This window comes from Antedon bifida, chromosome 8, assembly GCF_963402885.1.
Source record: "Antedon bifida chromosome 8, ecAntBifi1.1, whole genome shotgun sequence".
Lineage (NCBI taxonomy): Eukaryota > Metazoa > Echinodermata > Crinoidea > Comatulida > Antedonidae > Antedon > Antedon bifida.
This window is the reverse complement of record NC_136233.1, coordinates 11,766,105-12,324,503: the sequence shown is the minus strand read 5'-3', so window position 1 is coordinate 12,324,503 and position 558,399 is coordinate 11,766,105. Positions and strand designations below refer to the sequence as shown.

At 32.5% G+C, this 558,399-nt stretch overlaps 30 protein-coding genes, 1 long non-coding RNA gene, 4 other non-coding genes and 1 pseudogene across 49 annotated transcripts; 16 read left to right on the top strand and 20 right to left on the bottom strand.

Moving 5' to 3' along the window:
- Positions 1-6,725: 6,725 nt before the first annotated feature.
- LOC144850424 (uncharacterized) lies at positions 6,726-13,215 on the bottom strand. Its single transcript, XM_078707700.1, has 9 exons — positions 13,033-13,215; positions 11,291-11,344; positions 10,748-10,807; positions 10,035-10,094; positions 9,792-9,887; positions 8,990-9,043; positions 8,306-8,401; positions 7,389-7,877; positions 6,726-7,156 (listed from the first exon to the last, which is right to left on the bottom strand). The coding sequence occupies exons 1-9, from the start codon at positions 13,131-13,133 to the stop codon at positions 6,898-6,900; spliced, it is 1,269 nt and encodes a 422-aa protein (XP_078563826.1). The 5' UTR covers positions 13,134-13,215; the 3' UTR covers positions 6,726-6,897.
- Positions 13,216-21,810: 8,595 nt separating this feature from the next.
- Positions 21,811-25,020, bottom strand: LOC144850330 (CMP-N-acetylneuraminate-poly-alpha-2,8-sialyltransferase-like). The gene is made up of 5 exons (XM_078707590.1): positions 24,831-25,020; positions 23,898-24,097; positions 23,291-23,410; positions 22,431-22,925; positions 21,811-22,123 (listed from the first exon to the last, which is right to left on the bottom strand). Exons 2-5 carry the CDS (start codon positions 24,077-24,079, stop codon positions 21,811-21,813), a joined length of 1,110 nt encoding a protein of 369 aa, XP_078563716.1. The 5' UTR covers positions 24,080-24,097; positions 24,831-25,020.
- A 3,304-nt stretch (positions 25,021-28,324) lies between these two features.
- Positions 28,325-31,085, bottom strand: LOC144850155 (uncharacterized). Its single transcript, XM_078707372.1, has 2 exons — positions 30,973-31,085; positions 28,325-30,124 (listed from the first exon to the last, which is right to left on the bottom strand). The coding sequence occupies exon 2, from the start codon at positions 30,041-30,043 to the stop codon at positions 28,682-28,684; it is 1,362 nt and encodes a 453-aa protein (XP_078563498.1). The 5' UTR covers positions 30,044-30,124; positions 30,973-31,085; the 3' UTR covers positions 28,325-28,681.
- A 1,559-nt stretch (positions 31,086-32,644) lies between these two features.
- LOC144850972 (uncharacterized) lies at positions 32,645-40,187 on the bottom strand. Its single transcript, XM_078708494.1, has 11 exons — positions 40,150-40,187; positions 39,827-39,968; positions 39,631-39,733; positions 38,507-38,646; positions 38,094-38,245; positions 36,692-37,621; positions 35,548-35,743; positions 34,613-34,792; positions 34,274-34,315; positions 34,046-34,167; positions 32,645-33,860 (listed from the first exon to the last, which is right to left on the bottom strand). The coding sequence occupies exons 1-11, from the start codon at positions 40,185-40,187 to the stop codon at positions 33,464-33,466; spliced, it is 2,442 nt and encodes an 813-aa protein (XP_078564620.1). The 3' UTR covers positions 32,645-33,463.
- A 187-nt stretch (positions 40,188-40,374) lies between these two features.
- LOC144850539 (uncharacterized) lies at positions 40,375-42,390 on the bottom strand. Its single transcript, XR_013614087.1, has 3 exons — positions 42,349-42,390; positions 41,527-41,634; positions 40,375-40,395 (listed from the first exon to the last, which is right to left on the bottom strand). It is a non-coding gene; the product is annotated as an uncharacterized LOC144850539 (long non-coding RNA).
- A 7,248-nt stretch (positions 42,391-49,638) lies between these two features.
- LOC144850073 (short transient receptor potential channel 5-like) lies at positions 49,639-59,846 on the top strand. Of its 2 annotated transcripts, none has more exons than XM_078707262.1 (15): positions 49,639-49,825; positions 50,186-50,304; positions 52,407-52,502; positions 52,610-52,855; positions 53,951-54,112; positions 54,583-54,773; positions 55,277-55,497; positions 55,837-55,976; positions 56,118-56,305; positions 56,519-56,665; positions 56,913-57,108; positions 57,317-57,496; positions 57,783-57,824; positions 58,059-58,180; positions 58,768-59,846. In XM_078707262.1, exons 1-15 carry the CDS (start codon positions 49,651-49,653, stop codon positions 59,360-59,362), a joined length of 2,820 nt encoding a protein of 939 aa, XP_078563388.1. In that variant the 5' UTR covers positions 49,639-49,650; the 3' UTR covers positions 59,363-59,846. The 2 variants fall into 2 exon arrangements, with proteins under 2 accessions (XP_078563388.1, XP_078563387.1); XM_078707261.1 differs by having other exon boundaries at positions 52,395-52,502.
- Positions 59,847-63,827: 3,981 nt separating this feature from the next.
- Positions 63,828-70,532, top strand: LOC144850231 (uncharacterized). The gene is made up of 4 exons (XM_078707467.1): positions 63,828-64,080; positions 64,979-65,131; positions 68,426-68,666; positions 69,113-70,532. Exons 2-4 carry the CDS (start codon positions 65,043-65,045, stop codon positions 70,295-70,297), a joined length of 1,515 nt encoding a protein of 504 aa, XP_078563593.1. The 5' UTR covers positions 63,828-64,080; positions 64,979-65,042; the 3' UTR covers positions 70,298-70,532.
- A 112-nt stretch (positions 70,533-70,644) lies between these two features.
- Positions 70,645-101,344, top strand: LOC144850232 (uncharacterized). Its single transcript, XM_078707468.1, has 5 exons — positions 70,645-70,883; positions 89,497-89,615; positions 90,184-90,384; positions 90,417-90,701; positions 99,356-101,344. The coding sequence occupies exon 5, from the start codon at positions 99,397-99,399 to the stop codon at positions 100,762-100,764; it is 1,368 nt and encodes a 455-aa protein (XP_078563594.1). The 5' UTR covers positions 70,645-70,883; positions 89,497-89,615; positions 90,184-90,384; positions 90,417-90,701; positions 99,356-99,396; the 3' UTR covers positions 100,765-101,344.
- On the bottom strand, positions 73,136-82,733 carry LOC144849598 (uncharacterized). The gene is made up of 13 exons (XM_078706561.1): positions 82,596-82,733; positions 80,044-80,079; positions 79,572-79,742; positions 79,183-79,328; positions 78,023-78,118; positions 77,587-77,653; positions 76,947-77,113; positions 76,471-76,594; positions 75,836-76,192; positions 75,320-75,616; positions 74,813-74,939; positions 74,380-74,547; positions 73,136-73,934 (listed from the first exon to the last, which is right to left on the bottom strand). The coding sequence occupies exons 1-13, from the start codon at positions 82,642-82,644 to the stop codon at positions 73,793-73,795; spliced, it is 1,947 nt and encodes a 648-aa protein (XP_078562687.1). The 5' UTR covers positions 82,645-82,733; the 3' UTR covers positions 73,136-73,792.
- Positions 93,873-97,696, top strand: LOC144849866 (uncharacterized). The gene is made up of 2 exons (XM_078706954.1): positions 93,873-93,957; positions 95,495-97,696. Exon 2 carries the CDS (start codon positions 95,513-95,515, stop codon positions 96,914-96,916), a length of 1,404 nt encoding a protein of 467 aa, XP_078563080.1. The 5' UTR covers positions 93,873-93,957; positions 95,495-95,512; the 3' UTR covers positions 96,917-97,696.
- Positions 101,345-101,440: 96 nt separating the features above from the next.
- LOC144850006 (uncharacterized) lies at positions 101,441-107,352 on the bottom strand. The gene is made up of 3 exons (XM_078707165.1): positions 107,062-107,352; positions 105,757-105,933; positions 101,441-104,700 (listed from the first exon to the last, which is right to left on the bottom strand). The coding sequence occupies exons 1-3, from the start codon at positions 107,176-107,178 to the stop codon at positions 102,769-102,771; spliced, it is 2,226 nt and encodes a 741-aa protein (XP_078563291.1). The 5' UTR covers positions 107,179-107,352; the 3' UTR covers positions 101,441-102,768.
- Positions 104,850-105,041, bottom strand: LOC144851205 (U2 spliceosomal RNA). The gene has a single exon (XR_013614164.1). It is a non-coding gene; the product is annotated as a U2 spliceosomal RNA (small nuclear RNA).
- A 1,466-nt stretch (positions 107,353-108,818) lies between the features above and the next one.
- On the top strand, positions 108,819-141,269 carry LOC144850646 (DNA polymerase epsilon catalytic subunit A-like). Its single transcript, XM_078707990.1, has 46 exons — positions 108,819-108,952; positions 109,382-109,508; positions 110,195-110,275; positions 110,891-111,028; positions 111,457-111,611; positions 111,817-111,955; positions 112,749-112,826; positions 113,035-113,142; positions 113,653-113,849; positions 114,451-114,570; positions 122,028-122,274; positions 123,935-124,147; positions 124,344-124,451; positions 124,565-124,693; positions 125,073-125,175; positions 125,405-125,551; positions 125,760-125,905; positions 126,252-126,400; positions 126,680-126,772; positions 126,941-127,085; positions 127,279-127,436; positions 127,610-127,805; positions 127,918-128,043; positions 128,138-128,329; positions 128,617-128,820; positions 129,061-129,282; positions 129,378-129,732; positions 130,012-130,108; positions 130,205-130,343; positions 130,624-130,730; positions 130,918-131,046; positions 131,362-131,528; positions 131,875-132,035; positions 132,304-132,479; positions 132,760-132,874; positions 133,330-133,484; positions 133,615-133,704; positions 134,159-134,447; positions 134,935-135,069; positions 135,400-135,471; positions 135,820-136,019; positions 136,722-136,860; positions 137,298-137,512; positions 137,986-138,118; positions 138,822-138,931; positions 140,476-141,269. Exons 1-46 carry the CDS (start codon positions 108,885-108,887, stop codon positions 140,555-140,557), a joined length of 6,855 nt encoding a protein of 2,284 aa, XP_078564116.1. The 5' UTR covers positions 108,819-108,884; the 3' UTR covers positions 140,558-141,269.
- LOC144850645 (uncharacterized) lies at positions 114,558-121,264 on the bottom strand. Of its 2 annotated transcripts, XM_078707989.1 has the most exons (6): positions 121,186-121,264; positions 120,881-120,924; positions 120,029-120,148; positions 119,593-119,706; positions 119,099-119,245; positions 114,558-114,966 (listed from the first exon to the last, which is right to left on the bottom strand). In XM_078707989.1, exons 1-6 carry the CDS (start codon positions 121,211-121,213, stop codon positions 114,955-114,957), a joined length of 465 nt encoding a protein of 154 aa, XP_078564115.1. In that variant the 5' UTR covers positions 121,214-121,264; the 3' UTR covers positions 114,558-114,954. The 2 variants fall into 2 exon arrangements, with proteins under 2 accessions (XP_078564115.1, XP_078564114.1); XM_078707988.1 differs by lacking the exon at positions 114,558-114,966 and having other exon boundaries at positions 119,001-119,245.
- A 7,501-nt stretch (positions 141,270-148,770) lies between the features above and the next one.
- On the top strand, positions 148,771-378,212 carry LOC144850003 (protein sax-3-like). 6 transcript variants are annotated; one of them, XM_078707160.1, is made up of 28 exons: positions 148,771-148,995; positions 329,216-329,340; positions 329,725-329,884; positions 360,440-360,627; positions 360,862-360,952; positions 361,250-361,395; positions 361,512-361,665; positions 364,551-364,704; positions 364,873-364,997; positions 365,224-365,403; positions 365,712-365,861; positions 365,978-366,075; positions 366,209-366,419; positions 366,751-366,872; positions 367,361-367,580; positions 367,797-368,081; positions 368,381-368,533; positions 369,265-369,288; positions 370,578-370,611; positions 370,976-371,055; positions 371,902-372,022; positions 372,164-372,519; positions 373,952-374,029; positions 374,598-375,209; positions 375,678-375,833; positions 376,079-376,264; positions 376,373-376,504; positions 376,745-378,212. In XM_078707160.1, exons 1-28 carry the CDS (start codon positions 148,923-148,925, stop codon positions 377,032-377,034), a joined length of 4,704 nt encoding a protein of 1,567 aa, XP_078563286.1. In that variant the 5' UTR covers positions 148,771-148,922; the 3' UTR covers positions 377,035-378,212. The 6 variants fall into 6 exon arrangements, with proteins under 6 accessions (XP_078563286.1, XP_078563282.1, XP_078563287.1 ...); XM_078707156.1 differs by having other exon boundaries at positions 370,976-371,184; XM_078707157.1 differs by lacking the exon at positions 148,771-148,995 and adding an exon at positions 283,285-284,074 and having other exon boundaries at positions 370,976-371,184.
- Positions 378,213-382,413: 4,201 nt separating this feature from the next.
- LOC144850012 (uncharacterized) lies at positions 382,414-421,384 on the top strand. 2 transcript variants are annotated; one of them, XM_078707174.1, is made up of 3 exons: positions 382,414-382,772; positions 420,344-420,570; positions 420,871-421,384. In XM_078707174.1, coding segments are annotated over exons 1-3 (498 nt in total). In that variant the 5' UTR covers positions 382,414-382,771; the 3' UTR covers positions 421,141-421,384. The 2 variants fall into 2 exon arrangements, with proteins under 2 accessions (XP_078563300.1, XP_078563299.1); XM_078707173.1 differs by lacking the exon at positions 382,414-382,772 and having other exon boundaries at positions 420,255-420,570.
- LOC144850002 (uncharacterized) lies at positions 383,436-400,850 on the bottom strand. The gene is made up of 32 exons (XM_078707155.1): positions 400,781-400,850; positions 399,788-399,933; positions 399,495-399,563; positions 397,861-399,111; positions 397,482-397,646; positions 397,154-397,293; positions 393,277-393,381; positions 393,016-393,127; positions 392,721-392,833; positions 392,374-392,472; positions 392,210-392,282; positions 391,790-391,887; positions 391,370-391,571; positions 390,692-390,895; positions 390,148-390,446; positions 389,716-389,886; positions 389,406-389,519; positions 388,988-389,299; positions 388,468-388,793; positions 388,195-388,364; positions 387,953-388,032; positions 387,614-387,805; positions 387,276-387,409; positions 387,009-387,093; positions 386,624-386,821; positions 386,366-386,503; positions 385,972-386,114; positions 385,441-385,564; positions 385,133-385,278; positions 384,867-384,987; positions 384,071-384,312; positions 383,436-383,732 (listed from the first exon to the last, which is right to left on the bottom strand). The coding sequence occupies exons 2-32, from the start codon at positions 399,918-399,920 to the stop codon at positions 383,570-383,572; spliced, it is 5,922 nt and encodes a 1,973-aa protein (XP_078563281.1). The 5' UTR covers positions 399,921-399,933; positions 400,781-400,850; the 3' UTR covers positions 383,436-383,569.
- Positions 401,105-416,296, bottom strand: LOC144850001 (uncharacterized). Its single transcript, XM_078707154.1, has 32 exons — positions 416,045-416,296; positions 412,949-413,078; positions 412,633-412,701; positions 411,291-412,544; positions 410,932-411,096; positions 410,500-410,639; positions 410,137-410,241; positions 409,946-410,057; positions 409,742-409,854; positions 409,521-409,619; positions 409,356-409,428; positions 409,170-409,267; positions 408,779-408,980; positions 408,431-408,634; positions 407,617-407,915; positions 407,084-407,254; positions 406,846-406,959; positions 406,446-406,730; positions 405,986-406,311; positions 405,585-405,754; positions 405,382-405,461; positions 405,051-405,242; positions 404,814-404,947; positions 404,625-404,709; positions 404,268-404,465; positions 403,955-404,092; positions 403,680-403,822; positions 403,446-403,569; positions 403,179-403,324; positions 402,873-402,993; positions 402,424-402,665; positions 401,105-402,188 (listed from the first exon to the last, which is right to left on the bottom strand). Exons 1-32 carry the CDS (start codon positions 416,084-416,086, stop codon positions 402,026-402,028), a joined length of 5,937 nt encoding a protein of 1,978 aa, XP_078563280.1. The 5' UTR covers positions 416,087-416,296; the 3' UTR covers positions 401,105-402,025.
- On the bottom strand, positions 417,615-431,936 carry LOC144850004 (uncharacterized). 3 transcript variants are annotated; one of them, XM_078707162.1, is made up of 14 exons: positions 431,772-431,936; positions 429,945-430,223; positions 427,433-427,723; positions 426,492-426,773; positions 425,910-426,227; positions 424,768-424,842; positions 424,569-424,649; positions 423,632-423,730; positions 422,780-422,968; positions 422,255-422,291; positions 422,020-422,048; positions 421,656-421,805; positions 419,361-419,689; positions 417,615-419,016 (listed from the first exon to the last, which is right to left on the bottom strand). In XM_078707162.1, exons 1-14 carry the CDS (start codon positions 431,833-431,835, stop codon positions 417,976-417,978), a joined length of 3,264 nt encoding a protein of 1,087 aa, XP_078563288.1. In that variant the 5' UTR covers positions 431,836-431,936; the 3' UTR covers positions 417,615-417,975. The 3 variants fall into 3 exon arrangements, with proteins under 3 accessions (XP_078563288.1, XP_078563289.1, XP_078563290.1); XM_078707163.1 differs by lacking the exon at positions 424,768-424,842; XM_078707164.1 differs by lacking the exons at positions 424,569-424,649; positions 424,768-424,842.
- On the bottom strand, positions 424,319-482,146 carry LOC144850007 (uncharacterized). Of its 2 annotated transcripts, XR_013614037.1 has the most exons (10): positions 481,981-482,146; positions 481,407-481,556; positions 480,754-480,999; positions 480,511-480,561; positions 479,698-480,033; positions 479,368-479,471; positions 478,761-478,952; positions 478,506-478,654; positions 477,720-477,860; positions 424,319-424,328 (listed from the first exon to the last, which is right to left on the bottom strand). XR_013614037.1 is itself a non-coding variant. In XM_078707167.1 (9 exons), the coding sequence occupies exons 1-9, from the start codon at positions 482,134-482,136 to the stop codon at positions 477,811-477,813; spliced, it is 1,434 nt and encodes a 477-aa protein (XP_078563293.1). In that variant the 5' UTR covers positions 482,137-482,146; the 3' UTR covers positions 477,527-477,810. The 2 variants fall into 2 exon arrangements, 1 of the variants encoding a protein (XP_078563293.1); XM_078707167.1 differs by lacking the exon at positions 424,319-424,328 and having other exon boundaries at positions 477,527-477,860.
- LOC144850971 (roundabout homolog 2-like) lies at positions 432,599-443,082 on the bottom strand. Its single transcript, XM_078708493.1, has 19 exons — positions 443,016-443,082; positions 442,678-442,793; positions 441,876-442,035; positions 441,560-441,747; positions 441,235-441,325; positions 440,792-440,937; positions 440,522-440,675; positions 437,478-437,631; positions 437,187-437,311; positions 436,781-436,960; positions 436,324-436,473; positions 436,106-436,203; positions 435,760-435,970; positions 435,324-435,445; positions 434,593-434,812; positions 434,090-434,374; positions 433,493-433,638; positions 433,207-433,245; positions 432,599-432,852 (listed from the first exon to the last, which is right to left on the bottom strand). The coding sequence occupies exons 1-19, from the start codon at positions 443,080-443,082 to the stop codon at positions 432,808-432,810; spliced, it is 2,697 nt and encodes an 898-aa protein (XP_078564619.1). The 3' UTR covers positions 432,599-432,807.
- Positions 443,420-448,579, top strand: LOC144849555 (large ribosomal subunit protein mL37-like). Its single transcript, XM_078706496.1, has 8 exons — positions 443,420-443,568; positions 444,035-444,288; positions 444,701-444,833; positions 445,079-445,209; positions 446,651-446,766; positions 447,405-447,593; positions 447,832-447,986; positions 448,217-448,579. Exons 1-8 carry the CDS (start codon positions 443,566-443,568, stop codon positions 448,553-448,555), a joined length of 1,320 nt encoding a protein of 439 aa, XP_078562622.1. The 5' UTR covers positions 443,420-443,565; the 3' UTR covers positions 448,556-448,579.
- On the bottom strand, positions 454,550-467,397 carry LOC144850008 (glycogen synthase kinase-3 beta-like). The gene is made up of 9 exons (XM_078707168.1): positions 466,934-467,397; positions 462,737-462,927; positions 462,250-462,333; positions 461,020-461,130; positions 460,506-460,636; positions 460,024-460,130; positions 459,616-459,809; positions 459,011-459,197; positions 454,550-458,070 (listed from the first exon to the last, which is right to left on the bottom strand). The coding sequence occupies exons 1-9, from the start codon at positions 467,013-467,015 to the stop codon at positions 457,925-457,927; spliced, it is 1,233 nt and encodes a 410-aa protein (XP_078563294.1). The 5' UTR covers positions 467,016-467,397; the 3' UTR covers positions 454,550-457,924.
- LOC144850011 (uncharacterized) lies at positions 467,576-473,997 on the top strand. Of its 2 annotated transcripts, none has more exons than XM_078707172.1 (7): positions 467,576-467,680; positions 468,134-468,295; positions 468,732-468,859; positions 469,341-469,390; positions 469,653-469,721; positions 469,982-470,105; positions 473,542-473,997. In XM_078707172.1, exons 2-7 carry the CDS (start codon positions 468,141-468,143, stop codon positions 473,874-473,876), a joined length of 861 nt encoding a protein of 286 aa, XP_078563298.1. In that variant the 5' UTR covers positions 467,576-467,680; positions 468,134-468,140; the 3' UTR covers positions 473,877-473,997. The 2 variants fall into 2 exon arrangements, with proteins under 2 accessions (XP_078563298.1, XP_078563297.1); XM_078707171.1 differs by having other exon boundaries at positions 467,658-467,738.
- On the top strand, positions 476,441-477,960 carry LOC144850014 (anaphase-promoting complex subunit 13-like). 2 transcript variants are annotated; one of them, XM_078707175.1, is made up of 2 exons: positions 476,441-476,535; positions 477,001-477,960. In XM_078707175.1, exon 2 carries the CDS (start codon positions 477,034-477,036, stop codon positions 477,244-477,246), a length of 213 nt encoding a protein of 70 aa, XP_078563301.1. In that variant the 5' UTR covers positions 476,441-476,535; positions 477,001-477,033; the 3' UTR covers positions 477,247-477,960. The 2 variants fall into 2 exon arrangements, with proteins under 2 accessions (XP_078563301.1, XP_078563302.1); XM_078707176.1 differs by having other exon boundaries at positions 476,443-476,535; positions 477,021-477,960.
- Positions 482,147-483,393: 1,247 nt separating the features above from the next.
- On the top strand, positions 483,394-487,201 carry LOC144850010 (sulfotransferase 1C4-like). The gene is made up of 6 exons (XM_078707170.1): positions 483,394-483,692; positions 483,873-484,111; positions 484,966-485,095; positions 485,587-485,681; positions 486,055-486,223; positions 486,650-487,201. The coding sequence occupies exons 1-6, from the start codon at positions 483,560-483,562 to the stop codon at positions 486,757-486,759; spliced, it is 876 nt and encodes a 291-aa protein (XP_078563296.1). The 5' UTR covers positions 483,394-483,559; the 3' UTR covers positions 486,760-487,201.
- Positions 487,202-491,800: 4,599 nt separating this feature from the next.
- Positions 491,801-498,859, top strand: LOC144850009 (sulfotransferase 1C4-like). Its single transcript, XM_078707169.1, has 6 exons — positions 491,801-491,960; positions 492,172-492,410; positions 492,861-492,993; positions 493,226-493,320; positions 494,382-494,553; positions 498,602-498,859. The coding sequence occupies exons 1-6, from the start codon at positions 491,828-491,830 to the stop codon at positions 498,709-498,711; spliced, it is 882 nt and encodes a 293-aa protein (XP_078563295.1). The 5' UTR covers positions 491,801-491,827; the 3' UTR covers positions 498,712-498,859.
- Positions 498,860-499,606: 747 nt separating this feature from the next.
- Positions 499,607-499,725, top strand: LOC144851188 (5S ribosomal RNA). Its single transcript, XR_013614160.1, has one exon. It is a non-coding gene; the product is annotated as a 5S ribosomal RNA (ribosomal RNA).
- A 2,143-nt stretch (positions 499,726-501,868) lies between these two features.
- LOC144851196 (5S ribosomal RNA) lies at positions 501,869-501,983 on the top strand (annotated as a pseudogene).
- Positions 501,984-502,729: 746 nt separating this feature from the next.
- LOC144851121 (uncharacterized) lies at positions 502,730-504,800 on the bottom strand. The gene is made up of 4 exons (XM_078708661.1): positions 504,662-504,800; positions 504,413-504,575; positions 503,811-504,099; positions 502,730-503,611 (listed from the first exon to the last, which is right to left on the bottom strand). Exons 2-4 carry the CDS (start codon positions 504,551-504,553, stop codon positions 502,956-502,958), a joined length of 1,086 nt encoding a protein of 361 aa, XP_078564787.1. The 5' UTR covers positions 504,554-504,575; positions 504,662-504,800; the 3' UTR covers positions 502,730-502,955.
- A 3,922-nt stretch (positions 504,801-508,722) lies between these two features.
- LOC144851123 (uncharacterized) lies at positions 508,723-511,262 on the bottom strand. The gene is made up of 6 exons (XM_078708663.1): positions 511,130-511,262; positions 510,326-510,568; positions 509,754-510,068; positions 509,412-509,555; positions 509,163-509,325; positions 508,723-508,849 (listed from the first exon to the last, which is right to left on the bottom strand). The coding sequence occupies exons 3-5, from the start codon at positions 509,973-509,975 to the stop codon at positions 509,269-509,271; spliced, it is 423 nt and encodes a 140-aa protein (XP_078564789.1). The 5' UTR covers positions 509,976-510,068; positions 510,326-510,568; positions 511,130-511,262; the 3' UTR covers positions 508,723-508,849; positions 509,163-509,268.
- Positions 511,263-516,875: 5,613 nt separating this feature from the next.
- LOC144851120 (uncharacterized) lies at positions 516,876-523,745 on the bottom strand. Of its 2 annotated transcripts, XR_013614150.1 has the most exons (5): positions 523,607-523,745; positions 523,358-523,520; positions 522,756-523,044; positions 521,515-522,556; positions 516,876-516,944 (listed from the first exon to the last, which is right to left on the bottom strand). XR_013614150.1 is itself a non-coding variant. In XM_078708660.1 (4 exons), exons 2-4 carry the CDS (start codon positions 523,496-523,498, stop codon positions 521,901-521,903), a joined length of 1,086 nt encoding a protein of 361 aa, XP_078564786.1. In that variant the 5' UTR covers positions 523,499-523,520; positions 523,607-523,745; the 3' UTR covers positions 521,484-521,900. The 2 variants fall into 2 exon arrangements, 1 of the variants encoding a protein (XP_078564786.1); XM_078708660.1 differs by lacking the exon at positions 516,876-516,944 and having other exon boundaries at positions 521,484-522,556.
- LOC144851119 (uncharacterized) lies at positions 516,932-518,995 on the bottom strand. Its single transcript, XM_078708658.1, has 4 exons — positions 518,857-518,995; positions 518,608-518,770; positions 518,006-518,294; positions 516,932-517,806 (listed from the first exon to the last, which is right to left on the bottom strand). Exons 2-4 carry the CDS (start codon positions 518,746-518,748, stop codon positions 517,151-517,153), a joined length of 1,086 nt encoding a protein of 361 aa, XP_078564784.1. The 5' UTR covers positions 518,749-518,770; positions 518,857-518,995; the 3' UTR covers positions 516,932-517,150.
- Positions 523,746-526,233: 2,488 nt separating the features above from the next.
- On the bottom strand, positions 526,234-528,495 carry LOC144851122 (uncharacterized). Its single transcript, XM_078708662.1, has 4 exons — positions 528,357-528,495; positions 528,108-528,270; positions 527,506-527,794; positions 526,234-527,306 (listed from the first exon to the last, which is right to left on the bottom strand). Exons 2-4 carry the CDS (start codon positions 528,246-528,248, stop codon positions 526,651-526,653), a joined length of 1,086 nt encoding a protein of 361 aa, XP_078564788.1. The 5' UTR covers positions 528,249-528,270; positions 528,357-528,495; the 3' UTR covers positions 526,234-526,650.
- A 2,310-nt stretch (positions 528,496-530,805) lies between these two features.
- Positions 530,806-530,924, top strand: LOC144851208 (5S ribosomal RNA). Its single transcript, XR_013614167.1, has one exon. It is a non-coding gene; the product is annotated as a 5S ribosomal RNA (ribosomal RNA).
- Positions 530,925-531,297: 373 nt separating this feature from the next.
- LOC144851203 (5S ribosomal RNA) lies at positions 531,298-531,416 on the top strand. Its single transcript, XR_013614163.1, has one exon. It is a non-coding gene; the product is annotated as a 5S ribosomal RNA (ribosomal RNA).
- Positions 531,417-558,399: the final 26,983 nt, after the last annotated feature.

Sequence of the window (558,399 nt, the reverse complement as noted above, 5' to 3'; positions counted from 1 at the left end):
CCTCAAACATTTTCTGTCCAATGTCATCATGCCATGGCCAACAAACACCTCTGTGAGATTTGCAGCATTCTTCATTAATCAAGATATCATCTCTCTTTAAATGTTGGCTTTCAAACTCATCAACTAGATTTGCCAGCTCTGATGAAATTATTAATTTGTGTTATTCCAATGATACCATGCTCAATGACCTTGATCAATTGATGTAAATCCAGCAATTCCCTTTGTCACACATACATGTCGTCTCATAAACTCCAATATCAGTAATCTGTTGAAAGTGATATAGCAAGTAACCGGCCATAGTTCAGGTGGTCATGAGCAAAAAAATATTTTATAAAAGCATGTGTACTTTCCATGTGTGCAGATACCGTTGTCTTGTGTCTCTGACATATATAGGGATAGTTTAACCACATCTCTCTGTATTCAAGTTAATGTGTCAGAAGTTGTAGAGAGAAAGCAGAGTTTTTAAGATATTTGTGTCACTGTTGTATAGGTAATACAATACAACAAAAGCACTGGCCGCAACACTATTTTCACAATGCTACATGTTTAAAAGCCATATAATTCACCAGGTCGAAATAATTGCTTCTTGATGTCATCTCTGTCCACCTCCACTCATCTCGGGCAAGAGTCATCACCAGGCATTATCTTGTATTTCCCTAGTACATGAGTTTTTATACCACAACCATGTGCACTCATCAAACCAGTGTATAATGGTGGTCAACTTTAAGGTACATCTAATGAAATCGGTTGAGATTGTAGAAGATGAAAAGTGGGAGTTAATGCTGCCTATGAAGCTTGTGAATGAGCTGTATCTTTCTTCAGGCTTCTGCCAAAAGTTGACAGGTTGAAAACTTACCAACCATACTGGTGACCATGGCCTTGAAGTTTCAGACATTGAATTACATGGCAATAACGCATTTATTATTGAACACCATATTTATACAGGATTTCACAATCTATATTATAAGTTAGAGAGTTTGTACGTTTGTTTGTTTGTTCGTTATACAAATTTTTGTTACTGCACATAACCTTACATATTGGGTATCAAAATGACCAGAATTGTACCGGGAAAGTTCTAATTTGAACATCATCCGCCATCTAGGATCTAAGTTAAGCTTGGTTCCCACTAGGACGCAATGCAAGGACGTAGACGCAACGCAAACCAGTTGACCAATGACAAGCGACCGTCAAATAAATCCATGGTCAAATCCCTTACGTTGCGTTACGTCGTTTTGTTGCGTCTCTAGTGGGAACCAAGCATTAGGGGCCAAAATGTGGTCAAAATGGCCCACTTTTCCTCACTTTCGATATTAGTTCTGTTTCAGCACGTAACCATGCATATGGGGTATCAAAATGACCGCAATTGTACCGGGAATTTAATTTTGCTTAGGCTAGGGGTAGTAAGCTATCAAATTGACCAGAACTGTGTGGTAGGAAATTGTTATAAAGTATTTTAATTAGCCCTGGAAAGGGGGTGGGGATGTATGCCTGTCACCAAGACCGAAACTGTACTGGGAATGTTTTAAACTACATCTGAAAACAGGCACTGAGGGATTATGAGTTGGTAGTGATGGCTAACATAATTTGTACTGGAAACGTCTTAAACACAATCACCCAGTATCTGGGATGTGTTGGGAGGGAGGAAGAGGGGCGGAAATACTGGCGTAATGAAGTATAATGTGATTGGAATTGTACTAGGAAAAGTTACTACATTTGAACTGTCCATGGGAGGAGTTTGTTTTTGTGGCTGGGATGGTGATAGGAGAAAGAAGGCTGGGGGCCGCAGTATCTAAATTATATATATCAGCCAATATGACACCTATTCATTTACACAGTTTACAACGTACTTAAAACATAGGCCTATCATAGCTATGTATGAACCCCTAACCCTAAAGTTGAATTGACATTTGTCCTGGGAAGAATTTGTTTTTAAAAAAGAGTGTGGGATGTTATTGAAGAGGGGTGAAGGTTGGCGGGTATAGGGACACTGGGGTCTGAGAAGGCTTTAAACTAATTTAGAAAGCCGCCCTGTGGCAGGTATAATTGCCAGTAAGGTATAAATACACTTGTTTTATATTGTGGTCCTGTCTGAGATACAAACATTGAAATACAAGTTTCACTTTTATGAAAAGAAATGAGATCTATAATTAGATTTAGAATTAATTGTTGCTGAATACTTGATATCAATGTAAGTTGTTCCATACTTTTGCAACTCCAACTTTGAACGATTAGGTAATTCAAGGGTCATAGTAGGGGTGTTATATATCTATTATATAGAGAACATTGACAACTTTAGACAGCCTTATATTTAGACAATCCTATGGGAAGTGACTATTTTAGAACATTGTGTTGAAACAACAAAAATTATTTAAATTTATTTTTTAGTGGCGGCCATTTTGAAATCCAAGATGGCCGACAGATTATCGCTATACATAGTTAAGATTGTATAATGTGTAATACCATCAAAACGGACTTGTTCCACATTCATAATTTGTGTTATTGGTGATATTCTGAGGGTTATTTGAGTATTGGCGGCCATCTTGAATTTGGTCCTTTAAATTTCTTTAGAAAAAATGGCAACATATTTTTTTTCATTCCTTATATTATCAAGATATGAAATAAAGTCAAAGTTTGCTTTTAACAAAAAATATACACGACATTCATATAAACGACATACCAGCCTACATTATAGCGTCGGGCGTAGATTTTGGGTCGTCTCGATACGACTCGCTGCGCCTCGTCGTAAGACCCTGTCTAAGTTGGCCTTAGAACAGAATATTTGTTTGTATATTATATATATATTTTTTTTAATGTGTTTTTTTTCAGCATTTTACTACGAAACATCTATCTGATATAAGTTAATTTTAAGAAAACAATGAAAAGGTCAAGTAAAGTTATGGGCTAAAATTAATTTAACAATAGACTGTACATTGTCTTTCTAAAATGAATATGTGTATGTTATCGTCTTTTTTACGTATTCTAATATATTAATTTTCAACATGTGTGGTAAATAACGATAAAGTATCTTTGATCTTTGATGTACTAAAACAATTGTTTTTTTAAGTAAAAATTAAATTTCATTTTAGGCCAGAATACATATTATCTACTTCATTCATTTTCATACTTGTCGTAAAACTATATACAGTAGTATTTCTCGCGAATCAGTGGTCATGTGGGCATCCGGATCTCTGTACCGGTGCTGTACTAGATTTCTACAGTTTCATAGGAACATGTGGTAATACAGCATCACATGTGTGTTTCACATGTATCTCCTGCAATAACCATTAACTTACATGATACAGACATCATGCGATACACATGTGATGCTGTATTGCTGACGGGCATACGGACTTTGCAAACAGTGCCGTATGTGGAGATACAACGTTGAGAACCTGGTGATATGAGAGAGTGGTATTCATTTGGTAGACAGAGAACTGTCTAGAGTAAACCAATGGTATTCATAGAAATTTGAAATGTTAGTATCATGGTCTTCAACATAAGAATAATAACATATTTGAAAATACTGTACGGGAGCTTCGAGAACCACAATATAACCAAAGCGCATGCGTTATGAGCACATGATTGCGTTAAAACTTTATAATTGTATCGTGAGAGCAAGGTAAGAATAATATTTTGTAAAACAAACTGCGCAATTTAACACAATATTGTTAAGGCCAATTTACACAGACGAGCGGTAACGGTAAGTTTGTTTTTTAATAATAAAATTTGATTTCAATTCATTTTCTAAACGCATTTCAAAATTGCATCGATTGTTATGGTACAGTTTTTTATGATTAAATTAATAAATATGATTGCCATGACAACAATATAAGAAACACTCAATTGATATTATCTCTCCGGACATCCCATTTCGTGAATAAAAATACTGATAGATGATGGCGTATCAATCATCAATCATTCAAACCATTATAATACCAAAAAAATGTACGATTGATTGAATAAGGTTCACAACCGGGCCTATAATATAATTTGATCTCTGGTGCACGTGCGTACAATTGAGGGACTAGTGCTGTTCCGCCGTACCACGTCGAGAATGTTAAAGAGTCGCTATCAATCGGGGTTGAACTATACCATGAAAGCCCCAGTGGTCTAATGGTTAGGACATCTGCATATCAAGAAGAAGGTCCGGGTTCGAATCTCGGTTGGGGCGACTTTTTCTCATTCTCGCAGATTTCCTCATCTTATCGTTTCAAGTATATATATAAGTGCTGGTAGGTATCTTCGCCTTTATTTATTTAGTTAAAGTGTGAAATTCGCGGATTAGCCAAAGGAGTGATTGTATAACCCCTACTCCACCTACTTGGACATCAATTTTTGTTTTGCTTCTTTGAGCACGTCTAACACATTGTTTGTTTCTCACTATTAAATTCATCTATTATTATTCCATATATTAAACACATACAATAGTAGCAATGATTTCCAGAAAGTTTACCTCATTACACTGTTATGCAAATTATTTTAGTAAGTTATGCAGGCGTTTAGAACAGTTTGTAATTTCTAAATACCCAAATGTGAAACGTTAAATCTTCCCTGGTACAAGTTTGTATAAACGGTTAATTGCTGCATTATTAAAGACACTATGAATAATATAGCAACAATTTCCACATAGATTTACCTCATTGAATTATTATGCAAATTAGGTTATATATGCAGATGTTTAGAACATTATTTAATTTTCAGTACCCAAATAACGCATTTCTGTTATTATGTACAAATGGTTAATTGCTGTTGCCGTATAACATTATTAGACATGTATAATGTTAGCAACATAGATTTACCTCATTAAACTTTTATGATGCAAATTATGTTATTATGTTTAGAGAATGTTTAATTCCTTACTACTTAAACAATGGACCAATATCTAATTATAGGTCCATGCTTAAACTTGTCATTGGCCAACTCGCTTACGTTCTCGTGTTACGTCATAGTGGGAACCAAGCTTTACGACATTCCTTTAGCAGTTACACTACCTACTGGACATGCGCAGAGAGGTATAGTAATAGTATTAGGATACAGATACCAGCCTCACTCTAGTATGTGGATGGAATACGTGGATTTTACTACCGCTACACACACTGAGATTGGCGTCGTAGGCCTACATCTTTTGGATTAGTATTGAAGAATACAAAGTAATTAAAAGAGGAATTGAAGTCTAAAGATAAGGACATTAACCGGCGTAATGGTCTATGGATATAAAACAAGACTGAGTAAAGAATACCACACGAAGGTAGGTGTTCAATTCATGGTCTCTGCCATAAAAAAACCCTGGCAGCTGCAACGCGTTGGCTTGTATGTAGAACAAGTCATCGTGTACACTACGTGACACATTGTTTTTATTTTATTTAGTTTTCTCAAACACCATTAGGCCTAGATTTTCCCCTATAGGATTTTTTCCATACGTGTGTAGGCCCATATTCAAATATCTCCGATTATCAAGGTAAAGATTCTATACTACGATTAATACACAAATACTGTTTATAATCGTCCATGGCCTATTTACCATACGTGTCTCTGTCCGTTCAAAAAACCCTCACTGAACGTTTTTCAGCGATAATTTAATGCACGAATTCTTTCAGCCAATCACGACCAATATATTTTTAAAATGTAAATAACTATAAGTTAAAATATTTACAATCACATTTATTAGTCAAAAAAGAAAGCAATGGTAGATAAATTTAACTCAAGTGTACAGTTCTACCAAAAGAATTGTACTATTTATTCATTGTATATGTTGACACTGCACAAGATATGATATAGAATTATTATTACCTTATTAAATAGAAGAGATTTTACAATTAAACAAATATTAAACAAAATTTATTAACAAAATTAAATTATAAAAATGTAGTTGTAGGTTGTAAATTGTACAGTTATTGTGACTATTGTTCTATTTCAGAAAACAGAGATTGAAATAAATAATAGGTCTATATGAATTAATTTTAAATATTTAATAAAACATTATAATAATATATAATTAGGATTAGGCCTACCTTCATGAACGTTAACAAATAAAACGCTTCCTGAAACCAATTATGCAATCTTCTGCCTGCTTCTGTAGACCTAAATCACTATTTTTTATTCATACGTTTAAGAACTTGAATCGTGTTAAAGTATTACAGAACTTAATTTAGCTTAGTCAATAAAAATAATACAAATAGAACATTTCTTCATTAACTTAGGGTAAACTCATTAAAATAACTATACATTTTTTTTTGGTATTGATAGAATTTTAGTTAAAATACGATTCATTTTTTATTTGGATATACTATTAATTCACGCTTATATAGCGTATAGCGCATTTAGGTAAAAAATAATATGCCAGAACATTAAGAAACTGTACACAATAGAAATTAGCCTTTAAAGTGGAGGTCTAAAAATAGTATCTTTCATCTGAGCTATATATGTCTCTGGTTTCACAATAATAGGCACAGACCAAATTCTAAACAGGCCGGTGATATACTGAACATTAGTCTAATTAATTAACAATTAATTGAGTAATTAATTTAGAAACGATAAAGATGAGGATAATAATAAAAATGAGGGAACAAATTTTTCAAAAATAACATCTCTAAATAAAAACATTTAAAATAATTTATACAGTAAAAGATTGATGTTGTTGTTGTTATGCTAATTAAATTACATAGTGGTTGGATGGAATTACATGTGTGTTGAAGGCACCTCGTTGTATGTTGCTTTCAGTTCCTATGCTATACCACGGCGTTAGGCATAATAGGTTTTTTCCAGCATACGGATTGACAGTGCATACAGTTCAGCACACTTTTGAAATAACTTTATTAAATACGATAAAGTTCACTCGTAATCAAATAATGGATCACCTTTATATTTGGCATGCTATTGAAATGTAAAGAAAACCACTTAGAAACATGGTTTTGTTCGAAGTCTTAAAGCACCGGATCGATTTAGTTTCATCAACAGTTTGAATTCCTTTGGAAGATCGTGACCCATGTCAAATTCGTCAATGAAAAACTTTTCGTAATAGTGATAACGTGTTGGATTTCCATTTGGTAACTTGCTATATGGATAAAAGCCGTAAAGAGAGATTGTCTTACACAGTGGAGCTGCAATTGAATATAGAAATAGGCCAGACGAAGGATGTTCTGTGATGTCCCAAAATCTGTAGAAAAGAGAGTTCTAATGATTAAATAATTGAAATTATTTGTGGATGTTTGATTTGATTACCGAAGACAGTGTAAATGGTTATCCTATGATATTAGGATGAAACTTTTCTAATTTCTAATATATCTATCTCTATATCGTCGTTTATTGTCGTCCTAGTATAAAAAAATGTCTTTAATAAACAAGCATGAACTGTCTATCACGAGAATGAATTATAAGAGATCACTTACTTCATTAATTCTTCACTTAGCGGCTCCGATGGATGAGTTATTGTTGAATTAACATGTTTGCCTAAAAGACGTGCAAACTTCTGATTCAAGCTTCCATATTTTGAGAACCAAATAATGGATTTATCAATAGTTTTCATACTGTTGTATATCCTATGGCATGAATCATTGTACTTTTTAATACATTTTAATAGAGTTTTTGTACCTTCGCCGTTCAATGTCATAAAGTCAACTTTTGAGCCAACATCTTCCTCAAAACCATCAATAGGGGCCATGTTTGATCGCATTACAAAGTCATGGGCGTCTATCTCTGGTCCGCAGTAACTTCTATCTAGAATACCGCCGTTTCCAATGACTGCGCAAGACTCAAACGGTGTATTCATCTTGCTCTCTAGCTTCCGCTTGCGTTCCTCTGTCTGTTCCTCTGTATCATTTACGATTAGTGTAGTTACTGTTCTTTCAAATGATAGCCCACTTTTAACCATATTTTCTCTGTATTAATTAAAAAAAGAAAAACAATTTAGTTAACACTCTTTCTCTCTTTCTTTCAGTCTTTACTCTTCGGATACTAGAAAATGATTTCTTTGAGCAGTATTCGTTGTTATAACAACTTATTGTATAACACTTCAAGTTGATCCTTGCCATTTGATTGGTTAATTTCGCGCGTACCGTGCATTATTCAGTTTTTTTTTTATATTTTGAAAGATGTTGCTCTTACGTAAAAGTTAAAAAATGTGTGTTTTCCTGAATATTTATGTATTAGCCTATGTATCTTTGACATCCAGCCACTGAATGTCATTTTCCGTAATTTGTCTTGATTTATATTTTAAACAGTTTTAATTCAACCTTGTGCCTGCGATTACGATATTTTTAATAACCTTCAATAAAGATACTCAATGTATAGATATTGATATGCTTACCGAATATGAGTCAAGTGATCTTGGTTTATGTGCTTGTTCAGAGATTTCTGGAGATTTAATTTTATTACCTTTGCTGGAGGATAGTTCTTCACATCTCTAAGATACACAAAAACAAATAAGTCATCAAATAAAGATTATGTGTACTATCATTTGGATATAAGTTATATATTTAGTTCTGGTATAAATGTCCTTTATATTGGGTTAATGGTGCGTATTGGACAATCATAAGAATCTACCTTGTTCCCAGAAGTTTATATATCTAAGTTTGTCAAATATGTTATGCATACATTTTATCTCTTTCTTTTTTTAACTTATTTTATTGTTTGTTTTATACAGTATTTCTTTTATCTATTATGCATATTTGTATTGTAGGGGCCCTCATGAGACAAGCTATTGCTTCTAATAATAATAATAATAATAATAATAATATAATATCCTGGATTTTTATAGCGCCTAATGTTGTGAAACCTCTAAGCGCTGTGCATAAACTAATACGATAAAAGGGATTCCAACTATGTCAACAACAAAAACCAAACCGAAGTAAAGGGATACGCCTTAGTGCGGGCCCCAGTTATTATTGTTAAATAACTGAATAAATGTGTATGAATAAATATGGATGTGAATGCTTTGTTGGATTTTTTTACGCAACACATAAGGACTTATTATATGTATATAATAACTCACCTTGGTGGACCTTCATGCGGATCTAATTCAAAATTTCTTAATCCATCCGACAAACTAAAAATATGAAAAGATTGTGTATTGATCTTCTAATATCACATTCAATTATTGTCAAAGTTCAAACTTGTATTTACCATTGTTGGGGGAATATTTTCAGACAGACTTCATCAATTGCATTAAGTGCATCGATGAGTAATGGGAAAACAGATATATTGTCCCCATGAACAAAAATGTTTTTTGCTGTTGAAAATGCCATTTTGATGTTTCATAATATAGTTATTCACTTCGAAACAAAACTTATTTACCCGAAAAAACTGTAATTTAAAGGAAAATAAAATTTATGATGCCAGCTAACAAGGTTTTTGGTTGAATTTAACCGTTTGTAAGTGAAACAATTTATTTTTTTCCGCGAAAGTGACTAACTATATTAAAAGTACAAAGTGGCCCTACTAAAATCTGATTTTATTAATCTTCATTTTTTTAATTTTTGGGAACAATACATCTTTAATGTTGATTATTACACTTGCTTTGGAAACTAATCATATTCATGTATTTAATAGTAAGTTTGAATGGTCGCTTTAGAATCATTGGTGGTTACGATGCTTTATAGGCCTATGTTGTATTTGTATGCATATTTGCATATTTCACTCAATCACAATTTCATTTTTACCATGTTGCTTAAATTACAATAAATATTATCATATCGTATCGTACATTATAATTATGTCGAGAGTGATGCCTTATTTGAAGGCTATATTACGTACGGTATAGGCCTATTATTAGTTTCAGATTATAGTGTACTTACTCTAGTTTCTTTTTAGGTTGTTCTTTTTTAGTTTGTTCTTTTTTAGGTTGTGTTTTTTTAGGTTGTTCTTCTGGTGGCTGTCTATGAATATCGTCTCTGTATACAAAATGAAATGAAAGCATGTTAATAAATATGAAATAACTTAAACCAGTACAATTTCATCGCTTAAGGGTCTTTCACGTCTGTTCCGGCAAGGTTTTATTAAAACAATGTATTGTAATTCAGTAAGACGAAATAACTTACCCACTATCACTTTGTTCTTCCATTGAAGTCAATTTGGAGGAGATTCTGTTTAAAGCATTCCTGAAAAAATATAATAAATTCGTTGGATTCAAACCTTAGGCCTAATTAAACTAAAAAAATATATTACTATTTTTTTACCAAGTTACCTCCTATCCATAGATAGAGATAGATTATACCACCCATCCTAAACCAACTGTGTACAAGTGTGTGAATAAATAAACAAATCAATAATTGCAACCCAATTGTTTAGTATAAATTCTATTTTTATTAGACAAATCCACTTCACAATTGTTCTTCATGTTGCCAAGTATTACTTTTGAGTAATACATAATTACTGTTGCATTCCTCTCCTCCATTTTGTCTTGATGAAAAGGGGGTCGGGAATGATATATTTAGTTATTCTTCCCTATAGACAACAATTTTAAACAAACATTTTTCACTTTTAATATCTTTTCTTGTCATTTCATTCTTTTTAATAAATGTTTTCATCTTAACATTGTTAAATGGAGAAAAAGTTATTTATTTTTGATATGTTAGATATGTAATGTGTATATAAATGTATTTTAATCCCATGCATATTATTATACCATGTGGAAGATGTTACTACAAAGAGTAAGATGAAGTATTGTATGCATATTAAGAATCAATTGTATTACAATAACAGTCGGACGAGCCCACGAAAGAAAAAAAAGTACATATAATACTCTACCTACCTTGATATTTGTTCTCTACTTTCTACTAAGTCTGGAAGATCTCGTAATTCTATACCATTTCTATACGTTGACAAATAACACAGTTAATTATGTAAACATCGAATGGTTTTTTAGTGTAAATTAAGAGTAGTGTAAAAGAATAGTGTAAGAGTTATATTCTGAAAATATATTGTCCCCCTGAAAAAATAAATTATTTTTATTTAAGTATATCATGTAAGATTTAAACACGAACCAGGTTAAATCTACTTAGGCCTAAGTAAAATTAAAGGTCAAACATGGTTAAAGTTAGTACAGTGCTATACCCTTAAGTAATATAACATTTTTGACTAATACATTTATTAAAAATATTTTGCTTTTTACTTATCAGTAAATTGCAAGTCAGTCAGCCAATCGGCGTTTACAGACGTGCGCATTGTATTCCGTAAGATACTGCATTTTGTAATACCATGTTGTTGCTAATCTCAAAAGTTGAGTGGGTCTTCAATTTTATTTTTTCCGGTAATAAAAGGCCTAGATATTAAATATAAATTTAAAAATACGTACCTGATTTTTTTATATAATAACTCGTCATCTTGTAAAAGTTTGGATAATAATTTTCTGTTGATAAATCAATAGTGTTGTTTATAAATACCTACTAACACTAGAAACATACATAATGTGGTAGCCTAACTACCCTACTATACAGTACCCTACTCTCCCAATAATAGACTCTTCTTGAGATCCAAAAGGTCTCAAATTATTTGTTACCATTAAAAACACATCCGGAATAGCAAATACCCCTAAACAACTATCACTACAAATCACGTCCTAACCACGAATCATGGGATAATTGTTGTTCTAAACTGGTAGTTATCTGAGGCGTAGTTATTTTTTGGGAATGATTGTACATACTATTATTTTTTTTCTGCTTTGATGAATAAATGTATTTGTAATATCCTACTTGAGTCCGTTTGTTCTTACCAAATAAGTATTGTTGATTAAAGTTTGCGGTACACCACGTGTATATATAGTTCTGAAAAGACTGTTGAGTATCTGACGTTTCGATCAATAGGCATACTTTGATCGTTTTCACTTGATCCAGAACTATATATACGTGGTGTACCGCAAACTTTATATCAACATATTGATTTCATGCAACCCTTCAAAGAACAAATAAGTATAAATGATTTTCAGTTGGTTTCAAGGATAAATTAAATCGTTGGGTTAACGGAATTATAAGCCAATATAATATAAGTTACAGTATTATGTATAAAATTAGTAGTAGTCAATTTGTAATAATGTTACGGTTTTGGGCATGGGATAACCATTTTCCGTTCCCTGTGAACGTAAGCTTAACAATGATATTGTGAACTTTTGTTTGGATGGCCTCGAGTAATTTGGTTTGGTTGGGTGCGGGCGTCTGATGTCATCATTCCTACTGAATAGATGTGCGTAATACCATAATTAATTGTTTCATTCAATCATACGCAAACACAAAAATTCTATGAATATAAAACCACAGATATACGCCGGTAGTAAAGCTGATTTAGAAAGACACACTGGGCGTAGTGACAAGTCAGAAACGTTTAATGTGAAACCTAGGCCTACTTAAATAGAAATACAATTATCTTCCACAATCATACGTTATATACGAACATTTATCTTTACACGACGAATATACGAGATTCTCAATGCTGTATCTTAGCTTACTACAATATTTGCCAAATATTATAGGAAAATAAGGTGATACATTTCATTTGTATCACATGGCGGTACCTGTATCATGTAATTATGGTTAAGGGTTAGGTTATGGTATGCGATACTAGAAAATACATGTTGTATTACCAAATATTCCTTGATACTACTGAGCAAATCTAGATACAGTACCGAGAGTTGGTTGACATTGTAAATAACATTTAACCATGGAGGTAAAATGATTTAAATAACCAAAAAATGTCATATTCATGTAGACTAACTAACTATTATGCGCATGTTCAGAAATAACAGAAGACGTTGCATGGACGTCGTTCATTATCGTATGATGGGCCTCTTGGTTGTTTAAAGCCTTGTCTACACTATCAAATTTTACGTGACAACAAAAAGATGTGCCCATATATGGACATGATGATGTCATATCACTACTATATTTGGGAATATATATTTGGGCACAATTATTTTAGTTTATTAGTTTTGTCTGTTTGTAAAATATGACAATAACAGAATTCATAATTTTTTCCCAGTGCATGCAAGATACATTGCTAAAAAATGCAATATGATAGTTAAATACATTTGAATTGGATACTCACTGTTGATCAAACTGGTTTCCATTTGTCATAGAGTTGATAAGCGCGTAAGTTTTCAGAATAACCTGTTCATTGCAGTCTCTATTATGCATATTGATAATCATTCCTAATATTACCAACGTACTCGAGAACACGAGTAGTAAATATATTCCTATCCACTTTGTTTGTATTGATGACCGTCTAACCATTGTCTGTAACAAAAAATTAAAACATATTCATTTATTTAATGTGAGTGTGTCGCAGATACAAAATCGAAATAAACAACTACAGTAATGAACAAAATCACTTAAGCTCTGTCTACACTATCAAACTAGTTTGACAAGAAAAGTGTGATGTGCCCAAATATAGATATGGTAGTGATATGACATCATCATGTCCATTTGCCACATCACTTTAGATACGACAACACGATGTTTTAACATTAGAAAGCCTGTCGAAAAATGACATAAACATTTTTTTTAAAGAAAAGTACAGAACTAGTTTCAGTCTTTTTTGTATAATACCAGTATTGATAATGTTGAAAATTGTTGACAATAAAAGTAAATCATTTTTAATTAAAGCTATGTCACATAGGACTGAAATGTTGAAAAACATGTCTACCCCTTAAATGATTTTTTTTTTCTTTTCTCTTTCATTTTTACTGTTAATAAGTCAGTAGAATTTGTGCTGCTTGATATTATGTAATTGTGAACCATTATTAACTTTTTGTACCTGTATATATATATATAAATCCAAAGGAAAATTACTGAAAAAATGACAATGCTGTTGCTATCAGTGGCTGGATCTCAATGGAGATACAAGAAAAAAGCGAAAAGCTAAATCAAAACGATAAGTAAAACAGCCAGAAAAATTAGCAGAGCTTTCGGGCAATATATATATATATTGTAACTGTATGACTTTATTTTGTAAACATTTTGTATGGGTCGAACCTCTTGTTACGAGAGTGTTCCTCCGTTTTAAAGGAGAGTAACCAATAAATATTATTATATTATTATTACTATTAATTCAGGTTAGGTTATGTCTTCATTCAATTAGTTCACAGAATGGGACATCTGGCGTGTGAGTTGTAGTTTTATTGTGTCTTTATATACAGTAAAATTAAATAAGTGAAATACTTGGCCTATATAGATTCGTAATACTGTATTATTACACACATAGAACTACAATGATTCCTGAAACCATATACTGGCCACAAACAAAAAAAATATTTACCAAGTAGCAAGACCCATGAGGATAACAACTCCTACCAAGTCAATCTCACAAAAGGACACCGAGCTATTTCTTTGATCTTATGTCTGGCTGCGACAAATACCAACAGTATATTCTCCAACGAGGATCGTATCGCAGCCACATTTAAACAGATCTCCGGAGATCAACAGTCTGTTGTTTGATTGCCTTGGTCAAACGGAGACAACCCCACTAATGCTGTGTATATTACCAAGTGTTTAGCAATACTTACCACTGGTTTTTGGTTCATGTACATGCTCAGTAGAAAATGTATACTGCACGTTTAAGTATGCCTTTTTAAAGACCTGCAAGGAGAAAAACACACGTAGTGATATGAACGTGGGTACATCACATTTTTTGTCAGATAAAGTTTGGCAGTGTAGACAGGGTTTTAGTCTCTAGTAATGCTTAGCAATTATAATTGTACCAATATTGAATTTATTATATTCCTTGGAAAAGGAATTGCAAAGAGAATTTGCCAAGTAGAATAACTTGCTATTATTATATAAGATTAGATTGTTTGCACGATAAATTCCCAAGTAATCGTCCTGAATTCTGTATTTAGAATATATCAGATATACCAACAGACCTTGCCTATATTGGATACGTCATAAAATCTTATTAAAGATATATTGTCCCCTGAAAAAAAAGTTTTGTTAAATGTTTTTGTTGAATATTCCATTTTAATGTCACACAGTTATTCGCTCTAAATTTAAAGAAAAAAAATGGTCAAAATTGACTGGTTGATTTTAACCGTTTATTTTGTCATTTTATAAGTGAAAACATTCTTTTTTTTTCTACAGAAGTGATTAACTTTATTAAAACTGCGAAATGGCCTATTTTTTTTCATTGTTTTTAGGGGACAATGCATCTTTAACATCTCGAGTTATATTATCTTCTCAATATATAACTAAATATTAATTAACACGCCCTCTGTCGCTCTTCAAATTTTGGCAAGTGTATTTCGCTCAGTTTCTGAGTTCCTAATTTATAATGTTGGTTAATGATGCATTCCTTAGCCTTTGGTTCACACATCTCATCCTTCTATTGTTCTTTGTCTTTTATAAGGCCTACCTCTAACCCTTCCTTTACGTCACAAACCATTTCACACCTTTCCAAAGCAGATCTCTTTATGTTTTGTAATTATAATCACAGTAGAAAACTTTAAGTAGCTGTCTATATCAGAAGTTGACATTTGCATATCTTCTACTTTCTATTCATTCTTTATATTATTAAGAAAAATAAAATGTATAGTCTAGAGTGTACAATCAAAGGAAATGTAACCCCCCGATCAAAGTATTGATATTAACGTCAGCTCTTTGATTACCTGACACGCCTGGGCTGATAGTAATAATGTCTGTTTTATGTTATTCCCAATATTGCTTTTATTGAAATTTGAACGTTCTAGGCCTGAAAAGGTATGTTTTGGAAGAATTTTGGGGATAGTCCGATATTGAGAGAGTTGGCTTAAGAATAAGAATATTAATTCGTTTACCCATGTGCGTTACGGTACATCAGAATATATTCCCCACTCATACACACAACAAATAGTTAGGTCCAATAGTGGTATAATCATACTATTTCTAGTTGTATCCCGACAATAATGTAATCTAGTATTTACTGTTAAACTAAACTTTTTAAATACGGATCTAATTTTAATTGGCAGTCGTTTCTGTGTACCGTATCTGACTGTAGTTGTATAGTCTTATCCTATTATTCAACAGGGGTTATTACTATAAAATATAACCTACTGTTTTCCTAAAACTACTGTTACATTACCTTTATTATAGTAACTTGCCAGTAAGATCTGTTCTAATAGAAAATGTTTCACCCTCTAGGTAAAAGCTAGGATTCGCCAAGGTTATCCCTTCAAACTGTTCGGTAAAATGTAACATTCCACTGTGTATAACTGTACTTCAGACGAACACAAATTCTTACCAGCCATGGTCAAGTGAATGAGATTTCTGTACAAATTTCTATATAAAAGGCAAGCAATTGTTTACAGTTTACAATATATTGTTTGATGAATAGTTCCACGTGAGCAATTTTCAAACAAAGCATTGTTCTGTATGAGGCAATCAAACACTACATCACTAACGACGCGACCTGTAGGGGTTTTTGATAATGAGGGTGACATTTTTTAGCAGTCACGTTTAAAGTAATAAATAGTAGTAGAAACTATTGCGTAATACCAGGCAGAGAAAAATTACTAATTATTTATTTCTCTCTTTCTGCCTGCCTATACCTAATTCCAAAGTAACTCTTTAAATTAATTTTCACTAAAATTCGACACTAAAAAATTAATTCTGTAAAGTCATTCCCATTCGGTACCGTATTAAAAAGGTTAAACACACAACATTTAATGATTGCAATTGTTTTCGAGGAAATCTCATACTAAATAATAATTATAGAAAGCGAGTAGGATAATAAGCTGTTATAGGTGGTCTAAGCAACTTCCTCGTCTTGCTTATGTGAAAATGCGGTACTATAATTATTACTTGGAGAAACTTACATTAACCCACCTATTTATTTTTAAAATGTGGGTTTAGCTTATTGTTAGGCCTACATTTGATATTTAAGCTTCGTCTGTAAGTACGGAAGCTTGAATCATGGAGGGGTACATTATTATACCTCTATTTTTTAAATGGGTACCTAAGTATACTATTGTACCAAAGAGACAACTCTCTGATTCTACTATGTGTGCTATTACTACTAATATCATAATGTATTGGATAGTAATATAATAAGTACTGTCTACAGTGTATTATTTACCTCAAGGCCAAATAGGCCTAGGCCTAAGTATAATAGAACTGCAATGTTAATATGAGAAGGTGGTTCAGCTATTATGTGTACTTAATGGGTAAGAACAGGTACCGTATTTAAGTATAAGTTGATGGTATTTGTATTGATCAGAACAAACCTTTTAATATGAACTATTAAGGGCGCAATAATTTGATTAAACAAAAAGCACTGGATCATCCGCACTGCTGTCGCTTGTGATTGGTCAACTCACTTGCGTTGCGCCTAGGGAAACAAGGAAAATAAAATTTTAAATACAATTTTTAAATTTTAAAAACGAATAACTGTATAATTGTCTCTATAATCCAGGGAAGGTAAAAAAATAAGTGAAATACCTGGTTCAAATTTGCATTACTGTATTATACACACATAGAACTACAATCACTCTTGAAACCATATACTGGCCACAAACAATTTGAATGTGTATTAGTATCAAGATATCTTAGATTTACTGGTATTTCAGTATTTTGTCACACATACCTAAAAAACAGGTTTGTATGGAAACAAAAGTTTCTTAATCGTTGTAGCAGGGCCCATGAGGATAACATATTGTGTACGACTGCATTCTGAAGAAGAAAGGGTTTTGAGGCACGGATGGGTAAAACTTACCACTGTTTTTTGGTTCTTTTACATGATGGGAACCACGGGTTTACGTGTGTCTTTTATAGACCCGAAAGGCAGAAAGGCAAATTTTCATATAGGCCTACTGTTTCCATAGTTTTTGCTTAAACAGTATTTTGTCAGTAGGACAAATATCTTTCTCAGTCGATTACTTGGCAAATTGTTTGAAAAATATTTAGTCTACTAAGTACTTGCTATTTCTGAATGTTTTTTAAAAATAAAATAATTATCATTTATTAATTATGGGATTCATACTTTCGGAATCAAATTCAACAAACAAACGATTTCATATACGTACTTCTGGTACCAACCACGTAATCAAAGCTCTTTAGTTTGGCTAAAAATGTGTGAATTTAATTGATTCATTCCGCCCCTTGTTATCATATTTTATTATGGTTATATGCGACAAGCAAAGACAATTTTCAAACCAGAGTGCTTGAGGAAATAAAATAATTACATTGTATTGAATAATATTATCATATTACATTACATTACATTACATATCAATCATACAGGCGTAGGCCTATTACTAGAAAGTCAAAGGTTAATGTGTGTAGTTATTAATTAGTTATCCGCTTGGTATACCAAGCGGATAACTCCTTGTTATTGTATGAGATCAATATTTTTTTTCTGTATTATTCTTCTTTCCTTCCTTCCTTTTTGTGAGTCGTGTTCCTCTAAAATGTGTAAACATAACATTTCATAACTTTGACAACATATGGGCATTTACGTGAAGTTGTGCACCTCCTATTTTTGAATGACGTCATAGTTGCGCAACGTGACTTACGCGCAATTTTATGAATTTCAATGATTGATCATAGATTAAAAACCAAAAGTCATTTAGTATTGACACTTTGACAAAATTTAAGTCATATCAGGGGCAAACTTTCTACGGATTAAAAATGGCATGTTTCACAAGAAGTTACGCGCGCACGCGCATTTAAAATTTCAAAATGCGCAAAATTAATTTCTAATCAACTTTTTACGCGTTTCTTGTCATTTTGAGCATGTCAAAAATTCCCACGGGCGCGCAATTTTTTACGCGCGCGGTGCGCACGTACCGTTAAAAACATATTTTTTTCTCTTGAATTATATTTTTCAAGCCTTTCCTAGTAATTTTGAAAACAATTTAGACCTTTTCCAGTTTAAATAACGCCATACGAACACGTTGAATTAGACAATTCGTGCGCCTTTTTTATGAAAAAGCTTAAAAAATCGTCAAAATTATGTCTTTTTTTAAACAGTCATAGTTTCTAAAGTAAACCGTTAACCGTTTATTTTTATTACAAAATCTAGAAGTTGATGAGTTGTAGATATCGGATCATGCATCAATAAGGCTAAAAAAACATTGTGACGTCATCGTATGGCCACACGAATGTAAAATATAGGATTTTTGTCTCTTTCGTTATTGCTCATCACATTCAATGGAGCGCATCACGCTTATCTGTATTCCTTTTTCTCCTACATTTATATATTGTGTAGGTCAATCAACTTTCTTTAGCATGAGATAAAAATATTTTAATTTTTATGACGTCATCATGCCTAAAAATTTTAATTACGTGGGTCATTAATTTCATCTTTACAGTAAATTTTAATCTGTAATAGCTCGTAAGAATAAAATGTGATAATCACGATTAAAACGTTTTCTGGAAGCTATTGGATTGTAGATACGAATTCATGTAAACATTTTGCCAATCGGATGTTGTGACGTCATCATATGGCCAGTTGAATAAAAAAAGTCGTATTTTCATATTTTGCGTAATAGTTCATCACATTTAAAAGGGTGCGCATCTATATTTTACGTATTCAAATTTCTTCTACACGTTAATATGTTGTTCCTGAGATAATTTCCTTCTGAAATTGCTATCTAAGTGTTTCATTTTGATACCGTCGCCATGTTAAAAATTGGAATAAATGGCGGGTCCCGTAATTTCACCTATTCTACACTGTATGTAATATGTATACAGCTTATACTGTTTGCATGTATATCCTATATGACACAAAATTGACAGAATTCAGCACTAACAGCATATCATATTCTTCAGTTCTTGTCATAATGCCATAATCTTTATCTGTGTGCAATATTCCAACGTATGACGTGCACGTGGCGTTTGTCGTGGTGCGGATAACTAACTCGTCAAAGTGACGAGTTTCATGTCTAGTTTTTTATTTCGTATTGTAGAGTTAATCACAACTTTGTTGAAATCATCTGATAGTCGGTATACAAACAAAACCCTTTTGGATTTAGGGTGTGTTGTCTGGGATTATTCATGTTTTTTAAAGTTTGAATAAACCTACCCGGACACGCACCTAATTCGGTAATAATAATTTAATTTACGTTCATATATTGGCTCTATGACAATATGTTTAAGAATTATACGCATGGTGGAATTAGTTTTAGTATTGGCGCTTGTGGTTTTAAAAATAGTTTTTCATCAATTACATAACTTAGCATTATTAGAAAACTGGAAACGTATGCCTTGGCAGATTGAGATTTGAATAAATTTATGATATTAATTCAGTAGGCTTGTACCTACACACCGGACGCAACACAACGACAAGTAGCGCGACGCAAATCACAAACAATCACATCCCATCACCTCAATAATGATTACTTACGGCGTTGCATCTAAGTGGGATGTGTCTGACGATGTATGGTAACATGCTCTTTTCTTGGGTGTGGGTTACCACAAAATTGGCAGGATTAAAATATTTTATCTTATTTAGGCTAGACCTAGCATAATTCTTTCAAAACAGTGAAAGTAAATGCTAAATCGGCTCGTGTTACATGCTGTTGACCATGGTGTAAGTTGTGAATCTTTTCAGTGGCTTCTGCAGCAGTTTTATACTAAGTACATACACATACAGTACTTATAAGAAATAATGCCAATTTGAAGTTCAACTTTATCCATAAAGGCCCAGAAAACAACGCATAGTTTATCTTTTTTCGTTTCGTGCATTTATAATAGAACTACAAATATACAGTAAAGTACAAGCAAGTGTTTTCAAACAATTTAGGATGTTTATAGAAAGTGAACGTAGTATATACTTCAGAACACGAGCCACTTAATATGTTTGAGTTTAAATAACACTTTTAGAAAAGACAAAAATGTTCGAGCATTTATGCCACACGAACAGATTATAGTTATCAATGTTGGTGATCTGTTGATTGCTGGACAGCAAATAGGGCGTAACCATCCATGTTGTCAAATCAATTGATGGTGTTATTTTTGCTTCCGTTAACCATGGTAATAGACACAAATAGTTGAAGAATCACCACGTAGTTTGGTGTGTAGAAATACGCACATTTGTTCATAGACTGTCTGGTTCACGCGCGTTACGCATCTGATTCGACCTATCACGAGCGGCGGTTCATGACGATTGCACTTTCGTGGAACAGCCGTCGTTTGTGACAGGTCACCAGCATCCATCTTGGCATTATGTAATATTTGGCGGCATGGGGCAAAATGCAATTCCATAATAGATAATGCAAACGCTACCCAATTTAACGAACCAGAATACAATGAAATAATAATGAACGAAGAAATCTCCTTAAGCCTATAATAAAAATCGCAATTTGGTTTAACATTAAAACAATTACCTAATTCTCAGCGCTTACAATATGTTCACAGTATCATAGGATATTTTGATATAAATGGTGACTATTTTTAAATACCGGCCGACCCCGTGGTGCATACAAAAAAAACACATCGGTTTGTTTTTTCTCTTCTCATGCTCTATTCCACAACATATTAATGTTCATGAAATATAGCAAAAAAATGCAGCAGTACACATTGACTGGACGTAAGTGCAACGAAGTGATTTGACCAATTAAAAGCGGTGGATTATTTGACCTATCGCTTGTCACATTGGTAAAACCGATTGCGTTACGTCTTTGCATTGCGTCTCTAGTGGGAACCAAGCTTTATAGACGCCAAACACTACAAGTTGGGTTTCAATTAAGTCAGGGGCCTCGTGTTGCCCAAAAGTCGTAACCGACCAATCAATTGTCAAGTATACACTTGAGGTGTAGTTTATTCAAAATCACTATTGCATAGTAAATTTCTCTTAGGTGTAAATAAGTAGGCTTAATCTAGACAAAAACACTGGTTATTATTCGGTGGATATTACATTTTATTGTTTATGAAACCGTTTAAACTTTCGATTACGAGCTACATATTTTTCAATTTTTGGACATGCAGTTGTAACTAGTCTTATCACTCGCTTTTCTTGAAGATCTTGTAGTATTTGATACTCATTCGGTATATTATGCCCTATCACAAAATCACCTATTTTGATATTCGTGTAGTAGTTATATGTTAGTCTAGTGCCATCTGTTGCCTTGCTGAACGGGTAGAACCCGTACAAGGATATTCTTTTGCAAATTGTGGAAGCTAAAGAGTACACGAATAAGCCGGATGAAGGATAGCTAGTTGTGTTCCATAATCTGCAAGAAAAACAATACACAAAATTAAATATACAATTGAAAGATTGGCTAATACTTGTAACAAAATGTCTAACTGACCCCTCCCCTCCCTCACCTGCATACTGACAATTGTGATGCAAAAGACAGAGGACCCCTTAATGCCAGTTCTCAACGACCGACCTTTAAGACGGTTAATGGTTAATCCAAATACAGAACGTTGTATTCAGTACAATGTTTGATCCTGTCACCTTTTCACTATTTTAAAAGCTAGGATCCGCCACTGACACACATTTAAACCCGTTACATATGAGAACACAACTATACTTACTTTTGAATAAAATCTCCTAACGGATCCCGTGGATGCAGAATCGTTGTATTTACGTATTGGCTAATCTTAGATGACAATTTCAAATCAACTGTGGTATATTTTGAAAACCAGAGATACGCATTATCAAGTAGAGTAAGAGTTTGCAAAGACTCTGAACAATTTTCTGTAGGATTTGTTATACACTTCACAAGTTGTCTGGTTCCTTGGCTGTTCAAAGCCATGAAATCTACTTTATCTCCTACATCTATATCATAGCCATGAATCGGAGCCATGTTGATACGAAATACAAAGTCATGCGCATTGATTTCGTCTCCGCAACCACTGCTACGGAGAACACCGCCATTACCAACAATTGCACAGTTGTCCGCTTCTTTCATATTGAATTCATAAGGTGATTGTCTGATTCGGAACATTTTCCCGTTTATCTCCTTTATGATTTCAATTGTGTTTGATAATGTTCTCTTCCGAGATAAACCACCAGAAATAAGCTTTTGTCTAATAAGAAAACAGTTCAAACTTTAGATATACCGGACAAGAGTTTGGATTAGCATAATATGGTTCTCAGGTGTATAGTAGAACAACTGGAAACTATAGAAATAGGTATAATGTAAATACTTTCGCAAAGTTGTATGTGTGCTATATCCGACACATGTCATCTAGGGTTGAAAGTGAAATAATTGAATCTAAATTTGAAGTACAGGCCTATTATATGGATTTGAGTGTTTATAATTCTTCTGTGCCAAAAATTGTTACAGTATTCACCTTTGGTATGCAGTCTTTTGATGTTCGTATTTGCAATTACTTATTTAAAGATAGGGGCACCCCTTGTCATGTGAATAGAGCAAATAGAGGTGTCTTACTTGAGATCGGCTGCTTTCACTGTATCGATTTGCGTAGACAAACTTTGGAGAAACCAATCTGTATACTGACTTTTTACCGGTACTTCAAACTGATTAGTTTTCTTTACATAAGAAATGTTTCTGTTAAAAGAAGCAGACATCTGGCTACTGGAAAGTGGTAACTTATTTGATTTATAATATAATTCCAGTGAATGGGTACAAATTTAACCTTTTCTAATAACTTAAAAGTATAAGAAGATGCAAAATGATATATTTTTCATATGCAAAGTAAAATCAAAAGAAATAAGTGTTTCACTTCACAAATAAGTAAAAAAAACAATTATCTAATAAATTTTACCTAATGAGTACAAATAAAACAAATATTTTCTTTGATATTTTGATATAATAATTAACAGCACTCCATGATAGGACTACCAATAATATTAACAAACCGGCATACATAATAAATAAATATTCTGCTTAGAAACTATACAACATGTTTGTAAGGTGTTGACATAATTCACATTAGGTGTGTAAAACAAATAATTGATGTTTTATACGTGCAATGGAGCAAATAATTTCATTGGGTGAAATTTGTACAAGAAATTAGACATTAACCCATCCTTACCGCTTCTCAGATTGAACACGTTTGCTTTGATGTAATTGGATGAGATTATGTAACTCCTCTTGTTGTTCGCCTATTATCTGACGTCTGTGGGATGTCATGATAGTCGTCGTACAGAATATTATGATTGAAAATATCAAACCTACAAATATGTAATTCTTTTCAGTAACCCGCCGTTGTTTCATAGTGTGGTTTGGAAAATCCTGAAGAAAAACATTCATATTTTGGAAAATAAAATTGAGAAGAATAGTAAGCCCTGGAAACGAGTTTTAGTTTTTAATTAGTGAATAAATTAAACTTTTAACCAAGTTATTCACTTTCGCCAAAAAAAAACCACGAAAATAACTTCACTTCTGAACGGTTAAATTTAACCAGAGAATCAGAATAATGGACATTCGACTGACTTTTTTCCTTTAAATTTATTGAGGTAAAAATGGTATTTTAAACACATTTTTTATTATTTTTTTTCAGGGGGACAATACCGGTATATCTTTAATCAACTCAAAGAAAAAAAGAATGCAATAACTTAACTCTCAACTTAGTTTTTGTCGAAACGATAAGAAACCAAAAATATTCGAAATAAACAAAAAATGTAACATTTAGAAAATGTATAGCTTATACAAATGGCAGAAACAAGGTACATTATTAATGAATTCCGAAAAACAAAATAAAGTTCCATGTTTTTGGACATTGAAACAGTGCTATAACCAGTAACTATAACCTCACACTTCCCTGGTTACAGTAACTATTACAATTATCTTACATACTACATTGTCTCCCGGTGTAGCTACTGCTCTATAGAAACTATACCAGTGACTTTTTGTGAGCTTAGCGTCAGATCAGATATTGTTTTGTAGGTACGTTTATAGCCAACCACTCATGCGTTAAACCCAATGAGTATTTGGACCAATCCTCTACTGTATCGTGAATACTTACTTTCTTACCATGGCCAGTCTTCTCTCATTATTGGACCTTAATTCTGACTAAAAATCTCTCAGAACTCCACCCATTTTGTAAATAAATCGTCTGTAATTCTGTAAACTCATGGTGCACGGTATTCTATAACATGCGGTTTGGTAAAGCCCGACGACCCGTCATCCAAAATTGATGCTTAGTACAAACAAACCAATTGTCAACCCATATGACGTCATCCAAACACAATGAATTTTCGAACAATTGGAAATTGAGTATTGCATTGAAGTAGAAATTGTACGTTACACCCCCATACATACGTATAGAACTGAAACAAAGCCCAATAAGTTCAAATACAAATATAAATCTAGGTCTATAGTCATAAATAATGAGAGCGTAAAATCTAAACCTATAGGCCTAATCTATGTTAGAAAAACAAAATAAATTTTAGACATAATTAATGAAAAATGACAATGTTAGTGGGTGGTTCTTAGTGGGAATCAATGAACATACGTCATATTCAAAGCTAAATCAAAATGATAAAGTAAAAGAGCAAGAAAAAAAAACGTGGCAACTTATTTTCTTATTGAAAAGTAATAATCACTAGTTTCAAAAATGATATTTTCATTAGAAAGCACAAAAAAAATTAATGTTTTATAAAATATTTATTTAAAAACAGTAATTAAAAACATATAAATATTTTATTGAAATTTGTATTGTATTATTTTGTTCAAATTATTTGGACACAAGTTTAAACAAAAAAAACCACGATCATTTTATCTATTCCTATAATTAGACATATTCGACTAGGCTGTTTTTTTAGCAGATAATCACTATATCTAGCTGAAAATCATCACTGTTTGTTGCATGTGTGAGTAGATAACTTCGAAGTTTTTGCGAGTGGCCAGTCTAGTCAAATGCGCCTACCGATTCAGCATTACATGCTATGTCATGCATGCTGGTTAGAAATCACTTTTTGCTGACTTCAACGGCTATGTTTTTAATGAAAAGTCCCAAAGCATGGTGAACACTCTTAAAGCGGTTTAATCCCAGGATATGAGGATTTTAAGCCACAGATGAGTGTCAGCCCAGACTGTCTTTGTAAAAACCTTTTACACTAAATAATGCTAAGAAGAATAACCTCAAAAGAAGGGTAAAACAATTACATAAACAAGAATAAGTAGTACTATGGAAGATAATTACCTAATTGTTTGTAAATTTCTAATTTTCTAATCGGTCACTTGTAGTATGGAAGGCCAAAAGACTTATCTAATAATAGAAAGTAAAACCGAGTAAGGAAATTATCGAACTTATTTATAAATTGACGTTTTTTAAAACCCTGTAAAATGCTTGTTGTTGAATAAAAGTTCCATTGTAACTGGAATTTAATAGATCATCGTCTTATAATACTTAATGCTTACGACATTTTCCCCTGCAGATTATGGTGTCCCACTACTTTCGGATAGAGATCTTGCAGTGACCTCTATGATTCTTCCGAAAGAAAGTATCCACATTTAAGGTGGGAATAAGTATAAATAATATATATTTAGTTTGAAGGTTAGTATAAATATAGATTTAATTGTTTTCATTTCATTCATACAACAAATTCCTAAAATGACAGCTTACATATTGTTCATTTACGTGTTCAGTTTGTTTTTTTATACGGTCTTGTATTCTATACAACTTAAGTAAGGTTGATAAGTGTGTAAAAAGCGTCTCTGAATTGTGTAACCGCAACGATGCGTAGGCCTATAAAAACACTGCTGCTCTAAATAAAATAGTATAACAAAATTATATTTTTATTTTATGTATTTAGGCACATGTTTCCAAGCATTACCAATACAGTAGTAAATCACTGTCAGATAGTGGTAATCCCCAGCCAAGGGCTATTTTGTGAACCAGTTCAAAACACCCTCCAATAATGACCTGGGTTCTTTAAAAATGTATTTGGACTTGGAATATGTTATATTGTAGATTTAACAAAGTTAATCGCTTCTGTAGAAAAAAAATACAAATGACAAAATAAATGGTTGAATTCAACCAAGAATCCATTGGTTCAGCCAATTTGACCATTTTTTTTGCTTTTAATTTAAGTTTAAAATTAATATTTTGTTTATCTAATTTTTGGTCAAAGTGGGTAACTATTATGTGACATTAAAATGGCATATTCAACAAACAATTGTTCAATAATTATTTTTTCGGGGGTACAATACATCTTTAAAGTGCACACGGACAAACTGTGTACACTGGACCTACGGGTTATAGTCCTTATCCAAGAAGACTTGTTCCACCACCAGAACTAGGAGGTCTCGAACTCATCCGATTTTTGGCTCGCTAAGTACTATACGGTAAATGGCGCCCTGCCGTAACCACTCGGCCATTTGACTCGTTTGATAGAGGGCGACTTTTTGTTTATTTCTGTGAGAACATTTTCCGTCTAGTGGAGTTTTTTCTTCTCTATTAATAATAATACAGATTTCTTATTTCTTGTTTGTTACGTTATTGGCTAACGTTAGTAGAAGTTAGTGGTGGTTAATTGATTTGTTCGTTATGGTTGTTTTTTTTTGTTAAGTAGGCCTAGTGTTAAATTTGTGTTTGGTTTTTGTTGCGTTAAAATGGCGAATGCTGTTGGATTAGCAAATTAAAATAGTATAACAAATGATTTTTACAAACACAGGCGCACCCCAGGGTATTATTTTCAGTCTATACCGCTGACTTTAGATCTAATGACCAAACCTCCTGTCCTGCTATTAAATTCGCTGACGACACTGCTCTCATTGGGTTAATCAGGGGGGATGATGATTCTCAGTATATTCCAGAAATTAAACGATTTGTAGAATATTGTGATTTAAATTATTTGGAATTGAACGTCTCAAAAACCAAAGAGATGGTGATGGATTTCCGGACTAAAAAGAGGGTCGAGACTAAAGACGTGCTAATAAAGAATGCTAAAGTAGAGAGTGTATCTAGTTTTAAGTATTTGGGGGTGGTTTTTGATGAATATCTGTTCTGGGGGGAACACATAAATTACATTATAAAGAAACTAAATTCACGCATGTACTGCCTACGTAAACTACGCTCATTTAATGTCGATAGCCACATCCTTCGTATGTTTTATTTGTCAGTGATTAGTTCCACTGAACGCCATCGTCTCTCCTTCCTCCCAAGGGGCATACGAGACTATAATGAAAGATTTCAAAGATAGGGGAATTTATTACGAATACAATATTTTTGTTATTATTATTATCACACTTATGTATTAGGCCTATCATTTCTCTTTTCTTTACGGCATTGTAATAAGACAGCAACACAATTTCCCAAGTTGGGATGAATAAAGTTTCCTTGTATCCTTGTATCCTTGATTAGAATAGTTTTTTCTGCGTTTAAATGAAGATTTGAAACTTTAAGACAAGGCAATAATTGACAGGAACGTTCATTATTTATTCATTGGCAGCTTTTTATTGAAAAATGAATAATACTTGTACTAATCAGTCCTATAATGATTATTATTAAAGGCATACTAAAACATTGCTGTATATTATGATCAAGATTCTTAATAAAGAAACTGAAATGCTATATCATCATGTAAAATAAACAAGATAAAGATAAGCAAGGAAAATAGTCATTTCACAGTTGTAAAATATTCTATTATTGTTTTCACTGAGGTATCATTTACAATTGTTGGTTCGAATGTACATGTTATCCACAATCCCACAATCCAAAGACTTAACCCGTATGCAAAATTGGCATTGCGTATCATTTAATGAGATAAAGATAATACGGTAAAGAACAACTATCATTGGTGAACTTCTGGTAGCATATCAAGTAAATAAAAAAGTAGTAGGCCTACATTGGAGTTTAATTATGCATCATTGTTATGATGTATGCAACCTACTTGTTGAATTGCCATGGCGTTGGACATACACATCATTAAGAAAAATAAGGGATTTGTCAATTGTAGGAATCTGACATACAAATTCGTTGTCTAATTCGAGTCGTCCCATTGATTTATACAGATCATGTGACTTGGCAGAATCTGGAACTAAAGACGATGCCAGATTGGTAAAACGAGGGTCTTTTGCAGGGTTTAGTTGAGATACTGCTTCCTTCGTTGCCCGATTACGCAAAATAGCATTTCTGGAGGCTGGTCTAGGTGTTAGTCCTTTGTCTTTTGTCTTCTTCAATGCTATGAGCTGTGATATTATTGTTTTTGTCGTCCGAGATTCGCTTCTGGTGTTTAGTAATTCTGCATCTGGTTCAGTTTCTTTCGTGATATCCACTCGAATTCCATTTGATTTATTATTTTGTTTATTTATCTTTAAATTGCCTTTATTTTGTTCTCGATATACTTTCAGAGATGAGTTATGATTGACATAATTCTCATCCAACTCTGTATCAGAATTACATTCAATAGAGTAGTTACTTATCGAGTCATCTGTATTGTCGGTACACGAAAATTCAATTTTTGGAACGGGAATTCTGTTTACACTTCCCTTTGATACAACGTTCTTTGGTTTAACAGGTTTTCGCACAAAATGAGATTTTCCGTTTTCCGTTTTTCTGGATTTGTATTGATGGTCGTTTACACCGTTTGCTAATGTTGTTACGTCGTCTTGTAACCGTGGATCCGGGTTACCTGCAATGAAACGAGTTACTTCAGCAACCTCGGGATCAATTGGTTCTTTCTTGTCACATTTTAAAGGACTCATGTAATGTGGAATAGTTCTGCTCTTTCCATTTACGTTTTGAATTTGACTTTTTGTAACTTCGCTAGGCCTACAACTTTCACGTTCATCCTCTTGTAGTTTAGCTAGTTGACGCTGAGCAAAGCCTCTTTTCTTCTGCATCATAAACTTACGTTTCTGCTCTTTCTGTCCATCAATGCCTTCGTAGCTTCTCGAAAGTCGCCTACTTTCGTAATCATTTGATACTAAAATGCATTTTCCAACGGCGCTACTTTTTGTGTTCTCCGCCGTCATTCTACCTCTGTTGCGATCCATAATAATTCTTCTTGTCGTAGGCCTAGCATCGTTAACGCTAACAGTGACATCAGACTCTGATATCTGTTTATTGGTTATACGCAGTGTTACATTACCTATTTTTGAAAGTCTTAATTTCTTTGCTATTGATATTGCCGTTTGTTTGTCTATGTACTTTGCCTCTGGTTCGTAGGCGGGTTGTTTCAACGTCGATGGCTTTTTAGTTTTTCTTGGACTTAAATATGAATTAAGATTCATGTCTATTTTTAATTTGCTGTGTATTCAGTCACGCTTACTATCGCCGGGCTTATCGGTAAGGTATTTTTCAATACACAATATCTAAATGAGGAGAAAATATATAATATATTATTTTTCCGTAAATATATTCTGGTTAAGTTTTAGTGCAAAACAATTTATGATGCAATATACGTGTTTTATATAACTCATAGGCAGCATAAACTCTAAAACAATAATTTTAGTTTTTGCGTAACGTTAATAATGATGCATAACCAAATCACACAAAAAATGTGAAGTGTGGACATGATGATGTTATATCACTATTATATTTCGGCATATCACTACGATATGGGCACAGTTTTTCATCAAACTAGTATAATAGTGTAGACAGAGCTTTACACCATATAACGTTTTCACATTACCTGATATATTGACCCTTATCTAGTTAGTTTGAACCTGTAAGCTTAATTGATGTGGGAGGTCGTGTTGCCAAGTAACCAATAGGCAGAGGATTTTACGACATGTAACTTTGACAGGTGTGCGCCGAATGTTTTATTTTGACTATTATTAATGGTTACTGTATTATAATATTATACTATTAATACAAAAGAACAGAGCTTTTTGTCATCACCATCCTTTGCTGTTATACGTATAGTCTACTAGTTAAGGAAGTAACGGTCTTTTCATCACTTTTTCGATTTCATTATATTAGTCCTAGGCCTTTAAGCCAGATAATCATCGTCATTATCAAAATAAACCTTTACAATGCTGCCGTTGCTACTAATACTATACGTACCTGTATGCCTAATGTATACCTTTTATTCTATCCTAATATATTTTAGGCCTAGTAATTCATTTACTTTATTCAGTAGTCTGTTATTTTTATCTTAATATTTAACATTGTCCTACAAGATGCATTATTTCTAGCTACAAAAAACGTAAATACTCACCAAAATTAGAATCCAAATAATAACTTCATAGAGGTCCTCTGTTATGCATGCTATCCTCGGTGAGTCTATTGTTGTCATTAAATTTACTCGTGGGACGCATCGAACAAATACTATTGAGCGGTGGTCGTGGTAACCGCTTTGTCTTTATTGTGTGTACTATGTGAATCTCTCGCCTGCTTTGCATGACAGTGGGGTATCTGATGTAAACAGTGTAGCTACAAAGAGACTAGCTGTAAAGTACACCATGTGACGTATTTATATATTTTTACCTCAAAGAGTCTAGCTGCTGTAAACATGTGACGTTATTATATCATTTAACTAAAACGAGACTAATGTGGCATGTGGCGGGCTTTCTTTATTAAATTGTTTTATAGAAATTAAAAACATTAAACCATATCTCTATGATTAAACTTAGATCCCGTTGTCATTTTAATTTTTTTTTACGGTATATGCCATACTTATTTTAGTAATACTTTAGATGCATTGATTGTATTCATTTCTGTATGGTTATAAAATTGAGAAAAACATGCACTCTTTTTATACAGGCGCTGTTTATGACGGTATATGAGGCAATATGAGGGACAGAATAATTGAGTGGAGTAAGAACGTAAAGAAAAGAAGGCTGACATGGTATGGTCACCTGCTCCGTTTAAATGAAAACACACCAGCTAAGATCGCACTCGGAGAGGCTCAGAGAAAGACCAAAAGACCAAAAGGAAGACCAAAAACAACATGGATGGCAAACATAAAAAAGGAAACAGAACTTTTCACACGCGGACCTATACACATGCTTGCTTAAAAACGTACTGAGTGGCGAACACAAGTGAGACGCGCAATGTCTAATGACGATTAGCGTTTTAAGAGAGATCCAACAGCGACAAACTAGCCAATTACAGGATATGTAAACTATTTTATAATTAATCGTATAAACTAAATCTCATTTTAGGCTTATAGGGAGTGGAGTTGAAAGAGTCATGAGTTACAACCCCGGCACTAGGTCAGGATTGTACTATGGATCTTGGAATTGAAAGGCAAGCACGTTAACCACCAAGCTATAGGCCTACATTCTTATAAGTTTTGTAATTTAATTATACGTTTAATTTTTTTACAATTAAGAAAAAAGAACATTTCAATTGTATTTTGTACAAACTTTCACCCCATTGAAGGGTTGAGGTGCATCATGGCACATTACTGAATGACCTACAGTTTATAATAATGTATTTTCACCAAAATTATTTCAAAAGCAAATTCCAATGATCTATAAAACTTTATTTTAAAAATATATATTGTATGAATTACATAAATTATATATAGATAATTCTAGAGTATCTAGGCCTACCCATATCTACACTCATGCCGTAGAATTCATGAGGGAACTCATGCGCTCCAAACATTTTAAATATCTATTTAATAGACCAATACTGTATGAGCAAATTGAAATTTTACTTCTTATGCTTATTTATATTAAAATATGAAAATAAAAACTTTTTCTAGTAACCTAAATCATCCCTCTTTGTTCAAATACTGACCAAGTCTAACTGCTCTAGCGGTAAAAATGTAATGACTACAGTAGGCCCTATTAATTTTCTTCGAGTTATTCAGTACTAGTCTACTGTTAGGCCTAATAACATACTAACCGAGACTTACCCAAATAACTTTACCCCAAAATTAATATTATCTGAGGTAGTATTTAGTGATTTCTTCTTTCTAAGTAGATTATTTATATTTATTCCTATTCCGATCGATATGTAACCAAGATAATACCGGTCACCTTCTCGTGGCAACACTGTCTACAATAAATCTGTCGTTATTGTCACCTTTTGTGTTCAACAAACTCGATTCGATTTTTAAAAACCTTCACAAGAATAATTAGTATCATCATTGATTATGCCTCGCAGCGGAGGTATAATGGTATTTTTCATTGAAATCATGAAATCTAGCAACATAATTACGTTTTTGCACTTCTCTGATTTAGTATTTCAATCGTTCCTAATATTAAATTAATATTAAGGCCTGTAAACAAACTTTGGAAGTACTTAAGCAAGACTTATTTAATCTTATAAATTATTATTATACTGTATAAATTTCTTGAGCAACTGATTTAAAAGTGTTTTTCAAAATATGTTATGTATTGTTTTTGGGGTTTTTTTTCTTCCTTATTCAAAGATTATTCAATAACATGGGCTATTACGATTCTGTTATAACTTCATCTAATATTTATTAATTCATCACCCACTTCCGTATATTCACGTGTGCTGCATCAGCAGTACCTGATTCCTTCTGTTTGTTCCCGCTCTTATTTACATTCAATGCTGAGATCATTGTTTCGTTGCAGTGTGTGTGCTCTTGCCTTCAGGGTCAATATCTTGTTTCTGAAAATTCACCTGTCTTAGACCTATCACATATCACTTTTGTTCACCTTAGCTTTTGAAAGGTGAACAAAGGAGAATTTGCCTTCTTTTTTAGAAGACGGTCACCTGCCCTTTCTGACTCAAGCTAGAAGGTCACCGATCCTTTGAAAAAAAGAAGGAATGGTTGGTTGGTTGTCTTCCTCGTCATTCTCATCGTCTGATTCTGGAACATAATCAAGCTGGGCATGCCCAACTATCCTCGTACGACGTTTGTATACTTGTGTAGGTCTAGGCCTCATCTGTGCACCAGGTTGCTTTAGGCCTACGGATGTTAGCTTCTCTTGAAATTCAGTAACATTTTTGTTCCTGATTTCCCGCTTCTTGACAATTTTAGACTTTTCTTTGCCGTTAATACTTCCATTTATTACGTCAAGCGAATCACCAAATTCAAGTACGGTATCAAAGATCTCATCACATCTATCGACGCAGTTTGAAATAGCGCCCTCAACGTTGCGAAATAGTTCAATCATTTCATTCCTATCATGAGAAGTATAATTCCAATCAAATTTAATCGACTTTATAAATTACAAATTATTAATAGGTAAGGCTAAACAATTTGAAATCATGCTGTTACAATTTTACTTCATGTAAAAAATGTTACATATCTGAATTCGGAGTTTGTAGCTTACAAAATTACAAAACAATGTTTTATTTGTATTTACCTAAACTCGGTTACATCAGACCGTATATCGATGACGTCTGTCTGTGTTACGGCATCGTCTGTATCAAAAGCAGACGACCGCTTGTCAGCAATGAAGCGGGCAACTAAATTATCCATTACTTCCTAGAAACACAAACATATTGAAATGTTATGAAACTGTTGGATCTATTTATTATTAATAATCAATGTTATGAATGTATGTAGTGTATATATATATATAATGTCATACCTGATATTCTTGGTTCTTCTTCTTTATTTTGTCCTTGTATTTCTGTTGAAAATAGTTTATTTTTCAATATAGTGGTACTGTATTGTAAGATTGTGTGTATATACTAGTAGGGGACTATTATATGAGTCACAGTGATTTTGGGTTAAGTTGAGATATATTTTTGCAGTGTGAAAATACATTTGGCAATTTTCGTCATGGTAGTCTTGGTTCTAGACGTCGATTTAGCAACATTTTGGCACAGGGTCTTCTCAATGTTTATGTTGTAAAGATAATGGTTAACTTAATTATAATAATGTTTTAACTAAAATGTTGTTAATAATATCGATGTTTACTTCATACCTTTTTCATCTCCTTCTCAGTCTTATGACAGAATGCCCTGTTTAAAATACCTCTGCATAATTCAAATATATCTTTTTGATTCGGAAGAATGTTAAATGGAATCGGGAGCGCGATTTGTTTGTTGAAATAAGAAATCCATATGGCTGATCGACTAAACTTCCATTCGATATCAGAATTATCCTATAAAACAAATATCATAAGTTCGAAATGGCGTTATAAATTACCGTAGTTTAAAACAGAGACTAAGAATGGTATTTTTTATTTGGCCAAATATAATTTTTACAAGTATTATTACTTGCTTTGTTTGTTTGTTGTTAGCACGATAGCGCCTAAAATGTTGAAGTTATCATTCTGAAATTCTGAAAATGTCTGTACATAGGTATATACATACATGCCTATTGTTATTGATATATTGGTCACGTCACAAAAGCTTATTCAATTAAAATTTCACTTTCCTGTATCGTCCATATGAGATATAGCACGCCCTCTGTATTCATTTAACATTAATATCAAGTAGTGAGCCCTCTACCTCGGAATATAGGTTTCCCTAATATATTTTGCCCACTACTTCACTCAGTTTCTGAGTGCTTTCACGTTATCGCAGCACATCATTCAAATTACATATTTGTTCCCACTTGGAAGCAACGCAAAAGTAGCGCAATGGGAACCAAGCCTTATTCCGTGACTGCTGTCAGCATATTGGTAAACTCTCATTCTCGCTCTGTTGATTTTTAAAGGGCAATTTACACACGAGCGGTAACAGTAAGCGGTAAACGGGGAAAAACATAGAATCCTGTATGTTATGAGCTAAAACCCGTCCAAGATAGACATCGTATTCTATGGGACACGCTACGCGCTTTTTCGCTTACCGTTACCAATTATCTGTAAATTGGCCTTAATGTCTTTATAACCTTAGCGTGCGAATATTTGTTTACCTGTATTTGACTGAAAGTGTTACTCATCATGGCTATAAGTACATTAAGCAGAATGATAACTGCCATCACAATATACACTGCGTACATAACTGTACCCACACCTTCCGTAATGGAATGATCTGTACCTGTATCTAAAATGCCCAGGTCGCCTAATCCAACCAGTCCCCAAAATAAGGTTTCCATCCCTTCTGCAAAGCTAAAAACAGTTGGTACTACGTTATTCATTATTATTACAGTATCACAAATTAGTGGATAGCTTATAATTACTAGTATGTTTGTTCTTGATTCCATAAAATGTAACAACATTTAAAACTTGTCACGTTTTAAACCAGAAGATGTAGAATTTTAAATTGTACAAGAAAATCTATCAGAAACATATACGGAGAATCCCTGCAGTGGCAGTAGCAGAAGCAGATTTAACATTAGCAGTATCTGTACTGTAGCAGCAGTGGTAGCAGAAGCAGCAGTACAATAGTAGTAATAGGCGCAGTGCAGCAGTATGTAATAGCAGTAGCAGCAGTAGAAGTAGGAGTAGCAGTATCACTATGAGCGGCGGCGGTGGCAGCGGTAGCAGCAGTAGCAGTAATAGTAGTAGCAACAGGAGTAGCAGCAGCAGCAGCAGTAGAAGCAGCAGTAGTAGCAGCAATCGCAGTAGTAGCATCATTCGCATTAGCAGTAGCCACATTAGCAGCCGCATTATCAGCAGTATTGGCAGAAGTAGCATTAGCAGTAGCCACAACAGTAACTGCATCAGTAGGTACAGCAGCAGCAGCAAACGTAGAAGTAACATAAGAAGTAGTAGTAGTGGCCTGGTATACTACACCACTTTTTAAGCATTTCCCTAAAGGGCAAATCAAATACAAATATATAAACTGAAAGATACACAAATTATGATAAATAAGTTAACAAACGTTTCATAACTAAACAACTTTTTTCACTAAACATGCAATATATTTTGTAATAGATAACATAAAAAAAAAATATGCAGAAAATAATGTAAATATATATATGAGATTCTGTAATTGTTGAATAAAGATGGTAGTTAACAACAAAAGAAAAAAAAAAGTAGTAGTAGTGGTATAAGTAAGCAGAATCTATGGAAGAAGTATTTTAGTAACCTTAATAGTATAGGTAAGACAATTACCCGGCAAATGGATTTTGGAAACATCCTGTTTGCTCGCCTCCATCTTCAATGCATTTTAGAATTGTTGCTGAGGCATATGGGTAATAAAGCTGTGTCATACCCATTGCAAACGCCCACCATATGACAATAAAAATAACCATGAATCTTGCAATATCCGAAGTCATCCTCTCTAATGATATCTCGAGAGGACCTATGGAACGACTACTAGTAATCAGCTGCAGAAGTCTAAGAAAACTGCAGATATTACCAATGGCAAATGCAGCTTCGGCAACCAGGTTAGGGTCATCATTGTTCCATTCACGTCTGCTTAGGAAAAAACTATAGCTTGAGAAATATTGAGATATAAAATCAAACTCTTCACTATTGAAAGAGTAAGAATATTCTGATGAACTGGTATAATCACTTAAATTCCGAATTTCAATGATATCTGTAACCTCGATATAACCACTTTGGAATTCCGATGTCAGTAAACTGTCGATTGTCTCTTTTAGTTTACCGTCGTCCACTGGTTGTCCACCGCAGTCACTTACAAGAAGCCGTAAAGTCTGAATCGCGAGTTGGTATTCTTCAGACTGATCGCAGGTTTTGTTGTCGTTTTTCAAAACAGTTCCATTGCCGTATGCAACGTAACGACCATTTTCGTATAGATAACAATCTTTGCCGTTGTAGTTATAATAACCGCCATCGATTACACACTGATGTAATTCACAGACGCTTCTTTCGAGATTTACTAAACAACACGTAAACAAACTTCCATAAAGTATGTAGTTATTGTAGCAGCTTGGCATTTCACGACATGCCTCTCCATCCCATGCTGTATTATCAGGACACAATGTGGAACCTGATACGTCAGTCCATGTGTAAGTTGTACTGTTGAAATACCGCTGTACACACCTTTCTCCATCAAATGTTGAGCCATCATCGCATTGCCTGTAAGATAATGTATTGGTAAAATGTAGGCTATATCTTTTTAGTCAGAACTAAAAATAGAAATAGAATCTTATAAAGATACATGGTAAATGTCAATGAAATACAGGACTAATGACCTCAAAAGAGGTCAAAACTAATTGCCTAAATTACTGTTAGATAATAGATTTATAACAGGCATCATTATTCAATTGATGAGAGACTAAGTAACATTAATCTTCAAATATTGAACAAATTGGAACAACTTGGTGTAAAATGATGACTTTATTACATATCTAATGTTTTCACCAATAACAGGCAGATGTCCTGCAGATAAACCAAGGATGTTGATTGAGACATGGAAAGTCCCATTCCCTACGTTTTTTAGATTTTAGATTTAAGGTCAGAAACTACATTTAATGTAAAAATAAATACTATCTTGGTTGGATTCACGCTGTACATTAATATAAAACATAAATAATATGAGACCGCTTACTTATTCAAACAATCGCCGTAAAAGCTTAAATCGGGATCACAGCATATACTGAATTCATGATGGGTGTAGTAGGCTGCATAGCACGGTGGACCATGTTCGAAGAAATCGCATCTTTCCTGATTGGCAACATATATATCGCCTTCTCGTTGTATCTGAAATTTAATTTTAAACTATACATAAACATTACTTATTCGTTGTCCGTAAAGGCCAGAACGTATTTGTAATTTGATGAATTTTAAACGAGAGCATAAACAAAGGAGCATTATAATAACCAGAAGTAAAGGTGTGTAATGCATTTGCTGCTAAATAGACAGTATTTACCATTGTGTGATATTTGTGGTACTTACAATCCAAAATAAACCCAGGTTAGAGCACTCATTACACTGTAAATGAGAACAATTTTTAATTTTTACCTCAAAGTATGCAGCAACTTTTAATAAAATCCACACGGAATAAAGAAGAATTTGCGCCGTCTCTATAAGGTTCCATTTGTCTTTCATGTACTTTTTAAACCCACATTGCCATATTTGTTTGCTTTCCTGTACTGTCATTCCTAAAAAGTAATGGCCAGTTTACAGTATTTTTTATTATTCCGTTCATAAGATTGATAAGATAAAATGTTTATTACATTAAAATTACATTGTAATTATAGTACAATTGCATTACAATTAAATTACAATTGCAGTACAATTACAATTACATTAAAATGACATTTAACAAGTCATCGTGCAATTACATTATATGTACAATTACATTACAGGTACAATTACATTACAATAACATTGTAATTACATTACAATTAAATTACAAATTGTATTGAATTACATGTACAATTACATTACAGGTACAATTACATTGCAATAACATTGTAATTACATTACAATTAATTTACAAATTGTATTAAATTACATGAATAATTACATTACAGGTACAATTACATTACAATAACATTGTAATTACAATTAAATTACAATTGTATTACAACTGCATTACAATTACATTAAAATGACATTCCAAGTCACAGTACAATTACATTTCAATTACATTATATTTACATTATTATTATTAACATTTCAATGCAATGTTACATCAAAATAAATACATTACAAACCTATGACCCAAATGTATAACACGATTGATGTTACAGAAGGTAACCTGCCTCGTTCCCTGTCGTAGAACTGTTCTATTTCGAGTTGTTCTGCCTTTGTAAACGAGAAGTTGGTTGCAGGCGATGGGTCCTGATTATATAATGTGCTTATAATCAGTAAAGAAAGAAACGTAAAGTACGAAAATGTTTCAAATAAGAATCTCACATGTCTGAAAGGCAATTAACACAATATGATTATTATTATTTTGAGATAGTTTATAGTCTAGGACTAACTTAAGATGTAAACAAATTAAATTATAGTTATTTTGGAAAAAGTTACGAAAACAACAAATATCACTAACGGTGTATGGACAAATTTCTTTATCCATCCAAACGGAAACAACAGGTATAATACAGAAAATATCGGAAAACTGCATCCAATGAGTATACTTCCAACAGCATCACGTGCTACTGAGTAGTCTCGCCAACCAATCGGTAGTCCTTCGTACCAACGTTTTGTCATTATTAGTTGGCTATTAGGATGTGCAACAAACTGAAAGACATTTAGAGGATAAGCTTATAATGGATATGTTTACGTACTTTCACAAATGATTTCATAAATTGACAACGTAAACTTTGATCTCACCGCTTTCTGTTTGTGTTCAATCGCCCTCTCTAGTTTCAACAATTGGTTGTCAGAGACTGTTGTGTAGTCTTCTCCCCACACTTTCAAATCGTGCGTCAAGACAGTTTCGAGTTCGTTTGATCCACGTAACTGGTCGAGAAGACTACAACAGAAATTTGAAACCTGTAAATAAAGATAGGCAAGGCTATAATATTCATTTATTTACCGAACACTAAATTATTACCATTAATGTCATTAAAAGATAAAAGTGAACGTAGAAAACAGTGCAGAGCTCGACCAAGTTGGTCACCTAGAGGTGTGTGATGAGTGCAGCAGCTGCTTACCTGATTCTTAAGTTCTTCATACTCGGCTCTAAATTCATACTCCCTGTCTTGAAGCTTCTCTAGACGACGGCAGATGGAAAATGCTGCGTCTATGGGATCTTTGCTGGTGAGAGCAATGTAGAATTCACCAGAAAGTGCTTTATATATGTGGAGAATACCAATAGAGTATTCCACTGTGTGGCACTCGTTTGGATCTTCCTGAACACCAGGATCATCAATAAGATGCGCTCCATTCAGCAACAATGCCTGCAGTAAAATAATGTGATTAAGCTCTGTCTACACTATCAAATGTTATGTGATGTCCCCATATAATGGACATGATGATGTCATATCACTATCATATATAGGTATATCAATACCACATATGGGGACATCACCCTTTTATTGTCAAACTAGTTTGATAGTGTAGACAGAGCTTTACAACAATGTAGCTCATAGAAATCCATGGCGAAATGCCCGTAATGGAATGCTCTTGGAATACCACTACCGGAAATGAAGATAAATTTTGTTTTCGTAGGTGGGGTTCTAGGTTTAGTTTTGGAGGACATTTCTGTGGGTGCAATCCTTGTATGTTTTAGATCCTAAATAAAATAAAATATGTTAATTTCAATACAGGTATGATCGACGCGAAGCAATCTCTTCTTATGGAAGAATTCGAAGAATTACCCAAGCTCCAACCGGATAAGTTAAGGTAACTGCACAATTTACACATTTGATTAACATCTGCCTAATGTAGATAAATTTGCAATATCTTGAATATTCATGAGCAGTAAATCGACATATGTTAGAATATTAATCACCATTTGTATTATTGATTGTTGCTGCTTTGCTATAGCCTATTATATTGTGAGTAAATCTTTTGGAGTTATCTATCAGTACATTACATAATAGACGGTAAGTACAACTTGTTTATTTGGTTAGTTTGTGATTATCACCTCTGCAGTGTACAAGAAATGTGTTACGAATGGCCCGCATGCGATTTTATTTTTCGTACATAAGTTGGGGAAATATCGCGGCCCGCATGGTGTTGTCACTACATTTACATAAATGGACTACATTAGACACTTTGATCTCACATTCAATTGGATTCAATTTGAATGAGTACCAATACTATATCTATAGATTAGAATAGTAGGCCTACAGTATTCGAAAATGACTTTTACTGCCCGCTGGATGTTTGCGGCCTCCTTTCATCAATATGATGCGAGTGTTAAATTAATTTGCAACCCAAAATTAATTTGCAACCCAAAATTAATTTCAGATTATTGTTTATAATAATAGGCCTACGTGGATTACGTTATTGATTATTCATCAATTTTCACATAGAATACCTTGCAATGTTTAGAAATAGAATATTTTATAGATAGTGTAACCTACCCTGATTATATCGTGGTTATTGTTCTGGGCAGCTAAAACTAGAGGAGTAACAACCGGATGAAAGTCGTCTGAATCCATACCAGAATTAATTATATTGTATTGTTTACCCTAGAATGAAATAAAATAATAACTTATTGCCTAATTTCGAATTCTTTTGTGTAGTTAATATTTTCGGATAAGGAACCGTAGGTCCAGTGTACACATATTTAGCTCATGTGCACTTTAAAGAACCTAGTACATCTTTCTAGACGAGTAGGGGGTTAACCTGGTGTACTAGTACACACACAGCCACTGATCATAGTTCAAATTCAAACATGAGCCGGGCCGCCAAATATTAAGCAACTTTTCTAGTTCGAGTCATCTCTTATAAATGGATAAGAGGATATTCACAATGTGTGAAAAAGAATGAACAAAAAACAGACACGAAATGCAGTTTTTTAGAAGATACTATTGAAATTAAACACAATGAAGATTCTTTTAATAAATGAGTTAATCTCACAAAAGACAAAAAAAAAACATATTTAATAATCTTTCTTTTTTTCTTAGTTTGTATGCATAGATATTCTATAAACATTTTTAACTAAAAAAATACAGCAATATATGTTTTATTCGTTGGCTATTTGAAATGTACGGCTATATGTAAACCAAAACTGAATTATCCGATATAGGCCTACTTTTTGTCGGAAAATTTATAAATTACCTTTATTATTTCTTATATGGACACACAATCCATAAACAATGTATAAGCACATATTTCAAGAGTTTATAAATAGGATAACACAAACAGGTTTTTTAATCAAGATAAAACCGTTTCTTTTATACCTGTGTCGACTTTGCAAAGTTCAAAATGATATCAACCATCTTCATGTTCTGCATGTCAATCGCCCTCAGTAGAGAGTCGCCTGGATGAATACCGCCATCTAACATCAGTTTGATTACCTCTTTATAAATAAACAATACTTTTCGTATTACTGAGTATTTCTGAGTTTGAAGTAGCAAATTAATTTTATTTAAAGTGGTTTGTTTTAAGCAATTCAAAATTCATTTTACTAGAATGTTATGAAAATTACAAATCAATAGATATGTAGGCCTACAATAGGCAAGGTAAATGCACTTTATACATCTTTCGAAACGAGTAGGGGGTTAGCCTACGCCGGTGTACTAGTACACTAGTAGCCCTGCCACACACGGCCACTACTCATAGATGGGCTTATTGTGAAATTGGGACTGGACCGTTTTAGAGGTTTATCGCCTGTTGGTCCGATGCTTCACTAAATGTGTGTTATTTCTATTTCTTTGGATATCAGTGAAAAGTTGACTAAACAAAGAATTCAAAGCTGTTGCGTTATGGATAGGAGACCGTCTAGAAATAGCGACGAGTGCTGTATGTTATGGTGTAATGATAATATCGGAAAGCATTGTGATAGGCATGGGTTCGAGTTTATCTGTACCATACTAATTGCATCCTTATGCAAGATGCTTTACTGTCATTGCCTCATCCTTCGCATGGGATGTAAAGCCATTGGTCCCGTGTACTTAACAGTGCATGTTAAAGAACCTGGTACACTACTCGTAAAGAGTTCTCCCGGTGTGGTGATCTGGTAGGCGCTGCATTGTTTGCTGTCGTGGGTCCGTGGAGGGCCTAATCCGAATTTCCTCAGTTTCCAGTTAAGCTTGAGGACCAGAATAATACATTTAACATTTAATTTTTAAAGCTGCATGAACACAAAATTCAAACTAAACTCTCGTGTACACAGTCCATTTAAGTTTACCACCATACATTTAACTGCCACAAAACGCAATTTAAGACGATACTACTGAGAACGTACCAATTAGCCTATATCCCATATAACCAACGCAGTTGAAAACCTTATCCCAAGAACAAGATTACGTCATCTTATCTAAGCCTACCTGCAACTATTATCAGTGAATATTATCTTATTTATATATATATATATAATTCAGTAGCCCTAATAGAAATTTTCCTACCTGCACTTGAATTCTTTACCGCCAGTTGAAGCGCAGTATCGCCGTTCTTATCTCGGCAGTTGACATCGAAGGACTCCTTGTGCAGTAACGCATACGAGACTGCTTCTATGTCTCCTTTTTCTGCTGCCCGCAGGAAAACCTCTTCGAGAGTACTGTCAGTTGGCATATCTTGGTCATTTTCTTTCTTATGTATTTTATAGGATATACGCCTCAACGTATGTAATTGAATGTCTTCACTATAATGGGAACTATAAAGCGAACTATTTATAGATAATAACTACTACAACAGCATAAATGTTGAATTAAAAATGTACAAAAATACGAGTTATATTAGGACTTCATTTACCTCAACACGAAATTCATTAAATTATGAATCTTAAATGTTGTTAATACTCTATAATTATGGAACCATTAATATTATTTTGTTTTAACATATATTATACATTTCGTTTCATACCTATACACCCCCAATCTCACTCGCATGACTTCGGTGCCTGATATACATGTCTAACCTGCGTATATTTATACATATCATATTGATATAATTCAATCTTAATGTAATTTTTAAAATACCGATAATGGTAATACGTATGAGTAAACTTACCTTTGGCCTTTTCTATTATATTCAGCCATACTTTTTTTAGTTTGTGATCTTCTCCTGGTAGTCTTATCTGGTAATTGCTAGTTTTCTCTCTAATTGGTAACTTACGTTCATATTATATCGTGTGATCGACTTATACCAATACCATGCTCCATTTCGTATATTGTTTAGATTTCTAACGAGTGCCTATGCCTTATTAAGTAATGTAAACACCGTCTTTTCGTAGACAGTTGTACTTGTAAAAGCCTTAAAATATGTCTTTCATCTTTACATTCAAAATATATGAACGCCAAGCTAGTTATGTTGAGGTCGTCGGTTCGAATCCCACATGAGAATTACTTGCAATTGTTCAAGTGCAAGTATTCTCAAATATTTAGCTTAAAGTACAACAACTTTACCTTTGAGTAGGGCAAACATTTGACCATATTGATACATATTATATTATAATATAACCTTCATTATAATATTCTATCATAAATTCAATAAATGTCTTTCGTTTTAGTTTGTATTATATCCGATTTTGTTTCTTTTTTCCTTCCTATATCTGGTATAGATCTCCTCGTATTGAAGCTTTAAAAATGTTGATGAATAAATACATTGTACATTGGAACTTTCCTGTGAAATGAGGTGCAATTATTATGTTAACACTACGGCCAACCCTTACTAAGGGGACATCCATAATAAGGGGACAAGTTTGTGAGCCCAGGTGCATATATATATACTGTATATTATATTTATTCATTTTGTAATATGCCCAAGAGTATAGTATGTTTATATAGTCATTTTTTGGTTTCTGGTTTTAAAGCTCTGTCTAAACTATCAAACTAGTTTGACAAAAAAAGTTTGATGTGGCTAAATATGATAGTGATATGCGTGCCCAATACCATCATCATGTCCATATATGGGCACATTTTTTGTCATATAAAGTTTAATAGTGTAGAGAGAGCTTTACACTCCAGGATCATGTTAGGAATATATCACACCGCCTACACAAAAAGCCCTTTTATATTAATTAATGCATTTTCGAATATAAATTATGTATTAATTTATTCTACAGATACCAAATAATTAATACGAACTTTATATTGACTGACACAGTATTAATTTCGAGGTCAAATACATCCGTCTTTTATAATATTATGAACCTGTTGCACGAATTCATACACAACGTACAATTAATAAAACAAATGTTGTATAGTAGGCCCTATTTATTGGTATTTTAACATGTAATAGTATAAGTTTTATGACTATATGCCAATAACTGAAGGATTCTATATTAGTCTATCCTTTGGTATCTTCTACTCTTTAACTGTCAAAACAAAGAAAGCGTACACCGTTGTACTTATCACGGGAAGCGTAATAAACCCCTCATACACGATGTTACGCAAGATTAATTGTCATTATTTGGGACAATTTCACCGAATAAAGTTTTTTAAATATGCGTAACTGTTCAGGCTTATATTACGCCTTATGTGAGTTTCTATATAAGATAAAAGTACCCTCATCATTACATAAGCCTTCGATAGTGTGGGTTTGGTGATATGACTTTGGTAATTATGGCATCGACAACCGGTCTCTAACAGCCTGCAAGTAATGTCTTTATGATTGCGGGAACAAGGAACACTTTTGAAATGTCTCGACGAAGGAAATCAACTTCATCAGCTGCTAAGAAAAAGGAAAATGTAAGCTATAGTACAGTTTACTTAGTATGATTGTTTTCTATACATCACGTTTCCTACACCATTCAATTTTCTGTATTTAAATATGTAAATTTGTATTACTGGAATATTTGTACTCAAATATCAGAGAATAGATTTGCATATTAATTGGTTTATAGTTTAGCAAAGCAAATTTGCCTTTTGTTGTCCTAATCGCTATTTCAGTAATTGTTTAGCATTAGTTACACATTGGTATGTAGACGGTATGAACGTTCGAGAATTTCAGTAGTTTTATTTGACTCGATACGATTTAATTTAAGTCTCAGGACATAGTTATCTTGTTTTATGAATCGGTTTGCAAATGGCGCTCTATCTTAGGACTTTATTTTTTAAGATTGCTTTGAAAGAAATGTCATAATTTTGCTAACAAATAATCAAAAGAATATCAGATTTACACGATGTCTAAAAAAGGTACAAGTAACTCTAAGAAGAAAAATAATAGGGTAAGACGCTTTAATAATAAACTTATTTGCTTGCTTGCTTGCTTGCTTGCTTATTTACTTACTTGCTTACTTACTTACTTGCTTACTTCATTACTTACTTGCCTTCTTGTTTAACTACTTGCCTTCTTGTGTAATTACTTGCTTACTTACTTTCTTTCTTGCTTACTTACTTGTTTACTTACTTGACTTCTTGCTTACTTACTTGCTTACTTACTTGCCTTCTTGCTTACTTACTTGCTTACGTACTTACTTGCTTACTTACTTACATACTTGCTTACTTACTTGCTTACTTACTTACTTGCCTTATTGCTTAATTATGTGCTTACTTACTTGCTTATTTACTTTCTTGCTTACTTACTTGCCTTCTTGCTTACTTACTTGCTTACTTGATTACTTAATTGCTTACTTACTTGCCTTCTTGCTTACTTACTTACTTACTTACTTACTTGCCTTCTTGCTTACTTACTTGCTTACTTACTTACTTGCGACTTACTTATTTACTTGCTTACTTGCTTAATTACTTGATTGCTTTCTCGTTCACTTACTTACTTACTTGCTCGCTCGCTTACTTACTCATTTACTTACTTACTTCATTACTGTATATTATCTATCGTCTGATGAGACGTTAAGTTGAATTATTATTATTAAAATAATAAATCTGGGAATGTTGTCTGACAACTGTAACTTCAAATAATCTGTATGTGAAATTATTATTGTTGTTGAAATGTTGACATTGTTGTTTATATACTATAGTATATTTGGTTATTATTATACGATGCAGGCGTTCTTATGTATACACTAAACAAAGTTGACTATGTGAACGAACGATTGTCTAGAGTTTAATTGTAACGTAACATTTGTTGAGAGGTGAGCATCACACTGTTGTTCAGAATACAATGTATTTGATTATTGCAGTACACGGGCCCTGATGGCAACTAAAAATAGTTCACGAAATGTGATGTTGTTCACACCCCTTTGTTTTTAAATCTAGCCAATGTTAAAATTCCCACGGATGATGAAAATTATAATGCTTAAACATATTAAGCTGCAATAAAATGAGCGATAAAAAAACGAATTTATATTAAATAATAAAGTATATTAATTTATATAGTAGAACGAAAATATACTAAAATCAATTTAATATAAAATCAAATTGATGTAATCGAGTTTTTCTATATTTAAACAATGATAAAAGTACAGTATTAGCAATATACGAAGATAAAATACGAACCGTGCTGTATTTACTGTACAGTCAACGTTATAAAACATTACTAGAACTCCTTTGGTAACTCCTCTCTTTAGGCATTCCCATATTGTGGGGGACATTTACCGTTTAGGCCTACAAGAAGATAAAAACTTCAAAACATTCAAGGCATTCTCATACACTTTATTGGTTTTTACTTCATTTAAAGCTGGGCTTGGGGAGGTAAACCCACCCTGGTGCCGAGTTACTTATATTATATACGTGAATATACAGCATTAATAAGTGAATATCTTACTAAAAGGTAGGCCTACATTGATGACCTTATATTCTATGGGAGGTTGTTTACTATTATAATGTTTTTCACAGTCTATTGTTTTTATGTATAAATACGGACGCATTGTGTGATACGTGACTATACGCTTCGTACATTTCATACTACCAGCAGGTTGAATTCATAGAAACGTCCTTTTATTTTTTACTACGACGTTAATACATATTTCGTAATGATCATAAAGCCTTGAAATATTAGATAGCCGTTGGATATATTATCTGAAAACTTAAAGTAGGCCTACATGCTTATAACCAAACGTAAGAGTGGTTTGATAGATCTAACTTCGGTTGATGTAAAGGTAAAATATATCTTCTAATATTGTTTCTATTTTTATAGTATATATGTATACTGTTTTTGTATTTATTGTTTGATATATGATTTTATTTTGATATGATGTGTTTTTTCATTATGTTTTTAGCAAGAAAGTTCAATAGTGTTAATGATGTACATACTTTTTCTGTTTTCTTTCTTTCCTATTTAAACTATATACTTTTGTATACAAAAAATATTTAAAAATATATAATAATGGAATTTTCATTAACAATGTGCACAATATTACATTTATTTTTAGGTTTTACGTCACATATATTTATTTCTATACTTTATTTTTTATTGATATTATATATTCCCGTTCGCAGAATATTGTCATTCATGTACAAATTAATTAATGCAGCATTGTAGATGAAATAGTTTAAATTCTCTCTCTTTTACAATATATACAGTATAATAGGACGTACGTACTATACGTTGGTGATGATACTATTGGACATCATAATGTTTATCACGTTGTTTGTTTTTCAATGTTATTAGCAGAGTAAACATACGTTCATTATAATTCATCTCGTATGCACGAATGCACTAACTAATGAAAACCACAACACTCAGTAAATATATAATTTAATCAAAGGAAAGAAGATGGAATATATTTCATTTGTCTAGCCATGTAACAAAAAAAGGTTCCGCAACATTGAATTTAACAAGGCCAACAGCCATTAAGTCGCGTGCTACAATGCATAGTGATACCGGACCGACAGACAGACAGACCGACCAACCGACCGACCGACATAGTGAACTATATTACCGTACCGCAAAATATTTTTTAAAACTCAACATAGTAAATACAAATTTAGTAAATCTATAATTGTATATAGTGATCGAGACTTTATATTTGATTTTTTATCTTTTTACATATATATATATTTTATACAGCTTGTTTTTAATTAATTTATTTTTATAATTGTTTTATATTATATCAATTTTTATGACTGTAAAGAACTGACAATTCAGCACTTTGTATTTTAATTTCATTGTCATTTTACTGAAGATACAGAGAAAGATATGTATTTGATATCGAATGTAATAATAGTCCCCCTTCATAAATTACATATGTAGCTCTCCCGCGTAACTTAATTTGTTGATCTTTTTAATAATACTATACTATACTATATAGGTTTATAAAATCTATTTATAGATTATAGAATCTAAAATTTTCCAAAAAAGAAGACCAAAGCGCTGTACAATGATTAGAGCAGTATAGAAGGACAAATAGAACATCTAAATTATTCCTATGGGAAAAGAAATCTTGTTTACAATTTCTTAAAACATTGTATACGCACATTAATAGGTAAATTATGCAATAAATTAGGTCCAATGACAGAAAATGATTTATCACCAAATAGTTTTAGGAACTGCAAGACGAGTAATATCTGGCGACCAGGGTTATACTTCTGAATTAGTTCCTGTAAATAGACGGGTGTTGAACCATTGATGCAGTTATATAATAATAATCGATTGTTTATTATTTTCCCCTCGATTTGTAGGAGTCACGCTATACTTCTATGATGGAAGAAGAGGTAGATCAAGATACTCTTCGTCAACTGTACTTAAAGGGAGCCGAAAGTGGTGATCTGGATGCTGTGGAATTCGCTCTTTCTCATTGTGACTTTGATAAAAACTGTACAAACCCAGATGGTAAAAATGCACTAGCAGTCGCAATTAAATCAAACAACATAGGTAAATTGGTGATATCAAACTATTCTCCAAGTTGTTGCAATTGTTATAATTTTGTAGATCTATTGATAATTTAATGCAAATAAAGGAACAACGCCGAATGTCTTGCAACTATAGAAAATTAAAGTATATTCCGCTTTAATAACGGTACTGGCATTTTCTATTATGAATTACAATTCTCTATTGTAAGATGAGGGTCCATCCTAATGAAGGGTCATTTGCCAAGTATCTGAGTAATTACCGATACAATTGAATTACATTTTTTAATCTAAACATTCCTCTGAAAGCTCATCTTAAATTATAAAGGTGGTAAACAAATGTTATTTTAATTGTTTCTAAAATCAATCAACTAATTCTTTTCAGAAATAGTAAAAGTTCTTTTACAAAACGATGTGAACGTTGGGGACGCACTCTTGCGAGCGGTGGATATGCAGAACGTTAAAGTAGTTGACATTTTACTCGAATATGCTCGATCACCACAGGTAAATATTTTTCCTAAAATGGAAAAAAAAATAAAATAATTATTATTATTTGAATAATACTATGCATAATATCTGTTAAATTAGAATATGTGTTTTTAAGGTAGAGTAGATCATTTATACTGTTGCCTAATGTATGTTTAATTATATACTGTACGCTTAATCCCGAAAATATCCATATCTTTTTTCTTCCAATGATATTGGCCTTTAAAACATAACGGTAAGTGTCTTCCCGTTGAAATAACAGCACAATTTAAATTATCATAATTTATCACCATCATCATTATTTATCACCATCATCATTATTTGTTGTGTTAGGCCTATATTGTTCAACTTTGTGAAATATGCTGTGTCATTAAATTTGTTTGGGTTTCATCTGCAATTTGAAAAACATACGGGTATTTAATATCAATTGTTGTGTTTTTTTAAGTCTAACTAATAATGGTAAACATTATAAGTATAACTATTTTGTTATGTCAATAATATTCATATTTTGAATAGCTAGTCACTGATGGGTAGGCCTACATTTGTTTGAATATATAAGACCTGTCTCAGGATAATAATATTGAATCTTAGGTCGACCACTAATCCATCTGCACTTTTTGTTCCACCCAGCCGCATTAAGACCTGCAGTTGCAGCTCCTAAAATGTGGAACAATCTTCCTGATCCTATTAAAAATGCATCCTCTATCATAGTTTTCAAAACACTCTTAAAAACCCATCTTTTTTCTTTGTAATTTCTTTCTGTTTTTTCTCTAAGCGCTTTGGGACAATCTTTTGATTGTATAAGCGCTATATAAATCGAACAACAACATTACAATCTTAAAACAATATTTCATGGCTGTATTGCCATTATGAATATACTAGTTACGCCAATCTTGGTAGGCCTAATTTTGTTAACATGGTAATACACGTTCGTAGTTTTTGTGCACAGTTGTCCGTGCATAATAACATTGAATCAATAAATCAATAAATAATATTTCATATATTATCATTATGAAAATACCGATTACGACCAATAGTTCTTCAAATACTAACACCTGGTACTCATTGAATCTTATTATATTACATGGTTACATAAATAATTTGGTATGTTGTTTCAAGTCATTCTGAATAGGCCTTCTAACGTTTATTTTCATGTTCGTATTTGTTGATATTACGATGGTTTGAATTTTTATATTCTTAGTACCGTGTGCAGTGATTTTTATCAAAATAGTATTTTGTTTCATTTAAAAATATATTGCCCTCCTGAAAAATATTTTTCACATAATAGTTATTCACTTTAACCAAAAATGGGATCGATAACAAAATTATTACCTGAAAAAATGTAATTTTAAGCAAAAAATATTTCTGAGCTTTGATAGCTTATCAAAAATTAATACATTATCCAGGGGGTTTTGGATGATGTTTGAGGAAATGAACTGGTAAAAATTGCCTAAACCGTGCCTAAAATAAAAAGTACAATTATCATTATTATTCATGGTATCTTTTATTTAAAAAAAAATAAAAATACAGTGGCAGCAATAAGCTGAAATTAAGTATTTTTTAACAATTAAATTATACTAAAATAATAATTAAATAAATAAACAACAACAATACTATCATATCACTTACTAATATTAAAAACAATTAAATTAAATAATTCAATAAATAAATAATAATAAAAATCAATAAACCGTACAACTACATTCATATCAATATATTATATGTAAAATATCATTATTATTACAATATTTACAATTTGTAAATGTTTGTATTTTTATTTTATTTTATTCAATCGAAACCAACAGCGATAATTACCGCCACTAACAGGTTTGATACAAACAAAGCCAGGACTGTTTAAAGCACCTTGATTAAAAATGGATAACGTTATTACAGTATTATTATTATTGTTATTTCTATACAATAGAGAAAATACATACATAGAGAAACCTTGCCCAGTAATACAATAGAAATTAATTCATTTCTAAATATTTGTCTGAAGTCTTATACTAATGCACGTGGTTTTGATTAATTAAACTTAATTATTGTACTTTAATTAATTTATTTATTTAACTTCCTTCATTTCTATATATTCCAATGGTATTTTTTAGGGAATGACACAGAATATGATAAACTCACAAGCTGATAATGAGGATTTTCATCCAAGTATCACACCAATTATTCTAGCAGCACACACAAATAACCATGACATCATAAAGGTAAGTTTCATTACAATATTAACTTCACATAGACATCACAAGATCAACATCACATAAACAAGAAACTTGTATTTTCACCAAAGTGTAACACCAATTTATTATTACAGATGCTTTTGCAACACAATGCTGTCATATCAGACCCGTGGAAGAAGTTAAAAACAAGTCGGCAGAAACATTCAGTACAGTACTCTGTCGGCTTGTTGAATATATACAAAGCATTGAGCAGTGAGTTCTATATCTCTTTGACCAGTGATGACCCGATTGACAAATCATTTGAACTTTATAAAAGACTTAAACTCTTAGCACGAATGGAGTACGAGTATAAGAATGAGTACGACCAATTAGCGGAACAGGTAATATTTGTTCTTATATTAATAACAATAACAATATAATAGTAATAATCATATGTATTCTATGTATATATTATGATCAATATTCTATCCTCGTTGATCTATTACCATATCTACTTAGGCCGTGTTATTAAATATTAGCAGTTAAATTCGTGTCAATATTATCTATATCTACTGGATTTATTCGGATAAACGCCCAGGTGCGTTTATTGTTCATGAGGGTTTTAGGGGGCCTTTATTTAAAGGTGGGGGGGGGGGCCTTTATTTTTTTTAGCTGTAATTATGATAACATGTATAACCAAATAAATAGCCCCTAGAAAAATAGTTAGAGAATACAGTAAAACTTGTATAAAATGCTTGGTAAATTGTAGATCATGTCAATCAATGAATTCTACTACAAATAGAAATGTGTTAGAATGCATGCAATATTGTGTGTATATGTATGTGGCGGCACGTTTATTCGAGGGAGCATTTATTCCAAATGATGTTTATTCCAATAATGTTTATTCGAGTTTGGCGTTTACTCGAGGGAGACGTTTATTCAAAGCGGAGCGTTTATTAGAATAAATACGGTAATATTAAAGAATTACACTGTGCATTTCCAGTGTACCACTGTTTTTCTCAGTACCGATATTAATTCATTCAATTTGCATTAGGCCTATATTGTCTGTTGCAGCTGAATAAATTATGCATATATAATATTATTGTACAAACATATGGTCGAGTTAAGTATTACTATATATAATGTTGTATGGTTTCCGGAATCTGGTGAAATACTTAAACATAACATTTCTATACATAAATGACTCCTTTCTAACTACTAATAACTAATCGAAATCTACAATTTTGGACAAATATTTCGAATTTATAATTTGAAAATCCGAAGTTCACTCATTGCGTTTTACATGTGATACTTTTATATCGTAAACTGTTTATTATTCATGAATGTTTCGTGGCATTACTATTATCTAACTATCTGAAAATCATGCCAAATTATTTGTCATACAAACCTTAACGCTAAATATTATGGCATTTTTATAATATTACGCTATATTATAACCTAAATATTTATCTGATTTACATAATTATCATTTGAAGGTTGAACTGTACGCATCTGAACTCCTTGGACAGACGAGGAACTCTAAAGAATTGTCTACTATACTCACCCATGACCGTGCAGAGTGGAAGAAAACTCCAGAAGTCATTGAGCTTAAACAACCATTAAAAGTGTTAAAGGCTGTCACATTTTACCAAAAGAGAGTAAGTATAGGAATCTACTAAAGTGAATATCAATCCAGTTGTACACAGAAATCTAGAGATAGAAATGAATTATTAAAAGTACATACTACACTTAGATTTATATCTCAGTGACTTGCGCTAGCCAGTTAGGATGTATCTATTGACAGTTGTAGAATCGGGTGAAATATTAGAGGAACACTGATTTTTACAAGGAACACGCAACAGATTTATGTAGTAAACAGTTCAGACCAACTGAGCAATATAGAAACACGGACAAGATGAAAATTAGATTGAAAAACAAGATTATTAATTCAACAAAAATAAATAACATACTTCTTTGCTGTGAAAAAACTTTCATAATTAAAAAACCGATTAAGATAAATTATTTCCTGTTCAATCGAATGATACGAAAGCTATGGTGGTGGACCAAATAATATTTTGAATACAGTTCTAACTTTTATTTATTTATTTTTATATGTTGTGTCTTTAAGTTTGTAGCTCATCCGAACTGTCAGATCCTTTTAACTGATAGGTGGTATAAAGGTCTATCAGCTGATTTGCGGACCAATCGATCACTAAAGGGACTATTGATGACTTTAACTACTTGTATCTTTTGGCCTATATGGTCAATACTTTATCTGGCCGCACCGATTGGAAGAATTTCTACATTTATGCGAACCCCGTAAGTGTAATAAACTATTGTTTCATTCTGAATATCAAGTGTGGGGTTAGTTGGGAAACTTTTTTTAAAATGGCTGTAACTTTTATGAAAACGTATTTACGAATGTCACTATTAATATATGTAAATGACATGAACAATATTGCATTATTTTTTTTATTTACCATCTACATCCAATTTGTCTAATATTTTTGTTGTTTAAGTTCTCTCTAAATTATAGATTTGAGATACTTTTTATTTTTGGTTAATGACCGTTTAGAAGGTTAACCCTATTACTTTTCATAACTGGTCAATACCAGTTTTGCATATAACTCATATCGTATACCTTCAGGAACCGGGTGATTAATAATGGTTAGAATTAAACCATCATATTTTAAATACTGACTGTGCCACTAATGTAGACTGTTTACAGAAATATATAAACTGTAAACATATTTAAATATTGACATACTGTAGATACAGTCCAAACAATTCTTTAGCGGTTCTTTTTATTGTTATAATTAAAGGTATATCAAGTTTCTTATGCACACGTCTTCTTATGTCACATTACTGGTGTTGCTTGGATGCGCAACCAGTGATGTGCAGATACCGAATGAAGAGGTTTTACTCGATGAAGAATATGATACATGTCTGGTATCTGAAGATTTAATACAACAAGAACATGCTCTACGCGTTAGAGGGCGCAATCCAACTGTTATACAAATATTTATTATGAGTTGGATTATTGGTAATTTTTTAAACTTTATTTTCTATTGCTTGCTTCATAATTTAGTCGGCTTCAGAGTTTAAACGAACAAGAAATATTGAAATTGAAATCAACAGACCTGGCTCTGTTTTTTTCTCGACACGTGCTCTATCGTTGTTCTGGATGCATCCTGGATGCATCTGCTTTCATAATATATCTGCCTGGCTAATAACATTTCCATCTTTTAGCCAATATCTATCATAAATTATGATCTTTGCGTATTCATTGGAGCATAACACAATGTGTTTGTTAATTAGAAATATCTAGATAAAAAATGCGAAAGTGCAATGAAGTAATCGGCGTACATTTCTTCTTTTATAGGTATGACTTGGCGTGAAGTCAAAGAGTTATACAGGAATGGCATCAAGGCTTACGTAAAAGATATGTGGAATTTCATCGATTTATTTCAAATGATTTTATACTGGTGTTGGATATCTCTCAAGTTTGTGTCTATTAGTAAGGTTAGTCCTTGTTTTCCAAGTTTCCTCTTGTTATGTTTTCCTTTGTCTTCTTTTCCATTCTTTTCTCTTCTTGTCTTCCTCATTGACACTTTCACATTTCCGATTAAATATAATTTTATCTTTATATTCTGTATATGCTAGGCCAGTGCAGATACAGATGACGTGGACCGCAGTGAGTGGCCTAACTACGACCCAAATCTTGTGGCAGAAGCCATGTTTGCAATGGCAAATATCTTCAGCTTTTGTCGATCGTTGCGGCTTATTGTTATTAGTGATCAAGTCGGACCGCTGCAAATATCATTAGGAGGAATGGTCGATGATATTACAAGGTAATATTAATGGCGTATATAATTAATGTAGATATTGTACAACTGTGTCCATCGTGTACCTGCTAAGTTGCTAAAGAGTTGATGATATAGGCAAAGCGAATGAATGAATGAACAAGAACGAATTGCCTATCGTGGGAACATCTGACTATTTTGTATATATAGATAAGAAACAAACAACCTTCTGATCTGATTAATACACCATGTTTCTTTTAGGTTTTTGTTTATATTTACGTTGGTCTGGGTTGCATTTGCTCTTGGACTTACGCAGCTCTATTGGCCATATTCACCAGAGGAGATCATTGAATGTATAGAGGCTGGAGAAACTGAACCAGAGGACTGCAGAGAAATGCCATTTGGCACGTGAGTTACCATTTTTCTATAGTCATTCCCTTCTACAAAGTTATTCATTACTTGAATTTTAGGTCTTGAAAACGTTAAGGGTACGATGCTTAATGTTATTCTTTTTTATAAATAAATCATAGGTCCTGGCCTCTAGAATTGTTATCACTGACAAAATAAAAGAAACATAATGTTCATTGCTTCAATTAAAACTGTACCAACAACAATTTCATTTCTAGTAAGATTTAGATTTATCTTTACATTTTAGATTTGGTCACTCTATGGAGACCCTTTTTTGGGCGCTTTTTGGCCTTAAAGACCTTGATGTATTGATGAGCAGTTCAACGCATGTCTTCACTGAAGCCGTTGGTCGCTTTATTTTCGCGTCGTATTACGTCATTGGAGTAATCATTTTATTGAATGTTCTAATCGCCATGATGAGTAGTACATTTTGTCGAGTGGAGGTAAGTAAAATGTGTTGTTCCTTCTTCCCTTCATTGCTACTGTACCATTGCTACTGTACCATTGCTCAAATGATGGTGATAACATTGTTAGAAGGGGTGGGGGAGTGTCGTTTTAGGTGATGATAGCAATGATGAAGATGACAAGGACAATGATGATAAAGAGATAAAACGATACATTATGTTTACAGAAATACTATTTTGTGTTCAGGAAGAAGCAGATATAGAATGGAAGTTCAGTCGTGCGGAGATGTGGATGAGTTACTTTGATGATGCCGCCACTGTTCCTGTTCCATTTAACCTCGTTCCATCACCAAAGAGTATATGGCACGTGATCAAAGAAATTATGCATTGTTGCTGTTACAAGGATGCGGCTCAGAAATCTAGAAATGTATGTTTATTTGTATAGATATAAAATCTAATTTGAGAAATTGAGGAGTTTTCGATTTGCGACGACCGATGACCGAACTACGTCATCTTAGTTAATTGTGCGCATGCGGGAATATTGAAACACGTGTGTACTTTCGTTTTTATTCATTTTTTTTTTTTATCATTAAAAAAAATTATATAAAATAATAATAATTTAAATTGTACTATGCCACACTATGCATAGCCTATATGTTCTTTAAATGTATAGAATTCCCTAAACAAATAATTAAACGTTGCTTTGTTTTCAGAAATATGCTCAAAGAGTAGCAGAAAAAGAGAAGAAATATGATGTAGGTATTATTGATAAAAACAAATCTTGGCTTTTCTATTTTGTAGACCGCTAAATAATCTGTTCGAAACTGAGTAGGCCTATAAAAACGGTCACTCACAAATTAAAGTGTTCGCTACATTACATTTATGTTATTAGTATGTTTCATAAGCTGTGTATGTACATTTGTTTACTCCAATTGTTTAACTTCTTTAGTGCGATTACATTTTATTTCTTACTCTTTTTTTTAATATAGGAGGTAGTTCATTTATTGATCGCACGTTATATTGCCGAAAAGAAGTCAGATCAGTATGACACTGAGGGTGCAGTGACGCAGTTGGACATCATTTCTGTTCGTCAAGATATCTCAAGTGTAAAGTAAGTAAAATATGAATAAATTATTATCCTTTCACCTAATATGGTAAATCATATACAAAAATGCCAACGATGCAATAAAATATTGAATTTTTGTCACTGTACACAATTTTCACTATTTTATTTAAGTATAATATTATACTTAGCCTCATGCCAAGAAGCTCTTTGCAATTGCTATTGAGCAAATCAGTGTTTATTCTATTTTTTCCATTGGTGAAAAGATTTATTGATTGATTGAATGGTAAAGAGCGTATCAAACGATTGGAAAACAGTAGAGATTATTTAGTAGTTGAATCAGCTGATTAATTATCAGATAATAGGAGAAATGAGCTTATTGGTACAGATTTGCTTTATACTGTGTAACCAGAATGTGCAGTAGGGCCTACTGTGAACCTCATCTTTCCGAATTCTCCCCATTCTCCCCAAATCATGTATATATTTACAATAATGTTTGTTAACTATTTCAGAATATACAATATATAAATCCAATTGCATAAATATTCTGTAGAATTTAGTTATTTACATTAGAGATACCAAATTTGTAAAGATAGTTCCTATGACAACGATACTTGTTTTTATAACTACATTAGAAATGAAATCACAGACTTTCTGAGGAAAATGGAAGGAACATTAACCCAGTGTAATGAGAAAATAACAAAGCTTTCAAAACGTGTACACACAATAGAAAAGGTTGTGAAAAACGAGGATCCAGATTCAGAAACAGAGAGTGTCTTGTCAACCATAGATCGAAGACAAAACCGGTTTGCTTCAAAAGGTTTCCTGTCAGGAGGTGGAATGTTCGGCAGTTTATTTAGCAGCAGTAAAAGCAATTCAGATATAAGACTGCGTGTTCCTAATCCCTCGTACGGCACAGCATCGACAATCGCCGCAGACGATGTACTTTCACGCAGTGAAATTGAAAGCAACGTGGACGATTCGCGCCTAACTGCAGCTACTTCAATTGAGTTGGACTCAACCGATGCATCAGACAGCTCGGATGAGGAAGACGGTGGCCTTGATAATGCAGGCTTTGATTTCGATCAACCACCTTACAAAAGAGAAAATGAGTTTGGCGAGGAGAAATCATCCACGATTGACAGTGAAGCACAGTTAGAGCCTGACCAACAAAGACCAGAATCGCCCACACTTGTCGGCTCAGTCATGTCATTTTTCAAAAGATTTTAGTTAATCTTAGATTTAGATTTATTTGGTCCTTCTTGCGGAAATTCATAACAGGCACAATCGCTTACATAAATATACAATAACATACAAAATATATATATATGTCAAAATAAAGATACACTATACAATATAGACAACAAGGTGATTCAACAGTATTTTTTCATTGAAGCACGGATGGAAAAAAGGGACGAATGAATTTAGATATCTGTTAGTTAGCTACATAGTCGTTTTCCTGACCTTAACCATACATATAGTCTTGGTGTAATGGATGTTTATCATTTAGTATAATGCCCTTTTCCTTAATATTATTTCTATATCAGGAAGGAGTGCAGGATGAACCATGTTGACTAAAAGAGGAAATAGTACATGAAAATGTAGTTGGATTTATACAATAATTTTCTTATAATTGTTTATAAATAACAAATATGAAAGAGAAATTGTTAGAATTATATAAATACTAATAATTAGCAATTAGTGCAATACATTATTCTACTTCCACAATCTTGGACAATATTCGTTGTAACGTAGTAAAAATAGTCCATCGTATTTATTACTTTTTTAATAATTTATAATTTAGAAATGTATTATACTTTATTTCAACACAATTAACATTTTAATGCAAAATATTTAAATAATAAAAATTACTACGAAGTTGTGTATTTAAAAAAAATAGAATTGCTGGTAGTTCGTTTATACTATTTTAATTGTATATGTTTAATAAGTTTTGGATACTGAGTGGTGAGTCTATTATACAAGCTTAAACTGCATTTTAAATATTACGATGACGTTTTAATTGGTTAGATTTCATTCAATTTACGTTCAAAATGAGCGGTCATATATTTGTATATCTAATAATACAACATTTTATACATTATTTAATATACTTTATCATAACCATTGGGTAGTTAAGTAATTATATAGTTGAATGAAAACAAAAATAATTTCAAAATCATTAACATGCACTGTAGACCCTAATCTATTCTAGCTTTGATCTGAATGTTTAGCCAAAGGTTGATAATGTCTAACTTTTCTGGCTGTTTGTTGACAAAAGGGGACATATGACATAATATATATGAAAATAATATTACGGTTAATGGGTCTACACACGTGTTTTAGAGATAGCAAAACGTTTACATAACAAGGTGTGTGTATATAAGCTATTTTAGAATAAAGTAAACTACAGGAATTATTTTTATAAACAAATTTGTATTACTGTTTGTGTATATTGTTAATTAGTTAAAAATTATAAATGTAAATATTAAAATAATATTTTTAGAGGTTTATTTTACCTTAAATGTATATTATTTTTTTAGGGAGAGGGGCTAAATGTATTGTCCCCTTTAATGTTTATTTCCCATTTACCCCTAAAATTTAATTTTGTCTTTTTAAAAGTGATTTTTTGCTAGGAAATGGCCTGTTCAAAACATTTTTTTTATTAATCTCCATTTTTCATGTTTTTTTAATATACATTTAAGAAAAATATCGTTAAGAGATCTATGCGATGTGTTTGACACCTAGAAGTAGCATGTAATTGGGTACTGTATTAATTTTAGACTGATTTTAAAGTTATATTTTCTACTATTTTGTTTAATTTAATCGGTATACGTTTACAATTATACAATATGTGTTGATACACATGACGTCACAGTGCCCCTGTTAGCTTAAAACTATTTAATTAATTTTATCCGAAAATATTAAAAATAATTCAATACAAATATCAAACATTAAAACACACTTATAAGATGTATGAAGTAAGTATGTAAAAAGACGTTCTCCAAAATTCTTTCTCTTCACTGTTCTAATCATATCTATCTAATTTAATGGCATAAGTTATATACAGTATTAGCCGATTGGAACGCTAAGGTACCAACAATTTGCAAAAGAAAACATAGCGTCGGATACTGCATGCTGCATGCTGTATAATGTCACTAGACATGTATCTGGTGGATAGATATAATTATGTTTACTAATTTTGTGTTTACAGAAATTTATTCTTTCTGTTATCGTAATCTTTTCTCTCGGCAAACAACTAATTGCTTCATATCTATCGTTGTAACAGACGTGTATTATCAGCCACGTTAACCCAATAGTTTAGTTTAAATACATTAACGATATCAAGGTGTATTTTGTATTGATATCATATCTTATCTTTTAGTATTGTCTTAAATTGACAAAACGATTTCGGTTTTTCAAAATGTGTCTGAATTATTATTATTTTCATTAAGTGAGTCATATAATAAACAAAACCTCTTCGCTACCTTTTGTATATCTCCAATCAATTTGTATCATTTAAAACCAGAATTGCGTAGCCTACAATGAATAGCGCTGCATATTCCCTTATTATTGTTTCTCATGTTCTATCCAGTTTTATTTGTTTGACTTTCAAAAATATTCATAAGTTTTGAAGAATAGGTTTGTCTTTTTGTAGCTCTAAATGAAATTGTTATAGTAATAGTATTACCATTCATTCATAAGTGGATTATTTTTATTTATTGTCATACATTTAAAATATACATAGACATTATATACAAAAACAACAAATGTAATGTAATTCAAGTTTACTTTTTATTCTCTTTCAAAACTAACGAAATTATACCGATGAATACAAATTAGAGTTTTGCTTATGTTATACTAATTTAGAAAATCGTGCAATCTGTGACGATTTTTCTTGAACGGTATTGCACTGCCGTGTGTGTCTATTGTCTTTGCCTAAAATAGAGCTTAGCTGAACAGAAAATACAATTGCCACGACATTGTTTTATTTATATTGTGTGCAAAACTCTTTTGTTAATAGGCCCTAAACATTCATTCTCAAGTAAAGAGGGTAAGAGGTTTCTTCTATAATTAATTTTTCCTTTCGACAGTGCATTGTACCTTATTTTTAATTTTTTGTGCTCTTAAGATAGACAGAAAATTGGGTTCAAAAAATAAAAATAAATGAAATCGATCACGTACTTCGATAAGCTGAAGCAGGGATCACTAATATCAATATTTGACAATCTATCAGCAACCGATTAACTCCCAGTCAGCCAACAATAAATTCAATATAAACATCATGCCATTAACACTATCTTCTATAACCAGATTGTAATAGTGCAAGATAATGTATTCTTATGCAGCTATTAATACGGTTGAAAAGTTGGCGGCCTCTATGTCATGTTTTCTAATAGCACTTATGTTCGGCAGACAAGTGTTTGGTTGTTTGACATGGTGAGAACTTGTCGCCAGATTTATCAATTAGAACCATAACATCTCACCTTTGTTACCTATTTTTTCTTTATTGGGGATATTAATTGTATCAGATAAAATTTTGAAGATGAACCAGAATAAATGCTCGTCAGCCACTCCATGGCAGTGTACTAATAGATTGTACGTAATTGTGCGGGTTTATGTCAAACATAGCCCCATACCTCTTCACGTTTAGTGGTGGTTAGCAATATGTTGGCTATTAAGCGGTACAATACCTGTTTTGGTTCTACTTAGTTGTTAATTTGCTAACAATTCTGTCATTATGCACCTGTAAATGACCAATTGACCAATGACAGATCACTACGTCATTTAACAACTAAATACATAATAGCCACGTTTTTCTGCATGTGTCACTGTCATGTCGAAATGCAACAGGATTTTGTGTGTCAATATTCTTTAAGTGTCTGGAGGCGTTATTATAACGCGCATGCAATTTCCATAGAAACTTACAACAAGTAAATCATTTATACACTTGACTTTATCCTTCTTTATTCCAAAGACAAACATGATATATCCTGTAAGCAAACCATACGTAATTCGGTGTCTACTAGACTAATAGTAATTTACTGTCAGTCATCATCAGCTCATACGGAACAGGCCTGGCTTACAGAAACATTAACATGGAAAGAAAGGGCCATCACCATCAAATAATTTAGGTATATGGCTTAGGCCTATACTGTTCAAAAATACAAATAGGCTACAGATAGTAAAATTAAGAACAGATAGCAGATTTTATATATTATGTAGGCTTACTGTACATGCAATTCCACATCACCAGTTGATATCTTAGGACCCATGCTTAGTTTTACCCGGGTATTGGTTACTACTAGGGAATAGTGAAATTACACTCTTACTACCTACACCTAGGTAGCGATAATTGTTCCATGTAGCCTACAGTACGAAACAACTAAGCCTGGAAAAAAAGGCCCAGAGTGTGGAAGATTGAGTAGTGAATGTTTCAGCAGAAATCCACAAATGTACATAGGCCTATAGGCCTAAGAATTATTTTATTATTTTATCAAAGTTATACTTTACTCATTATCATCTAAGTAGTAAATGTACCGTAATAGAAAGCAACACCAACATTCTTATTATTGACCTGTCATCCTTTGATTTACGTTGTTAAAGTTCAAAGTTATAAACCTGGGTAAAAGACAGTTCCCCATTTTCAATGAACCGTGCTCCCCAATGGAAACATTCCGATTGGTCCGCGAGAAAGTGTCGTCTGCCAAGGGTTTTATGGGAGCTGCGGGAGGTAGATTTCAGATACGGATTTTATGGTAGTACAGCATACATGTAAATAGGTTTTCTTTTTTGTTGATACAATACATGATAAGGATGTGGTGTGGTGCTATTATGTTTTAGTAAGCCTACATGTACAGTTGTGTTTATACATCATCAGCTGTCGTTTGTACTGGTCAACTAACTACAACTAGGCCTAGCTCAACAGCAACGTAATTGGGATTTCACAGGTATGTAGGCCTACCAGTTACAAATTATTTCTAATTGACAGGAAATTATAAAATGAGCCTAAACCATAACATCTGGAACGTATAGGCCTACATTTGATCATATTGACTTCCAAATATTATGTACAGGTGTTGTGCATGGAATGATGTGGTCGTGTGTGTTGAACTGCGAATGTCGTTTTCTTAAACGGTAAAATTATATCGTTTTTTGGTCTTGCGTTTGAACTCTTTAAAATACCATGAACTTGGCTCAATAAATATATATTTCATAATGTATTAGTGTGGTACCCTTTTCTATAAATTGACGGTACTTGTTCAAAAATAACAATGATTTACTTAATAATTTATTGAATAAATCATCATCATATTTTTCAACTACTAGAAAAACAAATACACCCCCATACTTAGACTGAGATCAAAACAATTACACTTAAAAATATTTTGCTATGAGGAATTAACTTTTGTAATTTAATAGTTTAAAAAAAATCAATTTATCGGTTGACTTAACTTGATTGTATTATCAGGGAAGAGTTAAATTAAGTAATTTAACTCTTCCCTGGTATTATTGTATTTATTCTGAAAAATAATTATTATTTATTCTGTACGTATCAATTTACATGCTATTAATAATGGTCATAATTCTCAACAAAAGGCCAAATAGATAATGGGCCACAAACTCGAGATTTTGTAGCAATTTAAATACGTGACTATTGAAAACAGTAAGCCTAATGATTTGTGGTGCTAATTAAATGAAGGTTTACCTTTTATAAATTTCCTTTAACAATGCTATAAATCTTTTACATTTTGAATTTATGGTGGACTACTGATATAATCGATAGGTCTTGTTTAACATTTACGATACCAACATGCCACATTGTATAATTGTTCTATTATTCGATAGAGTTTCATCAGTTTGCTGTGGAGATCAATTTTGGTAACACTTCTTAGATGAAAGAACACTGACAATGGAGAGTGGACTTGACTTGCTCCGTTCAGAACGAGTGAGAGAACGCCATCTCCTTATTAACACAACTCAGCAAGTATCAGCAAAAGGGTAAGGCAAAAGTTTGGTTTCATTTATAATAAGCGTTTGTATTGTTATTATTTCATTAATGCATCTAGTATCTGTCTCAGATGTATTGGCTTATGCCTCTCCTCTGGTTAAGGTTGGTACTGGACGAGAGAAGCCCTTGGTCAATGTTGGGATCAGCCAAAGGTGCTTTAAACTGTCCTGGTTCAGTCATCATTCAGATGAATGTAAGATTAATTGACATTTTCGTTTACGACAGAAGTCGGGCATATTATATACTGCATATAACAGGGAACTCTGGTCATCAACTTCTGCAACCAGACATGATACCAGAGGTGAGAGTGAGAGAGAGAGTCTGTTATTATATCAAGCAACACAAGCAACATCTCAGTCTTCATCATGAAAACATTAATTTTGTTTTATTTATTACATATTTATTGCATTGGATTATTGAAAATTAATATTAACTCAAATAGTTGATTAGTTTGAGTCCTAAGTCCTAAAACAGCATGTGAATGTCATAGTTCAAACGTGCACGTGGTGAAAGGAAATTTAATGTATTGTTTATTCTTCATGACGTCTTAGTTGTTAGGACGACGACGTATACAAACGGATGTAATCGGGCATTAGTGGCCTCTTCCTACCCCCACTGAACCCCCTTTAGAGCACAAACCAATAAATCATTTATAGTAGATCCACCAATCACGTAGTTATCATTGTATATTATTTGTTTAAAATGCTCGTTTTACCCGATCAATAGTCTTTTGTAACATCGTTGCGTTTTACAATACTGGAACCAATAAAATCACAATTACATTTTATTGTCGTAAGCTTCATAAATTTAAAAGGTGGGAAAGATAAACAGAAAACTGCAATGTTATAACAATGTTATTATGTAAGTTTGATATTGAATTATTTACATTATTCTATAACCTTTGTGCTAGAATTGGTTTACATAGTCAGACATAAAGACCGGTACTGTCCATGTAAAACATCCCATGTAAAACATTGTTAATGATACAGGCATATGTACATTATGCACATTATCAAGAATCTTGAAGCATAAAAGCAATCATTTATGTTAATCTTCAAAGAAGAAAACAATTTTGAAAAAGACGTTTTATATTTAAATCATTTTGTTTTATTATTATAATTGTCCTTTTTAGAATTAATAACGAAATAGATTGAATTGAATTAGACTGCAATTACATTGAATACTTATATCTGTTGCGATATGGTGTTAGCATAAAAGCAAATGGCGAATTGGCGTTAATACTACTGTAATTACAATATAAATACATGACATGATGGTCAATAGAAGAAGTTAATAGGAGTAACCAAAGTGTGAATTAGTGTTAGACAGAATGAATGAATGAATGATATCTTATTGGTAAGAGAGCTTTATAATAAATGTTTAAATTAGGCCTATATCAAGAAATACACAAATGGCACAAAATTAAAAACATGTTGTTATTGAATTTCATACATAATTTTATTGATAAGACTTTATTATAAGAGAAAATGTTCCCCTGCGTAGAAAGGCAATTATAGTTTTGTATTCGTTGGATCAAGCATAGAGGTATGGAATTAAATAAATTAGACCTACATGGATCAAGATTGTATTAGTAGTGTTAGGACATAATATGATTAGCTTAGTGTCACTAGTAAGAAGATTAATGTCAGTAGCAACGTATATCGATAAACAACACCAGTCAATACTTGTTATGTCTTAATGAGTTGTACTGAAGACTTTAAAAAAATAACAATACTATATTATTATTATTACAACCGGTAGATAAGGTAACATTGATTTTCCCTCTGTCCTTATGGCCTTCCAACACTATGAGACAATACTAGATCGATTTTGAAATTACATTCGTTCCTTTATAATAATACTATCCATTTATAAATTAGAGTTAGGCCTACATTGCATTAATGAAACGAAGCCAGAATGTTCCACACTCGCATCGATTTAATATCAATCTATTTCTGTCGGTCTTTGCTTTCCATAACACTGTTTTGATGGATAGAGTAAGTAGTTATTTGTATAATAAATAGCCTTAGTAACTAGTAAATGTACTCGCATTGAGAGAGTAGGATTACTTTAAAAATTGACAATGCCTTAATCTCCAGTTATAGAACAGGCCTATGGTATTGCTTCAAGTACAGGATATCAGCGTGTTGATTTGCCCCTGCCGTTGCTGTAGCCAGGAGACAAATCGTTAGATTCCAACAGAATTTTATTATTAGATTTAAGAACTATTTAAACTGATTGTAGGTGTTTTTTATTGTTTACTTATAAGAACAGCTTCGGAAGTTTCAATTATTAAATAAATAATAGACCCACACAATGTGTGTGGTTATTGATAGTAAAGTGCACCTGTGTACTGTAATTTCTAATTTCGATTAGGTTATTTATAGAAAATTGTAATGGAAAATTATAAAATGTGTTAATATTGTGTTTATACTGTTAATTATTACTAAGTACCTTTTCTTTTCTCGATATTGTTGTCATGTGGGATATATCTTCTAAAGTTAGAACACTGTTATCAAGTGTATTGATTAAATTGCTTCAGTAACTGATATAATTTAGATTTGACATACTTGAAAGTGGAACCTCTAATAAGTGGACACTATCGGGACCCATCCAATTTGAACATATGTGTGTTTCCTAAAATGCTGGCAGTATACATTATCTATACCATATCATTTTCCACCTATCCCCAGATTTTTATATAACATTTAATATAAACACATAAGGTACAGAACATTAATTCTAAACCGCCCGGTGATATACTGAAATTTAATTAATTTGAAACGATAAAGATGAAGAAATCTGTGAGAACGCCCCAACCGAGACTCGAACCCGGAACCTTCTGCTTGATATGCAGATGTCCTATCAATTAGACTACTTGAGCTTGATATTAAATCAAAACTACAAAATGAAGTTCTGTTCCTTGTATAAATCTAAATTCATGCAGTAAAAAACAACAACAAAAAACAAATAACATAATTTGTATGCACTGTATTTAAAAAGCTCTATGAAATGTTACGTAATGCCCCTTTTTATATCGACCTTCTGTTCCCTTTGACTAGAATCTCGTACTAATTAATACTTTCTGACAGAATAGATACGCCTATTCTTGCTCTTCATAATCATGCCGTCCACTCTCTCAAGCTTAGGCCTATAAGAAGATTAGGTCAGCCTACGCTTAGTTATGCTTTGTTTAGCGAATTCAAGCTTACATTGTATGTAGTTGGTTTACTGTATATTTAGGGCCTACAACATAACGAAAGGTACGAATCTTTTCTTTACAGAAGTAAGCATGCGTACATGGGATCGCCATCACGCGTATCAAACATTACTCGGGAGCAGACAGTAATGATGCAAGTAGCGCGCAGTTTCAACGTAAAAGACGGACAGCTAAGCAGCGTTCTGGCGTGTGGTAACCCCGCCGAGGAGCGGCGACTTGCCACTCAACTCAAGAAAATCGAAGATGAAAAAAGACGAAGAGAATCAACATTGGCTTGGAACCAACGGAATTTCTTCATTAAGCAGGTACATTATTGTTGTTAATTGTGTGATAATTTGTGTATTTTGCCCCAAGTAAGAAGGTAAATTTATCATAGACCAAAGTACAAAATGTATAGAGCTACTTCAAAGTGGAATAGCGTAACTGACTGGTTTCGAATGCAAACACATCGCCTCTAGCCCAAACCAATATTTTGAGCGGTAATTGAATGTAATTTACTCACTTCTTTATCTTCGGGGGTTAATGTTTTAATTTTTTTTAAATCATTAAAATGAATTAAATTACATTATAAATATAATAATGTTTGTTCTCAAAGTAATTAAATGTCAAAATATATATAGTTATATATGAATATGTTCTTTGGTACTCTATAACCTTGTTTATAGCAAATTACACATTTTAATTTAAAAAAATGTGAAACGTAAATGGTGTTTGTAAAATTCAATTGACCAATTTTTCTTTTTTTTTACAGGTGTTTGACCAAGATAATGAGTTACGATTTGTGAAAGCTTATGAGCGGCCATCATATCTAGAACAAACCGCTGCTGAAGATGAGTTTGAAGAAACAATACATCTTAGGCCTAAATCGCGATCAGTGGATTTTGGGAAAGAGTCTCAACATGATAGGCCTAAATCAAAACCTCTCAGACGTTCAAAAACAGAGGGCGCACTTTTACTGCATCGAAAGGAGAAACACATTCTTGAGGATACGTTTGACAGTTCTAAAATAGTACAAAACGGGAAGGAAAATGTGGATCAAACTGAACATGTTATAACTGATGATTTGCCAAAACTTACTCAAATAGACAGTATGAAAGTCAGTGAAGAAACTAAACCAGAACTTAAAGGAAAGGTAAAGTTTCCACTGTTGAAAGTGCGAGCCTTGGGTATTTTCGCAGCTTCTTTCAAACGCAATGAACAAAATGTAGGCAAAGAAAACACCAAATTGCCATCACCGATACAAGATGCTTACCTTACGTCAAATGTTAATGGAAATACCTCAAAAACTTCAGATCAATCAAATGAGAAATATAGTTATAAGAAATATGTCGATACCCTTGACAACGGACCATTGGTTAATACTACTCACAACGAACAAAACATAGATAAAAATACTCAGCAAGTTAACGGGAATGCAGTATCAAAAAATACACATACACATAAAAACGGAATAGTACAATCAAAGACTACACACAGCAAAAAATATGTGAAGACAACCGAGTACAAAATAATGGATATAGGCTTAGAATCAACAGACAGATATAGAAATGGTGAAAACACAAGTACAAAAGATAACACATCGCGTGATGTATTAGGAAAGAGAAAGCAACGAGAAGGTAAAGTGAAACACTTCGATGATCCAGAAAAGGAAGAAAAGCTTCAAATTCAGCAAGAAAAGGTTCTTCGGAAACTCGTCAGTACTCTACCAACTCACCTTCTTCTGAAGACTCATAAGAGAGAGAAGGAGGCTGGTGGGATATCAACTGATGAAGTAAGAAGGAAAATGATCGACAAGGCCCGGGCGGGAATGTCACGAAGGGTCTTGAAAGATCCTAGGTTTAAAAACTTAGAGGACTTTCTAAATGCTGGAAAAAACGCGACATACAATCCTAAAAGTTCCTCCACAAAACTATTGGATAATGATGATGACTATTAGATATTAGATACATTGGAATTAAATAGCCTTTTTATAATGCGTTTGTACCTTAAATTTCAGATTAAATAACATGATCACGTAACAAAAAGTAATCCGGTTAAGCCGTAAACTCAACTTCCCAAAAATGTGAACAAAATATTTCTTTATTTTCATAAATTGTTAGTATTGTCTGATATGCTCAGACAATCAATAATAATGTTAATTTCTGAATAATTACTTTAAAATGTAAAAAAAAAATCCAACATATAAAATAAAAAATATATATAATAACATTAATGTTCATATCTCATTTCTGGTAATCAATATTCCGCCCACGTGATGCTCATTGTTGGGACCATTAGCAACTATAGTGTTGCCATTATCAGCAGTCTAGTGGCTACGTCATGATTATATAATTAGAAATACGTAACGTGACGTAAATGACGTAACATCTGTATGCTAATGAGAATAGCTGATTTAAAAAAAAATAAACATAACAACGATTCGACAATATTACGTGTTGGATGTACAAAATGGCGTCGTGAAGTTTATGTCCTAGTTTTAAACTTGAGGAAATGCGTACTGGATATTATGTGGATTTGAAAAGGTAAGCGTTAAAGCTTAGCTAGGTTATCGTATGCTTGTAAGTAGGCCCACTTCATGACTGTAGGTGTACGGCTTAATTCTGTTATGTTCCGTTAATGGCAAAGTCAAATACCGTTATACCGTTTCGATACCAGTATTCGTCGTTGTGTAAACAAGGTCCGCACGTCACTATAGGCTAACTCGTATTGGAATAAATTACCCGGTGAAAATCACAACTTATATTAGGAAATTTGTCTATTTATATAGGCCTATATATAAATCCAAAGGCAAATTACTGAAAAAATGACAATGCTGTGGGTATCAGTGGCTGGATCTCAATGGAGATACAAAAAAAGCGAAAAGCTAAATCAAAACGATAAAGTAAAACAGCCAGAAAAGTTAGCAGAGCTTTCGGGCAACACTATGCCTTCATCAGGGCTATTATATTATTATATATATATATATGTATATTTTGAAATTCCTTAACATAGAAAATAGTGATAACGTGCTATCTTAGCGATAGCAGCAATTAACAAAGGGGATATCTCTTAATTATTTTTACCCATATTTTTAAATGTATTCAATATTTGAAGTTGATCCATGGAGTGATAACATTCTTTTCAATGTTTGAATTGAAGTTGACCGTATGCGTCAAATAATGTGACTGAGAAAAAAATCATGCCTGCTTGGACAAGCTATATTCTTAACCAAAATGGCGGCTATTCCCGAAAATATAACATTATCAGGATCAGTGGGGTTCAGTTTAACGTTATGAATCATAACTTCATCAGCCAACAAAACTTAGCAAAAATGTTACGGTTCATTCATTTTTCGTTTCACAATCAATACATTAATTACAAAATTAAAACCGAAATAGTAAGCTGGGGCGGTTTCCTAAAGATAGTTAAGGATGTCTGACTCATGCGGACAAGGCGTCAATTTCCTTAAGATTGAGATGCTACATTGCGGCCATTCATAATAGCAATTCCGTGATTTCCAAAGCTAATACAGCACTGTATTTATGTGGTCGTTCTCAAGTATCCTAGTCAATGCTGTGCTATAGATACTACACATACTGTAGCTTATAATATGTAATGATAATTATTACATTGACAAATAAGGTATAAAGTTGAACTTTCTGTGGAGAATAACCTAATACCAGAAGCGATCCTAGATTACTACAACTAATATGTGTGAATGTGTATTAAAAAGAACTAATTTAATTTAGTCTAAAAGGGTAACTTAAATTTAATTTTGTCTCTAAAAAGAAACAGATGTATCTGTTGAACAGAATGTAAACTTGTGAACTCATACATATTAACGTGTACCATATATTGAAATTTACTGCACTAGAGCTGAGACTTCCCCCAAGACCTCCGGTATTTAAATAAGATACAATTTAATTTAAATGCGTGTTCAACAGACAGACATTGCATACTTTAAAAATGGTACCTTATTCCGTTTGTGTGAGAAAAATATCCAGCTATTTATTTATAGGTGTGATTATTATTTGTCGTGGTCGGTCGGGAGGCTAATCTATCATGTGAAATTCATGATCTAATGTCTTGACGGTTGTAAAGCTCATGATCATGATTCACGGAATATTGATGTAATTTAATTATACAGTAATAAGGTCTATCTTGTCAACTTGTCTTGTCATTGTTGTGTGTGTTTGTTTGGTAAGGCAGTTTTTATTATAATGCTGTTTTTAGTCACGTGCAAACGCGACTCTACAGCTCACTATGTCGGTCGGTTGGTCGGTCGGTCGGTTGGTTGGGCGGTAAACACTAACTCAAATTTGAGCACGCGACTGCAGCCAATGGCCTTGTTGTACTTCATATTCTTTCTAGTTTTGGAAATAACACATTTCTGACTTACACAATTATGCATTGTAAATATTAGTCATTCATAAATACTTCTTCTCAAACTCGTCACTCGTCATTTAGATCAATTGGGAAGCATTTCAATTAGATTATACCTAGTTCAAGCAATTGCTAATCCAATACGGAACTATTCAAAGTTTCCAATAAAACTCATTTTTATAAGGTAGGCCCTACATGCATTTTGTTTTCAACTGTGTGTTTATGATTGCTATATTTTTAGTCGCGTGCTACGCGACTCTACAGCTCGGTCGGTAGATTGGTCAGTCAGTCGGTCGGTTGGTCGGTCGGTTGGTCGGTAAACACTAACTTGAGCACGCGACTGCAGCCATGTATATGGCCTTGTTTAAAAGACAGGAGAAAATTAAAACAGCATACAAATAAGTTTGTAATGTTAATTTATCAAATGTCTACTTTATTACACAGAAAACATAAAACTGCCATGAGCATGGTTTTGTTTGATTAGCTTCACAAGTCACATTTTACTATTTTTATATTTTTACAAAAGAAAAGTTAGTATTTTACATAAATGATTTACGTATCTTCTATTGCTACCATCGTTTATTTGTGTATGTTGTGATAGTGAACGTTATCAACCCATTTAGAAAGCAAATCAGAGGTACACCTATCTTGCTAGCGTCTTTCACACCTGCTCCGGCAAAAATAAGATAGTTCATTTTCATATGCCAATCGTTTTACTCGATATGCGCGTAGCTGCGTCGTAAAAATGAAAAGGCACTGTACGCGCAATCTGACGCCACCTGGGAACCGGAGCCGGACCGAAGCAGGTGTGGATAGATACGGTTTACTACTCTTCACACAGCTTGTTTTTTAGTTGAATAATGCCTGAGAAAATTTTATTCATAGAAATAAACTTAAGTATTATCATATATTTCAACAAAAAAAATAAAAAAAATAGCTGCATTTTGCAGTTTGTGCGTTTGTCGGCTCAAAACTCAAAATAAATGTTCACAATTCGATTCATATTTAGATCTTTGCCAGTCGAGATTTACATACTGATTAGACCGTTTGCTTTATGTCCCTTGTTAAGTTATGGACCTAAGAAAGCGTTTATATGCATTCTGTGACAGCCATATATTTGTGGAATCGGAGCAAATTCTGCGTCAAGTTGAAACCCGTTGAATCCTGCGGGTATGCACGAAAATTGTTGCCTAGCTCCGACATCGACACACCTATAAATCGAAAAATTAATACAACAATGTAATAAAGCTGTAACAACTTACAGTTCATTAGTCTATTATCATTTTTATTTCAGCAACATTGATTTATAACCGAACATAAGTAATGTTATCCATATATAAGCATTAGGTATGTGTTTAAATTAACTTAAGCCGTTATACAATAACATAAATATATACCGGAATATAATATATTATATAAACAATATTTATATCAAATCAAATAAATATGAAAGTGTAAAGCTCTTTCTACACTACCAAACTTCATGTGACAACCAAATAATGATCATGGAGGAAATATACAGTATATTTCCTCCATGATATGATGTGCCCATATATGGTGGACATCATATCACTACCATATTTGGGCACATGACACTTTTTTTCCGTCAAACTAGATAGTGCAGACAGAGCTTAAAAGCATTATATGACCACATACCGACAATAGTCATCCCGTCCGTCGTGGTTTTTATCTCGCATGTACCATGTGTTTGGATACCCAGGAACAAATATTCCTGCACCTGTCACGTTATAGTTCATCTCTCCCTCAATTGCTGAACCAGCCAATGCGCATGTGATGAAATATGAGGCTCCTTTTCTTATGATCCTGAAAAGTACGAGTGATTTTAATAAATTACAGTTGCAGATGGCACGATTGAGCTAGTCAAAATAATGGTTAATGCAGGGGCGACCACAATATCGGCATGGATTCGAGGCCGACTCTCTCCTAGTGGAACAGGTCTTCTCGGATAAACCGTAGGTCCGGTGTACACAGTTTGTCCGTGTGCACTGTAAGGAACCCAGTTCATTATTCGAGACGAGAATAGTACAGACAGAGCTTTAGAGAGATAATAAATATAAATATAATTCACCTGCAGAAATCATTGGCTACTCCTTGGTCTTGTACGTCAACAAATCCGCTAAACATGGATGGAACTCCTTTGTGTTTAATTCCATATTGTCGAGGCTGAATCTTCGTCCCAAACCTTGGATTGTTTACTACAAAAAAATATAAATCAAAACAAATTGAATAACATTAGACATTAAACATCAACAATTGGAATATTTGTATATCCAAAAAATATACATCCGAAGAATGAGGCAATTCAGATTTTCCTGTAGCGATAATAATTTCATGGAGAATTGCGCCGCATACGTCTGGGTGTATCTGAAGCTGTAGTTCTGAATTCGGGACTTTATTTCTTCCTAAAACACGTGGCCGATATTCATACTGTTTGGGCTAGGGCGCTTCTAAATCTTTGATATTGTGCATTATATATTAGAACCACGAACATTTCTACACAATTACACGTCACGAAGTGGCATAGAGGGAAAATACACACGTCTTTCCGTAGGACGGTATCAGCTTTGCTATTTACCTTGTGGAAGATCCTTAACTGCAATCGATCTGGTTTCAGTTGGTCCGTAACCAAGATAGTTGACAGCTCTTATGGTGAATATATAAATGCCTGGTCTTAGAACCCCACTGTTGTATTCTGTTCGGGTAACAGATACAACTTCTTTGTGCATCAACCCTGTTTCTGGCCTAGACATGGTTATCTCGTAATGTCGCACCTCAGTTCTTGTGTGGAAAGGTCCGGTCCAAGTAAGTTTGACTCGATTTCTTTGTACCTGTCCTATCATGAGACTTTTAATTGCCTGAGGTGGTCTTGTCTCTGAAGAAATAACACATCCGGTTTTATTTGTGTCTATTAGTTACATTAATTTAACTATTAACATATACAAGGTGGACAAATATGGTATGATTTAGCAACTTTGGATATGTTTGATTATTGGCATAGTAAAATACTTTTCGTGAATAGTTAGCACAGCATTATCTAATATGAGTAATTAAGTTTGTAATTAAACAATATGCGACAATGATTATCTTTTACCTGCTAAACAGTCATGGTTAGACTTCCCTAAGCCTGGTAGTGGAGTACATGTCAGCTCTTTTGGCCAATCTACTCTAGACCTGAGCATAGCAACAGCGCATGTTTTCTGAACATCACGGCATGTTTCTCGGCATGGAATAAAAGATGCACCACCATCACAGGCGGGAATGTAGGCTGAGCAAAGAAAATTTTGAAGTCGAGGAGAGCACCCAGAGTCGATCAATTCCCTCCATCTCTCCAATTCACGCGCAGCTTCCTCCTGTGTCTGATGGCCGAACATATTCGGAAAGGAGGTCATAGAGAAGCCAACTTCTTGACAGATTGGAACTCGTACTTGTTCACAGAAATCACTGTGTCCTAAAATGAAAAGAAAATGAAGATGTGTTAATTCTCAAAAAAAACTTGAAAAATAAATTAAAAACAAAATGAAAAAATTACAATTATTTCAACGTTGTTAAATATTGATGTATGAAATGCTATTTACAAACAGAGAGAGAGGAAGTTATGGTGGAGTCTACTCATATAAGTTCGGGTATGTCCCAGACTAAGTAAGTAAGTATATGATAATTATGATATGGTGCTGTTATTATCCACAAAAGAAAACAAAACACTGCTACTATGTTACTGTTACTTACTACTTCCTGGACGTATACTATGGATAAGATTACGACGATTAAGTGCTTGTATTGGTCTGAAGTTGTCAACAATTGATTCAACAGAAGTTCCTTTTATTGCTTTCAACATTCTGAATCGTGACATCTACAAAATAATTTAAAAATTGTAAAAATTAAAGTTCCATCACTTCAGTTTATATGTAGACACGTTGAATACGGACATACCACGTTGACTACGGCCATAGCACGTTGAAACTCGGGTTCTCGGCAGATTACCGAAGTTAGCCAACGTTGGGTTCGATTGCGTTCTTGGATGGGAGAACGTCGGAGAATATCGGATACTGTATAAGACCAGAGAGTGATGGTGTAATGATAAGGAATTGGACTAGCATGTGATAGGCATGAGGGATGAGGCATAGGATGCTGATCTGGATAGACTACAACTATTATACATGACTGTATTCATATGTTTCTTAGCAAACCTTTTTAAAACTTACCGTTGATGGAGAAACACAAATTGGCCTTTTGAAAACAGTCCACACAACACTTTCCCAGCATCCGGGTGTTGTAAGAGAACCATTATAACGATAGTAATCATCCATCTTAGCACCTTTGATAAGATCTCCCAGTTTGATGAGTTGCGTCATTGTAACAGGCGTGTCAGCTAAAAAAAATATATATATATATATTATATATCAATCCAAAGGCAAATTACTGAAAAAATGACAATGATGTGGGTATCAGTGGCTGGATCTCAATGGAGATACAAAAAAAAGCGAAAAGCTAAATCAAAACGGTAAAGTAAAACAGCCAGAAAAGTTAGCAGAGCTTTCGGGCAACACTAGCCTTTCATCAGTGCAAGTGTATATATATATATAAATATTTAGGTATTCTTTGTAATTCTTCCATATCCATAAAGAATAAAAGATAAACATAAAATATGCAGATTGAAACAAGCTCTCCCTCTTATTATGTAATAGGCCTAAACTGTTTCTAAACTACTTAATTCCTAACTTTTCAAGTGTTAGAAATTAGTACATAAAAAGTTTCTTTGTGATTATAATTATTTATTATTATTTCGTTCACAATAAAGTGTTTTTGATACAAAGATTGTGTGTATGGGATCATCAAACATACATTGTCTTTCGATACGTGGTATATCAACGCCAAATTTTTCAAAAGCTGGATTTGTTGGCACGCATACCTGCAATGTAAATTATAGTTATTTTTTATATGTATTAATGGTAATTATTAGTATAATATTCTTGATTTGTTCAAAGCAATCTAATAACAGAACGCTAAACTCGCCCTGCCAAGATAGGAACTTGTTATTAGTCCTTTGATCTTATGTCTGACTGCGAGAAATGCCAACAGTATTGTACTATGTACGGTGTCTGTTAAGCAAACATTTGAGGAAGCCAATTGGCCAACCGAAAATCAGTCAAAATGTTTAAGGGGCATGGAACTTCGCAGCCACACATATATCCTTTGATCTCCGGAGCTCAGTATCATTTTGTTAGATTGCGTTGATGTTTAACTATGTAACAGACCAGAAACTGTGTGAATCACTTACATCAATGAAAAACCCGAGTACAGCCAGTCCTCTTGGTGACTTGATTGCTGTGGCTACATCCGGGTAGGTTGTGTTATCCCAGTGCACAATATGCAACTGAAAGAATGAAATATATATTTAAAAACAACCTGAACTATTTTTTTTAATGAGTAGGTTAATTGTTTCAAAAAAGTAATTTATCTTATTTTTATATAGATTATTGAAATTTATTGTTTTGGGATTTTTTTTTAGTATTTATTTTATTTAATTATTTTATACATCACACTCTGTTATATTTGTATACATTATTAAGGATTAGTGCATTCACTGATTTTTTTGTATATTTTTCTATAAAATTGTATATATTGTTTTTGATTCGAAACTTTTTGTCAATTTTTTGGGATTTTTTTTCCTGAAAACTTGTTTTATCTGTTTGGTCGGTTCTTAATTGTTCGTGTTGATCAAATAAATAATTAAATAATTGAAACGAAAAAATGAATAAATAAATTTCATTTCCTACTTGTGTTTATGTACGTTTCTTTTCTCATTTTAGTTTATCATTTTTTAATAGTAGTTTTGACTTTTTGACTTGGTCTCAGTGGTCGTGAGTTTTGTAATTAATTTGTTATTTGAAATTCTGAAATAAGTTGCATTAGGTTAATTGAGATAATTGGCAAGGAAACACGTACCACTCGGTATCTGTCGCTTGTCATTGAAACATAGTTATAATTATAAATAGATAATCCGAACAATACAGAACAGAACAGTATGAAAGTGGTATGTAAATTGATAATAAAATTCATTTCTTACTAACATACAGATGCTAGTTATTTAATTTATTTTTGCTTAAGAACATCAAAGTAAACCGACAAAATTAACATAATTACTAATTTGATTATAAAAATATAATTAACATATTCCATATACATTAACATTATTATGGTGATTTTAAAGCTTTATAATAACAAAGTTATAAAGAATACACAAATGTCTCAACAAAATATGGAAAGTTCAAAGTTTAAAAAAAACACGTTTATTTCACAGTTTTTGTTCATTAAAGGAAATGGTTAGGCCTATTTGAATACAATTAGGAAATTAGTAAAACTTTATATCAAATGAAATATTTCTTTTACTTAGTTTTAATTAATTTAAAGATGTATGGGTATTTGTTTGTTTCTTACCTCAGCAGGATAAAATTTAGCGTTGAGGGCGTGTTCTGATCCACGATTATTTTTAGCACCCCAATGCAAATGAAATTGTAGCGCTTTATAAGTGCCACCGAGACTGCCACCAGATACAGAATAGTCTTTTAGTAGATCGACAGAGGCTGAGATCAAATAAGAAAACAAACATTTTTAATTACTTCAATCTATCTGAATTATACATTTAAAAATGATAGCTATTGTAGTGTACACAATCTGTAACTTTGTGTTTGTACTTTTAAATTTGTATTGACTGCATACCCAACCTTGCGTTATCTATTTTTTTTGTAATTGTAAACTTACAAGAAAATTTGTTTAAAATAATTAGTGCCTTGTATAAGAAAAACACTATATTAAGTTTAACATACCTGTATGTCCATTGTTTCTTAGTTTCATAATACCTGGCGCTGGGGCATCAAAGTAACCTCCCAACTGGAAGCTGCCCAGGTCAGTTTCCTCTGCTATTGTATCATCTAGATTTATTGGTGATTGACTCAGACCACCGCATTGACTATATGTTGTTTTCCAGAAAGAAGGTCCTAAAAATATATAAATTGTATAAATATATATATCTAAAAATATTTAATCTCTATTGAAAATAACTTCATATTCGATTTAAATTATTGATAGGCCTATATATTTCGTTTAAAACATTCTAAAATAGACATTTTGTAGTGATCTCATTCTATATATTAAATTTATTAATTTTAGATCATACATAGTTGTACAGAAACATAGTATTTTCCTATTTCAAAATACTTATCGCGAAAATATATTGTAAAACAAGAATTTAGTGTTATATTCTGTACAATTACTACTTAGGTTAAATATATGTTTTACCTTTGTTGTCCGGTCCATAGGTCCAAGTAGCTGCCCCTAAAAAAGTATTTTAAACAATAATGAAGTTTCTAGATACTATAGTTAAGAACTGAATCTTCAACAAGATAATTGAGGTGTGAGTTGTTGACGAAACTATTTCACATGTTAATTTATTTGTAATATGTAAAGTATGCATATTATATTTCTTAAAGATATATTGTCCCCCTAAAAAAATATTTTTTTTAATTTTTTTGTTGAATATGTTATTTTAATGTCACATAATAGTTATTCACTCTCACAAAAAACTGGGTCTGAAAAAAAATTATTTACCTGAGAAAAATGTAATTTAAAGCAAAAAATGGTCAAATTGTCTGGAAGACAATGAGTTTTTGGGTAATTTAACTGTTTATTTTGTCTTTTTATAGGTGAAATAATTTTTTCCCCCGTTTTTTTTCCTTATGGAAGTGAACAACTTCATTAAAACTGCAAAATGGCCTATTCAAAGTCCGATTTTAAAAATCTTTATTTTTCATGATTTTGGGGGACAATACATCTTTAATGATCTAGAACCTCCAAATGTTCATTTCTTGATATAGTTTATAGAAGTCCAGATAATATTATTTACTAGTCATTCAGTAGGTCTAAAAGTGAAGCAGCATGAGATTCATTTTTGTGATACAAAAGTCACGTGGAATATAGAATTACTTGAGCCGACACAATTAACTTTAGCTCAATTATGCAACTCATCACTAGGTCAAATGTCATTTATTTTTATCACGTGATTTGTTCGTGTTTTATTAAAGTCTGAGTTCAAATCCCTTTCTGTCGTACATAAAGGAAATGGAAACGACGTGTGTATGACTAAAATGACACGGACAGCTTTTCCCCAGCTGATAGTCCAAAGTTTCTGTTGGCTTTTTGACATCCTTTATCAACTTCGCCAGAATGACACATCGGTCATAAACTCAGCACATAATCAAACATATCCTTAACAGTCTTGTATTACCGGCAAATACGCCAACAGATTTTTGCAAATTAAAAGTAAATTATTTATTCAAATTAAAACGTAAAAAGTGTATTTAATAATAATCGGATAAATAAAAATATAAAAAAATAAATAAATTATCATGGTCTAATTATGTTATTATATTTCATATTATTAATTTTTTACTGTACATTACTTTAAACTAAAAGTACCACCACAACACAATTCATATCTATACTTTCATTAAAATTGCTATTCTACAAGAATAGTGAAATTATACAGGGTTGTTTTTTGGTCAAACTTTAAACACAATTAGTATTATTGTTATATTTCATTTTATTCTAAATTATTCGTTAAAATCAGGGAAGAGTGAACTTCCCTGGTTGAAACTGCAGTAAAAATAATAGAATTTGATTTAGTAAATGCGAGTAAGCTGAGTTAAATTTTTAAGAACTATTAATTATTCATGGTATTACAAAAAATTCTTTAATCACCATTTCCCTATACATGTGTCATCACATAATGTCGTTACGAATGTTTCTACTTTCTTTAAAAACAAACCATATCACTGAGATTAGCAAGTGAAAATAAATGCTTTTTGTAGATAAGTTAAAAGTAATAATTGATTCATTTGACTAATAAAAATGTTTTTTAATTTTCCTAATTTTTATTGATGATTAAAAAAAGAATCAGTCGGGGGTACTTGTAATGATATATACTGATACAACTAACATTTATAATCAATAAAAACATAATTAACTATTTTGTCGCCAGACTGTTATTTGTCTCAATTCTTTAGGTTAAATTATTACTCATTAGTAATGACTAAAAGTATATATATTCAAATTATATATTTGACGAAAGCGTTATATTTTCAATGGTAACCAATTTTAATGTTTAACTATAAGAAAGAGGAAATTAAAGAAGGCTACCTAAATCACCTTTCCTTTACAATAAACCTTTGAGCATATTATTCTTTTTTTTCTACGTGAAAAATTAGATACACTAATAGCCAATAAATATACCAAATTAAACTCCCTTTTTTAAAAATTCGTTGTTTGTATGATCACCTTTTTCCAAATCAAACTTTAAGCTTGTTAGCAAAGTTCATGATGTTAAATACTATATATAATTCAAGTAATCAACGAATTTTGTTTAGAATTAAAATAATATTTACCAAAATTACACGTGTTGCATAAATACAATTTACAACATAGTTCTAAACTATTATTTGAGTCATCTATTTAAATATTATATTTCCTTCCCTTTATAAATATCTTATATACTGTATAATGAATGCTTTTTTACTAACAAAATTAATCATTTAAAAACATAATTACATTATAATCGTGTAGTGAACTTCATAATACCTATAACATAATCGGTTTTCACTTTTGATATCCTTTTGACAAAAACTTCAAGCATAAAGTTACAGGAGGCCTATTTCAATTTTTGTCTGTTATAGCAAATCCAGAAACGTCAAAACATACCATTATAATTATTACAAAATAAAACAGCAAATTGATGAATGATATTCCAATTTCATAACAGTCCAAATTATTAAAATAATGATATCAACTAAACTTACCAGTTGTGATTGCACAAGTATATAAAGTAGCGAGAATCAACGAGTACATATTGTAAAAATTCTTTTCCACGCCGTAGTCTAAAAAAGTCTATGTAACTTGGTACCTCTGTCTTACCGACCAGCAGCAGACGATTGTATGAAATGGATTGTTTGCAACGTTACTGCCCTTTTATAGTCCCCGGCCTCAGATGATATGACCTTAGAAAAAGCAATTGACTCACTCTTTGAGGAAGGAGCTCCTAAATTAAGGTCATGATGTTTGCAACATATGACGATGATGAGAAATCGAAAACAAACTAGCATAATAATTAGGTGGATAATGTATAAAATTAATATTGAAAGTTCATGGCCTGAAACCAAAGAGAAATAACAAACATGTATTATAATTATGACCAACAGAATCTGCATATTAACAATATTACATAAGTGATAATGAAGAATACAATGTTGTATAACTGTTTTGTGACATTCACAGGGATATCGAAACTTAGTCCCAGATCTGACGTTATATTTCTTATTGCGATACTCTTTGATAAATCATTGATAGGCTTAAGAACGATTGATAATTATCAATATAATCATTGAGATATGTAAAGCTGCCCGTGCGCATGTACCGGTACGTAACAAATGACGTTGGCTTACTAGACTTGATCCAAGTAGACGTCTTGTACTTTGATTTGTCTTTTTGGACCCTGGATTAGTATCCCGGATTTTCTAACTGAAAAAATAATTGTTTATAATGCCAGCGTATTATATAGGTTATATAGATATGTATGATGTTGATCTGTGTCATTCGTTTTGAGCAGTCTAGACAACAACTACTACTACTAGTATTTATTTTCGCATGCAAATCGGAGCTTTAATATTTTTAGCAGCACAACAGTTTCCAAGGCTTGATTAATTATTCTCTAATTCGTCGATATAGAAAACATATTAGAAGTAATACACAGTACTTTTAGTTTAAACACCATACTATCAACAATAGTGTTTAGTTTTCTTTCCTTGTTAATATTCTTCAAACAAGCAAAAGCTATTAATCTTCTAATTTATCGTTCGTTCCAACTTAAGCACAGCGACTAAGTTAAACAACAAAAAAACAAACTTATATATCATTATATATATATTATATATCATACAGTCGTCAATATAGTATTGCTTATAGGAAATCTATTTTTGGAATTTGAGATTTGACATACAACAAACGTTTTTTCGTACCCGGATCCCCAAACGACTATATACCGTAGTATAACCTTGATATACAGAAAGTAAGAAAGGGTCACATAAGCTATTAAGCTTTTCAACCAATCCATTACCTTCATATCAAGCAAGTAAATTATATGTTTGTGGTGGGTTTTTTTTTCAATCACTGAACAATAAATTTCATAAAATATAGTATTCTGACAACATTTCAGAGTAATTTTGTTTTTCACTAAAAATTCATATGACCACCGTTATCTCTTTTTCACATAAGCCTATGTACGTACTTTCACTTAAAAAATAAATGTAACGATAAAGAAAAGTCTTTTAGAAAGTATTGCTTTTCAATCAATTAACTAATTAAAGGTAATTGTATAGAAAGTGTCTCTTATCTAGGCTCTCTGACGTCATTGAAATGTAGTTCGTTTTCCAAAGTCATAATCATGTCTGGAAATAATGATACCGCATTTTTAACTAACCAAATAGTTATATAATTTTATTCATTTTTGTATATTCTCTGCTGAATCTATGTCAATTTTGGAAACATAGAGAAATTGATTTTTGTTTTCATTTTTATCTAATTCCTTCATGTTGTAGACGTAATTAAATGTTTGAAATATAATTTGCATAATGAATAATATGTTGTTGTTGTACGAATGGGATATGACAACAGAAGTGTATCTCAGCTAATCAGAGCCCCCTTTTTAATAATTGTATTGAATCATAATAAGGTGCCGATCATTTTGATGTGACATAATAATAAAGATTTTACAATTTTTAATGTCAGCACGAATATTATGACGAGTTGTTTTTATTTACTTGGATTCACATCGTCTATTCGTTATCCGTATACCGCTTTGATATATCTATTTTTTGCTATACTACTAAGGATATCAATCTAAAAATAGAGTTTATCTTACTATAATAAGTTTACAATAAGTATTCACACAATAGAGAAAACAATTTAGAGAAAAATATATGTAAAGAGATAGGAACATATGTATGGAAATAAAAGTGGGATGAACCCACATACCCACACACACAAAGTATTCACACAATATTAATCGTGTTGAAAAGATGACTAATCGTGCCGTCAGAAGGATTGTCGTACGCCCTCACTCGGTTACAATAAGTATCCTGGTACAATTGGTACGGTATTTCTAAATTAATGATTCAGAATTGAACAATAAAAAAAAAAATAGGAAAGAGTAACAATACTGAGAAGTTAGGTGTCGAAATATTTTGTATTTTTAATTAAAAATACCTAATCATGCTATTTATTTATTTGTGGACTCGTCTGATCTTTACGGTATATTTGATTCCAACATCCAACACCTATTAACATAGATCCATAATAAGATAACATTATAATTTGTATAACGTTTTCGTGGCGAAAAAACACATCTACTACTGATAGTTATTTTCCGGTATGTGTTTTTCCAAAAGGAAATAAAGTATGGCTGAGAATGTCGTTGTGTTACGCCGTCTTTTGAATTATTATCATTATTTCTAGAGAACTTATTATTTAGTAAATAGTATTAGGAGTATTTGCAAAAAAAAGTTTTATTTTAGGCTTAGCGAGTGAAGTTAAATCCTGGTCAGGATTGAACCCTGAACCTTAAGATGGAACTGCGCCATTATAATGTTCCTCATTCGTTTCACAGGAATGTACTGTTCCTTAATTAGAGATGGCCCTTTGGATGCTAACAAAGAGAGGTATCATTATTGCCAGGGCGTCGTCATGATTAAAAACCCATCCATACCCCCAACCCAAATCGCATCTGTCGGTGCATGTATTAAATTCACTCATAATTACACTTGACTCAAGTATTTAATAATTGCTATTGTTACAGACATGTAGACTGCTACAAGAGAGAACTAATTTAAATAAATTGCATCAGTTAATTATTTTATTTAAATGATACAAAAGTAAATAATTTTTCCAACTTTCTTAGTAATGAGTAACTTTTGCTTGATTTAGTTAGTTAGAATACAGGAGGAAAAAAATAGGAATTGGACAATAGCTAGCTTTAGACAAGAGAATAATAATACAAGCAAATTACTCCTATTTCAAATTTGTTTTAACCTATGTCTCTAGTGTATACAAGATGTATAAAAGCTCTGTCTACATTGTCAAACCAGTTTGACAAACAAGGAGTGATGTGCCCAAATATGGTAGTGATATGCCCAAATGTGGTAGTGATGTGACATCATCATGTCCATGGGTGCATCAAATTTTGTTGTAATATAAAGTTGATAGTGTGGACAGAGCTTTATTCGTCTTTACTTTTTGCCACCGAGTCGCCTGAAGACACGATCTTTGCATTCGTAGCTCATAAAATAAATGTAGAATCGCCTTCACTCAAAGTTTAAAATCCTTTTGAAAACACACTTTTTTAGTTATTTGCAACTCAACATGTTTAATAATATATTTAAATCCCATTTTATTTCTAAGCGCTTTGGGGGAATTCTGCTGATTGTCAAAAGCGACATATAAATATCGACAACATTTACCATACGACAAAATTCAGCAATGCGTGGAATAATCTTAATAATGTTGATGTAATTACTATACAATGTTTACAATTGTCATTTAAAATAAATTGGCCTTGTTGAAGATGTGATTTTATAGGGGGAAAATAGACTTTAAAATAGATTTTACTGAGATTTGTCTTTATGTTTCCCAATTTTGTACTTCACCGAAACCGGTAAAAAGCTAATAGCTCGGAAACTTTAGCTTAACTAAAAATGACCACAAATGAATGACTCAATCTTAATATTATCACTTAGTCAAGTCTCAAGAAAATAACTAATTATCTTCATGTTTGTTAAGATTTTGTACTTGACATTTAAGTATGAATAACCTTTAAACGTCCTGTAACCATGTAAAAAATCCAAACTTCTAACTGTCATCAATTTTTAGCAGACGCATTGAAACTTGTTACAGCGAGCTTCGTTAATAATTAGTTTCCGGAGCGTGGGTTCGGGCATTTTTTAAACCTCGAAAAAAAAGTTCGTTGGCTTACTAGCAAAGGCCATTTCAAAGAATAAGTTATATAAGCCTACAGTACATTTTAAAGCTTAAAAACAATAATTAATGCGGGGGTTTTGTTTCTCATTAAAATCTTAATGAAGAAATATTATAAAGAAGGGGTTTACAACAACGATTACGAACAGGAACATTAAAGTAAAACAATGAAACAAGATCAAAATTAAACTTAGAATTAAGCCATTTAAACAGGAGAGTTAAGTCATGTCTTGCTCTGACACAATCGTGAGGCCAATCGGCTGCTTGGTCAATGAAGCGCAAGGATTTATTGTGGATGGTTAAGATTTCTCAATACTAATTTCTATTTAATGTTTTGAATATTCTGGTTATTGTAAAATGTAACATACTATGTGAATCATCCATGATACAACGTTTTGAATCAGTCCTTACTTCTACTTTAGTATCGTATTAACTTTTCATGTTCTGAACTTTTACAACTTATGTTTTTACAATATTGTTACAGCACCTGTTAGAAAAAAACATTACCTTCCGAAGTAAAGTATTCAAACCTCACGCTTGTTTGGCCAAGAGAACCCACTAATGGAGTTTGTCGGATGTAGAGGAACTTAGTCATTAATTACCGAAAGAATCAATTAAATCTAAAAAGGGAAACGATTTTTAATTGTCCTATTTCCATTCGTCTTCAATGAATTTGATATGTTTCTCCTTTACTTTTATAATCTGTGAAGAGGCAGTTTTAAATATTTGTGCCAAACAATGGTATCAAACGTGTTCATTAATTAAATATTCAAGGTACTTTATTCAACAATTAACTCCATATATGGTAGGCAAATTCTGAAATGAATACAATGTTTACAACATATTATGTACTTCTTTTAGAATTCTGTCAGCGAAATTAAGAGAAAAATATTAGACAATTATTTAGCATTACATATTAGCAATCAGCAACTTTACCAATGGTATAGAAATTCCTATCGCACTTATCTTCTCTAGATACAGGTAACCAATTCCAGATTAACAGGAGTTTACTTTCAAATTAGAGACAGTTGTTTTCTCGACTTTAAGAGTAATTTTAAATTAATTTGAGAGTTATATCTTTCCAAATAATCAAAATAATAGGAAGAAATTAATGCCTAGAAGAATAATAGGGGTCTACTAAATTATATACAAACATGCATTTCTCCATTTGATTTACATAATTCAGGTGCAGAACTCTCTTCTAAAACGATTTCTTCAAGTTTAGTTTGAAGAAATACATATAAGGAACGTGTGTAAGGCCAAGCAGGAAATGTTTTTATCGTGATTGGCGTTGAGTGAGGTGATTTTAACTGACAGCAGGCTCTAAGACTAAGCTTCAAACATGGTCTCTATTTTTGGAGAGAAAATTAATATTCATTTTATTTAGTTAAAATGTAGGCCTAACTCTTCAGGGGCTCTCTATGAAAAACCTATAATATAGGCATATTCAATATGTTTGAGAAATTGTATAAACTGCATAATATTATCAACTGAACGATATTCTGTTTTTATGCTGTATTTTATGCCATTTTTAAACCATTTTTAAGCCATTTTTTAACCATCATTTTAGACTTTTGCATTGTTTTTAGATTGTTTATAACATTTTTTCTTTCTTTTTAATTGTCTCAAGTTTTAACTTTTTGTATTGTAACATTGTTATGTAATCATGTATTGTATGTTGATTTTGACCGAATAAATGAATGAATGAATGAATGACATTTAAAAACACGTACATTTTTTTAATTCCAATCTTTATCTGTTTCGTCGTAATTTAAGTGTTTCTGAGTTGTTGTAATTGTCTTTGTATCTGTTAAACCAAGATGTAAGTGGCAGATTTGTTTCGGCTGTTGTTTCTGGTTTAAAAAAAGAAAAAAAAGAAATAGCCTGCTGAAAAAGTGTATTTTGTCTTTTATACGTTCAGCCAGCAGCTTTGGTTCATTATAATGTCTATTCGGCGATCTGTATAATGTTAGGCCTGCATTTTCAGCTTCCTTCTTCTGTATACATTGTTACCTTCCATTCTTTAGTCTTCATTAACTGTATTTCCTTCAGCAACTCACTTCCTCTCTCCGGTGAATTGGTAAATTATATTACTAAAGTGTCATGTTCAAGGGACGTTTACCAGCAATAGCTTAATTGGCTTAGTTGTGATAAAATACTAAATATTTGTTGGAAAAAATAGTTTATTTCAATTATTAACTTATAAAAGTGTCGCAATTTATTATTTGTTTGTTTAAGATATTTATTGTTATGTTTCTAAGAGAATCATATATTTGAGAGCAAGTTTTAAAACAAATTATTATACATAATCAAGTTTAGAAAGGTGCCCTATTATTGATTTAACTATTTATTTTTCAATGTCTAATCCCATGATTTATTATGGGTTTTTTTTGTTATGTTTACAATGTTTATAATGTATTTTTGGGTAAATAAAAGAAAGAATTATGATTGAGTATTTATGGATTCCGTCTTTTCATTTGGAGTTCCCTTTGTTTATTGTTCAGACACTATTTAGGGAATCTTTTCATGGTATATGAATATCGTTCCAACATGTTTGACGTACGTGGTTATATTGCAAGTGGTCTTTTCCTAATTAATAATTAAGCAATATTTGCACTATCATTTTAATTTACAGAATAAAAAAGAAAATGTCTATTCTTTTATTATGTGTTTTAGGTGGAACTACTTCAGGTTAATAACGGTTGACAGCTTTCGAAGATTTGGGATTTCACGTACGTCAACATCCAAACTATTGGAACGAATATTCATAGATACAAGGATTATGGTCTGCTTACGTAAGTAGACAGCAATAAACTATTAGCTGAAAATTGTAAATAATCTTCTTGAATCTATTTCTATTACTGGATGTAATTTTTTGGAAGGGAACGCATTGTCACTCCTGAGGACGATCAAAGCATATTCATCGAAACGTCGATAAACTCAATAGTTCTTTTCAGAACTAATATACGTGACTACGTAACTTCATATCAACAATAAACTATTCGCTTTTTATGTTTATGTATTTTACTTATTGTCACTATAAATAGCAGGCATAATTTCATTTACCAATTTTAGGTATCTTTGATGTTTGTTTGATTGTTATGTTAGTGTCATTCTGTACCATGTACTGTCTTAATTGCTGACTATTATGAATTTCTGAATATTTTTTGTTATTTATACGGAAAATAAACTTTCTTGAACCTTGTATTTATGCTCTGAAGGAGCAGTTTTCATTTAAATTCAATTTTTAAAAAAAATACGACCATGTTGAGGAAAAGATAAACACTTTTTATAACATAACTTAAAATAAAGTCAAAATATAAATGAACACTAATGAAGAATAATGCCCAATTGCAACCACAGATATGAAAAAAATGGAATTCCTTCCAAAATTGAAATGGATTAAACTGAATCAAGAAGCTGTTGAAGACAGTAATAGAAATAGATTCAAGGAGATTCAATTTAGCCGCCGCCCACAGGGCATCAGAATTCATTGTGAAGCATTAAAGGGAATAACCACCAAGTACCAAGTACAGCACAGACTTGGCTATATTTCAAAGAAATGTGTTTTTAAAATACATTTCTTAGAAATTTAGGTAAATTACCAAAATTGTCACGCCAAACTATATTTTGGGCCAGTGACCTAGTATAGGGACATTTTCCATGAAACGGATAGGATTGTATCTTTAATTGCTGGTAACAATTTATACTGTGGCTAAAGACGTGAATGTAATCAGAAAGGATATGCCTATTCAATTCAATTGATGGCGAGTGAAAATTGTCCTTTTTAGAACGTCGTTGTTTATCGTGCGAGTTTTCCTGTGACTCATGTCTTCTGCGACGTCAATGTCTTACGGTTAGCAATTCAGTAAATTGATAAAGTATGTTAACTTTCTTTATTTAGTTTTGCCTGTTGTTGTGAATCACACTCGTTATTTAAGAAGTGCTAAATTACGTCAAATGTGCACTTGACAATCATATATTGATTAGATCATGATAATGCGATATGTTCCATGATCTACAACAAATCATAGCAAAATATACTTGACTGCTGCGTGCTAAGGAAACTTCAACATTTTCAAAATATAGTAAATGCGTAAACAATAGTAGACATGTCTTCCGATGGCCGAATTCTTACTTTTGAGTCATGTTTCTTGTGAGTGTTCATGTTATCAATTCTAGAATCCAGAACCCGCCTCCTGAGTAGTAGACTTCTATAATGTTATTAAACTAGTTTACATAACGCACAAGTAGGACTATTTAAGTTGTTCGAAATTCCATAGGAGAATTTTAATTTTTATCACAACAAAACACACCTTTTATTTTATTATTACTACTAATTATTTATTTAGCTATTCATATTAACTCTCTAAAAAGCTCATAAATGAAAATCGACCTTTCATTTAGTTTAAATATTATACCGTAACACCTCGAGACTGAAGCATAATAACGGACTTCTTCTTTTTTGAAGACTCTTGGGTGGGCTTCTTTTCAAAAGATTACTTTTGCAAACCACAGGGGACTTCGTTTCGAGGTGAGATTCTTTTCGGAAAAAATGCCCAGTTGGCTTCTTTTCGAGGTTTTACGGTAATTTTACATTAAGTACCTATCATTTGTATTTCTTGATCCACTTGATATTAGTTACATTTAATAATTCCATCACATTAAGAAAAATAGATAAATAAATAAATAAATAAATATAGTATATAATATGCTGAAATAATCTATAAACGATGTATAAAACATCAACAAAATCAATGACGTCATAAATGGCACACGCTCCCTCTACGGAGAATATGCTTACGTAACTATTGTAAACACCATTAGCGTACTATCGCCTTTAAATACAAGGCAAGTTCTTGCAGGATATGACTAAACTAGTTATCTGGCAGTCGTGAAATATGGTATCTTAATGTCACGATGTAATGTTAATACTGTACCTTTCAGTCAATTTGAAAATAATGTGATTATTCCATGTGTATTTCCCTGCCACATTTTTTGTTATTTGTTTAAATATTAACAACATGTGGAGTAAATCTAAAATATTAGGTTATGTCATGGTACTAACTTATTTGGAATAACTGTAGACTCATCAAACCCGTACAATTATTCTAATTAATAAATCCTCTTTATAGGTGCGACATAGGCCTACACGAAAACTTACATTAAGAGAAAAATGTCTGATTTCAGTTACTGTAGTTCCATTATGATATATAGGTAGATGACCTTGTTTGAAAATGAAAATGTATGTATAGTATATTTTGTGGTTTTGTACTAGTTAAGTCAAGGGGAATTACTAGGCCTAAGCCTCGATGACGTCACTAATAATTGTCGAGTCGGATATAGATTGTTAATATGGTTTTGCATGTGGTAAATGTATAAACCCATATACAGTACATACTAATGAGCACTGAACCATCAGTTTAAATAAATGTTTACAACGTATCTTGCAGTGTAAACAGTTTTACCTAACATTGGAAGATGCTAGGCTTGAGCTATTCCACCGTGGGTAAAATCTAATATCTCGCAAGCAATGAACCTGGGACCTAAACCAATTTTCCGTTTTCTTTATTCCTCTTAATCTATACTCTCGTACTAAATGGTGTAAGATAACATATTTTAACAACACTTTTTGAAGCTTTACAACATAAATATTGTGAATTGGAACATTAGCGCCCTCAATCGTTTATTATGATTTTATACATAACTCAAATTGGAATGCTTTTCGCAATTTCCCTCAACTGAATGTTACTCAATTTTTGTCATTTGAAAATGTGATTGATTGAGTAGTTTATTTCTAATGTCTAATGTAACCGTTACCACGTTACAGATAGCATTACATGATATCGTCAACCATAACTTTTATTAGAGTACCGTAGGCCACCGCGCTTATGAATTTCACTTTCATAAATCATATCTTTTTTTGAAGAATAATCATGGAGAGATTTATCCATTATTGTACCGTTGTTAGGTCATTTACATACATAATATTTCATTTTCAAATAATTTTCAAGTTACCAGTCAAATTCTACTCGATAATCTTATCTTAGTCTTGGACGGTGTTCCTGTGATTTTTTAGTATTTTCACTTTATTATTATTATAACCCTTAAAGGCAACACATTTCGAAAGTTGAAAGGGGCAGTGTGATGTGCCATGACATCAGTGTAAACCATACATAAAATAATTATTACAATTACAACTTTTAAAATTTGAATTCGAATTATTTAAGTCACTTGGTGTTACCATGCAATGTAGGTTAAAATAGGAAAACAGAATAATACACAATTTTTAATTTATATTATAATTTTATATTTATAAATTTATATTAATTAATTAATTAATTTTATTTATACTTATTATCATGTTTATCGGTAACATTCGAGTAATGATAATTTGTATTTTTAATAAAACATCCTCTCTCTTCAACGTTTTTCGTCAGTCAGATATTATGCTTTCAACGATTTGTTTCTATTTTTCTGTTTAGAGCAGGGTGGTTTGTTACCTATATTTACATCCATATACATAATAGTCTGAAAAAAAAATATCTAACAGTATATTTCATTTGAAGTTAAACAGATTTAGATGGGCATGAACTATACATGTAATACTAAGTCTATTAATGAAGTATTTCTGTTCTCATTTATAGCACTATGAAAGAATTTCAATAATAATAATAGAAATAAGCAAAACATACATAAATGATAAACGGTGATATGGTGTGATATATAAAACCAGGGAAGAGTAAAATTACATTGTAATTTCAATCAAAGCTTAACACCGACCAACATAAACCAACCAACATAAACTGACCAACTAAACAACTAAAATTCAAATTATTAAATCAATGACTGTAGAGTTGTTGAAATTGTTAGACTATTATATTGTCGATCTCTGATAATTTCTATTTCCTTTTGCTTTATCCCAAGTTTCTGATTTTCCATTATAAGCATTGTTTGCCAATTGCTAAACAATTTTTGTGAAGTTGAATAGACACGCACTAAAGAGCAATCAAGCGTTTTTATACAATACGGTTAAGCGATAGACCTTTGACCGTTGAAAGCTAATAACATGTAAAATTCTGTCGCCACGATAAACGTACGCTAAACTGCAGGCCTACGATTTAAACTGAGGAATAGGTAGGTGTTCTTTTATTGTACCTTTCTATTGCATAACGTAAATTACTTATCAGGTGTAGTTTACTACTTTTTTTCGTTTATTATAACGGAGACTAGCCTATGAGAACTCCTTAAGACTATACATATACAATTGTAGACGATTGTCTCCTAACTTATAGTTGCCAGAGTACTAATGGTAAAGTTTGTTGAGAAACCTTAAGTTGATCAAAATAATTTAGTTTACGAAAATTAGTTTGCCTATTTGGTCCAGTCGTTCATTACCCAAATTTCAGTGATAAAGTAACGCAATAATATCAGAGATAACAAAACGAATAATGGAGTAAAATAATTAAACGAATAAGACTAGACTATCTAATACTACCAAATAATTAAGGAAACTAAAGTAAAACGACCACCAGAAAGACCAAAAATGGAACAGAATAAAAAAAAACATCCTGCCCTAAACAGAGAAAAATGGAAGCAAATCATGGAAAGCGTAATTTCTGAATAACGGAAAAAACGTTTAAGGAGAGGAGGAGAGGACCTGGTTGCGGTCAACAACCCACCTTTTGATTAACATTACTGTATTTGTCTTGATTATTTTCTTTGGTGATATCTCCCTTTTTATTTCTCCAAATCACTGTTTTGTAGGATAACTTTTGGCATTCATTTCTTTATAGGCCTACAACTCTGTGCTCGTTTTAAGACTTTGATACTGTGCTCTATTAAATTTAGATTGATTTTCAATTGCATAGTAAAATAATAATCATACTAAAATTAGTCCTCTATTCCTTTATGCATATGAACCATCTTCCGATAGTTTAGGCTTAGCATTGTAATAACGTGATATCCACTATTAGTCGGATAGTATGCCTCCAACTGCTTTTTTCTCTCTTTTTTTACCTTAGTTGACATGGCAAACATCAACATGTATGTTTATTCACGAATTCTATTCAAAACTTGACAAAGGTATACACCGTTATGGAAAATCAAACAAAAATGCCATTCTTCGATTATTCTTCTTTGAGGTTAAGAAACGCACAATAGAAACGGTATGAACTGTTTATATAATAGCAGGGATTCTAGTCCGGTCAAACTACGATTTGACCTAGACAAAATTAGAACAGAATTTATTTTTTTTGTAGGTACTTCCTAAGACCAATCTGAAAAACATATAAAAAATGGAGAAAAAATGGAGATGAAGGAAAATTGCTAAATTGTATATAACTAAAATGACCGTTTTCTCTCAATTTTAAACCCAAATATCAGTAATAAAGCATCCGATTTTGGCAAATATTTGTTCAACCACAGTCATTAAAACATATATTTTGCAAGAAACCATATCTACCAGTTTTTAAATTACTAGGCAGCCAAGAAACACGTACCTGCGCTTCGTTCAATTCATTCAGTCATATATTAGACGGCGCCCTAAATATTTCGTTGCCATGCGAAACAGATTTTTACTGGCTTACGAATACGTGTGCGTGACGTATCCGTTCTCGTTATCGTATTCGTAAGGTTGCGAAACCTCTCTAATAACATTTCCATTTTTCTTAAGGTTGACAGGGAACATAGTATGAAGAATAAGAAATTTACAATAATCCTTGCATTTGCCATTATTACTCTCTACTTTGTTATTTTCCCGGATAATAATGTAACATTTAAAGAATTCCTGCCATCTATCAATCAACAACCACAGGATGAAAGTGAAATATACGATGTTATACGCAAACAATACACTATTGATCAAAGTGTTCAAAATGGATCTATCTGCAAGCATGGCTGTGGTGAATTTATAATCGACGGATCTAAATACACGACTTCTTACCCACAAGATGGATCGTGTTATTTCAAAGATAGTTTAAGAAAGTCTGGGCTACCAGATCTACATTCAGCTTTTGTTGATACAACTGGAGAATATGTAGTTTTTATTGGATTACAGTTTTCAACAAACAAGTGGAGTTCTCGGATGTTTATCTGTGAATTTCCAGATGGTGAAAGAACTATCAACAATCCTATCTTAGAGGATAAATTAAGCTTTGGATGGCTTCCACAATATATAATTGTAATAACATGTGAATTACCAAAGAAATATAAAACAAGACTCAATTTTCAGATGAATTTTCGAATTTTGCCAAGTGCACAAACTAATATGAATAATGTAGAAAGTGATAGTGAAGACACAGTCGCCTATGACAATTTGACGGTTTGTCAAACAGGTTTGAAGCAAAAACACTTTTTATCAATGTGTACAATGGTTAGGGATGTAGATGAATTTATCCCTTCGTGGTTACAATACCACAAGTATATGGGAGTAGAGCATGTTTACATATATGACAATGCCGTCAACGAAAGTAACAGCAGTTCTCTGATCACAACGTTGAGGGAGTTTATAAATTCAGGATTTGTGACTGTAATTCCATGGGGGCATACCAAATCACCTTCAAAGACGTATCTGGAAATACAGATTGCTCATGAAAACGACTGTTTGTGGCGTCATCGACATGATTCCCTATGGATGATTAAAACTGACGTCGATGAGTATATCCAACCAATGGATCCGAAAAGACCTAAAATTACCGACTATCTAAAAGATCCGAAACTGTATACATTAGGAGGAATAAGGATTCAAAATTGGTTTTTCGGTCGACCTCTTAATTCAACTACCCGCAATGGTACTATAATAGAGAGGAATCTTTGGAGATCAACATTTCCTACCATTTTAAATACAGGTCATGATAAAAATATTTTAAGACCAATTAATGTTCACTATTTTAAAATACATGCTATTAAATTAGGAAGTGGGCATAAAACATTAGATCCTGTTAGTGAGCTACGAATGGTGCATTACCGTGGAGATAATCCACGATATCGCAGCTTTAAACTGCCACCATTCGATGTTAAAGATACTACTATGGTACAGATATGGAAAGCAGTGTTAAAAGATAAAGAAGGTTTGAATACAACTACGAATGTATAAAATGATGAATAACTTAACACCATCCTACTTAAGAAACAGATTTTATGAATGCAAACAAACATATAATACTAAATACTATTCTAAGTTTACGTAAGGCAACACTGAGTATAAAAAGAAAAGTTTCTCGTATTCTGGCGCAAAGCTATGGAATAGTTTAAATGCTTTAAACTCAAGTGCAATTACAGCTCCTAAAATACATATTTTAAAAAAATAATATATGACCAAAGATAAGATATACTTGATACTCTATGTTTTTCATGAAATTGTATCAGTTAGTTGTGTCTCTTTTTGTATAGTTTTTTAATCATATCAGGGAAGAGTTAAATTAACTCTTCCCTGATCATATGTACTGTAAATGATAACTTGTGTAAATAGTTTTATAGTAAGTAACGGCCTTGTGAAAAACACCAATCTGGTGATTCAAGTATTCCTATGCTTTTAGACTACGAAATATAAAGCTCTGTCTACACTATCAAACAAGTTTAAATATGGTAGTAATATGCCTAAATATGGTATTGATATGACACCATCGTGTCCATATATGGGCACATCACATTTGTTGTCACATAAAGTTCGATAGTGTAGAAAGAGTTTAATTATGAGTTTTTGATTTATAGAAGGCATATGAATATTTACATGTATGAGTATTACATGATGTTGTAATTAATATGTAAATAGGCCTACATGTTATTGAATACAATACAAAGGTAAAACAAATTTAATAATACTAGTATGCTGTGTTGAAATGGAACTTTTTATTAAAATTAAACTTTTGTTCCTGTTTGAACAATTACAATCTCGTATACAGTATTCCGAAAATAAATCGATACAATATAATCAATGTGGATGTTGTTTGCGTCATACTGTATTTAGATGGTAATATTTTTTTTAATGTCATGTGATCTATTACTTCAATCATAGCAATGTATCTTGATACACGCAGAGGGCGGTATAGATGCTGTCAGAACTATGATTATTATAAAACGTCTGAATGCGTTGTCTGTCCATAATACATAAGAGATTTCCATAAACTTATAAAAATAATGATATATAATAATAATAATAATCATTTTGGGAACTTAGGTTAGAGGCCTATCATTGTGTCGTTTGCTCGTCGCATGGACAGGACTTCGAATGCACCAAAAATAACATGTCGAGAAATGGCGGCATGTCCACGTATGCCCATAATTATTATCTATCCCTCTATCTGTCCTGTCGCATCTAGGTTATCGCAAATAGAAAGATCTCGAAAATGTCTTATTGTTTAAAAAACGAATGGGATTCTCTAGGAACAATAAAACCACATTATCACAAAGACCCGCGTGAAAAACAAGGGAGGTTAAACAAAGCTCGAGAAAATAGTCTCTCAATTACGCCTATTACAAGGTCATCGTCAAGTGTCATTTAGAAATTACAAACAAACCCATACCAAAAAGAGGTACACTGTATTCGATGGTTGTTTTTGGATATGCCTATGTCATTTTAATAGAAGACAGCTATTAATTACCAGGTACGTACAGTATTTATATTCAAATAGTATCAATGGGTTGCCGTAGTTTAATGGGAAAGTGTCCCTTAATTATTAAGTCGTTTCTCCTGAATAAGGGTGTCTCATAAAAGGGGTTCTTCTGTAACATTAGGCACATAAATAAATTAGGCTTATTACGGTTCCACTTTACTGTATGCCTAGACATTCATTGAAAAGACTCTCTTTTATGTATTCAACATTAACAGTTATTTATTGTAAGATATAGTACTATACAAATAATGAATGTTTATGAGTGTAAATGGGGCAAATAAGTATGAATATTGTCAACAACCAACAACATATTCCTAGGCCTAGAGGCTAGTGTAGCATAATTAGCGTTACGAATACGAGCAAATTGATAGGCAACTGAAACTGATCTAGGCTAATTCTGTTTTTAATGATTTCTTGTATAGTAGGTTCCCATTAAAAATTAATCAAAGTCATACAAACAATCTAAAGCTACATTAAGAGCTTTTTTGTTTAAATAAGTAGTACACATCGCTCTCCAAAAATGTTGTTTCCGATTGAGTGTCATTTTGAATGTTATTGTGTAGTAAGAAAAAAGTAGGCGGCGCTATTGATTTGCCACCGCGGGGATGTTCACCGCCTAGCCTCTTGTGATGTGTGATTGTTCACTCACTGTAACAAACAGTCAGCGCCCAAAACGAAATTGCACTCTGATGACGTATTTAAGAGTGAGTGCTATACCATGTGACCCACAATCCTCCAATCAAATTACAAGAATTTACTTTGGCGAGTTTGTTATTATTTTATACTAATTTTAGGTTTTGGTTTAAAGTCTGCTTCATTAATGTACTGCCAATTCTAATAGAATACTAGTACAGGGGCCTACAACTCAATTGAGTACGAATATATCCATTACTTAAAATGACCTTTTACTGTTTAAACAGGTTGCATAGCAGTGATAAATGTCATGTGGAATTAGTGGAATATGGGACGCAGAAAGTGGTGGTTATACAGCTCTAGACTTTGCTCCATTAACAAAACAGGAATATGGAAGGGCGTTATACTTGCCATTATTGTATGTATCGCAACTTCTACTTACTATAACCACAAGATCGTATTATTAACCGAGATAATACAGAAGTTAAAACACGAAAAAGATGTGTCTAGGACAAGGGTCATCAGACGCATTCCTGAATTCATTTCTGTGTTAGATATAAAGAAAAACGCGTCAGCATATGCTTATTCGTCACCACGAAACTCAATGTGTTTCTTCAGAGATAAACTTTCGAGAGAAAACATGCCAACAATCCACTCAATATTTTCAGATCACGTGGCAGAGAGCGTCGTCATGGTCGGTGTAAAATTTCAAAAAGACACATGGCATGAAGATATTTTTAATTGTAAATTTGATAACGGTGATGTTTCAGTTTCAGATCCAATAGTCAACGATTTTAAAAGTTTTGGTTTTCTACCACAATACGTAGTGGTTATTACATGCCCTCTACCAGAACAATACAATCATAAAAGTGGCTTTACTATGTCATTAGAACGGACTGTACCTTTTCCAATAGAACACAAATACTCTTACGATAACTTTACTGTCTGCTCTGCTGGCGCTTTCCCGCCAAAATCAAACTTTTTAGCAGTGTGTACAATGGTTAAAGACGTGGACGATTTCATTCCTTCTTGGATTGAATATCATCATTTTATGGGTGTAGAACATTTCTATATATATGATAATCAAATTGAAATTGATAGTACCCTAAAAGACACAGTCGGTATGTATATTAAAAAAGGTATTGTAACAATCATTCCATGGGCACATAAACATTCACATTCTAAGACATATTTAGAAGTACAAATTGCTCACGAGAACGACTGTGTGTGGCGACATAAACACGACACAAAATGGATGATCAACATTGATGTCGATGAATATATACAGCCCATGGATCCGTCTAGACCGAAAATTCCTGATTATCTTGTTGACAAAAGCTTCGAGAAACTAGGATCCATCCGCGTGCAGAATTGGTTTTTTGGTAGACCAACAAACGTGACGGCAAAAGGTACAATAATTGAACGAAATACTTGGCGCCCTTCGAACCCTTCGGAACTGAATGCAGGTCACGATAAGAACATTCTTCAGCTAATTAACGTACATTATTTTAAGATCCATGCTATAAAACTAGGAGGAGAAACACGTTCTGTAGACCCTTGGACAGATCTTAGGCTTGTTCATTACCGTCAAGATAATCCAAGACAGCGTCATTTTAAGCTTCCAAGTGTTAATGTTAAAGATGAGAGCATGGTAAATATTTGGAAAAAGATTCAGCGTAAAAAACAAAAGTTGTGATTCCTGAAAATTTAACATTTCTAGTAACATGTAACTCATATATTGTATTAGTAAAACGCTTACAGGTAAATCATTAGAGTAGAGGCCCACACAATAATAGTTTAGAATACTCGCCAAAGACGCCTCAGAGCATGGCGAACATTTGGAAAGAGATTCAGCGTAAAAAACAAAAGTTGTGATTCCTGAAAATTTAACATTTCTAGTAACATGTAACTCATATATTGTATTAGTAAAACGCTTACAGGTAAATCAGTAGAGTAGAGGCCTACACAATTTAGAATACTCGCTAAAGACGCCTCAGTTTTACAACGGAAAATAGCAAGTAGTTCAGTTTGTATCCACTGGTTTAATTTTTTTAAACGCATTTTTTATTTGCTGACAAAACTTACACCGAATACTGTTCAGGAGTACTAAGTACAAATGTTTAAAGTACGCTCATTCCATTGGGTTATATTTTCTAACTTATATGCTCTTTGAATTGTGTACAACTTAATTAAACATTAATTGTTGAAACTGTGGATAATTCCTTCTTGTCTTTTTTGTTATCTAAGTTTACAAACTATGCAGATGGCGACGATAATGGAAGTTGTTTTCGTTTACATAATAGAACATAAATACACAGCATTCTTCCTTTAAATATTAATTTATTAAGTGTTGTGCACTGGTATACAAAATATAGATATATTTCTTTTAGTTCATACTGTAGGCAAAATGTTTTAGCATGTAGGCTACGTTGAAGACATATTTTTAGACTAAAAAGAAAACATCGAATCGATTTTTTAATCTGTGAAAATATGACATTTTTCTATACATCATTTATATAATTATAAATATACAGTATTTAATTGTTAATAGTAGGCCTGTCTAGACATCATGTTAAAGTAAACTTTTTTGTAAGTCACAGGACCCAAGTGTCACTGACCTTGATTGCTAAATGAAGAAACTCAAACCTCAAAAGGGATGTAACTTATCATAACATTCTTGAAAATGAAAATGATTAAATAGATCGGAACTGAAGAACATTACAGTGGAGCTTTAGCTTGGTGGTCAATCCCAATGTGCAAGGTTCAATCCTGACCTAGTGCCAGCGTTGTAACTCACCGACTCATTCAACTCCACTCCTCAAATGATTGAGATTTAGTTTATAAGAACGATACATTATAAAATAGTTTATCCAGCCTGTAATTGGCGAGTTTGTGCTCGCTGTTGTATACGTATGAAGAAAAAATGAATGTTTTATGTCTCTTTGATTCTGAAATTATTCAGTGGAACTTCTGGTATGTAACATATAAAGCTCTGTCTAAACTATTAAACTAGTTTGACAAAAACGTGTGATGTATCCAAATATGGTTGTGATATGTCTATATATGGTAGTGATATGACATCATCATTTCCATATAAATGGATGGGAACATCACATGTTTTGCTACATAAAGTTTGATAGTGTAGACAGAGCTTTAGTCCTGGTGAAAGCTATAGAATAAGTATGTTCTATTTTTTATTATTATTCAAAAGCATGTTATTTGAGAAGTAAAGATCTATACTGAAGAAAATAATGAAAATATGAGTGTCCTGTTAAAGTAGCCTAAAGAGTGCCATTAAATATAAAGTATGATGAAAACTTATGATTATGTTAATTTCAAAAGGAAATAAATATCTGTAATGAAGAAAATTAAGGAAATATACATGTGCCTTATAAATAAAAAGCTGAAATTACCGTACAATATTTAATAGTACACGTGGTCCTGTTAAAGTAAATAGTGCCATTAAATATAACGTATATTTCCCTTACGAAAAATATTATTGTTTTAATGGTATTCCTCTGACTTGGTTCATGTTCTATTGAACATAGTGTCTCTAGTTTCTAATTATTTTCAATTCTATATTTAGAATGAAATTAAAGAAAATTAGGTAAATTATACAATATAGATAGAAATTTACAGTGTTTTAGTACACATCTTTTCATCTAACAAAATATAACAAATAAATTAAATTTTAATTATGCTAATTAATCATAGAAAATCGTTGAATCTTTGCAGGTTTGGGTTTAGTTTTTGGGGGTGGGGGTGGAGGCGTCTTCTTTGGCTCGCAGTTTGCGTTAGGAGTAAATTGTAGAGGTTTGTGTTGCTCCCTTTCTTCCAAAGATGGACGTGGCGCCTCACTTTTTGGTCTTGGTTTGGGTTTTGTCCCTGGAGGTTTTTTAGGAACACTGGGTGGTTGTTTATTAACAGGCTGCTGGATAGGAGACTTTTTAGCTACAACCGGAGGCTTTTTAGCCACATTGGGAGGCTGTTTGGGTAAAGTAGGAGGTGGTTTAAGTGCAAAGGGAGGCTGGTTAGGTAAAATAGGAGGTTGGTTAGGTACAAAATGAGGCTGGTTAGGGACAATATGAGGCTGCTCAGGTAAAATATGAGGCTGTTTAGGCAGAGTAGGAGGTGGTTTAAGTAGGCCTACAAAGGTAGGCTGGTTAGGTACAATATGAGGCTGGTTATGTACAATAGGAATTGGTTTAAGTAAATTATGAGGTTTGTTAGGTGCAAATTCAGGAATTGAAGGTGGTTGTTCTGATCGAGCCTGATTGCTTGTTACATTTAATATCGATAAATCGTTGATTTGTTTCGCTTGCACTGGCGATGCATTTTGTTGCATTTCTGACTTCTCTGACAAGTTTAATGGAGTCCTACCGATGGCATCGTCATTAAATGTTTTGGAAGACGGCCTTAAGTTTGCTTTTAATTGTTTTATTAAATCACTAGAAATGCCGACTGCTAGTGGTCCTTGAGATTGTGTTGGAGTATTCGATTGTTCATGTACTTTTTGAGTCACATATTGTTCTTTTGGAGACTTTAACCGATTTTCAGTTATAACACATTGTAGATGTTTTTGTGATATTGGCGGTGGATTTGGAATATTACAATGATCAATTTCGTCTGTCTTGCCTAGTAAAGGAGTCTCCGGACTCGCTGTCAATTTAGGGGGTAACGGAGGCGGACCACCTACTCCGCTGTAATTTAAGTCCATATGCATTTCATCAGTGACATAACATGAATCATTTGCATCATCAAGAGGAGGAGCATCTACTCCGCTATCATTTAAGTCACTCTGTATTTCATTAGTGGCATCATCAAGTTCATTCAAGGCTTCCTCTATTCCTTGTTCCAATGCTGGTTCCTCGTATATCCGTTCGTCTTTATCTATTATACGACTAATAGAATGACCTAATTGCCTTTCTGGCAATGCTGGTGTATAGTCCTTTTTCTGTTGTTGTGTTTGTTGATTTTCAAATGTAGCATATTCGTCTGTGTTATTTTTCAAAAACATGAAGTAGTTACCTGCTGCTCCCCTCGGTGTTGGGGTTTGAGCGATACTTGAACTATCAGACATTTTTCTTAGGCGTAACGAATTTGAATTTAACGATGACGGTGTATTAGGAACGTTGTCCCATTCAGGCCTTCGATTTAAAGATGAGAAGGGATTATATGAAATTGATTTGGAGCCATTAACTGGATTCAACTCCTCGTAATACTGGTTTTCACTGTCTGCGTCATCAGTAGTTGAAGAATAGTCAGATGATGTTTTTCTCGTGATGTAATCATAGCACATTCCATCATCAGGTTGAACAGGGATTTCTCTTGGAGACTCCCATGCGGGTTCTGGAACAGCCTTACGTGGTGTTCTATTTTTAACGCGTACAGTAGTAGATTCTAGCGGGCTTTTCGGTTCCCTAATGTCATCAATCGATGGTTTTGTAAATATCATACCATGACCAACCTTGTCTAGTGCTCCGTAGTCTATTTGCGTCGAAATGTACCGACGTTTCTTGTGATGGGCACGAACATGTCGTTTTGTTTTTCGCCTAATTTCTTTTGTGAATTTTCGAGAAGCGAATTGCGAAATCCGTTTCATATCCCGTTTTGAATCGAATGCTTTTCCTTTCTATAATAAAATAAACAATTTGTAAATAAGAGGAATGGAGAAGATGAGCGTTAACTGTATAATCAAGTTACATCACGAACACAAGACAACATTTTTTTAACAAACTTACGATGAGTGATTTCTGCTTTTAGATTGTTTATTTCCTCCGAAGAGGATGGGCCGATCCTGGAGGTACTGCAATACCAGGCCAACCCGTGGCCAGGATGGAGCAAGCTCCTATTCCATGGCCTAGGTTCAAAAATCAGTTTAATATAGAAGCTACTCGATGAGCAGCGTTTCAGATATTAAGCTGAAAAGAACAGATACTACACATGATCTTAGCCAAAAGGCCGAGAAGCGATGCCGAAATTTTGAATTGCATAATATAAGAATGACAAACAAGTTGTGGATCTATAAATGTCAAAATGCTAAACTGGTCTGTGTCCACCTATATATTGCTAACCGAAAATAGTGTATATTTATTTTAAAGGCATTTTGATTTATATTTTGTTCAATGTGCATTGTTATCATATAAAATGTAATATAAGGTGATATGGACAGGACAGTTTTTATTTTATCTTATCAATATTCATTAGTTTGTGTAGCTCCCTCTTAGAATGTGCAAAATATGAAATATAAGTGTGAAAATGATAAAAATTAAAATGTAAATTATGTATAATTATGTTCAACCAACAAAAGTTTGTATTTGTGTCGTTTAAGAGTTATTGGATTTCGATTACATTGTGTTAAAATATGTTTTATATCACATTTAAAATGTACGGTATAAATGATCAGCTTTGTTTTATTTTGCCTTATCAATATTCATTAGATTGAGTTGCGCCCTCTACTGTATAACGTGCAAAATACGAAATGCAGTAGGTGTATCATGTTGAAGAATCAAGTTGATCTGACCTGATGATGACCTTGATGATACATAGTTTCTTGCTTTTATTAATTTCCCACAAATCAACTGAGAATTTTTCTGATATATTTACTTTTTAACAGGTTTCCACGAACACGAACTATATGTGATTTTCTGACGTCAATAATAAAAAATATATATATCTCAATACTTACCATTTCAAGTTGATTAACTTCATAATCCAATATTTTCATTTCATGGACCTCACCCTCTATTAGTGCTTTTAAATCACTTGTTAAAGTATGTATCTGATCGGCAACACTTGCTAATGCGTTTGTCACGCAGTATTTTGTCTGTTCTGTGACGGCTATTTCCGCTTCTTTATTTTGGGCCTGTGAAAAAAAACCCATGAAGAGTTACATTTTACACTTTCGAGGAATTCGTCGGCAAAAGAGAAACAATTAATTGGTGATAGAGTATACCGTAAAGACCTGTTGCATCTTTGTATAATAAAGCGTCCCATAGAGAGTGGCATACCTTTCGAAGAGGAGGTATACATGATTTTCCCAATCTTTCTTTTTTCTATATCTTTTTGCTCATTGTAGGAATAATTTGATATAAAGTACATAGAATAGAAGCCATTGGAACAATAATATGCGTGTGTGGGGGAAATCACACTCAAACTATGTCAACTTCGCTTTGCTTTGTTACCTCCACCATGTTGTGAATGAAGAGAACTGAATGTAATGTTGATAACATTCTTAAGCTCTGTCTACACTATCAAACTAGACAAAAAATGGTAGTGATAAGCTTAAATATCATGGTAGTGATATGACATCGTCATGTCCATATAAAGACATCACATTTTTTTTACATATTTGATAGTGTAGACAGAGCTTTAGCATGTAGGCTATTTTCACTTTGATGAGAACTGCCAAAGATCTAAATACGGCGGGACAGATATATGCATAACAGTGTTGTAACCCAGTGTATTGTAATGCCATTGTGTATGTGTTATACAGTTTCCTCTAAAATGAGTAATGCAAATAGGTTTGTTCTTCACAATAGCATGTTCACTGAAGAATAACTTCTCAATAAAGCAACCATTCAAGCCATGGAAGCATAGAGAGATTATTTCAACCAACCGTGTCCATGATAGTTTCTGTTTAGGTACCGATTGATTATATATTAGACAACGATTTCTCAGTTTATATGTCAAAAGAATTATTAGCGCTAATTGGTTGTATTTGAATATATTTTGAAATGGAATTTTCGATTGTCTCTGTCAAAAACATATGCCTCTAAACAACCACTTTCTTTTATTATTACTTTTCATATTAATAGGGCTGCTTTTCGTTGATTAATATGTGAATAATTATAGACATAATATTATTATTAATTTTCAAAAGCACGGTTTAGGCCCTTTTTTAACAGGCAATATTCCTGGTATGGTCTCCGCCGTTCATTAACTCTCCTTAGTTTTTACTTCAAAACAATCGTGATATATAGGCCTATCATACCTTTTTAAACGCCTCTTCACTTTGCGTGGCTATTTCACTAAGGTTCCATGAATTATTGATCAGTTTCTCTCTTCCAATCGCAATATCTGAAGTTACCAGAGTCTCTAAATCCTCCATGATTACTGTAACAATATAACATTACAAGGAAATCCTGACACATTCACAATCTAAGCACTGCCTATAATGACATCCGTTAGTGTTTTTCCGACAGGAATTTTGGAGTGTATACAACCTTATCCGGCCGCATTTTTAGCACCAGTCTTTATGACAAAAAAGGATTCGCTATCTAGTGCATTCGAACAACGATATGTATGAGTGAATTTACTGAATATCATTGGGTACCGTTTAGTCTTGGGGATTATATGGGACTTTTACAAATATAGGAACAAAACAATTTTAGGCTATATATTGACAATGCACAAAAATAGTTATTGTATCATGATGACAGGCATCAAACAGAAAAATGAAAAAATTACTAGAGCTCTGTCTACACTATCATCAAACTAGTTTGATAAAAAATGTGTGATGTGCCCAAATATGGTAGTGATTATGCTCGAATATGGTAGTAATATGACATCACCATGTCCATAGCGGGTAACATCACATTTTTTTGTCACATAATGTTTGATAGTGTAGACAGAGCTTAGGTTAGTTTGGAAAGTAGGTTATAGGGGAGGGATCAGACAAATTAGAAGTCGGAGAAATAATAAGTGACATTAAATAAACGATTTAAATGCAAATTCTAATTTCAAATAAAGTGCTTTGAAGGGGAAGGAATAACAACGTTTATAAAAACAATTCTAAAATTCACTGTATTCTCAGCTAGATACAAACAAATATACTACTTGCATTGACACTGGCTCGATGTCAGTACGATGTCTGTTAAAAAAGGTAATCATGTGTAGATAAATTAATATGAAGAGTAGACTCCAGAACTCCAAAATATTACGAGTTAAATTATGAATATCGACGGGGATCACACGATCACTAATATATAATGAATTGAACACTTACCGTAATTGGTTAATGGAATTTAATAGTGAGGCCTATACAAAATCCTCAATAACATTCTTCCAACATACTTTAGGTCCTCAATTAGAAATGTTCATTATACATATATGTTTACGGGAAAATGTTGATAACATACATACATAATCAATTTTATAGATCTCATTTCCTCTTTCATAGTATCTTTTACCTTGAATTCCTTCCATATTATCTATAGTTATTAATGTTCAATTACTGTTTTAGTTGTGTTTGAATTATTATTATATTGCTAATGTATGCTTTCTATTTAACCACTTCGGAACTTATCAATGCTTTAGCACTGAAAATGTCATTCAGTATAAAAAGACAAATCAATAAATTTCAGCACCGTCAAAAAAGATGTAGGCCTAATTAAGCTCACATTATCCCATTGTTCATTTTGTTTTATTTCTCATTTATTTATCTTTTTTAATGATCATTTCTCATTTCCATTATGGATTTTTTTAACTTCTTCTTTTGATCACAACTAATTTGTGTCATCGGGAGAAAGGTTGGCCTTTTAGTGATTTGATCGTTTATTTTGTAAATAGATCTGATATGCTCTTTCTTCACCGTTGGTGGCGGATCAAAAAGAGGCGTAACTTTTGGTTGGATAATCGGCAAATAATTATTCAAGCGTATAAATTAACCTTTGACATGTTCATTCCGCGCCAAAAACAAGCTCTGTGTGTTGTTTTTTTTTTAACATCGCTCAAACATTTCTATTCTCTCTATAGCCTAGCTAGGCTAACTTAATGTGTGTTGCCATTAACATTTACTTGTAGAACTATAAAGTAATGGTTCTGCAAAATAGTGGAAGGTACAAATCAGATAATAGTGAAAAAGATAAGAAATATGCTGGACGGTAAGCTGTTGGTATTGCTATTAAATAAATAATTATTAAATATTATTGACTGTTGTATTTTTTGATTGCTGCTGGGTGGGCCGAAACGTCCTGGCTGGTGGTGGTGGCCTTCCCTGTCCTGATTTATTTCTTAATGGGGTATATAGGCTATATGAGAGATGACCTAGGTTATGCCTACTTTAGCAGGCCTAGGCCTATATATGATCTAGGCCTAGCCGAACTGATGTTACTCAACAAAGAATCTTGAATATCTTATTAATTATGAAGAGCCTGACCTTGCCTTGTCACAAATTAATGCCCTTTGGACCTGGTCCAACAAGGTTCTAGGGCCAGGCCCCTAATTTATAATCTAGCCTATTATTCAGATATATTAATTATTGTCTTTAATAAGCAAATAAAATTAAATACGATTTGTTTTCTCTAATATAGTCAAGATGATTCTTCAGAGGCACGCCTTCAACGATCTATCGTCAACGATGAAATTGATGTCAAATATGGATTTGATCGATATAAAGATCCACAAGAACGAGTCGGTTGGCTAATTAACATGCACCCAGTAAGGAAGAGACAAATATGGTGACGGTTGTACTGTAGCATGATCCTTGATACTGCAGCTTGTCTTTCCACAACTTCTGAAATTAGTAGATGATTGATTATTAAAGTTGCTGTGATGTTTTTAACAAATCAAATCTCCTATTAGTATTATATGACCAAGTGTTGTCCCAGAGGGCCTGACTACGAACTTTGGTTGGATTGCATAAAAAATGAATTACCAGTCAGTGTCCGGATTTAGTCTAAATAAAGGGACTTGTAGGCTTATATTCTGGTTATAATATAATCGCATGTATGTATTTTAATATGTGCTGCATCAATTTGTTGCTTCACTTTTTACCACAATGTAATAATGAAGTTACCCCCTTTTTTGCCCAAATTATTTTAAATCTTAAAAATTATTGACATTCATGGGGTAATCATCATATCATCATATACTTTGCTGCTTCATTTCTTTGGAACCAACTTTCCAAATATGTTAAATCTGCAAATTCATTGAACTCCTTTAAATCGTCATCATCTGCTCAGACTCTTCACTTTTTATTACATGATTTTATTCATGCGTTGTTTTTTCAGTGTGCCATAAGCATCTCCTACTGCAACATAAGTTTTCCTTATTGTTATTAAATAATTTTATGATTATTATCGTAATTAATAATTTAAATATTTTCCTTGCATCTTTAATCATAGTCAGACATTTTGGATGAAAACAAGAAACTGATCAGCGCTGTGGACTACTATTTCATTCAGGATGATGGTAGCAGATTTAAGGTAAAGCTCTGTCTACATTATCAAACTTTATGTGATAAAAAAATATATGAACATGATGATGTTATATCACTACCATATTTAATCATATCACTACCATACCATCGCATTTTTTTTGTCACATAAAGTTTGATAGTGTAGACAGAGCTTTTGTTTAGAATAAATTAATTAAGAACCACTCAAAAAATAGATTAGCCAAAGTGAATTGAGAGAATATTCACACAAAATCCTGTTAAAAATGAATATGCCACATCTTTAGACCTCCCAACTCTCCTCATAATTGCAAGAGTTTCTTGATATTTTGAGTCAGCTTGCTCCCGCATTTTCCACATCTGAAAACTCCTGACATAGATCAATTACACCTAAAATTGTTTTTATAGTGCCTTCTAGAATTTGATGTATTTCCCAAGTATGTTGTATATGATGTATATGACAAGTTGGGTCATCTGCATCCTGTTCCATTGCTTCTGATGATTTCATATCACTACTATATTTGGGCATATCATTACCATATTTGGGAACATCACACTTTTTTTGTCAAACTAGTTTGATAGTGTAGATAGAGTTTAAATCAAATACTCTTTTATGTATCTAAAACTAAAAGTTTTTCCCCTACAGGTATCACTTCCTTTCAAGCCGTATTTCTACATTGCAACAAGAAAAGATTGTGAGAGGGAGGTGTCGTCGTTTCTCACCAAAAAGTTTGTTGGAACTCTGAGTTCAGTTGAAGGTACAAAGAAAGAAGATTTAGATTTGGTGAGTTAAATTTTATAAAGAACTAAAAGAAGAATAAGTACATTTAAGTTAATGGGCAATTTTCAAACTTGCTTTTTCAAAGATATCACCCACTGTATCTATGTCATAGGTGAATAGTTTTGTAAAAATGTAAAAAAAAAAAGTTTTATTTCTTATTGAATGTATACTATGAATATTGAATAAATAAAAAAAAAAAAAAATACATTTTTTCTTATGTGCATTTATTGTATTGAGATTATTGAAATTGTACTTGAGCTAATGTGAACATACTATGGCTTAAATGCACTAGCCAGTCTTAATGTGCATTCACACTTGTTCCTTTTTACTGAAATCGTAAACAAGAAAAAAGTGCCTTTCTCTGATCTGCTATTCGGAATAATTGTGAAAAGCTATAATCTAACAATACATTAATACATATTTTTTTGCAGCCAAATCATCTTATTGGTTTAAAGAGATCCTATCTGAAACTGTCTTTCACAACAATGAATGATCTGCAAAAAGTTCGAAGAGACATCATGCCGTCGGTACGCAAAAACCGTGAACGGGAGAAGACGCAGAATGTCTACACCAGTATGTTGACAAGGTTAGTTTTCAAAATCTTCTGAAGCCTCAATCAATCATGGTATATAATACTCGTATTCACCTTCAGTTTTGCTTTTCGAATCTGAACCAGAGATTCCGAAGAATGAATGAAATTCCAATTTGTATTCTTGCAAATCAGTGCATCAACAAATCACCAACAGACTTTATTAATCTAAAATTGTTACTGTTTTTCTCCCATTGTTAAGCAAACTTACCGGTGAAGAAGACAATTCTTCTTCATATGCCTCAAAGAAGATATCAAACCAGATGGATAACATTGTTGATATACGTGAATATGACGTACCTTACCATGTTAGAGTTGCCATTGACAAAAAGATACATGTGGTATGTTCTTTAATCCTATAAAACCTAAAGAAATGAAACCCAGAATCATTAATTCACAATGCGTTGTGTACAAATTTCAATGTGGTTTGTGTGATACAAACTATGTCGGTTACACTTGCCGACACCTTTACAAACGCATTAATGAACATAACAAAAGTATTATAGGCGATCACCTAAAACAACATGGCATAACTGGTGATATCTCGGAATACTTTAGAGTCTTATCTAAATGTAACAATAAGTTTGATTGCCTAATTAAGGAGATGTTGTGGATCAAAGAGATAAAACCTACACTCAATAAACAATCGGATTCCATCAAAGCTAAATTGTTTATCTAACTCAGTAGGAGGAGCTAATTACCTAATTAGCCCTCAATTAGCATTTCCTGTCACCAACTTTGGTGCTTAGTGCACATAATTATTATTGTTTTGTATTCACTTGATCTTGAAAATGGTTCTATGATGGTACCGAAACGTCGATCTCTCTTTTTGTCATTAAATTTTATATTGAAATTATATAGTAAACGTCTTTTAATTCGTAATCCTATATTCCTTTGAATAAAGTAAAGTTCTCATCAGATCACAGATGCTAAGCCTTGTTTGGCCTGGTAGAACGTCAATGGGATTGGAGACTGGGGTGCTAATAGACCTTTCAAAGGGTGATATCACACAATTGTAAAGAATTGTACCATCATGCGAGAGGTATGGGTTCGAGCTTCTGATGAGATGTAGTGCTTTTATAAAACTTGGTATATAAAAATTGGATCGTCTCTTTGATATTAATTTTTTTTCAGGGACATTGGTATTCTGTAAGAGGGCGTGGTGCAATGCCACCTGATATTCAGCAAAGAGATGATCTGCTCGAAAGACCGGTATGTTTAAATGAAAGATGTTTACCCAAATTATACAGGATTTCTTATAAATATTCCATAATATTTAAAAAGAGAACATCTTCAATAAAAAAAATTTCAGTAAGCTAAGTAGTCCACTTTTTTAGACACTACTTCATAATGTTAGATTATTATCAAGCTAGCATTGTAGCTCTATGATGATAAATATAAATGTTACATTACTTTACAGGATCCTGTAGTGTTGGCATTTGACATCGAAACAACCAAACTTCCTCTTAAATTCCCTGATGCAGAAACAGACTCCATTATGATGATATCCTACATGATTGACGGACAGGTATTGTTTTAAAGGATTTTTACCTCTGCCTAGGGGGTTATATTTTTGTCCAAGGTGTTTGTCTAGATAACATCAAAACTAAAAGAGAGAACTTTACCAAATTTAAACAATAGATAGATATGGTCATGGACAACTGCATTACATTTTGGAGGCAATCAGAACCAGGATTCAGGACCACTTTTTAAAATTTTAGGCCATATGCCAAAACTACAAGACAGATCTGTATCACAACTATTGATCCTTATTCTCTTTTTAATCCTTGCGAAGGTTGCAACTCTCTGATTGCTCTTATTTTCAATGTTATATTTATGTTTACTCCTTCTTAATAGGCTGGGCAGAAGACTGAAAGTCACTTTCCTCGCCCAACCCTCTGTCCAGCATTATTACATCCATACACACAAAACCACAACTTGTAATACAGTCTCAAATTCTTGGCCAAAAAGAATGTTTTAATCGACACTCACAGTTAGACAGTAACGTTATACAAATTTATTTTTCCATTTCCTCCAGGGTTACCTAATAACAAATCGTGAGATCATCTCAGAAGACATTGAAGACTTTGAGTACACCCCTAAACCAGAATATGAAGGTCCATTCATAGTATTGAATGAGCCAGACGAGGAAGCCCTCTTACATAGATTTTTAGATCATGTAATCGATGTCAAACCAAATATAATTGTGACCTACAATGGTGACCTATTTGATTGGTAATTTGCTTTAAATTTTGTTTTTTATTTCTACAAACCTTTTACCATCTTTTCAGTCAATAATGAATAAATTCATAATATTTTTTTTTATGTAGATTAATTAACTAATAATTAATAGAATACAACAAAACATCTCAAAGATAAACTAAGCTTCTTTAACAATAGTGAGTTTTAGATCTGCAACGATTAATTCTCTTGTATATCATGATTACATCATAGTTTATAGCTTAATTATATTTGTAATGTTGCGGTTTCGTCGAATAAACTCATAGAGGAAATAAAATTAGATGAAAACTAGTGACCAACCAGGAGATGGCACTGTCTATGAAGAGCTGTGGTGCAAATCTAAAACAAACCACTTGTCACCTGGGGACGATGCCGCATAATATGTCATACAGTATCTAGTTAGCATATTGTTTAGGACTACTGGTTGCACATCTGAAACTCACTATTGGTTCTACATATTAAAGTAAAATTTACATGAAAACCTTTTTTTTTCTGCAGTTTTTAGTAAAGGAACCTGTTTAGGTTTGTTTGCCACAACTACATACTCTGCATTGTTAATAAAAGGCTCTTCTTTCTTCTTTTTTTTTTATGCCAGGCCATTTGTTGAGGCGAGATGTGCCCACTTTGATATAGATATGTTCAAAGAGATTGGCTTTCAGAAGGATAGGGAAGGAGAATACAAGTCTAGGCCGTGTATCCATATGGACGCTTATAGGTAAGGAATAACTTCAATGGGTTTTTCGCCAAATTATGCATTATGAATATTAAACTTCAAGGAGGCATGCTACTTTGTATACTTGAGGGATAATAAATCTAAAGCTGCTTTTTAAAGCAAAACTGACTGTGTTATTCAGTCCAGCAATAGAATTAAACTTTGTATTGTTCGAGGTGAGCTGGTGATGCCCAAGTTAACTTCCAGAAATGTAAACAACACATTTTAAAAGAATTCAATGCAAATAAGCCAGTTTAAGATATATTAAGAGGATAAATAATTTTAACAATAATTTAAACAACATTTTTTAATATGCAAAATGTGATACAGTATTTTTTTGCTATTACAATGAAAACCTGCAGTTCAATTATGCCTTATCCGGTGAGGTTATTTACTAATCTGAAACAAAACATTACATCATTAATGAATTAATCAAGATCAAAATAGTATTTTTTTGTATGTAATTTCTTTCAAAGAAGTTGTAAATGTATGTCTTTTTGGACAAATTGGTATTGGTAATGACAATTAATAAATTAGCCAATACTATCCAAAAGGCAGCTAGTACATTTGATAAAAGAGACCATAATTGATGATTATGCAAGGGTATACTATACCTGAAGTATAATCAAGATTATACGAGTCCTTCGGAGGTAAGGTGAGTTTTTAAAAGTTAACTAGCCTGTATCCCCAAGGTACGACCTTCCACCTCATCTGTTATCTAATCATTGTGAGTGGGTTTCGTCTGTTAGGGAATACTGGGTCGGCTTATTATAATTTTTTTTTTTTTATTTCGAAAGATAAGTGAAAATGCAACTTCAAATATATAACATTGTAACGTTAAAATAATGCAACTCTCATTGTACAATACAACATATACAAATTGTTTTATACTAACAGTACTATACTAATCTATAATACCCTTTAACGGTGATGAATCTATGTGACTTCTATCAGGAGACCTGATAGATGTTATGAAGGGCATGGGCAACTTAGTAGGGAGGGAATTGATTCTCATATATAATTCTCGTATAATCTTGATTATACTTTAGGTATAGTATACTCTTGCATAATCATCAATTATACTTCATCCTCCTTTGGTTTTGAATCAATATGTGACTTTGTAGCTGAACTTAACGCTCTAGCCACTACTGGATTAGATAAACTCGATTAAATGTAGTATCGGATTTCCATCCCGCAGTGTCTTGTATGTCTTTCATCAACACACCTAATCTACGAGTATGAGATGCTGAGGTAGATGCACCCCGAGCCGAATGGGCTTTGAAAATGGTCGTTTACCCCTGCCATCCCCATCATTTCCACCATCCATCTATTAAACATAGTTTCTGGTGACATTTAATACCTGTTTCTCTGAACATCTAATGATCTTTGTTCTGAGTAAATACTTTAATATAGCTTGAACCGGGCAAAAACGCTTATCGTCAAACACCTCAATGTCCACATTCCGTACCCCGGCCTAGATTGTTTTAAGAGTGATGATGGTACAAATTTCAAATTACTTGAAGATGTGAACAAACTTTCAAGATTCATATAAACTAAGGAAGATACGCGCTCTGTCGTAACCAGAGCTAATAATAAGACTACCTTTAAAGTTAACAATTTTAACGACAGTGAATCCCAGTGTAATTGTCTTAAATATTTTATTACCGGTTCGACATCCCATGTAATTGTATACTTAGGCCTAGGTAGATTTCTATTAAAAAAACCCTTTCATCAACCTGAAACATTGTTACCGATTGCTGTGCCTTCCCAAGGTTCATGATATAAAGATATTGCGGACCTATAAACCACAAGAGTTCGATAGCTTAAGCCTCTTTTTTCACATTGAACTAAAAATTCCATAACCTCTGTTAAAGGCGCCGAAATTGGATCACACCAGCTACACCACTTTTTCAATGCTGATTGATATTGGTTGTGAGTGGATTGTCTACAACTACCAGACATGACCTTGATAAGGTCCTCTGAAAAGCCTTTTGTTTTATAATATCTCCTGAGACAGTCCAACCCGCTAGATGTAGAGACTGTGGCAAGCCTGAGTGAGGTTGTGTTAACAGATTGGGGAAACTGGGTAATATAATTGATGTTGTAAAAGCATTGGATACCAAGGTTGTGTTATCCATGTCGGGGCTATCACCAGTACGGTGGCTTTGTCCCCAATTGTATTCCTCAATACCTGTGCCAATAGACAAAAGGGCGGAAACGCATAGTTTACAGTTGTGTTCGCTCGTCCAATTGATAGAAAAGGCATTCACTGTTAGTGCTCCTGGGTCCGGTTTCCACGCAATGTAACGTGGTATTTGGTGGTTCATCCTAGAACTAATTAGGTCTCTTGTTGTGTAGAACCCTAGACTGTTGCACAACCTTATGAATATGAGTCTAATTCAACATCCATTCTAATTCTTTTTCTGGTACATGGTATGTTATTTACCTCTCTATGCACCAATCCCAGAGCCTGATCGCTAACTGTGACAGGATGGCTGTGTGTGTACCCCCTTTTTGCTTTATGACAATGCTGTGGTGCTGTCCGATCGAATTAGAATATGACAATCTGTCGGATTCTTCACAAAACTCTGTATTGACAGTAATTCCAGGTAATTGATGTGAAACATTGCTTCTTTTATCGACCATCGACCCCCTGTTTGGCCTAGAGCAAAGGGCTCCCCAGCATCTGTCATTATCGTTAGTTCTGAGCATGACGGAACAATTGGCTTTCCGTTGTACCGATGTAAGGAATGGGTCCACCATATTAACTCTTGAATACTGGAGTTTTATTTGACCTTGATATGTAGGATTTTTGTGAACTGATTGGATCAGTTCGGATTGGAGTGATCTGTAGAATAGGGAAGCTGGAACTATATTGGCAGTCATTTTCCCAAGGATGCTTGCAAGCGCATCCGCTCTTATCACTGGATTTTTTATTATGTTTTTGCATGTGGATTGAATATTTTTCATTTTTTCGGCCGGTAGGCTGAGGGTCATTGTTTGTGAGTTGATCAGATGACCTAGGAATCTCACTTGTTGGGACGGAAATATCTAGGACTTTTCCGTATTTATTGTCAGTCCCAGCTGATTAAACAAGCATGAATGTGCGATACTCGGGGTACAGCAAAAGAAGCTGTAATGACGTCATAAGACGGGATGTGACGTCAAATACACATCAATAACCTTGCTACCAAATAGTTTATACGGCTATACGGTACCATCTTCGAGACGTCATATGGCTGCATCCGGTTTGAAATTTAAGCTTTGAGGACATGTCCCTGTAGTATATTCATGCCAAATCCCAGATCAATACTACAACGAATAAGGGAGGAGTAGTACTTTATAAATCGCACTTTTTACTCAATAGTGTCGGATGGAGAAGATGAGAGAGTCCTAGACTCGGGTACCCCGAGTAAAAATTGAACAATGTAGTCCATTTGTTGCATGCATTCTTCTATGGATTTTGTAATGAGGATCAGATCGCCTAAATAAATTACGACCTTCATTTTATTTTTATTCGTAAGGGAGCCACGACTGGCTTCATTAGTTTTGTAAATACCTGAGGGGCTGCCAATAAACTAAAATGGTAGTACTTGGAACTCCTAGAACGCCACAGAGAGATTTGCTGAATTGCCGAGCCTAGCAAGCTGCCAGTTGACTCTAACAGTGGTTTTAGTTTGTTTTTACTCTGGTTATTAATTTCAATGGCCTTTAGAAAAGGCATTGATGCTCGGAGGAGGTCCTCCTGAATTGACCACATGAATTATCTGTTTTCCATGCATTGGTGTTCGTTTGTTTCATTGAGTTCCTCATTAGTCTAGGCATGCCGGGAGATTTGAAAAATCGTGCCACCAAGGAATCTGGCTTTAGATCTCCCAACAAATCGTCTTTCTTTGGTTGTTCCAACGTATGTGTTCGTTGGACTTCCCACCATGCTAGTACCTTATTAGAATATGCGGTGCCCTTCGACACCTCATGCGGATTTGTTAGCTCCACATTTTCGGTTGGGCTGGTTGGTAGCTGAACCAACTCATGCCCTGCCACAATTGAGATCATGTCATCATCAGTTATTCGTCTTTTCGGCGATAGTCTAGGCCTATGCCTGAAAATGTACTCCTCATCTGAGGAGGTTGATAAACGTGACACAGAACTAGGTCTCCTTCTCTTTTGTGATCTTTTTGATCTAGACCTAGACTGAGATTTATGAGAGAAATGTTGAAGTGCATCACCGAGCATGGTCCTAAATGACTGTGATTGCTCTTTCTGCATCTGTTCAAGCCGTGCCATTTGGCCCGCCGAAAAATTATGGGTAATGGGTGCATTATCATGGGCACTAGGCCATGATGGCAGTTCCTTATCAGATGGTCGTACTGTAGCTTGGAGTTGCAGGCTAGTTAACTTTTAAAAACTGGTGGTGGCGCATATTGATTTTGAAACCTAAGGAGGATGAAGTATAATTGCGGATTTCTCCCATCCATTGCAAGACTGTAGATTGTCAGCATTTGTTTAGTTTAATGAAAAAAAAACTTACTATTTTGGTACTATTTTTGGTTCTATTTTTTGGTCCTTTTCGTTTCCTTTTTCTTTTCGTTCCCTTTTTCTTTTCTCCTTTCTTTTCTATTCCCTTTTTCTTTTCTCCTTTCTTTTCTATTCCCACAAATTTCCTTTCCATTTTTTTCTGAAATGTAGGACGAATCATTTTTAATATTTGTAGTTGGGATTATTATATGGCCAAAAAGTCTTATGCTATCTGACTTGGTTTATGACAGGATTGAAAAGAACAATAGTACAAACATGTTTGTATTCATGGTCATTGCCAATGTATACGAGTGGGGTATTGCATCATTGATTGATTGATAAAATTAAGTGCTTCAGTTGAATTGAATTATTGCATTTTATTTTATTTGCCAAAAGAGAAGTAAATGAAAAAATGTAAAATTTAAGAAAATTCTTAATAAAATTAAGTTATGGTGTGTGTTATCAATACATTCCTATGTTTTTTGCAACAACTAAAAGCTTACTTACACTTGCATAGTAGTAATACAAGATGGCAAAAAGGGACAAAATGAAAGTTCCACACCATATAAACAAATTCATGTTTCCGCCATCCCCTGGGAGATATACTAGAACACTTTCCTGCTGTGTATGAAAGAAATACAACTTATGTAGTTTTGTGAATAATCCGAAATAGATCCAAAAGGAAAAGTCAGCATAGTGAATACATTTACTGTAAAAGCCTAAGTATCAACAATGACACATATATACTGCTACCCTGATTTGTCCCTGCATGGCCATGCACCCCATTTTTAAAATCAAGTGCTACAGTGGAATTGATTTAATGCATTTGATTTTATTTGCTAAAAAAGAAAAACAAGAAATGAAAATATTTATTATTAATATATACTTCCATTATGTGTTATCCCTATGTTTAGTTATTTACAACAACTAAAAACTTACTTACACTTGTACAGCAGTAAAGCAAGATGCCAAAAAAGAACAAAATGAAAGTTGCACACCATAGAAGAAAATGCATGTTTTCGCGATCCCCTGGGGGTAATGCTAGAACAGCTAAACCTTCATGCTGTTGATGAAAAAAATACAACTTATGTAGTTTTGTGAATAATCCAAAATAGATCTCCATCAGCTTCAAAGTAAATGTCAGCATATAGTTTATGACTACATTTACAAGCATACCTAAAAGCACATTGCCTTTGGTTTGTCCCTGCATGTCCAAGAACAAGCATGAGTAGTACATGAAAGTTGCTTCCATGTATTTAAATCGTACATGGTTGACACAATTCATAGAATTTTCTATTTCCTAAATATAACTGAACCTAACCATCTAAATAATATCTCAATAGTCTCAACGGCATTGATGGGTATCAAACCCAGGGCTTGCATAGCGCCCTCTATATTATCTTAGATTATGCCATTATGGATTGTATGAACCAGTGCACATTGGATTACATAGGCAAAGTTCCCCGGTGTTTTTTTCTGAATGCATGCTGTGGTGTTGTGCAAATCCATGGAATTGTGTGAATGGTGAAAAGTAAAAACTAAATAGAAACAAATGAAATGACAAATTTGTTTATACTTAAAAAGCTATGGATGGTTTGAAAAAGAAAATGTTTCCCCAAAAGTCATCAAAATAAAATTACACCAAATGGAACCAAACATTTATATTATTGTTTTTTACATTGTTTATTATAGTACCTCTTCCCTAACATTTGGGCTATTTTATAAATGGATGGATATCCTTCTAAAAAATAAACCCATCTCTGTTCACTTATTGAGTATACAAAATGTATCATACCTCAAATTTATTTATCTTTGATCGAAGATTGATTGCCAACATTCCTATGATACAGTAAACAGAAAAATTAAATCATGTGAATTGTAGTTATAAAACTACAGTAATAGCATTAACACGCATATTTGTTTTGTTATGCTGTACCCTTACACAAAAGTTAATTCAGCCACCATTTTCAAATTGACACAATGCTGCCTGTAGTCCACAAGCAAACTTGCCCACATAGCCTAGATTCCCAATGACAATGCTAAGAAAAAAATCACTCAATCTGTTGCATAGTAAATACAGTACAATTTCTTTATTATTACCTGAGCCTCGTCGCTTTTTTTCAGACATGTCAAAGCACTTGTTGCAGTTGTTTCAACAGTCGAGTTGAGTGGAAAAATGGGACACATTTAAATAATGATACTGCACATGCGTGTGTTCATGTGTTTCACCATGCATGACATTTTTTTGTTTGACGACAAATAATTTTTGCAATGCACTAACTTATTGTTTGATTGTTAGATAGATAGGTAGATAATGTTGTTATTGTCGATTTAAAAGCTTTTTACACTTTTGCATTTTCTGTTTGTCTTATATCATTGTATGCTGTACAATAAAGAGGAAGTGCATATTACTTTCAATGACATTAAGTGAGCACAATGTGCAATTACCATTTATAGGACTATTGGCCCACTTGTACGTTCGAGTGTTGGAGCATATCTTAAATTTTAAGCTGGCAGCATAAAAATTGGTACTATCAAGGAGATATTCCTCTATAAACTTGAAACGAAAAACTTAAGGTTTATCATTGTTTAAACAACATTAGCTTTGGCCACCTATGCATATCCATCTTAATAATTAATTTCATTCTGTAAATATTTTGATTGATCTCCATGGGGACCCAGCCAAGGTCACCATAGGAAGTTTCTTTAGGCGTATTGTGTGGTGCCCTTAAAATACATTTGGCCATTGTTGCAGTTTTAAACTAAAAAGTCCTTATAGCTATTGTAACAATCTATTTTTATTCAAATGCTCCCTGAAAAATCCATTAATTTTGTGAAATTAATTGATTGATAAAATATATTTATGAAGGTTATATAGAAAAAGAAATCAATTGGTACATTTTAAAATGTGGTGAGGATTAAGGTTTATTTTTGTTTTGTAGGTGGGTGAAGAGAGACAGTTACCTTCCTGTTGGTAGCCAGAATTTAAAAGCCACAACAAAAGCCAAGCTGCGGTATGATCCAGTCGAGGTTGACCCAGAAGACATGTGTCGTATGGCTAGTGAGGAACCACAGACTCTCTCCACATACTCTGTTTCAGATGCCGTTTCGACCTACTATCTCTATATGAAATATGTACATCCGTTTATTTTTGCTTTATGTACAATTATTCCTATGGAACCAGATGAGGTAAATAATAATCAGTAATGTAAATGAAATAAATATCAAGGCTAATGTATAATAGGGAGCTTTCAACTTGCGACCACCTAGGACCAAGTTAGGTCATCTTATTCTTAATTCATTTTGTGCATACAGGGAAGTTGGAACATGCTTCCTCGATCTATCTCTTGACATAGTTTTGGTGGCTTCTAGGTCCAGGTGACGACACATTAATTAGTTGTCGATTGTCACAAATCAAAAACTCCCTGATAAGGGGATATCAGTGTAGACAGACTGTCACAATCTGTATAAGCTATCATTTGTTTTGTCCTTTGTCTTACACTGTGTAAGGTAAAGAATCATCATGAAATCAAAATGGTCAAAGATTCCACTAACACTTAAATATATTCTTGTTATTTAATTGGACAATTGTGGGGCTACATGGCATTCAATAGACAGTATTATATAACACCTAAATAAATTCCTGTTATTTGATTGGACGATTGTGGGTCACATGGCGTGCAATAGTACGCACTATTAAACGATCGTTTAATAGTACTTTTTGAAACATTTTTGTGTACGAAAAAAAAAAACGTTTCGCGGATGAAAAAAAATTTAGTACACAAATTACCCTATGATATGGCTCTGTACTGGGAAATACAACAGCGCCACCTGTCGTCTGGTCTCAGTTTCATTTGTAAACACCACCGCGAGATATGCAACAGCAGCAGATATTTGTGTACGATTTGGACATATATGTACTAATTTCATTCAAAAAGGCATTTAAATTAGCTTTAGATCGTTTTTAGGATTTTGATTAATTAATGGGGACATGCCTACAAGACGTGGAATTGTTGGAAAAACCATAATTAGCCTAGATAAGTTCCAATTGTCTGTCGAAGTTTTGCCTTTCAGCCAAGCTAGTACTAGTAGGCTACTAGGTCTAGCCTAGGCCATGCTCTATTAGGCTAGGCCTAGTCTAGGCGTTTTAGCCTTGCTAGGCCTAAGATTGTTTGGTCGTTTGTTGACATAATTAACACTAAAGTAGGTGTGTTTATAAAATCCATATAAATATAATATTAAATATAATATTAAAAACCAAATGTTACTGTTTTTAATCAATGTGAATGAAATGTAGGCCTTTGGCTAGGGCTACCTTACCTTATTTGATTCAAATGACAAGAATCTATTTAGATGTTATATAAAACAAATAATGAATGTTCTATATTCGTGTAATGGTACAAATAATGGCATTTGGTGAATGATGAAAGGTTAATATCAACTCGGCTGTCGCCTCGTTGATATATAACCTTTCATCATTCACCTCATGCCATTATTTGTACCATTACACTCATAAACATTCATTATTTGTATACAATTAAATGATTGTGTGATATTTTTGGTAAAAAAAGAAAAATCTTGAATAAAAAAAATCTCAAAACCAACTGTGAACATCTCCGCATGAAATTCAATAGCGCCGCAGGCCTAGGAATATGTTTCGAATTCGTGCAATGGTACAAATAGTTTCGTTCAGTGAAATGTGAAATTCTGTTTTCACTCAAGCTTTGCCTCATGAAAGTAGAATTCATTTCAATTATATGTACCATCGCACTCCTAAACATTCATTATTTGTATATTACTGTATTTTCACTTGTATTTGAAAATGTATGTAATTTACCTTTACTTTTAGGTATTAAGGAAAGGTTCCGGCACATTGTGCGAAGCTCTACTAATGGTACAAGCATTCCATGCTAACATTATATTCCCCAACAAACAAGAGAGTGTCTTTAATAAACTGAATGATGATGGCCATGTTATAGAATCTGAGACATATGTGGGTGGACACGTTGAAGCTTTGGAGTCTGGGGTATTTAGAGCAGATTTACCATGCAGGTTTAGAATGGTGAGCAAATAGAGATTTTTTCGTATAATTCGTTATGAAAAGCGATTCAAGGTGGAACAGTGAAGTGCAAATTGAAGGAAACTTGCAATAAAGGGTCTTTCACCCCTGTTCCGGCACGGTTTTGATCCGGTGCTATCAAATCAATGTCACTGTTTCGTTTTCACGATGTTCCATGCGGCTATTTTCTGTATTCTAGGTACCAGAGGCATTCCAGGACCTTATGAATGATACAGAGAGAACAATGAAGCATGCGATCGAAGTCGAAGAGAAGATCCCATTGGAGACCGTAACCAATTTTGAAGAGGCAATTATTTTCTCTTTTTATAAAACCAAGATGTGTGAACTATGTCATTTATTTTACTTGTTGGACCATTGTCCATGTATGGGTTTTAATTTTTAAAGATTTTTTTTATCAAGATTTGTTGCGAGATCAAGGAGAAGCTTGCTAGTTTGCGAGACACACCAGCTCGTCTTGAGAACCCTATTATCTACCATTTGGATGTCAGTGCTATGTATCCAAACATTATCCTCACAAACAGGCTTCAGGTATAAAGCTCATGCCTACACTATCAAACTAATTTAGACAAAAAAAGTGTGATGTGCCCAAACAGTGGTGGTAATAATATAATAACAGTAGTAATGGTAATAATATGACATTGTGTCCATTATGGGCACATCACATTTGTTGGTCATAAAGTTTAGTAGTGTAGACAGAGCTTAACTTTATAAAAATAATGAATGTTTATGAGTTGAATGGGGAGAATATTTTAATGACTTGAATAAGACAGTCAGGCTTTCTAGGAATGAACATTTTTTCTTCAATTCAACGAATACAAAGATTTACCATAATACAAAATTAATTAACTTTATACAGTACATTTAATGCTTATAATACAACAGTATCTTCACTAAAATATCTATCTAGCCTTCTGCCATTGTTGATGAAGTGACTTGTGCTGCTTGTGATTTCAATAAACCAGGAGCCAGATGTCAAAGAAAGATGCCTTGGACATTAAGGGCAGTGTATAGTAAGTTAACATGACTTGCATTTTCCATCCATCTACCTACTAAAGTTTATAGTGTGTAACTATGCTTGTAATTATTGTATCCATATGAGTATTAAGAATACAAAAATGGCCCCATAAATATGCATATTTCTGATTCATCACTCCCTAAGTTGCTAAAAAACAATTTAAATTCCACCCCAGAGTATATTTTTCAACACAAATATACTCATCAAATTAATTTTTTTTTAAGTGCCTGCTTCTAGAAGTGAGTACTACCGCATTCAGCAACAATTAGAGTCAGAGCGGATTCCTCCACTAATGCCTGGTGGACCACCAAGAGTGTTCCATGAACTGATGAAAGAAGAGCAGGCAACAATGGAAAGGAAACGACTTGCAGGTGAGAATATTTGTTACAGGAAGAAATGCTTTACTACACAAATGTTTGTGAACTGTGCATTATAGTATTATTAAAATGCTTAAAGATGTATTGTCCCCCTGAAAAAAATAATTTAACAACATTTGTTTTTTTTGTATATTCTTGGATATTGAATATATAAGCCTATAATCTTTAATTGTAATAAACAAATTTCATTTTTTGTTTAAAGAATACTGTAGAAAAGCCTACAAAAAGACAAAAATAACAAAGGAAGAAGATTGTCATACAACTATTTGCCAAAGGGAGAACTCATTTTACGTGGACACAGTTCGTGCTTTCCGAGACAGACGGTATGAGTTTAAAGCATTATGTAAGGTAAGAGATTTTAATGGAAGAGTTTTATTTATGTTTATTCTTGTCCATATCAAAACACAAAACATTTTATTTGTGTGTAGAAATGTTTAAATAACACTCTAGCTATAAGAGAAATTATTTGAAAATAATGTCAGCTAAAAAATTGTAATCTATTTATCTATGGTTTTCATCAATCCCACAATGCATCATTCTTTTGTGAAATTGTGAAATAGGCTAAATTGTAAATCCCACAATGCATCGTTCTTTTGTGAAATTGTGGAATAGGCTTCTCTTTCATATTTCATAAGTATTTTAATGGGAAATAATAGCACTGAGTATGGTAATAAAGACATTTTCTTTATTTCAGGTTTGGAAAAAGAAGGTAGTAGAAGCAGTAGCCAAAGGAGATCCAGCTGACATCAAGAGTGCCACAAACAAAGAGATCTTATACGATTCATTGCAGCTGGCTCATAAATGTATTCTTAACTCCTTCTATGGCTATGTCATGCGAAAAGGGTATGCAATTTTATTCAGTCAATATGGACTAACATTGTAGAACTAGTTATGCTATATATATACTTCCTCATTTAATTCGTCTACGCAGGATTGTGACGACCAACAAAATTAAAATTTGAAGGCTCTAGGTTGTAAATCAAAAGCTCTCAAATGTCTTTTAAAAAGTGGTTAATTTATGTATCATGTGTCTTAATAGAAGTTTATTTTATCCTGTTTTAATACCAAAGTTATCTTCTCAAATATTGTAATTGTAATAGACGATTTTGTACATTATTTCAGAGCAAGGTGGTACTCAATGGAGATGGCTGGTATTGTCTGCTACACTGGTGCCAGTATCATCAAAAGGGCTCGCGAGATTGTTGAGCAAATTGGGTATATTTACTTATTTAATATACTACTGCATGTTCATGTATAGTTATCACAAATTGAACATTTCGTTTTTGTGAAACTATATTGTTAAAACAATTGGAATTGTATAACAAAAAAAGCTAGAGAGATTTCTTTAGTGTAGTGTATCAATAATGTTTATTTTTATTTTAGTCGGCCGTTAGAGTTGGACACTGATGGAATATGGTGTGTGCTTCCTGCCTCTTTCCCAGAGAATTATGTTATCAAGACAACTAACCCTAAAAAGTCAAAAGTCACTATATCTTACCCTGGAGCAATGTTGAACATTATGGTCAGGGTAAGTTTGCTAATTTGACATTTTACAAATCATCATTTGGTGTATTAACTCTGCTGTCTGCTGTGTCAGATCCTTAGATTACATTCAAAGCTGTCTGTCTTGTTGCCTACTTTGTATGTCCATGCTTTTGCTGATAATTTCTTCCTTTACTGTCAACAAATCTATGTATTTAAATGTGTCTTTTCGTATTCAGGATTTCTTCACAAATGACCAGTATCAAGAATTAGTCGACCCTGCTGCTTTACAGTATGATGAGCGCTCTGAAAACTCAATCTTCTTTGAAGTTGACGGTCCATACTTGTCTATGATTTTACCTGCGTCTAAAGAAGAGGGTAAAAAGCTCAAGAAAAGGTTAGTTTGTCCTGGTGGTGCCATTCATAACTTCCTATCAGCACCATGACACTAAAACATTCTTGTTTTGTTTATATATTTAGGCAAATTGCCAAGGATAACCATAAGTGAATGAATTCACTATCCTTTTTAAAGGTGGTAATCTTGTATTCACTATCTTTCTCTTTATTCAGGTATGCTGTTTTCAATTTCGATGGATCTCTGGCAGAGTTAAAAGGCTTTGAAGTAAAAAGGAATGGAGAGCTTCAGTTGATCAAGATCTTCCAGAGCTCTGTCTTTGAAGCATTTCTCAAAGGGTCAACACTTGAAGAATGCTACGCAGCTGTAGCTAAGGTTGCTGATTATTGGCTGGACGTTCTCTATAGTAAGGTAAGATGCGATTTGACCTGTACCATGTATTGCTTATAGCATCCAGATATTAGAGCAGAATACCATATAAGGATACCAAGTAGTAGTGTATGCAATATCTTGTTATTTTTAGGCTGCCAACATGCCAGATTCCGAGTTGTTTGATCTGATTTCTGAGAATCGTAGCATGTCTCGTAAACTAGAGGAGTATGGAGAGCAGAAATCCACATCCATCAGTACAGCCAAGAGACTAGCAGAGGTTAGTACAAACTAGTAAGATACTTGCCAATCAATCAAATTCCTGGTATATATGCATGTGATATGATATGTACTTTGTTTTCTTTGCTTACTAGTTTCTTGGAGACCAGATGGTTAAGGACAAAGGTCTGTCATGTCGTTTTATTATTTCTCGTAAACCTGAAGGCTCGCCAGTAACAGAGCGTGCAATTCCATTGGCAATCTTCCAATCGGAACCTGGCGTCAAGAAGCACTACCTTAAAAAGTGGCTCAAGAATCCATCAATGACTGATTTTGACATTCGAAGGGTGAGTTTATTTAGCAGAAATAATTTTAAATGTTTACTTAATTAAGATGTAGTGTACTGGACAAGATTCGGTATTGTACTATAAAATTATAGTTTTACAAACTGTATGATTAAACTAATGTTTTAATATCAGTTTAAATTTCCACTATCATTTCTAATGGTCTCATGAATAGTTGTTGGTTTCTACTGGGTATTTTTATGCCCAGCCCCTTCCTAATCAACTGCTTAACTTACAACAATGATTATTTACCATTTGTACTCATTTATAAATCATTATTTTTCCATCAGATCCTGGACTGGGACTACTATATTGAACGTCTTGGCAGTTGTATTATGAAGATCATTACTATTCCAGCTGCACTTCAACAGGTTTCTAACCCAGTGCCGAGAGTCAAGCATCCTGATTGGCTACACAAGAAACTCCTTGAAAAGAATGATGTTTTCAAACAGCAGAAGATTAGTGAAATGTTTGCTCCATGTCCAAAACCTAATGTAAGATTTTGTTTCCTCCTCGACACAATACCTGGTTGAAAGCACTAGGAAGGATAAAGCGGAAAGGAATTGGCAGCCATACCAAATAATGCAGAGGCTTAGTACAATAAGCTCCTAATAGCTCATTCCCCTAATGTTCAAAATGAATGTAGGACTCGCCTTTACCTTTGTGTTAGTTGTTTCCTAAATCTAGACCTAATTGAAAAATGAATGTTCTATTTATGTTTATTTACTAAACAGCCACCAGAAGATGCAGACGATTACCAGGACAGTGCTCTTAATAGAGTTTCAGATATGGAAGACTTTGGCAGGCCAAAGAACCCCCCTAGCAAAACATCATCCATTGTTAATATCAGAAAGCGCAAACGAGATACAGAAGAGAGTCAAGGGCGGCAAGATTCTGATCTAAGCCAATCATGGCAAGAGGTCTTGGGACCAGCACCTCCAATTGGTCGAACAAAGGTGACAGTTTTTCCATTTTGCAATCAATTCAGCAAGAGTTTTTTTTTGGTTCATGCATAATTTGTATTTATTTTTTTTTAACTTCATTTTATTAGGAGGGAATGCGAGAGTGGGTCACATACCACAAGCAGAAGTGGGCTTTGCAAGCACGCCAGAGAAAGGAACGCAAGCGCAGACGAACAGATGATTCTGGCAGTTCTGATATTGGGGGTGGAGGAGGAGGAACCATCAGAGTTGGCCAATCAGCTGGTCTTGGTAATTTCTTGCGACGCACAGCAAGATCTCTTTTTGACACACCCTGGCAAATTGTCCAGATTGCTCAGACAAATCAGCCTGGTCTTTTTCGGTTATGGGTTTTAGTGAACAACGAACTGCACGGACTCAAGTTAAATGTTCCTCGTATTTTCTATGTGAATCAGCGACACTCGAAGGAAGAGAAAGAAGGTGCAAGTAAGTAGTGCAACCCCCTGCTAGTAATCGTTTTGTTTGATCACGGCCAGAGGAGCAATTATTCTAAATCAAACAGTGTATTACATATGAGCCAAAGATGAATATAATACATTTAAACTGAAGTTGTAGTTTATCATTCAACCTATGTTTGGAGTAAAATATACTACTTCCAGAGCCATGCAATACATATTATAGCTAGAGAGATACATATTTGGGTAGAGTATATTCGTGTTTCAAATATTGGATGAGAAATAAATCAACAAAACAACTTTTTTTTAGTTTGGAGAAAAGTGAATAAGACACTACCAAGATCAAATGGTGTTTTCTATTTGTATGAGTATGCTGTGCCTGAACAAATGTTCCAAGAGAACCTGAAGTAAGAAAATATTCAGTCGTAATAAATATTTTAAAAAATGGAATTTTTTACCTGTAATTTACTTAAATTTGTTACTATATATATGTTTGTTTACAGTGAGATCTATGCTGATCTGTCTGCACCAGATATTGAGGGTGTATATGAAACACAGTTGAGCCTTGATTTCAGAGCAATCGTTAGGCTAGGATGTGTATGCATGGTTAGTAGGCAGTTTGCGAGATATGTCGGTGGAAAGGTAAGTACATACTGTTTAAGGGAGGTTGTGATTTGCAATGACCTATGACCTAGTTGCATAATGTTAATTCATTGTTCACATACATTGGTGATTACTAGGACATACATATGTGTATCTTTGAGTCCTAGGTTGTGCCATACATCGAACATTTCCTAATAAGGTACAGCTGAGTCAACTCTTCCAAAGCTGAACTTCCCTTAATACTGGAAACTTTCTCGAATGGAATGCATTCTGGAAAAAAAACCTTTTAATAATGTTTCCTTATTTGGTCTATTTACAGGAGGTAGATACATTTGACTTGCAGCATCTAGACTTCAAGACCTTAGCTCAGTTTGCCTACCTTCCATCAGGTTCTATGAGAAGGGTGTTCATTTACCATCACATGGTGTAAGTTTCAGCAAACTTTTCTCTACTTGTTTTGTTAATGTGCATTGCAATTTTGCACAGCTAAAAACGAAAAAAAAATTGTTGGTGTTGATGCCACTGTGTGTGTAAATTTTTCTGGGATGTGTGTGCGGTATAGTTTGCTTAGTTATACTGTATTTGCTGTCTTAAATATAAATTTCTGTTTCAGTGGGTCAAAGGTAATGTTTGGAATATTCTTCTCAACAACAAAGAAAGCAACTGTCATTGCAGTGGATACAGTGCGTACCAATCAGATGCCCAACCTGACAACCATGTACCAAACAGAACGAAATGCAAAGTATGTTTTTTTTTGTGCCTAAATAACAATATTTGATTGTACCTTGTAGATAAATATCTTAATGTACTCGAAGCTGTTAAGGTCTTATTTACACATCTGCTAACTTGTCCGCATTTAAAAGAACCTATGCACCTATTGGAGGGTTACCCATGTGCTCTGAAAAGTGTGGCGTTATGTCCCAATCGGACAAAAGATGGTGTATATTAAGTTGTCTTTGAACATCTAGAATCTTTTTCTCCCGTTTTCTGTTCTTCTCTAAGGCTTATTGTTGTATTGATCACAGCATTTATTATTAGAACCATATTTTTGTTTTAGAATTCAACGAGGGACAGAAGAGGAATACTTACCAATGCCTGAACATTCATTTGAAGTACAAGTTGAGAAAGACATCAGAAAGGCCTATAAAGCTATTCATCGTCTGCTTGGTGCATACAAGGAGGAAAGGAAAGGACCAACATTTATTGCTATTCAATCAAAAATGGGTAAGCTGGTTTTATTTTATTAATCTATTTACAATTTTGTGATTGAATTCTCTGTTTTCACATGGCATCAACAATGTGTATACTGCACACATTTTCAAACTACATCATTCTCTTCATAAATATAGTTGACTTGCTTGTGATTGGAACACTTTTAGGAATACCTGCCACCCATAGATACTTTGCAAAATTGTTCTTGTTTTATAAATAGATATGTGTACTGTGGTACTTTCTTTCAATTGTTAATGAACATGCATGGATAAGGAAAGATCAGCATATCTTATATCACTTATTATGTAAAAGAGCTTCACTAGTAGTATTATTCGTTACATTTGCCTTTTGTTTTCAGGTAATCTTGAATTGATCAGCCATATTCCAGTATTAGAAGACTTCCCTGTGGTACGTATCCACGTCACTGATAGTGACAACCTCTACAGTGTGCTAGACTGGCAGCGACAGGGATCTCGAAGGCTGCTACAACACTACCTTAATGTAGACTATCTACTGATGGTAAGGAAGACAAAACATTATAATTTACTACTGTATATCCTTGGGTATAATCCCACTTCGGGTCTAATCCCACACCCTACTTTATGTCTGATTTCACAAACGGGCATATCCCCGAGTATAGTCCCAGTATTGACTTTTGGTCTGAGATTAAACCAGAGGTTATACGGTACTTATAATCAATAAAGAGTAAATAAAGAAAACTGAAATGGAAAAGACATTTCATGACCATTCTAGTTGAAGATTGACACTGCATCATTTCTTTTCTAAGAGTTATCTTGAGCAAAGCCGATACTTCCATGTTCCACTTGGTAACCTGCCAGAAGATCCAGGCATCTTTGGTGCTGATCTGTTCTTTGCTCGTCACCTTCAGAAGCATGGTCACTTATTGTGGACGTCAATGTCCGAAAGACCAGACTTGGGTGGCAAAGAAGCAGATGACAACCGGTATGTACTAGGTTTTTGTGTATTGACTAGAATAGTTTAAAATAATTTTGTATGTGTTTTTTCTTTTCATAAATTGCAAAATAGGAAATACTTACTTATATACATATAAAACACAAACTTTTTATTTATTTATTTATTCAACTTCTCACTATTCTGGACCAACAGGTGGTAAACACCTCTAAAACGGTCCAGACCAAATTGCACAGTGGCTGGTGTTTATTTAAGCCATGCAGTTGTGCTAATGTACTGTTAATGTTTAGTATATTATTATTATTACCAGGCTTGTTTCTGAGATGGAAGAGAAGGCAACGATGGAGATTAACAACCCTGGTTCTTATGCGACAGTCTGTGTTGAACTTGATATTGCTAGCTTAGCCGTCAATACATTATTACAGGTTAGAGCCTAACTCAATATGTCCCCTAAAAGCAAATGACATGCAGAGGCTTGATTTGAATATAGAAATCCATGCTTAGGGTCTAAAAGAATACTTATTGTTACTTAATATTTTAAATTATCTTTTTTTAACCTATGTCATAATTTTAACAAGGCAATCTAACAACAGGACACTAAGCTCGCCTTGCCAAGAAAGGAACTTGTAACACTATTTTGATCTTATGTCTGGCTGCGACAAATACCAACAGTACTGTATACTATGTACATATTCTTTGTGGCGCGCGTCGTTTAAGGGTATGGAACTCATCGTGTCGCAGTCACAGATAAACCTTTTGATCTCCGGAACACAGCATCCTGTTGTTAGATTACATTGATAATAAACTGTTTAGGCACAGTGACCAAACATTGTTATTTTGACCTATTTAAAAATGAACTTTCTTTTTCATTGATTTTCAGTCACATCAGATTAGTGAGTTAGAAGGAGCAGCCGGAAGTATAGCATTTGACAGTATCCCACAATCATCTTTAGAAGACATGGTAACAGGGCAAGCAGGCTCTGCAGCAGGCCTAGCAAGCTATGACGAGACTGCCCTATGTGCTGGAACATTTAGGTTAGTCCAAAGATTTGCCAGTCTATATGGTTTTTGTATGATTACATGACTAGATTACGAAACAATAAGATATATTATTACTCCAATCTAAATAATGAAATAATAATTGTTTGCATTATGTTCTTTATAGGGTTATGAAAAGTATGGTCCATGGTTGGTTAAAAGATGTTGCAGAATATAGTAATGTGTTTGCAGATTATCAAATTATGCACTTTTATAGGTATGTATTTAGTACACATCAAATGCTATATTTCTATTGACTTGGTTCCCACTAGGACAGTACACAAGGACATACAGCTTGGATGATCCATTGCTTGTGATTTGTGAAATTATGCACAAAGGTTAAAACTTTAAAAAAAGATATGTATGGTACATGCTTTTAGACGTTTGTTAAATTAAAAATTCAGGCAAATATATATAAGAAGCTATAACGTTTTGTTGATATTGTGCGTATCTGTATACCATACATTGTATAAAACTAACAAGTGGCTAAATTTACTATTAGACATTAAATTTACATACATGTTTTTAGCTGGGCGACATGAACAGAATCATTTATGATTAAGTGTAAATTTAAAGTTCTAAAGTTTATGAATACAGATATCTAAATTCATTGCTTACTACTGCTTCCCAAACAATATATCCAAACTAATAAAATATCTTTAAATGTACAGATGGCTTCGTTCTCCAAGTGCATTACTTTACGAGCCCGCACTCAGACGTACTCTAAGTAACCTCATGCAGAAGCTGTTCATACACCTTATAACCGAATTCAAACGACTTGGCTCCACTATCGTGTACGCCAATTTCAACCGAATAATTCTATGTACTAAGAAGAGGAGCATCATGGATGCCATAGCCTATGTTGAGTACATTACCAATAGTATAAAGTCACGTGACCTGTTCCACGGCATTGACATGTCTTTCAAGGAATGCTGGGAATATTTGATTTGGCTTGACCCAGTAAGTATAATTATTTAACTTGCATTATCTTATCTTATTTAGCGCTTATTGCACAATGTTTCTAAGCGCTTTATATTACAGTATTTCCCAGGTCATTTTTTTTTTATTTCAACACGTATGGAAACATACTCCAAATAATACAGCTAGTAATCGGCGCAATTATGTTTTGACTTTACGAGGTACCCTGGAGAGTGGGAAGTGTAAGTAAAGTGTAAGGATATAGACAAGCTTTGGATTTTAACTCGCGATCTCACGATCAGTAGTCCTAACATGCTACACTACCCGTCCCCCACAATATATACGTACCAATATCTTTCTCATTCAGCATCCAGCCTCATTGACACACTAATATCAACATAGTATGAGGTCTAAGAGATTGCTGGTACATTACCAGCCACAAGATGCTTTAACATGCACTTGAATATACAGAAAATGCAATTAGGTGTTTCTTTTTAAAAACATTGAGTTTTCATCTAATATTTGTAAGGCTAACCATGGTGGAGTGAAAGGCCAGCTTCCAAAGTCTTTGCAGCAACCAAATGGAGATGACGAGGAAAGCATGCAAACACCAGAAGATGAGGATAGTGAAGTTGTAGGTAGTGATAAAGAAGATGATGATGAGGTAGTCAAATTTGATTCTCTGTACCATTACATGGCAAATTTGTTTTGCTCTTATCATGTGACTCAATCGTCCAATGAAATGACAGGAATCTATTTAGGTGTTATATGTTATACAAAATATGAATGAGTGCAATGGTACAAATAATTTCATTCGGTGAATAATGAAACTTTATTTTCACAAGGCCATTACATGGCAATCTGTTTTGCCCATAATTCATTTCACAGGAAAGATCCTTGATAGGGTGTCTCCTGAATAGAATTTTTCCAAAGCAGGGGTTCTGCTGTATTTGTTTATCTTTATATATGCATCTTCATATTTTACTTTCTGTAGGTTGAAGTTGAGATGAACTGGAACATAATGCATTATCTACCAAAGTCTGCAGCCTGTCAAACCAATTTTAATGTAAGTTACATGAAGCGAATCTCGTGAATTCTGCATGCTTTGTGAGTAAATTTATATTCCATTTTTTAATTATGGAAATCTTAAAACAATATTGGGCAATGTGGTTTACATGCTCTCTTATCAATTCTAGGAGCCTAGGTTTTAAATCTTGTTAAAAGTTCCAGGCCAATACAGTGCCACCACCTAACCCTCATATGAGACTTGGTTTAGAAGGCAATGGTTTTCCATGTAAATGAGGAGTCGTTTTGCTGTTTTCAATCATTTGGTGTACTTTTGTATTTTGCTGATCAACTCAGTCTTTTAATTTATGAATTGTCACAATTAAATTATCTTTTTTCTCCAAAAAAGATGACGATAGCTGGCTATATTTTAGCTATCTATCAACACTTGCAAGAAGACATGTTGCAGAACACTCCTGGAAACACACCGATACGTCGTAAGGGAAACACCCAGACCCAAGTGTCTCAAGCCGACCCTTCAACAACACCTAGCATTGTAGAGTTCTCGCAGGGACTTATTTCAGGAGATTTATCACAAAGACTTTTTGCGTAAGTTGCAATTTGAAGTAGAGTAGCTTTAAGCTTGTTTCACACTTAGACACAATACAAAATAGTTTTAGAATAGTCTTAATACTATTTGCCTCCTTTATCAGCTTGTCTGTTTAAGAGGCGTGTTGCTAGTAAGAGCCAACATAGGGTTTATTCCTCGCTTTGTAGCGTAAATTGTTATGTGTGCTATCAATCAACTACTATCTGTTTCACACAGTGGATACATGGTAATTTATTATACTGATTACATAATTATAAATCTTAACCAAAGTATAGGATATAAAAGTGTTCATATGCTTTGGTAAACAAGTCCTAAAGCTCTGTCTACACTATCAAACTTTATGTGACAAACAAGAGTGTGATGTGTCCAAATAGGGTAGTGATATGACATCATCATTTTTTTGTCACATATAGTTTGATAGTGTAGACAGAGCTTAAGACTGACTGTTATATGGCAATATATCATTTTTATTAAATTCCCTGTAGACTATGTACAATACAATTATACTTCTAGTGTATTGTGTTGAATTATACACTACTATTTTTTTAATTTATATATATGTAGTACCTTTTTTATCATTTATTCAGTAAACTGAAACCACCTACTTGTCTATTATTTATAATTAAAACAAGGTAGGAAATATAATATGCGTAACAGTAACAGCATATGTTTTTAATGATTTAATTGTCTTTTTGTTGCAGCATTACGCAAAAAATCCAAAAGAAAATATCTGGTAATAAGGGTAACAAACGTGATGCTGCTGGGGTATTCCCAGAACTACCAGGCTCTCACTTACCATTCCAAAACCCTGCTTTGGAGTTTGTCAAAGCAGTGTGTAAGGTAATATTAAGAAAGAAATGTTTTTTTAAATAACCTCTGTCTGAACAAAGCTTATCACCAAAACAAAGCAATTTTTTCCTTGGGTAATTCTTATTTTTACAACTTTGGATCAAAAGCTATGTCTACATTATCAGTTTGACAAAAAAAAGTGATGGCATGTGCCCAAATATGGTAGTGATATGACATCATTGTGTCCATATGGGCACATCACATTTTTTCACATAAAGTTTGATAGTGTACTGTAGACAGGGCTTATAGAAGGATAAGAAAATATCAGGATTACAATTATAAAGTTTCTTGAATTGCTCCATAGAAAAATATTAATATCTAATTTGTGAAAAAAAGGTTCCCTGCATGCATCTGGTTTAAGTTGCAAACAAAATTGTGATTAACTAAATTAAATTTTAAATAATTTTTTACCATTTCTTTATTATTAGGTACTGTCTTTAGATTCAAACATCACTAACCAAGTGAACAAATTGCGACGAGACTTGTTGAAGCTAATCAGTGTTGGCGACTTTTCCCATGATGCAAAGTGGGTCGACCCTTGCTTGTCATATATTCTCCCAGAGGTCATTTGTAAGGTTTGTAACCATTGCCGTGATCTTGACCTCTGCCGTGACCCTATGCTTATTCAAGATGGAGACTCTGTGTAAGTGATGTTAATTACCTTTATACATATTCATTTTAAATACATCTATTGATTAGTCATGTCTAAAGCCTTGTCTACACTATCAAAAACCTTATGTGACAAAAAAAATGTGATGTGCCCATATATGGACATGATTATGTCATATCACTACCATATTTGGTCATATCACTACCATGTTTGGGCACATCACACTTTTTTTGTCAAACTAGTTTGATAGTGTAGACAGAGCTTTAGAAAAAAAAATTCTAGAATTTGTATCAAAATTATCAGAAAAAGAAAGAAAAAAGTCATATTAGATTTTCAACTTCATGGTAAATATTACTAGACTGTTTGGTAAAAGTAACTCTTCAACTTTGCTGATCAGTAAGTTTTGTAGGCTTTTATACCACTACTGAAACATCATCCAATTTTTGTTGAAGGTGCGCTAACTAATAATCACAAATTATAATAATGTTTTTTTATTTGTTTTTCAGACCGATTTGGCAATGTGTACAGTGTAAGAGTAGCTACGACACTAGTGCTATTGAGCATCTACTGGTGGAGTCTGTTCATCGTACATCCATGTCTTACATATTGCAAGATCTAAGCTGCACAAAGTGTTCACAAGTAAGTATTAAACAGTATTATTATATAATGATATATATAAAACACCTAAATAATTTCCTGTCATTTGATTGGACGATTGTGGGTCACATGGTGTGCAATAGTACGCACTATTGAACGGCCATTCAATAATACTTTTTTTTTCCTCTATTTTTCGGATTGTGGACAATTTTCTACTGCCCTAGGGTCCCTTTGTGTCGAGTGCTGCCACCAAATGGGGCCCGTTCGTCTGTACACAACGACTTGGGTAACCCCCTACTCTTCCGAAAGATGTACTGGGTTCTTTAAAGTGCACACGAGCCAGATGTGTACACTGGACCTCCAGTTTTAAGTCCTTATCCGAGAAGACTTATTCTACTGCCAGAACAAATGCCGATTGTATAGCTATGGTTTTCGGCGTGACGCCCCTGCCGTAACCGCTGGTTAATTCGAAATTGTGACTGGTTGATGACATGTAACATTAATGATATACAAGTGGGTAATAGTGCATAACCGAACAGCAGACAGAAAGGGTGACATGAAGGAATGCATTAGTAAACATGCCAACATTCAACAACTCCTAATTTAATTTCGTCGCATTTCGTAGTTTGAACAACACAATATGACAAGTTATTGTGAGTGTTCTCGGGAATTTTAAACGATGCTGTCAGTCGCATAATGGACAACAATTCCGCAACTTCTAATTTAATTTTGTTGCTTTTTGTAGATTAAACAACCCAATATGACGAGCTATTGCGAGTGTGCTGGGGACTTTGAAACTACGATGTCAGTCAAGTTGCTGTCAGAGCAAATGAAAGTGTTTAGTAATATTGCAAGGTATTGTATTGTTACTCTCACTGACTTTGACATATGTCTATCCTTTGTTCAAAGCATCTTATCTCTCATACCCTTAGGTTGTTTTTTTAAACATCATAATTTGAAGGTGACAGTGTTTTTGTATTATGTCATTCCAGATCATGAAATGAAGCACATCGTTAAAATAAATCACAAAAATATATTTTTTTTAAATATTTTGCTTTTATTGAAGTATACAGTAGTAAAACCCCACCTTTGGGACACTCCTATTAAGACGAATGAGCGGTAATACATGTTGTTTTAACACTAGCCATCCTATATTTAGGGAACACCTATAGTAAAGACACTTAGAAGTTTTTATATTTTATTATATTGCATGATAACCGATAAGTGTTGTTTATTTCTATATTTATTTACTATTTTTATTGAACAATATTTAGTCAATAGTCCATGTATGAGTATCACCTCCAGAGTCAGTGCTGCTCATCCTTTAGTAGGTAGTCAGTGTGCTAAGAATGAAAACACTGAGCCTAGCAGACGTCCTTTAATGTGCTTAATGTATTAAAATTCATAATAACTTTCCTCTCCAAAAATTTGAGAGAGAGAGTTTAGATGGCTTGTTTAGAAAATAAAATGAAAAAACTGTTTTTATTTTAATGCTGATTAAAATAATTTTACTGGATTTTAAATGTTGAATTTTCTAAGAACTTGTTTACTAAACTAAGTATTTCTAAACTTTTTTATTTAAATATCAAAGATAATATTGTGTCTACAATATTATAATATATAAATACAGTACATAGACTATCAAACAAAAACAAACTTGACAAAAAAGGTGTGATGTAGTAGTGATATGCTCAATTATGGTAGTGATATAACAGCATCATATCCGTATATGGGCACACACTTTCTTTTGTCACATAAAGTTTGATGGTGTAGACAGCTTTATACTGTGACGTCAATTTTCAGATTTACACAATCTGAAGATGTTTCAAAATCTGCATTAGTACGTAAATCCTATCCTTTAGGAGTTTCAAAAAAAAAAAAAAAATGTCAATCAATCAAAGTATTTATAGCATGTAAAATGAATGTAGCTTTGAGGTTCTTGTCTGCAACATCAAATAAAGCGCCAGACTACAATAAGTTAAGGCTATATGATAAGTTTTATAATAAGCCATTGTTTAATGCTTAAGTTTGTATTACGATTGTCATATTTGGGAGTGCCTGGTATGAGTATGTCCATATTTGATATCAAGTAATTATGGTTTCTTTAGATTTGTTTAAAATTAATTAAGAATAGGTGTACCAAAATTAACTTACACAGTAAAACTGGAGACACCTACAAACTGTTCCTTTTATTTAATATGGGTGCCCCTGGATAGAGGTTGATCATAGTGTTGAAACAGCCTCTTATTCATTTCACAGAAAAAGTGTTTAAAAGGGGTGCCTCCTGAATATGGCTGTCTGTCTACTACTGTAGCTATACTAACAATGTATCTAATAAACAGTGATGCAAATATAAATAATATGGTTTCATAATATGCACCTGTTCAAATTTTTTCTAGGCATTATGAAATGAAGTTGCTTGGAGAAACTGTTGATTGGATCTTGAAAATGAACCCGAACATTATAAAACCTAAAATATGATTGGTTGATTGGATAAATCAACCTACTCATTGTAAAAAAAAACTGAAGATATGATTGGTGGAAACCCTAACTTTACACAAGCTGAAATGTGATTGGTGGAATGTTCTTTTAAGATAATCCCTAACTATGCAAAAGCTGAAATGTGATTGGTGGAATGTTTCCTGAAGATACATCTAAACATTTCAATAACGAAAATGTGATTGGTGGATAGTGACATGTGTTGCTCCTATCTCAAACTAAAATTATGGTTATCCATACATAGAAAATATATAGTACAAACTATTCTGGTCTACCTAGCTAATGATCATCTGACCAACTTTAAAAAATAGTAAAAATAATTGGTTTTAGCAAATTAATTGTCAATATAGCACACTTAAATAATTAATCAATAAAAATAAATAGTAAATTTAACTTTAAAACATGCCAAACCACTAACAGTCCTGAAAATAAGATGTACATTAATACCTTTGTTAATACGTCTGAAAATAATCATTGAATTGAACATATCGAGCACAATGTCTTAATTTTCTCCCCATGTACTAATCACAGAATTGTTATAGCGTAACTTAAAGTTAAACTAAATAGTACTGTATATTATATATATTTTCTGAAGAATAATTTTCATAGTTGTGTTTGAAAGTTGTATTTATTCTATTATGAAATATTAAAATGATTCTTTGTAAAAAAAAAATGTTGTTAATGAATTTAAAACGTATATTATGTACAGATTTATGTGCCAGACTTTTTTGTTTGTGCTCTTGATTTTAAAATTCAGTAAAGTCAACTGGAATTTTAATGCAGAATTTATATAGGCTGTATCTTTCTTCTTTGGCAGTTTGATTGTTAGATACTGTAGATCAACAGCAAAGACTAAAATTCTATAACAGATTTAATAATAGGATATTATTGAGCTGTTGAGGTAATTTAAACAAAGTACATAAACGATGAATCACCAAGTTGACTTAGACCTATGTCAATTCTTTAAAAAGCTTAGCCGTCAATTTTCTCGGCCGAAAGATCACTTACTACCCTCGGGCCCTGAACTACTAGATCACCGATCACCGGCCATCAGGTCACATCTCCGTGGTGAATTGCTTGAAATAAAGTAAAAGCACTGAATTACTCTAGCCCTAGGCCTAGATGTCGTTTGAACACCGTTCATCATTGTAAAAATGAAAGCAAATGAAAGCAAATGCAGATAAAAACGTTTCATTAGCTGTTTTCTTTGTATTAAATGTCAGAGCGTTTATTTCGCGGAGGAAATTAATTGTAAAAAAGAAAGCAACTTGTGAAACAAAGTGTTAGTTCCTCTCCAGATGACCAAACACCAGCTGTATAACAAGCTGCTTATATATTTATTTTCTAAGACTAATGGTCAAAGTAATTGTAATGATCACTACCGGTATACTGAGAGCTTCGAATATCATCATGGGGCTATTTTGTACTGTCATAATTGAGCATAGTTGCACATTTTATTATTACGATTCTTAGTAGCTTTACTTCAGAAAACATAAACAACCTAACTAGCTCAGGTACCGTAGCTCCCCTTTTCTGGTTACCATTTCTGTACCTTTATCCCATCTGTAGAATATGATGTTAAATAGTCTATAGATTCAATAGATTTGCTAGAAAAAGCAGAAAACAATCATGTTCCATATTTGGCGACAATCATGTTCTGTATTTTGCGACAATCATGTTCCATATTTTGCGACAATCATGTTCCATATTTTGCGACAATCATGTTCCATATTTTGCGACAATCATGTTCCATATTTTGCGACAAACATGTTCCATATTTTGCGACAATCATATTCCATGTTTTGCGACAATCATGTTCCATATTTTGCGACAATCATGTTCCGTGTTTTGCGACAATCATGTTCCATGTTTTGCGACAATCATGTTCCATATTTTGCGACAATCATGTTCCATATTTTGCGACAATCGTGTTCCATATTTTGCGACAATCGTGTTCCATATTTTGCGACAATCGTGTTCCATATTTTGCGACAATCGTGTTCCATATTTTGCGACAATCCTGTTCCATATTTTGCGACAATCATGTTCCATATTTTGCGACAATCATGTTCCATATTTTGCGACAATCATGTTCCATATTTTGCGACAATCATGTTCCATATTTTGCGACAATCATGTTCCATATTTTGCGACAATCATGTTCCATATTTTGCGACAATCGTGTTCCATATTTTGCGACAATCGTGTTCCATATTTTGCGACAATCCTGTTCCATATTTTGCGACAATCATGTTCCGTATTTTGCGACAATCATGTTCCATATTTTGCGACAATCATGTTCCATATTTTGCGACAATCATGTTCCATATTTTGCGACAATCATGTTCCATATTTTGGGACAATCGTGTTCCATATTTTGCGACAATCATGTTCCATATTTTGCGACAATCATGTTCCATATTTTGCGACAATCATGTTCCATATTTTGCGACAATCATGTTCCATATTTTGCGACAATCATGTTCCATATTTTGCGACAAACATGTTCCATATTTTGCGACAATCATGTTCCATATTTTGCGACAATCGTGTTCCATATTTTGCGACAATCGTGTTCCATATTTTGCGACAATCGTGTTCCATATTTTGCGACAATCCTGTTCCATATTTTGCGACAATCATGTTCCATATTTTGCGACAATCATGTTCCATATTTTGCGACAATCATGTTCCATATTTTGCGACAATCATGTTCCATATTTTGCGACAATCATGTTCCATATTTTGCGACAATCATGTTCCATATTTTGCGACAATCGTGTTCCATATTTTGCGACAATCGTGTTCCATATTTTGCGACAATCCTGTTCCATATTTTGCGACAATCATGTTCCGTATTTTGCGACAATCATGTTCCATATTTTGCGACAATCATGTTCCATATTTTGCGACAATCATGTTCCATATTTTGCGACAATCATGTTCCATATTTTGGGACAATCGTGTTCCATATTTTGCGACAATCATGTTCCATATTTTGCGACAATCATGTTCCATATTTTGCGACAATCATGTTCCATATTTTGCGACAATCATGTTCCATATTTTGCGACAATCATGTTCCATATTTTGCGACAAACATGTTCCATATTTTGCGACAATCATGTTCCATGTTTTGCGACAATCATGTTCCATATTTTGCGACAATCATGTTCCATATTTTGCGACAATCGTGTTCCATATTTTGCGACAATCATGTTCCATATTTTGCGACAATCATGTTCCATATTTTGCGACAATCGTGTTCCATATTTTGCGACAATCGTGTTCCATATTTTGCGACAATCCTGTTCCATATTTTGCGACAATCCTGTTCCATATTTTGCGACAATCCTGTTCCATATTTTGCGACAATCCTGTTCCATATTTTGCGACAATCATGTTCCATATTTTGCGACAATCATGTTCCATATTTTGCGACAATCATGTTCCATATTTTGCGACAATCGTGTTCCATATTTTGCGACAATCGTGTTCCATATTTTGCGACAATCGTGTTCCATATTTTGCGACAATCCTGTTCCATATTTTGCGACAATCCTGTTCCGTATTTTGCGACAATCATGTTCCATATTTTGCGACAATCATGTTCCATATTTTGCGACAATCATGTTCCGTATTTTGCGACAATCATGTTCCATATTTTGCGACAATCGTGTTCCATATTTTGCGACAATCGTATGTATTTTGCGACAATCATGTGCTATATTTTGCGACAATCATGTTCCATATTTTGCGACAATCGTCTTCCATATTTTACGACAATCATGTTCCATATTTTGCGACAATCATGTTCCATGTTTTGCGACAATCATGTTCCATATTTTGTGACAATCGTGTTCCATATTTTGCGACAATCATGTTCCATATTTTGCGACAATCATGTTCCATGTTTTGCGACAATCATGTTCCATATTTTGTGACAATCGTGTTCCATATTTTACGACAATCATGTTCCATATTTTGTGACAATCGTCTTCCATATTTTACGACAATCATGTTCCATATTTTGCGACAATCATGTTCCATGTTTTGCGACAATCATGTTCCATATTTTGTGACAATCGTGTTCCATATTTTGCGACAATCATGTTCCATGTTTTGCGACAATCATGTTCCATATTTTGTGACAATCATGTTTCATATTTTACGACAATCATGTTCCATATTTTGCGACAATCGTGTTCCATATTTTGCGACAATCGTATGTAGGCTATTTTGCGACAATCATGTGCTATATTTTGCGACAAAGCATGTGTCCCATTGTCATATTTAACCATGTTAATATTTTGTGAAAGGAGTGATAGTTTTGCGAAAATCATGTTGAATTCCATAGTTTGCTACAATCGTGTGCATTTTGTGACAATCATTTCGTATTTTGCGACAAACGTATTTTTATTGTGTAACAATCATGTTTGTATTTTGCGACAATCATGTTAGTATTTTGTGACAATCATTTTCGTATTTTGCGACAAACGTATTTTTATTGTGTAACAATCATGTTTGTATTTTGCTTCAATCATTTTCGTATTTTGCGACAAACGTGTAGTATAATTATTTTGTAATATGTCATGTTTGTATTTTACAACAATCATGTTCGTATTTTGCGACAATCGTGTGTATTCTGCATCAAACCTGTAGTGTATTTTGTGACAATTATATTCGTATTTTGCGACAATCATGTCCGTATTTTGCTACAAGCGTGTTCATACTTTGCGACAAACATGTTTGTATTGTGCTGCGAAAAATGAATGTGTTCGTATTTTGCAACAAACGTGTAGCGTATTTTGCGACAATTATGTCCGTATTTTGCGACAAACGTGTGTATTTTGCGACAAACATGTTTGTATTTTGCTGCGAAAAATGAATTTGTTCGTATTTTGCAACGTGTAGCGTAGTTTGTGACGATTTTGTCCGTATTTTGCGACAAACATATTCGTATTTTGCTACAAGCGTGTTCATACTTTGCGACAAACATGTTTGTATTTTGCGAAAAACGCGTAGTGTATTGGGTGTGTATTTTGTGACAATCATCTTCGTATTTTGCGACAAACGTGTTGTATTTTGCGACAATCATTGTCAAGGAACGCGTAAACATTTGCAGTAATGTGCAACAGCTTTTGATTGGTTAAGTTAGGCTACTTACTGATCAAGCTGGACAAAATTGACACGCGAGATGAAAAAAAAATGAAAAACAAAATACTATGATATCTGACATGATTTCATACAACATCTGTCACGGTAATTCCGTCTCGAAAACCGTAAATACAATATCTATTGTTTTCTTGAGCCGTAAATAGCCTTACTGTCATAAAATGCCTAGACACGCTGGCTACAAGTCGATAGAATGTTTTTCATAACTTGTCTCGATGCTGCCATCTGTAGATTATGTGCCTATCATAATGTATATTTTTTCATAATGGCCTAAATACATTTTCATCGTTATGGCGCGCTTTGCCTTCAAACACGACGTTTGTAAAAATAATCTGCGTGTTTTTTCCCGGGCTCACTTATAATCGGACTGAGTTTGCCGCTGGGGGCTAAGCCTCGATTGGCAGAAGTAAATCCCGTCGATTCGTCGTCAATTCACTGTCAGAAAGTGTTGAAGAAGCTTTCACTATTTGCTAAATTACACGTTCGCTGTATGCCTGGACAATTATTTTTTAAATTTTATTTCCAAACCCAACCAACAGCAAAAAGAAATTCGCCAATAACCGGAGGGTATTACTGGAGTCAATATAGAAATACTTGCTATCATATACCATCATATTTGTTTTAGAACATTTCGGCATGTCCCAATGCACCACCTGAAACTGTTTCGAACATCCATTTTTTGAAGCCTCGTTTCGAAATATAGAAGAATAATTACGAATAAAACTCATGTTTGGTTTGGCACTGCTTCGCTTTGCTTTTTTTTTGTACTTAAACAAAAATCGATCGTCAAATCTGTATTTCATGTCGTCATTATCAAATGGCAAATACAGAGTTCTACCTCTACCTATTGCATTAGCTTTTAAATCCCCATCCTTACAACAAAAATGTGTCTGCAACTCTGCCTTATCGTTTATTCACAATCTAACTTTGCAAGTTAGACAATGCCCTAAATCCGCTTAAATTGGGAACAATTCAAGTCAAAAGGCAAGCTATTCAGGCAGCAAATTTCATCACCCAAACAACACCTGCTATGTGTTTTTACAGCAAACAGCTACTTTAGTGATACATTCTACAAAAAAACAAAATGTTTTCAGCTTTGTAGCGCCAAATAGCGATGTATAGCATAGGCTAATGTCAAAATATTTGTAGTCTTTTGCCTGAGTATATAGTATAGGGCCTAGGCTAATACTAATGATAGACATTATGCTAAAATCTGTTGTCAATTCGGAAATTGACTAAAGGTGGAGGGAGGCGCCTAATTTATAGCTTATACAAGTTTAAAACTGAGTGAATAGCAAGAGCCAACATGCACTGATGATAGGCCTGCATGAATAAATGAAAAGGTGTGCCATAATAGTAGTATGCCACAATAATAGGTTACGAATGTTGTTGCAAAGGCCTCGACATTGTAGTGCCAGCCTCATGTTTTACGGAATTTAGAATTCCTTCTTTTTATAAATTGTTAAGAAAATTGATATATGGCCTGATGTGTAGACTCAATTCAAGTGAAAATGTTTTATTCTTCACGATTATAGGCAACGTGTTATATAAGTCAAAGATTCTCTCCAGGTGGAATGCCATCCTGAGAGATGAGTAGTAGTAATTAGTAGCCTACAGTCTTGTTTATTTTTAATTAATTTATGTAATTTTACTTTCTATGGACCAGAGATTCCGAAATAAAAGTTTGATTGAATGAATGAATGAATAGTATGAAATAAGACTGTATATTAAACGATATAGAGGGCGTAATCATTCGTGAACAGTATTTTCTGAAGTTCAGCTAGACTTCCTAACTGTCGTTATCTCCTCTTCAAACACACATAAACGGTTAAAAAACGCAGAGCCGTTGTGTTTTGTTGTATTCTTCTTCTTATTATTATTATTATAGATACTATTATAGATTATGATGATTTTCTTCACCTTTTTTTGGAAATGCTAATACATTACATTTCTCTTTAGGACGTCTCTACTAATCATGCTTTAATTAATATAATTAAAATCAACCTAAATTTGAAAACCGAATCAAATTCATTAAACAAAAAGTTTCTAAATTAGTGATAAACGTGACCTCTGACATATAACGATCCCCGTCTCATTATTGTTTTGTATCAAGCACCTGCTTTTTTAACTTTAACCAATTGTAAAATTTTGTAATCAAACTTAAACGATCGTAAGAGTTGATAAATAAATATTTGAAGTAATAAACAGGATCATCGTAGCCCATTTGAAATATATATATTAATCTTATAATAAACTTAAACAATTTGAGATACTGTAATTCACAGTCTTTACCAACGTTTAAGACCGTGGGTGACTCTTTTTATTTAAAATAAGACAGTTGTGACAATCAGAAGTCCTATATATAACCTAATGTACTGATTTGTTGATAACAAAATTACAACGTTTGACCTACTACGGTATTTCACAACATCTTTTGTAGTGTACGTTCTCCTGTGTATGGAATTATTGAATGTAGGGCCTATTTTACACGCGTTTATTTTATACACGCACACCGTCGATCCACAAGATATTGCCTACTTTGCAAAATCTTAATTCACCAGTATTTATTTTCACTATTAATGATGTTTTATACACACATTTCTGAGTCATCTATCTTACGTGTATTAGTATTATGTTTGCTTATAAAAGTAATAAATCAAATCAAATGTGCATTAAGTGTGCGCCCAAGTAAAACAATCATAAGAAACATTATGAGCTATTGAGGGCGTTTTCTAAATACTTATAAATGAAGTATTTCCGTTATATAAAATCATAATTTTAAATGCTAGTAGGTTTTTTCAAAAGATAATCACTAGTATAACCAATAAAATACAAGCAGTTTAAAAGTATTATATTTTATTATTGTTGAATGCATAAAATCAACAGGTATCGGTTTTGTTCACTATCAATCATTATGATTACCACCTGCTAAGAAAATGGAAGAGTCCAAAGCTAATCAATGAATTTATCGTGTGTGTGAAAACTGCTTCTGTGTGCTGAGCACAGACTTTACTGAAAATCCTCACTCGATTAGAATTCCGTGTAAACACACCGGTGTGAGAATCATAAGCGAAAATACTTCATCTTTCTACAACATTTAAGACTAAATGAATAAGTTGACTCGCCTGACAATATTGCAGATAAGGGAGAAGTGAGAGAAGAGGACAGTTCGATGGATATTTGTGGATTTTTCCTGCCTTTTTTATTTTTTATCTGGATTATACCTAGGCCGATCGACAGCCAAAGTGAGTAAATCCCCTCGTTTATTTACATTTGATTGCAGGGAGAAATATGTGGTGCTGTGGAGACCATATTATATTAGTCGGAGTAACAATGTACACATTGTGTAGGCAGGCCTACAAATATCAAAATAATTTAAATTAATAGAAAATAATTAGTATAAATATAGAAAATTTACAATATTGTATAACCTGTAAAAAGCACTAATACTAGGCCTATCTGGTTTTAAGTCTCTACATTAAAACACTTCAGCAGAAATGCCAAATGGTTAACTAGAATAGATAGAGCTATATTAAATTAAACAGTCCTTTCCATTGGTACTGGTACATCCTTATTGTGCGATCTGTGAAGAATATACCTAATTCATACAGAAACAGATGGTGAATCCGTTATTATTGCATAAATGTATATTGTGTTGGCCTACTTTCCATATTTTTATACTCATTATGTACTGTGTACTGTATACTTCAGTCACTATTCTGAGAAAAAAAATTTGTAAAACCAATTACCCAGCTGCACTTTCACAGTGATAAATAGATATGTGAAGGAGTAAGTAAAATGGTACAGTATTCATTACGGTAAATTAAACTGACTTGATGCCCCATGTACAGTACTGATTGTTACTGTTAATAAAGTTCATAAAAGAAAATAGCCTTTTTTTATACTGGTATTATTTCAGTAGAGTACTGTATAGTCTGTATACAGTCTATATTCGTAAATCCTAAAATATGTAACAGAGTTTATACTGTAGCAGAGAAGAGTGAATATAAAAAAATATTATATAAATATAAAGTTATTATAAGTGATTTAAAGCAAGATGACTAGCCAGAATAGCATGTAATGATGGAATGTACAATTTAATGCATTGGTAATGAATAACCTAGACGCCCATACCCTACCCTGTATTCTTGGTTGTCAATTTTCTTAAGGACAAGTCGGACGATATTATATCGCCTTCTTTTGGTCTGAGTGGTTCCATTTTACAAGTAGTTGATCACATGACGCTTCTTGGTGTAATCATTCAAAATGACCTGAAATGGGAACTTAACACTAAGAATATTGTGTCTAGAGCTTCTAGACGTTTATTTTCCTTGTGCATTTTGAAAAAAGTTGGAATCAATGATCTGTTGACTGTTTATATGGCTTATATAAGACCTATTTTAGAATATGCTGCCCCTGTTTGGCATGGCGCTATCACTAAGAATATGTCCAAGTCTATTGAAAAGGTACAAAAGAGAGCATTGCGAATCATGCTAGGTAACAACTATTTGCACTATGATCATGCATTGTCTGTTACTGGTTTACCTACTCTTGTTGAGAGAAGAAACAAACTGGTGTTGTCTTTCGGGGAAGGCTTACTAAAATCCGAGCTGTTTAGAGAAATACTTCCCCCTCTTCATAAGCCAGCTCGGTCTCTCAGATTCAACCGATTTCTAGAAGTACCTCATTGTAAAACCAGCAGACTTAGGTCGTCTCCAGTTCCCACCATGGTGGATATAATTAATAGGCATCACTAGCTCTTTTTTAGATATGTAATAAGTGAATGTTTTAAGGTTTTTTATTCATGTATGGTTTATAATTTTATGGTACGATATCTAATTTTAATAAGATGTTTCTATTTTTATAGCAATTTTAACTAATTTTTATTTATTTGTAATACAATTCATTTCAGTCTTTGACTGTCGTTTTGTAATATATTTTTATATACCGATTAAAATAAAAAAAAAAAAAATAAATAAATAAACGTACAGTAGTATACAGTAGCAATTGTACATTAAAAATGTACCATACCACTGACAAATTACTACTGCTTATTCCCATTTATGTAATACAGTTGAACCCCTATTAAGGGGACACCTTTGAAAAACAAAGTGTCCACTTACTGTATAACGGTGGGCTTTAGTGTTATACTGTAACACACTTAGTATATTTTCTTCTTGGTTTCATAAGGTATCCCAAAGGTTCTACTGTTCTGTGAATGAATGAATTTTCTGAAATTTTACAATTATACAGTATCAGTAGAAGATCTTGATGCAAGACAACCATCCTCCTCTCCCCCACCCCCACAACTCATTGAGGACCCCCACTTTTTTTACTAATTCTATAATTCTGTTCTTTTCTTATTTAAAAAATCTGAATGACATTACAATTGATATTATTGTAGGGTTTAGTAACTGTAGTAGTACCATCACCTTTTTATACTGTCGTTATAATAATAATCACAGTAAAAATGTACTGCCTGTATTGTATTCAAGCATTTTAATTGATTCCAGATAAAAACGAATGGAATGAATTTCAATTAATTTTCTGAATTACTTTGAAAATGAAAACCCTTTCAATTTTTTGAATTTGAATAATTTTCATTTAGAAAATCAATTGAAAGCTTAAATCATGATGGGATATTCAATATTTTTGCCATAATCAGTTTCATATAATACGACCTTGGTGTTTATAAAAACAGCTTTTGAATTTTCTTTAATTCCTCTGCAGAAAAATCAATATTAAGCGCCTAACAACAAAAATATACTTTAAAAATTTGCAATCTTGTTAATGTTGGTTTGATGATATTAAATGTGTACCTTGAGTGAAAATGCGAAATTGTAAAAAAAATTAAAAAATTAAATTGAGTATACATTCACCTTGGTTATTTATACAGTACTGTAGCCTGTGTCTAGATTCAATATTATTGTCTATTGAGAAATTTTCCAACAAAATCAATTTCAGAATATTTAGAGTACATTGTATACACAAATTTATCCTTATAACATTTTTTGAAAGGCTACTGTAGAGCCTAACTCTTAAATCTTTAATAAAACTTTCATTATTTTAACTTTACAGTATGTACATTCACACTGGTTTGAATTCTCTAGTTTTAATAGTAATTTTAATGCCTTTATAAATAGGAATAAAATTATAGAAATCCATTAACTTTTATATAGTTTATTTCTTTTATAAAATAGGCATTAACTTTAAATACCATACTTTAGGCCTATGGGTTTAATAATTCTTCTGGATAGGTACTGTATAGTATGTCAAATTAGTTTGGTTTCTGTTTTGTGCTGATTAATCCTGTATGAAACATAATTAAAATTGTTTAAATCCTTTTAAAAACATGTACAGTAATTTAAATAATAACTCAACAGTCAGTATGCAATTTATCATTGAGTGATATACACACACTAAATACATACACTATCTTCAAGAAATAGCAGTTAATTGTTTAATAATGGTTTTAATAGAAATAATGCAACACATTTAATAAGTTTCAATTGAAAATAAAGAATAGTTTGTAGTTAATATCAAGTAATTCTTTAACATTGATTGAAATTTAGTTCTGTAATTACAAAAGAGTAATTTAGATTTAAAATGTAGGTCACGCTAGTCTCAAAACCCTATTTATCATGCTCATGAATATATGGAACATACATTTGAATTGCCCTGTATTTGAAAATGTATATTTTAAGGTGATATTATCATTTGACAAATGTTGCATCGGAGAATACACATTGTTATGATGAAGTTAAAGTTGAACAAAATCATATGTACTTACCTCTAACAATCACAGAGAATATATATGTCACTGTGAACCATACAATCAAAGTCGGCACGTAATATGGTTATTAATCCTTGTATTGTAATTAAGAGACTAATAAAGGCTTGCGTGTGTTGGTGTAAGTGGCAAGAAAAAAAAGTAAAAAAACAACAGTTACTAATTTGAGTTTTCTTTGTGTTTAAACTTAAAGTTATACTGCAGACTGTATAATAATAATGCGTTTTTGTGTGTGGAAGTTGTGAGGTAAATCTTGGTTCTCACTAGTGGAGGACACTCGTAAGTACGTACTATAAGCACAACGTACAGTAAGTACGTACTATAATCACAGCGTAAGTACGTACTATAAGCACAGCGTAAGTGATTTGACCAATCATGGCATGATTTTATTTATTTATTTATTAACAATATTTAACCAGGGTGGATGGATCATCCGAACTGTTGATTGTTATTTGTCATTGCAAAGTGGGAACGAATCTTAAAGAAAATCATCTACAACTGTATATTATACTGTAACATATAAAAACCCTACATTTTCTTTCTATTGTCTTGTATGTTCTATTCTTTAAATTGGCAAGTAGGCTCGGATATTAATATAGACATGTTTGAATTGTATATTTGCATTGCACAAAGTAATGGATTTGATCATGTAAAACGAACATACCGTTAAGAGTATTGTTGTGATATTCTCTTAATCATGGTTGCCATGTAAATATATTGATGGAATACTCCTTAAAAAAGGTTGAAGTCCAAGTTTGCGTCATTGTTTGATACATTCAGACTGAATTCCAGTTATTGGCAAATATAGTCAGTCAGAAATGATCAGTGCCTAAGTAATAACAAACTTCATCCAATTAGAAAACAACCTCTGATTAAAGACTGCATGTCCATGGTCCCATAAAACAAATAAATAAAGCCTTACTTTGAATGATCATAAAATTATGTTTGCCAAAAAGGGTATGATCCTGAATAGGTATATTATCAATATATAATTAGTAATGAGAAAATTCTCACTTGTATAGTAGTTCAGTATGGCTATAGTTTGTACAACTCAATTTACTTACTTACTACATTTTTCCAACCTATTTTCATTTGGTAGTTTATTTGTAGTTTTCATTTCAATTGAGGACACATTTTACAAGCAAGTGAAGTATATACAAAAACACTTAAATGAACAATACATAAAATACAATACAAAGTATCCTCCATAGACTTAAACACTAAACCAGTCTATTGACAACGTCTTTATTGTTGAATACAACAGTTTCCACACAAACTCAAATGAACTCTATACTCTGTCAGTGTGGCTGGTGATTGTACAGTAGATCAATAAAATAAATGATACTATTTGTATTGCATTCCATATAGGACACTGCTCTGTAGTAGGAATGTAATTTTAATGACAAAAAATCATTTAAATTCAGATTAGGATAAAGTGTTGGTGGTAATGGGTAACAGTTACACTTCAGCCATGCCACAAGGGTAATTGGACCTCATTAGAAGGTCAGCCCATTTGGAGGTGTTTCCCAGCAGGTGCCCTGGAAGAATACACCACCATAGCAACTGGTCACTTCTTGTATTACATTTTCAAGTGTTTTTTATTTATTTTGGGTAATGTCTTTGGCATTTCTAATTAGTGGTGTCTTGTGGAGTTATAGCCGAAACATTTATAATGGTTCATGGTTTGTTTGGAAAACTATCCTACTGTATGTTTGTCTTTTGTGTAGAAATATATTTGATAAAGGTTACTTGTTTTTAGGTCTTGGCTTTGTAAAAAATGTTTGTGCCTTAGGCAGATCCATAAAGCTTCTGCTTGGTTATGAATAGTGTGTACAGTAGCCTATACTGTAGCCTGTAAGACTCACTAGACAGCCATCAATATGATGCCTTCAGAAGCCTAGAAAAAACTGATTAAAATAAACATGACGGTATATAAAGCCCCTGTGCATTGAACATCCCTATAGGGGGACACTTTTGTATAAATAACTACTAAATTGATAGTGTTAAAATTGCTATTGCCAATGACTAAAGTAAGATTACGAAGAAATATCTAAAACATTAGAAACAAAACTATCATTTTCAATACATCAATAGTGTACAGAAATACCCATATTGCTTTAATAGTACCGGTACTACTGTAGTAATAGAATAAGTACAGAAATATGAAAATTTCAGTGTGAAATAATAGCAGTTCCACATCATACTTTTCTCTCCATAACTTTATATAAGTGTACAATATGCAAGGTTGTATACCAGCTGGTCTTATATAAGCAAGACTCAGTACTGTCAGCTCATCTCCTGTACAGCTAATGATACATTTTCCGTTCTTGGCACAGTAGGTACCTTTCCTATGTTGTACATCTACCTGAAAGCACATTCCTCTCTTGAACTACGTTTTCAAGCTCTTTAGAAATCATTTTTTGAGTGACCTTAAACAAGACAAACATTAACTTTGTAATAGACAATACATATTAACAACCGGCTGATATCAAAAATCGCATTATATGTACTTGTACTGACAGTAGAACTAATTGTGCCCAAAATAAAACTATAAAAGTATAAGATATCACAGTAAAACAACCTGCTACAAATTACTAGTACAAGTATCTCACATTGATGTGATATACTTGAAATAAGATGTTCTGCAGATCACATCTACAGTAGCTTGTCCATCAGGCAGTACAACCTTGATACAGTACAATCAGAGGAAGTTTAAAAGCATGTTTGTTTAAAACAACAATCCTAATGACCATTGTACAGTAATAGGCCTTACACACAGGCTGCAACACTTCAATCTTAAATAGCAGACTTGATGTTAATTATTAAGAATTATGTTAATATAGTTAAGAAATGACCATACAAGGTTAAACAGGGATTACATTGATTAAGAATAGATCTTATTAGGCTGACCAAGGTTGGGGGTTTCCTATCCAAATCAGATGGACATAATGATCAGCAAGTGTCATTTAAGGTCATCCATATGGCGCGTCATCAGGACATTAATTAAAATGTTGTGATCTACTGTATGTGCACCACAGGTTCTTATTCTTAAGGCCCAACACAAATTAGTAGTCTACTATAGGTTTATTTTTACTATTGTTAATTTTATAATACATCATAATTATTATTATTATTACATACTACTATTACTACTATATTAGAATCCACTGATAGCTGATTGTCAGTGAACTAACATCCAAACCTGAACACTTACCACTAAATCTCAGTTAATTAACCTTAAACATTTGAAATACTGACCAATAACATCTCCAACAAATTTATTTTAATATTCTACAGTTATAATTCTTCTTCTGTAGTTAATGATAGAAAGAAGTTTTCTCTACTATTCTAGTAAGCAACAATAATCATTTAAATTGTTTATTAAAATCTAATCTTAAAATGTTGCATCACAAGGCTTTTTTAACTGGCACAATAAAGCAAATATTTGGCCCTTCATTTCACGCATTTTTTCTATCACATCAAGTCCCAAATATTTGAGAAAGTGTAGCCATACTGTTTCTATTGACATTGGACCTGCTTGGACTTTGATCTTTGGTTTTATTTTGTTTTACTTTATTTGTTAGAGTGTTTAGTCATCACGTTTAGAGACAGTATCAGAATTCTTAGACTGTATACTATCATACAGTAATTATATAGGGAAGAGTGAAATCAATTTCACCCTTCTCTGGTAGTATGAATACTTTTTTTCTATTAAACATGATTTATGTTTGTTTATGCATATTAGTAAAGCTATTACCTTTTGTAAATATTTTCACACAGTAATCATGGACTAATGTTGTGTTAAAGATAAACAATAATTTGTTTGATTATATACAAAAGTGGTTAAAGTGTTGAATACTTTATTTGTTTGTGTGTGATTCTCTTCTTCTCTCAAAGGATGTTTTGCACTGTGAAGGTTTAGTACTCTTTCAGTCTCAATTCTACAATTCAATGTCTGATGTACGCAGCATTGAACCAGTCTGCAATATTGTGACATACAATGCAATAATAGTACATGCTGTACCTTCTTCCAGTCTGAGATACTGTTAAGTGAGCAAAATCCTCTCCTTTTTATGCATAACACCTTTAAAAATAAAGGTTGAAATATATTGTATCCTTATTCGACTTAATGCCTGGGCACATTCAATTTTGTTTAATGTTGCCGCTTTTTAGTCCCCAATCCACACACTGATTAAAACGGTTTTTGGGAGCACAAATATAGTAGATGTGCCTGTATATTAATATCAATTTTATTTCAAAAATCTATTTTCAACAGTTATTCAGCATATATTCACCAGAAACAGGCCCTAGAAGATGCCCTATGGTTGGGTGGTAACGTCACATGTATTTCATTCATTGTATTTATCCTTCGAATATATCCTGTATTAAATCCATAGCCATGTTTGCCATTACTTATAAATTAATGCAAGAATATACCTTTAGGCCAGCCAATCCTAAGATGTGATTTTAGCTCATTTGTTAAGGATAGTAACACAGAGAAAATGCATGATTTCAGGCCTCCGGACTCTGGTTCGTTCAAGTTCATACAGCCTGCATCCTATGAATAAATGATAAATATGAAATAAAAAAAAAAAAACATAAATGCCTGTTGGCTATCCAAGATAGATTGTAGAATTTTACAGTAAATTTGTGTTTCCATACAAAAATGAATTGCAAATTTTGGCATCTGTCCTTCATGTTTGGATCGTGATGCGAGTGAGTGATTGCAACAAATGATATGTATAAAAAACATTTATGAGAAAATATTCATTCATTCATTACCCATACTTCCTTTTAGATTATGTTACCGAAATACCTCATCATCATTCCTTTTGCAAACAGCCACCAAGAAACTGGGACTGTAGGCAAGTCATTTCCCTTTGGCTGAATTTTAAAGCCGACCGAATGTCCAAAATTTAGTAATGTAATTTATTCGTAGGTTATAAAGATGATGTTTCATTGCACAAGTGTGGATATATTTTCTTTGATGTCACGTTGACACGGAAAGCGCCGGATATCATCCATTGAAATGTTACTGTCTAATACGTCACAATATCAAGTGCAATGCATAAAGTACGAATACGTACACTGGATCTTTTCTAAGTACACTAAATCAAACCAGTAAAGTAAGCTAATTCTAAAGCTGTTAAATATTTACATTAAGTGCTAATTTGATATATTCCTTGTTAAGTGGCCATAAAAGATTTAACCATTACGATGTAAGAGTATACCCACTACGACCATTCATGACCAGTGTTATAATTTAAAGTAAGCCGGTGTTTCAACATTAACATGTAAAAATCAATGTTAAAAAATCAGCTTTACTTCAATATTTTTTTTGTGTAAATAATAACCATCAAATATTCAGATCTTTGGAATGTTACAATCAAATGATTTAATAATTTCTCAGTTGGAAGTAATTCTGATCTCAAATCTCAAGTGTAATAAGATACAGTAATAATCATTGTTTACTCTTGTATCCATGGCAACAATGAAATATCAAATTTTTGCCAGTCATAATTTTTGTAATATTACATTTTTTTTTCTTAAATGAAACATTCTGTTTACATTAGTAATGTCAATTGATGATTGCAATCAATCATTTTGTTTTCTTTTACTCAAGAAGTAAAATATGACATATATATCTAATTAAATATCTAATTAAAGAAACACAATCTTATCCTTGGATTAAGCATGGACCTATAAATTAGATTAATTAATTGTTTAAGTATGTTTTACAGCATAATTAAACTAAAATTGAAAATCTTATGCTTTTAATCACATGAAAATTTATAATTTATTAAAACAAGCTTGTCTTTCACAGTCACTTTTGCTCTGAAACATTAAGGGGCAATATATATGTTTAAACACTTAAACACTTGCACGTCACTCCTATTCTTGGACTACCTCTATTAATGTTTTCTACTGTATACATTTCAAACATTCCAACATCAAAATCTTTTCCTCATATTATCTGTAACTCTATCAAACTTTATGCGACAAACATGGACATGATAATCACTACCATATTTGGGTACATCACACTTTTTTGTCACATAAAGTTTGATAGTGTAGACAGAGCTTTAGTTTACAGTACAGTTATTCTCTTGAATATTTCAAATGGAAATTGTGCATTAGGTCTGATCAATTCATTGTTACATTTGCTTACTGTCATTTTACAGTAGTAACTCTCGCATTCAGTTTTAATACTGAACAAGCAATACTACAGTACTGTTATTGTACAATTTTCTACCTCACTACAACACAATAAATTGTTAAACGCCAATACAGTTACTAGACAAGTACAAATGTAAAGTAAACAAACAGAAATAACAAGATGTTAAGTTGAGAAATGGGTATATTTTGTCCATATAGGGTCATGTTTTTACATCATTTTACAGGTTTCCTGTCCAAAATATTGATCAAATTCTGAACTTTGGCTTGGCAAATATTACCATGTGTGGGATGTAGCAATTTCATTAACTATTTGTGTCATTAAATAAGTCTGATATAACCTTTCAAGTGGCCTGATAATAACACGCAAATATTCATTGAGCAGCACGAGTCAAGTTTACGCTCAATTTGACGAGGAAAACGTTGCCCGTCCGTCTCATCAGACAAGGCATGTTAACGCTCAGCTGGAGTTGATCTTGCACTCATCGTCACACTTGATTGCATTTGATAAACGAGAGGTGGGAGAATTTCAAGCCTGGGAAATTGATAATTGTTGAATGGTGAATTGTTCAATTTATTTCATGGATCTGGAATAGTTGTAACTTCCTCTAACTTAACTGATCTCACATAAAAGACAATACAGTGAGGCCAATGTGGTATTAACCCCTTTAAAACAACCTTCAAAACATGGATTTGTTGGTCCCTATAGAAGGTTATTTATAGGCTAAAATGCTTAATAAAATTGATAAAACATGATGTTGTAATCCACTGTATAAAAAGGAAGTCTTGTATTATGTGTTACGACACTATAAACATGTTCTGATTAATTTGATTTTTCTACACTAGATCAATTTAACAAAGTTTCAAGATTGAAAGATGAATTTTTAAATACTGTGTAACACTAACAGAGGCAAGACTAACTTGTTAGCTAACTACAATCAGCTAGTTAGATTTGATCATCATATGTACTTTAACAACTAAACAGTGCTCTACTGGGTTAGCCATCCCCTTTGGTTTAACCATTCCTCTCTGTGGTTAACCATTCCCCATTGCACTAACTGTTCCACATTGGGTTAAACCATTCCCCTTTGGGTTAAACCATCCCATATGGTTTAATAACTGTTTCCCCTTGTTTAACAGTTGAGCATTTTGTTATTATGGTATGGTTATGGGCTACAGTAGATTATTTAAAATTGATTTATAAAATAGATTATAATTATGGTACCCTCTAAAAATTACCTCATTAGGATACTGTCAGAACTGACCCACTTAAATATTGTTTAAAAAGTCATCATAGAAACAGGTGTACCTATGAATACAAGACAAGTTGTTCAATAAAGATACCATACAGAGGTACTGTACTTTGTTTGTAATCTGATTTTTAACAATTGTGCTATTTAGTTGTTCTCACATAAAAGTTGGCCTAAAGACACAGTTAGTACACTGTTGTCATACGCTAGCAATGACAAATATGTCCACCAATCAGGAATATATATTGTTTCGAGATAGTCATCAGCGTAACACAATACGAGTATACAAATATTTCTGACTAGTAATATAATATTAAGTTTGTTCATTTTACTGCGTTATTTTCCCACTGGTGCCAGTACTGTCTCCTTCCCAACAGATAACAAAATATTGTAATGTAACTTTCTATTTTGGATACAATATAATCTTATGGTTTCTTGTACGAATTAATTACAGCGATTGCGTTTTTAAGGAATGGTTGAATGATTGCCTAGTCAAGGTCGACAAGACTATTATTGATAAGGATCAAATACACTGCCTATTCCATGCAACAACACGCATAATATGCATTTTACTAGCACAGAGTGAGATTAGTTTTACGTATAGCTACTATTGTGTCAAGTTTAATTTTATGCTGTGAAATTACTGCTTGCATACAGCTAGTATAGAGAAGAAAGCACATTAAAAAAAAATAATTAATCAAAAATCTGCTTGTGGATATTATTTGAACTAGCAATTAGTAGTGTGTGTACTTATATAAATCCCATTACAAAGGGTAATTGTATTATATTTGCATATTTTTTATGAATTTATATTCATAAGCAAAATGCCAGTGTGTTAATTAGTTTTACTCTTTATTAATATTAATAAATTCATATATTAATAAACAAAGACATAACTTGGAATATTTTTTTAAAATATTTACATTGATTCAAATTTATTATTATTTATATAATCTCATAATAAAGTAGTTTTTTGATAGTAGTAAGGCAGGGGAGGGGTACACTAATACATTTGTTTATTATAATAACCAAACTATGAAATAAATGTAGGCATATAACACGTAACTAAATAGATTTCTGTCATTTGATTGGACGATTGTGGGTGATGATAACACATGATAATAAATAAGCGGCCTATTTTTACGCTCACATAGCGCGGTGTATTCCTATTGTTGTCAGATCGGACAACGCAACCTCGTAACAACAATGCTTTGCATTGCATTCTGTTCTTCAGCTGAATATGTATGTTAACATATTGCAAAAATCATATATTCTTCATGTAGAGTATTGCGGTTCTGTACCTTGTATTTTATTAGTAAATTACTGCACTAATGCATATTAAACATAAAGATAGCTTAGCCTTTTCTCAAGTCATTAGTTTAAGCCTTATTACTCATTGCTAAATCAATTTCCATAAATAAATTACGTCATGTTTTTTAAAGGGTAGATTAAATATTAATTCTGTCATTCAAAGTTGGATACAAATGTTGATGATGTTCATTTGCCTGTGGTCCATTTCATTTAACAGTAAAACACATTTCCAACTGAGTTGTAATTCATTCAAAGGCCTTTTATAATAGTACCTAGCTACTGTACTTAATACCCATAAATGGTTTTAGGCTTGCAAGAGCCTTGAAGATAGTGTTTAGGGTATTGGTTTTAGCTTTTGTAAGATTTTAGGCCTAGCAGGTACAAATGACATTTGGATTATTGAACCTTTATCATCAGTTTGTGATTACAATGCACTGTGGTTGAACTTAATCCTGTAATATAGAATATTACTAAACTTTTATGGTCTTCTTAAAGTTCATCTCCTTTAAGTTTCTAGGGTAATATAATCTCTAGTAAATTATATAACGGTTTCTTAATAGTGCATGAAAGGAATGATGTAATAAGTAATCAATGGTTTGGAGAATATGCAATAATTCCTACCTTTCAATCATTGTACATACCAAGTGATGTTTTACTTCTTTATGAATTGTTGATTGTTTGTGTTTATCGTTTCTCTGCACAAACACACACATAAAATTGACATTAAAAAACAAAGTTACACTAGTTAAAAAAAAGGAGGGCAAAATAAGTTTGGAGGCAAACTGTAAGTTAATTTATAATTAAAATATTGAAGGTATAATAGACCAGTTTGCTACTGCTACGAATACAATTCGTTTCTTCAACTTGTTGATGCTAAATAACCAAATAACCCCAAAGAAAACAAATATATATATTTTTAATTGTACTAATGTAAGAACTTCAAGATATTGCTTTAAACCAAGAACCTGGTTATGATCTAAAATACAACAGACTAGAACATTAATTTTATTCTTAGATCCACCACCAGCATAATGCATTATACAGTATAAAGCTTAGATTATTATTTTCAAGTCTGACTTACTATTGCTGAAAGATTTTTCTACCAAGCCATAACTTTTGACACACATCATATTACTTTTTATAGCTCTATTAAAAAGAAACAATTAAAAATACTTATTGCGTTGTTTCCAAGTATAATATAGGCCTAAAGGATATCAAAAAGTGTGTTGGTATTTGTAAACCTGATAAATTCATTTAAAATAAGGAAAAGAATATAATTATTAAATTTAGACATTTTTTTGTATTTTAATTTTAAAAAGAAATACTATTTTCATACTGTACAGTTTTATTTCATCATCTGACAATTTCAATTATATATGTTCATACTAATTTGAAAAATATTCAATCCCTCATCATACATCCTTCCACTTAGTGTAATAATAATAATCTATAATCATCATATTTTTAATGATAATGTATGTAAAGGTGAAGGAGTAACCTTGACATAGACCTATAGGGGAAAACACACACTGACAAAGAAACTTGTAATCTGTCTTGCTTTTTACTGACTCAGCTGTAGAATTTTAAATACATCTTTTTGTAGCCTAGTCTAGTAAATCTGCTAAGTTATGGCTTTTGTGCAATTTGCCACCTCTAAGTGCTAATTTTGTCTTGATTTGTAAAATATTATGCATACAAAGGTTATACAAAGAAACACTAGCAGCGTAGCTAGAAGGTACAACTAACAAAAGATAACCAAAAATCATGTGGTACTTTTTTTTTCGGTAATAACCAATCATAATATCATACTACAAGGCACTACGTATGATATATTTTGAGATTAAAATAGAACTGGAATACAATTAATTATATACTTTCCCAAATGACGTACGACAACCATCATACATAATGCATTTTTGTAAGTGCATGCATAAATTATTATTCATCTGTTCCTTAATTAAATTGGGTAAACAAGTACGTGATTGGCATTATACAGTAGCAGTTACTATAATTTATTGTTAGTCATTTAAATGGGAATACACGATTTTACTACAGTAGTAGTACAGAAATGCGTAATTTGTACCTTAAAATCCTATACAGTAAATTAGATAGAATATTACAATTATATGACATTCCCATGTACTGAGTTCAATTCTCAATTCAATTCAACAAACATTTATTTCATCAAATGCCATAAAAATAATACAGAGCATAAAATGTGGACCAATTTACAATTTTTCTCACCCTTTCCTGTCTAAAGCTCTGTATACATTAGTTTGACAAAAAAGTGTGATGTTCCCAAATAAGGTAGTGATATGCCCAAATATGGTGGCAATGACGTCATCACGTTCATATATGGGCACATCACATTAAAAAAAAACAACATTTAGTTTGATAGTGTAGACAGAGGTAAAGCTACATTCACACACAAGATGGCGCCATGTTGTTATAACATATCAAGAATTGAACGACATAGTCCGTTCCATGAAACAGTACAAGTGTAAATGTAGCTATACACAATCTTTCAAAATGTGGATCACCAAACAATGTCTACAGTATTGTTCTTTTAAAATTATAAATAGGTGTTTTAGTGACCTTTTAAATCGTAAACCATCTGCTAATTGTCTAATATTTTTTTTCTGGTTAGCATAGATGTCTAACTACCTGTGTTACAGTGCTGATTTCATCTGCTTTTTAATGGTGTACTAATATTATCTTGAATGCATATTATATCAAGTTTATTGAAATGTTGTCAGTCATGTGCCGAGCAGGTGCACTTAGCACTGTTCTTTGCTTTGATGGAGCATTGTGCTGCATCCACTCTGCATCAGCTTGTCGCCATTCCTCTATTTCTCTTTTATCTGGAAAACCCATCAGATTACAATAGTAATAAGTACTGAGGCTAAATATACCATTGGACTACAACTGTAATTTTTGTGGTCATTCATTAAATAGGAATAGAAAACAAATGCATCTATACCCTGGGCCATTTTATGTTTTTGAGCTCCGAGGCTACTGTAGGTCTAAAGACCTATTGTTTTGAGTGTACAGTATATAATCAGGGAAGACTATTAAGAGTGACATACTTCCCTGATATAATTTTCTACTTAATTCCCTAATAGTGAATGTTTTGTTTATTTTACTATTTCTGTCGGGGAAAACAATTTTTCCATGTACACCTTTTTATATATGGAACAACTAAAGATTTGATTTTGATTTGAATAACCCATGTGTCAAATACAACATTTTATATTACTTTTACAATTGTACTTTCCTACCTGTTTTTTTATTTTCAAACTGAAAATATTAATAAAAGATATTAATTCTTTATCACTTTTAAATCATATGTGAAACCTATTGATCTAAACAAATGTTGTAATTAATATTACTATAAAATATGTTTAACTTTAACTTTAGTTTCCATTGCTTTTGTATGCAAGTAATTTATGTTTCTCAACTAAAGCAAATGGTAAAATAATGAAATGATTTATTACTTTTAATTGGTTAATAATAGTGGGCAGTTTCACTTCTGTTTGTGAGCTGAGAATAAAGGGTGATTATTCGCCCTTCATGTAACTGTAAGTAATACCACAGTTCTGTAAATCCTCTGTATGTACGTACGTGCTGTGATAATGTTCAAATGCTAATGTGTATGATTGCTACAAAACATTATGGAATACTCCCCCAGGGAGTTGAGAATTTGCTCCCATTTGCTATAAATGACTGGGGTTTATAGTAATGTGATGTTGTACGCATACTGAACAAGCCTTCATTGATGAATTATGCTCTTTGACTGACATAATTAGTATTACAGGTTTTAACCAATCAACGATGTGCATCACGTTGTATTTGTAGCTTGCGTCAAAATAGATTTTATCGAATCACACATGGGAAACAAGTTTAAATAAACATTATTTTTTAACGTTTTTATTTTAGTGAAGAAAATAAAATGATAAATAGTACACTTATAAAAAATAATACAGGCAAAATAATAATTTAAACAAAACAAAATGAAACTCTGATAAATCACCTGAAGGGACACCCCTATTCAAGGGACAATCTCACTATTTACAAAGGATGTGGAATAAACAAGTGAAAATATAAACACCCCTATTAAGGGGACACAGCTTTGTTGGGTCTTTCTTGAAAGTGTTTATCTAGTATTGTAATAAAAATGAAAAATCCCTATTTTCCTATGAAACAAACGATTTACATTACACAGTCAACCCCCCTATTCACGGCGCACCTCTATTAAGAGACACTTTGTAGGGCCCCGAAGGTGTCTCCTTAATGGGAGTTTTAATTTTGTAAAATAGAAAACACCTTTAGTATAGTAGTCTCTAAGACAGGATCCATAACCAGGATGTGAGACCAATATTAAAATTAATTTTACTTGGCTTTGTATTGTAACGTGGGCGACATTGTAGACACATGGCATTGTCGCTATAACATGGCTAGTATAGGATATTACATTTTATCTTTATTTGCCACCTGTTGTGATATTAGCTATTATACTCTACTTTGGTGGCTTCCTATCTTTTGTAATTGAGCAAGTCCTTAGTTTTTAATCACTCTTCTTTAACTGTATCTTGCTATTGAGATAAGGAATTAAAGTGAGTCTCAGCAATATTTGATACATTTTAATGTACAGTATAAATGTGCTATAAAACTGCATTGAAATTAAAACGAAAATCATATGTTTTGTTGATTCTTTTCTTACAAGAAAATCACATTTTTATGTATTGTTAGTGTAACTATTAACAACTGATAGGACTATAATGAAACTACTGTACATCAGTGGAAACCTGGGGCTGGGGAGAAGTGGAGGTTTGTTATTATATTTTGTACAAAAGGCCGAGAAGAAATGGAGCTAGTCTAGTTTATAGTTTAGGCCTATATTTAATTATCTCATCACTTATAACTCTTGGTCTTTATTTTGAAAAGGGCACTTTGAAGAAGTGAGGGTGAAGTGAACAGCTCATAAAAATGAATATAATATCGGTCACCATTAATAAAGAGAAAAATAGAAACAAAAAGCGAAAGGAACATTACAAGCGGGAATTTGTTTGATTTTAGCCCATCTTTTTATAAAAAGTGTTATACTGTATAAAAAAAAGTGTACAGTACATTATAAATTCTGCGTACATCAACAATTTTACTAATGTTTAGAGTAGTAGGCATTACTGATAATACTACATGTACCTGTAAAATATTATTTTTAGTAATACAGAAGCTATGGTTATTTGGTGTATATTCCATATTAAGATATTTGGTTACTTCTGAGCGTGCCTATTTGAAGGTTGTCTGCTATGACACGCTGATGTCCTCCAGCGTACAGCCTTCCCATTTAAATCGTTTTTAAATCTAAACATGTTTGTTTAATCTGTATGAGTGCAACCACATCTCTAGTTTGTGGCTACAGATAATTATTACTCCACCAATATGTCCTTAATGTGAACAATATAGAAAGTGGCATGATAACCACAATTACCAACAACCTGCTGGATTTTTTGTGTGCCTTCTGTTTAGATGGTTGAAAAAAGGCTTGCCTTCAAACCCCATAGCCTTTAGGTTGAAATATAAACTCATATGCCAGACATTTTTCATATGAATTCAAAGTAAAAATTACTAATTATTACAGATTCAGATTGTGGTTCAAAATTCAGTATCTAGACTTTCATTGTCTACATATTCCATTTTGTGAATGATTTTGCAAAACTTTAAACTCACGAAAGTTTGAAACTTTTATTAAATTTATTTTTTTTTCTAATTGTAATGTAAGCGACTCGAGTACAAAATTATAATTTTGAATAAGAAATGGGCTAAATGCTAATACATTGTCCTTTGACATAAAATATTCAGATGACTATCACCTAGAACAGTCCAGAATTTTGGGGATTGATTGTAGGTACCTCCACCAGTGTGCTCTAGGCAAACATTCTCCCATAAAAACAATGTTCTTATCTTAATATTTCTCTGGTCTGATAGGCTTATTTTGAAGTACCATAACAACATGTTTCTGTAATCCGGTATATATTTGCCGTAATCCATTAATCGCTGAAACATGTTGAATAACGAACATATTGAATACAATACAAATTGTTTTTGAACGATTATATCCGTGATTATTTTTCCTAACCAAAGTACTTTGATCGGACACAATTGAAAAGTGCATTTCTGCAAAGTTACTTTTAAATAAAGTTGTGTTTTTTTAATCACTTTTATGTATCACTTTTTGTTAATATGGACGGTAATATTAAATATAGATTTTGTTTGACACATAGGCATGTTGTTATCTTATAGGGCCTTACTGTACAATATTTCCTGTATATTGTACATCTGCCTCTTCTTATTATACAGGATAAAGCCGCTTTTTCTTTTAGCTTTTATCGTTATTTTATTACATAGATTTCTCAAAAGACTAGTTTTCCAATTTCCTACCATCTTTGTGTTTCTAACTTTTATCGTCAAGCATCATTTACTAATAATTGATCTTTCAAAAGGACATCCTAAACGAGGATTATTACCAAAGGGTTCATCAGTTGCTCTGTTTCAATAACACCCATTGTAGCCCTAGTCCACGTACCTAATCATCCTTTAAAAGGTCACTCTTACAATAAAACTCATTCCATTGTTAAAAGTAAGGCTCAAGTACTCTCAATTATGCCTAAGATTAACTTGTAAAAAACCATATAAGTTCCACATTGCTGGACTCTTACGTCCTATTATCAAGGTATTATGATGATAATACACTTGTAAACATGGGTTTACTCTATCCGATTCACAGAGTTATACAACAATTAAAAACAGCACTATTATTGACCTAACGTATGGAAGGAAGGTTGAGAAATTTGTTAAAATGTTGATGATGGCTTGCTTTATACCCGGATAAACTAGTTTTCCATTTTTCTTTCATTAAAACACCCCTATTAAAACAATGACATGATCCCCACTATATAATTAATCTAGAAGCTGCTCTTTTTCAAAAAAATGTGCCAAAGACTTTGTTTCTTGTAATGTTAGCATCTTTAGCATTTCAAATGTTTTGTAAGCTTCCATTCTTTTACTGTAAGAACTTGTTTTGTCAGAATCAAGACATGTTCATCTTTTCGCTGTTCTAGTTCTATAATTACCCTACTGTATGTCCCAATAGCGTAGTGCCTTATTAATAGCTACATATCTGACTAGATTTGAAAGGCCAGACAAACAAATCATGTGTAAACTACTGTACTACTATTTTTGGAAAACTGTTTTGTACAAATTTATGTTGTAATATCTTATGCTCTACAAAATGTAATAATGTTTCAGTTATTATATTTTTTGAAACAAACTATATAGAAAATTCAACTACAGTATACTATAATTATTATAATTCAGTTTGTGATATATATCCTTTGCTGTAGGCCTACACAATTTATGACATGTTGCTCTATAAACGTGAAGGAATTGCGTACAATATCATGCATTATAAACATGCGTATTAGATAATTAAATTTTCATATGAATAACGGGTGTGTCATACTTATTGAATAGATACAAGCATTTTTACTGTGCACAATAGCTGATTAATTAGGCATAGTTCACAGTATAATAACACAAATGTTTTCAATGCCTTATAAGTTGTATGGGCTGATAATTATATTATTTATTATAATATACTTATTTTTATAAGTGCATTAAGAGAGTATTCAATATGCACTATTTAAGAATTAAATTATTTTTCATGTGATGTTTTGTATTACCTTGAGATATTTTTATTTCTCTGCTTACTGAAACCTTTTTTTAGTGAGTTTAGTATGGAATTCCAAACTGATTGAAAGTGGACAAACCTACAAAACTTTATACTAGTTCTATATCTTTACAATTTTGTTTACTATAATTATAATATGTGAAGAATAACAGAAATCATTGCTTTGTTTTGTTGTGTAAAAGAATTTGATACGTTATGTTATTGCTTTAAAAAAAATATGCGCATGGATGAAAAGGTGAATGCTGCCAGTGGAATGTTATGAGATGAAGTAAAAGTCCTATCAAATGATCACTGCGAAGATTATAAATGGTTTAAGAATCTCACACCTTAATTAGTAAGCATGCCACACAGGCATTGATAGCTTGTTTGTGGAGGAATTAATCCTGGTGGTAGTATTATGATTATATGATTTAATTGAAGGATAAAACTAATTTAAACAAACAGTTTAAAGTCTATCTTTCTTTTGTACATACTTACTGTAGGCCCTATAAATTAATTGTTTATTGTCCTATTTTCCCAGGCAATATTTGGTAGAATACATATTGACACAACCTAAAATAGTGTACACGATACAACAGAGGAATAATTCTGATCAACCAACTTTATATCACATTTGTTGCAACTACCATACTGTATGTCTTCATTGCATTCGTCGGGTCTGATGTATTTTTACAAATAAAAAAATGTCATCGGTTGGGAAGAGATGATAAAATTGGCCTTCTAACACACACTGTTAGCTTGCACTTTTACTCCATTTTTTATGTTTTTTTATGCAAATTTTCATTTAAAAATCTGAGTTAACCTAAAATGCACACTTAAAAAGTATGTTATAATTAATTCAAGAATATTCAAAATTCAACAATGAATTATGAATATGTAATAAAAATTGAAAAATGCTATCATCTGGTATAGTGCTTTGTAATGTAGGCGTTGCAGCTATAAAATTTACTGTTCATATTTATAATATTCATATTAATGAAATAATAATAATGGTGACGATAACAACGATGAAGGATGAAAAGCCCTTAGATAAAGGGGTCAAATATCCTAATAATAATTTGACCAATCACATGCAACAATTCAGATGATCAATCACTTTTAAATGGTCACATTACTTACACTCATTGTATGTCCTTTTGTTGTGGTCCCTGTTGGAACAAGATACTTTTGAATCATGAATTAAATAAAAGCTCTGTCTACACTATCAAACTAGTTTTGACAAAAAAAAGTGTTATGTGTACAAATATGGTAGTGATATGCCCTAATATGGTAGTAATATGACATCATCAAACTAGTTTTGACAAAAAAAAGTGTTATGTGTACAAATATGGTAGTGATATGCCCTAATATCGTAGTAATATGATATCATCATGTCTATATATTTTTTTGTTGTTGTCGCATAATAATAATTTGTAGACGAAGCATTTTGGTGTGCCCCAGTGTGTGAAAGGGGTGTTGTCAGCAAACTGTATATTGCTTTTCTTCTTCAACAATACTCAATGAAATGATGATGGAAGTTTGTTGGGATGCTCCTACTTGAGGGCCGGGTTTGTGAACTGTGCCATTTATGGAGAGGTGTGTTTCAATGAATTATCTACTTTTCGAGTATATTGCGCTCTTTGAGGAGAATATGGCATTTGTCAGTTTATACAGGTAAGCTAGCACTTATAGACTACTAATACCATTTCTGGTTTGTGTAATTTTACCTCCTTTCAAGTTCCACCTCTGATCACACTATTTAGTAATGTATTTAAAGTGTATTGTGACACATGTGTATTTTCCTTAAATGCAATAAACAGCTTGAATGAAGTGTTTAATGATAACAATATTCCTTTCAACACCCCACTGGCAGACTTTCTTTTGTAGCTTTTCAGACAGTTTAATTTCAAATACCTTTTTATTATTTATATTAGAGGTTTATGTTTCATCATATACCTTTGCTCCTTTGTTGCAATCACCAAAAAGGTGCACTTTTGTATGAATCCACGGTTATTGTATTTATTGTTGGTTTGCGATGACAATTTCCGATCGGCGACAATAGATCTGCGTTTTTATAATTTCCTCCTTTAGAATCTATTAGAATATTATTTATTCATTAACCGATGTGTAGCCCAGGTGATAAAGAAAATAAAGAAAAGTTGGTTTAGTATCACCTTGTGTGAACAGGAAGCCAAACACAGTGAGTGTATTCATATCTTACTACAGTAAAGGTTCTAAATCATATCCCCAGGGCCTAGCATGGACAACAACAACAACCTAGTTCCAACACTTACAGTACGATGTTAGTTCTTTTTGAAATATTAAATGAGAAGAAAATGCAGTCTATATTTGAACTTAAAGCAGAATTTAGGTCTCATAGAAATAATTTTTCTCCCAGTTGAATTTTTAATAAACTTTTATCGTCATTGCACATCACTCAGAATCAAACTTAATTATTGACTTCATCTCAATTTTCATAATTGTTAATGTCATAATGAACTTCCATGGATTTTTTTTCCTGCAGAATGTATGCAATATTATATTTTCTGTATATGTATGTACTTGATACATTGATAAATAAGTATTTTTTCATGCTTGATCTAGAAAGAAAATGATGTAATTATTCTTTCATACATCAAATCAAACATGATTTTTTGGAAATAATTCATTAACATTTCAATACACAGTGCAGTATAATATCTTGTTATGTACATATTTATAAAATTATATATTACATTTTTTATTGTAGTAAAAAAATATTATAACCTAAATTATTACGTTTAGGCCTATATATGCATAGTTTTATTTTATTTTATTTCAATTCGCAATCAACAGTGGGGATACCGCCATTTACAGACTGGAATACATAAAAAACAAGACAAAAGAACATTGACAAGGTCCACAAGAACCAATTACAAACAATTCTTAATTTTGGATTTAAATAAAGATAAACAATTCAAGAAAATATCAATAGTGGAGTCAATGGCAATATATGAATTAAATCAGTAGTAAAACCAATATTATTTTGTTAATACATCCACTTTATAAGAAGAAGGAACGGGATAAAATGCAATAATATTATAATGATAAATGCATGTAGTTTGATAGGGTAGACATTTGATAGTTAGAGTAATAATTAATATGATAATTATGTAACATAATGATTGAGTAGAATGTAATTAATATAACATTTCATAATTAATCTTAGTGATACAGTAGTTCTACTGACAAAGTTGAATCAACCATTTATAATAATGAATATTCATGCAAATATGAATGATATTACTAAATCAGTATTTATAATGTAAATAATATTAATTAATATCAAGGATATTTGTGGTAGTTCACGATCAGTGAGACACAATCAGACACATGAAAGACAGCATTGGTTTTTTTATTCTACTCTCTATCGTATCAGGATGAATATGTATGATAATAATGTATATTAGTGTCACCGAAAATGAATAATATTAATGAATAGTAATAATAGGAATATGTATAATATGATTTGAATATGTTAAATCAAAATATGTATCATTCACTAGGTACATTTTAGTAGTTGTACAGAAAACAGAATTATACTAACCCTGAATTTTGAATGGTGTCTATATAATAAATATTTTATTGCAGAAAATATAAAATACCTGTAGGACATATTGAAAAAATATAAGAACTACATAAGTTACTTCATGTTGTAGCTTAAAGACTAAAAAGATGTATTATATAGACTGGGTAAAGTAGAATCCATGGTAAAAGGGACACAATCAACAAAGTGAAGCTACTGACCAGGGTTTTGCCGTAGTGTTTTAAAACATATATTGCCGGCTATGAGCAGCGCAAGAGAAAAACAGGCATTTTAAAATATGTCAAAAAAGGCTAAAGACGTCCAAGGCCTCCAGCGTAGGAGAGCCATTTAGGGTCACTAAACCAGGGCCTCAGGCCTCTGTGTTATACAACTGATATTAACCTAGTTACATGTTATTATGACAATAATATAAAGCTTGATTATGAAAAAAAAAAAAATCAGGCATACTTTTGTTAGAAAATGAGTACAACATTACAGTCACGTAGGTCTCAGTTCTGTCAAAAGTCAGTAGATTTTTCACCTTCTTCTCTGGAACCCGATATGTATGCACCGTTTTTTTCCTACTCTGTAATAATGAAGTTTGAACGACGCCAGAGCGTTAATTGTGTATTGCACTAGATATTTGCCTGATAGGTCAAAAACCAGCACAGTTTAGTTTACTTCATTCATTAAAGCAGAAGTTGTTCCATGAAGTATCTTGTTGACATGTTTTCTTATTCTTAAAAGTTAATTTTCTTGTAAGCTGCTGTTAACCAAGAAGAATGTTTTTTTGGTTTAAACACTGTTCCACCATTGTGATCATCAGAGAGGCCTTTATCATGTGGTAGCATATTTTTACCCAGACCTAGAAAATCACTTTTTATCCATTTTCCATTTGGTCGAAATTGCAGATGAAAGTGGAAGGTTTGGAAGTATTTAGTTTAGTTTTAAATGGTTTTCCCATTAATATTAATTACATTGCAAAATTAAGAAGATAATGATATCAAGAGTACAATTACCAGTCATAACATTTAATTTTGAAATACAAACTGGTATTGATTTGGTAACAATTGTTGGCCCTACCATAAGCAGTGCCATATTTTATAAATGGAATTATAGAGTGCTGCATATTTCAATACTTTTTTAATGCAGCATAAATTTTGGCTAATAATGCTGAAATAACTACATTTCTAAAGATAGATAATTCTTTGCTGTCATGCCTACAAACATAATGGTAATAATTTTCATTGTTGCAAATTATCAAATCTGCAACAATTGTGGAAAACCCAAACTTGACACTTGTACTTTTCTGCTTCAGATGGTTTTAATATAGATCAAATGATTTAACAATTTTTTGGTAAAATAAAATATGAAAATTGAAAGATACCATCTGGAAAAAGTCACCCCAACAGATTGCTTATTATGACTTTACAGTACATTTCTGTATTCTTTGCTGTTTTCCTAATACTGACCCAGTTTTTCTTGTTTATTGGCTTTAGTCAAAAGTGTATTGGTAATTCATATATGAAAAATAATCTTTATTGCCAGCCCTCACATTCATCTGTCAAAAAATATGTACAACTTTTTTGCATGAAAATGGCTAAAAAAAGAATAATGTACATGTGTTTCAAATGTAAACTTCATTATTATATATCCTCCAGTAGGCCTATATTATTTTCCATTTTAGTTCCTGCACAAGCAACCAAGTTTAAGGCTTCATTTGACTGATGGGAGAACAAGGACTTATAACTGGCAAACCCAGTTAAAGATCCTTTGTAGCAGTTAAGAGTAGGGTTTATTCTGGTGCTATTCCAGCCACTTATGTGGACAGATGAAGTTCTGTTTAGTGGCAGCTACGAAATGAAGGAAATCTATGGAGAGGTAAAAGTTGTGTTGTCCACACCTGGGCGTAATTCATGCTGCCTACTACAGTACTACTAGTAGTAGGCTACAAGTCACAGGTTATTCACCTATATTTACTGTAAAACATTATTTCTCGTATGCTAACTATGATTATACTGTAGCTAGAATCATATCAATCAAAAATGTCCTCAATAAAATAAATTAGGTTACATTCTTATAACCTATCCTAATGCTAAATCTTTCCATTAAAAATAAGTGAATAGAGCATTACACTAACAGTAATAGGTTATGTTGTCACACTTTTCTTCTTTTAATGTGGAAAATACTGAAATATTATCCTCCAAATCACATCCATATAATTATGACTAACTTGTTCGTGTATCATATTATTCTAGTGATTATAATATTAATCATAATCAATAATTATGTTTATTTTGACTACGCAATGAGGCTGAAATTTACAATCGTTAATATATAAATAACTTGAATACAACATCCTCTGAGACGATTAAGTAACTTTGAATGTGATTAATCACTTCTTCTGTTCTTCTACATCGGAAACAAATGTTGCCATTTTTACACACCTTTTCAACAGAATTCTTGGTGTTTTTGTTACGCTTCACTGAACAACGACATACCTAGATGCTAGGTTTTTTTTACGACTGTGAAGTCACGTGCACGTGCTGGCTCTGATGTGGCCGTTGATTGATATGAATCTTTTTGCTTGCGATTCTTGTTAAGTGGAAAACAAAATTTATCTTGTTAGAAGCTGTAATGTGCATACTAATATCTGACCATAAAAACATCTTGCAATGCACAAATTATCAGTCTCATTTTAACGTTCAACAAAATCTGCGAGAACAAATTTCATGCTGTTTTGAAAAAGTGACAATATGGATTTTTTGTCTTTAGATAATATTGAAAATGATGTATCTTTCAAAGTATTTAACTGATTGAAAAAACTTGTTAAATATTTTCCTTTTTTTGTAATAGAGTAATTACTCAAAATGTTTGGAATTGGTTCATTATCCAGGCAATTGATGCTGATTTGTGAATCCATTTAGATTCAATATTCATACAAATCTTTGTTATTTTTCTATTTATATACACTATTTAAGTCATCCTCAAATTATAGACCAACCATGTAACTAACTTTAATGCCCTGTCTACACTATCAAACTAGTTTGACAAAAAAATGTTCCCAAATATGATAGTAATATGCTTAAATATGGTAGTGATATAACATGTGTTGTTTTGAGTGGTGTTCGAACCAATGACTATAAAGCCTTAAATACGAGCTGGTATATTTTGTGTTTGTCTAGGTCACAAAAAAAGTTAACCATTTTTCTGTGACCAAAACACAAAATACTGTTGTAATTAGGGATAAATACTGTTTACCCCTACTGTAGCACAACATCTATAATGTGTATAGAGTATAGCCATTTCTACTTGCCTCACAGTGTAAATTGATAAATTAAACATACAAAAATAATAATACTAAAACATCTACTTCATAATAAAACTGACCAAGCCACATTTAAGGATGATACTTTATACAGATAGTATCCAAGGCAACGGTTTACAAAGCAATTAAGCTAAAAACAAAAGAACTTTTCAACTCTATTTTCTCCTTTAGGCATATGTTTTTGTAAAATATCAAAATGTATTTATATGAGAGATCTATCTTGGTCAGTGCACTCCGAGAGCTTTTGTATGTTTGAGTCAAGAGTAGAAATCATAGCAGAGATCGATTCTAGTGTAACATGACCATCTTAAGCATACGATGCTTTATAAATTACGAATGTAGGATTCCATAAGAAAAGACAAAAACCTTGATAATGTAATAAATTTAGATATTGATATACCAGTTTAGTATTAAAATGAGTTTTGTGACATGCATAAAAAAAGGATGATTGTACAGGAGAAAGATATGTTTTTGCACATTACCAATAGGCCTACTGTTGAATGCTTTTTTAGTTATTAATCATATTTTGTCCCATTGTGATTTCTGTAACAAAGTGGTTTAGCTGATAGGGTCATTAGCCAAATACAGTGATAACTAGAACACTATATTCTTTTAGGGAAGATGCAATGGGTTTAAGTGTACATAAGCCAAATGTGTTAACTGGGCCTCCAGTCCGAGTAGAAAACGTCGATATTAAAGCTGGGTTGTGATGCCATGATGAGGCTAGTCGACTTGAGCACTGCAAAATGTATGTAGTGTGATCACAATTCTATGCTGGGAAATGTGGGTGGCACCTTAGTGAATGCTGGGTTGAAGTTAATCTGGGTGAAAGTTATAAAATCAGCTAGTGCTGACAATCCCACCCACCCTTCACCTGAGATACATAAGTGAAATATGGCTATACAGTATGAATATATGCCTATTATCAAGATGATTTCAAAATAATTTTGTCATGGTTTGATCCATGTTTTCAATCAAATATTTTTTTTTAATTTCTCAAGTGGTTTATTTGTTACTTTTCAAAGAATGTCAAATTCGCAGAAATCAATTCCATAATTTTACAATTAGAATAAAACGGCTTCATTGCGTTATGTGTATATTATGTGTTGTATTTGATGTGCAATGATGGTACTCCTATGCATTTGTGTAGCTATGAATGGAGAGGCTTTTCATCGGTCTCCATGGAGCTATGACACAGTTCAAAAGATTAAATTGTCTATCCCCGGAGATAGGGGACAAAGAGTTTTATACTCTGTTTGGGGTCGTTTTAGTCAGTAATGATGAATGTGATATTGAAAGTGCATTGATTAACATATGGAAAATTTGTTTTAACTACAATATATCCTTTCAGTTATGTAAAAGTAGACATTTCTGCCCTTAATATTATTATTTTAATTACGTCAAAAACAGTAATAAGCGGGGTTTTCAAAAATTTTGTTTGTACAGCAAAATTGTGCAGTATAATATTTGGCTGTACAGGTAATGTTGAAACAAATTTATGGTTTTTATCTGTTTTTAGTTGCGTGCAACACAACTTTACAGCTCACAATGACAGTTGGATGGTCGGTCGGTAAACACTTACTCAAAATTGAGCATGTGGTGACGACTGCAGTCATGTATATGGCCTTGTTATAGGTACATAATGTAGAATCAGGAACCTTGTATGGTACATAATTATTATAAAGGAACTGTACTGTACGACCATGTATGATTATCTATCCTTAAAGTATTTCAACTAAATGTACCTTTACCAGGCCTAAAAGGCTTGTTTCAGTTATATGATTCTAACTGTAGAATCAATAACAGAAAAATAAATTATAGATATCAATGAAGTAAATTATATCAGTGATATTTTATGAGACTAACTAAAATGTCAAACTTATAGAATGTCGTATAGTAGAACGGTTATTTTACATTACAAGATAACAAAGAACATCAAACGTAAATGTTTTAATACAATTTGAAAGCTGACAATGATATCATTGTCTTTAACATACTTTAAAATGTATATTGTCTCCAAGCAACAATACAATACATTTAAAATAGCAACTTAATTTGCATGCAAGAATTTGTTTTTAATTGTATTTTATTGAGACATACTGTAACGCCTTAATATAATTCTAAAATTGTGTTACTTTTCCAAAGAAAAATATGAAGTATGTACAATAATAAATACAGAATATAAAATATTTTAAAAATATGTATACTAATAACGTTTAATCTTAGGTGGGGAGGGGGAGGTCGAGGATGAAATATTGAGTTTGACCAATTTTTCATGAAAAATCATAAACATAAATGTTTATCTAACTATTGTAATACAAACAGAATATCATTCAAGAAAATAACTTGTAATATTACTTGCATGCAGATTTGTATTGAATGCACAAAAGATAAATCGGAAGATGAAGGACATGCAAGACAAGTAATTGGAATAAAATATTTGAAATTAATATTGCAAGCCAAAAATATATATGATGAATGATAAAGGACAAAAATTAAAACAACTATGAATAATTAGCCAAAAAGCTTTAATTTAAATTGGAAAACTAAGAGACCCAGTTAAACGTATGAGTCACGGACGCAAAGCAATTGTATTCCGAATAATTAAGACATTTCGAATGCATGTAGAACAAATGCAATCAAATAGTTAAGCTTTATATATCATCTTAGCTGAGCTAATATATACCCAGTATGTCAACTTTAATCTGGATCAGGTTGTCGTTGCTAGGCAAATCCTATCCAGTAGCAATCTGACAAGAACATATCGTTCACTTACAATTGCTTAAATCGAAAGCAGAAAACATATATATGTTTTGATAAACACGAAACACTCTTACATTACTGAAATTTAGTTAACAAATTTTCACACTAAATGCCTGAATATTTGTAGTTATTGCAGTGTATTTTAAGTGTTTTTCTCACTTTGCAATATTTTATTAAATTTTGTCTTCCGCTGTGTGATGATGTATCGGTTGATTTGTCAAAAAAAACGTTGAATTTGTTATTTATGTGGAAGGCTCAAGACATTACCATTACGTATATACTTTTCCCTGATTAGATTTTAGATTTATATCTTTGGGTTGTATAAACGCATGTAGTTCTTCACATAAAATGTAATAAATTATAAATAGTGGGTTATAAAAAAGGGCATTTGTCCCGGATAGTGTAACCAAATGAGGAATATTGTAATTTAAAAAGCATTAAAGATGGTATATATACATCAGGTGTAAAGTTTGTTAAACCTCGGGTGGTATAACAAGGTTTCCTCAGGACCATCAAGACAAAAATCCACACTACAGTAGGCTACCATTGTAAAAGCATTATACTTAGGCCTGTGGTGGTTCAGCCACGAGGTTTATACAAACACCACTTTTTTTCTGAAGTACCCTTTTCAAGAGACTAGCAGCGGAAATGATAGTAAGGCTTAACCACCCTATAGCTCATGACAATTTTTAAGAAAAAAGCAACCTCCCTTCAAGCTCATCCACAAATATAAAGCTGGGCAAATGTAGGTTTGATATATAAGCTACAGTATAATAGTAGGCCAACTAATACATTTAAATACCAATATCAATAATAATAGGTATCCAATATATTTTAATTTACTTAATATACCTACACATACAGTAAATAATAGCAAACGCTAGAATTATTTCAGTACAGTACAGTGATGACTATATAAAAAATGTGTTTGAATCACATATAAAAGCTATAGAATATATTGTACAATATAATTCCTTTACAATTGTTTGTAGAACGTAATGTTTAACAATCTACCTGCTATTTAAACTCCCTAGAGTAATATACAATATTCTCATATTTTGTTCTTTTACAAATCTGTTTTGTTCAATATGCTTGTGTATAGTAATCTTCAAACTAATTTGAGATTCTTTTGTATACACGAGAATTTGGATAAGAAATTCAGAGAATAAAAAGACAATAAGAGCCGAACACTCGAGGGACAAGCTCTTAATAGATTTAGTCAGTGATTCTAGTTTTGAACGTGAATAATATTATGTATTGCATAAGTTTATATTCGTGGATCTGCCGCTGTTTGCTTTTTGTAATCAGTAACGTGTGCGTTGCTATTCACAATACCTAGTGCTCCACATTAATATAACCAGCCTGTATTTCGTCGCATCTGATGTATAAATTAATATTTCTATTAGTGCTACAGTATTCAGGATATTCTGTATATAAATGTCAGATAAAATGACCCCTTTCCCATAATGGATTAACCCCAAGAGGACGATTGACTAAAAATGATTTATTTCTATTGTGATCTTAGAAATATTTCAATAAATATAAAAATGATTTATAAAAATTAAGCTCATTATTGTCTTTATTATATTCTTTGTCACATTCTAATAATAGTCTATTAGAAGGCCATCTTGTGTATCATCGCCATAGAAACTACCCCTTTCCACTAGATTTTAGCCCCAAGGGGTTTGTGACTTGATTAATGCCTATTGTGTTATGCGAGATATAATATATAAAATGTCAATGGAATATACAAAAACAATTTAGAAAAATTATGCAGATAATCTTAAAAATCAAATCATTCATTATATTCCTTCTTATCGCATTTAAAAATCAATTGTTTGTCAGGTCCAACGTTATTATTGATGATTCTTATCATCAACGAAGTCATTAATGCGATATGTCACAGTATGCTGAGAATTAATTTCAGAGATGCCTTCTGTTACAAAATTATTTTTTCTCTATTGCATTAAGAAATGCGTCTTAAGTCTCCACTGGATCGGACTTATGTATTATCTGAACAGTTAGCATTGTACAGTTAAGCCTATATTCCACTTTGCAAATTTTTTTTTTGCGCGAATTTAAAGCGTTCCTTATGCGCGTACATATGATTCATATTTTTATCTTCCAAATCCCTTTCTGTGACGCATCCAGTTCTTTTAGTTTTGTGCATTGGCAAAATTAGTTGTTCATACAGTTTCTCCTTTTGACGAAGCGGAAAAATTGCGCAACCAAAGCTCAGGAATTGAGCCCCTGTAAATTCAAGTTTTGTAAATGCATCCTATAAAACATGGCCGCAACAACTTATGGTTGTTGTGACAATTTACAGATATTTACCGATTTTACAGTCTGTCTTGAATTGATCACATCAGCAAGGGTCATAATTCAAAGTAACATTGATTAATATTGATAACGTATACCATCTCAAATGTTACAATCAGGGGTCGCTCGTTTTAACATCTGTTCAATCGATTTTCTAAGAGATCGCTGAGGGGCCTATATCTACTACTGTTTGTGATTTATTGACATTATGCCTTATAAAAACCCAGACTTTTAGTCCTACTTGAATCATGATAAATGGTACAGCGTATTCGCAAACTCGGCTTAGTCATCAAGACTCTTTTCCGTGATTTATATTTTGTTCGCAGAAAGTGTTTTATCGGTGTGTTTAAATGATATCAAATTACTTCTTATTGACTGCATAATTATTGTAGTTATTCAGAAGGATTGTAGTTGACACTTGATCATAGAATAATTCTCTTTTACATTTACGAACAAATGAAATTATGATCTGAAAAATGAATTAATATTCCGGTGATTAAATCCAAAGCAAGAGACAAAATTCCATGAAATGCTTTATGCATAATTCAATAATTAAATATTAAAATAAATATTACTAAATAAAATATTAGTAATTTGATGACAATCTTCGGTTGGCCAATTATATTATGAATTTTCAGCATTCATGTATTATGAGAGAATTTGTTTTCTGAACAAATTAGTAAATGTAACTTAAACAAATGTCATCTTCCATCATGCTATATAATCTGTTCTATCTTGCTTGAATAACTGGGTCCGTAACACACATTTCTTTTTTAAGTTAATTTAAATATTTATTGTTGCTGATTATTTTTGTTTCTATTGGGTACATGTACTTACTTAAATAGACCCTACTCTTATCAAAACCGATTTTATTATCGCAGCAAGCCAATAATATCCCAACACTCCACAATAACATTAATGATTAAAAGTTTTATTTTTACATATGTATGTACAATTATGTACCCTAAGTGGATAAGGATCCTAAATGATATGAGTAGCATTAATGAAATTAAATTTATAATTTAATTGAAATTGTTGACACTCCTTGGCTAACTGTACATCTGCCTAAAAATATATTGAATTAAATAAATACATATGCAGCTAGTGTACCTTGGCAACTTGTTTTTTTCTAGTAATTTCTATTTATACATATCAATGCAAGATAATAGGATTCGCTCTAGAAATAGCAGTCACACGTTACTATAATCACCATGAGGAATTAGGAAGTGAAATTATCAGTGAACCACAGATCGGCTGGCGAAAAAATGTTTGACGTAAGCGCCACAGTCATCAGCCGTGGCAGCTGTAAAGAGTATGAAGATCGGTTTGTGTTTAATATCGCAATATGTTTTATTACCTGGTTTTCCAGTAATACGACATACACTAGCTACCAATAAGAATTATCATATGTTTAAAGATTAAACACAATGGTTATAGTGCATATAGCAGAGAATCTGCAGTCACCAGTATGCATTTTAAATTACACTGGTAATTATAATAATCTCAAGGCCACCTTTTTTATGTTCATTAATGCTACTATGCTACTTATTATAATTATTCTGTATATTAGATTTATTTGCATCAAGTCAATAGTATAATTATTAAAATACATTATTATCAAATAGTAGTATCACTTATTTTTGTATTGATCTAAATAAGTGACTAAAGATGCATGGGATATGTTATGTGGTGTTGTGGGAAATTGTAGGGTTGTCATGGGACTCTATGGGATGTGGTGGGTTGTAGCTGAGGATGAGATCTCAATTGAAATACACAGTAAATAATAAATCAAAATTGCAGAAATACTGAGCTTTCTGAAAACCATTTTATTTGTGATAGCTTATGTTTATTTTAAATATTTACAATTCTATTCTTTATTTGTTTAATTGGTTCTTGACCTAAACGAAGTTCTGCCTAGTACTGTTGTGATAATCTAAAGTAGATAATAATTAATATTTAAACACTAAAGATGAGGATATACTGTGAGAATGAAAACTGCCCCAATCTCATTTTTAACAGATTATTTAATTAAACTGTTTATAATAATTATATCAAATTCAGTTTGATTTTGTATAGCAATAGACAAAAATGTAAATTGGAAAAATACAACCTCACACAAAATCACAAACAGTATAGATTTGATATTACATTTATTAGTGACCTTATTTTGCTTGCATTACATTTTATATTTTTTCAACGCTTATGTAATTTATATTCACTTTTTGTGATGATTGATGGAAATGGAACATAATGTGAATAAATAGATCTATCATTAAATTGAATCATTTTATAGCTTCATATAATTTTCATCAGTTTAATCTGGTCATAGATTAATCAGAGCCTAATGAGTTTGAATTATCACTCATTTTTTAAACCGTTGCCGTTTTAATAAACTTAGATGAATTTTCTATCGGTTAATCCTTTCAAAGATGCTCCGAAATATAACCGGGATTGATTCGCGTCTCAGACAAAGCGAGACGTATGAATAGCACCGACGATGCTTGATGTACTCTGACAGCGCCGGTTATAGCTGAGATCTAGCAAATAAATCGACCTTAGGGTATAAGTTAGAGAACACTTTGAATTGCAAACTTTGAACTATATTCAAGTCAACCTCATAACCTCTATACTACTTTAAAAAAAATAAATTACACATTTATCAAAAATAATGTTTGACTTAACTATATGAGCAAAACATTCTCTTTATACTTTTTTATATTACTTTTTTCTACATTTTAAAATCAAAAATATTTTTTAATGTGGTAATGCAGTATTTGTACCTAGCTGCTTATAAACCAATAATAGCCCTTAGATAGAGATACTATATGAAATTTTTAGATAAATACACAATTATTCTAAGTTCTGTTTTCTATATTTTATTTCGATTATGATATCACATGAATCAGGATTAACTGTTTGCGAGGTCAGATTACAGTTTTGCGAGTTCATGATCATTTCTCTGCTCATTAGGTCAAATTGTCTCTTTTCACGGGTTCTTCACCCAGTTATTAACTTTGCGTTATGATAATGACATGTGAAAGTGGAGCTCGTTTAATTTTCATCAAGCCCTCCTGTCACTGATTCTCGATGCCCGTATGGCTTCTGGCGTTTCCTGATCGTGTTAATGAAAGGGATAGCTTGGCGCCTACACGGTTATTCTAACGTGATTAAGACGGATATCTCGTCATTCTTATGTCTTAAAATCTGCATATTGTTGGTTGTTTTATCTACATTGGTCATTTATGTTGTTGTAAAGAGGTCTTATATTTCATAGTGGAAGGTTTTTATCTATGTGTGATGATGCATCATTCTTTTAATTTGACTTTAACAAATTATGATGTGCATTGGGATATTCTCAGTGATTCAGGATGTTCTATCTCTTTCTCATATTTTTTGGCATTTTATAAACTTTATTTTAAATTCAATTCTGCTTGTCTCTGTTACATCAACTTATAAAGATGTATTGTACCTAAAACATGAGAAATAAAGTTGAAGAAAACCAATAGTTAGTTCTTTAGTTAGTCTTTTTATGTTTCTTTTTTTAACATTTCCAAATCCAAAATTCTGAATGTGGTAATCACCCTACTTTTCCCAATCATCATAATAGGCTTCTGGTGTTGGTACTGATAATTGATGATTCATATATTAGGCCTAATGGAATTATTCAGATCCATACTGCTAGTCTACAATGGAATAACAATACAACAATTATTCTATTGTATTATTCTATTGTGATTACATATTCTAACAATACAGAAATATTATTGTATAATGGTAATAAAGAATATTATCCATTTATGAATATTTGATAAATTACGGAGCTAATGTTAAAACTGATATTGATTTAGAAAATTCTAGGATTTTTTTTTATTAAACTTGGTAGAAATGCTCTTTTATAAGTCGTTATCTAATTTTCATAATTTATTTATAAATTATGCTAAATTAGTTTATAAACTAATAATAAATATATTATGATAATAAATAAATTATAGATGAATTATATACATGCAGGTATAGCAAATTGTACACATTTAATCTTCAATTTAAACCTTTTCTTTCTTAAATTTAATTGCATTTATTTATAATAATTCTTCTATAGTAAAAATGTTTTGATAGATTTTAATTAGAATTACAATTAATAAGAGGTTGTTAAACTTTTCAATAAAGTATATCCTCTGGTATAATCCCACCCCGTTAGAACACGAAATCGGGCCAACTTTGGGTGGTGGGACTATACCCAAGGAAACCATTGTTCAGGAAAAAATTTCTTGTAAAAACTCATCTGAAATGGCTATAGAGAGAGGCCTACATCCAGACCAAAAGTCAATACTGGGTCTATAGCTGAGGATATGCCTGTTTGTGAAATCATTTTAATAATTTAGGGGGTGGATTAGACCCGAAGTGGGATTATACCTTAGGATAACCAGGGATAACTGTAGTTATATTACTCAAGTATAGGCTGGAATAATGTAGTCTACAAGGATGTATTATAAACAGCTCAGCTCAGCTTCTGTGTATTTGCAGTTGGTCACTGTTTGCACAATGAAATAAAATACTGCATTTGAAGATTTAGCATAAACTAACCTATTAAGTGCAAACCATTCAATTGACTTTTGACCAGTACTGCTTCTGATGGTCATCTTAACTGACCAGCGCATTAAACATTAAAATGTGAATACCACAAAACTATACAATTTTCATTTATTAAAATTGAAATCTGTAATGAATTATTCATTGCTGCTTAAAAGGTAATCTTCAATTAATAATTAATAAGAAGATTAATATCTTATGTAAAATAATATTTTATGGAATATGTCTCTTCCCAACCCCCCAGCCCCCCTTTCCCCCTCTTGATAGTATCTGTGCCAATGTGTGACCAAAAAAATGAATGGATTTTTAATATCCACTGCCATGCCTACTACAGTATGGATGTCAATAAACCTTTTTATATCCCATCTGTGAATAAATATAATCCAAATGTAGAGTATATAAATGTTTGATTTATTACAAATTTTTTGGCATATAACATACCATATATAAATAAAATAAATATGGAAGAAGATAATAAATTTTGATCTCTATGGATTTGACCCGTTGACATTTGACATCCAGGCTGACTGACAAAACATAAATTTATCATATATGCAGTGTAGGAAAATTTATATATAATATATAACACTTGCACTGATGAAGGGCTAGTGTTGCCCGAAAGCTCTGCTAACTTTTCTGGCTATTTTACTTTATTGTTTTGATTTAGCTTTTCGCTTTTTTTTTGTATCTCCATTGAGATCCAGCCACTAATACCCACAGCATTGTCATTTTTTCAGTAATTTGCCTTTGTATTTATATAATATATAACATATTCTTTTTGTAAGGAGAAATAGTAATATATATAATATAATTACTGTACATGTTAGAGTATAACCCCCACCCCCAAATTTAGGCTAAATTCAAATGTTAGTCAATTCCATTGTAAAATATACCTAAAATACTAAAAACATTTAGTCTAGATTCTATTTTACCATAACAAGTTTGAAAACCATTTGTGGTGATGATAGCAACAGTTCACCATCAATATTTTTTATATTTTTTATTAAACCTTATTTAAAGAGGGTAACCCTAAACAACATATGCTGACAATCAAGGGGCCTCAAATATGTTTCCATTTGAATAATTATAAATTGCATAATTTTTCCTTTTTTATTAACAGACTAGAGCTAATTATTCTATGCCAAGATTGTTTTATTTTAATGATATTAAACAGAGTTAATCTTGCCTACAAAATTGCAGACATAACAAAGTTTTCTGTAATAGCTTTGTAACGCTTTTTATTAACAGTGATACAATAGGCTTGAATGGTTATTTTTTAGTTTGTTTCTATGACAAATTGTAATTACAACCTTAGCATGATTACTGGTGATATTTAGTTTCATTAATTGCAGCATTTAATTTGTAATAACATACTACTACAAGCTGGACTAATATGTTTGTTTTTAATCTAATATTCCATTTCAAAGTAATAAATGCATGCAATAACTGATATAAAAATTGATCTGTATTTCTTTCATTGTATATATCATAAACAAGGTAATATATATAATATTTTATATTAAATTGTAGCCATTTTATATTTATGGCAAATTAAAAATTCAGTTTCTGTGGACAAAAAGTATAAAAAAATGTCATGGCACTGTAAAATTTGATGGGGGAGCAGACATGAAACAACATTCTTCTTATAGCCTTATAAATATAGGTTTGCTCAAATTAAATAGAATAAATGATTATATATTTCCAATTAAGCAAATATTAAAAACATATTTTTCTATCAAGAATAATACCGTTACCAATGATATATTACCAGATGTAAGTTATGTTATTATATAGCAGTGACTGTAGTAAACAGACACTTCCAAGATGCAAAACTATACTGGCCCATTGGCAGAAAGATTTATGAGTATTTTCACCAAAATCAAGAGGAAAAAAATATGCGCCAGACATCTGTAGCGCTATTTTGTCGTTGAATGGCTATTTTTACATCATATTATTAAATATGCTTTATCACTTGCATGGCGCTTTAGTAGGATTTTGATACATAAAGAATTTAGCATTCTCTCTATTAATTCTTAATCTTCATTCATAATCTAATACTTAGTTCATAAATGTCTTAAAGTGTCTGAAATCTTTTGAATTAACTTATTCTTTATGACAGACTTAAGTTAGTTTGGCATATTTGCTTTTATTAGCAGTTTTATCGTTTTAATCAACTTTACAATTGCATTGGAAAATAAACATAGGTACATTATTATGATAAATCATCACATTACGTTGTGATAAACATAAAATAATTACAGTATAATTTATGAGCCTTAAGATTAATAAACATTAATTATTATATAAAAGTTTATTTTTATATTTGTCATAAACTTATTTTGTAGTCTAAAACATTAGTGTAAGAAACCTAAAATGATCTTGTTAGGTACGTGCACTACACACTATAGTGAACACAAAATGGAAAAACATCAAATCAGTCAAATTGTTGAAGAAAAAAAATGTTAATTTTATTTACTACAATATGCAGTGACAAATTTTGGCCTTGGAATTAAGAAGTTAGTTTTAGAATTTATCTTTTGATCGTATGTATTTAGAAATACAGATATAAATAATTCAGTAATGTATTATTGCATACTGTACCCTGTTTTAATCAATATATGAATTAATATGATAATATTCATACATAACAAAATATATTTATTACATAAATAATAATAATCATCCGATCAATGGTTTTCGCTAAGTCGTATTCGTAAGATAAGACTTAGGAGATCTATTTTACAGTAATATTATATTTCCATAATGCACTAAATTTCCATTTTGAAAAAAAAAAGCTAAATAAAAACTAACCTCCATTCATTTATTGATCCCATATCATGATTAAAAAACAGCTCAAATTTTACTCTGTCGTCAGGGCGATATGCAAATGATTTGAACATGTGATTAGTGTAGACAAGTAGCCCGGGTTTGACGATGTTAATGATGTATGCAATACTGTAGGTAATAGTAATGGGTTATGCCTAATTGTTCATAACACAATCGAATATTTGCAATTTTGCAGCAATAAAAAGGGTTTTATTGATCCAATTCTGTAAATAGCCTTTTGAAAACGGGTATAAAATATTTATTCTGACTTTTATAGTGTTGTATACAGGTGCGTTTTGATAATATATTGTGTTTCTTTATTTAAAAAAAAATAAGAATTTTTATTTTATGTACATTCTTTTTTTGTTTTTTTTAACACTTCTTATCTTCACTTTGTTAAATGTTCAATGTTGAATGGTACGTTATAGTTTTTACCTGTTACAATGATATAATATATTTATATATATATATATATATTATTACAATTAAAATGATGATGACTTCATGATAGTTTCAATAGTGATAATTGATTATCATCATCATCTTCCTTTTTCATACGTTTCATAATTCACCTACTAAAAGTTTAAATGGGTACCATTTAAGTTTAGATTTTTAAATTATTGAAAAAACAAAGTAGTAGCAGTAGTAGTAGTATAGTACATGCTACAGTGTGTGTTATAATGAGTAACATTAAGCGCTAGAGTACATGCAGTCTTTAGCGTAAAATGTTCTTGTAGTGTCAGTAATAGCATTCTAAGTGTTTATAGTACCAGTAAATACATTGAGCTTGCCTAATTAAATCAATTTGCTTGCCACCATGATTATCAAATAAATTAGCACATTTGAGAAATAAAGACAGAAAGGTGATACAAGATTGTGTGTTTGAATAATCCTGAGTAGTCGATTACAGATCAAGTTGGGATTAGTGAGGATTACTTAAATCCTACCAACAGGCCTAGGGAGACACTACTTAAGCCGTGGGTTAACCATGTGATCATGTTGTCTTTGCTTATTAAAGTTGTATAGAAATAAATTATTTTAATAGTAATAATAACTATTGAAAAGAAAATTTACATATATGCAAATGATCATTCATCAGAGGAAATGTAATTTGCATATAACATATAGAAATTTGTGTTACAAAAAAAAAATTCTTTCTGCATTTTATTTATTTACAAAATAACATCATTCTTTTCTTGCTTATTTTTCAGACCATTCTGAAACAAGCTTAAAGGGACATCCAATTGTAACTTTCTTTTTCCTGAACTTTGATGCACACATTGTTTTATCTTATTTGCTTTGTTTATATGGATAACAATAAACATTACAATAAAACCAAAACATTTTTTGATCTTAATTTTTAATAGGGGCCTATACTTTTAAGATTACTAAATTTAACAACCTGCCTAACGTTTGTACGATTTTAGGAGAAAAAAACATTAAACGAAGACAATGAAATATATTTCAACGACGACATTACTTTTCACTATTTTCAATTCAAACTTAAAAGTCATTAAATTCATACAAGCATGCAAATAAGATAAAAAGATGATAGCTTGATTTCTAGCGACAAACTTGGTCTACATTTCATCAATCATACAATTTTAAATTGACACATTTATTGTTCGTCTTGTTTTACTAATATCCTTCCGTGTTTTTCTATTGTTTGATACTAAGAATCCTTTGTTCTGTGTCATTATACCGTATCTACTTAGACATTCCCATGCTGCAGAGTGTGGGAATCCATCAGATATGAGGTGTTATTCAAGTGAAATTCAGTAGCTAATGTCCAACTTGCCGTTGCTGATTAGGGTATCATATTTTACCTGCAACAGTATTAATTTTTCATTTTTATAACTTAGTGCGATTTGTCATAATCACAAAGCGTGTCTCTGCTTTGCCTTGACATAAATATTACCCAAACGATAAAACATTGATGTTTCCTATTTAATATTATTACAGTAATAATAAGTTAAATAAACTACACCCGGGAAGTGGTTGGCATCAATTATTTCTTCAAGGGTCGTGACTACGTGTACAGAAATAGTGTACATATATCCTATGTGTTTAAACATGTGCAAATACATGCTACCACTGTTAAAACCAGGTTCGTTAAGACCCTGGCAAAACTTGTTTGATTGTTAAATCTTAAAAAGACTTTCAATAAACAATAGCGTACCTTCTATTGTAGACTTTTGACTGTAGCCGATATACATGTGTACGCTTGCACCCTTAACATTGCTCCAATTGTTAATACAAAATGTAGATTAATAGGTTGATTGTTTTGCAGAAGGTCAACACCTGAGGGCCTGGAACGAGAAATAGTTTGATTTTGAACACAATTACCCCTAGCAACTGCCCTGTTTTTCTCAAGGAAGAAATTTACATTGCATGTACTCATACAAACTATAAGGAAAATCTTTGCATTGTAGGAAACATGAAAAACCCTTAAAGACATCTTAAAAATTTTAAAGTAAAGTCCATCATCATTTCTAATGCTAATACATGATAACCTTTGCTCATTGAAAAACATCTCGGTCAGTTGACTGCTTAACCTTGTTTACTTCAACTTTTTCTCTCATTCTGAGTAACATTCAATTGTCTGCTGTCGCTTGCAGATTCTTTGCTCATCAGTATATTGTCTTAAAAGAGGTCGCACAACAACATGTATTTTAAAACAACTTAAATGCGTAATTTTAACAAAGAAGTTGTCTTAATTCTTTGCATTAACCTCATTTAAGTTTGTCATGGAATTCCATTTTCATCGTCAGCTCATCAATCAAAATATGGGATGAGTAGAAAAATTTAATCTAATCTTTTTTTCTATTGATTGTCAAATTGTTGTCTTGCTACAGTCACGATATAGTCAGATATTCAAGAGGTTTTCTTTTATACTTTCATCTCTCGTCTTATTGCCCAACCCACAGCCTAATAAAGTGTCCCCTTAATAATGGTGTTCCCTGCATAATATATACTTTACCCCTCATTTGTATCACATGAAATTGTCCCTTTCATAGGAGTATGTGTCTCCTGAATAGAGATTGTCCTCTAAATAGAGGTTTTCCCCTCAATAGAGGTTGTCCTCTGAATAGAGGTTTTCCCTTTCAATAGAGGCTGTCCTCTCAATAGAGGTTGTCTCCTCAATAGAGGTTTCCCTTTCAGTAGAGGTTGTCTTCTCAATAGAGGTTGTCCTTTCAATAGAGGTTGTCCTGTCAATAGAGGTTGTCCCCTCAATAGAGGTTTCCCTTTCAATAGAGGTTGTCCTCTCAATAGAGGTTGTCCTCTCAATATAGGTTGTCCTCTCAATAGAGATTGTCCCCTCAATAGAGGTTGTCCTCTCAATAGAGGTTGTCCTTTCAATAGAGGTTGTCTCCTCAATAGAGGTTGTCCCCTCATTAGAGATGTCTAAACAATCTACTCTATTTATATTTATTTGTTAAATCCATTGTCTCTTAATTACTGAGGAGATGTTTACTTTTACCTTATTGTTTAACTTTTCCATATTTATTTTGTATCTCCATTGACAACCAGGTTTGGCCTACAACTGTAATTTTACTTTGGATGTTTTTAAGTTAGTTTTAAAGATAATGAACTATGTTAAAAATTGGAGTAGAGATTTCTTCACAATAGAATACAATACTCTAGTATGATTCATGTTATAATAATGATAATTGATAACAATGAGGTGTCATATCACTAATGAGCCTATCATTGATAACAATTATCACAAGTCCTCTAACATGAAATTAATCATATATATCGTTATCATCATCTACACACTAATTACTTCCGTTAGTTGTTTTATGTAGATATTGAAGAGATACTTTTATTTCAAATTATAGGGAAGTTCATAGGTTTTTAAAGAAATGTCCAAAATACAAATTTTTATTTTGTAGACCTACAGTTTATCGAATACCTGGATAAAGCGAGATGTATTGTCATTTTTAAACAGAATACATTTTTCAACTTGTTAAAAAGGTTTTACTCTACAATAAGTCAAATTGAATTTGTAACTTTGTCACTCATCAAATTAGCGATGTAAACATTTTAAACACAACTCATAAAAACAGGTTAATTTATTGATGCATATTTGGTCAACAGTAAGCATCTTTCATATCACTCTTTAGTCTATAAACAAATTTCTCATCTCATGTAACAAGTTAGAATAGATTGAGTGAATTCCGTCAGTTAACTTGTTCACACCTAACCTAAAACATTAAGGCTTATTGGGTCACCTTTAACAAACACCGAACATATTAACCCTAGCCTAGAAAAACATTGAAGCAGCCCTGGGTTAGCAGTCTAGCGTGGCTCCAGACTGACTTCACCAACCTGGAATGTCAACATCTCGGTATTTGATCAACCGAGTTAATGAACTTGGGCTGAGCAAACACAGTCTTTCATAATACAATATAGAAGCCCCTTAAAGTGTATTGGCATGGCACATAATAACTGGTTCAGTTAATGGATGTATTTGTCTCTCACTTTATTTAATTTTTTTTTAATATTCAGCAAGAACATTGGAATAGTTTTCAATTCTCAAATTCAGCCTGTAGCCAAGCTTGTTAGATTGGTTCTTTTTTCCATAAAAGGTGCAGTTATGTACCATTGGCAAAAAGTCCTCTGAGCTAGGCTGGTTTAGTTTGAAAAGGCACTTCAGGAAAAACTTTGTTTGAATCCTGTCAATAGCTTCAATTAGAGCTTCAATATTCTAGATCTTCCCCTGTATCATACCATACCATACAAGTTGTTATGGTTAATTGCCTGTTTTGAAATACCTATTTAACACCCTCATATGTCATCATAAGATTATTAACTGTTTTTATAAACAGTGTTATAATGTAATTATGAATACCCAGAGTAACTCAATTGACCTAATTAAAAGAAATTGCTGGGGGGATTGGGGTACATTGGATAAGAATAGTGATGGATTGAGGTTATTTAACTACAGTATTATGGAGTACAATCAACTCTGATGAAGCATGTACCTGTATACTTGATTAGCATAGACCAACAGCTACATTATTTAAGTGCAATCAACTACTGTACACACATGATTTTATAGCATTTACAGTACTGTATTCTGCAATAGTGTATAAAGACATTTAAACAGCTATATTATAGTATCAGTCAACTGTACAAACATGATTAGTAAATACTGTATGCCACAGTAGAAATGACCAGGAAGGATGCATGTTGGATATTACATTAAAACAAAAATATCAGACATATTCTTATAGATATAGATTTAAAAATTTCCTCTCTTGAAATGTTTCCGTCATTCGGACATTACGCTTTCCACGATTTCTTTCCATATATTTCTGTTTTGGCCAGGATGGTTTGTTATTGTTCTAAAGACTACAATTTTTCCTTTTAAATCTTTTGATAATGCTATAATAATGGTTTTATTATATATATATAATGAAACCAAAATGGAATTATAGAAATAATTATTGAACTAAAAATGTCATCATTTCTTTACTGATTTGTTATTGTATGAGAACAGTACTCCATATTAGTTGAGTTTGAAAGTTTATCGACGTGTTGAACTCTGGAAGACCAAGTATCATAATCTCATGGAAACACTACATTCAATGGATTGCTGATGGATAATACAACTCGGAAGTATACCAGGATTCTATGTTTTCTATCTTTTAAGTCTTTAAAGCTCTGAAAACATGCAAGATATCACTAGTTGGAAAGTATATACATCCGAGTTTATTAACCTTAAATTCAAATATGCACATAAATGAAACAAACAACAGTTACATTATTTAATGTAGATAAGAAAACTATTTAAAGATGAGATATAGACAAAATATGATGTAGATAACAAATGAAACAATATAATTTGTTTATATTCTTCTGTTTTTTTTCTGATGAATATGCCATGACACTATATGAATAATAACTGTGGTATGTTATTTGCTGTTTCCTTTTGTTAAACTGTACATGACTTTGTCAATTTAGACTTTGGCACTTCGGACTGTTAGTCGTAGGTTGAATACTGTGACGTACACCAATAAATGAAAAACGCAAATTATAAGATACCAAGCACATGTCTTATCTGTCCCTTATATCAGCCGCCTGCTCTGTTATATAGTTAACCTGTTGACTAATATGTAAATTAGATTACAGTAACCATTTATCCACAAATATTCAAATAGCAAATAAAGATCCAATTTACACTTTAACGTTTAGGTCCTAGGCTATAAGATTGGGCCAAAATTTTTTGGGTCCAGACTAGCATATTTGAACTTTTGTTCCAAACGAAGTCTCTGATGATTTTTTGATTTTTAATTTCATAATGTTCAATTGCGTTTAGGCCTCCACAACTCATTTAGAACACGTTTGAGAGGTGGTCTAAACTTTGGACCAATCCTAGAGTGGCTCAAATTTAGACTTTGTTATACAAGGAATTTAATCAGGAATGAGGAACAAGGGATATTGTATACCTGTGTACTTCAACAAGGAGTATAAATGGGTACTTGAAGTACCATGTACTTTATGGTGATGATAGTACACTGTACTTTAGTGCTATCTTACCTACCTGTATATCAACATCGCTGTTGACATGTGTATAGATTTTAAAATGTTGTAAAATGACTTCAAAGACAAGACCAATATTTAGAAAGGTTTTATTATGTCTATTAAATTTTATCAAAACAAAACAAGTCTTTAATGTCTAAATAATTTTAAATTTCTTAATTAGACGAGTAGTTTGTTGCCCTTTTATTTGCATTAGCAAAAAAATGAAAAAAAAATTGATAGATCAAAGTTTATCAAACAGTTAGACAAAACAGTCTTTTTGCAAGTAGATATTTTCTTTCAAGTTTCACCATTTCAAATTTGTTTTGTCGCTATTTTTATCTTAAAATTACAACAAAAATTGATTGATATACATCGTAAATCATCTTATTTCAAGTTTTCTTGAAGCAGGACATTAATCTATCTTTAGTTGACAGAATATTATGCAGATTGTTTTAATTATTTACTATTATATAAATCTTTCTAAAGGGACACTTTTAGGTGTGCAAATTCAGTATATTCGAAAGGTTCTCCTTAATAGATTCCCACTAAAGCTAAAATGATATCCACAAAATATTAACCATAGTAATAGGTCCCCGGCCTCCTATCTTTCCACCACATTAAAATTAATTAAATTTAATAAAAAAAATTGGTATAGACCAACCCAAATTTCATGTCCAAGGATGATGTGTGATGGATACTTAAATAACTATTATTTATTCTTAAAAAAATCATTTGATTTTTCGTTTTTTTTATAGTTAAAATCATTGGATAAGTCTACTTCAATGTTCACTTTTTATTTACTAAACTTGAAAATTCAATTTTTAATACAGTTTAAATTTAGATTGGATCTACTATACTGAATTAACATTCTTTCAATATTATTTGTATATCTAATTTTTTAGAGCCAGTTCACAGTAAAAGATAATTTGTAAAGCGAACAAATGTTACCATCTTGAAATGGAATTTCAAAAGGCAAATTTGTGAAACTAAATAAACCATTTAAACAGAAATTCAATTCAATTTTATTACGTAAATATTGATTCACATACGATATGGCAAATAAAATGTTGCCATCATCTGCATATTTAGAAATCTCAAGAATAAAATGGATGGAAACTTTAATAGATAGTATTGAGGAGGTGAAGGTCTAACTCAAATTTATTCAACATTTTTTAATTCCATAAATTTAATCAACACTTTTCTATTTCTTATTTTTTAATCCGTTATTGAATATTCCCAAAAATATAAATTTAATAAACAATATTATGCACACTAATCATTTTATTTAAAAAAAAATGAATAACTTGATAAAATAAGGAATATCATATACTACAACCAATCATTTTATTTTTTATTTTTTCAAGCCTGTATTGAATATTTAAAAAATAAAAAAAACTTATTGAAAAAAATATTCCATTATTGGAATTGACAAAACAACATTGAATAATAAAATCAATAAAAACAAAACTATATCGGTAAACAAGAAAAATGAGATGATTAATAATCAGTAGAGACATGCCTATAAATAATGAATGCCTAATAATTAATGGCAAATATTAGGCCAAACCAATTAAAGCAAGGTATATATAGGTTTATTAGGCCATTCATTGACACCATTAAATAACATTATACTTTCATTATAGTTTAATAAAATATAATAAATAACTTGATAAGAAATATGATATAGTGTTTTTCTAATGTAATACTGACTTATTGACTTGATCTGGTAAAATGTTTAATATCAAAAGTAGGACAGAGAGGAAAAAAATGTTTATTAAACAATACTATATTGAATCAGCTTTATAATGGTTAACTTATTAGGTTAAGTGCTTTGAATTAACCCACAAGCAGTCATTATTGATATTGAGGTGTCGCTATTTGCTCAACTAAGAATGGCAAACAAAATTGGAACGCCAAGCAGGTTTTATGGAAGCATATTACACAGTGCAGGGGATTTTGAGTTGTTTAAGGGTTGTAAAAGAAATATTATCACTATTTTCGTATAAAGATTATCAAATAATTTATGGGCTGGTTAATTTTAAAATTATATTTAAAAAAATATAAAAGAGCTTTTGGTTAGGTCTGTTCACCATAAGTCTAGAATGAAATGGACAATTCTTCAGCAAAGAGAGTGGGGGAAGTTCATTCAAACCCTGGCTTATCATTAAAAATGTATTTTAAATAATAGATATTTAGTAAGTAGAATCCTATATTCTAACATTGGAGTAGATAGACCTTTATTCTGATCACCATCATCCATAATGTTCATGAATACCAAATACAGAGAATGCAGAGAAAACATGTTTTCTAACAAATAGATTTAAGTAAATGCAATGAAAAGATAATAGCCCAACAGAACAAGCCTCAATATAGCATTGTCCATTGTCAGACATCCAATCCTTTTAAAGACCAGCAATGAAGATCTCAGAAAACAAATGATATTGTTTTGGTTGGTCTTTAATTGCAGACCAGGCTATTTTTCAGGCTGAAAACTCAACTACTCAATTTCAATCACAGTGCCATTGGGTCACTGTCAAGGCATAATTTACTACCCATAATTGTACCAGAGGGGAGTATCAAGATGATAACCAAACACCTACACACCTACTACATTGTAGTTTACCCTATAGGCCTACTGATTTGATCAAAAGTGCCTAAAAGTCTTCAAAAGTCAATTCCCTTCCTTTCCTCAAGTTACTCAACTTTTGGTTAACTTTTTGTTTATTTTATCAACAATGTTAAACCACTATTTCAATTAGTGTGTAATGGATTAATGAATGATTTGATCTTTTGCAACGATTGATATCTACTTTATTATATATTTATTAATATTAATAAATTAATATAATTAATATAATCTGTGTTGTATGTGACCACCATAGTGAATCGACAACCATTATTTTGAACATATCTGACATTGACAACAATAAAAGTTCATCATCAAAGAGTTTGCAGTAAATCAATCAATATTATATATCCTCCTTTCTTGGTAACATAAATGGAACCAATAAACGCTTCTAAATATCAGTTAAAAACACCAAAATGCAAGAGCCATAAATGCCAGCAACCAATCCATTAATGAATCATCATACATACATATACAATTCTCACATTGGTGTTATGCTGCACCTAGCTCTCTACTCATATTACATTGTATCCTTTTATTCATAATTGTTCTAACCTCCCAGAGGATTCACAAACCCCAGGGGTTGGCTACATTAGGATTTAAGAGAATTCAATGTACTATTGTGACAAAAAACTTGAAAGTTGAATGAATTCATTGAATATAGATTTCTAAATTGATTTCTCTTTAGGTTTCAAAATTTAAATGTTTAAATCATATTTGTTATCAATGTTTTATATATTATCCTCCATTGATTGAATTCACAAGTCTTTTCAGCAAATTTGAACACTGCTTCTTATGACACCTCTGCATTAATATCCAATACTTCTGTTTGTGTATTTTAATTCATCTGCAGCTATTTTTAGTATGAGAATGTCTATAGATTTCTACTGACATAGAAATTAAAAAATGTTCACCCACAGTGAAGTATAATCTGTGGCAACGGTCAACACAGACAGTACAAGTTCAAGATCCAGTATGATGTAAAGTCAGCACCCTATATGTAGTTCTTGCCGCTTGACATCAAATTATTGGTTTTTTAAGAAACAACTGTGTAACATTGCAGGATACCGGTTTAAGATATCCGCAGAGTAAATGCTTACTGAGGCGGACTATGATTTTATCAAACACTTCACCGTATGTTGTGGATGGCATGCAAAGAAGTATGGTACACAACTGTCAGAGAGAATTACTGAGATTATACTTAAGTATTTGCAGATATGATGAAGTCTTCAGCTAATGCATTTTCTTGTACCTATTCATGTTTTTCTGATCAAATGGTGGTTTTTATTTTTATTGGAACAAGAGAAATATTTGTATGGTTCTTGTCATCTTAATGGATAATAATAAACAGGGAAACTATATTGAATTCACAGCAAGAGAGAATTATTTTCAATTGTATTGATTGTACTTGTGTTTGAGAAAATGTTTTTGGCATATTGTATATTAATTTTGAATGGAATTAATTTGTGTTTTCTGAGTAACAATCACAATCTTACATTATGTTTGCACTGTTCATATGCAGTTTATGAAAAACTCTGACCGTTTATTGTATTTATACTATAATTATAATGCAAATTTTGGCATTTAAAACATATTCTAGTCTCCCAGACTGCATGTCCCTACCCATCAACCTGACGTCTTTCATATTAATACTTCAAAAAATTCTATAGCATTGTCTCTGTATGCTTGAAAATTTATTTTCACTATTGCAATTTAGATAGTTTGATTGGCTGTTGGCATTTGTTGGCTATCAAGATTGCTAATGTCCATCGTTTATTCTGAATGTCCAGTGTTGTCCGATTACAAATTGACCCCTGCAATATTCTAGAGTGAATTGTCCTATTAATCAATCTTTACAAGGCTTTTAAAATATTCCATGTTCATATTTTGTTCATTACAATCATTGAAGTTTAGTTTTAATATGAACTGTAGATAAAGCATTCTTTTCTTAATAACGTAATTGAAAATTGTGCCTTTTTTTTAGTAATCTTTACAAAAAAGCAGAAATGTTTGTTTTAAACGTTGTAAGGTACGTTTGATCATCTAGATGATTTTTTATTCAGCAGTTATTTTAAAAAAGAAAGTTTTTTGAACAACAAAAAGTTAAATCTAATCTCATAATCTTGGAATGGAAATGGAATCTTTGCTTTAAAACAATTACAAGGTATTTTTTGGAAAAGTTTTCATCCAATTTCAATTAAAATTTGTTTGGGGTAAATCGTTATTTGAATTTTTTTCTCAAAAATGTTGTTTACCTTTCGAAAAACATCACATGTTTTATGTGTGACCTAAGAGGGTAATATTTTCTGTTTCCCTGTCACAGTATTTTGTAGAATGCGGAGATAGACCCCGTATACCAATCATGGTTTTGTTAGAGGTTAATCATTACTTTTAGTTCCCCATATTTTGAATAACTAGAAAGATCTCAGAATGCTAATTTAAAATGTGGATAGATGGTATGATCCCTATATTCATGGTTTAAATGTCTACATTATCTGTCTGTCCAATGCACTACTACTTTTTTTATTGTTTTTTTTTCCAATTAACTATTATTATGCTTTAAACAAAAAGTTTGAGACACAGGTAGGATTTACCTCAAAATTTGTATTAATGATTCCTTCTCCTTCTGTCTTAATCTTTTGCAAGATGAGAAATATTTAATATTGTCGTTTAAAACATTACAAGTTATTCTCAATTCACTGTACAATCCGTAGTTTATGATGATCAAATATAGATTGAGACGTTCAATCATGACTTCCGTCTCATTAATCATAGTTTTATCTTATCGAACAAGATTTCATGAAGTCGGTCATTTTGCTGGAACTTCTTTGAGATGAAGTAACTATTGCGATCTCCCAACAAGTTCTTTTTCAAAATCGTCTTGATTTTTACTTTTTTAAAAATAAAGTATCAACATTATTATTAAAGATGTATTGTCTTCCAATCCTAAAACATGACAATGAAAATCAGACCTCGACAATATTGCAGTTTGGTTATAGATATTAACTTCCATACAACAGACAATTTGTTTTCTGCTTAAAACTACAGTTTCTCAGGTAAATACATTTTTTTTCCCAATCAAATTTTTTATCAATGTGACATTAAAATTGCATATTCAACGAAAACAATTTTTTTTCTTAAGGGAACCATATATCTTTAATCGAAGAAGATATGGCCATTTTGAGCCTAGTAAGATTTTACAGATTTTTCAGTCATTACCTCGGTTAAGATACATCATTAATGTTTTACCTATGACCGTTCCATCTCAACTCATTTGAACCCAAATATTCATAGAAAGTAAAATATCCGAGAGAAATTAATGAACTGATAAATAATGCAATCTGTTCTTTCGTGCGAGTTGGTGTTACCTTTTCTTCATGAGAAATTTTTAAAAGTGATTTTCTAATGGAATCTATGATTGATCGTCCAGCAAATGTCACACAAATAGCTTGCAAGTTTGCACATGAATTATTCATAAGTTTTACCTGAGCTGTTGAATATTCATTACTCTGGAGAGCATGTAGAATATTACTAAAACATTATTCAGTAAGATTTTTATCCCATCTTCACATGTCATCTTTACTAAATTGGAAGTTACAAATATCATAAATCCTTTACTCATTAATATTCATAAATTAATCTCTTTTATTATAAATATTCATTGCACTGATTATTATCAATATTTGTCTTGATTCAAGTTATATATTTTCAAAATGTATATGCACGGCCTATACTTTGTACAGTGTTAGAAATAATATTCTGTTATTAATTTTTAAAATAATACTTTTTTGGTGTATTTTCTGTGTCGTGTCCATCATCAGTGTCGTCCCTTTAGGCGGACCTGCATCTTGTACTGTGTACAACTTCTTGCTTCATGTATCATTAATCAAACAGGCCATTAAGAACAATACGAGACAAGTACAACAAACACTTTAGTCATTACTCTGTTGAAAGCTATCAGGCTACTTAAGGTGATGCGCTGAGCAAGTAGGCCTAAATGTGACAGGCTTGGCCATTTACAATTGCAGCTAAATGCCAATAACATAGACATCATTATTTTTTAACAATTGCTCTTTAAATCTTTGAAGGATTAAAAAGATACGTAAATAGATTTAAAGGGACATTTTATGTTGTAACCAATATTGACATTTTATCATGCATTACAATTGTAGGCTATCATGCCTATAATTATTTTTGTAACAAATGTCCACAAAATCACTGAACTGATTGAAATGATATGTTAAACATTTTGATTAATTTTGTCACATATGTGGAATTCAATTGCCGGCTAAATGCCAATAATTATTTTTATTAAAAAAAAAAATTAAGGTTGTAGGTATGAAAAGCTTTTTTAAGATTTATTTATACCAATTTTGTATAATTTTGTCATCATGTATATAAAATTGTATACTAAATGAATAGTTCTATATAACATTATACTGAGTCTCTTCGTATTGACACAAAAAATAATGTTTTAGTTAATCTTGGTTTAATAAATAAAAGCCAATATTTGCAAGACCTGATTAATTGTTTTTTTGAAATAAAAGACATTGTCATTTTGGCAGAGTTTAAACTACATTTTAGGAAAATGTGTATGAGAAGAAAAAAACATATTTCTCCACAAACTCAGTGGATGGGAATAACTTGTTAGTCAGTACAAACAGGCTCTTCATCAATTGGAATTTTCCATATAATTCAAGATTGCAAAGAATACTTGAATGTACAACAGACTTTTAGAGACCAGTTCATTAAACCCTCAAATCTATCCCAAAGCATGTCTTTTATAACATATGACATATAAGTGCATTTTTATATACTACAGTATGTAACATGTGCCACAAAGATTCTTGTAATATCTAGCGGCAAACCTTTCAAGTCACTGCAGTAATAAATATGGTAATTTCTGTTTATTGTTTTCGGTTCCTAAAAGCAATCTAGTTATTGTAGAAATCTGCCATCATTTTGGGTTAACTACTAAACATTTCCTCTGGGAAATACGGATGAAAGTTATATGGTATATAAATGCAAATTTACAAATATCTTAAAATATTTCCATACAATAGTAATTGTGGGTCAAATAATGATGAACGCTAATTATTTTTTTCTGTAAAAAAAATTATAAAAATTACAAAAGCATGAATGAATCATTTAATTGATTAATTTATTTATGTTATTCTAATTATTGAAATTGTTCAGAGAAATGTAATAATATTTTGAATTATTTTAATATTTTAATAAATGCCAATTGTATAAATATATTTATGCAGTCTGGCTCCCCACCATTGGTGTGCCATGCTTCACATATATTCACAACATTTTTTCTAGTTCCATCTTCCACTCCCATAGAGTGGGAGATGGGGGAAAACATATCTGTACCAGAAAGTTATTTTTATATATACAATACAAAATTCTCTTCAATTAGGTTTTGCTTTCTATCAATATTCTTTGAAACCTGAACAAGCTAAATACTTCATAGCAAAATCAAGGAATTTCTCCTCTCTGGAACCCTAGGGAGTATGTTTTATAAGCTTGCATTTATTTTATACTTCAAGTTAATACTGCAAAATGCCTAGAGACCTTTTGTAATATACGTTGCAAGACTAGCATAAACATTGTCGTTATTAGTTTTTGGCAATTCAACCTCAAGTTGACATAATACGATAAAATTACCTTCTTCTGTAACATTCGCCATCATTGGTTATTCTAGTCAAGATTCAAGACGTCGTACAACAATTAGTTCAATTAGGCTTTTCTGACCTATTTTGAAACACCATCTTTAGGGTTATTACATGCTTTAATATCTTCTACATGCCATCCTCGAAAATTATGCTATGTTTTCAAGTACTATTATTATTAATAATCGAGCAAAACGTACTTAAATTTAAAGGTTGTTTTTTGTTCAGTATTTTTGGCACGTCAACAACTAAGTTTCCAATGGAATGCAAAAGCGATAGTTGCATAGATCTTGCATTACAATTTGTAATAGTAATGTTGTCATACAATCTAAGAAAATAAATGATGAGTGTCAGTCTCTCTCTCTCTCTCTCTAGTACATTTAGGTATTTATTTTGGAATCTCTTTAAAATAGGAGGATATCTACCTTTAATTCATGTTAGAAATTAACATAAAAATATCTTTAATGTTAATGAAATCCATTTTAACTGTTAGTTAGGAAGACCAAAAGGTAACTTGTTGAACAAAATGAAAAAAGATCAACTTTTCTGTTGCGGTTGTTAACTTTGTTGATTTGAAATAAATAAAATATAAAAAATACAAAAGATTTGAACAGAAAACATGTAGATATTCACAATAACAAACCTGGAAATAAATCATGGAAGTGTAATGTTTGATTGACAGAAAAAAGTTTAAGAGAAGAGGAACAACTGTAGTTTATATTATTAGCTTGTTCTTGATAGGCAGTCTGTTGATTGGCAACTCTTTATTCAGATCAACCCATGGAAATATAATTGTCAGTGATATTGACCTTGTGTGATGGGCTTCCTGTAGAGATATGATTTAAGAATGCCACCAGTCATTTTCAAATGTACTGTGCATGTTTTGATTGTTAAAATCCCTGATCTAATATTCATGTATGTGTCTTAAATGATTTTCTTAAAAAATGTTTATTTTTCAAGCACATTATGATTGCTAAGGAAGATAGAATTGTTCGTAAGAAGTACTGACTGATACATAGATTATTGCACCAGAACTTAAAGGAACTAATCCCAAGAATAGCATGCTTAGGGTCCTGAAAAAGATATTAAGAATAAGACCTGTCACATTTCCAAGGTGCAGAAATTATAAAATATCTTCAAGGTCATAGATCAAATAAATAACATAGAGGTAATAGGAGACACAGCCCCTGGGCATAAGACTTTGACTGAAGGATATGATGAACTTGCACTTCTCTATCCCCTTTGATTAAAGAACTGTCTTTTCAACCATGAGAAAGCTGCATATCAACAGGCTCATTTTGCACTCTTCTCAGCTGATAAAGTTACATGTTATTTATGCTGCCATCAAGATACCTTCAACAGCCTACTTGTAAATCATAACTCACATAGTAGCATTAAATATGCTAATGTTATGCTACAATATTTTGTATTCATGATATTTTTTAAAAGGGGAATGTTTTATGCATTGCAATTTAGTGGCACTATGGCAATATGTTTGGTTACCATTCTCTGGGTCCATGGTTCAAATCTCATCTGTAAAGAAATCCGTTAAATATGATATAAATGTGTTCCCTTTGCAGACATTTTGTTTTGAAATTCATTTATTTCATCAACAATTTTTGTCTATAAAAAAATTATAAATCGTCTATTAAACAATAGTGTATTTTGTGATTACAAAAAAATGTTTAGGTTTGCGTAATTTTACGGGCAATAAAGTGTATCATTTTCAGACTACTGTAAATCGTAATCTTCAATAATGTACCGATTCCATCACATTATTAACCCATATAATAACTGCTAAAGAATTGTACACAGCTCACGCAGCAAATGCACGATCATTTATATGTCTGCATTTGAATGCTACTCATGGTGGATTGAATAGGGTGGCAATAGATCAAGTTAAACTGGGCTAATGTGGCAAATTTAGCATCTGAGATGAATGTTTAATTGAGCATTAAGGTTTACTTGATGCCAACCTTCAAGGTGTATGCTTTTAAGCCTATAGTTAGTAAAGGTTCTTGGAATTAATAGCTTGGTAATCAATCCAGATACGTCAGTGTTTGCTACAGCAAATGGTGAAAACGTATTAATGGTGGCTGTATCAAATGATCACAGGTAAAACACAGGGGCCTCAGAGCTTAAGTCAAAGAACAAGGCCAAGAAAATTAAACCCCACCCCAATACAATTAACTCCTTAGTTGCTGTGTATATGCCTTTGCAACTCAAAATGAAACTAATCTGGGATTTCCTCAGCTTTAGAGGGCCTTTAGGGGAACTAAAAGTTCTTTTCGCCCTGCGTTATGCCACTGCTACTATTACCTCAATAAATAGGTGAAATACAGGACAGCCAGACATTGGTGTTGATACATTGATGATGTTATTTTACTGGTTGTAAAATGAAGGGCACTTGATTCTACATTTAGGAAATGATCTACAGATGTATTGGTTCTGGTATTTGATGCATCACTTGTTTCAAGTTGATTGAGTAAAAAGACATGTCTATTGATAAACATATTGAGGCCATGACCATGAACTTGCAGTTATATTTGTATTGAAGGAAGTGTTTAATGTTTGTACAGTACCTATAATAATTTACACTTTCAAATTATATATTGTATGTAGGAACTTGGTTCATAAATGATATTGAAAAGGTTTGGACCGATTATATTGAAGACACACTAAATAATCATAAACTGGTCTTTACCAGTTTATGCTACCATTACTAACAAATGTAGGTATTTGTTGAAACCAAATAACTGATTTGAAAACAAAATTTAATTTTAGCAGAATATGTTTTTACCAGTGATTTGTAATAGCCGAAGGCTGGATAGCAATCTACAGTATAGTGTTATAGCAGTTCAAGAAGTGATTCTCCATGGAGAGGGAACCAACAAGATGGCGGCTTCAATCGACCAATGAGATATACCCTACGCTGTACGCACTGCTACGCCTGTGTTGAGCCTATCTGCGTGAGAACGATACGCAACGCAACGCGTTAAGCGTATAAACGCGAACGCATTCTATATGATCCTCGTTATACAAAAAATGCCAGATTACCAAGAAATTATTCATTCCATTGCGATTAACAATATATTTAATTTCATAAAAACTTCACTGTGCTTTGGCAAGAATATGTGGTGTAATTTATGTGGTCTTAATGTATTATATTAGATTATTATTTTTTATATTAAATAATGTTTTTGAACACATTTACGGCCGCCATCTTGTTGGTTCCCCCTCCTGTTGGAATTACTTTCAGTCTGGAGTACGCCCTCTAGCCTTCGCCTTACAGCTCACTGGTTTTGACTTATCGTTTATTATTATGGGTTGTTTTCAAAGTTGTTGAATATTCTATTTTATAGTGCCTAAAAATACAACACCATTAGCAACATATACGCATTCATTATAAATTGCTACTATACATCAATTCTTTAACTTGATAGGTATATGTAAATTATATAACAGAAGATAATGTAGTAAAAGGTATCTATATCAAACATGCAGAACATGTGAAAATGCACAGTTTTTGAATACTCTGTGGTAACCAAGATGGATTGACATAATTACACACGGTTAACTGGTACACTTCAGTGCAATGAAGTGTACCACTTTATACTTTCACATACTAATACAATTTATAAACTTTAATATATTTATGGAATTACAGTAAAAAATGTCTGAGTTTCTTTGGTAATCGTTCAAATTGATTCTTAACCCTGTAACTTTATAAAAATAATTTGGAATAGTAAATGCTTTTCATGGAAAAGTATTAGTTTATTAGCCAGAAATGCTGCATCTTTACACTTAGCATTTTCAATGTGAAAGCTTTTTGCTTTTTTTGAACATGCCTTCTTCAATTTAATTACCTTTCTTTACACCATTTTGTATACTGTTTTAATTTGAAGAAAATAAATGTTTCTTTGATTGATTGATTGAAAGTGTTATAAGTAAATTTCCATTTCTACAGAAAATAGAATTGTAAAGCTTGAAACTTGAAAAATTACTGATTAATAAAATAGTAATACTGGTATTGGTGAATATTTATATAGAGCACGATACTGTAATACCAAGTTATCAGCTATCATGTTATTAAATGTCTTTAGAAAAATGAAGGTAAAAAAGAACAGAAATAATCTAATTGTGTTTGTGAAATAATAACTTTTATATTATTTAATGAGCTTCTTTTAAGTTTGAAAATATTATTATCATTGATAAAATAGTTTTTAACCTTTACCTTTTCTCACATTTACTATTTAAATTTAGTTATTCCTTTAGTTTATAGTTTCCTCTCTTGGTCTATAAAAATAATTATTTTTTCTGTTTAATTGTACAAGCACATTAAGTAAGTTCTGTGAGTCCATTTAAACTTGTAAATACCTTTTCTTAATGGATTTATAATGGAGTTCTTTGTTACTTATTTCATTTAGTATTCTTAATACATTATACGTAGAAAATTAATGAGTATTTTCCATTAATTTCTAATCATTTACTAAATTAAGTCTCGTGGGAGATAGGAAAATATGTCTAGATAAATAAAGAATTACCATTGAAATACCAAAGGTTTTGAGGTGATACTTAAGCTATATTTAGGTGTCTTCTTGTAATCTATGAGTGTTTATTCATTTATTATATGGATTACTATCAATTCAAGTTATTATTTTAACGTTTATATGGGTCAGCCAAGTTATTCCATTAATATGTACCAACTTTATACAGACTTTTCATTGGTTCTCAAGACTTTTTTAAAGGTTTAATGCTTGCATTTATTAATCATTCTGTTTAAGCCAATGCAGCAAGAAATGTGATTAAGTAGAAACTATGGCTTTATTTATTAATGTATTCTTTCCTGTTGCTTACTTGATTTAATGTAAAAATTAAATAAACATATTGTTTTTGTTAATATTTTTACTGATTTAAGTAAATAGTAAAGCATCTTTCATGCTTGATAATTCACCAGAATATTAAGCAAAATGATATAAAAACTTGCTTAAGTTTACTTAATAATGTTTCTTAACTATCTTGAAACTTAAGCAAAAAATTAGATTGACTCGTTCTTCAAATACAATGTGCTTTAATTCCTTTCAATGTAGAAATCATAAAACTTTCTCCAATTGACCATTTCAAACTCTGCGGTAATAAACATTTTATTGCTGAAAAGAGATTTAAAAAAGGAAAAAGAATCAGGAACTATAAAATTAAAATTGTTTATCGTTGAACATTAAAGTCCTGAGAACCGATTGAAATATCCAACAAAAGTTTTGTTAATTTTACAATCTATCTTTTCTTCCGCCATAGTGATCATAAAAGTTAACCGACATAGAATGCTACTTGTAAGTTTTACTACTTTTCATTAGCCTGGGAAAATTTTTACTAATCAATTGTGATGAAATACTTCAAGCTTCACTGATTTAAACAAAGTTTTCGTATCATTGTAACTTTTATTTGGGGTTAACTCATTTAACCTTTTATTCTTTACAATAATTTGAACTTTAATTGAAATGTCTGTCAAGTAAGCTTGATACAAGAAGATGAGTATTACTTCAAACTGGCTGTGTAAATATAGTAAAATAAAAGTTTTTAAGGCAGTGTGAAATCTAATTTGCAATTAGTTTTGAGGCAGAGCCTAGTAATAGTTAATTGTGTCTTGTGTAGGTCAGGCAGCCATACTAAATTTCTTTATATATTAAAGTTTTAATTACTTTTCTGCTGGAAGACTCTTTTTGTAGGCGATTATATATATTGTATAAGATGTGTATCTTAAAGTTCTGACTTCCCTAAAGTACCCACTAACCATTAAAAACCAAGCAAAAAAAAGACAGTTCTGCAATAGTAAGCCATGGCTCAACTCTAGAAAATACACATGCAGAGCTTTTTCAACCTTGTTTATTCACTGCACTAAATTGAGAATCAACAATTTAAAATTACACTGAACTTCTATTCAATGCATGTCTCCTTAGTATGGACTGCTCTTAATCTTCTCTCATATAGTCTTTATCTACTGACCAGTCCCTTTAGCGCCCCTTCATTTAGCCACTATAACAAACCTATCATGCTATCTTCCCTAAGGCTTTGAAAGACATAAGTATTCATTACTTGTACCATTTTAATTAAAGTTTTACTTTGAATGTTGAGGTTTAATGCTTATAATGATTACACTATTGATTGGTATTGATTAGTGTCATGTCATTTATATTGGGTGCCATATCCCAGTATAAATTACAGATTGAAAACAAAAGAATGAAGTCTGAAGGATCTTTGTTAATGTTCAGGATAATTCTAAAGAATTGTACCATATATGACCGAGTATTAATCCTCTCCTTTAATATAATCACATCACCTAATTTAGCATGAATTCAGACAAGACTTTTAGTAAACTCCATTGAATGCACTCTGAGTATAATCCCACCCCCTAATTTTCCCAAAATTTATACCCAGACCCCATGAGACTACATGAGCAACCTTGCAAAATCTGCTAGCTTCCGAAGCCCTGCTTAAGTCAAACAGACAGTCAAAATAAAAATAAACTTATTCTGGGACATCCTAATAGCTTTAAGTTTCTTAAACGCACCCTTAATGAAATATGTATTATGATACGATACGATCAGCCAGTATTTATTTATCCAGCCGAAGGTTTTATTCATTATATAAATCATTCATTTTGACCACCAAGCCTTGAATATCAAAATAAACCTTCTGATTTAATCACTGTATTTTATTAATAGTAATAAAGATGATACTTTTATATGAACCCTTTTAGTTTGTCTAGACTTTCTGCAAATAATAAAAGTATAAAAAGTACCAGTTATAATATTAATAGTTAAAATATGATTAATATAAGGGATCATGTCAAAATCACAGTTACTACAGAATTCATTGAACATCCCTCTCCATACATGGTACAGTCCACAAACCATGCCCTCAAGTGGGAGCATCCCCACCAACATCATTTCTTTACGTAAATTTTAAGAATAATAAGAAAAGGAAATGTTTAAGTTATTGTACGTAAAGAAGTAGTCGTAAGAAGAGGTTTGAAATAATTGCAATGGAGGTTGGGTTTTTGCACTTTATCATCTTCATCAAGTAAAATGAACATTGGTCCATGTACTTTTTTTTTGTACAGTAATAAATTATTAGGTTCAATTTAAATGTAATTAAAGTCACACTGGCTATCATACTCCATAGATGAACAAAGCAAATTAAAAATATTAAGTATATTGGTACACACAGCCACCAACAATGATACTTCTTAATTTAATTTTATTTGACCATAGACATTGATTAATGAATAGATGGAAAATTTTACATCATTTTTAATTTGTATATAGCAACAATGTGTTGTTCAAAAGTATACTTGTTAGGCGATAAAAACACTGGCTAAGATGAACAAAGAATGTTTCAAATTTAGAAAAGTTTATTAGTACCATGCAGTTCATCATACTTTTAATTGAATTTTATGTAACAATGAATATAAAGAAATTTTTAATTTTTGAACGCCCTAATTCATGCCTTGCTTACTTGGATAAACAGAAAATAGCCCTCTCTCACTGAAGAGAGGATACAATTATGAGTACTGCATCAACAGGATGATATTGTATTTAACTACTGTGGAGTAGGGTAGGTCAATAACCTGATGAATATCTATTGTATAGATACTGTATTTGTAACTGTTTCCCATGGCATGTTCTTTTATATAGTTTTTGTTTTGATCATTCATTTCAAAAGTATTTTTATGACAACATCGCTCAATGCTGGACAGATCACTAGTAACTTTTAATCCTTTGTTGTTTTCTGAAAGATGGTAAATTATTTATGAGTCATCATTGAGGCTGGTACTGTATCAAGTGTATTGTTGTGGTGGGGGAAATAATAGAATACAATGTAATCAATTATAAAGTGTAAAACCGACCTTTGATGTGAATCATCCGATGTCTTTATGCCCCCAAGTGTTTAGATGTCCTTATTGAATATTATTACACAATGCGGTTCTTATTTGTAATTTATTTATTAGTGATGAAAGACTATGAATTTAACCCAATTTGGTAATGAAGTTCTAATTTGATTGAATTGTAAAGAATTGAAAAAATTAATTGCTATTTAGTTATTGTCTCTTATCATAGATTAATAATGAGCCATTAATTGCAATGGAACATTATTTTGTCATAGTATCTCTTTTCTGTCTTCTAATTATTATTTAAAATAGAGGTTTTGTTTTTTTTCTCCTCACACAATTCAAAGGCAAGTATAGTGCTATTGGCTGTTAGAAAAATCCTAGAATCCCACTACTATTGCAATATAGAAGTATGTTTAAAATAGTCTAAAATACATTCACATAAGTTAATGTGTCTGTTATAAGGTCAATTGAATCTCCATTTCTAATTTATGTATCTATATGGTTCATCAAAATTGAGGCAAATGCTAATTTTAAAATTGTAATTGCATAATTTAAATTCACCCTTTCTTTATTGTTTATCATTGTTTTTTCTTCATTAGCCATACTTCTATCTAGTTATTTGTCAAGATCAATTGAATCTTTATTTCTAATTATGTACCGTCAATATGGTTCTTCAAAATTGAGGCAAATGCTATTTTTAGAATTATGAATACATAATTTCAGTTGTCCCTTTCTTTATTGCTTTTATCATTGTTTTTTGGTAATTAACCATGCTTTACTACTATCTAGTTATTTGTCTGTTAGGGTCAATTGAATCTCCATTTGTAATCTATGTATCAATATGGTTCTTTAAAATTAAGGCAAATGCTATTTTTAGAATTATGAATACATAATTTCAGTTGTCCCTTTCTTTATTGTTTTTATCATTGTTTTTTGGTAATTAACCATGCTTTACTACTATCTAGTTATTTGTCTGTTAGGGTCAATTGAATCTCCATTTGTAATCTATGTATCAATATGGTTCTTTAAAATTAAGGCAAATGCTAATTTTAGAATTATGAATAGATAAACTGTCTCTTATTCTTTATCTTTTTTTATTGTTTTTTCATTAACTATACTTATATCTAGTTATTTGTCTGTCAGGGTCAATTGAATCTCCATTTCTAATCTATGTATCATCAATATGGTTCTTGAAATTTGACGTTGTTTAGTCCTTAATATGCATTGATTGCTGATTAAATTGCAACAATGACGCCAATACTTGTCATTTACAAATGCAAGGTTCTTTAATTTGTTTTCCAATTGAGACTATTGTGGAAAATCTGAGTCAAAAAGCTTACATAACGTAAAGGATACATTGGTAAAAGCTTTTTACAATGTGAGGCTAATTTTCCAATTTTAATTTCTTTCAATGGATGTTTACTAGTAGTTTCAGTAATTTTGTGTTCATTAATTTCAAACCTTCCTTGTTTCTTAGACCTTGCATGCATAGGTCAGCCCAGAATCATACAAAATTACATAACTTTGCAGTCATAAAAGTGATACCTGTATGAATAGTTAATTGCATGATGTCAAAGACCACAACATATAGCCTAATAAACATTCGTATTTACTTATCATGCGGTGCTGTTTGCTTTTCCAATTTTTACTACTCTAGGCCTAGTATCCTGGTGTCAGAATTTGGTGTTCCAAAAGTATGTTAAAGTTTATAATTGTAATTCGTTTGTAGACATGTTTAGATCCGATTCTCTGTTGTTTGTTTGGTAGGTGGTCTCACATTGTACATTGTTCACTTGGAATGTCCTAATATGAATTATTTACAGGACAACTGTACTGTAGTACATGTTTTAGTATTCAAGGAACTAATTTTTCTGAAATCGAGACACTGTATAGTGGTGGATGAAGAATTTTGAAATGGGGGATGGGAGACTGGTGGTTGGGGGTGGTAAAATGAAGTACAGAACTTCTAATGTCCTATCTTTTATATTACCTTCTCCCTTTAGATTCACCTGTGCTGTATTTAAAACTGTAAACTTAATAATAAAAACATATATTTTTTTCAAAATATTACTAATTATTACTTTTTACTCTTCTATTAATCTATTAATTAATTCTACTAACATTATGTAGTATTGAAATATGATTGTACAGTACAAAAACAAGAATACATTTTTATGTAATTAATCTTTCTTCTTCAAAATTAAAAATTCAATGTCATAATGTTTTAAGTAGGACATCTGTTGTCATGACAACAATATGTATAGCTTCAAGTACCTTGCTAATGAAAATGATATTTCTTGCTTTTCATCGGCGTGTGTTTAGTCATGCGTAATAAGCTCTGCGTCCAAGGTCTTTGCATTTTCATAACATTTTTTTTTATATTTACTATAATATCCATGCCTCAGCAAGACTTAGAGCAGGTGGCGGGAAATACATACTATGAATAGATGTATAGCTTCAATGGAATTAGAACGGAAATCGGGTGCACTTTTTAACAAACTGTCAATAATTATTTGAAGCTGTCAAATTTATTATTCTTAATCTTAACCAAATTTAGGAAAATAGAATAATTTTTCTTTTGAAATTCAATGAAAATTGATTTTTAACTGAAAATTGAGTAGGTGGTGGAAAACGTATATATGTATTATACTTTGAACAAATAAGTAAATTATTATGGTTTTATGCTTTAAATATATTTTTATTCTTTAAATTATATTTTTATTCTTTTGATGCTATATTAAGTATAGAAAGGAAAACAAATCAGACCTCCCAACATAATAATCGTGGGAGTTTCCCGTCATTTCCCAATCTCCCGCTAAAATGCAATTTATTTTCTCTTTTAAGAATTTATTGCCAATCACAATATGAAATCTTCAATTAAGTTGCAAGTCTTGGAGAGTTTATAAAGATTCAATATTTAAAGTATTATATAGTTTCTCTAATTGATTTCTGTAAACAATTGTGTTTTTATTATTCAGCAATGGTTTTTGTATGACGTCATAGAAGCAATGTAGACAATGGACTTTTCTGTACACATTTGTCATTTCTTGATTTAAATGCCACTGGTCTAATATTAACTATTTTCCAAGTACATCATGACCTAAACTTTGTTTTCTTTACCTTTTATTTTTTTTATATTGAACAAATATTGCTGTAATGCATAAATAACATAGAAATCTTTGATTGTGATTCATCGAACTCCTTAGAGCTTATGATATTGCAACAATCTATATTGGTTTGTATTGTTAGACGGTCTAAACCGTTAGACCCATTTACCAGTCTCCACTAATAAAAATATCAAGCCCCATTGACTAGAATAATCGTCTGGCGTTACGCATTAATAAATGCATAAACTAGTGTCCACCTACTGGTCTCCGATCATAAAAACAACACGGCACCATTGAGTATATACAGATGCTATCGGCACTGTTATGCAGGCTTCCACACAATTTTCTAATGTCATTACTGATGCCGCTAATCCAATTCCACTACTGCTAGTCGTCTGGTTAAACCGTGATGCATCGTTTGGACCATTTTTAGATCAAGCTCAACGCGTTCTGAATGGATCAACCAGGTTGCCATTGGCAATGCAATGCCTGCCAGATATCTGAATCATCGTAGGCCGATGTAATAAAGCGGCGGATTTATATCTGTATAACTTAAATTATTTGTCATAGTTATAAAAATTCATATTTTGAAAATATTGGGGATAATTATAATAATGATTTAATAAGAATATTATGAATATATGGTGCTGGTTCAGGTAGAAGCCCATGCTTTGTTATAAGCCCACCTACCTGAAAACGTATAGTACTAAACTATACTATTACCATATGTATCGGTTTTAATGTATTTTACTTATATGAATTATAATATCATATTAATATTTATAATCTTCAAACAATCTGAAATTCGATAGGGAAAAATTAGATTGTATTTTGCTATAATGCTATATATTGCAGAGACTGTAATATGAAGAACACTTTATTTAGATTTGTAAAAAAATCATATTTTGATATTGTATACTTTTTACTGTAACTGTTATGTTTGTATTTCATATAGCAATTTTCCATATACTTTACAGCAATAGTTTGGCATAATACGTCAGAAAGGTTTTTAACTCTATTAAAATATGTAATGTAATTTTTAATGTATATACTTTGTAAGTCTATGAATATTATGAAGCCATAGATACAGTTAGTTCATTTAAAGGCTGTATTGCCTATAGTAAAATCATTTAAACTTAATTTATGTAAAAATAAATCCAAATGCTACTACATATTCTGCAACCCTACAGGATATATTCCATTTTATCATATTTAGATTCAGTCTTTGCTAATATTCATATTTGTCGACTTAGCTTGAAGAATGCGACTTTTAAGACAAGTGCCACAATACCTTGGGCATTCATGAATATTTATAATGTAACGAAAGGTGATCAGGACAATAACAACTGTATTATTGCATGATGGGATAGTGATATACGTCATTGAGAGCAATCCCAAAAGGCATAGTACTAATCTTTGCTATATAATTCTTCTATTGCAATTTTCTAAATTGACAATTTGTACACTTTCAAAATTGTTCTTGTCAAAATATAGAATTTTATAAATGCTTCTGACAATACAAAATGCTTTTTGTAATTAGAGTTATCCTAATTTTTCTAGTATATATTTGTAGTTTCTTAAATTAGAAATTTAAATACATTTATTTTTATGCATTTACAGTATATGATACAACAGTAATCTTTATATTTTTCAAGAAGAACATCTGGAACAGGTAACTTTAAACCAATCAAAATCAAACAATGATATTTATGTTGCTCAAAGTAAACTACAGTATTCTAAAACGCAAAGGTAACTTTGGGCCAATCAGAATCAAGCAGTAATCTATAGGACAATTACATCAAAGTTGTGTAGATATTAATACAGTGGTTATAATTTCAGTAATCTTGTTGAATTCAAAAGGATTATGGCTTGTCGAAGATTATATTTCTGCATGGGTTATTAAACTGTTTAGTCGGAGAAAAAAATCCGCTCCAGTCAAAAGATGTCAATTTAGAGCAGCTTTGTGAGATGAATATTAAGTTCCGCCTCAAGTGGATATTCATCGTGTTTAGACTGAATGATCTCTACACTGAAATAATCGTAAAATTCTGATAAATTGGTGGAATAGATTTAAAAGTTTCTGTATATTATTAATCGCAAGATCGTACTTGCATTCAGTTTGACAATATAAGCCTTGCATCTTTGCATTCATTTTGATCCAAACTCTGCTCTATCGATCAAATGTTTTTCTTTTTGTAAGCGAGCATTAAAACTCTTATTAATGGCTCTGACAACATCAGGGTTATTGCTTGGGCAAGGTACCTATTTCAAGAACACGTAATTGACATGCAGAAATTAGCATCTCAGGACGATTAGTTGTTATTGGACGCACAAAAAAACGCTTTGGGTGAATTTACAACTTGCTTTATGTGAAGATAGATTAGAAAAAGTCATCTTACTTATTGAGCCAGAATTACAGGTTGTAATTTTTCAAACTCAACCCTGTGATTTTTAACTGCATATTCATTTATTTTGCTGTTTTTATTTATAGTGTTGTTTAGTTGATTTATCTTTCCTTCTGATGGTAATAAGGGTATATTTCAAGGAATCATCTCATTGGCGCAATCCCATCCCCGTAGTAATGTTTATGTAAATGTCTATTATTTTTTTATTCTTTGAGTCTGATATTATAAGATGACATTTTTTGTGGGCTTAAACCTTGCTTATTTCATTCATTCATGGCTCTCTCATCGTACTTTCTATATAGTTATTTGATGTATACTTTAGTTTGTGTTATCAATGTTTATTAGATTTGGAATAAATTTTAAAAAGGAAATGTTAGGCTAAGAAAATATTTGTCTTTCCTTTCCTTGTTGTTTTTATGTCTGGATATTCTAACCATAACAGTACTGTGTTGTGATACTACTATCATTTTGTGTAATTTTTTAATCAAGTTTAATGAAGTAGATAAAATATATTAACTGGAAATGTATATGTTTTCAAAGTTTAAAAAGAAATATAACAAATATTACAAACCATTTATACTATACAAGGTATATAAAAGAGATACATTTAATGTTTATGCTATATCGCTAAGAAAATGAAGTAGAAATTGAATTAGAAGTGATATCAAAACTGATTGTTATAGCCGGTCTACAGATAAACTCATAACATAATTAATTAAAATTTAAATGCAAAACAAGAAAGAGAAAATTAAAAATTAACCCTGCGATACTTTACTGTTGTTAAATTACTTTTCCCTCTAGCAAACTTCTCAGTATCATTATCAATACGAGATTGATTTATTCAGCAAGTGACCGTTTGACCGGGCAAACAGTTTGAGGCGATCAGATGACCAATCACAACGAAATTAGTATTTTACTGCAACGCAAACTATTCATTACGGCAAGATAAAAGCCATAGTAGCCTAGAGATTTATCTCAATATTGTTCATTCCTCTTATTTTTTCTCGTCAATGATTCTTTCTCGATTGTGTTTTCCCCTCTTGTTGTGCATCAGTTTTATATAGTTGAAGTTGCAGTTTTGTTTCATTACATTAAATCGATATTTTGACCTTGAAGCTAGGAAGATGAAAAAACCCTTCCAAGATTAATAACTATATTGAAGAGTATTATGATGAGATAGAACTCTTTCAGTTGAATGAAAAACAAAACTTGTCTGTAGAGCTGCTTGTCTTATTAAACCACTCAATCTTTCTGACGTCGTTTCTGTGTAAAGGATTAAGGCAAAATATTAATGAAAAATGGGTAATTGACTGATTTGAGATGTAAAATAACTACATATATTTCATATCAAGGATAACTTCTTCGTTTCATTGTACGTTGAAAGAGCATACTACTCAATTATTGTTGTTTTTTTCTTGTTATTCATTTCCGTTGTATTAAATGAGATCTAGTTGCAACGCAAGAACTTTTTTTTTACACTATGACAATCAATTTTCTGTTTTTAAATATACAAATATTAATGAATGAATTGAAAAGGAGAGAAAAAAACACCAATAAAATGGCAAGGATACACGAAGATGTGTTTTAGCTGAGTATAATATAATGAACTTATATTTTCTAATGTTTAATACTACAATGTCATATCTAATTTTTTTTTTTTTAAGAAAGACCATGCATATTACGTGCTTTAACAGAGGGGAAAAAATATTAACACCAATGCAGAGAAAACAGATATATCATTAGACTAAGTCAATATATTTATTCACTAATTTGTAATTTATACTTAAGCTAATTCTTTTATTTGCTATGTCTGGAATATATGCATTAACGACACCACAGCTGCTGGGATTCCAATTGGAATCCAATTCCTTTTCTTTTTTATGTTTATTCAAACGCATATAGGTTACATAAGTGCTTCCCATGTATGATGTATGATGTATGCTCGTACAAGTTTTGTAGTGTTATGGGAAGAGTTATTAGACATTTGAAGAATCACATCCCTGAGCGTTTGGAAACTATCAAGGAAAATGTGGGCCATATAAACCTGGGTTGAAAACAAATATTAGTCACATTCCAAATAATCTTTATCCTAATCAATACATGTGACATAATGACAAGTTGTATGTCTTATCTAAAACGGAAATAATAGCTGAGGGGGTTTTCAGCGGATCCTTTGAGAGTAGAATGACAAAGTTTCATGCAACACTTATCATTCCATTTAATGATGCATTTTGGGGACAGTGATCAGAGGGGAGTAAAGTGGATCTCTTGTGAGATTACAATCAATTTACACTGCTGATTGCCTAGGCCTCAGTTATATTATGTGTCTACAATATGATGTCAGCTTTCATGCTAATTGATTTTGTAAAGATTTAAGATCATGGTTAATTGAAATGATCATAATTTACTTTTGTTACGGATGTTAAGTACGTTTCACATAATTATGTAATTGCTAGAATAGTACAAGTGTTCAGTTAATGATTGCAGAGGTCAAGATTAGTTAGAGTTCATCTTCGGGAAATTTTTGTTTGTCACGATTGCACTGATGTTCAGTGGAAACTGGTATCTATATAGCCTCAGTTCCAAACCATTTGTCTCATGGGCTTATACTCGCATTTTCACAATATGTGGCATGTTTAAATTTCCCCAAATTGTTTAGGTTATGTTAAAATGATGATTTTCAACAAAACACAAAACTTCTTTAAAATGACTGGACAGGCATTTGTGACATATTCAGGCGACATATTCAGGTCACATAGAGGTCAAATATACTCGTTGCAGATGTGTATTTGCTTGTAATCTATAATTAAAATAGTATCAGGGATATTTATAGAATGCAATTGTTTCTTATATACCTAGTTATATATTTGTGTTTCTTCAAAAATTACAGTTATCATAAAAATGAATGTATTAAATGACAATATAATTTAACAAATGACTTTTGCTTTAATTTGGATGAAACAAATTTGAGCGTATAGTCATACAATATGTGTAACAATTTTCACTTCTCACTTATAATACCCCCAAGTGTTATACTTCTCTCCTAGTACGTTTATTTACAACTTTTCACTGTATATTTCACGTATCTTATTAACTATACATAGAATCCCTTCGTCAACTGCCTTATCTTCTTAAGTTTAAGACGTGTTTTTCGCACTTAATATTGTATCTGTTTGCTCTGTGGAGTTGGCAAGTAGAAACAAAACGTCAATCCTGCATGAAACGGGAAACCACTGCATGCAGAAGAAAGTCAACTAACAGTAATCAATACACTAATATGCCATTCAATATATAAAGGTGTTATAAACTGAAAATTGATACTAAATAAAGGCAAGTTCATAATATGTGTGAACGCCCAACGAGAATGGGACACGTGAAAGGGTGCCGATCGTTCAACCGATGAGGATTAATGTAAAATCTCTCGAGAATTATGTCTTTTTCTTATCAATGAAACATCATCCAGCTGTCAGAAATCTTTTTATGCAAATTAGGCTTTAGTATCATGGTGACCAATGCTTTCTGAATACAGAAGTGGATCTTCCATCCTAAAACCACTCTGTATGGGAGGATTAAAATAAATGCATAATCGACAGGATGTATTTGAATTGTAAAAGCAAGCATCATAATCCACTGGTCTGCTTTAGCACACGCCACTAATATTATCTTTCCAACTGGTCTTCAGGATTTTGCATCGTGTATAATATCAACTTGATAATGAGAAATCCATTAATTTTCTTATAAAAGTAATCCATTTACTCAATTCTAAGTAGCTTTTATTGTAATGTAGATATCTGAATGGTTCTTTTGGTATTAAGTACTGTACACAATGAATTCTGGTATAATTAACATCCATTTGTTGGACATTGATACAAGAACTGTTGAATTAAACTTAAGCGTTGAATGCAATATCAATCTTGTTCAAAATAGTGAATCTTACGGGGCCAGGGGGGATTCTTTCTGTCACCCTGTAGCAAAAATTATTGTGAACAAAGGGTGCATTATCTTCTTTCAGTCAACTATTTTAAATTAAATTAATTTATCTTCTTTGCAAAATCTAACAATAAAAATGTAACCGTTATTGATATCAAGAATAAACTAGTAAAGCCATGGATTATTGTATATTACTACGTATTATTAATATTATGAATACATGACGTAACTGAGAAGATAGATGGTAAAAAGGAAGGAAGAAAATAAAGGAAAACGTGAGAAGCGCCATAAAAAGAAATAACATACTGTACTGTACAGCAAAGAGAAAAAAAAAGGATTTTAATACTCGTTTTCGGGGCTTTGGCGTATATATTATTAATTTAACAGATAAACATTTATTTTTCAAAAACAATTTGAAAATTAGGTTCATGAGTGACATGAATGTACTGAGTAGAAACTTGTTTTGATTTTGTTTACATTTAACAATTAAGTTTGTTCAATAATAGAGGAAGTTGCCGATTTCTCTGCTCTAGTAACTGTACTATTTCGTATGCTCTGAATCCCATGTCTCATTACCAGCAATCAATAGCGACCTTTCTTTCCCACGATGCTCCTCCAGACTACACACAGACTGTTTTGCGCATGCTCTGGAACTTACGTATAGTCGCTTGCAGAATCATGAAAAATGAAAGCTCATTATTTATTCAGAAAAGTTTGATTTGCATAGAAAGGGTAAATTAGGTATAATTTTACAAACGCCATTTGTGATAAAAACATTAAAACAAAATTAATACGCCTATACTAGCTACTAACGCACTTTGGCACTATAAAATTAACTTTTAACCAATTGTAAAGTTTATCCAAACTACAATATGCAAATGAGAGGTATAAGATTTTACCTTATTTAGGTCACTATTTATAAATCATCATTTATTTTCCATTTTTAAGAAAAAAAAAGCCAGCAGCAAAATATATGTTTTTAGTTTTAATGGTCATCAATTGAAAGTGTTTATTTGCTAAAAATGAACTGCTTAATGGATTATTTAGACGATTGAGTGATTATTATATTGATTGGTCAGTCAGTTATTCAATCTATCAATCAAATCTATTTGTTCTGATCGATGGGTTGATTGATTGATGTGTAGGATATATATAAAGAATATTGATTTTAAGTCACGCTTATGAGGTTGTATGTTGTTCAAAATGTCCTCATAATAACATATATAATAAAGAGAAAATAATTAGGCTGGTGGAAATATTATACATGATTTATTAATTAATAATAATATAAACTTCTAATTAATTGTGTATCCGTTGATTACATACTTGGTCTAATAATATGTTTGATTTGTTTCATTTCACAAACCGGACAAACAAGACTTTAATTTTTCCTGTCTGGTAATCATATGACTTCTTGTACTAAGAACATTTTAACAAATGTTGGCACACTGTATTTCCTTATTGAGTGTTATATTATTAAATAAATTTATGGGATCGCTGGATACTAGTTGTTTGACAATCGAAATTAAGTGATATTAATGAACTCATACTTTCTAATTCCTCTTTCATGTTGCTGTGAACTCTGAAATTTACACACACCGGGGCGTGAAAACCATCGTTGTGTTTTGTGTGTGCGCACCCAGGTACGTGAAAACCAGCGTTAGTTCCTAAAAAACTGTAATAAGAGTTTGGTAGATACAGTAGATTAATCAATTCATTTGGATTTAGCTAATTACATTTTTTAAATTATACGTATTAAATTAGTTCCAGACTTGAGACCATATGAATGATTATTTCAAATTTAAATTTCTTTATCAGGCATACATAATTTTCTCAATATTGTTTCATTTGTCTGGTTGTTTGTCTGAATGTTGTATTTCTGCCAATTTCAGAAAGGGCGCTTGATTTCCACTTCCAAATTCAAAACCATGTGAGTGTAATGTCCTATGTACTTCAAATATGTTTTGATACCAATTTTTTTTTCTTGGAGAACTACCAAAATTGAAAGAACATCATACTCACGTGTCATATTAATATTTGAATCTACATACTTTGTCATAGGCACATAAAAATAAAGAGGTTATTATCTTAGAAGTGGTTGTGTGGCTTGCATGCTTACCACTTATTGTAGGTCATTGGTTCTACTCCATTTGAATCTTGTAAGCATAGTCCCACTTCAAAACTACCAAAGTTCATTCAAGTCCAAGTGTTGTTGCCAAATCCATTGTCTACTAACTTCGTAATTGACCATTGACGCTCTGCCCATAGTTTCTATAATTGGTGTTTTAAAATATAAAACCAAACACTATTAAAGAAGGTATCTATTGCAATATCGGATAAAACAAATGTAATTTACAGTCAAGTTTATGTACCGCTACATGATGTGAAGAATGAATTTAGTCACAGAAACAAAAGCAATTGTCTTTATAAGTTATTACCTGACCTAGATTTATCACCAATGGTGTCCTGATAATGTAACATGTTTTTTTATCATTTTTTTATTCAGATCAATTTTTGTTTCTATTTTATCATATCGCATCCCTATTCTTTGTTTTTAAATCATAAAATTCTAGATTAATCAATATATGCATAACAACTGCACATCAATGATTTTTCTTTCTGATATTTGCTGAATTAATAAATACATAAGTATACTAATGATTGTTTAATATGATACAGATGAATCATAGATGCATCTGTTTTATTAATAATCTGGAAATATGAGTTTGAAAAAGTTACGAAACGATTTAGATACTGAACTACATCCAACAGCTACTTGACCATTGTCCATGCTTTCAATAGCCTATTCTTTCTGAAGAGTTAGATATAATATGAAGTGAACACCCCTAAACCATAAATGGTACAGTTTGCAAACTATGCCCTTAAATGGAAGTGTCCTACATACAGTCATCTTTAGGCTTTTTAACGCCATGGCATCAAAACATTTTTTTCTTATTTTACTGAGTTAACATTGAACTTATTCTGAACTATGAGTGTTAATTTATTTCTTTATTAATGTTTTCAAACATAAATAATTAAACTTCAATTGTTCATTGGATTATTTATCATAATTTTATTGATAATTCTAAAAGACACGCAGACAACAGGCAATTGTTTAAAAAAATGAAAATTTTTATTTATATTGATGGTAAGATAAAACTTATATAGCATTTTACCTTTTTCTTTGGTATTTTGGCCTTGGTAGTCATGGAGTTCTATTTTTAAGTATAAAAGAAGCAGTTGCCATTAGATACTAATCAATATTACGAGGACTTGGTAATTTTGTTGAATATGGAAATATATATTTTATATTATTGAACATTAAAAATAATGATGCTATTGTAGTTGGTTGTCAAAAGATAGATTACTTAATTTCCTCTAGTTTGGCTTCATATTGAGATATTTATTAGGCAAATATGGTTTTAGATCAAGGCTATTACAGAATTTGTTAATGTTGTCAGCGTGCATCAAATAAGCTTGGCCAATTTTGTCAAATGTGTAATTTGGAAAAAGTTTGTGCATTTCAAAAACCTATATACATTTTAGAATTTATCAGCAATCTGCCTAATTTTTATGCCTTTTGGATGTATTTTATACATTTTTTACCTTCTTATTTTTAGTGTTTTGTATTTGTTGTCTTGTTTTGCCCTGGATATGCTTGGTCCTCCAAGCTGTGACCTGGGATGTTTGTTACATTCGTATGTTTTTTTTATTTGAAATAAAGGATGATTTTACAAGACTTGCTTTTATGACACATGCTAGAATACAACTTAAATACACTGTATGGTCTGTCTGTTAACACACTAGATTGAATGAAGGGGTGACTGCATCAAGCAGGAAAGAATATTCTTAGAAACATCAGTATAGTTGGACTGATATAATTGTACATATATATAAAAACTTTGTAACCAAACCAAGTACTAACATATGAGTTGAAAAAGGTACCGTAAATGTAAAGCACAGTTGAAGGCCCATTTAGGAAGCCCATTTAGGGAAGCCTTTTTAAGAGTGTTTTACAAGATGAGTTGGTGATGAGGAGTGTTTATTTTTACCTATGTCTCATACACTGATAAATTAAGGTGATTTTATAATATAATAATGACATAAGTCATTATAAATTTTGTATGCAAATTTATTTAGGCCTATGCAAAATCTAATGATTGTTGCTAAGGATTACCGTTGATACAGTAGTGGGTAATAATTTGAATTACATTAATGATTATGATAAGTATAATTATTGCTGTTGGATGTTTTGTGCTAATAGAAGGTATATATATATATATATGATATTATTTAATAGTTTATAAACTCACTTAACTACATTTTAATATGAACCCATTTGATAGTAACAAGAATTATTTATATTGATAAAATATGATGGCGGTAAGGTTTTATATGTTGCAGCGATAATGGTTACGATCATTAGTAACTAGTATCTAGTATCTGATCTTGATGCGGCATCACCTTCCATCATACGCAATATTTTACAATCACATTGAAGTTATCCGCTCATCAGCCATGTTCTTTTAATCAAAAAGATTAACGAGTATGTATCAACCTGATATTATTGTAATTGATATCACCATGGCGATATTCATGAAATTGGGTAAACGGTATGCATATGGAATACATTGGTTTTTTAAAAATAGGCTGTAACAAGAACATTTTTTGATCTAAAAAGATAAATAATTATGGTAAAATGGGCCTACATATGTTTTACATTTTAGCTGCTGTAAAATTTACTCTAGTTTAATACATTTTATTGTAATAATAGACTTGCTTACTATTTGTTAATGTCAAAAGCTCTGTCTACACTATCAAACTAGTTTGACGAAAAAAGTGTGATGTCGTGCCCAAAATGGTGGTGATATGAGTACATCATATTCATATTCATATTCATTTATTTTCCAGAAGACATATATAATACAATCAAAATACATACACAAGAAACCTAACACCAGTCTGGCGGATTGTAAAAAAGTGACGAAGTCACTATGTTAGTACTCTCCATATACATGGGCACATCACATTTTTTGTTACAGTTTTATGGTGTAGAGCTTTAGCCTGCATGTTGGATTATCATAATCACCATGTCACCATCATTGCAGTCATTATCATCATCATCATCACCATCATTATCATCGTCATAATCATCACCATCATCATCATAATCACCATCATCAATGTCATCATCAACATATCATCAACATATCATCATCATCAACATCATCAATATCATTAATTATGAATACCATCAATTATCAACATTGTATAGATATTCATTAAGTTTATCATTATTAAATATATTATCAAAATTTGTGATAAAAACATTTAATTGTCATGCTAGTACCTTACTACTCACCATTAATCATCTTCACTATTCATTAAAATATTGTCATTAACTTGAACAGTTTCAGCAATTAATTATGAAATCAATAACAAAATTATATGAATTTTAATTCACTTTATACTGGTAAATCATTTTGCCATGTACAACATTTTCCCTCGATCCGTTTCCAATCGAAATTAATTTGGCTTTTGAATTTAACGTTTAAGTTTAGGTACAATTTTGGCTGTGAAAGGCATTTAGTCAAATAGATATTGATCCTTCTGTTCGTGGGTTGCTATTAACCGGTCTGCTTGCAACATTACTCCTGCCATGCCACAGGGTACAGATGTGAAAATAAGCAAGACCGTGTTAATGGCTCCATAGAAAGAAACACGAGTTTTGTTTGTATTGCTAATAATACATACTATCATCTGTATAATTTATAAAGTTCTTAGTACAGTGCTCGCCTGGGGATGGTAGAAACATATACGACGTGCAGTTTGCAAAACATTTATCATAGAATGTGACTTTATCAGTATAATGCCCATGATGCATCAGCGTGGTTTTTTTTTGTTCTTATATAACTTTACTGATACATTATTGTATCCACTCGGTTAGAATATCAACCAGATTTTAAACCAGAATAATGCAGTTTGTTTATATTCTATTTTATATTTTTGATTTACAATTGTTATTTATTGATTTGGCATTGTTTTGTGCTTGTTGTTTTGGTACTTGACACTTTGTATATCAGAAAATACTGTCATACTCTCTTGATTATTTTTGTTCATTTTCCATTTTTGTATTCAAATCTGGTTTTTAAACTAAATTGATTATGTTTATAATATGTTTTCTTCATGGATGCGAACCCATGACCCTGGGATTTGTAAGCAAGTTTGCCATATTACTACCATCAGTTCCACTCTACTGCCATGCTTATTATACTTATTGCAGTGCTTATTATACAATTATTCCAGCGGTTTCAAGATCAAAATCAATTTAATTCAAATTTGATCAATTTATCATATAATCTAAAAAATTAAATTAAGTTTAATAATTCAATAAAATGTGATATTTACATCTAACAACTAGATTTACAACTCTTAATAAGATTTAACCTAATCAATCTCTTAGTTCAGCGGGGTGAACATCATTAATAGCAAATTAATTTAATTTAGACCATAGAAATGTTATAATGAATGATTTGTAATAAATAACTTTAATATTCAAAAATTGACTTTTACAAATTATACAAATATTGATTTAAAAATGAAACTCAGATTTACTTGGATTTATTTCAATTTGGATATATCCAAGTTTGCACATAGAATACAAGTATATATTATTATTTGTATTCATATTGCTGTTCAGTGTTTGTTTAAAGGCTCAGAGGATAATATTTGTCTTTAATATTTCTTCAAGATTACCTTTTATAGTGTTTCCATGACCTAGGTCAACTGCAATTTAAAGAGGTAATCAATATAGATTTAAAAAAGGAAATATTGTATCTTCTTAATTGAGAAGAAACTTTGCTAATGTTTATTTCTAGAAGATTATATTTTATATCATGTGGCTGACCCAGCCTCAAGGCAAGTTAAAGAGTTATAATCAATATAGCTTTTTGAAAGGAAACATTACTTCTCTATATTAACAGAAATATATCTGTATTAAGATTGGTTGTATTAGAAAGAAGAAGAAAAATTGTGTGTTGTGAAGAGAGTGAAGAATATCTTGATGAACAAAAGAGTGTTTGTTTTGAAGAAAGTAGAAGAAGGTAAAGAGGAAGAGGTAGGAAGAGAAAGATTTTGTCTTGTGAAAACCGTAGAAGAAGGTCTTGATGATGAGGTGTGTCTGGTGAAGTCTTGAAGAAACTTTTAGTAGATGTGGCAAAGAGAAGTACTTCAAAGAGAAATGCTTCCAGATTGATCTGCCGAATGGAATAGTTCAAAACATTTGAAAAAGAGTTTAGGTCTGGAAAGTGGTGAAAGATAAGCTGGTACTGGGAAGATATGAAAAAATATAGTAACTGATTAAATTAACAAAGTCCAAGTGGAAGAAAGAAACTCATTCCTGGTACTTCCTATAAATGCATGATTTAATATTTCCAGGCTAGGCTAGATTGTGTTAAGGAGTCTTAAGCTCTGTCTACACTATCAAACTTTATGTGACAAAAAATGTCATGTGCATATGAACATGATGATGTCATATCATTACCATATTTGGGCACATCACACTTTGCCAAACTAGTTTGATAGTGTAGACAGAGCTTTCGAAATGCCATTAGCAACCCTCAGAATTATTTAGTCTTACACATCGCAAGAAATGTATTATTACTTTTCGAAAATTAAAATTTATAGAAAATTCAAAATGTGTATTGATTTTTATGAATGATTTGACAGTATTGCAAGTTTGCGAAGATGGATAACCAACTGACAGTAAATATTAAATTATATTATGCATTCGTGTCCAAATAAGCTAGCCACGAGCAAAACTTGCAACAGTATCAAGTTTAAATATTCAAAGTATTTTGCATTATTTTTGGATACGTTTCCGGGAGCAGAATGATTAGCGGCTGGGCTAGGCCTGGTTAGGAAATGTCAACTAAGGTTCGGTGCCTATGTCTGTGATGTGGCATCGACGGGCATATTTGCTTTGTGTGCTGTTGTCTGCCTCGCATGGGGTCATTATGATAATTTTGCACCAGTAGGGGTGGAATTACTGAATCGTAGTGTTTAATCACCAGTACTCTCTTCTGCCTGATTATTTATATCATATTTGTTCTTATTAGTTTAGTTGTGATTAAGTTTGCTCACAGCTGTGGTTTATTGAATAATTTCTCCAAGTTTGTTTGTTTGGAAGCTTTAAATTATTTTTAGGAATTTTTTTTTCTGTGTGGTAACATGTTTGAGATATTTTCCTAATTATTTTTATATATTTATTCATTATATTACCTTTACCATTCAATTATTGAATAATTAATTAATTAAAATACTCACCTGTTTATTTCATCTTTCATTCATCTATTATTTATCCATCTATTCCAATTATCAATCATATTTTCTTTATTCATCTTCCTTTTTTCTAATAATTAATTCTGATTAGCATAAATCTAAAAACATGCATTCTGATTAACAAAGTAATTTTTAAAAAAGAAACTAATCTATTTTTGACAATATGTGATTTTGCTGCCCTAGTGAAAAAAACAAACATTTGAGACCTGCGGATGTATTAACCATTCACACTTATGGCTAAGGAAAACACCCTTAAAGTAAATATAATTTAAGGGAGATACTATTATATTTATATTATATTTAATATTTATTGAGAAGTGAAATACTTAATATAAGGGAAATATCTCACTTAAATGTAGTTGGTGAATACTGCCACTGGTTCAGGAAATGTTTAAGGGAAACTGTAAAAAACATTGAATTAAAAACACCAAGCTCAGGTGTATTTAGTCACATCCATCTTCTTAGTCACAACATGTTGTCATTTAGATGTTGTGAATTTGTTAATACCTATGTTATGATTGATTCTTTAAAAAGAACAATATATCAATATGGCATAGTAAGAGAAAAGGAAGATTATTCATACCAAGGTCAAAAAAATCATAAATAATGAAATACAAAATGTTCATGTCATTGAAAATGATGTTTCAATAATTTTACTCCTAACTGAATGTAACATCTAAGTAAATAAACAATTTGTTTTGATTTAAGAGAATAAAGCAAACTGTCATTTTATATATAAATTGTGAATCTGTGTCGATTGAGTCTGAAGTTTAATTGTACAATTTACTTGTTTTCAATGCTAAAGAATGTGTAAAAATATACAGTTAATCTAATTAGCAACTTTCAAATGATTTAACAAGTTACAAGCAATCATAAGGTGAATACAAGTATAGCTTACTTTGAATTATGAGTTACTCAATTTTTGGTTTTTTTCAAAAATTTTAATTATATAATATAAATAATTTACTGATAAATATTTGACAGACATTTAAACCATAATAAATTGTCATGTGACATTTTTAGTATTGAAATACACTTAAATCTTAGAATTAAATCATAGTGAATATCAAATGTAACCTTTAAATAATAATGTAATTATATTGCAAACGGAAGAAACAACTGATTCTCATCAGCTAACAGGTAAAACAAATCCAATACCTCCAAGCAAAGCCGAAACAAGATAAATTGTTTTCGTTTTTCGCCTATCACAACTTTGAATTATTCTTATTCGAATTAAATCTTGATCCTCTAATGCTTATTTCGTCTCTGAAAGTTCAAACGTAAAACGTTCGCCTCAAAAAACCAATAAACAGACTTATGTTTGACAAAATGAAGGATTATATACCCTGTAAGAAAACATAAATAACCGGCGCAGGATTGACTTGCTTGAATGCGATCGTCTTAACTGGAATTTCGAGAAAGAATTTCACCACAACACTTGGAATGAATAATGACATACTTATATATGTATTTACATTTTTGCAAGGGTTATTTCATGTCAAATTAATAGAGACATGTGATTTTAAAAATATGTATGCGAGATCTCTTAAATTCCATTCTGTAATGATAATGTAATAAATAAGGAGATCTATATTTTGTTCTGCTAGCAAGTGCAGTGGTGCAAGAATTCCTTACCAATAATTCAGTATCAGGCAATATATTTATATAAAATTGTAATACCAAGTTAAGTTATATTGCTGAAAATATTTGCCAAATAAACTCAAGATATATGCAATATTTACTTTTTATATACGCCTCTCTTCAAATTTTTCCCAATTTTGTTTTGAAAGAAGGTGGTGGAGAGGCATTTGTTAATGCATGATCTGTGGTGTATGTTTAAATTGAAAATAATTAATATATAACTAGATTTGAACTCGTCACTACGGACGAGTTAGGTTATCCGCAGCGCAAAAGCCACGCGCACGACATAAGTTAGAATATTGCGCGCAGAAAAACGATTATGCCATTGAAAAAGTGTTAGTGCGCCCTCTATTTTGCTTCACGTCTAAGTATATACGGTATACACTATATACTGTATACGTACTACATACAGTGCAGAATAGGTGAAAATAAATGACCAAAGTTATTGACGCTTTTGAACATGATGACGTCATCACAATTTTTAAAATGGTAAATCATGTAAAAGATAATTGATTTACCTAGACAATATTACAAAATTGAGGAAAATGGAATATGGATAAGTAGAGATGCGCTCTATTAAATGTGATGAGCTATGACGAAAGAGACAAAAATCCTATATTTGATATTGGAGTGGCCATACGATGACGTCACAATGTCCGGTTAGCCAAATGGATGCATGATTCTATATCTACAACTCATCTACTTTCAGAATATGTAATAAAAAATAAAATTAACCATGTAGTTTAGAATCTATGACTGTTTAAAAAAAGGTATAATTTTGACAAATTTTTGAAATTGTTAGTCAAAAACGCGCGTAAATTATCTAATTCCACGTGCTCGTATGACGTGATTTTAATTCGAAATTGTTTAAAAGTTGGTAAAATTACTAGAAATGGCTGGAAAAACATAAATCACGCGAAAAAAGCATGTTTTAACGCAACGTGCGCACTGCGCGCGTACAAATTTGCGCGCGCGTGGGAATTTTTGACATGCTCAAAATGACATGAAACGCATAGAAAGTTGATTAGAAATTGATTTTTTGCATTTTGAAATTTTATACGCGCGTGCGCGCGTAACTTTGTGTGAAACATGCAATTTTTAATCCATAGAAAGTTTGCCCTTGATATGACTTAAATTTTCACCAAGTGTCAATACAAAATGACTTTTGGTTTTTAACCTATGTTAAATACGCGAAATTCATAAAATTGCGCGTAACTTACGTTGCGCCACTCGCACGGGACCGAAAACCTTATTACGACATCTTCAGATAGAGGTCAATCTTTTGATAAAGTTATACACTGTTATGTTGAGAAGATTTAGAGATACACGCGCAACAAAATTCTGGGAAAGAAAGAAGAATAAGAAAGAAAAAAAAAAAAAAAAAAAAAAAGATCCTGACAATAACAAGGGGTTATCCGCCAAGTGCGGATAACCAATGATAGATTAACACATAACTAATCTGATTCTGTATATATATATGACTAAAAAAATTCATATTTTAGTTAGAGGAGGAAGCTATCTTAGCGCCTGTTTTTAAAAGAATGTGAAGATGTACTCTTTTTACATTCGTAGTCAAGGTGTTGCATAGTGTAACAGTAAGCCTCCCGATACTAAAGAGAAACCTTTAAGACTAATCACCACTGTTTACCTTAATTTCATTCACATTAAGCAAAGTACAAATGGCAATTATAAGGACATAAAAATGTTTGATGGTAATGAAACTAGGGCTTGTTATTTCATCTCAGAAGTGGTGCATTATTCATTTTGTAGAAAATGCAGTGTAAGGTGAAATTTGGAAGTATCAGCACTCTTATTTGCTCTTCACTATTCATTTACTTTCTCCTCCTTTTCAGTCACTTTGCCTTTCAAAATTACTCTCTCTTCTCAGTCACTCCTTCTCAGTCATTCTTCCTTTTCAGTCATTTCTCCTTTTCAGTCACCCTCTCTTCTCAGTCACTCCTCCTTTTCAGTCACTCCTCCTTTTCAGTCACTCTGCCTTTTAAGTCACTCTATCTTCTCAGTCACTTCTCCTTTTCAGTCACTTCTCCTTTTCAGTCACCCTCTCTTTTCAGTCACGCTCCTCCTTCTCAGTCACTCCTCCTTTTCAATCACTCTGCCTTTTAAGTCACTCTATCTTCTCAGTCACACCTCCTTTTCAGTCACTTCTTCATCTCAGTCACTTCTCCTTTCTCAGTCACCCCTCCTCCTCAGTCACTCCTCCTCCTCAGTCACTCCTCCTTTTCAATCACTCCTCCTTTTCAGTCACTCCTCCTTTCTCAGTCACTCCTCCTTTTCAGTCACTCTGCCTTTTAAGTTACTCTATCTTCTCAGTCACTCCTCCTTTTCAGTCACTTCTCCATCTCAGTCACTTCTCCTTTCTCAATCACTCCTCCTCCTCAGTCACTTCTCCATCTCAGTCACTCTTCCTTTTCAGTCACTCCTCCTCCTCAGTCATTTCTCCTTTCTCAGTCACTCCTCCTTTCTCAATCACTCCTCCTTTCTCAATCACTCCTCCTCCTCAGTCGCTCTATCTTCTCAGTCACTCCTCCTTTTCAGTCACTCCTCCTCCTCAGTCATTTCTCCTTTCTCAGTCACTCCTCCTTTTCAGTCATTCTGCCTTTTAAGTTACTCTATCTTCTCAGTCACTCCTCCTTTTCAGTCACTTCTCCATCTCAGTCACTTCTCCATCTCAGTCACTCCTCCTTTTCAGACACCCTGCCTTTTAAGTCACTCTATCTTCTCAGTCACTATTCCTTTTCAGTCACTCTCTCTCTTCTCATTCACTATCCTTCTCAGTAACTTCTCAGTCACTCCTCCTCCTATTCAGTCATTCTTCTTTCTCAGTCACTCCTCCTTTTCAGCCACTCATTCTTCTCTCCTCAATTTCAGAAATAAATGAATGGCCTATGCTAAAAAAACTGAAAGAAAATGAAGTGTAATTATTTTCCTATGTTTTTTTTTTTCTCACAGCCTGGGAGCTATAAACATTGGTCTGCGATGTTTGGTCACTGTAGCCTAAGAACAATTATAATAGGCATTAATATAGTGTTTCGTTACATAACCATTGATATGTTTATGATCTATGTCCTTCGTAAATATGCGACAGATGTACGAATTCAAAGAATATTGATAGAATTATGCTTCTACTTATCTTATAGTTATGACTTATTGATTTTTTAATCAGTATTTATTTTAAATTATGCAAAAGTTATATTTTTACCTTACAATGTATAGGCATATCCTCTAGGCTTTGATTAATGATAGGCATTATTCACTTCTCTGTTATCCATTTAACACATGTAAATTTTTATACTAATGATTTATTTATGCAAAATCATGTGCTTATCTAGAAATCAATCAAACACAACCCATAACCCAAGGAATACTTTGTACATTATATGCAAATCCTTGTACAATGAATCGATATACATAGGTGTTGTCTGTTAAATTTGGTTCGAACTTGTAGGAAACGCAAGTATAAGGCCACCGTAAGTCTTCATCGTCATGAGTTCCCACAAACATCATGTTGATTATTACAGAGATAACTTGGTGTGATGGCAGTATTCACAGCTGATTTTGGTTTTGATTTATTTCTTATATTATTTTATTTATCTATTTTTGTTTTGTTTTCTTTTATGCCTTTTATTTATTTTCACAAGAGGCGTGACTGTGGTTGACCCATCACGATACGATGGATCATCAAACTGTTGTTTGTGATTGGTCAACTTACTTGCGTTATGCCTACGTCGTTGCTTGCGTTCAAGTGAGAACTATACTTGAGCAGTGATTAAATATAACTTAGGATTCAATCAGTTATTCATAATCTGTTCTTCTATCATCTATTCTATCGTATGAGTACCATACATTTTGGGATTCTTCCCACTAATGATAGCAACGATGATAAATCCGTTTTTTCTCAGTGACAGTCATACTATAAATTTATTATCCTATCTCATTTACAACGTACACGACTTGAATTTAAAATTTCTACATTGTACTGTATATTCCTGATTTCATCCTATCTTAAACCTGATAGTTTAAGATTTCTTCTCATGCTATTAAACTTATATTAAAAATGTAATACAATATTTTTGTTTTTGTTTATTCTTTATGTACACTATATTGCATTCATTTCATATGAATATCTAGAGTTGATTTAAATCCTTAAGCCATTGGTTCAAGTCATTGGTGGTCGACCACACATGGTTCTGATGGCTATAAACAAAACCACATTATTAAATGAAACATAGTAGGGCCTTTTATATTCTCTATTAATAAAATTTAGGTTCTTATTACCTTCTCATTTGGTCTAAAAGAAGTTTGTAAATAAGAAATTTTGTAAATGAGTTATATATATATATACATGATAAATCAGTTGTGTTACGTAGCACTCTGTAAATGATCACTGGAACATGATCTCATAGTCGCTCGACGCCATTATGAGATGTTCCGAATATGAGCACTGTTTCAATAATTTAACAGTATGATTTATATATGTATGATATATATATATATACCCACAGCATTGTCATTTTTTCAGTAATTTGCCTTTGGATTGATATATATATACTTGAGGTATTTAATAATATAATATAAAATTAATAATTATAACTAATAGTGTATTGCCAATGTTGACTGTATACTCCTTGAAAGTGGAATTTCAAAACGTCAAAAATTAAAATTAGATTATCTAAGTACATTTTTCTGTTCTGTCTAAAGTACTATCATTATGTTGTTTGTACATTACATATTGTATCTAAAGTATCTTTCTAATTATTTTATGTATTGGAGCACAACAAATATGTACAGTACATCATCCTCAATACTTCTTTAAATCGCCTATAGAAATGTATCAAATGTAATTAATGAAATTAATCTTAGTTTACATTAGTGTATAGATAATATATCGCACCTCATCCTATATTCAAGATATCTGAGCAGAAACATTTGTCTTAACATTAACTTAAGTATAAAAGCATTTTATATTCTGGTTGTTTTAACATTAGCCTATATATCGGTGTATAACGTTTATAAAAGGCTAAATAAATACAAATGTGCGCACATGCTGTACTATAGTAGATGTTCATTTTAGTCTGAAGTTAAATTAATCTTAATTTTGAAGTTGAATGTGAAATACCTATTTTTTTCATCGTGCCGTGTTTAAGATAATATGTCGGATACTAGAAAGTGACATTCATAGAGTAATATATATGTATATATATATAATATATAGAGATTTTCTCTTTCTGTTAGAATTTTACAAATGTAATTCTTCAGTGGTCTTGCTTTGTCATTATGATAAAGATGAGGATGTTAATTCAATCTAGGTACGTACAAGCGATAGGTAGTTGTCTATGTATATACATCAGACAGTGCTATTCCAATGTTCAACTTTGAGGGTGAATAGCTACTAGTGAATTTTTGGCTGGTCATTTTGTCCAATCAAAAATTCTGACATGTATCACTTACCCACTGTGATAAAAAAAAAAATTAATCTGCATGCATAACAGAAAAGCTTAATTACATACGTCAAGAACATTTCCTAAAAATTTACAGCAAATAATAATTTTAACTGAAGGATCAAATCAAAATGAACAGGTATGTTAACGCAACTGTTTCTTTAACATTAGTTAGGTACGCTATCATGCAAATTAATAGAATAGTGACATCGTCCGTTAAAGTATAATGTTTACATGTTTTGCCGAAAATCCTCTATTTAGGATTCAGCTAGAAGCTCTATAGTAGAATGAAGCATTTTGGAAAATGTATTTAGATTTCTTAAACTTTCTAAGTTTACCAATACTATATATAGTGACACCAGTATCGCTTGACCTGAAATATTTATATCTTATTTCTTCATATGTCAGTTGATTTTTTTATTTAAAAATGTTTAATTTCTGCAGTAATAAATAATTCTAAGCGTCGCATTAGACTCAGTTCGACGGACAAGTACGCAAAACTCAAGGATAAGCCTTCTTGTGATATCGTTAAGATTCTCTCAAGTTGTTTACGGTTTCCGTTCATGTTTTTTTTTTCAGGGATGACATTTTGACATGAAACATAAATATTTATCATGTTTTTAAATAAATGAAAACTTAATTAATATTACAGTATTGGAATAAAAATAAGATAATTATATATTATATTAAAAATCGTAAAAAAAATAAATATTTAAATTTTGAAAATATAGGACTTTAATTACATGTGCATTTTTGTATTATTATTATTTTAATTTATTTAGTTAAATTTCAATTTTTACAAACTATAATTTATAAATTTATCAAATTAAAATTTAATTTTTTAATTTAAGCAAAATTAACTTAACTTATTCTTATCAATTTTTGCTTTACCTTTTAATAATTAATAATGGAAATATTCATTAATTTTATCACCTAAATTGTGAATTATTTACTTCTTAGTAACTGTAAATTATGCGAAGATATTGTGACATTATTCCCAGAGCATGTAAACTTGTTTTATGAACTTCTTGGACTCCTCAGATTTGAACTGTAACGTCCCCAGTGTACTCGACTTATGAGCGATGATTCAAACAGAATTCTCAAGATTTATTGTCACCGAGAAAAAAATGTTGTATTGAATACTGAAGTATATATATATTGGAGTATTTATTTCACTTGCACTGATGAAGGGCTAGTGTTGCCCGAAAGCTCTGCTAACTTTTCTGGCTGTTTACTTTATCGTTTTGATTTAGCTTAGCGGAGATTTGTACCGAAGTTTTTGCATTGTGCTCGCCAATGTCAGAATTAACCATAATTTATATATAGATGTATGTATGTATAAATCCAAAGGAAAATTACTGAAAATAATGACAATGATGTGGGTATCAGTGGCTGGATCTCAATGGAAGCAAAAAGCTAAATCAAAACGATGAAGTAAAACAGCCAGAAAAATTAACAGAGCTTTCGTTGTTTTAACATTACAGGCAACTTCTATAAAGGGGATACTTTGTTGGCTGCCGAGGGTGTCCACCTAATAGAGGTTGTACTGTGTATTGTAAATGTCTCGTAAAACGTCATTGTTATCTTACGAGTTGGTTAAAATGTTTAAAAGAAATTGTGTAATAAATACAAAAACGTATAGAAGTTATTTATGCAAACGCTGTTAAAGTTGTATCACAAATTGTTTTCTTCTTTGCTTGTGAATATCAAACATGTTACCTTTCAACACAACTTGTTCGACTATATGGAATATGGAAGCAATTTTTATCTTTAGGTTGAAATGGACAAATAATTGGTGTGTCAAAGGTAATTGTTTTCTAAGCTGATATCAAAATCTCGTTAATCACCTAACAATGTGCATGCCTAACACCTTCTTGTGATTGATAATTTATCTGCGATTTCATTTTTGATGATTTTCTAAGCCTCCCAGGGGAACCCGGGTACTATCTTTCTTTTCTCTGTCGCTAATCATTCGTGCCTTGTTTACAAAGTCTTGTAGTATGTTTGATCACCCATCTACTTGATAAGTCCTTCCTTTCAGGGCTTATCAATACTAGATTTATCTGTAGTTATAGAGTAGTGCGGTTTGACGCTCGTAGAATGAACCTTGCTGCAACCTTTTAAAGCTCTGTCTACACTAGTACAGTAGTTTGACTAAAAGAAGTGAGATGTGCCCAAATATGATAGTGATATTACATCATCATGTCCATCATGGGCACATTTTTGTCACATAAAGTTTGATAGTGTAGACAGAGCTTTAGAATCCTGCATCTTCTTTTGATCTCATATAGCCATCAAAAACAACTTTTAAAATATGTATTTTGTTATAAAATTTAAGAGAGTTTGCCAAAAAATCAGCTATTGTAATATGATTTTCAGTATTTGCAATAGAAATATAGTTTTTTGTTCAAAAACTTGTTTTCAGTTGCCTGCTTTCAGGAGGTAAACTATGCACAAAATTGAAATGTTATGCTAAAATGTGTCTGTGTCCACTTAGAGGAGGATGTGTCCATTAGTGAAAGGACCAAATTAATGCACTGATTAGATAGGAAGAAAAACATGATTTTGAAGTAGTGTCTATTGTGATAGATACAACTGTAATTGAATTCTACCTTGCTAAGTCTGCGATGTAATCAAATGTTTTACAGTTCAGTAGTACAAACTTCAGATGTAAAAGGTGAAGCAGGGCTGGAGAGAGTGGCCTGTGTTTTAGTCGCCTGGGGAGTTAAGTTTAAGATACAAATGGCATCTATAATGTATATGATGATGATCATCAAACACTAATAAGGATAGACTTCTCTCATCAAAAACCTATCACTGCACCAAGACGACTTCAACTATAGCGCCTTGGGATTATATTGCTTAAGTCATGAACTGGGTGACAGGAGAATACAGACTGACAAAAAAAAACATGATGATAAACTTTAAAAGATGATTGCTTCGTCGAATAATGAGAGGTTATATAAAATAAGTACAATTGGAAGCGATAGATATAATGAAATTCATACAACTTTACGGAAGTCAAGTAATAAATTGATAGCGTTAATAATGGATAAAGGCAAAAAGAAAATCATGGATTGAATATATAAAAGAATAAGTTAACATGTATAGTTTGTCCAATGCATACCAAATACATTTAGAAACAACAACATGCTGTAAAAACTGTGATTACAAGAACTTTTACGTACTATTGCACACCATGTGACCCACAATCATTCAATCAAATGACAGGAATTGACTTAGGTGTGTTATAAATCTTTTATTACATATTCTACAGACTTGTTTTTGTACCTTTGAAGATCTTTTAAATAGACTTGGAAGGCATGCTAAAATTAGTCAACGATGTACTGTAATTTATCCAATGTTTTTTTGTGTATTTTACTTTTTTTTTCTCCTCAAAATTTAGAATAATAGGTTCCTCTTGAATCTGCTTATAGAAACATGTCAATAAATGACCAAACTTCTTTAATATAATAAAAACTAAAGTATAAATCGATGACAATGCAAGCAATTTATTATTGTTAGAAAAACTCAACCTTTAGCAATTTACAATCTCAAAAATAAACTTTAAACGTACTTTATTTCATACATACAACTTACCGAAAGATTATCTTAATAGAAAGCTTAGTAATTACTTACCTAACAATGGGATCCTTTAATATCTAGCGATTATTCGTAAAGTTTATAATACTTACCGAAAACATCCAGCTGACCCCGCAGTTGTCTTAAATCGCTAAATATAGAAAATAATCGCATTATATGGATGCGTATACTCTCAATAAAAGACTGTTATTATCCAAAGAGACCATTGTCCTTTCCTTTTTCTAATCTTTGGAATCAACTTGTTATTTCCTACGTCAATGTGATTGGAGAATGTAGAAACATTTGATGGTGAAATGAAAATATTTTACTTCATGATAAAGTCGATCAAATCCAGTACTTTTATCCATACGCAATTCACATAAATGCATGTTTTTAATTGTTACTGAGCTATGTTATTAGTTCAAATCTTATAAGATTGGTAATGTTTTATTTTTTATTAGCAAATCAAACTTGATTGTTATTAGAAATAAAATATAGTTTTAACTTGTTGTATTGCTTAAATTTAATTCTGAAAATGAAATAAAAGTAGTACTAAACTAGACTACCCTCATGAAACACTCACTATGCTTTCAAGTACTCTACAAAATGGTACAAAACATTGTTTTTTCTAAAGCAAAGCAACAAAAAGTCACTATCCTTCATCAACCACCGTGTCTGTACGCATGTGCAATTAGTGTATGTACATCTTTAATGAACAACTGCTACTAATGTACAATTGCATCCTTGGCCGTAAAAAATGTAATTATGAAAATAGGAATGAGATACGGAAGTACTAAAAGTATGCATGATCTGAAATTTAATCAATAACAAAAAATATCCTTTTAGTTTAAATAAAATATATATTTTCTAAATTTAAATATAGCTTTTTGTGACTTTCTTTTTAATGGAATTTATTGTTAGTTTTTTTAATATTATAATAATAAATTGATTTGATTTAAAAAAAAAAATTGTTTCAATTTCCCGTCATCAACTTGTTGTAAAACCAAGGCAGTTCAGAAGATTTTCACCTGTCAGTCAGGTGAATTCAGTTTTCTTTCCTTCTAAATCCACAGTCCATAAAGTAGTTCAGTGCCATTTTATTGGCTCAATACAAGTTAATTCAATTCCAATTTTGTTTTCAAATAAATTGCCAGTTTTTCCAGGAGCTTTATTTCAACTTTGACAACAATAGCAACAATAGTAGACATAATGAAAAGACTGTTGATAGTAGAAAAGCATATAAAGTGTCAAACGTTCTATTCTTGAATTATCATATTTTGTTTACAAATAAAAAAAAGTATGATGCCTAAAAACTTAGATGTTATTATTTGTTATGTTGTTTTCAAAACTAAATAATCAATTAATATGATTACTTAATTAGAACAATTTATGGCAATCATTATTTTTCTATTGTATGAAAATGTTTGATGTCTAAAAACTTAGATGTCATTTTTGTGTATGTTGTTTAGAAATAATCTTCAATTAATCATTAATGAATTGGGACAATATGACAATCAGTATGGAGCCATTGAGAATGGAACAGTATCAATATGTATTGTACTCAATTGAGGTATTTTGATGTTCAGTGCATGCAAATATGTTCCAGTAATTATGTTTCTGATGATAATCGCATACGGCAGAATTCTTTAATACACAATAATCATAGGTATTCTCAAAGTAAGCTTATGTCGGCACGGAACGCAATACAATGCAACTCAACTCAACTCATACTGCATATGTGACGTGATTCCAGGTTTTCAACTGCGCTTAGTTCAATTCCTTAAAAAGTAGAATATGTTTAACGCACCTCAACTCAACTGTCCGCATGTCAACATATTTTGCGTTATTTTGATTTAAGGTCAGTTACGTTGTTTCGGACCGCTTACATCGGCAAAGTTAAGTTCCTTTCAGTTCCATGTCAACATACGCTTACCTTTACAGTTAATATTGTTGTATAGATATAGTATCATATGACTGCCCAGTCACAACAAGAAATACATCGGGCCATAAATCATATTATTACTAAAATGAAATAAAAACGCTTGGAAATATTAGAACCTGAAGTGATTCATCGTGTTTAGTAATTTTTTTCTTGATTAATTTTATCTTTAAATATAACCACACATGCATAACATCATTTAATATTGTCTGGTTAGTTTTTCTGTGGCAGATCTATAAAATACTGTCATATTTAAGCGTTCGTCCATAATTGAATATAATAATTGAACATGTACACTCAGTCTTGGCAAATGCTTCATAATATTATTATACAGATTCATAATGTTGGGATGTTGGCTAGTCACAAAATTTACACAGTTGAATAGCTAATGAACAATCGTCAGTTTAATTTGCGTATGTGTTTCAGAAAAGTACTTATGACATGATACTTAGGGACCATGTCAACATTCTACTGCAGTTACTGCAGTAACTATATTTTTTTAAATCTTTACCTTGGTATGAAATTATCTAACAAGTTTTTTGGAGGATAATCATGCATACTGTTTATCGCAGAGACTGCCGAATAAACATCTTCTTTGAGAAAATCCAATATCATTGCAGTAAACTGTAGAAGAATAATTGTAATGTGATAATAATTTTAATGATTTTATGATGATGATAGTTTAAAAATGCAGGTAAAATAATTTAAATGATTTTAAGAAGAAATCTAGCATTTTTTTACCCTACGTTTACTGATGTTTATTAATATTCTGCTTTGAAAGTTTCAAACAAATTTGCCAAAACCTATACAGTACCTGCAGGTATGCTGTTAGATGGGTTGCCAAATCTCATTATCGTCAAGGTTGGGAGTTTTATGCTATTGATATCAGATCTCATAATGTAGATTATAAATTGGAATTACAATGTGCTGGTAATGTACTACTAATTTGTTATTGTTACTATCATTACTGTTATCTGTGTTTAAATTTAACTTCACAGATTAATTGAGATAAACAAGTTTGTCATAAAGTATATACCTAACTAATTAGCAGTTCTGTGATGTAAATACATAACATAACATAACAGTATAGCACTTTCCCAACACCACAGGAATGCTCATCAATTTAACAAAATGTTTTAATTATGCAGTTGATTGATTTTGCAAAGTTCCTTGTTGATTCTGAAACAATAGACAATGTCTACATTCTGTTAATGATAATGTATTAATTGACTTAAAGTCATTAATAAATTAACTTTAAACTGTAGTTGTACTATAGAATGCTCATGTCAATGGATACAAGTACCAATAAACACTTCAGGTGATTGTAATGACCATTGAGTTTACTTATACTATGAATAACAATTTAGAGTTAAGTGGTTGATCAGTATTTTATGACAGGGTGGAAAACTGGCAAAAGTAATATATGTCTTCTGGGAGAGGTTTACTTTTTTGGAGAAGAACCCTATATCCCATATTCGACTCAATTTGTCAACATCATGGATCCACCAACTGCACATTACATTGTGTTTCTGTAAAAGTTGTAGGCCTACTCTTCTTATTTTGGTGTCCCTCGTATCTATGGGTGTTTCAGCCCAACATGCAGAATTAATCACTTTCTATTGTGGAATGATCTTTCATAGTGTGCACAAAGATAGTCGAAATTGGTTCCAATAACCAAAATCAACTAAACTGAAAATTGTGTGGTTTTTATATCAGATTCAGTGATGTAGCCACAAGAAATAAAGTGGTGTGGTTGTCGCAAAAAAGGGAACAATCTCTGTTCAAGTCACTGGGTTGTCAAAGGCATCTCAGGTTAAAACCTTACCAACCATACATTGCAATGTGGATAATAAGTACAAATGTAAAACAAAAACAACTCCTCAAATAGAAAACATGGTTAATTAATTTTCAGTCTTTTATTGGAGAATAGGAGAAAACAGGTCAACAAAGATATATCTATTTTTAATTTATTAGTAAAAAAATTCAGGTACAATTCCTTTCCAATGACAATTATCTAAAGAAAAAAACGGACAAAAATATTGTTGCAAAAAGCTAATCAGTCACCTAGCCCCAAGGTATGTACTCAATCATTTCATCCTTATTTAAAGCAAGCTAAAATTACAATTTTTGTATAAAACTAATTTCTATATTTGTGTGCACTATGGTTAATGTACATTATTGGATATTATTATGCTGTCATGCTATATAGAAATTGTATAGTTTTATATGATATACAAATATAATTGCATTTAAAACTAATATAATAACATCTAGAATATTATAAAATACTAAATATGACTACATATTTAGATTTGGTATTATACTTTTTAGCTATCCTTGTAAAACAAAGTTAAATAAATAAATAAATTTGATTAAAATGTTGTTTTATCAAATTTATATATAGTAGAACTGGTACCGAACAAATTGCTCCTTTAATAGATTCCAATACCTTTCTTTGAATCTTTTTTGGCCTAAATAAAGTCAAATCAAATCATAGGTTTTACGTTTAGGAAAATATGTCATGATCATATTAATCAGAGTTATCGATAACAATATTGTAGCAATAGGTTGTATGCCATGAAGTACAGTATTGCAGTATGTTTATGTTGATGCACAAACAATATTTAAACAATACTTGTGCAAAGTGTCTGGCATGTTTATCTTTGTAATTCTACAACTTGGTAACATTATTGCTAATTTTTTTCTCTTCAATGATTCCCTATGACCAATTACGCGTCATTCTACAATCAGCACATATCAAACTCAATTTCTACTTTCTTTTCCTCGTCTAGCTTTTCCTGTGATCTATCTAATCCAAACTTACTTCAGAAAAAGTCATTTAAATTGTACTCGATTGATGAGTGGGGTGGTATTAGAGCGAAAGGAAACATGTGTTATGGTTGTCGCTGGGCACGCACGAGTAATCAGGTGGCATCAGTTCTTTTGTCTTTTCCACACTTGAGCGACCACGACAATCCTCTGGTTCTATCGCTAATAACCTTATAAAACCTGCTTGTCTCCAGAGGGCAGTATAACTGTCTCAGCGTCTTATCACTTGTCTATGATGGAAAAAAAAGTTTAATTATTGATAATAAAATAGTCATTTGTGAATACTAAAAATATGGAAAAAAGAGCTGTTATTGAATGCTGTTCATTTCAATTTTTTTTTTCCTAAAGTTGTTTGGAATAATGTAATTATTTTATTAATTTATATCACATTCAGGTTATGATTATGTGTGATGGAAGATAGAAAAAGAGAGACACATTATTGTAATGTAATGGTTTCCTCCACTTTTCATAGTTTTTTCAAAAGAAATGTAATGTTTTTATATTATTTCATGGTTGGTACAGGTTGAAACAATATAATAAAGAAGGATTTGTCCACACCCAAGACTTTTTTTTCATATAGCCTTAAGATATACAATTCATCTTGATTATATATAACATTAATTAATTAATATCTGTATATGACAAATGAGGGATTGAATAATTAATAATATAGTAACCATGTATAATGATCATTGCCATCGGTTCACCTGCTAACTCACAGAGTTATTGATACACGCTTTAAATATATTTTCATATGTACCGATAAATCATTAATAAATATGTAAAACTATTTATTCTTTATTAAACTATATGTCTCCCGTTTGCGCACATAAATCCATCAAAACATAGTAATTGCATTAATACATTAATTTAATGCAATAAACTGCGCTAGTAAATTACTGAAATTGTTTAATTGTTATTATATTTAATGAAGTATGAGCAAATTAATTATTTGTGAGAATTCTCAAGGTTGAATCTACCAAGTTTAATTTGTTGTGAACACGATGAACAGAAATATTAAATAGTACCAATAGCACTCTTAAGAAAATATAGACATTTTTCAATTAATTATTAATTGATATTCGTAAACTGTAGAATTAATTTGGCTGTATTGTAAATTATTCATAAACCAGAATGATATATTACTACATTTATGGTATTGATCATAATTTTATATTTATCAATAAGATGATATTTAACAGGCCGTATATCATATCAATTCAAATTTGTATTTTATAATAGAATTGGGAATTCTATGTAAATCTAAAAGAGATTGTACTGTAAATTGCTCATATTATAATAACATATATGCATGGTGATACACAGATAAAGGACCAACATGAGATTTATAAATTTATTATACTCTGTCCTTTATTAAAATGTGTGTAAGGTCATAATTTATATAATATTCTATGTTATGTTGAAATATATTGATTTCTGTGAAGTTTAATTTTAAATGAAAGTAAAATATATGTTTTGTAACTTGTTAGAATTAAATCATTTATTTTTTGTTTTGTTAAATACTTATTTCTTAAAACAACAAATATATTACTGTATACATACATCATATTTAATTATTATTTGATTTGTTACTAAATAATTTTGTTTTCTTCTTTTTTCTTTCATATAATGCTGATTTGTCATCATCTTGTCATTATCAGGTAAGACATTATTAATATTGTTATCATTTCATCAGTTTAATATTGTAGCTATAGCTATTTAGCCTAAAACCAGGAACAAAGTCACACTAATAGTAGGAAATGGATTTGCCAAGATTTTAATATTTTTTTCTATTCTTAAAACAGTAAATTTGTTTTATTATGTATTAGTACTCAATTTCAGTTTACTTCTATTTTTTGAGAAATTATTTATTATCACTACTATGATTGTCAAATTTGCCTCCTTTTGCTACCCCTGATTATCCTCCGATGCAGCAGTAATTTGTTGTTATTGATTTCTTGAGTGTGAACTTTGCCGCCGTTTATCAGACTGTGTGGAGACTGACAACTTAGATAATTGGCTACACAAATATCGCTGTGTTTTTGGATGGGTCATTTAATAACCTGCGTTTGTTGATTATCAGGGTAGTCGTTGGTATAATTGTAACATTGTAGCAATTGGCTGAAATTGTTCATTCATACGATTAATAGCATTATGTCAGTCGCTTTTATGACTTCAAAGACGTAATATTATTATGATGGACTGACAAATTAATTTTTCATTAACAAAACAAGAAAGGCATTTAGAAACATGATACTAATATAATTTAAAGATATAATTTGATTTTGAAAGTTTAACTTGAGGCCTGTTTCTGCTCCATAATACCATAACAATTTATTTGAAAATATTTATTTATTTACAAACTCCATTTCTACTAAATCTGTTCTCCCAAAAAACACTTTATGCTGTAGATGGTGGTCATCGTTTCAAATATCATCATACCCAAAATATGACATGCTCAGATGGTCAAAAGATCAGGACATCACGTTATTTTGTTTTGAAGCTGAAAAACTTCCACAAAATATAAAATTATTAGATCATGATAACATCGATTAGGTGCTTTTTGACCATTATTTTGAGATACAACCAGTTGAAATTGTTACTGTTTCTACATAAGGGGTAATTATTTCACATACTATTAAACTACTTTGAAATGCAGTGCCTTGGAAGATTGTAGCTATTAGATCACCATGAGATAGGATTATATTAGGATTTAGTCGAGTCGAGTGGCTGAGCGGTTAAGGCAGGGGCGCCGCCGCAAACCATAGCTATACAATCGGCACAGGTTCAAGTCACTCCTCGACCATTGTTCTGGGGGTAGAACAAGTCTTCTCGGATATGAACTGGAGGTCCAGTGTACACATCTGGCTCGTGTGCACTTTAAAGAACCCAGTACATCTTTCAGAAGAGTACAGGGTTACCACGGTGTACTGGTCAATTCAGCCCCTGCTGTTGTGGACAGACGAACGAGAGCTGTTTGGTGGAAGCACTCGACCCGAAGAAACCCTTAGGGGAGTAGAAAGTTGTGGTATATGTCGTCCACACCTGTGCACAATTCAGCCCAGTAGGCTGCAAGTCACAGGTTATTCCCCCATTTACATTAGACTCAAAAGTAATATGTCCTTGCCAGTGTCCCTTCAAGTCTTTCTAATGAGACATTCAACTGTCTGTCTCTTTTAAAAGTTTTAAGTGAAACAAACCTATTAGAGTATGATAACATTTGATATTGCAAAGTACAGAAATGTAAAGGAACAATACTAGATATAAATTGATACATTTTTTTCTACTTTTATAGCATAAAAGGTTTTCATGTAATAATTCCTCTATACATTCAGTGTATGTTCTTTAGATTTTAATATTTCATAAATTTACCTAATTTTAAATAATGCAATATACCAGTATATCTCCTCTATAGAGACTATTTCCTTTTCTCAAATGCTCAATTATATAATCCATGGCTTAAAACAACGATACTCATTATTGATGTTTGAAGACAGACTGGCGCCTGATTCTAGTCGAACCTGTGTCCCACACATGACAGATGAGCACACGACCTGTAGTACCATTAATTTCTCTTTGGGAAGCATGTAACGTGTCTAAGTATTCACCGTAGCTACATGTTTGTAATAAATTTTGAATTCAAAGCATGCATAAAAATATTTTGTGTAAATTGAAAATAAATTAAAAAATGTTATAGAGATATTACATATATACAGATCTTAAATTTAGTTATAAAGCCTATAACGTTTTTAAAATTCTTCTATACATTGCAACAAATACCTACAATAGTACTTGTTTCTTTGATGTATTCATCTTCAATTGAAGACTCCCTACTCTTCCGCTCTATAATGCACACAAGCCAGTTTTAATTCCTAATTATCCAAGAAGACTTGTTCTACCAGGAGTCTTGATCCTGTGTCGAATTTACATCACAAAATGTTTTTGATATAAAGCGAGTTAAACTTTGTTTTTTAACCATGAAGGAATTAAAGATTAACAGAATGGAGTGATTTCTTTTCACTAAACTTATTCTTGTTTTTACATCACTGCTGTACTGTAGTCTGTGACAGCATAAAAGCATATTTAATTAATAGCTGCTGATATTCATCTACAAAATGGGAGCCTGCCCCATTAAAATATGTTATTGGAAGCACTTCCTAGAAATGATAAAAATTCTGACAGCTCTGAAAAGGACTAGTTACGGTCTGATTGATGGATTCGTTTGTCGATTATAAATAGTTGAAGATGAATGTGCTAATAGATGGCATTGAGCTAGTGTATGTTGCAAGTTCAATAACTTGCAATGTATTAAATGAACTTGTCAAATAGGTATATACATGCAATTAAAACAAAAATATTTATTGAGTATACAGAGTTATTGCTGCAAAAACGTAATTGTTTGAGTGGGTGGGTGTATCAACTTTAGTTGGGTGGGTGTAACAACTTATAGTTGGGTGGGTGTAAAGTTCTAGGGTTAGGGGTTGATATATGATGAAGGTTACCTTTATAGCATTAGGCTAGTATTTGAGTGTATTACTGTTACCCAATGTTATGATAGGTTTATTCCTCTGCCACCATACTAGACTTTTCTCTTTAACAACAATTAAAGGCTTAAGGCCAATTTACACAGACTGAACGGTAACAGTAATATATTTCTATATACTCTATCTTGTTCCTTATGAGAGCCTTGTTTCCCTGTTTTTTTGTTGTTTTTTTAGAGAAGAAAGTGTTGACCTACGTTTTTTAACTGTATGAAAAGTAATTCCCTTTGGCAGTAATATTTTGTTAGGGGCTAATGTCATCATATGTGTGTATATACAAGATATTTCCTTTCAAATTTAAGCTCATATTTTTTTTATTAACAATGTATATATTCAAGGATAAAACGATATATGAGTGGATTATAACCAATGCTGGATAAATCATTGTTATGACATTTTATGACCTTTCATTCAGTAAATTATTGTTTGTTATTTTTAGATTTGATAAAATTGTTTTTCTTTTCTTGCCCCATCGCATTTAAGACGTAAAACCTGGGTGAGAGTTATTAATGATGTTTGTTTCACAACATGTTACCCATAATGCCTGCAATTTATCATGGTTTGTGGCACATGGCAGTGTATTAAACGTGCTAGTGTTTATTGAAGCGTGAAGAATGATTATCAATCATGCTAGGTTCGGTGTCATTAGCTATTGTTCCGCAGGGCTTCATGAGAGAACCTTGCTGAATATATATATGCGAAATGTGAAAATTATGTTACTTTACATCTGATACTGTACTATAAATAGGAAATTAGTCCTCTCCACACAAAGTATATTATAACATTATATATCATCAATATTTAATATTTTAAAACAATTTGTACAGTATCCATTAATATTGAAATATATAATTCGACTGTCAAGTACTCTACTGTAGCATTGCAGTGTACTCCTACTACAAATTAAGAGAGAAACAAAACAGACATCATTATAATTGCTATTACAGTAGGTTAAAAAAGAAGCATTTTTAGAGGAGCATAGACCAAAATGAAAAAAATTAAACCTGAATTACTTGACCCACTCAACAAAAAAAGAATGAAGGCGTTCTACCACCTAGATAACATACAAAAATGAAAAAATGGCAATGCAGTGGCTGGATCTCAATGAAGGTAGAATAAGCAAAAGCTGTCAAAATTGTAAAGTAAAACAGCCAGAAAGAAACGGCAAGCTTTCGGAAAATCCTTCTCATAATATAACAAGGGTATATTTAGTATAAATAAATAAAATAATCTGTGACTTAAACATGCAGAAAATGATCAGTTTATAGGTAGCAAAATTATGTATCACCAGTAAAGGACGCCCTCTCTAAACTAAATCCTAATGTGTATTTTATGCATTTTTTATTGTCACCTTAAGCCGTAACCACGTATTTGATCAATAACACCGTACTTAATTAAAACAAACTTACGAGCAGAGTAGAGACAGTGATCTTACGGGAGTTGGAAATTAGCGTTCAAAATCACTTGCTAAATGATACTTGTAGTCATTTGCACATCGGTGATGTCTTTTAAAACGTCGCAAATGAATTTCATTCACCTCCTATTGTGCGAGTAAATCCTCTTAAATGGGCTCGTTTATCATATTTGGCCCAACTTTGCATAACTCATTGGACTATATTGTAGTAACATAACCAATGTCGTAGTGTTGCTATAGCAGCATGCTCTGCCAAGTATAGAAGTTTAAAATTAAATTTGGTTATTCTTCATCCTCTTAATATTAATACATATTTTACTATTGTAAGGTATGGAATAAAATTATTTTTAAAATTTTAATTGAATTAATAACTAATAATGTAGATTAATAAATAATAATTTAGATTAATGATTCATAATTTAAATTCATTATTATTAATTTAGATTAATAAATAATAATTTAAATTAAATATAATTTGTTTTATATTAATTGTTTTAATAGAGTACTTAAATTAGCCCCGGTGGTGAAATAGTGTTTTTGGAAAGCATGCCATTTTCTCTAAGCTGTTTACTTTCATTAACTTGTTTTCAGTCTTTATTTTTATCATATTTTTGCATTGTTAATCGGCTTCAGATACATGTTTGTACATATATTTCATTTATTATTTTATTATCATCATCTTCCTATTCTGTGCATAACCTCATTTAAGTATAGTCGCACATAGGTTGATCACATTATTATAGCACCCTCTGCTATAATTAATTAATGGATTGTACGCGTTAATTAGAAATGTTGTTTACTCTAGAAGTGTTTTATGTAGACTTATCCTAGCCCGCAGACATATCATTTCACCCACAGTAAAATGTCTGCCTAAGGGTATATTAAAGTACAAGGGTTATTAACAAAATGATCTTGACAATAAGCTTCACATTGGAGAAGTGCCGCAGTCGATTATCCTTTTTTTCTCCTCTTTGTTTTCATTTTAATGAAGATTGCTAATTTTAGAAGTCTTATCGGTGATGTCTGTTACATTCTGATTAAACAATAACAAAATATATGAATTACAGCAAAATCATATTTTTACAGACTGTGTATCTCTCGCACTAACTCAAGCGAAATATTTTAGTTTTAGTTTAGAATTTCTATTGTGGTTTATAAATTACAAACCTTTGCAACAACATTGATAATAACACTTATGTTTCAACAGAACTAAAGCTCTGTCTACACTATTAAACTTTATGTGACAAAAATGTGATGTGCCCATATGTAGATAATGTTATATTACTACCATATTTGGGCATATCCCTGCCATATTTGGGTACATCACACTACTTTTGTCAAACTAGTTTTGATAGTGTAGACAGAGCCTTAAGGAAACATGAGCATCATAAAATTGGTGCCTTGTATAGGACTTTTATCTGGTGATATAAGATAGAAAGTTCACCAACATTTCCTCTATCTACATTTTATTGAGGCATTTTTCGTTTAATTTATAAATCAAAAGAAAATGAAATTCAACATAAAGTTTTGTCAAAAACATTTTAAAATGTCTTGTACAAACCAAACAAACAGGAGTGACAACATAACCTCATTGACAGATGTATAATGTAGTATGCAGCCATTTTCCCCATCATGATAAATATGGAAAAACCAATGTATCTTTAGTAGAATTTATTGTATCCTACATTTAATAATTCTAAGTTCACGAGGTTGTCTACAAAGTGGGACACTATCTCATGAACTTTTATGAAATTCTTTATATGTGTGTTTTTTTTCCCTACATCCTTTGTTCGGGTACGTCTATTTTGTGATGATGTGATTGTTATTTGTTCGTGTATGCACCTAATATACTTGGTAATTACATTTCCGTTTTCAGTTAATATTGAGATATTTATCATTTCGGTTATGAAAACAATTTTCTTTTGCTTTTTTTTTTTCATCAATAATAAAAAAAAATTGAATTAATATTTGAATATAGCATAACATTTAATTATTATCTACTAGTGAAAGTAGAAAGCCCTTCCTGGTCAACGCCATGTGTCCACTAAACATACCAAAATGTGCCTCTTTGTGTTTGCTACAGAAATACAACTATTACATTTATGTGTTATATATTTTAATACTGTATTAATTTTCAATACAATAAATATAGTAGAGTTACAAATATTTATATATTGTGTTTATTGAGTACTGAAATTATTGTTTTGTAAATGTTGATTTTTATTTAATGTAAACATATCAAATTGATGGGCCTAAGTGTAAGTGACAGTTATCTTGACAGAAATGTAATGTCATCAATATAATTTGGTTTATGATTTATTGGAATAGTATGATTCAAATTGAAATAAATATTGTTTTTAAAACTTCTGTTGTTTTTGTAACAATTGGATACAAATATAGATATTAATATGTTTGTTGAACAAACTAAATTTGAATTTATGTGTGTACATGTCAGTATATGAAGGTCAATGTTAGTTACTGATGTTGCTTTAGTTTGTACTTTGTGATTTTGTTATTAGAATTGGAACTGTGCCATAGTTGGTTTTAACATCTTTGCTTTACAATCCCAAGGTCTGAGGTTCAATTTTCACCCATTGCTAGGGTAAGCATAGAACTGTAAAACTACTCCACTCTCTTGGCAACGTTCATTTCTTTATAGGATTTTCCATTTTTTAAACAAAACATCATCGTCTTTTGTTCCGTGAAAATGGAATGAGTCTGAATGTAGTTTTAGTTTATAATTTATCCATTATGCCATTTACATTCGAACTGAAACCTTGATATTATCACTATTTGTTTTTGTTAATTATTATTGCTTTTAATTATAAGGTTCAAGTACAAATTTATTTCAAATTATTAACTAATTAATTATCAATATCACCTGCGTCATCAGCAGTATAATAACAATTTATATAATAAATCACTAAATATTTTTAGCAATAATTATGTTTAATCGTAATTGAATATATCCATCTTGTGTGTTTGTTAGCATGGGGTGGCATTTCCCACCTGCAACGATAGCCATGAATAAGGCAAAAATCTACTTACTATAAATTTTGTTTTTTAATTTAGTTAAAAATCTCGTAACCATTCTTTTTCATGACAGGCTGTTTTCCATTTGTTGTCGTTAGTGAATATATTTTCAGGAAACATTAGTTTTAAAGACAGCCTTGGGTCTTCTGAACAACAGAGATTAACCTTCTTCTGTACTTTTAAAGTATAAAGATGAAAAATTATCCTTGAAAATAGATGTACAAATTTACTTTCTGAGAAAGAGTTGACAATTCGCTGGCTGTTTTTTTTTCTGTATAATAAAACCATAAATACCATTTTACACCAGCTAAAAAACCGGTGTCATATCCAGGTAAAATTTACAATTATTTTATGCCTGCTTGAGTAACATAGGTGGGCCTGTGTCAATTTGATATGCGAATTAAATATTTATGAGTATTACAAATATAGTATATTCAACATTTTAATCAAATTAATGAAGTTTTATGTAATTTAAATACAGTACTGATGAGATTAAAAGTAGAGCTGTTTACATTGCGAACCCAGGTATCATCTAGGTTAAATTGATCCTGTACTGTATTTATCAAAGTGTATATGACATTTTTTGCATCTCCATATTTTCCTCAGACAATTCACATAATCTCTGTATATTTAGGTCGCATGATAATATTAAAATTTTGTTATCCAATTTGTAAAATTTCTTTTGCAAATCCACATTTGGGTCTGAAACAATTATTTTATTGAGTTGTGGCATGGTATCTAGATATTAAGTGATGATTCCCTCTCTGTGCATATCTTGACAGTCAAGGAGACAAAGTGTCTTAGTGGTGTAGAGTGAAGTGTGTTACGATTTCTAATTGTTAAGCAATTTATTCATTTTTGCATACATCTATTACTATCAGAGTACATTCAACTTTTCCAATACTCAAGGATCTGTAGGTGTAGTGAATTTCACAATGGTAAAAAAACATGTTTTGAGATATAAGTAAATATAATTAAAAATAAATTAAATAATTAAAATAATAAGTATTGTTGGTAAACATCAAACACTTCTAAACATGGAAAAGTGCTCATTCAAGCAAGAATAACAAATCCCCAGTGTAATGGCTACACCTCTTCTGACTGTGAATTGAGTGAGAGTATAGTCCTGAATGTTATAGTAACCTCTACAGTGGCATGTTGCAACTAAACTGGTTCTTTCTCGGACAACTGAAAAGTTAGCCTCAATTATTAAGTTTAGATAATTAGAAACATTATTCTCAAATAATAATCAAAATATTAATTCTTCCTTAGAGAACTGGCGCCAAGCAGATAATATCGGTCATGATTATCTTTCTGATTATTGATATTTTGAGTGGATAAACCTTTCCTATTACAACTACAGAAATCAATTTCAAGGGCTTATCATGGAGTAAGCGTAAATGGAATTGGACGGAGTGTTACGTAGTCTGTTTTCTACTGTCTTTAATTGGCTCGAAACTGTATTTGCATTTTTTTTTGGATAGAATGTTGCCATTTCAAAATCATGTATTTATGTTAGTTTGTTTGACACTGTGGGCTTGTTTTCAGTCGCATGAATTCTTGTGTAAATTTTTTATTTTTTAGTTATATGAGAATTTCCAATGAAGGAAAATTAGGTTGCTGGTTGGCTGTTTGTCATCATGTGACTGCTATGTTCTGGAAAAGTTTGGCAATTTGAACATCCCTCACCAAATTACTAACCACACGTATGATTTGTAGTGGAGCTGTAGCTTGGTGGTTAATGTACAATTCAAAAGTCCAGGGTTCAATCCTGACCTATTGCCAGGGTTGTAACTCAACTCCACTCCCTGTAATGACACTTGTAGTTTATAAGCAAACGATTATAAAGTAGTTATCCATCCTGTAATTGGTGAGTTGCTCGCTGTTGGATGCATATGCAATGTTTAGAAATAAAAAAAAATTCATATGTTAAAATTATATGTAGAAAAAATCAGTACAAGTAAGATAGAGTCAACATTTTCTAAATTCATTCATTGATGTTCATCATATTAATATTTTTATCTAATTTATTTATGGATTTGTTTTCAGTTATAAAATTACTTTTTTTAAAACTATAATATATCATCAGTCTTTGCTATTTTATAATGCATTAGAAAACGCCTTGCATCATAAATAGTTTAAAATGAAAGAATATCTGAAATTGTAAAATTAAAAATTTAAATGATCTTGGGGGATTGAAGGTATGATATTTAAATATACATACATTCTCAAATTTCCAAACAAGAATTGTTTGGTTCTACTATGTAACTCATTTATTGGTAACTGTATACTTATTGCGGGTCACTCAGGGGTGAAATATGATCATCATCTCAGGATCAGGAATGACAAGGCTTTACTTATTGGATTTTGCTTTATTAGCTCTTTCCTAAAATGTTTTCTAGCTTTGCTGTAGGCTTTTTGAGGATGTGAGTGTCTGTACACTCATATTGTATGAATCAACTATTGGTTGCATGTTTATACATCTCTGTTCTTTATGTGTAGGCCTACATCCCTCAAACAAAGCTATACTAGGATTTGGTGCAGATGAGGCTCATAAAAGTATCCCCCCCCCCTCCCTCCCTCCCTCCAATAATTGGTATAATATCAACAGGTACAGGTAGTTTTCATCCCTGAGTCATTTGTCAGATGATGCCATGGGTTCTGTAGAGTGCACAGAAACCACCACCTGGTGGGAAAGGATAGCTTGGAACCTCTTTCGATATTATATTCTGGTGGCAGGTTATAATATTGGTATTTCACAATCAAGCGGATTGGGAAGGTACTTGTCGAACAAGATCCCACAGAAAAAGAAATGATGTCTTCTTTTTTTACCTTTCAAAAATGGTCAGAATTCTAAATATTATGCATCCCAAGATAGTAGGCCTATCTTTTGTCGCTTTTAAGTTCTCCATTTTGGTGCCATACATTTATCTTTAAATTAATAAAAAAATAAAGACTTTTTAAATTGTTCTATATTATAATTGTATTCTTGTTTTGTGTGAAACTTTATTTGAATAGATAGTGAATTGTAACTAATGTCACCAACCTCAAGCATTCGAACAAAGAAATCTCATTGATTGCAGATTGCATCTGGTTTTTATACAATTAACAAAGATAAATTATTAAATAATAGAAAGCATAACCAATCAAGATAATACTAGCACAATATAATAACTACAAAGGAGTAGTGTGCCGCCACATTCCACCAGACAATTCTCAAACAATGTAGAATAATATCAAACAGAATTAACCTAGAAATCGTCAACTTCAACTGTTGTGTATTGAGTGCCAAACAACTGCTTCGTGCAACAATACCATCTTATTGTAACTGTTTCATTTTCCAAACGAGACTATCAAAAGGTGAATAACCTAATATGAATTGATGTTACCGCCCATATGGTTTAATCATATGTATATTAGTTACTTATGATTAAGTAGTATGTGATCTTAGAGAAAAAATGAATGCTTCGAGTCTCTGTGATTTGGATTAATTAGAGAGGAATTCCATTACATTTACTTAATAAATATCAATGTGCTTTGTTTAATAAGACAAAGATAGAAAACGATTAGTGGAAAGTGCATATTTAATATTCTTTTCTCAAAATTTGACTTGAGGCAAAAATATCAAAGAAGACAATATAGTTTAGTAATCTAATAATATTTTCTATAATATAAACCAAACTTCAGTGGCATGACTTATTGTATGTAGCTTGACTTTTTGTTTAAATCGAGATTGATAAGTGAAACGTGAAAGTGCTTAAGTGAAAAACTTATTGTTTAATTGTTTTGTCAAATTTTATTGTATGGAATAACAGCAAAAATAATATTTGCTTATCAGTGACTTAAAACAATTAAGTTAAGAAGTTTTTTTTGCTGAATGTGTTTCTCTTGCAAGTGAATGAATGTTCAGATCTAGAACCATGAGTCAACTCGTACTTTCTATGCCAGCAGAACTTTATAGGTTGAGCAAAAAATTATTAATTCAAATGTAATAGAAACAAGAGTAGTCGAAACACATTTTTTACTAACACAGTTTCTGTCATTATATGGTGTAAATTTTGTCAAATAAAATGTTAATTTTAATAACTGGTTCAACTCATTTTAATTTTAAACACAGTATTATCATAGTAAGCAGGCCGCTGTCTTTGGCTTTCAAAATCATAATATCGTAAACTTTTTAATATATCCTTATTACCATCAATGAGTGCAATAAATGAATAAAGATGAGTCCACATTTGATGTTCTATTTTGTTGTTTTCCGTGACACAACAATGTCCCTTTCAACTGACCCCATTGCGCACCATTTTCCCATTATACAGCAATTTTATTTCATCTTTGAGCTCACGTGTAAATTTGTTATTGGAGCAGAATTACGCTGATTCATCAAATTTTCGTGTAGTTAATTCATTGACTACTGTTGCGATAATCTGTCATTGTCTCCCACCTGATCCTTTACATTCTCATGGGAGTGGCTAAGAATGATGCTAAGAATATTCTTATTTAGTCCAATTTGTTACTAGGTAATTTTTTTCACATTCAATGTTCAGAACCTGTTTCATGTAGCGCCCTCTATTCAATCTATTTTTAAACCAAATTATAGCAACTTAAATATTATTTTTTGTTATAACCTGTAAACACAACAGCTGTAATTCATCGATGACAACAAACACACTTCCAATATATAGAAATATAGATATGACATCATCATGTCCATATATGGGCACATCCTTTTTTTGTCACATAAAGTTATAGTGTAGACAGAGCTTAAGAAATTATTTTTTCTCTCAAGCACAGGTATTGGCATATCTCAATGCTTCTCTCTGATCCACATCATCAGTTTCCTCATTACTGTAGTTTCTGACTTGTCTGCTACCCTCTATAGTTATAACTGCCTATAGGTGGCAGCAAACGTGTCTTGTGAAATATCAGCTTGGCTTACATTTTCTATTTCAAAATAAAGCTATATTATATGTAAAATAGTATTTATGTATTTTAATGTATTCCTTCCAGTTTCCATTTAAGCTGGATACCAATAATAACCATTAATGTTAATTTATGCAAATGTCCTACCATTGAACCACTTGGACTTTTATGTTGTCTTTTATGGTGTCTTCAAGTTTGAGTCCGATTTGATAGCATTTGATAACTTACATTGTTAATACCAGTAAAGTAAAAAAGAAATTGTCATATTTAATTCATTTTATTTCAACATGTTGACGTTATTAATTTAGCTAAAGGGGATATTAAGAAGCAAATACAAAAAAAATATAAATAAATTCATTAATAGGTAACCTTGATGTCATCTGAGTGTTTAGTTGTGTATTTGCATATTGAAACCCCTATGTCAATCATAATACCATAGCAGCTATAATAGCCTTAATGTATTGTATCATTAGAAATCATGGGTTACAGGCAAAATTGAATAAATTTGCATAAATTATTGATTTAAGGCATGGAAATTAATTACTTTGTGTTGAGAGCTGCCTTTAGTTTTATTTCAGTAATTAGTAATTTACATAACTACTTGAAATAGCAGATGGGAAAGACTCCAACAAATCCTAATTTTAAAAAAAAACAAAAAACTGATTTCTGTATTTTGTGTGCACATTTACCGTTTGAACTCGTAGTAGGACGTAGCCTTTTGTATGTGTACAAAACGACTAACCCATTTATCGCCATAGTTTGACCATCTTTTGAAATATCTTAAATACAAGACCTCTCATTTAAAAAAAGCTTAATTCTACAGTAAGCATAAAAGTAAGAATAAAATAGTTGTTTTCATAGAAAAGTGTAATTAAATGTTGAATATTGTTAAAAATTATAAATGTGTTTTTTTTAATAACAAGATGGCATAATGCGAACATTTTTTTAAAAATTTTGATTATTTTTAATCTCATCATTGCAATGTCGTAAAAACAAAATTACTGCAACCCATATCGCGTCGAAAATTAATGAAAGTTCAGTGAAAACATCGTTCAGTTAATTAATCACAGGGTGTAATGTGCATTCATATACGCCTTAAGCTGTTATGCATCAAAATACGTCTGTAGGTACCGGATGCCCTCATATGTAGACCTAGTATTAGAGATGTTCTATGCCTTTCATTGTGATCGAGAGATTTGACAATCGATCAATTATCACCACAAAACTAGGCTATCATTGTGTATGTGAGAGAGGATCGTTGTCCTGCCCTGGGGGCTTATTGAAAATAAGCGATCGTAGCGTAATTGTGTGATTTCCCGATAGCATATTTAATACTCGCTTTAGTGTTGTCTTCCTCTAATTATTAACAGATATTTAAACGTAGTTAAAGTACTATAGCTCTCTTTTCAACTCGTTTATCACAATTTAATTAATTAAATAATGTATAGCTATTATAATGTTGGACTGGTTTTTTCATGTGTAACCTCACACTCTTAACTTCATTTTCTGGACCACTGTATCAGTAACACTACTTTGATTTTACCTTAAGACCTGCTAACTTGGAAAAATAAAATATCTAGAGGTTTTATGAAATATGTGGGCGCTATAATTTTTTGAAAAATACATCAAACCATAAAGGACACTATTACAAATTTAAAGGCATACATATTTATAATAGAAAAAGCATGGGTATTTAATGGCCAAAGGAGTAAATACGATGCAACTCATTATTTCACGGAGGTTCAACTGTAGATAAATTTATTATAAACATCTTGCGAACCAATATTTAGCATATTTTCTGTTTTTTTAATAGAAAATATTGGGATATTTTTGTTTGTTTATTCAAAATAGCGGGAGGAAATTTCAGGAGAGTTGGGAGGTCTGTACCTTAGTGGGAAAAAGAATTTGATTTCTCTGAGAATCTAGCAGCAGAAAGCTATGAATATGTTATGCTATGCACATATTCTAATTCTCTTGCGCTTTTACTATGTTTTTAAGTAAATTGATTTTTTGTATCGATTCTAATTCTAAAATTCTCAACAATTTCAATGTCTCAAGTTGATGTGTTGTCAGGTTTAGATTTATATATCCGCTGATACTGTCTTGTATATCTTTCACATTTATCACTCCTTTTCTTTTAAATCTTGCTTTTAAGATTAGATAAATACTCAGCGTTTTTCCCAATTGACACTGCTCTTGAACGCATAAGGCGATTAGAGCGAGGTAGATTTACTCAGCGTGTCGTAAATATACCATTGTTTTCAGTAAAATTGACAAAAATACCCATTAAAATGGAGACGAGTTTCCTGTCATGTTGCGTAATCTTTAAGGCGACCACCTTTTCAGTAATCCCTAAAAATACTAAAATAATATTTACTGTCTACAAGACTATTGTGACGAGATACTTTATGTGAATGTTGCCCTCTATAGTTCATTAGTTCATAATAACAGTATGGTACTGTACAAATAAAAATCATTTATATCTTGTAATTAATATATTGCTTTGCTTATGTTTTGAGCACTTTTGTTGATTTTTTAACATTTAGTTTACAAATTGTAGTCTTATAATAATAATTTGTTTGGAAGCTACACTTTTGAAACAGTGGCACACTTCTTGAATTAAGGTGAGTCCAGAGTAAGTATAAAAGTAAAAAAAAAAGATTTAACAATAGGCCTATTTACAAGGAAACTTAAGCTAAATTATGCACAAAATATAAAAAATAACATTATCAAAAGTAATACAGGAGTTAAAAATCAAAGAACTAAGCATTTTCATTGTTGATGAGCCATGTACTGTATGTGGTATATACGTTCTGATGAGAGATTTTAATTAAATGCTGCCCTCTATAATTGATACCAACATCTGTACCTAAGATAATGCGTAATTAAAGATTGCAAATTTCAATACACGACCAGATTTTCTTTGGATTATCAATACATACTGATGAGTTATTAGTTCAACCAAAAGATTACCAAAAACATGCTGATTGCAGGAAAAAAATCCTGTCTACCACATAATCTTTGATGATGGAATTTTACAACCAATAATGGCACAATTACTTAGTCTTAGCAACATTCTAATACGCATAATTCTTTTTAATCTTTTTCTTATATGAATAACGAAAAGGTGAAGCATCTTTCTCCAGATGTTCTCATATTTATATACCTAAAAATTAATATATTTCAAAGAAGAGCAGTTAATGCCAGACACGAGATATGGTACTTGAAAAATACAATTTTTTGATGTGAAATCTTGTTAAGTTTGAGTATTTCATACCAATCTTTATAAGTCGTAACATCTGGTTTTGTTTTTCGTATATTTCTCTATGAAAAAAAAAGTAAATTAGGATGTTTTACAATTTACTTATTAAGAAATATCTGTTTCACTCATGTCTTGAATAAAACATTACATTATATATACACCATCTCATTTAACCTAATTTAACAGAATGTTCTTTTTAAAATTTCATGTGTATATACTTAGAGTAATAAGTTTATTAATTATACATAGGTTATAAGTTATTAATATTTTATGATACATTCAATGTATCCAACTCTCGTGTGAATTCTTGAGTGTATTTAACAATATGTTTATTTTGGTATGAATAGAAACATCACAGGCACAGAATAAATTCTAAACCGCCCGGTGATATACTGAAATTTAATTAATTATTGAAACGATAAAGATGAGGAAATCTGTGAGAATGAGAAAAAGGTATGAACATGGTGATAAAACATCAAAGATAGATTTTAAATCTTCTTCATTTTGCTAGTCCAGACCAGAAAGTATCAAAAAGTAGACCTACAGAATATTTTTCCTTAAGCCCTGTCTACACTATCAAACTTTATGTGACAACAAAATGTGATGTGCCCATATATGGACACGATGATGTCATATCACCATATTTGGCCATTTCACTACCATACTTGGGTACATCACACTTTTTTTTGTCAAACTAGTTTGATGTGTAGGCAGAGCTACAGATTTTGTGTTGGTGTGATATACAGTATGTAGTTATACCTTTTACATCTTCAATTTTGCATCACTGCATTCCAAAGTGTTTTGGTCCATTCTATTTCTTTGTGTTGTTGATACAAATTATCATTAAAATACAGAAGCACCCAATCATTATTATCTTTACCCCAACCCAGCATACCAATTGCTGTATTGTTTATTTCATTTTCACCACTGACCCAAAGTATTTCCATTATTTTTTATATATGAGGTCATTGACTTCTGTATCTTATGTACTGTACAGTATGTATATATTGGATTTTGATAAGGATCACTACCACAAGTACTATACACTGTATTTTTTGGGGATACATCACCTGTAATTGTAAGAGTTATGTATGTGAGTCATTGTAAACAAATTATGATATTGTTCTCTTTTGTATGAAGAAATAGTTTCATCACCAGAATAAGAGTTTATACAAAAGATACATTGTAATTCGTACCTGGAACCACATGAGCCACACAAATGAATTTTAAATATCTTCAACATGATAACAATTTATTTTTACAATTTTTTTAGGTTAATACTTAGGCCTACTGCACTTTCAAGTACAGTGTGATAATAAAATGTGATGTGCCCATATATGGACATGATGATGTCATATCACTACCATATTTGGGTACTGTGTATCACTACTAACCATAGTTGCAGGAACATCACAGTTTTTTTGTCGAACTAGTTTAATAGTGTCAGTGACAGAGCTTTTAATCATTGAATTGAGGAGTCTTTTTTAATCATTTACTTCAATATGATGGTAACATATTTAATATTTTAGGTCTTAAGAAATTTACGAACTTGTATCAACTCTGTTTGTAACTTTTGGACTTTATTAATATTCTTCCATCAACATTTTTTAATCTTAAGAAATTGGGCAACTAAATTTGATTCTGTTGGGATTCTAAATATAGTAAATATTGTAGATCTGTCATTAATATGCTTACATTGATTTTTTGGATGTTAAGAAATGTAGCAACTAACTTTGATAGAAAACTCTGACAAATTTGTATCAAATCTGTTTGTAACTTTGAACTTTATAGTATACACATATTTTTTACTGCTGGATTGGATAAATTTTAAGCCAGATTGCATATGTCTTGAAAATAAACATTATTTATATCTCTAATAATAGTTTGAGGGTTTATGATGGTATGTTTTTTCTGGTTAACATGACCCTAAGGTGAAATATGCAAACGGCCATAATATTTCTGTACAACTTCATAAATAGAACACGTAATTGCTGTATAATTGCTTTTAACAATTAACTTCTAAAACAATAGATTTCATATATGATTTATGATCCTTATATGGTAATTATTATACGTTTTTTTTGGGTCTCATCGGAAAAAAGTACTTCTACTATAAATCAAATATGAAAACAACTAGAGCGCCAATTAAATTGAAAAATAATGTGACCAGGAGCGCTTCAGTTAAAATGGAAAAAAATAAAATGATGGTGATTCGGGAATTAAATCTTGCGTGAAAACAATGCCGATGGCTTCATAAATAAATTAGAATGCAATTTTTTTTTCTATAGAAATTTTGTCTCTGAAATTAAGTATGCATCAGCGTGGTTGCGAGGTCAATAACCTAGTTGTAGAAACTGTTAAATTCTACCACATAATGATAACACACTTACAAATAAAGCCACGATTCATAGAAATTTATCCATCAATAAAAACCATTTATTCTGCTTCCACTTCTCATTAACAAGTCATTGAAAGTGTCTGCGTATTCAGAACTTTTATTGCCGAATCCACATAATTTGCGATTGTACACTTTTAACCTTATACCATTATACCTGTCGTAACCACAATAAATACCTTGGCCTTTACTGTTTGTTCAATAATTGTTATGGTATAGCAACCTAATCCATATAATTGATTTTGTTACATTGTGCCAAATATGTAAATTTAATTATACTTTTTGAAACTTAAAACATAGTTTAATCTTGCTTTACACAGTAAAACCCCTATTAAGGGAACACATAACGAATGAACAGCAATGTATGTTTCAACACATCAAATCCCTTTTAGGGGACACTTTATGTGGTCCTGGAGGTGTCCCCTTAATAGATGTTTTACTGTGTCATTCTCATCATCAATCATCATTTTGATCAAATTAATTATGTCTTTCAAATCAAAACAACAGTGAATCTACTGCCGTCAAATTCAAATCTTATTTGAAATTTTCAGTTTTGCTACAATTCAAACAAACTCTTACTCTAGTGTAGTATGTTGAAATCATTTTAAATTTTCCTCACAAACTAATTTATTCATGACGATTTTGAATAAAAAAAATCTACCATTTTGATTGAACTGGAACGTAAACACAAGCTTTGCCCGGACGTTGACATGCAAATTCAACGACAACATTAAGAATCACCAGTCCGAGTACATTTGTAACGCAATATCTCAGGATCAGTTCTCCGGGCATTTATAAGTCATCGTGTCGAGTAACTGTCATCTGTAATTCTAAGATAAAAAGATATCTCCTTAAGTAATGTTATTATTTCAGAGAGAATAAAATAGCTTAAACATTTTTTTAAGTAAAATAGATTTAAATTGTTATTAAAATGTATTTTGTGTTAATGCCAACTGTAATTATTATATATTAGATACGTTACAAAAGTGAATTTAAAGTCTTGGCAATATCTGTATCTTTCTATTTTAAAATAGTTTGCAATAGGTACATACTGTATAATTATTTTCAAAACAATTGCTGGTGTTTGTTTTACAAGAATATATTATTATTAAATTTATTCCATTCAATCAATTAAAATAAAATAAATGTATAACTTACTTTATTTCTACTAAATACCAAGAAATAACAAAATCACATCCTATAGGCCTATGTCCACGGTTAATAAACAAATTAAAAACTTGTGATATGATCAACAATGTGACCAGACCAAATTTATTTTGCATATATTGTGAACCTACAATTGATGTTGTGTCAATGATTTTCGTTTTTTTCCTTTACGATTCCAGGAATACTTATACAGTGTTCAACTTTAATTCAAATTTATAGTTATCATTGAAATAAATGAAGGACAGTAAAACAAAATATTGCTAAAATTTTAGGTTCTTCGATTCACGAGATTTGGAGGGTTTGAGTGAACGTTCCAGCTCCCCTTTTTCCTGAAGTGCCCTTTTCAAACTAGAGACTAGCAGCAGCAGACTAGCCTTACTAATGATGGTTAACGCCACCCCTACCGACCCCCGCACCCCCCGTCCCGTTTGTGGTAAACTGAAGCCCCCTGTACAAATCTCTCCTTCAGGCTTGTACATTTTTATTTAGTGTTCATTAACAAGTTCAAATGGCAATAATAAAGTACAACTGTAATTTGAAGACACAAACATCTTTAATTTAAACAAATCATACTGTATAAGAAATAACAATATTTTCATATTAAACTAATGTTATTAATATTTCACACAGACCCAAGTCTACAGAAATAATGGTATAGTTATGATAATTATCTAAACAAAAGATTGTCCAAAAGATATACAACCATATTTATATATAACACAGGATGCTCCATTTACTTGAACCCCAACGCTAATTAGGTGAACTTTGTTTTAAAAACTAATTATTGTCCTATATCAAATGGCTCGTTCATGGTCATAAAATACCTTCGTCAGCCTTTATTTTTGTAACATTTCCATTTTTATGTTATAATTATGAGGAATGGGATTAGATGTGAACAACTTATTGTCACATTTTTCCATGGTTGACATAATTCTACATCGTGCCTAGAGACTGCCCTCTGGCCATCAACTTCACAACCCATACACATAAGTAAAGACAATTCCAGAATTTCATTGTATGTATTTTCCCATTGCCATTAGAGAAAATAAAACAATAAATGAAATCCTAGGCATCTGTTGTTTTTCGCACATTCAACATAATTTATTGCTGTTTTAGCCAGGAAGAATACCCTGCTTCACGTATATTAACGATAAACTATCCCCAGGATATCTCTTATTCGTACAATAGGTACACTCCTCTGTAACCATCTCTCTGGTCTCTTTCAAATTGTATGCGGATTCACGAAAAGCTATTGGCGTTTTTGTTTTATCCTCGACCTAGCAACAGCGCATTATTATGCTTGTGTTCGGTAACATAATGATTCAACCAGCTGCTGGCTTGCTTCTCCCAGAGGCCTAAGTTTGGCTAGCTAACTACGCTAAGTGCAGCTCAACGATCCATTGCATCTATTTGTCATATTCGTGCCTGAATGCTCGAACCGTAACATAGCCTGTCTTTGTCATCATTATCAATCATTCTTAATGTAGGAAGGCTAGCGTTAGTGTGAAATGTCTATGTTTCCCGAGTCGTTTGCACACCGCACAGTAAATGGTGCATAGAATAGCGAAGCATGCCTCGACAGCTTAAAATCATTTTTGTGGGACATTCGAACAGGCATGAGCCGATTATGGCCACTGCCGCTAATTTTCTGTTCTATTTCAACAAACATCAAAGGAGATATTAATGCTCTTCGGTGTGCTTTCAGAAATCAATCAATTACAAACAAATTTCAAAATAATTTCAGTTAATGACATGTGCTAAAAATAAAACAAAACCGATAACAAACATTTTTATTATGAATGTTTATAGAATTGAATTCATAATTTTCTTTGTTCCAGTGTCATTAGTGTTAAAACAATTTGAATAAAGTTTTACACTAAGAATGATGAACATATAGGGTGAGGAATTTAGATCTAAGTGCCATGGGGGACAAATGAGGGACAAATGGGGGTAGATGATTACTTTATGAACAAGACAATGAGGCTAATTAGATAATGATGATTTGTAAATGAGGGAAAAATATGATTATTGATTATTACAGTTTTCAAAATTTAGCCTAAAGAATTGCACCCGAAAGATCACCAGCAGGCATACAGTAGATATTATGTAAATTGCTAATCTATGATGATAATTAAAAATTGGAATTCAGATGTGTATTGGAAAGATTTTAAGGAGCGAAATCACTACTTCAAATATTGACGAAACATTAAAAAACCTTCTAGACAACATAAATAATTTGTTTTCTTTACAGGATGGACAGGTCAACTAATTGTCAAATGTTTCTCACTTCACTGCTTTATCTTGAAAAACATCATTTTATTTGCGTATTGTAATTTTATCCCTTCTAAAGTATCATGTATTATTCAAGTTCGCGATAAGGAATAGAATTAAGGGATTAAGATATAGGAAATCTCTGTTTGAAGTGAAATGTTGTTTACGCAAAGTTATCACTCATTGTGGATCAAGAATTAATGTTCCACGAGAGAACGACTGTCAGCTGTCATCAGAAACCTGGGAACACTTCAATGCGATTTGTCTACCTCACAAAAACTTGCATCTTGATGGTTCAAACGCCCATATTTTAAAATTGCAAAGGGTACAAAATAGAGCTGCACGATTAATACTAGGTGCTGATATTCGAACTCCTGTAAGACAAATGCATTATGATTTAGGTTGGCTAACAATTAAGACAAGAATTGAATATCATACAATTTGTACAATATTTAGATGTTTACAAGAATCTGTACCTTCATACTTATGTGATGTTTTGCAATATATTAGTAGTGTACACAATATTCCAACCAGAAACTATGAAAATAATCTGTTGTATTTGCCCAGATGTAACCTCGAAATATACAAACGCAGTTTTGTTTATTATGGAAGTTCACTCTGGAATGGCCTACCTTATGAATTAAGAAAACAAAACAATTATAACCGTTTTAAATCACTTGTTAAGATTCATTTATTGTTGCCGGTGGTCTAGGATGGTTGCAGTGAAATATATTAAAATATGGTATAAAAGTTATAATAATAATGAGAACATGCATTGAAGTTTAGTTTTAGTTTAAGTTTAGTTTAAGTTGTTTTAAAATTATGTTTTAATGTGTTGTAGGGCCCCTCGGAAGAGCAGTTTTATTTTATTACTGAGAGGGCTACCCTACTGAAAGAAAACGAAATAAATAAATAAAGTAACTAAATTCCTCGTTTTATGTCACCTTTAGCGCCTTTTTCCCAAATTTAATTTATTTTTCTAAATTTACAATGTATAGTACAGTATAACACTGCATTAGAATTTTTTTTTTTATTATTTAATGTACTCTTAATAATTACTCATAGATATATTTCTTAATTTTTCCAAAACATTAACAAATATATACATATTTTACCTAAATACCTTGGTAAAAGAACAGACAAAAAGGAAAGTTAAAAAGAACTACACACAAGTCGTATGTCCATAAGAAAGCATTTTGCGTTTCGTTCTGAAAACAGCTTACATGCCGAGGTTACTTAGACTGCGTGATTGATTCATATTCTTGTCTTGTGCACCATGCTTTAATCATCTATGGTCTATTATTGTTACTGGGATAACATTGTGAACCGTTGTTAAATGTTAAAAGTCAATATCGGTATCAGTCAGGTCTTAGTGTTAGTATAGCAAATGCTGATGATAGAAGTATGATTTGAACTGTTATTTTTTCTTTGGAAATGATTGTCTATCGCAATTATAGTGTAATCTCCGAGAATCTCTTGCGTAAGCATTTTATTTATATCGTAATTTGTATGGTTTTAGAGTCTTTTCTGTAAAAGTATATTAATAAATCAAATCAGTATATCATAGTTTTAAATGTTTTACGAAACAATGGAAATCATTTGCTATTTTAATCAGTAACAAAAATGTGACTTGATGAGACTTGTTATTCCACAAACTAATGTAGATCAAACATTTTGACTTTCTTATATTTTGTCTACACTATCAAACTTTATGTGACAACAAAATGTGATGTGCCCATATATGAACATGGTGATGTCATATCACTACCATATTTGGGCATATCACCACCATATTTGGGCACATCACACTTTTTTTGTCAAACTAGTTTGATAGTGTAGACAGAGCTTTAGACAAATTAATGCGTCCCAACCCAATATAAACTAACCCTGTTCAATTGTATTCTATGTGTAGCCTACAATATATGAAATATTATAATAAATATTATTATTATTGATATCAAAATGTTTTTTGCTAGTTCATGATAGCCCTGAACTGAAGAAGGGGGAAAAACAGCACAAATATACTATAGCAATTTTATGCATTTCAGCAGCCTGGAGTACAGTGCCACTGTAATTTATTCACACACAATTCAACCATTTTTTTTCTTCGCAGCATAAACAGAAAGACAATGTCCTCTTCACCTTGTCTCTTTACAAGCATAAACATATTTCTTATACTAATATACAAGAGCTATAAAAGCCTGATTGAGGGCGACATTTATGCTTGGAAATGTGCTTATTAAAATCTAGGTGTAAACAATTTAATTGCCTCACTTAAATGCTGGCCTTAATCAGATAGAAATTGACACATAAAGAGAAACAAATTTGTTTATAATAACGCACAGTAATTGTAACATGCACATCCTTAGTACAATAGTTCTTCACGTGCATGTTATAAACACATATCTAATATTGTCATCTTTAATAACTAATTTACTTTATAAAAGGAAATTGATAATGGTGGTGAGATAATATACAACCATTATAAGTACATTATTATTTAGATTAATATCGTTTGTGAACTCAAATTCTTATTTTATTGAGGGCTACAAGGAAAAAACTAGTAAAATACCGTGGGAAAAGATTAGATTTGGCAATAGAAACACCAGGTCAGGTCAACTTGTTTCATCTATTATATCTAGTATTAAGCTATTATAATTTATATATGTCTACACAATCAAACTAGTGATGTGCCAAAATATGATAGTGATATGCCCAAATATGGTGGTGGTATGACATCATGTCCATATATGGGCACACTATATATTAACTAGTTTGATAGTGTAGACAGAGCTTAAGAGAAAATATTTCTAAGTTGATTGACCGAAGAAAGAGTATCTCTGTGCCACCAGCTTTAGAACAAACAAAACAAGTGGATGATAAAAAGAGAATACAGTTTTTAAAAAAAGTTTTAAGGGAGGTGGGGTAATTGTAAATAATAACAAATATATCTGTTTTTTAGAATAGAATAGTATACATACATCCTTCCATACTCAAATAAACATTTATAATTGTGTTCATCTTCAATGAACTTCATTATCATCATTTTAATAATTATTGGCTTCACCATCATTGACTTCATCACACAGTTTAAATGACATCTAAGTATATAGAAGAATAGACGAATGCAACTTCATATCTTATATGTTTTCAATCACTACTAAAAATGTACTGCTTTATAATATCCATTAGTTTACTTTTCAAATTATTGCATTTTGAAATTGAAAACAGTTTTAGTTGCCAGGAAATCACAAGAGACACACAATCATTATGAACCTTTTGATTCTGTACAGCAAAATCATTCAACAAGCTACTAAGAGGTTACTGTGATCCAGAAACAATCCCCGCTTCCAAGCCTGCCTTACAACTATTGATTGTTCGCGAATGAGAGCAAATCTGCGGAAAATTGGTGTTTAATCGCAGAGTGGTTCTGGCACTGTTCTTGTCCTTCTTGTTTACAGGCTTTATGAGTCTTGGTTAATTTACCGTGGCTTAATTAACTGACAATATAGTCGTGTGTGCTGTTGTATGCCAGTCATTAAGTAACCAGCTTATCTCTACACTGCTACTGTACACAGATTCTTTGTTGTTAGATTTTGCACCTCTTTAAAGTACCGACAATTGTTTTCCTGTTATTCTTGTTTTTGTATATTGTAGACATTTGAGAAGTCTTTGACAGAGGTTTAAACCTATGAAGCATAAATAATATAAATAAATGTATACTGTGTTTATATTGCATATATAAAATAATTACTAAACTCTTTGTATGTATGATCATACTTTTTTTCCAAGTACATTTATTAATTTTATTCTATTCTATTTTCTCACATTAAAAATAAAGTCAAAAATTTAAATAATTGGACATTTTGTCCAACAGACAGCATCATTTTATTAAACATGTAATAGAAAAAAGGGGAGCTGTTTCATAATATGAATAAGGTAAAATATAAAACACATATAAACATTGCATTCAATCATTTAAGCTATTTTTCAAGGAATGAAATAAATATTAATAAGACCATTGATTATACTAAGCCCTGGAAAGAAATCCCCCAAAGAAATATTTAAACGTAAGTTTAGTTTCAGTTGTACAATGCACTTAGTGAATGCTCTTAACCAAATACCTGTTTAAAGGAAAAGAAATACTTGTCATTCTATAAGCGATGGAAAAAGTTGCACCACAGCCACCTCAATAAAACGCAATTAACAAAGAGCTAAATCACATGAACTACGGCCATTAGCGCACAGAAGGTTAACAGACTGTCTCATATGTTAGGCTTTCTCCTACTCATATTCTGCCATCAACGACTTGGAAAACACACTTCGATTCCGCGGGTATGACAAAAACAAATTAAAATGACCGACTGGCGCGCTCATTTCAGATGTCGATGCCGACGTCACAATGGCGCGGTGATATATCTATGCCGTTTATGTTTAAATTCTTCACTTACGGCTCTGAAGCAATTAGATAGATTGTTTGTGACAAGTTTACCTAAAGAACCTGAGAGCCTCTCTTACATTGGCTTGCCTACCTACTGACTTTGTAGTCTGTTCGAATGATGACACCTAGTGAAAATATATTGAATGAGACATCAAGATATTTGACTGATTTCTATATTAAGTAATCAACATTACTAAGTGATTACTGATCATTTACATCCCATTATTAATTGTTTACATCTTTTCGACGTAACTTATTATTTCTCTTTTTATTCTACTACTTGAGTACCAATGTTGGAACAAATGCAATGCACAAACAAATTCACCACTTATGATATCATTTATTAGTAAATAATATACAAAAAAAATACTCTATACTGTCCAAAATGTTTCATCATATTTGTTTTATTTATTTATTATTCATTCATTTATTCATCATTTTTTTCTTTTTTCCTATTTAATGACAATATCTCATTTACATATTGCATTTGCATTTTTTTTAAATATCTGTTCTAAATATTTTTTTTTATATTATAATATGTTTATGAAAGTTAAGAAAACACACCATCAGCAGCTTTTCCACCTAAGTTATATAGAAACTGAAACAAACAGAAGAAAGAAAAGCAGAACAGATTGTACTTTTAATAAGTGAATAAAAAGTGATGATCTAAATAACAGAAAAATAATTTGTTTGTAGAAAATTAAAGATTTTGTTAAAAAATTATAAATTCAAGATAATATATTGTTTGAAGGTTTGCATGGTGAAATCAAATGTTGATATAAAGTCTGCGGTACACAACGTATATCTGAAAAGAACTGTTGAGTTTCTCAATGTTTTCGATCAATATGCTTTGATCGTCCTCAGGAGTGAGAAATTTATTTAACTCCAATTCTCACTCCTGAGGACGATCAAAGCATATTGATCGAAATGTTGAGAAACTCAACAGTTCTTTTCAGAACTAATATATGTGGTGTACTGCAAAATTTAAGATATTTATGTATTATCTTATTATGAAATATATCATAAAAAACTACAATAAAATATGTTTTATATTACTGAGAAAATGTCATATGTTAGGTAATCTTCATATCTGTATATGAAGATAGAGGGAACATTAATTATTCAAAGCTTTATCAGATACTTCATTATTTATTTAACTCCAAAATGAAAAAACTACTCTCAAAAAATGTTTTGTTATTAATTTTGCATTCTGTATGCTTTGAATGGTTTAAATGTTTAATACAATAAAGAAGTGCTTAGACCTTTGACAAAAGTGGAATAAAAGACTATAACACTTTTATACACACCAACAATGTAAAATCTATTACTTTTCAAACATCAAAGCGAATACTGTAGTTGCCGGCCCAATAAAGTAGTTTTTATTGGTTTTTTTTCTTACAACATGATTCTTGATTTGTTTACTTAAACAATAAGGAAGGAAGTGTTTTCCCATGGAAAAAAAGTTGGGTAAACATCATAAAAACAAATGCACATTATATGTTAAGAACTAGACAGCCAATATTGTCTCTTCCTGACCCTAATAAAAGGTATTGGTTTTGTTGTGATAAACATGATCCATGAATAATTTGAAATATTAAAGGTCGGAGTGGAAATTATCAAATGTGCATTGACCTTCATGCAAAAAGTTCTTAAAACTCTGAATATATTTTTCACTGATTTCATTGTTCATTTCATTTATTTCTCCATTTTTAAATTAAAAAAAATAAAACAATAAAGGTTAATATAAATGATTACTTTTCGCCTCCCCGCAATGGCCGGAGGATCTCCAAAAGCCAAAAAAAAAACATTACAATGCTATATTTTGATATATAATTCAAAGTAGTTCATAACATAAAGTATTAACAAATACTGTATGCTTGAACTTTATAGGCCTGCTTTACAGTTTGCATTCCCTCAAAATGGAGACAAAAATAGCATTTCGAGAAAATATGCTATATTCTGATACAATTAAAGTTTGAAATAAAATTTAGATAAGTGGTTTTAATATAAAAAATTAAATACAGGTTTATGAACTTTACTTACTTCTTAGTTCCATACTTATATCATTTAACTTTAATAGTATTGGGACAAAGAAATCACAGACAACTTAAATTCTATTGTATAATCTTTTATGTATAGTTTATATAAAGTTTGCTTTTAGTGACTGAAATAAGAGAATAAAATGAGATAAATACAATGCTTTCATTAGTCTATTGTAAGTAAAATTGTAACAATAGCCTCTTTGTATTGAATAATAATAATAGACAGTAATAATAGACACATACTCTATTTGCTTTAGAAGTTTTTATTGTACGCTTCATTGAACTTGTATAAGCACTCGTAAAGGCGTATACAGTGAAGACTGTGCGTGCAGATTTTGATCATTCGCATTAGTATTTTTTAAGTGCAGTTTAATATATTTCATTTCAAATATATTTCAATCTATTTTTAAATGATTTCAAAGTGGCTTTTTATCTTCCGTCTTTTTGTACGTTTGGGATGCTCATTTGAAGATATCCAATTTCTGATATTTTTCTTTGTACTTTAATGTCTTTTATTCAAAGTCAAGTGGCATTGAATGAGAGACTAATCATTTGGGATTTGGATAGAATAATTCACAAGATATGTGTGCATTTGTATTGCCCTGTTGGCACTTGTACGCATTTGGTTTGCACTGAATTCTATTTGATGGCGTGTATATGCATTACCACACCTATATTGTGAATAGACATTTACAAAATAAAACACTAAGACAACTTTTGCACGTATTGTACCTCCTGCCACTTTCTTCCATATATTCCATGCATTATGTCTTCTAAATTTGTGCAACATTTAGAGGTCACTACAATATTTGCATTGATCACTGGTTTGATGTGAGAAGCAGTCAATGCTTGCAAACTAGTATTTTTTGCATTTCTCAAATAAACTGCCATGGCAATGGCTTACACAAGTTACGCATATTGGTTCATGAATTGTTTACGAATTTGTAAAGTGTGCATGCTGACACATATTTTTGTACCTCCCGACTTTTCACAATATACCATGCAGTTCCAAAAGCATTTTGAAGATCGGGAGATATTCAGGGTGTAAATTTATTTGATTGAACACTATCTCAATTATAAACTCGTTCCATAACAGTGTGGAAACAAATTATTTTGTTTACATATTTCATTTAAACTTTTAAATGTAACCTTTTTTTTGCTAATATATTAATGTGTTTTTTTTTCTTTCCTTTTTTATGTGATGACTTCACTTATCTTGTCTATTTTCAGGTAAGATTTTGATTATTTGTTTCAATGTTTAGAATAACACTACAGTAATTATAAAGCAGTATAATAATGCACAAAAGTCACATTTAAGTATAAGTATTGAGATCTCTATGGTATAGGGAATTGGTGGTAGGTTCCATTCTTTAAAAAGATCCTAAACTTAGTAAAATATGTAAACATATATAAGTAAATTATAATGATTTTTCTATTTAAAATTTATAAACATATAAAAGTAAATCTTTATAAAAAAAAATTATAAAGATTTTTCTACTTGAAATGACAGATGTAAACTGATTAGAATAATATACCATTGCGAATCCATTCCAATGTTTATACATTATATATATTGTATATTTATTTGAACATACTTGGTTTATTCATTATTGGTAACTATCATATTCATATGACATAGATAGCTTTTAAGAACCATCAATCAAAAATGGTTTGCTAGGTTACAATTTATGATTGACAAGCAGTCAGTCATATCTACCAAAATACAGCAACTTTATATTGCCATGATTCTGTTAGCTGTACTCCTGTATGCCACTGACGATGCTTAGGCTTGGTGTTGGACTTTCCCCACTTAATTATGGTCGCTGATGGTGATTAGCAGTACAAACAGTATTTATCCAAATTATATTGGATTATTTCAGAAATAACTAATTTATATTCATACAGCTGAATTTTCTTTTTGTTACTTTTTCATATTTATTCTTATTCAAAGCTAGGTTAATTGAATAGCGCCATCTACAAACAAACATAAAATATTTATTACCTGTATTTACGAATGACAGAGAAATTTGCATGCATAGCATAGTTTTCTTTTCATAATTACATGTTTGTACAATAATTGTTTGTGTTATCAATATTGTTAAATTGAAGTGACTGCCAAAAAAATTTGAAATCCATGCAACAACAAATAACTATTTACATACAGGATCATATGATGAACATTTTCACTATCATTATCACATGCAGGATCCGCCCCTGACATGGTTGTGATGGCATAGGTATTTATAGAAAGGTACTGTATATCAACATATTGAAGACATTCGTGCACAAGTTGCGGAAATTTCCCAATACAAATTGATTGTAGATAATTTATTTCAAGTGGCCATAACTGTATGCGAATCAACATTTTCACTTTATTTAAACAAAGTTCCTTGTACTTTCGAAGGTCAGCAATAAAATTGTTTAAATCTAGGTTGATAAATATGCAGTTTGCCGCTGACCTAAGTCTGTTTAAAAAATTATTTTGGGACACATTGTAATAATCTAATAGAAGACCATATTGCTTGTTCTCTATGAAATGAAAAGAGAATTGAAAATCGTCGCCAGCTGGTTGTGAAGTTGGAAATGTAGTTTGATTTAGTAGACTGTTTGATGTTGATGACAGTAAAAAGCATCTTGCCTGCCCCAGCGTGTCACCAATGTACTTACTGGGATTAGAGAGAATCATTAGAATTATAAGGTTAATTTTAAATATACATGTAAACAAATCTATCTGACATTTATTGCTATTTAAATGTTTAAAATATTCACAAGATTTGATATATTTTTTAAAAGATCAATATATTAAAATCGTTAATAAAATAAAGCAATTTAAGATAAAGCGTTTAACTAAATTTATTTTTCAATAGATTAAAAAACAAAATGAATTTTAACAGCTTTTAAATTATAGGTTTCTGATATATTAAGATAAGATTAAATCCTTTGTAAAATACTTATTTCCTCAATCTCAAACGTTTTCATTTTGTTTTCTACATTTTCCACATATTACTGCACAATCATTTAGAAGCTTTTGTAACTTTTTCAACAAAACTCTGCAGTATACTACAATTTTTATTGGTAGTACAATCACAAACTGATTGGTATCAGTTGAATTAGGTACTTAAACGTTAGTTTACACTGTTAAGTGCTACTTATCAGAATTCTTCTTTAGAACTTTTATAAGGTTCATTGACTTTCAGCGTACTGACGATCATTTATAAAGCAATTACAAAGGAATTAGTTGATTGTTATCATCTAAATAGACTTTCATCGGTAGGATGATTATCAATTTGTTATTTGTGTCCCTATTCTATTGAATTTTCTATTCAGGTTCAGAAATATTTTCTAGTTACTTACTGTATATAATATTAAGTCCTAGTTTTCTTGTGATATTGAAGTGACATTTTCTTAACTAAATAAAAATTCTTCCTTTTAGTTGGCAAAAACTCCATGTGAAGTAATTATGTATAAAATGTAACGTTTCCTTGAAAAGGTTTTTCCACAAAAACTATATGATTATTTTTCTACAGTGATGTCTTCCATTATGAGCTTCTTAAGGATTTTAATTTATGAACATAACAAGCTTGAAAGTTTTTCAAACGAACCCCATTTGTATAAAAACACTTTCTGAAGAGGCCTACCATTTTCAAACAAAAGATCAACAGAGTAATTGGTATTTTGTATTTGGGTAAATATACATGTCTAACTAGCCCAGATTATGACAACTGTTGTGGAAAACTGAACCATGCTGCAAAAACTCTGGCATATAACTGTACCAATACTCTGCATCATAAACTTTCAAAAGTACAATATTTTATACCGGTGGTAGTAGATACTGTAATGTTGTTATTAGTTCACAGAATACAGCACATATCTATGTTCTGGTTCCATATTCCCTGTATTCCAGGGTAGCTACTGCTTTTGCAACTAGGCCTAGCAATAAGGCAGTCGTCAAATCACCAAACTGGTAGTACGGGCTCATATTAACCATCATGACATAAACAATTATATGCGATACCTATTCCAATAATGACACCTCCAATAACACCTGTTTGTTTTGTTCTGAGTTTTTCATTTTCTTCTCTGTTGTTTCTTTTGTTTTCATATGAACCAACCTAGCTAGCACTTTAGGTTTTGCTTTAGTACAAATCATTTAAATTGTTTTGTATAATATCTTGAGATTTGCAATGACAAATGAGTTTTTATCATGTTTTCATGCTTCAGTGATCACACTTATTCGGTCTTTTTGATAGTAAATAGGCCTGAAAGGCGAAAACTTTGTTACAGTTCTTTCTAGGCCTTTTCAGGAGTTTTTATTTCACTTGAGCTTTTAATTTGATATCGGTTTTTGTAGCTGTGAGGGGAAACATGCATTTAATTCCATCTTAATACCAATGTACACTACCCTACGGTCATAGCCGTAGTAATCTCGGAGCTTGAAGCATTTCGGGCAAACAATACCTGTATTCTCTTACTTAATCCTTAGCAATACATCATTCAGGCCAACAATATGTAAATAAAACACTTCATCATAGGTTTGTTAAGGTCGTGCAAGTGTGTGTTTGCGTAGTGGAGATATTTACAGTATTCAAAGGACGGGTGACGATGGTGAGTTCAGAGTTTGCGTTGGCCGGAGGACAGAAAGGCATAGTTTATGAAATAGAATTGGACATTATTATGATTGATCAGTTAAACAGTACTAAAGTGTTAGTTTAATATTGTGTAGTTTCAGATATCATATTTTCTAAACTTTTAAATCTACTGATTCTAATTAGTCTAGTTTTCTTTTCAAAGATTATCAACCTTTTTCAATCTGCATTTGAGTTTGTAAATTCTGTATTTCATTCATAAAACATTCAGCTTATTATTGCCAAAATGTATGATATAATCTTTAAAACTTATGAATAAATTAAGATGCATATGCCATTGTTATTTTCAACTGTGTTGCTTTGAAATTTGTTTAAAATTCTATTTTATTTGATATCATTACTGTATTGTATTGTTAAACACGTACAAATGTGAAATAGCCAAATTTTATGATGTAATCTTGATCTTATGAATATATAAGCAGCTATTATGCCATTGTTATTTTTCGATGTTCTTAATTCATATAATGATAACAATATTTTGATATGCAAAATTAGGAATTTGTTTGTTGCTACAACCACATGTGGACAAAGCACAAAATAGAAAGAAAAACGTGCCTGAAAAAGATGCAAGGAGGTATAGTTGTCTGTTTTCATAGCGAGTTATGAGTGTAATGCAATATTTACCTTCAGCAAAAAGCAGCTCGCATAACATTTAAAACACTTTTAAACTAATTTCTCAGCTTGTCACCTACTTCTAGCCAATTTTTTCTAACAACAGACTCAAGCAGTGTAGACATGGCTAGCCCTAGTATTACATATCAAAATCTCTCTTGTGGTCATGCGTACCGTAGCCCCTGGGAAAACGTGGCCTCACTGTCTTGTCCAAGACTCATCTTATATTTCCTCCTTGGGGCCTAGCTCATATCCCATCAAATAATTGTTATAGAATGTCTCATATTTGTCTTTGTGTGCCAATTTTCTTCACTGTTATTCTATCGTGCTTCCTAATGATTGTAAATTTAACTGCAGTTCAAATTTATCCTCTTCCTCGCTAAACATTTTAAAAACATGAACATATTAATCTATGAAAATGTATATCTTGCAAATATGTAGGTTAATAAAAATATTGATACAATACAACAATGCATAGTTTAACATCTGTCTGTTACCTTTGATGAGCGGTAAATGAACAAAAGAAAAAATATGTATCTGATTATTATGGGTTATCACTTGTTTTGGGTGATTTTATATATATTTTCTTTCTATTGTTAAAGCCATATGGGCTAGATTGATTGATCATGAAATCACAAGAGTATTGTCTTCATTAACCCAGATGCTAGGGTTAAAACTCAAAATACCACATTAATCTATCAAAAGTACATATATTATGTGAATTTACTGATCTGATTCAATTTAATTTTGAATATATAAGTTGAATGCACTAATAACAGTATGTTGTTTTTATATACTTTGGATATACAGTAATCTAATGATACTGCAGTACTTATAGATTTCCTTAGAAAAGAATTTATTAGAAAAATTGTACTATTTTTCCATTTTTTAATGAGGTTAATTGTCTTCTACTTTCTCAGAATATACAATATTTTTTTATTGGAAGGAATAGTAAAATTGGCGAACACATTTAGCCAAGGATACGTTTTACAGATTTTATAGAACAAATTATAACGAAAACTACTACTATTGTTATAGAAATAACTATAGTAATAGCTAATACCAATATTAAGTCACAGTTTATTTTTTACATGTAAAGGAGACTGAAGAAGAAATAGAACTTTTTGAGACTGAAGCCAAGAACAACAACAATCTATGAGGAAAATTGAAAGTGGAGTAACACAGAGTCTTCTTCGTTTCTTTGTTTGAATTGAATTGAATGCATTTATCATTTTAAAAAATTGGCATTATTTTTATAATATCCTTTTCTGGTAGTAATTTATTAATTACTATATATTTATTTAAATTTCATTAATAGTCCAAATAAAGGAAATCCACTTGTGTTGTCTTTAAACTAGTAAACCAGTACGGTATTTATGCTAATTAAGCTGATATTAGTACATGAACTATTTAGTTGTAGCATGTGTAGTCATAATATACATAACTAGTCTGTTATACTCAAACCACAAGATTTACCATAAAAGCTTCCTGAGCCTTGTTTTGGTGAAGGGCAAATAGGATTGGTTTTAAAAACAAACACATGATTGAGTCAGCTCAACACTGCTAGTAAAGTTCAAAAGTTTGTCTAAAGCGTTTAAAAGGAATCTGTGAAAATAAAGAAACAGTTATTACAGTAAGAAGAATGAACAAACACCATATGAACTCACAATTACCGATGCATTAAAGACAAAAAGATTTCACACAAAGAATAGTTGAACTGATTATGTTTAAGTAACATAAGAGAAACTAATTCCAAATAGTGACTTCCCTCTCATTATTTTGTTAGACACCCTTTTTGTTTTAAAAGCATTATACATTTTTCTGAAGTTAATTGACTGTACTGCTCTATTTAGTAACATGTTAGTATATTCTTTAATTCTATTGATTACTCGGCTCGTTTCTTTAATCTTTATAATGCTAAAGTACTGGTAAATTACACCTTGTTGAAAACCTTTTGTAAAGAATGGGAGATTAACTGCCAGTGGTGTATCCTAGTAAATGAAACAAGAGCTCAGAACTTTTGTACAACCTTTGTCTGTGACAGATAAACTATTAAGCGAGATATTCGGATCACAATGCGTGATCAATATCTGCTTTATACTTATGTTTCAACAACGTTTTCAACATTTGTTTGTTATTAATTGCTTTTAAATCCGTGTGCGATATCGGTCATAGGAGGATGAAAGCAGGGTCGGTATTTGATCTAGCATCAAGAAGTATCAAAAGATTAAGCATATCATACTTTTTCTCTCATTGTAACAGTTTGCCTGTAGGCATCTTGATTCCATTGGTGAACAGTTCTAGAAATAGATCCATTTATATCCGAACTGTTCCATTTACTTTGTAGGGGTGTTTTCTAACTGAACAACTCTGTTGTTTCTCTTTTTATCATAAGCACAATCTGGTTAAGATATGCAAGTAAGTCAACATAAATGTTATAAATTGACAATAAAAATCAATCAAAAATCTTCAGGCTTGGATTTCTTCATAATTTGATAACCAATTGAACTCAAATGTTCTGTCTATTGCAATAGTAAAAATGTCATTAAAAATGCTGAATTATATCAGGTATGTGGTTTTATTACTCACATTACCACAGACTTGAAGGTTAACAATTGAAGATTGTATTTCAAGGAGGAAATGTGGAATAATGGGTCTCATTTAAATCACAGTGGTTAAGTCTGGTGTTGCAAGTAAACTGCTTTTGTTCTACAATCATATTTGCATTTGAGATGATCCATGGTAAATGTCTCCAAGGAGGGGGTTTTCCTCTAAGCATGTGATAAAGAGAGCTAGCCATTCAACTTGCTGTTGTGTTCCAGATAATGCTCTGGAAAATTATCTCTATTCTTTCCTAGTATCTTTACCTCGAAACTCAAATTAACATTTATTCATAAACACAGCATGATAATATTAGTTGCACCTGTTTTCGTAAACAGTAAATTTAAACAATTAAAGTTGTTGAGTGCAACTAATATAAAAGTGTTTCAAATAAACACTATTTTCTAACAATGTTTTTGTGCCTTTGTTGTTTCTGTTCCTTACATACAATCTCTTCTCAATTGACATATATTCCAGTCATAATTGAGTACTCTTGCATTAAATCTTTCTGAGATTTTACCCCAATGTAATTATATTAATCTTGCGTTAAAATGTTTTATCTTTCTGAGATCTTACCCCAATGTAATTATTATATTATATATAGTAGTTAATGAGCGTTATATTTGTATTTGTCAAAATGCAAGTTGATTAACAATAAACAATTGACAAAGATAAGTTATGGAAACACAGTTAAATAAGGGAGATGTATCTCCCTGTTATAAATGGATATTTATTGGTATTTGGTTTACAACTGATAATGCTTTATATTGCAAGGTCATAGAAACCTCTTGTTTTCTGTACATTTCATCTGAAATGATACCACTACAAACAAACCACCTAATTGACACCTCTATGGAGGTCTTGTTGATGACAATTGTAGAAGGCCAAATAATACATAAATTATTGTACACACCTGAATGTCTTGTCATTCTTTAAACAAAGATTACCTGCATTATAGACAAAGAAATGAGGGGAAAAACTATAGAAACTCCACATGTTATATTTACCATAATTTGTATGCAATACCAAAACATTCTTATATTTTTTAACATTAGTTAAAAAGGGATCCCACAATATCATAGAAACAACATATGTGAAGGATAAAGGAAGACGAATAATGCTTATCATAAGAGTGTTTATGGATATGTTTTACCATCTGATTGGCTAGCACCTTTCACTACTATACTAATTTCACCCTAAATAACCACTCATTTCACCTTCAATCAACATCAACTCATTTCACCCAAAATGTCAAAAAGACAACATCAACAATTAATTTCATTCCTAATATAAGTGGTTTTTAAAATTATTGAATGATTTTATTAGTTATAATTAATATGTAATTATATAAATGTGGGATACTTAGATTATTTGTCATTATATTCAATATACATAACTCAACATAATATTGTTATTTCTAGTTGTAAAGAATTTAAAAAATCAGTCAGGCATTGGTTGCTGACACAGACACATGCTTGCTTGAGTCCTGGTGAGGACTAAATAGTTTGCATGCTTTCTTTCAATTTTATGAAGCATGATAATAAATCGAAAACTTAATGTTCACACTTTCACTGCAGCATTGTTGCTCTCTAGGTGATTTTAAATGTGTGATTCAATGTTTTATTATAACCATATTTTGCACTTAGATTAAAACACCCCTCTCATGATAATGTAGCAGGCCCAAGCAAATCTCCCAGTAGCTACACAGTTGGTTTACTTGTTCAGTGCCATTCAAGGCAAGAGGCAAACATCACACAGCCTAGTTTCTTGTGTTTCCACTGTTTTGCTATGTGTTATCAAAAGCGAGTATATTTTATGAACCTTGTTTAATTGTTTTGCGGACCAGCTTTGATTTCAACCGATAGAATAACTTGATTTCACTTGCTAGGCTGATTTTGGACAACACAGCTGCCAAACTTCTGATAGGCTACCATTTGCATCATTAAATATTCGTTGATGTTGTTTTTAAACATGCTTACAAACCTTTTAATCTAGGAGTCTGTATGTAAAGGAATGTCTGCTGTTTGATTCAAGAACAAGGTGTTTTTTTTGGTGGCATTAATTTTTACAGGAAAAAAAAAACAGTTTGTGGATATAACTATATAAATGAACTTGAACACAAACATTGGGAGATAAATTTTATCAGAGAAATGAAAAAATATATAATCGTGCATCGTACAAGATATTTACACATTTTTTAGACAAAACACGATCTGGTGTGCCGACGATCTTTCAAATCGGGATCCATATTGAGTTTTCAATGCTAATTTTCAGTTCTATTTATTTGGATAAAATACAAAGTTAAGAAGATGTATTGCAAATATATGGAGAGACTTGTAGTTCTGTATTTCACCATCCTCTATTTCTCAGTGTCAGGTAGGTCTTTAAAAAAATTACATTTTTTTCTCTGAAAGCTTATGAATTATTCATTTTTCTACATGTCAAAATGTATCTTAGATTAACTTACTTACAATAGAGGTATTGTATTCCAAATGATAAGGATGAATTCTTTATTGTCATTGATAAGTGGTCTCTAATTAATTGTTTATGTCATCAGATCTTTGAAAAAGAAAATTGATTTAAACAAACTTTGAAATTGCATGTGAGTGAATTATGATAAGATCTTTAAGTATTGATTTTCTTTTTGTTTAGCAACTTCTAGAAGTGTGACCATGGTTTGGAATTGTCTGCTGTTTTACTTAAGCTTTTTGCAAAATATTAAGTCATTAGATAAAAATATAATTATTCAAATCGTTCAAATATAAATAATAGAATGTTTTTCATATTTGCTAATTCGTTAAATCGCTTTAAAAAAATTCTATAGAAAATATGAACTTTGAGTGGCCATGGAAAAAGTCATTTGTATTGTGGTTTGATCCACTGTTTCACCTGTAGTACTAGTAGACAATGTTTTGGTAGAGAAAGATAATTAAAGTTTAAAAAATTTTGTTCAGATTTAGCTATTGTTTAAATTGTTTAATAATACTTATATAGAAAATGTACAGTATGATGAGTGACCATGGAACAAGTCATTGTGGAAATGATTTGTCTGCTTCACCTGGTCCTTGCCATTTATATATCATCATTTTAGGAGCTTTTTTATCTTCGTCTGCTATCTTGTACTAGCGTTTTATGTAGGTGTTTATTACCTTTACAATACTAGCCACTTCCTTCCACTTCTGTGGTCTAACTAATCTAAACACCAAATTAAAACAACAGTTGCATAATAAACATGCATATCTTTCATTTGATTATCAAGCTGTTTTATTGTTTTCATCGATATATTTATTTGTTTGTCCTAATCTAATACTAATTTTGAATTGAAAGTACAAAAACAATGCTACTGTGTGCTGTTAATATATATAACATGTTATTATATCTATTCATATTTTAAGAAAGAAATTGCGTAGTTATTATTATTATTAATAATCATAATAATTACTCGTTATTTATCATACTAATATCTTAATGAGATATTACAAATTATTGTTTAAGAAGAGTTAATAGTGGAACATTATATACAGATTAGAGTTAATATATGTAGAAATAATCAATAATTATTAAATATTAAGACTACTGTATGATGATATAGGGAAATACTATGTGGAATTGGTGCATGATATATTAATTATGAATGCATTTAGTAGGAAACAGTGTTATTTAAGAGGTCATCTCTGCAATATGATCAGTGGTCTCAGTAAATTATTCAAAAATTGATCAGAAATTTGTCTGTGGTTGTAAGGTAACCCAGTATTTGGCAACTTCATTATTCATGATTTATCTCTGATTTGTCCAAAAAACCCCCCTTCGATTTGTAATTACTAATAGTATTAGGCAACTTTTATTATTAATGATGATTATCTTCCATTTAACATAAAAACTGTTCCAAGATACCAGTAGTAATAGAGTAAGTATAGGCAACTATACAAATTTTATCACAATGCTATATAATTGTGTATGATACTGGTTGGTAGATGTTATTATGATACCATGGTGACTAAAAGTGTTTATTTTTATATAATATATATCACTTTGATAATTACATAATTTTATGATAACATTACAAAGTTGTTAGATGTTATTTTGGATAATTTTCTAGTAGTCTTCATTATCCATGCTTTAGTATGCTTTATTCTTGGCGACACATTTTTTCTTCGAAAATCAAGTATTGTATGTCAGTTCACTATTGTTTTTTTTCTTTTGTAATGCTACTTATCCTTATCAAACTTATGTATTTGGTTTCTTATTGATAATTATCCAGTGGCAGTGTATCCCCAAAACAGTTTTCAGAATAAAAGGAAAAATTGACCATCTTGTGTACAGACCAATCTCCACTAAGGTACACTATAAAATATAAGTACTGTACTTGTCAATTATAGAATCAAGTTATTGAATTTCAATGATGGATCTGAAGCTTCCATCGGCTTTTTAATGTTATTGAACTTAACACTTTGGCAGTTCAATTTGGGCCTTCAAATCGATGTGTTTTCTAGGCTTCAGAAGTCTCCCCTCTGGCTTAGCCTTGGAAAATGTGTCAGCCTAACGAACGTGTTCAAAATGCCACATTTCCTAAACCTTTCAGCTTCAAATATTTCTATTATGATATAGGAAAGATTTTTGATTAATGTTGATTTTTCAATTATGTCTGCTAAGATATTTGGAACATAATCGCTGCAAATTATGTTACGTAGTCTAAAACTGTCAGCTGTTGAGTTTGTTTTCTGCAACAGGAGCTTATTTTTCTTTCAAAATGACATTATATATTTTCCAGTTTGTGGGTGGTTTTAAGAATTAGGAAAAGAAGTATATTAAAGGAAAATGTCTGTGATAAGAGAGATGTGTAGTTTGCCCTTGAAACGAATTGATCTATGTTTTTCTCATTAACAAAATCAACTATATCCCAAATAATAATGACATTTTCCCCCTAGAAACGTCCGGTTAATACTTACTACTAGAATACTACAACACCCTTTGTCATTCAAAAAAATGATATTGATTGTCAACTATATTGATACAGTTTTCTATTTAGGTCTTAATTAGTGTGATTTTTCGGGGGTGGTAAACGCCTAGACAGTTAGGCTACTTGCTATTGAACCTGACAGACAATACAAGTGTGCTTTTCCTACATGATTTTAATTACTCCGCCTAATGAGATTAGGTAATGTCTTTTATACAATGTTTACGACTATTAGGTATGCAACCTTACAAATCTACATAAAAATGTACAAGCGCGCAAATCACAGTTTCAGACAATAAACAATAGTATCTTTCTTAATCTTGATATTCTGTGCTACATATAATTCATGCTCTATAAAGTTTATGAACACTGTTTCAATAACAACTTGATTGTTCCAACCATTTGCCTGGGGATGTTATACACCCTTTTTCCTAGTGCCCTTTTCAATCTAGACCAGCAGTGAAAGTGCTAGAATATTGGTATAACTTATGTAATTTCTGGCCAAACCCACAAAACCAGCAGGCTAATTTTATCTCCTAAGCTACACCTAAAACAAACTGAGATTTGAGGAAAAAGACCCTACTTTAAGAATCCTGGAAAGATGGGTATTCCTTTACTTCACATTGTGTCATCTCTGTTTAATTGATGTTTATAACCAAGATTTGTTTTCATTGGAGTTCAGCTTCCTTCAACTTTATTACCTGTATATTTTTCTCTAAAGGCATTTATGTCCGTATATTTGCATTCACGCAAATCAGCCGCTGTAAAATCTCATAATAATTTAAAGGTTTTATTTTTAAATGGGAAGGCTATAAAACGATGTTTAGTTTTCTGGCGTCAAGCTAACCTAACAAAATGTATAGAAAATATTTGAAATAGTTGCAACATGTCTTTACAATTTTTACAATTGGATGGGACATTTAGAAATTTGTGACAAAGGATCTGTTTTGTACTTTACTCTTTTACTTTATAGTAAGAATTATTTACTGTGAATACAGTTTAGATAGAAATACAGAAAGATATACAATGATATTAATTACATTAGGAATACCACACAAAATAACAATCATTTGTAAGCTACCAACCCCGATCATCGACAAACGAAAGATGAATGAAACGGTAACAACACGTTCGACTAACAAGGAAAGTAAATTGTTCATTAAATCCAACAAGTTTTTATCAGTTGCCCAATCAGATTTACCAGCAGATAACTGGTTCTGGGGTGTTTACACTAGTATAGCATTATTGCACACTTGGGAGTTTGCTGTATTTATATTATGTTATGACATTTAACCACCTGCATTTATGCATCTGGTATTATGGTTGACACAGGCAGCATCAAGATTTTTCTGTTTAACCTTTAACCACCTTTTTACCCTAACATTTTTTTGTTCAATTGAGCAAATAAATACATTTTAATCACATCAAAATATTATTATATAGTTATGAAAATACTGGTGTACATTATTAAATCTTAGAGACTATTTTCTGCATGATTAATCATACTAAACAAACAACTTTCCCATTTGGATAAAACTACTTACAGTACATGACTTTTCTGGAAAAGTCAGTTGGATAAAAAGATAAACAAATGTTTTTGCTTCAGAATAACCATGGAAATATCATACCCTGCAATAAATCTTGAATAAACATATATATGTAGAATCTGCAACATTCATCAGCTTGAATTTTAAAGGCAATAACTAGCCATTACAGTAAATTCTTCCCCCACACAGAGCATCAACAAATTTTATTTCTTTTTCACTGACAACAGTGAGGAGCAAAGTTGATCTCAATACAATTTATGTGATTTTCTGATAAAAACAACTTGGAAAATTCTTTAGGAGAGAATTGAACTCTTGTTAAGTAGACTTAACCTGAAATTGAAATAATTCATCTTGCATGGAATTAACCATGTTCCGACTATATTCATACTTGTTTCGATTAGAAAAACCGGTGGTAAAATGAACAAGCTCTTTCTGTTGGTAATTGGACTAATTTTTACAGCGTGTTCCTCAGGCACGTTGCCCTAATAAAGGAATGAACTTACCAGAGTTATTCCTTTCAAATCTATCAAGATATCAATATATATCTATCAAAACCGTATTTATCTATTTTTTTTTATAAATATATATGTACAGACTAGACTACAGTATGTACATAATTGATTTAATAATGTTATACCTACAAAAGTACAATATCTTCATCATCCCAGTTCAACTTTGAACTGTATTCCCCCTTCTCTACTGTAGTAGCCGGCTTCTCTTAAAACCTCCCATCTTGTTTGTTTCCCATGAAATGAAAGTAAAAATGAATGCAATATGTTGATCAAATGTAATTTTACATGTCACGATAAAAACATCTGTGATTTAATCATAGCTTTTATAAGTAAAGCTGATTATTAATCCCAACAACAGAAATGGTCTATTGTCTTAGGTAAGCCCACCATGTCAATGAACTTACCTATTTTGTTGATTTTACAGGACAGGGTATAACTTGCACCAGTCCTGGCATCTGTGTATCCAATTAGACCCACAGACTACAGGCCTAGAAATAGGTGCTAAAATAGCTAAGCTAGTGGTCTGTGTAGGATTTGTCTTATTGTCAAATTAAAATGTGCACCCCAGGGGCCTAGCTCTCTGGCTGTTTCGCAAATTAACACCAGCCCTAGGACATCTGCTAAGGTATTAGAGGGTGTTACAAAGGTGGCTAAAGTGTGAAAAATCACCAATAAATATCATAATCAGTGAATGCGATGATAATTTCAAGCAAGGATGAAAACATTAAAACATTAATGACAAGTTTCTTTGATGTTGGCTTCATATGAAAACGAGTTTTGATTTTTCCAGAACACATTAAACCTGTGAACTCAAGGTCAATATCAGTGAAAGCTATTGTTCTCAGGATTAAACTGCTTAGGCACAGTGCTTTTCTGTGCATAATTTACTAAGTGCTTCTGACACAAGCATTGAAAATTATTTTCACTGAATTAATATAAATTTTAAATTCTAATTTTGACCTAGAATGGATTCGAACATTCTTGTGGTTCATGTATTTTATATAAAATTTAAATTAATGAGTTTAGAACACTGTATTATGCAAATAATATGAATAATATATTTTGTTTAAATACATACTGTACACTAAGTGCTCAAATACAATATAAACATGATGAAACCCAAGTTTAATGATATCTCAAATAAAATTGTTGGTACTGTACATCCATAAAATGTATTTTTTATTATACAATACATGACAAAACATTGATACCCCAAGGTTGTCTCAATTATTAGCATTTTTCCTGGTACTACATCTACCACCTAGTCTCTAAATTGTATTGATTTTTTTGTAAACTTATATGGTTAAATATCTGCCTATGTTTAATCTTCTCAAATATTTTGAGTGCAGTCCTGGATAGCCACAAGTTGTTTGTACAGCAGTGCTCTGCATGGTTCAGGCCAGTTTCACCTTTTTAAAAGACAGGCCTACTGTAAGTTGTCACTCTGGTGTTTTATCAACTTCATGTGCCTTTAATAATTTGTCTTGCCTGCTCAGTTATTGACCTGGCTTGGATATGTTTGGATAAATCCCATGTACAAACAGAAAACTGAAAGCTACAACATAAAATAATACCTGGATAGCTATCAAATTCAAGTTTTACCTTTTCAGCGTGACAACATATACCCCTTCTAATTGTAAGAATGTAATAAAAGGCTTCATTCTCATTATGAGAATTGTAACTTTACAGTATTTGGTTAAGAGTAAAAGAATGCATATCCAGGGACTGTGTGATACATCATTACATTTCAAATTCATTGTAGTTTCATAATGTTTGATGACAGATTACTGTTCTGTTGTTAGCTACCTCCACTAGCAAGATCAAGGGAGTAAATTACCAGCTTTTCAGTCAATCATTATTTAGACAGTCTGTATAAAGTTCCTTGGAAAGTTTGCAATTTCGATCTGTGGAAATTCTTCAGTTTTTGCCCTAGACACTGTTTCACAGTCTACTTTAGTTTTATTACTCAAATATGTAGAAACTACAATTGTTCCTGGTTCTGACTTCTTTGACATTTTGTTTTTAAAGACTATTGTATTGTAGACTTAAATGAATGTTAACATTTATTTGAAGAAGGATTTATTTATATACTGTTACCCCTAATAATATTTGTTGGTGACCAGATGTGAACCAGGTTAAAATGATTAATTAACCTATTGAAAGTACTAAATTGAATCCTTTTGATGTTTAACCAACAGTGTTCATTAACTCTCTTCAAGATTATCTAAAACCGTGGATCGATTATTCATCAAACTATTCTTTATTGATTATCAGGGTGTGTTCACACACTAGCTCTTCATAATGAGAAGTAATTGTTAGTTGTTAAGAAATTGTATTCAAAGATTAACATTCAATTAGCAACCAATTAGATGGATAATAGGCGATAAGGATTCTTCAACACTTCAAAGGAAAATGTTGGTGAACCAACATGGCAGATTAGGATTACATGATCAGGTCGAAGGTCGTAGAGAAACAGCTGGTTTGATTACTGATCCATATTAATTATTCTTTACTAATATTTCTTTTAATGTTAGAGTATTGGATTATTATATTTTCAGTTGACCTATGCACCATACTATGTAACATTAATTGAAGAATTCACCTGTTTAAACATTAAAGTATATATCATTCTACAGTATGTCTGAAATTAAATATTACTTCTGAAATGAAATAGTACATCTGAAATGAAATAGTAATTTATTTATAAAGATTATTCGCTGGATTTCGGAAGTAAACAATTATAAGAAGTCCAAGATCTTAAGATCCTGTGTGCTTTCCAGCCATTGCTTCATAATGAAACAGCCTTCTGTTTCTCAAGGCTCTTCAATCTTCCATCCAAGTTCTTCAAAAGGTTTACAAGCTTTTTAGCACAACAATAAATCTTTAAAAAATGTTTTTTCTTTTTTTTTGCGATTTAATTTTGCATGATTGATCCTGTTAATTGATTAAGATTATAATTCAGTCCATTTAATCTTTGTACATGAACGTTAAAATCTTATAAAAACAAGTAAACAAACGTTCACCCTTGTCATTGTTTGATTCCGCTATTCAGTGAATTTGATGCACCTTTAAAAACTCGACAAATTTCATTCTTGATTGTATTGGCAAATTTATTTATTGTCATTAATTACTCTTGGAAATTAATTAATATAAAGTAAGCTAGGCGACAACAATAATGAATGCAAGTTGATCTAATTGATTTGAATTATTCGTTGCGAGTCGGGCTGACGTTAATTCTGAATCGGATTATTGAAGGGTATACTAGCGGCAAGACGGTATAAATACAAACCGTGATTACTATTTTATTAAACTTTATCCAGGTGAATAACGTTGAATTATGAAAATGTCCAAATACGCGTACGCTAAAGAAAACAACAGTCTTTGGGTAGTAGCATCCGATCAAGCATTCATAATATGATGAAGTGTTTTCTTCGGGGCGCTTGGTCAATGCTCCACGAGTCTGAGAAAAGATAACAGTTTAAAGGTACTATGGCTGTGATAAAGATCACATGAGTGTGAAATCTTTGACATGGAAATGAAGCGTTGGCAGTCATATTGATCTCGGTCTGTCTTGATGAGTCATTATTAATTGCGGTAATTAAATGTTTTGATTAGCAATTAATAAGAATAGCCTGGTGCATCAAACAAATTATTTCACTATTTGGTCACAAATTAATCTTTTCAGCAATTATTATTAATATTATATTACTTTAATATTCTTTCATATCAGCGATGGAGTTCTTCTTGCATTAAATAACACTAAAAAGTTCAGCATCTTATTAGAACAGAGAATTAAACATTACAAGCTGTATTCAGCCTGTATAATATGTATAAAAGAATACTGGTTAAAATTTAAATCTACTTATATATATCTAACTTATCAGTAAAAATATTTTACAATTGATGAACATTTAAGTTACTATGCATCTATTAACTACAAACAATAAATTATTATTATTTTGAAATGTTGGACCAGCCGCATAAATTTAGTTTAAACCATTTTGATATACTGTATTTGTAATACATACATACGTTTATTGTTTTGCTTACATTTATTGTTTATTCCCTTATCAAACTGTTTATTTTACTGTCACGACGGTCCAAAAATTATGGCCTCAGTCATGAAACTAATTGAAACATACATAATAACATTAGATAAACATGAATATGTTTGCAAGTCGAATGATGTATGTTGGCTGACATGTTCCTGATTGAAACATACTCATAGATCACATACTGGAGACTGCTGAAGATTAATTTACTATATCGCTGCCTCAAATATACTTAATTGGCTTATACTGCCATTTTTATTTATCAGTTTTAGAAACAGTAAAGTAAGTATAGTTTCTAATGTTCCTAATGAGTGGCAGACATTTTAAAATGTATAATATAATTTTCTAAAGAAAATATATTTATTTTATTTTGAAAAACTTTTTAAAACAATGGTCATCAACGTCTGCAACTAGACATGATGGTACCAGAAGAAGATTTATAGAAATTAATTTTCTTTCAAATACTGTATCTAATATTTATTTACTTGACATACTTCTTCTTTCATTTGATAAATTACAAAATATGTAATAATTTTATTGATTAATCTAATTGATAATTTTTTCATAAATCCCTGTACAATAAAGAGTTCTGACACTGACCTTTCTTTATACAGTACAATTTTAATTTGTATATCTTTTGCAATAGTTTTTATAGTTAAAATGCATATTTTTAAATATATAAATATAAAAAAAAAAACAATTTACATGCAGATGAAGTGTCTAATATAAAAACCAAACCAATTTTTTTTTTCAATATGACCTCTAGGCAATTGTACCTGGAAGAGGAATTGTTTTATGTTTTTCAATTTTGACATTTCAAACCAAAACGATTTTTTTCATAGTATATTTATGTTTTAGGCGACCTTACATGCCATCAGAATCATTAATTAGCATTCTGTCTTAAAGCCATAAACCTTTAAAGCTTTACTATAAAGTGATAATTACAATGATACTACATACTGTAATGTTAACAACCTCCTGTCTGGAATCTTGAATCGTAACTATAACATTATCCAACTGGTGACATGCTTTATCGACCTTTTTCAATTTTGTACCCATCGGCATTCTGATTCTCCACTTGGGTAAAATAATCAAATACTAATTTCACTCTGTGGTATTCTACCTTATTGTCTGCTATAAAATTCTTTTGAACATGTTAAAAATTAGAAGTGATCTATAATTGAATTTTGTAAAGCGTTCTTTAGGCTATGATCATACCGCCGATAACGGTTTCATCTCTTCCTTTCAATTTGGTGTTACATTCCATCTGGGGAGATAGAGTTGCCTTCAGCCTTTTGTCAACAACTTGTTGTTTAGTGTAATCAAATGTTCGTGCCTGTGGTTTCATTGTAAAACTTGTCAAAAGATTTGTATTCGTATTCTTCTATTACCATCGTTTCCTTACTTCGGTCAACAACACAAGTTTTAAGTATTTTCTTTTGTGTTGTGTGCAAACGATTGGTTTGATAAGACTTTGATGAATTGCCTTTTTCGGAATTCTACCCCTTCTCGATTAACGTTGCCTTAAGGCATTGTAATCATTCTCATTTTTTAACAGTATAAGTTGACCGAATCCAAAGGTAACTACAGCCTAGTTTTTCTGGCTGCAAACATTCGTAGTAGACTAATTAAAATTCAACTACATCTGTGTATTGTGTTTGCAACATGTTTGTAACAATAGACTAGTTGTCGCTTAGGTTTTTGTGTTTTATTCACATTATTTTCACTCTAATAAACCTATAAGAAATCTATTCAAAGTATATTGAACTTGTAAAATTGTATCCATGGAGGTGGAAGAATTTACTAGACATACCAAATCGAAGATCAAATCTGGAGATAAAGGAATTTAGTGGAATAAACTATATAAGTTAAAATGAATTGTCAAGTTATTTACTGTACAGTATTTGAAATAGAATTTGTAATTTCATAATTTCAGTTCGTTTGTCAATTTTGTAAAATAAAAATGAATATTATAAGATATAATATTTCATTTGGCTTCTGTTTTTGACTTGAAAATTGCAATGTCAAATGTTGTGAATGTCATTTTAAAATTTCTACAACCATCTTTCATTCGGTAAGCTTACTGATTGGTTTATAGATTTTAATGACTAAGGTTCAATCAGGGTGTAAAAAAAATGTCCAGGGGAAGCAATTGCCAATGAGTGCAGTCATGCATGAAAGATTTACAGATTGTTGACGTCTTAATGAAGAGTACAATTAATATGCGTATTCATGATAAACCAACTGTCATCACCATCATATTACCTACAATCGATTTAAATTCTAATCATTTTTTTTTATTACAAATTTCCATCAATTTTGTTTTATTATGAAATTTTTCATTTATTTTAAATACACAATCTGGTGGAAAATAAGGCCAACATGCTAGAAGGAAGGTTAAATAGATTTTTAATTTTGACTATTCAGAACCATTTTAAAATTATGATTATGTGTAATCAATGAATGTATAAATGGATGTTGATTGATGTTTGAAGAGTTCAATCAATTTATTTCACTATTTATCCAGACACTCTTCAATTTACATGTCAAAAAAAGATGTATGTAATGATGTCATGGGTAAATCTCATATTTTTAAAATATTTAATAATTCTTCAGACTTTTTTTTTTCGTCGTCAACAATAGTACTATTTTAAGATACCCTTAACATTTGTCACCTACCCTAAAGAGCTACACAGTATGTATGTCCTATGTTTTATTTACATTTTACATGATTTACATAAATCAGCATTTGCCATCAATACAATTATTGTATTTCGTTTTTTTTCGCCATTCATATGCACATGTCGTCCACATAAAATACATTAACGCACAATGAGAATAATGACACTTGACATGTCATCAACACATGAGGTATAAAACCTCCTCAACACAATACAATTATCAAACAATTGTGCATTGATCATTAAAATACGATATCAACAATGTTGATTACGTGACATATTGCAGCAAACAAGTTATGCTTATTTAGAAATCTCTCAGAATATTACTTAAAACATTAATGTTCATTTTGATATTAACATTATTGTATTAAAAATAATATTAAAAATCTTTAAATTATTTAATAATTTGATAATTACTGGTTCTTATAAAAGTTTCGCATATTCGTTATTTACTTAACATAAACTAAAGGTACTATTTATGAAATTTCCAAAGAATACTATATAATGAGAGACGTTATTGTACCATATGCACGTTTAAAAACTAGAATTCTGAAGTCACTGTTTTTTCAAACATTGCAGAACAACATCCTACTTTACGATGCATACGGTTTTCATTCGTATTCATGAATGTCATCAATATCTGACATTGCGTATTCACATTTTGATCGCATAAACACATTGTAACAAACACAACACAATAATATATCGTACAGATATATTGCTTCCACAACTTTGCATTTGTAATAAAGAATTCTAAAGTTAGAAATTACTGTTAGTAGATTTTCTAATTACACATCTGTCAGTGTTATCACTATCTATCTAATATGAAATATTCAAATTCACAGAAAGCAGTTTGCACAACTGTGCAAAATACGTGACCCATACTTTGCTATGCATACAATGTTAAAAAATATTTCTATTAATTCACTGTTCTATTACAAAACAAATTGATTCATAAATACTTTTGGAATGGCGGTATCCAAAATTTGAAGTGGAAAACTATTTTACTACATGGTTTGGTTAAAAAAATAAAATAAAATAAGCCCACAATGTGGAAATCACATTGTGTCATCGATGTATTCAGTTATTAGTTATATTCTATTATACACCTTATTATACAGGTGTACATTTAAATTGTAACCTTAAAACATTTAACCCTTTTTGGGTGGTCAGACAATAGAGGAATTAGTCTCAATTGATTTGTTCTTTTTCTGAACTGCATTTACTGCCAAATGAAGAAATTTATTTATTCCAACACCAATAGAAGCAGGTTCTTAGGAATCATCTCAACATATTACTGCATTTTTACTGCAGTAACTGTATTTTATTTACTACAATAACATATGATTTTAGTTTGTTCCAATGTTTTTGAGGTATAATAAACAATGTGTTGATTACCCAAAACAGCTTGCTCATAATTGTATTAAACAGCGTTACTGCAGTACAGTACATAGAGTAGAATAAAGTTGACATGGTCCCCTAGACGACTTGCAGCAATAGCCTTTGTATTTAATTTGTTTAATAAACCTAGGAATTTGTATTTTAAAGCATCTGTATAAACCCCATATTATACTACAACACTAAATTAAACAGCAAAACTATGTACAATGTTTATTTATTGTCCATGCTCTTGCATTTAAAGTAATTAAAGGATACTGCTATCTGTTACAAAACAAATTCATTCTAATGAGAGAGAGATACAATCATTCAGTTTGTGTTAGCATAACCCAACTGACCCACAGATGTTTTCTGTCAAACACTATAGGATATTATTTTACCAAATACAGGAAATTAAAGAATGTAAATTTAGACTGGTCAGTTTTCTAAAGGCAAGTCCATTAATTTTAAACGTATGTCAAATTTGTAGGATGTTATACTCGTTTTCAAGAATATTACATTTTAGTGTACACATTTCTTGATAAATACTGTATAGCTCAGTAACAACATTTATGCCTACAGTATATTATATAAATTACTCCTTTCCCAGTGACTTGTAATTACAAGACTTTGTGTATGTAGAGCATCTTGTGTATGTTGTCTTGTGAACAAGATTGCCACCTGTAAGAACTGAAGGATAGTGAATGAATTCGCTTTATGGTTATATATTCCTTGGCAATTTGACTAATATATAAACAAAAACAAACAAACAAAACAAAAGAAATCATATTTTAAGCCTATTAAATTGCCCTTTGATGTTAAGCATCAATTAGCCAGCTGAAATTTCTTCCATTGGTGTATATTGTTGATGTCACTATAGCACCTATACAGTATTGTGTTGTTTAAAATACTTTCTATGTACACTTTTTAGTATAAAACTACCCTGGTTCAATTTAATTTATGGATCATATGATGTCTGTCAATAAGACTAATATAGTTAGTCCGTCATCTTCGTCATCGTCAACTCTTCTTGCCGTACTTTCTTTTACGACCTCGCGTGTATACCTACCGAAAGAATATCCTATTTTGGTGATGCATGAATGTACTATGTTAAGCATATGTTAAAAATAAAATGTCATAAAACGTATATGATTTATATTAACTTTATGGAATGTTGAACCTTGATAAAATATGAATTGCATATGCTACGTCAGGTGTAACATGCCTGGCCTGCTCGTTACTGAAATCTAATTTTAGTGGCACTACAATACATCTGTACAATTGGCCAATTACAAGATGCACTCTCTTGTAATGTGGTAAACCCCCTATTTTGGTACACCTTTGGGATAAAAAAAAGTGTGCCCTTAATATGCATAAAATATTCCTTACCGCTTACTTACCTGGTAAAGTAATTCAAACTATGACTTGTACATGAACTTTATTTAATTAGCAATAAATTATAATACAGTCACTTGCTGTTAATAGTTATATAGTTAATATGTAATGTAATCTGGTACAATAATTAATTCATACGTTCTATCTTTCTCTATCTTTAAAAGCATTTTCCTGTGATTTTGTTGTTTCTATTATTATAACCTAATTTAACGGAGAAATTGTAAACACTTTTTGAAATGTATGAGAGAAATATGATTCCACAGGATGAGATAAGCAATGAATGATGGCCCAAGTACCAATTAAATATTATTATATAATTTATAATATCTATAGTGTTACTGATGGTGTTTGAGATACTATACATTAGAACGTAATAAATCATGGAAAGATTATATTAAAGTCTATTTTCTCAATTTGAATTTAATTTAAAATTTAATACACTTTATTCTCAGGTCCATCTTCTTGATTACTGATACACATTTTTGCTGTAGAAAGTAGAAAGCAGTAAATGTATAATGTTACAATGTCTCATCTGATTATATATTCAGATGCATTGCATTATGTTATGGAGAGAAAAAAATGTTATGTTTTAGTTTAAGTTGTCTTAATATTAAAAGAAATTGTTCTATGTTCTGAAGTCCAACCACAAATGGGGTTTGACCCTTCTGGTTATGCATCAAATATTTATGAAACATGACATTTTCCAAATTCTGGAAATAGGAATTGAAGATTCTTATTAAAAACATCAATCAATGCTTTTAAGCAAGGGTTTATGGTTATTAAGAGCGAAAATCCCCTCCCAACCATGCCGCAACACTATTTTATAGAGATGGCAGGAGCGGCATTTCAATAATTCTGAAGATCAGAGCACAAATCAGTAAGTTCAGTACAATACATTATAACAACCACAACCAGTTGCTTACCAGAAGATCAGAGCACAAATAAATATTTTGCAAAATTGTTGTACTTAAAATTCAACCTATCTTGTCGTGGACTCCATAACAAATATGAACAGATTATTTAACTCGTCTATTTGCAGCTGTAGTCTGCAGTTTCCATAGTTTTCATTCATTTTTATGATTTTATTTCTCGTCAGAGATAGACAATGTGACTGAAGTTAAATTGACTAATTCCTATAATTGTATTAAAAATTACCGACAGAGATTTTATTATTTTTTTTACTACTTCTCTATAATTGTGAGCTATTTTGTTACTTTATTTCTCGGGTAAAGAACATGTTTTAATAAATTTTTCTTCATGTCATCTGGAAAGAATTTGGTTATTTTTTTTTATATTAAACAATTTATTTTGATTTACTTCAACAAAATTAAAATAGGTAACATTATTTTTTTCCATTTTTAACTATTAAACATCATCATACTGTATAACATTGCCAAATGATATTTGTCAATTTAAAAACATTTTTTTTCTTCAAATTTTTAAAATTGAACTGCCCTTGTTTCTTAATTTCTGACAAAACAATTTGTCTAAAAAGTAAGAGTTTGGTTTTTCAGTGTCTCTAGTGTCCAATGTAACCAGCCTATAAGATAAGAATAGTCTTAAAACTTTAAGACCGTGGAAGCAATACAACATATCTTACATTATGTTAAGGATGACTTAAAAGTAATGATTGGCTAGTGGCTGATTCAGCTGCCACATTGTAAAGAAGAAATTCATATGAAAAAACAGGTGGGATTTAGTTGTGTTAGGTAACTCTTTTCTTTTGGGAATTTTAAAATAGATACTATCTACTACATAGTTTTAAAGATCATCATTTTTTAAATTGCAAGTCGGGCTTTTGATATGTTTTTCTTCTTTCATAGCTTTTGCATAAAATTTAATTGTAAATAAATAGATAACTATATATGCTTATATCAGGTAGTTTATGTAACATAGTAATACCAGGAAATCCCTCATATTTATGTTGACATGTTCCTGATTCGATATTTAAACTTTATGTATGTATAGTTTTGGTCAATGCTCTATATAAATGTTTGAAATAAGGTTAATATTCTGTTTTAATTATTAAAAACTGTCAAGTGATTGATTAATGGATATGTTTTAATCATAAATCCAAAGGCAAATTACTGAAAAAGTGACAATGCTGTGGGTATCAGTGGCTGGATCTCATTGGAGAAAAATAAATAAGCTAAAATCTAAATCAAAACGATAAAGTAAAGCAGCTAGACAAATTAGATATTTGAACTAAACTTATAATGAATAAAATATTATTGCTAGTACTAATAGAGTAGTAAACTTCATATTTTTACATAAAACAACATTTTTAGAATTGCATGGTGTATTTTTCACTTCTCCCCCTTTCTTACAGCTATGTACAGCTAAACATTGTCGCAACGTTCCTCACGTTTCACCCAACAAAGTACCACCATCGGATTCATAGCTACGCTTGTTAGTTTGTGATAAACAACTTAACAGAATACTTACGTCAACCTACGAAAATCTCTAACACTGGAGTATTTCGTTAAATGATTAATTGTCTGGTCCACTCTCTCGGTCATCGTCACCAATCAGCTTCTTATCCTTGCTAAAGTTTGTTAATCTTATTATTGTTATTAGTACTAATAAAGATGTTATTAGTAAGTAATATCCAAGCCATAAATCAATGTCCACTTTATTGTTCTTATATATCTTCAGCTGCCATCTTGTTTTGGTTCTCTAAAGAATTAAATCGTCAAAACATAGGCCTTAATACTAGATAATTTACCTCCGATTGACTCTAAATGATGTAACTCTAATCACTCCATCCATTCTGCAATCAACATGCTATCTTTGATAAGGTAACCAGGACACAAACAGATTACAATACTCTCCAGGGTAGGATAAATAAGAAAAATTATGTTTTTATATAATCTTACTGAGTATTAGTTCTGATATTAAAGAAAAATATTGGAAACTTGTATTCTGTAAAATGCTAAAGGTTGATTTGTAATCATTGGTTCATTGTTTTCGTACATATGCAGAATGATAGGAATATTTACAAGAAATTTCTGTTAACTTATTCTCCATATATGGATATAATGATACGATATGGAACACAAAAGTTGGTACTTCTTGAGAAAGAATAATCCATATAAAGACATGCCCGAAACAATACTTACATGAAAAGGGTTTATTGATCAATCTTCATGTATGTTGTACAATGATTGATAGAAAAAAGCGTCGATTCAGCTAAGCACAACACGTCAAAGTTATAAATAGGCCTAAAGCCAGTTTCGATGTAACTTCCTTCCGGTATAAGAATATTCCAATATGGACTTAAATCCATCTTCCGTCTTGTCTGTCACTCAGTATCCCACACTTCCCAACTCATGTTTTTCTACTTAGAATTTTTAGATTTTCTTTGGCAGCTAAGAAACATTAATAGTTTGACAAGTCATTTTTTTTTATTGAATAGTATTTTTTTAAAGACTTAAGTTTAAATGAGTTAAAAAACAATATATAAATATACTGTACCTTATCTGATTAAAACTATGAGCAGACACTACATTTTTACAAAACATCGAAATATGAATGAAGTATGGATCTAACATTTATACACTTAAAACTTCTGTTCTATGTTCTCTCTTTCCATTCCAATTCCATCTTAAATTGAACATCAATCAAAGGCCAGGCTGTATAAAAAGGCGGCACTTCGGTTTAGTCTGACCAGTTATAGATGGCACACACTCTAGGTTGTTCGAATGCCAATTATTCACACTGGCCTAGAGGGTCTCAGAATTGCTGAAACAAAATTTTAAAAATGGTCAACTTATGATTGTGATGTATTGTTACAGGAAATGGTAAATACTATTTTATTGATTAACATACAGATTTGTATATATGACTGTTGAGTTTTTTCGCATTGCATTTAATTCGAACCCAATGGTGGAGTCATATGGCGACTATCTTCTGCAGGCCTCGAGCCACGTACCTTCAGGGATTCCAAATCCTCATGCTGCAATATATAGACGCATGCAAATTATTTTGCGTTTAGCTATTGAATGTATAACATGATATACAACTGGGAGCAGAAGAAGGGGGGAATTATGGTAATTTGATTTACGAACAAAGGGCGATTACCTCAAGACGTTTATTTAAAGTTAAAAATCATTTTGATATTAATGAAAGAATATAAATGCCTTATTCATAGTCTTTTCGGTGTCAATTACGTTTAGTACTGTATAGTTTAAATGGAACAATCTATCCTCATATATGATAATTAATATCATAGACTTGCAGTCTGTAATTATTAGACTAAGAAAATAACCGACAAAAGAATATGTGATTGTTAATAGACTGCTAAATAGAATAAATTAAAATTGTTTATTTTTTACATTTTAAAGTTCAAATGTGTGTTAATTGGGATACCAACTGAGTATTTGTGTATAATTTAATTTGTGTATCAATAAGTAAAAAAGTGTGTTACACTCACTCAGGGGACAACAGGTACTATACTATGAAGAATGTTATCGCATTCAGACGCGCATTACATTGCATACTTCTTCATAATGCATGATATAAATAACTGCAAATGTTATACGAAAAAATGTACAAAAAAGAGCTCCTAAACACTGCTAAAAATCTGATGACTTAAATTGGGACTTATCACAACACATTCTGGGCACTGATTGGCTTGCGAACTACAACCACCTTGGCATTAAAATTGTAACCAGCGAGTTTTAAAGGACTTTAGCAAAATTGCAATTGGGAACGTTGTAGATTATTCAGAAACCTCTATCACACTTATTTGTGTGTGAAATATTTATCGTTAAACGAAATGGGAAAATATATTGTTTCATGTTTTGTTCAATTTACAGATTTTTAACATATGTCATAGTATGCCAAATAATGATTAACATAATGACTAGATAATACCTTAATTGTGACAATCATTGTCAAAGCCATTATCATCTGGTAATGTTGTTAAGGGAAAGGATAGAAGCATTTGAAGTCTTAGGCCCATCAACTTTGCTTTGCTAGATATCTCATGCTAATTGAACAGCGAAAATGACCTTGCCGTGGCCTGATTAATTTTCAATTCAAAATTTCTATTATTAAAGAACATCTCTTAAAGTTTGAACTACAGTATAGTCAGTAGTCAAGTGTATGTTTCTGTATATTGAAATTAGAACCTGTCAAACTTACAATCTCAAAAAATGAAAAACGAAATCACTAAATGTTATCTCTGAATGAACAATTTCTGAAGGAAATGGTTTCAAGCAACAAAATCAATGATCAATATATTCTGCTGGCTTTTATACTATTCAATTTTAATTCTTCTGGAATAAAGAAAAGAAAATCTTTAAATTAGTTTGTTCCCTGATGTGAATTGCAATATGCAAATATCAAATATTGACGTTTGTTAATGGATGTGACCTACATCAAAGCTTAATTAAATGCAAAGGTATTAATTTGAATATTATCATATACCCTTTTTTTGGCACCAATAATTTCCATATCTGGGAATACACCCATCCAGCCTTTTGTGAGCTGGATGCTGATGATATGCTGATAGGGGTCTTCAGCCTAAAAATTCAACCATTTGAAAGATCAGTATAAAGCAGTTTAAACTCTTCAATCTTTCTGTTCATTCCCTGTTTTGCATCCATCCCTATATAATTTCATGATTGCTACCATTAGGCCTAGCAATTCAAAATATATTCTGAGCAATTCAGTTGAAATAGTATTACATCACAAATTTATTATGTTAAATATTTAATGAGTTGTCTTTCAGATGAAATAGAATATATTAGACAAGGAAAGAATCGGTTAAACCATTACAAGATTTCTTAAACATTATAACACACTGTGGTATATCCTGCTGGAATGTTTCTGCTTTAATCTTACAGATGTTTCAAATATCCCTCCTGTAACTTATTCTCATGACCTTTTGTACATAATAAATGACCAAGGGGTCACCAACCTTACAAATTAACATTCAATCCCCACCCCCACCATGTTTATTAAATTAATTAAGTAAATATATCAAAATAATTTATTATCAGTGGAGATAGTGAATGTCAAATTAATCATGTAGCTGTATTATCTTTGCTGTCTTCTTCATCACCTGGGAGGAATGTGGGCGAAGGGTCAGATGTACTTGCTCATATTAAGTATTGATCGATAATGTTGAAAGTATTAACTGGACATCGTGAGTACGTCAAGTATCATTGTTTAAACATAAGTACCAGGATGTCTACAGAATTGTGGTAAAATAAAGAAAATAAATTACAGTTTGGTCTCAGGTGTTTAATCTAGAGTGGGGGGAGTGTAGAATATTACCATATGCTTGTCTTCCACACATATTTTACATGAATCACCTGAGGAAATTTAAAATTGTGAAATTAATAGAACTGGGTTGTTCTAAATTTATGTATTTTGTACAATATGTCACTATGTTTTAGCCTTTACTTCCTGAGGTAAAAAATTAAATTAAAGTAAATTTATTCATAGCAATACCTTCCATATTGATTACAATCTGGCTATGTTTTGTGGGTACTATTATGGTAATTAAGTAAATCATATGGCTGAGCCTATAATCATTTTTAGTATTAATGGAAATAATCTTGAAAGCATCTGTGATGAAACCCTAGTCAGTCTTCTCTGCCCTTATAATATTTTGCTGATCACTGATTGATTGATATTATAAAGGAAATTTGCATGTATAATTAGAATTTGCATACTATAGAATTTACATTTATTACAATTAGAATTCACATATATATTATTAGAGTTTACATAATTTACATATTTAACCTTGCAATGATTTCATTTCTGTTTTTAAATGGAAAAATGTCTTAATTTACTCATCCCACGCTTCTCACTCTCTCAATAATGTTTAGATCAAGCCTACCTTGCTGACACAAAACTTGCACTTATAATATTATAAAATTTTTTTGTTTGTGGATAATTGCAGTTGGTGGCAGCTAAGAAATTGTAAATTGAATTGATTAATAAAACGAATGTGATTTTGTTTTATTACAACTTTTTAATCATAGTAGATCACAGTTAAAACATAGTGTGGGTGTCTGCATCGTTTATGGTTTCGTTAAAAAACAATTAATTTGAAATACACCAAACTTGAAATGTACTATTAGTGAAAGATATTTATTTAACTTGAAATTGAGTTATCTAGGATGTTCTAATTAGGATACAGAATTCATTTTTAAATAATGCAACCATAAATGTAATGAATTTCTTCTGTGTTATTTAGGATGTAACAAGTTAAATGAAAATTAGTGAAATTAGACCACTTCCTTTGATAATAACAACATAACAAATAAATTAACATTTAAACATTGATTCTCATTCTCATCAGCTGTACTTTCCCCATCTAATAAACAAGATTGTGTTACCATGGAAACACATTTCATTAATTACAGGGATTTTTCCCTTGGTGAATTTAAAACGAGTACATACAATTATGGTTTTGAAAAGTATGCAGTTTAGAATGGTTTAAATGTCCCATTTTGGCTATAAAATGTTGATGAATGATAGATAAATGGTGAATTGATTTGCGATTTTCAAAGTGAATATGACCAAATAGAATTGTTATTAAAATGTTTAGTCATAGTTTTCTTTACTTTACTATAATTATAAAATGTTATTGAGGATGGAATGGTCCATAGAATGGCATCAGCATTAATCAGAAGATTCTGGGTTTGAGTCTTAGTTAGGCCAACTGTTTTTTGTTTGTTTCAATCTTGTTGATTTTGAGTCCATAGCCAGGGGGTTTGGAAGATCTGAATGGCACCCTGAGTGGTAACTTCAAACTGGAGGTTAGGCAGTCGAAGTGCATGAAAACGATTTTGGTTCGATTAACATTTTTCCTTGTGTGAAGAGTTCTTTAATATTGGACAAAGAATAGTACTTTGCTGTTTTTTTAATTGAAACTTTTAAAGATATTTAATACTGACAATGCTTGAACCTTATACATACTGTAGATAAAAATATGATATTTAGTAACAACATTCACTTTATGATATATTATAAAGATTACAAGCTTAGCGATTGTGTATGCACCAGTAAGACTAATTGGAAATAAGATGGATGAACATTGCGACCAAGTACATTTTGGTTAATCCGGGTTTAAGCTGGGAAGATCATGTTAGACAAGAATATACGTTTCTCTGGTGACAACGAGGGATTATTTATGTTAAACGACATCTTTATATCATCATAAAATTGTGTTCAAGTCAATGTTGTCAACGTCTCTAAAATAATTTTACCTTGGGTTTTATAAAATGTTGTAAAAAGTGCATTTTCACTAATCTTTTCCTAGTTCAAACCTCTGGTTGTACAATACAAATTATTCTATAGGTCTGAACAGGCCCTTAGGCTACCAATGACAATACATTCAAGTGAGTACTGTATTGACTAGAATGAACCAAAATTGTATTATGTTAAACTGTGCCTTGATTCAGTTTTACCATATTAAGAAACCATTTACATAAATTGAGCCTTGGCAAGAACTATCAAAGCTTTTTATTAAATTAACAATGACATGTTTATTAATGATTTGTTAAAATATCTATTTTTTTTTTCCATGGAGTATTTCTTCTATAATTATTTCATTTTTATCTATTATCAAGGTTTTCTTTGTCCAACATTTTTCAAATTTGTTAAAGAATGATTTTTTGCATTATCAATTAAAATGCGTTTCCATCAATGACTTTATACAGTTTCAAGGCGACTTCCGATTGCATGTACTTTTGCTTCCACTGACGTCTTCAATTAAAGCTTTTGTTAATTCTCCAGTGGGGACACGTGCAGGGTGACTGGGAACAATGTTGTTCCAGCAGACTACATTATCTCTGGAGTGGGCTCTGTAGGGAAAACGTCTGTAGTTTATTCTGAGACGAATATTGCCAGGCTGCTGATAGCGATTGGGTCGTCGCCAGATGTCCTAGGCAAAATGATAATCCCAAAGACAGGATTATGATTAACCTTGACCTTAATGAAGAGTATAATGAAAGGTTCTTTCCATTATCCAATATTAACATTTTGTCGTAGTTGATTGAACTTTTTTTTTTATTCAATTTTTGACAGAATATTAACAAATGTTTATAAATATTTATAGTTTAATGTGAAGTTATTTCTTTTGTTCTATTTTTTCATTTCATTGTGGACATTTCAAATTTATGGTAAAAACAAAAATCTATTTTCATTTGACAACTTTATTTGAAATAACTAGCAAAGATATAGATATTATTTTAACCACAAAATAAAAATTATGAATCAACCTGCTGTTTATTTTAAACCAGAAATCCGGTAGGATAATCTGTTTTCAGAGATGTTTTGTCCTACAGTTATCCGTCCACATCCTGGGGATAACCAGATAAATTGTAGGATTATTTACTATAATGATACAACTGTCCCTGTGTGTCTGTTACCTCATCCTAACAATGTGGAACTAAATATGGTGGAACTTATACAACAATCTATAGGATTATTTCTTGTTACTGACTCTATATTGACATGGCAAATATTGAAAATCTAATAATAATTTTATTCAATACATGAGAATTTTAAACTGATCTGGTTGATTTTTTTTTTCTGTGGGCATCATAAAAAAAAGTTGCAATCTGTCATCAATTAGAATATTTTAATTCTTGGAGTTTGCATGTCAAAATGTCATACATCAAATTTAATTCCAACTTATTTGAACTTTACTTACAAAAGATGGTTCAGTATTTACATGCTCATTAATCAACGAGTCGCCATGAGCTGGGTAGTTATGCAAATTTACATGTTTGCATTATGTTTTGTTTTTATAATGTCGACATAATTATTTCTGTATATTATTGATTGATAATTCTAACGGTTCTTTAACTATTTTCAGTCTGTGTCAGTTTTACCATACCATACTGTTTTGAATAGAGATACCTTTACTCCATATGTAGAGGCATTGTCATGTAAAAGTATACATGAGATGTTGGCCAAATTATTCTCTGCTTTCATGTTAAATACTATTTTTCCACCCTCAGTGAGAAAATAAACAATACTTTATACTTCCCTCTTTAAAATTATTGTCCTTATATATTTATGTTTAGTGAAATATTGGATGTTGATCTACTGTATATGATGAATAAGTCGATTTTTTAAATATTATCGTTACACCAATGAATATGAGTCTATAGTTTGAATAGCGGTCACTGAATGTCCGACATATTTTTTATCACCTGTAACTGCTAACTACACACCACGTCAAATCCGTTGAAAGCCTTCCCGTACTGTGGCATTTAACTACTCCTCAGATATTAATATCATTTCGTCGTAATCGCCATCAAGTCTCCTACCGTTAACCTGCCCTTCTTTTTGATCTATTAACACAAAAAACGAAGAAAAACTTAAATTACTTATTGGCTTTGAAATGTTAATAGCATTTGAATTGTATGTTCCTGGCATGATAATGTAAAATCAATATTTCATTTCTCTAGCACCCCTGAGATATTATATAAGTTTTATGTTTATTGCTGTTACATATGCACATAAATTTCCCATGTTCTTGGATCAGGCATAACGCTGTTTAATTCTATGAATTGTGATGATATTATTGCTATTACAAGGCCGTGTTATGCACATTGTTTTATATTTGTATTAAAGTGAAAATACTTAAAATGGGGTTATTTAAATCAGTTGGCAATCCTACAGTTCAATGACAATACACTTTTTGGTGATGATTTTTTTTTAAACTAATGATAATTATTAATTCATAAATTCTTTTTCAAAAAGTCTATTTTAAGTGAACCATAAACATTTGAAAATGCAGCTACTCAGGTTTTTAAATTTTAATCAAAATAGATTTTAATATTTTATCAATTTTATAATAATTTTGCTCTTGAATCTATCAAATATTGAGAATTACTTTCGTAACTAATGAATATTTTATCTGAATTTGATTTTTGCTTTTAGCCTGTTTTATGAGATTTCTAAATGAAATTGAAGCTTTAATCAAAATTGTATGATAATCTGGATCCATGCGAAGTCATGAAACTATGCCGTATTCTTCACACAGGCTCTTAAGTTAATGTGATCAATTTTGCATCGATATATTTTCCTATTCGTGCTTCTTGTTCTATGACAATTATTAATGACTTATTGAACTAAAAAAAACCGAATCCTCAAAGTGTTTCGGTACATTAAATGCGCCAAATGTGCATGCTTTAAGTTTCGCTAAGTGAATGACGTAGCAGTACGTGGCAAAAAGGGGCACTTAAAGTTGCTATTATAATGGAGAAAATCTGCTATAGAATTTGCTGATTGATGCCATGTTGGTTTTTAGCCAATAAATACAGATTTTTATTTTAGTCATGTATATTGTAATATTAACGATATAGATATAGAATTATTTATTACTTTTCTTTTTATTAGATGTACTTTAATGAATAAAATGTGTAGTACATGACTACAAATACAAATGGTTCAAAGTTATTAGGTTTATTCAAAGTTTTTTATGTGACATAGTTCGAAGATGAATCATGTTTTGACCCAACATAGTATTGCTAGAGGAGAACTAGAAGTGTATACATGTACATCTTGTTCTATTAGGCTGGCATACAATGTGTAATAACCGTTCTGGACTGCTAATTTATCTTCTTTTGTGCACAGTTGTTCCTAAATAAATTTTCTTTGATTAGAATACTACTATGTATTACTACATATTGGTATAATGCATGAAATTAAACTGTATAAATACTATTGATTGCAGATTTTCTGTAAAAACATTTGAAAATATAATGACATTTTTTATTGTAATATCACACAGTATCTGGTCATTTCCTAGAACATTATATTTTATATTACACTTTACTGGAAACAGGTCATGTTAAGGTATTTTAAGAGTGACTTTATCTCGGTAACAGCCGATCTTATCTACGATCGGTAATTGCCCGTTAATGCTTAATTGTCCAATGAGGATGCGGGTCATTTAGCAAATGGTCAGAAATGGCCACCTGAGGTACGAGTGGGAATTATATTTAATCCAAAGACGCTCTTAGCGCATATTAATCGCTTTCAGTATTGGATTTCAGTTTACTGTGTGACGAGGGATTATGTACTTAAACTCCTACTTTTAAGTTTTTACAATTTCTTGTTTTATAATGCCGTTAAAATTATGAACTGATTTAAGAAGGAAACCGTAAAAGCGAATTTTACTGTCTGTTTTATAGAGCTTTTTAAATTGACTAGGATACTTTACATCTTTATGTTTTATTACTGAAGAGTATCTGATATGTTGTGTTTTGATTAAACAAAAAGAAATAGCTTTAGCTACTGTATGAACGTTATAAAAATAAAGGAAATACATTAGAACCCCTAGAATACGCATATTCAGGGATGTCCACTCCTATTGTTTGGTCTTTAAAGTGTCCCTTTCACAGGTACTCATTTCTACTGTAATAAAACCATCACGAATTTGGAAACACATTGGCATCTCACATTGGAGATACTAGTTTAGGGAACTCATATTATAGGAACACATTGTTAGGTCCTAAGGGTGTACCTTTAATAGAGGCTTACAAAAAATTAAAAAAGTTCAGTTCAGAACATTATGACATCTCTCACATTGGAGATACAGTATAACCTTAGTTTTTTGTCTGGCATTGCTAAACTGTGCAATATTATAATAAATGCTTAAATTGAGCCTGGTCCCTATGTTAAAATTATGTTTTTGGTCTTTTCCTATTAATTGGAATCTTGCACATCAAATTAAAGTACTTCAATTACCTATCTATAAATTAATCAGTTATTTTTCAATTGCATACTAATTTAATTTTTGATTGCCTTGTAACAGATTCTTATATAACCTTTGATTTATCATAAGTCCCTCAGTAACTATGAATGCAGTTATTCAATTTTATTTTCTATTTAATATAATTATTTTTTAAATTGTTTTTTTCTATGCAGAAATTTTTATTCAACTTGACATGATTTTAAAATTGTCATAAAACTATTAATTTCTTCAGTTATGACATCTGGCCTATGACGTCTGTCAATATAAATCTCCAAATATTATTTCTAGATGACATCCACTTTGGTTAAAAATAACGTCAAGTTGTGTTTTCCATCATCGTAATATTTCTCGACATTAAAGCCTATTTAGATTGACCAATGTAAACGGACCACGGCCGTGGGCTGTATCCCTCAGTAGCGTCAGTAGAAATTGTCGATTAAACTATGATAATGCCTCTGTTATTCTACAATTACGGCCGGTATCGTTTTACATAGGGCTGACCATCACGTGATCGGGTCTAATATTATTTGTTGTATAGATTAAGCTGGCTATAGTTACTCAGTTAGATAGTCGTTTGATGTCCATTGCTCTTATATTACCAGGCGAGTTTCTTCAGCTGTTAGACTAGTTGCTGGCAATGCAATTGATTACCGTGACATGTTGGGCGAATTTGTAGGCCTTGTGGTTCCATGCCCGCCACTCCTTAGGCGGTGCTTACAAAATACCAGAACACCAATGGCAACAATGTATCTAATTTTAAATTGCAGTGAGATAATTATTTAATATTCTATACAACTAAAAAGGAATTAATTTTCCTTATATAGATCAAATTTTGATACAAAATATCCATGATTCATTCTTTTGAATCAACAGAATGCTGATAATAAAACAAGTTATTTTGAATGAATACAGTAAATCTGGCATTATCAGATTCCTATCAACATCTTGCATTGCATATACCTTTGCTTAATGTTGAATTATTTTACAGGTATTAAGCAACTATAATACATCTCCTTCGAATCGAAACCCAAAATCAAATTTCTTGTCTTCATCAGATAAGCCCTTGTAATAATCAGACAGGTATTACGTAGCCAGTGCCGTATTGCCTCGCGTGATGCATACGCTTATAATGATATCATCTCTCGTTAATTGCGAGATATTTTCTCCTAATAGCAACACACTTCTAATTATTGCACTGATTATGTCATACGTTAATAATGTTGTTAACGTATTAAAGCTGATCTAATAATCTTTAGTATATGATTTATTGTACTGTATATTTTAAACATTTTGACAAATAGTAAAATAAATTCTGAAATACAAAAACATTTTTAAATAGTTATCTTAAAATTAGCATATCTCAATATTAAGTTTTTAAAGAAGAAAATCAACATGAAATAATGTTTGTTTACATTATTCTTTCATTTTTCGCAGCTGAAATGTTCGTGAATTTCTATGCCAAACAAAATTTTATGTAAGCAGTAAGTTGTTCATTGTAATTGCATTTACTTTACCATCGCAGCATGTGGGCGAATTTAGATTGATAAATACATCAATGGTCAAGTGGACAAAATTCAATTATGACCAAGTATTTATAATGCATAGACTAGTAGAATGCAAATAGAAAAAAAAAAGAGATAATAGTTGATACAATTACATAGATTTATTAACTAGCAGATGTGTTCTATCCGGAAGCGTCGACGGCGGCGTCAATGATGAACTGTTTACTAGTCAAAAGACAGAAGGAAACGAGGAAGAAACAGTGAATGAAGATGACACTCATGATGATATTAATTAGGAAATAAACAAGTTTTTGCTTTCGGCATCAGATATTTTGAATATGAATGATGAATTAGGATTACAATAATATGAATAAATTTTAATAATTAGTATTATTAAATAATATAATAAAACTATTTTAACACTCTAAAACACACGATTTTTAACATAATTCCAAATTAATAACAAATGATTCTTAAACTAGTAAAAACTGATATTCAAATGCATTATTGACAAGGTGGAAAATTCATATGAAATCATCATTGTATATGTTGAAACATGCAATGAAATCACGGTTTTCTACGAATAATGTCGCCAAGTGAGTGCAAGGGGATTACAGTGCCTAACATTATGGGAACCATTGAGGCAATGTTTAAGACATTTGAGTGATATGAAAATTTGTATGTTATACACATAATGCAAGTAGTCTCTAGACGCTTTGGCAAACTTCAGCAGATTAAGTAAATCTGTTTGAATTACGTGAAGAGAAACCTGATCAATAGATGACATTATATAAGGTTGCTGTCCGAGAGTACCCAGAATGCACTATAGTAGTCTAGAAACAGGCAATCGAGGCTGTTTGCATATTGCCAATAGAGGAGGCATATCATTCATACACACGAGATAGGTTTTATGTGTGTAAACAAATCCGCAGGCTGTAAAATTAAAACCCCTTAAGTAATAACCCTGGATATTGTAAAATAGATGATTTATACAAATGTTTGAGGAAGTGTGTTAAAGTTGGGTCTCTTTAACTTCTCGTTATTTATGTATTTCATAACCTGGTTATTATTCAACTATAAGGTACTGGGTACAAACAGAAATATTGTCTCACCCACTGTCATAGAACAATGTAGCTGATAGACCCATAGAGGAACACTTATGTGTGTGGTCTTTAATGTATGGAAAACGAACCCTCTGAATATCAGAAAATATCCGAAATTCTATTTAACATTGTCATTTGTAAAATCAGATATTTTTGGGTTTGCTAAAGACTCATGCCTACTATTGCTGCTATTGACTGTATTTTGCAAGATTGCTAAAGACTTCAGACTAAACCATCTGCTTTTACAAATATCATTAACATCCCCTCCTCATCGGGATGTATGTCAATTACCTCCCAGCACTTATTACCATGATGTTAATCAGTCTCTTAATGAACGACTCGATAATTGTAACTACTGCTTTAACATCGTCTTAGTGTCCTTTCTAATTATAGGTAATATTATTATCAAATACTTGGACCCCTTCTAGTAGGCTACTAATTGATGACTTGGTAAGTTAATTCTTGTAGACAATTGATTGTCTCCCTTGGCCTAGGCTAGCCATGTGTCTTCATTAAATGCAATACAATCAACCATGCTATTTGATTTTGTTTGTCTATTGTCATCATGTTTTGTTCTTTCTTTTAATCCTGTACAAAAACATTAGTGTTTTGTCTTTTTTTAAATCCTGTAAAAAATATTTGTACAGTTATTTAGTGGGTAGAAAGAAATTTCTTGTGGCCATGAGTACAATATAAAGATAAATGTATTCAAATATAAATTTAAAATTAACAAAACATACAACTCCTTTTCCAGGTTTTTATACTGATCGTCTGAGTTATATCTGATAATTCAACATTATCATTTTTAGATATTAAAATATTAAAGTATTTTCATATTCTTATTTTGGATGCATATGGATTTCATGTTGTAACTTTGTTTAAGTTGTTCCTATCAATGATTTTAATTTAGAGAAAAGAATTAATAGCACGACAATGTAGTATTTTCTTCCATTTTTTTTTATTAACCTAAAACAGTCATCTCTATACTAGATTGAGTTTTATTGAGTTCTTTTGTTTCTGACATGAACTAAATGAATATTGATGGGATTTCTAGCAAGCAAAATAAATTACCTATGTGAAAGTCAGCATGCCGATATCAGAAAAGATGAATTTATATGCACAATGCATGTGAATGATGGTTGACCATGTCCGTTTGTTGTGGCAATTACGATTTTACTCAATTGTTACTCAAAACTTTCACCTCAAGGGATTTTTACTATCGACTTTCAAATTCAGAATAAATGTTCACATTTGTTTCTTTTCACAATTAAAATCAAACTACTAGCAGAAATAAAACAATTTTTTAACATGAATAACTTTTTATTGGACAGATTGTGAACTGAAATTGAAAAATAAATCATGGTGATGAACACCAAAGCAGGTCAAACACAAATGGAAAGAACATATAATTTACAATGACAGCAATTAGGCCTACATTGTGCAAGTTCCTTTGTTTTGGAATGTGTTAGCCTCTCCATATTTGATCTTCTTCTGGCCTGTTTTTGCTGTGAGCAAATAACTAAATAATTATTCTTAAGGCTAGGGCCTGTTTCTGCTGTGAGCAAATAGCTAAATAAGAGTGTATAAATACTTTCTTTTCTATTTAGGAAAAACAGGCCAATCAAGTGGCATTTTAAAATTAATAATGATTTAAAACAACCAGTCAATGGTGTTTTTGTTATTTAGTTTAAATGCATAAATAACTACATATCTTCAGGCCTTTATCTACCGAGATAAATCAATGAGTGTATAACTAGTTCTTTTCAAGGCAGTAGAAACTGGACAATCCAGTGCCGTAGCTACGAGAAAGAAAGTGGTGCCGCGATTACAATTGCAATTTAGTGGCATTTACAATAACAGTACGTTTTGGAATAATACCATAATCAGTTTTAAATTTCAACTTTTATCAACGACACAAAACAAATTGTTTTATTTTCAATGCTCTTTTCATTTAAAATTCGCAAAAACAAATATGTTAAAATCATAACAAATTATAATATGATTTAAGTAAATAGATTTAAATAAAATAAGTATAAGTAATCCTTTTTTCTTAGAATATTATACAATACATATTTATGTATGGCATCACTAACTAGGGTTAATCTTAAATTACAGTAACTATGTCACTGTAATATTAATGAGCAATCAATCCTTAAATACAATTAAGACTGTTTCACCGATAATTTATTCGTACATATTTCCTTTTTCGCAATCTAGCTAATTTACTCTGTATTCATTTTACAAACATTGCGTTACTGCACACGGATTGTATTTCTGATTTCATCCGATTTGCGAAGTAATTTTGATCATGGACGGTAAAAGCTTATTTGTACAGTGTCAACAAGAAAGATACAATTTTTATCATTTCATTTAGTTCCAGAATTAAAATGATCACTTGTTCAAGTCCTTAAACATGTCATACCCTAGATGATGTTGCAAATACTGTGTTGAACAAGTTCTCAGGAGAGCTGAGATGTTTCATATTGTGCTTTACTATGAAACCTGAACACCAGTGAAAATAAGAATAACATGTGTACATAGATTATATAACTCTGCATACCATATGTAGTCAATGCCCATACACTAATATAATATCTGAAAATTAATAGTTTATACAGATAAAAATAGATGCCATTGATTTCACAGGTAAATGCACACCTGGTTAGAATACTTGATCATTATCTTAAATGTGATTTGATTTCTATCTTTCAATTTGCCATTCCAGTATTATGTGGAGAGGTAATGTAATATAACACTGTGGAAGTAATGTGTCTTTGAAAGTTGTTCAAATATGCACGTTTCAACATATTTGAAACTCGCAAGCAAATGTGCTTATCTTTGGTCGTTTAAAAAGAGGCACATAGGTGGAATCTTCTTATATGGTCAATATTAGTATGCTGTGTCATTATTTAATGTAGGAGATTAATCATTGTGGACGCGATTAATTTAGAATATAGTAGTATACTGTAATACAGATGTTTTTTGTTGATAATTTTAACATTAAGAAATATCATAGGTCGCTTTACAGTCAGATGCAAAGTATGATTGAATTAACATTCAACAGAATTTGAGGGATTTTTTTTCTTCACTTTGTTACAAATCTTATGGCTTAAAATTTAGTCTAGAAAAGTTCTGAGGCTTAAAATGTATCCTGTCCACGTCAGTACATCATCTTATGATTGATATACCGTGAAGTTGAGTATTCGCACTGCTTATCACGTAATACTCTATATACCCCAAAATGTGTATTTTGCCAATTTTTGGCTCGATTAGATTATGTTTTGACAAATCTAACCTGAGAGAATAAACTAGACTTGTCAGTATTAAAATCTCCTAAAGCTGTGTGAGTTTTGGACACCCATAAAAGACCTGCTACAGTAGTAACAATAATTAAACATTTAATCAACAATTCAGATTCTCCTTTGAGTGATTATTATCATTACCCACAATGCATTTCAAGCTACAAAGTTTAATAAAAAAAAATACACTATTAACTAATTTGACTGACAGTACTTTATTGTCCAAAAATAACCAATTAAATATAAATTTATTATGTGTTACTTCATGCCAATGGAAACAGGGCCATTATAATTGGCAAGCAGTTACATTTAAAAACAACTCCTATCTAACACTTATGAGGTCATTATGTTTGATAGATTGTTCGATTCATTATAAATACTATATTCATTTATTAGGTCAATATCTAGTTTTTTATTATATACATTAGGGACAGTGAGGTCAGTTGTATAGATTGATTATAAATAACAGAATCATGAATGTTTTCCCATAGTTTGTATACACCTACAATACATATTTCTAACCTGATTCCAAAAACTTTGCCAGCCTGATTATACTTTGTTTTTATTTTAATATATTTGCTAAAATCACAAAAGTGGATAACTTTTTCTACTAGCTTTTTGAAGTGAGTTAAGAGTCCTCTTTCTTCAAGTACTCTACTACTTAAGGATATTAAAAGATAAGTCAAAACTTGTCCAAGTTGAGTTGCGATAAAATTAAGTTGGACAGGCTTGATCAGCGAATCATTAACAAGAACGCCAGCTTAGTTTATTTCTCGGGGCGGTCATATAAAGGTCACCAATATGTTCTAATTCAATAGTAATAATTATATTGCACATTTTTAGATGTAAAATTATATTGGTATACTCTGCTGTAATGTTTTATGTGTTATTCATGTGATTGGTTCATTTCCAACATATTGGCTTGATGCTTATTAGGTGATCATTTAGAATAAAATGATCACCTATTGTTATTGTATAAAATCTTTATTATTATTTTTTTTTTTTGGTTTTCCGCAACGAAGTTGCAGGAAAACCTCTTGTGATTGTACGAAATCATCATCATCTTTTTTTTCATCTTCTTTCTTTCTGTATGATTTTTGTGTAACGCTTTTCTCTAAAACTTGCAAACATAACATTTTTTTAACTATGTTGACATTTTGACATTTATGTAACGTCGTCAAGCGAAGCTTTTCATGATGCTTACAATTGCGCAACGTGACGTACGCGCGATTTAACGATTTTCTCGTATTTAACATAGCTCGACAACCAAATAACATTTCAACTTGAAACTTTGCAAAAGTTTAATTTATATTATGCGCTAACTTTCTGTGGAAAAAAAATTGCGTGTTTTACACAAAGTTACGCGCGCACGCGCATTTAAAATTTCAAAATGCGCAAAATTAATTTATAATCAACTTTCTACGCGTTTCATGTCGTTTTAAGCATGTCAAAAATTCCCACGCGTGCGCACATTTTTACGTGTGCGGTGCGCACGTAGCATTGAAAACGTATTTTTTTCGCGTGATTTATGTTTTTCCAGCCTTTTCTAGTAATTTTACCAAATTTTAAACAATTTCGACTTAAAGATACGTCATACGAGCACGTCGAATTGGACAATTTGCGCGCGTTTTTTATGAAAAGGTTAAAAAATTCGTTTAAAATATGCCTTTTTTTAAACAGTCGTAATTTCTAAACTAGACGGTCAACTTTTTGTGGATGGCATATTCTGGAAGTAGATGAGTTGTAGATATCGTATCAGGTATTAATATGGCTAACCGGACATTGTGACGTCATCGTATGGCCACGCGAATATAAAATTTAGGATTTTTGTATCTTTCGTCATAGCTTACCACATTGAATAGAGCGCATCTCCACTTATCCGTTTTCCATTTTCACCCCGATTTTGATATTGTCTAGGTCAATCAACTATCTTTCGCAGGAGTTAAAAATATTTTAATTTTTTTGACGTCATCATGCCTAAAAATTTTAATCACGTGTGGCATTAATTTCATCTTTACAGTAAATTTTAATCTGTTATAGCTCGTAAGAATAAAATGTGATAATCACGATTAAAACTTTTTCTGGAAGCTATTGGATTGTAGATACGAAACTATGTAAAAATGTTGCCAATCGGATGTTGTGACGTCATCATATGGCCAGTTAAATAAAAAAGGTCGTATTTTCATCTTTTGCGTCATAATTCATTACATTTAAAAGAGCGCGCATCAATATTTCACGTATTCAAATTTCTTCTACACGCTAATACGTTGTTGCTGAGATAATTTCCTTTCGGAAATGCTACCTTCGCGTTTCATTTTAAAACCGTCAACATGTTAAAAATTGCAATAAATATCGGGTCCCGTAATTTCACCTATTCTACACTGTATGTGATATGGATACAGATTATACTGTGTATACTATATATGAATTTAAATAATAAAATTCAGCAATAACAACATATCATATTCTTCAGTTCAGGTCATAATGCCAACGTGAACACTTCCTTTTGTCCTCAACCTATCCCCTTAATGTTAATGTTGCACCACTTGCGCGGCGGAAAACCAAACTCGTCAAAGTGACGAGTTACATGTCTAGTTAGTTATCCGCATTTAGCGGATAACTCCTTGTAACTGTCCTGTTTCATCATCTTTTTTTTTTTCTGTATTCTTCTTTCTTTCTGTCATTTTTGTGTCACGCGTAACTCAAAAACGTGTAAACATAACATTTTATAACTTTGTCAACATGTGGGCGTTCACGTGAAATTGTGCACCCGCTATTGTGAATGACGTCATAGTTGCGCAACGTGACTTACGCGCGTTTTTATGAATTTCGCGTATTTAACATAGATCGAAAACCATATAACATTTTAATTTGAAACTTAGAAAAAGTTTAAGTTATATCTTGCGCTAACTGACTGTGAGAAAAAAATGGCATGTTTTACACGAAGTTACGCGCGCACGCGCGTTTAAAATTTCAAAATGCGAAAAATCAATTTCTAATCAACTTTCTACGCGTTTTATGTCATTTTGAGCATGTCAAAAATTCCCACGCGTGCGCATATTTTTATGCGCGCGGTGCGCACGTAGCGTTAAAAACAATTTTTTCCGCGTGATTTATGTTTTTCCAGCCTTTTCAAGTAATTTTACCAACTTTTAAACAATTTCGACTTAAAATTAACGTCATACCAGCACGTCGAATTGGATAATTTACGTACGTTTTTGATGAAAAAGTTCAAAAATTCCTTAAAATTTGTCAAAATTATACCTTTTTTAAAACAGTCGTAGTTTCTAAACTAAACGGTAAAAGTTATTTTTATTACGTATTCTGGAAGATGATGAGTTGTAGATATCGTATCATGCATCAATATTGCTAACAGGACATTGTGACGTCATCGTATGGCCATGCGAATATAAAATATAGGATTTTTGTATCTTTTGTCATAGAGCATCACATTTAATAGAGCGCATCTTCGCTTATCCGTTTTTCATTTTAACCCAGATTTTGATATTTTTTAGGTCAATCAACTATCTTTCGCATGAGTTAAAAATATTTTAATTTTTATAACGTCATCATGCCTAAAAATTTAAATTACCTGGGTCATTAATTTTATCTTTACAGTAAATTTTAATCTGTTATAGCTCGTAAGAATAAAATGTAATAATCATGATTAAAACGTTTTCTGGAAGCTATTGGATTGTAGATACAAAATCATGTAAAAATTTTGCCAATCGGATGTTGTGACGTCATCATATGGCCAGTTAAATAAAAAAAGTCGTATTTTCATATTTTGCGTCATAGTTCATTACATTTAAAAGAGCGCGCATTAATATTTCACGTATTAAAATTTCTTCTACAAGCTAATATGTTGTTGCTGAGATAATATCCTTCCGAAATTGTTATTTTAGTGTTTCATTTTGATACCGTCGCCCTGTTAAAAAATGGAATAAATGGCGGGTCCCGTAATTTCACCTATTCTACACTGTATGTAATATGTATACAGCTTATACTGTTTGCATGTATATACTATATGACACAAAATTGACAGAATTCAGCACTAACAGCATATCATATTCTTCAGTTCTTGTCATAATGCCATAATCTTTATCTGTGTGCAATATTCCAACGTATGACGTGCACGTGGCGTTTGTCGTGGTGCGGATAACTAACTCGTCAAAGTGACGAGTTTCATGTCTAGTCTTTTTATTGTTTCTGTACACTATTTTGTGTAACAATTATCTCAAAAAGTTTAATGTCAATGATTACAAAAATTTCAGAATATCTTTCAAATAATATAACTTAATCCTAATAAGCTTTCCAGCGTGATCACTCATCCGTGACGACATTTATACGCCATTTTGCGAAATCACATTATCAATCATATCTCCATAATTCATTATCACATATTAATGAAATTCACAACACGTAAACTTCAGATCAAGGGTAAAAATATTAGCAAATAAAAACGCACGCGCACGTAGGTTCATGCGCGTGATATCGCGCGTTAAAAATTTAAAACGCTCAAAATTAAGTTTTGATCAATTTAGAGCATGAATTAGGCCATTTGCGTGTTTCAAAAAATTACTGCGCAAAAATGCGTTTTTGCGCGCGCGATACTTAAAAAGCGTAAAAAACATGATTTTTTTTTACAAATCTCATTCTACTCACCATCCTTAGTACATTCACTAAATTTGAGTCAGTTCCGACTTAAAATAACGCAATACGAGCACGTTAAAAATGACAAAATGCGCACATTAATTTTACAAAAGTTCTGAAAAAGGTGAAAAATAGGTCTTTTTTAAAATGAAAATAATTCTTCAGAATGCAAGATGACCCCCGATTTTTTTAACTTATTCTGGAAGCCATTGAGTTGTAGATATGAATTCATGTACACATTTTACGTACAAAATGTTTTGACGTCATCAAATGGCCACTTGAATTTAAAAATTAGGATTTGTTATCTTTTTGTGTAGATTATCACATTCAACAGAGCGCATCTCGGTTATGTGTGCTCGAATTTTGCACAACTTTCAGTATGTGCTTGCTTAATTAATTATCTTTATCATGAGTTGACACTATCTTCATTTTAATGACGTCATCACGCGTAAAAACTTGAATAACGTAGGCCGTGTAATTTCACCTTCGCAGTAAATTTGAATATCTTACAGCTCTTCAGAATTGAAGGTTACCTTGATGATTATAATTTATTATGAAAGCTGATGAAATGTAGATATTAATTCATATAAAAATTAAGCCTATCGGATGTTGTGACGTTAACATATGGCCAGTTGAAGTGAAAAAGTAGTTTTTTCATATTTTTCGTCAAAGTTATACACAATTCAAAGAGCGCGCACAGCGCTTCTACGTGCCAGTTTTTTTTCCAAATCTTATATTTTTTTGCTCAATTAATTATCTTTCGAAATTGTCATCTTAAAGTTTAGTTTGATAACGTCATCATGCCAAAAAATTAGAACATGTGTGTCCCGTAATTTCACCTATGCTACACTGTATATAGATATACAGTATATACTGTACATATTGTATATGGCATATAGGCACAACTCAGCACTATAAGCATATAATAGGATGGCATACATCAACATTTTCCGATCATATGTTAACGTACGTGCATGTTTAAAAAAAATTAATTTCAGTAAAATGATAAAAATGATCACCTATAATTCGTCAAAGTGACGAATTAAATTCTAGTTTTTAGTTATCCGCAACGAAGTTGCAGGATAACTCCTTGTGATTGTACGAAATCATCATCATCTTTTTTTTCTTTATCTTCTTTCTTTCTGTAATTTTTGTGTCACGCGTATCTGTAAAACTTGCAAACATAACATTTCGTAACTTTCCCAACATATCTTCATTCATATGAAGTTGTGCAGCGAACCTTTTCAGGATGTTTACAATTGCGCAACGTGACTTACGCGCGATTTAACGATTTTCTCGTATTTAACATAGGTCAAAAACCAAATAACATTTTAAATTGAAACTTTGCAAAAGTTTAATTTATATCATGCGCTAACTTTCTGTTGAAAAAAAATTGCGTGTTTTACAAAAAGTTACGCGCGCACGCTTATTTAAAGTTTCAAAATGCGCAAAATTAATTTCTAATCAACTTTCTACGCGTTTCATGTCGTTTTAAGCATGTCAAAAATTCCCACGCGTGCGCAAATTTTTACGTGTGCGGTGCGCACGTAGCATTAAAAACATATTTTTTTCGCGTGATTTATGTTTTTCCAGCCTTTTCTAGTAATTTTACCAACTTTTAAACACTTTCGACTTAAAGTTACGTCATACGAGCACGTCAAATTGGACAATTTGCGCGCGTTTTTGATGAAAAAGTTCAAAAATTCGTCAAAATTATGCCTTTTTTTAAACAGTCGTAATTTCTAAACTGCACAGTCAACTTTTTGTGGATGACATATTATGGAAGTTGATGAGTTGTAGATATCAGATCATGTATTAATATGGCTAACCGGACATTGTGACGTCATCGTATGGCCACGCGAATATAAAATTTATGATTTTTGTATCTTTCGTCATAGCTCATCACATTTAATAGAGCGCATCTCCACTTATCCGTTTTCCATTTTCACCCCGATTTTGATATTGTCTAGGTCAATCAACTATCTTTCGCATGATTTAAAAATATTTTAATTTTTATGACGTCATCATGCCTAAAAATTAAAATTACGTCTGGCATTAATTTCATCTTTATAGTAAATTTTAATCTGTTATAGCTCGTAAGAATAAAATGTGATAATCACGATTAAAACGTTTTCTGGAAGCTATTGGATTGTAGATACGAAATCATGTGAACATTTTGCCAATCGGATGTTGTGACGTCATCATATGGCCAGTTAAATAAAAAATGTCGTATTTTCATCTTTTGCGTCATAATTCATTACATTTAAATGAGCGCGCATCAATATTTCACGTATTCAAATTTCTTCTACACGTTAATATGTTGTTGCTGAGATAATTTCCTTCTGAAATTGCTACCTTCGCGTTTCATTTTAAAACCGTCAACATGTTAAAAATTGCAATAAATGGCAGGTCCCATAATTTCACTTATTCTACACTTATGTAATATGTATACATATTATACTATATATACTATACGACACAAAATTGACAGAAATCAGCACTAACAACATATCATATTCTTCAGTTCAGGTCATAATGCCATAATCTTTTTCTGTGTGCAATATTCCAACGTATGACGTGCACGTAGCGTTTGTCGTGCGGATAACTAACTCGTCAAAGTGACGAGTTACATGTCTAGTTGGTTATCCGCAACGAAGTTGCAGGATAACCTCTTGTGATTGTACGAAATCAACATCTTTTTCTTGATCTTCTTTCTTTCTGTATGATTTTTGTGGAACGCTTTTCTCAAAAACTTGCAAACATAACATTTTGTAACTTTCTCAACATATCGTCATGCACATGAAGATGTGCTGCGAAGCTTTTCATGACGTTTACAATTGCGCAACGTGACTTACGCGTGATTTAACGATTTCCTCGTATTTAACATAGGTCGAAAACCAAATAACATTTCAAATTGAAACTTTCCAAAAGTTTAATTTATATCATGCGCTAACTTTCTGTTGAAAAAAAATTGCGTGTTTTACATAAAGTTACGCGCGCACGCGCATTTAAAATTTCAAAATGCGCAAAATTAATTTCTAATCAACTTTCTACGCGTTTCATGTCGTTTTAAGCATGTAAAAAATTCCCACGCATGCGCAAATGTGTACGTGTGCGGTGCGCACGTAGCATTGAAAACATATTTTTTTCGCGCGATTTATGTTTTTCCAGCTTTTTCTAGTAATTTTACCAAATTTTAAACAATTTCGACTTAAAGTTACGTCATATGAGCACGTCGAATTGGACGATTTGCGCGCATTTTTGATGAAAAAGTTCAAAAATTCGTTAAAAATATGCCTTTTTTTAAACAGTCGTAATTTCTAAACTACACGGTCAATTTTTTGTGGATGACATATTCTGGAAGATGATGAGTTGTAGATATCGGATCAGGTATTAATATGGCTAACCGGGCATTGTGACGTCATCGTATGGCCACACGAATATAAAATTTAGGATTTTTGTGTCTTTCATCATAGCTCCTCACATTGAATAGAGCGCATCTCCACTTATTCGTTTTCCATTTTCACCCCGATTTTGATATTGTCTAGGTCAATCAACTATCTTTCGCAAGAGTTAAAAAAATTTAATTTTTATGACGTCATCATGCCTAAAAATTTAAATTACGTGTGGCATTAATTTCATCTTTACAGTAAATTTTAATCTGTTATAGCTCGTAAGAATAAAATGTGATAATCACGATTAAAACGTTTTCTGGAAGCTATTGGATTGTAGATACGAAATCATGTAAAAATTTTGCCAATCGGATGTTGTGACGTCATTATATGGCCAGTTAAATAAAAAAGGTCGTATTTTCATCTTTTGCGTCATAATTCATTACATTTAAAAGAGCGCGCATCAATATTTCACGTATTCAAATTTCTTCTACACGTTAATACGTTGTTGCTGAGATAATTTTCTTCCGAAATTGCTACCTTCGCGTTTCATTTTAAAACCGTCAACATGTTAAAAATTGCAATAAATAGAGGGTCCTGTAATTTCACCTATTCTACACTGTATGTGATATGGATACAGATTATACTGTGTATACTATATATGAATCTAAATAATAAAATTCAGCAATAACAACATATCATATTCTTCAGTTCAGGTCATACATGAACACTTCCTTTTGTTCTCAACCTATCCCCTTAATGTTAATGTTGCACCACTTGCGCGGCGGATAACCAAACTCGTCAAAGTGACGAGTTACATGTCTAGTTCTTTTTATTGTTTCTGTACACTATTTTGTGTAACAATTATCTCAAAAAGTTTAATGTCAATGATTACAAAAATTTCAGAATATCTTTCAAATAATACAACTTAATCCTAATAAGCTTTCCAGCGTGATCACTCATCCGTGACGACATTTATACGCCATTTTGCGAAATCACATTATCAATCATATCTCCATAATTCATTATCACATATTAATGAAATTCACTACACGTAAACTTCAGATCAAGGGTAAAAATATTAGCAAATAAAAACGCACGCACACGTAGGTTCATGCGCGTGATATCGCGCGTTAAAAATTTAAAACGCTCAAAATTAAGTTTTGATCAATTTAGAGCATGAATTAGGCCATTTGCGTGTTTCAAAAAATTACTGCGCAAAAATGCGTTTTTGCACGCGCGATACTTAAAAAGCGTAAAAAATATGAATTTTTTTTACAAATCTCATTCTACTCACCATCCTTAGTACATTCACCAAATTTGAGTCAGTTCCGACTTAAAATAACGCTATACGAGCACGTTAAAAATGACAAAATGCGCACATTTATTTTACAAAAGTTCTGAAAATGGTGAAAAATAGGTCTTTTTTAAAATGAAAATAATTCTTCAGAATGCAAGATGACCCCCGATTTTTTTAACTTATTCTGGAAGCCATTGAGTTGTAGATATGAATTCATGTACACATTTTACGTACAAAATGTTTTGACGTCATCAAATGGCCACTTGAATTTAAAAATTAGGATTTGTTATCTTTTTGTGTAGATTATCACATTCAACAGAGCGCATCTTGGTTATGTGTGCTCGAATTTCGCACAACTTTCAGTATGTGCTTGCTTAATTAATTATCTTTATCATGAGTTGACACTATCTTCATTTTAATGACGTCATCACGCGTAAAAACTTGAATAACGTAGTTCGTGTAATTTCACCTTCGCAGTAAATTTGAATATCTTACAGCTCTTCAGAATTGAAGGTTACCTTGATGATTATAATTTATTATGAAAGCTGATGAAATGTAGATATTAATTCATATAAAAATTAAGCCTATCGGATGTTGTGACGTTAACATATGGCCAGTTGAAGTGAAAAAGTAGTTTTTTCATATTTTTCGTCAAAGTTATACACAATTCAAAGAGCGCGCACAGCGCTTCTACGTGCCAAATTTTTTTCCAAATCTTATAGTTTTTTGCTCAATTAATTATCTTTCGAAATTGTCATCTTAAAGTTTAGTTTGATAACGTCATCATGCCAAAAAATTAGAACATGTGTCCCGTAATTTCACCTATGCTACACTGTATATAGATATACAGTATATACTGTACATATTGTATATGGCATATAGGCACAACTCAGCACTATAAGCATATAATAGGATGGCATACATCAACATTTTCCGATCGTATGTTAACGTACGTGCATGTTTAAAAAAAAATTAATTTCAGTAAAATGATAAAAATGATCACCTATAATTCGTCAAAGTGACGAATTAAATTCTAGTTATCTTTTATGTATATAGGACTGAAAAGTATTCTAAAAATAAAGTAAGTGTAGGTCATAAGGTTTATATTTTCAGACATGCAGTGTTATGGTTTTGTATTATAAATATCCAGGTCATATTTAAGTTATTATCTAAATGTTCATAATCAGTGGCTAACCAACTCTTAAGTTAAAAATGGAAGTGTCATTAAAATTTGATATAGACAATTTTTTATCCATCTATTCTTAAAATGTCAGAGAGAGTTCTCTTCTGTTCTGAATCCAGAATTTAGCCTGAAGGACAAGTGATCTTATCTGGTGTTCCCTCTGGACAAATAGCACCAGACTATATAGTGATGTTGTGTTGGGGGTTGGTGTTTGAACTTGAAGCAAACAAACCTCCAAATAAAATAAGTACAAATTACTTTGAATGCAAATTAGTTTGAATGCAGTGATCAGTATTGACGCTACTTTCCCAAAGATAAGTTAGATAAAAGACGGAAACAACATACATTTTTTTTCAAAAGACCTGCCTCGTGCAACAAACAAAAAACTGATATATTTATTATTTTATTAATGATATACATCAAAGAGCATCCATGTTTAAAGAACAAATGTATGTGCGTGTAATAATTTGGTTGTTAAATTTTAAACATAACTTACATTTCCGTTTGTGAATGTAGTTAAAACACAAAGTGACAATAAAATAAAAAGTTGCATGTAGAAATAGTAAGTAAAACTTGAGGGGTAGGTTTGTGTCTAGGTCAAGGTTACCAATAGATATATTATACATAATAAATTTTATTACCGTGTATGCACAGCAGTTTCCCCAGCATATTTTGTTTTCAAATGTTTGAACAATTGGCAAAAGTTGTATTGAAGATTTACTGTAATACGTTCTTGCTGGTATTTGTAATGTTGGTGATCCTATCATGGGTTTGGGAAAGATATTGTAAACAATTTGAGAACTTTGAGATTGAACTTTTTCGGATAATAGATACATAAAAATCAATTAAAAAAAATATAATAAAGATTTTAGGTGATCTTTTTAAAAAAGGCAATTACCAGGCAAGGAAAATCAAGGTTCTAAACAACTTTTTATTGTACAATTTTAAAGACATACAGCATAAGATTTTCTCTTACATTAGGGTTTATAAGGATTTTTATAACAACATAATCATAGAATTGATTGATATGTTATTTTAACCTTTGCTATAATTCCCATAGGACTGGTATTACTGAATAACATCAACATCCTCCATACTGAAAATTAATGTAATTATCCAAACATGAACAGGACTAAATTAGAAAGCAGTGAATGCAAATCAACCCAAAATTATACCATAATTGGGAATATGCTTTCTCAATAATTAATTATTAGGCATGCCTTAGACGAGTTTTGATTTCACTCTTGTGTCTTAATCAAATTAGGATTACATTTATGTGAGTTCATTGTTAATGTAAATATAATGCAAATGGCTATAGAATTTACTTTATCTTTCAACACTTATAGCACCTGCGTTGTTTCAGTATGTCTATGAACTATCTACCATTAATTGCAATTTTCTTGTTCATGTATAAGATGATTTCTTAGGTATTGAATATATGCTTTCGTTGTGGTTATCTACCATCCAATCGAAATTCAATTTAGATATTATACACCAAAGAATTTCTCTTCCTAATTTTATTAGAAAGGAATTACTGTTTCAATTTGTCAGAATGATTGGGACATGTTTCTACCATAGCTATGTATAGCCCTAGGCAGCATTCTTCTCATATGCCATATATAGAAATATCAACTTCAACTATGTCTTTTAACACCACACATTTGTCTTAACTTCATAAATTAAAACTAAGGAATAAAATTAATCTATCTTCGCTTTCTCTGACAATATCTCAATTCACTATTTCTCATTCATTATTTCACTGATGATACATTTTTTACCAAATAAAATTGTGAAAGTTTTTATTAAGTCTGCTTTCTTTTATCTTTTTCAGTTGTTGGTAAGAAAGACAATTTTCCACCTAAAATTACGGAGCATCCACATCCATTGGTTGTGGTGAGGGACAACCCAGCATCATTCAGGTGTAGGGCTGATGCTCGACCAGTAGCCACTATACGTGTAAGTAAATAAGTACAATGCAACCGCTTTTAAGGCATTGTATTAAAGATAACTATAAAATTACTAAGACTAGAGCAGCAAAGTGAGAGCTGCAGTGAAATTTGATATCCTTTTTTATTGTGGAATACTTTTGAGGTGTAATTTTGTAGACTCTTTACTAGTTTAATATTATATATTGAGAAAACCCCGTATGGCCGTAGCCACCAGTATGGTTGGTAAGGTTTCAGTCTGACCACATTTTTACAGAGGCATTTGACAACCCAGTGACTAGAATAGAGATTGTTCCCTTTTCTTGCATCAACCGCTACATTTTATTTCTTGTGGCTACATTACTGATAATTGGCGAATGAGCAATCTATATTTTTATTTATTTTCTCTTCACAGTGGTACAAGGATGGGGAGCCCTATCAAGGTACCAATGTAGATGATGGTGATCTATTTTTTCTGAAGGTGACAAATAACCAGAATACAGGAGTGTATTACTGTGAGGCCACAAACTACCTTGGGTCTGCAAGAAGTAACAATGCCACATTAGAAGTAGCATGTGAGTTTGTTTTTCTATTCAATGAAACTCTTGTAAGAGGGGGTGGTTGGCTTAAGTCAGCCTAAATATCTACTATCAAGCAAAGTTTTCAATGTATGTTGGCTAGGACATCCAGCTAATAAAGTATGTCTAGCATTAGCCACCTCTCTATATAGTAGAAATTTAACTTTTCAAAGCTACCTGTGCATCTACCAATTTCATCACATTCATAAAATGTTCGCTATTTTATCAAATATGAGAATGTAATACATTTATGACAGCTTCCAGAATCGATGAGGAAGGGGCCAATGAACTAGTGTGGTAATTAATTTTATCTCCCTTAACAAATTGAGTACAGCTGTATGTTTAACTAATTTAGTCGCTGTAGATTCGTAGGCTCCAAACAATTTATCCTGCACGTTTGCCTTTAGAGAAATACAAACATAGTATGATTTATGATATGAACAGGTGAATATTCAGTGGTCTATGATGACTAATGACCTTTAACCTTAGAGTGTAGCGCCTGGATATGTACACTTTCTAATGTACCTCCTGCTAAAATCAATTGCAAGCTTTTTGATTGAGTTTCGCAATCTTTAAAATGCCGACATTACAGACATAAATCCCCATCCCACTGTTCACCTAGAGTGATAGATTACTTCCATTGGCTGATGGTGAGCTTTCAACTGTGAATCAACATTTTATATAAAAAGAAAGATAGTATTTCGTTGAAACGATCAGCTGATGTTTCCAGATATAGACAATTAATTAGATTCTTCCTGATTAGCTAGCAGAGGGAGAAATATCATTGCATTCATCACATACATAAAATATTACAGGGAGGAATGCCATTAGCCCAACTAGCCGAAGTGTAAATCATTTATTATTTTATTTCAGTTGTCTTAAAATAAATGCAAGACTCCGTCATTCTTTAAATGGCCTACTCAACGTCGTCTTGCTGCTTTCATCGCATCAGTTATTTTTTTTATTGTAAATTGGCTACTTTTTCATTATCGATAAACTTTGTAACGAAAATTGATATGCATCTTAAATCATTCATTTAATATCACTGAAGTCAAGCAAGCAAAATGAAATATATAGTATACCATATAAATGTATAGTGTAGTGTTTGTGCCATAACATTTTTGATCTTAAAATTATTTTTATTTGCATAAAACATTTTTATATAAAATAAAGCATACTTTATGTTTGTTTGTTTCCTAAAAGGTTAGCAAGCGGTTGAAATTGCAGACAATACAGGCTTCCAATTCAAAAGTTCAACATTTAATTTTACAATTTTCATGCCCTGCTCTGCCCTTTCTCTCCTCTCTATTCAAAATTATGGATCCACCACGGTACCTTTAACCCAATCTATAATAATAATAATAATATTTATTCGGCAAAAGTTCTTAAAAGTACGTTTTACAATTCATCTTACCAGGAGCAAGTAATAGGCATGAACCCAAACAGAAAACTGCTCTTACTCCATCATCATTATATGCAGTGTTGTATTGTGGGTAATTTTCATCAGAAGTGTGATATTTTTAGAAACAGTTTTATTAATATGCATTTAATATAAATAATATATAATCTGTATAACCTTGAATCATTCCATTCTAGTACGATGAATTTTATTTGCAGTTTAATATGATGCGTAAATATAACATAATCGTATTAACTGCAAACTTGACTACACTTTAATCTTTTCTTGTCACATATATTGTGGTTTTATATTAAAATTTCTGTTATATATATGTGCAACCCTTTTATGACATTCTCCACAGTCACATACACATTCAGTTTTTCTGTACTACAAGCCTGTCCTGCTGGATCCAAATTACTTTTGATATTTACTTGTTGTCCCTTGTATTATTTAGTACAATGTTAATATTAATTTTAATATTTTTGAATTCCTAAATAAATGTTATTTCTGAATATTTTGGATGGAGGATTAAGAAAAAGTACAACATAAATAACATCATAAAAAACTATTTTTGTTGAAACAATACATTGGAAGTGAAAAATATTAATATAAAAAAAAGTATCACCGTCGTCATTATTTTTCAAGAAGTTAATTTTTAAATGTTCAATATTATATAAATGTATATCATTTTACAGGGTGAATATAATCTCACATTAAAAGAAAACAATATCATATTTCATGAATCAGTTTTACATTCTACCTGTCCATTGAAGATGCATTTATATACATTACATTAGCAATGATGAATTTTAAATTCAACAGCTATATACTGAATAGTGATACTGCCATATACATTATTATCACCTTCTCATTTGCTATGTGGAAAGAATCGTATAAATTTCCCAAAACATTTTAAAAAATCATCTGACGCCAGGCGATATGGAATTCTGTCTGGTATTTTTGTATAAATAAAAAGCATGTTTAATGATGGCAGGCTTGCTAATCAAACAGAAATCTGCTTAACAGAGATTCCAGCAGTTAGAATTATTGCGTGTTGACTTAACATTAGTAAATCCACAAATTTTAACAATCCCTGACCGCCTCTCAGTTAAACTATTGTCCTTAATTTGACTGCTACACAAAACAAGCAAAAAAATTGTCAGTTTTTGTTTATGAGATCCATTACCAAGTTATTTGTTTTGCGTTGTAATTATACTTCTAGAAAATTTTTATTTTCAAGGGAACTTTAAGTTCTCGAATTAAACACGTATTCCTAGGGTTGTCGTAAAAAGCGCAAAATGTTATTACGTAGCAGAAATGGAAGCTTTATCTTTAAATCCTTGTAAGATTGCAACAGAATATTTTTTATATTCTCTGGCAACGTCAATTAATTTTGTGAACAAAGAATATAAAACGACATTTCTGCGCAGTTGTTCATCGGTAAAAGCATTCCATGCAATGGGGAAAAGCATACACATAAAATAATAAATTAGGTTTTGATGCAACGATAACAGTATCTTCAATCTAAAGCGAAAATGAAATAAAAATTGTACATTTAGTTTTATGTGATGATTTAAAATTGTGTTATTGTGTTAAATACGGAAATAGAAGTATTACCATTTGCACTAATGTCTAAGGGAAACACCCTCTAAAATTGTAAAATTCTTCTTTCTAGAGTGAATAAGGGAAATTCTTCTGCAGTTAAGAAATATAGATTAACATAGGAGGATTTCAAAATAGTAGTGGGCCTAAAATTGTAGGAATTGTGCTGCTTGGTTGTTGACTAGTGACTGTACCAAGCCACACAACAGAGGATAATATTCAGTACAGTTTAAGTGCAGTATCTTGTCAAAATATTTAATAATAAATATTTTTAACATCATTTATATTCAGCAGAAACTATTAATGACAGATATTTTACTTTAGATATTCAATGAATAATTTAGAAAACAACTTTTTTTTAATCTCGACAAAATTTTATCCATTTAAATGCATTGCATTTCAATTCAAATGATTTATTGAAGTAAAAATTAATTTTATAACATTTGGTTGCAAATTTGGTTAGCTAGAATCTATTAGTATTAATTCATACAATAATAGTGTGTTCCTTAGAGTGGGTAGTTTTTATTCATTTAAAATTGAAAAGAAAATTGCTTGTTATTTTAGTACAATATAAATTCTTATTCCATTATTAAATTATTGTATATAAATTGTTAAAAATTGAATAATTAAATATTTTGGTCATTGATTCCATTTGTATGAACCCCCTTTTTCCTGAAGTTCCCCCAAACTAGCAACCAGCCACGAAAGTGATGGTATAGGCCTGAACTACTAGCCTAGCTGCTCATGACAAGTTTTTCTCCTTTTTGGATAAAGAACCTTGTATACAAATCCTGGTTACAGGCCTAAATTCTCACATACAGGTTTATAAACTCATCTCAGAGCCACTGCAATCCTTGGCCTTGACTGATAGGTTGCAGATTATAGCCAGGTTGTCAGTTTAATCTCAAAATTCCATCTAATCTGCACCCTTTCTATTTATTGCCAAACATTTCATATAGTTCAGTGATTTACTGTAAACTTGAATGCCTAGATCTTTAACATAAGTCACTTTTGTGATTGACCTCTTGTACATGATACACAGTCTGGACTACTAAACCAATAGGTCACATTGGCATCTCACCAGCTCGCTCAAACTTCATTTGCTTATTTTATTCCTCACTGTGAATAATAATGTTGATCTTGGGCTGTAGTGTATAGTATGTGTAGTAGAAAAACTAGACCTTGGATCAGACCTTGAATTGATAGAACCAAGTTTATCACATTGGTGTTGACATTAATGTCAGTATATAAATCAAATCAAAGGACATGCTTGATAAATTTATGACTAATGAATCATCTAAACAATTAAGAAAATGCCAAATATGATCAATACAATCTTGAAATATTTTGGGGAATGACAATACATATTACATATTCAGACTGTAGAATTACATTGCAACACAAATGCATTGATATTATATATTATTCAGTATGCATGTTCTAACTTCTATTTAGCCTACAGTAGTACAGTTAACAGGTAAAATGAGATTTAGCCTTTCCACTGAAAAAAAAAGCTTTCAACCACATCAGTACTCTGCACTCAAAATACTTATTCGAAGTGAAAGATGTTAAAAGATAAACAGTAGTAACTCTCAGTAATTTGTGAAGAAAATGTCATGCCTAATTCAGTAGCGCTTCGAGATTAGGAAATTTATCGTACCCAAAACTATAGCTAATGGCAGTTGGTAAAAGTCTTCATTGAAGATTATTACATGTGCTGGTCTATCTGTCTTTGACAAACATGATTTATTGAAGTGAAGTCTTCATCCTTACATCTGGAGATTTCCTAATAATGAATCTATAAATTAGAAACGATATGTTTCATGATTTTGTCAAACATTAGCATAACATAACAAGAGCTTGGTTGGTGGCAGAAATAAGGAAAATATTTAATAATGTTTAGAAAGTTACAGTATTTAAGGAGAATGTTGATATTCATAAATATGTTAGTAGTCTTCTTAATAAGTACTAAATTTTTCTAAAGTTTTGGTTTATGTTTACATACAAGGTTGAAGGTTGATAATGTCCATATTTTAAGAAAAGTCTTTTTATATATTTAATTGTCTTACATTGTTTTGTTAAACTCTAAACCCAGTTCTTGTGCTTTGGCCCTTGATAATTACCAGAAATTTACATAAATTCATTTTGTAAAATGTTCACAATGTTTTTCAATTTGTTTATCTAAAAACAATTCTATAAGCTTTGTAGCATTTTTGTGTGATAACACGATTTGAACTACTTCTCTCATAATTCAGCACTGTGCCAACTACAGTACTTCAGTTTTTTTGTAAATAAATACTGTTATTTTGTTAATGAATTCATTAGTTATTAATTCACAAGACCTTTCACAACTCATTGTTTATACAGTATATGAGTCTCTAGAGAATTGATGGTTAAATGTTGTTATTTTGATCAACCCCCATTGAGATACTTTCCAAGCTTATTCACGTCAACAGTATTTTTTAGGGATTACCACTGGCACGCAATAAAGTAGGATTGCAATTATTTTGAAAACAAACCAAATTTATATTTAAAGATGTAATTATATTCAGATTTAGATTTTTATTGTCAATATAGATAGAAATTTAATTTGGTAAAATTGTTTTGAAAAACAGCGTAAGAAAAATGAGATCTACAGTTAAATATGGTAAAAACTATACTACAGTTGAGTAGTTCAAAGATTCTTATAAGAATATCTTGATGTATTGCTATTTCTTGGAAGATATTCAATGTTTTTTAAACATGTTTATAACATTGATTGAAATGTATTTTATTTATGCAAAGCAGTAGATTTTGATTTAGTTTCTTTTGAACTTTAAATTCTGAATTTTGCTAAAGTCTATTTCAAATTATTTCATTGTTTTGTTCTAGGAATTATACAAATGATGCCATCGATCTTCAGAAATGCGACAAATTCATAATTGTAATGGCACATGCATTATTCCCTGTCAAGGTTCATTTAAGTTAGCATCCCACTTTGTCATGCTATCAAAGTATAATTAGACCTATATACAGAGTGTATGCCTGTAACCGTTAAATTTATTAGATTAATATGAGGCAATCTTATGTTCCTTTTTGACAAGTGCTTAAGAGAGAACAGTGCATGTGCATATAGCCTCTAATTGGTTACAAAGATTTATGTTTGCATAATCAGATAACAACAAATGAAATACTAATGGTGGTGTGGTACTGCATAACTAGCATTTTCCACATACAGAATGGCTAGAGAGGATTATGTTTATGAAGGATGAAATGAGAAAAGAATTATGTGATAGTAAAACGTACAATTATTAAAACAGTTGCTGCAATATGAATAATGTTTCCTTTTACTACTTTATTTCAGAAATTGAGAAATAAAACATGAGTAATTTTTCAGTGCATTTTAAATTAATTCCTAAAAATACACAAAGATCCAAAAACGTCATGCTATAAAATGAAGATTATGTGTATGTAACATTCAAAACATTTATACAAATCTAGTTGACATTTACAATACAAGCAATAATTTGCCAGTTAAAATGACTATGAATAGTGAAATGCATATCTCTGTCCAATTTGCATCATATAGGCCGGATTGAATGTTCCTTGCTGTACAGTACAGTCATGTCTTTTAAAAACTTGCATACAAGTGGAATGGTTTTTTCTTTCTTAACCATAAAAATGCATGATAAATAAACAAGAAGCCCAACAGTGTTGATTTTGGAAGTGTTTACTGTGATTATGACTATAATGCTTTAATTAATTTATTAAACACTAAAAATGGTTATAGATCCAAAGTATGCAAAACCATTTTACAGCATTTAGTTAGCAGTTCCTTAGATTCCAGGCAGGTCTCAGTCTCTCATATCACTAATTGCCCAAATCATTCCAACAGCAATTCTAATCAAGTTTAGCTTTGCTACCGTATCCAGTTTCCCTTCCTCAGGCGACAGTCTTCGCTACCAAGTTCAACAAATTGACCAGGTGGATGTGCTTGAAAAACAAGCCACTACGCCACCAACACTCAATTGACGTAAAATCACCTCAGTAATTTCATTGTTACCTTGAGGTAATTTTTGTTACAGTAATTTCAAACTTTGAACAGTATTACTTTTAGTTTGGTGTCGTGACAAGTTGATGGCTCTTTTTAAACCAAAATGTATTTTCTTTCTAATGTGATATATACAGTAGTAAGCCTTACCTCAATATTGAATTTGTAATACCTTTTAGATCAAAGTTATCTATTTTAAAACTGTAGAACCAATTGTGTGTCCCCTTTTTTGGTTGTCTTTTGGATGTCTATATGGTGACTGTCATGTCGCAAAGCAGGGTTTCTACTGTATTTTTACTTATTTTATGCAGGGAGATTTTACATCTCTCTGTTTTATGTTTGACATTTTTTTTAAAAACCTTGTCTGAATACAACAGTATAAATAAAACTCAAGTAAATTTGCGTCACAAGTATCTTTTATTTATTAAGAAACTTATCTCAATGCCTATTTTACTAGAAGTAAGCAGAATAACGTATGCATCAAGGTGTCCGGGCATGACAGTTCTTCAGAAATATGCGTTTTTAAATGGTGTTAAGATATCCATTTTGGTGAATATTAATCAGGCTTGAATGTTACCCCTTGAGGGGCATTGGGGCCAAAAGGATTTATGATCGTCCTTGGTCTACTTGGTTGGAATAGTTGATGTTTGCAATTGAATATATTATATTAAAGTTTCTCTCAATCTCAATAAGTACACATATCAATAACTTTATTCCATCTATTTGTGTAGTGCTCTGAATTTTGGATTCATAATCAATTTAAATAGAAGATGCTCACTTTTTGGTAGTACTGTAGATGATTTTTAATAACTCATTTCTCTACGTTTTGTCTTTTAGTGATGTAATTTTCAAAATGATGTAACATACACTGTTTAAGAGATGTAGCTTGCTCCATATTTGTATGTTATGACATAAGGTTCTGGAGACATGACACTGTTTCTAGTTGCCTAACCTTGAAGATGATATTAAAGTTAGATAGATTTACTGTACAGCATTATTATTGACAGTCCCACTGTTGTTATTTCAATATCACATTACTATATGATATGTGCAGTAATACTGTACATATCATAGTAAAATCAACATTGAAGAAGAGACAATCCTACAATATTAGCATTATTAGGTCAACCGGATAGAATTTCGTTAAGTCTAAAATAAGATCTTCAGGAAAACTCCATGCATTATTTTCCGGTCATGTGTCCATCTTCTTAATTCCTAATTCCTGCTGTGATTTTACAAGAATACCTATACAGTATTATTTTCATTAGCTGTTGTTAGTAGATTCTTATTAACCTGTACATACTAATGGAATTTTACTGTATTAAATATAAAAAATAATCTGCAAAAGCAACAATACATCAAAAGTAGTCATACCTGTAAAATAGAGCTTTATGAAAATGTTGAATTGAAGTGCTTGTTACGATATGCCACCATATTTAAATACATTTCCTAATAAACATTAATATATTTAGAGGAAAAGAAATCGTAAGTGTGCAGCCACTTAATTTGTAAAGTATGTAAAGCTAACATGGTTCATAGCGCTAATTGTTTCTTCAGTTGCGAAAGATACTTCTGTTTATTATCCTTTGTGGAATTCAACGCTTGGGGCTATGAGAACTGAAGATAGATCCAATTTAGATGAAGTAGAGATATCAGAGAATGTGTTACAATAATTAAAACTGTGCAAGGTATGCCGTGTCCTTTTAAATACTGGAAATTGGAATTTAAAAAATCATTTCTGGCCAATGCGATGCAATATTGAGGAATCACACTGATTATGAGAAAAGATGATACTTGTCTAAACTGTCTAATTTACATAGCCTGATTGCCGCTTACCTGGATAAACTGACAATAGCCCATGCTCTCCTGATGGAGAGGAACGATACAGAAAGATAAAGTTCATTGAGCATCCCTCTGCAATGATGGACTATTCTGCCATCTCTGTGTTTATAATACATTTTATAAGCGGTTTGTTGATTTTTTGACTCTTTTTTTTCACTATCTGCAGAATGATACATAATTGATTAATTTTGTTTGAAACCCTTCTCACACCTTTAAGTCATGTCTTCTCATTTTTGTATTATTGTGATTTTTCTCATGAGAATTTCCACCCACCATCGTGTTTCTATGGTGAGACTCTACTGCTGTAGTATGCATAATTTCCATACGAATGTGTCAACAGCATTTTACAGAAAATAAAAAGGTGAGAAATGTTCGCGCCATATATTGAGATTCAAAGAACATAACATACTTCAAGAAAGTAGACATTTAAATTAATTAATTTAAAACAAAATGCTCTAGGCATACTGTTTGGACAATTTGAATATAGTTGTATCTGTTTTAATAATTCTATTTCGGTTATTGGTATTCTTGATAAATTTTTAAAGATTTCATTTGAATAATAACTTCGGGCAATTGTTCAGAATGTTTAAGTATGAACTTAAAGTACGCCTTATGATCAACCGAGTTCTGTTATTGAACATTGCGTGGTAATGGTACCTACAATTAAGTAAAGAAGGTGTACTAATAGTTTATGCTACCTTTGATTATAGTAAGTTTCATACATTAGAAATTAGTTATCTGCTATGAATAGTACAATCACTTCCGTAGAAAAAAATTAGAATAATTGTGTTTTCACTTATAAAAAGACAAAATAAATGGTTAAATTGAACCAAAAACCCATTGATATACAGTTTTTTCAAGGAAACTTTATTCATCCCAAAACTATATCTATATGTGACATTAAAATGGCATACATAATTTATTTTTTTAAACAAAATTTGATAGATTTCCATGTACAGTTTTTTTAATGCATCCTCTATTTTTAATTTTTGGAATCTTTTATCATGATCAAAAGCCATGTTTCTTCCAAACTTTTTTTATGCAAACTCTGATAGTACACTCTTTAACTTATAGATTGTTTTGGAAAATTGTACATGCATGTCATCATTACTTTTATAGAATCTTTTTTAAAGTATATATGTTAACTTGAATAGTTTAAAAACATACTTCTTCCAAATTCAAATATAATTTATTTTCATCACTTGTAAAATAGATTTGTTATAAATGTGAACTAACCTACATAGTGTGCTCTTTATGTCATACTTTTTCCATCAAGTTTGCAGTATATGATCAAAATGTCATTCTTATGGGACATATTAAAATAAAATTGGTCATATCTGATCACATTTGAGCATTCTCAGAAAACGAAAATGAGTTTACTTGAACTAATATAATTAATCTATTTGATGGAATTTAGAAGCATGTTCTAATTTGGTTCTTGATTATATTTCTTTACATTAATCCATATATTCCTACATTCCATTGAGTAAATTTCCTTCTTTCAAAAACAGAAAAATGCAACAAATTATATTAAGTGAGAGATAATTATAAATCAACAACTGTACACATTCAAATGTCTAATCATTTTTTACTGTACTCCAAGGGAGAGGTCCTTTTTATATTACATTTTTTTCCCTCCATTAATAAATACTTTATTGTTTAATACTATTGTGCCAAAACTTTCTACATTCCTTTTTACTTTAATCATTTTTTTTTTCAAAGTAAATATTTGTAGTCTAATAATAGATTACCTAGAAGCCATATATCATCCTGTTTTTTATATATAAATATTTATATTATTCAGCTGTAACATTGCTAAACAATAGCTTTGGGCACCTTCACATATTTATTTGATGGAATAAATGGCCCATGTTAGTATGGCACAAGGGATCATTTAATAACACTATTGTAATCAGTTCTTAGCATTTTTAGTTGCCTCAGGTACAGACAGTATCTAGGCTAAGGATATATTCATACTGTCTTTATGAATGAATCTATATTAAAGCTTTTTTTCTAATAACCTGAGGTGTCAATTTTTATACATGGTATTCACTGTGGACAAGATAATCATGTAATGCTATTTTAGGCTAATCCAAGGCATATGAAGTAAAATTAATCAATCACAATTGTGTTGAAAATTTCCCTTAACCATATTATCATTTATGTCATAAATCATTAAAATTACTCTATAGTTTAAGATTAAGTTTAAACATAATAAATTACATTTTCCTTATCTTGTCCAAATGGTAAATAAGTTAGCCATTAATTTTATAAATTCCATCCCCTGTTACAGCAGCCAAAATACATGGAAAATACACACACACATGCATTGAATCAAATGCATTGTCTTTTTGGCAGATTTGGCTTTCCATAGAATACTGTATATTACATCATATGATAACCATATTATCCAATCACTTGTCAAATTGCTAGATCTCTCCACCTGTATATCTAACATGTCACCAATTTGCCATCTGATAATGTTTCTAAAATTCCTTATCAAGTATATTTCTTCCTGCTAATTATCGAGTAGGTCAGTGTTCTAGAAATTCTAACACAAATCAGTTGTAATTAGTTTTTCAGTTTTACATGATATCTTAATCAGAGACTGTACTAGTGTCTTTCATAAATTGAAGTTTTAGATTCAGAATTCATTTAATTTTAAGTATTCTTATGGTGACTATATAGTATTAGTGAAAGTGTTGGTAGGCCTGGTATGTAGAATTCAATAAAACAGTATAATGATACTTGTACGATCTAGCACAACTACACATACACATAAGCATTCGGTGTTTGACAGTTGCTGTCATAGTTATAAATAGAAACATGTTTATCCATTGTATTTAGAATGAGACAATAAATTGAACCTTAGAAATCAAACACACTTCTTTAAATTAGAATTAAATTTACAAATGCATCGGTAGAAAATAAATGTTATAAATCTGGCGCCTAATTCATCTAAGTAACGCATCAAATTCAAATGTCCTTTCACAGTAACAGGATTCTTGACATATTTATATTTTGACAAAGAATTTGTCTAGGTTTCCATTCTTTTTATTTTCTCTCTATGTCTTCATTATAATTATTATGATGTTCAATTTCGTTAGGAATACTTGCTATCATCTACTGCATAAAACATACATTGATGATATATTTATATGTGACTGTGTAAAAAGTTCACTATACTGTCAGATTTGAATTATGTTTTATTTCATCAAAATACTGTTTTAATGATATACTTAACATTTAAACATAAACACTTTTTAATCATCTTTTTTATAATTAGGTAGAAGTATACAAACCATATTGCCAACTTTATAAATGCCAATTCAAAGCAATAATAATCATATAGGTACAAAAATGAGTACAGTATGATTTGAGCCCACACCTCCATTTGATGAAAACTAAAAATTATCTGCATTTTAGATGTGACTATTGTTTTAAGAGAACTTTTTATAAAACTGAAATTTGATCACGATATTTAGGCCAACAGCTGGTTTACTTTTATGTTTGTATGGATTCACCATTCACATTTATGTCTCATTAGTCATTGAGTATGTGAAACTTATTTTTAAATGGCCTGTCAATTTAAAAAAAATGGTTTTTCAGAATATTATTTTTACACATTTTACGTTTAACTATACCAAGACCGATAATATTCCTTCACAGAACATTACTGCACAAATCATGCAATCCACTATCAACATCTCTATAATTTGTTAATTATCACTTAATATACAAAAGTTTAGCTAGAAAAGATCATCATTTTCAGGTTTTATTATCATCTCGGTGTTGTGATTTCTCATTGTTTGTCATTGGTATTGTTAAGACATAGACATTTCATCAATTTGTTAGAGTAAACGTTTTTGTTTGAAGCTCATAATTTTAGCTAATTTGTTACCATAACGTATAAACAAACAGTCTACAATACTTTTTAATTCTAGCAACAACACAAATGAAGATCCTCAACCAATATTAATTAGTATTGAGAGAGGTTTACGACAACACAGTTAATTTCATTATCTTATTCAACTCTTAATTGCAGTGCAGAACGAAATCCGAGAAGGATTTGGGACAACTTCAAGTGTGTCAACTCGTAGAAATCTTGGTAATCAAACCGCGTCTTATCACTAGTGTAGGATGACTGATACAATTCAGACAATGACTGGGGATAAGTAGACTAGAAGTCGGTGGCGACACAGCTATATCACATTGCAATAAACCTCTCAGTCAAATATCCTCTCACTCACAACAATACTTTGTATTGGATTAGTCAATCAAAATGTAATGGGGGGTTTTTTTTATGTGTAGATATTCAGTGGTGCACGAGATTGATTATTCGATTGAGTTCATACTAAGCTGTATAATAAATGTAGATTAAAAAACCAACAGAAGTTATGAATCTTATCAATTAGCTGTAAAGTTTATTTTATTTTTCAGTAATGCATTCTTTTAGATACCTTTACTGAAACAACAACATTATTCGTTAGATGCAGGTGTCTTCTAATGCTATGATAAAAACGATTCGGAATAAGTAAGGTAGAATAAAACGATAAATTCAGAATCTGCCATATAATGCCTACCTAGGCCATTAAATGAGTTCATGAGCAGTTAACAGAAGACCCTGGGAGCCTTGTCTAGCTGTAATGGCAACAAAATAGCTATGATAGATGGTCTGTGTATTTATGTGTTTGTATATTCTGAAGGTTTTTTTAAAGCTGTATTGCCAATCCCCATGGAATTCACAAAACTTGTAAAAAGGTCAACAGAGGTCAGCTATTTTTTTTTAGAATTGTGAAGGTTATGTCTCATATTTTTAGTTAAACTTATGTTTTACATTGCACATTAATACTCAATTCAATGGAAAATAACAAATGACAAAATGTGCAGTATAGTCTAACGAAAATCTGGAAAAACAATGATGATAGATAAATGGCTATTGTATCATGTCATTAGAATTGCAGTCAAAATCATAACTTTTTCCATACCATATGTAATTTGTAACACACTTGTTAGTAGAGAAACAATAGCTTTTGGTTCACAAGGGAAATAAGCTCATCATTAAAAGCATATACACATTTCACATTTATGTGAAAACAGCAAAAAAAAAAGAGGTTTGTAAAAACGAACATGAAAATGGCCCTGTTTCTGCTGCCAAGAAAATACCGTATTTTATACGGTATTTTTTTAATACCGTATTTATACCGTATTTTTTTGGCAGCAGAAACTGCGCTCATAAAAAAAATACCGTATTTTGTATACCGTATTTTCCCCACAAAATTTGTGGATAAAATACGGTATTTACAAATTTATACCGTATTTTTTGTACCCATTTCTGCTGCCAATAAAAAATACCGTATTTTTTTTTACCTGCGACATGAGGTCAACATCGTGTTTTTATTTTCTGTCGCTGTCAGCTGTTTTACACACGTGTATAGATATATTCGGCGAAAATGTGGAGCGAAGACATCACATTATTTACTATATTAAGGAGGGGGGAAGGAGGGGGAAAGGAGGGGGAAAGGAGGGGGAAGGAGGGGGAAGGAGGGGGAAGGAGGGGGGAAGGAGGGGGAAGGAGTGGGGGAAGGAGGGGGGGGGGAAGGAGGGGGAGAAGGAGGGGGAGGGGAAGCTAAAATGTCCGGCCAACTAAAAGGTAATAAAAGGGACAACCACATTTATAAAGACATTTCTAAAAAAATAAAGCAAGAGTACGGAATAGACTTGTCTCCAAAGCAAGTAAACTCAAAGCTAAGAACCTGCGAAAGCAGTACAACATTGCAAAAAAAAGACAATAACTCGGGGAGGGATAGGAACAAATTGCATATGTCCCCATTACGATGTTTTCTGTGCTCTCACAACATCTCTATCACTAGGGCTAGCCTGTTGACAGTGAGGCGTAAACTTCCTTTATTGCGACTTATTATATTACTATTATTATCGACCAAATAAATGAATGGCAATTTGGGTAAAAAGGATGAAATTTAACACGACCACCCAAGAAGTATTGTTAGCAGAAACGGGGTACTAAAAAATACGGTATAAAAAATACCGTATTTTATACCGTATTTTTATACCGTATTTTGAGCAGTTGCAGCAGAAACAGGCCCAATGAGTAAACCTAAAAACAGAAATATGAATGCAAAGTAAAGAATTCCTATCTAAATTTAATCAGCAAATGTTATTTTACACTGCAGTCAACACTTGTCTTTATAATTAGAACAAGACCTATTTTACTGTTTCTCTATTAACTGATAAGGAGAGTTAATTAAAGGCTGACACTTCATTTGAGACTGTTTATAACCTACTGCTACTGCTGTGTAAACTCTCAGAACATGTTCTACCTTGAATTGGCTTGTTTAGTGCGATAAAACTGTATTCTTAATCTTGGAGAAAGTTCAGTATAACCATAGAAAGTCTCAAGATTATTTAAGTTACGGGATATAGTTTCAATTTTGCATTTTCTATATTATTTTGTATTTTCTATATTATTTTGTATATTTTAGTAAGCCAAGATGAAAGAAACAGTATCTATCTATTTTATTTAAACTTGCTTTTTTTGAAAATAAAAGTTAATGAACAAAGAATGAAATGAGCCCCAATTGGCCCAGTCATCTCAAACCAATTACTTTGTGATGAGTTTATTTATACTATTCTGTTTCTTCTGTATCAACCTTTGATCTTTTCTCTTCCTGTTTTATCTTTTTTCCATCAATATTTTCAATCTTTCATCTATCAAATCTAGGACAAAATGCATCTTGGCTGTGTAAGGGCCATAAAAAGGAAATAAATACTAGTGTGATTATATGTTTTATTGGACTTCAGAGTACAGGTAGTAGTCTAGTCTTTAAAACTTCAATTTGCAATAATGATAAGATTTCAAGTATTCCATCATCGAGTTTCTTCCATTGGGAATAGGCAAAATGAAGTGTGTCAGCTTACAGATTTATTAGTAATTTTAATCCCAAGGGAAGTATTTCAGCTGTATATTGGTTTATTTATTTCATTTTTATAGATATCATCACATTCATTTGATGACAAATTATTAAAAAGTATAACAGAATTGCAAAATAAAAATCTTCAAAACCATAAATATGAATATTTTCATCGTCATATATTCATATATACTTTATTATACACTATGAAACAATCTTCCTTTAGTAGTAGATTCCAACTATAAGTACAATAACTCAGAGTTGGCTAATCATAATTATTTATTATGATAAAGTTATAATTATTACATTTACATTTTCTATCAAGATTTATTTATTATTTACCATTTTAAATCTTATATGAAAAACTTTGTTGCTGAAATGATGGTAATGTCTGTCAAATATTCATATATGTACCACAAAATACCTGTATGCTCATATTCTCAGATTCTGTGGAGTGGCAGTAAATAATAGATATATTATTCATCTCAATGGTAATTTTATCAACTATTGAAACTGTTGAAATGAAAGGGTTAAATAAGGTGAAAAACCTCAACCAGATCTTTCAAATATCACTCAATGCTTATGGGGAGTCAAAGGTACTTTTGGCACTCCCTTGATAAGCTTTCTTTACTTTGGATAAGTACCGATATTGTTCCAATTTAATATAATCCCAACGATTTTCGTTTTCTGATAATTAATGGTTGATAAAATTTCACTACAAGTATTAATAGTATGTTTTTTTTATATAGTTTAGTAGCTTGTTTGTTGTACTCTCTACATTGTTGACCTATATTTAGCTAAGGATCGTACACACTTTCAGGTCATTTGACTATAGGCTTTCACCAGCACTTTCCTCTGTCATCACCTCTCCACTGTTGCTTTTTTAGGCTAGGCAACTCTTCCATTCTCTTCCATCTTCAGACATTAAATCATTACTTTGCCAGGGTTATGATAACATCAGACATGGTTCCAAGGTTTCCTAAAACATGCCTTTCATCTAGAGTGTACAGTAGAACAACTATTCAGATTTAGAACAACAGATACTGTTATTATTTCAACACACTGCCCCAAATACTGTATATTTACTCACTCACCTTTGACGCCACCGAAACACCAAGAAGAACTGTATGTAACAGTATTTTATGTCTAGATAATTTACTATTAAGTATGACTTGCTTCCATTTTCCTGTTCATTGTATACTTGTAAATATTACAAAACATTGATAAACCTTTCAGTTTCTTTATTAAAAAACTATTGCTTTAGTTGTCTCTAGAAGAATCTTCTCATAAATCTTTCGGCTGATCTTATTGAGATGGTCATTTCTCCTACATCATCATTTACACAGTCACATTTGTTTATTATTACATCCATTTTCAGAATATTGACCTCAGAAATCATCTGCTTTGATACTCATTTTTACCTCAGATAAACAGTGGCATTTTTATGGTATACAAAGTTCCTGGATGTTTATTCTACAGCAAGACTATGTTTGTAGCGAGTGAATGATTGTCCATATAAAAACCGCAACAATATTATGTTGTCTGCCTACCATCTGCTCACTTTCGATGAGGGTGCTATGTTTATCAAATTATATTGTTTTGTTTAATTTTTATAATCTATATAGTTTCTTCTTCTGGTGTGAAACTATAAAATTGAAATGGGTAAAATTCAAACTTTTTTATGAAAGTCTCTTAAAGTTTTAATATTCCTTTTTTTATTTTATTTTTCCTTGTTTTTATTAATAGTCATGAGTAATTCTCTTAATCTCTTTATAAAATATCTTCTTTTGTTGTCGCATAAAACTGGTGATCTGAAACGCGTAAGCTGGTAACACCATTGAGATGTTAATACCTGGTCTTAGTATTAATGGATTATTGGATAAAGAGATTTATTGGAAGAAAAGTCCATGAATTTAAACTGGTCATGTCTTTTGCGGTAATTTGTCGTGTCAAAAAAAGAGAGTATTCCTTATTTGACAGTTTCACATTTAGCTTTGGTAAATCATTGTCACATTTAAGCCAATAATAATGTTTTAAAAAAAGATGTGTCTTCAGTTCAGCTCTGACAAACCATGTAACACACAAAGGTTTACAGGCAACAATCTAGAGAGTTGGTAGTTGTATTCTAGAGGGCAGGTATTCAAGTATCACTTCTTGTAGCAATCAAGCACATCTATACAAATTAAATTTGGAACACTTTTTAACATTTTAAGCACTTTTGTTGAATGTTTGATGTAAATTTTTAACCTTTGTCTCTGGAAACAAATTTCATGTGTTTAAACATTTTAACATATGACGAAATAAAATTAATCTGAATCTGAAATAAAACTGTGTTTGAAGTTAAGTTTGAAGAAGTTTGTATGTTGAACATTTTAAACATATACAGTATTTGATTTGTTTGTAAATTTCCACCTGCAGGATACCAACTGTTCATAGAAGGCCACAGAACTCCCAATGGGACATTATACAGGAATCTTCATTCATTTCTTGATTTATATTCCTGATGTATAACTTATGGTGGATGACAAAGTTGTTCACACATCGGATCCTACCAGAATTATGAATTATCACCTAAATTTAAACCATCATTTAGAATGACTAAACACAATATTAAAACCAAAAACAAATTTAGGGATTTTGTTTACTCTTTAACTTTTTATACAATTAGTTAGCAAGCTTTTTGAGGGTAATGTGTATTGCTGAAAGTGCTGAATAAAACATTAAAACAAACTAACTAAACTTAAGAGTAGGCCTACTGCAGTAGAATAATTTTTACATGATCCCTTAAACTTGATGAAAATACAGTAATTATTAGCACATATTTATCGGTCAGTTGCCTGCCTTTCTATTCAACCGCATTCTTCTCATGCATTTTGGTTTATCTCTTTAATCCAATGATTCATCAAAATGCTTGAGAAAATAATATAGCTTTGCCACTTAACATAGATTTTCATGATGTTATACTTGAATGTAACATGTTTTTATAGTTACTGTATTGAATGGAACCAGTACAGTGTTTTTTATTTCAATTACAAATATATCAGATTGTAATTATTTATTTAATGTGCAATGTATAATATTAAGAGGAAAAGTTGTATCAAACCTGATCATCTAAGCAGAACAGGATTTACGAAATGTTTTTTTTTAATGGATTATACCAAGAATCTCTCCGAAAAATATCTAAAAATACAACATATCAGTGACATCAACACCATAGAATGCATTTCAAATCTCTTCTGCAAGGCACATTAGTATTTGTTACTAGCATGCAACACTTAGAAAAGTGAAAATCTTTTTTTTTCATTTATCGACATAATTGAGTTGCTTTAAATTGTCTTTCATGCTCGTTATCCCTTCCTTCGTTCATAACAGTATATCAAAATCTCATTTGTGATTCCATACTTGCAATTGAAAATACCGACATCCAATTATAGAGTACAACATTTTATAATGATCCACAAGCTATGCATGATTTACATTCTTTATAAATATATATTTTTTCTTTCCTCACTACTCCTATCTTTTTAATTGATTTTTTTCCTGTCATTTCTTCTGTTTAAAACAGCGATGCTATAGGTTATAAACTGGAAATAATTGATTGACCTGAATTTTTTTGTTGTAGCAATATTCTGTTGTAATTAGTCAGTATGCTGATCCATTAAAGGGAAATCATTAGGTACACCATCCGAAAAGACTTTTTAAAAAGAATTTCAAATGGAACAGATGTCTTTTAAATACCTGTAATTAAATCAGAAATGAACAAGATTAATTTGTCACTCAGCACCTTTTTCATGGTCTATACATCCTGGCAATTGTTTTTCCATATTAGCAGTAGATCAGTTTCTCAAAATGACAGTACAATTAATAGATGTACTTGTTCCTTTATTAGGTTATTAAATGCTTTTAATTTTACTGGCTTTGTCCTTCTGTCATGGTCATGTACAGATTATTTCCACAATTTATCAATGTGCACGGTTGGAGATCGGTAAATTCTTCTGGAAATAATTTATGATAAAAAGTTGTAGACAATTAATAAACATAAATTAAAGCAATCAACCGTTTGTTAAACATCATGGTCAGGTTGATCTGTGAAAAGAACACATTAATTTACAACCATACTTTTTTTAAACAATTGTTTGCTGAAGATTACTGTACTAAGATTGAGTGAAAGAGTTTTTTTGCTGTTAAAATTTATTTATCATTTAATGTTTTGAAGTTTTTTAGTAGTATGAAAGCATTATCAATCAATTTTTCACTTTAAAAAACTTCATCCATTAAAGCACAACAAATTTCTATTTTCAAAACTTACTTTTATAGTATTACTGAATTAGTACTGTAGTTAACAATATCATCTAATATTTGAAAAGATTATTAGAACTTGCAAAATTCAGTTGTAATTTATATTTTTGCGAGAGCTGGTGGTTTTCAACTGCATTATTTAAGTGTGATTCTCTAGCATCTAAGCTTTTCTTCTCAACGACGCCCCTGGGACGCCTCATCGCACTAGTGCTAACGTAATTCCACTCATAATATCTGCTGTAAGTTATGGGAATGTTCATACATACTCATCCATATTGTGACTGCCAATAACGAGTTTCAGTAAAGTTATCGGTATGGTAACGACCTAATTGAAGGTCATTTACAGGTTCTGGAATATGATTTTAAGAAGAATATAACGATAATGACCAAAAAAAGAAAAGAAATTATGTTGAGAGATAAAAATTGAGGGGATCTTATAATGAAGATCTGAACATTTCGCTATAAAAATGTGAATCAGAAAACTGAATTTAGTATTGGGATACTGTATGTATCACATACTACCAGATCACCACACAATTTTATGTTTATGTTTCTGAAAAAAAAAAAACAGTTTATTACACTGAATTTTCAGCATTTTATCACAATGTTCATATCATTTATTTTCTTTTTTGTTAAAAACAACATTCAATAACAATCACAAGAAGACAGAAGACTAAAAATGCAAAATCAGCCTCCAACTAAAAAAGTAGGAGAAAAGTTTTGATCAAAGAATCATAAAACAACCAGTTTAGTTCTAGTTTAAAGAGTAAAAGTTTAAACACAGAAAAAAATGTGTGTTATGTGTCACTGATATTTGTTTGATTAAAAAAACACAATTTCTAATATAAAGCCTTCATTATTCTAGTATCTAATACTTCTTTGGTGACAAAGAATGATTTTCATTGAAATCTGTTGTTGGAGATAGATGTGTAGTCAGGTTTCTCATAGGTTATCAGACGTGTTAAGGAGAATATTCTTCATTTCTCTAAAAGATTTCAGTGACATACACAGAATGTAGCAAGTATATGATCGATGAATTTGAATACAGGTGGTGCCTGAAAAATAGACTTATCTGTTCTAAAAGTTACTGACCTGTTGCTTTGATCATTGTTTAAAGTTACATTGAAAGGAAGTTACAATCAGGTTGAATGATATAACATTCTGAAATGCAAGTCCCAAAGTGATTGTTCATTTCTCTACTACCAGGGAACTATAATAGAGCGATTGTCATAATGAAGAAATCGAATAGGGACTCTTTCCCATCTGTGGTTTATTATTACTTTCACAGAATGTTCCACGAAACAGAAACTGGGATAAAACAATCAACAAGTTTCCTTAACTCAGTCTAAGGAAATGCGTATCGTATACCTAAAGACAAGAACATATTCTGACCTCCACCTTAGTATTAACTAAACTAAAACACTAAATAAAACATTAAAAATCAGTGAATACTCTTTGCTATCACAAACTTTCCAACATTATTTGTATCCTACAGAAAAGAAACCCTAGATTAAATACTGTACAGTGTTATATTATGACCGATAGCAATAATTTATTCCTACAGTATTAAGTTAGCTATGGTATGTAACATCATGTAGCATAATGATAATTAAGGCATGTAGCCAGGCCCCTTGGTATTTCGAACCACAGACTTAACAACTTGGGTATTTATTACACAGTGAAATGTAAGCTGGCATTAAATGACCCTTATGTATCACCTATCATCAGCTGTAAACTACTATTAAGTATAATTTGTAGAAGCATGTTCTCTGTTACACGTACAAAGTGTTCATTTCCAGAATTCTTGCCACATTTCTGCTGACTTTTGATTTTTCTTCAACAGAAGTGACTCCTTTTTGACGAAAGTTCAATTTTCTTTGATTAAAGCAATACATTATATATTATACTAAAACCAATACAACTATTCAGATATCTTTGATAGAAAATATTGTTTTTCCCTATTTCATGGTTGCTCAAAAGCAAATCAATTGTGAAATGTATTTAAATGACAGTTTTGACATATATTTCATCTATAATTAAACAATCCATCATATAATCTTGATGTAATTACTATATAATAATTTGTGAGGAAACGTAGGGATTTTGTTTTTCTAATCAATTAAATTTTCCTTTTTGCCTGTAGTTATATCCTATATATCTAAATTAATATTAAATTGCTAAATATTACCATATATTAACTTGCAAAATTAACATTCTTTGCTTGAAATACTATTTCAGCGCAGTTGTCAGCAGATATAGTAGTGTATACTTTTAGTTTAGTGCCCCAAAGCCTTCTCAATGGCTTATTGTCACATCATTGGTTGGAATAGCTTACTTTCCAATCATTCCAATCCAGTTGAACCCATCATTAAATTGAAGATTACTAATGCATCAGAAATGGCTATGAAACAGGTAAAATCATTCAGGTAAATTCGAGAGATTAACCCAGCCTGCAGGAGTCCAAGGCGCTAGGCATCAAACATCACTAGTGTTATGGGAACCTGATTAACAGGTGGCCTGCATGTTAGTCTGCCAATTTTATCCTTCAGTACCTCTGCTATTTTTAAATTGTGTATGTTTTGTTTTGGAACATTTTCAGTAGTATAGTTTTGCTTTCTTAGCTAGCCACTTGTTTGTTTTTCTTGGTTGTCCATACATCATCAAAACTTGATTCTTCTTACCATAATATCACTTCTTAATGTAAAACCAAAGTTTATAGCCGATTTTATCACAGGTTGATGAAAAACATATGATACACTGTAATGAAAACATAATTATCTTGTTGTTTTAAAAGAGCATCTAATATATTAATTATTTGATAACTCGATGTAGGCCTACTGAACATTGTTCCCTGGTTCAATTTAGAATTGAATCAAGCCAATACACTTGGATTAAATAACTTACTGTACAAATACTTATACTACTAGGAAGGTGAGAAAAGATTTGTCCAGTTCTTTTGTGTTTTATCACCTTCTACCAAACTATAGTTGTTTAGTAGATAACCCAGGATTTGTACTTTTTGTACTTCAAACATGAACAAAATATGATTTTGATTAAAATGAGGAAAATTGCACCTATCACTCAAAAGCGAGTACTAGAAGACAAAATAGTAGAATTGAGCTGGGTTGTGGTCAACTTTTCTTGAATGTGTTATTGCACTGTTAAAGGTATTAAACGAGGGAGCCATATTTAAGACCGATTTATCTTCATCTGTGAAAGTATGGAGGAGTCTGGTAAAGTCAACAACCAGATTAATATTATAAAACCAAGGTCAAGAAAATAATTACATTCTGATTTTGACAGATCTGTTTAAAATTTAATAAATACTTTTATTATTTTCATTGGTTCAAAAAACAAGATATCATCAATCAAATAATTATTAGATAGTTTAATATGATATTATTGAACACACATCTGTGTGTCAATTTGGCAGGATCGCCCACACAATGTCACATTTGAAGGATGAGGCATGCATACATTAATGTCATAGTGATACATTTTATTTTATAATTCTTTATATTGAAATGAGTGTGAAATGTAAAAGTTGATGAATTATTGAGGGCGCTATCCAATATAGAATTTGCAACCAATTCTGTAAAACTAAATAAAGCGAATTCAATTTTGAAAATTATAAATATTGATTACCAAGAGTGATAGTAAGGTAATACATTAGAAAGATTAAGATAAATACTTAAAGAAAAGACAGTCTTGAGAACGGAATACAAGAGTACTTGAGAATCTGATGAATAGTCAGATGTTTTAATAAATAAAATTAGTATGTATTGTAGTAGGCTAATGAGTTTAGTTTACTTGCAGTAGAAAAAGGAAAGAATAAAAAAAAGAACTTGAGATATTGGATTATTTAAAGAAAACACGAATGATAATGAAGATGTTTGTAACTTAAAAGAAAAGAGTTATTATGTAGTGAGATTTTGACTTGACTGTAATTTTTGTAGGAAAGAAAGAGAGGAGAGGAGAAAGAGACTTGATAGTTGTTTATTATAGCAAGAAGAAGACTAAGGTGTTAGCAAATATTTAAATAAATAAGTATGTCTTAAGTTGTTAGTTTACTTTAAGAAATGAAATCGATTGAGTTAAGAAGATGTCAGTTTACTTATGGATTTAGTAGAAGTAGTACTTATCCTACTTTTGGCCATCATTATCATTATCCTTTTTATTGCTGCAACATATGGACTTGGATTGCTAAATAATCAACTGCCTTTGTTTGTGAAACTCTCCCATACATAATAACTAATTATATACCTTTATTAACCAATATTGTATTATTATGATTGTAAAATGATGATGATAAAACGTAAGACTTATTTGAAAAGTGTTGTCTAAATTGTTTGAAATGTAACATGCTACGATATGTGATTTTTAATGTTATTATACTCTTTCCTCATACTATCTGTACATTAAACAATTATGTACCTTACCAATATGATTGTAAAACAAGTCTAAAAAGTGAACAGATAGTATATAAAGTAGATAAAAATACTTAATTTATATCAACTAAAACAGTTAGGCTGAGTATTTAAAAAGAAAGAGGCATGACAAGGTCCATACGATAACATTGGGGTTTTCTTTATAGAATAATTCATTGTAAAACAACTTTTATTTTCTTTTTATTTTACTGACATTTTTTCTGAATTATAAAATCCTGAAGCCAGCTATTAAAGTAATTAACCTATATTAAGAACTTATTTATTTGACTTAATTTCACTATTCCTACTTTCTTTGTATATTGTACTATGAATATGTCTAACAAGTTTAAAATCACTGGGTGGATATTTCATTAATAACATACACACATGGCATATCAATTTCCTGTAATTTTCACATTTGAAAATTAGTGACAATTATTCGTCAGAATTCTTAACATCTCAATAAATAGGCCTATTTTCAGGTTAGTGACCGATTTAGTTGGACAAGCAGGCAAACCCTTGGGATATGGTATAAAACTCCAGGGAGGTATTTTTGCAATTTATAGTACTTAGCTGTAATCTTGCATTTAGTGAAATTTCCTTTATTTCTGATGGTCAGTGTACAGTCATTGGTTTCAATTGTGAGCATAAAATGGTATGGGGTAAAATTTCTATCTTCTAGTTGCAAAAACAAGTCCAACATGTCAAATATCATTACAAAAATTATTAAGTGAAAACATAGCTATGTAGAATTGCATTTAACAATATACATTCCAATTATATATCACTCTGTGCTTTATTTCATCGACCAGTTGTCCTGCATGCTCTTTGTGATTTTGCCTTCCACCATAATTTAAATTTGAAACCGTTTAATCTTAACACTGGCTAACTCTTGAATTAGAAATAAAAATTGATTTTTCACATCCTAACAAAAGGAGAGTGTGGTTGCATAACCATTCATTTCAAACTATCCAAGTTGATGCATAACAGCCTAATTTGTACACTTTAACAACCCAATTTGTATGTTGACAACCAGTAAATGCATTTGATTTTGGTCAGCTGTCATTGATATTGACCGTCAATCATTGGCTGACCAGACTTTAATAACTCAATAGCCATTATGATGACATCCTGAGTGACCGCCAGAGAGTCTTGTTGCTAAGACGATAATTGCTATGGACAATTTTTGGTCTCTGGAAACAATGCCGTAGAATAGTAGTTGTAGAATAATAATTTTGTTTAATGATATAAATTACTAAGATCATATTATATACATTGGGTTAATACAGATATCAGTTGATAACCAGTATATGGAAAATATTTAGTTTATTCTTTCTTGTATATACATTTATAATTTTAATAATTAATATGTAAATTTGTAACTTGTTAAAGCCAATAGTATTGTTATAATAAGCCACAATTAAACTTGTTGTGTACTGTAAACAAACATTTATTTTCTGTTGAGAAAATCAAAGACTATTTAGGTCTGTAAAGATGTTGTAATATATTAGTGTTAAATAACACTTAATGTCTTCATATTGCTGACTTTCTGTTTGTTGTTATTGCTATTACATCTTGTTAACCAATGTCCGCTAAAATGTAGTTCAGTAGGAAGTATTAAGTGTTAAAAACGCTGTTTTCTGTTTCCTATTTCTAACTCAAGGTCTAGATCAAGCAACATTTGATTAGATGATTGACAGATTTAGCAGACTATAACACTCAGGTTTTTTTTAAAAACACCAAGATGTGTGTGTTTGTGATAATGTTACTAAATAGATTAAGTTATTAGTGAATTGCTTCTTCTGGAATTGTAGTAACTGATGGAACACTTGACTATCATACATAAAAAGACATGGATTTAAACTCAAGTAAGAACAACTCCCAGTCCACCTGTACCTGGTTGACAAATACTAGGGGAAATGTGGAAAGGAACTTACGACTATCGCATAATGCCGATACAATGAGCTTATTCCCCTATGTTGTAATGAATCTGGGGCTTAATTACCTTTACCTTTTTACTTTGCACTCTTTAAAAGACTTGTTTTATTTGAGAAGATAGTTTTGCTAGCAGATGTTGTTTTGGTTCCAACCTTGGAGTTTGATCCTCTGTTGACCAATTCTTAACTGGCCATGCAATAACATGTAACCCCAGTTAGTTGTTTCCCAGACTGAGCATGTTATATGATTGTTAATGTTTGTCATTACAAACTGTATCACTGTTCATAATAAAAAGGTTGCAAAAGATATTTATTTGTTTAAGTATTTAAAAAAAATGTATTTGATAACCGATAACATGAAACTTAGTGTCAATTAAGTTATTTTGTTTTGCGTCAAAAAAATTTCAAATTTAACACAGTATTCAATACTTGAAAGCCAACCGGTGTTGTGAGATAAGCCTTATACACTAATTAATCAACAACAATAAATTCTTCTCAGCTAACTTGTTCCGATTGTCGCATTTTACCAATTTCTGGCTCGGAACTCATTAAAGCGTAACCCTAACGTAAACCTAAATTAGTATATTTAGATATAAGAGAATAAGAATTGATGTGATCCGTGAAATGTCCATGAAATTGATAACTTTGCTCAGTGTCTCTTCACACCAGCTGTGCTGTGGAATTTGGCGCACGCCGATGTTCATAATAAAAAATAATTATTCAAATTAATTTTATTTCAATGCAAATTATATTATTTTATATTTACAGTTTCTATGCATGGTCTTATAATGTCAATTATTTGTATTTGCCTAGCTTACATGGATAAACCAAGAATAGTCCATGCTCTCCATAGAGAGTGATATGACATGAAATGTTAAAAGTACCTTAAACACCCCTTTGCAATAATGGACTAGTCTGTATTTGTTTGTTTTCTGTCTTGTTATAATACTGTATTACCTAAATTGCTTTATATAATATTGTAAATAAAACTGTACAGCTGCAAAATTCTATAATAGCAAATGTAAATTTGTTTGTATTATTGGCAAATTTTTATACTAAAACTAATTTTTCTTTTGGCTTGCATTATAGTATGCGATTATTTATTATCACTTAAATGTTCCAATGTTTCATTAGTAAAGATTTAACTTAATCATTTTCATCATACATAACTTTTTCAAATCTCCTCAACTTAAACAAAGAAATAATTAACAACTGCCTATCTCCTGTTGAGAATTATTTAATCCCATTGTGATTAATAACAACCAATCATGTTGTCACGTTGAGGAAGAATATAATGCTACTTTATTTGAAGATATGATATTGCTAAACTCTTAAATAGATGATTCTAAGAGAAATCTTGTGGAAGAGCCACTGTTCAAAAGTGGATGAATTCTGAAAAATAAATGTCATTTATTGTGGTAACAGCTTTCGTCGGATGATAATTTATAGCTCTTCACTAAAGCTAGACTTAATGTGGAATTGACACGCTTGATATGTGTAAATGTGTGGAAATGAATTAAACTTTAGTTTGTTTTTTTTCTAATATTTTCGATGTAGACCGAATATTTTCACATAGCTTCATCGAAGTAGCTCCTCTGTATTGCCTTACATTTAATTCAAGAAACTTCTACTACTTTTCAAAATTCTGTTGCTTTCAATTTAAATTTGCGTTGTTGTGATAAACACTTTTTCTCCTTCCTATAAAATTAGTTACTGTTAGGATATTACCAATTAAATCAAAATATCTCAAACTGTTTTGGAAAGATATTTGAATTTTGTTCGTACATTCGTTTTTGCGTTCAATATATGATACAATTATGTAATCGTATTGCTTTTTCGATCTTAACCTTAAATGTTATATTACCACCTACGATTTGTATTCCTTTCCTATGACCCTACCCATGGTTTCTAACCTACCTTGTATAACCTTTCAAAGTTTTGTTGTTTCAATTATCATACCGAATGATTACAACTTTTAATTCTAATTTCAAACACAATTTTTGTCAAACAACTACAATTCTTTGACATAATTGCTATCAATGTTTTTTTACATAGACATCTTTTAACACCTGCCGTCTGTCTGAATGTTACCTGGACGCGTCTGATGCTAAACTCATACATCATTCACGACTACTTTTAAGTCTTCTTCGACAACTGGCTTTAAGCACCGTTATGACTTTATGTCTCTTTTACTACATGTGCATTTGTTAAATAACTTTCACCTGTTCTGAAAATGTTATGTTCTAAATAGAGAAATACATCACTGTTTTATTGCAGTGTTTTTTGTAAAGTTTATAGTATTATTACCAATCTTTTGTTTGTGATAGTAATGTTTATTACAGTATTTACTATTAGATTTTATAACCGTAATAAAATCATATCTTGTAATATTCATATTACATTCAAAATACAAACATAAAATACGTACAATGTATACAGAAAATACAACAATCAAAATTGTTTATAATAAGATTATTATACTGTATCTGTTTATTATTAAGTGAATATGTTATATTATTCAACGTGAACTTTATTTTGGTTTCTTCTGAAAAAATGACAATTTAACTTTTCAATTATTTACGATATAATGGAATGTATTATCAATTAAATAATAGTTGAATTCTATTGACGGAGAAAAGTTTGTAGGTGAATTGCGTAAAGGTGAGTTGACAAAGATGATTAACCAAATGCAACAGAAATTGTTTTCAATTAGATTCAAGTGACTTAATTCATGGTTTTAATCTCTTAGGATTAACGGTAAACTTTTCTATCGTATAATGTTAAACCGACTCCCATTACTTCATTAATTATTCGACAAAAATACACACATCCCAGTGGAACAGCACAGTTGTAATAAGCTCCATAAAATCAGCCAAAACATGACAACAAAAAAGCGTGCAACACAAAGACTTGCACCATAAAATATTTGACCTGCCGTTTACGATCGCCTTTTGCGAGGTCAGTCGGCAGATTTAAAGCGTGTCAACAGTGTTTTAGTCGGTAGATGTAAAGCGTGTCAAAGCGACCTTAAATAGAAATGGAGCGAAACATGTAGGATGGGAACACACTTAACTGGAATGTAAATAAAAATTTAATCCCTTATATGTTACAGATGTAATTCGTTTCAAATGAACTGATAAGCTTAAGATCGTTGATGATAACTTTGAATTTCTCAAATCAAGTGTAACCTTGTTACAATTTTCTCAAAATTATTTGAAATCCAAGATTAGAATATTTGAAACATTCTTAAGAAGGGCTTTACTATATATATAGTTAGAATCTTAGTATCCTTCTTGCTTTAAATAAATACAGTGATAGCATCTATGATTCCTGAATAGCATTGAGTTATTCTTGGGAAAAACTTAAATGCTTAGTAAATAGGATTAGAAACCTATGGTAACATTTTATTGGCGTCACAAGGGACTGGCATTGTTTCATGCTATGTAATTTACAGCGATAATATTTCTGTATCGTTAAGAGATATTAATGAGATGTGTAGGTTCACGGCTATGAGGTGAAATTATTCCCATCTGTAACCGTAGTTAGTTCCATCATTGGAATGTTTTATAAAGCATATTATATTTTTCCTATTAATGACATTTGTTTAGGTATGATTTCTGTTGTTTCAGTTTCTTGTGTTGTTTATCATTAAGACATACAGTACAATAGAGTGAATAACATAGCATAAATTTTGTTAAAAATCAAGATCTACACAATTTAATACCATTATATCTTCTGCTGCCAAGACATGCTTTAATCAAATTCAAATAACATTTATTGAAGATAATAATATAATCTTAAAGATAATAATGTAATATATGTATATATATTCTCCCATTAATATATGATTTAATATATATTTATGATTTGTATGTGTAACATGTATTTCATATATAATACACATCCACAACAATGTTATTCCACAACTTTCAATCACAGTGTTTGACAAAAGCCTATACCTGCATTGTTTATCAGTTATACGTCAGTAGAGCCCTATTGGATATTTTCTACAATAGAATATTATAATAAATATTATAAATGTAAATAATACTTAATTTTTGTCTATATTTTATCTTTGCTGCAGATTTAAAAAGTGAGTTCAAGAAGAATCCACAAGATGTAGAAGCGATTGCTGGTGGAACCTATGTTCTGGAATGTACACCACCACGGGCGTTTCCTGTACCAGATATCATGTGGGAGAAAAACGGAGACTCCATTGTTAGTGATGAAAGGGTAGAGATAGTGCAGGATGGCAATCTTATGATCAGACAGGTAAAGAACATATTAAAATGATTAGCATTTTCTTCTGTTTTCCATCAAACAACTTCTTTCCAAGCATATTTCTTACCTAGCTGCCATCTTAAGAAGCCTTTACAATATTTAACTCTTCCTGTTTGTAGACTATGCCTCTGATTCATTTGTTTGTTTTTCTTGGCTGACACTCATGTTCCCTCTTTATGAAGTGTATATAAAGTTTAGAATAATAAATGTATGTCTTTATTAAAGGTACGTGAAGAAGATGCTGGAAGCTATAGATGTATCGCTGAAAACATTGCAAATAAGAGAAGAAGTGACCCAGGTGTTCTGTCAGTGCTTAGTATGTATTTTCAAATTTAAATTGTTTTAATAAAATAAGTTTAACTTTGATGGTTCTCTAAGGTGATTTTCAAGAATTTTCATCGTGGCTAAGATGCGAAAATCGAAGTGTATATTGTAGAAGAATAGGCTTCAGTATGCATAATGTATCAATTTCAGATGACAAATCAAAAATCAATGGTATTCGTATTCTTTGTTTATATATGACAATTGAAAATAGTTAAACAATGTTTAGTAGCTACCTTATCATCTCCTATTCCTTTGTTTAAACTTCATTTTGTGTTTGATTTTCTTTCAGGTCTTCCAGAACAAGGATCAACCTTTAGTTGTTCACCAGTCAGCAAGATGGCACATATCGGAGACACAGTCACATTTTGCTGCCAAGTGGATCCTATTCCAGGTGCCACACAGCCTTCAATTTACTGGCGCAAAGCAAACCAAGCTGTAAGTATCAAAATAAATTAATAGATATCAGTATTATCGGTCAGATCTCTGTGCTTCCCTGCAAAGAGCTTTAAAATCTGACCTTACTCATTTTCATGATTTTTATATCATACTAGCCACTTTATCCTGGTGTTGAAAATGGAAGACGGAGCGTGTTGGAGGATGGTAGTCTACAAATCAGAGATGTGACAAAAGGCGATGAAGGACTATATCTGTGCACTGTGGATGGTAGACAAGCCATTTCAGCACAGGCAAATCTACGAGTTGTTGGTAAGCTATTTTAAATTTTATTTTCTTTAGATGTAGTTTACTATAATTTGTTAATAGGGTTAATATAACAACACTGTGGCAATTAATGTTGCTGCTAATAGATTATCCACTATAAACATCAAACTTTTGGACAAGTTTACTGAAACCTTTAGGAGGCCACAAGGCATGAACAGTATAGATAGATATAAAGAACATCGTATATAATACAGTCTGAACAGTTACGATAAAATAGTTTGATATTATTAGTTTTGTAGAATAAATATTAATTAATAGTATACCATTGATAGAAAAAATACAAATTGGTATTTTAAAAGAACTACATTACTTTTATGCTATTTCTATAGAGAAGTTTTTACTGAAATGATGTATGCTTCATTTATTGATATCTTATCATTCTTTATTCATTAATTTTGCTTGATAATTTTTACATTATGTCAAATTTATTGAACATGCAAAACCACAAATCATTTTGTTCGTGTCAATACTGCTATCAAAGTGACATGCATCCAATAAATCGCAGATATATTAACACACCTATCTAGAAGAAGTTAAATATTTATTTTTTCTAATTTAAGTTTTTCGCGCCCTCTTCAAATATCTAAATTTCAATTCAGATATTCCTCTTTTACCTGATGTAGTTCAAACAAAATTCAGGGAAGAACTTCTAAAATAACTTTTTCTATTCCTGTAATTTCAAAAGCAATAGTAATGTAGAAATCAATACCTGAACTATTAGTTCACGAAAGTGGAAAAGTGGCGCATTAGATCTGTGAACATTAAGGGCGTTTCAATCAAATTCTCGTTAACGAAGCACGTTACTAATGAACTGCCATTGGGTTGATAGTTTTACGAGGAACCACAGGCGTTCGGATCCTACTTGCTTAAATGCAAAATCCATATTTTAATACATCACAACACTAGATCTTTGATTCATGGTTTATTGTATGTATTATAATTATTAATATAGGTGATAGTATTAATATAATAATTAATATTATGGCATAGTGTGAGAGTAGAACTCCTCATTTGGGACACCCCTATTCAGGGCACACTTTGAAACAAACGAGGGGCAATTTATATTTTAACACTAATTCGGTTAACCCCTATTAAGGGGAAACTTTGCTGAGTTCCTTAATAATTACTGTATGTGAATTAATGTGGATTGGGATGTTCATGAATAATTGACCGCTGTACGCTTAATTTCTTTGCAGTAGGGGCTTTCGTCCTCAACATTAAAAAAATCCATATTTAACAATACATAATCATATTTGAGATGAAATGTTTACTTTATATTACGATCAGTCTGTTGATATTACTTCAAATAAATACACTACATTTAAGTTTAATAATCAATATCAATACGTTCTCCATCCATGCATGACATTGTGTATAAAATCATTTAAAATTAATATATCAAGGTTGGTCAAAATGAATATTCGTTTAAATGATACGGTATATGAATAGAATGTTTACTCATACTTATTGTCCGTGTATTGATGTTTGTATGATTGTGAGTTCCCTGAAACGGATTACAGGGCATGATTGGAATTGTGTGACAATCAATAGGCATTGATTGTGTCATAAGATCAAATATAAATTAAAGAACAACAGCTACTCATAAAATGAATTTAAATGAGTTGCAGTATCAACTCATAATGTTCATTTGTTACTCAAAAGTTCTATAATCTATTTTTAAACAAGTGGACAAAATCACTGAGATTATTGAACAAGTTATCATGAATGATATATGCTACCAGTGTTGTGCACCTTCCCTTTGAGTCATCGCCACAAGGTCAAAACTGGGATTAAAAGGGCTGGAAATTTACAATTCCAGTTATATTGATCAGTAGTGTGAGGTGTAATTAATTACTGAATATTTCTACTGCGTTCTTCTGTCATGCATGCCTGACATTAAAGAGTCTGTTCACATCAAAATGTAGTGTTAAGCAGTCATACATAGAGCTTTACAAAGCATCTAAGCGCTTCACATTATTTGTGCAGTTGTGTTTTGAGCTTACCAGGTACCCATTTGTAAACCTGGGTAGAGAGAGGCAAACGTTAGTAAGTAAAGTGTCTTGCCTAAGGATACAAACGATATGTGATGAGCATGGATTTGAACACTGTGCCACACGCAGTAAAAACTGTTGCATTTACTGTACATAAAGCAAGCTTTTTTATAATCAGGACTTTGCCATAATCATTTTATTTATTGCAAGCGCAAGTGGGATGCCCAATTGTGACGCGATGGATCATTCAAACTGTTGCTAGTGGATTGATCACATGTGTTGTGTCTACATTGTTGCGTCCAAGTGTTTTAGAGCATTCAATCTATAGATAAATAGGTTTATCAATGATTAAGGAAATCCTCTTGAAACCAAAATCTGTCATTTTCCACATTCATAACACGGTGATAATCTCGCTTATTTCTGAGGATTTTTTAACTTTTGCATCCTGCTAAACTCTTAAGACACTCTGCTTTAAACTTAGTACGCCATCGCATGATAAAACATTATTATGTAAGGTCGTTGACTTTGCAAAATTATATCTTGAGTGATCCCAACGGCGCGCAGCTTGATCCGCCATGCTCACTGTAATTTCCATGTAGATAATATAGTAATAATAGTAATAAAATATTTAAAAAATATAAAATGGTGTTCTTTTGCTTGATTGACTTGATAGTAAAGGGTCTCTCACCCCTGTTCCGGCACGGGTCCGGTGCATGCAATTTGTTCGTTTTTACGGCACTCCATCTGGATATGCGCATAGTTGCGTGAAAACGAAATATTGATGTTCGATTTGCCGGAACAGATGTGAAAGACCCTTTAGTCTTTTATAACATGTATAATTTTAATTTTATATATATATATTTTTCTCTTCTTTTTAAGACTCAGTTGAACTTCCACCTATCATTAAAGTATGTCCATATAATCAAACATTGTTTGTCGATACAAACGCTTGGCTCAGATGTGAAGTGGAAGGCACTCCACAGCCAGAAGTTAGATGGTTAAAAGATGGACAACCAATCTCAAAAGTGATCAGGTATTTCTATGATTATATCATTTTAATTTTTAATTTTATTTAATAATATCATTATTTAAATTTTGAAACCGTGCAATATATATAGTATTCTTTCATTTCATTTAATAAATGTCATCATTATCAACATTTTCATATTTATAATAATATTTATAAACCTTATATTTTTAGGATAAACGCCCTTCCAGTGTCTTTGCAAATAACTGACTTACAATATGGTGATGCAGGCCGCTATACCTGTGTAGCCACTAGTGAACGTGGAGAGACTAGATGCTCTGCAGAGCTCTCTGTAACTGGTAAGTAAATCGAATATTTCTGTCTTTTAAATGACCATAAATCCTGTTACAACATTCCACATTGAGAAACCAGAAGTCTACCATCGTATGAGCCTTGGAAAAAGACAGTAGTTCCATTAGCCACTTCTAAGTACAGAAACTACAGTAACATTTTATTACTAAAGCTTTGAACAGTTGTTGTACTGATGTTGTTACTTTGTATAATCAATTACTTTTTCCATTGTAGGTCGTGATGGTACCCAGCGTCGTAGGCCAGTAGATAGTGAGTTTCCTGGGATCCCAGGAATCCCTACAGCACAGAATACTACAAATGGTAATGTTATCTTGTCGTGGTCTCCCCCTGAGTCAACATCAAGGTCAACTCTTTCATACAGAATAGAAGCCTACAATCATGAAATTGATGCAAGTAAGTCCAAAATATGGTTTTTGATTCTTGACTTTTATACCAGTTTTATATGTAATGCAGTACAGAATGTACAATTAATTAAATTCAAATTTATATTCCTTTCTTCTTACCATAAATTTATAACAATAATGGTAAATGACATGAACACAGGAAGGATCTAGAAAAAAGTAAAATACTTATCGTGTCCAGCCCCTATAACATATAGTATTAATGTTTTAATAATAGGGCAACACTTGTTTAAAAAAATAAAAAATTGAATGGTTGGGTTATACAGTATTAAAAAATATATTTCTCATTTCGTTTTACAGCTTGGGAGATTTTAGTCAATAACATCCGAGGAACCACTTACATACTACAGAACCTTCATTCAACAACCACCTATGTATTCTACGTTCGTGCCATTAACTCTGTCGGAGTTGGACAACCAAGCTTGGTTTCAAATTCATTCACAACTGGAGGTGAGAGGAAAAAATAATAGATTTGTCAATGATTAATTGAAGTTGATTGAAATCAAGATCAATTGTCATTATATCTTTTGCAAAAGAAATAAATTTTATTTTATGTTTGTTTACAGAAACCAATCCAATTCCTGGACTTGATAATTCTAATCGACGTGTCATTATTACTAGTGTAAAGGTTCTTAGTCCAACAGCCTTTAAAGTGGAGTGGGAGGTTAGTAAACTATATTTTCAAGACATGAAAATAAAGTGTGATTATAATGGTGAAAATAAGTAGACATAAATTACTTTTTAGATGACTGTAAAAATATAACTTTATTATTAAATTGTTTTGTCATGTTTAACAGCCCAACTGTCCTCAACCTAGCTGTACGTACAATGTAAAATACAAAAAATCCAACGGCGAAGGTGACGTAATGCAAGTAACTGCTGAGAAACCTATCAAGCTTGTGACAGGACTCGAACCAGGAACATCATACACTATTACTCTACAGCCTGTATACAACTCAGTTCATGGGTTAGAAAGTGACGAAGTTACCAAAAGTACATTGGAGCAAGGTAAGCTTGGATAGTGTTAAAACCTTTTAAATAGAAATATTATTGTTAAGGTATTAAATTAAAATTAAGATATTAACTAAATTGTCAATGAATCAATTTATATTCTTTTTTCTGTTAAACAATAAAGTACCAAGCCTATGAATTTCGAAGGAGAATCATGTGTTTTTTTATTCTGCTTGACTTCAGTGTTATGGAACTTTTTCAATTCTCTAAATGCCACTTAAGATGGTATTATTTCTTTACAATCTGAGCCTTTAAAAATCATTGTTACATATGGTATATGGATATTTTTGCCAATGTTTCAAAGTTTAACCATTTTTTTCTCTTTCAGGTCAAGGTCTAGAAACTGAACAAATATCAAGAAACAACATAAAAGACCTGCTTGACGATTGCAACATACAGATTAAAAGTTTGACACCAGCGAGCCCCACCACTGTCCAAGTTCAGTGGAAGGTCGGTGTTATTGAATTTATTCAACAGAAATCAACAAGATTTGCGTTGATAGCTGCTTTAATACATAATACATTATCTAAATCTATAGGCTAAAGATAACTTTGAACTTCCAATGAAATCTCTTAATCATCAATTCCAATCAAAACAATTTTTTACTACAATCCATCCACAATGAAGTCAATTTACTTACCAAAATAGTTTTTATATAACTGCATGTGATTAATCAATAATATTCAATATATTAGCAGTGTAATCTGTGTTATCTTATGTTTAATATAATTATTTAATCTAAAAATTGGAGTGCATGATGTCGCAGTTTATTTTGTAATTTACTTTACTGGCAATGGCAGATGTACAGTAGTGACAAAATGTATCAACACTAACATATTTAAAACAATGTTAAGTACAATATTGGCAAAAAAAAAAGTCTGCAGAAATTATCTGAAATAAAAATTCTAAATTATCTATTGATATTTCTATTCACACAGATTGGCAAAAACCTTCATTACGTCGATGGTGCTCATATTCGTTATTATTCCACTGATGAAAAGGAAAAATACATGATAGAAACAGCAACCAAATTACAAGAAAACATCACACTTAAAAATTTGAAACCTTATACAGATTACTCAATTTCTCTGATACCATTTCATGGTAACACACTGGGTGATGCAAGCAACGAAGAGCAAGTTAAAACTAAAGCTGGAGGTAAAGTTTTTATATACAAATTAAGAAACTACAATTGAAGATTTATAATGAAAATGATTAAAAACTCAAACTTTTACCTCTACTCAAATTCTGATGAGGTTTACTCTTACTGTACCTCTAGCAAGAGGTCAAGCAGATCAAGCAGATCCTCCAACACTACATGCTAAAATGTGTAAATTAAGTACGCTTTACAATAATACGTTGGTCTGTATTTAGTTCCAGCAATTGCTCCACAAGATGTGTACGCTATGCATCAGAACGAAACTACGATTTTAGTAGGCTGGCAACAGATCCAATCCTGGGATGTTCCTGGATTGATAACCGAATACTTGGTGATGTGCATTGCCGAAAATCCCAAGTACAATAGGAACATAACCGTTGACGGTGAAGAAAACTCTGTATTGGTAACTGGTCTGCAACCGGGCGTCAAGTATCATGTTCAAGTGATGGCTTCCACAGAAACTGGTGCAGGACCAGTCAGTTCTTCTGTCGGAATTAATGGTAAAGTTCAGGTTTCTCTTTAATGTCATGTAGAAAGTTACATATAAAAGGTGTAAAATCAGCTAGATTATAGTAAAATTTGCAGAAGGAAGAAATGAGTTATTGTGAACAAAGCTTTTCTTTATTTTTTTAATAATATAATATTTGTCAATGGAATGTGGAGATACTGCCAATTACTTATTTGGGAGATCTGTAAAAAAGGGATATTTTGTGATCATTATATCTTAGATTTTATCAAGTTAAATAAAACAATCATTACTATTATCTTACAAATTCATGATGTTTTCTTGTTATTTCAGAAATACCAATTGAAGATGATATTACCAATAATAATTTATCCCCTCTTGTTCTTGGTGTTATTGTTGGTGCATTCATCGTCATATTCTCCTGTTTTATATTCTTCCTCTGTAAATGGAGGCAGGCCAAGAAAAACAGTGATATTGAATACAAAGGTATGATTGTTTGACAAAAGTGTATTTCCTAGTTTCTAGTTCTTCAACTTGTAGAGATGTTGTTATATATTTATATTTTGTGGTGGTGTTATCAGTTTATTTGGTATAATATCATATTTATATATCATTTACCTAAATTATTTAGAGCACAACATTATTAAGAAATAACATTTATTCTCACCAAACTTTATTTCTTCTAATTTAATTATTGTGGACAAATGAAATGTTGCTACAAATTCCTCTGCTTTTGTATTTTTATAACTTTTTTTCTTTTGTTGTGTTTTTACATATAATTTATAAACATGTATTTTACTATTATTTAGATCACTCTCACCACTTTATTTTGTTTAATAATCGTTTGTAAAATATGTAGTCTACATTAGAGAGAAATTGGATGACATAAAGAATTTTCCCTGTATGGGTCTATGAGATATATATATATTAGTTAATGCTGTTATGTTATTTTATTTATGCTCTAACTTTGGTGTTGAGCACTTTTCCTAATTTCTTGATACTTTTTGGATATATATTATGTATGTATATAGTAATTGTTAGACATTTTTAAAATGTACATTCAATTGTTTTGTTGATAGTGTAAAGCTGTTAAAGCTGCTTAGATTTATTTGCATGTGAGTGAAAAATTCAAAGTAGAACATTTTCTTTGTCGCCAATTTTATTCCATCGCTTCTTCCCTTCTTGATTATAATTTTTGTTTTTCTTTATCGCTAAAGCTGTCGGAAGCCGTTATGTTTTAGGTACGTTGATAAAATCACAAAATTGAGTGATTCAGTCAGATTCATCTGGCGATTGGTTGATTGATAATTATGCGCATATGTAAATTTCCCTTATTAGGGATTGTTTTAACTTATCTGTTGAATGTGCTGTTGCAGAATGTACTTCAGTTTCATTTGTTTTCTTTTTATGTTGCGACATAATTTGTTGATAGTGTTTTTAATGTTATAGGGTGACGATTGAATTTTTGCTATTTAATGAGTAAACAGCATGCACTATTTAAGTGAAATTATACTATTACCAAGGAACTAATAGAGCCATTTGTGCTTTAAACCCAGTAAAGTCCCAAGCAACCTGCTGCTACACACATGTCATTCAACTGTTCACCTCTAGAAATGTGTTTATTATTTATTTAGTTATTCAACTTTGTTTTACAAGGGTAGCTCTAACAGCTGTACTACAGCAGTACAGTTGAATTGAAGAGGCCCTCTTAAAAGCAATACAAAAATATACAAACAACATTAAAACATAAAGATACATTTATTTATAAAGTTAAAATTCTTTTCATGTATAATGTCATACATTGAATATTAAACCACTAAATATGCCTTTTAATAAGATAGGAATTCTCCTTCCAATAATATGTTTCTTGGGGTGTGGATATTATTATTTAAGGAAATGCTTGGGTATAACAATTTTAAGGTACAAACAAATGTCATCAATGGCTTATGTTTCATGTTGTATTTTTTGTGTATCCTGTATTGATGTGTAAATGCACGGAAAATATTTGCTTTTTTCTCCATTTTACTTTGATTAAAACCTCTTTCATTTATTAAGCTCTGTCTACACTATCAAACTAGTTTAACAAAAAAAGGGTGATGTCCCCAAATATGGTAGTGATATGCTTAAATATGGTAGTGATATGACATGATCATGTCCATTTAGGGGCACATCACATTTTTTGGTCACATTAAGTTTGATAGTGTAGACAGAGCTTTATTTATTACAATTTCTGCCATTTTGTTTTATACCGCATGAAGCAAACCAATCACCCATTAGTTTTGTGATTGTTTATAGTAATTATACTGACAGTAAGTTAGACTTATAGGTTTACATCATTATTAGATAAGTTATTTTGCAGAACCTTGTCTAACCTTAATGTTTTTTTTGCATTTTAACAGTAATAGAATACATTGTAATTCATATCATACATTTACTTTACCAATAGATTATCAAACATTTGATTAATGCATAATAGTTTTGTTCATGTAGCTATATGTAAATTTTTAAATTTTGTTCTTTTTTTCTTCAGGCCCAGTTAGCCAGGATAATTCGGATATTGCAAGGTATGAATATTTATTTCAACAATAATAATAATATTTATATTACGAATGATATAAATATAAAAATCAATATTATTTCCAGCATGTTCAACTGAGCACATACTCTAATCAAACCATCCAATCGCTGTTTATAATATGCTTTCTTATTTATACTGTATAAGACTCTGTCTACACTTTCAAATTTTATGTGACAAAAAAAGTGTGATGTGCCCAAATATGGTAGTTATATGGCCACCTATGGTAGTGATATGACATCATCGTGTTCATATATGGACACATCACATTTTTTTGTCACGTAAAGTTTTATAGTGTAGACAGAGCTTAAAAGGCAATATATTTAACATTTGTTAAATGATTTTCTCTTCAGACATGTACAACCTGCCTACGGACATCAACAGACAGCTACATGGCACAACCAACAGGAGGACTTTTACAGTCAAACACATGGTAACCAAAGAAGATGTTTACCTGCATGCTGTAGAATAGACCACTCCATTTATGATTTATCACAGAAACGCGAGTGTTTTAATGCAAACGGCTTAATGAGTCAGATCCGCTGGGTCAAGAACGATAACGGTGGGGTTAATTCCTTTTACACATGACTTTCTGTTGCCGGTGTTGGATACTACCACGCTTGCGAAGACTGCAACTAATCCATGTTCAAATGGATAAACATGCCAATTTTATATAGTTTCGTTTCCAATTCAACCTAATTCTGATTCAAGTTCTGCTTATTGGGCCTTATTCTTCATTGTCTTGTAAAGTTTTTTGTACGTTCCTGTGTTGATTTAAATGTCATTCTGACTACCAACATTCAATAACCCATACTGTAGTACTAAAAATGCTATTTCTTGGCGAAGTTTATTCAGCTTGTTTAACTCTATAAACTTCTTTATAATTAATGTTTATAAATCTTTATAAAAATGTTAAACATATCTAAAAAGAATTATAAAAGTCATTCCAATTTAGAATTTGAGTAATGATTGCCGAATTTTCACTTACCTCTGATTTAATATTCTTTTACTGTTTAACACATATTCTAATATAGTTAAATGGATTGCATATATAACATGCTTGCATTAGTATAGTATTATTATTAACATAACTTTAATTTTTTATCTTTCTTTATGTTTATTGAATTTAAAAGCATGGACTTACCTCAAACGTCATGGTAATTCTAACATATGTTTAATTGACATTTTTTTTTAAAGCACTCATTTGCACGTGTATGTTCCTAAATGTATGTAAATTGATTTAAATTTGAATGATAATTTTCATGTAATTTGATTGCAGGCTCAGATAGTCTTCATAGCAGCATGGAACAATATGCAGAGACTGGGATGGTGGTGATGCTACCAAATAGTAGTAACATGTTCTCAAACATAGACCCAACTGCAGGCACTATGACATGCAGGTAAGAATGAAGTCGTGTATGACAATATGTTAATGAGAAAAACAAGGTCGTGTCAAAGGTTTGGTCATTGTAACCAAAATAAAATGTTGTTGTTATTTATTACTATTATTAACTGTTATTAAATATTGTTTCTGTTTTTAGTCGAATCACGCCAGAATATGCTGTGGTTGAAAACGCTGGAAGTCCACCATCCACACCACACTCGATGCAGACACTGCCATACCCACCACGTAATCATAATTACGCAATTGAATATAACCGCACCACAAGTTTACCGCCACACATGACCCAACCTTATGCATCAACTACCCTTGTTCTACCAGCAACCATGAGAGAATATCAAGAGAGGCAACAAAGTCGTGGTAACAGTAGTAATTCAGAACATTCTGGTTCAAGCCGAAGTGCTTTCAAGAAACCATGGAACGGAGAGCTAGATAATGGTGGATTTAGTAGCAGTGGGGGATCTGTACCTCCCCCCTTACCCCCAGATAGACTAGGTAAGCTTCAAACTGTCTGAAAGACTTCTTTACCTTACTCATAATCTGTAAAAGGTAATTTCCTGTTAGTGTAAGGCCACCTCCCTTTCAATGTGGGCACAATTTATTACAAACTGCCTATAAACTGAATAAATTATAGATGTGTTTGGCATGTCTCTATAATAAATCGTCAACAGGTGTTATAGTTCTGATTGCATGTAAACCTGAGTACCTCTGTAGTATTATGTAACACCTGTTTATTCAAATTTGTTATCTTGCCTATTTTTTTCTTTCTTTTATTCAATAAACTATGAAATATTTATAGTCTGTCCTCATCAGCACAATAACAAAATACGACAAGACTATATTAAGCTCTCATCTTTTGATAATGTGAACATATTTCCTCGGTGTCCGTGAAAGTTGTTTTTTTTCATCCACATATTGTGCACCCTGTATATTATTTGTTTATAATGACAGGTTCCCACAGCTGAACAAAATTAATCCTGATCACACACAACCAACCTTTACTTGATCAAATTATTTTGATAGTCAAATTGAATCGGCTTGTTTGTTGGAAAAAGTACCCAATTTTGATTAGTGTGTTTGTCTTGATGGTAGTAGGAACCTACCATTAATATTTGTATGGTCAACTGTTCCCCAAAACAGACACTCTTGTATTTTTTGTCTAAAGCTCTGTCTACACTATTTAAAAAGTGTGATGTGCCCAAAATATGGTAGTGATGCTTAAATATGATATGAGCACATCACATTTTGTTGTCGCATAAAGTTTGATAGTAGGGAGGTTTCGCAACCTTACGAATACGATAACGAAAACGGATACGTCACACATTTGTGAAACTTTTGAGCTGATCCCCATTTCATATTCATAAAGCGTATTCGTGTTAACGAATATCACCAGTCATATTCCTAACTACAAAACGAGTATAGTTTTTGATCTATTTTGCACATTTTGCATTTGAATTAGGAATGATTCATGATTATAATATAATTATGCTTTTATTGAAAGTAATTTACTAAAATTCCAGGTCAATTTTGATAAATAGCAGTTTTTAAAGTCCTCACTCGCTTTGATGTTACGCTAGGCCTAGGCAGCCAAGCAACACGTACCTGCTGCGCTTCGAATTTCCCGCAGTCACATTTTTTTTTTTGGATCGACGGCGCCCTCGATTTTTGCAGGCTTACGAAAACGAATACATGTGCGTGACGTATTCGTTTTCGTTATCGTATTCGTATCGTTGCGAAACCTCTCTAGTGTAGACAGATCGCTTAATAGTATCAGGAGAGTTGACCTTTGTTACATTTTGCTTTCAATATTCCCTTTGTATTTTTCCATTTCCTTTTAACTGTTATTACCTGCATCTTTGACTATGGTTTGCCTATTGTGTATTTTGATTGATGTTCTTATTTTGCTTGCATCTTAACCCCCTTCCAGGCACCCTAGGCTCTTGCATGTCTGAATGTACGTGTACAACAAATGGTGTCCTCACAGACTCAGGTGGTAGTTCTGTTGGTAAGTGTCCAATGGGTATAGCTTCCTCTTAGACGCTTGCCTTCTATATATTTATTACATTTTATGATTACTATTTCTGACACTGATAGCAATAAAAATTAAAATTATTATTCCTAATTTTTTAACTATGTTTGTAAGCTTTTTATCACTTACTACCACTAAACAATTTATCCAAATATTGACCACAAATATTAATAAATAGTTTTATTTCTGGTGGTTAATTTTACAGTAATATTTTGAGAACTTTTATTCACCAATTTAGGTAAAGTCCAACCCTGAGCTATAAGCCATTTTGAATAATAATCTATAAAACCAGATCCTTCCTCTAATTATGTTTATGCTTATATCCACATTAGATCAGTAGAAGCACTCACATTGGCACTTCTTATTGCAATTTAATTAATTAATAAATATATTGTTAGCACATAGCTTTATGTTTGTGAATTATTTATATTTTAAGAGTGAGTAATAGTACACAGAACATAAATGTGTTTATTGACAAATATTAACTGCAGGATCTACTAAATAGGTTAGTACGTTGTATAACCATATTTTTTGTTTTCTCTAGATGAAAGGGGAAATCGTCGAAGGCGAACATATCCACGTGGACATAAGCTCCCTGCTCCGAATATAACAGAATTACTACCGCCACCACCAGAACACCCACCTCCATCCGATATTGAATCTACCTTTGGTTCCCATCACACCCTGCCCACAAACCATCACCATGGTGCCACCATTCCCATGTCTTCCAATCCTGTAACACAACCGCACATCACAACAAACCCCCTCTCACAGATGGACATGTCGTATAATAAAAATTACGGCCCCTTGCCTGTTATACAACAAATACAATACCCAGAATCGAATAGTGACAATAATGCAAGTCCAGTTACACGCATGCATCACGGCGGCAGCGATTGTACATCAGACTCTAATAATCTACGAGACTCTGCAGTGTCGCCGACAACACAGAATATTTGTAACCTTCACATGCGACAGAGCCCTCACAATAACGTGATAACGAATCATCAAGTGTTTGAGGATCCAAGACACGCAGAACTTGGCCAAGAACTCTTACAGTTCAATGATGATGTGTCGCAGAGTGAAGCCATGTCTGATAACGAGGATCTGCGGCCTGTCATGCCAGCTACATGTAGATTAAAGCAAACGCCTTCAGGTAAAACTCTTTTATTCTTTAAGAACTTACAGTAAGTGCCTTTAGAAAAAAAGGTGACCTAACTCTAAAATAAAGATTTTTAAAATGTCATTAAAAAAATTGCTATTATGTTATAAAGTACCAAAAATCATCAAACATGCCATTTTAGTTTCCATGTTCCTCTGTTAAGATCCAGTCTTACAATTTGGAAAAGTTTGAGTTAACTTCTCATACATAATGGGTACAAACACTTTTTCATGTTGAGTAATAGTACCCCAATCTACAGGTGCATATGGAAAATGATACATACAGGCTTTGTTATTTACCCGGGTATGTAATGATGAAAAAGTAAAGTTAGCAATAATTGGTCCAAGATAATCAATTATTATCTTATTCAAATAATAACTAAAATGCATGAACGGGCCATTTGTGTATAAATCTTAGTTTCTTTATAGTACTGTAAACTGTGTATCTTGTTGAATTATTTAGGTCCAGGTCTGTCATTAGGATTTACTAATGGAGTAGGCTATAGAGGGGGAGGAGGAACAGCACAGTCTTATCCCTACTTATCAGAGATGTCTGAAGTATCAGAATCAGAGATGTCTGCAAAAGATGATGAAACGGATTTAGAGAGTAATTGCACAGGTATGTATTCTTATCTAAAAATCATACATTCTTTTGAAAGTCAGAATTCGCAAACCAACCAGAACATGTACTCCATGACCTCGCCAGAGAGCTTTTGATTTTAAAGAAAGCACTAGCATTTTTATTCATTATGGGAAATTGCAACATGCTTTTTCTTGACACAATTTTGGCGGATTCTAGGTTCAAACGACAAACAACGACGTCTTTAAAACGTAATATATTTATTCAAAATCTTGTTCATATAGATTCTATGATGGCATCATGGGCCTCGATCAATGTCAGTGGAAGTGAAAGTAGTGCCCGGAACAGTCGTCTGTCAAGCTCCGATGGTTCCTTCTTCACAGATACCGACTTTGCCAGCGCCCTCACACAAGCTGCTGAAAATGTTGGAATACCAGTTGTGAGCTCCAATGGTGTGCAACACAAAAATGGTAAGTTGGTCAAATTAATAGAAATCTTTACCATCTACAACAATTTTGGATTGCATTTTCAGTTTTGTCTTTATACTTCAACTTAATGAGATTGCTTTTAATTTTCAGATAAAAACAAATCTGCTCTGAAGAATTTTCGGCAACGGTTCCCAAGCGACACTGACAGCTGTGCCAGTGGAGCAGAGGTTAAGAAAAAACGACCGACTGCTAGAAAGAAGAATGTTCAAGAGCCTAGCCAGAGTAAGAATAAATCTTGTTTGATTTCAATGACAGCCAACTCTATCGAAATCAGGCATCCTCAAAATTAGATATTCTCCGAAACTCAGAGATCCCAAATCCTTTAAATGCGTTCTGAAAAACAGTACATTTCAGAAAACCATTTATTTTTATTGGATGAATAAAATGTATATATTTTTATATATTGTATATTATAATGTTTTGTGTATGTTGTAGTGAATTAATTTCTGCTTATTTTTACAGAAGACGTGCAATCAAATCTAAGGAATGGTGGTTTAAAAGTAGATCAAATTGACACCAATAAAGAAACAGCATCACTGCAAAATGACACTGAATTGCCACCATATGATAAGCCTGAATTTCCGTCATCATCTCCCAGCAATACCTTTTCCAGTAGGAGAAGTCGTAGGTCAGATGGCGACCTAGAGCCGAATGAACTAACAAACATGGTAGAATTATATCGTGACATGAACGACCTCGGAATGACTTTAACTAATAATCCGTTAGCTTTAAGTGCAAATACTAGCGTTTGAAAACAAGACATTTTCCCAAAATGAAGATTTGATTGACAACCGGAAGTTTCAAAAACTGAATGCGATGCGATTTGCAGATGTCAATATCATCATGATTGTCTTATAATTATTAAACAATAAACAATGCTGGGAGATGTTTAATTTGGAATGGATGCAATGAGCTTTACAACCTGCGTACAAAAGACAATATATGGAATGCTTTAAGCTTACAATGAAAGTAACCGCCGTCAGATTGCAGTATTGAAATGGTAACTTAAGCTGCACTGTGTGAATCAAAGTTATGTATTTTACTATTATCATAAATTAATAAAAAAATTAGATGTCAAGGCTTTTTTTCAGTCTATTTTATCAGTTTTTTTTCCTAACAGCTTTGTAAATGATGTTCAAATCTTGCCAATCAATATTAATCTTATTAATTCTATTCAAAACAATGAAAATGTTGATTTTTACTATAGACTTTACAATGTACAAATAGCTGTATAAAAATAATTTTAAACTATGTAGAGTTTCCCAACCTATCCTGAAAGTATACTTATTATCACAGTAGTATCTGCAAGTCAGTATTATGTTTTTGTCTCATTTGAAGGTAATCAATATTAAATGGAATAGATTGCAAAAAGAAATAAATAACAAAAAGTACAGTACCTGTATATTGCAAATTGTTGCAGCAATTAATTTGTGAATACCACCTGTACTGGCAATCCTTTGCTGTTGTGCATTTATGCTATACAACTTTTCATAATAATTGTGTTTGCCTCCAGAAAATCATACTACACAATGATATTTCAGGTGTGTGTATACTTATGTCATCCAAATAAGCACCTGATCTGTCATAGTAATTGTGCATGGCACCTCAAAATCATAATTATGCCCATTATTCTATGATTTTACAGGTGTATATACATGTTATATGCAAATTAAATAAACATCTGATATTTCATAATGTTGAATTCCACCTGTAAAATCATTTTATTTAAAGGTGTATATTTTGTTATTCAAATTCCTTTGGACACCTGTGTATTCAATTCATGATATCTGGTATATTTATACCTACTAAACAAGGAAAATCTCCGCAGATTTAGGTATTTGACTGCGTAACACTCCCCTGAGCACTCGTAAATAGAGTATTGAAATGTGAAACGATCGTTATATGCATTGTACAAAGTTGATTAGTGTTAATTGAAATATATAATTATTACCATTATTATTATTGTTGTCTGGACACATTATTTTTATTGAAAATTGATGCCTTTTAATTTTTATAATTACTTAGATTTCCAGTGTTCATTTTATATTATGGAGTTTCTAGAGTTGAAGTTGTATTTTTGTAAGACATTTGATCCTGTTAATTGCAATATTTTTGTCAGTAGAAGCCTTTCATAGTTTCAAATTCTTATTACAAATTTTAAATGAATTTGATACGTCGTTGCTTCAATTATTTGTTTGGCTTACTTTTTTTACATAGAGTATAAAGGTGATATGTAATTAATTTTTAAGTTTAAAAACTTTTAATAATTTTGCTTTACTTTTAGTACATTGCTATGGGGAAAATGAAAACCTGATTGTAATGTTTTGAGCCCACCGATAGGCTAAACAAAAAAGAAATATATTAATTTGCCTTATTTTTATATTGTTCTTATATGCCTAGGAATAGATTTTTTAATTACAAATAGTTATATGAGAAAATGAAAAGGCCTGTAGATGTTGAAAATGTTACTATAGTTTTGCCTTAATTTATTTTATCAAGTTATTAAAGTGAAAAATAAATGAGAATAGAATTCTTTTTATATTTTAAGTTATTTTAAATTAAATGGTACAATATTAACACTTGTTGTTAAGTACTAATACAACATTTATTTACATGAAAATGTGCTTTTTAAATTGTGAGATGTTGCTTTATAAGATGTATATAAGTAAGAAGTTAAAATCCAAGAAAAATAATTTTAAATTTACAAATTATTTATTAAGAGTTAGGTTAGCTTGCAAATGCTGTACAGAGATAATATCCTACTCTAATCACATCGGTATCTGTTCAAATATTGGTATAGGTACCATGTTGTTTACCAATGTACAGTATGGTATTGATATCTTTACCAGTATGTTGATATGTTTACCAATGTACAGTGTGGATTGATCGGTATGTTTAGTATCTGTACCAATGTACAGTATGGTATTGATATCTTTACCAGTATGTTGATATGTTTACCAATGTACAGTGTGGTATTGTACGGTATGTTTGGTATCTGTACCAATGTACAGTATAGTATTGATATCTTTACAAGAATGTTGGTATGTTTACCAATGTACAGTATGGTATTGATCGGTATGTTTGGTATCTGTACCAATGTACAGTTTGGTATTGATATCTTTACCAGTATGTTTGGTATCACTATTGTATACCGGTACATTGGTATATGTACATTTATAACTTTACCAATGTATAGTGGTAATGTCTACCATTATGTGACACCTGTACCAACTCATCGGTTTAAACAGTGCGGTGGTATTTCTACCATTGATATACATATGTGTGTTTCTTTCAAAAGAAAAACTGTATATCTATCAGGTTGAATGCATCCTGCATTAATATATATACCAATTTAAAAGCATTGGTATCTAGTGTGTTGATAATGTAATAGTACCGGCACCTTGAAAAGGGGACATTTGGTATATAGTATACAACATTGTGGTATAACATGTTGGTATAAGCATTGGTATTGGTATTTGATTTGGTATGCACTGTTGAAGCATTTTGCTGTTATTGTTATTTATGAGCTGAAGTTGAATAGTGTTATTGATATTTTTATATATTGCCAAACACCTTAGATTTTAGATCAGCGGTGTTTAAAATTATATATAAACGTCATGGTTTATGACAAGTTAAACAAAAAATCGGTTGTACATATTTATGAAATTTATAATGAGAAATAATCGTGTATATGTTCTGCTTGATTGTATTATATGAAAAAAAGTGTTGTTATTAAAATGATTGACAGATTATATTCATTTCAAATGCAGTTATTATAAATTTGCTACTATCATTGTAACTGATCATAGTTGTAAAATAATACAATAATTATTGTTTATTTTATGTATTTTTTCCACCGATGATATTGCAGTGCGCGACAGGCAGACAAGCGTACTAGTTTTAATGCTTATAAAAAAACTGTATTCTGGCTTTTGTATGGCGGGGCTATAAATGTTGCGGTTATATTGTATTTCATCAGTCAAATTAAATTTAATCTATAATATTATTCTAACTTGTGTTATAATGTATCTAAAGCTATGTTTACACGCTGTGTTAAATACAGCGCTTCATTCGATTCGTCCCGCGTTCACACGTGTGGGGTATAAAGTTACATATACTGCACTTTTGAAAGAGTTATATTACAGGGTAGGGCCCTACATCGGAGGTATAATAAAGTTAACCGATCACACAAGCACATCGGATGTAACTATGATTCAGATCAACTTAAATCTCTCTATGCACGATTAACTTTAGTGTGTGTGAACTCAGCTTAGTGCATACAAATAAGGATGTTCTCCGTCGAGAAAAAAGAATCAAATTCACCGTAAAAATATACACAATTAGACTTTACAAGAAAATGTATTTAAAGTGAATTCAGTAGGCCTATACGATAAATATCACCATATTATTTTGTACCTTTTTACATTTAAAGATGTATTGCCCCTTTGACTAATTACAAACAAATTTTAAAAAAAGATTTCGAAAAAAAGTGGGTCATTTTGAAGTATCATAAACGAGTTGTAAACAATCCTAATTAACATCATGCATATGCATACTCGTAGTTTGAAATCTTTGTATACTTCCTTTTGCGATGATTTTCCAGACGAAATGTAATTAAATTAATTTACCTGTTAATTACGTAAACTTGTTGTTTTTGGCTCGAATTTTCGACTTAAAGTGAATAACTTTAATATTACTTTGATATGGCAATTTAAATTTAGAATATTTTGACCTTCATTTTTTTTTTGTTTCAAGGGACAATACATCTTTAAGTCTGTTGTGTAAAGCCTAAATATTTGAAAGTGATAAGCTAGTTTCTTGTCAGGACAGTACAATATGTGATCTTCTAAACTAAGCTGTATTTACTTTTGATAAAACAATAATGGAATAGTGTAACTCATGTTAAGGGGACATTTCGGCACCCAACAAAGGCTTTGACCTTAATGTTTCACAGAAATTGTACTCGCAAAATAAGAGTCTCAATTAAATATTGGTGTCTACAACACTAATAAAAATGTCGTTACAGTAGAAAGGAAATTCGAACATTTATCATATCTAAGAGATTCAGTATGTACTGTATGTCACTCAAATCAAACGTTTATATACTAAGTTCTTCTTTCTAAATAACCACCGGTATCTGGATGAAGTTATATTGAAAAAGGCTGACTATTAGCATTACTTCACCAAAACACATTACATTTCATATTTATTTTCTTCTTCGAGATAACCTATGCTAGTATACCAAGTATTACTATTATTATAAATTACAGATTGTACAGTAGGCCTTATGAATGTCTATACTATTAGAACGCTTCATTGGATACCAAAAGAGCTCCCACTCCCACATTGTGCAATCTACGCTTGCAATAATTAATTTCAGAAGCTGTAAACTTTGCCTAGGTCGTCTTAGGCCAACGTTTTGTAGACAAACCATGACCTTTCGGGTCTGACAAGCAATGAATCTGTGCGTTGCAGAAATTAAATTAATGGGCTTAAATAACACAATTTAAGGCGTACTTACCATACCCGGGGATTATCGAAATCATAATTTTGTGCAGTACCAATATTGTTTTTATTCTAATATAATTCGATTAAATTTTACCAAATAATGTTTGATTTGAGTTACATGCAACAAATTGAGGTTAGTATTTTGTCGTGTTCACAACACTAAGCCGCTGCCTGGTATGTCTATATGTAAAGCACTGCTTTACACACAAAGTTTGAATATTAAATCTGTGTTAACAGTAATAATTGCTTGACTCGTTTTATATATTTTCTTCTGTCATTATACTAATGCGTAAGCTTAGTTCCCACTGGAACGCAACGCAGTAGTCACAAACGATGAATTATCCGAACTGTCGCGTGCCATTGGTCGAATTGCTTGCGTTGCGCTTACGTCCTTGCGTTGGGTCCTAGTGGGAACTAAGCTTGAATTCTATATCGGGGATTGATGTTGTAGACTAACATTGATTGAGAGGATACCTGGAAAAACACAGACTGTCGATGTAATAGAGGTTTCCCCTGAATAGGCATTGGTTTCGTAAAACATATATTAGGCTACCCCGTTCCTTCCTTGAAATATAGGCCTACCCTTTTAATAAGAAGGGCGTATAAATTTACTTTATATTCTGTTTATCCCTTTACCTGTCCAGCGATCCACATCCGTTAATTAGTTAATTAGGATAAAATCACATGACCACATGCATACGTCACGGATTCTTTGGATTTTAAACAATGAAGCCATTGTCAAAGGTATGCAGTCATCTGTTTGTTGAAGATTGAAGATGGCGGAACGTACATAACGCAGCTGACTTTAAAACGATCGGAAAAAACAAGGAAGTTAGTAAGTTTAAAGACTGAAAACTGAATCAAGGGAAAATGGATAGGATAATACTGTAATAATACGGGAATAAACACTATTTAACGGATGTTATACGAGCGTGTGGAATACGGTGATGACGGTACCAATCCAGATTCAAACAAAAAACGAGTAAGTCTATACATATTTTATAAAAATTCCGTAACAACGTCGATATAATTGCTTGTAGCAGTAGTTTACGCAGTAAGATGTGGTATGTTTCGAGTTTTAGGTTTATATTGTTTAAATAAAACCGCGAATCCACATCGCCATCAACACTTGTTGATGATTGGTAGCGCGGGCCGAACGACCGATTGACCGGTTATTTATATGAGGTAGACTATATACAACTTTGATTTGTGTATTTTGATTGTTATATAGGCCTACACAGCCACATTATTGGCGGGAGAGTAATAATGTGAGAGTCTCCGTTTGCATTGTAACATATTAGGGACAATTTCATGTGACAATATAAATAGTTTATCAACATGACATGAACATATCACATTCACAACACACATTTTAATGATTAACTCAGAATCTTAGTCGATTACAGAAACCGTGTTTTTTAAATGTGATCGATACACTAGTAACTGGTCTTAAGCTCTGGTAGTACCCAAATATGGTAGTGATATGACATCATCATGTCCATATATTGTAATAAAATGATTTAAATTAATAATATTTGTGGTCAATTAGGCAAATACGGATGTTTCTGCTCCCCCCCCCCCCCTTATGACAATAATAACAGATAAATGTATTGTATAATTGTCAGCACTAATGTATTTTGTTCTCTTAAAATCATTTGTAGATTTAGTTAAAATGTAGTAAAGCTATATATCAGTTTTACAATTTATCGCATGCTGCCAACTCAATTTATAGTTAATTAATAAATATCTACAGTATAAGCCATTCTATACTTGATTCGTTCAATTTACGAACGCCTTAAGTTTTTCTAATGCTTCTGTTGTCGATTTTGTGTCCGGGTGATCATCACTGAGGAAGAGTTGGAATATTCGCAATGCTTCGTTGAACTGGTAGCGAGCTCTTTGAAAGAGATTATTTGCAAATAGGAACGCTCCTAAATTATATCTGAAAAAGAGTATACAGTAGAAATTATCAATTTACTCATTCTAGATGTTTCATTTTAACATTTTTGTTGTTGAATATGTTTATATCATTCAAATAGAATAGATAAATACATTACGTATTAAAATAAATATAGAATAATTCTAGCAAATGAAGAAAGTAAGCTAGTTCCAATGCTGTTTTTAAACCTATTGTTGTAAAGTCTCAACTCTTGTTTTAAGTAGTTGTATACCAGTCAAATCACACAGATAAATAAATGCATATTACAAATCGGATATCAGAGGATATTGAAAGAGAAAAAATTCCAGTAATTTAAAAGTGTTAAAACAGTTCAAACGTACCTGACAACTGCAACGTCAACGTGGTTCTGTCCATAAGCCTGTACCATGATATTCAACACTCCTTTGAATAAATCTCCAGCTAGTTTGTCATTCTTGTCATCGTAAACCAGAGCGATGTTATTCAAGATGGCTCCCACACGTGGGTGACTCAACCCTACTTCATTTTGGGTTAGCTGCATATCCCAAAGATGGTGGATCAACCCGTCGTCAAGACGACCTTGTCCATACGAAAGCTCTCCAATCTGAGAAATACAGATCGAAAGTTTAAATTGGGTTTCGTCTCCTAAAGTTATTTTTTTAAAATTTATAACTGATTTATTGCCAACAAAAAAACAACATAAACATATCATTGACAAAAGGTGATAAGATTTAGTTAAAAGAAACTAATCAAAGCTTAACACCAACTTAAGAAATAGTATAATTAAGAAATATGCCATATGTTGAAATAATTAATTTAACGTATTTAAAATAAAGAAAAGGAAGATAAATGTAAAGCTTTATGTTACGATAACTATAAATATATAACTACAAATAATATAAATAAAAAAATGTGATAAACTGAAACATCAGTGACGTTGGTTTCTATTAGTTATTTTAACTATTAAAATTTAAAAGATGTTTATTATTTATTTTATTCCGTTAACTTTCTTTACTGTCGTGGACAGACGATAGACGAGAGAGCGCCATGGTTGGCAGGGGAGAAGCATGTAGTTGAAAAGTGTATTATTTGAGTCCACATTGTCATGAGCAATGATTCTTTCGAATGGCGCTATACAAATGGAAGCATTACATTTACCTGTCCAACTATTGCGGCAACATAGTGGTGGTTCTTTCCTAGAATATCGGTTGCTATCTCCTGAGCGCGTTTTAAATATTTCTTTGCTTCTTCTGCTTTCTCTTGAAGTCGAAGTACAGACCTTTAACAAGCATAAGAAAATCGTATATCAAACTCTTTATTTTGTGAATATTAATTAGGTTGCTACTAAATGTTGAAGAAGTTTGTAACGGATGATAACAAAGATTCAGATAATTTAAGAACATGAACCTTGATATTGTATTTACCCCATTCCAAGAAGAGCTTTCACAAATTGGAGTTTCTGCGCTGGTGTGCGAATCTTGTTCATACGACTGATGACGTCATGTAGGTTTTTCATAGCATCATCGAGTTCCCCGAGATTTCGACAAACCAAGCCTAGCTGTATTATCACCTGTCAACGAACACATTATTATACACTGTAAACATTGTTCCTAACTATTTCGTAGTAGTTTACATATCTATCTATATTATAAATGTTGTATTTTTACAATAGTTGGGAAACGAAATAAATTTTAGAAATATCAATCAAACTTTGCAGTGCAGCAGCGCTTACCTCCAGCACCTCTGGATGGACACATTGTCGTTTGTACGTGTAATGTTTATGATGGTATACAATTGTTGAATAATCTTCCTTGTATTTTGTTTCCAAAGCCTCCAGTAGCCGCTCATACAGTGATCTTAGAAAGAATGTATATAGCTATATGATTATTTTAGTTATTTAATGAATTGGTATTTAATAATGGAATAGCACAAACAGATTATAGTTCACGTTGAAACACCGGTTCTCGTCAGATCACCGAAGTTAAGCAACGTTGGGTCTGGGAATATTGGGTGCTTTATATATTGAACTGGGGTTACGTCAGGGATTTGGAATCAGCACTGCTGACTCTTATGACAGCTCCTGTATCTAATATCTGCCTCAGACGTACTGGCTCATGCCTTTCCTCTGCTGAAGGTGGACACTGAGCTTGATCAATGTGCTTCAAACAGTCCTGGCTAAGTTTCATCCACCATTCAGATGAATGTAAGACTAATTGACATTGTCCTTATGTATTCAAAATAGCCACTAAAATTTCATTCTAACCTTGCCCCTTTTTGAAGACCCAACTGCATAAAGAATCCTGCCATCGATCTAATTAGACCAGCTTTATCTCTTGTACGCTCCCACGTTTCCACTTTTGCCAATGTATCGAGATACGCTTGTTCAACTTGTTCGTAACCACCGAGCTAAAATAATATACATAAATATACAGTAACAATATTATTGCTATGTTTTGTATTTTACTTAATAATTTCTAATGTTTTAGTATGTACTCAATGAGTTTGAATTACATAATGTAATGTGGAGGTTTGGAAAATACAATGAGTGGTCTAGTAGTCGTTAGTATTTACATAGCTACATGATATGATAGTAAACTAAACATATTATTATAGTAACATTGAAACCAGCTCATAAGATAACAATAATTTATTCTTACTAGTTGCCAAGCTTTGATGAGTTCAAATTTGCCCTCTTCCGTTGCCATCATTCTTTGAAAGACTGCAATGTTTAGAATAGTGGCACGTAGACGCCTCAGATCACCAGCTTGTGAGAATAAGAACGGAACTTCTTCTGTCTGAAACACGAAAAGAAATATGTCCAAATTAGTATAACGTACTGTAAATTGACATTTTCCATACCATTGCATTCATTTTATAATTTTAACAATTGAAAATGGCCAAACATTTAAACTTACATAGCGATTATCGATGTCCTTTTTATTAAAGAAATCCGCCAGGTTAAGGTAACACTCCGTCTTAAGTTCGGGTATGTTCAGGTACTTCCTCTCAACGGCTTGTCTAAGATGGTCGTGGAAGAAGTTAAGAACTCCATTTCGATTAATTACATTCTCTTCAAGAGATAGGTAAAAGGGCGACCATACTCTTGATGTTACCTTAAATAAAAGTACATTGTAATAGCCTGGTTAATCATCAATATATTAATATACTGTTTGTAAGCAAGCTATGGCATAATTGCAATGCATTTGGTCTATTTATGTGTAGACCTACGTTATGTACTGTTGCTTCTCCACTGTTATTATATAATTGTATATTTGAAGGCATTATATTTAGAAAACTTACTTGTAGATATTCTGTTAATTCAGCTTCTGTCATTCCCTTGTTGGAACACCAAATTGCAGTTGTAGTGTCTCGTACAAGTCCAGGTCTGTACAGTAAATGGCACCAAGAAAATAGGACGACATTGTTATTAATGTTGAGAACAATGTATTTATCACACAACAATGTAACATAGTGCTATGCTAATAGTGATACCACAGTACTAAGATACACTGACAGTATGTAATAATTTAATGTAAAGCTATTAGAATTGCCAAAAATATACTGTACCTTTCAAATGAACCAACCTCGAAATCGTTTTCCAAACGTTCAAGGATTTTAACAAAGAGTTCTCCTGGATTATCCGCGAGAAGATAAGTTTTGATTGCATTTGTTAGTTGATAAAAACTTCCGTACATGCGAATCTAAAAAGCGGAAAATTGAAGTTATTAATAATTTATATAGACAGTGAATACAACATTTAACCAGAGCGGATTAAAAATATAAACCATTGTGTTCAATAGAGTTAATGTACACTCTACGAAAAAAAGTAGGGATCTTCGTCTCTCGGTGTACTGCCCAATCCACCACCAGACGGAAAACAATTCTACGGAAATGCGGTAATTTACCTCATCCATGAGTGACTTTAAGTACAATGGGTTGCTGGTCTGGTCTGCATCTAGTATCATATTCATCTGTTCTTCACTGAGTGTCTTCGCGTATAATGTCATATACTCTGTTATTATCTGCTTCTTCTCATTTGGTTGTAATGGAAAAATCTCAAATGTTGGCCAGTTGTTTGCTGCAACCGCATCGTAGGCCTGAAAAGAATTGTATTTTAGTTTGATCAATCAACTAGTTCAACAAACCTTGGCTAAATAATCGCAATAGTTAATTATGTCAGATGATCCGCAGTTATAACCTTCTAAAAACCAGATAAATAATATCGAACTTTGGTTGAAACATACCTTTCCAGGAAGTGTTGACAGTACCATTTTGACACCACTTGGAAGTGATTTTGGAAGCCATTTTAATTCTTGTTCGTCGCCTTTAAAACAAAAAAGGAAGTTACACGTTACCGTGTTGTATGGTGGTACTACTGTTTTAAGTAAGAGTTTCACTAACAAGCAGTTGGAGCAGCGTATTCTCTTCCTCATGCCGATTAGCCATTTTGACTATTGTAGCTTGCTCAATACTTCACAAAACTTACCCGTAGCTCCAGCTCCTGTGTCTAGCTGATTCAAAGCATCAAGTACGATTGTAACTTTTCCGCTATTTCCTGCCTGTTTGAGCCATGATGGCAGATCTAGGACAAGGTTACGATCAGATGAAGGTACAGCTTGCGGGAAGTTAAAGAACTGCTTCATTTCTTCATACAATCTGTTGTAAGCAAAAATCAGTTTAGATTTGTACAAAAGTGCAAAATATTATTTTCATTTTTTTATTATTTGGAAAAGGTAGACATTTCCAATCCAATACGTACCTTCGCAAAAGATTTAAGTGTGAAGCACTCTCAGCTGAGCTACCAATAAAATGCATGAAGACGAAATGACTAGGGTTCTTTTCCTCGTATCTTGTGCACCAGTTAGCAATCAATGCCGACTTGCCAGAACCAGATCGCCCGAGTACAACAAACGGAACATCCGTATCTTTAGCAACGTGATCGTCAATTGCCTTGAAGTAGTCTTCTCTGCCAATATAGATTCGACAGCGAACTTCGGCAAATGCCACGTGTGCTTCTTTCTCCCGTTGGAGGCCTGTCAGTTCTGTACCCGGTGGAAAATCCTCATCTACGCATTTTGTGAGATCCTTTAAAGGGATGAATATATCAATGCATTAATTGATGAACATCGTTTTTAAAGATTGCAAGTACAGTAGTTTTGGAATGTATGATTATTTGAATGCGAATTTATACAAAATATATTTAAAATCATTTTACTCATTTATAGTTACAAAAAGCCCAAAGCTACTTCTGATATTATTTGCATCGTACTGTACATTACCTCAAGGATCTTTGCGTGTGCTTCATCAGCTCCTTTATATTTTCTTACGTTCATTCCAGACTCTTCTACAACTTTTCTAAATTCCCTTTGTTGATTGTAATGCCACAAAGATTCTAGTGCGTTTTTCTTGCTATCGGATTTTTTAACATCTGTTTTAGAAGTAGCATTATTTTCTTTTTTGATATCTGGTTCTTCCTTTTTAGTCTCCACCATTTCTTTTTCTTGTTTTTCCTTTTCCTCCTTTTCTTTTTCTTGTTTTTCCTTTTCCTCCTTTTCTTTTTCTTCTTTAGCTTTAGCTTCCATTTCATCTTGCTAAAAACAAATGCGATATATTCTTTATATGTATTGGTATTTCTTTGAAATTTAAAATCTAAAAAAAAACATGTTGGCTGATATTAAGATTCCATACTGTACTTACAATTTGTTTCATTACTTCCATATCTTCTTCGCCTAACTGTTGCTCTCTTATATAAAAGAAAGACCGATTTTTTGAAGATTCTTTATTTCGAAGAGCGCCATATAGTGCTTCTAACTAGGAGAGAAATTAGAACCATTATCTGCGTTTTATGTTATACAATATATATTGATCTAAATTCAAACTCTACAAAGGTTGTATTTAGTATGTTCAATATAAGTATAAGGAGAAAATAACTTTTGAAGGAATAATTCAGATAAAAAAATAAAATCAGGTATACAGTATAGTATATAATTTTTGTAATTAAACTTACTCTCGTAACACTTGTATCAAATCTAAAGTTATCAATCCAGTCGAAACGACTGTAACTTTCAATGGCGACATTGTAAGTTTTGTTAAGAAGTTTATCAGGTATTGCTTCTCTCTGGGACCAGCCGTATCTCTCACCAAGTAGACAGATAAAGTATGGACGGCACTTATCAATCTATAAAAAACAAGAAAATACTTATTTTTTCATTTTCTTTTGTATCTAAATTGAAGAATTTCTTGAATGAAATGAAATGATGGTCAGGGCAGTACGTATTGATGCTCAGTCGGATAAACGACATATAAGGAGAAATGATATGACATAAATGTTTGAAAGGATCGATGCTTAGGCCTATTTAAAATGGAAAAGCGTTTTTAGTCATATGTATATCCATAATTTAAAATTTGAGTACGATCGTACAACCGATTGTTAACTTACTTCGCGTAAACAGATAGAAATGGTTTGACCATCTTTTGACTGTTCTTGCGTGATTCCCCATCTGAGATCTACGTACGTGAAACATATCCCTCTCTCTGTACATGTACGATTTAACTCTCGAAAAGCCTTCTTAATAAGAACTTCTCGTTCTTCCTGGAAATCCTTAAACGTACTTGACACAAACACGCGAACCTCGCGCCTTTTTTTCTTCGTTCTACGTTCGATGGGCTTTGTAACGGGAAGCGAGTCGTTGGCTCTGTTTGATATCGGTTTGTTGAAATCTACTGTAGCATCTTCCTCTAGATAAATAAATAATAGTAATAATAAATAAACATTATTCATACATTTGACATATTTATTATGTCAAAGGCCATACATATCGACATGTATTACTTTGAAAAAAAAGATTGAAAGTTAGGCTACACATTTGAGAAATGCTGTGTTGGTGTGGGGAGATTGTGTGGAAGATACTTGAAATTTTGGAAACTCATGTCATGCCATACATCGATGATACTATAATACTATTAATACAGGTAGTACATACCTTCATCCTGTTGAATTTCCATCAAAGATTCGCCATGTTCTTCTAGTAACCCTCTGACAACTTGGTCAATACTTTTGTCATTCTCACCACCTATAATGTCTTCGTAAACGTCACCGGCAGCAGCCGTCGTCTCGCTCTTAACACGTAAACAAGCGGTTGATATCATAACACCAAAATGTCCCGCCCAATATTTATCATCTCTACCTATGATTTCAATATAAATCAATCAAAATAAGTTAGCAGTCTTAAATCTCCTACGGTGTCTTTAAGAATCGAAACATTTTAAGTCATAAACGCTAGCGATGACTTTATGATTCCTCATCAGTTGATAACGGCACCAATTATAAAGGCAAATTTGTTTCTATGACAGTAAATGATTTTGATGAGATGGAATTGTACTCAACAACACTAGCGGACGACAACAGTAGGACTGAACTGAATGGCAATCGGGTGAAAAAGAGAGGCAGATCCAATGTGATGGGAAAGAGAAATGGCAAGAGACCATGAGAGATGGAGAGAATATGTTATGGCCATATGTTTCCGTTTTCAGATAAACAATAACAAACATATGTACATAATATGAAAGGATGACTAAAAAAAAGCCACGAAAAGAATGTAGATGAGGTCTGAGGTGAAAAACAAAAACAAACGTACGTAGAATCAAAATGCAAAACATACCAGTAGTTTGAAAGGAGATAAGCCGAAGACCCTTTCCATAATCTTTGAAGGTAAAACTCTCACGAATCCATTCTGAATGCGTTATGCTTCCCTGTTCATTTGTTGTTTTGCTCGCAATAGTATCACCATCAGCATTCATAAGTGTAATGGTTAGCGAATAGTAGCCTCCGCCACATGTTCCGGCACGAAACGATTCTGAGGCCTATCGAAAAGTAAACAAATTGATAAAAAAGTAAACATATAAATGGAACGAAAAGTGGAATGACAGTAGTAGTAATAATGTGAGCATTTTAGTTGTACTGTATGTTCACATTGACATTGATGTCTGCCTTACTGTGAAATTTCTGAAATTTAAAAAAAAACAAGACAACGTTGAGTGTACATTAGAAATGTTAATCAACATAATTAGGCCTAACATACCTGAATTTCCGGACATGAGTCCAAATGTTCTGCCGAAAAGTGAGACAGAAGATTGATTTCTTGATTTTTTACGCAGTTCATATGCGAAGAAACGAACTCTACAAGATAACACGAAGAATTGATATAGTTAAATTATGTATGTTATTAACAACTTTTTAAAACTGTACAACAATTAAAAAGAGATTGACCCAATAGTAAAAGAAAGGGCATATTCGGGCATTTTTGTTTCTATTTTTAGTAGGCATAGGCCTATACTGTAGTCTTGTATATTTATTTGTTTTGGCTAAATGTAGGCTACAGTTAACTTGTCTTGGTTCAACCACATCCTGTAGTCTATTGCATGTTGATGAATAATCAACTTTTAGATTGTGGTAGTTTTATTCGCATACTTGAAGACCAAACTTCGAGACTAGTACTTACTAGTTTCGGTATTGTCGCCTCCACTATGAATGACCCAGTCGCCAGCATAATTCCAGCTAGACATATCGGCTGCCTGTCCAGGATAAAATGAAGAGGAACGTTTATTAAAGCATAGGAAACGGTGCATGATCATTGTTATAACCAATACTAGAGTACAAACTTACCTCACCAGATGCATTTTCCAATAGATTTGATGACCACCCGGCGATTTTTATCTCTTTCTTTGACAGTGTACGATTTAGAGGCACCAAATTATCTGCTAACTGAGAATAATCAAAAGGAATAGTTTGTTATAAGCATCGGCCATTAAAATGGAAAGAAATTAAGTTAAGACTTTATCTGTTAATTTAATAGCGGCATAGTTTATATAATGACACTCTGGAAAAGGTTAATTTATAAATTAAATGCCATGGTATTTTGCCAGTAATGCATGTTGAAAGTAGAGTTTTGTCAAGTGAGTATACCATTTGCTTATAGTTTTTAGTAACATTAAATGTGTAAAAACCCATACCTCAAGTTTGCTCTTGACCTCTTCAGCTAACTCATCTTCTGAAGGTTTCGGTTCTACATACGTTTTATCTGTAACAACCAGAGCCGACAATCTTGCACCAGGTCCATTGTTAACTTGATAAAATTAAAAATACATTAATAAAATCTTTTGTAACTTTTAAACTAGTGTTCATTTTAACTTATTATATCAATTCAAACCATGAATTAATGAATATTCATTATTCATTGAGGATTCTTTTTACTATGTTTATTAAATGTGTACTTTTCTTTGTTTTGCTAAACTGTATCTGCCTTACCCGCTCCAAACAACATTTTCAACTTTTTGTTGTCGACTTTTGTATCAATATCTGTAAACTTTAGTGACAGTCCTGGTACCTTTTCACGTAATTTCTCCGTTGTTTCCGTTACCTGTACAAAATGTAATCAATGAAGAACTTGTTAGGCAGATTTGTTTTTTTCATTTTCAGTTGATATTACTCAACTGAGTGCATTTTCAATAGTTGGTACAGTTTTAATCGGAATACGGTATAGGCCTACCATTGTGGCATTATACGCACCTGAGCTGCTACGTTTTCTTTTTGAATAATCAGCTCATCGATGAATGTTAAGTTTTTACTGACGCCATACAACCTCACGTTATATGTTCCATTTGGCACGTCAAACTATGGAGAAAAAACCCAAAACATCTTAAAAACATTATCCAAAAAGTTAGTAAATAAATATAGTTTGTTCTTTGATCGATTCATTTAGAACATTGTTTCATCAGGAGAACAGTCAGTGGATGTGACCTAGTAGGCTAGTCAATCTAGCAAAAAAAACAGCTCAAAGTGAAACAAATTGCAAACAGAGATTTTTTTTTTTTAAATGGTCATATATGATGAGGAGATGAAAATTTGAGCATCACACCTCTGTCACTCATCCCGAAGGTATGCAAATTAGCTTAAATATGCAAATTAGAGTGAAATTACAGGGTAACCATATCTCAAAAACTACTAGTCCGAGAGAGTTGATTTTTTCACTGATTTATTCAAAATGTATATATTTATATTTACTCTAATGCAACATTTTACGATAAAATGACCGGAAGTACAACATTTGACCTTCGACCCCATTTCTCAATGTTTGCATATACAATGTGACTAAAATGTCTGTAGAGACTTTATTTTGCCCTCAAATGACCCAGACATAGGTTCCTAATAGCCAGCATAGGACTACTTTGTAATTCCCAAAATTACACCTTTGTCACACACCTCGAAAGTATGCAAATTAGTAGCAGAATTTAAATAAAATATGCAAATAAGGGAAAAAAATTACAGTTGTCCTATATCTCGAAAACCACTAATGCTAGAGAGTTGATTTTTTCACAGCCGTATTCAGAATGTACATATTTCTATTTGCTCCAATGAAACATTTTACAAAAAATTGACCGGAAGTATGACATTTGACCCTCGACCCCATTTCTCAATATTGCATATATAATGAAACTAAAATGTCTGTAGAGACTTTGTTTTGCCCTCAAATGACTCAGATATAGGTTTATAATAGCCAACATAGAACTGTTTAGTAAATCTCAAAATCACACCTGTATCACTCACCTCCAAAGTATGCAAATTATTAGTACAAGTTACATAAAATATGCAAATTAGGGGGTGAAATTACAGGTTCCTATATATCGAAAACTACTAAGGCTAGAGAGTTGATTTTTTCAATAACTTGTTCAAAATGTCCATATTTATATTCGCTCTAATAAAACATTTTACGAAAAAATGACCGGAAATACAACAATTGACCCTCGACCCCATTTATCAATGTTTGCATACATAATGCGACTAAAATGTCTGTAGAGACTTTGTTTTGGACTCAAATAACTCTGATACATGTTTCCTATAGTCAGCATAGGACCGCTTTGTAATTCCCAAAATCACGCCTTCGTCATGCACCTCAAAATTATATTATTATTATTAGTAGTACAAATTACATGAAATATGCAAATAAGGGGGTGAATAAATAAATAAATAAATTACAGTCTTCCCATATCTCAAAAACGATTAATGCTAGAGAGTTGATTTTTTCACAGCCGTACATATTTGTACATATTTCTATTTGCTCCATAAAACATTTTACAAAAAATTGACCGGAAGTATGACATTTGACCCTCGACACAACTGGTGCTGACCGGGGTTCAATTAGACCGATCCCTGGTTAGCGACGAAGGCGTATCTCTTTACTTCGGTTTGGGTTTTTTTGGCATGGTTGGAATTCCCTTTTTTCGTATTAGTTTATATACAGCGCTAAGAGGTTTCACAACATTAGGCGCTATATAAAACCAGGATATTAATATTATTATTATTATTTCTCAATATTTGCATATAATGCAACTAAAATGTATGTACAGACTTTGTTTTGGCCTCAAATGACTCAGATACAGGTTTTATATAGCCAGTATAAGTCAAGCACCCCGAAAGTATGCAAATTAGTAGTACAAGCTATATGAAATACGCAAATTACAGTGAATTGCCTTATGTATGTCGAAAACGCTAATGACCGATAGAGATATGGCAACTTTCTTGTACTACTAATTTGCATACTTTCAAGCGAAGTAACAGAGGTGTGATTTTGAGAATTACTAAACAGTTCTATGCTGGCTGTAGAAAACCTGTATCTGGGTCATTTGAGGCCAAAACAAAGTCTGTACAGACATTTTAGTTGCATTATATGAAAATATTGAGAAATAGATTTGAGGGTCAAATGTCATAATTCCGACAATTTTTGCGTAAAATGTTTCATAAAGCTTGGTTCCCACTAGAACGTAACGCAAGGACGTAAACGCAACGCAAGCGTTTTAACCAATGACAAGCGAAGTTTTATAGACAGTTAGCCATCAAAAGCGAATAAGCCATCGCTTGTGATTGGTCAATTCACTTGCGTTGCGTTACGTCCTTGTGTTGCGTCGCCAGTGGGAACCACGCATTAGAGAGAATATAAATATGTACATTCTGAATCAACTCTCTAGCATTAATGGTTTTCGAGATATGGGAAGACTGTAATTTCACCCCGAATTTGCATATTTCATGTAACTTGTACTAATAATTTGCATACTTTCAAGGTGTGTGACAAAATTTTGATTTTGGGAATTATAAAGCGGTCCTATGCTGACGATAGGAAAACTGTATCCGAGTCATTTGAGTAAAAAAAAATTATCTACAGACATTTTAGTCGCATTATGTATGCAAACATTGATAAATAGGGTCAAGGGTCAATTGTTGTATTTCCGGTCATTTTTTCGTAAAATGTTTTATTAGAGCGATTATAAATATGTACATTTTGAACAAGTTATTGAAAAAATCAACTCTCTAGCCGTAGTAGTTTTCGATATATAGGAACCTGTAATTTCACCCCCTAATTTGCATATTTTATTTAACTTTTACTAATAATTTGCATACTTTGGAGGTGAGTGATACAGGTGTGATTTTGAGATTTACTAAACAGTTCTATGTTGGCTATTATAAACCTGTATCTGAGTCATTTGAGGGCAAAACAAAGTCTCTACAGACATTTTAGTTTCATTATATATGCAATATTGAGAAATGGGGTCGAGGGTCAAATGTCATACTTCCGGTCAATTTTTTGTAAAATGTTTCATTGGAGCAAATATAAATATACATATTTTAAATATTTTAGTGAAAAAATCAACACTCTAGCATTAGCGGTTTTCGAGATATGGCAACGCTGTAATTTCACTCCCTAATTTGCATATTTAATATTACTTGTACTACTAATTTGCATACTTTCGAGGTGCGTGACGAAGGTGTGATTTTGGGAATTATAATACAGTTCTATGGTGGGTATTGAAAAACAATATCCAAGTCATTGAGTCCAAAAAAAAGTCTCTACAGACATTTTAATCACATATTTATGTAAATATTGAGAAATGGGGTCAAGGGTCAAAATCTGGTACTTCCGGTCATTTTTTTGTAAAATGTCTTATTAGAGCAAATATAAATATATATATTCTGAACCAGACTGTGCAAAAACGAACTCTCTACGATTAGTAGTTTTGAAGATATGGTAACCCTGTAATTTCACCTTAATTTGCATATTTAAGCTAATTTGCATACCTTCGGGATGAGTGTCAGAGGTGTGATGCTAAAAAAATAATCACCTTATCATATGTAACCATTTAAAAAAAAAAAATCTCTGTTTGCAATTTGTTTCACTCAAAATGCTAGATTGACTAGCCTATAGGTTTTGGTAGACCCGATGAACAAATGATAAACAAGAAAAAGTGGTATGGGTGTGTTTGATATGGGATTGTAGTCATAATCTAATTATTCGGTAACAACATGTAAAATAGTTTATGTAACATTTAAACATATTTGAGGGGATACGCCGGAGTTTTCCGATTGTCTACTGCATCCCTCATTCACTACTAACCTCAAATTCCATTTCATCAAGAAATGAAGGATGTGTGCCATTACTAGTACCTCCGATGAATCCATCATGAGTGTTTCCAATGACAGCAGTCAGTCTGTGTCCTGGTACAATATCAACAAACTTCCTAACACCTTGTAGACCTATTAGATAAGATCGAATAATTAACAATATTAGTGCAGTATTAAGTGAATGTATATATATATATATATAAACACACTATTCTTCTGTAAATCGCATACATTGTATCTGGTGTCTAGGCGGATAAAACAACAACAGCAATATGGAATAAAAATTATATATCAACCATCATGTAATGTAATATACTTACCATGTTTTTCGTGCATCTTAAACAGTGTTTGTGTGTCGGCAAATACGATTCCTGAGAGTGATTCATAAGCTGGTCCACCAAGATTTATCGCCACATGTACACCCTTTGGTTGTATGGTCATGGTATGCGGTGATCCTTGGAATTCTTTCAGTTTTTCAAAATCATCTACATTTTGTTTACAAAAGAAATATAATCAATTTTCTTCCAAAAACCACGTCATACTTAAAAATTATAAATGGCCACATATTTTTTATTAGAAATAGCTGGAGAAAAAAAAATCTATCTAATTATTTAATCACACATTTGAGCCTCTTCAAAGAAAATATATTTTGCTAGATTAAGAATAATACATGACATTATTAAGATTGTTTATCCTTACTTATATCTTTCACAAATGCAAAAGCTTGTATAAACTTCAGTCCTGGTTTCTTATCTTCTTCTGATAACACTCGACAAAATCCAAAACGACCGTCTGGTTGTTTTAGAAGCTTTCTCATTGGTATAATTTCAAGAAGTTTCCCATTCAGCAACAGTTTAATTTTACAAGCTTTTGTAATCCAGCCCATTACCTTATCTCCATGAATTACTAAACCAGTTCGTATTGGTTGTGCCTCACCCGTCAGCAAACAATTTGCCAATTGGCTCTCGTCTACTTGAAAGGGTGAGGCGATGTTTGATAAGACTGTATAGCGACAGGGGCCGGTTGGTCCAACAGCTACAAGTTTATCATTTTTAGTGTAGATTGTCCATGCATTTCCAGATGACAAATGTCCACTCATACCCTGGACAAATGTACAATCGATATTACTTTTATTTATGCTGACAATGTACAGAGCAGATGTGGTGTCATCATCTTCCCCAATACCATGTGAACATAGAACAAACATACTTCCATTTGGTAATTTCTTCAAATCACTCAGAAGAGATGTCTCTTCAGAACCGACAAAACTCTGTGTGTGATTTATTAACGATTTCTGTCCTGTCACGTGTACTTTACTCTTTAAATCTTCTGGTGAATTAAAGAACAAAAGTATCGAACTGTTTTGCGGACCATTAATTTTCAAGAAATCATTTTCGTCTTTTGTAAATTTCCAAATATCGTTTTTGTCAGGTAGAAACACAACAGATGAAAATGGATCTGACTGTATTAGGTAAGCATTGCATGAGGTTTTCCCTTTAATTGGTGGGCCACTACAAAGCGCTAGAATTGAAAAAAAGTTCGGCAGATCACTGACTTTAATTTCGGTATTGAAGACTCCTTTCTTGCTACCTTGTAACAGAGCTCCGCATTCACAATTTCCATACTGGGGAAGATTTGATAAAAGATTTGTATGTGACGTTCCATATATTGCCATCGGACATAGAGCACCAGCACTATTGGTATAGATGACATCATAGTGATAGACTGAGTGTTCTCCGGTCTTGAACAATGACTTCGTTTCGAAGTGGTTGCCACTTGAACCACACCGTACTAGCTGAACTTGCGCCGATGTACCGTTTCCTGTAACTCGCGCAATTTGAAGAAGAGCTGCGCCTCCTCCTGGCCCTGCATTTACACTGAAATTTAACTTGTTATAAGACTGAACGGGATGAGATGAGTGTGCATGTCCTTCTATGGCAGCATTTTTACCTGAAAAAAAATGTTGATAGTTATGTTTAATATACAGCTATACGAATAGTAATAATTATTGTTTTCTTCTTTAATAACTTTGTTACTCACTCATGAGAGTTAGAGCAGTCAAACAAATACCACTATATATAGTCATATTACTGGTTGATTAATTGTTCTCGTGGCACATTTATGTATTCCATTTATCAGTGTTTTAATTGAACCAATTATTTTTATTTTTTATTTTATGTCTTTTAGGCAATGTGGCCAAGGATTACCAATAGTGAATTAATCACTGTCCTATCAGATAGGTGGTAATCCCCCTGATACAGGGGCTATTTTGTGAACCAGTTCACCGGGGTAACCCCCTGTCCAATAGAAAAGTTAGAAACAAGATTACTTACCAATAATAGGTTTACGATCAGGCATAGGCGGAAAATTCAAATCCTCTTCTTCGTAACTGATTGGTTGTTCTAAAAAGTCAAAGAAAATGAAAAATAACCGTACGAACTACTGTACTGTGATATATGAAAAAAAAATTGGTAAAAAATCCCGTACATTATCATAAAAGGATGTAGGCCTACTAATTATAAATTTATCTGCAGATTCAACAAATCTGTACATGTTGTTATGGTTCCATGTTATGTTCTTTACTGTTATCAATAGACATGAATTGAAACACGACAGTACACTTTACCATTGTCACGTTTTAATTTGTCTGCTATGCGTTTGCTGTTTAGTGCAGCGCCAGCCGTTCTGAAAGCAGTCACTGCAGCAACCTTCCTCGTTGCGACTGGTCCCTCCTTCTTCTTTGTTAAAATAGTACCCATGTTTCGGTATTGTCTGAAAAACCATAAACGAAATTATTACTCCACTGGTTTAATTGAGATTAGATTTAATCTGCATTCCTATTATTCCATAATAAGTTCTAGGCCTACATGATAAGACAACGATTTGCATTACCATTTGAATAAGAGGTCTTATGTGTAGGCCTTAAGTATGTATGTAACACAAGACATATTCATTAAATTCACCTCAAACAATAATTGTTCAGTCTCATTGATTATTATGTCAATCTGTTATTTAATACTACTCTTTCGTCACTCATTCTGTAAATACAGTGTCATTGTCGCGTGTGACTATCTGTATCCATAGAGATTCATTCATAGATAGGCTAATTTTTAGATAATAGTGTTGCTAGAAAGCTAGAATTAGGCTTATTAAATTTATGTTAATTATCGTTATACTGTAACTATTTAAGGAGTTCTACTGTATGCTGTATATACAGTAGGGCCTGTACTGTACTCTATTTTACTCTCTTCTCTGTTAACACTTTATTGTTCAATTCAATGAATGACACTTATTTCAGTGAATGCAAAATTAATCAAACGAAATTTAAGGTCGTTAACTAGTTGAAACTGTCAAATTTTCAGTAAGATAACATTTTAGAAAATGTTATCTATTCTAAATATATAGGTAAAACATAGAGAAAAATATTGACGTAGGCCTACACGTGGTTAATATACGTATAAATAACAGCGATGTATTATTTATATATAGGCTTATATGAGATCATTAAAATTAACAGGACATGCGTTTGGGAGAATCCTTGTTAGACACTATCATACATAATGTTTAAGGTGAGACCTAAAATGACAAACTATTATGCATATTATATGTGTATTCTTACCTTTTAGACAGAATATATTACTAGCTATACTGCTCCATTGCCTTCATATTACCGTATGTTGCTAAGCACTGTGAAGCTTCTTGTGTTGACACTTAGCTCACGTTATTGTGTATAATGTATTAGGAATCATTGAACCGTGACTGTATTGTCAATATTCACCCGTAATTAATGCAGTATTTCCATTGATTTCTTCATTCTTTTATATTACGATTCTACGGGGTAACTGAACTAATTGACATTTCATACAAATAACTAACCGATTTAGATATATTATAGTACTTTTATTCAAATTGTAATTCTATTTTCTCTTTACAAAGTTTGATATTGACGTTAGTCAGCCAGTTTAAAAGGCTGAAGACTTTTGATTTCGAGTAATGTTACTCATTAATGTAAAGTGCTGCAGATTTTATTTTACTATACATTGTTGTTATTGTTCTTGTTAATTTCCATAGCAGGCATGATGTGTTACTAGTAGAAGATCTAAAGTTAGCGGAACTGTAGTAGTTTATTTCAAGCGACTTTATTAAATCTCAAACTATAACATTTTCATGAATATTGAAGTAAAATATATGGATATTAAGTCCAATTAATCAAACCTGAATAGTTTATTTCTAATTATGTAATGCTGTTCTTATCAATCAGGCAACTATGATAATTGATAAGAATGGTTTGCTTGCCATTTCAGGATGTATTATCTTTTTGTTATGTTTACTTCATACCTATATTCATTGTTAGCTGTTCTACCATTATTCAAAGTATATTCAATTTAAAAAACATCGCCTACTATGTTTGTCTAAATTTAATTCAAATATAATTGATAATATTACTGGTTAAATATTTGTTCTACAATACAACTAGTATATTTCCAATATATATTATTATCTTCCTTTATGTATAATCTGTTACACATACACAATTAAACATTAAAACGAGTAATCAATTGCTTGTTATTGCCTATAGGCCTACCTCTTCAATTGTATAGTACGATGTTGTTGGTTGGTATCCAGTTATTTTATATAAGCATTATTTTTCAACGATATTTTTGTTTAAATATATATTGGTTGCGTTAAAGTTATCTTTGTCATATCAAATTTAAAATTGTATAAATCCATGTAATATGCATTTGGTATGGTTTCTGTCGCATGAAAGTGTAATTATGATTGTTTCAACAGTTATTACATTTATAAAAGATTCGGAAGTTATCTAAGCAATGACATTGTTCGTGCTTGACAGTCTACGAGGATTTCACTTTGAAAAATTCTTTAGCTTCTCCAATGCCTCTGTAGTGGATTTTGTTTCCGGGTGATTATCACCAAGGAAGAGTTGAAATATTCGCAATGCTTCGTCGAATTGATAGCGAGCTCTTTCATACAGATTGTTTGCAAATAGGAACGCTCCTAAGTTGAATCTGAAAATACAATGTAAACATTTGAATCTTAAAAGAAGGCCTAGCAGTATACACAGTCTAAACAATTAATTAGTCAAAGGACAGTTGACAATAACCAAACTGTTATACTATTGGAGGTGGTTTTATGACAGCACCACAACAACTATGACAATTAATAGCCGGTCATGCCGGCCTCACAAGTTTGGCCAGAGAATCACAGGACAGACATTTGGCATTATGCCATTGACATACATACCTGACAATTGCGACATCAACATGGTTCTGTCCAAATGCCTGCACCAATATCTTCAAGACGCCTTTGAATAAATCACCAGCTAGTTTGTCATTCTTGTCATCGTAAACAAGAGCGATGTTGTTTAAGATGGCTCCTACACGTGGGTGACTCAATCCTACTTCATTTTGGGTTAGCTGCATATCCCAAAGATGATGGATCAACCCGTCTTCAAGACGACCTTGTCCGTACGAAAGCTCTCCAATCTGTGGATTAAATAGTAAATGTCATTAGATTGATTGCTTCACACATTTCATCCTGTGACATCCAATTTTCAGAATATTTGTCCTCCTTAAAGTTTCAACAAACATTGTTGTGCTGGTACTATTGTTATTTCTATCTCATTGAATATATGTTGCTTGTTGTTTTTGTATAGTAATGTATTCATCGTATTGGTGAATATAATATTTTACCTGTCCTACTATTGCGGCAACATAGTGGTGGTTCTTTCCTAAAATATCTGTTGCTATCTCCTGAGCTCGTTTTAAATATCCCTTGGCTTGCTCCGCTTTCTCTTGAAGTCGAAGTACAGACCTACAGTTATACAAGTACTTATATAAGTAAGTATATAGAATAAAATGAAAACCGATATAGGCCAAGACCTACGGTACTAAAAATGCTACAGAATGACATTGATTCTGATGTTTATATTGATAGTCGTTAATTATAGCAATACTATAGTACAGTAATAGTTATATATAATTATATAGAATATTTACCCCAATCCAATAAGAGCTTTCACTAACTGAAGTTTCTGCGCTGGTGTGCGAATCTTGTTCATGCGACTGATGACGTCATACAAGTACTTCTTAGCGTCATCGAGTTCCCCGAGGCTTCGGCAAACCAAGCCTAGCTGTATTATAACCTGTAATTGAATGAATCATAACTATGAATAGGTGATGACATACGAAACTAATCCAATCAGTATAGCGACCAGGAAGCTTTTCTTATGCCAGTGTCTTCAGAATTATTCATAATTATCTTACCTCTAGCACCTCTAGATGTACACATTGTCGTCTGTACGTGTAGTGTCTATGATGGTATACAATTGTCGAATACTCTTCCTTGTATTTGTTTTCCAAAGCCTCCAGTAGCCGCTCATACAATGATCTAATCAAGTACAAACAATTTATCATATTAAAGGAATTATTAATATTAATGTCATTTATAACCTTGTTTTGTAAATTCAGTAATTATAATTGTCATCAAATTGCTTTTACCTTGCACCCTTTTGAAGACCCAACTGCATAAAGAATCCTGCCATAGACCTAATTAGGCTGGCTTTGTCTTTTGTACTTTCCCATGATTCAGCCTTCGCAAGAGTTCCCACATACGCTTCTTCAACTTGTTCGTAGCCTCCGAGCTAAAGATGAGAAATATAAATTATTGCAGACATCTGTTCAAAATCCTCTTTATACAATTTCAATTAAACATGGTTCAAATATTGATATTGACCAATTACAGTTCCGGTCATTAGATAAACTTTTATTCTTACCAGTTGCCAAGCTTTGATGAGTTCAAATTTGCCCTCTTCCGTTGCCATCATTCGTTGAAAGACTACAATGTTTAGAATAGTGGCACGTAGACGCCTCAGATCACCAGCTTGTGAGAATAAGAACGGAACTTCTTCTGTCTAAAATGGAAGTGACAGTTTTTATTACACATTAAGTGTTGGTGGTATATGATTGTTACATTGAGTTGATAGTATATGGCCAGTGCTACAAGAAAACTAGTTTCGCCTATATTAACACTTGCATTAAAAAAAACATCAACTAGGGTAGAAGGCCGTTTGGATTGACGTGACTTACATAGCGATCATCGATGTCCTTCCTATTAAAGAAATCCGCCAAGTCCATGTAGCATTGTCTCTTAAGTTCGGGTGTGTTCAGGTACTTCCTTTCAACAGCTTGTCTCAGATGGTCGTGGAAGAAGTTAAGAACTCCATTTCGATTAATTACGTTCTCTTCGAGTGACAGATAAAATGGTGACCATACTCTTGATGTTACCTTAAATAATACATTAGAAATAAGATTAATTAAAACTACCTTTCCGTCTTAACTATCTTAATGTTATGCGTGCAATTGTATGGATGACAGGTCTAGTTAATTAGAATAAAGATGTTATTGGTATTTTGATAAAAAGTTAGAATGTCTGAGAAAGCTTACTTGTAAATATTCTGTTAACTCAGCCTCTGTCATTCCCTTGTTGGAACACCATATTGCTGTTGTAGTGTCTCGTACAAGTCCAGGTCTGTAAAAGCCACCAACAAAAATTATCACAATGAATATTATTATGTGTTTTAATAAACTTGATGTTTGATTTGAGAATTCTGTCAATTCATGCAATTCCCTTACCTTTCAAACGACCCAGTCTCAAAATCATTTTCCAGACGCTCTAGAATTTTAACAAAGAGCTCTCCTGGACTATCAGCACTCAGGTAGGATTTAATTGCACTCGTCAATTGAAAGAACTCTCCGTACATGCGAATCTAAGGAGTGGACAGACAATGTTATGTTACATTAGCCTACATTTCAAAGACATTTATTATTGCTATTTGCTTGTTGAAAAACATTTCTTGAAGTGTAGTTTACCTCATCCATGAGTGACTTTAAGTACAATGGGTTGCTGGTCTGGTTTGCATTGAGTATCATATTCATCTGTTCCTCACTGAGTGTCTTTGCGTATAAAGTCATATACTCTGTTATTATCTGCTTCTTCTCGCTCGATTGTAATGGGAAAATCTCAAATGTTGGCCATTCGTTTGCCACCACCGCATCATAGGCCTACAATAAAAACAGTGTAGGTTAGTTAATTGCAGTATTATATCTTTCACATCGAACAAGTAAATGTTGGCTAATCGTACGTTAATTGACATGGCAATGTAAATTTTTACTTTATTTAAACGGTTTTCGAAATACCTACCGTTCCGGGAAGTGTTGATAGTACCATCTTAACACCACTTGGAAGTGTTTTTGGAAGCCATTTTAGTTCCTGTTCATCACCTTGAAAAAAATAAACATTTTAAGTCAACGGGGTATGGTTAATGGTTTCAATTCCTCCTCGGTGAATTTGATGATACATCTAATTTACTTTAACCACTTCATCCAAGTACATGAAGAACTTACCTGTAGCTCCGGCTCCGGTATCTAACTGGTTCAACGCATCAAGTACAATCATAACATTGCCGATATTTCCCGCTTGTTTGAGCCATGATGGAAGATCTAGAACAAGGTTACGGTCAGACGAAGGAACGGCTTGTGGAAAGTTAAAGAACTGCTTCATTTCTTCATACAATCTGTTATGACACATTATACGATAAGCTAGTTAAATCAAACCTCAGTATATGTATAGGTAGTAAGCTCAGTAAGAAATACTGTATATCTTGAAAGAATGTTTGTTTGCAATTTTCTATTTGCTATTAGATCTAATACAACCAGAAAAATGGCATGGCATGTTACATAAATAATAATAGTTAGACTTTACCGAGAATTATGATAAAAACGCAGACAAGCTTTGCTTTATTTACCTTCTCAAAAGGTTCAGATGCGAAGCACTCTCCGCTGAGCTACCAATGAAATGCATAAAGACAAAATCATTTGGGTGCTTTTCCTCGTATCTTGTGCACCAGTTGGCAATCAATGCCGACTTGCCGGAACCAGACCTTCCTAGTACAACAAATGGAACATCCGTATCTTTAGCAACGTGATCGTCAATTGCCGTGAAGTAGTCTTCTCTGCCGATATAAATCCGGCAGCGAACTTCAGCAAATGCTACGTGTGCCTCTTTTTCTCGTTGGAGGCCTGTAAGTTCTGTTCCAGGTGGAAAATCTTCGTCAACACATCTTGTGAGATCCTTAGAAAAAAAACACAAAGTGTACTTATTATTTAACATGAATTTTATAGACTTTACCTGACCCAAGAGTGATTGATTATCTATGTTATGTACTAGATGTCTGTGTGCAATAGTTGTATCATAATCGCTCTTACCTCAAGAATCTTGGCGTGTGCTTCATCCGCCCCTCTATATCTTCTTACGTTCATACCAGAATCTTCTACTACCTTTCTAAATTCCTGTTGCTGATTGTAATGCCAAAAAGATTCAAGGGCACCTTTCTTGCTATCGGGTATTGCTTTCTTAACTTCTGGCTTCTTCTTTTCTTCCGTTTGTTGTTCATCAGCTGACTTTGTCTCTTCTCTTTGGCCACTCTTTTCTTGTTTTTCTGTTTCTATTTTTTCTTTAGCTGCCTTATCTTTTGCTTCCATTTCTTCTTGCTATTTTATTAAACAAAATATACAATTTCGGTAACGATTAAAATTCATTTTGTAAATCGAAAGATTTTGCTTTGTGTTATAACCAATAAAACTGTCTCCTTCTGGTCTTACTTACAATTTCCTTCATTATTGTCATATCCTCCTCGTCTAACTGTTGTTCTCTTATGTAGAAGAAAGATCGGTTCATTGCAGCCTCCTTACATCTAAGAGCACCATATAATGCTTCCAGCTAAGAAAACATTCAGAAGTATAAATCTTCATTGTTTTTTAAACGAGTTCTACCATAGTTATTATGAACACTATTACTATTAAAGCAGCTACTGCTAGATTATTGATTACAATAGTGAACTTACTCTCGTAACACTGGTGTTAAATCTAAACTTATCAATCCAATCGAAGCGACTGTAATTATCTATGGCGACATCGTATGTTTTGTCAAGAAGTGTATCGGGTACGGTTTCTCTCTGACACCATCCATACCGCTCACCAAGTAAACAGATAAAATATGGACGGCACTTGTCAATCTGAAAAATATAATATAATATCTTATCCATCCATATATTCTTATATTCTCAAAACTATTTGAAAGTAGTAGATATTGATATTGATATGTATTTCATTTCATTTCAAGCACGACAAGTAAATTTGTAACACTGTAAAACTGAGGAAAAATGAATCAGGAACAACCACAAAGCAAAAAAATCTTTTACAAGTAGTGGTGTCCTAAAAAATAAGAAATATATATATATATATATAAATGGAAAATACTAGGTGAATATAAATTTCCGACGGAGTTAGGGTACATTATCAGTATGATTAAACCAGGAGTCCACATAAAAATATACTTTGTATGAATACATTAAATACAGATTAGCTCATAATTTACCTCACGTAAGCAGATCGAAATGGTTTGGCCATCTTTTGACTGTTCTTGCGTGATTCCCCATCTAAGATCTACGTACGTGAAACAGATTCCTCGCTCTGTACACATACGGTTCAATTCTCGGAAAGCCTTCTTAATGAGAACTTCGCGTTCTTCCTGGAAATCTCTAAACGTGCTTGACACAAACACTCGGACTTCGCGACGTTTTTTCTTCGTTCTTCGTGCGACAGGCTTTGATACGGGAAGCGAGTCATTGGCTCTATTCAGAAGAGGTTTATTGAAATCCACAACAGATTCTTCCTCTAGATAATCATGAAACAAATATTTCTTTGTTAGTAAAACAGTGTTTGTTGATATCAATATACTAGCGCCAATTAATCTACGAACAAATGTGGACGACTATGTTGTAATAATAATATTAAAAGTTAATACAGAAGAAGCTAAGAATATATCACAAAATAACATTGAAAACACTGTATGAGAAAGGAAAAACAGGAAAACGCGTGAGTAACGTAATTTATGCATTTGTTAGAAGTTCTGATATTCAATAATGGTACTTTAATCTGATACAAAACAGTGTGGGGTCACCTAGATAAAATAGTTAGTAGTTAGTTTTTAGTTTCAAATACAAAGAAAAACGTAAAACCAAAGACGTGAAAGAACTCTACAACACTAGACCTTGGAATAACTGCTTAAAAGGTTTTTCGACATTTTTAGGTGAGTTTTGTGAAGTTCATCCCGCAACATGTAAGCTGGGTTTTACCCGATAGAAATGTCAATAAGTGAGTAAACAATCTTTTAAAAATCTTTAAAATACCTTCATCTTGTTGAAGCTCAGTGAGAGTTTCATTATTCTCCTCTAGTAACCCTCTGACGATTTGGTCAATACTTTTGTCATTCTCTTCTTCTATGACATCTTTGTACACGTCACCAGCAGCAGCAGTAGTTTCACTTTTGACACGCAAGCAGGCGGTAGATACCAGGACGCCGAAATGCCCCGCCCAACCTTTATCGTCTCTACCTTTAAGTTTAAATAGAATTTTAATGACACAAACAGTACATTGCGCTACAGTATTTGTGATGTGTATCTTATTTCACATTATTTCTACTGTATTTCATAAATACATAGAGTGAAATGAACAAAACATTTGGCAAATAGACTAACCTGTAGTTTGGAATGAAATGAGGCGAAGACCTTTTCCATAATCCTTAAATGTAAAACACTCACGAATCCATTCTAAATGCTCTATACTTCCCTGTTCATCTGTTGTTTTTTTCGCAATTGTATCACCATCCGCGTTCATTAGGGTAACGGTTAATGAATAGAAGCCTCCACCACATGTTCCGGCACGGAACGATTCTGATGCCTGAATGAAAAACAGTGAATACGTAATTTCGATATTTTAAAATACATAAGTGAACATGAGAACATTCTATTTCTGTTATTATTCTAATCATTTACGAATCATAAAATTTACAGTGGATCCAAATTTCTATATTTCTATTTCTTATTATTATGTATGTTATTTAATGTAATACTAATATTTTTAACTTACCTGAATCTCTGGACAAGAGTCTAAATGTTCAGCCGAAAAATGAGAGAGGAGATTAATTTCTTGGTTTTTTTCGCAAGTCATGTGGGAAGCAACAAACTCTGTAAACATAATAGAGAAATCAAGATATAGTTTTTAAGCTTTGAGTTTTGATAACAAAATAATAATATTATCGTTAGACCTACTTACTTGTTTCAGTATTGTCTCCTCCACTATGAATGACCCAGTCACCAGCATAATTCCAGCCAGTCATATCAGCTGTCTGACAAGGAAAGAAAAAGAAGCATGTGTTAAAGTTGTGCCTTTTGAAAGAAGTCTACAGTAGTGTACGTTATCACCATTGAATCCACTTACCTCACCCGATGCATTCTCTAACAGATTTGAGGACCATCCGGCTATTTTGATCTCTTTCTTAGACATTGCCCGATTAAGAGGGACGAGATTATTTGCTAACTGAAACAAATGAACAAGAACATTTAGAAACCCTGTTAGGGTCTTTTAGGGTCTTTTCAGTGTTCTGAATAATATTCAGTCTATTCATATCAGCCATAGATACAGTAAGTGCCTATATTTACCTCTACTTTACTTTTAGCTTCTTCTGCTAGTTCCATTTCTGTAAGTTTTGGTTCAACGTATGTTTTATCTGTAACAACCAGTGCTGATGGCCTAGCACCAGGACCATTGCTAACTTTAATGCAAAAAATGAAAGAAGTTGAAATACACTCTTGGGCCATCAACATACAAGTACTCTGTAAATAGTATCAAACTTTCAAATTTACCTGTTCCAAAAAATAGCTTTAACTTGTTGTTTTCGACTTTAGTTTCAATATCGGTAAACTTCAAAGACAGACCAGGTACCTTTTCCTGTATCTTTTCGGTCGCTTCAGTAACCTATAGCAGAGAAAAATAAATTTGTAATGTAATGTTGGAAAGTATAATTACGTAGAGCTAATAATGTTGATAATATTACCTTATCAGCAACGTTTTCATCCTGAATCAGCAGATCATCAATGAATGCTATGTTCTTGCTGACGCCATACAACCTCACGTTATATGGACCATTTGGTAAGTCAAACTATGACAATATAAAAGGTAGAACGTGTTTTAGTAATTTTTACAGTGTTCTAAAACAGTAACAAATTGTCTTTAGTCCAGTTTCAGCACAGTTCATAAGACCGTGCTCTTGGTAAGAAAGATTCAATGCTAAACAGCATATGCCAATGTGGAGCGATAATTCTTCTAAATTAAAAAAAAGCTTTGGAAAATTGAAATTGTTTAATTCAAAATGTATTAATTTGATTTCATGTGAAAAGGTTGTCAATGGTCTACTCACCTCAAACTTCATTTCATCAAGATACTCTGGATGTGTGCTATTGCTTGTTCCTCCAATGAATCCATCGTGAGTGTTTCCAATGATGGCAGTCAGGCCGTCTTCTTGTACAATGTCAACGAACTTTCTGACACCTTGTAAGCCTACACAAGAAAGTTTATAATTTACTAGCAAAATTGCAATTTTTAAAGTTACAACATATCTTTAGTATTTATATTGTATACACAAGGTATACATTTTAATTTATAACGATACAGTTAAATAACGGTTGATTTGCATTAGGGTGCAACGCAAAGACGTACATACGCAGGCAATTTTACCAATAACAAGCGAAGGACTATCTGAACTGTTGCTTGTGGTTGGTCAAATTAATAGAAAGGACAAATAAAGATGAAAATGCTGATGCAACTGTGTGGAATATTCCGGTTGTCTTACCGTGTTCGTCATGCATCTTAAAAAGTGTTTGTGTGTCAGCAAATACGATTCCTGAGAGTGATTCATAAGCTGGTCCACCAAGATTTATCGCCACATGTGCACCCTTTGGTTGTATAGTCAAGGTATGCGGTGATCCTTCGAACTGCATCAATTTGTCAACACCATCTAATAAAAAAACAATGTATGAAGAAGACCTTTAGTATTACTGTACATAGAATAAAATATGACATTTAAAAAATAGTACAAAATACCATAAAAAATGTCAGGAAAGAGTAAAATTAATCAATGATATTCACTTTGTTAAAGTTTCAGAAATATATGTTCCAAATATATGTATTACATATACTATATTAACTTACTTATATCTTTCATAAATGCAAAAGCTTGTATAAACTTCAATCCTGGTTTCTTATCTTCTTCTGATAACACTCGACAAAATCCAAAACGTCCGTCTGGTTGTTTTAGAAGCTTTTTCATTGGTATAATTTCAAGAACTTTCCCATTCAGCAACAGCTTAATTTTACAAGCTTTAGTAATCCAACCCATTATTTTATCTCCATCAACTATAAAACCAGTTCTGATTGGTTGAGCTTCACCAGTCACCAGACATGTTGCCAATCGGCTTTCGTCTATCTTAATAGATGAGGCAATGTTTGATATTATGGTATATCGACAGGGGCCGGCTGGCCCAACAACAATGAGACTATCATCTTTGTTATAAATCTTCCAAGCATCCCCGGATGTAAATGATCCACTCATCCCCTGAATAAATGTACAATCTATGTTACTTTCATTTATACCGACAAGATAAAGTGCAGATGTAGTTTTATCGTCTTCCTCTCCATCTCCATGAGAACAAAGAACGAACATGCATCCATTTGGCAATTTCTTCAATTCACTCAGAAGAGATGTCTCTTCAGAACCGACGAAGCTTTGCGTGTGGTTTACTAATGCCTTTTCTCCTGTCACCTCCACTTTACTCTTTAAATCTATTGATGAATTGAAGAACAGAAGTACCGAACTACTTTGTGGACCTGTGATTTTTAGAAAACCATCATCGTCTTTTGTAAACTTCCAAAGGTCATTTTTGTCTGGTAGAAACGCAGCAGATGAAAATGGCTCCGATTGAATTAAATAAGCATTTGATGGTGTTTTTCCTTCAATTGGTGGTCCACTACATAGAGCTAGCAACGAAAAAAAGTCCAGTACTTCACTAACTTCAATTTTCGTTTTAAATACACCTTCCTTGCTTCCCTGTAAGAGAACTCCGCATTCGCAATTTCCATATTGTGGAAGATTTGACAACAGACTTGTATTAGAAGCACCATATATTGCCATTGGACAGAGGAAACCAGCACTATTGGTATATATGACGTCATAGTTGTAAACAGTGTGCGCTCCTGTTTTGACCAATGACACCGTTTCGAAGTTGTTCCCACTCGAACCACAACGTACTAGTTGAATATGGGCCGATGTATATTCATTTCTAAACCTGGTGATTAAAAGCAGAGCTGCGCCTCCTCCTGGTCCTGCATTTACGCTGAAGTTTAACTTGTTGTATGACTGAACAGGATAAAATGAATGTGCCCGAGCTTCTATGGCGGAATTCTCAGCTGAAATATGATTTGAAAGAGTTGTTATGAAAAAACTACATACAATAAAGATGAAATGACAATTCTCTGTATAATGAAGTAAGCTTACCAACTATGGCCTTACTATCAGGCATAGGCGGAAAATCGAAATCCTCTTCTTCGTTGTCGGTTAGTTGTTCTGAAAATTAGACAATTTGAAATAAGGATTAATTCAATGTTTACGTACTAAATGTGCTGTGAAGAAAGACAACCACAAGCTCTTTGCCTAATAACGTTTATCTGACTGATAGTATCTGTTTTCTAGGCCCATCGTAATGATAAAACAAACGAAGTAAATTGGAGGTTGCATGTTCGTATCCATGTTGCGGGAAATTGAAAAGTATTTATTTCTATGTTAAAAGACTGGCAAAACAGTTAGTTCTTACTGTTGTTGCCTTTTAACTTTTCTGCTAGTTTGCTGTTGAAGGTAACACCAGCCGTTCTGAAGGCACTCACTGCGGCTACCTTTCTTGATGCGGCTGGACCATGGTTAATTTTAGCGCCAGATTCTATATTCTGTAAAAAAAAAATTAAATGTAGGTACCTGGTAATACTACATTTGGTTTTTCTCAATAGTAATTGTTAGTGACAAAATATAAACAGTTCTGTCATTAGAACTTCATATTATATTAAGATGAAAGTTCACAGAATTGTGAAATGTTAATATTCCATATTTAAAATACATGCATGTATATCTAAGACAACAAGCAGTACTGTACATGTATATATACTTTAAGAGGCGATACGATTCAGTAAATCGCACTTGACCTTTAAACTTTTAACATTAATGCATTAACATTATTACTCATCAAATTTAACATTCGGAACTACTCGTTTAGACCTTCGTTTTTTTAAACATGTCTTAGTCAAATACAATCAATCAATGAAGGTTGAGTTTGTCGTAAACAGACTAAAGTGTGTTATACCGTCTGTTATTCAAGTTAAAACGTAATTAAACGTTGATCTCTAAAATACGAGATACATCGATCTCTGTTTTTAGTCGCGTGCGTGCAACGCGACTCTACAGCTCACTATGTCGGTCGGTTGGTCGGTAAGCACTAACTTGAGCACGCGACTGCAGCCATGTATATGGCCTTGTTTTTTTCATGCGTTTGATTTAAATCGGAAAAATTGTTTTTATGAAAATAATTACGATGACTGATAATGTTTATAAGAGTGGAGGTAATAAAGGTAAAAGGAATGAGATCGGAGGTAATAATGCGGTTAAAAATGTAAAAGTCCAATAAACTGATAAAAGTTGTTTAATTTTACATAGTAGTATATTACATTACATAACATTTTATAGATGTTGACGTGAATCAATAATATGGATGGCATTTGCAACAGCAGATTATATGCAATCGATTGTTTTGTTTTTTGCTTTATTTTGCCGTATCAACATTAAAGCCTCAAAATGTATATATGTTTTCTTTTATAGTGTAGTCTTATTTCTTCCTTTTTAAAAAAAATGATTTTTCCGGGTCTGCTGTTGTACGCATGTCCAAACAATAGGAAATTACTATTTTAAGTTGTTGGTGTAACATTATGTAATCATCTCCAAGAAAGAATTACAAGTGTCTCCTCTATTCCATTATTACATTAAAGAACTGGAGGAAGGAAGTGATTCCGCATGCTGCAAACACAAATCTGCAAATCACGTTTGGTACCGGTATGTACCACGTACAGGTATCGCAGAAGGTTATACAATAGACCTACTATACTCTAATTAGGAAACAGTAGTCCTACCTAGGTATAGAACAGTACAAATTCAACTAAAGCTATAAAAAATATTTGAGGAATGTTTTTAAAAACGTAGACCTTAACTGTGACGTATATTGAAAGACAGAAATGGAATGCATTGCAACTTGGAATGTATTTTATGCGTCGACGGTTCAGTAGTTTACCTTCAGTAGGCCTACCTTCGTTGTTTTTACACTAAAATCGTAAATTTTGTCGTATGCTTCAGTTTCAATGATTTAATTTTATACAATAAGTAAAGATTATTGTGAATAATATGAATATTTAATAACACGATTAGCTCGCCAAAACGTGCTGCAAAATTAGGTGACCTAGCCTTGCGTGATACAGACCACGCGAACCTAATTTGGAATTTCACTTAATTTGGCGTTACACCTGCTGAGGTTTTATACACTTATAAATCAGGGAGTTCGGTTAGTAAAATTATTATACAAAGCTCCCTGCTAAACTATTTTATTTCTACAGTGTGTCGCATTGGTACATGGACAGACTTCAAACAGGACGACCCAAATACATTGTTCAGCGGCCAACAATATATCCTTTATTATTCTGGTTTTAAAAAAGACATTGCAGTACAAAACTGAATTGCGTCCAATAACATCAATCTTTAAATATAGTAATATAACTATGACAATAAAAAAAACCCGATACATACATAGAATCCAGCAAAATTGGACACAAACATCAACTAATAAAAATATAAAATTCATTAAACAAAGCAATGCATAACATTACGAGGAAAATCAGCAGCTATATCAGGCTTTTTTCCATAGTAGGTTTGGTCCCTAATAACACCGGGAATAGTAGTTAGGCCTATGACTATTAGCTAATAAAACTGTTTTGATTATAATGCGATTAGGCCTGTTATTTATTGGAATATACAATATTGGCCTTTGATTTATTTTTTAAATACAACGTACGTGCGAGTATTTGTTTTTACGTATATACTAGCCTAGCCTGTACTATACGCCTACAGCTACAGCAGGCTTATAATACAAATTTATAGATTATGTTTGACAAAAGTAAGGGTTGGTGATTCCTTGCTAATCTATAAAATTCATATCCATTAATGGAAATGGCATTGAGTCCTGTAATTTTTAACATAAAATTCACGGAGCTTGGGTAATTCCACTTTTCTTGTAGTAGGTCTATTTGGTGCCTCTACTGTAATCGCATATAATCAGTTTATTGAAGGAATGCGTACAATAATGTTTTATTAATCACCCAGCTGATTGAAATGATATTGAAATCAATCAAGTGTACAGTATCATACGTCACTTGCTTACTGATTTATATCAAATAATGGGAGCGAAAAGGGACTTTTTATCCCTTCCCCATTTACGCGTGTTCTTAAAATGTCTTAAAATCATTATTTTAAGATCTACATGAGATTTTTTTAAATGGGTATGACCTCGAAAATAACAAAAATAAAATGTGAACGTGGAGAAGGATGGTACAAATATAGATAGTCCGGTAGACCTACTAAACATAAATGAGGATTTGACCATCCTCATTCCAATTATAACAATTATTGCACTATAGACAATCAAAGGGTCACGCATATTGTTTCAAACACATTTTGGAAAGTAATTCTTCATACGCCACATGCCTACCGACATCGTATATGTACAGTGTCTATAGTATATCTTAAGTAGGATATTCCCATCACAGTAATTAATGAGATGTACATTTATATTATGATAATTTTAACATTGTAAACTTACCTCAGCCTTCTGCTTTTCTGAACCGGGTGGTGTCTCCGACATCTTCCTAGTTACCTGAAATACTACCAAACCTGTCTGAATAGATGGGCGTGTGCACTCGGTATACAATCTCTGCTAGCCTTTCCCTATTATAATTTATTTAGTATAGATTGTGCATAAGAGCGCTCGCATTAGACACGGCTGAGCTTGACTCGCTGAGCGAACTGTCAAAACAACCAGCTTGCTGTGCAGTTTTACTGTGTTCGCAGGTCTCCCACAAGGTCATTTCCTAATTGAATATCTTCATTCGAAATAAAGGAAAAACAAGGGTCACCAAATTGTTAACGATATGAGTGGGATATCCGTTATTGCATAATGTCATGGATCTTTGATTTTTAAATGTCCATAATCCCGATTAAAAGCCACAGATCACGAAATACTGTAACCTCCCGTCCGAGACAATTAAAGTAATTTTTAACAGAATGTCCAAACCTCACAGCAAAAATGCTGAAAATGAAAATCTCATAGGTATGAGCGCAATATACTGTACTTTTTACTTGATCAGGAAAACCTACAATTCAGATTTCCCTTTCTGTTCTCAAAAATATATACTGTAGTTTACCAGTAAACCCATACTTTGAGACACTACCCTCTTCAGGTTACATACTAAAGAGGAAAAATATATTTTTTACTCTACGACCAACCCCTATTCAGGACACCCCTATTAAGGAGACACGTTGTTGAGTCCCAAAGGTGTCCCTTTAATAGCAGTTCGACTGTTAAACTATGCACAAAACAAGAATTGAGATACAATGAATATCCTGATTATTGTAGTTAAACCGTGGGTGTAAATAATCAAATACTTCACGTTCCTATAGAAAAATTACGTTTCAAGGTTAATTTAAACAATACAATCATTTTACAAGTTGTAATTCAAGCATTGTAGTGACACAATTAGAGTTTAAAGAACAGGATAAAGCTTGATTAGCAGGTTGAACAATTTTAAAGAAAAAAGATTGAAATTCTTAATATGTGAAGGACAGATTCAGCAGGTTTTAGTTTCATTTTTCTATTCTATTGCACTTTTTGTTTGTTTTTAAGTAGACTGACTTATATTGAAATCGTCAACAAATCTAAAAAAATAAATCTGAGGCCGAAAACCTTTTAAACGATGTAAAGGAAAACTTACCTAAGATGCTTAATTGCATAATAGTTTAATGGGAAAAAAACAATGTTTTCAAATATTTTAATATTATTCAACCAATAGGTGGAGGTTCAATTACTGTAGACTTTACACGGAGATGACACATCTCTTGTATATATTACCATGTGTTGTGCAATCTTGATGAGTAATTTAGACTGAAAAGGTAGTGGAGGGGTTGCTGTTAGAAAGCAAGTTTGAGTAATTACGACTGTTAAATCATCATTTTCGTAATAAATAAATTGAAAGTGAAACGGACAAAAACAACTTTCATGCAGTAGACACTGTTGCTCTTTGAACTGTACGAACATTAAAGCTTAACAACAATTTAGTCAAATTTCTTCATTAGAAATACAATTCAAAACAAAATAAGGAACGATATAATATGCTAACAATTGAGATTTTTATTTCGTATGAAATCCAATAATGCTTGTTCTTAGATTATGAACAAGTAAGTTATAATAATAATAGAAAATGTCAAGTAAACTTATATGAATGTTGTTTTAAAGAAGACACAATTCATCAAGTGAAGCAATGGGGTAGCTCTATACACATTTTCCGATGCCGTTCCTATAGCAGTAATTATTTACACATCACATTATTGCTAATGATTATCATGACATCATCGCTTTACTTACTCTAAACATTTAAATAGAATGTAATTTCCAGTCGCAATATTTCGTCGCGGGCTTTTATTTTATTTATTATATATTTGTTTCCAATTTACAATCGCAGTATTTTCAATATTGTCTTATACTATAGAAATATCAACTTCTTCTATATCTTTAATTTGATATTCTTCATTGTCGTCTTGGTCGCCATTAAGTGTACTGTGTTCTTCTGCAGCTTCTGTCGTCTTGTTCTGCGGGCCGTTTGTCTCTAGAACCACACTATGGTCATTAACAAACGATCTGTTCACTTCGGTATCACTTTGTTCAAGTTTACCTCCGTTAGCATGTTCATCTTTGCTGACGTCACAGTTGTTAGATATACTTCTCATTACATCCTTCTTACCTTCTGTTTTATCAATATCAGTTCTTTTTATATTTACCATTTTCTCTTCTGAGTTAATACCAGAACGTCCATTCTCTTCAGCGGTGTTACTTTCTTCCTTGTGTTCACACTTATCTGCGTCTACCTGTACATGTCTGCTGACGTCACAATTACCAATTTTATCGTTATCTTCTGCATTTTTCGTATCATCAATAGTTTTCTTATGCGAATCAATATCAAAACTGTCATTCTCATCAGCGATGTTAGTTTCTTTCTTTTGTTCATACTCATTTTCGTTTGTCTGTACATCACGTTTGACGTCACAATTACCAATTGTATCCGTCTTAGAATCTTCTGCATTATTCGTAGCATCATCTATATCAGTTTTCTCGTGTAATTCCACATTATTTGAATGTCCATTCTCTCCGGTTGTAGGCCCACCTTCTTTCGTTTGTTCGCAAATATCTCCATCTGCCTCTAAATCTTTGCTGACGTTACTGTTACCAATGTCTTTCTTAGAGTCTAATACGTCGTTGATTGTTTTTATATTTAGAATTTTGTCGTTTAAATCAATATCGCTGGAATTAACATTGCTAAACTGAGTTTCTAGATTGTCATCATCATTATTAGAAATAACAGCAACGGAAATATCACAACCGTTGGTTGTAACTTTCTCTTGTGAGCTCTCAGCTGTTTCGTCTTCTATAAAAGAATCCATCCTAATTACCTTCTGATTATCTTTCGTTGGAGAAGAGTCTTCGAGTTGAAACTGGTTTATTTTCCATTCAAGAGTATGTCCCTGTTGAAAGAAATGTTATATAATCTTATGAATATATAAACATATTGAAAATTTACAGACGGTGTTTTATGATTCGTTGCATAGAGGGCACCAAACACTATTACAGTATAATAATAGGTATACCGTACTTTGACTAAAGTCTTCAATCCTGCCCGGTGGTGGTCGGATAAAAATGTAAAAAATGCATGGGTAATAGTGAAACGACCACACTACGACGTACTACGGCCCATGGGCTTATTGTGGACAGTGAGAGGTATACCTCTCCCTGGTGTGAACGTAGCTTTATACAATTACGTAAGACAAAATGTTAAAATTGTTTACGAATTTGAAAGATGTTGTCTTACGTCTTTTTCCAAGACAATGACACCTTGAAACGGTATATTATCGTATTTACGGATAACTTTGCATTGATAGTTTCCGGCATCCTCGTCAGTCGGTCGGCTTATTTTCAGAAAACTAGTACTGCCATCACGTTCGCAGCTATACCGCCCTCTAGCCGCATTATCTGTAGATGAAGCCAATGCATTTCCGTGACCTTGTTTGACTTCACCAGTTTCATCAGCGTGGAACCAGATAAATGAATCTACTTGCTCATTCAACGGTAATGCCATACACGAGAAGATTAGCGAGTCAGCGTTAGAGAAGATATCACCAGCAACAACAAGAAGTGTACCTGTTATACAACAAAATGTATAATTAGATTACAAAATCCTATATTAAACATTAGGTGGAAAATAGATAGGGCTACCTATATTAGGGCCTACATTGGGGGAAATGACGAACCGTGACGAGTTGGTATAGGTTGGAAACAAAACGTATATAAATACGTCAGGAATTATGACAACATAAATGTTTTACCCTTTTATAAACAAAATCCAACACCCAACGGTGTTTTATATACCCAATACACAAAATCGTATTGTAAAGTTTTAACAATGTAAAATATTTAAATTACTATAACTAATGCAATTCAAGCCTATTATAAACCTACTAATCAAAAGTGTGTTTACTTCCGTAACCAATAAAATCAGAAAAAAAAATGACTAGGAAGTTCAGCTCAAAATGTACCGATATGGTGCGTGAATACAAACGAAGATACAACGTTGATCATGACAACGATACAGTTGTTTAAAGTTGACAATACAAATTCGCTATTTATAGCTACTCTTTTGTTGAAATCGACATTATGGATATTCCATTTTTTAGTATTTAGTAATAATATTAATAAGAGTAGTCATTTGTCATAATTTGGAGAGATCTGGCGTGTACAGGTATCCGATGGAGTACCACCGCTGTATTCCAATTACGATATTTTTATTCGTTGTAGTGATATTCTTTGTATATTTAGAAGAGTTTTACACGATTGATTTTATCGAAAGCGAATGCACAGTGGTTAATCACAAAACGGATTATCAGGAAAACGGTGACGTTAAGAAATCATGCAAAGGCGAAGAAAAATGTCTAAAGATCTTTGTCTCGTTCAAAGATCGTGAATGGAACGACAGAATGGCAACATTGTTTTTTAGCGAAGAATACCTTTCTAAAAATGACGAGGTAAGAAATGGCAATCTTTTTGTTTCTATATCGCAGTTAATCCATGAGCGAAAACGAATTCACTTCCTGATATAACAGCAAGAATGCATATTGTTTGAAAAACGCGTGAAGCTAATTGAATATCAAGTATAACCATGTATAGTATTAGTCCACTAAGACCCATTTATACTAGGACGATAACTAGATCAATTATTATGCATTTTAACACTTTAACAATAAATATCTGATCTAACATGATACGGGTATCAAAAGAATGGATATATTGACATTTTGACATTACTTGTTACAATTTTATTCCAGTGCTCTTTTTCAGGGTGTGAGACTCGAATGAAGGAAGAATCCACAGAAAATGATTATTTTGACTTCCGAAATACCTACACGAAAACAGGAACAACCTTCCCATGTTTCTATCATTCTAAAAATGAACAAGCAGTTTTATCGCGAAAGCACAAACCAAAAGTTGCTTGGAAAGCTATTATGATACCAATTATTTACTTTGTGATTGAAATTTGTTTGTATAGTAGAAAACGTAAAAATACACGATCAGCTGACATTATTACCCCATTGTAAACTTTATGTATCCTGGTCAAGAGAAGAAGTGGACAAATACACTTTGTTTTTTTAAATAAACCATTGTCAAATTTCTTTGGGTAAATATGTTTTACTGTTAACAGAAGCGGGATTCCCCGATAATTTGAGTATTAGTTTTACCATGAAAAGTATATTATTTATTTTAAAAATAAGTATTTATTGAGCCAGTCCCTGTTATTATGTACAAGGCATCCGCAATAAATATATTTCTAGATACACAAAATACATTGTTTTGTTTTGTATTGATTGAGTGAAAAGAGAAATCAACCATGCAAGAAAGCATAAATAATAACCTAGCCCGATTCTCTGTACTGTACACGTAGGATGTCTAGTACGATCATAGGAAAATGCGACAATACAGTCTTACATATCGTGGCGGCTATGTTATGGTTAGGCTTATGAAAGATGACGCGAGCGGTCAGTATACATTGATTAATTTAGGCCTATGTTTTCTATTTAAAAACATATTGGATTAGCCAATTGTATAAACTTACTGTGTATCGTAATCAGAGAAGTGTGCGATGAAGCCCTCTTGGCGTTGCGCCTGCGCACAAGACATGTGTATTCGCCAGAATCGAATGCGGTGATGTTGTTGATTTCAAGCCAAATTCTGCCTCTGCTATTGGATGTTACGTTCATGCGATCTAAAATAGATAATAAAAGATAACATTTAATTATTCAATTGTTGTAGGCCTAAGTTAGAGGATATGTTTGTAGTGCGGTTATGCTATGCTACCGAAGCTGTCCATTAAAGGTACTCGCTTTTAAACTTGTAATTTATTTTGAAAAAAAAAATGTAGGCCTATTCATCAGCTCAAAATGAAGTGTTAAATCAAAAGATATAAGTCATGTAAATACCTTGATTTGTTTTATGAAGATCGATATTTCTAGAAAATAAAAAAATTGTCAAATTGATAATAATGTACGGTATGCTTGGCTTTGAGGCGTAGGATCAAACAAACAAACCAAATACGAATAGTCGTCAAGGAAAAATTTGACTGGTAAGTTAGGACGACAAATCTTATGTAATTATGACAACATTTAATTTTAGTAGTTAATTGTAGTTAAAACTATATAATTATATATAACTTACTCATCTGTTGATGGCATTTCCTTTAAACTGATTCGTTCTGTAAAAATATAAGATTTGAATCATATTACATCAAATTGTACTTTGCACAGTGCATGGAGAAATCGCGATTTTCTCAAAATGATTGGTACCAACGGTTTTATCTTTTCTTTTATTCATTATTTCAGGAATTATTATGATTATTTTTAATGACCTACAATCGTTAACCAGGTAAATTTGTAATAAAAAAAGGATTTTTTAATTGTGTGTATTTTCTATCTTATAACATTATAAATCACAACTTCCTGGCAAAAAATAATTGAGGTTATTATCAAAGTTTATATTTTATATAAATCGGGACCTACCCTTTAAGTTACTTCACAAATAGTATTTAGGCCTATTGCTGAATACATGCAGTGCATAATCAGAATCAATTTATTTCAAAACAACTTTCTAATCTAGAAAAGTCTACAGGCCACACGGTAAAGGATGTTTTTATCGTACAATTAGTAATTAGTAACTGTCTTCTTAAGATTCTTCTCCACTGACCTGTCAGACTACTGATGCAACTCGGAAATTTCATTAACGGCAATGCACCATTAGGGGTAATCCACTGGACATAATCAGCACGGGCTAGTCGAGGTCTGTATTTACATTCGATAATTACTGATTTCTTAGCATCTGTCAACTGTTGCCCTGGTACAATCAGGCGTATCGATTTGAAACAACAGATATATACTAAATAATAATGAAAGCCAAACAAATTGTTAAAATGTCATTATTTTTAGTGGCGTGCAACGCGACTCTACAGCTCACTATGTCGGTCGGTTTGGTTGGTCGGTCTCTCGGTTGGTCGGTCGGTCGGTAAACACTAACTTGAGCACGCGACTGCAGCCATCTATATGGCCTTGTTCGTAGTGACATATAATATCTAGCATTGCCCAAAGCTAGATGCTTTTAATCATCATTAAGATGAATTGTAAAACGTACTTTTAGGAACTTTTGCCGAATAAATATTTTTATTATTATTATTATTATTATTATTATTATTATTACTTTCCAGTAATTGCTTTCTTTCCCTGATCTTATGTTTTCCACCTCATACATTTACTGTACATTGGTAACAGATGTATGTATATTATGAAATGAACCACAAAGAGAATACTTTACGTCTTTTTTGTAATAGGGAGCTTTAGGTTTAAAATGACCGGCGACCCATGACCTAACTCATAGATGTGTCATCGGTTGTCTTCTGGGCCTAGAAATGACTGTCGAGAAATAGAGTGAAGGACCTCGTGCCAACTCCTATCATGACCTTAACTTGTTCCTAAGTCGTCGGTCGTCACAAATAGAAAGCTCTCTATTGTTAACACCAAAATATAATTAATGTTCTGTTCTCACTTAGAACGATGAATAGTAGTAAGCCAATTATAGCAGCAGCAACTCCGATGATGAGATATAAATTCAGTGAGTTATCATCTTTCCATATGCCTTCTGTTTCTAAAATATTAAAAACACTTTTTCGTTATTAACACATTATATAGGGCCTACACATCCCAATACATATCTCCAAAATTTTATTCTATTTCACACTGTACAATTTCAAAGAATATTATTTTATTAAATATATTGAACTACAGTAGGCTCTACTATGCTTGAAAAATGTTGCAGTTTTTCAGAAAAACGATTTTTTTTGCCCCACATATTATTATTATTTTTATTACAATAGTTAAGCAGATCTATAGTATATTTGCTTCTTGCAAAAAAATGAAATCTATTAAATAAAACATTTTAATGTTAGCTACTGTAAGATAATATTTTTTTAACTCTATGATAGCTTTAAATATAGATTCCCCATACTTTCTTTTATATCTAAACAAATATACATTTTGTTTTTTAATACATCAAGCTCGTGCACTAGGTTAATTTTATGAGCACCAAGTGCTAATTTTGTATTTAAGTATTTTCTGCCAAACATCTGTAATTTTCAATTTTTTTCAAAATTAGTTTCAAAGAAGCTGTTTTCTTTGCGATTAGAAAGAATGTATAACTAAAATGCTTAAATATGTAAATAAGTCTCAAAAGAAATTGCTAATGTGAAATAAAAAGTATTGAATAGGTATATTTCTTACAATTCAAGTGTAAGGGGGTTTTTTAAGGCCTATAGAAACTATACTTTATAGGTATTTGCTATGATATTATAGCAATTTTTAAATTAAAACCTGTAAACTGAAATTTCAAATGAAATGAAAGAGCTCCCACGAAAGAAAAAAGTAATGCTTGTTTGTGATTTTGTTTTGTTTAAATAATTGTATCGATAGCAGAATGACAATGATACCTGATGTTGAGATCTTGTTTGCGATAGTTGTAGGGTCATTGTCATTAAAAGTAGGCCTAGTATTTGCTGCTGTAGTTGGCTCTGTAATTAAGTGAGTTCAATGCAAATGGTTAGAAATATCAATACAACTTTAAGTAATGCTTGTTTGTGAGTTTGTTTTGTTTAAATAATTGTATCGATAACAGAATGGCAATGATACCTGAGATCTTGCTAGCGATAGTTGTATGGTCATTGTCATTAAAAGTAGGCCTAGTATTTGCTGTTATAGTTGACTCTGTAATTAAGTGAGTTCAATGCAAATGGTTAGAAATATCAACACAACGTTTACTGTTAATATATGGTTCTTTGGATATCATATTTTATTTAATATTTTTATATTTATTTATTGAGTTTTTTTTATACCATCCGACATAATAGCAAATACATAACAGAATGGTCTTTTAGTGTCTTATGAGGCTTAGATGAACATTGTTGATGATGAAAATTGCATGGATGAAACTTTTATCGGTGATGAAAATGTTATCCATGTAATTGTCATCATCACTAATGAGTTGCGTAAACGGCGTTCCATACGGAACTGATTTTTTCACCAATGGCCCTGAGATTGGTAAGCAAGTATCAACCGCCGAGTTGTGCCACTATGGATTATAGGATATGTAAGATAGATGCTATTAATATTTATAGCTTGTAAGTTGTTGTGAGCAATAACTAACAACCATATTTAGGCCTACATCATCGCTGAAATAACAGATACAGATACCATTACTGTACCTGTATAAAATATACCTGATGTTGAACTTCTATTAGGGACAGGAGTTGTATTATTATGGTTAAGTGTAGTAATATTTTCATTAACTGTAGTTGTCTCTGTAATTAATTGAGTTAATTATTAGTAATATAAATAAAGTGCTTAAAAAGATACGTTGGATGTTGAATATATTTCTCATTATTAATAATAATTCCAAACTTTTGCTTTCGAATTAATTGAAACTGTTTTGTAATTTGATTAAAAGTATGAATACCCGAATATATAAATATAGAATGTTAAGATATTTCCAAGCTGCTAATCATTATAATCCAACATTAATAGTAGGCCTACTGTAGTTACGAAATACGCACCATAGCCATACACTATTCTCTGTTACAGTACGTACAACCATATTATTTACATTTTGACCACACTCAAGATGATATGATTATTAAAGATAGTAGTTTAATATGTACAGGTTTGTAAGAAGAAGATTAATACGGAGAATTATTTTATTTTCACTACTGTACTTTATGAATGATGGTGACGTTTTATTACTGCGTTGTACTGTGCTGAAAACCAAAATTACTTACCTATAAGAGTTATGTTAACTATCATTATGTTACTCGTCTGGTCAATTTCCAGCAGTTGATAAGCTGAACTTTGAACAGCACAGGTATACTTTCTATCAGTTCCGGAATCAGTTGCTATACCAACTGTATGATGTTGCTTTACTTCTCCTGTCTTTATTTCGTCTTCAGTAATATTTGTAGACTTTATTTCGTTCTCATTCTCATACCATGTGACTTCGTCTGGGGGTGGATTGCCTTCTGGTAGGATACATGTCAATTCCACATCTTCTCCGGCATTAACTTTGTTTTGTGATACTTTTATCTGTGGTTTGTCCAAAACTTTGAAAAAAACACCCCTTTTTTATACTTTCATGCGGTATATGGAGACCAATTATTCATATGGTAGACATACTATTTAACATAAAGAGTAACAGTAAATGACATCGGCAATAGACTCTCCGATTTGCATAATTGTGACGTCAACAAATTAATATGGAAGAATATAGTGCTCCAAAAACTTTTGTCAGTGTCAATTAGAATGTAACTTAATACATTATATTTTGATATAAAATATCTTTTATAAAAGATGATAAAATAACTTACAGTGTACATCAAGCTGAACATCTTTTGTAAAGTTGTAACCATCTACAAGAATATTACATTGGTATGTACCGCTATCCTTGCGATACACATTGTTGAAAGTCATGTCAAAGCTTTGAGTTAAGTCGTTCTTGTTCTGGTGTAGTGCTATGTTGCCTTCTGCAGTGGAATGTTTTGTCCACCACCAAATTGTAATATTTGAATTATCGATAGAATCCGGTTTTATTTTACACGTCAAAGTCACATTGTCTTCACCTTCTTTTACCGTTTGATTTTGAGTTAGAACTAAATAATAGAACAATAAAAAATAGGTAAGAAAAATCAGTCAGGAAAATGTCTTTAATATTGATGTGACGATGATTTATTTAAGAGTAAACACGTAATTTTAACAGAGATTCATTAACGTTCACATCGGTGATGCTTCCTTCTCTAAAGCTCTGTCTATACTACCAAAATTGTTTGCCAAAAAAAGTGTGATGTGCGCAAATATGGTAGTGATATGACGTCATCGTGTCCATATATGGGCACATCACATGTTTTGTAACATAACAACGAAATGCATTTGAATCATTTACCCAATGCAAGTGAAAGCGGCACCACAGACTATTCATTATTTGCACATAAAACATCATTTTCTTGATTTTATTTTATTTTTCGAATTATTGTTTCAAAGTAGTGACTATACTTAGTTAGGTAATATATGACATTGCATATTGCTTCCAAATCTGTGAACTTTCCTCTCTTAGGATGATATATAGATAACATAATAAATAAAACACAAAATAAATGAATATAATAGGCTAAAATGAAACCAAATCAAGGTATAGAATACATACATAGATATATAACTCTTTTAAAATCAAATTTGAATAAAATATATGTTTTTCGTCGACAAATTTGCAGTAAGTTTCATGCATCGGTATAAACATACGTGAATATCTAACCTTCAAGTACATGAATGTCAACAGCATTACTGTAAATCCCATTATTTCCGTCGTAGATGTTGCTCTCAGCTCTGCATTTGTACGTGCCAGAATCAATAGAACTATCAATCCGTAATGTAGTGGATATAATGTCGTCATCTGTCCTATTATTGGATTGAAACTGAGATCCATCCTTAAACCAACTATAGCTGATAGGTGGCGGATTTCCTGCAGGTTTGTGGCACTTCAGATCAATCGTGTCCCCAATTGAACAGTAACGCCGGCTTGGTATTAGTTCCGGTTCTTCCAGATCTGAAATTGGTAAAATTAAAACACTATGAATGAATGCACTGCTTGCACAGCATTTATTATCAAATATATAAAAATATTTAAAATGTGTTGTTTGTACACAGATAAAATTATTTTTAAAAACATTAAAAACATGGCCAACAGCCATAAGTCGCGTGCTCACAGACAAAAATGAACTTTCAAAAAGTAATGTACTTTAAAACTTTTCTGTACATCAAAACAGTTCAAAAAGTACAGAAAAGCGATAAAATGCATAGTGATACCGGACCGACAGACAGACCGACAGACCGACCGACATAGTGAACTATTGAGTCGCGTCCACGCGACTAAAAACACGATAATGAAAAAACACATCAAAAGATACAAAAAGCTACACTATATGAAACAGCAATCAATTATGTACATTGAATTAATAATGTGGTTGGTTGGAAGGCCTAAACCGCAGATAAGCAACAATACTAAAACAGGTGAGATGACGAGATACTATACTCTTCGTTTGTCTACACTAAAAAAAAAATTACCTTGCAAACTGAGCAGTTAACAAACTCGATTAAAAGTTATGTTGTCTGTGTAGTATCGGCAACTTAATATATTTATTTTTTGGTGAATTCAAGCTTTTTAAAAACATTTAGACATAATTGCCAAATCACAAAGGGTTCAAATTAATATGAAATATTCCTATTTATATAACTGTAAAGTGTTGTCTCTTTTTAGATGTTTTCTATTTTTGCTTTTATATAAATTGAAATGGTTAAAATATAGTCACAGGTTCCCATGGTTGTAATCTTTAATTAAAAACAAACCAATATAAAATATCTTAGTCTGACCATGGTTGAATTAGTTTAACGACTGTGATGCATTTGTTTTAATGCTCTTTTAAGTAACAAATGAAAGCAAATTAGCAAAATCTACATTTTTCTAAAAATTGCTGTATTACGACTTTATTAACATGAAAAACAATAAAGAGAACATAAAACAATCTTGTAATGAGTTGATACACTGTTACTATCATATAACACTAATAACACGACTATAAACCGAAACTTAGTTTACGGAAACAAGTATTAATTCAAGTATCCGTGTTAGTATACTTTTAAAACAATAATGTTATTTGATTGTTTCACTGATATTGGCTGTTGACAATTACAATATAACTATCGTTAATAGATTAGTAAATGATTTGATTTGATTTGAATAGGCTAAATACATTATTCTATTCTCAACATATTTGAGGTTGAGCTTTGTAATCAAGCTTAGGCCTACCGGAATGTTATTAGTTTCGGCGATTAGCCATTTGTTTGTATACATATATTCATAAGGAACAAAACATACAGGAAATAGGTCAAACATTGGAGAAGCTGAGCAGAGGTACTGGTTACTTCCTTTAAAGTGTACTGTTACCACATGATTACCATTTTCAATAACAAGGAAATTGAGAATGAATGACCTTGACAAACATTTTACAGTATACCACATTCAATAACTTTACCAGAAATAAAATTATAATAGTTTTTTTTATAATAGTATCACCTATATTACGTACATATTATTAGCAATGGTTGTGAGAAACGGTGATCGCAAGTCCCCTTGTTTTTACAATAGGCCTAGATATTAAATAAGAGTATCTTAATCCATAACATCGGCAAGGGTTTGAGGCTCACTCACTTCATGGTTCAGGTGGTAGAACGAGTCTTTTCTGATAATGACTATAAACCGTAGGTCCAGTGTACACATCTAATTCATGTGCACTTTAAAGAACTAGTACATCTTTCGAGACGAGTAGGAGCCACTGATCATAATTAGACCCTCTGGGAGAACAGTCTTTGACCGAAGAGGTCGCCCAGTATAAATACAATATTACAATTCAATCCAATCGATATTAGCTAGGCCTAAAGCAGTTTTTTGTAAAAAGTATTCAGTGCATCATACCTTAAAATTGAAGAAAATCGTGCACGGGAAGCCAATTGGTCGATAGGCCTACAAGTGGCTGATTTTAGTTTGGTATTATAAATGGTCATAGCGCATGTGCGAGTTAAAGAAAATGAGGTTTTAGAGTTGCACTTTAGGCATTTCCGTGGTCCACATCCATCTGTACTTAAACCTTGATTTAATGATTACAATCATATTATTAAATCATCTTGGCGACACTCATGGTTGACCGTGTGTATAGTTTGGCTTTCTTGATATCTAATTTAATTCCATACAATATTGTAGGCCTACTTACATGCTACTGTTAAGTTGACTAAAGTTGAATTCATGGTTGAATTTGAATCTAGAATAATCTGACACATGTAGGAACCTTCATCATCAGTATTGACATTTAGTATACTGAACTGATTATCAGTACCAATTTCGCTGTCATTTTCCCTCATCACCAAATCCCCATTATCCTCTATCTCATAAAGGATTACTGTCCCATTTGAAATGTCAGTTGTTCTACAATTGAAAGTCACGTTTTCACCAATCCGAACAGCACCTTCATGGTTTAATGACAGGTTTACATCTGTGAACAAAAAAATGACAAGTTGTTCTGAATCAATATTGTACCATATACAGCAAAACAGATACTTGGTTGATTTATCATGTTTAGACATATGGATTGTTTTAACACAATACCAAAATATTATCTATACTATATTAATATATTGACCTCAGCACTGTGTAATATCATTTAAATAGCCATTGTTTATCATATGTGCAAACTAGTAAGCTGTCCCCAAAATAGACTTTTTTTGATTTTGAGTAAGAAAATATCTCGTGAAAAGTAATTAAGCAAGTTAAGACAGCAAAAGATAAGCACTTAAGATAAAATTTGGAAGGAAAATATACGATAAAAGATAGGATGACACGGAAAATTTAGTTTAAGTTTAACTATAAATTCAAAGGCAATTTACTGAAAAAATATCAGTGCCATGAATGTAAGATTTTAAATCGTGATTTGTTATCGTTAAATTGTTATTGTTTTGAATAAATATTAAAAATTGAATAACCTGCATACAAAAGAAGAACCATACTGTCAATAACAGCCACTCTGTACTTCCGATAGGCCCACTGACAAATTAATAACATTTCCAAGAACGTTGAACCATGGAGAAATTATTTCAATTCATCCATGGTTAGACAAACTTCCTGCTTCTGGTGTTTTATTTATGATCCTTTGAAAGTACGCAATCTACAATTTCCTCCCGATTGTTAAAAAAATACTAAATGTGTTTGTAGTTTGTACTTTTGTACAGAATGTTCCAAATGCATTTTACCGTAAATGTATAATTTCCGTTTAACATGGATTTTGCCCAACCAAAGATGTTATGGCTCAAGATATAAACGCACGGACGCAATTCGAGAGGGAAGATCAGAAGTTCCCGAGTTAAAAAAGAAAGAAATATAAAACGTCAACAACACATTATTTTTCAAGCATTATTGAGTCTCTAGCCCGTATGTAGTGTAGAGTTTGACTATACGTAGCAGATACACATCTACCTCCATTCCCCCTCCTAACACACAGCGTATTGACGAGCCGTAATACATATATATATATTTACAATATACTTAATCATACATAACATTCCTGTCAGGCATGTATGCCTACATTTTAAATAAATTAGCCTATATACCGTCAATTAATAATACGTATCTAATTTAGCCTACGATAGGCCTAAGCCAGTTTCCAAATAGTTGACACGATTTGTGTATGTTTATGTTGTTATAGGCCTACTTGTTGAGTGTACCTTTTAACATGATGCCTCATGAACCGTCTTAAAGTAACAGCATTTACCCAGTTTAACATCGACTACTATAACAATACTCCGATCCAATCAAAAGATGAATCACAACTCAACAAGTAAGAAACATTTCATACTTCACGGTATTTTGTATGAATACAAAACACGTTCTTTAGGTATCTATTATTGAGACACATGAAAGCTAATACTTAACGTATGCACTGTACGTAAACCTAACGGACGTGAGCCTATACAAGTCCTTGAATTGAACCATGAAGACACTAATATTACTGTTAGGAAAATAACAAATCTACCTAAAACCTACTTACCATTTGCGAACACAGAATGAAACACAAATAGAGCAAACAGGAATTTTAGGTGTAACACACCCATTCTTATGGGACGAGTCTCCCGAGACGAAAACACCTTAGAATCTTTCCTAGCAGTTTGTTAGGCCAGTGCGCACATACTCCAGAAGGATACCAATGGCTTAATCTGTTTAATATGTCACTACTAACTAGTTTCCGCGAACAACTTCCGCAAAAAAACGTCATATCATTTTCATTGTGTTTCGAAATCGAAACATGCAGCGGCATGTATATCAAGATGTGATTAAATTCAGAACTAATGTGCAATTTATTATACAAAATAATGATTATCAGTTGAAAGGTTGACGAGTCAATCTTTTGACGATTGAATTATTCTGTCCATTCAACAGATAATATAAACATTCATTATTAGGCCTATACACACCTACCCAAAGTGTTTTTTAAAAGTTTTATTCAATTAATTCTCTGCTTCCATCTTGGATAAATGTAGTACTGCAGGTTGGTTTTCGAACATGGCATCGCGCGGCACAACATTCTAAATTTAAAAAACCTCAACGTGTAATAGTGTATTAAATATCACGATTAAAAATTCTCATTCAGATGTTAGTTTTGGCTAGTTCTATAACTCTATTAATAGTCATTTAGAGCATAGTCCAGAACAATTTAATTTATATATATATAATTATATTTTTAAAAAAATTTATTTCATTTCCCAACCAACAGTGAACTCATGGTTCACCACTTACAGGAGGGAACACAGACAAACACGTACACATACAATAACAAATACAAATATAGAAAACAATAATAGAGTTAAAGCCATTTTATTTTACTTTTACATCCCGAGTTTAATTTTAAAAGCGTCATATTATTATTATTTGTATGTTTTAACTATCTACTAAAAGCAGTTTATAAAACTTTTTTCTAAAAACATTCTACGCATTATAATTTAGAGAAGTATAGGCCTTAATGTAAACAATTTTATATTAATACTGATTTAATTCAATCTTGTAGTCAAACTTTTTCCTTCTGGTTCTTATTCCAATATTTGCATTAACATAACCTGGTGCCTCTTCGTTGCCTGAGAAAAAAAATATATTTCAATGGTTTGAATTTACATTCTAAAGGCACCAAAGAATTTGTGCAATTGCTCACTCAAACTTGAGTAGGTCATTTCAGTATAGGTAGGCCTAATTGTTCAAGTTGTTAAATGTCATTTGCTGTTAACTTGTTGTTTTTGTCTGCACCAGAAGGAGAGTACTCACATAGTGACTTCGTCACTTTTCTACAATCCGCCAGACTGGTGTCAGTTTTTTTTTAGTGTTTGTATTTTGTATTGTATTATATGTCTTATGGAAAATAAATGAATTGAATTGAATTAAAATGATATTCTGACAATGATTTTATCTAGTCAAAATACTAATTATTAACTTACCTCAGGATTGTCTACATTCGTCTTATCTGGTCGTCGTTTCTAAACAACATTTTAAAAAGGGAAGATAAATATTTTAGTGCGTGTGCAGGAAATTCTATTGTTATTTTTACATTATCATATAGTCCTACAACAAGTTACTGTTAAAATATTTGTGTGAATTGGTAAAGATTGGGTACAATTAGTGTTTTATATAGACATTTTGAACAGTAATGTAGCAGTACTTATTATTGTTATTATTGTTATTGTTCAATATTGTATCGTATTTGTTTTTGTTTTCTCATCTTACATTTCCCAACAAAACCTGTTTCATGTTTTTGTAGATAACAAATCCAATACCCACACCAACGGCACCAACCAACACGCCACGAATACACACACCGATGATGATGACCGTACTCACGCTATTACCACTCTCTGCATTACTATAATTATCTGAAAGTTTTAAAGTTGGAAATGGATACGAATATAAAAGGCCTATATATATTGACATATTAAATAGAATTGTACCAAAATAAGGAAGCATACATACAATTTGGAGTTATAATTAAATGATGTTTGTTTTTTTGCATAAAAAAGATTACAGATTGCAATTGATTCTGCCTATCTGACTAATGAAGTGAAGAAACTCTTCTTAATCAACGGATTATTTTGGATGGACGTGATTCGTCCTCAGGACTTAACACATTCTTCCCACAAATATATGTTCTCGGTTCTATAAAAATAATCTATAACCATCACCTTAAAAACACGTGAATTTGTATCACCAGGTCTATCAAATTATGATGGTTTATGGTTAAACATAGAGTGAAAATAATATCTTATGGAAAGGCATAATGACAACTGATCTTAACCTATTTTGTATATATATATATATATACTTTACCGTTAATGCTAACAGAAGAACTGATTGGTCCTGGGCCAGTTTCTGTAGAAGCCATCACCTGAACATGATACTCGACTCCTGGTTGCAGTCCAGTTATTAGGACAGAGCTTTTTTCACCACCAACTGTTATGTTTCTAATGTACTTGGGATTTTCGGCAACGCACATCACCAGGTATTCGGTTATCAATCCAGGAACATCCCAGGATTTGATCTGTTGCCAGCCTACTAAAATCGTAGTTTCGTTCTGATGCATAGCGTACACATCTTGTGGAGCAATTGCTGGAACTAAATACAGAGACCAACGTATTATTGTAAAGCGTACTTAATTTACAAATTTTAGCATGTAGTGTTGGAGGATCTGCTTGATGTAGAGGTACAATAAGAGTAAACCTCATCAGAATTTGAGTAGAGGTAAAAGTTATACTCAACACAATTTGAGTTTTTAATCATTTTCATTATAAATCTTCAATTGTAGTTTCTTAATTTGTATATAAAAACTTTACCTCCAGCTTTAGTTTTAACTTGCTCTTCGTTGCTTGCCTCACCCAGTGTGTTACCATGAAATGGTATCAGAGAAATTGAGTAATCTGTATAAGGTTTCAAATTTTTAAGTGTGATGTTTTCTTGTAATTTGGTTGCTGTTTCTATCATGTATTTTTCCTTTTCATCAGTGGAATAATAACGAATATGAGCACCATCGACGTAATGAAGGTTTTTGCCAATCTGTGTGAATAGAAATATCAATAGATAGTTTAGAATTTTTATTTCAGATCATTTCTGCAGACTTTTTTTTTTGCCAATATTGTACTTAACATTGTTTTAAATATGTTAGTGTTGATACATTTTGTCACTACTGTACATCTGCAATTGCCAGTAAAGTAAATTACAAAATAAACTGCAACATCATGCACTCCAATTTTTAGATTAAATATATTAAACATAAGATAACACAGATTACTCTGCTAATATATTGAATATTATTGATTAATCACATGCAGTTATATAAAAACTATTTTTGTAAGTAAATTGACTTCATTGTGGATGGATTGTAGTAAAAATTGTTTTGATTGGAATTGATGATTAAGAGATTTCATTGGAATGAACATGGATCAAGTAACTGTATACAAGTTCAAAGTTATCTTTAGCCTATAGATTTAGATAATGTATTATGTATTAAAGCAGCTATCAACGCAAATCTTGTTGATTTCTGTTGAATAAATTCAATAACACCGACCTTCCACTGAACTTGGACAGTGGTGGGGCTTGCTGGTGTCAAACTTTTAATCTGTATGTTGCAATCGTCAAGCAGGTCTTTTATGTTGTTTCTTGATATTTGTTCAGTTTCTAGATCTTGACCTGAAAGAGATAAAAATGGTTAATGGTTGTTACATATGGTATATGGATATTTTTGCCAAAGGCTCAGATTTTAAAGAAATAATACCATCTTAAGTGGTATTTAGAGAATTGAAAAAGTTCCATAACACTGAAGTCAAGTAGAATAAAAAAAACACATGATTCTCCTTCGAAATTCATAGGCTTGGTACTTTATTGTTTAACAGAAAAAAGAATATAAATTGATTCATTGACAATTTAGTTAATACCTTAATTTTAATTTAATACCTTAACAATAATATTTCTATTTAAAATGTTTTAACACTATCCAAGCTTACCTTGCTCCAATGTACTTTTGGTAACTTCGTCACTTTCTAACCCATGAACTGAGTTGTATACAGGCTGTAGAGTAATAGTGTATGATGTTCCTGGTTCGAGTCCTGTCACAAGCTTGATAGGTTTCTCAGCAGTTACTTGCATTACGTCACCTTCGCCGTTGGATTTTTTGTATTTTACATTGTACGTACAGCTAGGTTGAGGACAGTTGGGCTGTTAAAAACATGACAAAACAATTTAATAATAAAGTTATATTTTTGCAGTCATCTAAAAAGTAATTTATGTCTACTTATTTTCACCATTATAATCACACTTTATTTTCATGTCTTGAAAATATAGTTTACTAACCTCCCACTCCACTTTAAAAGCTGTTGGACTAAGAACTTTTACACTAGTAATAATGACACGTCGATTAGAATTATCAAGTCCAGGAATTGGATTGGTTTCTGTAAACAAAATTAAAATAAAATGTATTTCTTTTGCAAAAGATATAATGACAATTGATCTTGATTTCAATCAACTTCAATTTCTTAATCATTGACAAATCTATTATTTTCTCCTCTCACCTCCAGTTGTGAATGAATTTGAAACCGAGCTTGGTTGTCCAACTCCGACAGAGTTAATGGCACGAACGTAGAATACATAGGTGGTTGTTGAACGGAGGTTCTGTAGTATGTAAGTGGTTCCTCGGATGTTATTGACTAAAATCTCCCAAGCTGTAAAACGAAATGAGAAATATATTTTTTAATACTGTATAACTCAACCATTCAATTTTGTTATACTTGTGTATTTTTGCCCTATTAATAAAACATTAATACTATATGTTATAGGGGCTGGACACGATAAGTATTTTACTTTTTTCTAGATCCTTCCTGTGTTCATGTCATTTACCATTATTGTTATAAATTTATTGTAAGAAGAAAGGAATATAAATTTGAATTTAATTAATTGTACATTGCTGTACTGCATTACATATAAAACTGGTATAAAAGTCAAGAATCAAAAAACATATTTTGGACTTACTTGCATCAATTTCATGATTGTAGGCTTCTATTCTGTATGAAGGAGTTGACCTTGATGTTGACTCAGGAGGAGACCACGACAAGATAACATTACCATTTGTAGTATTCTGTGCTGTAGGGATTCCTGGGATCCCAGGAAACTCACTATCTGCTGGCCTACGACGCTGGGTACCATCACGACCTAAATTTGAAAAAATAATTGATTATACAAAGTAACAACATCAGTACAACAACTGTTCAAAGCTTTAGTAATAAAATGTTACTGTAGTTTTTGTATTTAGAAGTGGCTAATGGAACTTCTGTCTTTTTTCTAGGCTCATATGATGGTATACTTCTGGTTTCTCAATGTGGAATGTTGGAACAGGATTTATGGTCATTTAAAAGACAGAAATATTCAATTTACTTACCAGTTACAGAGAGCTCTGCAGAGCATCTAGTCTCTCCACGTTCACTGGTGGCTACACAGGTATAGCGGCCTGCATCACCATATTGTAAGTCAGTTATTTGCAAAGACCCTGGAAGGGCGTTTATCCTAAAAATATAAGGTTTATAAATATTATTATAAATATGAAAATGTTAATAATGATGACATTTATTAAATGAAATGAAAGAATACTGTATATTGCACGGTTTCAAAATTTAAATAATGATATTATTAAATACAATTAAAAAGAAAAATAATATAATCATAGAAATACCTGATCACTTTTGAGATTGGTTGTCCATCTTTTAACCATCTAACTTCTGGCTGTGGAGTGCCTTCCACTTCACATCTGAGCCAAGCGTTTGTTTCGACAAACAATGTTTGATTATATGGACATACTTTAATGATAGGTGGAAGTTCAACTGAGTCTTAAAAAGAAGAGAAAAATATATATATAAAATTAAAATTATACATGTTATAAAAGACTAAAGGGTCTTTCACACCTGTTCCGGCAAATCGAACATAATATTTCGTTTTCACGGAGCTATGCGCATATCCAGATGGAGTGGCGTAAAAACGAACAAATTGCATGCACCGGACCCGTGTCGGAACAGGGGTGAGACACCCTTTACTATCAAGTCAATCAAGCAAAAGAACACCATTTTATATTTTTTAAATATTTTATTATTATTTCTATATTATCTACATGGAAATTACAGTGAGCATGGCAAATCAAGCTGCGCGTTGGGATCACTCAAGATATAATTTTGCAAAGTCAATGACCTTACATAATAATGTTTTATCATGCGGTGGCGTACTAAGTTTAAAGCAGAGTGTCTTAAGAGTTTAGCAGGATGTGAAAGTTAAAAATCCTCAGAAATAAGCAAGATTATCACCGTGTTATGAATGTGGAAAATGACAGATTTTGGTTTCAAGGAGATTTCCTTAATCATTGATAAACCTATTTATCTATAGATTGAATGCTCTAAAACATTCTCTACATACGCTTTCGTCCACGCAATGAAATGGAATGTTATCATTGTTTTTGTTGTCATTCACTTTGGGTTCTACTGCACAAAGTGTTAAGCTTGGTGGTTGCCACTTGGATGCAACAATGTAGACACAACACATGTGATCAATCCACTTTTTGACAGTTTGAATGATCCATCGCGTCACAATTGGGCATCCCACTTGCGCTTGCAATAAATAAAATGATTATGGCAAAGTCCTGATTATAAAAAAGCTTGCTTTATGTACAGTAAATGCAACAGTTTTTATTGCGTGTGGCACAGTGTGTTGGATGTTGGATTACTGATCGTTAGATCATAAGTTCAAATCCATGCTCATCACATATCGTTTGTATCCTTAGGCAAGACACTTTACTTACTAACGTTTGCCTCTCTCTACCCAGGTTTACAAATGGGTACCTGGTAAGCTCAAAACACAACTGCACAAATAATGTGAAGCGCTTAGATGCTTTGTAAAGCTCTATGTATGACTGCTTAACACTACATTTTGATGTGAACAGACTCTTTACTTTCTTTTCTTTAATGTCAGGCATGCATGACTGAAGAACGCAGTAGAAATATTCAGTAATTAATTACACCTCACACTACTGATCAATATAACTGGTATTGTAAATTTCAAGCCCTTTTAATCCAAGTTTTGACCTTGTGGCGATGACTTAAAGGGAAGGTGCACAACACTGGTAGCATATATCATTCATGATAACTTGTTCAATAATCTCAGTGATTTTGTCCACTTGTTTAAAATAGATTATGCCCTGTAATCCGTTTCAGGGAACTCACAATCATACAAACATCAATACACGGACAATAAGTATGAGTAAACATTCTATTCATATACCGTATCATTTAAACGAATATTCATTTTGACCAACCTTGATATATAAATTTTAAATGATTTTATACACAATGTCATGCATGGATAGAGAACGTATTGATATTGATTATTAAACTTAAATCTAGTGTATTTATTTGAAGTAATATCAACAGCCTGATCGTAATATAAGGTAAACATTTCATCCCAAATGTGATTATATTATGTATTGTTAAATATGGATTTTTTGAATGTTGAGGATGAAAGCCCCTACTGCAAAGAAATTAAGCGTACAGCGGTCAATTATTCATGAACATCCCAATCCACATTAATTCACATACAGTAATTATTAAGGGACTCAGCAAAGTGTCCCCTTAATAGGGGTTAACTGAATTAGTGTTAAAATATAAATTGCCCCTCGTTTGTTTCAAAGTGTGCCCTGTATAGGGGTGTCCCAAATGAGGAGTTCTACTCTAACACTATGCCATAATATTAATTATTATATTAATACTATCACCTATATTAATAATTATAATACATACAATAAACCATGAATCAAAGATCTAGTGTTGTGATGTATTAAACTATGGATTTCGCATTTGAGCAAGTAGGTTCCGAACGCCTGTGGTTCCTCGTAAAACTATCAACCCAATGGCAGTTCATTAGTAACGTGCTTCGTTGACGAGAATTTGATTGAAACGCCCTTAATGTTCAAAGATCGAATGGGCCACTTTTCCACTTTCGTGAACTAATAGTTCAGGTATTGATTTCTACATTACTATTGCTTTTGAAATTACAGGAATAGAAAAAGTTATTTTAGAAGTTCTTCCCTGAATTTTGTTTGAACTACATCAGGTAAAAGAGGAATACCTGAATTGAAATTTAGATATTTGAAGAGGGCGCGAAAAACTTAAATTAGAAAAAATAAATATTTAACTTCTTCTAGATAGGTGTGTTAATATATCTGCGATTTAATGGATGCATGTCAATTTGATAGCAGTATTGACACGAACAAAATGATTTATGGTTTTGCATGTTCAATAAATTTGACACAATGTAAAAAATATCAAGCAAAATTAATGAATAAAGAATAAGATATCAATAAATGAAGCATACATCATTTCATTAAAAACTTCTCTATAGAAATAGCATAAAAGTAATGTAGTTCTTTTAAAATATCAATTTGTATTTTTTCTATCAATGGTATACTATTAGTTATTATTTATTCCACAAAACTAATAATATCAAACTATTTTATCGTAACTGTTCACACTGTATTATATATGATCTTCTTTATATCTATCTATACTGTTCATGCCTTGTGGCCTCCTAAAGGTTTCAGTAAACTTGTCCATAAAGTTGATGTTTATAGTGGATAATCTATTAGCAGCAACATTAATTACCACAGTGTTGTTATATTAACCCTATTAACAAATTATAGTAAACTATCTAAAGAAAATAAAATTTAAAATAGCTTACCAACAACTCGTAGATTTGCCTGTGCTGAAATGGCTTGTCTACCATCCACAGTGCACAGATATAGTCCTTCATCGCCTTTTGTCACATCTCGGATTTGTAGACTACCATCCTCCAACACGCTCCGTCTTCCATTTTCAACACCAGGATAAAGTGGCTAGTATGATATAAAAATCATTAAAACGAGTAAGGTCAGATTTTAAAGCTCTTTGCAGGGAATCACAGAGATCTGACTGATAATACTGATATCTGTTAATTTCTTTTGATACTTACAGCTTGGTTTGCTTTGCGCCAGTAAATTGAAGGCTGTGTGGCACCTGGAATAGGATCCACTTGGCAGCAAAATGTGACTGTGTCTCCGATATGTGCCATCTTGCTGACTGGTGAACAACTAAAGGTTGATCCTTGTTCTGGAAGACCTGAAAGAAAATCAAACACAAAATGAAGTTTATTCAAAGGAATAGGAGATGATAAGGTAGCTACTAAACATTGTTTAACTATTTCCAATTGTCATATATAAACAAAGAATACGAATACCATTGATTTTTGATTTGTCATCTGAAATTGATACATTATGCATACTGAAGCCTATTCTTCTACAATATGCACTTCGATTTTCGCATATTAGCCACGATGACAATTCTTGAAAATCACCTTAGAGAACCATCAAAGTTAAACTTATTTTATTAAAACAATTTAAATTTGAAAATACATACTAAGCACTGACAAAACACCTGGGTCACTTCTTCTCTTATTTGCAATGTTTTCAGCGATACATCTATAGCTTCCAGCATCTTCTTCACGTACCTTTAATAAAGACATACATTTATTATTCTAAACTTTATATACACTTCATAAAGAGGGAACATGAGTGACAGCCAAGAAAAACAAACAAATGAATCAGAGGCGTAGTCTACAAACAGGAAGAGTCGAATATTGTAAAGGCTTCTTTAGATGGCAGCTAGGTAAGAAATATGCTTGGAAAGAAGTTGTTTGATGGAAAACAGAAAAAAATGCTAATCATTTTAATATGTTCTTTACCTGTCTGATCATAAGATTGCCATCCTGCACTATCTCTACCCTTTCATCACTAACAATGGAGTCTCCGTTTTTCTCCCACGTGATATCTGGTACAGGAAACGCCCGTGGTGGTGTACATTCCAGAACATAGGTTCCACCAGCAATCGCTTCTACATCTTGTGGATTCTTCTTGAACTCACTTTTTAAATCTGTAGGAAAGATAAAATATAAAATGCCTTTATATCATAAAGAAATAGTTTGCGGGTTCGAGCATGAGTTGTAGTGAAACCGGAATAATTAATAATAAAATGTTTCTTTAAAACAAAAACAAACTCACATGCTACTTCTAATGTGGCATTGTTACTTCTTGCAGACCCAAGGTAGTTTGTGGCCTCACAGTAATACACCCCTGTATTCTGGTTATTTGTCACCTTCAGAAAAAATAGATCGCCATCATCTACATTGGTACCTTGATAAGGCTCCCCATCCTTGTACCACTGTGAAGAGAAAATAAATAAAAATACATGATTATTTTATTCATATTAACAAATGCTTTTACAAAACATAATTATTGTATGGTTCCGCGAATAAGAAACACAAAACATTCCGTTTGGACTTTATGGATACAATTGGAACAAAAATTAGTTTTCGATCCAATTTTTTATCAAAATAGATAACTATTATGTGACAATAAAAGACATATTTAACAAAACTGTTTGTAAGAATTCAGCGAGACAATACATAATTAACGTATAGTGTTACATAGAAATAAATAAACAATGACATATTGTCAGGCTTTCAGTTTCTGTCCCCTTTGCACGGGGAATTTATTCACATATATAGGCCCAGAATAACGTACATAATGTATTAGTGCATCATTATTTGTAATATAAATAGTGATGTCTTCTTCATCTAAAAGCAAAATATACATATTTATGTAATACGTTTGATAATGAGTAAACATAATTTAATAATAGACGGGAATGAATTGTTTTAACTAATAATAATAATGGCCAAATTAAAAGAGTAGGCCTAATACAATTCACCGTTACTCAATCAGTGTTAGCATGACATATTAGGCCTAATTCGTAAAAAAGTTGACGCCTTAAAAGTGGTTGCATGGGAATGAGATTACTTACACGTATAGTGGCTACTGGTCGAGCATCAGCCCTACACCTAAATGACGCTGGGTTGTCCCTCACCACAACCAATGGATGTGGATGCTCCGTAATTTTAGGTGGAAAATTGTCAACAACTGAAAAATAAGAAAGCAGCACAATTTTAATTGTGGATGCTTCGTAATTTGAGGTTAAATTAGGCCTACAATATAATTCGTATTCGTATCAACAGCTAACATTAATTAGACAGGCTTAATTGTTAGCGGATTAGCAAAACATTATTAGTAGGCCTACTAATTTTAATTTTCTTTACGAAGACATATAATGTTAACGGTAAAAATTTTTCTAAGAATACTTACACTGCGGGAGCGTCGAGTGTAAACGAATAAGAATAGTAAACACGACTGTTACGTATAACACACCCATTTGCAAGACAACCTTAGAATATCTCTTACAGTTTGTTATTAGGATGTTGGTAATACTAAATAGTTTCCGCGAACTTCCGCAAATAAAATAAATAAATCGATTGTTGCGTAGAAATTGAAACAGGTGTATGATGCATGTAATATATCAAAGATGGATTATTTTCTTCCACTAAAGTGTAATTTATTGTAGCATTATTATAAATTAAAGGTCTAGCCTATTTGTTAATGTCATACAATAATTATCTTCAACCAAACAACCTTTTTTATTACACGACGTTCCGCCGTTATCAGTTATTCTTCCTATAGAGGGCGGTAACATTTTTTTTTTTAATGTGGAAACAACGTGTGGCGTGTGGGGAAGAAAGTTCGCCTAGGCCTAGCCTACTAAAAAATGAAATCTAAATAGTAATGCGGAAACTGTAACGGTATTTCATCTAGGCCTGTTTTGTTATTATACAATTTTAAAGAATTCACATCAATAACAATGGTAAGACAGGTATAGACCTGCTTAAGTAGCCTAAATAGAAAGTCCTTTTTCTGTTAGGCCTAGCCTAGGCCTACTAGGCTAGCTAGCGGCCGGTAGCGGGGAAGATTCGGTCCTGATGAGACGATTCGGCCGAGGACGGTTCGGTCTGGCCCCTGAGACGATTCGGTCTGGCCCCTGAGACGATTCGGCTCGGACCCTGAGACGATTCGGCCCACTTACATATATCGACTTTGATATGAATTTTGTAAGCATAAATAAGGCTTTTTCCAAAACTTTCTTTTCAGAGAGACTTTAGAATGTTATTTATTTTATTTTTAATTTAGTAGCCTAGAGTAGAATAACCTATCATATGCATTCATTGTTGGCATGGTGTATTAATTTAATAGTTTAATTCAGTCCCAATATATCAATATAAAGATGAAGTTTAAAATAAATAAATGAAAATTTATTAAATTTACTCCTACAGATGGCAAGCAGAATTTTAGGCCTACAAGTGCAGACTGGAAACCATAGCCTCTGTAGAAGTGACCTTCCTATTGTCACTATAATACGAGGCTACAAGAAGGAGTATCTTAAAGTAATGCGAGAACGCAACCGATTGAGAAAACGAACATTGTCACGTGTCATTGAAGATAAGTTGAATTTACAGAGAACAGTTCCACTTGCGTACGACATGGAAAAAAAGATAGAGTTAAATGTACATCCAAAGTATGCTGTACGGTAGGTATTTTTATTCGCTTTTTCGTTCCGCGAGGGTAACAAATAGTACATGCCTGCACATTTTCACAGTAGTCGTGTACAAAATTTATCAATAGAGATATTATAGTCTATGGTTTAACACTGACCGTAGTGGTTTAGTATTGTTAATAGAGATTGAGTGGTTTTGTAGGTTCAATTTCAGGATGATTTTTTTATACTTTTACTCACCATCATCTTTACTTACCATTACCTAGAGAGATGTTTTTTTAGTTAGCGCAACAGTCCGTCGGTTCTTTAACGATGGACAGTTGACCACAACGATTGATTATACAGTATGCTTTTTAAATACATATTCAACTCATGAAATATTCTTCCCTGTTCAACCCTGAAACATTCATTATTTTTATATTTATTTTGAACTAAATATTTTTAGAGTGACCCATGATGATAGCAACATTCATTTTAAGAAGACTCAAGTGAACATCTTCAATCAAATATGTGTACTAGAAGAAGGAGTCAACCAGGCATTATGGTTAACCAATAGTAAACTGATGGACCAAGGATGTGTATGATTCATATTTATATATATTTTCAAATTGTTATATTCCTTGCTAGCCAGTCAATAGTCCCTATTTTTCCTTTGTGTAAAATCAATGTGTGAACAGTATATGAAGATTTCTTAATTAAATACATCCATCCATGCAAATCTCAACATATATTTTACAGTAATTTATGTTGCTACCAGATTTTGTTTTTCATTTTTCTAACCATACATTATTCATTGAATACATATTGATTGAATCTTTATCAGCTGCCAGAGAGGCTTCAAAAGCTAGGAGTAGAAGCTGAGAAAGAAGGCATGACTGATCAAGTACACCATGCAATTAAGAAAAGTAGACACTATGATACCATGGAGAAAGTAATCCGTATGCCTAGATACAGGTACAGTATATAAATAAGGATATAAGTATATTATGTTCACATACATCAATGGGCAATAAACTATGTACACAATGTTTATAATATTTATCCAATAATGTAATCACAAAAATATGCCAGGCCTTTAGGCCAAATATTATGGAATCATAATTTATTCATTTTTTATGCAGAACAAAAGTAAAAGTAATTGGCTTTGAATATGGGTAAACACAGCATAATCTATTTAGGTAGAAGGACAGCTCACACCACAGCTTAAATCATGTATCTTTCAAAAAAGTAATGATAAAGTCTGTCTGGGTGTACTTTTTAGTGGATGACGAATTGGGACAAATGCAAAAAATGAAGTAATGCATAAATTTAACAGTTTAAATCGTTGTATTGTCATATTATTGCTCTTACTAATCATGACATCATATGATTGGACGTGTGAAAATATCATTTTCATCAAAGGAAGCATAGATGGTTATTCTATAGTTCTAGAATGAAAAGTTTTTAAATTTCTTTTGTTTTATGTATGAAAAATGCACATTTGTCTATTTGTTGTTGATCGTTATCATCATAGTGTAAACGGGCCTTTAGTCCTAGGTTGTCAAAAATTCAAAGCTCACTAATAATAACATTACTAATAATTTGCATAGTATCAGCATTACCCAAGGCGTTGAGTTTGTGACAATTTCTCCATAATAGTCATGATTATTAAGTCTTGGAACATCAAGAAGTACAATAAAGATTCTAATTTTGCTATTGTTGTAATCTAACATTCTTGGCATAAGATCTTTTGTACTACAAAGAACTTGCCTAACATTATAGATATGGATATATCATTGACGCTTTATTACAGGTCATTCAGTAATTTTCTCGTTTGTTGTGCCATACTTGTATGAATGAGTAAAGCAAAGTGCAGTGTAATACTATAAATGAATGAATAACAATTTGCATATAAACAAAATATTACCTTCCTACTTACGTGTTGGTGTGCTTATTTTTTTTTTCCCTTTTTGCTAATTATAGTACTTGCTTTGTTTATTTGTTAGCATGATAGCATCGACAATTTTTAAGTTATCGTCCTGAATGTTTGGTTGATAATAGGTATAGTACAGGAAAGATATGCTCAGATTTAATAAAATGTTGAAAAAATTGCAACAGAATTTTTTTCACCACAATGCATTTCTATAAGGTCCATATATGAACATACTAAAAATCCAGGAAGGGGAAATAGGGTTTTAAACAAAATGGGCCGCCAATGGCGAAAATGTGTAAACAAGGACAACCAATATAAATAGTAGATATAATTACCACTTGATAGCAGTTTTTACAGTGCTTTTTATGTTTCTTTATTACCTTAAAGAGTATTTTCTTCCACTGCAAATATAGTTTTCCCTGATATATTTTGCTAAGTACTTCACTCAGTTTCTGAGTGCTTTAATTTTCCTTATTTTCACAGTCGAAATGTTGTACAGTCACTAATAACGGTGTGTAGCTCTGTTGCTGATAAGTATCCTAAAATACTACAACGTTCTGAAACCGACAAACATTACGTTGCTGCTTCATGGAAAAGAGGTATTTATTTGTCAAGGCTGTCCATGACTGATTTGTAAAATTGTACCCAAGGTGTTGAGTTTGTGGCAATTTTTCAATAATAGTGACAATTATTAAGCCTTGGAAAATTATTGTTACAATAGATCTCAATGTGGCTAAGATTGCAATCTAACAATCCTAGCATATGATCATATGTAATTACAAGTTTACATTTTCTGCTTCAGTGAGTGAGTGGCCGAGTGATTAAGACAGTGGAACCGTAATTACATAGCAAAAACATCGGCAATGGTTCGAGGCTCACTCGCTCCATGGTTGTAGAACGAGTCTTCTCGGATAACGACTATAAACCGTAGGTCCGGTGTACATATCTAGCTCATGTGCAGAACCTAGTACATAGTTCAAGATGAGTAGGGGGTTACCCCGGTGTACTAGAACGTCACAGCCACTGATCACAACTGGACCCTCTGGGAAACCAGTCTTTGACTGAAGAGGTCGCCCAGTTTAATAAATAAATAACAAACAAAATATCTGGTTAGTGTGTGAATAATATACCTGCATTCATTATGGGGAAAGAAATAGGATCAAATAACTGGTTAAATAGCATTGTCAAAATATATTTGGATTTTAGCAGATTCTTATAAATCATAATTAACTTCTAGGTAATGACCCAATCCAGGTAAGAGGGCATGCTGGTACTATGCTATCATCAGCATATCCCATCGCACCACTGGTTAGTAGTGAAGTGATTGAAGAAACAAGAACACATCAACTACCGACCTTTCACCCCATATCACCATTGATTGATCTACTTCGGTATAATGTCTATAAAGAAAGTCATAACTTTCCAGGTACGTAATTTAGTCTTTGCATGCTATTCCATCAATCAATTATAATACAGATGATCTTCTGTAATTGGCGATGGGTCAGAGAAATGTTTCCATGGTGGTGACCTCTTACAGAGGGCAAAGGTTTTTTTTAAACTTACACCATTCTCAAAGCGTAGACTAGAATTGATCCAATAGTACCTTTTTTACTCAAGATAAACAATTGACTGTTATAATACATTTTTCTAAAATTATTTCGTAGGTTTCTTTGAGGGCTGTGCACATCCACATGCTCATACGCTGTATATATTTGATGACCATTTGTGGACAAGGAAACGCATTTCAAAAGGTCTCCACAGTAAAGCAATCATGTTTGCCTTTGGAAACGCCCTCTCTCGTGCTCGACTTCAGTATGGTGTAAGTTACAAATGGATTGTTTTTGGTTCTCTTTGTTAATTTTTAAAAAATCTTTTTTTTCATTAAATAGATGCCTTTTTTACTTGAGCTCCTGTGAAATTTGTTCCGACAAGCTTTCATATGGGAGCTTCAAATTGCTGAATACGTGTCATCATCATCTTCCTTAAGAATAAAATTAATAGAAAATATAAATTATCTGTTAACAAATTTATATTATATTTAACATTTAGGTAGATACTGATATTGATTTGGAGACTCCAATTGTCAGCCAAGGCGTGGCTACAGACGGCGCGAGTTTTAGCTTTGCGGTAGTACAGCTTAATACACTACGACTCGCATCCGATGATGGAATCAAGAATATGGTATGGCTGGATGCAGACAATCTTCTCTACGATGATCAGTATCCACAAGATATTAAGATTGTGAAATCTAACAAGCGCAAGAAGACTCGAAAATGGTACATCAAAAAGATGATTACCAAACGTGACCCAGAGGTCGGATGTCAAGAGCTTAATATGGACATTTTTAGGAAGTTTTTAGCATTGTATGTCCATGGTGCAGAATATTAATATAGTATGTTCATTGAGTTTGAGGTTGATGAAAAAAACAGAGAACATAAATACAACATACACGACACCAACAACAAATGATTTGAACGAAAGTGTTGCTTTTTATTCTATTTGATGTAATATACATAATACAGAATATTTTTACAGGGATTTTTTCAAAAAATAGCCAAAATATGCACTTTTCAAAATACTATTATTATGCAATAATATTGCTATATATGAGCATATATTGCTTTATTGTCATCTTATAGACGTATAGTAACCATTTATATAAAAAAATAAATGGTCGAAATTTGGGCATTTTTCGAACAAACCCCTGTACTATAGTACAGGGATTTTTTCGAAAAATGCCCAAAATATGCACTTTTTAAAATACTGTTATTATGCAATAATATTGCTATATATGTGCATATATTGCGATATAAGCATCTTATAGACGTATAGTAACCATTTATGTCAAAAAATAAAAAGGTCGAAATATGGCCATTTTTGGACAAAATCCCTATACTATAGTAAGGGATTTTTTCGAAAAATGACCAAAATACGCACTTTTTAAAATACTGTTATGCAATATTATTGCTATATATGTGTATATATTGCGTTATAAGGATCTTATAGACGTATGGTAACCATTTATGTCAAAAAATAAAAAGGTCAAAATATGGCAATTTTTTGAAAAAAATCCCTATAGTAATGGATTTTTTCGAAAAATGGCCAAAATACGCACTTTTCAAAAAGCTATTATGCAATAATATTGCTATATATGCGTATATATTGCTTTATTATCATCTTATAGACGTATAGTAAACATTTATATCAAAAAAGATTGAAATTTGGGCATTTTTCGATAAAATCTCTGTACTATAGTACAGGGATTTTTTCTAAAAATGGCCAAAATACGCACTTTTTAAAATACTGTTATGCAATATTATTGCTATATATTGCGTTATAAGTATCTTATAGACGTATAGTAACCATTTATGTCAAAAAATAAAAAGGTCGAAATATGGCCATTTTTGGAAAAAATCCCTGTACTATAGTAAGGGATTTTTTCGAAAAATGGCCAAAATACACACTTTTTAAAATACTGTTATTATGCAATAATATTGCTATATATGTGCATATATTGCGTTATAAGCATCTTATATACGTATAGTAACCATTTATGTCAACAAATAAAAAGGTCGAAATATGGCCATTTTTGGAAAAAATCCCTGTACTATAGTAAGGGATTTTTTCGAAAAATGGCCAAAATACGAACTTTTTAAATACTGTTATTATGCAATAATATTGCTATATACGTGCATATATTGCGTTATAAGCATCTTATAGACGTATAGTAACCATTAATGTCAGAAAATAAAAAGGTCGAAATATGGCCATTTTTGGAAAAAATCCCTGTACTATAGTAAGGGATTTTTTCGAAAAATGACCAAAATACGCACTTTTTAAAATACTGTTATTATGCAATAATATTGCTATATATGTGCATATATTGCGATATAAGCATCTTATAGACGTAGAGTAACCATTTATGTCAACAAATAAAAAGTTCGAAATATGGCTATTTTTGGAAAAAATCCCTGTACTATAGTAAGGGATTTTTTTCGAAAAATGGCCAAAATACGCACTTTTTAAGATACTGTTATTATGCAATAATATTGCTATATATGTGCATATATGGCGTTATAAGCATCTTATAGACATATAGTAACCATTTATGTCAAAAATAAAAAGGTCAAAATATGGCCATTTTTTGAAAAAAATCCCTGTACAATAGTAAGGGATTTTTTTCGAAAAATGGCCAAAATAAGCACTTTTTAAAATACTGTTATTATGCAATAATATTGCTATATACGTGCATATATTGCGTTATAAGCATCTTATAGACGTATAGTAACCATTAATGTCAGAAAATAAAAAGGTCGAAATATGGCCATTTTTGGAAAAAATCCCTGTACTATAGTAAGGGATTTTTCCGAAAAATGGCCAATATACGAACTTTTTAAAAACTGTTATTATGCAATAATATTGCTATATACGAGCATATATTGCGTTATAAGCATCTTATAGACGTAACCATTAATGTCTGAAAATAAAAAGGTCGAAATATGGCAATTTTTTGAAAAAATCCCTGTACAATAGTAAGGGATTTTTTTCGAAAAATGGCCAAAATAAGCACTTTTTAAAATACTTTTATTATGCAATAATATTGCTATATATGTGCATTTATTGCGTTATAAGCATCTTATAGACGTATAGTAACCATTTATGTCAAAAAATAAAAAGGTCGAAATATGGCCATTTTTGGAAAAAATCCCTGTACTATAGGCCTAGTAAGGATTTTTTTCGAAAAATGACCAAAATACGCACTTTTTAAAATACTGTTATTATGCAATAATATTGCTATATACGTGCATATATTGCGTTATAAGCATCTTATAGACGTATAGTAACCATTAATGTCAGAAAATAAAAAGGTCGAAATATGGCCATTTTTGGAAAAAATCCCTGTACTATAGTAAGGGATTTTTCCGAAAAATGGCCAAAATACGAACTTTTTAAAAACTGTTATTATGCAATACTATTGCTATATATATGCATATATTGCGTTATAAGCATCTTATAGACGTAAAGTAACCATTTATGTCAAAAAATAAAAAGGTCGAAATATGGCCATTTTTGGAAAAAATCCCTGTACTATAGTAAGGGATTTTTTTGAAAAATGGCCAAAATACGCACTTTTTAAAATACTGTTATTATGCAATAATATTGCTATATATGTGCAGATATTGCGTTATAAGCATTTTTTAGACGTATAGTAACCATTTATGTCAAAAAATAAAAAGGTCGAAATATGGCCATTTTTGGAAAAAATCCCTATACTATAGTAAGGGATTTTTTCGAAAAATGACCAAAATACGCACTTTTTAAAATACTGTTATTATGCAATAATATTGCTATATTGCGTTATAAGCATCTTATAGACGTAGAGTAACCATTTATGTCAACAAATAAAAAGTTCGAAATATGGCTATTTTTCGAAAAAATCCCTGTACTATAGTAAGGGATTTTTTTCGAAAAATGGCCAAAATACGCACTTTTTAAAATACTGTTATTATGCAATAATATTGCTATATACGTGCATATATTGCGTTATAATCATCTTATAGACGTATAGTAACCATTAATGTCAGAAAATAAAAAGGTCGAAATATGGCCATTTTTGGAAAAAATCCCTGTACTATAGTAAGGGATTTTTCCGAAAAATGGCCAAAATACGAACTTTTTAAAAACTGTTATTATGCAATAATATTGCTATATACGAGCATATATTGCGTTATAAGCATCTTATAGACGTAACCATTAATGTCTGAAAATAAAAAGGTCGAAATATGGCAATTTTTGGAAAAAATCCCTGTACAATAGTAAGGGATTTTTTTCGAAAAATGGCCAAAATAAGCACTTTTTAAAATACTGTTATTATGCAATAATATTGCTATATATGTGCAGATATTGCGTTATAAGCATTTTTTAGACGTATAGTAACCATTTATGTCAAAAAATAAAAAGGTCGAAATATGGCCATTTTTGGAAAAAATCCCTATACTATAGTAAGGGATTTTTTCGAAAAATGACCAAAATACGCACTTTTTAAAATACTGTTATTATGCAATAATATTGCTATATTGCGTTATAAGCATCTTATAGACGTAGAGTAACCATTTATGTCAACAAATAAAAAGTTCGAAATATGGCTATTTTTCGAAAAAATCCCTGTACTATAGTAAGGGATTTTTTTCGAAAAATGGCCAAAATACGCACTTTTTAAGATACTGTTATTATGCAATAATATTGCTATGTATGTGCATATATGGCGTTATAAGCATCTTATAGACGTATAGTAACCATTTATGTCAAAAAATAAAAAGGTCGAAATATGGCCATTTTTGGAAAAAATCCCTGTATTATAGTAAGGAATTTTTTCGAAAAATGACCAAAATACGCACTTTTAAAAATACTGTTATTATGCAATAATATTGCTATATATAAGCATATATTGCGTTATAAGCATCTTATAGACGTAAAGTAACCATTTATGTCAAAAAATAAAAAGTTCGAAATATGGCCGTTTTTGGAAAAAAATCCCTGTACTATAGTAAGGGATTTTTTTGAAAAATGGCCAAAATACGCACTTTTTAAAATGCTGTTATTATGCAATAATATTGCTATATATGTGCATATATTGCGTTATAAGCATCTTATAAACGTATAGTAACCATTTATGTCAACAAATAAAAAGGTCGAAATATGGCCATTTTTGGAAAAAATCCCTGTACTATAGTAAGGGATTTTTTCGAAAAATTGCCCAAAATACGCACTTTTTAAAATACTGTTATTATGCAATAATATTGCTATATATGTGCATATATTGCGTTATAAGCATCTTATAGACGTATAGTAACCATTTATGTCAAAAATAAAAAGGTCGAAATATGGCCATTTTTGGAAAAAATCCCTGTACTATAGTAAGGGATTTTTTTCGAAAAATGGCCAAAATAAGCACTTTTTAAAATACTTTTATTATGCAATAATATTGCTATATATGTGCATGTATTGCGTTATAAGCATCTTATAGACGTATAGTAACCATTTATGTCAAAAAATAAAAAGTTCGAAATATGGCCATTTTTGGAAAAAATCCCTGTACTATAGTAAGGAATTTTTTCGAAAAATTACCAAAATACGCACTTTTTAAAATACTGTTGTTATGCAATAATATTGCTATATACGTGCAAATATTGCGTTATAAGCATCTTATAGACGTATAGTAACCATTAATGTCAGAAAATAAAAAGGTCGAAATATGGCCATTTTTGGAAAAAATCCCTGTACTATAGTAAGGGATTTTTTCGAAAAATTGCCAAAATACGAACTTTTTAAAATACTGTTAATATGCAATAATATTGCTATATATGTGCATATATTGCGTTATAAGCATCTTATAGACGTATAGTAACTATTTATGTTAGAAAATAAAAAGGTCGAAATATGGCCATTTTTGGAAAAAATCCCTGTACTAATAGTAAGGGATTTTTTCGAAAAATGACCAAAATACGCACTTTTTAAAATACGGTTATTATGCAATATTATTGCTATATATGTGCATATATTGTGTTATAAGCATCTTATAGACGTATAGTAACCATTAATGTCAAAAAATAAAAAGGTCGAAATATGGCCATTTTTTGAAAAATCCCTGTACTATAGTAAGGGATTTTTTTCGAAAAATGGCCAAAATACGCTCTTTTTAAAATACTGTAAGTTATTATGCAATAATATTGCTATATATGTGCATATATTGTGTTATACGCATCTTATAGACGTATAGTAACCATTTATATCAACAAAAAAAAAGGTCGAAATATGGCCATTAAAAAAAAAAATCCCTGTACTATAGTAAGAGATTTTTTCGAAAAATGGCCAAAATACGCACTTTTTAAAATACTGTTATTATGCAATAATATTGCTATATATATGCATATATTGCGTTATAAGCATCTTATAGACGTATAGTAACCATTTATATCAAAAATAAAAAGGTCGAAATTTGGGCATTTTATGACCAAAATATGCACTTTTCAAAATATTATTATTATGCAATAATATTTCTATGTATGCGTATATATTGCTTTATTATCATCTTATAGACGTATACTAACCATTTATATCAAAAAAGGTCGAAATTTGGCCATTTTTCGATAAAATCCCTGTACTATATATAGTACAGGGATTTTTTCAAATCTTGTTTGTACATTAAATGAAAACTCTATTACTATACTCTAATGGTGGTGTTCAACATTTTTCCTTTCCCCCCAAGGTTTAAAATCAAATGCAATGTTATAAATGGTCAAAACAAAACTGGAGTATTCAGGAATGATCATTTTGTACTGAAAGCAACTGTTGATAGTTTTGCAATTTTGGTAAAGTCAACTTGAACAGCAAAAACAATTGTTATGGGTTCCAATGGTAATTTATTGGATCATTTACTACACTGTACACAAATTTAAAAAGAAAATAACATCCAAGGAAGGTTTGGAGATTGTTTTCTTTTCTACTACAACAGCTTTAGTTAGCGCATTACAATCTTTACAAACCCATTCAAAGTTTTATCACTAACATTATAAAGATAAGAAATCATGTTTAAACATTTTCTATTACAAAGTAATTAAACGATTATAGGGAATAAGCCCAACCCACTGAGGTAATATTACTATTCCAATCAACAAAGCTAAATGCTTATATGTATATACACAATACATTGCTAGCAAAACCTATAAAAAAGCTGTGAGGTAAAAACACACACCTTTGGAATAAGTTGCCTGGGAATGTTACATTTATACAAAAAGCAGCACATAATAAAGTGTTGATACTTTAGTTTGTTTATCAACATTCCGCATTTCTCCACAAACAGTCAACCGACCTCATTACAAAATTCAAACATGATAATTTACTATTTGCTCAGGTGTTCATATTACAGTATATTGTTTACATTTGCATTCTTTTCAAACATGTATGTTTGTGTTATTTGTAATTATGTTATTTTTTCCACAAACTAATAACTACCTAAAATATGCAATTAATTCATGGACATTACTTAATCTGACTACACTGGCAATTTTTTGTTTGAAAACTCTTGTTTGGCAAAAAAAGATTACCAAAGATTGTTAGTGTAGGCCAGTTGAAACTGGCTAACTTTATTTTCAAACAATAAAAATCAGTTTTCTAGTGAAGATTAGTGTTCAGGGTACGAGGCCAGGGATTAAAACATCTTTTGGGTGGAAGAAACCGAGTGTAGTGCGCCAACTAAAGAAAATCACAAACGATAACTATTTATGTGCGGCCTTCAAAATCTAAAATCACACCATCACAAGAACTTATTAAAACCTCTATGTACAAACATTACAATTGCTGAAAATTTGCTTTCATTTATACATTAAGATTTTGAAGCAATAAAACCAGCTAGGATTTAGGTTTTTTGTACAAAATATTTGAATTACCATGGTACAGTTTCCCTTCACCGTATACAACATATTCAGTGCAATTGAATCTTGAGCCAATTTAAAACTTCAGAGCAGTGCCGCCAATACCATCACAGTGAGTTTGAAGTGTGGCATTTCACACTTGCTGTAAGATTTAACTTGGCCCGGTTGACTTTAAACCAACAAACTGGCTTGTACCATGGCATCTCTGGTAACCTATCCAATTTTCATAGGCAGCATTTACGTCTTCTACCAAAATAAAGGCAATTAAAATTCACTTTATAGATCAAGAAAATGAATTGTACTGTTGGGAGAACAAGTAAAAAGATCACAAACATACCTCTATTACATAGGCATCTATAAACAGTACTTGTCAACAACAATATTGAACATATGTTTATATAAACAATTGGTCAATTCCCTAAATTGATTAACTCATGATGATCTAATAGGGGATGAGATAAATTTTAATTTTCTAATTCAGATATTCCTTAATCCGTATCAGAACAGATTATAATCTCAAGCTCCTACCGGATTAATATCTGCAAAAGATCATTTTAGTAAAATTTAATTCCTTTACTTGTCATCTTACGAATGCCCAATTTTCACAACTCGCGCTTAATCCCATGCCTAAGATTATCCTTAACCATGAACTTAATCCCTAATGTTAAAAATAAAGATCCTAATCCTAAATTAACAATCATTCAGAATATCTTAACTCATACATTAAAATTTAACTAGTGTAATTACAAGAGATGATATTTATATGTTACGCTTGATATCGGATTAACCTTTAACATTAATAAGATAATCTTCTTTAATAATCTCGATCATCTTAATCCCATGACAGAATAAGTGGTAAAAATATTTTATCATGACAATACAGCTTAAAATCTAACATAAAATAAATAATTATTTTTTAATCAATGCAATTAAAGTGATACTTGACATTAATTAAAAAGATAATGAATAACAATTTCAATAATGATAACGTAGGTTATGAAAGGTAACAACTACATACACAAACGATGATGATTTTCACGATTAAAAATCGTATGAATTACCAAAAAAAATAAACCAATGAAATAAGCTGAAAAATAACAAACATACATCACAATTAAATTATAACAATTGTTTAAAATACCAATAAATATTAAAGACAATAATTAAACAAGAACAAATATTAATATTTCACATGAATTGATTTTGGTTATGAACAAGTTAACCAACAATTTCATTATTTAAATATTTTGTTTTATATAATTAACATACACTGGTTTTAAACTACTATCTTAAAGAAGTAATACAGTGCATTTCTTATGATATAAATAAACAAGGGAGTATATTAGTGATCAAGTTAATAGTTACCTCGTCTGAACATTGGCAACTAAACTTAATTATATTAAAATCAAGCATGCATAAGTTATCTTGTTCTCTATGTAAACTTCACTGACAATAGCACATATTATAATTATATTATAATCAACTGATTTACATATTTTATAAATACTTATTCATGCTGATAATTAAAACTTGTTAATGATTTTATTATAGGCTATTAAATACTGGATAATAGTTGATTATAAGACAATAAATAATAGCAATATATTGTTTACTTATGTCGAAGGTCAGAAATGAGTATGCAATATTATTGTTGCTTTGATACAGGTCACATGGTGCATTTTAATCTTTCCCATATTTTAAAAGTTGATTAAAAGGTGATAAATAATATCTCATGAATAAGTATTGTTTCCATGTATACTTAAGTCAAAGGTCATAAATAAACATGCAATATTATTGTTGCTTAGATACAGGTCGCACTACTGATTACTTGGCTGTTTGAAGGCGCATTTTAATTTGTTTCCATTTAGTGTTACATCCCAGAAAGCTTCAAATTTTGTACAATATTAGAAACAACTAAATTACAAATAATAAAACAATAAGCACATCTTCATCTGTACATCATTCTAATTTTACATAAGAAATAAAATGATTAAAAAGAAATAATTAAAAATAACACAGTACAGTATATGAAAACTAAAAATATATTTACAAGTTTTGCAAGATCAAAAATGTTTGATATATATATTTATATTTATTCAAATAAGTTCACAATGTGATTTCAACAATTTTTCAGCCAAATCGGTTCTTCTTCGGGATGATCAATAATTTGGATGAAATAATTGTACATTACATTGGCTGTACACAACACGTGGACACCATTGTCATAAGCGCGAAACCAAAATTCAGTATTACCAGCGATCATGTTCACTTTATTCAATCCCTGAGGCAGCGTCCATGGTCGATAGTGGTGTACACATTGGGGTTAAGTGCTGCCGGATGCTCCCTGCGCTGAGCTTGATGATTCTCCTGCATTCACGGAAGTCCTATCGGATGAGCCTACATCACCTTTTCCAGCTTTGTAGTGTGAAGGTATGAGAACAGAATTCAGCTGTGGCTTAATCTTTAATTCTGAAATGACATCCATATAAAAGATGTTTATAATAAAAGTACAGTAACAACCGTCGTCCATTGAGACACTGTGAAATGAACAATGTTTTAACAATACATCCAATTAACAGGGAATATTTTGCGTCGCCAATGGCTACACAATAAACAGAAGCTGCGATGCAAATGCAGAACCATTATAGCAAAATTAGGCGATTCAATTTGGATGCTTAGCCCTGCATTTTAGGCTAGGCTAAGCCTAGGGAGTTCAGGCATAATGATAATTAGTTACAGTACTATACCTGTCAACCGTTATGATCTAATTGTGATTGTTCCGATTTCTAATTGAAAAAATATTTAACTACTGTGTATTGGTAAAAGTAGACGATGTTTTGGTGAAGACAGCTCAGTTAACGGAGTGTACAATAATCAAATCAATGCGAGAATTAATTTGTTTCTCGCACTCCTTATTTAAGGCGGTCGCCCGACCGCGTCGGCCGTTTTAACACAGTCCTGTCTGGTTATTTCGGAACTTAATACAAAATTACATCCGATTAGTTGCTAGAATGTGCGACGCACCTCTGGTTTTACATGAAAATGTTGATTGCAAATGCGTTAAAAACACATCAAATCCATTAAAATGTGTGCATGAAATTGTGCGAGGTGTTTTGTGATGAATTTAAAACACGTCAAATATGTTAAAAATGCATTAAATTCGTTCGAAAAAAAACATACATGAAAAATTACTAATCAAAATGTTGACACCATTGTCATAAGTTGGATACACAATTTATATTTTGATTAGCCATTACGAGGACATAAGGTCTTGGAAGTTCTACTGGCTTCGAAATTCTATTATAAATAGCAACCATCTTGTCACAAAAAATAGCATTTTCGCTTAGCAAATGTGCCACAATTGTGGGGTTCATAAACCCGTACAAACCACCAAGTGAAATAAACATACCTTGTGCAGTGAAGTTAAACAACATTGGTAATTCTCTATTATTGGGCAACCTTGTGGCGGGTTCACGTAGTTCATTAAAGAACTGATGCGCACACGCATCTAAGGGCGTAACTCGAGATGATGGTGTGTACTCTAAAAGTTTGCTGCACAATCCTATAGCATCTGGTGGTGTTCTAGCTCGAAATACCTGCAAGAGAAAAGTAGAAACATGACAAGGTAAGAAAAGGAGGTCGTACTATAAATTATTAAAAAATAAATAAATTAAACTGGTGCGACTTATGTTAGCAATTTTAGCAGCACTCCATCATGACACAACTTTGACAAAGTGCACCAACTTAAACCAACTTTGTGGAGAGGCGACTGATGAAGGGGCCTAGAAAGGCTTAGCAAGCTAGAAGTGGATTGTAAAATGCTTGTAAAACTCATGTACTAAAGTTTGAAATCCTACGGGCAGTATTTTTTAGGTAGGGGATTCAGGTTTTTATTTCCACAAAAGGGGCACAAATCATCATGTGAGCACACATGGATAGTTACTATAGTAGTTACACTACTACCGTTGTGTTGTCGGCATATTGTCATTTGTGGCTTCTGTGAGTTATTCTTACCTTATTCCATGGATGGGGTTTAATTTGAGGAAACTTGAATTCTGTGTAGTTGGGGTTCATTTCCTTTATCTGTTCCCTAGATGGTGTGCCCAACACCTTGATTATCTCCACAAGCTGATCCACTCCACTCTCCCCGGGAAATATTGGTTGCCCTAGCAACAATTCCGCTAATACACATCCCGCTGACCACACATCTAATAAACAAAAACAAGAAAAACTTTCATAATTCAAGCATGCTTGTTTTAACTGTGTTTAATTATGTAAAGCAATTGACCATTTTCCCTTCCACCTTCAAATGAATGTCCTGCATATTCGCTTGCATTTAAACTCAATTTTGAGGAGTTTTCTGCTAAAACAATGACTTACCAACTAGGGAAGCCTAAAATAATTCCTTAAAAAAAGATTTACCTATATTGCAAGAGTAATCTGTAGCACCGAAGATAAGCTCCGGGGCACGGTAGTAGCGCGAGCATATGTAAGACACATTAGGTTCCCCAGGAGAAAGCTGTTTTGCACTGAAAAATAAAAAAACCAAAACATTATTTCAATTTTTTTTTCTGATTCATCAATAGTCAACGATTATCTGGATTTTCAGAAGGTTTGGTCCATGAATGTAAACCAGAATGAATTTTGAAACTGTAAGACCCCAAGAGTTTTTGTTTTTTTTCCTTTGAACAAAAATACAGTAGGTAGGTAGACATAATAATTCAGCAGTTAACTGAGAGAAAGGTTAAGCTGAGATACATTCTGCTTACAATACATGTTTATAAGATTATTCCATTTACCTGTGGGTAAGTGAAACAGATTTTTTTTACAGAAAGGATTACTTTAGGCCAATGTTGGTTTATCCAGTTAAGTTAGCCAGGAAAAATTAGTGAATAAAACCTTACCTTCCAAAATCACAGAGTTTAAGAATTCCTGAATCTGGATCAAGCAGCAGATTCTGAGGTTTAATGTCCCTATGACAGATACCCAGAGAGTGGATATATGCTAAACTTCTGAATAACTGATACATATACAACTGAAAAATATAAACAATACAACAGGTACTTTAATACAAAAATACAAGATATTGTCATGGTACTTTGAGTACATTTAAGACATGATGTACTTTACACACGCATACAGAAGATATTTTATTGTTTTTCTTATTTAACCATCCCCCGCCCCCCCCCCCCCCCCTCAAGCCTGGAGAAATTACACAAACCAATAGTGGCGCATTCTTGGAGGGAAGTTCATGAATAGATTTTTACTTTTCGGTTATGTTCTCCCCTTGAAGGGGAAAGGCCTATGTCGGTTCATCCAGGTAAGCTAGTCACGTAATAGACTTGTGCTCTTGTTAGTAACTTTGAAAGGTGTGGTGTCGTCTGAGGGATGGTTCTATAAAAAATTAAATAGCCTTACCTTTACATATAAAAATGGTATGGTTTGTTTACTTTTGCTATAATGCCTAGCAACCCTATACACTGTCTCTGGTATATACTCCAATACTAAGTTAAGATACACTTCATCTTTCTGTAAACAGAGAAAAATATATATTTGAAGGATTGAAATAAGTTTCAATTGTGTTTATTGTATCACACATCTTTTAATGAATAATTTAGCAGTAGAGCATGTAACCATTTGATTCTACTTTTTATACCAAAATCTTGTAAAGTACTACACTGTATTTTAGGGGAACAAGAGATTTTAACACTAAAGCAACCCCTATTTAGGGGACACCACTATTAATGCAGTAGGGCACTTCCTTGGTGTCTCCTTAAAATATACCATTATAAATACTCATTGCAAAATGTATGGATTTTGTATACTCCAAGTCTTAAGAATTTCTGTGGCCAAAAATGTTATCCGGATTAAATAAAAATCATTTTGATATAGATTTTAATTAATAACAAGACAGAAATATTAATAGTATTGATATGACAATTTATAAAGGTGAATATAAATGTTGAACATGCAAAATAGATTTGACAAAAAGGAAGTAAGGAAGTGTTTGCTCCACTGAGATGTAAAGTGTAATAATCAAATTAATTAGTTGCCATGGTGATGACAATCTCAAAAAACATGGTTTAGCATTTCAGTACACAGTACGATTTGACAATAGAGAACTGAAGTGTCCGCTTCAATGAGATGGAAAATTAATGTATCGGAGTTGGCATTTCATAGATTATCAGCTTACAGTTCATGAATTCAGAAAGAAACTGATTCATTGATATTGAGCTATTTTCACTTCTTGAACTAATTGATAACCTAAGGCCTAAGAACGCTTTTATTTTAATGTATTAATTGACAAGATTTATGTTTTCTTTTAACCTTGATGGTGTTTTATTCCATAATAAAATGTTATCATATCAAGAGGTTTCCTTTTCTGTTTTGGGACTTTGGCCTACTGTATAATATCTTTTTGAGCAGTTTACAGTAATAAATACTGAAAATGTCTCCATCAAAGTTGAATACAGTAACTATAAAGGTTGGGTTGTGTTGCACTAGTTAACAGTAATCCTTGTGTGAGCCATTCATTATACTATAGTTCAGTACAAGTCAATAAATAAGAAATTTATATATGAATGTATTAAGTAAGTAAGTATTATAACGTATGATAATAATAAGCAGTGTATTCGCAATAATACGTACCTTTTCACCAGTGGAATAAAAGAAGTACCTTAGTTTAACAATATTACAATGCTCTAATCGTCTCATTATTTGTAGTTCTCGATTCTGTAGTAAAGAAGAAAAAATAATATTGCATATTAAAAATAGTATGTACACACAACAACAGTGGTGTTGGTACTGTAGCGTATGATGAGTGCCGCTTACCTGGATGAAATAACAATAGCCTATTTTCCTCGAAGATCGAGATACAGTACAACTCGAAAAGTAGAACATTCATTGAACACTCCTCTCCACAAATGGTATAGTCGACAAACTATGCCCTTAAGTGGGAGCATCCCCACAAATCACCATTATCATTTTGGTTATATTATTGCATGGGCAGACACCACTATATTGGAGGGGAATTCAAGGTTTATCTTAATTTTTGAGTTATGTTATGGAGGGGAGAGGCCTACTGTATGTTGGTTTATCCAGGTAAGCTAGGCACAAACATTTTTTTTAAAGTCACCTTAAACCGCTTATCTTGAAGTACTTTCTTTATAGCTACAAGATCTCCTCCTTCTACTAATTTGGCTTGGTACACGACCCCAAATGAACCATTACCTATGACCTTAGTGTCTGTGTATGCAATATCGACTGTTCTGTCTGGCATAGGTCCTACTGTGGCAACTACATGTGTTACCTTACTTCCATCTTTATCTGCAAGAAAAAACAAATTTATAAGAATCAATCAAATTACTATATCCTACTGTACCAATCACTATTAATGTGAATGTCTTGTTTGAAGGTTTGCATGGCGAAATCAAACCTGAGGACGATCAAAGCATATTGATCAGAACTAACATACGTGGTGTACCGAAAACTTATATCAACAAATGTGAATGTCACAAACCAAATGTTTATCCTCACTCAAACGAACACCCACCAACTACTGTACTCTCCTATCATTCAACTTCATGGTGACATCATGGAAACTAGTATATACTGTAGCATCTTTATGGATAAATGTTAGAGAATTTCAAATAATGTTATTTGATCATCTTTAGGTACAGTAGGTTGGACACCCTCCCAACAGTACTAAACTGTATTTGTGTTAAAGTCTGAACATTACGATTACTACATCATTACCATTAGATAATTTACATTACTTTACAATAACCTATTTAATTATGAAAACAAAATTGTAATTTTGTTTAAAAGATTTTCAAGGATATAGTAGATGCATGAACTGCTTGACGCACATTACCATTGGAAATCTATGACCTTCTAAACTAACCAAGCAGTGAAGATCATTCATCCATTGATTAAAACCAAATTCAATAACTATTCACAAAGAAGCTAGGGCAGTTCACTGTGTGTGAACACTAGATACCTACTAGAGACCTATAGGACATCAGTTGCCAGGAAAAATCAATGTGATCTGCTACACAGAGTAACACTAGAGCCTAAAGCAAAAATAATTTATTTATTGCATTTATATTTGACCCATTATTTGTGTTTAGCAGAACGGCTGGTTTGAAAGAAATTATTATTGCATCGTTTCAAGTAGAAATATATCAGGAATTCTAATTGTCTTTAATGTTATTAAATATTAATTACTGTGAATACAGTAAAAATTATATACAGTTTAGCACAATGTACCTAGTACCTACTGATAATTAAGTGTGTTAATATAATGTTTAAGTTACCAGAACACTATCATTACATTGTCTGCCTAAGCTTCACTAACTGTATTTAAAAAAATAGTGACCCAAGTTCCAACAAAAAAAATTTAATGCATTTTCTTGCAAAAGACCAACCCAAATTCCAGGACAATCCAAGAAAAGGCCACCCATAATGGACTTCACAATTGTTAGAGTGGGTTTGGGAGGACAATGTTGGGTGTGTGCTTGTTCTTTATCAAGCTCTGACAATGGAATTAGGAATTGTAGGCCTACTCATCTTCAGTTGTATAGTAAGGTGTATGAAATAACTACTGTACCAGTAATATTTTTAACATAAATCTACATAAATCCGATTTGGAGAAAAGAGCGTGTCAATTTTTCCTTCATAACTTAGTTTTAAACTTATATTTGTATCTGTTCTGTACAGTATGCTAAAATTGGCACACAATAGCTGTTTGTTTACTGGTACAATTACTACATACCAGTGTAATTATTAAATGTTTACCATATAATAAACAATCATTATTATTGTTCAGTATGAAGACAAATTAATAAAAGTGGTATAAAATCTTTATTGAACTTTAAAATTGACTTAAGCTGAATTTGCAATGTTCTCAAACTGTATGTGACAAACAAATGCGATGGGCCCATATATGGACATAATGTCATATGACTACCACATTTGGGAATATCCCCGCCATATTTGGGAACATCACACTTTTTTTGTCAAACTAGTTTGATAGTGTAGACATAGCTTTAATGTACAGTAGATATTTTATTTGTTTGATGCATTATCATTGTAGGGACAGGTGCATGTCACTATTGTCTTATAAAAAATGTACCATGCAATTTTAATTCCAAATTAAAAATGATAGCATTTGGATAAAGCGTATCAATGTATAAGCGATAAAAGACAGTCCACTATCAGAGGATTCCCTGAATAAGCCTTATTTTCTTCAATTACTACAGTATTTGTAGTACACAAAAACAACTATTGAATGCTACTGTACTGTATGTGTAGTGTACATCCTGCATGTTTGACACCTCTCCATAGACTCCATGGAACACTGTGACGACTCACACAATAGAACTGTAACAGCTTGTATCATATGTACAGGAATTTATAACATTTTAATACACTGCAATTTTGAATGTCTGGTTATACAATTAGAATAGATAATAAATTTAATTAAAGTTTAAAAGTTGCAATGATTTACCTATTACTTTTGGATTACTGTTATTTAGTAAGTTCAGTAATCTAAAAATGTATTTCTCATACTGTACAATCTGCATTGTAATTAGGTTGTAGGTTACTGTGGCCCTACAAAGACCCTCCACTTCTAATATAAAATCACTTCATGAAAATCTAAAATGCATGATTCAATCAGTACAAATTTTGGTTATTATACTGTACTATAGTGTATTGACAAAAACAATCCAGATGTGAAGCCAAACAATCCATTTTACTCAGTCTTGCATGGTATTTAAATAACCATACTTACAGATTTCCTAGTAAGCCTTGATAATGATAATTCTAAGACCTTTAAACCTTACATACAACAGCCATCATTCCCAAAAGAAATACCACAGTATTACATTAAGCCATACAAACAACACAGCTTCCAACATTTTAACCATTTGCCACCCACATAAACTTCCCCTTCTGTGACATGCACTGTGCTATTAATTACAATTTCAGTAGAGAAAGTAGTTTCGGTTAGAAATTAGAAAAAGAGAGTTGTACAGGTAATTCTGTACCTTACTGTAATCAAACTAGGTCATACTGATGTACCGGAACTGTACGCAAACATCAAATAAATTCAAAAGAACATTTTTATATACATCATCAGGTATAATCCCACCCTCGACTTTACGATCACCTTTTCATACAAGCATATCCTCAGGCAAAGTCCCAGTGTATAATTTAACAGTAGGACAGAGCTGAGGTGGGCCTAGGCCGACATCAATTTTTTTTAAACAAATTCTCACCAAAAATATCAATTTCTCTGAATTTCGACTGACTTGAAACTCATCAAACTGTTTAAACCAGACATTGGACATCGTAAAGTTGAATACAAGCAAAGGCTAGTATCATCGCCCCGATCATCGAGTTCTGTACGTGCTTTTGCCGTGCAAATTATTGTTCTTACTGCATGCTTGATTGCAGTAGTTAGTGTCTAACATGCAACTGATTTACACAGAGTGTGGGGGAGAAACTCGTACAAGGAGTTTGTGTCAATATTATTTAGGAAGCTAGGCCTAGATCACATTTTAGGGTATTTTTAAGTAGAAATAGCCTAGCACATTCAAGACCAATTAGGCCACCTAGATGACTTACTTGGCCAGTGAGTTTAATTGCTAAGCCTACTGTACATAAGAATATAGCTTTAGTCTAGATTGTAGCCAGAAGGATCATCATTTTCGGTTCATGCACTGGAAATCCTCAGGTATAGTCATACCTCCCAAATTTCATGTACAATGGGGTGAGTTTATACCCTTGGAACTACGGTATATATTATTTCTTTTATAATATCCGATATTAGGATGGGTTCATCATCATAAAGTTCTTTCATATATTGATTTTGTCTGAATTTTACAGTAGGCCTATGCAGCCTATAGACGCCGATTTACAAGATATGCGACCGATTAGAAAAGCGGTTGATTCAAAACCGAAATGATCTGTAAACATAGATAGGCAATACATTTTGTTAATTAATCCCTAGACTATAAAATATAGGTAGGCCTAGGCCTATATAAATTGCACACATGATTTTAAATATTTTAGTCAGCTTAATAATTAGCCTAGGCCTATATTATTTGTCAAAAATGTGTCATACTTTATATAATTAATTGCAGAAATAACAGAAGACAACGTTTACACAATCATAGGTAAAGCTATGAAGCTTAGCTTCAACCTAGCTAGGCCTGTGTGACTAGCTATGGAATAGCCTAGTACTAGTAGGCTAGCCTAGCCTAGCCTACTCAATACAAATGCAATTCTCATTTTCTTTTTTGATCGAGAAAATTGGCACTAAACTTACGTGAAATTTTATATCCTCCGTATGAAGAACTTCCTGCTTTATTAGCATCTGCAAATGACGTTGTTCTTGGTCTTCCACTCATAATTAATAATTTTCAGTTACAAGTATTTTACATCGTATTTATTCCAACAAATATTAGTTAAGTTCAGTAGTCACTCCCTTTTGTTGGGAGGCGGGCCACACCAGTCGACAAGGCGCAGCGAATGACTCCTAGCGCGATGAGTGAATCAATGACAGTTCCTTCGGTGTGTAAAATTTCCCTTAAATCCAAATATTAAGAATTAATAGAGCCTTATTTGTTACAAATTCACAAAGATTATTAATTAATTATCCCATCTGATAAACTGCCTTAAAAATAAGATAGGTGAATTAAAAATAAAATGAAATTAACCCCGTGTTTGATAAGAAAAATCTGGTTGCCAGTACGGGTCATTCGCACAATACTGCCATTACAGCGTTCATCGGAAGCTCGGCGCTATTCGATAGACTAACAGCAACCAATGAGGAATGCGTATTGTGTTCCGGAGATAACCGAATAAAAACCGAATGAATTTTCGCAGCGACTACTTGGTGACGAATGATATTTTTTGTGTAACCAATAAGAATTGTGGGATTTGACCTATAGTTTTCAACCTTTAAACTTTAATTGTTCAGGGCACGTGGTGATTCATGCATAACTAAACATGGACATCATTTTACCTTTCGGCGGTGGTGGTGTATTGTAGATTAATAGGCCTAGAAGCTTAGGTACCGTCGGAATATAAATATACTACTGGCGAAGCATGTGATGTGTAAAACCAAAAAAGTCCAACAAGCACTTAATTAATATTAATTAGTTTAGATAGGCCCTAGTAGAACTAGATAGATGATATAGGACTCAGGAGACTCAACTCAGCAGTACCGCTACCATCCGATCCTGCTGTCATTACTGACACTGTCTGGCGCTGGTGGTGTCTGTGGAGTAAAGAATCCATGGTTTTACCAAAGAACTAAACAAGTTCTTTGGTTTTACATACAGGCTAGGTAGACAGGTGGCTTTGTTACTACAGTAACAGGATAATACTATACTTACGAACTAGTATGCCTAACCCTACCAAGTCTACTGGGTGGGGATACTGTAGGCCTATTTAGTTAAGCCTAGGCTATATTGAGTCCGACAAAGTTACGATTCCAAAATAAATTATAAAAATTTTTTTCCAGTTGAAAGATGCCGAAAAGAAAACCGCTTGACAAGAATTTTGTACGGAGGCACTCATCACGCACAATTCGAGCGCCAAAAAAATTTGATGCTGCACCTGTCAAGCATGAATGCAACTACTGGTCTTTGTCGCAAAAACAAAGTTTACTAAAAACTTTAACAACGTAAGGATGGATGGACACAAAATATTAAAATCTTTTTTATTCGGACTTCCCAACTCTCACGAAAATAGTGTTTCCTGATATATCATGTGCTCTTCCTGCTAAAAAATGCAATTTCTTTTGATTTTTTTGATTTAAAAAATGTTAACATGTCAACCCCTACACTTTTTAGTGGGGGAATGTTCTTTTCAACAGCAAAATCTTTAATTGTTGAAATGAAATAGAAAGTAAGACTATGACACGCATATCGTATCGTATGTAATTTCAGAAAATACAGTATCTATTTGCTTGAATATAACCAGTGGCGCATCCAAAAAAAATTACCAATATTCAATAAATAATTGGGCTGAACCAAGCACCGTGGATTAGTAGGTTAGCTTGTTTACCACCAAGCTACAGTGTCATCAGTGTATTTTTAACTTATATTTAAATTATACAGATTTTCTAAACAGTATCAGCAGCTGAGAAAACTAAGTCCAACACACCTGAAGACTTTACAGAAGAGTATCAAGACAAAGTCAATTGAAAACATTGAAGCTTATATCGAATCTCTGACACGCATAAAAAGTAAAATTAATACTGTAACATGTTTTCTATGAAATCAAATAAAACAAGTGGTTGCGAGTAGGGTACCCATGAAATAAAAAATCAGCACCAGCAGAACAAATTCAGTAATTCATAATTTCAGTAATTAATTTTCGCATAAAGAGTTCTGTAGTCACTTGAAATGCCATAAAAACAAAAAAGTCACCAATGCTGTGTTTTAACATTAATACAGTTGTGGAAATGAAGGAAAGATGGCTTTTTTGGTGTTGTAATGCTGTAATTATTTTACAGGACGTTTTACCATAGACAAAATCATAATTTTGCGTAGTTGCATATATTTCCGTAGTATTTATTTACATTTCCATCATTTCATAGTAGTAGTCACGCATAGTACCTGAGAACCCTGTAAAAGTATACCAATAAAGAAATTTACATTATTTTTTGTGGTAGTATGTAAGTGGAAAGCCATAATATGATTAACTTTTATTTTTGCTTTCAACAGCTGAAAAGAATACAGAGGTTGAAAATGCTGAAGATGATCCTCAATTGCAGGTATTGTAATATTGACAAAATACATAAACAGTCATTAAAACCATTATACTGTATCAAGTATTAAGCATACGCTAAACTTATTCCTATCAAATAAAAACAAATTAAAGCTTAATTTTGAATTACTGTATAAAGTCGCCATAAACTGAACTTAAAACTGAATCTTGACTATACCCAACAGTTATCACTATCATCATTATCATCATCATCATCATCGCTGGCAATAAAGTAATACATTTTATTATACTAAATTTATATTTTCAAGCCGTGGGTTGAACTATTCAAGGACCAAGCTGAGGCAACTGGGTTAGATTGTTCATCTCAAATTTCCAAGGTTGAGTTGATATTAATTAGTTTCTAAAACATATTAAAAAGCAAATACTTTAGTTATGTGTGTGAAAGAGCAAAAGTAATGCAAAGTATATTAACAACAACATCCAGTTTGTCATCCTCGTGTGTAAACTGTAATGCAATGGAAAGTTCCATAAAGTACAAATAGTAAAAGTATTGAACAGCTACTAATGAAGAAAGATTTTCAGTACTTGTACAATTCTGCTATTTTGTTATATTTAAATGTGAAAACTTTCATTACAGATGCTTTCTACAGCTTCAAGAGATAAACATGGTAGCTTCTCCACTGACCCAGACTTCAAACGTCTTTACCAGTGGATTGATGCATTAGTACAGGATAAAACATTACCAGATCTCTCAAACATTGGTAATTAATGAAATACAGGGGCGGCCAACACCCTTAATTTCATACTAAATGTTTTTTTCTGCCACTAAATTAAAATTTAGATCCCATTTCATCATATTATATATTAACTATTAAGGTTATAGAAGTCCAGGGTTGGAAAAGACTATATTATTTATCTTCATTTCCCTACGTCCGTAATATTTGGGCAAATTTCCGTAATAATTACGTTCCAAACTTTGAAAAAACAGTGTTTAATTGCTTCTTTCTGCAAATTTTGATGGTGGTTGTACAGTTTAGTGGATAAATGAAAATTGTGCTTTTACTGACTTATTCAGGATTTATTTCAAAATAATACAATTTTACGTTTTGCTCAATATAATTATAGCAGCAGCTTCACATTTTTTTCTAAATTGTTTTAATTACTAATTGATAATAATTAATTTGTATTCATTGATTTTAGTGGCTAGAATTTATTAAATTAACGGAAGTACCTACCAAAAAATGTTATTATCGTTTTTCGCTTGTGTTTTACTGGCAGTAAAAAACAGGCGTGATACGATCTGTTTGCTACTGTGTAGCCCGATAGAGAGTGTCATTTCTATTTATCGTAAATTTTACGTGCGAGCGTACCATTTCCGGCCATCTAGGGTGTCATTAAACAAAAATTCCCAGTATCTATGGTCCTCTGAGGACTCTTGGGCAACCCCCTTAAAATAGTTCTGCGACCGCCCCTGAAATATGGAGAAACAAATTATCACTATAGTGCATCATCACTATCCTCATAAACTAAAGCATCACTATCCCCATACAGTATATGCATTATCACTATCCCCATACAGTATATGCATCATCACTATCCTCATACAGTATATGCATCATCACTATCAATTTTATCATGTATGGTTAATCATCACTATCCACATAGTAGTATTCATTAAGACTGTCATCACTATCCCCATACAGTATATGTATCATCACTATCAATATTATCACGTATGGTGCATCATCACTATCCACATAGTAGTATTCATTATGACTATCATCATCACTATCCCCATACAGTATATGCATCATCACTATCAATTATCATGTATGGTGCATCATCACTATCCACATAGTAGTATTCATTATGACTATCATCATCACTATCCCCATACAGTATATGTATCATCACTATCAATATTATCACGTATGGTGCATCATCACTATCCACATAGTAGTATTCATTATGACTATCATCATCACTATCCCCATACAGTATATGCATCATCACTATCAATATTATCATGTATGGTGCATCATCACTATCCACATAGTAGTATTCATTATGACTATCATCATCACTATCCCCATACAGTATATGCATCATCACTATCAATATTATCATGTATGGTGCATCATCACTATCCACATAGTAGTATTCATTATGACTATCATCATCACTATCCTCATACAGTATATGCATCATCACTATCAATATTATTATGTATGGTGCATCATCACTATCCACATAGTAGTATTCATTATGACTATCATCATCACTATCCCCATACAGTATATGTATCATCACTATCAATATTATTATGTATGGTGCATCATCACTATCCACATAGTAGTATTCATTATGACTATCATCATCACTACCCCCATACAGTATATGTATCATCACTATCAATATTATCATGTATGGTGCATCATCACTATCCACATAGTAGTATTCATTATGACTATCATCATCACTATCCCCATACAGTATATGTATCATCACTATCAATATTATCACGTATGGTGCATCATCACTATCCACATAGTAGTATTCATTATGACTATCATCATCACTATCCTCATACAGTATATGCATCATCACTATCAATATTATTATGTATGGTGCATCATCACTATCCACATAGTAGTATTCATTATGACTATCATCATCACTATCCCCATACAGTATATGTATCATCACTATCAATATTATTATGTATGGTGCATCATCACTATCCACATAGTAGTATTTATTATGACTATCATCATCACTATCCCCATACAGTATATGTATCATCACTATCAATATTATCATGTATGGTGCATCATCACTATCCACATAGTAGTATTCATTATGACTATCATCATCACTATCCCCATACAGTATATGTATCATCACTATCAATATTATCACGTATGGTGCATCATCACTATCCACATAGTAGTATTCATTATGACTATCATCATCACTATCCTCATACAGTATATCTATCATCACTATCAATATTATCACGTATGGTGGATCATCACTATCCACATAGTAGTATTCATTATGACTATCATCATCACTATCCTCATACAGTATATGTATCATCACTATCAATATTATCACGTATGGTGCATCATCACTATCCACATAGTAGTATTCATTATGATTGTCATCATCACTATCCTCATACAGTATATGTATCATCACTATCAATATTATCATGTATGTTGCATCATCACTATCCACATAGTAGTATGCATTATGACTATCATCATCACTATCCTTATACAGTATATGCATCATCATTATCAGTATTATCATGTATGGTGCATCATCACTATCCACATAGTAGTATTCATTATGACTATCATCATCACTATCCCCATACAGTATATGCATCATCACTATCAATATTATCATGTATGTTGCATCATCACTATCCACATAGTAGTATTCATTATGACTATCATCATCACTATCCCCATACAGTATATGCATCATCACTATCAATTATTATCATGTATGTTGCATCATCACTATCCACATAGTAGTATGCATTATGACTATCATCATCACTATCCTCATACAGTATATGCATCATCACTATCAATATTATCATGTGTGATGAATCATCACCACTATCCACATAGTATTCATTATGACTATCATCATCACTATTTTCATACACTTACAGTATGCAATATCACTATCAATGATCATATATTATGATTATCATTGTCAATATTCTTCATATTCAATATATCACTATTATCATGCATCATCATCACTATCGTTCCTATACTTACACTATATATTCATCATACATCAGCGTCACTATGCTTACACTATACAGTCATCATGTATCATTCAATATATCACTATTGGCATGTGTAATCATCACTATCCGTCCTATACTTACACTGTACAGTCATCATGTATCATTGTCACTATTTTCATATAATTATGATGCATCATCACCACTATCCTTCCTATACTTATACTGTACAGTCATGTATCATTGTCACTATCCTCATATTCAATATATCACTATTGTCATGCATCATCATCACTATCCTTTCTATTTATACTTGCACTGTATAGTCACCCCATGTATCGCTGTCACTATCATATTCAATATATCAGTACCCTATATCAGATATAGATAAATATAATTTTTTAACAGCTTTGTTTATGTTTCTTTAGATGCATTGATCATCCTAGATTGTATGGAAAACCTTGAGATGTTTATCAATGCTGTTGACACCACAGAACAAAAAAACTTAATGATGGAGAAAAGTAACAAGTTAAAAGAATTTCTATATAGCAATGAAGACTATGTTGTTACAACTGAAATGTGTGATGAAATTGATCAAAATGAAGATATTCGTCCACGAAAGAAAAAAAAGTCTAAAATATCAATTGCAAGCTCAACTGCAATATCGTCTGAAAATAAAATAACAATGAGTATGTCAAGTTTAAATCCCTTTGGTGTACCACCTGATATGTTGAACTTTAAGCAAGGTCATGAGACTGTATGAATTGACCAAACAATACATTATATTGGTCAGTTGTTCTTATTAGGTACGATCACAAAGAAGAAAAGATCATGCAACTTTTACAGTATCAGACTTGCATCCAATCCAAACATTTACAGGAAAATTTCTTGTGTTTTGTTTGCAAAATCTAGCTGTCGCCTATAGATTTGTAACAGACAAGGGTATGTACTATTACCTAGGTAGGTTCCATTTCGCCTGAAATAGAGGCATTTCTGGGTACAAGCTGGTATCCACTAGATTTTGAATATTTTGAACTCACTCAGATTACGAATCCGAAGCAAATTCGGCCATCTAAAGCCCGGCGCACACTAGAGCTTTCGGCTGAGCCAACTGGCACGAATAACACTTGGCTCACTTTACCGCAAACTGTGACCGCGTTATATCGTATGCACACTAAACGCAGTACGCGATTTTCTGATTGGATAATTACTTACTAGCTATACGGCACGCATATATGTCATGCACAGTGGATTTTTTTAGTGAGTGTTTGGCGCACACTTGAGGAAAATGACACACGTGCCAAAAATATTAAACATGATAGATATTTTCCTTAGCGGCACGCGTGGCCGATTCCTTACGAAATCCCGGCGCACACTGTGATCCAAGTGTTACTCGTGCCAGTTGGCTCAGGCTTAAGTCCTTAATTTATATATTCAAAATGGCTACCATCGATAAAATGCATACAAGCCTGTATTTAACCTTTAAAGTCAGAATTTTTAATTGATCTGTGTTATTTCCACCTTATTTATTAGCGAGTCCTAGATTCTATGATGAAAATATCCTAAATCAAGTGGATCCCAGCTTCTACCAAAAATACCTCTTGACTCTTTTTCTAGGCTGTCTTTTGAGAAATGGAACCTACCTTTATGTTTCCTTGACTTTACATCACCATAGCACTGTTCTAGTCAGTCATACACTACATTAGTAATAAACACACACGTCATTTTAAAGATGTATTGTCCCTTGAAACACAAAAAATGAAGGTCAACATATTTTAAATTTAAATTGACCATATCAAAGTAATATTAAAGTTATTCACTTTAAGTCGAAAATTCGAGGCAAAAACAACAAGTTTACGTAAATAACGGGTAAATTAATTTGATTACATTTGTCTGGAAAATCGTCGCGAGCAAAAGTAAACAAAGATTTCAAACCATGATTATGCATGATGCTAATTAGGATTGTTTACAATTCGTCACGGTTGAGAAGGTGTTTTTACACAGATCGCGAGGAAGTTTTATGATTATGCATACAGAGTACCCAAACAAGCGCGTTGCATTATGAGATATGTTTTGATCGAAAACTTTGACTGGAAGTCAAAGTTATTTTTTGAACAAAAAAACGTCTGTATTTCAGTTAAATGATTTTTTTTCCGACTAATTTTTGGTGAAAGTTAATAACTATTATGATACTTCAAAATGACCCACTTTTTTTTCGAAATCTTTTTTTTTATATAAAACAATACATCTTTAATATGTACAATCAATTTAAATACGGTATCTGCACATAGTACAAACATCAATAGAAATACAGTAATTACAATTTTAAAATTATTGAAAAAACAATGACCATCAAAGAAATAAAGCCCTCCTTGTTGGAATTATATAATAATAATAGAGTAGTTACCACCTTGAACTATTTCATCTTTTAGTGTATAGAAAGTGTACTGTTATAATCTAAAATAAGGTATAAAAAACTGTAACTTTCTGCAATTGGTTTTATTATGTGAAATGTTTTGGCCTTCCGGAAAATATGCATTTTTTAAATGTCTATTTTCACGCTGCTGCTCTAGCCCGCTAAGTCACACGAGATGACTCATTTATAAGATGAAATCAAGCAGCAGTTATAGTACTACACTTTGACATTTTTGTTAAAATGGAAACTCGACTATAATTTATAGGTACCAACTGTATTTATGAGTCCCATGACAATACTGTATTTTGCTGTCACTTCTGTAACAAAATTCACATTATAAAAAGAGAAAAGAAACGTTTAATTATAACTCAAAAACCATTGTCTGACAGACAATTGGAAGTATTTTTTGCTTTTAATTACATTTTTCAGGTAAAATAACTATTATATGTGACAATAAAATGACAAATTCAAAAACAAATTTGAAATAAAAAATATTTTTCAGAGGGACAATATATCTTTAAAACTGTTACGTCAATAAGCGAGCAGCGTTTTTTGTAAGAAATATTTCTTGTTTATTATGAAATATTGTGTAGTGTATACACTTGCAATCGGATAACCCCACTTATTTTTTTAATAAGCCCATAAAAGTAATAAAACCAAAAAATGGTTTCTATGTACAATTGTATTGTCCTTTCGATTTATATACTCTTCCCCTAACAAAACTGCCTCAAATTTAGAAATGAAAGTTAATGCATATATCATAATACCTAATTATGGTTTGCAGAAGGCAGATAATTATACTGTATAAACCACCCGGAACAACCCTTTAATGAAAAAAGACATGCTTGAGTGGTCAAGAGGGAGGGGCTTGATACAGTTAGTAATTTGCATAACCAAGAATAACTTCCGGTGTGGTACTCAAGCAGATGACACGCGCGAAAATAATTCGCTTCAACGCTACTAATAATAATCACTCTAAATCTTAGTCCTAATAGTACGAAATAAGGTAAAAGATAAACCATTAAAACTTATCTACATTATCTGTACGATGAGGCATAGGCCTAGTTAGATGAAACTAGGCTCTAGATAGCCTAGGCCTATTTAAAATATTAACTACCTACTACAACTTGAACCAACTAGCTAGGCCTAGCTAGCCCCTTTTTTTAGGTAGGTTACCTACGCACGGCTAGCTAGGCCAACCAACTCACACTAGGCCTACACACATACATTAGTAGTACTGTTACATAGGCCTACTCGGACTAGTAGTACAGGTAACCGTCGCTGAGAAAAAAAAGAAGCATGTTTCTGTTGTAAAATACTAAATAAAAAAAATAGGCTAGGCACTAAACTATATAATTATAGGCCTAGGCTATACCAATTGTTTTTTTTTGGTCATAAATAAATATTAATAGGCCTAATAAATATTAATTTCAAGGGCTCATTTTTCATATTATTTATTAATACTGTACAGTACTTTAATTGTCGACTTAGCACTGCAACCAGCATGGATTCAGACATACTAAGAGAAGGCAGGTTAATCGACAGTGTGGATGAAAATTGGCGGACAGACAAGCTGCCTGCTGAAGACATAGCAGTACCTCAGGCTGAGTTACCAGTTCCTCAACCAGACAATGAACAAACTAATGAGACAATGATAGAACAAGATCAAAAATGGACTGATTTGGCATTGCAAAACCTACAAGAAATTCCAACTTGAGGCATCTTTTTTTTTTATAGAGGATACAGTTATTACAGTATGACAACCTTGCATCATTGCCACACTCTTTCACCAGTTTATAAGTTAATTCAAGTTCCATGCTCGAAAAGAACATAGGCAGTGGTCCTATTTCTTGCAGAAGTAAAAAAACTCATCCATATTATTATTGATAATCATCTAGATTCCTAGATTTGTCTTTGTAATGATTTTTTAATTTAACTACAGTACTATGAACTGTATTTGGTAATACCTGTATTGAATTATTAATTACAGCAATTAATTAATAAGGACAAACCACTTTATTAATCATTAAAATATGGTAATAAGGTAAAATACCATTACACACATTACACATTATTTTTTTTTTTTTTTTTATGAAGTGATTCAATTGTATGAAAAAAAATTTCCACATAGATTCTCTTTCGGGTGGTTTGTGGAATTTAGTAAGATATTTCATGACTATCCTATTGTACTTGGCATTTGGCTAGGAAGATATTTGACCACCTCCCATATGCCTACAATGTATTATTAAAGATAGATCAATCGTTGAAAGCTAAATTTACTTCATGCGATTTCACAGGACTGAAGTAATGATGACAATGCCTTGGCATATGCTGTAAAAGAGAAAATTAAATACTGTAAACATGTAAATAAACCATTTTGTTGAAATGATAATATTGGTGAAACAATGAATAAAATAATTGCCAAAACTAATGAGATAGTAGTATTGATTATATGCCTGACCATAATACAAGTACACTGTATACAGTATAACATCGCTTAAAGATGTATTGTCCCCCAAAAACATGAAAAATGAAAATTAATTAAATCATACTTTGAATATGTTATTTTGTAGTTTTAATAAAGTTAATCACTTCCAATGAAAAAAAAACGAAAAAAAAAATGTTTTCACTTATAAAATGACAAAATAAATGGTTAAATTCAATCAAAAATCCATTGGCTGGCAGCCAATTTGACAATTTTTTGCTTAAAAACACATTTTTTCAGGTAAATACATTTTTTTTCCGATCTAATTTTTGGTCAAAGTGGATTTAACTATTGTGTTACATTAATCTGGAATATTAAAAAAAAAATTTTTAAGAATTATTTTTTCAGGGGGACAATACATCTTAAAATCCCAAAAACTTATTTATTATGATAAAATGTATATGCAACAACGTAACTGTTCATCTGAACAATATCAAAAGGATACTTAGATTATAGATGGTAAAATACGTGCATTGAAAAAAAAGTGTTACCTTTTGGATTCCTGTAAAACATGCAATTGTTAGCACACATATCTGGACCAGACCCCCATATGTCAGTTGAGCAGGCACAAAGAGGGGGGAGTGCGATTCCTTGCTTTTCAATCTTTTCCTGCATAGCTGCCCTTAAAGCTCCTACAAACCTGTAATGATGGTAAATCATTTGTAATTGAACTGATGGTAAAATGGTCATCAAACACTAACACATGAAAAATCCAACAGAACTTCTTCAAATAAAAAAACAATAACCTCTCTGTTTCTTTGTTCTTTTGTTTACGTTTACGATGCACCTCCATTATCTCTTTGACGTGCATTTGTTCCTCTCTCTCTCGCTCTTTAGCTTCCTCGGCTGTCTCCCCAGTAACTGGGTTCCTAGATTCTATGGCGGCTCTTACGTGTTCTTCCTGCTCGTGCCTTTGTAACTCTTTCTCTTTTTTAATTCTAAAATACAATGTGTACAGTACCTTTAACGGTTGAATAAGCACAGCTTAAAATTTAATAAGCAGTGGTGGCTGTAAAATATATTCATTGTCATGTTATCTGTAGCCATGTGCAATATTTATTACATAGTAGTTCAATATTCAAAAAAGTCATCAGCCATCATTAATTTATGGAACCAACCACTGCCGTGCCGTAAGATTTGGTTGAATAGAAGATAGTCATAGAGGTTAATTTCTACTGTACAAAGTAATGACATGTAGAGCCATAAAGGTCTGCATTCTTCTGATCTATGACAATAGGAAGCTTTCGATTTGCAATGACCTAACTAGGTCAGAAATCATCAGAACTGCTTCTGGAGAGAGCTGACCTTTGACGCCAATACAAAATAACACTTCAAATGATCCTATTACTGTACCTATAAATCTTCTCTCTGTGTTCCTTGCGGCGAATGGTTTCTCTCACTTGTTCTCGTTCAATATCCATAAATAATCGTCTGTACATTGAAAACTGATTTTTTGACTACGGTTAAAAGAATAGACAGTTACAATATTTACATAGGTAGAATAGGTAAACCGCCTATTAAGGGACCAAATAAATTGATATGAGTTCGCTATGTGTTAAGATATATATCGTTTTGTTTCACGGGAAAGTGTAGCATCAGTGTTCAGATAAGTTTATGAATGAGACAACTTATCTTATTCAATTAATTAAGAGGACAATTCAATTATTAATTGTAAGTACACACCAGTCGTTTTTCCTCTTCCTGTGCCTGTCCAGGATTAACATCAGGAATGTGTAATTTCTGCAATAATGCCATACGTTGTTTTCTACTACCCTGTGAAATTATATCACCTTGACCTTCAACATATACGTCTGTATCAAAAGTTACTTTACGTGTTGGTGCAAGTGCTGTTTTTAAACAATCACCTTTCCCTCCGATAAGCTTTGTATTGGACACTATATCCTGAGGCAAACTGTCGGCTTTTTGTAAAAACTCTTCAGGTTTCTCATTTTCTTCCCCAGGTTGGACCATTTCTACATACGCTTGTGGTATATGATGCATGTTACTGGCACAATATGGCTGAAAAATAAGAAGTGAATTCTTCTTGCAATCTTCTGTGGCCATAATGATAATGGATTCATATTTTTTATTGCGCCCTTATAAGGTAACAGCCTCAAAGTATAGTAGTCGTCATCTCCCCTAAGGATAAGGATCCATTTGCCACAACTCATACTCTAAAAATATCACTGGGTGCACATGAGCCATATGTGTACACTTATCCGAAAAGACTTCTACATCCAGAACTATGGCCAAGGAGAGCTTTAAAACCTCCGATGTTGTGGCTATAATAGTAACAGCTCGGCCACTCAAGTGAAACACTTAAAATTAAAAAATTCTCCTACATAAATCGATAGTACTTTATAGTTTAAGTGAAATACTTACTATATTTGAGGGAAATAATCTCACTTTAAAGATAGATTGTTGAATATGGCCACAGATTGTTTAAAATTGACTTAATTTTGAGGTCAAACAGGGCTTATAAAACATTGTACTTACTAGTTTGTCTCTTGTTGCTGACATACCCCATGTACCACCAGGTAAACTTTGCTGCGAGGAAAACCATAAATCATAGTATGGTACAAATTAAAAAAACATTGATTATCGACAATAAAAACCTAGATCTAAAAAGTGATGTAGTACATTATCTTTTACAAAGAGGTAAGTTGAGTTACTATTACATCACTACTATCACAGTCAATTTGGTACATTTAGTATTTCCTAGATGGCTGTGTGTTCTACCTTTTCCAAAAACATTTGTTTATCAGCGAGATTACGTCTAGCTCTGCTGATAACTCTGTGAATATTTTGTGAATGTTCCTCAAACTGTTTTGTTGATTCTTCCTCCTCTACCTCGCTTTCAGATGTTACCAAATCGCTGCCAATGGCGTGCTGATCCACAGAGCGGTACAAGCAGCGATTTTTCTTTGGTGTGTGCCTTTCTGCTGCATTGATTGTTTGGTGTACAATGTTCTGTTCTAGTTCAACCTGTAAACAAAAATAGAAACAGCATGAATTGTGACAATAATTAAAATTGTATTGCCTATTTTCTTCCTGTACTGAACACTGTGAAAAATCCATGAAATAAAATCAAGCTTTGAATTTTGTAGTTATTCACTTTTGACAAAAATATAATGATTTCACTAATAAAAAAGACAAAATAAACTTTCTTTATATTATCATATATTGCCATAAATATTTTTTTTTTCGATTTAATTTTTTGTCAAAGTGACTATTAAAATGGCCTATTTATTCTACAACTTTATTATTTTTTAAATATTTTCTTTCAGTAGGAAAAAATATATCTATATATAAGTATAACTATAAGTACAGTACTAGTAGGTACAATCAGAAATATTTTATAGCTATAATATCTATATGAATCCAATGCATACAGCTTTGTATGACTTCTCTAATTGTTGTTGTTTCTTGATTTTCTGTAATCTCTGAACTCGTTTTCGTACTTCTTCTTGAAAGTGGAGTAATTTAGCTTCTTTTTCTGCCTGCTTTCTCCTTATTTTCTGCTCCTCAATTTCAGCTGACACCTGTATTGAGAAAAGTAGAGTGTCTTTTTTTTTTATTGAATAGTACTACTACTAACTTACTAGTCTCCTACTACTAGGCCTAATCCCTAAAAATTAATATTAATTAGGCTCTTCATTCATTGAATCATACATCATAATAGACTAGCTAGTGATACATGTCATAAATAATGTGTTTTTTTCTATTCTACTTTGTTGAAAGCAGCAACAAAGAAACAAATATAAAAATTTGATAGCCTACTCCTAGCATAACCAGGCCTAAAAGTTAGTAAATAGGCCTAGTCCAATTACTCCGCTCAGTCAGCAGGAGGCTCTCTGCTCTGCTCTGCTCAGTCAGACTCACAGACAGCCAGCCACACACACAGCAGACAGAGCAGAGAGGCCTAGCCTTCGGCCTAATACTTTAATAGATGCGTCCTTTACTTACAAGTGCATCATGACTGTAGTACGATTGTGGTGCAATTTCAACCCATGCACCAACTGGAACAACATTTTGATGTCGACTACCTAAATTTCTTTGTGTTTCTTTATGAAATTTGCTTTTTTTGGAGCGTCGACAACGGAAAGAAATTGATGTTGCCATTTTTTTAAATAACGCGCGCCACCTACAGTAGTATGGTTTCGACATTGGTGGCGTGGCTTTCATTTATGATACACATTACTACTGTTACATACATACATGTAATTTCTGTATTACACAGTATTTTTTTATTATTTTTTAATATGCCATTTTAATGTCACATAATAGAAATTTGATAACTTTGATAAACAAAATTGGATGGAAAAATAAGTTATTTGCCTGAACAAAATGTAAACAATAGTCAATTGCATTCACATCACAGTCATCACTTTGTCACATTAAAAAAAATTAACCGTTTCTTTTTAAAAGTGAAATAATTATTTTTTGTTTATTTTCTTAGTCTAGGTACGAAATTGACTCTATATTGATCAGTGCTCTAATGATTTTATAATACAAAAAAATATATTATTATTATACGTATTATATTCATTACAAGTTAACTTTCACCTACTTTTTAAAACCAGATTTAAAAAATAGTTCACCTTTCACCTAGGTAACGTCACCGTAAATCTGATGCAATTGCCAAGTGTTGTCAAGATGCTTCGTAATACATGCAACGTGGCTGGCTAATCCCTTATAAATGACATTGACATATAGTTTAAGTTAAAGCAAACCCGTTACAGTCCAGTGGGTAACTTTTAAAACGGATAAAATAAAACGCGAACCTTCACCGATATTTTAAACAAGGCCATATGACATTGCTGCAGTCGCGTGCGCAAATTTGAGTTTGCACGCGACTAAAAAAGAAGGAACAAACGTGTATCTTGTTACGTGTAATACAAAGAAGGAACATGTTACAGTCCCACTGAGATTACAAAACATTTTTATGCTACATGAAAGGCAAAATAAACTTTAACAAGGCCATATATATGGCAGTCGCGGGCTCAAGTTAGTGTTTACCGACCAACCGACCGACCGACCGACCAACCGACCGACAGAGTGAGCTGTGGTGTAAAAACAGTAATTCATGGCATGGCAGGCTTATAACTGAATCATACAAGAAGAAATTCGAAACAAATTGTATTTACTAAGTAAAGTTGGTACTAAATAAAATAGAAATGTAATTATCTGAAAGCATAAGAAAATTATATGTTTATAAGATTTATTATTTGTGAATAAGTAAGCCAAAGGAAGTTACTTTTCACCTATATATCAGAGCAAAAGCTCCATCCGTCAACTTTCACACAGATATCGGATTACACAATAACTTAGTTACATATTGTTTAGCCTACAGGTTTTATCACGTGCCCTTTATACGCTTACAAAGATAAGTCCTGCTGATGCAATGAATAAGCTATTTATATCCGGGTTTGAGTATACATAAACCAGTTAATCAACGGTATCCCTCATTCTAGAAATAGTGTCGTGATATTTCGTTATTGCAGTCAACTACACTTTTGTCTATTGAAAATTATACTTTGCGAGAATGGCTGGTTTACCGACGTGGGAATACAAGGGTTATACATTTCCTACAAAAGTAAAACAGGAAGCATTAGAATGCATTGAAAACATGGAAGTTTTCGATGATGATATTTGGCTTTGCACGTACCCGAAATCAGGTAAATATATATTTTTTTATAAATATATGGATTGACATGATGTGCAATATTGGACAACAACAACCAACTAAAACCGTAACCATGGAGTGTGTGTGGGGGGGGGGGGGGTTCACCTGCAGATTTATACCACCTGCATGAACTCGTGTTTGTTAGGGCTTATACATATTGCTTGTTTTTTAGGTACTCATTGGACGATGCAAATTCTTTATCTACTACAAGTCGATGGTGATTACGAAAAGATGTTAGCGCAGGGTCTAGGTGCGAAACGTCTACCACCGTTAGAGCTGTGCATTGATAAACCAGATGGGTCGATTGGCTACACGTACAAAAAGTATGAACAATTAGAATCCCCTCGACTAATTGTTACACATCTGCCATATGCCCTTCTTCCAAGACAAGTTTTTGAAAAAAGGACAAAGGTAAATTTACTTTCAATTTTACTTTTATATCTTTTCGGGTTTGAAAAAATATTTGCACATATGCTAAAGCCTTGAAATAATATCATTTTGATCCTAATATAGCTGGGAAATTTGTCTTTTTTTTAATCCAATAATAGATCAAAAGAAGTGTACTAAAAATGATACAACACAGGGAGTTGTAACCTGCAAACGTTTCGCAAATATTCAGGCAGTTTGCTTTCTCAGGTATACTGTTGATCTTGGTACAGTCTGGTCAACACGTCACCTTGAGAAAGCAAAGTTCGCTTTTATATGCTAAACAAAAGATGAGTTCAACTAAGATGGTGTCTTCTCCATCTTTAATTAATATCATAAGGGCCGTATTTATAGTAAAGTTGATTCGAATAACATTGTCGTTATAATTATAAACAACGTGGACTGTTTTATAGCTTGTTACAACCGCTAATGTAGAAAACGCCAGCTAATGTCGAAACAACCGTTAATGTAGAACAATCCACCGCTAATGTAGTAAAACCTCCAGCTAATGTAGAAACACCAACAGCTTATGTAGTAAATAAAAATCAACACCAGCTAATGTAGAAACGGTCAACAGCTTATGTAGTAACGAAAATTGCCTCCCAGCTTATAGTAGGCCTAGTAACTATATAATCGCCAGCTAATATAGAAAATGTTATATATTTTACAAAAATGTCTAAATCATGTGCAAATCCATCGATTTACTTAGCTATCAGTCTATGGAGGTTTTACTACATTAGCGGTGGATTGTTCTACATTAACGGTTGTTTCGACATTAGCTGGCGTTTTCTACATTAGCGGTTATAACATAGCTCTTAATATCTCACTTTATTTCACAGATAATATACGTTGCTCGGAATCCAAAAGACACGGCCGTATCGATGTATCATTTCTTCAAACCAGCAATGAAAAAAATGAATTTTGACGTCGACTGGAATCAGTTCTTTCAAATATTCATGTCCAAAAAATGTGAGAATTAATAATTTTTTATTAATAGATATATTAACCGTTTTGTTATAACGGTGGTAATGATTAGATCAAGGAGTTATTTAGACATAACTCATTTGGTGGCGTGTATACTGTGCATGTTTTGTTGGTTTTTTTTTCATACGCATCTAACAGGGAGCACAAACTCGCCAATTACAGGATGGATAAATTATTTTATAATTGATCGTGCTTAGGCCTACTAAGTCTCATTTGAGGCTTAAGAAGTGGAGTTGAAAGAGTCGCGAGTTATAACCCTGGCACTAGGTCAGGATTGAACCATGGACGTTGGGATTGGAAGACAAGCACGTTAACTACCAAGTTACAGCTTCACTCTCCACTCCACTTAAATATAAAGTGCAAAATATTATTAGGTCACGTTTATAGGCCTTCGGCTCCCTATTTCAATATCCTCGTCAGCCACCGACAAATGAAGTGTGAATATTATTGAGAAAATTGTAACTTTTACATTATAGCTCCATTTGGAACTTGGACACAACATGTACTACCATTCTGGAAACGTAGAAATGATGAAAACATTCTGTTTCTTAAGTTTGAAGACATGAAAAAGGTAAATATTAGGCTTCAATATATTTTTTTTCTTTTGTTTAAAATGCCTAACTATCGGCGATTTAAGTGGAACGGGGTTCAAGATATCAGTACTGCGACACAGATGCATTGGTATCATCTGTCTCCTGAAATTTGATTGTAAGGATGTAAAAGCTATGACACTAAACTTATTCATCAAACAAAATAGATTAAAAAAAATGTAATACTTCGGGCGAAATAGGCCTACTATCAGTTGAGCCCCTATATTAGAGATATTCCGGCTAACGAATGAGGAGAATTACGGCCATCCTAATGTGTCATAATAATAAGGGTTACTGCATTTTAGTAGGCCTACTGGTATAGACAGGTGATAATGTTAAGGTTTTTTATTTTAGGATTCCTTGGGAAGTATTCGAAAAATTGCAGCGTTTACCGGCCGGTCTACGTCTACAGAGGTACTGCAAAATATAGTTACAAATTCATCGCCAGAAAAAACAAAGAAAACAATGGTCAGTGATGATGCAGATATTCAAGCACTTTCAACAGGAGCATTCGTACGGAAAGGTACCAGTATATATTATTTTTATTCAATGTTTCAAAATAAATAACTACAAATACCTTTATGAAAAAAACATAATTTGTAAATTAGAATATAGGCCCAATACTTAAAATGGATTTTTTAATGTAATTTGTTTGTAGCACTTATATTTTGTGTGTTTTTATTAGTTACGAATTTCGGGTCCCTGAATATCAACCGGAATTTATTTGACCAGCCGGAAGTTTTACCCCTTTAATTAAAGTTGAAATAAGATTATACTGTAGTGTTAAACATACTTGTGATGTTGATAAGAATATAGATAGAGAGAAGAATAATAATAATGGAGAAGAGTGATAATCGATTATGATGATTTTTTAATCACATGATATATGATCTTAAGTGATGAAATATGATAAAGTACAACAGCTGAAGTTTAGGTCTATCTTTTTCAGGTATAATTGGTGATTGGAAGACACATTTTACCGTAGCGCAAAGTGAACAGTTGGATGAAGTTCTTCAAAATGATCTGAAAGAAACGGATCTTGAGATGATGTTTCAATAGTCTATAATAGTTATATTCTTAAAGTCCATTTAGACTAGGACGATCGACGGTAATTACTATAGACAAATATGCATTTTCATACATAAAACAAAAATAATCTAAAATTCAAATCATACGAATTTGGTGTGAACGACCCATGCTTTAATTACCACTGAATCCATTTTCCACGATATTTTTCTCAGAATGCGGGCGCTTGTGAAAGCAGCCTTTTACAGCTTTCCTTTTATTATTTACAAACAATATGTGGCCTATGGGTGTTGGAGGTACATATACAGATAGTTTGAAAAAAAAACACAGAGAACATTTATTACTCAATGTCGTCAGTAATTAAGCCGAGTAATATTGATCACGTATAACAACCAAATGTAATATTAATCAAATGTGTAGACACCTACCGTATTCTTACAGTCTTTTAAATAACACATTTAATGTATGAATTCTATAGGCCTACCAATCAAGCCCAAAGTTAAAAGTATTTGTGAATGTATTTTAATTTTTTTTTTTTTAATATTGATAGGCCTCCGCAGGAGAGGAATAATAAAACTTGCTAGCCTAGAGAGAGTTGTTCGTGTTTTCGTTTATTTAATAATTAGTAATTTATTAAAAACCGAGGAAGTTGGGAAAAAGTAAATTTAATTGAAAATAGGCCTATTGGGATTCTTATAGTTGCATACATAGTCCTACATTTCAAAATGGCCACGATGTGATTGGTAATCGAAGGAATTCCTAGCGTGAATTATAAGCAATCCGCTAAATGACCAGAGAACCGGGTTTAGGCGAGGCCTGTCATATACTAGGCCTTCATACCAAACATTGATCTAAAAATGTTATTATTATTAATATGTCGTGTTAAACTAATTCATCATCATCAGCCGTTGTCAGTCCACTGCTGGACGAAAGCCTCAGCATGTTTCTGCCATAGTGCACGATCTCTAGCTGCTCCCTGCCAATGTACTGTACCCCAATACTTGTCTATTTCATCTCGCCATCTCACTCTTTGTCTTCTTCTATTTCTGCTCCCATCCATCGGTCTCCATGATGTCATTAGCGAAGTCCATCTATTGTCTGTTCTCCTACTGATATGTCCAGCCCACTTCCACTTACTTAATTTGATAGTTCTTATAATGTCTTGAACTTGTGTTTGTTTTCTCACCCATTCATTTGTTTTTCTGTTATATGTGATTCCGAGCATATTTCTTTCCATGTTGTGCTGTGCTGCTGCTATTTTCTTTTCCATTTTATTTGATAGTGCCCAGGTCGCAGCTCCATATGTCATGGTTGGTAACACGCATTGATTAAAGACCTTTCATTTTAGGCTTAACGGTATTTCCGCTCTCATGATGTTGCTCAGTTTTCCATATTGGCACCAGCCCAATCTGATTCTCCTCTTTATCTCCTGTTCTTGATTCTTTTCTCTCAGGCTAAATCTCTACCTCAGATAAATAGATAGATAGATAGTATTAACTTCATCAATTTTATTGCCATTAACAGTCACAGATCCATGAAGTACCATGGAATTTGCCATAACTTTTGTTTTCTTCAAATTCATTTTCAATCCACAGCATTTGCAGGCATTTGCAAGGTCTTTAAGGATATCCTCAACTTCACTGATTTGTTCTCCCATGACAACAATGTCATCTGCTAACCTCAAATGATTACATTTTTCTCCATTGATATTCACTCCTTTGTCCTCCCACTCCAGTGAGCGAAATATGCCTTCCAAACAAGCTGTAAACAGTTTAGGTGAAATTGTATCGCCTTGTCGGACACCCTTTTTTTATGTGGATTTTCTCGCTTGGTTTGTGCATCGTGGTAGTGCAGTTGGTGTTAATGTCCTTGAGTAGGTTAATGTACTTATGATGCATTCCCTGATCTTGCAGAGCTTTTAGAACTGTCTCCACTGAATCAAATGCCTTTTCATAGTCTATGAAGGCAATACAAAGTGGTTTGTTGTATTCTTGGCATTTTTCTATGAGCTGATTCAGTGTATATGAATATGATCCATGGTAGAAAAACCACTCCTAAACCCTGCTTGTTCTCTGGGTTGGTGGCTATCAAGTGAATTTTCCATTCGATTTGTCAGGATTCTTGTAAACAACTTGTATATGTTTGAAAAAAGACTAATAGGTCTGTAGTTTTTGAGATCCCTCTTGTCCCCTTTCTTGAAAAGGATGATCATGTTAGCTTCTTTCCACCTCTGGCACTTTCCCTGATGTAAGCAAGCTGTGTATAGCTTCGCAAGCTCCTTAGCAATGACGTCCTCCCCCTCTTTGATTGTGTCAATTAAGATGCTATCTGGACCTGGTGCTTTCCCTCGTTTCATGTTTTTGACTGCATGCTGCACCTCCCAATATGTGATGTCTGGAATTTCTTCCGAGTCTATGGATAATTGAAGGTCCACTGACTGGCTGCTTTGATAGAGTTCTTCATAAAATTCTTCAATCCTCATAAAAATCATGTCTTGTTGATCTGTAATTTCTGTCCCTTTTTTATCAAGTAATGATGTTATTTTCTGCTTTCCACTTGCAATTTCTGCTTTTTTTTCTTCAAACTTCTATTGCTTTCTATTGTCTCTTGAATTTTAAGGGTAGGCCTATTGTATTTTCTTATGTCTTGTCGGAGTTTCTATCGTATTGTCTTGCATGTTTCTGTATATTCAACATTCTGGAATCCAATTCCATCTCTCTTCATATTCCTCCTTTTCTCCATTAGCCGCTTGGTGCTATCTGAGAGTTTGGACTCTTGCATTTTCTTTCCCTGCTGTTTTTATAGAGCTCTCATGTACTATGTCGATGATTTTGTCATTCCATTCGTCAAGGTGGTCGGAGGCATCTTCTACTTCCAGTCCTTGAATGCGGTTTTGTAGTTCTAGTTGAAATTCATGCTTTCTGGCTTCTAAGTTGATCATATCGGGCTTTCTGTATTTTGCTATTAATTCCATTCTTTCTAGTCCTTATCTACTTTCACTTTGCACATAAGCATACGGTGGTCACTGCCAGTGTTTACTTTGTTGAATATGGTAACATCTTGAATTATCTTTGGCTTATTAGTCAAGATAAAGTCATTTATTTATTTATAATTAAATAATGTGTTTTTTTTCTTTCTACTTTGTTGAAAGCAGCAACAAAGAAAAAAAATATAATAATTTGATAGCCTACTCCTAGCATAACTAAGCCTAAAAGTTAGTAAATAGGCCTAGCCTAGGCCAAGTACTCCGCTCATTCATCAGGCAGCAGGAGGCTCTCTGCTCAGTCAGACTCACAGACAGACAGCTAGCAACAGACAGAGAGAGAGGCCTACTAGGCCTAGCCTTCGGCCTAATAGATGCGTCCTTTACTTACAAGTGCATCATGACTGTAGTACGATTGTGGTGTAATTTCAACCCATGCACCAACTGGAACAACATTTTGATGTCGACTACCTAAATTTCTTTGTTTCTTTATGAAATTTGCTTTTTTTGGTACGTCGACAACGGAAAGAAATTGATGTTTGTTGCCATTTTTAAATAACGCGCGCCACCTAGGCCTAGTATAGGTTTCGAGCAAAGAACTTATAATATAAGTTCTTTGGTTTCGAGACATTGGTGGCGTGGCTTTCATTTATGATACACATTACTACTGTGTACATACATGTACAGTACTGTACTTTTCTGTATTAATTTTAATGTCACATAATAGAAATTTGATAACTTTGATAAACAAAATTGGATGAAAAAATAATTTATTTGCCTGAAAAAAATGTAAACAATAATCAATTGCATTCACTTTGTCACATTAAAAAAAAATCAACCGTTTCTTTTTAAAAGTGAAATCCTTAGTTTTTGTTTATTTTCTACTGAAGTGATTAACTTTATTAAAACTGCCCTAGCTATTCAAAGTAAGATTTCTCATTTAATTTTTTGTTTTTGGATAGCAACATCTTTGAATATGACGATGTACGTATAATAATTATTATTGTAGGCGGTCTTGCATCTAGGTACGAAATTGACTCTATAATTGATCAGTGCTCTAACTGATTTTATGATACAAAAAATATATTATGTTTTTCTTTTCCCCACGAATTATATTCATTACAAGTTAACTTTCACCTACTTTTTAAAACCAGATTAAAAAAATAGTCCACCTTTCACCCAGATAACGTCACCGTAATGATGCAATTGCCAAGTGTTCAAGATGCTTCGTAATACATGCAACGTGGCTGGCTAATCCATTATAAATGATATTGACATGGTTCAAGTTAATAGAAACCCGTTACAGTCCAGTGGGTAACTTTTAAAACGGATAAAATAAAACGCGAACCTTCACCGATATTTTAAACAAGGTCATTAAATGTCTACAGTCGCGTGCGCAAATTTGAGTTAGTGTTTACCAGTGAGCTGTAAGCCTTCGGCTATTACAGATCACTGGTGTTTACCGATCGACCAACCGACCGATATAGTGAGCTGTAGAGTCGGGTTTGCACGCGACTAAAAAAGAAGAAACAAACTCGTTATTCGTATCTTTACGTGTAATAAAAAGAAGTGTAACATGTGTAACACAGACCACACTGAGATTACGAAAACATTTTTATGCTACATGAACTACAAAAACCGTAATTCATGGCCTGGCAGGCGTATAACATTGAATCAAGAAGAAGAATGAAGAAAGCAATTGTTCGAAACAAATTGTATTTACTAAATAATTAAAGTTAGGCCTAAATAAAATAGAAATGTATTAATTTTTTTATCTGAAAGCATAACGAAAATCTATGTTTATACGATTTATTATTTGTGAATAGTTAAGCCAAAGGAAGTTACTTTTCACCTATATTATATATCAGAGCAAAAGCTCCATCCGTCAACTTTCACACAGATATTATTGGAGATTACACGATAGCTTAGTTACAGATTGTTTACAGGTCTTACCACGTGCCCTATGCTAACAAAGATAGTCAATGAATAAGCTATTTATATCCGGGCTTGAGTATACATTCATAAACCAGTGAATCAACGGTATCCCTCATTCTAGAAATAGTGTCGTGATATTTCGTTATATACACTTTTGTCTATTGTAAATTATACTTTGCGAGAATGGCTGATTTTCAGACGTGGGAATACAAGGGTTATACATTTCATAAACAAGTAAAAAAGGAAGCATTAGAATACATTGAAAACATGGAAGTTTTCGATGATGATATTTGGCTTTGCACGTACCCAAAATCAGGTAAGATATATTTTTTAAATAAATATATAGTGACCCAGACATGATGTGCAACATTGAACAACAAGAACCAACTACAACTAAAACCGTAACCATGGAGTGTATGCCTGTGTACTACAAGAAAAAGTGGGGTGGGGGTGTTCAACTCAACAGATTTATACCACCTGCATGAACTCGTGTTTGTTAGGGCTTATACATATTGCTTGTTTTTTAGGTACTCATTGGACGTTGCAAATTCTTTATCTACTACAAGTCGATGGTGATTACGAAAAGATGTTAGAGCAGGGTCTAGGTGCGAAACGTCTACCACCGTTAGAGCTGTGCATTGATAAACCAGATGGGTCGATTAGCTACTCGTACAAAAAGTATGAACAATTAGAATCCCCTCGACTAATTGGTACACATCTGCCATATGACTTTCTTCCAAGACAAGTTTTTGAAAAAATGACAAAGGTAAATTTACTTTCAATTTTACTTTTATGTCTTTTCGGGTTTGAAAAATAATTTCATTTTGATCCGAATATAGAAGAGAAATTTGTCTTTTTTTGATCTAATAGATCGAAAGAAGTGTACTAATGATACTTACAACAACGTTTCGCAAATATTCAGTTTGCTTTCTCATGTAGACTGTTGATCTTTGTACAGTCTGGTCAACACGTCACCTTGAGAAGCAACTGATCGTTTGCGAAACATCGTTGAAAGTATCATTGTGTGTACTTTCGATCTATTGGATGAACAAAAAAGACAAATTTCTTTTCTATTATGCTAAAGCGTAAACAAAAGATGAGTTCAACTAAGATGGTGTCTTCTCCATCTTTAATTAACTTCATAAGGGCCGTATTTATAGTTGATTTTCGTTATAATTATAAACAATGTGGACTGTTTTATAACTTTTTATAACAGATAATATACGTTGCTCGGAATCCAAAAGACACGGCCGTATCGATGTATCATTTTTTCAAACCAACAATGAAAAAAATGATGAATGTTGACGTTGACTGGAATCAGTTCTTTCAAATATTCATGTCCAAAAAATGTGAGAATTAATTATTTTTTATCTTACAAATATGAAAACAATTATAATTATTAACCGTTTTGTTATAACGGTGGTTATATGATTAGATCAAGGAGTTATTTAAACATAAACTCATTGGTGGCGTGGTTAATGTGCATGTTTATTTCTGCAATATCCTCGTCAGCCCGCGACAAATGAAGTGTGAATGTTATTCAGAATATTGTAACTTTTACATATAATAATAACTTTATAGCTCCATTTGGAACTTGGACACAAAATGTACTACCATTCTGGAAACGTAGAAATGATGAAAACATTCTGTTTCTTAAGTTTGAAGACATGAAAAAGGTGAATAATTTGGCTTTTTATCTTTTGTGTAAATTAGGTAGCCTATATAAGGCTTAAAAGAACACATTCGTAATGTTTGTCGTGGTGCTTCCTTTGGAATTTACCAGATCGGCCAGATTCGTAAGTACCTTGACAAAACATCAACTGAACGTCTTGTTCATGCTTTTGTTTCATCTCGTCTGGACTGTCATAACTCGCTTCTGTACGGCCTACCAACTTCTTATCTGTCTCCTCTTCAACGAATCCAAAATTCCGCCGCAAGACTTATCACTGGCACTAAACGACATGAACATATTTCTCCCGTTTTTCGTGACTTACACTGGTTGCCTGTAGTTCAGCGCATTCGTTTTAAAATCCTGTTGCTGACATATAAGGCCATCAACGGATGTGCTCCAGCCTACATATGTGACATCATTACTCCGTCAACCAACTCTTCGCTTCGTTCATCCTGCAGACTTCTTCTAAAACCTGGACCCCGTTCCAGAAATCGGTTTTACGGTGATCGTGCTTTCGCTGTCGCAGCCCCAAAACTCTGGAACACTCTACCCCTCGAAATACGCTCATCAAAATCTGTAATCACATTTAAAACTAAACTCAAAACTCATCTCTTCAGAGAAGCATAATACTACTTGCACAGATCTTGGAAAACACAGCGCTTTGAAACCTTTGTCTCTTGCGCTTTATAAATGTTATTTATTATTATTATTATTAAGTATCGGCGATTTATAAGTAACGGGGTTCAAGATATACCACGACATATACATACGGACATTGGTATCATCCATTCTGTGTACTCTTGTAAAATCAGATTGTAAGGATATAAAAGATAATAGCCTATGGTGCTAGTCTAAACTTATTCATCAAACAAAATGGATTAAAAAAAATGTAATACTTCGGGCGAAATAGGCCTACATATCAGTTGAGCCCCTATATTGGAGATATTCCGGCTAAGGAAACCCCTTTCCCGTGAAACGAATGACTAATTATACGGCCATCCTAGTGTGTCATATAGACCTAAAGAGTTACTGCATAAACGATAATGTAAAGTTTTTTTATTTTAGGATTCGTTGGAAAGTATTCGGAAAATTGCAGCATTTACCGGCCGGTCTACGTCTACAGAGGTACTGCAAAATATCGTTACAAATTCATCGCCAGAAAAAACAAAGAAAACAATGGTGGTCAGTGATGATGCAGATATTCAAGCACTTTCGCCAGGAGCATTCGTACGGAAAGGTACCGGTATATATTATCTTTATTCAATGTTTCAAAATAAATACCTACCTTTATAAAAAACACATTAAAATTAATTTTGTAAATTAGAATATAGGCCCAATATTTAAAATGGATTTTAAAAAAAGATAATTTGTGTATTTTATTAGTTACGAATATCGGGTCCCTGAATATCAACCGGAATTTATTTGACAAGCAGGAAGTTTTACCCTCTTTAAATAAAGTTGAAATAAGATTAGACCATGGAGCTAGCTATAAAATTAGAATTGTATAGCTCCATGATTAGACTATAGTGTTAAACATACTTGTGATGGTGATAAGATAGACAGAAGAATAATGATGATGGAGAAGAGTGATAATCGATTATGATGATTTTCTAATCACATAATTATGATCTTAAAGATGTATTGTCCCCTGAAACACAAAAAATGAAGGTCAAAATATTCTAAATTTAAATTGGCCATATCAAAGTATATTACAGTTATTCACTTTAAGTCGAAAATTCGAGCCAAAAACAACAAGTTTACGTAATTAACAGGTAAATTAATTTAATTACATTTCATCTGGAAACTCGTCGCGAGCGAAAGTAAACAAAGATTTCAAACCACGAGTATGCATTATGCATGATGCTAGGATTGTTTACAACTCGTCGCGGTTGAGAAGGGTGTTCTCTACGGGGCGCCGTTTGGGACATTGCTAATTTTGTCGAAATATTACAATTTTGTCTACACATAATTAATTTTGTCAATACAAAATTCATTTTGTCAACACAAAATTCATTTTGTCAACACAAAATTCATTTTGTATTGACAAAATTCATTTTGTGTTGACAAAATTTATTCTGTGTGGACAAAATTCATTTTGTCTCGACAAAATTCATTCTGTGTAAACAAAATTCATTCTGTGTAGACAAAATTAATTCTGTGTTGACAAAATTAATTCTGTGTAGACAAAATTCATTCTGTAACGAAAAAAATCATTTTGTGGCGACAAAATTAATTCTGTGTTGACAAAATTCATTTTGTGTAGACAAAATTAATTCTGTGTGGACAAAATTAATTCTGTGTAGACAAAATTCATTCTGTAACGACAAAATTAATTTTGTGGCGACAAAATGTATTCTGTGTAGACAAAATTTATTCTGTGTAGACAAATCATTCTGTGTAGACAAAATGAATTTTGTTGCAACAAAATTCATTTTGTCGCGACAAAATGAATTTTGTTAGCCTAGCCTACTCAAGCGTGGGACAAAACGTTTTTTAAAACATTTTGTCCCACGCTTGAGTAGGCTCGGTTTTAACATTTAAATTAGAAGGCGGCGGAGTTTAAACGTGAAAAGGGCAAGACAGGGTGAAGCTATAAATGATGACAGCGCGCGAATCTTTGACATTTGTTATTGGTTCAGTTATTATGGCTGAGCATGCCTCCGTCTCTATTGCTATCATATTAATCTATTTTATAATATCAGGGACCCCTGAAAATATCAGATATGATCAGTAATAATTATTATTATAATGTATTCTATATTAAAAAATCGGAAAATGGTTTTCATTAGAGCCCTGCTTATTACTTAAGTAAAATTGTAGTAATGGGGCTATTTAATATTTTGTCGTTTAAAATATTATTTATTAATCTTATAAAATGTATATACTTTATTTTAAAATTAAAGATGTATTGTCTCCCAAAATCATGAAAAATAAAGATTTTTAAAATCGGACTTTGAATAGGCCATTATGCAGTTTTAATGAAGTTGTTCACTTCCATAAGAAAAAAGAACGGGGAAAAAAATTATTTCACCTATAAAAAGACAAAATAAACAGTTAAATTACCCAAAAAATCATTGGCTTTCAGACAATTTGACCATTTTTTGCTTTAAATTACAGTTTTTTCAGTTAAATAATTTTTTTCCAGACCCAATTTTTTGTGAAAGTGAATAACTATTATGTGACATTAAAATAACATATTCAACAAAAAGATTAAAAAAAACATTTTTTCATGGGACAATATATCTTTAAGATAATAATAATCATTGCAGAAATAATGATGCTGAAAGCTGTCCGTTATTTGAAGAAAAAAAAACATTGAACTGAACTGACTACAAAAGATTGTTCACGTTAGTTTTATTATAACAGTCATCCACCCTGCGAAACCTAATAACCTCTAACCTACAGTAGTAAGTAGGCCAGGTAGCCTACGTTGGCTAGGTTCAGGACTGATTGCCCATAAAACATTCGATGTATAAATATCAACACCCCAGACAGTGTAATAATGACCTTTCCAGACCGAAAACCATTCTGCCCGAAATTACGATACTCTCTCGATACAATTCCATATTTTATTAGTGGAAAATGCATTTTTATTTCAATCTTATCAAGCCAGCCAAAGACTGAATACGTACATCAAAAGTACAAAGAACAATGTAAACCTATAAACAATTATTTGCAATTAGCAATGTATAATAAATAAAATCAACCATGAAGTTGTAAAATTAGCATAGAAACATAACATTTATATCTAGCATTTTTAACATTATTATATTCAAACAACAGCATCGGACTCTGTTTTCAATTTAAATCGTTTGATTCGTGAGTCGAGGTAAAGAAAGTGCTTTACCATTTTTCTTTCAAAAGCATATAGCAAACAAGGCCAACAGCCACTGTAAGTCGCGTGCAGTTCAAAGAGTACAGAAAACGCGATAAAACGCAAAGTGAACATAGTGAACTATAGAGTCGCTTTCACGCGACTAAAAACAAAAGTAAATATAAAACCTAACTAGATAGAAAAACTAAAAACAGTTAATTTAAATATAGAATCATAATTATAAACATATACAGAAACAAAATTTACATATTTGTAACAAAACATATTTTAAATTTAATAAAGACCACATAAATAAATCGAGATAGAATTTGTAGAAGGTAAGTTTGCGTTTGCTGGTTTTTACAAAATAATGCTAATACACGCGTCCACACAAATGGTGCACCTATTAACAATTTGTTGGCACCGGTGTAGAGGAGGTCGTAAAACGATATTCGCGCGCTGTTTGATCGTACGCCTATAACTGTCAATCTTCGAGTTTCCAATAACAACCCCGCCTTCTAATTTAAATGTTAAAACGTTTTGTCCCACGCTTGAGTAGGCTCGGCTAACAAAATTCATTTTGTCGCGACAAAATGAATTTTGTTGCAACAAAATGAATTTTGTCTACACATAATGAATTTTGTCTACACAGAATGAATTTTGTCTACACAGAATAAATTTTGTCTACACAGAATACATTTTGTCGCCACAAAATGAATTTTGTCGTTACAGGATTAATTTTGTCTACACAGAATTAATTTTTGTCTACACAGAATTAATTTTGTCCACACAGAATTAATTTTGTCTACACAAAATGAATTTTGTCTACACAAAATGAATTTTGTCGTTACAGAATGAATTTTGTCGTTACAGAATTAATTTTGTCTACACAGAATTAATTTTGTCAACACAGAATTAATTTTGTCTACACAGAATTAATTTTGTTTACACAGAATTAATTTTGTCGAGACAAAATGAATTTTGTCCACACAGAATAAATTTTGTCAACACAAAATGAATTTTGTCAATACAAAATGAATTTTGTGTTGACAAAATGAATTTTGTATTGACAAAATTAATTATGTGTAGACAAAATTGTAATATTTCGACAAAATTAGCAATGTTTCATACGGCGCCCCGTAGTTCTCACACAGATCGCGAGGAAGTTTTATGATTATGCATACAGAGTAGCCAAACAAGCGCGTTGCATTATGAGATATGTTTTGATCGAAAACTTTGACTGGAAGTCAAAAGTTATTTTTTGAACAAAAAAACGTCTGTATTTCAGTTAAATGATTTTTTTTTCGACTAATTTTTGGTGAAAGTTAATACTATTATGATACTTCAAAATGACCCACTTTTATTCGAAATCTTTATTTTTTTGGAATTAGTCAAAGGGACAACACATCTTTAAGTTATGAAATATGATAAAGTACAACAGTTCTAAAGTTTAGGCCTATATCTTATTCAGGTATAATTGGTGATTGGAAGACACATTTTACCGTAGCGCAAAGTGAACAGTTGGATGAAGTTCTTCAAAATGATCTGAAAGGAACGGATCTTGAGATGATGTTTCAATAGTCTATATAGTTATATTCTGAAGGCCCATTTAGGCCTACACTTAATGTATGAATTCTATACCAATCAAACTCAAAGTTAAAAGTATTTGTCAATGTACTTTAATTTTTTAAAATATTGATAGGCCTCTGCAGGAGAGGAATAATAAAACTTGCTATTAGCCTAGAGAGAGTTGTTCGTGTTTTCGTTTATTTAATAATTAGTAATTTATTAAAAACCGAGGAAGTTGGAAAAAAGGCCTACACTTGGGATTCTTATAGTTGCATACATAGTCCTACATTTCAAAATGGCCACGATGTGATTGGTAAACGAAGGAAATCATAGCGTGAATTATAAGCAATCCGCTAAATGACCAGAGAACCGGGTTTAGGTGAGGCCTGTCATATACTAGGCATTCATACCAAACTTTGATTTAATGTTATTATTATTAATCTGTCGTGTTAAACTAATTAGTCCCATATTACATTAATTATTTTATTTTGACAAGTCTACCATAATGTCTGTGTATCGAAATATTCGTTTTTCTTATTTTTCATATCCCATTTAAAATCAATAATTTCATTTTCCTTTCTCCTTTTCTCTCATTTCTGCTATTCATAATCGCTCTATTGTCTAGAGTAGGCCTATCACGTGGACATGTATCGTGATATAATTAAGTTAATTCGACCACCACTTGGGAGTGACGGTAAGAAATGTATCACACTTATGATTCCCTCTATATTAATAAATATGACACCATTGAAATGTTGACTTCTAAATTCATAGTCCAAATATTATTATTAACAATCAATTAAAATTGGGTTTTATAAGGAGAGGGAGGTTGTTGTACTGTGTGTATCACGCTTATGTGGTGCCCTCTATAGTACGAAATTTGACACCACAGTACAATACTTTGATTGTCTACGGCCATACTACGTTGAACACACCGGTTCTCGTCCGATCACCGAAGTTAAGCAACGTCGGGCCCGGTTAGTACTTGGATGGGAGACCGCCTGGGAATACCGGGTGCTGTAGACTTTTATCCATTTTTTTAAAGGAAATTTTCACATTTCATGACGTCATTAGTGAAATTAATGAAATGTTGTTAAGTTAAAATTAACCGTTTCGTTTTTTTATAAGTAAAACCATTATTGGTTGTTGTTTTTTATATAACTTTATGTGATAACTTTATTAAAACTGCAAAATATCCTATTTAAAGTCTGATTTTGTTAATCGTCATTTTTCATGTATTTGGGGTGTGGTGGGGGGAGGGGGGGGGGGGGCGTTGGATAAACTCTTTAAAATTCAAGATCGTTTGTCCATTTTGTTCTGCAACTAATACACATTACAAAAAATAACATACACACACTTTATAATTGATTACACAATGGTAAAGGATAGGCCATTTAACTATACAATAAAACATAGAAATGAATAGCAATCCTTATACAATTTTGACCATATTTACATTTATAATGGCCATTTTTAATGAAATTATCTCATTTTTACATGAAAATTGGCCCAATTTTCAAATAGCAAAAATTACAGTAGCTAGGGATTTTGTTTTCTATCCAATTTGACTCAGCCCAGCTCATAAAAATACATCGCGAGAGAAAACCAGTGAGACCTCCATGGAATAAACATTGTACAACCAGACAAAACACAATGCTATTATTACATTTTGTGATAATTGTCCAGTATAAGAAATGTTGAAATGACAGGGAATGTTTTAAAAGGCTACTGAAAAAAAATGGATATATAATTTGAGCAAAGGTAGGAGGCTCATTCTAGCCAGGCTTAGCCTAGCCAAGTTAAGCCTAGCCAAGCCAAGGCCAGTGCATGTTTAGCATCAGCAGTAGAGGTATCATTATACCAAACAGGAAATGCCAAGAAGCTTATGAATATTAATGAGCTCCATAGAAATTCCCTAACCACTGAAAAAAGGTTTTAACCCTGAATCAGGACAAATTATCAAAGTATTCTATTTTTTTCACGCTGCTGCTTTAGCCCGCTACGTCCCAGGAGGATGACTCATTAATAAACCGGAAGTAAGCAGAAGTTATCTATCTACGGATGACAGAAATGCGAAAATGCAAACTCGACTATAATTTATAGGTAACAGCTGATGGGCCCACAAAACGTCTGGGAAAAGAGTCTGAACGAGAAATCCCAAAATATTTCTGGTATTTATGAGTCCCATGATACTTCACACTGCACTTCACACGCTGATGAAGTGACCCCCCAGACTTGACCTTAGCAATAAAATAAATATAAAGTGACTGATATTAAATACAGATTATACAAATACAATTTATATTTGTTCACATATAAAAAGAGAAAGGAAACGTTTAATTATAACTCAAAAACAGACAATTTAAGTATTTTTTGCTTTAAATTACATTTTTTCAGGTAAAATAACTATTATGTGACAATAAAATGACACATTCAAAAACAATTTTGAAATAAAAAATATTTTTCAGAGGGACAATATCATAAAACTATATATAATATAATATAAAACTGTTACGTTAATAAGTGAGCAGCGTTTTTTGTAAGAAATATTTCTTGTTTAAATCAGGTTATATTGGTAAATTTTACTTTGACTTGAGCATTTATATTCCCTTCATCAACATAAGTTGATCTTTATCTTGATTAAATAATTGATAAACTCCAACTGGACTATCACTCAATGTGTGAGTAGAGATTGAGGAGGGGGGAGCTAGTCATGAATTAGTTTGGAGAAGGTTTTAGTGATAGTGGTCGAAGTTGTAGAGAACGGGAGAGCATTCCAGTTGACAAGGTGATACAATGTTATAAATTTGAATTATTGGCTCCCAACGTCGGTAGTATTTTTTCACCTTCAGCTGCTAACTACAGTATATTGCCGAATACTGAAAATGTTGACATGCTGAATTTTAAATTCTTAGTCTTTTTCTATCTAACAAGGCCAACAGCCATTAAGTCGCGTGCTACAATGCATAGTGATACCGGACCGACAGACAGACAGACCGACCGACAGACAGACAGACAGACAGACAGACAGACAGACAGACAGACCAACCGACCGACATAGTGAACTATAGAGTCGCGTCCACGCGACTAAAAAGAGCCGCGAATGTACCGCGCTTATTTAGAGCCCTCTACAGTACGAAATATGACACCACGGTACAATGCTTTGATTGTCTACGGCCATACCACGTTGAAAACACCGGTTCTCGTCCGATCACCGAAGTTAAGCAACGTCGGGCCCGGTTAGTACTTGGATGGGAGACCGCCTGGGAATGGCTCATCACCCCCCTAGGTACATATGCCTGGAAATCGATCTCTTATCACGTGACCTGATCTCTCTTATTATCCAGACTGACCTGGGAAGTTTTAGTTCATTTTTTTTCTTTTTTTTTCTATTTTTTTAGCTTGAGTTTAGAGTTTTATTATAATTTAATGGCAATATTTTATTTATATCATTTTTTTTCTTTAAAATTTGGTATATTGATGAGGTTCTCTACTGATGATCAACTGTAGTAACTAATAAAAATAATTGTGACTGAATGAATGCACATTTTTAAATAAATGATTATTATTGAGCATCTCTATTGGCTATCGGATCGAACAAACTAAAGGAACATTGTGGTCTAGCTGATATTCACCATGTAACCAAGAGGTCCCGGGTTCTAGACTTGGTGGAGGGTGAGTGTATTTCCATTCACAATTTAAGAAGCATTGAGTGAAAAATGACTTGACCTCCATGGTATTCAAACCTAGGACCTCTCGCTTACAAGGCATATTTCTGTAACTGAACAAAAGAAACGGATAAAAGACAAAATAATATTTATTTTACTTTTGTGTTCTGATTTAATATAACATCATGACACATACACCAACTTGTGTATATATAATATATAACATTTATAAAATATTATAAAAATATAAAATATGCACAGGGTGTGCATTTAGAGCACTCAGCTTTTGCTAAAATAATACTGAAATATAATACTGAAATAAAGAATGAGCATTTTTGACAAATTCAAAAGTTTGTATTCCATTAAAACATCAATGTAACTACTCAAAATAATTATATAAAATGTATAAAATAGTGAAAATATAATGCACAGGGTGTGCATGTAAAGCTTTTGCTAAAATAATACTGAAATAATACTGAAATTAAGAATGTATGAATGAATGTAACTATTCATAATATATAACATTTATAAAATAACATAAAAATATAAAATATGCACAGGGTGTGCATTTAGAGCACTCAGCTTTTGCTAAAATAATACTGAAATATAATACAGAAATATCTTCTGTTCACTATTTTTAGTCTTCTCACGTGATGGAGTGTATCGCTTCCGGAGTCCTCCACACTTTGGCACATGGCAAACAGAACAAGGTTTCTGTGATCTTGGATGATATGGTGTAAGCTTTGGCGGTGCTGTAGGTGGTGGCCGATAGGAAAAGGGTAAGCGTTGGTTTGTTGATGGCTTGAAGGTCACAGATGGTCCCTGTGCTTGCGAAGGCATAATCAACAGAATTGCACCAGATGGCCTTACTGGAAGTGATGGAGTTGTAGTAGCTGGTTTAGGGAGTACCTTTTGTAGTGAGCTGTTAGATGGTTTATTCAAATTGTCTAGAAATTCAGCTTCAGGTACCTCAGCATCGTTGAGTCTACATTTTTGGTAGCGCCTTTTTCCAGAAACATGTTCCACAACTGGATATTGAACCTGTGGCCTGTCTGGAGGTGATAATTGTGCTGGACTCTCCTCTTTTCTGTTCTCCTCCTTGTTCAGAGCCACATGGTCTGCACTAAGGTGATCGATAGGATCATCATCATCAGTCTCTGATGTGGCAACATCGACGCCCTCATCTTCTGCTTCACTCTCTTGTTTTTCTTCTCCTTCATCTTCTTTGACCTGCTCTTCTTCCACTGTAAATACAAATAAAAAGAATAAGAATAATAATTATTGAAATGACAAGCACAATCAATCATCATCACAAGGCAATCATAATTAAAACATACAGGAGCACTCACAAACGTAAAGTATATAACAATGATACAGTGCAATACACCCAGATTTTAAACCAAAAAATCAAGATTATTAACACTAATTTGTGATTAATCTCACCTTTCTTGATGTAATAGTCCTTTGATGTGAAATCGGTGGACTGGCAGTAGGCGTACTCTAAACCTAGGAGTTCCTCCTCCTCTTGGCTTCCGGACTTTTCTGGGTAGGGCATGGGTGCTGTGAAATTAGGTTCATACATATGTTCTTTCCCAAACAAGACCTCTGCCTGCTGGTTTAGACGCTGGATTTGACGAGGGTCAACACATGAGGTAATCCGCCCCCTACCTCCAGTAACCTTGAGCGACTCCATGCGATTGTTCCATTGTACTGCAAACGCTATGAGGTACACCTGAAAGAGAGAATTAAATGAAGAAACAATGCTTATCGTGTTGAGGAAACTTTGGTTTTGTTTAGAGAAATTAATTTACCCATGTTGAGTTAGTTATTAGTTTATTTAGCTATTGTCAAAAAGTACCCACTTTTTGTATGTAAAAGTATAGGTATTTTCCCAAGCTACAAAAGTTGTAATAATTCTCAAATATGGATGGATACATATTATATTATTAACTGAACGATATAAAGAATAGACAATTTTTGGGTGGACCTCCCCTTTTTAATATTTATTGTAAAAAATAAGAATGGTTTTGAAATTAGATGATTACCTGAAAAGGTGCTATTCCACACCGTTGTGAAGGGATGGCTCTAAACATGTGGGCATGAAGACCTTCCAGAGAGTTACTGCCTCTGCGGCATCTGTATTTGTTCAGCTTAACACCATTCAAAGTAACTTCCTTGGTATACATACAGGGGAATGTTTGATGGATCCTAAATGAAATATATGCAAAACATAATTTTTGACAATTGACAATTATAATGCCTTTGAGGTAGATAGGGGAAATACGATAAATTACCTGCATGCAACTCAGATGTTTACTGGCAGTTGTCCAGTAAGCATCGACTGCCTCTAATGATTTAAACAAATGAACGCCATCGATGTCGAGTCCAGCTGGACCCTTAAACTCCTGAAGGATGACCTCAATAGTGACAGCACTCACCTGTAACAGAATTCAAAAGGATACATATAATTAAGTTTCCTTCAAATACTCAGCTATTTTATTTATTTATCTCAACCAAAACCACACTACTGACACTCTTACCGAATTTCTTAAACCGATTCATGCACAAAGAAAACATAATAATAGTTATTTTTCCAGTAATGTATTAACTGTATTAAGTAATTACATTTCGCTTACCTCGACACAACGTGTTATACGACGGACATAGGACTTCAGCTGGTACGGCTTTACAAAATACATCATCTGCTGATCATTGTATTGTGAGTAGAGTTCCTCGTTGCTATTTCTCACTGCTCTGACAAGCTTCAGCATATCATCCTTGTTAGAATGGCACCAGCGAGAGCACTCATGAAAGAACCATACTTGGCATGGCTCTGCTTTATTACAACTGCATCCCATCGATGTAACCAATGACGGATGTCCAGCCGCACAACCATCCCTTCATTCGCCCAGTCTTCAAATAGCCTTTCCAGCCAAGCTGTCCCTCCATCACTACAATTTAATTTACATTAAATTTAATGAGTTAACTTAGAGATTGATTGATTGATTTTATTCGATATTCATACAAAAAGTTAAAATATACAATGTACAAAATGGGAAACATGGGAAGAAAAAAAAATGAATTAAACTCGGCATCTTTCTGAAAAAAATGTTGAACAGCCAATTAGACGCGAGCACAATGCATAGCACTCTCTATACTCCGTCCATTCTATGTTCAGGCATTAGGTTTGAATAGATATTACACTCACCTGCAGCAATTGTTGTCTGCATAAATTATCTTGGGTGCTGGTGCATTGGCTCGTTTAAACCTGGCAATGAGACCATAGGCCATCCGCTTGTAGCAGCTCTCCGACTCTGCAGCCACAGCAACTGTTGTCACAAACTGACCCCACTCATTCAGGACACTAGTGAGGTACTGCATAGAGTTTTTTCCATCGCCATAGATTGCAAATAGTACACTCGTGATTGATGATATCACCTTCCATTCTCACCTGAGAGAAAAAGTAGAAACATGTAAAATTATAATATTATCCTCTTTTACCATTAAATTAGTATTTAAAATATAGAGAACATATGGTCCATGCCATGGACGTATTAATGTTTTTGTATAGGCATAGGGCCTACAGTAAATATTAATAGGGCTAGGCCTCTACTCTAGGAAGCAGGTCAACTCGTCGCCAAAAGAATGACTAGGCCTAGCTAGAGGGCCTACCCTAGCCTAGTTAGAGGGGCCTGTATTTAAGCCCTGCCCCTGTGTGGGCCAGAGGCTAGTAGGCCTAGACTAGAGTAGCCTAGAGGTTAGCCTAGGCTAGCCAGGTAGGGTACAGCCTAGCCTAGCTAGCCTAGACCTACCTAGTAGACCCGAGCCTCTAGGCCTAGCCATTATAGGCTAGCCTCTAGGCCTACTAGGCCTCCTAGCTAGTAGAGTAGGCGTAGCCTATAGTACTAGTTAGGCCTAGGCCTAGCCTAGGCCTATTTAATAATATTAATAAAACACAAGTTCATTCATTTATTTTACACATAACTAGGCAATGGCCAAAGGCTTTTCTTACTTTATATCAATAATGATCTTTACAGCATAGCATTCACGATAGAGGAATTAAACCCTCCTCCACAACGGATATCCCCCTCCTACTAGGCCCGTAGGCCTAGCCTACACCGATATTTTTCCTTCGCGACGAGACGCCGGAAGTAATTTTCTAAACTTGTTCAGCTCTAATTTGGTGACGTCATACGTCTGCTCAACAGGGCTCGATGATAGGTCTGTTGAGCAGGGCCTTCCCTCAACTCTATTCAATGATTGGTCCGTTGAGCAATGGCTCTACTCAACGAGGCTCAATGATTGGTCCGTTGGGCATGATTATTGTACATGGATGGGTTTTTCTCTGGGAATGGCTCATCACCCCCCTAGGTACATATGCCTGGAAATCGATCTCTTATCACGTGACCTGATCTCTCTTATTATCCAGACTGACCTGGGAAGTTTTAGTTCATTTTTTTTCTTTTTTTTTCTATTTTTTTAGCTTGAGTTTAGAGTTTTATTATAATTTAATGGCAATATTTTATTTATATCATTTTTTTTCTTTAAAATTTGGTATATTGATGAGGTTCTCTACTGATGATCAACTGTAGTAACTAATAAAAATAATTGTGACTGAATGAATGCACATTTTTAAATAAATGATTATTATTGAGCATCTCTATTGGCTATCGGATCGAACAAACTAAAGGAACATTGTGGTCTAGCTGATATTCACCATGTAACCAAGAGGTCCCGGGTTCTAGACTTGGTGGAGGGTGAGTGTATTTCCATTCACAATTTAAGAAGCATTGAGTGAAAAATGACTTGACCTCCATGGTATTCAAACCTAGGACCTCTCGCTTACAAGGCATATTTCTGTAACTGAACAAAAGAAACGGATAAAAGACAAAATAATATTTATTTTACTTTTGTGTTCTGATTTAATATAACATCATGACACATACACCAACTTGTGTATATATAATATATAACATTTATAAAATATTATAAAAATATAAAATATGCACAGGGTGTGCATTTAGAGCACTCAGCTTTTGCTAAAATAATACTGAAATATAATACTGAAATAAAGAATGAGCATTTTTGACAAATTCAAAAGTTTGTATTCCATTAAAACATCAATGTAACTACTCAAAATAATTATATAAAATGTATAAAATAGTGAAAATATAATGCACAGGGTGTGCATGTAAAGCTTTTGCTAAAATAATACTGAAATAATACTGAAATTAAGAATGTATGAATGAATGTAACTATTCATAATATATAACATTTATAAAATAACATAAAAATATAAAATATGCACAGGGTGTGCATTTAGAGCACTCAGCTTTTGCTAAAATAATACTGAAATATAATACAGAAATATCTTCTGTTCACTATTTTTAGTCTTCTCACGTGATGGAGTGTATCGCTTCCGGAGTCCTCCACACTTTGGCACATGGCAAACAGAACAAGGTTTCTGTGATCTTGGATGATATGGTGTAAGCTTTGGCGGTGCTGTAGGTGGTGGCCGATAGGAAAAGGGTAAGCGTTGGTTTGTTGATGGCTTGAAGGTCACAGATGGTCCCTGTGCTTGCGAAGGCATAATCAACAGAATTGCACCAGATGGCCTTACTGGAAGTGATGGAGTTGTAGTAGCTGGTTTAGGGAGTACCTTTTGTAGTGAGCTGTTAGATGGTTTATTCAAATTGTCTAGAAATTCAGCTTCAGGTACCTCAGCATCGTTGAGTCTACATTTTTGGTAGCGCCTTTTTCCAGAAACATGTTCCACAACTGGATATTGAACCTGTGGCCTGTCTGGAGGTGATAATTGTGCTGGACTCTCCTCTTTTCTGTTCTCCTCCTTGTTCAGAGCCACATGGTCTGCACTAAGGTGATCGATAGGATCATCATCATCAGTCTCTGATGTGGCAACATCGACGCCCTCATCTTCTGCTTCACTCTCTTGTTTTTCTTCTCCTTCATCTTCTTTGACCTGCTCTTCTTCCACTGTAAATACAAATAAAAAGAATAAGAATAATAATTATTGAAATGACAAGCACAATCAATCATCATCACAAGGCAATCATAATTAAAACATACAGGAGCACTCACAAACGTAAAGTATATAACAATGATACAGTGCAATACACCCAGATTTTAAACCAAAAAATCAAGATTATTAACACTAATTTGTGATTAATCTCACCTTTCTTGATGTAATAGTCCTTTGATGTGAAATCGGTGGACTGGCAGTAGGCGTACTCTAAACCTAGGAGTTCCTCCTCCTCTTGGCTTCCGGACTTTTCTGGGTAGGGCATGGGTGCTGTGAAATTAGGTTCATACATATGTTCTTTCCCAAACAAGACCTCTGCCTGCTGGTTTAGACGCTGGATTTGACGAGGGTCAACACATGAGGTAATCCGCCCCCTACCTCCAGTAACCTTGAGCGACTCCATGCGATTGTTCCATTGTACTGCAAACGCTATGAGGTACACCTGAAAGAGAGAATTAAATGAAGAAACAATGCTTATCGTGTTGAGGAAACTTTGGTTTTGTTTAGAGAAATTAATTTACCCATGTTGAGTTAGTTATTAGTTTATTTAGCTATTGTCAAAAAGTACCCACTTTTTGTATGTAAAAGTATAGGTATTTTCCCAAGCTACAAAAGTTGTAATAATTCTCAAATATGGATGGATACATATTATATTATTAACTGAACGATATAAAGAATAGACAATTTTTGGGTGGACCTCCCCTTTTTAATATTTATTGTAAAAAATAAGAATGGTTTTGAAATTAGATGATTACCTGAAAAGGTGCTATTCCACACCGTTGTGAAGGGATGGCTCTAAACATGTGGGCATGAAGACCTTCCAGAGAGTTACTGCCTCTGCGGCATCTGTATTTGTTCAGCTTAACACCATTCAAAGTAACTTCCTTGGTATACATACAGGGGAATGTTTGATGGATCCTAAATGAAATATATGCAAAACATAATTTTTGACAATTGACAATTATAATGCCTTTGAGGTAGATAGGGGAAATACGATAAATTACCTGCATGCAACTCAGATGTTTACTGGCAGTTGTCCAGTAAGCATCGACTGCCTCTAATGATTTAAACAAATGAACGCCATCGATGTCGAGTCCAGCTGGACCCTTAAACTCCTGAAGGATGACCTCAATAGTGACAGCACTCACCTGTAACAGAATTCAAAAGGATACATATAATTAAGTTTCCTTCAAATACTCAGCTATTTTATTTATTTATCTCAACCAAAACCACACTACTGACACTCTTACCGAATTTCTTAAACCGATTCATGCACAAAGAAAACATAATAATAGTTATTTTTCCAGTAATGTATTAACTGTATTAAGTAATTACATTTCGCTTACCTCGACACAACGTGTTATACGACGGACATAGGACTTCAGCTGGTACGGCTTTACAAAATACATCATCTGCTGATCATTGTATTGTGAGTAGAGTTCCTCGTTGCTATTTCTCACTGCTCTGACAAGCTTCAGCATATCATCCTTGTTAGAATGGCACCAGCGAGAGCACTCATGAAAGAACCATACTTGGCATGGCTCTGCTTTATTACAACTGCATCCCATCGATGTAACCAATGACGGATGTCCAGCCGCACAACCATCCCTTCATTCGCCCAGTCTTCAAATAGCCTTTCCAGCCAAGCTGTCCCTCCATCACTACAATTTAATTTACATTAAATTTAATGAGTTAACTTAGAGATTGATTGATTGATTTTATTCGATATTCATACAAAAAGTTAAAATATACAATGTACAAAATGGGAAACATGGGAAGAAAAAAAAATGAATTAAACTCGGCATCTTTCTGAAAAAAATGTTGAACAGCCAATTAGACGCGAGCACAATGCATAGCACTCTCTATACTCCGTCCATTCTATGTTCAGGCATTAGGTTTGAATAGATATTACACTCACCTGCAGCAATTGTTGTCTGCATAAATTATCTTGGGTGCTGGTGCATTGGCTCGTTTAAACCTGGCAATGAGACCATAGGCCATCCGCTTGTAGCAGCTCTCCGACTCTGCAGCCACAGCAACTGTTGTCACAAACTGACCCCACTCATTCAGGACACTAGTGAGGTACTGCATAGAGTTTTTTCCATCGCCATAGATTGCAAATAGTACACTCGTGATTGATGATATCACCTTCCATTCTCACCTGAGAGAAAAAGTAGAAACATGTAAAATTATAATATTATCCTCTTTTACCATTAAATTAGTATTTAAAATATAGAGAACATATGGTCCATGCCATGGACGTATTAATGTTTTTGTATAGGCATAGGGCCTACAGTAAATATTAATAGGGCTAGGCCTCTACTCTAGGAAGCAGGTCAACTCGTCGCCAAAAGAATGACTAGGCCTAGCTAGAGGGCCTACCCTAGCCTAGTTAGAGGGGCCTGTATTTAAGCCCTGCCCCTGTGTGGGCCAGAGGCTAGTAGGCCTAGACTAGAGTAGCCTAGAGGTTAGCCTAGGCTAGCCAGGTAGGGTACAGCCTAGCCTAGCTAGCCTAGACCTACCTAGTAGACCCGAGCCTCTAGGCCTAGCCATTATAGGCTAGCCTCTAGGCCTACTAGGCCTCCTAGCTAGTAGAGTAGGCGTAGCCTATAGTACTAGTTAGGCCTAGGCCTAGCCTAGGCCTATTTAATAATATTAATAAAACACAAGTTCATTCATTTATTTTACACATAACTAGGCAATGGCCAAAGGCTTTTCTTACTTTATATCAATAATGATCTTTACAGCATAGCATTCACGATAGAGGAATTAAACCCTCCTCCACAACGGATATCCCCCTCCTACTAGGCCCGTAGGCCTAGCCTACACCGATATTTTTCCTTCGCGACGAGACGCCGGAAGTAATTTTCTAAACTTGTTCAGCTCTAATTTGGTGACGTCATACGTCTGCTCAACAGGGCTCGATGATAGGTCTGTTGAGCAGGGCCTTCCCTCAACTCTATTCAATGATTGGTCCGTTGAGCAATGGCTCTACTCAACGAGGCTCAATGATTGGTCCGTTGGGCATGATTATTGTACATGGATGGGTTTTTCTCTGGGAATGGCTCATCACCCCCCTAGGTACATATGCCTGGAAATCGATCTCTTATCACGTGACCTGATCTCTCTTATTATCCAGACTGACCTGGGAAGTTTTAGTTCATTTTTTTTCTTTTTTTTTCTATTTTTTTAGCTTGAGTTTAGAGTTTTATTATAATTTAATGGCAATATTTTATTTATATCATTTTTTTTCTTTAAAATTTGGTATATTGATGAGGTTCTCTACTGATGATCAACTGTAGTAACTAATAAAAATAATTGTGACTGAATGAATGCACATTTTTAAATAAATGATTATTATTGAGCATCTCTATTGGCTATCGGATCGAACAAACTAAAGGAACATTGTGGTCTAGCTGATATTCACCATGTAACCAAGAGGTCCCGGGTTCTAGACTTGGTGGAGGGTGAGTGTATTTCCATTCACAATTTAAGAAGCATTGAGTGAAAAATGACTTGACCTCCATGGTATTCAAACCTAGGACCTCTCGCTTACAAGGCATATTTCTGTAACTGAACAAAAGAAACGGATAAAAGACAAAATAATATTTATTAGGTGATCATTTAGAATAAAATGATCACCTATTGTTATTGTACAAAATCTTTATTATTGTTATTATTATTATTCTTTCTGTACACTTTTGTTTAGCAATTATCTCAAAAAGTTGAATAACAATGATCACAAAAATTTCACAATGTCTTTCAAATACTTTAACTTAGCCATAATAAGCTTTTCAGCGTGATCACTCAACCGTGACGTCATTAATACGCGATTTTGTGAAATCACACTATCAATCATATCTCCATAACTCTTTATCACATATCAATAAAATTCACTATACGTAAACTTCAGGTGAAGGATAAAAATATTAACAAATAAAAACTTACATTTTTCAAGGTCATGCACGTGAAATTGCGCGTTAAAAATTTAAAAAGCTCCAAATTAAGTTTTGATCAATTTAGAGCATGAGTTAGGCCATTTGCGTGTTTCAAAAAATTACTGCGCAAAAATGCGTTTTTGCGTGCGCAATTCTTAAAGTGCGTAAAAAATATGAATTTTTTTTACAAATCGTATTCTACTCACCATCCTTAGTACATTCACCAAATTTGAGTCTGTTCCGACTTAAAATAACGCTATACGAGCAGGTTAAAAATGACAAAATGCGCACATTAATTGTAGAAAAGTGCTAAAAATAGTAAAAAATAAGGCCTTTTTAAAATTAATATAACTCTTCAGAATGCACGATGACCCCCAATTTTTTTAACTTATTCTGGAAGCCAATGAGTTGTAGATATAAATGTATATACACATTAGACGTACAAAATGGTATGACGTCATCATTTGGCCACATGAATTTTTAAAATAGGGTTTTTTCCCCTTTTGTAATGGACCACCATATTCAACAGAGCGCAACTCGCTTATCTGTGATCGATTTTCTTTAAATTTTTAATATATTCTACCTCAACCAATTATGTTACTCATGAGTTGCCAATATTTTCATTTTGATGACGTCATCATGTCTTAAAATTTGATTAACTGTGGTTACATAATTTCACCTACAACGTATATTTGGATACCTTACAGCTCTTCTGAATTAAAGTTGACCTTGATGTTTATAACTTATTATGAGAGCTGGTTAAATGTAGATATGAATTAATATAAAAATTAGGCCTATCGGATCTTGTGACGTTATCATATGGCCAGTTTAAATTAAAAAGCAATTTTTTCATCTCTTTCGTCAAAGTTATACAAATTTTAAAGAGCGCGCACCGCGCTTCTACGTGCCAAATTTTCTTCCAATTGTTATATTTCATTGCTCAATTCTTTATCTTTCGATATTGTTATCCACAAGTTTATTTTGATAATGTCATCAGTGCCAAAAAATTAGAACATGATGTGTGTTCGTAGTTTCACTAATGCTACACTGTATATAGATATACAGTATATACTGTACATAATGTATATATATGGCATATAATAGGCACAACTCAGTACTATAGCGTATAATAGGATGGCATACATCAACATTTTCCGATTGTATGTTAACATACGTGCATGTTTAAAAAATATTAATGTCAATAAAATGATAAAAATGATCACCTATAATTCGTCAAAGTGACGAATTAAATTCTAGTGAGAAATTGTTTTTGTAAAACAAAAAATGTTTCTTCGCAATTTCTTTTTGTACAGATTTTGTGTAACAAATATCTCAAAAAGTTTAATGTCAATGATTACCAAAATTTCTGAATGTCTTTCAAATACTTTAACTTAGTCCTAATAAGCTTTTCAGCGTGATCACTCATCCGTGACGTCATTTAGACGCCATTTTGTGAAATCACATTATCAATCATATCTTCATAATTCATTATCACATATTAATGAAATTCACTACACGTAAACTTTAGGTCAAGGGTAAAAATATTAACAAATAAAAACGCGCGCACACGTAGGGTTATGCGCGTGAAATTGCGCGTTAAAAATTTAAAAAGCTCAAAATTAAGTTTTGATCAATTTAGAGCATGAATTAGGCCATTTGCGTGTTTCAAAAAATTACTGCGCAAAAACAATATTTTGCACGCGCGATACTTACAAAGCGTAAAAAATGCAATTTTTTTATACAAATCGCATTCTACTCACCAGCCTTAGTACATTCACCAAATTTGAGTCAGTTCCAACTTAAAATAACGCTATACGAGCAGGTTAAAAATGACAAAATGCGCAAATTAATTGCATCAAAGTGCTGAAAATGGTGAAAAATAAGGCCTTTTTAAAATGAATATAAATCTTCAGAATGGCAGGTGACCCCTAATTTTTTTAACTTATTCGGGAAGCCATTGGGTTGTAGATACATATTCATGTACACATTAGACGTACAAAATGGTATGACGTCATCAAATGGCCACTTGAATTTAAAAATTAGTAATTTTTATCTTTTTGTGTGGGTTATAACATTCAATAGAGCGCATCTCCGTTATTTGAGCCCGATTTTCGCAAAAATTTTAGAATGTGCTTGCTCAATTGATTATCTTTCTCATGGGTTGTAAACATTTTTATTTTGATGACGTCATCACGCGTAAAAACTTGAATAACCTAGGTCGTGTAATTTTAGCTACACCATACATTTGAATATCTAATAGCTCTTCAGAATTAAAGGTGACCTTGAAGATTATAACTTATTATGAAAGCTGTTGAAATGTAGATATGAATTCATATAAAAATTAAGCCTATCAGATGTTGTGATGTTATCATATGGCCAGTTGAAGTTAAAACGTAGTTTTTAGATTTCTTTAGTCGAAGTTATACAAATTTCAATGAGCGCGCATTGCGCTTCTACGTATCAAATTCTCTTCCAATCCTTATATTTATTTGCTCAATTCATTATCTTTCGAAATTGTCATCTTCGAGTTTATTTTGATAATTCCATCATACCAACAAATTTGAACATGATGTGGGTCCCGTAATTTTACCTATGCTACACTGTATATAGATATACAGTATATACTGTATATATTGTATATGACACATAATAGGTACAACTCAGCACTATAAGTGTATATGCATCATGTCATAGGATGGCGTGCATCAGCTTTTTACGATCGTATGTTAACGTACGTGCATGTTTTAAAAAATGTTAATTTCATTAAAATGATAAAAATGATCACCTATAATTCGTCAAAGTGACGAATTAAATTCTAGTGAGAAATTGTTTTTGTAAAACAAAAAATGTTTCTTCGCAATTTCTTTCTGTACAGATTTTGTGTAACAAATATCTCAAAAAGTTTAATGTCAATGATTACCAAAATTTCTGAATGTCTTTAAAATACTTTAACTTAGTCCTAATAAGCTTTTCAGCGTGATCACTCATCCGTGACGTCATTTAGACGCCATTTTGTGAAATCACATTTTCAATCATATCTCCATAATTCATTATCACATATTAATGAAATTCACTACACGTAAACTTTAGGTCAAGGGTAAAAATATTAACAAATAAAAACGCGCGCACACGTAGGGTCATGCGCGTGAAATCGCGCGTTAAAAATTTAAAAAGCTCAAAATTAAGTTTTGATCAATTTAGAGCATTAATTAGGCCATTTGCGTGTTTCAAAAAATTACTGCGCAAAAAAAATATTTTGCGCGCGCGATACTTACAAAGCGTAAAAAATGCAATTTTTTTATACAAATCGCATTCTACTCACCAGCCTTAGTACATTCACCAAATTTGAGTCAGTTCCAACTTAAAATAACGCTATACGAGCAGGTTAAAAATGACAAAATGCGCAAATTAATTGCATCAAAGTGCTGAAAATGGTGAAAAATAAGGCCTTTTTAAAATGAATATAAATCTTCAGAATGGCAGGTGACCCCTAATTTTTTTAACTTATTCGGGAAGCCATTGGGTTGTAGATACATATTCATGTACACATTAGACGTACAAAATGGTATGACGTCATCAAATGGCCACTTGAATTTAAAAATTAGTAATTTTTATCTTTTTGTGTGGGTTATCACATTCAATAGAGCGCATCTCCGTTATTTGAGCCCGATTTTCGCAAAAATTTTAGAATGTGCTTGCTCAATTGATTATCTTTCTCATGGGTTGTAAACATTTTTATTTTGATGACGTCATCACGCGTAAAAACTTGAATAACCTAGGTCGTGTAATTTTAGCTACACCATACATTTGAATATCTAATAGCTCTTCAGAATTAAAGGTGACCTTGAAGATTATAACTTATTATGAAAGCTGTTGAAATGTAGATATGAATTCATATAAAAATTAAGCCTATCGGATGTTGTGATGTTATCATATGGCCAGTTGAAGTTAAAAAATAGTTTTTAGATTTCTTTAGTCGAAGTTATACAAATTTCAATGAGCGCGCATTCCGCTTCTACGTATCAAATTCTCTTCCAATCCTTATATTTATTTGCTCAATTCATTATCTTTCGAAATTGTCATCTTTGAGTTTATTTTGATAATTCCTTCATACCAACAAATTTGAACATGATGTGGGTCCCGTAATTTTACCTATGCTACACTGTATATAGATATACAGTATATACTGTATATATTGTATATGACACATAATAGGCACAACTCAGCACTATAAGCATATAATAGGATGGGATACATCAACATTTTTCGATCGTATGTTAACGTACGTGCATGTTTAAAAAAAATTAATTTCAGTAAAAGGATAAAAATGATCACCTATAATTCGTCAAAGTGACGAATTAAATTCTAGTTTTACTTTTGTGTTCTGATTTAATATAACATCATGACACATACACCAACTTGTGTATATATAATATATAACATTTATAAAATATTATAAAAATATAAAATATGCACAGGGTGTGCATTTAGAGCACTCAGCTTTTGCTAAAATAATACTGAAATATAATACTGAAATAAAGAATGAGCATTTTTGACAAATTCAAAAGTTTGTATTCCATTAAAACATCAATGTAACTACTCAAAATAATTATATAAAATGTATAAAATAGTGAAAATATAATGCACAGGGTGTGCATGTAAAGCTTTTGCTAAAATAATACTGAAATAATACTGAAATTAAGAATGTATGAATGAATGTAACTATTCATAATATATAACATTTATAAAATAACATAAAAATATAAAATATGCACAGGGTGTGCATTTAGAGCACTCAGCTTTTGCTAAAATAATACTGAAATATAATACAGAAATATCTTCTGTTCACTATTTTTAGTCTTCTCACGTGATGGAGTGTATCGCTTCCGGAGTCCTCCACACTTTGGCACATGGCAAACAGAACAAGGTTTCTGTGATCTTGGATGATATGGTGTAAGCTTTGGCGGTGCTGTAGGTGGTGGCCGATAGGAAAAGGGTAAGCGTTGGTTTGTTGATGGCTTGAAGGTCACAGATGGTCCCTGTGCTTGCGAAGGCATAATCAACAGAATTGCACCAGATGGCCTTACTGGAAGTGATGGAGTTGTAGTAGCTGGTTTAGGGAGTACCTTTTGTAGTGAGCTGTTAGATGGTTTATTCAAATTGTCTAGAAATTCAGCTTCAGGTACCTCAGCATCGTTGAGTCTACATTTTTGGTAGCGCCTTTTTCCAGAAACATGTTCCACAACTGGATATTGAACCTGTGGCCTGTCTGGAGGTGATAATTGTGCTGGACTCTCCTCTTTTCTGTTCTCCTCCTTGTTCAGAGCCACATGGTCTGCACTAAGGTGATCGATAGGATCATCATCATCAGTCTCTGATGTGGCAACATCGACGCCCTCATCTTCTGCTTCACTCTCTTGTTTTTCTTCTCCTTCATCTTCTTTGACCTGCTCTTCTTCCACTGTAAATACAAATAAAAAGAATAAGAATAATAATTATTGAAATGACAAGCACAATCAATCATCATCACAAGGCAATCATAATTAAAACATACAGGAGCACTCACAAACGTAAAGTATATAACAATGATACAGTGCAATACACCCAGATTTTAAACCAAAAAATCAAGATTATTAACACTAATTTGTGATTAATCTCACCTTTCTTGATGTAATAGTCCTTTGATGTGAAATCGGTGGACTGGCAGTAGGCGTACTCTAAACCTAGGAGTTCCTCCTCCTCTTGGCTTCCGGACTTTTCTGGGTAGGGCATGGGTGCTGTGAAATTAGGTTCATACATATGTTCTTTCCCAAACAAGACCTCTGCCTGCTGGTTTAGACGCTGGATTTGACGAGGGTCAACACATGAGGTAATCCGCCCCCTACCTCCAGTAACCTTGAGCGACTCCATGCGATTGTTCCATTGTACTGCAAACGCTATGAGGTACACCTGAAAGAGAGAATTAAATGAAGAAACAATGCTTATCGTGTTGAGGAAACTTTGGTTTTGTTTAGAGAAATTAATTTACCCATGTTGAGTTAGTTATTAGTTTATTTAGCTATTGTCAAAAAGTACCCACTTTTTGTATGTAAAAGTATAGGTATTTTCCCAAGCTACAAAAGTTGTAATAATTCTCAAATATGGATGGATACATATTATATTATTAACTGAACGATATAAAGAATAGACAATTTTTGGGTGGACCTCCCCTTTTTAATATTTATTGTAAAAAATAAGAATGGTTTTGAAATTAGATGATTACCTGAAAAGGTGCTATTCCACACCGTTGTGAAGGGATGGCTCTAAACATGTGGGCATGAAGACCTTCCAGAGAGTTACTGCCTCTGCGGCATCTGTATTTGTTCAGCTTAACACCATTCAAAGTAACTTCCTTGGTATACATACAGGGGAATGTTTGATGGATCCTAAATGAAATATATGCAAAACATAATTTTTGACAATTGACAATTATAATGCCTTTGAGGTAGATAGGGGAAATACGATAAATTACCTGCATGCAACTCAGATGTTTACTGGCAGTTGTCCAGTAAGCATCGACTGCCTCTAATGATTTAAACAAATGAACGCCATCGATGTCGAGTCCAGCTGGACCCTTAAACTCCTGAAGGATGACCTCAATAGTGACAGCACTCACCTGTAACAGAATTCAAAAGGATACATATAATTAAGTTTCCTTCAAATACTCAGCTATTTTATTTATTTATCTCAACCAAAACCACACTACTGACACTCTTACCGAATTTCTTAAACCGATTCATGCACAAAGAAAACATAATAATAGTTATTTTTCCAGTAATGTATTAACTGTATTAAGTAATTACATTTCGCTTACCTCGACACAACGTGTTATACGACGGACATAGGACTTCAGCTGGTACGGCTTTACAAAATACATCATCTGCTGATCATTGTATTGTGAGTAGAGTTCCTCGTTGCTATTTCTCACTGCTCTGACAAGCTTCAGCATATCATCCTTGTTAGAATGGCACCAGCGAGAGCACTCATGAAAGAACCATACTTGGCATGGCTCTGCTTTATTACAACTGCATCCCATCGATGTAACCAATGACGGATGTCCAGCCGCACAACCATCCCTTCATTCGCCCAGTCTTCAAATAGCCTTTCCAGCCAAGCTGTCCCTCCATCACTACAATTTAATTTACATTAAATTTAATGAGTTAACTTAGAGATTGATTGATTGATTTTATTCGATATTCATACAAAAAGTTAAAATATACAATGTACAAAATGGGAAACATGGGAAGAAAAAAAAATGAATTAAACTCGGCATCTTTCTGAAAAAAATGTTGAACAGCCAATTAGACGCGAGCACAATGCATAGCACTCTCTATACTCCGTCCATTCTATGTTCAGGCATTAGGTTTGAATAGATATTACACTCACCTGCAGCAATTGTTGTCTGCATAAATTATCTTGGGTGCTGGTGCATTGGCTCGTTTAAACCTGGCAATGAGACCATAGGCCATCCGCTTGTAGCAGCTCTCCGACTCTGCAGCCACAGCAACTGTTGTCACAAACTGACCCCACTCATTCAGGACACTAGTGAGGTACTGCATAGAGTTTTTTCCATCGCCATAGATTGCAAATAGTACACTCGTGATTGATGATATCACCTTCCATTCTCACCTGAGAGAAAAAGTAGAAACATGTAAAATTATAATATTATCCTCTTTTACCATTAAATTAGTATTTAAAATATAGAGAACATATGGTCCATGCCATGGACGTATTAATGTTTTTGTATAGGCATAGGGCCTACAGTAAATATTAATAGGGCTAGGCCTCTACTCTAGGAAGCAGGTCAACTCGTCGCCAAAAGAATGACTAGGCCTAGCTAGAGGGCCTACCCTAGCCTAGTTAGAGGGGCCTGTATTTAAGCCCTGCCCCTGTGTGGGCCAGAGGCTAGTAGGCCTAGACTAGAGTAGCCTAGAGGTTAGCCTAGGCTAGCCAGGTAGGGTACAGCCTAGCCTAGCTAGCCTAGACCTACCTAGTAGACCCGAGCCTCTAGGCCTAGCCATTATAGGCTAGCCTCTAGGCCTACTAGGCCTCCTAGCTAGTAGAGTAGGCGTAGCCTATAGTACTAGTTAGGCCTAGGCCTAGCCTAGGCCTATTTAATAATATTAATAAAACACAAGTTCATTCATTTATTTTACACATAACTAGGCAATGGCCAAAGGCTTTTCTTACTTTATATCAATAATGATCTTTACAGCATAGCATTCACGATAGAGGAATTAAACCCTCCTCCACAACGGATATCCCCCTCCTACTAGGCCCGTAGGCCTAGCCTACACCGATATTTTTCCTTCGCGACGAGACGCCGGAAGTAATTTTCTAAACTTGTTCAGCTCTAATTTGGTGACGTCATACGTCTGCTCAACAGGGCTCGATGATAGGTCTGTTGAGCAGGGCCTTCCCTCAACTCTATTCAATGATTGGTCCGTTGAGCAATGGCTCTACTCAACGAGGCTCAATGATTGGTCCGTTGGGCATGATTATTGTACATGGATGGGTTTTTCTCTGGGAATGGCTCATCACCCCCCTAGGTACATATGCCTGGAAATCGATCTCTTATCACGTGACCTGATCTCTCTTATTATCCAGACTGACCTGGGAAGTTTTAGTTCATTTTTTTTCTTTTTTTTTCTATTTTTTTAGCTTGAGTTTAGAGTTTTATTATAATTTAATGGCAATATTTTATTTATATCATTTTTTTTCTTTAAAATTTGGTATATTGATGAGGTTCTCTACTGATGATCAACTGTAGTAACTAATAAAAATAATTGTGACTGAATGAATGCACATTTTTAAATAAATGATTATTATTGAGCATCTCTATTGGCTATCGGATCGAACAAACTAAAGGAACATTGTGGTCTAGCTGATATTCACCATGTAACCAAGAGGTCCCGGGTTCTAGACTTGGTGGAGGGTGAGTGTATTTCCATTCACAATTTAAGAAGCATTGAGTGAAAAATGACTTGACCTCCATGGTATTCAAACCTAGGACCTCTCGCTTACAAGGCATATTTCTGTAACTGAACAAAAGAAACGGATAAAAGACAAAATAATATTTATTTTACTTTTGTGTTCTGATTTAATATAACATCATGACACATACACCAACTTGTGTATATATAATATATAACATTTATAAAATATTATAAAAATATAAAATATGCACAGGGTGTGCATTTAGAGCACTCAGCTTTTGCTAAAATAATACTGAAATATAATACTGAAATAAAGAATGAGCATTTTTGACAAATTCAAAAGTTTGTATTCCATTAAAACATCAATGTAACTACTCAAAATAATTATATAAAATGTATAAAATAGTGAAAATATAATGCACAGGGTGTGCATGTAAAGCTTTTGCTAAAATAATACTGAAATAATACTGAAATTAAGAATGTATGAATGAATGTAACTATTCATAATATATAACATTTATAAAATAACATAAAAATATAAAATATGCACAGGGTGTGCATTTAGAGCACTCAGCTTTTGCTAAAATAATACTGAAATATAATACAGAAATATCTTCTGTTCACTATTTTTAGTCTTCTCACGTGATGGAGTGTATCGCTTCCGGAGTCCTCCACACTTTGGCACATGGCAAACAGAACAAGGTTTCTGTGATCTTGGATGATATGGTGTAAGCTTTGGCGGTGCTGTAGGTGGTGGCCGATAGGAAAAGGGTAAGCGTTGGTTTGTTGATGGCTTGAAGGTCACAGATGGTCCCTGTGCTTGCGAAGGCATAATCAACAGAATTGCACCAGATGGCCTTACTGGAAGTGATGGAGTTGTAGTAGCTGGTTTAGGGAGTACCTTTTGTAGTGAGCTGTTAGATGGTTTATTCAAATTGTCTAGAAATTCAGCTTCAGGTACCTCAGCATCGTTGAGTCTACATTTTTGGTAGCGCCTTTTTCCAGAAACATGTTCCACAACTGGATATTGAACCTGTGGCCTGTCTGGAGGTGATAATTGTGCTGGACTCTCCTCTTTTCTGTTCTCCTCCTTGTTCAGAGCCACATGGTCTGCACTAAGGTGATCGATAGGATCATCATCATCAGTCTCTGATGTGGCAACATCGACGCCCTCATCTTCTGCTTCACTCTCTTGTTTTTCTTCTCCTTCATCTTCTTTGACCTGCTCTTCTTCCACTGTAAATACAAATAAAAAGAATAAGAATAATAATTATTGAAATGACAAGCACAATCAATCATCATCACAAGGCAATCATAATTAAAACATACAGGAGCACTCACAAACGTAAAGTATATAACAATGATACAGTGCAATACACCCAGATTTTAAACCAAAAAATCAAGATTATTAACACTAATTTGTGATTAATCTCACCTTTCTTGATGTAATAGTCCTTTGATGTGAAATCGGTGGACTGGCAGTAGGCGTACTCTAAACCTAGGAGTTCCTCCTCCTCTTGGCTTCCGGACTTTTCTGGGTAGGGCATGGGTGCTGTGAAATTAGGTTCATACATATGTTCTTTCCCAAACAAGACCTCTGCCTGCTGGTTTAGACGCTGGATTTGACGAGGGTCAACACATGAGGTAATCCGCCCCCTACCTCCAGTAACCTTGAGCGACTCCATGCGATTGTTCCATTGTACTGCAAACGCTATGAGGTACACCTGAAAGAGAGAATTAAATGAAGAAACAATGCTTATCGTGTTGAGGAAACTTTGGTTTTGTTTAGAGAAATTAATTTACCCATGTTGAGTTAGTTATTAGTTTATTTAGCTATTGTCAAAAAGTACCCACTTTTTGTATGTAAAAGTATAGGTATTTTCCCAAGCTACAAAAGTTGTAATAATTCTCAAATATGGATGGATACATATTATATTATTAACTGAACGATATAAAGAATAGACAATTTTTGGGTGGACCTCCCCTTTTTAATATTTATTGTAAAAAATAAGAATGGTTTTGAAATTAGATGATTACCTGAAAAGGTGCTATTCCACACCGTTGTGAAGGGATGGCTCTAAACATGTGGGCATGAAGACCTTCCAGAGAGTTACTGCCTCTGCGGCATCTGTATTTGTTCAGCTTAACACCATTCAAAGTAACTTCCTTGGTATACATACAGGGGAATGTTTGATGGATCCTAAATGAAATATATGCAAAACATAATTTTTGACAATTGACAATTATAATGCCTTTGAGGTAGATAGGGGAAATACGATAAATTACCTGCATGCAACTCAGATGTTTACTGGCAGTTGTCCAGTAAGCATCGACTGCCTCTAATGATTTAAACAAATGAACGCCATCGATGTCGAGTCCAGCTGGACCCTTAAACTCCTGAAGGATGACCTCAATAGTGACAGCACTCACCTGTAACAGAATTCAAAAGGATACATATAATTAAGTTTCCTTCAAATACTCAGCTATTTTATTTATTTATCTCAACCAAAACCACACTACTGACACTCTTACCGAATTTCTTAAACCGATTCATGCACAAAGAAAACATAATAATAGTTATTTTTCCAGTAATGTATTAACTGTATTAAGTAATTACATTTCGCTTACCTCGACACAACGTGTTATACGACGGACATAGGACTTCAGCTGGTACGGCTTTACAAAATACATCATCTGCTGATCATTGTATTGTGAGTAGAGTTCCTCGTTGCTATTTCTCACTGCTCTGACAAGCTTCAGCATATCATCCTTGTTAGAATGGCACCAGCGAGAGCACTCATGAAAGAACCATACTTGGCATGGCTCTGCTTTATTACAACTGCATCCCATCGATGTAACCAATGACGGATGTCCAGCCGCACAACCATCCCTTCATTCGCCCAGTCTTCAAATAGCCTTTCCAGCCAAGCTGTCCCTCCATCACTACAATTTAATTTACATTAAATTTAATGAGTTAACTTAGAGATTGATTGATTGATTTTATTCGATATTCATACAAAAAGTTAAAATATACAATGTACAAAATGGGAAACATGGGAAGAAAAAAAAATGAATTAAACTCGGCATCTTTCTGAAAAAAATGTTGAACAGCCAATTAGACGCGAGCACAATGCATAGCACTCTCTATACTCCGTCCATTCTATGTTCAGGCATTAGGTTTGAATAGATATTACACTCACCTGCAGCAATTGTTGTCTGCATAAATTATCTTGGGTGCTGGTGCATTGGCTCGTTTAAACCTGGCAATGAGACCATAGGCCATCCGCTTGTAGCAGCTCTCCGACTCTGCAGCCACAGCAACTGTTGTCACAAACTGACCCCACTCATTCAGGACACTAGTGAGGTACTGCATAGAGTTTTTTCCATCGCCATAGATTGCAAATAGTACACTCGTGATTGATGATATCACCTTCCATTCTCACCTGAGAGAAAAAGTAGAAACATGTAAAATTATAATATTATCCTCTTTTACCATTAAATTAGTATTTAAAATATAGAGAACATATGGTCCATGCCATGGACGTATTAATGTTTTTGTATAGGCATAGGGCCTACAGTAAATATTAATAGGGCTAGGCCTCTACTCTAGGAAGCAGGTCAACTCGTCGCCAAAAGAATGACTAGGCCTAGCTAGAGGGCCTACCCTAGCCTAGTTAGAGGGGCCTGTATTTAAGCCCTGCCCCTGTGTGGGCCAGAGGCTAGTAGGCCTAGACTAGAGTAGCCTAGAGGTTAGCCTAGGCTAGCCAGGTAGGGTACAGCCTAGCCTAGCTAGCCTAGACCTACCTAGTAGACCCGAGCCTCTAGGCCTAGCCATTATAGGCTAGCCTCTAGGCCTACTAGGCCTCCTAGCTAGTAGAGTAGGCGTAGCCTATAGTACTAGTTAGGCCTAGGCCTAGCCTAGGCCTATTTAATAATATTAATAAAACACAAGTTCATTCATTTATTTTACACATAACTAGGCAATGGCCAAAGGCTTTTCTTACTTTATATCAATAATGATCTTTACAGCATAGCATTCACGATAGAGGAATTAAACCCTCCTCCACAACGGATATCCCCCTCCTACTAGGCCCGTAGGCCTAGCCTACACCGATATTTTTCCTTCGCGACGAGACGCCGGAAGTAATTTTCTAAACTTGTTCAGCTCTAATTTGGTGACGTCATACGTCTGCTCAACAGGGCTCGATGATAGGTCTGTTGAGCAGGGCCTTCCCTCAACTCTATTCAATGATTGGTCCGTTGAGCAATGGCTCTACTCAACGAGGCTCAATGATTGGTCCGTTGGGCATGATTATTGTACATGGATGGGTTTTTCTCTGGGAATGGCTCATCACCCCCCTAGGTACATATGCCTGGAAATCGATCTCTTATCACGTGACCTGATCTCTCTTATTATCCAGACTGACCTGGGAAGTTTTAGTTCATTTTTTTTCTTTTTTTTTCTATTTTTTTAGCTTGAGTTTAGAGTTTTATTATAATTTAATGGCAATATTTTATTTATATCATTTTTTTTCTTTAAAATTTGGTATATTGATGAGGTTCTCTACTGATGATCAACTGTAGTAACTAATAAAAATAATTGTGACTGAATGAATGCACATTTTTAAATAAATGATTATTATTGAGCATCTCTATTGGCTATCGGATCGAACAAACTAAAGGAACATTGTGGTCTAGCTGATATTCACCATGTAACCAAGAGGTCCCGGGTTCTAGACTTGGTGGAGGGTGAGTGTATTTCCATTCACAATTTAAGAAGCATTGAGTGAAAAATGACTTGACCTCCATGGTATTCAAACCTAGGACCTCTCGCTTACAAGGCATATTTCTGTAACTGAACAAAAGAAACGGATAAAAGACAAAATAATATTTATTTTACTTTTGTGTTCTGATTTAATATAACATCATGACACATACACCAACTTGTGTATATATAATATATAACATTTATAAAATATTATAAAAATATAAAATATGCACAGGGTGTGCATTTAGAGCACTCAGCTTTTGCTAAAATAATACTGAAATATAATACTGAAATAAAGAATGAGCATTTTTGACAAATTCAAAAGTTTGTATTCCATTAAAACATCAATGTAACTACTCAAAATAATTATATAAAATGTATAAAATAGTGAAAATATAATGCACAGGGTGTGCATGTAAAGCTTTTGCTAAAATAATACTGAAATAATACTGAAATTAAGAATGTATGAATGAATGTAACTATTCATAATATATAACATTTATAAAATAACATAAAAATATAAAATATGCACAGGGTGTGCATTTAGAGCACTCAGCTTTTGCTAAAATAATACTGAAATATAATACAGAAATATCTTCTGTTCACTATTTTTAGTCTTCTCACGTGATGGAGTGTATCGCTTCCGGAGTCCTCCACACTTTGGCACATGGCAAACAGAACAAGGTTTCTGTGATCTTGGATGATATGGTGTAAGCTTTGGCGGTGCTGTAGGTGGTGGCCGATAGGAAAAGGGTAAGCGTTGGTTTGTTGATGGCTTGAAGGTCACAGATGGTCCCTGTGCTTGCGAAGGCATAATCAACAGAATTGCACCAGATGGCCTTACTGGAAGTGATGGAGTTGTAGTAGCTGGTTTAGGGAGTACCTTTTGTAGTGAGCTGTTAGATGGTTTATTCAAATTGTCTAGAAATTCAGCTTCAGGTACCTCAGCATCGTTGAGTCTACATTTTTGGTAGCGCCTTTTTCCAGAAACATGTTCCACAACTGGATATTGAACCTGTGGCCTGTCTGGAGGTGATAATTGTGCTGGACTCTCCTCTTTTCTGTTCTCCTCCTTGTTCAGAGCCACATGGTCTGCACTAAGGTGATCGATAGGATCATCATCATCAGTCTCTGATGTGGCAACATCGACGCCCTCATCTTCTGCTTCACTCTCTTGTTTTTCTTCTCCTTCATCTTCTTTGACCTGCTCTTCTTCCACTGTAAATACAAATAAAAAGAATAAGAATAATAATTATTGAAATGACAAGCACAATCAATCATCATCACAAGGCAATCATAATTAAAACATACAGGAGCACTCACAAACGTAAAGTATATAACAATGATACAGTGCAATACACCCAGATTTTAAACCAAAAAATCAAGATTATTAACACTAATTTGTGATTAATCTCACCTTTCTTGATGTAATAGTCCTTTGATGTGAAATCGGTGGACTGGCAGTAGGCGTACTCTAAACCTAGGAGTTCCTCCTCCTCTTGGCTTCCGGACTTTTCTGGGTAGGGCATGGGTGCTGTGAAATTAGGTTCATACATATGTTCTTTCCCAAACAAGACCTCTGCCTGCTGGTTTAGACGCTGGATTTGACGAGGGTCAACACATGAGGTAATCCGCCCCCTACCTCCAGTAACCTTGAGCGACTCCATGCGATTGTTCCATTGTACTGCAAACGCTATGAGGTACACCTGAAAGAGAGAATTAAATGAAGAAACAATGCTTATCGTGTTGAGGAAACTTTGGTTTTGTTTAGAGAAATTAATTTACCCATGTTGAGTTAGTTATTAGTTTATTTAGCTATTGTCAAAAAGTACCCACTTTTTGTATGTAAAAGTATAGGTATTTTCCCAAGCTACAAAAGTTGTAATAATTCTCAAATATGGATGGATACATATTATATTATTAACTGAACGATATAAAGAATAGACAATTTTTGGGTGGACCTCCCCTTTTTAATATTTATTGTAAAAAATAAGAATGGTTTTGAAATTAGATGATTACCTGAAAAGGTGCTATTCCACACCGTTGTGAAGGGATGGCTCTAAACATGTGGGCATGAAGACCTTCCAGAGAGTTACTGCCTCTGCGGCATCTGTATTTGTTCAGCTTAACACCATTCAAAGTAACTTCCTTGGTATACATACAGGGGAATGTTTGATGGATCCTAAATGAAATATATGCAAAACATAATTTTTGACAATTGACAATTATAATGCCTTTGAGGTAGATAGGGGAAATACGATAAATTACCTGCATGCAACTCAGATGTTTACTGGCAGTTGTCCAGTAAGCATCGACTGCCTCTAATGATTTAAACAAATGAACGCCATCGATGTCGAGTCCAGCTGGACCCTTAAACTCCTGAAGGATGACCTCAATAGTGACAGCACTCACCTGTAACAGAATTCAAAAGGATACATATAATTAAGTTTCCTTCAAATACTCAGCTATTTTATTTATTTATCTCAACCAAAACCACACTACTGACACTCTTACCGAATTTCTTAAACCGATTCATGCACAAAGAAAACATAATAATAGTTATTTTTCCAGTAATGTATTAACTGTATTAAGTAATTACATTTCGCTTACCTCGACACAACGTGTTATACGACGGACATAGGACTTCAGCTGGTACGGCTTTACAAAATACATCATCTGCTGATCATTGTATTGTGAGTAGAGTTCCTCGTTGCTATTTCTCACTGCTCTGACAAGCTTCAGCATATCATCCTTGTTAGAATGGCACCAGCGAGAGCACTCATGAAAGAACCATACTTGGCATGGCTCTGCTTTATTACAACTGCATCCCATCGATGTAACCAATGACGGATGTCCAGCCGCACAACCATCCCTTCATTCGCCCAGTCTTCAAATAGCCTTTCCAGCCAAGCTGTCCCTCCATCACTACAATTTAATTTACATTAAATTTAATGAGTTAACTTAGAGATTGATTGATTGATTTTATTCGATATTCATACAAAAAGTTAAAATATACAATGTACAAAATGGGAAACATGGGAAGAAAAAAAAATGAATTAAACTCGGCATCTTTCTGAAAAAAATGTTGAACAGCCAATTAGACGCGAGCACAATGCATAGCACTCTCTATACTCCGTCCATTCTATGTTCAGGCATTAGGTTTGAATAGATATTACACTCACCTGCAGCAATTGTTGTCTGCATAAATTATCTTGGGTGCTGGTGCATTGGCTCGTTTAAACCTGGCAATGAGACCATAGGCCATCCGCTTGTAGCAGCTCTCCGACTCTGCAGCCACAGCAACTGTTGTCACAAACTGACCCCACTCATTCAGGACACTAGTGAGGTACTGCATAGAGTTTTTTCCATCGCCATAGATTGCAAATAGTACACTCGTGATTGATGATATCACCTTCCATTCTCACCTGAGAGAAAAAGTAGAAACATGTAAAATTATAATATTATCCTCTTTTACCATTAAATTAGTATTTAAAATATAGAGAACATATGGTCCATGCCATGGACGTATTAATGTTTTTGTATAGGCATAGGGCCTACAGTAAATATTAATAGGGCTAGGCCTCTACTCTAGGAAGCAGGTCAACTCGTCGCCAAAAGAATGACTAGGCCTAGCTAGAGGGCCTACCCTAGCCTAGTTAGAGGGGCCTGTATTTAAGCCCTGCCCCTGTGTGGGCCAGAGGCTAGTAGGCCTAGACTAGAGTAGCCTAGAGGTTAGCCTAGGCTAGCCAGGTAGGGTACAGCCTAGCCTAGCTAGCCTAGACCTACCTAGTAGACCCGAGCCTCTAGGCCTAGCCATTATAGGCTAGCCTCTAGGCCTACTAGGCCTCCTAGCTAGTAGAGTAGGCGTAGCCTATAGTACTAGTTAGGCCTAGGCCTAGCCTAGGCCTATTTAATAATATTAATAAAACACAAGTTCATTCATTTATTTTACACATAACTAGGCAATGGCCAAAGGCTTTTCTTACTTTATATCAATAATGATCTTTACAGCATAGCATTCACGATAGAGGAATTAAACCCTCCTCCACAACGGATATCCCCCTCCTACTAGGCCCCTAGGCCTAGCCTACACCGATATTTTTCCTTCGCGACGAGACGCCGGAAGTAATTTTCTAAACTTGTTCAGCTCTAATTTGGTGACGTCATACGTCTGCTCAACAGGGCTCGATGATAGGTCTGTTGAGCAGGGCCTTCCCTCAACTCTATTCAATGATTGGTCCGTTGAGCAATGGCTCTACTCAACGAGGCTCAATGATTGGTCCGTTGGGCATGATTATTGTACATGGATGGGTTTTTCTCTGGGAATACCGGGTGCTGTAGACTTTTATTTTTTTCTGTAAAAAAAAACTTGGGACTATCTACTACATTTATTATCTATAGAAACTTCATACCCAAACATCGAGTTATCAGATTTCTTTAAAGGAGCCAATTATTTTGACATATTTTCTCGCAAAATTTGTTTCCTTAGTTTAGATCTGTGATAACAATCATGAAAATCAAATAGTATTTATTACACCTTCAGCTGCTAACTACAGTATATTGCCGAATACTGACAATTTTGACATGCTGAATTTTAAAATTCTTAGTCTAGTCCTATCTAAAATCAAGATTTGATTTTATAGAGCCGCTAATGTACCACGCTTATATAGCGCCCTCTATTGTAAGAAATATGACACCACGGTACAATGCTTTGATTGTCTACGGCCATACTACGTTGAAAACACCGGTTCTCGTCCGATCACCGAAGTTAAGCAACGTCGGGCCCGGTTAGTACTTGGATGGGAGACCGCCTGGGAATACCGGGTGCTGTAGACTTTTATTTTTTTCTGTAAAAAAAAACTTGGGACTATCTACTACATTTATTATCTATAGAAACTTCATACCCAAACATCGAGTTATCAGATTTCTTTAAAGGAGCCAATTATTTTGACATATTTTCTCGCAAAATTTGTTTCCTTAGTTTAGATCTGTGATAACAATCATGAAAATCAAATAGTATTTATTACACCTTCAGCTGCTAACTACAGTATATTGCCGAATACTGACAATTTTGACATGCTGAATTTTAAAATTCTTAGTCTAGTCCTATCTAAAATCAAGATTTGATTTTATAGAGCCGCTAATGTACCACGCTTATATAGCGCCCTCTATTGTAAGAAATATGACACCACGGTACAATGCTTTGATTGTCTACGGCCATACTACGTTGAAAACACCGGTTCTCGTCCGATCACCGAAGTTAAGCAACGTCGGGCCCGGTTAGTACTTGGATGGGAGACCGCCTGGGAATACCGGGTGCTGTAGACTTTTATTTTTTTCTGTAAAAAACTTGGGACTATCTACTACATTTAATATCTATAGAGACTTTATACCGAAACATCGAGTTATCAGATTTCTTTAAAGGAGCCAATTATTTTGACATATTTTCTCGCAAAATGTGTTTCCTTAGTTTAGATCTGTGATAACAATCATGAAAATCAAATAGTATAGGGAGGCTTTCGACCTTCATCATATAGATGCGAAGATCATATCTTTGTTTTAAAGAGTATAGCAACTTGTCGCTTACAACAGGGTAAGCATACATACATGGCCTTCTTGGACTTCCGAAAAGCATTTGATAGTGTATGGAGAGACGGCTTAATGAAATCAATTTGGAATACAGGAATAAGAGGAAAGGTATGGAGGATGATTGATAAGCTTTATGCTAATGTTAAAGCTAAAGTCTCCTCTGGTATAATTGATACAGATATTTTTGATATTGATCAAGGAGTAAAACAAGGGTGCGTTTTATCACCTGTTCTATTTAGCATCTACATAAATGAGTTTACCAAAATGTTAAGATCCAAGGATATAGGTATTACAGTAAATGATACATGGATGGGTAGCCTTTTTTGGGCTGATGATATTGTATTATTAGCTAACAATGAACTGGAAATGAAAAGAATGTTAGACCTTGCAGGAAATTTTGCTAAGGAATGGAAATTATGCTTTAATTTTGAAAAGTCAAATATACTGATAACTGGTAAACGTGTTGATAAAGTAAGACAATGGAAATTAGGTAATGGCTTTATATCTGAAACTGAATCATATAAATATCTCGGTGTACATATTTCTCGTAAATTAAATGACCATATACAAATTGAGAATGTTATAAAAAAAGGTCAAAGTTTAATAGCGTACGTTAAATCAATTATCAGTAGCTTTGATAACTTTAACAGAGTATATTATGGGGATACTCTGTGGAGATCGATAGTTCTCCCATCTATCAACTATGGTTGTTCAGTATGGTGCTCTTTAAGTAGAATAGATGTAGATAAACTAGAGCGTCTCCAGCTCCAAATGGCGCGTTATATCTTAAAAGCACCTCGAAATACACCTTGTGCCGCCTTATATGGAGAGCTTGGTTGGTCTCCAATTAACGAGATTCATAACGCTCTTCGTATGAAATACTTCCATAGAATTATAAAGATGGAAAACTATCGATGGCCAAAAATTATGTTTATTGGAATGCTACAACTTAATTGTGAATTTAAAGACTTAAGGAATAAGTTTCTATCTTGTATAAAGGATATTCTCTTGAAGTGTAATTGTGAATCCAAAAATATTTTCACCACTCTCTCAAATTATAAAGAAGTCTACTTTCCAATTTCTGAAATCTTAAGAAAACTTAACTCTATAATGATAGATGAATGGAGAATTGAATTACAAAATAAATCAAGTCTCCACATCTATGAAACATTAAAATCAAAACCTGGACTTGAAAACTACTTAATTGATAAAACTAATTTTGAAGGTGCTGCATTAAAATTTAAAGCTCGTTCAAATACTCTACCTTTGAATGATAGAACTGCAAATTGGAATATTGATAATAATAAAAAATGTAAATTATGCGGTACAAATTCGGACGAAGACATCCATCATTTCATCCTTAATTGTCCAGCTTTAAATAATATACGTAATCAGGAATTATTTAATTTATATGTGGATATGTATAGAAATGGCAGCAAAGATATGTTTGATACTTTTTATACTTCGCATGAAAATGACAAACTTAAATATATTTTGGGATACTCAGATAATTTAATTGATGAAGAGTGTGAAAATATTTTGGATAGTTTTGTAAAAGATACCTAAAACAAGCATGGAAATTTCGAAATGATTCATTGAATTCCATGACTCAATAACTATGTTATCTACATTGCTACATTAAGTAAATTGAAAAAAGTGGGGGGGGGGGGGGGGGAGGAGGGGGGTTGGTGGGGTTTTTCGTAATAAGCTGTGTTTATCAGTTTATTTTATTTAATACACTTTACTATATCTTGTTTTGTATTCATTTGTGTAAAGTAATGATCTACTGTATGTATCGATGTAAATTGGGGTGGGGGAGGGGGGTCGGGGGTTGGGTAGGATAGGGGTTGATAGTTGCTTTTGCCTTTTTTTACTTTTCTGTTGTTATATTTTATATTGTGAAGGATGCACCTTTGTGCTAAGTGTGCCACCGATCTAAAGGTGTAATTCCAAATAAATAAATAAATTTTTTTAACCTTCAACTAACTACATTATATTGACAAGATTTGATTTCAGAGCCGCGAATGTACCACGCTTATTTACCGCCCTCTACAGTACGAAATATGACACCACGGTACAATGCTTTGATTGTCTACGGCCATACCACGTTGAATACACCGGTTAGTACTTGGATGGGACACCGCCTGGGAATACCGGGTGCTGTAGACTTTTTTTCGGAAAAGGTTCATTTCATATGGTAACGGGACGATTCGGCCCTGAGACGATTCGGCCCGGGACGATTCGGCCCGGGACGATTCGGCCCTGGGACGATTCGGCCCGGGACTATTCGGCCCGGGACGATTCGGCCCTGAGACGATTCGGCACACTTACATTTATCGGCTTTGATATGCATTTATAAGCATAAAATAAGCTTTTTTCCCCAAACTTTATTTTCAGAGAGACTATGGGGTAGCACTACTAGGGATAAAGATGCAATAAAGCAAACATTTTGAAAACATTGTCGAAAATAATCATTTTTTAGTCACGCGCGCGATGTAAATAAGTTACGCCCTCTGTTGGCCGCTTGGCGAATGCACGAAATAAACAAGGTTTTCGAAGTAATAAATTGAATATAAAATTACGTTTTTTTAGTAATTTATTATATACATTATATCAACTTTGTCAATATCAATAAAATACGGATTGTGAAACACCTTTAAAAACTTGATAAATAAAAAAAAAATGAATATGAATTTGGTCTAAAGTGAGACGTTTCGGCCCACAAAGTGGGATGTTTCGGCCCAAAAGTGGGCCGAATCGTCCCACCAAAAGTGGGCCGAATAGTCCCGGGCCGAATCGTCTCAGGGCCGAATCGTCCCTGAACCTTTCATATCATTACTACTAAAGTACGTTAGTGATAATCATAGAGACCGGTAGTACGTGTGACTAATCTAACTTTTAGTCAGTCAGCAATTAGTTTAACATTGTGGTGACAACTATGCAACGTTTAACAATACCCAACAATATAACATAATTACACACTGTATAAATGGTGTAGTATTTTTAATTTACACGAATATAAAACATTCATTATTTGTTTTATATAACATCTAAATAGATTCCGATCATTTGAATCAAATAAAAGGTAGGCGGTCTAGCCATGCCTACATTAATTATGATTCACATTGATTATAAAACAGTAACATTAACACTGTTAGTGTTAACGACCAAACAAGTGGAGTTTGTGGCTTGGTGGTTATGATGCTTGACTACCACTCCAAGGGTCCTGGGTTCAAGTCCCGTCACATGATCAAGGACAAAATTACAACTCCACTCCCAAAGACTTGTAATAAGACTAATAAGACGTTATGTATGTAGAGCATCTTATGTATATGTTTGTCTTGTGAACCTCTGAGGGTCCCTAATGATCAGCAATTGCTGGATGGATCACCCTCTTTAAATATGGTAAAAAAAAAAAAAAAAGCCTATCGCTAAAACATGTCTAGTAGTAGGCTGAAGGACAGCAATACCAAACTTCGACAGGCAACTGAAACTCATCTCATTATTTATTTCACGTCTTGTAGAAATGTTCCCATTAACTAAACCAGTCATATATCAATAACAATGCGACTAAAGTACATAATAGGCGGCGCTGTTGTATTTTTCCAAAGCAATAGAATAAAAAAAAATATTTTCCAAACGCTAACAGATTTTATTTTCGTACACGAAAAAAAGTACTTTACCTTGACCTTTAGACTATAAACCTGTTAAGGTTTGTGAGTCCCTCTTTGAACATCTTGGTTATATGGCTCAAACTTTAGGTTGTGGGTTTTCCAGTGTGTTTCAAGATGGGTTTTAAAATTATTTATAGAGGATGCATTTACTATTATGATATGGCAAACTATTCCAATCATTTACTGCAGATATTGAAAAGAATTTCTGTCTGTGTTTCGATTTACTATGAACTTTTTTAATTTTAAAATTGTGGCTTCTAGTTACAGTAGATAGTACTAATTCAAAAAAAGACACCCGGATTAACATTATCATACTTTTGTATCATTCTAAAAATCTGTAAGCAGCAAGACCTCTTTCTTCGAAATGCTAATGATGGCAGTTTCATAAATTTCATTCGGTCACTATATAGTATATGGTTGAGTTTTAATTTCCACAGCAAGTTTTGTGGCTCTTTGCTGAACTTTTTCTAAGAGAATAGAATCACCAACAAACTGAGGAAGACAAGCCGTACTAGAATATTCTAAAATCGGTCTAACCATTGATTTATAAAGGATAGACACTAAATGACTGTCTAAATACTTCAAAGGTTCTCTTAATTAAACCAAGTCTAGAGTTAGCCTTTTTAACAACTTCAACGATATGATCATGAAAATTCAATTTATTATCAACTAAAACACCAAGATCTCTCATCTGAGTTACAACTCCTAACTGAATTCTATCTGAACCTGTTCCCATAAAGTATGTCGTGTTCAAGGATTTTTTACCGAGATGCATAACCTTACATTTATTAATATTAAAGGGCAACTGCCACTTTACTGACCATTTATACATCTTATCAATGTCCGCCTGAAAATCAAGAGCATCTATGTCTGAATCAACAGCTTTGTATGTCTTTGAATCATCAGCAAACAAAAAAGAGGTGACTTAACTGATTGAGCAGATCGTTAAAATATTGTACTGTTAAACGTCATTTGATTGCACCCACAATCGTCCAATCAAATGACAGGAATTTATTTAGGTATTATAAAAATAAATCCAAAGGCAAATAACTGAAAAAATGACAATGCTGTGGGTATCAGTGGCTGGATCTCAATGGAGATACAAAAAAAAAGCGAAAAGCTAAATCAAAACGATAAAGTAAAACAGCCAGAAAAGTTAGCAGAGCTTTCGGCCAACACTAGCCCTTCATCAGTGCAAGTATTATAAAAAATAATAAATAATATGACACCATCGTAAAATACGTTTGTTGGCTACGGCCATACATATACAAAACTATGAGTTCGTAAGAAATAATTTCTTGTTTTATAAATATTTGTTTTCAATCTATGATAAACACGCAACTTCATCATAAAATCATCATTTTGTTGTGGCGCCCGCTATAGTAAGACATGACACCATGCACGATGCATTGTAGTTTGTGTTTGGAATAAATAAATCAAATTGTTGGTTGGAGGTCGGTCAGTCACGTGGTATCCTTCTCCAAGTTTTTCATTTACAGTGCAGTACCATCATATCACGGAGTTGTTGATTTTCTGGTTGAAACAAAATATTGTGAACATTAATTTTGTTTGCTCCATTCTTCCCGTGCGTGGCCTTCAAATATTGAATTGATGTTTCTGTCAGAAAGTGTCAGATGACCACCACCACACCTTGGTACCCGACATGCAGAACATAATTGGATGATAAAAGTTAAGCCCGTTGGAGGAGGGAGAAGGTTGGATATAATGCAGGGAATGTAAAATAACAAACTGTGCGCGGCGTGGTTGGTTGTGACATAGACCTTAGGGTATTGGCATTCCACAGGTAGGTAAATTTTGGCTTTGATTGTGAAAGTTTATAATAGAATAATATGTTTGTTAGTGTTACTTATACAGTATTTTATCAAGCTTGAATAGGCGGCGCGCCGAATAGGCTGTTGCCATCTCTCACACTCATCGACCCTTTTTAGTAATAAAAAAATGTTATTGCTTGAATGAATGTTTTGATGATGCCAACATTGTTTTGTTTACTTCTGCAGATTATTATATGTTGCTTTGTATTCGAAGGACAGTCTATATAAAATGAAAAATGAGTATTTTCATTATTTTTTGGTGGTAAATATAATAACTTTTTGCAAAGAATATATTACTTTAGAAGAATGAGTGATCCACGATTTTTGCATTGGAAAGTGCATGGGAGCCCACCCACGAGCGGATGTATACAGACAGACTATAAGACTTGATTTAAATAGATATTACTGTTCATAGTGTATAGGACTACTGTCATAGAAATTATTGTATATTCACTTCTAGAAAAATGATTTTACCACCACGATAAATTATTTCACAAAGAAATGTTCAACAGTAAAGAACAAAAATTAACCATGCATCACCCAGCATGGCCTAATCTTTGCCATTGCCGTGTACTAACCTACGTCTGGTAACTCAAGGGCATATGACCAGTTGGGCCGCCGACAAGTTGAGCCGCCGGTGATTTCTATGAAACGCCCAGTGCGTCTTTTACGACATTTCGCGTAGCCTAGTGATTACAGTATTAATAGTACTACGTGTACGTAGTACATATGCTATCATGGTCTTTAGGTTTGTGTTATAAAAATAAATAATATATAATTACATACAGTAGTTACTACAATTTTGTTGGTTTAGCCACCATAACAACACAACAAAGGAAAGTAGTTTAATGTAATATTTAATAATTTAATTGTTTTTAACCTTACAAGTTAAAAAATTCAGTGCACTCCATACAGTAATATTTTACTTGCGTGAAATCATGTTGTCTCTCAGGACTAATATAATAAAGTATTGACATTCTTCGAATGAGGTTAAATAAATATTTTTTATTTACTAATCGTTTTATTGAATTTTACATTTTATATTTTTCTAAAAAACGTGATTTTATGTAATTATTTTACCGAAAACTGCCGACTGAGGAGGCAAACGATCATTTTAGACCTTATTTTTCAGAAACTATAAGTCAGATTTTCATAATTATTTCTTAAATTTGTAATATTTTATAATATATATTATTATATATTAACTTTTGAATATACATTATTATCCCTAATAGTAATATAAATAGAAACGAGCACGGTCGACGAAAGTTAGCATTTAGCGTTTCATAGAAAATAACGTTTTTCTGGCGGCGCCTCAACTTGTCAGTGGCTCAACTTGGCCTAATCCAAATCAAGTAATGTTTTTATGATATAAATTAATATAAAATACATGTTATTATAGGCTACAATGTCAAATTTAATTAATATTTATTTTTTCTCCAGAAACAAGTTTTAACTATTTAAAAATATATTTAAATATTAATAACTATCATTCATGAAAACATATCAACAACAAGGCGCCTGGTAGATGACATGAACTGTCTATTCTGCAAAATACTAAATAATTTGCATAAAACATACAATTAAATATCCAAATAGCATTTAACCATTAAGCATGTACATATTTTATTGTGAAAACCCTACTGGTGGTCCAGGCTTAGATTAGTGCGACTGTCACAACAAGTTGTGTACATCCAGACGCTGCGTTCTACCGCATGGAAAATATTAATGTTGCAGGGAAAACCGCGGATTGCTCATTCTTCTGATATATATTCTTTGCTTTGCACATATACTTTGTCGGATCACTTTAAGAGCAATCTGTACTGTGATTCGTTTAAAAAACTTTCATTCAGTAACATTAAATAAAAATAACAAAAAATTTTACGACTACAGTAGATTATGATAAACATGATTACTACTTTAACTTATGTCAATGAGGATCAAATAAAATGAAGAATAACAAAGATAATAATTTTCTAATCACATGACGATACAGCGTATTTATTAGTTATTGAAAATTAAATTAAAGTGTATATATCTTTTTCTCAGGTGATTGGAAGACACATTTTACTGCAACGCAAAGTAAACAGTTGTATGAAGTCCTTCAACATGATCTGAAAGAAACAAGTCTTGAGATGATGTTTGAGTAGATAAATACTCTCTGTTTTACTTTATGTTAATTTCATTTACGAGGACCACTACACTTCAGTACCTGACATGCAGCACAGCAAGTAGTTTAGTGGATGAATGAGGATAAACACAGGCCTGTTTTTTTGTTTGAATGAGGTTGGAATATGAAAGTTATCCTGCTTTATGGAGGTTGTACAATAACAGATTGAGATTGTGTTTGTGAAGGCACAACTAAGACAATTGATATGACAGATGATTGTTTAGCATAATTGATGAGTTGTATTAGTTAATTCCATGTATGTTCCATGAAGCTTAAATGCAGCTACCTTAATTTTCTGTTGAAGGAAGAGTCTGTCACTGTCACTTACATCTAGCAACAGTATTACCAGATCTTCAACTTCTTGATACCAGTCCAGCTAGATAATGTTTGGTCATCTTGTACATCTGTCTGTACAGGACTGTTCTCAATGTTTGCCTGCTCTGTAATGACAGAGTGTGATGCATTAAAATTATCTACAGGTTATGGATTCAACTCCATCTTCTCTTGAGGCTCAATACCCTCAACCCTCATCTTCAAATCCACTATCCTTAAATGCAGAAGACTGCTCTTCATCACTCCCACAGACCTCCCATTTAGGATTTAGTAAAAAATAACATCATGGGTTGGTAGGTGAAGATAATACAGACTCCTCATATTTGCCATTTCAAAGAGACCATATGGCCCATAATTCTTGATCTACTCAAGAATTATGGATTGGTAAATTTTGCACAGTGACAATTTTGTAGAATGGTAGAATTAGGAATGGTTCTCAATAGCCTCATCTTCAAACTCACTATCCTTAAACAAAGAAGACTATCTTCATTTTGATTTCCACCACATCCTCAGACCTCCACAATCTGAAAGTTAGATCTCTTATTCTGCTTTGAAATAAAGATAGTGTTCGGCATGGTGGGTAATTTTACGGCAAGCTTAGATAGAACTTCATCATCTTTCACTCTGGCCACAATCCTTTTTTATTCAGATTTTATTACATGGATGCTTGTTTTGATGAAAACATTTTTGGAGTTTTTTAGCATCTTGGCAATATAGATCAATCTGGACTCTTGTGATCTGGCATTGGGGTGATCTCCATCTTGGTCTTCAAAGTTTCTAGTTTGGTCTTTGAAGCTTAGAAGATTCTATGTGGCTCTTGAGCCAGGGGATGTTAGGGCATGCATGCTAGGAGATTCCTCCCAGAACTTCTGTCAGTGGCTACTGGATCACTTGAGCTGTAGAGTTTGATGATAGGATGTTTTCCTGTTAAATGGCACAATCGATGGTCTAAGACTACCCACCATTGTTACTTCTTGCAGAACCCTCTGGGTCTTGACCTGCTGGTAAATACTCCAGAAAGCTCTGGACAGTTCTCACTACGATAAACCAACTCAGTAGCCAAACAACCCATCCATCATTCTCCAGGATTTGTACGTTTGGCCTGCATTCCAAAGCAGATAATGCCAAAAGTCATGTTTTTTTATTCAAAGTCAGATTTTCTTCTTCGTATATCTTATCTCTGGCTTTTGTTGACATTTTTATCCATATGGCCCATCATTCTTAATTCACTCAGTTCGGTCATAAATTTCTTCATTCCATGATTTTGGCAGCCTTCTTGCATTGGTCAATTTTCCACAATTTTCCCAAAGGCGTGACAGCTTCTTGATCCATGTTGTTGACCACATTTTTTGCAATTGAATGTTTGTTCACGTCGCTTGTTATGTTGTTGTCTGCGATGATTAACTTCATCAATATCGGTGAGTGATTCAATTGGTTTTTGTTTCTTTTATAATAATTTGCTTAAATTTGTGAGTAGTATAGAATCTTTATTATCAAAGTCAGATTTTCTTCTTCGTATATCTGGCTTTTGTCGACATTGGTGGATTACGAAGTTATACATTTCTGCTAATTTTCGAAGAGCACTTGCCAGAATGGTTAGCTGTTTCACCATCTTTTTGTGTTCTGTGGTAGAACTTGTGTCACTCTAAAATCTCTGTTTCTTTAGAAACACAATGGTCTTAAAATTGTTTAAGAACAGTTTGTGGCTTCATTTTATTTGCATCAGTCTCAAAGCGAAATGTTTCATAAATCGCTCGACCTCTTCTACCAATGATATTTAATAGACACATGACTGTTCTTCTGTCTGTTTTTGTGTCCAGTCCACTTGAACTCATAACAATGTCAAACTCTAGTTTGAAAATTTTCCAATTAGCAGCAACATTACCTTCAAATGATAATTCAGACTGTGCTTTAATGTAAGGTACTTCAGCCATTTTGCTTAAAATTCCTTTCACTTCTGACACCATGTAAACTTATTGCTTTAAAAATAAACGTAGGAATAGACTTGGCATTGATGATGGTTAAGAATTTGGCATCTCTAACTCAGTTGACAATCCTTTTGTATTTTGATTTTAATATTGTTGCTTGTTTGGATGGTGATGTGCTAACATTTGTGCGGTTTCTCTGCATCTAGATTATTATGTCAGATTAATCTCGACTCTTCTATAATCCGACATGCCTGCGGATAATGCATCCATCCAAACTTGTTTTTTTGAGCAGCACTGCTTTCCCGGCTGTCCGGTCCAAGGCTCTCATATTTCTTCACAAAACTTTGTGAAGCTTAGATGCAGCTATCTTGATTTGTTGTCTAAGTTTTGGATGAGTTATGAGTGTCACTGTCGTCAGATAAATCTAGCAACAGTATTGCCAGATCTTCAACATCTTGGTAACCAGGTACAGTAGATGTTTAGTCATAAGTACATGGCTGTTCTCAACCTTTGTCTGCTCTGTAATGACAGGGGTTAGGGTTAGGTGTGAGTGTGATGCATTAAAATCAAATACAGGGTACTGTATTTATACTCCAGTTGTGACTTTTGTTAACAAAACAAGTTCCAATTTTTGCAGAACTCCCTCTGAAAAGGATAGAAGCATAGAACATTTAAATCAGGCAATCAATCAACATTTTTGGGGTAAAATATCATTTTTTGGTAAAATATGATTGCTAAACCCCGCAAACCTTTAAAAAACATAGCAAATCCTACCGAACCATCTTAAAAAGACGGTAAAAGGTTAAATAATTGCTAAATGTGATTGAATTTTTATTTAAATTATATAATCTCACTCTTCTCTGGTTAAACTTTATTATGTGACATCTGAAAAATTTCTGTTTTTATCATTAAAAAAATGTGTTTGACTTTATGACAGAAAAACGAAAATACAAAAAGAAAATAATCTGAAAAAACTCTGTTTGCTTTATCAATGCCATCAACATTTAATATTTTGGTTCACCTTTTTTTACAATAAACATGGACTTTGTTTATGGTTTCCTTCTTGTTTTGTGAACACGTTTAGAATGCATTTGGTTTTTTTTTCTTCCCACTGTTTGATGACGGATTAACAGTTTTACCGTTGGTGGACTTTGATATTTTAGTCTTGTCTTTAGGCTGATATACTTTATACTTTTTGTATTGATTGTTGCGTTCATCTTCTGACATACCGCTCCATTTCAAATTCTTTGAACTTTTTCGACAATTCAAAACCACCTATTCTTACAAACAACATTTTAACATCTTTTATCTGACCTTTTACCATTTTTTCTAACATTTGAATTAGTTCAGTTAATTGTTTTTGTTTCCAGTCAACAAATGACTTAATGACATGATTCATGGACTCATTGCTATTGTTCGTCCAACCAACCTGAACACAATCTCTGTGTTTCCAAATTTTGTTCTTAAGTTCATAAAAAATAGCAACTTGTGCAACAGTTAACACATAGTTACATAACAATTCTTTTTCAATTTCAAACAACTCTTCAGATTCTTTTTCTAATAGTTTTCCCATGAATTACTTGCCTAACTGATCTAGTCTACATTATGTGTTAAGTACTCTTTTAAGTTATCCAACAAATGCTTTTTACATAATATGTCGGGTAGGTCTATAGATACAAACTGTTCATTTGTCCATCATGGTGGATCAGTGTTCATTTGTCCATCATGGTGGATCAGTGTTCATTTGTCCATCATGGTGGATCTGTGCCAGGATAATAGTTAATACTAACTAGACCTAGCCAGACTAGGTCCTGTTGACGTTAGCTTTTTAAATATTTTATTATAGGACTAGGTAGGTCCTACTAGGGCCAGGCTAAAAAACTAGGCTAGCTAGAATAACAATATAATTGTTTGTCTTCTTGTTTTGTTTAACGAGATGTGCCAAGGCCTTTGCACCTACCATCATATGGTACACAACATGTCTAGGCTAGGCTGCGGCAGCCACTTTGACCACTGGTTAGGCCAAGCTAGCCTACTACCTAGGCATAGCTTCACAAAATACGTTTTAATATACTTACTCATTCATGCAAATATACAGTATTTCGGAGGTATCACCTCCGTTTTCGTTCTTGGAAAAATCCTCCCAACAAGATAGAAAAATATCAAATTTAATCATTTCTTTTGTAAAATTTTTTCTGCGATAACTTTTATATGAATGGAAGCTTGTGACGTCATGGATATACTTATGCAAATTAGTTTGTTAAAGTTGTAGAGACTTAGGCGGTGATTGGACTGAATTTTTAGAGCTGTTTTGCAATCTCATTGGACTGTTTCAGGCTTCAACCACAACTTTTCCCAGCATATTTGCCAAATATTATCACTATGCTTGCTTTCCAAAATGAGCCACCTGTATTTTTTGCAGTCATTTTAGCTGACTCTGACGTTATCCACTGTGTCGGAACTTTCTTTTGGAAGTTGGTTATATATAAGCGCTTCTTTAGAGCACTTCAATTGTGCCACTCCAGGTCTATGTGGGTATGATTTGGGTATTGATGTTGCCTCAAATGACTGATTAGGTTCTGCTTCAAAGTAAATGCTTTACCACATGTCACACATATGACTTTAGGGGTGGGGGCATTTGAACGACGGAATTGAGCAATAAGGTCACGGGCCATCCTATAGTATGATTCTTCTGCTTCAGAGGCCACAACTGTAGTAGTAACAAATTTGCCCCATTCATTGAGCACACTTGTGACATACTGCATAGTTCCCTTCCCATCACCATAGATTGTCTTAAGGACCTTTAAAAACATAAATAAATAGGGAAATATGGAATACTTTGCCAATAATCTATAATAAATGTGGCGGGTGATGAAAATCAATCTTGTTTTTGAAAACTTGCAGGCTCCCCATATTACCCTTTTCAAAAATACCATGTGGCCCATCACTCTTAATCCATTGTAAATTTGGGGTATACATCTCCTCATCCCAAGATTTAGCTCAGCATCTTCAAATAAATTCATCGTCAGTGGTTTCTAAAAGACAAAAAAAATTATGATACTAATAGTCAATAGAAATAACAAAACAAAAAACGAATTTGTTTTATACCTAGATTGTAACTATCATCAATAAATAATTGCATTTAAAAACTTAACATTAATATGATATAGTAATAGGGGGAAAGTTTTGGACGAGTTCAAATAGCCTCTCTTTCTGCCAACGTAGATCGGAACTGGTTTCTCTTTGACTGATAAAAGCATTGAGTAGCCACTTTACCCAGCCTACATCATTCTCCAGCAACCACTTACACTTTTCCCAGCATATCTGCCAAATGTTATCACTATGCTTGCTTTCCAAAATGAGCCGCCTGTATTTTTTGCAGTTGTTTTAGCTGACTCTGATGTTATCAACTGTGTCGGAACTTTCTTTTGCTCTTTTGGAAGTTGGTTATAAGCACTTCTTTAGAGCGCTTCAATTGTGCCACTCCAGGTCTATGTGGGTATGATTGGGTATTGATGTTGCCTTGAATGACTGATTAAGTTCTGCTTCAAAGTAAATGCTTTATCACATGTCACACATATGACTTTAGGTGTGGCGGCATTTGCACGACGGAATTGAGCAATAAGGCCACGGCCATCCTGGAATATGATTCTTCTGCTCCAGAGGCCACAACTGTAGTTTAGTCAAAAATTTCCCCCATTCATTGAGCACACTTGTGACATACTGCATAGTTTCCTTCCCATCACCATAGATTTTTTTAAGGACCTGTAAAAACATAAATAAATAGGGAAATATGGAATACTTTGCCAATAATCTATAATAAATGTGGCGGGTGATGAAAATTCATCTTGTTTTTGAACACTTGTTTGCAGGCTCCCCATATTACCCTTTTCAAAAATATCATGTGGCCCATCACTCTTAATCCATTGTACATTTGGGCTATACATCTCCTTATCCCAAGATTTAGCTCAGCATCTTCAAATAAATTCATCATCAATAAATTCATCAACAGTGGTTTCTAAAAGAAAAAAAAAATTATGATACTACTAGTCAATATAAAAAACAAAACAAAAAAACGAATTTGTTTTATACCTAGATTGTAACTATCACAATAAATAATTGCATTTAAAAACTTAACATTAATATGATATATAATAGGGGAAAGTTTTGGACGAGTTCTAATAGCCTCTCTTTCTGCCAACGTAGATGGGAACTGGTTTCTCTTTGACTGATAAAAGCATTGAGTAGCCACTTTACCCAGCCTACATCATTCTCCAGCAACCACTTAAACTTTTCCCAGCATATCTGCCAAATGTTGTCACTATGCTTGCTTTCCAAAATGAGCCACCTGTATTTTTTGCAGTCATTTTAGCTGACTCTGATGTTATCCACCGTGTCAGAAACTTCTTTTGTTTTTTTGGAAGTTGGTCATATATAAGCGCTTCTTTAGAGCACTTCAATTGTGCCACTCCAGGTCTATGTGGGTATGATTGGGTATTGATGTTGCCTCGAATGACTGATTAAGTTCTGCTTTAAACTAAATACTTTACCACATGTCACACATATGAAACTCTTCTCCTCATGTGTATTTATGTGCCTTGAGCACACTTGTGACATACTGCATAGTTCCCTTCCCATCACTATAGATTGTCTTAAGGACCTGAAAAAGCATAAATAAATAGGTAAATATGGAATACATTGCCAATAATCTATAATATTCTATAATAAATGTATTTATTCCTTATATCATAAAATTACCACCATCTTCTCCATCTCCATGATAAGATGGGCACGGTGCAGAACTCAAGGAGACGGAATGGGTACAGAAGGGATTGGTGGAGTATACTTTTGTCCAGTGAAGGGAAGTATCCCAAGCTGTGATGGGGATGAGATACTGGTCGATTGAGCTTCAATCAACAGCGTCTGGTAGAGATCTAGGCGGTCAATATACCATTCATCATGGCCCTGCTGAACCAACCGATGCACCTTGGTCATCGAGGCTGAGTTCAGTCTGTCTGCAAGTAGAGCGGCCATGCTCTTATCAACTGCCCGCTTGCCACATATGATAGCAAGCACCACCATTACTCCAAAAGCCTCTCCGTTTGCCATCTCAACTCTGGACATTTTTCACCAGTCGCAATAAACTGACTTAATAGCCAGACCACCCATCATCATTTTCCATTGAGCAATAAGGCCACAGGCCATCCTGGAGTATGCTTCATCTGCTTCAGAGGCCACAACTATAGTAGTCAAAAATGTCCCCCATTTATTGAGCACACTTGTGACATACTGCATAGTTCCCTTCCCATCACCATAGATTTTTTAAAGGACCTGTAAAAACATAAATAAATAGGGAAATATGGAATACTTTGCCAATAATCTATAATAAATGTGGCGGGTGAAAATTCATCTTGTTTTTGAAAACTTGCAGGCTCCCCCATATTACCCTTTATCACAATAAATAATTGCATTTAAAAACTAACATTAATATGATATACTAATAGGCGGAAAGTTTTGGACGAGTTCTAATAGCCTCTCTTTCTGCCAATGTAGATGGGAACTGGTTTCTCTTTGACTGATAAAAGCATTGAGTAGCCACTTTACCCAGCCTACATCATTCTCCAGCAACCACTTAAACTTTTCCCAGCATATTTGCCAAATATGCTTTCCAAAATGAGCCGCCTGTATTTTTTGCAGTCGTTTTAGCTGACATTATCCATCGTGTTGGAATCTTCTTTTTGGAAGTCGGTCATATATAAGCGCTTCTTTAGAGAACTTCAATTGTGCCACTCCATGTCTATATGTGGGTATGAATGGGTATTGATGTTGCCTTGAATGACTGATTAAGTTCTGCTTCAAACTAAATGCTTTACCACATGTCACACATATGAAACTCTTCTCCTCATGTGTATTTATGTGCCTTGAGCACACTTGTGACATACTGCATAGTTCCCTTCGCATCACCGTAGATTGTCTTAAGGACCTGTAATTTCCTTGTTGACTTATGTGTTCATAGATGTTGGGATGAGTTGTCTTCAATTGTACCATCTCTGCCCAATAGGCTGGAAGGTACCGTGCATAATTAGTTCTATCATAGGCAAAGAACCATGGTAACATCATTCTTGTAGCAGCTAAATGAAGTTGCCAATCTGATGTTCTAGTAGCTCGTAAAAACATAAGCAAGAACGAAATCATGTCGATAAAGGAGCTCCAGAAATCAAATGTAGCATTCGCTTCTCTTTTTCTTTTAACAAATTCTTCATACAGTACATCCTACAAATAGCATCGGAATTTTTCTTGTTTCTGATACCATTTATTGAACCACCTGCAATAATTCCAGATTCTACAAGAACATCTTTAAAGGCCAGCATCTGCAAACCTTTTTCCAATGACTGATATGACATACATGTGTGAAATTCACCGAACGAACTTCTAACTTTTTCTTTAAGTTTTCATCTGATCTCATATACTGCTTGATCAAACACACATACAATTTGGGACAACATGAACTTGTTGGCCATATCAAAGCTCCTATGTATTACTGTATTTATTGTGGTCAAATCAGTAGCTGAAGCTTCTATGACAGGCAGATAATGGATTCCTTGATTCTGTAATTGTGGATATTGTAACCGGTCTATCTGTTCATCCATGATGATTTTTGATGAAGTAAGGTTATCTTTCCACCTGCCGATAGTTATCGAGATCTGGCGTTCATCCAAATTGCATAATGGTCCCACACGTTTCACAAGATGATATTCACTCAGTTCTATGTCAACATGTTGGAACTTGCGTACCCCTTTCTTGATGGTTTGTCGTGTTTTCATTCTAGATGGCTCTCCCTTTATTGACTGCAACATAATACCATTAGTGTGATGGGTAGTACCATGGCCACTTACAGTTTATTACGATCAAAATGGCTCTCCAAACAGAAACAGATAACAAACAAATAGTAAAATGAATAAATTACTATTTGAAAATATATATATAAAAGTATATGTAAATAAAATAATAAACATCTTACTTTTAAGCGATTATCAAGATGAATCTTGACAGCAAGAAATTGAGATACAAACTGCAGGAGCTGCTCCTTTTGCCACTTCATGTGGAGACATTTATCCCCATCCTGACAGAATTTATACAGAAGCCAAACTGTATAACCGACATCATTAAGTAGCCAATTAAACAATTGTCCCATATATTTTCCAAAAGTTAATACTATAGCCGATTGCCACAAATCATTATTGGCTGATTTTTTGGCTGCAGTCTCAGCTGTCTTTGGGTCCAACCACACAGGATCAATGTTCTTTTTAGTCATTCCAGCCACATTCAGAGCTTCCTTGATAAATTTGAGTCTTGCTTCACCCTCTTTAAAGAGTGCAATGGATGGGTATTGATGTACCTTTTTATGTCCATCTAAATATTGCTTTAGGGTGTAAGTTTTTGAGGCATACATCACACTTGAAGTTCTTGCGTTCACCATGTAGCTTCATATGGCGGTTGAGATTCGACTTCACAGTGAATTTTCGCTTGCAAATAGTACACTCGTGATTGATTGATATTAATAGTGGGGGGGGGGGGGGGGCCTCTACTCTAGGAAGCAGGTCAACTCGTCACCAAAAGAATGACTAGGACCTTTATTTAAGCCCTATGTGGGCCTAGAGGCTAGTAGGCCTAGACTAGAGTAGAGATTAGGCTAGCCAGCTAGGGTACAGCCTAGCTAGACCTACCTAGTAGACCTGGGCCTAGGCCTATATATAGGCTAGCCTCTAGGCGTACCTAATAATATTAATAAAACACAAGTTCATTCATTACAATGCCGAGATCGTCGGCGGCCGAAAAAGTCATAGGCCCAGGCCTACTACCTTACCTACTCTACTAGCCTAAGTAGGCAACATTTGCCATGGGTTACCTACTCTACTAGCCTAAGTAGGCAACATTTGCCTCAGGCTGCGGTGATAGGTCGCCTGCTCTGCTGAAGCCGGCCCTATTATGACTTATGAGGCCTAGCTAGGCTTAGCTATCAGGCAGACTAAACCAGGCCAGGTCATAACAACACCATTTTACACATAGGCAATGGCCAAAGGCTTTTCTTACTTTATATCAATGATCTTTACAGCATAGCATTCATGATAGAGGAATGAAACCCTCCTACACAACGGATATCCCTACACAGTACTATACTCAGCCCCTCCTACACCGATATTTTCCTTTGCGACGAGACGCCGGAAGTAACTTTCTAAACTTTCAGTAACACTCATAATAGATGCTCTGTATATAGGCATTTTCTCCATTTCCATTATAAGATGGGCCCTGCGTAGAAGTCGAGCGTAAGGTATAGATGTAGGTTGTATTGGTGAAGGGTAGAATTCCTTGCTGTGACGATGGAGTAGTGCTGGCAGTGTGGGCTTCATAGAGGAGTGTCTGATAAAGGTCTCTCCTTTCAGCATACCACTCATCGTGACTTTGTTTAATGATTCTTTGTCAAGCGCCTTTGAACATTATTATGGATACTTAAAGGGTAACAACGTTTTTGTCTACTGCCTGTTTCCCACAGATAACAGCTGGGAACACGTTTTTAACTCCAGGAGCAAGCTGTGTAAGGATACAAGATCTGAAAGCGTGCCATCTGTATTGTAGCAGCTGATGTTCACCACCGCTCATCTGCTGGCGAAGGCGCATACAGTGATGACACTTTAAGCGTTCAGTCAGAAGTGTATAATTTATACGTAGACCACATACTTGACAGCCTGTACTACCATAGCCACTTTTTGTTAAATAGCTACCGGGTGGAGCTGGGCATACAGTGTTGGGACATTTTATCTTTGCCTCCATCACTCCAAAGGTCTCCAAAAAAAGACAGGAGTTGTAAAAAATTGCATCATAGATGGCAGTGACTCTTTTATGGATAATGATGGAGGTGGCAGGTGAAAATTCATCTTGTTTTTGAAAACTTGCAGGCTTCCCATATTAGCCTTTTCAAAAATAACATGTGGCCCATCACTCTTTATCCATTGTAAATTTGGTGTATACATCTCCTCATCCCAGGATTTCTGCCAGCCTTCTGGCTTTGGAAAATTTTCCACAATTGATGAAGATGATGATGCAGCTGGTGATGATGCCAGCTTTCCAACTGATGTCAGCAAACACAATTAAATTAAATAATGCTCTCAGATTTCATTCAGCCCACTTTTTATATCACCTTCTTAGCCAGATGAATAATCACACACATCTTCCTTCATACATGCTGACATCCTTTTATGATGCTTTTTGAGTTAGACATAGAGAATTTCAAACATTCGTATCCTATTTATTCATTTGTTTGCTCTCAGTGTAAAATAAAAAAAGTTAATGAAAACCTTTTTATCTGCCATGGCCAATAGCTCAGCATCTTCAATAAATTCATCATCAATAAATTCATCGTCAGTGTTTGCCTTGTTTAGGGTCTTTTTTGATTTCTAAAAGAAAAAAAAAATGAGGATACTATGTCTACAGAAATAAAAAAAACAAAGCAGAGAATTTGTTTTGTACCTAGATTGTAACTATCACCAGTTTAACAATTATTGCATTTAAAAAACTAACCTTTTAATATGATATAGTATAGAGGGGAAGTTTTGGACGAGTTCTAATAGCCTCTCCTTCTGCCAACGTAGATGGGAACTGGTTTCTCTTTGATTGATAAAAGAATTGAGTAGCCACTTTACCCAGCCTACATCATTCTCCAGCAACCACTTAAACTTTTCCCAGCATATTATCACTATGCTTGCTTAGCCTGTATTTTTTTCAGTCTTTTCAGCTGACTCCGACGTTATCCACCGTGTCGGAACTTTCTTTTGTTCTTTTGGAAGTTGGCCATATATATAAGCGCTTCTTTAGAGCACTTCAATTGTGCCACTCCATGTCTATATGTGGGTATGAATGGGTATTGATGTTGCCTCGAATGACTGATTCAAGTTCTGCTTCAAACTAAATGCTTTACCACATGTCACACATACTGTATGAAACTCTTCTCCTCATGTGTATTTATGTGCCTTGAGCACACTTGTGACATACTGCATAGTTCCCTTCCCATCACCATAGATTGTCTTAAGGACCTGTAAAAGCATAAATAAATGGGAAATAGGGAAAACTTTGCCAATAATCTATAATATTCTATAATAAATGTATTTATTCCTTATATCATAAAATTACCACCATCTTCCTGGGGCGGATCCAGACATTTTTGAGAGGGTGTGTAGAAAGCGACGACCTCGAATTGGACGACCCCAACGACCCGGGCGACCTCGAATTGAACGACCTAGAATTGGACGACCCATAACACGAAACCGACGACCCCTATAGCCTAGCCTAGGCCTAAGCGTGGTATAACATCCCGAAGCCGAAAATAGCCAAAGATCTTTAAACCATACCTTATTTAATACTCGCAAGCAAGCAATTGATTGAAAAAATACAGAAATATCGCCATTTGATACTGAATGTGTCGACACGAACAAACGAACAGATATGGAACGCCAAGAGTGCATCATTAAAACTGCATTCGACTCGATTAGCACACGAAATATCATAAACATGGCAACCCAGGTCAAAACGGCCCCCTTTTCAGCGGCGGGTAAGGTTTGACCGTATACAATGCATATGTGAAATGTAAAGCTTTCTTATGGCCCTCCCCATGCACATGTTCGCAACACGCTGCTTGGTAGGCCTATAGTGTTCGTTATATGAAGAAGATGTAATTATACGTCCATGGTTTAACCATGTAATGTATAATATTTATTTCCTTTGAATTTCTTTTTAATATGTTTGTCGAAATACCAATGACCAACCAATGACCAATCCACTGAGCAAACCTTACCCGCCGCTGAAAAAGGGGCCGTTTTGACCTGGTTTGCCATGTTTATGATATTTCGTGTGCTAATCGAGTCGAATGCAGTTTTAATGATGCACTCTTGGCGTTCCATATCTGTTCGTTTGTTCGTTTCGACACATTCAGTATCAAATGGCGATATTTCTGTATTTTTTCAATCAATTGCTTGCTTGCGAGTATTATATAAGGTATAGTTTAAAGATCTTTGGCTATGTTCGGCTTCGGGATGTTATACCACACTTAGGCCTAACGCCTAGGCTAGGGTATAGGGGTCGTCGGTTTCGTGTTATGGGTCGTCCAATTCTAGGTCGTCCAATTCGAGGTCGCCCGGGTCGTTGGGGTCGTCCAATTCGAGGTCGTCGCTTTCTACACACCCATTTTTGAGAGGGGGGGTCCGCCGATAAAAAGGGCACATCAGATATTGAGTATTTGAGCCACAGCCCCCCCATGGTGGGGGTTGTGGCGAAGCGAATTTTGTTACAGGACACACTTAGATGGCCGGAAATGGCACTCTCGCACGCAAAATCCATGATAAATGGCACCTTTCTAGTTCGCCGGAAATGACACTTATTAGCAGGGTATATAACGATGCAAAATTAAAAGTTGTTATTTTTCAACCAATTTAAACATTATCTGTTGGTATTTTGTTTCAATATTCCAATAAAGAAAGAATTACGAAAATCTGACTTGTAGTTTTCGAAATATAGGGTCTAAAACATTGCCGAAAATGATCGTTTTTAGCCACGAACGTTGTAAACAAATTGCGCCATTTTTCGCTAAAATAATTACATATAATTACGTTTTATAGTAATTTCTTTTATATATCAACATTGGAAATATCAATAAAATATGTTATTAAATGTTTATAAAATATATAGAGTTGTTTATTTAACGGAATTCGTACAAATTCATTGCTCTAGTCTAAATTTGTGTAGTACCGTTCAGTACAGAGAGATCACGTGACTTCTTGGTACACGCGAGAGAAAACATTCCGCTGTGGGTGATTCGCGTCCACCAATCAAATAGCCAGAATCCAAAATCATTCAACCGTGAGCTCTGCCGATCGCGGGAAAGCTCAGCTTTGATTGGCTTACGATGACATCATATCACAAAACGGTGGTTTTGTAGTTGAGCCTCACGTAATTTTCACAAATATTGTTTCAAAAATGAAATAAATGAACCTTCGTTATGGTATGTGTGATTTTTCTTTAAAAGATTTGAATAATAAAGGCTTCATATCGAGAAAAAAACATTTTTTTTGGCACTTATAATAAATATTTCTCAGAGAAAAAAGCACATGGCTTCAACTTGTAGAACTATATTATCTTGGCATAGGAAGACAAACAAATCCCAGGTCATGAGAGGCTCAACTACAAAAACAAGGTTGAATAGTCTAATTTCGATGATTTTTTAGTAAACAATCTACCGCGTATGGTCGTACGCGCTAGATAGTACGATATTTTAACTACATTTTTTACATGTTTGGTTGGATGTAATGGAAATAAAAAATAGTTGATCTGATGGAATGATATGTAAATAAACAAATACTCAAAAGAATTATGTTTACAGTTCAATTATTTTCAGAATAATAATACATAAAAATGTGTTTACCAATGGACAAATAATCGAGTCAATGACATAGCGCGCATGGTAACGTACGCGGAGTTGAATCGTAAAAAGTTTACATGCGCCCTCTGTAGTATGTGAAACGATCTATTTTTAGAAGTTTAAGTAGAGATCATCACGCGTCACCACCTCTCACGATGCTCTTTGATCGGCCGCCGTAACTTAACATCGCGCTCATTGTGATAAATTTCTGTTTTTATTTTTGGGGTTAGTGTAGCCTACTCTGTGCATACTAATATACACACAAATATGTCACACAAATAAAATATTGAACCTCTAAAAAAAGGGCACCCTTAAAATTTAGGGGGGGTCCGGACCCCGTGGACCCCCCTCTGGATCCGCCCCAGATCTTCTCCATCTCCATGATAAGATGGGCACGGGGCATAACTCAAGGAGACGGAATGGGTACAGAAGGGATTGGTGGAGTATACTTTTGTCTAGTGAAGGGAAGCTCTGGACATTTTTCACCAGTCGCAATAAACTGACTTAATAGCCAGACTACCCATCCAACATCATTTTCCAGTAGCCATTTGTTTGAATGTTTGGCCTGAATATTTCCCAAAACAGATGGTAAGGTTTCCTCGCCACAAATCATGTACACATTTCTTCGCTTCTTTTCAGCTGTTGGAATTTGTCAGCCACGGTTACCTGAGGGCATTTTGATATCTCTGTAGCCTTCACCGAGCATTTGAGCCGTGCCTCTTTCCTCTTGGATAGTAGTGTATCCACTTATGATTGTTTAATAATCATATTATAAAGTGTTCATATACAGCTCAGCAATGCTCAGTTGAAAATAAATGTTAGTCATAATTTCAGTGTCTCCTGCATTAACTCCCGATGGATACATCAATCTGCAGTCTTATCAGTCTGTTGCCTGGAAACAAGTTGACCTGCTTCCCAAAATTCAGTTTGTAACAAAAAAAAAATCTGAGAACAACATAACTGCAGTTGACTGCCATTCCAATTATATCCTGAAGAAAATGTTTAAAAAGTGTACATTCTGGACTAAAGTTTATCATAATTCCATGGAATAAAGTGAAATAGTTGATCAAATTGTTTATTCTCATGCAAGTGTTAAAAGTTTCTTGTCATCCATTGTAAACGTCAAGGAACATAAATCGTGAAAAGCTTTTTGCATCCAGTGGGCAGGAGGGGAGAACCTTTCCTTGTGTTGCTCTCTGTGTTTCGGGTAAAACAAAATCGGCTCACATGTGTATCATTTATCCTCGTGTTCCTTGCGTGTACTTTGTGTTTCTTATGTTTGCTGTGTACAAGAGTGTAGATTGGTTACTACTCACTCTTGTGTAGCTATCTGTTCGTATGTGTTTCATTGTGTCTCTTATGTTTGTTGTGTCCAAGAGTGTAGATTGGTTACTACTCACTCTTTACTTATGTTGAAAAACAAAGTCCGTTTCCTTGTGTATAAGTGTCAGCTTCTTTGTTTCTTGTAAATAACTACAGCTTGGTTCTACTGTATAAATTTTCTTTTGCGGCACGTAACTCGTCCTCTTCCGCTGGGCCTGGTCGCCCCCGCAATGAGCATACAGGTGGTTTCTAGTTTTGTGCCGGTCCAGAGCAGACTTTTCCCTACATCTTCCACCGCAAAATTTGCAAACAAATCCCTGGGGTGTTTTGTTTCTCGGTGCCCATGTAGGAAAAGTAGAATATCTTTGCATTCTTTTATGTTTTCAATCTGGAAATATATCAGATAATTCTCTATTGTGCCATCCCGAATCTTCGTTCAAGGGACTCTACCAATTCTTCGTAACTGTATCCTTTCTGTCCAAAGTTCCCTAGTATCCCCAGAGCAGGACCCTTCAAACATGCAGCTAGAAAGGTGGCTGCTTTCTCGTTTGACCACCCGTTCCCTAATTTACAGGATTTAAAATGCGTCCAGTATTCACGCCATGGAACCTTTCCCTCGTACCGGTCGGGATTAATTACTCGCCGCTTCACAGTGTCCCCAAATACTCGTTCTGGACAGGAATTCCTCCTGTCCATAAATGGCATTCTCTCGTTTCAAAGGCGGCAATTTCTCTGGTACTGTTACCGGTTCTATCTCAGAAATCTGGCTTGTCGGTCGGTTAAAAGTACTCGTAACCGGGTTTAAATTTCCTACTACTGGAACATAACTGTTAACACACGTCGATGTCAGGTTCACTTGTACCGTACTCTGCAATAGCCCATCTTCTGGTCCCATACTTACCTCTGAAACATTTCGGCCTAGGCTCTGTAAACTATTGGCCTGGCTCGTACCACGTACAACTCGTATCATACTCCCACCTATTGCCGTAACTAACGAAATATTCAGGCTTTCTCGTTCCACTAGAATCTCGTACGGTTCTACTGTGCTATAGCCCGCTTCAGGCTTGGCTAGTATAAGATTTGGACTTTCCCCTAATTCTGAAGATACCCGTCCGGCTCCTCGTACATCCTGGAACAACGTAACACGACTCTTCCTAGGTTTAGGTGTATCACATTCCTCCTCCAGTGGCTCCGAATCTCGACCTATCTGTTTATCCCAGCTGGCAATATCCTCACATACTGACTGGTAACCTGATTCACGTTCAGTATAACCTGTCTCTTCAAACGTAGGCTTAGGCCTACCTATTAGATCCCCCTCCATACTAATATTCACAAACAAATGATAATTTACTTACAAAATGAGAACAACATTAATCAGTAAGAATAATATTAAATCCCACCGCTACCACCAGTGTAACGTTTTTCTACCTCGTTGTTAGAGGGTTCGGTGTCAAAACATTAGAGTGAATGTCCGTTGAGATCGGTGTATCCCTGAGAACACATAATATTTCATTCATGTTTGACGTGGCAATGTTCTATTCGGCTCTGCCATTCTTGAAAATATTTTGTCTAGTTTGGAGCATACTGCTTTACTGTTTGTGTTGGTCAACTTTTCAATCCAAACATACAGTATGCTGTGTAGTAGTTGATGTATATTAGAAAGTCTTGGTTTTGTATCTCGAATAGGTCGATTCTGACATGCTACATTGGCGTGTTGGCATAGAGTGGAAGTATTGGCGGCTTCTTTTGGTTTCGCTGGTATGTCTGACAAGAGATCACAATCATTTGTTCAATATTTGCATTTAGCCCAGACCAATACAAGCTTATTGTTTATTATTCCAAGGAGTTCTCTCTCTGTAGCCTTCACCGAGCACTTGAGCCGTGCCTCCTCTCGTACAGCGGTATCTTTGGATAGTAGCGTATCCGCTTATGATTGTTTAATAATCATATAAAGTGTTCATCGTGCAATGCTCAGTTGAAAATAAATGTCAGTTTGTCATAATGTCAGTGTCTCCTGCATTAACTCACGATGGGTACATCAATCTGCAGTCTATCAGTCTGTTGCCTGGAAACAAGTTGACCATAGATGTTGGGATGACAATCCGATTCCATCATACACAGCTAGTTCCGATTGGTGCTGCCAGTAGGCGAGCGTGTGTGAACTCATAGCATTGGTTCTTGTATGAATAATCAGCAATTTTACTTTCCTCTTCCAAACTATTATAGTAGAGAATGCAAAAATGTAATCTGAATGGCAAAGAATTTATGATGAGCATAATTATAATAATCTCTCAATTGTAGTATTTTTAATGCAACTCAATAATCAACAAAAGGTAAATTCTCATATACTACTACTATTGTTAAATTTATTTTGAGAAATAAATAACTAAAACTAAATATAGTTTGAGAAGTAATTCCAGTCAGGATAATAGTTAATACTTACTTAGACCTAGCTAGGCTAGGTCCTGTTGTTGATGTTAGCTTTTTAAATGGTTTATTATTTTTATTTATTTAAAACATATTTATACAGGATAAAAACATATCAGGTACAGATGTAGCACCTGTTTTACATATGGTCTTATTTATAGAAAATAAAAGGTTAACAACATGCATAAAAATTCTTTAAAACTTGTAAAAGGACAAAAATATATATGTACATTTACGATAAAAGAATTGAAAATACAAAAGGGAATAAAAAAAAATGTGTAATTTACCTAGGCACGGATAGTGACTTAAAAAGAGGCAATAAAATAGTTTTAAAAGACAATTTTTTAAATGAATCCACAAATACAATCATTATCAATAAAACTCTTTGCAAATTGTTTAAATAGTGAGGATTTATTGTGAAATATTTTTTTACAATATGATTTAAAATTTAAATAATTGGATGATTCTTTTACTTCTTGCGGTAGATCATTCCATACATGAGCGCTGACGAATTTATGTGAAGTCGTCATTATTTTTACATTTGGCTTAGAGGGAACCATATTAAG

What these genes read in the sequence shown, in the direction of transcription:
- LOC144850009 (XM_078707169.1), top strand. Translation starts at nt 491,828, where the DNA reads ATGGCTGATTTTCAGACGTGGGAATACAAGGGTTATACATTTCATAAA. An exon ending in TTTTTGAAAAAATGACAAAG is followed by an intron (nt 492,411 to 492,860) that starts GTAAATTTACTT and finishes TTTTTATAACAG; the next exon opens with ATAATATACGTTGCTCGGAA. An exon ending in AGTTTGAAGACATGAAAAAG is followed by an intron (nt 493,321 to 494,381) that starts GTGAATAATTTG and finishes TTTTTATTTTAG; the next exon opens with GATTCGTTGGAAAGTATTCG.
- LOC144850073 (XM_078707261.1), top strand. Translation starts at nt 49,651, where the DNA reads ATGATGGAAGAAGAGGTAGATCAAGATACTCTTCGTCAACTGTACTTA. An exon ending in AATATGCTCGATCACCACAG is followed by an intron (nt 50,305 to 52,394) that starts GTAAATATTTTT and finishes GGTATTTTTTAG; the next exon opens with GGAATGACACAGAATATGAT. An exon ending in TCACATTTTACCAAAAGAGA is followed by an intron (nt 54,113 to 54,582) that starts GTAAGTATAGGA and finishes TGTGTCTTTAAG; the next exon opens with TTTGTAGCTCATCCGAACTG.
- LOC144849598 (XM_078706561.1), bottom strand. Translation starts at nt 82,644, where the DNA reads ATGTACTCGTTGATTCTCGCTACTTTATATACTTGTGCAATCACAACT. An exon ending in TACTTGTGCAATCACAACTG is followed by an intron (nt 80,080 to 82,595) that starts GTAAGTTTAGTT and finishes ATACTTTTTTAG; the next exon opens with GGGCAGCTACTTGGACCTAT. An exon ending in GTAGCCAATGATTTCTGCAG is followed by an intron (nt 74,548 to 74,812) that starts GTGAATTATATT and finishes CGTACTTTTCAG; the next exon opens with GATCATAAGAAAAGGAGCCT.
- LOC144850003 (XM_078707156.1), top strand. Translation starts at nt 148,923, where the DNA reads ATGGATATTTGTGGATTTTTCCTGCCTTTTTTATTTTTTATCTGGATT. An exon ending in CGGAAGCCGTTATGTTTTAG is followed by an intron (nt 369,289 to 370,577) that starts GTACGTTGATAA and finishes TTTTTTCTTCAG; the next exon opens with GCCCAGTTAGCCAGGATAAT. An exon ending in GATAATTCGGATATTGCAAG is followed by an intron (nt 370,612 to 370,975) that starts GTATGAATATTT and finishes TTTTCTCTTCAG; the next exon opens with ACATGTACAACCTGCCTACG.
- LOC144850424 (XM_078707700.1), bottom strand. Translation starts at nt 13,133, where the DNA reads ATGATTATCAATATGCATAATAGAGACTGCAATGAACAGGTTATTCTG. An exon ending in AGTAGAGAACAAATATCAAG is followed by an intron (nt 10,095 to 10,747) that starts GTAGGTAGAGTA and finishes ATATTTTTTCAG; the next exon opens with GAATGCTTTAAACAGAATCT. An exon ending in CTAAGTGAAGAATTAATGAA is followed by an intron (nt 7,157 to 7,388) that starts GTAAGTGATCTC and finishes TCTTTTCTACAG; the next exon opens with ATTTTGGGACATCACAGAAC.
- LOC144850011 (XM_078707172.1), top strand. Translation starts at nt 468,141, where the DNA reads ATGCCGAAAAGAAAACCGCTTGACAAGAATTTTGTACGGAGGCACTCA. An exon ending in TTACTAAAAACTTTAACAAC is followed by an intron (nt 468,296 to 468,731) that starts GTAAGGATGGAT and finishes TAAATTATACAG; the next exon opens with ATTTTCTAAACAGTATCAGC. An exon ending in AAGATGATCCTCAATTGCAG is followed by an intron (nt 469,391 to 469,652) that starts GTATTGTAATAT and finishes TATATTTTCAAG; the next exon opens with CCGTGGGTTGAACTATTCAA.
- LOC144850231 (XM_078707467.1), top strand. Translation starts at nt 65,043, where the DNA reads ATGGAGAGTGGACTTGACTTGCTCCGTTCAGAACGAGTGAGAGAACGC. An exon ending in CAGCAAGTATCAGCAAAAGG is followed by an intron (nt 65,132 to 68,425) that starts GTAAGGCAAAAG and finishes TTTTCTTTACAG; the next exon opens with AAGTAAGCATGCGTACATGG. An exon ending in GGAATTTCTTCATTAAGCAG is followed by an intron (nt 68,667 to 69,112) that starts GTACATTATTGT and finishes TTTTTTTTACAG; the next exon opens with GTGTTTGACCAAGATAATGA.
- LOC144849866 (XM_078706954.1), top strand. Translation starts at nt 95,513, where the DNA reads ATGAAGAATAAGAAATTTACAATAATCCTTGCATTTGCCATTATTACT.
- LOC144850014 (XM_078707175.1), top strand. Translation starts at nt 477,034, where the DNA reads ATGGATTCAGACATACTAAGAGAAGGCAGGTTAATCGACAGTGTGGAT.
- LOC144850645 (XM_078707988.1), bottom strand. Translation starts at nt 121,213, where the DNA reads ATGTCTGAAAAAAAGCGACGAGGCTCAG. An exon ending in TGCTTTACTGCTGTACAAGT is followed by an intron (nt 119,707 to 120,028) that starts GTAAGTAAGTTT and finishes TTTCATACACAG; the next exon opens with CAGGAAAGTGTTCTAGTATA. An exon ending in TGTATTACTACTATGCAAGT is followed by an intron (nt 119,246 to 119,592) that starts GTAAGTAAGCTT and finishes CCTACATTTCAG; the next exon opens with AAAAAAATGGAAAGGAAATT.
- LOC144851119 (XM_078708658.1), bottom strand. Translation starts at nt 518,748, where the DNA reads ATGTATACCAAGGAAGTTACTTTGAATGGTGTTAAGCTGAACAAATAC. An exon ending in GTGGAATAGCACCTTTTCAG is followed by an intron (nt 518,295 to 518,607) that starts GTAATCATCTAA and finishes TCTCTCTTTCAG; the next exon opens with GTGTACCTCATAGCGTTTGC. An exon ending in GGACTATTACATCAAGAAAG is followed by an intron (nt 517,807 to 518,005) that starts GTGAGATTAATC and finishes TTGTATTTACAG; the next exon opens with TGGAAGAAGAGCAGGTCAAA.
- LOC144851122 (XM_078708662.1), bottom strand. Translation starts at nt 528,248, where the DNA reads ATGTATACCAAGGAAGTTACTTTGAATGGTGTTAAGCTGAACAAATAC. An exon ending in GTGGAATAGCACCTTTTCAG is followed by an intron (nt 527,795 to 528,107) that starts GTAATCATCTAA and finishes TCTCTCTTTCAG; the next exon opens with GTGTACCTCATAGCGTTTGC. An exon ending in GGACTATTACATCAAGAAAG is followed by an intron (nt 527,307 to 527,505) that starts GTGAGATTAATC and finishes TTGTATTTACAG; the next exon opens with TGGAAGAAGAGCAGGTCAAA.
- LOC144850001 (XM_078707154.1), bottom strand. Translation starts at nt 416,086, where the DNA reads ATGTCGGAGACACCACCCGGTTCAGAAAAGCAGAAGGCTGAG. An exon ending in TGACAATAATGAAGGAAATT is followed by an intron (nt 406,731 to 406,845) that starts GTAAGTAAGACC and finishes TTAATAAAATAG; the next exon opens with CAAGAAGAAATGGAAGCAAA. An exon ending in TACCGGAGCCGGAGCTACAG is followed by an intron (nt 405,462 to 405,584) that starts GTAAGTTCTTCA and finishes ATTTTTTTCAAG; the next exon opens with GTGATGAACAGGAACTAAAA.
- LOC144850330 (XM_078707590.1), bottom strand. Translation starts at nt 24,079, where the DNA reads ATGAAACAACGGCGGGTTACTGAAAAGAATTACATATTTGTAGGTTTG. An exon ending in CGTGTTCAATCTGAGAAGCG is followed by an intron (nt 23,411 to 23,897) that starts GTAAGGATGGGT and finishes TTCTTTTAACAG; the next exon opens with AAACATTTCTTATGTAAAGA. An exon ending in TTAGGAGATTTTATTCAAAA is followed by an intron (nt 22,124 to 22,430) that starts GTAAGTATAGTT and finishes TTTTTCTTGCAG; the next exon opens with ATTATGGAACACAACTAGCT.
- LOC144851121 (XM_078708661.1), bottom strand. Translation starts at nt 504,553, where the DNA reads ATGTATACCAAGGAAGTTACTTTGAATGGTGTTAAGCTGAACAAATAC. An exon ending in GTGGAATAGCACCTTTTCAG is followed by an intron (nt 504,100 to 504,412) that starts GTAATCATCTAA and finishes TCTCTCTTTCAG; the next exon opens with GTGTACCTCATAGCGTTTGC. An exon ending in GGACTATTACATCAAGAAAG is followed by an intron (nt 503,612 to 503,810) that starts GTGAGATTAATC and finishes TTGTATTTACAG; the next exon opens with TGGAAGAAGAGCAGGTCAAA.
- LOC144850155 (XM_078707372.1), bottom strand. Translation starts at nt 30,043, where the DNA reads ATGAATCTTAATTCATATTTAAGTCCAAGAAAAACTAAAAAGCCATCG.
- LOC144850007 (XM_078707167.1), bottom strand. Translation starts at nt 482,136, where the DNA reads ATGGCAACATCAATTTCTTTCCGTTGTCGACGCTCCAAAAAAAGCAAA. An exon ending in CAGCAACAAGAGACAAACTA is followed by an intron (nt 480,034 to 480,510) that starts GTAAGTACAATG and finishes CTTATTTTTCAG; the next exon opens with CCATATTGTGCCAGTAACAT. An exon ending in AGGAAGAGGAAAAACGACTG is followed by an intron (nt 479,472 to 479,697) that starts GTGTGTACTTAC and finishes TTTTAACCGTAG; the next exon opens with TCAAAAAATCAGTTTTCAAT.
- LOC144850972 (XM_078708494.1), bottom strand. Translation starts at nt 40,187, where the DNA reads ATGAATTTAGAGCCGAGTATGAAGAACTTAAGAATCAG. An exon ending in CTGAGAAGGAGATGAAAAAG is followed by an intron (nt 34,316 to 34,612) that starts GTATGAAGTAAA and finishes TATTTTCAACAG; the next exon opens with AAATACAAGGACAAAATAAA. An exon ending in TCTGATGTAACCGAGTTTAG is followed by an intron (nt 33,861 to 34,045) that starts GTAAATACAAAT and finishes TTCTCATGATAG; the next exon opens with GAATGAAATGATTGAACTAT.
- LOC144850008 (XM_078707168.1), bottom strand. Translation starts at nt 467,015, where the DNA reads ATGAGTGGAAGACCAAGAACAACGTCATTTGCAGATGCTAATAAAGCA. An exon ending in CGGAGGATATAAAATTTCAC is followed by an intron (nt 462,928 to 466,933) that starts GTAAGTTTAGTG and finishes TTTTTCTTGCAG; the next exon opens with ATAAAGATGGAAGTAAGGTA. An exon ending in GTTTAACTTCACTGCACAAG is followed by an intron (nt 458,071 to 459,010) that starts GTATGTTTATTT and finishes ATGTCATTTCAG; the next exon opens with AATTAAAGATTAAGCCACAG.
- LOC144850971 (XM_078708493.1), bottom strand. Translation starts at nt 443,082, where the DNA reads ATGGGTGTGTTATACGTAACAGTCGTGTTTACTATTCTTATTCGTTTA. An exon ending in ACACTCGACGCTCCCGCAGT is followed by an intron (nt 442,794 to 443,015) that starts GTAAGTATTCTT and finishes CTTATTTTTCAG; the next exon opens with TTGTTGACAATTTTCCACCT. An exon ending in TGCCACATTAGAAGTAGCAT is followed by an intron (nt 441,748 to 441,875) that starts GTGAGTTTGTTT and finishes TCTTTCCTACAG; the next exon opens with ATTTAAAAAGTGAGTTCAAG.
- LOC144850002 (XM_078707155.1), bottom strand. Translation starts at nt 399,920, where the DNA reads ATGGGTACTATTTTAACAAAGAAGAAGGAGGGACCAGTCGCAACGAGG. An exon ending in TAAAGTCACTCATGGATGAG is followed by an intron (nt 387,410 to 387,613) that starts GTAAATTACCGC and finishes TCCGCTTTTTAG; the next exon opens with ATTCGCATGTACGGAAGTTT. An exon ending in GTTGACGTTGCAGTTGTCAG is followed by an intron (nt 383,733 to 384,070) that starts GTACGTTTGAAC and finishes ACTCTTTTTCAG; the next exon opens with ATATAATTTAGGAGCGTTCC.
- LOC144850646 (XM_078707990.1), top strand. Translation starts at nt 108,885, where the DNA reads ATGGTTCTGCAAAATAGTGGAAGGTACAAATCAGATAATAGTGAAAAA. An exon ending in CCGTAACCAATTTTGAAGAG is followed by an intron (nt 124,452 to 124,564) that starts GCAATTATTTTC and finishes TTTTTTATCAAG; the next exon opens with ATTTGTTGCGAGATCAAGGA. An exon ending in CTCCATGTCCAAAACCTAAT is followed by an intron (nt 128,821 to 129,060) that starts GTAAGATTTTGT and finishes TTTACTAAACAG; the next exon opens with CCACCAGAAGATGCAGACGA.
- LOC144849555 (XM_078706496.1), top strand. An exon ending in CATCCAAAGTATGCTGTACG is followed by an intron (nt 444,289 to 444,700) that starts GTAGGTATTTTT and finishes AAATATTTTTAG; the next exon opens with AGTGACCCATGATGATAGCA. An exon ending in AACTGATGGACCAAGGATGT is followed by an intron (nt 444,834 to 445,078) that starts GTATGATTCATA and finishes AATCTTTATCAG; the next exon opens with CTGCCAGAGAGGCTTCAAAA.
- LOC144850232 (XM_078707468.1), top strand. Translation starts at nt 99,397, where the DNA reads ATGGGACGCAGAAAGTGGTGGTTATACAGCTCTAGACTTTGCTCCATT.
- LOC144851123 (XM_078708663.1), bottom strand. Translation starts at nt 509,975, where the DNA reads ATGGGATGCAGTTGTAATAAAGCAGAGCCATGCCAAGTATGGTTCTTT. An exon ending in GTATAACACGTTGTGTCGAG is followed by an intron (nt 509,556 to 509,753) that starts GTAAGCGAAATG and finishes ATTCTGTTACAG; the next exon opens with GTGAGTGCTGTCACTATTGA. An exon ending in AACATCTGAGTTGCATGCAG is followed by an intron (nt 509,326 to 509,411) that starts GTAATTTATCGT and finishes TATTTCATTTAG; the next exon opens with GATCCATCAAACATTCCCCT.
- LOC144851120 (XM_078708660.1), bottom strand. Translation starts at nt 523,498, where the DNA reads ATGTATACCAAGGAAGTTACTTTGAATGGTGTTAAGCTGAACAAATAC. An exon ending in GTGGAATAGCACCTTTTCAG is followed by an intron (nt 523,045 to 523,357) that starts GTAATCATCTAA and finishes TCTCTCTTTCAG; the next exon opens with GTGTACCTCATAGCGTTTGC. An exon ending in GGACTATTACATCAAGAAAG is followed by an intron (nt 522,557 to 522,755) that starts GTGAGATTAATC and finishes TTGTATTTACAG; the next exon opens with TGGAAGAAGAGCAGGTCAAA.
- LOC144850012 (XM_078707173.1), top strand. Translation starts at nt 420,295, where the DNA reads ATGGAGTACCACCGCTGTATTCCAATTACGATATTTTTATTCGTTGTA. An exon ending in ACCTTTCTAAAAATGACGAG is followed by an intron (nt 420,571 to 420,870) that starts GTAAGAAATGGC and finishes ATTTTATTCCAG; the next exon opens with TGCTCTTTTTCAGGGTGTGA.
- LOC144850010 (XM_078707170.1), top strand. Translation starts at nt 483,560, where the DNA reads ATGGCTGGTTTACCGACGTGGGAATACAAGGGTTATACATTTCCTACA. An exon ending in TTTTTGAAAAAAGGACAAAG is followed by an intron (nt 484,112 to 484,965) that starts GTAAATTTACTT and finishes TTTATTTCACAG; the next exon opens with ATAATATACGTTGCTCGGAA. An exon ending in AATATTCATGTCCAAAAAAT is followed by an intron (nt 485,096 to 485,586) that starts GTGAGAATTAAT and finishes TTTACATTATAG; the next exon opens with CTCCATTTGGAACTTGGACA.
- LOC144850006 (XM_078707165.1), bottom strand. Translation starts at nt 107,178, where the DNA reads ATGGAGGATTTAGAGACTCTGGTAACTTCAGATATTGCGATTGGAAGA. An exon ending in GTGAAGAGGCGTTTAAAAAG is followed by an intron (nt 105,934 to 107,061) that starts GTATGATAGGCC and finishes TTTTTTTCACAG; the next exon opens with GCCCAAAATAAAGAAGCGGA. An exon ending in AAGTTAATCAACTTGAAATG is followed by an intron (nt 104,701 to 105,756) that starts GTAAGTATTGAG and finishes ATTTTATTATAG; the next exon opens with AAAGGAAAAGCATTCGATTC.
- LOC144850004 (XM_078707162.1), bottom strand. Translation starts at nt 431,835, where the DNA reads ATGGGTGTGTTACACCTAAAATTCCTGTTTGCTCTATTTGTGTTTCAT. An exon ending in TGACATTCATGTACTTGAAG is followed by an intron (nt 426,774 to 427,432) that starts GTTAGATATTCA and finishes TCTATTATTTAG; the next exon opens with TTCTAACTCAAAATCAAACG. An exon ending in TTCTCTGATTACGATACACA is followed by an intron (nt 419,690 to 421,655) that starts GTAAGTTTATAC and finishes GTTGTATAACAG; the next exon opens with GTACACTTCTTGTTGTTGCT.